General features: G+C 39.4%; 2 protein-coding genes and 1 long non-coding RNA gene across 9 annotated transcripts; 1 reads left to right on the forward strand and 2 right to left on the reverse strand.

The window, feature by feature from the left end:
- The first annotated feature begins 24,946 nt into the window (after window positions 1–24,946).
- On the forward strand, window positions 24,947–312,061 carry Fer (FER tyrosine kinase). Of its 6 annotated transcripts, none has more exons than XM_048331543.1 (20): window positions 24,961–25,021; window positions 44,199–44,344; window positions 55,117–55,383; window positions 62,523–62,696; window positions 66,187–66,286; window positions 77,537–77,720; window positions 81,255–81,392; window positions 81,888–82,007; window positions 89,665–89,787; window positions 96,263–96,452; window positions 129,175–129,267; window positions 133,182–133,385; window positions 140,777–140,899; window positions 179,162–179,218; window positions 183,682–183,797; window positions 186,152–186,246; window positions 221,895–222,018; window positions 298,205–298,359; window positions 301,898–302,020; window positions 302,513–309,667. In XM_048331543.1, the coding sequence occupies exons 3-20, from the start codon at window positions 55,177–55,179 to the stop codon at window positions 302,653–302,655; spliced, it is 2,469 nt and encodes an 822-aa protein (XP_048187500.1). In that variant the 5' UTR covers window positions 24,961–25,021; window positions 44,199–44,344; window positions 55,117–55,176; the 3' UTR covers window positions 302,656–309,667. The 6 variants fall into 6 exon arrangements, 4 of the variants coding, with proteins under 4 accessions (XP_048187502.1, XP_048187500.1, XP_048187501.1 ...); XM_048331544.1 differs by lacking the exon at window positions 24,961–25,021 and adding an exon at window positions 40,539–41,091; XR_007208682.1 differs by lacking the exon at window positions 24,961–25,021 and adding an exon at window positions 312,052–312,061 and having other exon boundaries at window positions 43,991–44,344; window positions 302,513–303,724.
- Window positions 312,062–376,008: 63,947 nt separating this feature from the next.
- Pja2 (praja ring finger ubiquitin ligase 2) lies at window positions 376,009–432,009 on the reverse strand. 2 transcript variants are annotated; one of them, XM_048331082.1, is made up of 11 exons: window positions 431,848–432,009; window positions 416,169–416,286; window positions 414,353–414,553; window positions 411,791–412,335; window positions 411,294–411,751; window positions 401,063–401,248; window positions 395,835–396,020; window positions 389,601–389,712; window positions 382,166–382,280; window positions 381,795–381,916; window positions 376,009–378,621 (listed from the first exon to the last, which is right to left on the reverse strand). In XM_048331082.1, exons 2-11 carry the CDS (start codon window positions 416,197–416,199, stop codon window positions 378,496–378,498), a joined length of 2,082 nt encoding a protein of 693 aa, XP_048187039.1. In that variant the 5' UTR covers window positions 416,200–416,286; window positions 431,848–432,009; the 3' UTR covers window positions 376,009–378,495. The 2 variants fall into 2 exon arrangements, with proteins under 2 accessions (XP_048187039.1, XP_048187038.1); XM_048331081.1 differs by having other exon boundaries at window positions 411,294–412,335.
- On the reverse strand, window positions 401,344–406,404 carry LOC125339815. The gene is made up of 3 exons (XR_007208630.1): window positions 406,394–406,404; window positions 404,812–404,818; window positions 401,344–401,474 (listed from the first exon to the last, which is right to left on the reverse strand). It is a non-coding gene; the product is annotated as an uncharacterized LOC125339815 (long non-coding RNA).
- Window positions 432,010–576,716: the final 144,707 nt, after the last annotated feature.

Consider the following 576,716-nt stretch of genomic DNA (forward strand, 5'->3'; position numbering starts at 1 on the left):
CAAGTGGTAGAGGAACAGTGCCCAGGCCCTGAGTTCAAACCCCAGGACTGGCCAAACAAACAAACAAACAAATAAATGAAAAATTAGAGACCAATGGAGAGGTACCCACCGCGAGAATGCATTAACTAGCATCTCCTTTGGCACTGCAATGCATTTTTTTTTCAAATGCTGGGCTCTGACAAATTAAGGGAGACTAATTCTTTATTATCAGTAATCTACAAAGAAAATAGCATCAGCATTTTTCTTGTTCCTTTAAAAATTACATAGCTAAACTGGATGTAGTGGCACACATTAGGAGGGGGTCCAGGCTAGCTTGGTCTACATGGGAAGAAAACACAAAAACCAAGCAAATGAAGATGTTCTTTATGCATACCCGTTTCCCACATGAAATTACCAGTTTGCTTTATTAGGTCAAAGTTGAACTGAGATTTCAGAGGTCTTCGAGAATATTTCATTGTGCTGCTTTATGACTAAACTGATGATTCAATTGAACTGGATTTTCCTGTTTATAAAGAACTTCCGTCCTCCCGATTCATGTGGATAATTTAAATGTGGAACCTCGTGCCACAGAAGGGAGCAGATTTGATGAACAGAGGGAATAACGATTATAGGAATCCAGACTGAACTGGATTCAACGCTAGCTCTGGCGGCCCTACACTCGGAAGCACTTAGCAACTTAACCCAGCTTTGAACTTCAATGTCTTCTGTAAGATAAAGACTATTAAGTTTATTTTAGACTATCTTATGAAGATTAGAGAGCGTGTACAAATACAGCATGTCTGAATTTTGTACACAAGATGTTATCCTGACTCTGTACTTCATTCATTTCTCAGATATCCTTAAACTCAGTCCAGGCGTCCTGTTCTGCCTTAATGCTAACCTCATTTACTTTGCATCAAAGTAGAGACACGAAAATTCCCTTTTTCCTATTATAAAAGGAAAATCTTCTGGGGTGAGATACAGTCACGGAATCCATACTTAAGGTAGATCTGTATTGGCACCCATCAAAAGAAGAAGGAGTTATTCATAGAGCATTAGAGAATTAAGCTGACTGATATTATAACCTTTTAAATAAAGGAAATAAAAACCTGAAGGATAAGTTAATGCTTCTTGATTAGGAAGCTTAATAAAGTATAATATCACTAACGGAATTATATCAGTGTATAGTGCTGATATGTGTGTGTGTGTGCGTGTGTGCGTGTGTGTGTGTGTGTGCGTGTGTGTGTGTATACCAGTCCTGGAGCTTGAACTCAAGGCCAGAGTACTGTCCCTGAGCTTTTTCACTCAAGACTAATGCCCTACCACTCGGGTCACATCTCTACTTCTGGCTTTTTGATGATTAACTGGCGATAGGATAAATCTCACAGATTTTCCTGCCTGAGCTGGCTTTGAACCCTGATCTTCAGATCTCAGCTTCCTGAGAAGCTAAGCAGAGGAATCTTTTTATTTTAGGGAAAATCAATGAAAACATATTAGTCTCTCTCGAACTGTAAACTGAAATTATAATCCTGTTATAGTAAAGGTTAAGTTATTATTTTGTCTTAAATTTACAAAATCCGTGGCATTTAGAAAAGTCTACTCATCCTTTTATTTTTTTGGAAATAAACCAAAACGCTGTTGGGCGCAGAGGGACATCTGAGGTTTGCAGCCCAACCAACCACTCAAGCAGACGGCTGCCGCATCTCCTCCACCGGCCTCTTAAGAAGCTGCAGCACAGAAAATCCAAAGCCAGGAGCTCTTGACACCAGGGGCATGAGCAGCTCCTTGAGAACAAAAATGTTGCTTTTGGTATATTTGTTGCTTATATAACCCAGAACCTAACGCAGTGTATCTGGAACAGTGAATACTCAGTCATGGCCTGCCTAGCAAGGCAGTTTTTATCATTGTGGACAGTGCCCTTCACACGTGGAACCTAAATTAGTTATTCTGAAGTATTTGTTCACTTGGTTTATTTCCCTAGCATTCTCCATGTGTGGTGTTGATTCACTAGACAGAAAGGGAAAGATATTAAACTTATCATTAACCTTTTCCTTGACATGTAACCAGTGAGGATTTATGAGATGCTATGGGCTTCAGTGTCTGAGATAAAGAGTGTGAATGTATAAATAAATATATTTATGTTTTACTGAATATGGGATAATACAGTAATTTGTTTCCATGGAGATATTATATATCTGATATATTTTTTTATTTTGAAGTGGCTAATGATCTTTTAAACAAATTATACATATATATGTATATAAATTCTAGTTTAATCCTGGACTAGAGGTCTGATTATGTGGGTTGGGAAAAGAGTATGTTAGTACTCAGGCTTGAACTCCTGGCCTGGACATTGTCCTCTATGTTTTTCACTCAAGGCTGGCACTCTAGTACTTGAATCGCAGCTCCACTTCTGGCTTTTTGGTGGTTAATTGGAAATAAAAAGGTCATAGACTTTCCTACTGTGGAGCCTTTGAACCTCTGTCTTTAGATCTTAGCCTCCTGAGTAGCTAGGATTTTAGGCATGAGCCACCAGCACTGGGCTCAAGATTTGATTTTTAACTTCGCCCCACAGATCAGGTCAAGAACAATATAAAGCATAAGTTCACTTTTCATCTTCATTTTGTTTTGATGACTTTGTTATTGGACTACAATCACAATTCAAAACTCTACTGTCACTAGAGTAACATTTAAGTGAATCAGATGAATAGTAAAGGAAAATATATTACAATTTATATTAAACCAGACATTAACACTATTTATCCTGCTACAAAACATTGCAAGTAAACTCACTATTAAAAGGGTTTTTTTTTTTTTTGGTAAGATAGAATCCATTTTTTGTTTTCTTCTCTGTTACTTAGGAAGAGATGTCTTTTCCTCTAAACTAAATGGGCTACATTCAAGAGAAAGAAATGCTTATGTAAGGAAAAAGGATACAAAGTATCTCATTTTTCAGTTATTTGGAAAACATCTAATTGATTTGCCAAATAAAATATGAGCAGTTTTTCAATATTATAAAAACAATTCACATTCTCTGCGTTGTCAAGAACATAAGACATCCAAACTCCCCTGAGCTCTTACTGTATGGTTCTCAGGCATGTGAGTCTTGTAGGAACTTCTCTAACCACTACTACATTGGATATTCTTGGGCATTTTACTGTATCATGCCTTCTCATAACAGAGACTAAAATGAACAGGCAAAGCTCTCATCTAAAGTCTAACTTTCTGTCAGATGTATTATGGTAAACTGCTCTTTTTAAGTATTTCTAAATCGGTTTCCAAAATTTGAACCAAAATAAGATAAACTTGTCCGGTCCCTTAGCAATCTTCAATGACTTTTTATTTATTTCAGTTCTTGAACTGGGCCTTCCTCATTTTTATCATTATTATTACTATTATTAGCCTGACATAAGTACAATTTGCATTCTCCTTGTTCCGTGTTGTTAGACATGATCTTTGCTAATAAGCTCTTGTCATGTTTTGGGCTCTTCCCATATTTACTTTGTTATTTGAATAATAGTTATTGTGTTCTATGATTTAATAATAATTATTTTATAGGTTAACTGGCATGTTTGTTGTTAAATATATGTCAAACTCCATAATTTAAAAATCATTTAGAACAAAATTTAAAACATGGATAAAACTTTCAGAATTTTAATGGAAAAAAAATTTTTTTATTTGTAGTATCAAACAGCCGGGTTCCCCTAGCTTATGACTGTAATCTTAGCTATTCAGAAATCTCAGATCTGGAGAATCACAGTTCAAACCCTATCCAAGCTGAAAAGTCCTGAAAAGACTTCTCTTCAATGAACTAGCAAAACTCCAGGTTGGAGGTTTGGCTCATGGAGTTGAGTTTCATCTATAGTAAGAAAGCAAACAAGCACAACACCCTGAATTTAAGCTCAGTATCACACACACACACACACACACACACACACACACACACACACACACAGTTTTAAGGTTATGAAAAGAGCAAACAAGGACTGGTGTGGGTGGTTCAAACCTGTAATACTAGCTACTCAGGGGGCTGAGATCTGAGGATGACAGTTCAAATCCAGCCCAGGCAGGAAAGTCCATGAGACTCTTATCCCCAATTAACCACCAGAAAAGCAGAAGTGGTGCTATAGTTCAAGTGGTAGAGCATTAGCCTTGAGCTGAAGAGCTCAGGGGCAATGCCCAGGCCCAGAGTTCAAACCCCACGCCCCATAAAATAAAACTTAAAACAACAACAAAAAAAAACTAGCAGGTACAGCTGGACGGTGCAGGCCTGTAATTCTAGCTACTCTCAAGAGGCTAAGATATGAGGATCACAGTTCAAAGCCCACCTAGGCAGAAAAGTCTGTGAGACTCTCGTCTCCAGAAAAATTGAAAGTGGAGCTGTGTCTCAAGTAGTAGAGCATTAGCCTGAGCACAAAACCTCAGAGACAGTGCCCAGGCCCTGAGTTCAAGTCCCACAACCAGAAAAAGAAGCAGCAAGTACAGCAAGTTATATCTACTTTAATTAGAAGAAACATTAAAAATGATGTATCTAACAAAATGTATTTTATATTTACTTAGGAGAAATAGGTAGGGACAAGCATATGTTTATTAATACATATTTATTTAAATGTTCCCACATGACTTAGAAAATAGTTCCATTTCTGTTTTGCTATACTATATAAGTTGACTCAAATGAGATACAGTACATAAACTTTCAATGATGATGGGGAAATAAGCTACTCTGTTCCCAAATACACACCAAATTACTGCAAAGAAAGGTTCCTAAACATGACATACTAGTGGAAGAAAAAGAGCATTTCTAACCTCCAGATAGACACACATGTCAACTTCCTTTTGTTATGGGGAAACACAAGATCTCACAGGTTAAGTGGTCTTTCACTTTCCTAGGTTCATTTTTCACTTCTTTTGTAATCATACTGAAATCCAGAAGATAGAACAGGATTTGCCTCAAATACATGAGTTTTAAGCACACTTAATTTTTTTAAACTTATTTATTGTCAAGGTGATGTACAGAGGGGTTACAGTTTCATACATAAGGCAGTGAGTACATTTATTATCCAACTTGTTACCTCCTCCCTCATTCCCACCCCCTCCCCCCCACTCCTCCTCACCCTTATGAGTTGTACAGTTGGTTTACACCGTATAGTTTTGTGTTACGGTTGCATTGGTTTGTCTTTTTATCCTTTGTCTCTCCCTTTTGGTATTCTCTTTTCCTACCCTAGTTCCAATACACATATATACAATATCCAGGGTACCAAAGTCAGTGACATCAGCAGTAAAACCATGGGAAAGAAAGACAAAAGAAAAAGGCATGTTTTCACATGGCATGTTGAAAATAGCAACAATGATAAACTACTTATTTCCATAACTTGGAGTTCATTTCACTTAGCATTATCTTATGTGTTCAAATGGACATAGCTATTGAGCTATTGTGATCATCTGCTAGGATTATCCTTGGCGAGTACTAATTACTCCCAATGAGGGAGACCATAGAGTCCATGTTTCTTTGGGTCTGGCTCACTTCACTTGTATGATTTTTTCCAAGTCCTTCGATTCATTTCCTTACAAATGGGGCAATGACATTCTTTCTGAGACAGGCATAGAATTCCATTGTGTATATGTACCACATTTTCTTGATCTACTGAGGGGCATCTAGGTTGGTTCCATATTTTAGTGATGACAAAGTGTTAAGCACACTTTTTTATATGACATTCCTTTTTGTACTTCTATTCTTTTTAAAAGTTATCTTTAACTGTACAAAGGAGTTTCTGTTCAACGTGTCAGTTTACCATGAACTCTGTTCTTTTGATAATATATGTATATATCTAAATTTTTTAAAACTACAACTTTGAAAATGAATCAGAAAATGCTGTTTCCAATTTGTATTCCACAGGCTTTAAATTTACATACTACTCTGAACAACTGGTTAAGCTATAAAACACTAGAGAAGAAACAACAAAAGGTATTATTAATGCGTATAGAATTTTAGCAAATGTTTTAAATTGCTATTAAATAGCTATTACTGTGGCTTTTTACAGAAATTTTTAAGAAAAAAATTTTTAGATCATATACATGTGAGTTAAGAAGGTGCCCAATATTTAGCACCCAAAAAGCAAAAGCAAAAAGGAAAAGCCCATATCAAAAGAAAGAAGTGCCATTTAGTTAAGTGAATGAGTTCTTCTCTTTAGGATGTTCCACGTGTGACTAGCTTTAAGTCAAAGGTAGGCCAGTTCTGGTTCTTTGTTATATAGGATAAGGAGAAAAAACGGCTCCTAGATATTTATTCCATGACCTGTTAACCATGACCCTGGGTATTGGTTTTCATTTCATATCTCCACTATTCTCCTCAGAGAATTTCCCTGTTTCCTGTGATAGCAATGATCTCGCTCTCTTTTGAGAGGTGCAATCCAAGGTTAAAGCTGATTATTCCTCTAACCTTCTTATAAGTGTTTTGTTAAATGGCACCTGTCTGTGTTTAAATATTAGGTAGGAGAGCCATTAGGAAGGAAAGGCAGGAAGATGGCAGACATAAATATCTTCTCCTCTGTTTGCTGGGACAAGGTGACCTGGGAGACAGTCACTGTATTAATGTTAATGAGGATAAACAATCTCTGCAGACTGAAATAGTAGAGCCCAAATCACAATGTTTAGTTTGACACATGCCAGGCTCTGTGGGCAGAATGCAGAGGTGAATGAGATGCTCTGTCCTCCAAAAGCTCATGTCAAACTTACTTTTTTTTTTTTCCTATGAAGGTAAGAAACCCTGTACACTTGAAGCATACTGATGAGATACTGTAGAGGATCTACTCGGGGAGGACTGATTGGGCATATCTCAGAAAGTCAGACTTTGTGTGGCATAGACTTTTGGAAAATTGGAACATTTTAAGCAATTCATCCCTGCCCTTTTACTACTACTACTACTACCACTAAACTTAGCAAATAACTAGTATGCAATTTCCATCTTTATTTCCTTGCTCTGTTATTCTTTAATCTCTTGAAGTCATTCAGATAACTCCTCTGACTACACCTTTATCATATAACCAAAACTACATTCCCAAAACATGCAACTCCTTGAGTATTCATTCAGTGATATAATGTATGCAGCAAGGAAATAAAAAATGGGGATCATGCAGCCCTGAGTTAATATCCTGATTCTTCTACTTACTAGCTAGCATTGTGACCTTGAGAAAACATCTTTAAAACCTTATCTTTCACTTGGGATAATAAAAATCTATATCAAAGAGCATCCTGAGGATTAAATTCTATAAAATATGTAACATATCCTGCAGAAAGCAAGACACAGTTTGTGATCAATCATTTTATCATTAGAATTGTTTATTCCAAATTGTTAATTCCAAATCTGTTTGTTCTGATATTTCTATAATCATCATGCTTAGAAAAGTCTTTTCTTTGTTCTTCCAAGACAACATGTTAAGTAACCTTGAGTGCCCATTATTTAGATTTCTGGATTTTATTGTATAAGAATAGTTATCAGTTTCTTCCCAAAGAAATCAAGGGAAGAACTCAGAAGTAGAGTGGCACCACTTTGAAGGAGGCTGTAGCGCTGGGTACAGGGTCACCATCAACACAAGGCCACGTAGCAGGAGCTGGAATGTCCCAATTGAACTCTCTTCATGCACTCTGATGAGCTGCTGGAGTTCCCTGTGGGCTGAACCCAGCTTGGGAGTAAAAGCCCTGAGTATAACACCCGCACGACAGCCTTGCAGACCGGAAAGAAGGCAGAGAGAGATAGTGGACAATAGACACGGCAAGTCAAATGGGAGGTGTATGACACAGGCACATGCAAACAAATCTAAAGAATACAGATGCCCTAGTTAGCTCAGGATTCTATAACAAAACACCACAGAGTAGCTTAAACAGCAGACAGTCTTTCTCATGTGTCTGAAGGCGGTGAAGTCTGAGATCAGGAAGCAAGGACATAAGAGTTCTGATTAGGTGCATCTTCCTGGTTTGTAGATGGCGATTTTCTTGTATCCTTACATTGACTAGAGATAAATAACCTGTATTGGGTCCCTTATTTTAAGGGCTGTAATACTGAAGACTCTGCCCATGATGTGGCCACTCTCATAGCTGACGGTGGGCATTGGGGTGGTAGCAGTCATTTTTCTGGGCCTTGAATTCAGGGAAGGTGCTCTACCACGTCAGCCACATCCCCGGCCGAAAGCGGTTCTGTTTTAAATCACAAATTTTGGAGCGACGTAACACAAATACACAGTCTCTAGCAACATAAATAACCTTTATGAAAAAATGTATAGCATTTTTGTGGGTAAGTATATTCAACTGACTTAGGATGCCAACTTCTGACAAACTATTAATTCAATATAATTTTTTAAAAATACCAGGAGTGGGGCTGGGAATGTGGCGTAGAGGTAGAGGGCTTGCCTTGCATGCATGAAGCCCTGGGTTCGAGACCTCAGTACCACATACACTGAAAAGTGACAAACAGGAAGTGATGCTGTGGCTCAAGTGGTAGAGGGTTAGCCTTGAACAAAACAAACAAACAAACAAACAAAAGAAGCCCAGGGACAGTGCCCAGGGCTTGAGTCCAAACCCCAGGACTGGCCAAAACAAAAAATACCGAGAGTATTTTTGAAACTCTATAAAATCGATTCTAAAATATATTTAAAAAGCCAAGTAAAACAAATGAACAGTACCTCCTGGAGAAGATATCATGGGCCACTTAGTAATCCTAAATTAGTATAGCTTATAGTAGTTAATACTATACAAGCAGAATAGAAAGTCCCAAAATAAACCCATGTAAGTCAAGAGACCTAAAGTATAGTAAAGATTGCTTTTTAGGTCAATAACTTAAAGATGGACTTTAATAAGTATTGCAAAGAAATAGGTTATCCACAATGGAACAACCTCTCTGCCTCACCAAATGTACAAAACTCAATGTCGAGTACACTAAAAACCGAAGTGTGAGGGAAAACGTAAGCATTTCCAAAAAATGAGAGTATTATTATTACCATAGAACAAAGAATGTTTTAAGAAATATGCAAAAATCCCATCATGATTCCTGTCCTTTAGATGTTGAATGTCTTCCGAAGGCCCAAGTGTTAAAGGGTTTGTCATTAGGATGGCACTACTGGGTTTTAGTAAACTTTTAGGACATGAGTCTTTAAAGGAGATCAGTATGTGTTTGGAGGGAGGATTTTGTCTTTTCTCTGCTTTGAAATATGATTAAACTTTAGGTAGCTGGTATTCTCTTTACTTCTCTTTAAAATATTTATGTTTGTTTATGTATTTCCTATTGAGATATTATTATGAAACAGCATGAAAACCATACCCTCTTCCTTTATTAAAATAGTATTATATGTGATACACCATCAATTCATATAAATACATTCAAACCCACTTCAGAAATGTAAAAAGAAGAGAGGATAATAAAGATTCTTAATTTATATAGAGACAGTATATATCACCTATAAAGGAAATAACAGTAAATTGAAACATATTAAAGTTAAAATGGACTCGGGGGGCATAGATCAATGGTAGAGTAAGTTCAATTCTTATCACACAAAAACATTACAACACACTGTATTTCAGAATACAGATAGTACATATTATTTTATCTGTATTTTCACTGTACCATATACTTACTTTTCATGTATTGTGCAACTCTTCTGTGATTCGTGCTTGCATATATATGTAATTCACATATTTCATTTTCCTTTCTAAAACGTTTTAAGTTAATTGCACAAAGGGTTTTTTTTTTAAAAAAAAACAACACTTTCTTAATACTTCTCTCTTCTCCTGGCATCCTTTTAAAACTACTTTTTGTGTATTTAGATATGCTATTTCCATATTGTGTGTGTGTGTGTGCGTGTGTATAACCCTGCATCACCTCCTCCTCTATCCTTCTACTGATTCCCTCTGCCACACAGTCCTTCTTTTACAATCATATCAATTTACTATTATTTTTATAAAAAACAATTTTTTTCTTTCTGATTGGTTTATCTCTCTTAAATGGTTATCTTCACTGTCATCCATTTTGATGCAAGAAACATGATTCCATTCTTCTTGATTGATGAATAATTCCATTGGCTAAAGGTATTTTCTTACCCAGTCAGTTGTTGAGCACCTGGCTGATTCCATCTTTCGGCTATTGTGGAATAGTTCAACATTGTAGTTGACCTACGTCCTCCTCAGACATGTGCCCTACAACGGTACAACAGGATCGTGTCACACAATAGGCTGATTAGTTCTTTCTAAATCAAGACATTTGTAAGCAGCCCAGGATAAATTTATGAAATCATGTACTTGACAAAACATCTTCTATTCAAACTACATTGTGAATTTTTCAATAAAGCTAAAAGTACAACATCCAACCAGGTTTTTTAGGGGAGTTCAATTATAATTGTTTCTTAAATGGATGATAAGAAATAATTTCAGCTTTTTCATTTCATTCATTAACATCTAAACAGCAATTCTAGCATGCTTACAGACACTTTAAAATTATTTTCTTAAGAATTATAAAATAAATTTTTTGTCACTTGTTTAAATTCCTAGGTTGCTGACAAAGGAAAGACTAAGTAAGCACTGGTTCTTCAACTTAGGCTCCCTCTGAATAATGACAAATTTTCAAATCAGCTTGATGCAAACTAATTACTCCATAGGAAATACAGCTTTAATCTTACAAATGCCTGCGTATTGTATATAATGTATATGCAGTTCAAAATAATTACAGTGATGATGGATGGGTGATTCCATTAAGAATCGGTTGTTTCAAATTAATCTGTTTAGTACTAAATGTAATGTGTATAAATATGCTTCTGGTGGTTTTCAAGCTCCATGGAGATTGCTCTCTTCTTGAGGTTTAGTAACACTTTCATTTGTTAGGGATACATAGGGGAACAAGTATTTATGGTAGAGAAGCCATAAACATTTCTGAACAGCTTATAATGAAAAGGATAGTTCCTTTCAGTAAAGATTATTGAGTCTCAAACAAAGTATCAATAATGTGACATTTTCTTTTCCAAAGGAGAAACCCTCCTCTAACAAGAGTAAAATATGTATCATAGCTTTAGTGAACTTTTTAAAGGCTCTTGTCTCCAAAAGTTTAGGTTTAAAAAAAATAGCTGACCCCCTGTACATCACCTTGACAATAAAACTATTTTTAAGGCATAAATTATACACATATATATGTATAGCCAGACATATAAACCCAGACTACATACACATGTATGAAAAAATGCTTATAAAGTAATTAGACTATTCTGTGAAATAATGAGACCACTTTGGAAAATTAATTGCTAACATTTGCATAATCATTTACTATTTATAAAGTAGTTTATAAATACACTTCCTGGCAGTGTGATCTATATCCATAATCTCAATTTGGATTTTCAGATATTCATCTCTAGCCAAGACTTGAACGCACAATACATGGTGCTGATTTTCCGTTCTCAATGTGTCCTCCATTACTCTTTCTGCATCCCTTTGATCGTCATCTGTGTTTTCCTAGATTCATTGCTGACCATATTGTCGAATGCATAAATATATAAAACCTTGCTATCTTATGGTTTTAAAATAAGCAAACATGCTTGCCTTGGTGCACAAATTTTAGTAGTTGCTATCCCAATTCCCAGAAATGACCGCTCCTCAGCTTCTCGGAGCATCCAGGGCTCTGGGGGCTTGTGTCGGGCTCTGGGGGCTCATGTCCCCCACTCTAAAGCTGGGCTCTTCCCGCGAGGTCACACTAGCTGCCCAGCTTGGAGCAACTCTGCTGATGACCACTGTTACCAAAACTTTGTGTGTGGCCAAGAGTGGCTTCTTCTCCAGAAATAATCTAGAACTTTCCATGCTTTGAAGTTTAGTCTAAATCAACTGGCAGGGCAGGTACAGGAGCAGGTTCCCTTCCCACCCAGCCACCACCTGTGCCAGTTTTCATTCTCAGCATACTGGAAAAGGAAATGTAAGTTATTTGCATTCCCAAACCTCCACTCACCGCCCCCCCGCCCCCCGCAAAGAGGTCTTCCTGAACCCCCTCAGGCCTGCTCCCCATCACTTATCTTTTCCCCAGTCACACCCTGTGTTTAAGTCCAGACATTCAGGGGGACTTAAGATTCCTGAACATGGACTCTCTCCTACATTTCTTTCTGATGTCTATACCAGAAACGCCATTCACTCCATCACAGGGCCATACCTTGTTCATCCTTTGGGATCTAAACTGATGGCCACTAGTTCAAGCAACCTTATAGTTGCCTGTTCCTATGCCCAAGTCAAGAGTTCTCTCCCTCTGACCTCTGGCACGCCTCTTGTCACACTGAGGTGAAACCAATTTTCTCTCCTGTGAACTCAGGAACACCTGAAAGGCAGAGGCAGTGCTGCTGAACTCTGTATTACCAAGAGCTAGGCAATAGTGATTTGCAGTACATTAAATCTTCAGTAAAGTTTGAATTTTTATTTGACATTTTCAGTAAGGCTCTGAAAGGCCCCGAGAAGCCAGTACTTATGCCGACAGCTCTAGTGAGAAGCAAGGGATCCCTGTCACTAGAGACAACGGTGAAGATTATGGTTACAACTGCGATTTGAATGTTAAGTTTGTAGAAGTAACATAACTAGGAAAAGGAAAGAGGAAAAAGGCAAGAAGTAGGAAGTATTCATTAGTTTTCTGTATGTTACAGGCAGAGTTACAAAGGGGTGTGTGTGTGTGTGTGTGTGTGTGTGTGTGTGTGTGTATGTATCACACATGAGAACCAGTCTTGAGACTTGAACTCAGTGCCTGGACGCTGAACTTCTTTCTCCCAAGACTGGGGTTGAACTTCTGGCTTTTTTGGTAGGTAATTGAGATAAGACCTTTCTTCCCAGGGTGGCTTCAAATGGTGATCCTCAGATCTCAGCCTGCTGAGGTAGCAAGGATCACAGGCCTGAGCCACTGGAAGCTGGCACCAAGTTATATTTTAAGCCAGCAAATCAAATAACAAGTGTGCAATCAAACTTCAAGGTAGAGAAGCAAGCATTGGAAGAACATAGAAATGCAATGCAGTTAGTTACACCCAGGCTTAGAGAGAAGATCCTGCGAAATGGAAAGAATGAGCTCTGGTTTTAATGTGCCACTCAGAGTTTCTATGTTAGCGAGTTACTCCATAGTGCAATGGAGTTAGCAGTGAACGCTTAAGACAGAATGCTTAGACAATGAGGGAGTCTCACAAATAGATTGCCATTACTCCAAGAGTGGGTTCATTCGCGCAGGCGTGGGTTGTTGTGACAGTAGGTTCGCTCACCGTGTGGCCTTCTGCCAGGTTGGGAAGGGTGGAACAAGGCCTTCATCAGATGCAGCCCCTTCCCCTGGGACTTGTTGACCTCCAGCATTCTTGAGTCATCTGTGTTTCCATTCATTGTAATTCCCCAGTCTATGGGAAGACAGGGAAATGCCAGTGGGGGGATGTAAACATACGCAGGTGAGTGTGTGTGTGTGTGTGTGTGTGTGTGTGTGTCTAAAAGAGATAGAAAATAATATATGTAATTATAGCATACTATAATATGTAATATTTATGCTTCAGTTGCTCAAAGTGAACTTTGGGCAACCAAAGCATAAGTCATACAGCGAACATAGCATAAGATGAAAACAATGGGGTCTCTAATTTGTTATTTTTGCCGTAATGTTGAAGAAGGTTCTCTCTAACGCAGTAATTCAGGTCCTATATTTATCCCCAACAGAAAAACACACGCATGTGTCGGCAGGCGTATATAAGAATTGTTCACTGGCTGAATCCCCACACAGTTAAAATGTTCATTAAGGGCGGTGACGTGTTTACGCAAGAGAAAACAATGCATGAAGGCAAACGACAGAGCCACAGTGTAGACAGTGATGGGACGGATCGCACTGCATAACTCTGTTTCTATAGACTGCAATGCGTACTTGTATGGTAGAAGACGGAAATGACTCCATTCTATCGGGAGAGGAGCGCACTTAGCAGAGAGGAAGGAGGCTGGGCTTGGGATGCGTCTTGAGCTTCTTCTCTTGCTCATTTCTTGTGGCAGCAGCAGTTCATCACACGGCTTCCAAACAATCACCAAGAACGCACCTGCTTTAAACAACCACAACAACACACTTACACGGCATCAGCTTCCGAGAACTTCTAAACCTTCAACCTAATTGTTGAGAGATGTTCAAGAGTTAGTTGTGGGCTGGGAATATGGCCTACTGGTAGAGTGCTCGCCTCGTATACATGAAGCCCTGGGTTCGATTCCCCAGCACCACATATATAGAAAAATGCCAGAAGCGGCTCAGGTGGCAGAGTGCTAGCCTTGAGCGGGAAGAAGCCAGGGACAGTGCTCAGGCCCTGAGTCCAAGGCCCAGGACTGGCCAAAAAAAAAAAAAAAAAAAAAGAGTTGTGCAAAAATTGTGTAAAAAAAAAAAGCCAGGCGTGGTGATGCACACCTGTGATTCAAACCCTCCTGGAAATGCGGAGCACGTGGAGCCTGAGGCCAGCCTGGAAGACCCTACCTCAATAATAATACTAACAACAACAACAACAGTCCTGGCTTTATAGATCTTGAGGACACTGAAATGCAGACGCGGCCCCGAGTACGGTTTTGCTTGTAAAGCGCATCGTGTTTATGCTCGGGGAACATCAGCGTCGCTCACTGGGTGCATTGATTCTTCCTCAGGCGCTTACTCCGCTGCGGGGCCGGGGGGCAGGGCCTGGCGGGAGGGGCGGGGCCTGGCGGGAGGGGGCGTGGCCTGGTGGGAGGGGGCGTGGCCTGGCGGGAGGGGCGGGGCCTGGCGGGCAGAGGGCGGGGCCTGGCGAAGGGGCCTGGCAGGCGGGGGCGGGCCCTGGCGGGCAGAGGGCGGGGCCTGGCAAAGGGGCCTGGCAGGTGGGGGCGGGGCCTGGCAGGCGGGGGCGGGGCCTGGCGGGCGGAGGCGGGGCCTCGCCTGCAGAAGGCGTGGCCTGGCCGCGGAGGGCGGGGCCTGGCGGGCGGAATTCCGTACAGAGCCCCCTTATCACGCACGCTAGGCCATTTTCTAATTTATAGACCATGATCCAGCAGGCCGCGGGGGTTCGTCACTGTGACCTCAGCGCTGGAGGCGCTGAGCCACAGGCCCGGAGCTCGGCGTCCAGCCGTGCTGCCCCGCTGACGACTGTGCCTCGGAATGAATGCATAAAGGCAGTGCCGAGACGGCCTCGAGGGTAGGGAAGGACTTGGGTCTTCCTTCAAGATCACGCTTCTCCCTGTGCATCGGAGTCTCAACCCGGAAAACAGCCCAGATCACGACGCGTGATCCGGTCATCCCTGGTGTGGAGCCTCCGCTGGACAGCCGCGGGACTGCGAGTGACCTGTGTGAGCAAATCCGCCTCAGTCCCGCCTTCCACGGGTGGGTCGGGAGGGCAGGGTCTTCCTCACAAGGTTACAAGTGCTCAGTGTACTCGGTTACTATTTCTATCAGGACGATCCAGCCTGAGACAGCGGCCTCTCGTCAGGGCCCACCTTGTTTTGGGTGGGAAATATTGCGCCATAGCCTTCTTTGTACCTGACCGCTAGCTTGCTCCAGGACTGGAGATGACAGGACAGGGAAGCAGAGACGCCACACGAACCCTGGTGACACAGACAAGTCACTCCTGTGTGTCCCACACCACCAGCGACGGACTCCTAGGACAAAGGAGTTCTTTCTCACTTTAGTTATTGGTTGCCATCCCTAAATCTCCAGCAAAAGCTAGGCCCCCTTTGTCAGGAAACGAGACTAGAAAAGATAAGGCTTCTTTTCTCTTGTCAGTCAAACTGTCATCAGGAGGTTTCATGGAATGGAGATATCCCTGATAGAAGAGGGGAGTTTTCCGTTCAACTTGTGAAGCCCACTGAGACTTTCAAGGCAGGAATTTGGAATAACAAGGAAATCAGTTTCAAAATAATCCATAAACAAGGGGGTAAAGGAAGAAGGTAGCAGCCAGGAGAGAATGCTTTAGCACAGGAAGACAAAGCAGGGTGCAAGAAGAAAGGGAGCCCGAGCCCAGCAGACCCCTCCGCAAAGCGGCTAGGGGGTGAGAACGGAGGGTTCAGAGAGCGCTCTTCACTGCAGTGTGTTCATGTCCTCTCACGGGGCCGGGGTGTCTCGTTCAAACTGGTCACCCGGGTCTATTATGACCTAGAATTATTTATGTTTTGGTTTGATCCTATTACTCAAGCCTAGAGTTAAAAGGTCAAGAGTTGGCCATATAACCAAAGGTTGTTGAGACATGCTGGTCTGGTTTTTGTGTCCTTTTTAAGATAGTTGTTCCTGGTCACAGATTTACTAAAACCAGGCATTTTCTCTTCCTGGAACTAATTACTCTTCCATGGGCAGTAGATCTCCTCCACCATCTAATAGAGAAGGGAGTGTGATGGAAAGAATGGTGATCTGTACATTTGTGAACAGTTGACTCAGTTTCTTGCTGTTCTGCACGTTTAGCCTTACTTCCTGCTTCTCCCTCTGCATCTGAGCACTGGTTTAATTTGGGGTATATTTTCTAATTCCCCTGTTACCATACCCTAGTTAGCTGGGCCGCGATCTAATTTAGGATGACTAGTTACAGAACATGAGCTTTGATCCCTAAACCTTTCTCTCAGGGAGGTGTTCATGTAAGTACCTGATTTTCCATATAGCTTTGAGGCACACAGACTCCTCGAAGTTCCAGTATCAGTATCATGATACCTTGCTGAAAACAGTATTTCTAGTATATATAATAGAAAGAGTGTGCCTTATAGGCAATTGTTTAGGAACAAAATAATTATAGAAGGGTTCTATATTTTGAAACAGAAACAGCACACAAATCCCCATATACCTGTCCCTTTCATAAGCCATAATCAGTCCTTCTGCAGCTGCTTCTAGGAGAATCTATGGTATTGATTTTTTGAGAAGTGTTCTTATTCGTCTTCAACTCTTCAAATTCCCGATTCCAGTAGAAATTGCCATGTTCTGGCATGATTTCAGTACATAGAAAATGCCACTGGTCTAGTGTAGTTGAAGGAGGAGCCGTACAGAATCCTCTTACATTTCTTAACTGGAATTCACAATATTTCTTCTATCCTCTGTGGTTACTATATGTTGGGGATTCAGCTTGGCTTTGAGGGGCCGTGTGGAAGGGAGCCACTCCCACCTTCCGGCTTCAACCGGAAGAGAAGCAAAGCAGTCCCCGCCTCTTGGCTCACCTCGCGTGTAATGGCGGGGACCCCAGAAACCTGGTCCTTGGGGAGCTGTGGTCTCCGCCCATAGAGGAAGTTCCATGACATCACCAGATGGACAGTCCATCAAGCCAATCGTTAATACCCAGTTAGCCCCTCTCCTTTTCGCGCCTCTGCAGGTATAACTGTTAAACCATAACGCCCCTGAGGCTTCTCCAGGGACCCATGCATCCGTGTCTTCCCTGGCGAAAATGGGGCTCCCTGCGACCACATGCTAACCGAGGCTACACGTGGCCATCGCTCCCGCGTGAGAGCCATAAAGGACCACACAGGAAGAGGCGGACAGGCCCAGGACCCCCACGCGGAGGGGAGGTAGAGCAAAGCCCGGCAACTATAGATTATAAAAGATGAATGCTCTATGTGCCACATAGAGAAACCTATCACATAGATGGTTATATGTGGTGAAACTGAGAATAAGAGGTGAAAGATGAGTCCTGGTGAACGCCGAGGCCCTGGGTTGCCTGTTTCTACATCACCAAGCATGTCCTTGGTTAGTCTAACTTCTTGCAACTATTGGACATCATTTCAATTCTTTGCGTTAATTTGACTAAGAATGTTTGAGTTGGGTTTTTGATACGTGCCAGGGGAAAATTCCTAACCCACACTTCTATCATATTAAAGTTACTCATGCTATGTTGTACTATAGTTATAATTACTCCTTTATTGTCATGCTGGGATAGGCCAAATTGTAACACGAACTCTAAGATTCTCATTGATACAGACACTTGGTATAATCCACTCAGCTTGAGTGGATTATGACTCAGAAGCATTCTCTTTGCCATGATAACAATAATTTTGAATGTCAAAATGTGATTAAGACACAGTTGACTTTGAGCTAATCAAAAGAGAGATTACACAGGGTGGACTGACCTAGTTATGCAAGTTATAAAGCTGATCCCAGCCAAGCACTGGTGGCTCATGCCTGCAATCCTAGGTACTCAGAAGGCGGAGATCTGATGATTAGGGTTCAAAGCCAGCCCAGGCAGGAAAGTCCATGAGACTCATCTTCATTTAACCACAGGAAACCAGAAGTGCCTCTGTGGCTCAAGTGGTAAAGCCCTGGCCTTGAGCTGAAGAGCTCAGGGGCAGCGCCGGGGCCCAGAGTTCAAGCCCCATGAACAAAACAAAAATAAAAAACCCTGAATCTATAGGTCATAGATAGATGAAATCAGAGATTCAAAGCAAGAAAATTGCCCCCCTCTTGTTTGAGGACGGTGAAGACCAATATGATTTCTACAATTGCAAAAGACTAGATTCTGCCAATAACTTGAGTGAATATAGAAGGGAATCCTGGGCCCACGATGAGCTCATCGCTCCACTAGCTCCCTAATTGCAGCCTTTGGAGATGTGACAGAGAATCCAGCTATGCCTCCGCTAAACTTTTGACCTTCAGAAACTATGAGATAATAAATGAGTGTTGTTGTCAGCCACTAAGTTTGTGGAGATATGTTTTGCAGCAATAGAAAAATAAATGCATTCAAGGAAGAAAATACAAAAAGGTGAAAGGAAATGAATACTCTCTCACGAACAATAAAAAGGGGCAGGACCTTTAGCTCCCACAATGATAAGTGTTATTGGCACACTTACATTCTCTTACAATTTATTTTTTAAAGCCCAATATGTGACTATATTTGGAGATAGGGCTTTTTGAAAAGAGGTCAGTACATCTAAATGAATTGGAGTGACAAGTCCAATCTGAATTATGTCTTTATAAAAGGAGAAATTTAGACACCCAGAGACAGCAGGTTTGCTCGTGTGTGTAAGAAGGACCATGTGAGGGCACAGAGAAGGTGCAACCAGAAAGGCCATGGCAGGAACCAAGCTTGCAGTACCTTGATGCCCAACTTTGAATCTCTAGAACTGAGAAATTAAGATTATAGCTGTTCAAAACACCCAGGTTGTTGGATTTTGTAATGGATTCTTAGCAATCCAATTCAGGTGGCAAGGCACTGATTTATACCATGACAGTTCGATGATACTTTAAATATAAAAAAGGCATAGTTTTAAAAGATATGGAACAAGTGAAAGCAAAATACAATGGATGGTGGATCTCAGTTGTCCACTTGGTTGAACCGGGACCTAGGAGATTAGTAACACACATTTCTGGGGTACTGGGCAGGCAGTTGCAGAGAGGATTAGGTGAATGAGGGATGGAAGCCTGCTTTGAACTTGCTGACCTTGCAAACAAGGCTGGGGACCCCGAAGGAACAAAAGAGGAAGAGGAAGGGAAGCCCAGGAGTGCTGACCTTCCCTTTCCCTGACCCCCATTCTCTCTCCCTCCCTCCCTCCCTCCCTCCCTCTCCTCCTTGGTCTCTTTCTCTCTGTCTCAACTGGTCACGGTGTTGATTTCCTACTGAATGTTGGTCTAGGTGAAGTTGACATTGAACAATGTCGCATATGCAGCTAGTGGTGACAAACGCCCCCCACGGAGGCACTGCTGAAGCCAAGACAGGAGAATGGTGGGCTCTGGGGTCTACAGAGACTGTCTCAAAACCAACACCACAAAACAAATCTTAGCATACACTGTATCAAGTTTTCAATGTTCCATGGTACAATGTCAGGTTTTTCTTTTCCCAGTGTTGTGCACCGAACTTAAAGTCACTAAGCTATATGCCAGGTCTTTTCAAAAATTTTGAGACAAAGTCCCTCTAACGTTCCCAAGCTAGCCTAACATTTGTGACCCTCTTGCCACACCCGAGGAGCTGGAATGTCAGGCCTGTGGCATCATGCCCAGTTTAACGTTAGTTTTAAAAACACATATAAAAGCATTTGAGTTGTATATGAAATCATTGGGATGATAGAATTCATACTGTATATATGATTATGTATTTCCTTCTTACCAGAATAACAGAAGCTACATATAAACAATTTAGCTTTTTTTTTTTTTTTTGTTTTTCCGTCTCTCAACGTATTTGCTAACCTAGTCATCCTTTCTAGCTTTGGATTAGTGGGACTAAGAAAAGTGCGAAAAGGAAAACAACTGGCTTTCTCTTTGGCCTCGTGCCATCTGCGCGGAGAGGCGGCTAATTCAGGAAGAAACGCAGGTTAGGAAAAGAGTGCGGCCGAGTTTCTGAGGTCCTCCTGATTCTTCCTCTGGAGCAGATTCCTGTTTCGACGCCAAGCGTGGCCTCAGCCCGTGTCAGCACCTCTCTCTCTGAGCTTGCGCCGGGGTGGGACCCGCGGCACTCCTGCGCGTGGGCACTGTGGAATGAATGCTGGGCCCACGAGGCCCCGGGAGCACGCGTGAGCAGATGTGGCCAGGGATGGGGGGACCCTCCGTCGGGGCTTCCCCTCCGCTAACAAGCAGCGTGCTGCTGGCTTGTCCTTTTGGAGCAGGATGAAACTCGAAGATAGAACTAGGCGACATGTCATCGTGGTAACAGGAGAGAGCACTGATCTAAGGTCAGGGAGCTTGCAGAGCACGCTCCCGGTGCGAACTGGTGGGCCTCGTCCGTGGCTGTGCACAGGTGGGCAGCTGTGGACATGAGCCATCTATTACCTGGAAAATCTCCCGGGGGAAACATCAGGGCTTTATCTTTTTTTCCGGGCTCCTGGAAAATACTTGTCAAGAAAGAAAATATTATCCATCATTTTCAGCTCAGCAAAGGGGGTGACACCGACAGCCAGCAAACCAAAGTGTTCGAGAAATGAGTGGAGAGCCAACGTTCGCTACACGAGTTACAAGTTCCGATGTTAAGAGGAAAAATGTCAACACAAATTTAGGTTACGCAGAAGTTAACTTTTTTATAAGCGTGTTTTCTTTCATATATACAAACGCAGGCTCAAAGTAGAGTTTGTTGAAGTAGTTAATGGACAAGATGTTAGATTCTTTTACCACAAAAGATAAAATTTAATAAAGTTGCTATTTCAAGAAAATATGCAATTTATATGACATAACGTTTTTGTCTTTTTTTGTAGTACTGAAGGTTTGAACTCGGTGTCTTATACTTCATAGGCAGGCACTCTATCAGGAAGTTATTTCCCATTATTTTTCAGGTAAACTCTTCCATGTTTGCTCCAAGGTCTCAGACCTTAATCCTTCACCTATGTCCTTTGCAGCTGGTATTAAAAGTCCAGGCTACCATGCCCAACTGACTGGACGAGAGGAAGTCATTAGGGCTGGGCTCAAACCATGATCCTCTTGACCTCTGTGTCCCAAATACTGGAGATGACAGTCATGAACTACTGACATGGCTTTTTTCTTTATCTTTCTATAAGTATAAGCTTAGACAGATATATATTTACAGATCCACAGGAGATAATCTAGTGATAAATTATACCTTACAAGCCTTGCCTTTTTTAGATACTACCCTCTAGGGCTCATCTATAATGTGAACAATTTGGAATCTGTAAGAAAATGCCAGCCATCCTAATTAGTATTATTTTGGTCAATGACGTTTCCTCCCATTCCATGAGAATAACAAACAATAGCATACTTAACCATTAGTAACTATCTGGAAAAATTGTAGTGGTTTCTAGTTCTAAAAGAAACTTGACTGAGGGTGTAGTTATCAAAATATATTATTCTACAGGGAATTCATAATAGCTGAGATATTCATTCATTCATTCGTTGTACAGATTGTTGAATATTAGTTTATTTGGCGTTTGAAATTCTCAGCAGTGAGATTTGAGTTGATTCTGTAAGAACAGAGACCATTCCTTCAAAAGTGGAAGGTTATGTCCTGTACGTATGCCTGTTTTCAGGATCAGTTCACAAATATTTTTGTGGGTTGCAATTTCATAGAGGAAATATCGAGTTCAAATTATCATTTTTTTTTCTTTTCTGGGTTTTGAGAATTTTTTTCCCCCAATTAAAAGCCTCAAAGATTTTGTGTTTCATTCAGAATATTTTCGCATTTTCTATTTTCCACTGAGGCCTATGATCAATTTTTGGTTACTTTTTGTATAAGTTGAGAGGTTATGTTGTACCAAGAAGTTCAAGGAGGGAGCACAGTGCCTGAGTTCTATATACCATGTTGTGCAGATGCATGGGTCTCATTCCAAACATAAAATTTTAAAAATTCTTCCCACTCTTCCAAATCAGAATCTCTGAGTGGGGGGATGAATCACGGAGTCTGTGTATTTTGGAACTATTCTCCGATGATACTTGTAATACCACATACAGACATTATCACTCTACCACTCTGCCAACACCCCAGCAGTGTCTCTGGAAGCAAAATAAACCACTAATCATAAGATCATAAGAGAAAGATCAGGTGGATTCCGAGGAGAGATGGCTTAGAAAAGGGACAGACAATGGGAGATTTGTGGACATTCTAAGTGGATGTGTCTTGAAGATGAATGTTGTGGTAGAATTTCTCAATGGAGAGCAGAAGGCCAGGGAAACAAGTGAACCAATATGAGTGCGAGCGAAGGCAGCCAGCCTCTGTGTGAGATGACACAGTGTTGGTGGATTTGACGTTTAGTGTGAGGGCGAAACAGAAGTTTCCTTCCTCTAACTTTCCGTCACGTTTCCTGCTGCCTGTCCCTTTATTCTCCTCACACAGATTTGTAAAGGAATCCATTGAGCCAGTTTGAAATTAGGACAGCAAATTCCAATGAAAACTTCATACAGACACGATCTGTAGTAACAGTGTTCATTCAAGCACACGATTTTCAAAAGCAAAGAAATGCCCACTGGGTGGAAACAGATGCGGCACGCAGCATGCCCGGAGTGAAAATGCCAGCGATGTCTGTCCTGCGGACTTCATCCCGGCCCCTATCTTGGGAGTGGCATGGGCAAGTGCTTAAGTACGAATCGTGGATTGGAAAGCCAGGGTTACAAATCCGAGTTGGCAGAGACAAGGAAAGGAGGCAGGGCAGGGAGAGGATGACTACAGACTACGGAACAAAGATGGCACACAACCAAGATTCCTGTCTCAGCCCATGAAGAACTTCCAAGTAGGAAAACAAGCCAGGAGGAGGGATGAGATGAGGGATGGGTGGTGCCAGCCCAAAGAAGCAAAGACCTTAAAAAATAGTTTACTAATTGCTTAGCCTTCATGGCCACACATTTGTGCTCATCTGTCTGTCCAGGTGACTAAGAATATTAACACAGAATAAAAAATCAGTGTTGGAGAAAATGTAATATATAACAATGTAACATAAGGGCTTCTGACCACAGCCAGTTGGTGCTGTGGCATTCCAAAAGACAGAGTAGTACCTGGGGTAGATTTATATGCTAATGAAAGGAGACTGTTTTATTAACTCCTGTCTTACCAACTTCAGCTGAGACCCATCTGCCCCGGGGCTCTGTGGAGATGGTTAGCATTTTATGATCTCATGGATCATGAAGACAGGAAATTATTTCCCCTCATTCTCCTACGTTCTCTCAATGTTTACAAGATGTAAGGAAAGCTGTACAGTGTAGTTGGAAGCAGGTAAATATTTATTAAATGTGTCGTAATGCAAAATAATAATTATAGTAGAAAAATTTAAATCCAGATATTCCATGACACCCGGCGTATGGTAGACGATTTAAGCTTTTTGAGGGAATGAAAACGAAATGGAAAAATTCTGTTTTCATATGCAATGTGCACACACAGAGCATCCAATAGTTGCACTTTCACCAGATCTTTACTTAAAACTGCTTTCTGCAAACGTATGGCTTACTAAGTGGCCCTCCACATCTCTCTGAATTTACGTTCTCTGGTGTCTAAGTAAGGGGACTGTAAGGTTCTGGGGGAACAGACCTGGGGGAAACATTCTCTAGAGTTATTTTTGGCATTCTCCCGAATGCGCAAATGTCCACGTATTTCATTCACACCGACATGACATAGGTCACACTTCATGTTTGTGCGAAACGAACTTACATCTTACGAAACTTAGAGGCTTAACTTATGTGCTGAACTGCAAAACACGGACCAGACCGTCACTGTGTCCTGTGATGCTATTGAAGTTGGTAGATTAGTGGAGATCCGTAGACCAAAACGATGTTGCTCAATGTGAAATCCTCCCACAGAACAAGTTAAAAACTCAATCACGTGAACAGCATGGTTTCGGTAGAAGCATTCTATGCAACTAGATAGAGTATCAGTTCATAGTTTCCCACGGGTAGGTGCTCCCTCCCCCCCCTCAGGTCCACACGGAGAGGTCCTCCCTACCCCCCCCATCGGGTTCACACGGGGAGGTGCTCCCTCCCCCCCAGGTCCACACGGGCACCTCCCTCGGGTCCACAGGGGAGGTGCTCCCTCCCCCCCTCGGGTCCACAGGGGAGGTGCTCCCCACCCCCACCCCCTCGGGTCCACACTGGGAGGTGCTCCCTCCCCCCTCGGGTCCACAGGGGAGGTGCTCCCTCCCCCCTCGGGTCCACGCGGGGAGGTGCTCCCCACCCCCATCCCCTCGGGTCCACACGGGAGGTGTTCCCCCCTCGGGTCCACACGGGGAGCAACCCCCCCGTGGGCCAGACCTTTCCCACGCGCGGCGTCTTCACTCAGACCTCGGGGTCCGGACCGCGGCCGAGCAGACGACGCTCGCCAGGAGAGCAGCGCCCAACCCGCGACGCGCCCGAACCCGAGGGCCAGCCCCGGGGGCGGCGGGCGCGGCTCCGGCCCGAGCTCCGCCCGCCTCGGGCCCCAGCTCCCCGCCCGAGCTCCGCCCGCCTCGGGCCGCGGGCCAGCCGGCCGCGCCCGCCCCCGGGAGGGGCGGCGGCAGGGGGTGGGGCCTGGCGGCGGCGCCCGCCCCCCGCGCCTCCCCATTGGCTGCCGCGCCAGGGTGCGGGGAGGCCGGAGCGCGGCGCGATTGGCCGGCGCGGCCGGTGACAGCGGCGCCCATTGGCCGCGGCGGCCCCCGTGACGCGGGGTGGTGTCCGGCTCCCGGGCGTGAGGGGCTCCCGCTTGTCAGGTCCTAGGTAGGTGCGATCCGCGCCGCCGGCGGTAGGCGCTGTTGTCCGGGGCGGCGCCGGGGGCCGGGGGAGGCGGAGGGCGGGCCGGCCCCGCGCGGGGGCCTCAGCCCCTGCCCGCGTCGGGGGAGCCCCGGGTCCCGCCCCGGCGGCGGGGCGCCGCGCGGAGGGCTCTTCCTCCGCCCTCCACCGGCCCCGGCCCCGCCGCGGGCCGCGAGGGCCCCGGCCCGGCCCCCTGCCGACGGCGCGACCTTCCTGGCCGGGGCCGGGAGCCGCAGGGACCCGCGGGCTGAGGGGGCGGGGGCCGCGCGCGCGCGCCGAGGCCGGGGCCAGGCCCCGCCCCGTGGCCGGGCCGGGCCGGGGGGGGGGGGGGCGCGGGCCGGGGGGCGGGGCGGGCGGGGCCGCCGCCCCCCCTCCCGCCCCTCAGGCCGCCGCCCCCCCTCCCGCCCCCGGCCCGCGCCCCCCCCTCGGAGCTCCCCCGGACCGCCGTCGGGGGCCGCCTTCCCCCAGCCTCGCCCCCTGTCGGGGTCCAGCCCGGGACGGGGCCTCCGGGAAGGTCGCGGCGGCTCGGTGGGCCGTGGTAGCTTGGGGAGGCGGGGCACGCGCTGCCTCAGTTTCCCTCAGGATCCGCGCGGTGCCGCCCTCCCTTTCGGTGGGGGCGGGTCGGGCCGGGACCCTCCTCTCCCCCCCCCGGTGGCCGTGGGCCGCGCCGCCGTCCTGGGAAGGTCGGGGTGGGGTGGGGGGGCCGGGCGGCTCGGGTGCACTCACCTCGTGGGTGCAAAGGACGACGCCGCGGCGCTGCTCGCTCGGGGGCGGCGTCCTCGGGCCCCGGCCGCCCCTTCGGCGGGCTGGCACCGACGTGAAGGTGTTGGGAGCGCTCCCCCCCCGGCCCCCCCAGGTCTTCTTCAGTCGTGAGGCTGGAAGTCCGGCCGGGCAGTGCTTCTGAGCTCTTCCGTTTACTCTACCACCGCCGCTACAGACACACGGCCAGCCCCTCCTGTGATTCGTTGGGGGGCAGGGTCCGGGTTGGCTTTGAATCCCCATCCCGAACACAGGGCAGCCTCCTGAGTAGCCCGGAGGAAAGGCTTGAGCCCCTAGCGCTTGGTCTCTCTCCAGAATGTTACATTCATTCATCTAGGTATGTACGTATGTATGCATGTGTGTACGCATGTTGGTAGGTATCCATCCATCCATCCATCCATCCATCCGTACTGCGCTCCTGAACTCCAGCTAGTGTGCTTGCTTGGCCAGCACACACTAATCACTGAAGTCAAGCCCCAGCCTTCCCTCCTCCCCCTCTGTATTTTTTGAGGGTGTTGGCTCTTGAACTCAGGGCTTTGGGCGCTGTCCCTGAGCTTTGGTGCTCAAGGCTAGCACTCTACCATTTGAGCCACAGCACCACTTTTGCCTTTCTCTTCCCCCCCCCCCAACCCCAGTAGTTTATTGGAGGTACAGGTCTTCATGGACTTTCCTGCCAGGGCAGGCTTTGAACTGGGATCCTCAGATCTAAGCCTTTGGAGTAGCTAGGATGACAGGCGTGAGCCAAGAGCGCCTGGCTGGCTCGAGATGTTATAAGATAAAGAAATTTCTCGGATGAAGTTAATATATGAACGTGTAATGGAAAAAAAGAAATCTTTGAGGATTGACCAAAACTATTTTAGTGATTAAAGACTAGAAAATACTTTTCAACCCACATGTAGAATGAGAACAGGATTTGGAAAAAAAAAAAAAAAGAAAAAAAACAAGCCCACAACCAACTATTGCAAAATACAATTTTTGTTCCATGTTGTCATATGAACTTACCTATGTGGACTTTAAGAAGGCATTTTTAAAAAGAGCCACAAGTTATCAGTGTGTAGAAACGTTAGGGGTACCTTTCCTCCTTCACTCTTAAGGGAACTGTGGTTTTAAAAGTACATACAAACCCTTGTTCTGTTTTCTTCCCTAAAAGAGCTTTGGTGCAGATCTGCTTCTCCTCTGCATTGATAGTTGGCAGCATTGAATATACACCATCTTGAGATTATTCACTGTGTAGTTAATGCAGCTTCTGCACTACATCAAAGGTGTACTTCATTTGAGAGAAATAATGAAGGGTTTTAGTAGACCAGTCACTGTCATTTCCTCATCAACTGTTACATAGTAACTTATGCTGAGAAAGTATATGTAATTCAAAATTTGTAAGATGCATATTTCTGTTTGCAAATGGGAATAGTGCTTGGAATGTAATTACACATAACTAACTACTCAAGACATCTTGTGAGGGATAGTTATCTTTGTAACTAAGGCAAGCTTGGTAGTTTGAAGAAAGGAAATCTCATGGATTTACACAAATAAATAGTTTTGGGCTGATACTAGGACTTGAACTCAAGGTCTGGGTACTGTCCCTAAGCTTTTTATGCTCAGTGCTAGCACTCTTCCACTTGAACCATACTTTCATTTCTGGCTTTTTGGTGGTTACTTGGACATAAAGAGTATTACAGACTTGACTGCTCAGGCTGGCTTTGAATTATGATCCTCGGATCTCAGCCTTATGAGTAGCCAACAAAAGTTTTGTTTTAAAGTTGGACTCTTGAGTTAAAAGGTCTAGTTTTGTATCATAATGAGCATCTTTTGGAAGGGAAAGTATAATATTAACTTACCCGCTATATGGCTGATAAAATATGAGGCCTCCCACATTTCTTTTTTGAAATTCAATATATCTAGAGAAGACGAAGTTGGCTTAGAGCTTTTGTATGAAAATACTCAGATTTCTGTCTTGGGAATATTGAGATAGATATCTTCAGCTTATACACTTAGTGTCATGCTTATTCCTTAAATCTTTTTAAATATCACACTATGGCTAATAATATTCATTCTATACCATCACTATCCTCCATTAGCTTGATATTGTGTTTTATTCCCTTAGAATTAAATAGAAGACTAGACATTTTAGTGGAGGTGTTCCTTGCCAGGATGGAAAGCACAGTGAAAAGAACCACTCATTTCCAGTTTCTTTTTAAATCTAGTTGTCTTTATCTGTTAAATGGGGAAGATGAAATTGCCTCCAAAGGCAGTTCTGTAGAAGAAAGGAGACAGTGCGGTTCAAGCGCCTGAATTTAGGAAGTGCTCACCTTCTATATTCAACTCTTATCCTCCTCATGTTAGAATTAATCTAACATCCTGTAAGTCCTTAACTTTCATATCGGAAATTAAACTGATAAACATTAAAGTTACTTAACTTGAATGCTGTTGTATTTATGTACAAAAATAATTAGGAATATTTCAGATCTATTTTATAGTTCTGAGATATTATATCTCATTAGGGATTGTGAAGCTTACTTTAGGTGGGCTTTGATCCCAAAATATGTCCAGTTTGTCTGGGTTTCTGATTTATTTTTCTTTTACCTTAGGTTATCATCTGTTAATGGATTATTGCCTTATATTCCTTTCTTTTAAACCATAGGTATTAGGCTAAAAGTGGAGCAAAAAAGCTAGTGCTCTCCATTGAACTACAGTTATCTGATTCCTTCAAAATGTAAACATCATTTTCAAATTTAATGCTGTTCTTTGTTGTGTGTTGTCTACCTCCTGGAAGCAATATATGTACACACACATATGTATATGTATATATATCGTCTTTTAGGCCACAGAATTTTGTATGTACATATATGTATATATATCTTTTTTTAGGCAGCAGAATTTTGTAGATCTTTATTTCAAAATGTGTACATTGCAAGTGTTCGATTCTAATTCATAAGATGACACACTGTTTAAATGCACAGACTATAGTATTAGATGTACTGAAGCAAGCATTACTGAGTTAGGAGTTCAACTAAATAGGCCTTTGTGTGTCTATCAACAATAAACAGGAACTTTGTGATCTAAGTCAGTGATTTTCATTTTTTTCCCCATTCAAGTACAAGAGATTTACATAGGTGACATTCTAATGGGTAGTTTTCTAGGTACCAGATGTGATTTTTATCTCTTCTGCTCTTATTCGAGGAAACCTAGTAGAATGAAAGTGTTGAAAATAACCACACTCCAATCCACTTTGATTTACTGAGGAAAGTAAATTATTAAAAATGTATAGAAGTTGGACTCAAACCTGTAATACTGTTTACTCAGGAGGCTGAGACCTGAGGATTGTAGTTGAAGCCAGTCCCATAGGAAAGTCCATGATTAGCCTATTTTAAATTAACCAGCAAAAAAGCCGAAAGTGGATCTGTATGTGGCTCAAGTGGCAGAGCTAGCCTTGAGTGAAAAAGCTCAGGGACAATGTCCTGTACCTGAGTTCAAGCCCAAGGATCAACACAACAAAGTATATAACTGCTATTGGTAAATATTAGAGATATGCCTTGTAGTTCTATGGCTGAGACCCAAGGTACTTCCATTTTTTTTCCCCTGAAGTAAAAGCCTCTCTGTGTCTTTTTTTTTTTTTTTTCTGTTTTGAGGCGAGGTCTTGCTATGTAATGCCGGCTGCTCTCAAACTCTGAATCCTCTTGCCTCCACCTTCCCAGAGGTAAGATGTGATGGAATTCCAGATGTGCACCAGTGTCGTTGCTGCCCCTGTTTTTCTGATCATTTTTATAATGTGATAGAAGACTGTTACACTTAGTTATTCTATGTAATTGATAGTGAAGAATCCCAATTTAAAAGTTATAATAGATTAATGAACATTTAAAAATATTTAAATGATACCACGGTGTTTATTACTAGTAAAACACAAATTGTTGTAGAAACATTGAAATTAGTTTTACAACGCAAATTATTGTACTTGCAGAAAGACTATACTATTTCCACATTGTAATGAGACTAACAGTTTTAGGTGAGAGAGAAGCTCTTACTACTAAAATTTTTGCATTCTGAGCACTTGGTACATAAAAATGCTCTCAACATTGGCTCAGTTAGAAAAGTATCTTTGAAATTATATTACTCTGAAGGAGATTGCTTTAAATCAGTCAACCTAGTAGAAACGAATTAGAAGTGTAAACTTATAAAAGCTATGTCCAAAAGACCTTTGACATATGCAAGTGGTATATCCTGACAGCAGTGAATCTAGGGTCTAACTACCTCCATAAAACACAGCCAAGCTTACGTGACCCCTTCAGACTTTTAATTGAATAAATAGGACTTGAGTCATGGAAGTTACTGAATAGTTAGCTTACTTCTAAAATGAAAGCTTGAGCGCTATGGTACATCATTATTATATAAGCATAGCGGCTTGCCCACTCTTAATGCTTGTGTCCCGAGGTTTGTAGGGTAAAAGAACATTGTTGGCACTTAGAATTGAAGAGCTATCCTCGGTTACCGTCCTGCTGCTTGGATAAGTTTTCTTGGATATGTTCTCTCCCTGGAGTTGAGCACATCTGTAGTTTGTGTTGTTTCTGAAATTCCATGTCCTGCATGGTAGGATTTCCCAAACTTTGGTCAGTTAGTGAACTCTCTTGTTAATTTCACATGATAGTGCAAAGGAGAGTGCATTTTGTTAGTAAATGGTCAGTAGCCAACCTAACAGTTACACTATGTCTTCCTTCATGATGATGTTTACACAGTGTTCTTTCTGTTGAATTACCTTTCCTGAAGAATCACTTGCTTTGTATGTCCAGTCATAACTACCATTTTAAGTTTCACTAAGGTTTGGCAAATTTTCCTTTGCAAAGGAAACATTTTCAAGCATCACTCTTTTTGTTTGTTTCCTTATAGAGACTGTGGTGTAAATTACTTTCATATCAATTCTCAGTTTATATTTTTTTGTTGGTTTTGTGGCTTGAACTCAGAGCCTAGTGCTGTCATTGAGCTTTTATTATTATTATTCTTAATTTATTGTCAAATTGATGTACAGAGGGGTTACAGTTCCATAGGTAAAGCAGTGAGTACATTTTTGATCCAACTTGTTACCTCCTCCCTCATTTTTCTTCCACCTTCCTCCCTCCTCAACTCCCTCTCCTCTGTCCCCATGAATTGTACAGTTGATTTACAACATATAGTTTTGTAAGCATTGCTGTTGCTTTGGTTCACCTTTTATCCTTTGTCTCTCCATTTTAATGTTCCCTTTCCCTTCCCCAGTTCCAATAAACATATATGCAATACCCAGGGTATCAAAATCCATTACAGTGTCCTTGAGCTTTTTTGCTTAAGGCTTGCTTTCGACCACTTGAGCTGTATCTCTACTTCCAGTTTTTGATGGTTAATTGGAGATAAGAATCTCATTACATTTTCTTCCTGGGCTGGATTCAAACTGTGATCCTCAGATCTCAACCTCCTGAGTAACTAGGTGTGAGCCACTAGTGCCTGGTTATAAAAATTGTTTAAATAAGATCACCTTGTAATGCCTCTGTATCGAATAAATTTGCAGCTAGAGTAATTAAGGGTAATTAAACATTGTAGTTGTCTCAGATAATTATTAATGACAACTTGATAGGCAACATAAATTATTTATAGATATAGTGAATGAAACGTAAGAATATTTGTCTAAACATATGATCTTTTTGTTTGTTTTGCCAGTCCTGGCTCTTGAACTCAGGGCCTGAGCACTGTCCCTGGCTTCTTTTTTCTCAAGGCTAACACTCTACCACTTGAGTCACAGTGCCATTTTGGGCTTTTTCTGTGTATGTGGTGCTCAGGAATTGAACCCAGGGCTTTGTGCATGCTAGGCCAGCCCTCTACCTCTCAGCCACCTTCCCAGCCTTAAACTATCCCAGATACTTAAACTATTTACAAAGGCGGAGGCTAATTTTGATTTCTTTTCCACGTATTTGTGATTTTTATTTTGGTTTGTGCCTAGTTCTTTTTTGTCCTTCAACGTTTTAACCTCTAATGTATAACACAGATTCTACTCACAAAAACTTTTCAGTGAGTTGCATAGATTTAGAAATATTACGGGAGGATACTAACAATTGTGCACTAGTAATTTTTTCCTCCATTTCTTTTGATTTTTGTGACAACCTTGTAAATGATGTGTGTCTCCTTTTTGTGATCTGAAACCAGTCTTAGGTATTATACCTTATTTCAAGGAGTCAGACTACAGTAGTGGAAGTTGAACTAAGACTTGCCATATACAAAACCTGAAATAAGCAGAAATATTTAAAGTCTAACTGTAGTAACCTCTAAGCAGTCTAAGCCTTACTAGCAGTTTTGTTTGTTTGTTAGTGACTTTTAATGGTCCCTTTTGAAATATTTGCCAATTTGCTTAGATCATTTTTTCTTATTAGAACTAAGATATTCGACCCAAGATAAATGTCCAGTGGCTATTTCTCACTTCGGCTTTGTTCTCTTTTGAGAGTATTCTATATTATAAAATTGTCAAGTGATAAAATACTGTTTTTGTTTTTTTTTTTGTAAAAAAAAATTCTAAATGATGCCAGTTGTTAAAAGTGAAGAGAAAGTACAGGTGCCTGAAGAAAGGGGGCGGGTCTTACCCAGAAAATACACAACGACAAAAAAGTTTTAGAATGGAATATTAAATTCAGTGTCTTTGGTGTGGAAGTGAATCAGTTTACTGCACCTTCTAGGGAAGCAACATTAGTTTGTGAAATTTTTTTACTGAGTGTTGCAGCTGTGCCAAAAATTAGTCTTTATTTAGACAGATTTCTTGAAAATGTCAAGATCTTGTATTCATAAATCTTGTCATCTTTCTGTTCTTTCCACCATCAGCAATAATATTTAGCAATTAATAATAAGGGTTTTTAATAACTGTTCTTTCCTAGAAGTGAGTGCAATTCTTTCAGATATCTTTAAATGTTAATATAAAAAGAATGATTGACTTTTGGTATTTATATATGTGTTCTTTCTGACCATTTCTCACTCATAACACTTGGAGCTAGGTGTTGGTAATTGCCTGTTTCTAAGGTTCTGGGTTCGTACTTGTATATTGGAGCTTGTTTTACTCTGTGAATGGAACTGACCTTCTCAAATCCAAGAAACACTTTCTATTATATACAGTAATGTCATGGTTTTCAAAAGAGGTTGAAGATGGTGAAGAAATTGGCAGGTCCTTTAGGATAGCCCACAATAGAAATCATGGGGAAATGTGCTTTTGTTAGACAAGAGAGAGGCAAGCTGTTCTAGGAATGGAACTGAAAGCAGGCAGACATATGACTTCCATTTTTGGTCATTCTATAAATGTTAATAGAATACTCACTGTGCAAGAATTTCACTTGTGGCTACAAAATATTACAGGCTTTTTTTTCTTTATCTAGGCTGATTTTATAACTTGGCCATGATGAAGAATGATGTAGTAAACATGAGTGTGCAGGTATCACTATTGTACACTGCAATCTGTATACACTGCTTCAGCGCTATGTCCAGGAGTGGTGTATCAGGATCAAATGGTAGTTCTACTTCTAGCTTTTGAGGAGCATCCATGCTGATTTCCACAGTAGCTACACTAATTTGCATTCCATTGTCAGTATATAAAGGTCCTCTTTAAAAAAAATTTTTTTTTAAGTACCGGAGTTTGAACTAAGGCCCTATACCACTTGAACTATATCCCTAGGTCTTCGTTGCTTTAGTTATTTTTCAGGTAGGATCATGTGCTTGTTGCTTGGGGCCAGTTTCACCACTGCCTTTGCCTCTCACGTAGCTGGAGCTACAGGTGGGCACCACCATTTCTGGCTCTGGCTTGCTTGTTGGGTTGGATTCTTGAAATCAGGCTGGCTTTGAAAAACAGTTCAGTTCTCTACCTCCTGAGTGGCCGGAATTACAGGTGTGTACCACCACACTGAATTTATTTGTTTTCTTGGTGATTGCCATTCTGACTGTGTGATTTGCAATCTCAGTGTAGTTTGGATTTGCTTTTCCTTGTGGCTAAAGATATTGAACATTTGTTGCGTGTAAATAGTCTTTTTTTTTTTTTTGGCCAGTCCTGGGCCTTGGACTCAGGGCCTGAGCACTGTCCCTGGCTTCCTTTTGCTCAAGGCTAGCACTCTGCCACTTGAGCCACAGCGACACTTCTGGCCGTTTTTTTCTGTATATGTGGTGCTGGGGAATCGAACCCAGGGCCTCATATATATGAGGCAAGCTCTCTTGCCACTAGGCCATATCCCCAGCCCCCGTAAATAGTCTTTTTTAGTTCATTTGTTCATTACTGATTGCAGTATTAGTTGGTATTTACTTTTTTGACTTCTTTGAAGATTTTGCATATTATTTTCTCTGGAATAAATGGCTAGTAAAAATGTTCTCTCTCACTGCCTGCCGCCTTTTCTGTCTAGTAACTGTTTCCTTTGAGCCTCAAAAGATTTTACATTTTGTGTAATCCTACTTTTTTTTTCCCCCTAATGTGTTTTTGGTAACTTCGTTGAGAATAGTTTTGTGAGTTTAGTTCTGGGTTTTATATTCAATTTCTTTGGGTCTATGTATCTGTTTTTGAGACAGAAGGAAAATAGCATAAGGACAGGAAAAACTCTTAATTGGAATTTTAAAAGAAAGAAAAAAACCTACGAAGATATTTTTCTGCCAATCATATGGCAGGACTTCCTTGTTTCTGAGTTGAAATAACATTCCTAGTTTGCCAAGGTGGCTGTCTCTTCCATTGCCACGTGCATAATCTCTTTTCTTTTTTTCTCCTGGTCACAGGCAAGATGGATAATGAGTCCCTCACTGGGCTCTACTTTACTTTACTTTTCTGGTGCTGAGTGGCTGGGCCCCAAGGAATAATATCAGGGACTAAGCAGTAACAAGCTCTTGTTTATTGGGAGTTTCTAGGGTAATTTAACTCTTTTATAAAGGTTGTAAGATTTTAGCTTTTGCATTTGATCTACTTGTCCCAAGTAGTCAAAGCCCAAATCTCAGTCCTTCAATTATAGCATCGGATTGATAAGTTTCTGAACAAATTACATTAGCCTGTCATAGTTTTATATTCATATACCAACAGAATAGTCCTGAGTCAGAGACTTACTGTTTGGTACAGTAAAAGCAAAAGCCAGAGAAGTATCTCAGCCTGGGTCCCTTGTCCAGTCTTGATCCCAGGTTCATGTGGTAAAAGGCAGATAGTTACCTACATGTGTAATGGTTTTGCATCACTGGAGAGGAGTGTTAAAATTAATAGCTTCCAAACTTATATAGGCTGCTGCTACACCTGCTATCCTCTCCTGCAGAGGGAAGGAATTGCTGAAGGCTTCTTTAGGATTATTCTTCTAGAATGTAAGTGGATATCTACAGGGAGGGAAAGGAGAGGCCTTTATTTCTCCAAAGCTCTTTAGAGGTCTTTATCTTTAGGAAGAGATCATCTTCTAAGTTGGTCTGTTATACATGTTTCTTTTGCTCAAAAGACACTTACTTTGAAGGAACATGAAAAATCCAGGGAAACTCTTTCTCAGCAACAATTCTAAATTCAGTAACTACAACGTATTCACACTTGAATTCAGACTCATAGGCAACATGTTCTGAATGTTCTCAACTTCTCTTTCCATCTTTAGGTACTTTCTCTATCAAGTAGGTACTTCTATTATTTTTTTTTTCCAGTTAAGTAACTTCAACTGGGATGAGACCTTTTTTTTTCCTGACAAGTTTTTTAGAAAAACGATTAGGCTATGGTTTGAGGTTGCTAGGGGTGTAGCTCATTGGTAAATACTTGCCTAGCATGTGTGAAGTAATGGGTTGTATGCGTGTGTGTGTGTGTGTGTGTGTGTGTGTGTGTGCATGTATGCATGTGCATGCACATGGGCATGTGTCTGTGGGGAGTAGGGTGGGATTCAGTCTTCTCTGTCTAGTTTAGCCACATATCTATGCGTAGGGGAAGCAAAATGCTGATTTTCCAGAGTGGGTAGCTATGTGTCTACTGTAGGAACTTGAGAGTGCATTTGATTAATTCGACCCAAACCATGTGGGTTGAGAATAAGAGAAAGATAGCTTAACAGAAGAATATTGAAATACTGCTACAAAAATGGGTGTTATGTGGCACACTTAAGATTAAAAAAAATGAATGTATATGCATGTGCAACTCATACCAGCCTTCAGAAAGTTAGAAAATTATTGTGTAGAATTTTCTATCTCCTCTCTTTTAGTAACCTAATATGTCATCATGAATAGGAAATTTTTTTGAAAATAGGATTTACGTGCATGTTAAATTATATTTAAATGTACTACTTAGCTTTAGATATTTGGCTCATCAAAGGAGGATTATGAAGTAAAGGGACGTTTGTTGGAACAGTAGATGGGAAAGAGATAAAAAGAGGCCACTGATTGCTTTGTGTTGATTTTATATCTTGCTACTTTGACATAGGTCTTTATTACCTCTGGCTTGTTCCTGATTTTAAAGGAAATGCTTTCAGTTTTTCACTATTTAGTATGATGTTGGCTGTAGGTTTGTCATATATAATCTGTATTATTTTAAGGTATAGTTGTATTTTTCACTTCTCTGTGGTTTTTTATTATAAGAGGATGTTGGGTTTTGTCAAAGGCTTTTTTGCACCTATGATTCTTGTCCTTAATTCTATTGATATTTATTGATTTGTATATGTTAAACCAGCTTTGTATACCTTGGAAAGAAACCCAACTGATTGTGGTTCATTTAAAAAATTTGTTGTTTAATTCAGTTAGCAAGAATCTGAAAGTTTTGTTTGTGTGTTATCATAGAGATTAGTCTATAGTTTCTCTCTTTTTTGCTGTCTGCTTACACTAGGGCTTGAACTGGGCCTGGGTGCTGTCGTTTAAGCTTTTCTGCTCATGGTAAGTGGCTTGCTATTTGAGCCACACCTTTTTTTAAAAAAAATTAATATTTTTGGCTTTATTTATTTATTTTTTGTTTGTTTTTTGGCCAGTCCTGGGGCTTGGACTCAGGGCCTGAGCACTGTCCCTGGCTTCTTTTTGCTCAACTCTGCCACTTGAGCCACAGTGCCACTTCTGGCCTTTTCTATAAATGTGGTGCTGGGGAATCGAACCCAGGGCTTCATGTATACGAGGCAAGCACTCTACCACTAGGCCGTATTCCCATCCCTTGTTGTTTGTTTTTTTAAGGCCTTTTGGTGGTTAATTGAAGAACCTCATGGACTTTCCTCCCTGGGCTGGCTTCTGACTGTAATCATCAGATCTCAGCCTCCCCAGGAGCTAGGATTACAGTCTCCTGCCACTCGATACTGGCCTCTACTTTTTTCCCTCCCAATGGTGTGTGTGTGTGTGTGTGTGTGTGTGTGTGTGTGTGTGTGTGTGTGTAAGTTTGGGATGACCACAATGCTGCCTTCATAAAATGAGTTTAATAATGATCCTTTCCTTCATGTTTCATGGAAAAGTTTGGGAGTATTGGTGTTAGTTCTTTAAAGGTCTTGTGAAATCCAGCTGTGAATTCCTTGAGTTCTGGAGTTTCTTTGTTGTGAAATTCTTTATCACCATTTCAATTGCATTGCTTGCTTGTCATAGATCTGTTTCAATGTTTTATATCCTCTTGGCTCAATTTTGATAGGTTGAGGTTATCTAGGAATGTGTCCATATCTAATAGATTTTCAGATTTATTTGAGCAAAAATATGAGAAGTATTCCTTCATAATGTTTGCATTTTGCTTGTATTTGTTGTTATATCCCTCTCCTTTCATTGCTAATTTTATTTATTTGCTAGATTTCTCTTCTACTTTTGGTCAGATTGACTAAGTTCCCCAACTTAGTTTATCTTTTTGAAGAGCCAACTTTTTGTTTTGTTGGTTCTTTGTATAGTATTTTAGTCTATACTGAATTGATTGACTTCTGCTCAAATCTTTATTATTATTATTATTTGCCAGTCCTGGGGTTTTGAACTCAGGGCCTGAGCACTGTCCCTGGCTTCCTTTTGCTCAAGGCTAACACTCTACCACTTGAGCCACAGCCCCACTTTCCTGCTTTTTCTGTTTATGTGGTACTGAGGGATGGAACCCAGGGCTTCATGCATGGTTGGCAAGCACTCTACCACTAAGCCACATTCCCAGCCCCAAAATCTTTAGTATTTTTTTCCATTTCCTTGTTTTGGGTTTGGATGCTTTAAATGTTTTTCTTTTAAATGCTTGAGCACATCATTAGGACATTAATTTGCAGTAATTCTATTTTGTTGCTATAGGCATTCATAGCTGTTGAGTGTCTTTACCATTTTCTTTGCTGTGTTCAACAAGTTAGGATAGTGGTTATTCCCCTTCTCCCCTCATTGGATTTTAGGAACTTTTGGATTTCATCTTTTATCTCATTGTTGACCCACTTCATTCAGCAATGTGTTGTTCAATTTCCATTAGTTTTAACGTTTCTGTGGTTTCTGCTCTGTTATAGTTTGATAGGATACTGGGGGTGATTTCTATTTTTTTTTTTTTGTATATTTGCTGAGACTTTATGACCTACAATCTGATCTGTTTTGGACAATGTTTCATGAACTGCTGAGAAAAATATGTATTATTCAGTTTTTGGATGAAATATTGTATAAGTGTCTATTATATCTACTTTTATCTCCTTTAAGTTTGAGGCTTATTTTTTGAGATTTTTGTATGGACGACCTACTAGTGTTAAGAATGGAATAATTGAAGTCTTTAAGTCTCATTGTGTTTTGGTCTACGTGTATTTTTAAATGCAAAGTATTTGTTTCACAAAGTTGGGTGGACTGGCTTTTGATACATAAGGGAATACCCTTTATTAATTTGAAGTGACCTTTAACTCTTCTGATTCATTTTGATTATCAGTTTCTCTTGTTAGATATGAGTATAGTTACTTCTGTTTGCTGCTGGGGCCCATGTGCTTTGAAGATTTTTTTTCCAAAGCTTTCACTCTAAGCCAGGGTTTGTTTTATCATAAATGTATTTATTCTGTATAGCAGATGTTTGGATCTTGCCTTTTGATCTAGTTCACCATTCTCTGGCTCTTGAGTGGAGAATTGTTAATTTTTTAAATTTATTTTTATTGTAAAGGTGATGTATAGAGCAAGTACAGTTACCTAAGCCAGGTAATGAGTACATTTCTCTTTGAACAGTGTCACCCTTCCCCTCCTTTTCTCCTAGTCTTTCCCTCCCATATCCCTTCCCCCATAAGTTGTATCATTTGTTTTCAACATAGTGTCTAGTGATTATCACTGCTGAGTTAGTTTACCCTTTATCTCACTATTTCTGTGCTTTCCTTTACCCTCCCCCAAACATTATCTTACATATAAGGCAAAAAAGTACAGAAATAAAAAACAGCAACAAAAGGTAAAACAAAACACAAAAAGTAAAATAAACCTGTTTCTGTTTTCTGGATAAACATCATTTTATATGATCACATGCATATAGCTATTGAGTGTGTCCATTAATTATAAATGTTGGAGTTAAAATGGTAGGTAGTAGTTCCTACCATTCCCCATCAAGTTTTAATTTTGTATTTCTTCTGCCTTTTCTACTATTATGCCCATTGAGCCTAGAAATTCTATCTTCGACATCATGTACTTTGCAAGAGAGATTGCTACTTTATTTTTCATCTTTTGAGGTTTAGCTTTAGTTTTAGGATTTGTTTTTTTAATTGAGATCCTTTATCATGTTTTGCATTGACTTTCTTATTTCTGTGCACTTGGAATTCACTTAGCTTTTTATCTTTATTCTCCTTGAATTTATTTTTTTGCTTAAATTTTCTTTATGTCACTGTTGTTCCTTATCGATATCTTTTTATTTTATTGAGCATTCATTTCAGCCTTTCTTTGAACTCAATATGTAGTGCTTCCTTTATTGTATTATATAATTATTAATTGAAACATTTAAAATATAATTATATAAATTAACACACTTATTTAAAGTTTGTATAGTATATAGCTATTCTAGAAGTGTTTTATATTTTTTGCCTTTTTTTTTTTTTGTATTTTTGTGTTGTCTTTTACTCATTTGAGGCCTCTTTGTGGATTTGGCTTTTATTTGACAAAAGTCTTTCCACTGGGTTATTCTCTGTATTCTCACTTATCGGATATTAGCTGTGTGAATGAGCTGTTTCTTGCTACTTTTCTGAAGGTGTATCTCAGCTCTCATGACTTCAGTCTCAAAACCCAGTGAAATATTTACACAAGCATGACCCTCTTGGTAACTCTATACAACCAGTTATATGGTAGGTGCTGATGGCTGTGTTTTTATACAGCACCAAAGGAGTGGGAAGGGTGAGAGAAGAGAGAGAGTCAGGAAGACGATGAGAAGGGGTGTGCTCAGCATAGTTTAGTTGTGAGGAGGAGGGGTGATGCCAGGAATGGGAGGGAAGAAGAAAATGTAAGAGTTGTAGAGGAGGGAAAGGGGTAGATGAGAACAGTGATAAAGAAAAACAAAGGAAGAGGGAAAAATGTTTAGCAAACAATCCAAAAAACAAACATAAATAAAGCAATAAAAAGTAAAGCAGAACAAGTTTCCAGACAGTCAGATCGCTATCTTTGGTGAGAATGTAGTTCATTGCCAGATAGCCTCAGACCCTGCTTTAGGATCCATCTGGCTTGCACTGTTGTAATGATCCCTCTAGTGGGAAAAGGAGCCGCGTATTCGAAGCTGAGACCCACGCACTCTCCGCCTTGCTCGCGTTGTGCGGTGCTTCTTGGCAGTCCTCTTGATGATAAAGGTGTGCAAGTCTCCAGCCCTGCTGTGTGAGGCCGGGGGAACTTCCTCTGCCCTTCCATTTCCTGTCTGCCCCAGGCCGTGGTGACTCACTCTGTTTGCTATGTCCATTTAGGAATAGAGTAGGGCTCTCTGCTACTGCTGAAATGCCTTTCTACTGCTCCTCAGACCCACTTAGGCAGTGTGGACAGGTGCCATCCGACTGAGGTGGGATAGGACAGGGTTTGGCAGTGTGTGCCACTTGGACCCACCAAATCTTCTCCATGAATCATTTGTCCACTGTGGCTGTTGCTCTGGACATTAATCTGGTTTTCTGTCCTGTCGCTACCATTCCACAGTGTTGAGCAAGTGTGATATCCTTAGGCAATGGCTACTGTAGTGTGTGGCGGTGAGCCAAAGGACCCAACTGCGGGTCAGCATTACCTTTTCCCCAAGCCAGATTGGCAGTTTGCTGTGCAGTGTACTGTTCTACCAATGTGTCCCGTGTGGGGATAGTTCCAGGAGATGAAAGAGAAGAAGAGAAAAAAGCAGACCACTTACAAAGCACTCGAGTCTTCCATCTCATCACCATGGCGGTCGCCTTTTAACGTTTGCACCCCAGGTACTTCTCTTGCTTCACTCTTCCCTATCCCTACCTGGAATAGCATTCAGAAAATGGGGATTGTATTTGCGTCTCAGATTATTTAGCGATGAAGGACTGTGACACTGGGGGAAGTTTATGGGAAAAGATTAAGGTGCAGTAGGAAAACATTACACATGTTCAGTTGTGAATGCAAATCTTTGCTGACAAGGATGATATTATCCTTGAAATAACATACAGGATATAATTTTATTCACAGATTTACAATAGCTTTAACAAAGGAAAGTTCCACTTAGATGCTACCAATGAAGATGTTCTTGTTTTTAAACGAAGTCTTTTGAATATTAAGGATGTGCTTTTTTCATTAAAAAATATAGAAGAGAAGACTGAGTTACAATTAAACAAAATGTATTGTTACTTTGATTAGTTGTCTTGAAAAAGACATCTGAATCTGCTCTATGTTGAACATGGAATCTCAGTGATCTTGTTATTTATTTTACAAGAGGCTAGAATATGGATTTCTCAATAACTCTGGAATAAGTTTATTAGTTGACGTCTGAAAAATTTAGAAAGTTAAAATTAAGTGGATGATCCAGTAATTTGGGGATATATTTTTGGAATGGAATTAAATACTAAAATAATGTTCCTTTGAAATCTCATGAGTGAAGCAATTTACTGTGGTATACCTTACAGGTTTTATTGATGATAGCGTATTTGAAAGCAGTACAAAAGAGAAGTAATGATTAAAATATTAATACTTAAATCTCATTTTTAGTTATACATTTTGTCATTTATTACAACTCTTGCCAATGTATACAAATCAGGAAAAGTCATAATGCATTATATAATTTCATTCATTCATACATATTTGATTTACTCCATGTATGAGGACGACACTAGCTATATATTAAGATACAAATCCCTGTCATCAGTCAAGATGCAGTGCCTCACTCCTGTAATCCTTTAACTTGGGAGACGATTAGGGAGATTGTAGGTTGAGGCCATCCTAGGCAAAGAGTCTGTGACATTCCCATCTCAGCCAAGAAAAAGCCAAGTATTGTGGCACTTGCCTGACATCCCAGCTATATTGGAAGTAAAAGAAAAAAAGAGGATTATGGTTCATGCTGGTCTGGATATAACAGTACGACCCTGTTCAGAAAAATAGTAGAAAGCAGAAAGAAGCAGAAAGGATTGAGTTGTGACTCAAGTGGTAAAACTTCTTCCTAGAAAGTACAAGACTCTGATACAAGCTCCAGTATGAAGGAGTTAAAAAAACCCGTATTACCATTTAGCTCACTGGTTAGTGGAAGAAGGATATAGTAGCATTTAAAATTATATGTAGATTAGATTTTCAAAGAATTTGCCACTGAAAACCCTGCTAAATCTAGAATGAAAAAAAAAAACTTGTCTGGAAGCAAAGAAGGCGTAAAATAGTGGAAAGATTTGGAGAATATGGCCGATACACTGTTTTTTGTCAGTTTCCTGAAAAGAAGAATAGGAGTAATCTTACTGGTAAACCGTGAAATTTATTTGAGCTTTGAAGAAGTGGGGGAAATGATAGGAAACAGAACAGGAAAACAAAATAGAAGAGTATGGAAGAAGGGAAGAGCTGATTATAACCCAGGAAATGGAGATTAGAAATAGGAGTGAGGCCCAAACCCAGAGTTCAAGCCCCATGATCCACCAAAATTAAATAAATACATAAATATATACATCATATGTACGTAAATGTATGCATGTATTATACATATGTCAGAGTAATCTTTATAGAAATTTGGTAATCTTGGTAATCTTTATAGAAATTTCTAGCAAGAAATCAGAAACAAATGTTTAATAAATGGGAATTAATTGAACAAAGTGCAAAAAAAAAAATAGGAGTGAGGGAAGCAAAAGAAACTAGTCTCCATGGGTTCTGCATCTATAGATTCAACCAGTCAGTGACTACTCAAAATGTTGTGAGGATCATGGTTCAAAGCCAGCTAAAGCAGGAAAAGTCCGTACATCTCTTATCTCCAGTTTACCATCATAAAGCCAGACTGGGGCCGTGGCTCAAGTGGTTGAGTACCATCCTAAAGTGGAAAAACTAAGCACCCAGGTCTTGAGTTAAAGCAATGGTGGCAACATGCACACATGCAAAACCTGCATTTCTACTTGCATAGGCGCAAACTTGAATTTTCATTCTTAGTCCCTAAACAATTCAGTGTAATAGTGGTTCTGTATCATTTATATTGTATTAAGAGGGACTTAGTGATTATTTAAAATGTACAAGATTATATACACTCTGTGCAATTTCATATAAGGTACTGAGGCATCTACAGGGTCCTAGGACCAACATCTCCTGGCCCTTAGTGACATCAGTGATAAAGAAGACAGCCACTAACCAAGAGACCTATTAGATGACTTGTTAGTTTCAAGAACTGAGCGAGAACAGCCAATTTAGGGACCATATTTTGGCATACTAATGCAGGGGAAATAAAGCATGTTTTCTATCTTTCTTTTTTCTGGGACAGCTTTTCAAAAACCTTTGGCCTTTGAAGAAAAATTTACTTAGTACTTAATTCTTAGACTGCCAAAGTAATTTAGCAAGTTAGTCCTTTGCTTTTCTGGTGTGCTGCACACTTGAAAGAGGAATAGGGTGGGGATAAGGTGAAATATGTTACACATTGGGACAGTGCTAGAAAGGGGAGACAGTAAGCAGTGACTAGACAAGTTAAGTCAGTATAGTATTTTTAATTAATTAATTAGTTATTTTTGTGCCGGACCTCAGGCTTCAACTTAGGGCTTGGACACTGTCTTGGAGCTTTTGTGTTCAAGGCCAGTAGTGCCTTGCCACTTTGAGCCACAGTGTAATTTCCTTCTTTTTGGTAGTAAATTGGAGATAAGAGTCTTCATGGACTTTCCTGCCTGGGCTTGCACTGAACTGTGATCCTCAGAGTTCAGCCTCCTGAGAGTAGCTAAGATGACAGGCATGAGTCTGTCATGAGGCTATATTATCATTCTTAATTTTGAGAATATGATAAAAGTGTCACAATTAATTTTGAGTAATAGCTTCTACCCTACAGTTCATATACATTTCCTCTTTGTTTCTTTAGTGAATAGTTCTGACTTCTTGAATTTCTTTCTTGCAGCTCAGTTCTTTTGGCTAGACTTACAGTCATTCCTGTGAGACATCTATGCACATTTCCTCAAGTGTCTTCCTCCTCCCTAATGTGTAATACTTCACCGTGGACCGGCTACTTTAGATAAGAAATGACCAGCAATGAATAGTAGTAAGGTAGGATTACTTTGCTGTTCTCAGTAAATTACCAAAATCTCTTTTTGTGTGTGTGTGTCTGAAATGGTATGACAGTAGTTTGTTTTGTATAGGCACAGCTAGCATTTTATATTTATGTTAATTAGTTTTGCCTGTCATTTATCTCAGTGAATTTTGTGTATCTTATATGTGATATGATTCTTACTTTGTCAACTAGCAGTTAATAGCATCCCAATGTATATTACTTCCTCATCCGTTGTGTTCCTTGTCTTGTAATTTCATCACCAAACTCAGTGTGTCATACTTCTCTTCTTGAACATTCATTCTTGCTTCTGCTTTCTGCATTTGTGTATTTCTAGAGAGACCCTGAAGTCATATGAAATTAAACTCATAACTAAATGTCATATACAATTTAGATATCAAAAGAAAAGTAAAACAAAATTTAAAGTAGAACATACTAAAGGTTATCACATGCTTATTTCCAGCATTAATATCATTTGTAACATTTTAATTATATCCCTTTTGGAAAAATAACTAACCCTATGGGAGGTTTTAAAAAGGTTTCTGTACTTGATACTGGCATCTAACAGTTGCTCACCTGGCCCCAAATCCTGAAGTCATTTGTAACATAGAAGTCCCATTAATTCTGATGCAAAAAAAAATGCATTTCTAAACTACCTTTTTCTCCTTTGCTCTGGCACCTTCTTTAGTCTCTCATTGTCTTACTTCATCTAATTAAAAATTAGCTTTCACTTTTGTTCTGGTCCATGGCAGCCAAGATCCCCCTCATTTATAGTAAACCTTAAGCTTCTCCAAGAATCTTTCAGAACGCTGTATGACTTTTAATTAATTATAAGCCTGATTTCCTGTGACCTGAGAATCTTTCTGGAAGTGAAAATAACTGATGTGTACTTTGACAATGTGTTGTTTCTGATTTATTCTCCTTAAAAAAAAAAGAGATAATTATTTTCAGTGGCTGTGAATTTTTTTCCATATTATTACCTAATATTTTGGTGAGTAATTTTATTATTGTAGTATCTTAGATATTTTGCATAGTAAGCTCATTTGCAATATCTAGCTTGTCTATAAATTCTTCACAGATTCACTTATCTCTTTGGTTTTGTGACTTTATTTGAGCATATTTATATTCAGCCTGAAATTGGATGGAGAGTAAAATTTTCTGTTACTTATTTTTCTAAATTAATTAATAGCCTTGTATTTCTTTTTTTAATGGAAAGTTTTAAAAATTAAATTAATTATTCTTTTTTGCCAGTCCTGGGGCTTGAACTCAGGTCCTTGGTGCTGTCTTTGAGCCTTTTTGTGCTTGAGACTGGCACTCTACCACTTGAGCCACAGTAGTACTTCTGGCTTTTCTAAGTAGTTTACTGGAGATAGAGGCGTACAGACTTTCCTGTCCAGGCTGGATTTGAACTGTGACCCTCAGAGCTCATCCTCCTGACTAGCTAGGATTACAGGTGTGAGCCACCAGCCCCCTTAGCTTCTTTAGTGAAGAATTTTTAGAATGTTTTATCCAAAGAGTAGAGTTAATAACGTTTGTGCTTTTTGTAAGAAGCATTGGACTGTTTTAAATCCCTTATGATGTTTCTTATTATCCCAAGCATTTTTCCACTTTACATTTGTTTATCTTTTGAGTTTAGAGTTTATAATAGAATAATGAGATTTACTATGGAAAGTATCTTGGAGCTTCTCTACTTCCTCTCGTTTAGCCGGGTTCTGGAGGTGTTCTGTGACCTGCTCAAGATCACAGAGCTGTGTAATGATTTTGGAGAGTAGTTTGCCTTTTCTCCACATACCTCAGTCACAGTGGGCTCCCCTCATTCTTTGTGCCTTCCCACACCTTCAGCATTTCATTTAGACAGTGTTCAGTGCTACCAAAAAACTGAAGATTTAGGATAATGAGCCCCCATAATGCCTTTAATAGAGATTCATTCTGTTAACAGTTTGCCACATTTTCTGTTTGTATGTTTATATAGTTTTGAAGCCATATTTCATATATATGGTGAGGAAAAACTTGTGAATATGTATAATTTTAGTTTTTTGCATTATAGTAATGCTGATTTCATTGTGTAAGAGAGTTAACATTTATTTAAGGATATGCTTGCTTTAGTCCATCGCGCTGCTTTAACAAAATACTTCATTCAGGCTAAGTAGTTGATAAACAATGAGGTTTATTTCTCATAATTCTAAAGACTGGGAAATCCGGGCTCAAGGTGCCAGGAGGTTTAGTGTCCCGCATGGATGGAAGCAGGGAAAGCGCCTTTCACCAGAGTATAAATCTTATCCAGGAGTGTGGAGCCCTCAATGTAATCCTAAGGGTTCTTTTTTTTTTTTTTTTCAAATTTTTATTATCAAACTGATGTACAGAGAGGTTACAGTTTCATATGTTAGGCATTGGATACATTTCTTGTACTGTTTGTTACCTTGTCCCTCATACCCCCTCCCCCTCCCCCCCACGGAGGTGTTCAGTTCACTTACAACAAACAGTTTTGCAAGTATTGCTTTTGTAGTTGTTTCTCTTTTTTTACCCTGTGTCTCTCAATTTTGGTATTCCCTTTCAACTTCCTACTTCCAATACCAGTATACACGGTTTCCAATATACTCAGATAAGAGTACAGAGATAGTGTAGGTACAACCACAGGAAGGTGATACAAGAACATCATCAATAATAGAAGCTACAGATACACATGGGATGTTGAAAGTAGTTACAACTGTGATATAACAATTGTTTCCATAACATGGAGTTCATTTCACTTAGCATCATCTTAGGTGTTCATAAGGGTATAGCTATTGGGCCTTGTGATGCTCTGCTATGACTTGCCTAAGCCTGTACTAATTATTCCCAATAAGGGAGACCAGAGTCCATGTTTCTTTGGGTCTGGCTCACTTCACTTAGTATAATTTTTTCCAAGTCCTTCCATTTCCTTACAAATGGGACAATGTCATTCTTTCTGATGAGGCATAAAATTCCATTGTGTATATGTACCACATTTTCCTGATCCATTCGTCTACTGAGGGGCATCTGGGTTGGTTCCAGATTCTCGCTATGACAAATTGTGCTGCAATGAACATTGTTGTGCTGGTGGCTTTAGTGTGTTCTTGTTTATGGTCTTTTTAAAACTAGCATTTTCCTCTTGGGCCTCTACAACCTTGTTTCTGGCATTTAAATTCTAGATGTGCCCAAAATCAAATTTTTCTGCCTTGATGCATTGGTTTGTTGTTGTTTCACTCCTTTGTTGTTAGCTCTTTTTGGTCAAGGCAATACTGTACCACTTTGAGCCACAGCTCCACTTCTTAGTTTTTGGTGGTTAATTGGAAATAAGAGTGTCACAGACTTCCCTACCTAGGTTGGCTTTGAACTGTGATCCTCAGATCTTAGCTTCCTGAGTAGCTAGGAGTATAGGCATGAGCCACCGTGTCTGGCTTTAACTTGCATTTTAAATTGAGCCAGAAGTAACACTTTCAAAGGAAGCATTGGGAGAATTCCAGGTTTTTCAGTTTAGAAGTTTTATGTTTATTTATTTTTATTAGTGTATATTAGTTATACAGAGGGATTTTATTATGTCATTTCCATGCAGAAGAAATATAAATACAATGGGTCCATTAGGTAGGCAAAGCTAAGTATTATATATTAATTGGTATTGTCTGAAGTTGTTTTTGGAGTTAAAGTTTGGTCTTCCTCCCTGTCTGTTTCAGTGCTTCCAAAAAAGACCTCACTTGGTATTCGCGTGAAGTCAGTTTTTTGGTTTATAACTGTGGTTGGTACTTGCTTGCTCAGTGGCTTTGTCTCTGTTTTGCTGTTGGCAGCTTAATATTTTCTTCAAATAGAGTAACTGCTATTTCTGCAGTATTGAAGCATATAAAAGGTAGGACATACTTTGATATAATTCATTTTATACTTGTACTGTTAATGCTTTTATATTCTTTGTCACTGTGTAAACATTCTGTAATGAGGCTTGAACCATAAAGTAATCTTGCTAGGTTATATTAGTCAAGGTTTCTAAATTCAGGTGCTGTCAAACTTCTCATTTCTGTGACTGTTGACGGAAGAATGAAGGGTTGCTCATTTTTATTGCATAACAATTTTATTTACTTTTAATCTTTGACATAATTTTATTCATACTGTCAGCAAAATTCTGTAAATGAATTTCCAAGTATGTAGTTTTTTAATTGTACTTATCAATTTTTATAAATTAGTCTTCATTGTTATGCTTGAATTTGTTATCAATGTTAAAATAAAGGAAGCAAGTAAGCACATATTTTCACAAAATCTATGTGTTGAAAAATTGCTTTAACTTGAAAGAGTATTCAATACAGATTAATCTTACTTATGATATGTAACACAGTTTTTCCATTTTTGTACTTGGAGAATGCAAACATTGCTAGTTTTAGAAGCAAAAGTTGACAAACAGGTTATATTATATTTTACTAGCACCGGTAAAATCTAAGAGGTGTTCTTTTTTACATGTCCACTTGTTTATACAATACTGCACATTATGTGTGTGTGTGTGTGTGCGCGCACACACCTGTCTTAGGTCTTTGAACTCAGTGCCTGGGTGCTGTCTCTGAGTGTCCTTGCTCAAGGCTAGTGCTCTACCACTTGAATCACAGCTTCACTTCTGACAAATAGCTAAAATGTATTATGAGGTGCGTTACCTTACACAGATACACAAAGTCCCTGGTTCTGAGAAAAGGAAGTGTGTAGCCAAGACCTCATGGAGAATATAGCATTGAAGTTTGAGGTTTGGTTACTTTAGTCTCTAGGCAGGTGTGAGTAGAAAAACATTTAGGCTTCGGGAACGTCTACAAAGGCACAGAAGTATGAAGGAGCTGGAGCCATCTCAGGAACTGTAAGTCTTACGTTGTGCAACTATAACAAAGGACATTTTCTCCAGCCAGGCAAAGCACATTGAACTTTTAGCCTCTGGTAAGATATGGGTTTAAATTTACACAGTTACAATTATTAATACAGTTAATATCTGGTATTGTTCAGTATGTTCAGGAATGAAGGAAGCAAAGTAGATTGCAGATTATAGGACACTTAGATATACATGTGTAGTACTAGGTAACCTCAATCAGTTTTTGTTTCATACATTTATTTTCAGACATTGTTATTGGTCTGCCATCTGTAAGACACTGTACTAAGGACTAGAGATCAGATCCCTGCCTTCCTGGACTTTATATGATAAATATGCATGTGATATAATCTCCCTGGTATAATTTTTGGCAATAGAATGATGGCATAATTTTTTTCATCTTCTTTGTGGTCAAGATGTGGCTGATATCTTTCATACCTCATATTAGTTCTGGAAGAATATGTGAAATCCCCTGAATCTCATTGTTTTCCCTCTGAGCTATAGTTTGAAGCTTAGGTATTTTGAAAAATTCAGATTTTCATTGAGATAACAATAAATAACCTAGATGTTATAAGAAATAATAATGAGAGATCTCTTTTATGCTTTGACTAGCTTCCCCGCCCCCCCCACCGTTCCTCCCTTTTCTTCCAGTTAGCATAGTAAATTGTGTTTTATCCTTTTCAACTAGCCTGGTGTGTGTGTGTGCGCACGCACGTGTGCACGCACACACATGCCAGTAGCAGGGCTTGAACTCAGGGCCTTACGTTCTTGCTTCCTCATGATTGGTATTCTTGCACTTGGGCCATGCATCAGCAGAGCTTTTTGCTGGTTAATTGGAGACAGAGTCTCAGGGCTTTTTCTGCCAATCTGGCTTCAAACTGCAATCCTCGGATTTCAGCCTCCATATTAACTAGGACACAGGTATGAGCCACTAGCACCTGGATCAGTGATCAATTCTTAATGTTGTTTCTAGATTAATATACAGAAAATGTCCCTTTTTATTAGGATGGAGTGATATTCCACTGAGTGAACATACTGTAAACAGGTCTGTCATGTGTGGTTGTGAATGTTGGGCATGGAAAAATTCACAGTCTATGATTTGAATGGCACTTCTGGAATTATTCAGCTACAAAATGAACATAACAGACTTCATTTATGTTTTTTAAATTATATTCTATTGATAGATACTTCAGATAATTATTTCAGTTAGCTTTTTGTTCTTGTTAAAAACATTGTAATAAATAGTCTTACCTATATGTCATTTAGCATATATGGGATAATGACTGTACAGTCCAAAATTAAGTATGGTCTTTATTATGGAGTTGTTTTAGAAGTTTTCATTTATTCCCTAAAGACAAGCACAGTATATTAAGTTGTTTTATATTCAGGGACCGGAATACTGGTGTATCGAAGTCATCCCTAGGGACAGGCTAGATTGTCCTCGATTGTGCCAGGTATTGTTTCCTAATTTTCCTCCTCAGCTGTTTACAATCCTTTTGAAGTTTCAGATGGGAGAGGAAAAATATTTGTTACCAAGATGCATTTAGAAGCAGATGTGATATTTATGCCAGGTTACAGAATAATAAAACGTACAACATTTTACCTTTTTTTCCCCTTCAAAAATGTTCCTTTTCCTCTTTTGGAAATATGGGATAAGATACAGTGTATTTCTGCCAAAACATAGTTTAACTGAATGCAAACAACAGAATAATGTTCACTATAAATTTTATGCCCCACAAAACATATGATATGTTAAAGTGAGTATAATAATTTTTTGTGGCATTGGTTATCGAAATTCCTGCACGGTAGGCAAGCTGTCTACCATTGAGCTAAACTGGTACCTAAGTGCTTTTTAAAAATGGCTGTGTGCAAAATGAAATTCTGGAACCATCTTACTTGACATTTAAGTGAATATAATTTGCTTCGTATTGACTTATGTAAGGTATATTTAGTGTCTTTGTTGCTACTTGACAACTTGAATAAAAATTCTTTAACAACTTAATTTTCTCCCGATTACCTGATAGTTCATAAAACTGAGGGATGTTATAATTTATTTTCTACTTGGAACCCCCTTTTTTCCCCACCATAGTTTGAGATGGGATCACTGAAGTTAGAGAGAAAAATCTCTTCCTATATATCTGAATTCTCTTTTAGAGCTTAAAGGATAGCTGTTCAATTGACAAGAAATTGACTCCTGCTCAGGCTTCTCTAGAACTTGGCATGGAATAGAAGGTGTGTTTCTGCATTTTTTCTAGCTGGATCTGTTTTTTTTCTTTTTTTTTTTTGCCAGTCCTGGGCCTTGAACTCAGGGCCTGAGCACTGTCCTTGGCTTCTTGCTCAAGGCTAGCACTCTGCCACTTGAGCCACAGCGCCCCCTCTGGCCATTTTCTGTATATGTGGTGCTGGGGAATTGAACCCAGGGTTTCATGTATAGGAGGCAAGCGCTCTTGCCACTAGGCCACCTTCCCAGCCCTCTAGCTGGATCTGAAAGATTCACTACTTGAAATTTTAGGAAACAGGAGGGAGAAATAAACTCTAACATTGTTTTCAGGATTTATAGTAAACAAAGAGGATATGTTGGGGAAGTTTATGACAACTGGCCTGTAATGATAATAAGTTATGCTGTAGTGCTTTTTTTTTTAAACATTGTGAGTTATAGTTCAAAGTCCCAAGTCTTATTTTCTGTTGCCAGTAATATAGTACCCTAGTACCACAGAGTTAGTTTATAAAGAAAAGAGGTTTATTTTGACTCAGTGTTCTCGAGATTGAAGGTCAAGGATCTACAGCTAGTGATGGAAATCCATTTGTCTCAAGACTATTCGTTGTGGTAAAAATAATTTTACATAAATGTGAAGGTTTAGTGGGATTCTTTATTCTGTTAATTTCTTTAACTGTCCATATGCCTATATTAGGCCTCAGTTGCAGTAGCTTTTTAATGAGCTTTGAGATAAAAAAGTATGAATCCCAAAATTTTTCTTTGAAGGCTTTTTCATGGCTGTGCTGGCTTCCTTGGCTTATCTTATATATTTTAGTATTGGCTTGTCACGTTGCAAAACTTATCTAAGATACTAGTATGGAATACACTGAATCTGTCCGTCAACTTGGTTAGTCTCACTCCCTTAGCAATATTAACTCTGATCATAAATCAATTTTTTTCTGTTTAATATTATTTTATTCTTAAAAATGCAACATTTCTTTGAAGTGTGGCTTTTTAAGGTATGACAAGATGTGATCAGGTGGCTGTGTTCTTGTCTCTTTATGTCTGTCAGTCAGCATTACCTTTTAAAGAACTTTACTCTGGAGTAACAGAAATCATAGGATTAAACATGATAAAGACAATGCACAAAAATTGCTTTAAATACTTGACAAATTCATTATTCCTTTAAGCATTTTTATAAAATATATACCAGCTAATCTTGATAAACGATAGTTTTATCATCATAGATACAGTCTTTTCTAACAAAAGCTTAGGACATAGCATTAACATTGAAACCAAGAGTAGTGTTGATTACTTTAAGAAATTTTTGTTGGATGAAAATTAGGAGGTTTTAGGCACTATAATTTGTTATGGAGTCAGTATTACCTTATTTAATGTATTGATTTGTTCAGAGCCTGATCTCTGTGAGGTCCCTTAGGATGAGAATGGTATATGGTATTAATATTTGTGTCACTGGGGGCTAGCCCTTTGTTAATGCATGCCCAGGTCCCGGAAGATAGGAAGGAAAGCCTGCAGACCCTACCCCAAAATTCAAGCATTACTTCTTCCAGTTTTATGACATGAGTCTAATTAGAACCCTCAACAAACTTCTTGGTAGATAGGGAGTTTAAATTTCAGTGTATTTCTTTTAAAATAAAGAAATGATACATTGGAATGGTGTCTGTTTTGAAGGCAGCTAGATTAGTCTGCACTAATAGGGACAAAACCTTACAAACCATGTTTCTTTTTTTTACTAAGAATTTTTTTTTGGTGTGTGTTCTGATCCTAGGCCTTGAACTCAGTTTCTGAGCACCAGCACCAAGCTTAATGTGCTGAGTTAGAGTGAGCATCTTTTCCTGTTTGCTTCAAGTGGTTGTATTAGTTAGTGTTTAGGCACTGCATTTTAGGCGGCATAGAATATAGGCCTTTTAGAAAAAGAGAAAACAGCATAGTAGGATTATTGCATACTTTTCTTTAGATGTAGATTTTATGTAAAATAATTGATTTGTATTAATCAGATTAAGTATCTTTTGGGAGTGGGGAAAAAAAAGGCATGATAGAAACCTAAATACCTACCAGGTGCATTGGGCTGGTATTTTTCTTTTTTTTTGGCCAGTCCTGGGCCTTGGACTCAGGGTCTGAGCACTGTCCCTGGCTTCTTTTTGTTCAAGGCTAGCACTCTGCCACTTGAGCCGCAGCGCCACTTCTGGCCATTTTCTGTATATGTGGTGCTGGGGAATCGAACCCAGGGCCTCCTGTATACGAGGCGAGCTCTCTTGCCACTAGGCCATATCCCCAGCCCCCGAGCTGGTATTTTGTACATGCTAAGGTACTTTATTTTATCACACTCAGTGTTTTCTTTTCACTTTATAGAGGGTAAAATGTAATGTGGAAAAATTTAAGTGATTTGCACTAATCACCCTTTTAGGAAGAGGCAGGGCCCTTAAGCTACTATAATGACCTTGTCATCATAAATAGATTAAAGGGCTAAAGAAATTATTTTAAAAGTAGCTCAGAATCAAGCCTAGTTGTGTTTTCAAAATGTAAAAGCATTTTGCTAGGTTTCAAAAGGAAAAGATACCATTTGAATATCAAGTCCCATTCTAGTTATTAAGTTGTTGATAGCCAGAAGTACAAATAAATGCCCTGGGAGCAAACATAACAAAGAGTTCCGTGTTGCTCTCTTTTATCAGGAGCTACGCGATGGGAGCCAAGGGTGAGCAGTTCTGTATAGCGGATTAGCCAGTAGTGCTGCTGGCAGCTTTTGGTGTGATTGGCCCATAAATTAATCTATATAGGCCATTTAACGTTTCCTTCAACATTGTGTTACAATTTTAAGAGAACAAGTCTGAATTAATTTAAAAGTTATTATGCTTATCCTAAATTTTGTTCCTCAATGTAGTATCATTTTTTTTAAATGTTGTAAATAGAATTGCTTCTTAATTTTACTTTTGGATTGATTGTGACAGCTATACAGAGATAAAATTGATTTTCTTTCACACTGCCGCGAGGACCTGCGGAACCAAGGCCGGTTTATTTGGATCACAGGGCTCTCTCTCCCTTCAGAGTGGCTTGCTTCTATGTTTTTTTTTTTTTTTTTTTTTTTTTTGTACCTGCAAATGAGGCAGAACGCTGTGATGGAGAGGGAGAGTGTGACAGATGCCGTCCACTTCTATCACAGAGAGACCGAAAGAAGGAAGAGTGAGGAGGGGCTGGGAATGAGGTGTAGCCTTCAGAGGCATACCCTGCCCCCACCCCCCCATGACCTCCTTCTTCCTCCTAAAGTTTCCACCACCACCCAAAATAGCTCCAGCTGGGAACCAAGTGTTCAGCACATGAACCTATGGGAGTATGTTATACTCAAACCATAACACTTTGTAATTTTATTAAATAACATATTAGTCATAATAATTCCTTATTTAACCCCTTATTTCTCTTTGTAAAATGATGTGATCTGCAAATAAAAATCACTTTATGTCTTCCTTTCTAATCAGAATGTCTTCTATTTTATTGATATCATCGTAATGTCTACTGCCTCCAGTATACTGTTGAACAGAAGTCAACAGGAGAGAAGATATCCTCACCTCTTTCCTGGTCTTTGAGAGAGAGAATTCATTATAATAGGTTTTGTTTTTAAACCCTAAAAGGAATGGACTATAATTTTGCTTTGAAGACTAATTTCCTTTTCATTTGATTTTTCCCCCTTTTGTGCTTATACACAGATATGTGCTGATTAGAAGTCGCCCTTGTGCAGTGTGAAGGAAAAGCTGCGCTTTACAAAAATGGGGTTTGGGAGCGACCTGAAGAATTCACATGAAGCTGTGTTAAAATTGCAAGACTGGGAATTACGCTTACTGGAAACAGTGAAGAAATTTATGTCTTTGAGAATAAAAAGTGATAAAGAATATGCATCTACTTTACAGAACCTCTGTAATCAAGTTGATAAGGAAAGTACTGTCCAAATGAATTATGTCAGCAATGTATCCAAGGTAAGGAGAATGATTTCATCCTTTGTTTTATAGATAGCATCATAATTGTCTTAAATTAGATTGTGAGATTCAGTGAGCATATTTGTTAGATTGTAGTGTTCTGAGTATTTTTTTAGCTATATGCATATCATAACATTCTTTCACTTCATAGTGTATTTAAATTTGCTTTTGCTTTCTTTTTTGACCCTTGTATTCTTTCAGTATTTTAAAAATTTATTATTGTCAAAGTGATGTACAGAGGGCGTTCAGTTTCGTACATATGGCGGTGTGTACATTTCTTATCCAACTTGTTACCTCCTCCCTCGTCTTTCATTTTATTTTATTTTATTTTTTTAGTTTTTTTGCTAGGGCACTGTCCCTCAGCTTCTTTTGCTCAAGGCTAGCATGAGCCACAGTGCCACTTCTGGCTTTTTCTGTTTAGGTGGTGCTGAGGAATCGAACCCAGGGCTTCATGCATGCTAGGCAAGCACTCTACCACTAAGCCACATTCCAAGTATTTCTAATTTATAAAATATCTCACTTTCCCCACAAATATTTTCATTGTTGACATTGATTTTTGTTCAATTTTTCTTCATGAACCTATTTTCTGTAATCTATTTTACGTGAATGCTTTTAAATTTATGCATGTAGTTTGTCTTGGTAGATGTTTCATGTGCATTTGATAAGAATGAGAATTTTGTACTGTGATTAGTACTTTATACATGGACAGAAGATTGAGATGGTTGATAGTGCCATTCAAGTGACTTGTCTTTTTTTTTTTTGTTTTGTTCTGATGCTGTGGCTTTAAGCTCAGGACCTTGCTGTCTTAGTTGTTTTTCTTGCTTTTACCTAGTGCTCTGTCACGTGAGCCACCCTTCCAGTTTGGGCTTTTTGCTGGCTAATTAGAGAAGAAACTCGCAGATGTGTATGTTTGGGCTGGCTTTGGACCTACCTCTGTCATCAGATATGAGCCTCCACAGTAGCTTGTATTACAGGTGTGAGCCACCAGTGCCCAGTGTTCAAGTGTTTTATATCTGTGTTGGTTAAGAATTTCCAGAGAAACAGAAACAATAGGATCTATATTTATAGTAGTTTATAACTGGTTTTATTATGGAGGTCAAGAAGGTCCCAAAGCTAGAGAAGTAAGGAAGCTGGAGATAAAGCACATTGTAAGCATAATTGGTTTTGCTTATGTTTTGAATATCTGTAACCACGTACATAAATGTGTAGAATCATTATATCTTTTTGACAAAATAATTTGTTTATTACTGGGGAAAATGTTTATAATTTTTCTTTTCCTTGCAAATTGGCTGCTTTATCATTATGAAATTACCTTCTTTGTCTTTGGCAATATTCTTTGGCTATAACATTTACTTTGACATTAATATAATCACTTTGGCTTTTTATGGTTAATATAAGTATGGTAGATCTTTTTTTTTTATCATATTTGGTTATATTAAAAGTTGGTTCTTGTCAGGTGCTGGTGGCTCATGCCTATAATCCTAGCTACTCAGGAGGCTGAGATTTGAGAATTGTGGTTCAAAGCTAGTCCAGGCAGGAAAGTCTGTGAGACTCTTATCTCCAGTAAACTACTCAGGAACAGCTGGAAGTGGTCCTGTGGCTCAAGTGGTAGAGTGCTAGCTAGCCTTGAGTAAAAGCTCATGGACAGTACCCAGGCCCTGAGTTCAAGCCCTGCTACCAACAAAAAACATAGAAATTAAAAAATTGGTTCTTATTAATGCCTTATAGCATATAGTCTTCCTTTCTTTCCCTCTCTCTCCCTTTCTTTCCCTTCCTTCCTCCCTTCCTTCCTCGCTTCCTCCCTCCCTCCCTCCCTCCTTCCCTTCCTTCCTTTTTTCCTGTCTTTCTTTTTGCCAGTTCTGAGACTTGAACTCAGATCCTGGGCACTATTCCTGAGCTTCTTTTTGCTCAAGGCTAGCACTTTGCTGCTTATTGGCAGCCTTTGCTCCTTTGTTATGAGCCATACTCATTCATAATGGTATTGAAACATTCTTAATTTCAAATTCTGCTGCTTTACATTAACTCACAAGCTAGAGTTCTTCTAAAACCTACTTTCACAGGTAAACTTCAGACCTTTGCAAGGTATTGTATCATGCTTCTTATAGTAGTATTTCATAACCATTGTACAGTATTTCTTATCCATTAAATATGTGTGAAATTGTACAAACGTTTTTAGGGTCTTGTATTTTTTTTAAATGCATCCCTTAATTGATTTTTTTACTATTATGTCCTTAATCCTATTTGTCTATAAGCTCTGTGTCCTTCATTGTATTACTGCACAAATCAATGATAGTATAAAATTTAATTTTATTGTCAAGGTAATGTACAGAAAGTCTACAGTTGCATACATAAAGTAATGAGTACATTTCTTGTCAAACTTGTTACCCCCTCCCTCATTTTTCTCCCACTTTCCAAAATCAGTAGTTATTAGGAACAAAATATTTTGTTACAACAGAATTTGTACATTGCAGTTATTAGGGGAGCTTTAAAGTGCTCGTGCCAGCACATTGTTAGTTGCTTACTAAATCACAATTGCTGGTTATAGAGCTCAAGAATTGGAATTTTTAAAAGACTCCTAGTTACTTCTTACTATAATCAGAGTTGTGACCGATTGCAATAAGGAAACTAGGAATCTACAGAAAGTGCAGTAAAGGGAACTCTTACGAGTGTGGAGCATCAGAAGTTTCCTTTGCATTTGCAACTGAGTCTTAGAAAACTTTCTTCTTAGGGAAATTTAATGACTTTTTCCCTGGACTTCTGTATCCCTTAAGGATTTAGAGACACCAACATTTTTCTTATGCAATAAATTTAGAATAAAAAATGTTTGCTTCAGAGAACCGTTTATTTTGAGTTGTTGTGTACTGCAGAAACTATGCATTCTTTATAGAACTTTAATGTTGCATTTGAAATAAATTCAAGCAAGACAAAGAAAACAAGTAGTTGGAGTACATAGACTGTAGCAAAAAGCTTTTTATGACAACTATTATTTAGGTATTTTTCAAGCTTGAGTCATCTTGTTGACTATTTTCTGTGTTTTACTGTAATTATAGCTGTACTAGTAGTTTGCTATTTTACTCTGTGTCCCAGAATAAATACTTTTTAGTATAATGAACTCAGAACACTCAAATTACTACCTGTTTATGGAATACTGATTTATCTTACCACACATCTGTTAGTGCAGAGGTAGAAGGTAAGTCAGAATATAGTGTGGTTTTCTGAAAAATGTACATTTTCCTTGATATGTACATTCTGTTTTTTATAAAATTGAGAAGTTACTTTCTTTATGTCATGTGTTCATTCTCATATAATTTATATCATTGACCTCCATTGTTCTCCTGATCAAAGAATAGAGATTTTAAAGATTTACAGTAATTATTTTATAATGCTAGGGTACTATTTAGCATATGTAACTAATATCTCTTGGAGGATAAGAAAATTTTCCAAAAAGGAGTCATCCTTTTTTTAAAAAATTGTACTCAAAGCTAGCACTCTACCACTTGAACCACAGCTCCACTTCTGATTTAAAAAATTTTTTTTTTAGTTAATTGGAGGTAAGAGTTTCATGAAATTTCCTGCCTGGGCTGGCTTTGAACTGTGATCCTCAGATCTCAGCTTCCTAAATAGCTAGGATTACAGGCGTAAGCCACTGTCGCTTGTCTATGTTTTCTAATTCTGGGTTAAAGGAGCAAGATTTAACAGAACCCTTCTAACCGCATTTATTTATTTACTTTTATTTTATGGTGCTAGAGAATAAGACCAGGATCCCATATGTGCCAGATAAGTGCTCTATAACTGAGCTATATCTCTAGTCCTGTGTAATGTGACTATTCAGCTCATACTTTTATTTTTCTTCATTCTCCCTTCCCTTTTCCCATCCCTTATTCTCTTTTCCTGCCCTTCCCTTTTCTATTTCTTCTTAATATTCTTTCAGTGAACACTTAGTATCTATGGTTTGGGATATTACCTTCATGTTGCTTCCCTTTTAGTTAAGAAATCACTTAAAATTAATAAAATTTTACATGCAGTAAATAAATGAAGAGCAGGGATCTGACCAACATAAAACTTAGAAGATTACAAAAGGAAAGGATAGATCTTGCCACTTGAAGGAAAGGAAGTGCTTCCTGGGGAAAAAAATTCCATGAAGAGATTAGACCTTGATTTGTTCAGGAAACGGAAAGAACAATGTTCCTAGGATTTATTTAAGCATGTGGAAAATGACAAAACATCAAGTTGGAAATATACAAGACAGATTATCAGAGGCGTAATGGCTTTTGGAAAGGATTTGGACTTGTTTTCTATCTTAAAGGAAATACAATGTAGAATTTTAAGCAAGACAATGATGCAAATTTCTTTGGCTATATTTAGAGGAATGATTTGAATGAAGCCTGAGAGAACAGCATTTGGGAAGTGTTGTAATTCTGTAAACAAGATATGATAATAACCTCTGAAAGGACTGGCAGTAGAGATGGAGAAAAGTGGGTAGATTCGTGGATTTCGAGATAGAATCTGAAGAATTGTTAATTTGGGCAAGTGGCCTGAGCTCCATAGGAGGGTGTGTGTGTGTGTGTGTGTGTGTGTGTGTGTGTGTGTGTGTGTGTGTTCTGGTCCTAGGGCTTGAACTCAACTTTGGGCACTTTCTGTGAGCTTTTGCTCAAAGCTAGCCTGGTACCACTTAAGCTGTTTGGTGGTTAGTTGGAGATCAGAGTCTCATGGACTGGAACAGCAATCCTCATATCTCAGCCCCCTGAGTAGCTAGATGTATCACCAAGACTGACTTTCACCTGGTAAGAGCAGGCACTTTTTTTTTTTTTTTTGCTGGTTCTGGGGCTTGAACTCAGGGCCTAGGCGATGTCCCTGAGCCTCTTGGTGCTCAAGGCTAGAACTCAGGTGCTTTAGCCACAGCACCACTTCCAGTTTTTGAGTGGTTTTCTGCCCCTGCTGGCTTTGAGCAGTGGGTTCTCAGGTCTCAGCCTCCGGAGTAGCTAGGATTACTGGTGTGAGCCCCCAGCACCCGGCTGGAGCAGGCACTTTTGAATGAAGAGAGGGGATTGTTTATTAGTAACCTTGAGGCTTGAGTGGAAGTGGATAGAAAAAGATTTTTGTGAAAACTGGAGAATAAGCGAAACACTCTGATGAGATGTGTCTAGAAGCTCCTAATCACAACGCAGGAGTTTCTGAGGGTTCAGGAGTCTAGACAGTGGATTAGAAAGTATTGAGGGCAATACAGTAGGTCAACAGTACAGTGACTCGAGTGAACTGTGCAATTAGGCCACTGAAATGTGTCCTGGGAGAGGAGGACAATCTGACCTAATTGTTTTGTTTTATGTTGGCTTCCAAGAAGGCTTTTCCCCTAGGCTGCAAGGATTCCTACAAGGAATCATAAATTCTATTGCTGAAGACCCCTTAGAAAATATTTGCTCTTCAAAAGTAGGGCAAGAACACACACTAGTTTTACTGTTTTGTTTTGTTCTTGGTAGTCTTAACATTTCACACACACAAAACATTTTGTCAATTTTATGTTTTCTGTGGTGAAATTATTAGATGAAAAAGGCAAAGACATGCAAGTTATTATGGGTGTTTAATGTATGTACTTAATCTACCTTTGTATAGTTATTTATTGTTTGAATCTTTGTTAAAATGAGATTGTAAGCACCTGTAGTTCATGCCTTAATCCTAGCTACCCAGGAACATGAGGTCTGATGGACTGTGGTTCAAATCCAGCCTGCGAAAAAAATTCTGGGAGACTTTATATCTAAAATAATCAGCAAAGAGCAAGGCTAAAGTGGTAGAGCACCAATGTAGAGCAGGCAAGTGAGGGGCCCTGAGTTCTAGTCCTCCGAAGGAAAAAGTAAAATAGGATTCTTAAAGGGAGAGAGATATATCAGTGTTTGTTTATGTTCTTGTTTTGAGACAGCATCTGTCTACATAGACTGGCCCCAAATGGTGAAAGCCTCTTGTTTTAGCCGGCTAAATGCTTCTACTAGCCTGTAGCTTCAATTTTTGAGTCTTGTGAAATTTTTATTTTGGATTCCCTTGCAATATAAAAAGGTTGAGAACAATTGCATTCATACATAGGTTCAAAATAACAGTAGAAAACGAGTCTTCTAAATATTTGAACTTTGACCTTTTTTTTTTTGGTATCTTAATTTGTATCTTCATTGTCTATATTAGGCTTCCAATAGCATAGAATTTTGAGACCTATAGTTAAAATGATTTCTTTGTTACTATTTTTCGGAAAGTCTAATAATCAATTATTTGTTTTTCTAGAAGCGCTCGCATGACCACTTTTCCCAAATTAACCACGATACATTTCTGCTCTTGAGGCAATGTATTGTGTCTTTTAGGTGGATTGTGTTATTCAAGACACATGGTATTTACTAAGGAGAGTTAGGCTATAGATAGAATATCAGCGTTTAAGAGACAGGCACAAAAAAAAGAGCAGAAACCCACAATTGAGAACAAACTTCTAGGAAAACATACTGAGGAAATTAGAAGATGAGAGACAAAGCCATGCAAGAAAAAAAGAAAGTGACGTTAGAAAATAGTGAGTCACCAGCAGCTTACTCCCAGAGAGAGGCAAAATAAAACGAAGCTGGAGACATTTGTTTTACCATTTGGAATTGATGACCTTTATGGTATTTATAATATGGTAAGTAGAACATTTTAGTGTGCTAGGAAACAAAGGAGAAGCACAAATGTGGATTCTCAGAGTCTTGTGATCATTTTTCTTATATTCTGCCTAGTCTCTGAGATTTGAATTTTTGAGTTGTAGATGTTTAATAAATGGTGTGACTGTGAATGCTGGGTAGATGGAATTCCCTGATACTGTTCTTTTTATATATATACTTACAAATTTCCATAATAATCACAGTTTTAAGTAAATATCCAGAGAAGACAAACTGAATGCAGAGAAACATTTTAAATGTGCTTAAATAGGTTAATTTGCCTGTTTTGAAGTTGAAGGTGTTAAATATAAGACACCCATAACTCACACTGTATGCATTCTTCACCTGCTGTTGTCTAGTAATGTAATAATTTATGTAAAACCCAATGTTTATTGAATGTGTTTGAACACATAAATCTCTGGGAGCTTTTGAACCAAATGCTAATTTTCTCTATATACTTTTTCTTTTAAAAAGTCTTGGCTCCTCATGATTCAGCAGACGGAACAGCTTAGCAGGATAATGAAGGCACACGCGGAGGACCTGAACTCGGGGCCCCTGCACAGGCTCACCGTGCTGATCAAGGACAAGCAGCAGGTGAAGAAGAGTTACTTAGGGGTTCACCAGCAGATAGAGGCCGAGATGACCAAGGTTCGTCTTTCCATGTTGATTTTTAAAATTTTTGCTTTATTAATGTCACTGGATATTATATTAAGATTGATTTAAAAAAGTTTACTTCGTTCCTCATGAGAAATCGGGTTGGTATCTCTAGTTATGGCGCATCTTATTTTTCTATATATAATACTGTATTGATTATAAGATATACTGGTTCTTTATTTCTTCAAAAAGGAAAAAAATGATACTAAATTAAACAATGACAATGCTTTTTATCACTTAGAATGTTTATTATTTTGAGACGAGCACTTTACCAGTAGGCCATATTCCCAGCCCCATGTTTGTTATTTTGAATATAATAACTTTTCACTCTAAAACTTAAATGTGTATCATGTTCAGGTAACATTTTATATAAAATGACCAGGAAAATAGAAAATACAGGCAAGATAACTTGTTTAATTGTGTTCCTTTTCTTTGTATCCAGTGTTTATTTTTTCTAGATATTTTCTTGAAACTGTTTTTGATATGAATACAAAAAGAGAAAATAGTAACAGAAATTTTTACCAGTCCTTTATCTACAGAGATCCTTTTTTGACCCCTGTATTCATACTCACCTTTTCTTCTACATTGGATCATTAAAAAATTCCTAGATATCATTTTACTGCATTTCTAAAATAAGGATTCATTTGAAAGACATAGCTACATTTTGAATAATCAGTCTCAAATGACAGTAATTCTTTAATGTTATTAAAATTTTATATTCAAATGATTGTTACTTAAATGATATCAAATGCCAGTTTATTTGATTCAGAATCCAGACATGGTAAATTAATTGCATTCAAATGATAATGTTCTCTATTTTATTTTATTTTTTGCTGGCCTTGGGGCTTGAACTCAGGGCCTGGACTCTGTCCCTGAGCCTCTGTGTGCTCAAGGCTAGTGGCTGTACCACTTGAGCCATAGCATCACTTCTGGCTTTTTCTGAGTAGTCTTTTGGAGATAAGAGTCTCCTGGACTTTCCTGCCTAGACCTGCTTCAAACTGCAATCCTCAGATCTCAGCCTCCTGAGTAGCTAGGATTATAGGCATGATCCACCAAATTTCCTTTATTTTAGATTTTGCTGTTTGCATTTTATGTGTGACTTCTCATATTTGCATATGCCTCATTTTTTTTTCTGTAAACTAGAAATTAGATCTAGAGGCTTGATGAGATTCCTCCATAAATAGAAATACAGACTTTTTATTGTTTCATATCAAAAGGTAAATGCTTGCTTATTTGTGCTTTTAAACTTCACTAATGGGAAAACAAACAAACAGAAGGATTTGTGGAAAAATAAACCAAAAACTTTCTCTGGTAGAGTTCATTGTTTTCAGCCTGGTGAGTCTGTTAAACAAGTTTCCCCGTAGTCTTTGTCCTAAAAGTTTTAGAAGCTGTTGGTTGATGTTAATTACTTAGATCCATCATCTTCTTGTGATTTGTACAATGCCAGTATTTAAATTCTATCATTTCCTAGTGCAAGTTAATTGAAGTTTGTCTGTATCAGCTGTTTGATTACTTTATTTATTTTATTTTATTTTTTTGGCTAGTCCTGGGCCTTGGATTCAGGGCCTGAGCACTGTCCCTGGCTTCTCTTTGCTCAAGTCTAGCACTCTGCCACTTGAGCCACCGCGCCACTTCTGGCCATTTTCTGTATATGTGGTGCTGGGGAATTGAACCCAGGGCTTCATGTATACGAGGCAAGCACTCTTGCCACTAGGCCATATTCCCAGCCCCTGATTACTTTAAAATATAGTTCATATAGGGAAAGCCAGTTATGAGCTTACCTTTGCTCATTAATCTGCCTGTTTACAGACAAATAAATTGGCTCTTTAGCAACTTCAGAAGTTATTCAGAGTGCTTTTTCTTGGAGGTGAACGATTTAAACTCACTTAAGTTTATCTTATACTTGTTGATTGTTTTGTTTATCAATACAAAAATATTCAACTTCTTTGTTGTCAAGAATATTGATGACGGGGATGGGAATATGGCCTAGTGGCAAGAGTGCTTGCCTCCTACACATGAGGCTCTCGCACCACATATATGGAAAACGGCCAGAAGGGGCGCTGTGGTTCAGGTGGCAGAGTGCTAGCTTTGAGCGGGAAGAAGCCAGGGATGGTGCTCAGGCCCTGAGTGCAAGGCCCAGGACTGGCCCCCCCAAAAAACAACAACAACAACAACAACAAGAATATTGATGAGGGGCTGGGAATATGGCCTAGTGGCTAGAGTGCTTGCCTCGCATACATGAGTCCTTTCAAAAGTATGTTCAAAGATCTGCATTCAGCCAGACTCATTGATTTACCCTTAAATTATATTTCAATTGCTTCTTGACCAAATTTGTGTAATCTTCTGTGACTAGTGTCATGACTGCCGCCGGCCAAGCGATAGTTCCTGTGAGTAGAAGGTACCTCTGGTCAGGGATGTTAAATGTTTTAGGGAAAAAAAAAGTTAAAACTTGGATAAGCCAGAGTTCATTTAAATAATTATTTTTAATGAAATTTAACTTTCAATTAAAGAAAGTACATCTTTATACATCTAATTAAATTATTGGTCTTTAAATTTTAGAAGATGTCAATTATTTTGGGGTTGGTCTAGGAATATGCAATAATTTTTTTTAATAATTGTAAAATAAATATTTTAATAATGGTATATTTCTCTATATTTTAAATTAACTTATGAAATTTTAAAATTTTAGATGATTGCCATGCTACTTTTGATTTGTTTTTCTTTTTTTAAAATTTTGTCTGTGCAAGTCCTGGGGTTTGAGCTCAGCACCTAGTCACTGTCTCTGAGCATTTCTGCTCAAAGCTAGCACTCTACCACTTGAGCCACAGCTCCACTTCTAGCATTTTGGTTGTTAGTTGACACAAAAGTCTCACAGACTTTCCTGCCAGGGCTGGTTTTGAACTGCCATCCTCAGAACTCAGCCTCCTGCATGGCTAATATTACAGGCATGAGCCACTGGTATCTTGCTGGTTTGTGTTTTTAATTACAAATTACATTTGTCTTTTTAATTACAAATTACAAAGCCAGGCTTCAGTGGCTCACGCCTGTAATCCTAGCTACTCAGGAGGCTGAGTCTGAGGATTGCACTTTGAAGCCAGCTTAGGCAGGAAAGTTCGTGAGACTTTTTATCTCCAATACACTAACTACTCAGAAAAAGCCAGAAGTGGTGGTGTTGCTCAAGTGGTAGAGCACTTGTCTTGAGCACAGAGAGGCTAGGGATGGCACCTAGGCCCTGAGTTCAAGACCAAGGCCTGACAAAAAACAAACAAACAAAAAATGCAAAAAAACCCAAAAGGAATTTATATGTTTACATATGCTATGGAATTAGTTTGAAATGCTCAGTGATTTTAAAATTTTTAAACTTATTGTCTATAATCATGTATTAAAGAGACTCTGATCTTAACTTCTAAAATATATATCAATTCCTGACCAATCGGGTACAAACATTAAGAAAAATCTTTTTTGCGTATTTTTTCTTTGACAGGTTACAAAGACAGAATTGGAGAAATTAAAATCTAGCTATAGGCAACTAATAAAAGAAATGAATTCTGCCAAAGAGAAATATAAAGAAGCTTTAGCCAAAGGTATGGCAAAATTCTGAAAAGTATTTACTGTATTGATTTTTATTCTTACAACTTAAAAGCTATTCTTTTAATGTAGACTTATCTCTTTCAAGCTTCATATACTTCATTATTATTACTTTGTTTTTTTTTAAAGAATGCTTTAGAAACCAGAAAACATTTAGTGAGCATTTGTTATATTTGATCAATTGAGATTCCAGTCATTTGCATTGGTGGCCTACTTGACACTTCTAACTTGAGAACTCTGTCACACACTCTTTGAAAATTTATTTGTTTAGCCACCAAGTAGAGTTTAGAAATAGTTTTGTACACTAAGCCCATTAAACACAGAAGACTACTTTCGCTGTCAAAATAGTTGATTTTGTGAAATTCAGTACTTCACACATAGGAAGCAATTTCAGGTTTAGTAAATTACATGATAACCATCCACATATAACTTCATATAGAGCTAATGATGACGCAATCCAAACGTATTCTATCATAGTTTATGCTACTTCCCATTGTTACTTTTAAGGATGGCTACAAGAGAAAGAAATATGTGGAGTGGAGGCACGTTTCACATGGTATAGCACCTGCCTGCCGAAACCATAACACACACGTGTGCATACAGATATCCTTGCATATGTACATATGTACTACACACACATTTGTGTATTTATATTTGTATATGTATATAAACATAGAGCCTTTCAAATTTTGATATTTATTTTTAATGTAGTTTGTATAGGTATGGAACTGGAACTCAGAGTGATTGTCCATTAGGTGGTTAAGTCTCTCATGAGCTTTCCTGCCTTGCCTCTGGTCACAACCCTACAATCTCAGCTGCCTGAGGGGCAAACAGCAAGCACCTGGCTTCTTTTCATGTCTTTAAAGTTGTTGCTCTAATGCCTGTCAAGGAGAAATCTATTGTAATACTTATGTTTTTCTGCCTATTTTATCTTATTGTGACAACATTTAATGAATTTATTTTTATAATTTGTTTTGAGCAATTTGAGCATGGTTTATCCTGCTTTAGTTTAATTTCTTTCTTTCTTTCTTTCTTTTTTAAAAAATAATTTACTTGTGCTTTTGGGAGTCTATAGTTTTCATCAATTTTGGAACGCTTTTTCTCTTTTGCCAGTCCTGGGCCTTGAACTCAGGGCCTGAGCACTGTCCCTGGCTTCTTTTTGCTCAAGGCTAGCACTCTACCACTTGAGCCACAGTGCCACTTCTGGCCGTTTTATATGTATGTGGTGCCGAGGAATCGAACCCAGGGCTTCATGTATACAAGGCAAGCACTCTTGCCACCAGGCCATATTCCCAGCCCTTGGAAAGCTTTTGACCACTGTTTCTTTACACATATTTTCTTCTCTAAGTTTTCTGTCCTGCAGAGACTCCAGTTGTACGTATGTTAATCCATGTCTACTTGTCTCACAGTCTATTGAGGTTCTATCTCAATTTTCCCCTTGGTTTTCTAGTTTTCATTTTTGTTAGCTTCAGTGGCTAGGCCTACAACATTACCAGTCTTTTATTCTGCAATGTCTAGTCTGCCTTTACTCTTATCCAGTGTTTGCTTTTTCTTTTCAAAATGTGTAAGTTTTATCTTTATGAGTGTGATTAGGATGTTTCCTTAAATTTTCCATTGATCTTCTTTACTTTTTAAACATATGTAACTGTTACATGTGTTTTAAATCTTTGCCAGCTAATTTTAACATACAGTTGTTCTTGAATTTTGAATTGACTTTTTTCTACTTCTCTGCATGCCTGATAGCTTGCTGTAGAATGCCAGACACTGTGATTTTTTTTTTTCCTGTGTATTCACATTCACTTTTTTTTTGGCTCTTGGGTGTGCTGGGGACTGAACCCATAGTAATTGAGCATGGTAGGTGAGCACTCTACTATTGAGCTACATTTGTCAGCTCTAACATTTTTAATGCTGTGTAATTCCTAGTCAAAGAAGAAATAAATTTTATTGATTCACAAAAAAGAATAATAAATGTTTGCTTTTGAAAGATTTCGGACTTCAAAATCATATTATTAATACTTTTCCAGTTAGTTTTTTCACTAAAATTTCTTAGTGGTTTTAAAAATTTATTCTATATGATATTTATACAAATATTTTCTATGTACGTATTTTGTTTGGTATATTGATCTGAGAATTCAATTAAGGTCATCTCTGCTTTTTCTTCTGTATAAGGTTAGTAGTTCAAATCTTCTCGTAAATCGTATCTGCACCATACTAAGAAAATTCTTGTTACAGTGCATTTAAAAAAAGAGATTCTATACATTTACATGCATTAAGTACACCTTAGTCACACTTTTTGTCATTGTGACAAATTCCATGTAAAAAGCAACTTAGGGAGGAAGGATTTATTTGGGCTCAGTGTTTCAGTGCATTGTCCTATTCTGTTTATTTTGGGCTCATGTTGAGGCATCATGGTGTCAGGAACTTGTTCCCTAGGCTACTCACCTTGTGATAGACATGAAACAGAGGGAATGGAACCAAGGATAAAATACAGTTCAGGGGGCTGGGAATGTGGCTTAGCGGTAGAGCGCTTGCCTAGCATGCATGAAGCCCTGGGTTTAATTCCTCAGTACCACATAAACAGAAAAACTGAAGTGGGGCTGTGGCTCAAATGCTAGAGCACCAGCCTGGAACCCAAAGAAGCTCAGGGACAGAGCCCAGGCTCTGATTTCAAGCCCCAGGACTGGCAAAAAGCAAAAATAAAAAAGCAAGTTCAAAATACAGTTCAGCAGGACAGGGTCCTGACAGCCCCACCTCTTTAGAGTTTCCAGAATTTCTCCATGTAGCTCTATCAGCTGGGGAGCAAGCCATCCAAACAGGAACCCGTGGGGGGATACGTTTTATATACAAACCATAGCGCCAATATCCATAAATATCAGTTCGTCTTTGTGTTGTATTTGCCTTTTGATCTCATGTGAAATGTGTAGAAAGTTTTAAAATATAAAACTTGAAGGGAGATATTTTTAAATCTATTTTTAAAATTGGGTATCATTTGAAAATGTTAAACATTTCAAGGTTTATTAATTTGTTTCTTTGGTGATTCTGGAGCAAGAGTGCAGGACCATGCACTTTTTAGGTAGGCACTGTACTTTAAGAAACATCTCCAGCCTCTTTTGCTTTAGGGTGTTTTTTAGATTGAGTTTTGCTTCTTCATAAAAAATAGGTTGTTTGATTGAGATGGAGAGTCTTGGTAACTTTTTGTCTGGGCCGTCTTCTGTGGTCCTGATTTCGACCTCCCAAGTAACTGGGACATAGGCATGAGCTACCTGGCCTGGTTCAAGGTCTACTTTTTATTCTTATTTCTTAAGAAAACACCATAAAAATCATCTCTGTTCACTGTTACAATTCTTTCTTTCCTTTTTGGGCGATCATGGGGCTTGAATTCAAGCCCTGGTCCTTGTTGCTGTGCTATTTTTTTTTTTTTCTTTTGCTCAAGGCCAGTGCTTTACCACTCTGAGCCACAACTCCACTTACAGGTTTTTAGTGGATAATTGGAGGTAAGAATCTCATGGCCTTTCCTATCCTGGCTTGCTTTGAGCCTCAGATCTCAGCCCCCGGACTAGCTAGGAAAACAGGCATGAACCACCAGTGCCCAGCAATTGTTTTCTATACATTGAAGATAGATCATATGAAACGAATGTGACTTTTATTACATAAACAGTAGTAATAGTGACTTGTAACAATGAACATTCCTCTAGAAATATTTTTTTCCTTCCACCTTTTTCCTCCATTTCTCCTTTTTTATTTAAAAAATAAAAAACATCCCAAAACAAAAAAACCTTCATGCCCCAGGGCCTCAAAACTCATAGCTCTTTACCACTGAGGTACACTTCTAGCCTTCAAAATTTCTGATAGACACACACATTTTAAGTACATGGTGTGGCGACTAAAGAAATAAAGTTAGTTGAAATCATGTCTGTTTAACTTACATTAACTTACATTTAACTTAACATTAACTTACATAACATACATTATTTGTATCCATATTCCTACATGCATGCACTTGTATATATTTCAGGTGGCACATTTTTTTCCAAAGTAAAAAAAGGAGTAAATGAAATGCCCTACTAATCTTATAAAATTTAAGCAATTCTATGTTGAGCCATAACAAGGGAAATTAAATTTGGCTTTACATTGATGCTTTATAGTTTACTTGAAGCTATACAGGAACATTGTAACAGGTGTTTCAAAAAATTGCTTACTAGTCAGTCACTCTGATGTAGGCTACCTAATTCATTCTGTGTGTCTAGAATTATAGTAGGCTTTAATATTTACCAAGCCTCAAAATACACATGATAGCACTTGTGAGACCTGCTCTTACATAAGTAAAAGTCTGCGTGCATATGGTTTGTCACACATCATCTTGAGAGTACAAAATTGTATTATAACTGCTTGTATCAGTCAGTTTAGAGATGGTTGAAAAGGACTTCTTACACTCTTTTATAACAGAGTGAGGAAACAAATTCTCTTCCTAATTATTCTTTTTCTGTGAGAAACAGCAAAGAGTTCAAAGGGATTGGTAAACTCATGATAAGTTGTAATCTCTTACCCTAGGCAGAATATGAGGTACCTGCTGCTGGAATTGTGGGGCACAGCTTCAAGCTTATTTAGAAGTAAATTTCTCTGTAATTGAGAAGTAGATTTTTCTTAAACTACTTCTTAATGCATTATGAATAGTTCTATGATATTTTATAGCTAATTAAAATTAATTTGATCCTTTGAGTTGTCTCTTTAGAGCACTTTAATTAAGAAAACCAGTTTAAAATATGAGCCCATTCTTGAGACAGATGGTTAGTTAAATTTATGTTTAAATAAATCCAGCTTTAAGGAAAATGAATAAAACTTAAAAAAAAAAGCTGTTTGTTAATTTCTTTAATATGAATTCACCAGGAATGACTGCTGTTCTTAAACACCAGTGTCATGTGCAGGGCAGTTAGTGACGATCTGGTGCAAAATATTCTGTAATTCAAGTGTCTCTCTCTGTTCAAAATGTGGGAAAAATACATTTGGAAAAATACATTTGGATATAGAAGTTGTGAAAGAGTGAAGTAGGTTTCAGACCATGGTTATTGTTACGATTTTGTCATCCCAACTCATGTGCTCAAGGCTGGTGACCAGTTGATAGGCTTTTGGGAATGACTAGGTCATGAGGGCTCTAACCTCATCAGTGGTTTAATCCACTGCTAGCCTCATCATTTGATGGGTTATTTGTTGGTGATAGGAGGAGATACCTCATTAAAGAGCTGGGCCTTTGGAGGATGTGATTTTGAGGACTATATCTTGTCCCCTTTTACTTTCTTTTTCTCTGCTTGCTTGCATCAATGTCTCCAGTATCTGCTCTACCAGACACTCCATGCTATGTTTTGCTTCACTCCAGACCCAGAAACAATGTAGCCAGCCAACCCTGGACTGAAATTTTTGATACCATGAACAAATTAAAGCTTGCCTCTTGTAAGTTAATTTTCTCAAGTATTTTGTCACAACAAAGAGCTAATAAAGTTCTCAGTCATCAATTTTGTTGAAGTGACCTGAAAGTGAGAGCTATTCCCTTTGGATGTGCTCATTAATACATGATATACGAACAGCTTTTTCCCCCATAGCATGAATGCTTTTCACTAAACAGAGATTAATATGATAGAAACTTTACAAGGTCATTAAGAGTAATGGCACTCTTAGTTCTTACTCTAATTTGCATTAGGTTAAAGCTATGAAGAGATTGGAGTGACAGTTAAAATACTCTCATTAGGGGCCGATCTATTTTGTGGAATGAAATATATGACATGATTCTTGAATATTTTTTATATACACTCCTGAAACTAATGTAAAAGCCTGATAATGTGATTTGTTCCTACCTTGCTTAATTTTGTTGACTAAGCACATCAAATTTCAACAAAACTAAGAGAAAGAAATTAGGAGAGGGTAGTAAGCTGTTTAGAAATGTTAGTTTTGGACTTGCTTACTAGAACGATGATATCATAATGTCATTATTAAAGATGACATTATGCATACCATGACTTAAACAGCAGATGATAAAATTATAATCTTTTAATGTCTTTCAATTTTTAAAAAAGTACCTAAACCTAATTTTATTTTTACACATAAGAATGTTTCAGTTCATGAATTTAAGAACAATAGCAGGATCCTCCTGGATTCTGCCTCCTAGCTATCTGGGATTACAGGTATGACCCATCATATTCTGGAGTAATGGTAGCACTGTTGCTTGTGGTAGGGCAATGGTAGGTAGTATCTATTGGAGCAAACTACTTACACTCAGATCTTAAGGATTTCCCATTAGATCTCATCTCTCAAAGGTGCCAATACCTCACCACAGGGCCAAGTCTCGGGATCAAGCCTTTGACGTGTGGAACTTTAGGGGATATTCAGGACCAAGTTAAGTACTTGTATCAGGGAGAAATACATTTCTTTATTATTTAAATATACAGCAAGATCATCTAGAGTGGAGGGAAGCCCAGCCATTTTCTATGTGTGGGTTCCAACTTTTTGTCTGAGGAAACTATTTCACTTGTAACCATGTCCCAGCATGGAGTTTGCTTAGGGCTGGCCTACCAGAGCACCACAGTGTAGATGACATACAACAAACTAAATCCTAGAGGCTAGTAATTTACAATAAAGTGATCAGCAATATTGGTTCTTTTCCAGCCTCTCTCTGTCTACCTAGATTTTCATCCAAATGTCTTAGCTGGACATGGGCCATATTGGATTAAGGCCATAACGTATGATTATTCTAAAGTGATAATTTGCTAATTCTATTATTATTTGTAATTTGTTTTAATTAAACTAACATTAAAATTTGTTATTATTGTTATTTTTAACATAGACAAATGCTCTGGTTCCGTTGTCCTTTTGATATGTTCCCATCATTCATTGAGTGCTTGTTTTCTTACTCAAGTTTACACTTTTCCTACTTCGCTTCTTTCTGAAACCTGAGTTCCTTTTGTTAGAAAATGGTATTTAGAAAACAATATCTGGGGCCTTCCATGTGCTCCATTACAACTGGAATGTCTTTTTCTAAGTCTTCTCTCACATACTTACTGCTACATCCACTGATTATCTCTATTTAAACTGAAGCTTTCTTACGGACATTTACAACTCCAATCCCAACACTGTAAAGTCCATCTAATCTTTTCTATGTAATATCTACAGCTTCTTTTTCTTACAGAAACGTATTAGCTGTTATTTACTGTATATTTTCTTACTGACTCAATGGTAGGACATATAGCATTTGCTATGAACTGAAATTTGTCAGTTTTCTTCCATGAGTTAGGAAGTTCAGATAATTTAATGTTTATATCTAGGAGATATAATGTTTATATCTAGGAGATATAAACTGCATAAAATAAGTAATACATTCATTGTATCCACATACAGCACTTGAATTTCACTTCCATATGAAACAAATATACTTGAACATTTAGCCTGACTAATTTAGATGTTGAGATGAACTCTTACTCCTTTTCTTCTTAATAATATAATAAGATAGTAATCATATATGTATGTTTTAGGAGTGTTTAGAAAGAAAGGAAAAAATAAAATGATAAAATGCCTAGCCATTCAAAGCAGTTCTGGTTGTAGAAAAAGCAGAAAAGAATCACTTTCTTTTCAGAAAGTAATTACTTCTTATTTATTGTCAGGAAGCTTTCTACCATGATATTCATTCAGTACATGGTAAGCGCTTCAGAAGTTTATAATGAAAAGTACTTGACTTTCTAGACTAGCTTAATGAGTAGTGTAGCCTGTCTTTTGTAAATGTCAAACTTACATAATTGAGTTTTGCTAGCTTCATAATATTGTTTATGGCACGATGTGTTGTATGCACAGTGTTATTACAAAACATTAAACAGATTTGTCAACAAATGGTGGCAAAAAATTATAATTCACTATGAATTTCATTTTGTGGAGGAGGAAAAATGGAATGTTTTCCTCCATGTTAATTGATACACAGAACACTCCAAGCTCTGCTTCAGTGCCTTTTGTCATCTAAGAAAAAGCACACAGTAACAGACATATAATTCTTTGTCAATAAGAATTTGTTCCCTCTATCTGCTTCACCTTCAATTTCATATGTAAATACTTAAAAGAAAGTAGTGATCTGAGATATTCTGAATCCAATAGCAGTATGGCCAAAATTGAGTCAGACTATTTTATTGCAGTAAGTTTTTAAGTGAAAAGAATTATAATTTTGCTCTAATACTGTTTTTGCAATAGTATTGGCATTTTGAGAATTAATTACTTACATAGTCTCTATATAAAACAAATCAAGGAATAAAGTATGATAAAATTCCTTTCTAAATCATGTCAGCTGAGCATGTTTTTTAACTCCTTGTTCAAACTTAGGAGGGAGGTAGATGACAGATATAGATATGTATGCATATACCATAATCATTCCTCACAATCAAATATACACGCTAGTATGAATCTTTCCTTTTTAGGATCTACTAAAACATAACCTGAAGTTTAGTTTTAAATGTTAACATGGTTTTGAATAATAATGATTATTATTAATTTAATGTAATACATTTTTCATTAGATAATTCCAAAGGCATTTTCCTCCTAAATCATGGTAAATGACTGCCAATATGCTGTTGATTTTGACTGTAACAGTCTTCTTCAGGTTGTTGCTCACCTACCTAATACAGAAAAGAAATCTAAGAATTTCTTGAGTTTTCTTCTGTTATTTTATATCATACAATCTTAGGGAGTTGGGTGTTGTGTATTAGGGAGTCATTCTATACCAGATAGGAAAACAGATGGAGCAGCTGCAGTTTAGAAATCTGTGCAAAGAGGAAGACAGATGGATTGGTTTAGATTTCTCCATTAAAATGTTTATGTGTGACCATGATTCCTGAAGTTAGAATAATACATTTAGAGAGCTTACTAAAAATAATAGAGTTGATATAAGAAACTAGTAGTTTTGAAAATGTAACCTGAAACATAAACATATCAAATTAATTAGTTATGCCTTTTGAACTGTCAATAAAAATCAGCCAAGTAGAGCGTGATACTCTTACTTGGTTTTCATTTGCTTTTTTTTCTTTCCTCCTTCTTATTGTGAGTATGTAGTCTAGAAGACATCTTTATAACTTGGAATTAATTGTACAAGATCTTTGGAACTGGGGCTGGGGATATGGCCTAGTGGCAAGAGTGCTTGCCTTGTATACATGAGGCCCTGGGCTTGATTCCCCTGCACCACATATACAGAAAACGGCCAGAAGTGGCGCTGTGGCTCAAGTGGCAGAGTGCTAGCCTTGAGCAAGAAGAAGCCAGGGACAGTGCTCAGGCCCTGAGTCCAAGGCCCAGGACTGGCCAAAAAAAAAAAAAAAAAAACCTTTGGAACTATCTCTTGTCTGAATTAATATGTTTAATTTCAAGAAACAGAAACAAACTGATTTGAAAATGGTGAATCAAAACAAAGGTCAAGGCTGGGTCATAGCTCAAGTCGTAGAGCAGTTACCTAGCAAATGAGCAAACTTGAAGTTGTTGGGTCACTCCACAGTACTAAGGAAACAAAAAAAAGGAAATGAAAAACAAGTAAAACCATGAGAAATGTTGGAATGGGCCTCAGGAGGGATCGTAATAGGATAAGGCTGTTGTGACAGCTTCCGTAGCAAGAAGTTGTGAACGTCACCAATATTCAGGAATGAATATTACATTGCTCCTATCAAAAGATGGGTTCCTGAATGGTCAGGTATGCATCTTTTTTTTTTTTTTTTTTTGGCTAGTCCTGGGCCTTGGACTCAATCCTAAGCACTGTCCCTGGCTTCTTCCCGCTCAAGGCTAGCACTCTGCCACTTGAGCCACAGCGCCACTTCTGGCCGTTTTCTGTATATGTGGTGCTGGGGAATCGAACCTAGGGCCTCATGTATCCGAGGCAGGCACTCTTGCCACTAGGCTATATCCCCAGCCCCAGGTATGCATCTTGCATTGTGATTATCAGCTTCATAGAGGACGCTCATGTTGTGTGTGGGTGGGGAGAGGCAGGTTTGGCCATTTTTCTTCAGGGCTGGCCATAGATGCGGCAATTGCATTACTCTGGGGTGCTTAATATGTATTTCTCTAAGAAGGATGCTAAGTAGCAATATTCACGGATAAAAATATATATTAAGCTGGAAATTATACTAAATGAACATGTAAATGATGCTAATTGAACATGTGGGGAGGATATGTTCTTCAGAATGTTAAAATTTTATTATTAATGTTACTAAAATGATTTATTAATTGCAAACTTAATAACATTATCCCAAGTGCATACAGAATGAGTTAAGAATTGCTGGAGATTTGTATTAATTGTGTTATAATGTTTATTAAATTCTAATGCATAGTCTTGTAAATTCCAAATTCAACAGAATGGAGTTTTATTTTAAATTTATTGTCAAAGTATGTACAGAGGGGTTACAATTACATAGTAAGGTAGTGAGTATATTTCTTATCAAACTTGTTACCCCCACCAAATGTCATAGAACGTAAGTGAGAAGAGTATGTCATACCAAAGTTCTATATTTTAATGTCTCTATGATTACTACATGAAATGAACCATTCTTTGGGTTACAGGAAAAAAGTCTTTAGAAATCCCACCTTTTTTGTGTATGTGTGTCATCCTGAGGCTTGAACTCATGAACTCAGGGCCTGGGCATGGTCCCTGAGCGATTAAACTCGAGACTAGTACTCTCCCACCTGAGCAACACCTCTCCTGTGGCTTTTTGGTTAGTTGCAGGTAAGAGTCTCGCCAACTTGGCAGGGCTGGTTTTGAACTGCGTTCTTCAGATCTCAGGCTCCTGAGTAGCTAGGATGATGTGTATGCCCCACTCACTGGCTCCAGCCACATGCCGGATTCTTAAAGGATCTGTCCACTCCATGAAGCCTCTGCTCATGACCCAGTCTTTATTGAAAACTCAAATGCAGACACATATTTTAACATTATCCACAGGCTTCCTTGGTTAGACAGTTTTGTGTGAACTGTTGTTCTGAGCTAGTATAAGTTACTGAGGATGTTAGACATTTATGCTGTCACCCAAAACGTACGGTGAAGCATTTCTGCTTTCTAGTAACTTCTGTGCTAAGTGCAGGCAAACAGTACTGTGCATAATCTGAACATATATTATGTTTTCAATGAATTTGTTATTTGTAAACTGTGGGAAATAATAAAAAATAGTGAGAGTTTAGACTGTACATAGTGAAGGTACAACTTCAGTTCTCTTCGATGACTATCTTCAATCCCCCCCCTTCCCCAGGGAAAGAAACAGAAAAGGCCAAGGAACGCTATGACAAGGCCACAATGAAACTTCACATGTTGCATAATCAGTATGTGTTGGCATTGAAAGGGGCCCAGCTGCATCAGAACCAGTATTATGATACCACGCTTCCACTGCTTCTGGACTCCTTGCAAAAGATGCAAGAAGAAATGATAAAAGCGCTGTAAGATAACTTCCTATTTCTGAGACAATCTCTTCGAAGGACTGTTTCCTCCTTTCCTTAAGTTTCTGCTTTCTGAGCTTTTTTATTGCCAGAGCGCAGGCACCTCAAACCTGTTTCACCTCCTTTCCCCCCCCTCATTTTCACTTCTGGTGCTCCTTCAGTTTGTGCTCATCTCCTCAACTTTCCCGTTAACCTGAGCAACAGCCTTTTGTGATGTGTCTGTTTTGTTCCAGTTAGCTCCATATTTAAATGAAATGTAATTAATTAGTTTGTAAGTATTAAGAAATGGAAGCCTACCCCCACTCCCTTCGGTGACACAAGCTAGAATACATATGTATAGAGAGAAAAGAAGATACTTTTCAGAAAAAGGCCACCGTTAGTTGACCTTTACTCCACAGAATCCTCAAAAGAAGAATGGCCTTTGGATAAAACTGAACTGACCAAGCTCGGCCAGGCCTCAGTGGAGGCCCAGAGCTCCCACGCTCTGCCCGCAGAAGTGTAAATATACAGCTATTTCCTATTTTACTGTTCTTCAGATTTGGTGCTTAGAAATAAGTCTGCACATTACGGAGAGATTACACATTTTTACTAAGAAATAAGAGGTAACCCCCCCTCCACCCAGCAGTGGTTAGATATTTAAATTTTGAGCCAAGAAACTTTAAGAATTTGTGAATGTTTATTTACCAGCTTCTTGTTCTTTGTTTTCCTTGTATGATACTAAAATCAACAAATTTTAATAGAGATTTCACTGTATACAAAAGCATACTCATGCTCTGGTATGCTTTTGGTATATGGAGATGTATAGGCTAAATTCTTGCCTTCAAGGAGATAACAATATGCTTGCTCTAACCAGGAAGTCACAAAGCACATACAATTGCCACAGACATTGACAATAAGACAACAGAAAAAGATGAGCCACTTACAGGTGGGCTTCATCTTCTTTATTAGCTGGTTTAACACTCGACAATGGTTAGATTTCATTTTCTTTCAGAGAAATGTGCATAGGGAATTCTTTAATATTACAGTTGTGCATTAAAGTAGGTTAGGGAAGACAGAAAGGAAATGAGATAAAGACAAAAGGTTAGAAAAGATGAAAGTTGGGTAAATTAAATGCCAATTCTTGTACTCTAATTTGTTGCTTATTATATAAATTGGCACCAGAAATCTTAGTTTGTTTTTATTTTTTTCTACAGGTCCTAAGACTTGCATTCAGGGCTTGGGCTCTGTCCCTGAGCCTCTTTGTGCTCAAGGCTAGTGCTCTGCTACTTGAGCCACAGTGCCACTTCTGACTTTTTCTTCGTAGTTTATTGGAGATAAATGTCTCATGGCCTTTCCTTCCTGGGCTGGCTTCAGAACCATGTTACTCAGATCTCAGCCTCTTGAGTAGCTAGGATTACAGGAGTAAGCCACCAGTGCCTGGCTTATTTATTTTTTGATTGTACTGGGATTTAAATTCAGGGTCTTGTGCCCATTTTGCTTTTGTTATTTTTCAGATAGGATGCCCTTCAGATGGAATTATAAGCATTTGCCACCATTCCTTGCTTTTTTTTGGGGGGGGGGGCGTTGGAATTAGGTCTTGCTAAATTTTTGACAAGGCTGCCTTCCAACCATGATTCTTCCTATCCGTGTCTCCTATAGAGCTGGGATGACAGGTGTATACCACCCTGTCTGGCCATGAACTTGCATTTTTTTTGTACTTTGAAATATAGCAGCTGGGCACTGTTGGCTCATGCGTATAACCTATTATATGAGAAAAAAATCTTTTTTTTTGTAAATTTTAATAATTTTATAGAATAGTCCACTTACATATAAATGTTTTAGATAAGAGTTCTAGATTCTGAATACTTCTTGAGCAATAATGACTTCTAGAACTTTTGAAATAAGATCAAATTTGACCTTGTTGCCTTTCAGACTGATTGACTTAGTTTTGCTTAATGTGAAAATATGAGATAACTATATATATTCATGTACATATATATATTTGCTGCAGAGGTAAAATTAAATTTTAGTTCATTTTCATATTCATAAAGAGAGAAGATAAAATTTTTTTAGTCAACTTGATTATATAACTTTTCAATGCTGATAAAATAGTGAAATGTCTATGGAAATCATTTAAGTTATGAATTTAGTTACTATATATTTCCTATTTTCATTTCACAAACCAAAACATTCAAAATTATTGACATGAATTTTTAGTAACATTTTTTCATTATCACTGTAACATTTATTTGGGTCAAAATAATTTTCTACAGCATTTTATCTTTACTTTGTAGCACATTACTTTAGATCTAGCATTTAAACATCTAACCATGATGTCACTACTGAAACGGAATCTCATATGATAAATGTCCCTTCATGTACTGTTAAGAGATTTCTGCTTTTTCCCCCATTTGTCTTAGGTGTAAATATTGGTTTATGTCAGAGCCATTTAATGATTTCCATATTATGACTGTTTTACTCCTATTGATACTGACTAAATCTATATTTAAATTACTCTACTTTCCCTTTTAAATTGTGTCCATTGATAATTTCTACAGTCACTTGAAGCTAGCATTACCTGAACAAGCTTAAAGCTATTTTAAAAATCCAAACACTATTTTTCTATTTAAAACAAAGTAATTGAAAGAGCATTTGATAATATTGGAGCCTTGTGAATAATAATTTTGATTCATCAGTAATAGAAGAAAAATAAATTATAATTTATATGTATTTGGGCATATTCAGGATAAGCTTGTTTGTCTGCACTTACTTTGAAGCCATTACTGAACAGTGGCTTTTTTTTTTTTTTTGGTGGCATAGCCTTTTTAAGTAGGATATTTGGTTTTTGTAACAAAAAAGACTTTTTTCTTTTGTATTTATTAGACAAGGCTGATAACTGATGACATTTTTGCTACAGACTGGAGTCAGGAGAAGAGATGAAGGGTCATGGAACGTATAGATTTAGGGTCGCAGAAAGTCATGGAAGGTATGTTGAAGTAAGTTCTGTATATAAAAAAGAACAAACCCCAGGAGCAGATGAGTAACTGAGAGGTAGGGTATATAATGAGCATAATTTCCCTCAGGTCTGTCAATTTCTTTACAAATGATATAATATTCTTTATATTGGATTATTAGTAAAATCCCATTGTTTATATATACTATCTTTTTTTTTTTTTGCCTTTTCTTTTTCTTTTGTTCTTTTTTTTCTTTTCTTTCTTTTTGGTGCCAGTACTGGTTCTTAAACTCAAGGACTGATGCTGTCACTTGCTCAAGGAGGACACTCTATCACTTGACCTAAGCCTTTGCTTCTGGCTTCTTAGTGTTTTATTATCGATTAAGTAGTCTCTGTAAGACTCTCTAGAGACTGAGATTTGCCTGCTTTGGATGGTCTTGAACCATAATCTTCAGATGTGAGCCTCCTAAATGGCTAGAATTAAAGGCATGAGGCACTGCTATGAGGCCGATGGTATATTTCCTATGTTTATTATATTCAAAATTCTTTTTTGGGACTTTGTATCACTTGATAAAAACTTGAAATGTTGTAATTTTTTTCAGAAAAGGTATATTTGATGAATACAGCCAGATAACCAGTCTTGTTACAGAGGAAATCGTGAATGTCCATAAAGAGATCCAAATGTCAGTTGAAGAGATAGATCCCAACACAGAATATAATAATTTCATAGAGGTTCATAGGTAAGATATTTTCATCTCTCTTTATGGAAATATTTTATCTTCATATGTTTGACAAAATTGAAAAAGATATTATTGGGGTACAGTATTTTTCAGATTAATTTGCTTTTAATTTTTAGAGACTTTCTCAATGTTGATAACTATATAATTACATAAAAAGTTTACAAGTTACTATAGCACTTATCCTGTGAAATCATATTTTCTTTTTCCCATTTATGATAATACTGTGAATTTATGTGTGCATTAAATTTTCTGAAATACCAATTACTTTTTCAAGCATTCATCTTATTTTATACTTAATGAAAGTGACAAGGAAAGGGTCAATATCTGTATTTTATAAATGAGAAAAATAAAGTTCATATTCATAACTAGTTCTGGAATGCCCAATTGTTACTTATGTTGACTTTTTATCCTAATTTTGAATAAGAAATTCTGCTTTTTTGTGGTATATTAATTAGTAAGGTATATTAATTAGAATTCTTTGGTGTATCTTGTTAGAACAACAGCTGCTAAAGAACAAGAGATAGAATTTGACACATCCTTATTAGAAGAAAATGAAAACCTTCAGGCAAATGAGATCATGTGGAATAATTTAACAGCAGAAGGTTTGCAAGTAATGTAAGTATCATTGAGAAATGTTAATTTTATTTATTGTTACTAATTTTATAATTTTGAAAATCAAACTTTTTTGGTACTACTTTAATATCTCCAATTATTAGTAATATCTTATATTAGAATAATGTCTTATTTTAATCCACCTTTAATACTTATTGGCAGAATCATTTTGATAATGAAGACACTGTGCAAAATTGTTGCGTCATTTGTGTCATAACATTTAGTACAAAATTTTACTTTTTTTTGTCAGTACTAGGGTTTTGAACTTAAGGTCTTGCATTTGCGAGGCAGGATCTCTGCCACTTGAGCCAAGCCCCAAGCCAGTTTTGTTTATTTACTTTTGGGACAAGTTCTTTTCCTTTTCTTTTTTTTTTTTTTTTTGGATGCCTGGCTTAGACTGATCTTTCTATTTTTGCTCGTCATATCATTAGGTTGACAGACAGATACCACCATGCCCCGTGGTATGGTAGAGATGGAGGTCTCAGGAACTTTTTGTCTGGGCCAGGCTTCAACACAAAGCTTGGATTCTATCAGAACAGAGCAGGATTCTACCAGAAGAACAGGCTTCTACTTCCAGAGTAGCTGGAATTACGAGTGTGAGCCACTCGTCTCAGCACAAGTTCTCTTTTAATTGAATTATTTCTTTCTTGAAACACTGATATCTTTCATGATAGACTTCTTTCTATTTTACTGCACTGTCCTAAAAAGTTACAGGAATTTTATACATCAGTGTGCTTTTTAGTACTATACAAGTATTAAATACTATTTTCTGAATTTCAAAGGCATAATTAAGGCACTATGCTATTAAATATTTAACTTCTCTCCTAATTTGTTTGAGGAAAATAGTAAAAAAAAATTTACCAGTAAACCCATAAAAACTTCTCTTTGTGCCAGAACTAAAGTTAAAAATAAGTACATATATATATAGAAAAGTCTCTTCAAAATTGGACATGTTATATTATTTTACTTGCTGAAACTTTATTTTAAATTACAGCCAAAAGTCCTCATCTAATATAATTAATTTCTTCCTATTCACTCATACTGAGGTGGTATGATAGTTGGCTAAAATAGGACTGTGGGATGATTTATTGGATTTGAGGAATAGGGGTTCAAATCTTTAAAGCTAGCCTGATTGCATAAAAGGAACTGATGTGTTTTCCTACTCCTGTTTAAGATGGAGTATTAGTAATTATGGAATACTGAAACTTGAGAGGCGCTCCCCTCATAGAGGGCCTGATTTGACTATAAATCTTGACCATTTACATTTTGGATGTCAGCCATCTCTAAACTAGTAGTTCTCACATGCGCCAATTTTGTCCCCAAAGGGACATTTGACAATGGTTGGGAACATTGGACAGGAATGATACTAAACATCCTGTCTTGTGTAAGCCTCCTACATCAAAGAATTGTCTGGCAACAATGTCAATAGTGCTGAGGTTAAGAAATCCTACTGCTCACAATAAAGATGACCTCATGGCACTGGATGGTTAGTAGAGAGTTTCTCAATTCCTATGCAGTGAGACATCCTTTTCTTGGCTTATTTCATGTGCTGCATTGTAAACAAGGCATAAGTTACTCCTGATTTTTTTGTTATTACTATCTTGTTCTCCAATAACTTACTTGCCCATTAATTTTTTAATGGGTATTTGAAGTTATCTAGATTAAAATCTTCAAGAGGTATATGCTGAAATTGCTAATTTAGTTTTATAAACTTCAAAGTAGAATGAATATACAGATTTTTCAGTTTAATATGCTAAAATTAAAAATACCAATTATAAGCTTAGGGGCCATCAGAGAATTGTGAGTATGGAATTTGTCTTTTAGGGTACAATAAGAATGAATTAGCCTCATAAATTAGCATTTCTTAACTATGATAAAGTGATAAGCAAAAATACAGTAAATTAAAGGAAATACATTTTTGGTAATGCAGAAAATTTAATTGTTTACATCTTACTGAGATAAAACTTGAGCTACATTTCATTCAACAGTGTCTATATTCATTATATGAGTTGAACATCAGTGTTTCTTTAAGAATTTTATTCTAGGGCTGGGGATATAGCCTAGTGGCAAGAGTGCCTGCCTCGGATACACGAGGCCCTAGGTTCGATTCCCCAGCACCACATATACAGAAAATGGCCAGAAGCTGCGCTGTGGCTCAAGTGGCAGAGTGCTAGCCTTGAGCGGGAAGAAGCCAGGGACAGTGCTCAGGCCCTGAGTCCAAGACCCAGGACTGGCCCCCCCCCCCCCCCCCCAGAAAAAAGAATTTTATTCTAGAAAGTGCTTTTTAATTTTTTAGTAGTCCTTTTTTCTTTTTATTATTTTATTTTTACTGTGATGTACATAGGGGTTACAGTTTCATACATAAAGTTGTGAGTACATTTCTGATCAAACTTGTTACCTCCTCCCTCATTTTTCTCCCACCTTCCTTCCTCCTCAATTCTCTCCTCCCCCGAGGTACAGTTGGTTTAAAGCATATAGTTTTGTAAGTATTGCTGTTGCATTGATTCTCCCTTTACGCTTTGCCTCACCATTTTGATGTTCCCCTTTACTTCCATAGTTCCAATAAACATATGTTTTAGTAGTTTTAAGATTAATCTTTAGGTGGAAATTGGTGGCTCACTCCTGTTATCCTACCTACTGAGGAAGCTGAGCTCTGAATATTGTGGTTCAAGGCCAGACAAGGAAGGAAAGTCTATGAGATTCCTATTAATGACTAGGAAACCAGACTTGGGGTTGTGGCTCAAAGTGGTAGAGCACTAGCCTTGAGTGAAAAAGTTCAGGGACAGTGCCCAGACCCTGAATTCAAGCCTCATCACTACCATCACCAACCACCAACCACCCAAAGAGAAATTTTAGATAATTCCATCGAAAAACCAGTGTGTGTGTGTGTGTGTGTGTGTGTGTGTGTGTGTGTGTGTGTGTGTGTGTGTGTAATTTTGGGAAGAGATAGTCTTTAGATATTAAAAAATACTTTTTGCAATTTAAAAAAATTTAGAAGAACCTAATTCACTTTCTAGATTGGCTATAAATACCTAAGTAATTCGTTAACATCTGTCATATAAAGCATAGAGAAATGAACCCTTTTATGAAGTATTAGTAGAAATGTAATTTCTGTGACTTCCTTTGCCAAAAATGATCATCCTTGCCAAATTATTTTTGTGAAAATAAATTTAACCCCATTTATGATGGAAATCTAGTGATACAAATTATGCACAGTAGCTAGCACCCTTAACTCCCTAATATCCCTAAGCATTTTTATCATACTCTCGTTATTTGTAAACTATATTTATACAGATGTATTAATGTAGAAAAGTTAAGCTTAGTGGTTTATGGGATTTTATAAAATGTATTTTTATAGTAAAGGTGATGTACAGAGGGGTTAACAGTTGCATAAGTTAGGCAATGAGTACATTTGTTTTTGAACAGTGTCACTTGTTCCCTTGAGTTCTTCCAGTTTATTCCCTCCCAACCCCTCCTTCCCCACAAGTTGTGTAGTTCATTTTCAACATAGTGTCAGGTGAGTTTCACTCCTGCATTGGTTCACCCTTTGTGTGTTTCCTCCTTTTCATTCCCCAAACTGATAAACTTATATACAAGACAAAAGGAACAGAAATCAAGAACAGTGACAAAGGGGAAAATAAAAATAACAAAAAACCCAAGAACAAAAGCAAAAAATAAAATAACAAAAACATCATTTTATATGATCATATGCACATACCTATTGAGCTTTTGTGATCCTTTCCTAAGAATATCCTCCTTTGGTCTCACTGTCTGAATGTTTAGAGTCCTGTGTAAATTCTCATGTCCAAGTGTACTTTTTGTCTTTTTCCATTCTAGTGTGTTTACTTGTATATTTATAGGTACATTCTAGTTATGTCAAATGAAGGAAACCATGCAATCTATGTTTCTTTAGTTCTAGCTTACTATGCTACTACACTGTTGGTGGGAGTATAAACTTGTTCAACCACTCTTGAAAGCCATATGGAACTTCCTCCAAATACTAAACATAAAGCTTCCCTATGACCCAGCAGTTCCACTCCTAGGGATTTATCCAGTTAATCACAAACCAAGCCACACTCAAGCTACCAGCACAACCATGTTTTGTTTTGTTTTAATTTTATTGACAAGGTGATGTACAGAGGGGTTACAGTTACATAATAAGGTAGTGAGTACATTTCTTGTTATACCTTCCCTTATTTTTCTTTCTCTTTCCTAGCTCAGATAAACATATATACAATATCCAGTATACCAAAATTATATACAGTGACCACAGGAGTACGCCATAGGAAATCCATCTTACCACTGATGGACTTTCTTGCAGGGACTAGCTTTGAACCTGACCCTCACATCTCAGCCTCCTGAGTAGCTAGGATTATAGGCATGAGCCACGGGTGCCCAACCCTTAAAAAAATTTAAAACCTGTTTAGCATTTACAGTGGAAAATGAATAGGTTTTAGTAATTGAAGAATGGTAATTCTTGTAGAGCACGAATCATCTATCTTCTGTCTACCTATCTATGTATCTATCTGTCTTTTTGTCTATCCACCTGCCTTTGTTAGACCACGAGCTAATAATTAATAATGCCTTATATGTTTTTAAATAGTTGAAGAAAGTGAGAGAATATCTTTGTAAAATTTGAACACAAAGATTTATTAGGCCCACAGCTATGTCTATTCATTTAAATGTTGACTGTGGGTGATTTCTGCTGCAACAATGGGCGTCAAAATTGTATTGTGACAGTGATCATATGACTGGCCATCACTTCCCATTGCTGTTTGCTACGGTACACAACATAGTGAAACAATGCAACCCAGAGCTGCTTGGAGTTCCACACCTACTGGGGTCCTGCTGCATTTTATTTCCTTTTCATTATCTAGTCATGTCAAAATAAGAGGAGAAAATGCATCTTAAATGCTTCTCTGATAGGCACAGTAGAGTTGGATTGTTTTGTTAGTAAGTTTGGCATCAAAGCATCAGGTTTGGTTTCTAATTGACTATGCTAGAATTTTGTGAGACATATTTGGGAAACATTTTTGAAATGAATGAGTTTAATACTTTGGAAGATGTGAAAGAATTAGAAGGCTTGATATTATGTTAGGAAGTTTGAAGTAAATAAAGAAGCTATATGGGAGAAACAGTTGTGCTTGGTGGATTGAGGGGTTTTAGTAGGTGACTATATTTAACAAAAACTCATAACTTTGCTAAATCTTGAGATATATAAGTATTTTGAGTCATGCTACAAAAAGCTGCCCATAAAACACATTGCTGAAAGTATAGTTTAAGGAAGTGGTATCAAGAAGTAGTTTATTGGGGGCTGGGGATATGGCCTTGTGGCTAGAGTGCCTGCCTCGTATTCATGAGGCCCTGGGTTCAATTCCCCAGCACCACATATACAGAAAATGGCCAGAAGTGGCGCTGTGGCTCAAGTGGCAGAGTCTCTGCTAGCCTTGAGCAAAAAGAAGCCAGGGACAGTGCTCAGGCCCTGAGTCCAAGCCCCAGGACTGGCCAAAAAAAAAAAGAAGTAGTTTATTTCAACTGATGTTGCAATAATAAAAATAGTATCAGAAAAGTTACTTCAGGCGACTGTAGGTTTATTCCATTGTTTTTTTTTAACTCAGTCACAATTAGGATGATAATGTTGAGGACTTTGTATATGAAGTAAGGTTAGGAAACCATGTCTAGGAAGTGTAAAGTTTAGATGATAAGCTGGCAGTTAGAGGGTAAAAAGTTTTGTATACTTTCTATTCTTATTATATACAGTCAGTGTTTTTTGGATTTTATGTCTTTAGTATAACTAAAATTTTAAACATTATCACTTTTTGATTAGCGGCCATTTGTATGTTTTTTTTAATCCCTTTTCCTGTTATATTATCTTATTCCTAATTGCTTTTCTGCACTAAAGGGGCTTTACTTATATTTTGCAGTGTAAATATTATGGTCAAACTCTGACTTTTGCTCTTGAAGTAACTTATTATCTCTTTAAATTCAAATAAATTTAAATTTTATGTAATTAGATTATTATATATGTTCTTTGTACATTTGGATTTCATGTCTTTCATTGAAAGGTTGGAGTTAAATGTTTTCATGTGATATATGCATTTTTATACTAGAATTATTTCTTCAGTTTACATTAAGTGTTAAATTATTTCATATAACTATAAGTTATTTGGTCTCTGATTGCCTGTTGTTTTGTGTATTAAATTATCTTGAAGTCTAATATAGAAAATACTTCTAATGTTAATAATATAGAGGCATATAAATAACTTTCCATCTATCAGATACTATGGAGCTTCGATTTCTTTTTTTTTAAATAAGCACATATTTATTTCATAATATTGTTTTGAAAGGGGAAGAATCATGAAAGGGGTAACATCATTCAAGAGGCATTGTATTCCCAAACTGATTAGTTGAATGGTAATTCCTTTCTACAACTACTTAAAGATAATAAAAATATAATTTTAAAAGAATTGTTATGAAGGTTACATGAGATAACATATGCAAATTATCCCAATAACCATTTACTCAATGCTTAGCAAATGCTAGTCAAGTTATAATATATATATGTCATATGTTAGTTCATGTTATCCTCCCCACAATGGTGAGGCAGATATTACTGTACCAAAATTCCAAATGAGGAAAAAAAACATCAGTGAGTTTAAGAATTTGCCCTGATTTTCAGATAACAATTTGCAAATTTAGAATGCCAGCATATGTTTTTGTAAAAACAGCAAATACCATCTTTTTTCTGCATCCTCCTTTTAGTATCAGATAGACCACAGTTTACTTGACTTCTCTCTTCTTCCTACTTTGTTTCAATTTCTCTCTCCTTTTTGTGCCTGTCCTGAGGCTTAAACTCAGGGCCTAGGTGCTGTCCCTGAGCTTTTTTGTTATAGCTAGCACCTTACCACTTGCTCTTCCCCATAGCTTTTTTTTTTTTAGTTAATTGGAGGATCTCATGAACTTTCCTGCCTGGGCTGACTTCGAACTGAGATCCTCAGTTCTCAGCCTCCTGAGTATCAAGGATTATAACATGGACCACTCTCTTGTAATTATAAGGCTGTACAGGACTGTCGGTGGGAGCTCACCAGTATCTACCTTTAAAGGAGTTTGTTGTTCTGGATGAAGCTGTGACAATAGGGCTATAATTGATTCCAACATACTCTCAGCATGGGTCAATCTATGTTTAGGAGGCTCATTGTATATTTTTTTCTCAGTGTCTGAGCCATCTGAGTCTTTCTTAATATATAGCCCAGTGGTGAAGTGCGTAGAGAATAAAATTATGACCATTATGCCCCTAACAGCTATTTTGCTTCTGTACCTTTGCTTGCTAACCCATGGGGAAGTGGAAAAATACCAGTAGTCTTTCTATAGCTACACTGTAATTATAAGGCTGTAGACCAACACTGCTCATGTGTACTTACTTTGAATATTGAAAATACTATTTTCTGTGCTGACCAGTTAGGTAGCCACTAGTCACATGTTTCTCCTTAAGCACTTGAAATATGACTAATGCAATCAGTTACCCTCATTTTAATTAAATTCTAAGTTTACTATTAGTTTGGACATTGCAACCTTAGATATATGAATGCTCTTTCCATTTGTGTAAAGCAGTTGACATATTTAACATGGTAATTGATAATGTTGAAACATTCCTTTCCAGGGTGAAAACGTTAGAAGAAGAACTTATGCAGACACAGCAGCTGCTTTTAAACAAGGAAGAAGCTTTCCTGGAGCTAGAGAAGAGGATTGAAGAGTCTTCTAAGACCTGTGAAAAAAAGTCTGAGTGAGTAAAAGAAAAACAATTTGAAGGAATAAAGTTTAATGGATGTGATTTTACAGAAATACTTAAGTTACATGATGTTCAGGTTCCTGAACATTCCATTTTTAGTTTCTTTAAAAAAAACATAGGGGCTGGGAATATGGCCTAGTGGTAGGTAGAGTGCTTGCCTCATATACATGAAGCCCTGGATTTAATTCCTCAGCACCACATATATATAGAAAAAGCCGAAAGTGGCGCTGTGGCTCAAGTGGTAGAGTGCTAACCTTGAGCAAAGAGAAGCCAGGGACAGTGCTGAGGCCCTGAGTTCAAGGCCAAGGACTGCAAAAACAAAAATAACACACTCACACACACACACACACACACACATACACACATATATTTATATACATGTGTATATTTTGTGTATATATGTGTATTTATTGTAATGGTAATGTTTAGAGATACAATTACATAACTCAGGTAATTAGTACATTTCTTTTTGAACAATGTTAACCTTTTCCTTGCGCTCTCCCTGTTTTTTTTTTTTTTTTTTTATTCTGTTTCCACACACAAGTTGTATAATTTATTTTCAGCATAGTGTCTGGTATCACTGTTGCATTTGTTTACAGTGTCCTATTCTTTGTGTCTCCCCTTGCCCTCCCCAAAACATAGAAGACAAAACAAGATGAAGGGTATAGAAAACAAAAACAGCAACAAAGAAAAAAATGTTTTACATTTTATATGATTCTATGCCCATAGCTGTTGAGCCTTTATGATCCTCCTAAGAATATCCTCATGTGATCTCACTGTGTCAGTGTCTAGAGACCTGTATAATTTATTATGTCCCAGTGTATTTTTTGCCTTTTCCCATCCAGTGTGTTTACTTGTAGGTTTATAGGCACATTCTAGGTACCACAAATCAAATGAGGGAACTCTATGCAGCCTATGTTTTCTGGTTCTGACTTGCTTCACTTAATATAATTTTTTCCAGGTCTTTCCATTTCCTCACAAATGGTTCAATATCATTCTTTTTGATGGAGGAGTACCCTATCCCATATACCCTATTTTCCTCATCCATTTGTCCATTGAGGGCCATTAAGGTACCTCCCCCCTTTTAAAACAAAGTATAAACAGTATCCATGGTATTTGGATGAGATACAGTGGTAGTGGGGGTACTGCCTCGGGAAGGGAATACAAGAGAAACAAAACTAAACAAATTAATCAAACAGACTGTCGGACTACATAAATTCTGGGGGGACACTCGGCTCTGCGCGCTACTCCCTCCGGCAGGAGGGCAGAGCGTATCCCAGTTGAGACTAAGCTGAGATGGAGTAGGGCCGTCGAAACCCCCTTCCCAAGCCCCCCTTACGTTTAAGAGCAGACACTGGACACAGAGATTTCGGGGGAGCCATCTGATGGACTATCGACTTCTCAAAGTTTTATTCAGGGGAGGGGCTTATATAACAGTAATGGCGGCAGGAAGAGGAGGGACTTAACTGGGTATTAATGATTGGCTAATGAACTGTCCATCACGGTGATGTCACGGAACTTCCCGCAGGGATGGAGACCACAGTCCCCCCAGGACCGGTACCCGGTGCCATTACAAGACATGTGCTCGCAGACAAGGTGGGGGCTGGTTCGGCTCCCTCTTCCAGGGGAGGGTCCAGACCCAGGGAGAAGGTAGGCGTGGCTAACAGCCAGCAGTCCCAGGTCTTAAAGGTATAGCCATCCCCGACAACAGACAATAAAAAACCAAAAAAAAAAAAAAAAATACAAAAGGTACGGTTTCACATGGCATGTTGATAATCATTACAACAGTGGTATAACTCCTGTTTCCATTGGGGAAGGGAGCGGGAATATCAAAATTGAGAGACAGAGGACAAAAAAAACATTCCAAAAGCAATACTTACAAAACCATTTCGTATAAATCAACTGCACAACTCTTGGGGGGAGGTGGGGGAAAATGAGGGAGGAGGTAACAAGTAACAAGAAATGTACCAACTGCCTTACATATGAATCTGTAACCCCTCTGTACCACACTTTGACAATAAAGAAAAAAATTTAATAATTAAAAGAGAACCACGAAGTTTGCTTGGCTTTATGGTGAGAACATTTAAGGAAATTTTAAGTAAACAACTGAGTAAGGTGAACTGTGTTATCAGGCTGACATTATGTTCCCTGACCCTCCTCACATCCGCGAGTTCATACACTTCCTTTTCCTCACCTCCCACTCCTAGTGAGCATCCCTCTGTTCTCTTTATGACCTTAACTGTCCCCACTCCCTCAGTTCCGCGAAGTGAATTCAGGTCCCCTGTGCTTGCGAGATAGGTGCTCTACCATATGTGCTGCACCCAAGTCCTTTTTGATTTTTTACTCTGTTTTTCAAACTAAAAGGACGCCATGCTAATTTTGTCTGGGCTGGATTCTACCTTTGCATCCTGAGTAGCTAGGACTATAGGTGTGCACCACATGCTTATGTGTTTGTTTGTTTTTTTTAATTATTGTAAAGGTGAAGTGCAGAGGGGTTACATTTACCTAAGTCAGGTAATGAGTATATTTCCTTTTTTTTTTTTGGCCAGTCCTGGGGCTTGGACTCAGGGCCTGAGCACTGTCCCTGGCTTCTTCTTGCTCAAGGCTAGCACTCTGCCACTTGAGCCACAGTGCCACTTCTGGCCATTTTCTGTATATGTGGTGCTGGGGAATCGAACCCAGGGCCTCATGTATATGAGGCAAGCACTCTTGCCACTAGGCCATATCCCCAGCCCAGTATATTTCCTTTTGAACAGTGTTACCACCTCCCTCATTTTCTTCCAGTTTTTCCCCTCCAAACTATGTACCTCCCAAAGTTGAATAGTTCATTTCCAACATAGTTTCACTGTTGAATTGGTTCACCCTTTGTCCCACCATTTCTGTGCTTTCCCTCTCCATTCCCCTCCCCAAACCAGATAAACTTACATACAAGACAAAAGGTACAGAATCAAAAGCAGAGACAGAAGAGAATAAACCAAAGAAAAAAGAATCAAAGAAAAAAACCACAAACAATATAATAAAAAAACCCTCTACTTCCATTTCTTTGAGTTCTTTTTGGTAAGCATAATTTTATATGATTTTATACACATAGCTATTGAGCCCTTGCAGTCCTCTGCTAAAAATATCCTCCTTAGTTCTCTCAGTGTGAATGTTTAGATTGCTGTTTAATTAGTTATATCCAGGTGTAATTATTTTTTTATATTCATTGGATTTATTTGTAGATTTATAGGCACATTCTAATAATTATAAATGAGAGAAACCATGCAGCGTATGTTTCTTTGGCTTACTTCACTTAGTATACTTTTTTCCAAGTCTTTCCATTCCCTTATGAAAGGGGCAATGCTATTTTTTTTTTCTGATGGAAACAGAATTCCACCGTGTATGTATATACCACATTTTCTTGATCCATTTGTCCACTGAGGGGCATTTGGGTTGATTCCATATCTTTGCTACGGTAAGCAAACAATGATGCAGTGAACATGATTGTGCTGTGGCTTTAGTGTGGCCTGGTTTGTGGACCCTGAACTAGGGGCCTGTATCTCGTGAGGAGCTGGGATACAGACATAAGCCAGTGTGCCTGGCTCCAAATGCAAGTTTTTAGGAGGAAAAAAAAATGGCAATTTTGCAGAAGTTGCCTTTCTCTGTTTCACTTATTTTGTTTAGCATAACACAATATTTATTGGTGTTGTGTCTCCTTTGTCCCTTTTGCCATTCCCCCTTTCCCTCCTTCCCTTTATCTCTCAGTCCCTCTTTGTTTTCCTTCCTTTCTCCCCTGCCTTCTCTCATATTGGGGACTGAATCCAGGGCTTTTTATTTGCTAGACAAATACTCTACCACTTGAGCCATATTTCCATTTCCAGCTCCTTTACCTCAAATTCATGATCTTCCTGCTTGTGACTCCCGAGTTGCTGGGATCCTAGACATGTGCCAGCCTGCCTGGCTTAATCCTATCTTTTTCACGAACCTAAACGTTTATTATTTCTGCTAGGGCTAATTTCCCCTTTCTACGACCACACAGTAGTAGTATAAAACAGTGAAAATTTATTCACTTACAGTTCTGCATGTAAACAGTCTGAGTTAATCTTAGGGAACCAAATTCCAAGTATTACTAGAGCTGCTTTCTTCTTGAGGCTTCCTCCCAATTTCCAGCTTCGAAGGCTTTTTCCTTCTGTTGCTCCTGACCACACATCACATCGCCCTTTCACGACAGTTTTGGTTGTCATAGCACCTTCTGTGACATGGTCCGTCCTGCTTTCCTTTTACCACAATGCTTAGGATTCCATTGGGCTCAACGAGGTAATCCAGGACTGTCTCCCCGTTTTAACATCTTTAGCTTCATCATATCTTCAAGCATTCTTTGCCACTAATGGTAACTTATCCAGTTGGTTCTGGGAATAAGGATATGCTCATCTTTTGATGGCCATTTTTCAGTTTGTCATAGGTTTAAGATAGAGGAAACTGGGTACTATTTATTTCCATGTGTCGAGGCTCTCTTTTGATTACATTTAGCTCTTCAGTTAACATTTGCTCTTTTGCAATTATTATGCCGTATTGATCACTGCATATCTCAGTTTCGCATAGCTTATTTTTAATTCCTTTAATTTTGTGTTTGCATTTCCCATTAGTATTTATTAAAGGCTACTAATGGTAATGCATTTAGAATATTATTTTCAAGGTGATTTGGGCATAATTTGGAAACTATTTACTTTCACCAATTTTCCAGATACTGTTTGCAAAAATGTGTTTTTATCATTTTATGTATTTTGAATTTTCTTTTACTATTGTTGTTATTGTGATTTTGGCTTTTATTTTATTTTTTGGCTCAATGGTTAGGAAAATGAAGAAAACCTCAGGAAGCTTAAAGTACACAATAAATGTGTTCTTTAGAACTTGTTACTTACATATTTTTGTTTACCAGAATGGTTGTCTTAAAAATCAACTTTGTCTGAAAAGTATTTCCTGAAAAATCAAACTCACTTTGGTATAAAAAAGCAAGTGCTTTATGAAAAAGAAATTAGTGGAGATTTAAATAAACTATAACATGATAATGATTATTGTAACAATTATCACATTTAAGTTTGCTATTTAGAATTATCAGTCCTATGGATATTTCTAGGTTTACCCACGTTCTTAAGTCCTATTTCTCCAAACTTCATTGTTCTCTCGGTCATGTTGAACTCATTATAATATTGTAGCCTTTCTTATAGTAGTCACGAGGGTGTAGTTGTCTCAGTTAACCTGGAACTCAGTTCTCAAGGCATGTGTCACCACTTTGATTATAAATAATTTCTCTTACCAGGGGTTATGTCTGCCTGTAAATACTTATACAAGTTAATTTCTGTACCTTTAAATATGTTTGAATTTTAGAAGATGACATTTTCTGACTAACTGTACAGTTTTGACATGTTCCCTACCTTATAATGATAGCTTCTTATGTGAGTAATAACTTTACGCAGTATCTGGCACAGTTCGAGATCTTAATACACTTTACATATGGGGTGTTTGCCAAGACCACTTTGGATTTTTTTTTTCTGTTACCTGTTATTGTACCATACACAAGGAGAGTAAATTCGTTTGAATTTTCTATTGAGGGATGAGGGGAATTTATTGCTCTTAGGTTGATAATATCAGACCTATTTTTCAACTAATTTAATGTTCACTCCCTCAGTTACACTCAGCCTTCAGTCTTTGTCTGACTCCAAGCACACATGCCTTAACATCTACACACAGCTTGATCCCTAGGCTGCCACCTTAATTTGGTTTATTATAGCTTAGGCACAAATCTAGCCCTAACCATTTTACCTTTGAGATTTGAAGTCAACTTAAGATTCTGATTCTATCATTTTCCTTCATTTTAGGCTTTCGACTTTTGGACCTAAGTTTCTGTACTCTATGAGGTAGACGGTTTATGTGCGAAATAAAATGAATGCCACAGATCATAATGTATTTGAAATGCTTCTACTTTGTTAATGCTAACTTTGAATACAAATTGTCATTTAAAATCCATTTCATTTTTAAAATTTTTTTAGGATTCTGAAAGATTCCTATAAAGGGCAAAATGAAAGAAACAAAGGCAAAGACTATATTTTCCATTAATACATTTTTAAAGAGGTTGAAGTAATTATATACATATATTTATTCCCTCCCTCCCTCCCTCCCTCCCTCCCTCCCTCCCTCCCTCACTCACTCACTCCCTCCTTCCCTCTATGCCTTCTTTTCTCCTTTCCTTCCTCTGTTTTCTGCTACCAGGGTTTGAACTCAAAGCCATGCATTCACTCAACTTTCCTGACCAGCTGTCATGCTACCACTTGAGACATGCCTCCATTCAATCTTTTTGCCAGTTATTTTGGGGATGGCATCTTTTCTTTCTGGGCTGGCTGTGAACCTCAGGTCTTCAGATCTCAGCCTCCTTATTATTGGTTCTTGTCAAGAAGTTAAAATAAATTATACTTAATTCATTCTCTTCTAGCATTGTCCTTCTGCTGAGCCAAAAACAGACACTTGAAGAACTGAAACAATCAGTCCAGCAGCTAAAATGCACTGAGGCAAAGTTTACAGCACAGAAAGAATTACTAGAGCAAAAAGTACAAGAAAATGATGGGAAAGAGCCCCCTCCTGTAATAAATTATGAAGAAGATGCACGATCAGTTACATCTATGGTAAGCTAATCTGCTGAGAAACTTGGAAGAATCATATCTAGGTAATAACTGAACATAAAAATTAAGTCTGGCTTGCTATAACAACTTATTACTCTTGTTCATATGCAGATTTATTAAACTTTTGTGTAAATGCAGAATAATAGACTTGTCAGTCACTTCAGGTCACCTGGAGAGTACTTCAGGAACCATCTGTAGATTCAGAGGAATAAAGTTCTTCTCTTGCTTTCAGAATTGTGAAAAGAAAGAATGCAATTATTTTTATTCCTGGGAGAGACAGCAGGAAGGTAGGGTGTTATTCTTAAGATGGAAGTAAGAAATAAGGAGAAAGTTATTATTAAGAGCAGTACAATTTTACCTCAGACTGGTGGTGTGTTTATTGCTTGTACCATATACAATATTGGTTTAGTTTAAAAAATGACTGTTTGCTCATAAAAACGACCCTTAATTCATTCAACTTCACCAATTTAGTAGGCTGAAAATCCTAATGTACATATTGTTTTTTCACCCCCACTCCCCAGGTACCTGTTTATACTCCACAGATAGAACAATTCTAGTTAACACATTTATAGTTAGCATTTTGGTAATTTGTAGTTTATGTGTTTGTAAATAATATGATTGTTAGATTCTTATATATCCATTGAAATAAGGACCATATTTGGTAGTATAACTTTAGAAAAGATATGAAGTATTTAAAATGTTGTGGTTAATATTTTTCTTGTTATTAATTGTGAACCACAATAATATGCATGTTTATTTGAATTAATTTGGTAGCTCCTTGCTCTGTAGTACCATTCTATCTATAGGGCTCCCAAATCAATATGAAGGGTCCTGTTGGATTCTTTTTCTTGCTTTGTGTTTTCTTATAGTTATTTGGTATATACAGTCTTTGGAGAAGCATTTAAGTTTTTTTTCTTTTTAACTTGGCTTTCGAATACCTTAAATATTTGATTCTGAGTATGCTTTATAATAGTATGTTATCTTTATGTGGTGTTGCAATTAGGTAATGGCTTGACTTAGTGGCACATTGGTTAACATTTGATAGTTTATTTTAAATAATCATGTGTGGACATGATTCATGTTGGTATTATCATGATGGAATAAAAGATTGGTTCAAGTTGTTAGGTGCTATGGATTATTATGAAGAAATACATAGTTTTCTCATTTGAAATTTAATAGTATGTTCTTATTTTATAAAGAATTTGAGATCATTTTTAATTCAGCCTTTAGTATTATTGAAGAAATGCCTTCTTACCAAACAAATGGAATAAACAATTTTTCAGAAAATGTGGGGGGCTGGGAATATAACCTAGTGGCAAAAGTGCTTGCCTCATATACATGAAGCCCTGGGTTCAATTCCTCGGCACCACTTATATAGAAAACAGCCAGAAGTGGCGCTGTGGTTCAAGTGGCAGAGTGCTAGCCTTGAGCAAAAAAGAAGCCAGGGACGGTGCTCAGGCCCTGAGTCCAAGCCCCAGGACTGGCAAAAAAAAAAAAAAATGTTTTAGAATGCTATATGTATTAATGTTTTATAAGTCAGACACGGAATCCCACTATCTCAATCACATCTCAATGATCTATAATACATTTTTTATTATATTATATATATATATATAGAGAGAGAGAGAGAGAGAGAGAGAGCGCGCATACACAGCACTCAGCACTTAATCCTTTTTCACCATCGTCAGTTAGGTTGTGGCACATGCCAGTATTTTCAAGTAATACTTTTTAGTTTACTTAAAAACAATTAAGATATTAAAGCTTAAATGATTTTTCCCTTAGATGATATTTTTTTAGAAACTATTTTTAATTGTTATAAAAAGGTGATATATTGAGTGGTTATCATTTCCAAAGTCAGTTAATGAGTACATTTCTCTTAGGAAAATGTCACTTCTTTCGCTGCTAAATGACAATTTAAGCATTATAATGAAAAAAACCTAGAATTAACACAAGCAGCTCTTATTGTTATTTCCTCTTTGTAAATGCTGAAACTTCAACAAAAGAAGTGTAGGTGAATATGAAAATTGGAAGAGTTCAAAGTATATTGTGGAAAATTAAAATGTGTGACCTAAATGTTTAGTAATAAGAGAGAAAATGAACTATTGCCTAAGATCTTTGTTAACAGCAGTGTTGCCCTAAATGTGGACTCTTTAGTAATGTGTGTGTGTGTGTGTGTGTGTGTGTGTGTGTGTGTGTGTGTGTGTGTGTGTATGTATGCTTTTTTTTTTTTGCTGGTCATGGGGCTTGAACTTGGGTGCTGTCCCTGAGCTTCTTTTGTTCAAGGCTACTGCTCTACCACTTGAACCACACCACCACTTTTGGCTTTTTTTTTTTTAAGTAGTTTATTGGAGATAAGAGTTTCATGGGCTTTCCTGCTCAGGCTGGCTTCAAACTGTCACGCTTGAATCTCAGCCTCCTGATTAGCTAATATTATAGGTGTGAGCCACCAAGTGCCTGGCTGTGGAAGACTATTTTAAAGAACTGTGCCCTTGGCTATTTATTTGTATCCTATAAACATCTAAGGTGTTTCACTTTCACATGTATCTTTAGCTGAGCATTGTGTATTTAGGCTCTACAATACCATGACTGAGTCCTTTCATTAGTTTATGAAATTCTGAAATAAGTGCTTAGGTAAATTATAATATAATCATCTCAGTCAGGATGATTATTTTTATAATATTTCCTTTTTCCTATAATTATTGTTGAAATACAGAGAAAATTGTTATTAGGTATTACATAATAAGTCTATGTTAAGTGCTTTATAATTATTCATTCAGTAGTATTTATGAATACCTACTATGTGCCAAGCACATTTCAGTGAGATACATCAGTGAATAAATGCATAAATTGTCTCTCTTAGGGGTTATTTATAGCGTGCTGAGTGGTATTTAATAAGTATCATTGTATTATGTTGGAAGCAAAAAAGGTTGAAGGAATAAAAATGTTAAGGAAATGGATTAAAGGTTTAGTGTGTTAGAAGTTGGGACATAATTTTAAATGTCAGTCAAGGTAAGCAACACTGAGAAGATGTCATGTGAACATGACACTTCAAGCAGGGAGCTAGCAAACCATTGGTTTTCTGGGCAGAGCTTTGCAGCCAGCGGGGTCATCCATTGCAGACTCTGTCAGAGCCAGGTCTGGACTGCTCAGGGTCCCGCACTGAGGCCTGAGTGGAAGTCAAAGCAAGTTGTACATTAGAGACACAATGAAGAATTATACTTTATAGATCATGGTTTTTCTTTGAGTAAAGCCAGGAGCTGTTGGTTTGAGGATTGTAACAGTGGAATGGCATGGTATAACTTAGGACTTAAGTGGATCACTACGGTAATTTTGTTGAGAACATTTTGAAAGGGATCACAGATAGAAAACTGAGACTTGGATTGATGATCCAGGTGATAGAAGATGATGGTCTGTTTTAGTTATACTCTTTAGTTCCTTCAAAAGTATAGTTATGTGGTCTGCTAACATACTTTTCTACAAGGGTAAATTATTCTTGGAATCCTGATCATCAATATATAAAATCTGATTATATGTATAGTACTGTAGGAGAATAATTTAATTTGAACTTTGGAAGTACTCTGTTAGAAGAAATGAGCACTAATACATGTCTTCAGTGCATTCAGAAGCCATTATTATTTTAAAAGGGAAAGAACAGTGTGATAACTTATGGAAGCCATTTCTAATTGTGCTAGTAATATTTATTCTGCTGAGCTGGCTGTAGTACTAGTCTAAGAGTTTTATCATACTGATGTGATCAATTAAATTATATTTCCCATTATATAGGTTCCACTAGTTGTTAGTCGTTAAAAAAAGTATTATAAGAATGCATGAAATTCAGAATTCAGTGTGTTGAGGTAAACAAAAATAAAAAGTGGTACTGACTACAGGAATTTTCTAGGACTTTACTATCAGATGTCCACGAGAGGAAGTATTTCATCAATGCAGTCACTGTATGTATTATCCTAACCCCTTTTCAGAAGCTTTCTGAAGAGACCAGGTGACATGCACTATGGGGTGCTGATTAGAAGGGAAATCCCTTCTCACGGACTTGTGATTATAATGCTGGATTCAATATGCTGATGATTCTGAAGGCATTTTTGAGTTACGTTTTAAGTTTTTATAAATGTAAGGAGTATTTTATATAATATTTCAGTTCAGAGGCAAGTTAGGAGAGCGAATGCTGTTGGCCTCCGTTGGAAATTTTCTAAACCCTGACGAAATAACAGCTGCTGAGTTTACTTTTTTCTCTAGTACTGAGATTTTAGCTCAGGTCCTTGCAATGGCTTGGCTTGCTTGCTCTGCTGGTGTTCTACCATTTCACCCAGGCCTCCAACCTAGATTTTTGCAGTTTTTTAAAAAAAATATGGAATATCTTTTCTACCTACACTGGCTTCACACTGCCATTCTCTGGATCTTAGCCTTCTAAATAGCTAGGACTACAGGAGTGACCCACTGATACCTGGCTTGATTTTAAAAAAATTTATCCATATGTACGTCTGTATAAGTGATTTTTTTAACTTCTTGTTTGTAATGGTTTTTTAAAAAATTTTTATTGTTATAAAAGGTATGTTACTGATTAATAAGTCAGGTAATGAGTACATTTCTTTTTGGACGTCATACTCTCTTTTACTCTCTCACAGTATAACTACTTTTCTTCAAGTTTGTTTCTTAGCCATCTAATATTGTAAGAATATAAGACAAGAATTGAGGAACTGGACATCTTTCCACTCCAGAATTCTATTTTCTTTTTCACTCTAGAATTCAATTTCCACTCTATGTTGTTTTATTTCATAATAACATGTACTTTAGATCAAGTATAATAATTTTTAATAAAAGAATCTCCTTTAGATGTCAAATACATCTAGAATTGGTGGTACGATATAATGAGTTATTACATTTAAACTGTTTAGCTATTCTGTTAGATAATTGCCTTTATTCTGATGTTTGTGAAATTGCACATTTTGTTTAAGTTTTCTGGACTAGCACATAACATGTATTTATCTCTTCTGATATTGAATTAATTTTGCATAGTTGAACAGCACTAGCAGTAAATGTCCTGTTTTGTAATGTTTGTAACATTTTCAGCCAACCAAAATAGCCAATTTGTTAAAAATTGCCATTATGACTCAGTTTTAATCCATTTTACAGTAGTGTCTGATGTTTCAGTTTTATGTTGAAATGGACTGAAACCATTCAAAGCCTAATATAGTCCGTGTCATTAGAGTTTTAGTTGTTTTCATCATGAGGTACATTTTCTTTTTTTTTCTTTGATGGACAGAAACTTATTTCTTGTAATTCTGGGTCCTGAGAAATCCAGGGTTAAGGGATCCACAAGGACTTTCTCAGTGTCAAATCATAGTGGAAGTTGGAAAGGAAAGAGAAGATGGCAAGGAAAAGAAGAGAGAGAGTGAGAAATGGAGAGGCAACACAAGAGTGAGAAAGGGGAGAAAACGAAGAGAGAGGGAGAGTGTGATGCAAAGGGAGAGATGGAGAAAGCTATGATAGGGAGAGAGAAATGGAGAAAGAAGAGAGGAACATTCTGAGCTCAGTCTTTTACCAAAAACCCTCTCCTAGCATTGAGAGGATCATAAAAGCTCAATAGTTATGTGCATATAATCGTATGAAATACTAGTTTTTGTTTTCTTCATCTGTTTGTTAGTTTATCTGTCTTTAGGAGGCTAAAGGGGGCACAGAAAGGGCGGGACAAAGGGTGAACAAATGCAGCCGTGATCCTCACTGGATACCATGTTGAAAATCACACCTTGTGGGTGAGGAAGGGAGGGAAAAAGTGGGAGAGAGTGAGGGAAGGGGTGAAGCTGTTCAAAAAGAAATGCACTCATTACCTGACTTAGGTAACTGTAACCCCTCTGTACATCACATCTACGTTTTCTTTCTTTCCATACCTAAAATACATGTTAATTTTAAGCCCAGGTCCTCAGTTCAAGCCGCAAGACTGTCCAACCCCCCAAAAAAACAACAACAACAATAACAACAAATCCAGTTAAACATATAGTGTGTCAGATCGTGGTAAATTCTATGGGAGGCAATACAGCAATAATGGGAATGTTAGGAGTGTTTTCACAGAGGGCTCAAGGTTGCTAGTGAGTCACAGCTCCACTTGATTCTTATGTTTCACTAGCCATTTAATCTACCAACAGATATTCATAACTATGTACTTTTTAGAATTCGTTCACAGCATACAATTTATAGAACTCATTTTAATTTAATGGTTGCTCATTACAATTTTCAAGTTGTGCTGTGGAATTAAACCACAAGGTTTCTATTTTGAAAGATGTACCACGCTTTAAGATGATGGAGTAATTAGTGCAAGTACTTCAAGCATATTTAGTAGCTGGAAATAAAATAAGCATGGACTAGCCATGCTATGAAAAAATGCTGGTCTATTGTGTCCCATTGGAATATGAAAGCTTAATTTAACCATCACGATTCCTGATAGGCTTCTTGGGTGATTTGAGGGGATGTTGCCTTATTTCTACTTCCTTTCTACTTCAGAGCCTTCCCACTTCCTGTTGAATATGTGCTGAGCACCCATATGGTGTGATTTTGGAATTAGGATACCAGGCAATGTTGTGGTATCTTTCTGATTTCCATGAGTCTGTTAGCTGATGTGTGGGAGGTGTGAAATTGCTGGGGTCCTGGACTTCAGCTTTGTCATTTTTAGGAAAGGTCTGAAGGTGGGAGTAGCATGTTGATAGCTTTAGGTAAGCAGGGTTTTGTTTTAAATTGTCTGTGGAGATGACTTACATGTCTGGGATTATGTAAGCCTCACATTGCATGGCTTTTGTAATGATTTAGTATTTGTTATGTCACATACTTGGCTTCATTCATTCCTTATTCATCAGCCGATTCATGGTAGCTAAATCACAATAAAATTTATGAGTATATTATATAAAATTAGTACAAGGAAAAATGTAGGTAACAGGATATCAGCATTGAAGAAAGGAGCCTTAAGATTCCCACCTAGCTACTTAGGAGGCTGAGATTAGGAGTATCACACAGTTCAAGGTCTGCCTAGACAAAAAATTCATGAGACTTAATTTCAGTTAAAGGAGTTGAGTGGTGGTACATGCCTGTTACCCCAGCTATTATAGAAAGTGTAAAATAGGATTGCAGTCTAGCGGTGATGCCAGGTATCAATAGGGAGGCCCTATCTAAAGTAACCAGTGCAAAAAGCATTGGAGGTAAAGCACCTGCCTAGAAAGTGTGAGGCCCTGAGTTCAAATCATCAGAATCATCAAAGAAAAAGAAAGAAAGAAAGAAAGAAAGAAAGAAAGAAAGAAAGAAAGAAGAAGAAAGAAAGGAGTTAAGAAAGAAAGAAAGAAATGAAAAGAAAGAAAAGGGTGAAAGGAAAAGACAACTCAGGTGGGCAGTCTGTCTGTCTATTTATCTCCCTCCCTCCCTCCCTCCCTCCCTCCCTCCCTCCCTCCCTCCCTCCCTCCCTCCCTCCCTGCCATGCTCTTACATATGCTAGGCAAGTGCTACTGTCACTGAGCTACGTCCCTGGCCTGCATGGTGATATTGTTAGTAACTGTACATAGTTACTACTCTAGAACTACTATTTAATCTCTAGGCTTCCTGGAAAGGGAGATACAGTCATGTAGCAGTCTTGATGAAAGAAAGCATATCACACCGTAGGGAAAGCAAAGCTTTTCTTGGTGTTTAGCTGGGAGAATTTTATCTTCCGGTAGCTGCAGTACTGACTTTTGTGGTGAGAGGGCCTTTGTCAGGGCCACTGGAGGTACCACACGAAGGATCGTCATGAGATCAACTCTCGTAGGCTCTAGTTCCTTCAGTGGAAGTGGGGGCCATAAGAATGTAGCTTTCTATAAATTAATTTAATTGAAAAGTACAGTCTACATTTAGAATAATGGATGAGCGGATCATGTTTGTAAAAACCTATTTTTTAAGTCAAGTATGGTTAGGACTTGGCTGTACTCCCACCCATCCGGGAGGACTGTGAGTTCAAGGCCAGACTAGACACCTTGGCAAGACCCTGTTCCAAAAACAAAAACATTAAGAAAATTACCATTTCTCTTAGCTGAACTTTGAATGTCAATGGATAATTGCATATTGTCCATACATCTTTGAGGATAGGTCTGAAAGATTAGATGCATGTATTACTCAGTTTTTTAGGTGATTAAAAAAAGATGAAGGCCTATATTTTCTTCAAAACGTGTTGGGAATAAAAGCAATAAAATAATTTTTATGTAATAGCAATTTTATGTTGTGGAAATATAATCCTGTTTAAAAAATTTTATATCGTGTTAGGATACAAATGTTACTGGTTATTGAAGGGAAAATTTACTTACCATCCTCACCTTATGTTTCCCTGTTGATATCTCATTATTTCTATGTGGCCTTATGTGCTATTAGTCTTGTTATGTGAATCTCAAAGATCAAAAAAGCACGATGAACATTTTGTTGCTGTGTGTAACATTTCATTTTGGAGGAAGGGTTTTTCTGAAGAGAATTAATTGGTATTTATTGCAACTAAGATTTGGTATTTAATCCAACTAAAATTTTAAATTTACCCTGTAGATATTTGTTTTGAGAATCAGTTAACGTGCACAAAGCTTTATGTATTAGGTGGTGTCAGTATTATTTAAGAAATGTTACTAAATCTAAAGAGCTGACCCTGAGTTATTGTTACGTGTATGCTATACAATACAGTATGGTAGATGTATAGCATAGTTTTATTACTCTCTTCTTGAAGTGTTCCCATTCCGATTGGAAAATCTGAGTCAGAGATTAAGAAATTGGATCACAATCATAGTGCTTCTTCAAAGTCAAAATTTTCTGACACAAGCCAATTTCACTGGCTAATACCTGTATTTCAGCTGCTTCAGAGGGGGAGATTTGGAGGACTATGGTTTCACATCAGTCTTGACTGAAAAAAAAAAAAAAGTAAATTGAGACCCTATCTCAGAAGAAAAAGCCAGGTGTGGTGGTGCACATCTGTCATCCCAGATGTGAGGGAATATAACTAGGAGAATCACGGTACAGTTGGCCCTGGACAAACACAGGAAACACGAATTCAAAAATAACCAAAGCAGGGGCTGGGAATATGGCCTAGTGGCAAGAGTACTTGCCTCCTACACATGAAGCTCTTGGTTCGATTCCCTAGCACCACATATATGGAAAATGGCCAGAAGGGGCACTGTGGCTCAGGTGGTAGAGTGCTAGCCTTGAGCGGGAAGAAGCCAGGGAAGGTGCCCAGGCCCTGAGCCCAAGGCCCAGGACTGGCCAAAAATAAAAATAAAAAAAATTAATAATAATAATAACCAAAGCAAAAGGGGCTGCATATGTGTCCCAGGTGGCACAATGCCCTCCTGGCAAATACAAGGCTCTAAGTTGTAATGCAGAAATAAAAAAATAGATAGATAGGTAGTTAGGTAGATAGATAGATAGGTAGGCAGATAGATAGATAGATAAAACACAATGAAAATGAAGAAAAAAATTCTGATAGTAAAGTTTCTATTTTATCCCAGCTTGTTGCTTGGCTGCTTGCTTGTTTACAGCACATCTGTAGTGAGAGGCCACTCAGTTCAAATCCTCTATGCTACTTACTATCATATAACCTTAAGGGAAACTTACAAAATCTCTCTGAGATTTGATTTTTGCCAGTCCTGGGGCTTGAACTCAGGGTCTGAGCACTGTCCCTGGCTTCTTTTTGCTCAAGGCTAGCACTCTGCCACTTGAGCCACAGCGCCACTTCTGGGTTTTTCTGTTTATGTGGTGCTGAGGAATCAAACCCAGGGTTTCACGAATGCTAGGCAAGCGCTCCACTGCTAAACCACATTCCCAGCTTGGATTCTTAATAATAAAAATTGTCACCTCCTAGGAACTGCATAAATGTGATGGTTGTTGATGGTGCTGATGTTTGAACTCATGGTCTCAGATTTGCTAGGCTCTCTACCACTTGAACAATGTTCCCAGCCCACACACCGCTTTTAGGTTTGCGTGTTCTCTCACCCTCTATTTATTTTTGTGTTTGGGTTCCATGTTTTTTTTTTTGTTTTTGTTTTTTTTTTTTTTGCTCTGGGCTAGCCTCAGAAGGCAATCCTACCTTCACCTTCCACATAGCTTGGGGTTACAGGTATTGCCTGCTTTGGTGTATTGATATAGGGACTCATTAATCTTTAGCTGAGGCTGGTGTTGAACTGTGATCCTACTGATTTCTGCCTCCCAAAAAGCTGTGATTACAGATGTGTGCAACCTTGTCTGAATTAGACAGTTCTTTTGAACATTAAGTGAGAAATGTTTGCAAAAATGTTTGGCACTGGGCTGGAGGCTCAATTGGTAGGGTGCTAGCCAGTGAATGGAAGCAACAAGTGCCTGAGTTCAATTCTGGTCTTGGACCCAACAAAATGTTTAGTATAGTGCCTGGCATGTAGTTAAGCTCAAATGGTAGCTACAGAGAAAGGGAATGTTATCATGGTATCTTCTCTGTTCTTTCACTATTCTGTCCACTTCTTTCCACTGTAAAATGTTTTCATTCTTGCTCCCTTTCTCTTCTTTTACTCTCTCTTTCTCCCTTGATTTCCCTTGGTTTGCTTGCTTGGCTAGTGGTATACTACTTGAGCCTCTCTTTAGCCTGGGATTATTTTGGATTACGTTGGAGATGGAGTCTCTTGGACTTCTCTGCCTTGGTTGGCTTCAAATTTAAGTCCTCTGGTTCTCAGCCTCCTGAGGAGATAGGATTTGCAGGCCTGAGCCACTGGCAATCAGCTTTACTTCTTTAATAGTATTAATACTGAAAGGTAAGAAATTACCAGCAGGTGGAGCTCAGTGTCAGAAAATGAAATTTCTAGAATAAGTCATTCTGTCACCTTACATTTTAAAAATGAAATTAGATAAATATGTAGAGAGTTGAAATTTATATTTCAAGTTTTCCCATTTTTCTCATTCTTTCTACAAGTTTTTATTCTGTAATATAATTCTTGAATGTTTATATAGAAACACTTAATGTCGAAATAATACTTTATTCTTCATTTTAAATTCCTTTGTTATGTCTGGTACCATATGTAAGGTACAATATTTAGCGTTAGTGAATAGGCACTTATAATGAGTACTTAATTTATAAAGATTGACTTAGAACTTGATCATTTAATTTAGTAATGTTATTGGGGATAATGATCTTACCTTTAACTTGTTAAAACCTTTAAATCTGCAGCTCAGTCTCCTTGTGCAGTTACCTATCCCCTTCAACGCCCAATCCTGGGAGTCACGTCATGCTGACTCTTTGCTCAAGTCTCACATTCATCCCATCAGTCACGTTTCTTGGTATTACCCCAAAAGATATCCTAAGTCTAGCCAGGACCCAGTGGCTCATGTCTGTCATCTTAGCTGCACCGGAGGCTGAGATCTGAGGATCCCAGTTTGAAGCCAGCTGGGGCAGGAAAGTCTACACCACATGCCCGCCTTCCACGACTGCCTTCCCCCCGTCGTGGATCACAGTCTAGCCATTCTCCTGTGTCTTTTGATCACACCAAGCCTCTTCCGATCTCCAGGCGTTGTTGCTCTCAGTACTCTTGCTCAGTTCTTCCTATGACTAACAGCTTTCTTTTTATTATTTCAGGTCAAATGATACATTTTTTTTTTACATATCTCTCTGACTGCTCTTTTTATAATCAGTCTGTATTGCTTTTCTACCTACTACTATCATTATTACTTCATTGTTCTTTTATAGTTTTTTACATAACATTGATTTTGAGTAGCTTTAGGATTGGTTTTACCATGACTTCTATGATTAAAATTTTGTTGGCTCACATTCATTGTATGTTAGGTTACTTCTAAACATTGCCATGCATTAAATATGAACATGTATACATTAGCTTATTTAATTATGGTATTTGTTTAGATTTCTGTGTTTAGGTATCTGTGTTTTTATTATTGGTTTTCTTTCTCCATAGTCCTTGCTTGCTCCACTAATTGGTTCCAAGAAGACAGGTGCATTCATTATACTTACTGTTTTTTATGCATTGAGCAGTGCTTCCGACATGGAGGATGATCAGTAAATAAATATTTTTGAATATTCAATAAGGTATTGCATTCACAGTAACAAATAATGTCATAAAATATCCATATAAAATATTTTCCTGGGAGGAGGGGAACATTTTTAGTGAAAGAAATAATAAATTCTTAATATATTTTTCTGTGAAGGTATAGTATATAGTGTATAGGATATATAGGTCTTAGAATAAAACTTTGGCAAGGAGCCCCACTTTTGGGTATCTATCCAAAAGACCACAAACAAAATCACAGTAATGCCACCAGCACAACAGTGTTCATCGCAGCACAATTTGTCATAGCGAGAATCTGGAACCAAACCAGATGCCCCTCAGTAGACGAATGGATCCGGAAAATGTGGTATATACACAATGGAATTTTATGCCTCTATCAGAAAGAATGACATTGTCCCATTTGTAAGGAAATGGAAGGACTTGGAAAAAGTTATACTAAGTGAAGTGAGCCAGACCCAAAGAAACATGGACTCTGTGGTCTCCCTTATTGGGAATAATTAGTACAGGTTTAGGCAAGTCATAGCAGAGCATCACAAGGCCCAATGGCTATACCCTTAGGAACACATAAGATGATGCTAAGTGAAATGAACTCCATGTTATGGAGACAATTGTTATATCACAGTTGTAACTACTTTCAACGTCCCATGTGTATCTGTAGCTTCTATTATTGATGATGTTCTTGTATCACCTTCCTGTGGTTGTACCTACACTATCTCTGTAATCTTATCTGAGTATATTGGAAACCATGTATACTGGTATTGGAAGTAGGAAATTGAAAGGGAATACCAAATTTGAGAGACACAGGGTAAAAAAAGACAAACAACTACAAAAGCAATACTTGCAAAACTGTTTGGTGTAAGTGAACTGAACACCTGGGGGGGCGGGGAAGGGAAAAGGAGAGGAGGGAGGGGGGTATGAGGGACAAGGTAACAAACAATACAAGAAATGTATCCAATGCCTAACATATGAAACTGTAACCTCAATGTTAAGTTAACATTTGAATAGGAAATCAGTTTTAGTATGGCCGAAAAGGAGGTTTAGTAAGTCAGAACAAAAGGCGTAGGGTAAAATAAATGTTTATTGAAGTGTGAAGTTCAAGATCAGTTGTGACCTCAAGAATAATTCATGAACACAGTCCCAGGTGGAGGTTTAGCTCAGTGGTATAGCACTGGCCTACAAATGTATGGCTTTTGGTTTGATTCCCAGAAATGACAAATAAATTCCATATGTGAATATACATACATTTATTTAGGTATATGCATTTTATACACATATGATTTATAATATATTGTATATATATTTATATGTGTATATATACATAGAGACATATATATGCACATCTACAAACATTGACATTGTAATATCTAGTACATGTGAATGTAGGAATTGAGTATGTAATTTTTTCCCCCAAAGATCAATTGCATTAGAGATCTATTCAAAGATCAATTAGAGTTTACTCTTTGATAGTGGATTTTAACTTAATTCCTGAATAGTTCCTCCTCTTCACTTAACTAAAAGCCAACATTCAATAATAAAGCAATATCAGTTACTTTATTTAAGAACTGACTGATATTCTTTGTTTGTTTTTTCCAAATTTTTATTATCAAACTGATGTGCAGAGAGGTTACAGTTTCATACGTTAGGCATTGGATACATTTCTTGTACTGTTTGTTACCTTGTCCCTCATACCCCCCTCCGTTCTCCCCCTTTCCCTTCCCCACCCCCTGGAGGTGTTCAGTTCACTTACACCAAACAGTTTTGCAAGTATTGCTTTTGTAGTTGTTTGTCTATTTTTACCCTGTGTCTCTCAAATTTGGTATTCCCTTTCAATTTTCTGCATCCAATACCAGTATACACGGTTTCCAATATACTCAGATAAGATTACAGAGATAGTGTAGGTACAACCACAGGAAGGTGATACAAGAACATCATCAATAATAGAAGCTACAGATACACATGGGATGTTGAAAGTAGTTACAACTGTGATATAACAATTGTCTCCATAACATGGAGTTCATTTCACTTAGCATTATCTTATGTGTTCATAAGGGTATAGCTATTGGGCCTTGTGATGCTCTGCTATGACTTGCCTAAACCTGTACTAATTATTCCCAATAAGGGAGACCATAGAGTCCATGTTTCTTTGAGTCTGGCTCACTTCACTTAGTATAACTTTTTCCAAGTCCTTCCATTTCCTTACAAATAGGGCAATGTCATTCTTTCTGATAGAAGCATAAAATTCCATTGTGTATATACCACATTTTCCTGATCCATTCGTCTACTGAGGGGCATCTGGGTTGGTTCCAGATTCTCGCTATGACAAATTGTGCTGCGATGAACATTGTTGTGCTGGTGGCATTACTATGATTTTGTTTGTGGTCTTTTGAATAGATACCCAAAAGTGGGGCTGCTGGGTCATAGGGGAGTTCTATATTTAGCCTTCTGAGGAATCTCCATACTGCTTGCCAGAGTGGCTGAACCAGTTTACATTCCCACCAACAATGAAGTAGGGTTCCCTTTTGGCCACATCCCCTCCAACAATTGTTATTGTTAGTTTTTTTTTTAAGTTTATATTATAAAACTGATGTACATAGAGGCGACAGTTTCATACGTTAGGCATTGGATATATTTCTTGTACTGTTTGTTACCTTGTCCCTCAAACCCCCCTTCCTCCCCCACTTTCCCTGCCCCCCCCCCCCCCCCCGGGAGGTGTTCAGTTTACTTACACCAAACAGTTTTGCAAGTATTGCTTTTGTAGTTGTTTCTCTTTTTTTACCCTGTGTCTCTCAAATTTGGTATTCCCTTTGAATTTCCTACTTCCAATACCCATAAACACTGTTTCCAATATACTCAGATAAGATTACAGCGATAGTGTAGGTACAACCACAGGAAGGTGATACAAGAACATCATCAATAATAGAAGCTACAGATAAACATAGGACGTTGAAAGTAGTTACAACTGTGATATAACAATTGTTTCCACAACATGGAGTTCATTTCTCTTAGCATCATCTTATGTGTTCATAAGGGTATAGATAGCTATTGGGCCTTGTGATGCTCTGTTATGAATTGCCTAAACCTGTACTAATTATTCCCAATAAGGGAGACCATAGAGTACATGTTTCTTTGGGTCTGGCTCACTTCACTTAGTATAATTTTTTCCAAGTCCTTCCATTTCCTTACAAATGGGGCAATGTCATTCTTTCTGATAGAGGCATAAAATTCCATTGTGTATATGTACCACATTTTCCTGATCCATTCGTCTACTGAGGGGCATCTGGGTTGGTTCCAGATTCTCGCTATGACAAATTGTGCTGCGATGAACATTGTTGTGCTGGTGGCATTACTGTGATTTTGTTTGTGGTCTTTTGGATAGATACCCAAAAGTGGGGCTGCTGGGTCATAGGGGAGCGCTATATTTAGCCTTCTGAGGAATCTCCATACTGCTTGCCAGAGTGGCTGAACCAGTTTACATTCCCACCAACAATGAAGTAGGGTTCCCTTTTGGCCACATCCCCTCCAACAATTGTTATTATTAGTTTTCTTGATATATGACATTCTTACTGGGGTGAGATGGAATCTCAATGTTGTTTTGATTTGCATTTCTTTTATAGCCAGTGATGTAGAGCATTTTTTCATGTGTCTCTTGGCCATTCTCATTTCCTCATCAGAGAAGTCTCTTTGTAAGTCTCTAGCCCACTTGATGAGGGGGCTATTGGTTCTTTGTGGTTTTGTTTTGGAAGAAGGTAATTTTTTTAGTTCTGCATATATTTTAGATATGAGGCCTTTGTCTGTTGAATGTCGGGTAAAGATCTTCTCCCAGTCTGTGGGCTTTCTGTTTATCTTGCGAGCTATGTCCTTTGCGGTGCAGAAGCTCTGCAGTTTGATGCAGTCCCATTTGTCCAACCTTTCTTTGATTTGTAGCATTTCTGGGTCTTTGTTAAGGAAGAACTGACTGATATTCTTCCAAGCCCATGGTGGGTGTTACTATGAAATTGGAGATCCCTTTCTGTACCCCTTCTAGTTTGTTTTTGACTCAGACAGAAAGAACTATGGACAAATTGTCTTCTTTGGATACATTGTAACTGTAACTAAGATTTGAGGTGGAGGAGAAAAGGAAATGTTCCCAATGTATGGGCCAGCAGGAACCTGATTCTGACTAGGAGTCTTATAGAAAATGTGCTGTACTGTTCCACCTTGAGCCTCCCTCAGGAGGTAAGGGAGGGAGATCAGGTAAGGGAGGCTACTATGCCTATGTTAGCCTTGGCCCAGACATTGCTTTAGAGTCCAGCAAATCGTTTGGTTTACACTACTCTTCAGATGAGAAGAATAATTTTTATTGACTTGGTATTCTCCTAGTAGGCAAGTTTTTGAATAGTATTAACACTGGCTTGCCAAGCCAAGCTATTTAAAACAAATACAAAGGAGGCCTTCTTTGTGTATTTATTTTTATTTCATTTGTTCCTTCACTTACCTTTCACATTTGAGAGGAACAAAACAACTTGCCTGACCATGGGAAGGCAAAAAGTGCAGTTTTGAAGAGAAACAGTGCTAAAATTTGTCAGGGGTTTAAGATTCTGGGCATCTAATTTTCAGTATCTTTACTACTTTGTGAGCTCAATTAAATTTCTTATTTTCAATTCTGTAACCATCAGAAAGTAGCTATTTTTTTCTTGAACATAGTTATTAAGTAATTAGTGCGAGTAACTGATAAAGCTTTTCATTACCGTACATAGCTGCCTTGTTCAATGGTAATTTTATAGTGAGTTCTTATGACTTAATTTAGTAACCTGGGCTGCACTAATCCTTAATGTTTTAATATATAACATGTAATTTCTCTGAATAAGAAGAATAGGGTTGGTCTTCAGGGTGAGTAAAGTGTTGTGTTTACATGTTATTTATTAGCTTAACCTCAACTGAGTGCATTCTTCAAGCGATTCCCCTGTATTTTAGGATGTTAGGAAAAACAAATTCTACTCTGTAAATAAGAATGGAAGTGCTGGGCTGGGGATATAGCCTAGTGGCAAGAGTGCCTGCCTCGGATACACGAGGCCCTAGGTTCTAGGTTCGATTCCCCAGCACCACATATACAGAAAACGGCCAGAAGCGGCGCTGTGGCTCAAGTGGCGGAGTGCTAGCCTTGAGCGGGAAGAAGCCAGGGACAGTGCTCAGGCCCTGAGTCCAAGGCCCAGGACTGGCAAAAAAAAAAGAAAAAAAAAAAAAGAATGGACGTGCTAAGAAAGAATGTGCAGTGATTGTATAACTGCATTTTCTTTTTTGGAAGAGAGTTGATGGAGAACATTAGAATTTCTATCTCAATACTATAAAGTTGAATACTTGGCTGTCTTGTTCTGAATGATAGTGTCTTGTTGGTCATTAGGAAATATTGTTCATAAACATAAGGAACATTACTGTGTGCATAGATTTTGGGTTAATTTACCTATTTTCAAATGTACTTAGTGGATAGAGAGTACATTGAGATCAACTTGTTCACTATACAATTTTAGATTTAATAATGCTTCAGAAGTCCAAAGGAATTAGTGGCTCACATAGCTAGCTAGTGAGTTTATCACTTACTTTTTTCCTGTCTAATATTAAGTCTGCCTAATAGTAACTCTAATATTTTGTTCTTCATTTTCTTAGGTTATTTTATAATCCTTCTTTGATATTTTCCTAATCATATTTTTTGCTTTTTGTATATTTGATTAGTTTTTCAAAAAATTTTATACTGTTCAGTTCTTTCTTTTTATAGTCTTGAGGACTGAACTTAGGCCTTGCTAGGCAGATGCTCTACCACTTGAGCTATGCCTTCAGCCCCATTTTGCATTGAATAGCTGTAAAAGAGACCATATGGGTCTCAAGCCTAAAATAGTTTCTGTCTGGCACTAGTTTGCCAGCCCATGTAATCCTGCTGGTAATTTGTCATTCTAATGTTTGTATTGTACTTATAACAAGGAAAATTCTTTTTGGCAGTTTCTTTTTCATTTAACTTTTTTTCACGTAACTTTTTCACATAAGTTTTAGATTAATTGAAAGTCTTAGATTACTACTCAAAGAACAGTAATAAAATATTTAGAAAATATTATTGAAAATTATATATAAAAATGCACTTGTATTTTGTGATGTACTTTTGTGTGCATTATTATACATTAATGAATCAACTTCATTAGTCAACTGCATTACCGACTTCATTAATACAATGTCTGAAAGTATGATAAATGTTTTTTTGTGTTTGAGCTAATTCAAGCAGGCTGTTCTGTAAAAAGATTTGCATTTTTAATAGGTATGCTTAATCTGTTATGAAGATAATGAAAATACTGTTTAAACATGCTAAGTAATAATACTTTGTTTGGGAAATATTATAACTGCACTGAGTTAAGAGTCCATTTAGCTACTCATGAACAGTCATCCCAAGCAGATTTCTCATTTGTGCTGCCTCAAGAGGACTATGTGTTCTTTTTCTATTTCTATGGAAATTATATTCTTGCCTTAATCTGCCAAGTGATGTTAATGAACTAGGACAGGCTTGTGGAAGGCAGACTTAAGTAGGAAATTGCAATGTATTGCATACAAAGTAGCCAAATGAGTTTTAGTCTATGTACTTATGCACAAATTTCTGTCCTGGTGTTTTTATTTTATTTTACTTTATTTCTTGGTGTTACGAGGGATTGGAGCCACATCCCCAGTCCTCTGTCCTGTTTGTGTGAGCAAAATTAATACAGGGAAAGACTTGGAATTAAGACTTGGATTAAAAGATCCTTTCCTTTGTTCGCTTAGCTATCCTGATTAGTAGTAAGGTCACATGGTTAACATTAAACTTATATGACTTCTATTTTGCCTCATTTTTTTCATAGCTCTTAAACATAATTTTTTTTCATTTCTTTATTGTCAAAGTGCTGTACAGCGGGGTTACAGTTTCATAGGTAAGGCAGTGTTTTTGACAGTGTTGATACTGATTTGAATTCTGGAAAGGTACTCTGCCATTGTTGCCACAAGCTATATAGCCACAAGCTCCAGTGGCTCAGGCCTGTAATCCTAGCTGTTTGGGAGGAGGAAACTGGGAGGATTGTGCTTTGAGGCCAGTCTGGACTAAATTCTTGCAAGGCTCTACTGCTGTAGGATAAGCTGGGTTGTAGTGGAGCGTGTCATCCTAGTTCTGGTGAGAAGTGCAAATAGACGGCTGTGGTCCAGCCTGGCCTCGGCAGGGAAGGGAGGGGTGACTCAAATGGGAGAATGCCCGGCTGATAAACTTGAAACCCTGAGTTGAAGTTCTAGCACCACCAAAAAGAGCACAGTTTTACTTAAATTTAGCCTTCAAGAAACACCCAACTAAGCATGTATGCGTACTTTGTTACTTGAATTACCTTGTTTAGAATTCAGTGGATTATAATTTTATTTACTATTTATTGTCAATGTACAGAGGGGTTGCAGTTTCATATGTAAGGCAGTGAGTACATTTCTTATCAAACTTGTTACCTTCTCCTTCGTTTTTCTCCCACTTTCCCACTTCCCCCCTCCACAGTTCCCGCTCTCCCCCCCAAGTTGTACAGTTGGTTTATAGCATATTGTCTTATAAGTACTGCTGTTCCACTGGTTCGCCTTTTACCCTTTGTCTCTCAGTTTTGGTGTTCTGCTTCCCTAGTTCCTATAAATGTACATACAGTACCCAGTGTACCGAAGTCAGTTACAGTGGGTGACATCAGGGGTAAAGCCATGGGGAAGAAAGACAAAGAATAAGGCATCATTTCACATGGTACGTTGAAAAAACAACAACAAAGACAAACCACTTATTTCCAAATCTTGTAGTTAATTTTGCTTAGCATCATCCTATGTGATCATATGCACATTGGTACTGTGCTCCTCTGCTAGATCTATGCTAGACAAGTACTAATTGTTTCCAATGAGTAAAACCATAGAGTCCATGTTTCTTTGGGTCTGGCTCACTTTACTTAGTATGATTTTTTCCCCAAGTCTTTCCATTTCCTCACGAATGGGGCTGTTTTGATCACATTCACCTGTTAATGCTTTTGAAAAAATTACAAAATAATGAGAAATAAATGTAATTTTGTGAATCAAAATCCAGTTCATGTATCTTGATTTTCTAAAGTTCTTTTCAGTATTACAGCATTTTTATAATTAAATGAAGGATTCTTGAAAAATAACTTTATAAATAAACTGTAGAACAAGTAGTTATATACATTCAGATTTAAAGACCCAATTAAACTACTTTGTTCCAGTACAGAGATTTCACATTACACCTTGGGAAACTTCTATCTCAGCAGACACTTAGAAAAAAATAATTTTAGTGAATTTGTTAAAGTCATTTTTATTTTTACGAAACTAAAAAAGTAAGAATCCTTTAAAAATCCTTTTTAAAGTTTACTTATTAATTAAGATAATCAGTTACTATAGTTCTGTTTGCTGTTGAGTTATATCTCATGAAAATACTGTGTATTTACCAAGTCAGTTATACAGATATACCACAATTTCAGTGAAACTAATAGGACTTGGATTAACTATCGTGGGTTAGTTATAAATACACAGGATATTTTTGTTAGAAATAATACAAACAAATGGTACCATTTCAGGGACTAGTATTATGGGCAGAAATATTTTGAATTTTTTCTTGTGTTGATAGTTAAAGTAATGCCTGCCTTTTTTTCAGCTTCAGAGATAAGTTTTTTAAAAGACTTTCTGTATTCTGTTGGTTATTATTTACAAATTGAAGTCATAGGTGGTATTGTGACTTTTAAATCAAACTGGAATCATTAAGTTAAGCTAATATACCCATTACCTCCAATAGTTCAAAGATTTTGTGATGTAAACATTAGAGTTTCACTTTCTTAGTGGTACAAAAATGATTAATGCTCAATTATTTGCCATATGCAACCATATTCAGTACAGCTGATCTAAAAACAAATCAACTTCATTTCCCTTGTATGAGACTTGTTCATTTTGAACCTCATCTTTACCCTATCCTGTGCTCCAACCTATGGAAACCACAATTTTCCTCTGCCTCTTAATTCAGCTGTTTCCTTTCCTACATGTAAGCAGTGTGCACATATTTGTCCTTCGGTGCTTAGTTTATTTCACTTTGCATAATGTATCCTAGTTCCACCCAAATTGTTGCAAGTTACAGAATTTCATCTTTTTTTGAAATCTGAATAAATATTTGTGAACATATACTGTTAAAAATCTATTCATCCCTTTATGGGCTTAGATTAATACCAAAACTTACCTATTGTGAATAGTGATACAATGAACAGGAGATTGCATGATTGAAATTGCTTATTGGCAACCATTATTTATGAATGGGCATTCCAAGAAAGCAAACTATCTTAGGTCCATGTAATAGTCATCTAAGCTAGATTAGTTAAAACAAAACAAAACGGGGCGGGGGAGAGGAGGTGTTTAATCTACTCTTATAACTAGATATACCTAGAAGTTCAAGCTATAGCATTAGGATTTCTTTTTTGTGAGCTATGCCATTTATATGTTGTACTGCATGTCAGACAGGAGGAAGGATTGTCCTATCGTGTGGGATGACAGACTGAAAGGTAACTGGCACAGCACTTAGAACCTGACTAAGTTCTTTTTGTAGTTTGGAATTATTTGTTGATACTAGAAATAGATATTGTAACCATCACATTCCTTTATTTAAATTCAATGATTTTCTATTCTTTTAAGTCTTAGGATTTTCTTTTAGGTCTTCCAGTTTCTGATTCCATTCTAATAAATAAAATCTTGACTGAGGACTTGAGGCTCAAAATGGTCCCAGTTTCTAGTTTCACTAACAAAAGGAGCTCGGAACAGGTAAGAGGATTATTAGTGTATTTACAGTATGTGAATACTAAATAGTAAGACCATTCAGGAGACTTTGTAGATAAAGTTGGAAATTTACAGCATTTCCAAAAATGAAATGTTCTCATTATGGTCTCCTTGTGTAACACACATAAAACAAACAAAATGAATACTCCTGCTTCCAGAAGTAATTAAAGAAGCAGATAAAACAAAAATTAGGAAGTAAAATTTTTTGAGATATTTGGCTTTCAACTTTTTTTTGCCAGTCCTTGGGCTTGGACTCAGGGCCTGAGCACTGTCCTTGGCTTCTTTTTGCTCAAGGCTAGCACTCTACCGCTTGAGCCACAGCGCCACTTCCGGCTTTTTCTGTTTACGTGGTACTGAGGAGTTGAACCCAGTGCTTCATGTACGGGAGGCAAACAGTCTCCCACTAGGCCACATTCCCAGCCTGGCTTTCAACCTTTTAAGTGATCTTTGAAATGTAGCCTTTAACTTTGCAACAATCAGCTGTCATTAAAATCAATTTATCTTTGCTAAATTAATGGCCTGTGTTTCTGTCCTATTGAAAAAAATGTAAAATGTGATTTTATATTATTTTAGTTTCTATGTATGGGTAAATAAATGAAATGATTGTCTGGTGCATTACTTGTCGTAATAAAATACACATGAATTCTGCTTCCAGTTCAAGTGTGGTAAGTCACAAGACTACCATTCCTACCTGACACAAAAATGTGACCAACTACAAAACAGTATTCCCAAGTTTACCACAGAGCTAACAAAAGAAAGAAAACTATATGAACCCAAGTCTAAAAAATGATAAGCCTTAATAGGGAAAATAGACCCCTGATTGCTTCCATTCTTGGTCTGAGCAGATGAATCTGGACATGTTTTTGGCAGACTTGTGGTATAGTGTGTGGGCTTGAGATGCAGATGAGAAGGCGCCCACCAGCCCTTATTCAAGCATTTCACTGAATGAAGCAGGAGATCAGAAAGGATACTTGAGGGAGCGGTTTCCAATGGGATGCTTCCTACACTGAAAGGATGAATGGTACGCACAGCCTCTGGGGCCAGTGCATGCAGGCAGAACTGAGCCTTCTGGGCCTTCACCTACGAAAGAAGAGAAATGGTTTTTCCCGGGACTGATGCTCTGTAGGGTATTCTAGGTCTTGTAGAACATGGGTGATGACCCAAAAAGCTAGGGAGTGGATATTAGAGCTGAAAAATGCCTTCTTTGTAAAGTGAATTAGGATAGTAATGGATACAAACGAAAACCACAACGATCCAATGTACTACTGCTCTAACTTCAGCAGCCTCACAGAGATAGAAATTGCCGTGTATTTTTCTTGAGATAAGTATTATTGAATTCAGACTCATTTGTTCTTTCATGTAAACCTTATGGTATGTGATGACACAATGAAAAGTAAGACATGTAACTTATGTTCATTGACATAGACCCAGAAATAGTCCAGATTATGGAACTATGAGATGATATATTTCAAATTCCTATTACAAAAATGATAGCTTTTGTATGGCTGTGCGAAGCATCTTAGAAAAGCAACTCAAAGGCCAAAAGATTCATGTTGACTCGTAGTTTCATAAGTGACAGTCCCTAATAGCAGGAAGTTTGTAACAGAGGAGAGTGTTTCAAGGTGGCAGCTAGGAGTAGAGAAAGACAGTACAGTCAGGGACACACCCCCAGTGATCTACTTCTACTTCTGACTTCTTACCATCTCCCATAGTGCTATGACATTATGAACTCATCAGGGAATTAATTAACTCATTAAGTCAGAGCCCTCACGACCTCTAGGAAGGTCATCCCAGCACGCCCATATGTTGGTTTATTAATTTCCAATGGGATTTTTAATCCAACCAAGTAGACCATTAAGAAAAAAAAATCAGTGAGATCTAACTAAAAGATGTCCGTCTAAAAGACCAACAGTGTATAATTAAAAAGATGATTGAGGCGCGCAGTTCCAGCTCCCTAGTCTGAGCCAGGACCCTGGCCGGTCAGTATACTTTTTACTTCCCCAATAAATCCATCTTTTTACTTGAAAAAAAAAAGATGATTGATTTCTACAAAAATGTGGTTGGAATAAAAAAGATATTGCCAGAAGTGGAAAATACAACCTCAGAGAAATTAATTATATGGGTTTATTAGTAAATCAGTTGAACAAAGAAAAGATCAGCAAGAATAAAAATGTGAAAAAATTTAGAATATTTATAAGTTTTAACTATCTTAGCAATGTGTGTGTGTAAGATTATGTTTGTTCATATTGATGAGAAAATAACTAGGAGAAGAAAGATACATAAGAAAATAACAATAGGAGTATATCTGATTACTGATCAGAAAAAAATAGAGGACAGAAGATAATGTGCTGAAAGGAAAAATAACCTCATCAACCTTGAGTTTGCTATCCAGTGAACATATAATTAAAAATGAATGCAATACATATTTCAGAGTCAAAAGTATATACACATTATCAAAAAACAAAGCAAAACAAGTGTAAGCGTTGGAAAGGATTGGGGAAATTCTATGCCTTCCTTATACATTGCTTGTGGCAATGTACCAGGGCACAGCCACTCTGGGAAACACTGGTGTTCATAAAGAAATGGAACATGGAATTGCAATTCCTCTCCTTGATATGGTTCTTCTTATTTTTCTGTTTTTTCCCTCAAGTATTTAAAACATCACCCTTAAGCAGTTGTAGAAAAGTTGCCATTTAACAAAGCTCTTTATGAATACATCCATCTTGATCAACATCACCCCTTCCAACATTTGCACCTATCCCTCCTCTCTCCCACCCCCTCTCACTTTCCTTAATTTTTTAGGATATATATTGATTCTTGACTGCTTTTTTCCCCCTTTCTCCTCTTCATTTGTCCATCCCATTTCCCTTGGCACCACTCCATCCCTGTTGAGTACCACTTCTTTGTGTTTTCTTTTGCTGAACTTTGATTTTGGCTTTCTAAGGAAGATCTCCCTTGAATCTCCCATATTTTTATTAATACATTTGTGTACACTTGCATACCATCCAACATATTTACTTATGAGTTTGTGAGAGAAATCTAGCTTCCACATATAAGGGAAAACATGCATCCTTTGTCTCTTTGGGTCTGACTTCTTTCATTTGACATAATTTTTCCAGTCTTTTCATTTCTTTACAAATGGTCCAATATCAAATCAAAATAATATTGAGATTCCACTTCATCTCCCTTAGAATGGTCATGGGCAAATGAACGATAACAGATGCTGGTGAGGATACACTGTTGGTGGGAATGCAAACTTGTTCAGTCACTCTGGAAACCAGTATGAAAGTTCCTCAGAAAATTAGACATCGACCTCCCTAGGATCGCAAAGTTCAACTCTTCCAAATCGTTTGGCATTTACCCAAAAGATTACAAACTAGGACAGCCATAGCCAATAGCACAACCGTGTTTGTTGCAGCACTATTCACCATAGTCAAGGTATGGATTCAGTGGAGATGCTCCCCAGTGGACACATGGATCAGGAAAACGTGATATACACACACAGTGGCATTTTATTCATCCTAGACATATTTCTAAAAGAGTTGAAAGCAGGTATATGTTTGTACCATCCCCCTGAAGAACAGCCAATATTAATAAAATCAAAATAATTCTTTTTCAAGTATTCTTATTAACCTTAATCAGTTGTACAAGGGGATTTCATTTCAATGTGTCCATTTATGAATACAAAGCATCTTGATCAGACCTGTCCCCTTCATTATGTTCCCTCCTCTCCCTCATTCTCAAACCAGTTAATCAAGCTTCATTGTTCCATTTTCACACATGTGCATGAACTATTTTAACCATATTTCCCCTACTTCACCTTCTCCCTTTGTTTGTCCTACTCCCACTAGCATTTATACCCTGGTCAGGAGAAGTTTCAACCTCCTCACATGTATGTGTACATATACTTTAAAATTCATGTTAATTTTTAAAGGGAGCTTCACCATGGAGTCTCACACATGCACATACTGTACTTAATCAGATTAATCGTGTGTTTGTGTGCATATATACATAAGCATGTGTTTATATATATTTTCATATCTCAGCTCTTGTGAGTAGTGCTGCAATGAACATAGATGTGTAGGTGTCTGTATTATATCTTAACATCTGGGCAAAATGCCCAAGAGTGGTATTGCTGGAGTGCAAGCTAGTTTGCTTTTAGTATTTTGAGGCACCTCCATACTGATTTTCATACTGACTCCACTAGTTAACATTCCCACTAGCAGAGCATCTAAGCTTCTTTTCCTCCCTGCAGGCTCACCTTTCTGATGAGGGCATTCTGACTGAAGTGGATGGAGGAATGTCAATGTTATTCTGATTTGCATTTCTTTCATGGCCTGTAAGGATGTTGAACATTCCTTCCTGAATTTATTGGAATTTGTGCTTCTTTTGAGACGTGCCTGTTCAGTTTACTTGCACATTAATTGATTCTTTGGGAATTTAGTATATTTTTTTAAATGCTGGCTTATTGACTCCTTGGGAATTTAGTTTTTGAACTGCTTGTATATTCTAAGTATGAATCCTTTGTTGGATATTTAGCAAGGAAAAGTCTTGCATTTTTGTAGCCTGTTTTTTTCAGCCTAATGACTACTACTTTTCTGTGTAGCTATTTAGTTTGATGCAATCCCATTTGCCAATCCTTGCTCATATATATTGACATATTGGAGTTCTGTTCAGAAAATTACTGCCTCTGCCAATGGGTTCTAGTGTTTTTCCTGTTCTTTTCTATAGTTTCTTTGTTTTAGATTTTTACATAAGATCTTGATCTACTTTGAATTGATAGTACTAGAAAAGAGATGGAGGTTTAGTTTCAAGTCTCCTGCTTGTGAATCTCTAGTTTGGCTACTACCATTTATTGAATAGGCTACTTTTTCTTTAGCAACATTTTGGGATTCTTTGTGAAAAAAATGAGATGTATATAGGTGTGTGGATTCATATTTGGGTCTTTTAATCGATTCCATTGGTCCTCGGGCTGTGCAAACACTTATGTTTTCATTTCTGTGGCTTTGTAGTAAAATTTTAGATCCTCTGTTATGTGACTTCCTGCATTGCCCTCCCCCAACACCCACAGATCATTGTCTTTGAAGCCTTCCATGCTTCATATGAATTTTAGGATATTTTTTCTCTCTCTATGAGCAATGACATTGTATGATTTTTATTGGAATTTCATTAAATTTATAGATTACCTTTTGCAAGATGGCCAATTTCATTTTATTTTGCCAATTTATAGAGCATAAGATATCTTTTCATCTTCAGTTCCTTTTTTTTAAAGTTTTATAATTTTCACTGAAAAGAGTTTTTACCTCCTTAGATTTGTTTAGTTACTTCTCTTGGGACTATTGTGAATAGAATTATTTTATTGTGGATTCTTTTGGTATAGGATGCTACCATCTTTAGCAGTAATAATTCCACTTCTTTCTTTCCTACTTGGATCTCTTTTTTTCTTCCTCTTGCCTTATTCGTATGGTTAAGAATTCTAGTACTATATTGAATAAGAAAATTGTTTATTTTTTATGACTCTACTATGGTAAGACAGAGAGAGAAGAGGCAAGAAGGAAAAATAGGAGGTGACAGGGTAGGAGAGTAAAGGAGATATGAAGGGTCTTGTGAGAAAGGCATGTGTACTATACACAAAGAAGCAATGAGGTTATTTTTACTCGATCAAAATAATTTAAATATCGTAATGAGCTAGTAAGTTAGTAGAAGAGTGGATGAAGCTGATAAAAGTGCTTGATTACTAGTCATCAAATGCTAATGAAATAATATGTCTACTTTTGTTATTATGTATTACTAGCTTCATTATTCAATGAAGAAAGTCAGTAATTTACTGCTTTATTATTATCAGTTGTTGAATGGGTCAAATCCTTGTTAAGCTGAACCTTAACAAGATAGTTCTAAGTTCCATAGTTGTTTATTGAGCAAGATCCATCAGAACTTGAGTTGTTGAGGCACAAGATCATCAGGAAGGTGGTTGCTATACTTCTTGTGCTTCTTGGTAACGAATGAAAATATTTGGAAAGAGGTGGATAGGCAGAGCATTGAAGATTTTCATGACATTGAATAGAGTGTATGACACTATAATGTTAAATCCATGTTGTTATACACTTGTACAAATTCACAGAATGAACAAGAACAAGAGTGAATCTTAATGTGAACTATAGCTCTAAGTGATAATGGTATGCTAATGTAAGTTCATCATTTGTAATAAATGTTGTGTCCTGGTGGAGGATAATAGGATTGGATATGTCTGTGAAGGTAGAGCATATATGCACATCTTTCTTTTTCCAAAATTGGCTGTGAACCTGAAATTGCTCAAAAATCTAATATCTCTCTCTCCCTTCAAAGATTTATCTGTAGCCACTTGGTTCATACATTTAGGAAAAGCACTTTGGAACATGGATTGTATTTGGATGTTTTATAGAAAGGTAATAGATGATAGCCTCTTGGTTGGGTCTTGTCTATTAACATTGTTTTATTTGAGAGAAAGTGTTAAGAAACAAAAAATGATTTTTGATGATTTATAAACTAGATATTACTGAAATCTATTCTGGCACACTATAAACTTCCTTAGTATTGTTATTCCAAAATAAAATCTTATAATCATCCAAATGTTCCTTTTATATATTTGTGTTCCAATTTCACTTTTCAGAATCCGAAGATATTTGACTAAGGAAGAGGGCTGTCTTTCTTTTTAATAAATATCCTGAAAATGCAAGCATCAAAGGTTAACGAGGCAGTGAGTACTTCTGAGGTGGTTTGCCTTCAGTCAAATCAGTGGCTAAAATGAACCATTTGAAAATGGGTTTAATACTTAGAGTCCGCATCATAGTGGAGAAAGAAGCCATGTATTTTTTCAGATCAACATCTGCAAAAGATCTGCTGTTGATGGAGTCATCACCAGCATAGAATGTTTTTCTCTGAGGTTACAGTTTTTCTGTAATTTAATTCTCACAGAATTCTTACGCATTTCATGCCTGCTTTGCCTAAGAAGTCCCTAAGATGTTTGATACTCAGCTTTGTGTTGAGCATAAATATCTCTTATTTTTCTTGTTTCTTACTGCTTCCAGGCTTGAGTAAGTTCCTACAAGGCTGTATAATCGCGTTCATTGTTCCTTCTAAGAATGTTATTAGATTGAGTTCATTTACAGACGTCAGTGGGAAATAATGTTTGGTTATTGTTTTAATGACCCTTTATTAACCAGAAAAAAAAGGTGTCTCCGTAGTACCTTTCAAGATAATTTCCACTGACTCATGTTTTGCATTTTGACGATAGTTTTAAGAGAAGTTATTGGATTGTCAGCCTGGTATGGAATCTTCTCTGTGTGTGGGAGAGGGGGCTCCCATAAATTGTCAGTGCGATGAAGTTAGAAGGGAGTTGGATAATAATAACAGCATTTGTGACAGCTCTACAATTGTGGGTCCCAGTGTCATCTTGTTTACTGATGTGGAAACCGAGAGTAGGTCCCTTCTGATACGAGGCATCTCATTCTTTCTACCTTCAGGTTTCCTTTCAGATTAATGCTATCAGAACTCTTGTACGTTTTTTCATGGAAGTTGTTTGTCATTTACTATGGCAATCCGTTTGCTGGGGCTTCTGGTTTTCTCAAAGCTGCTCCCATCAGGAAATCCTTAATTATTGCCCTTTGTATTTTCTGCTGCAGTTTGGAAATTCTCGTGAATAGTTATTTCAAAACCTGATAGGTATGATTTACTTTAAGTAATTGAAGTGTTGTTTCTTAATTATGTAAAATGTTAAAAATACATAATTTAATTATCACGAAACACTCAATTGTATGTGAATGTATTTGGCTGTATAGACATGGGCATTGCATTTATGGTAATTAAAATGAAAGGTTGTTTTTTGGATTTTTTCTTTTTGTGGTACTGGGTTTGAACTGAAGTTTTCGTGTTTGCTAGACAGATGCTGTGTTGCTTGAGAGCTATGCCTCCGTCCTAGTTTTCATTTTTAATTAATCACTTAATTCTTTGCAATAAGGCATAAAGCTGTCACTTAAATGCATACACATATATACACACTTAGCACCATGGTTAGATTTTATTTAATTATATAATATAAAGGTGATGGCAAACTATTCTGAGTAGATTCTTAAACTCATCCTACATTCATTTAAAATTGGTTAACATCTGTATTTGTAGCATTTTTTCTGGGCTTCTCATCAAAATATTTTTATAGTATCAGGTATCTTTTTCTTTTCTTTTTTTTTGGCCAGTCCTGGGCCTTGGACTCAGGGGCTGAGCACTGTCCCTGGCTTCTTTTTGCTCAAGGCTAGCACTCTGCCACTTGAGCCACAGCGCCACTTCTGGCCATTTTCTGTATATGTGGTGCTGGGGAATCGAACCCAGGGCTTCATGTATACGAGGCGAGCACTCTTGCCACTAGGCCATATCCCCAGCCCATCTTTTTCTTTTTTATAGCGTTGCCTTTCCCTGCCTTTTGCTTGCTCTGATTCCTTTCACTTTTGTCCATGTTAATTCCTATGTCACCTTTATCTCATCTTTACTTGAGGCAGGTAAAATGAGTTTATCATAATCAGCCCTGGCAAGGCTACAGACATGCCTAGGCATTATTGTCTATCATAAATGAAAAGGAAAAAAAAAATTTTAGAGTAGCCATTTAAATCTTTCAAATAAAATACAACTTATCAGTGAATTCAGTTTGAAGCATTACTTTAATTTAATTGTAATTTAAACCTGCTATTGAATGGTAGAGACAGGACATTGACAAGTGAGATTCATGTTTGTTTTTGTGTGTGTGTGTGTAAATGTAGACACGAAGTGAACTGACACTGGTTAAAATGTCTTGTAAATCCCATTTGCCTTTTAACCATTTCTGTATCAAACTTATGATTTATTATCAGGAGGTGGAGATCTGAGGAGTTTGGTTTGAAGCCCATTATTAGGACAGATACATTGTAGAGGCCCCGTAGCTATAATTAAGTAGCAAGATGCTGGGAGTGGCGGTGTGGCTCAAGTGGTAGAGTTCCAGCATGAGGTCTAGAGTTCAAGCCCCAGGAACTGGCATCCCCTGTTGTTCCCCCAAAAAACAAAGAAAAGAAAAGAAAGAAAATCTCAAACATTAGTTGTAGAAAGAGCACTGCAGCCTTGTACTTTAGTCCTTGGGATTCAGTCCGAGAACTGGGTTGGGCTGCAGAACACAGACATGCTCGCATCCCTTATCCCTAGAGTCATTTGCTCTGCAGCTTGTTTTCTGAATGTATTTATATCAAGTATGCACTCGTTTATTGTGTCAACTTTTAATCATTTGTGGTAACTTATTTGCCAGTCTCTGAGGAAGGTCTGTATTGATGTATAGAGATTACACACTCTTCAGTAATTTAGTATTGTGATAAGAGAAGAAATTGAAGCCATTATTTTGTTAGGAGATTATTACTGGCTTGTCTTAAATGGTTAAGTACATGTATGTTTATGGAATAATCAGAATTATTAGCATTCAGACATTCAGAAAGAAAAATAAAGTGTGGGTGGGCAAGAGGAGAGGTAAAAGTTTCATTGCAGAAGCTAGAGTGGTTAAAAATATCCATATTTATTGCCACAAAAGCACATCCTAGCTACTGGAGACAAAGGGACAGATGTGTTCTTTGTGGACTGCTTTAGTTTTCAGCAAAATTTAGGATCAGTATTGACGGAAGATTGTGGAATTATTGTATGTGATGATCTGATCTCTTGCTCTTCTGGGTGTTTATGAACATTTGTTGTTTGTTTGTTTTTGCCAATCCTGGGGCTTGGACTCAGGGCCTGAGCACTGTCCCTGGCTTCTTTTTGCTCAAGGCTAGCACTCTGCCACTTGAGCCACAGCGCCACTTCTGGCTTTTTCTATATATATGGTGCTGAGGAATCGAACCCAGGGCTCATGCATGCTAAGCAAGCGCTCTGCCACTAAGCCGCATTCCCGGCCTTCATGAAAATTTGAAATGTAGTAATTATTGGGAAATTGACAGTGTTTCTATTACAAACCCTCCCACACTCTTTCTCATCCTTCTTCTCATCATTCATTTCTCATTCATGTTCCTTTCCTTTTCTCTTGTTTGCTATTCTCTAATTTCATTCACTTAGATTATCTCATGGATCTGAAGAATTGAAATATAAATGAATTTTTTTCAGTCATGTGGTATTCAGGAATACACATCTTAAAGGAAATAATAATGTGGGTTTATTTTTCTTGCTTATAGTTCTGCCACTACCTCCTTTCTTACCCCATCTCTATCATTGATATTACTACGATCATCTTTACCATCATGTGAATCTTTGAAAACTCACTATTTAACTTAAATTCAGACTTGAAACTTATGTTCCTTATAATTCTCCTTTTAAAATTATTTGATCATTTCTTACAACTATACTGTTATGTGAAATAATCTATACATATGGGTTCCTTGTAGTTTGTACCTCTTTTATGTGTATAGGGGTGTGTGTGTGCATGTATTTGTTAGTTTGTGTTAATATTTGGTTTTCCTTGCATTTCATTTGCATTTATTGTTTATTTATTTATTGGTTCAACAATTTATTTATTGTTATTAAATAATTTATTGTTATTATTTATTGTTTCAAATCCTGTGTGAATTTCTTTCTTTTTTTTTTCTTTCTCTCAATCAAGACTTTATTGAGGTTCCAGGAAAATAGAGTGCTGTGCATTCTTATGCACATTTGGCTGTTGTGCTTAATGTCAATACATTTTTTTTGACTATGTTTGGAAGCTAATTTGTGGATGAATACTTAAATACAAAGTGTGTGTGTGTGTGTGCATATGCATGTGTGTATGTGTTTAAGAGATAGTTTACTGTTTCTGAGTGTTTGTTTCTTAATTCCTCCAGGAAAGAAAGGAGAGGCTATCCAGATTTGAGTCTATTCGCCATTCAATTGCTGGAATAATTAGGGCTCCAAAATCTGCACTTGGCTCTTCAGCAGTAAGTAGGATTAACTCTCTGTGGTAATTAGAAAATGGTTATTGTCTAGATTTTTTTCTAATGTATATGTTTACACTTACAAATGGAAAAAATTTAACTTTGTGTACTCATAGAAACTGTACATAAATGTAGTTAATCTTTGTTTAGCAATTACATAGTAAATATAGAATACATAAGTATATACATATATATAGTAGATGAGGTCTCTTGTACAGTAGAAAGTCTGTTCTCTGCAGTGGACATCCTAAAAACCACTGTTACATGCCTAAAGTTGTTAGTGACATAGGACTGTATACTTAATGTAGTTTTTCTTGTAAGAACTTAACCATCATCAAATTTAATTGATAAGTTAGGCATGGTAAGAAATTAGCAATGACAAATAGCAGTAAACCAGAACAATTTTAGCTATATACTATAATAAAGGGTTTGTGAGCATAAATTTTCTAAATGCTGTATAGTACAGTATTTAAAGAAAGATAAACCCAGGAAAAGTGGTGACTATGATTCTGTAGACTTTCTATACTACATGAGAATGATTATGGGAGTGTTCTACATGATTTGGGACATTATTAGAATATTTTAAGCAAATTTCTATTCTAGTGAAACAACATTTTTAGACAGGCATTACTCTATATGTGTTTTTTTAATGTGTCTATGTCATTATAATTTAAAGAACAGTTTGATTATACAATTAATGTCTGTACCAGTTGATCATCAAAATCTTGGTTTGGCATGTCACAATAGTACATAAATTACTTGTTGTCTTTACTCATAGCAGTTTGGCCAAGTAGTATAAGCTGTAAAGAAGTACCTGGAGCTTTCCCCCTATTTGTTAGGTCTTATGTATTTTGAGAAGGAGGTTTTCCTCTCAAATTCATAGGTGACTAATTCCTAGGTCTTAACCTGAGTGTTAAGACTTTATGTATTATGCATGGTAACTGAAGATGCATACCAACGTATAGACTATTATAATTAAATTTTTTCTTTGGACAGTGTTTTTCAGGATGTGGCATTTCAGTGAAATAAAATGGAAGAAAAAAATTAGTTTCTATATTGGCTTTTTTTAGATAAAAAAGAATCTTGCCAAATTAGTATGGTTGCTTTATAAAACATAGAATTCATTCTTTAAGGCATACCCTTAGTGGTTCTTAGTATATTTCCTCTGTTGTGTAACCATCCCTTCTATTTGATGCCATTACATCAAGTCCTCTGAACAGATACTCTTTATATAGTAGGAGTTAGTCTCAATTCTCCCCCTCCCTCTGACAACTGCTTCCTCGTTTTTACCTAATGGCTAAGCCTATTCTGAACATTTAACATATATTGAACCATTCAACTTATGGCCATTCAAGGCTTGTTTCTTTTACTTGCTGTAATTTTTCCAGGTTCATCCATGATTTTACCACATTTTGTTATTTTGTATGATCTTGATGAAGCATGTGGCGATTCTAAGTTTAACTTTTTGAGATACTGCTAACCTGTGTACTGTGGTGGCTGCACCATTTTTATTTTTGCTAGCAATGTAGAAATGTAATTTCTCCATGTTCTGCTAGTGCTTGTTATTTTCCATTGTTTTTCATTATAGGCAACCTAATGTGAAGTGGAATGCCACTGTCGTTTTATTTGCCTTCTCTTTGTGACTAAAATGCTTAGCCTTTTCTTCATGTGATTATTGATCATTTGTATATAACTTTAGGAGACAAGTATATTCACCACATTTGGACACTTTTAGATTATTTGGTTTTCTTTGTGACATGCTAGAGATTGACACAAAGCTTTGTTCATCTAGGCAAGCACTGTAGCACTGAGCACTCTAACCTTAAACTGTAATTTTTTAAGCTGTTGAGCTGCAAAGTTTTAAAAACTATATTCAGAAATTATTCTACATATTATATATGTAATTTAGAAATGCTAATTTCTTTCATAGATTATCTTTTCACTTTCTTAATGGTGTACTTGAACACACAACAAGTGTCTAAATTTGATGAGAGCATTTTTTTTGGAGTGTGCTTTTGTTATAACTTAAAAATAATATTGTCCAATTCAGGGTTATACAGATGTTTACCTTTATTGTTTTCTATGTTGTATGGCTTTCACTCATATTTACATTTTAAAACTTCATTTAACACTGATTAAACATTTTCCTCATATATTCATATATGTGTGTACAAATCTGTGCATGTACATGCATACCTACAGTAAATTCAAACTAACAGTTTTAAATTTCAAATTCACTTAATAGTACTACTGTTGATGGGGCAGGGATAAATGTATAGAATTAGGGTATAATCTATATGAGATAGCAATATAGGTATCTTACTAGTTACTTTATTAAAAACAAAATGAAACAAAAGCACAAAACTTAAAGATATCTGATTTTTCCCAAACATTTTCTCCATCCTCAAATCCATAAACAAATTTCCAGAGTGTTAGAAGAGCTTTGTAGTTTAATACCTTTCCAGCTCAATGATTTCTTCAGTCTCTGCATTCTCCAAGTTCTAAATAAATACATGTGCACATAGCTTGTGGTGCTTTCCAATTATATAAATAGACCTATTGAGAGAGAATGTGAAAAAGTTCTTTGTAAAGATAATTATATTCAATTAAGATCAGAGGTGTGTGTATGTGTATTCTGGTATTTGCTCTTGCTCTACTTTTTTTTTTTTATTGATGGCTGGGATTTTATCACATGATTCATGCCTCCGGCCTGGCTTTTTGCTGGTTAATTAGAGATGGAGTCTCATGGACTTTTCCTTTTGGGCTGCCTTCAAACTTCCATCCTAAGAAGCTAGTATTCAGGTGCCCAGCTACCCAAAGCACTTTTCACATTGGTAAGGCTTAGAAAACACTTCCACTGTTGTTAAAAAAATTGCATTTACTTTAATTAAAAGCATTGTGATGAGTTTTTAAAAAAGGATATTTGAATATTTGACTACCTTCTTTAACAATTAAAACTATTATCAGTATTTAAGAGTTAATTTGAGCATATCAGTGTATTCTAGGAATTTGTCCATTTCTTCCAGGTTCTCAAATTTATTAGCATATAGGCTCACAAAATATTCCCTTATTGTATTCTGAATCTTGGTTCCAGTTTTGTCTCTGATCTTGTTTATTTAGGTGTGCTGTCTTTGTTTTTTGGTCAGATTTGCAAATCTTGTTAACTTTTTCAAAGAACCAACTCTTTGTTTTGTTGATTCTTCCTATGTTTTTTGTGTTTTTTTTACTCTAAGTCATTTAATTCTGATTTAATTTTAATTATTTGCTTCCATCTATTGGCTGGGGGTTTGGCTTGTTGTTCTCTTTCAAGAAGATTAAGGTGCTCCTTAAGTTGTTGAATTGTATTTCTCCAGTTTGTAGATGTAGGCACTCACTGAATGAAGTAAGCCAGACCCAAAGAAACACAGACGCTATGGTTTCCCTCAGGCCCCTCAGGCAGGACCTCTCTTTCTTCATCATGTCTTTGCTTGATAAATTGTATTACACAGATTTATTTTTTATTTATATTTTTGTCGGTTATCGGGCTTGAACTCAGGGCCTAAGCTCTGTCCCTGAGCTCTTTTTATTCAAGGCTAACTTTAAGCCACAGCACCACGTCTGGTTTTCTAGTTGTTAGTTGGATATGAGAGTCTCACAGATTTTCTTGCCCTGGCTGGCTTTGAACCATGATCCTCAGATCCCAGCCTCCTGACACAGACTTCTTTTATGTTACCATAAATATGTAACTTTGTGTTACCCATAGCTAGTAGACTGAAAGGACAAGTATTGAAGGACATGTATTGGTACTAAATGTCAGCACTGGTGCTCCAGAAGATACTTTCTTAAAACTTAAGAAAAACATTTTAGATTCATCATTTAATTTCTAATCGATCAAGATATCATTTTCTAATCTATCATTTTAACTAATATTTGTTCAGCTTGCTGATGTGATTACTGCAAGTGAGAAGCCCCTGGCGGATCAAGACTGGTACCATGGTGCGATTCCTAGGATAGAAGCACAAGAGCTGTTAAAACAGCAAGGAGACTTCTTGGTGCGAGAGAGTCATGGGAAACCCGGTGAATATGTCCTTTCTGTATATTCTGATGGACAAAGGAGACACTTTATCATACAATATGTTGATGTACGTTTCCAGCTTAGTTTATATGCATGTTTCCATATAGTTCATTGTGCTGTGATTGTGATAAAATATGAATGTTTTATTATAAATACCGACAATACTTCGAAGTTAGTTTTTAATTTTTTTCTGACTTCCTTAAATACTTGATAGCTGCCTGACATGTACATTTTAATAAGAAAACATGTATTTTAAATATTGTACATTAAAATAATTTTGCAATAAAACTTGTAACTTAAATGAAAATTAACATCATTCAGATAAATTAGAAGTAATAAGTTTGTTAAACTGTATTATATTTTTGATACTATTTCTTAACTTTTCATAGTACTCTGACCTCAGTTTGATAATCATAATTGTCTGCTTTTATATGTCCAATCTACTACTTTGGAAACTACACTGTTTCTAATAGCATGTCTTTTAAAATTTCTTTGGCAAACTCTTTAGTTTTAAAGTTATGGAAGAGAATTTGTGAGTGTAATAACCTCCCCTGTTAGCTGTTTGTGTGAACATGTTGTCATTATGGCATGAAATTAATTAGCTACAATTGATATGGAGTTTGCCTTCTATTTTTAACAAAGATGGAAAGAATCCAATGTTTCTTGCTTAAAATGGCACTGCTGAGATTTAAATTAATGTTCTTAGAAACATAAAAGAAAGAATCATTTGCAAATTATCGTTTGCTTTTAATATTGCCATTTAAACATAAAACATCCTTATAGGTTAACATTTGAAGTTTTTATTGCTTTCTGTCATTAAAATTTTGCTCCTGTCTCTGTTAAGTATGATGGAGCTTGTATTTCAGTCAGTGTTACAGGTTTTCTATTTCCCAAGTTTATTCTTGTGAGTTTTTATTATTGTGCTCTGGGAAGAGGTGAAAACTGAAGTCCTAAGTGAGATAGGTTAGGGAAGTTTTCAATTAATTTTCATTTTGTGTAAGTGAATCTTCCATTTTTCTTTCTGCAGCTGTTGCTTGAAAGGGTTCAGTACATCAAGGCATTCATTAATATCTATTTCATAGGCACCTAATATAGTCTAATTAGGGAGTTTTAGTCCATTGTTAGATTATAGATTATATGTAGATTATAGATTATATGTAGATGGGATGGTAAATATCCCAGGGTGAAAGACAATGTAATACGGGATTTTAGAGAACAGGAAAATGATTAAATCATGGAACTCTGAAAAGGACATTGATCTTGGAGTTTGTAGAGTTGGATTCCAGTGCTGGCTCTGAACTTAACACGTTATGAGGTGTAGGAAGTGTTAGGATATTTAGCAATATATTTAGTATTTAAAATTTTATTTTGTAAGATGTTAAGTGCTAGGCAAGTATAAGCATTCCCTTATTGTTTTGATAACTGAAAAAATACCATGCATGTGCTTTGAAAAAATATCACTGTACTTGGAAAGATTACTAAAAATTTACTTTTGGTTCCTGTGGGATTTGTGAAAATTAATTGATGGATGAAATTTAATTATCAATGAGAGCATTGTTTTAGGCTTAAGATATTCCTTCCCTCTTTCCTTCCTGTCGGGCTTCCTACTTTTTTGTCTTCCTCTCTTCCTCTCTCCCTGCCTGCCTCTCCCCTTTCTTCCTTCTTTCTTCTTCCCTCCATCTCTTCCTTCCATCCTTTCCAGAGTCTTATTGAGCTACCACATGTGGCACAAATAATGTTTTTATAACAAAATAAGGAGATGCAACTGTGAAATGTATAGCTTTCTTTCTCAGGGAACTTAAAATCTGAATGGAAGAAAAAAATGAAAAATTTCCTCTAAGATCTGAAACAAGACAAGGCTACTCACCTGCATCATTTACTCAACAGAGTCCTGGGAGTCTCAGCCAGGGCAATTAGGCAAGAGAAAGAGTAACCTACTCGGAAGGAGAAGATGAAATTGCCCTTGTTTAAAGATGACATGACCTGTTGCGTAGAAAATCCTAAAGACTTACTAAAAAAAAAAAAACCAACAAGAACAAAACTGTTAGAACTAGTAAATGCAAGGAAATGTTAAGATAAAACAGTCAATGTACAAAGGTAATTCAGATTTTGATGTGCTGAGTTACCTGAAAAATAAATCAAGAGAACAATCCTATATATAATATTTAAAAAGTAAGAACGTAATGAACAACTGCAAGATTTCTACAATGAAAAAAACGCCAAGAAAAAAACTGAGTGAAGAAATTGAAGATACCAGCAAATGAAAAGCAATGAAATTGAAAAAGAAAGAAATTGAAGAAGGTACCAGTAAATGAAAAGCTTATGGATTAGAAAAGGCAATATTTAATTGTCCCAAAGTGAACTCCAGATTCAGCGCAAGCCCCATCAAAATACTAAGGTTGTTCTTCACAGAATTAAGAAAAAATACTCTTGAAATTAATATGGAGCCATAGAAGACCCATATAGTTAAAACAACATTGAACAAAAAGAACAAGGCTGGATGCATCGTACAACCTAACCTAAAATGTGCTACACAGTTGTAGTAATGAAAACAGCATGAATGTGGCAGGAGGCATGGTGCACGTGGTCAAATGCCTGTCTAGCCAACAAGAGGACCTGAGTCGAAGCCCTACTACTGCCGAAGCTCCCATACTCCCACCATAAAAAGAGAGAAAAGAACTGGGAATGTGGCTTAGTGGGAGAGTTCTTGCCTAGCATGCACAAAGCCCTGGGTTCGATTCCTCAGCACCACATAAACAGAAAAAGCCGAAGTGACACTGTGGCACAAGAGGTAGAGTGCTGGCCTTGAGCAAAAGGAAGCCAAGGACAGTGCTCAGGCCCTGAGCCAGTCCAAGAGCCAGGACTGGGGGGGGAGGGGGAGAGGGAGAGAGAGAGAGAAAGAGAGAGAGAAACTGAATAATCCATGGAACACAAGCGAATGAAACAAAGAACCCAGAAATAACTATGCATTTATATTGCTAACTTATTTTTGACAAAGGAGCTAAGAACACACAGTAAGTGGTGCTGGGAAAATTGGATATCCACATGCATAAGAATGAAAATGAGATTTTTGATTCTCACCACTTAGAAAAAGCAACCCAACATGGATTAATGACTTAAATATAAATATGAAACCCACAATATTACTAGAAGAAAACAGAAGAAGAAATGCTATAGGACATTGGCTTGGAATTTTAGATATAATCCCAGGTACACAGGCAGCAAAGAAGAAAAATTGATCAATAGGACTACATCAAGCTAAAAAGCTTTTATATAGCAAAGGAATCAGTCAACAAATCAAGACGGCAGCCTGTAGAAATGAGAATATATTTGTCAAGTATACATTTATCAGAGGTGGTTATCCAGAATATATAAGGAACTATTAAATCAGAAGCAAAAAAAAAATCAGAGCAAACCAACAAAATAAGCAGGTTAACCAAATATAAAATTGGCTAAACATCTGAATAGATTTTTTTGTAAAAGCAGGCATACAAATGTCCAACAGATGTATATGGAAAAATATTCAATATCATTGATCATGCTTATCAAAATCATAATGAGATTCCACTTTACTCCACTTTGAGGTGATGGATTAATTCACTGAATGTACCAGATATGTTTAATTTTGTTCTTGTTAGTCTTTAGGCCCTTTGAATCACCTATTAAAATCACTCCATGGGTTTTAAAGGAGTCAGTAGAAGTCTAGCACTTTATTGCATGACAGGTTAATCCCAAATTTGTGGTCTTATCTTTGTGCTTTTATAATTCTCTTATGCTATTTTACTCTAGTTCAAATACTGAAGGAAAAGCAAAACTATTTTAAGATGAATAAAACTGTTATGTCATTTTATATGTCCTTGACGTACATTTGAGACTTGGGAAATTTTTTTTCACAATAAAACAAATCCATCTCAAGACCTTATGAATATCATTTCTAAGGAAATAGTAATTTTTAAGTTTGTTGAAGGCCCAGTGACAAAATGGTGGTTATTGTAAGTCTAGGGAGGAGGTTTTACAGTCCTTTGTGAATCACACACATTTATCTACTTTTAAACTGCTTGCTAATAAAAGCTCCATTACAGGAAACTTGGGGGAAGTCTGAGACAGTACCTGAAGAACAAATAAAATTTAACTAGGATAAGCCACATCAAGTCTTACTATAATCTCTAAACTTTTTAGTAATCCTTTCTTATACTGGTTTAATTATTTACATTTATAAATATTTGGTTTTATTTGATGAGGGAAAATTGTTTGTTCACTTCAGCTTGTTTCAAAAGTGATTTTTCTTCTTTCATTTTTCTTAAGCCTTTTTATTATCCTGTGGATTTCATTTTTTTAGAAGCTCTATTCCGATGTATTATTTCAATTATATATTCATTGAATCCCGGTCTCATTTTTTTGTGTATTCTGTCTGACTTCTATGCATGATAATTTATCTGGAAATGTGTATAGCAACAAAATTAGATTCTTTTATGTTTTTCATCTGTACGCATGATTGATTCTTAAGTAGCACAGTGATAACTCAGAAACAAATTCTAGATGTTGTGATTTAGAAAGAAAGAAATACATGTTTTTTGTAAAAATCCAGAACTATGTATTATGGGATCTGTGATTGATATCAGTCTCCTTTTATGGTTCAGTGTAATTCAGATTTTTGTACATTATTGTATCCCTATGAATCTGTACAATTTTTAGCCTAAAATATTCATAACACTTTGTATTTACATTTCTTACTGCTGTTAGATGGCATTTAAAATGTAATACAAAAATGATTTGTGTAGAAATTTATGGAAATTTATCCTACTTTAAAATTTATTCTGCTTTAAAATTACTTCATTTTGAAGTCACATAAGTTATCATTAGTTGTTTCATATTTGAGAGATAGTCTGTAATTTCAGCTGTGGGAGGGTAAGCAGGTGGAACTCTTGAACCTAGTGAAACTGACAATGTTTACTACTTTATTCTATAGTTCTGTAGTTACGGAGGTAAGTATCTTGAATCTGACACATGACATGAGAACAGAAGTTGATTTGAAACTTCATTTTGTATGAAGTTAATCTTATTTCTTCTTCTTCTTTTTTTTTTTTTTTTTTTTTTTGGCCAGTCCTGGGGCTTGGACTCAGGGCCTGAGCACTGTCCCTGGCTTCTTCTTGCTCAAGGCTAGCACTCTGCCACTTGAGCCACAGCACCACTTCTGGCCATTTTCTGTATATGTGGTGCTGGGGAATCGAACCCAGAGCCTCATGTATATGAGGCAAGCACTCTTGCCACTAGGCCATATCCCCAGCCCCTTATTTCTTTTTATTAAGGGTTGTACTTGATGTCTTTGACTGCATCAGTGTATAAACTTTCCCGTACCCAATTCTCAGCTCTCTTTGTCTTTTTCACTTTGTTTTATATGCATTTCATTTCATTCATTTCATGTATATTCTTTTGATCCTGGCAATATATATCACATACTGTTGTAGACCACTAGGAAAGTCCGCTGAGTAAAAACGCATGAATAAATTTGTCATCTTATGAGCCTACATCCTAAAGAAGGTGTTAGACAATAAAAATATAAGTATATATGTTGATAATGATAAATTCTATGGAAGAAATTCAGTAAGGAGAGGAGAGAAATTTAGTTGGGATGTGAAAATGAATATGAAATTTTGGATAGAGTGGCCAGAGTAAATCTGACTGAAAAGGTGACGTTTAGTTGGCTTGTTTGCCCATAGCTGGTGCTCTACTACTTGAACCACACTTCTAGTTCCTGCTCTGTTTTTTTGTTTGGTTTTTGAGACAGGATCTCACGGTTATCAGGGCTGGCCTAGAGAGTGTTCATTCTATTTAGGTTTCCCACTATAGCTGAATAATAAACCTGCCACAACATTGAGCCTTTTCTGTTGAAATGGGATTTTCACAATCTTTCTGGCCCAGTCTGGCCAGTAGCCTCAATTCTTCCCATCTTAGACTCTCTGCAGGTGAAATCACAGTCACCTGCCCCTGAGTTCAGCTATAGAAATATCCATCTTAAAAGTGGTGTATATATAGGGGCTGGAAATATGGCCTAGTGGCAAGAGTGCTTGCCTCCCATACATGAAGCCCTGGGTTCGATTCCTCAGCACCACCTATATAGAAAAGGCCAGAAGTGGCTCAAGTGGCAGAATGAAGGCCTTGAGCAGAAAGAAGCCAGGGACAGTGCTCAGGCCCTGAGTCCAAGGCCCAGGACTGGCAAAAAAAAAAAAAGTGGTATATAAATCTCTGGTAAATTGAATATCATTTTATTCTAAGAATAAAAAGGTTTGAGTTTGTTAACTTGTAACAAACCAAATAATCTTCTAGTAATGCAGATCATACCCAAATTTAGACAGTTTTGCAACTTATTTTTCTTTCCATTTGAATTGATACATAATAATTGGGCAACCTAATTATACAATGTGATAGTACATGTATAAAATGTGCAGTGATGAAGTCATATGGTATGTTAATACATACAGTCATACAGTGATTAAATCATAGTAATTAGCATTTCCATCTTAAACATTTGTGTGTGTGTGCTTGTGTGAGATAGGTGCCTTGAATTCATGTTTCTAGTTCTCTATAAAATACATATAAATCAATTTGAACCATATTAATCTCACTATGCTGTGGAACACTAGGACTTATTTCTTTTATCTAATTGTATTTTGTAACCACTCTCTATCCAACCTTCTATCCCCCATCTCTCTGCCCTCAGCTGTTAGCAGTGACTGTCTTGCTCATGTCATCTATCCATTGGAAGGTTACTCTGAGTCATTTTCTTATAATAGTTCACATTCATGTTACTGTCTCCATATATTTCCTATGTAATGCAAGTAGACTCTGAGTATTCCATGGAGGTTTTCATTGCATTGCATTGCAGAGGTTCTTGCATTGAAAAGTGTGGCCAGTTGGATTTATTTTTTTGTTTGTTATATTTACTACCACTAGTTCAGCCACATAATAACATACTTGTAGGTCTATTTAAATATGAAGACAATAGGAAAGGGATCATGGCAGAAATGGAGGTAGTGCTACTTGCTGATTACAGTGTGTGAAATCAAAAAGTGCCAAGGTCTAAGAACTAACTGCATGTTGATATCTGGAGTTTTATCTCCGTTGTGTTTAATTTTTTTAATTAGAGGCAAGTGAATGGATGTTTTTGCTAATGAATACTGCATGAAAATTCCATTATAGAAACCCAACTAGTGCTGTAGTAATCAGTAGGAACCAACCTACCAAAAGTAGGAAAATAAGTTTGTCTTATAAAGTTTGTCTTATATAAAGGTATATGTTAGAGTTTTCATTTATCTATTTTTACTTTTTTAATCTTAAAATATATAATTTAAGCATATTAAGTATGTTCATATTTTTGTTCATGTTAGCTTTTTTGGAGTAGGTTTTTTATGTAGTTTTTCATTGTCTTCATATTTATTATTTTTTACTTTTCTCTAGAATCTGTACCGATTTGAGGGCACTGGGTTTTCAAACATCCCTCAGCTTATCGATTATCACTATACAACAAAGCAAGTTATCACTAAGAAATCAGGTGTTGTTCTCCTGAATCCTATTCCTAAGGTAGGTGCAAATGCCTTTTTTTCCTTCTTGGTTTTACAAGTATTCTTGGTGAGTTGACATTTTTCACCCTAAATAAAGTTCTTAGATTATGTTCTAGAAATTCAGGAGCAAAAACATTTGTCACCAATACAGATGAAGCATGGAATTTCTGTAATGTTGTTATATTCAGTAATCACTAGGGATACAAATAGCCTTATTTTATTTTTCTTTGTTTGCCAGTTTTTCTTAACAAACCTTATTGGTGTTTTTTTTCCCCCACTCTATGATGTCCATACTTTGCATGGTTCAAGTTGATGAATGATTGTTAAGATATAGAAGCCAAAGATGTCTAGCAACTATGAATACATGAGAATCTTAATTTTGGCGAGAAGTTTATACCGTACTCTAATACATTGAGACCCTTTAAAACTACATTAGTCTCAAAGGTAGCAAATATCAACTTTTCTTTGTTGAGCTAGGTAACTGAATGAGAGGTCATCTTAGGCCCTGTTTATCTCTAAGATCTATCATGTAGTTCAAGAGATGATTTGTATGGATCAAAATAAGTAGAGGAAAGTTTGTCGTGTCCTATGGAAACCTGTGGAACCTAGACCAAAATGCAACAATGAAACTGACCAAACTGTTAACACTTTCAGTGCTATAAAAGTTGGGCTGGGATTTACAAGATTTTTTTTTCCCTTTGGGCCTGTGTAAATGAAAAACACTGTAGAATTCAAAAAGCCATAAAGATTAATAGGTATTCATCAAGTTCATTTCTATGGATGTAGGAATGACTTTCAACTTGAAGTGCTTGTGCCAGAAATGTTGGCATATAACCCTGATTGGCATATAACCCTAGATATTAAAAAAAGAAACACCTTATGATTTCCTTTGTTAGCCTAGGAATAATGTCTATATTTGTACTTTGATTATATCACTGTTTCCACTGATGGCTGGATTCTACCCATGCACTCACAGAAGAGTTTTGCAAGTCACTTACCATCCTATGGTCTAGATCAGGAATTGGCCTTCTTAGACAAGGCTAGTATATTAAAATTAGATTAAGGTTAGTATTTTTCTATTCATTTTGTTCTGCTTTAATTGTAGGAAACTCCATGGTCTGAAATAGGTTCTCATACTTCTTACTCTAACAGAATAAAATTTAAAAACCCAAAGCACAAGAACAACAACAACAAAATGCCTGCCAATATTTCTTTCATCTTAAGAGTAAATTCTATGACTTGGCAGAATTATTTTTCGCTTTAGTCCAAGGGAATAAATCTCCACTCACTATAGTTTAAAATGTCTTTTTTTCTCTTTGGTTTGAGCCTCAGTTAATTACTAAATTGTCTATACTTTGCTTAGAGTTGTCTGACTGAGATAAGATAACCATCTTTTAACAGTGACAGTAGCTTTTATGTATTAAACATAAAATAATGGTTAAAGGAAGATCCTGATGATATTTACATGTATATGCATGAGAGCGCAAGGTTTTTAGTTAGGCATGCCAACGGCACATAAACAATGGGCTCAAGGATAAAAATTGGCTGCATTAACTACTCACTTGTTTTCTATGACATAATAAAGTAATAAAGTAATAAAGTTTTTGCCCAATGCTCAATAGACCAATATGCAAAAATAACACATCTGCACAACTATGTTAACTTCAAGTCCTTTCAGACCTGTAGCCATAGATTAGTTATGATTTCCACTAGAGGCCAACAAGACGATATAGACCTGTGTCTGACATCTTCACGCCACCATCGTGGCACAGATGGCTGTATGAAGGCCCCTCCTCCAATGAAATGCCATGACAGGGACATTGCATTCTTTTTCCTACAAAGTCCGTGACCTCAGGCTTTCCAAGGACTCTTGGAGGTGCTATATAAGCCATATTCCACTCAATACGTAAGCACAGAACCGAGAAGCAAACTGGAAACCGGCCTCCCCCCCCCCCCCCCACCCCTTTTGTTTTCTCATTTCAGTGCCCCAGAGGCTGGAGGTGCTAGAGCCAAGTTTCGGGGCTCTCCCATCCTAGGGAGAACTTACTTTCTTAACTATTGAGAAAAGACAGATTCTTCCCATACTTTAATCACAGCACAGAGATGGAAACAAGACAATGAAAGACCTTCCTTGAGGGCAGAGGGTGGAACAAGGAAGTCTATGAAGAGAGCAGTAAAACAAGGAGAGGAAACAGGAGAACTGGAGAAGACCCCTTGATGTTTAGGAGTGATTAGATATGGAGATCTCCATTGCAAGAGATCATGAACTATATATCCTATACACATATATACATATACACACACACACACGCACACACTGTGTATTTTCTGGAATTAGGACTTGAACTCAGCCTGAAACTGTGTAACTTTTTTGCTCTATATGACACTCTACCATTTCCATTTGAGCCATGGTTGGACATTGCATTTTTTTCTCATTAATTGTAAATAACTCTGAAAGCTGGCTCTGAATTACGATTCTCATATCCCAGGCTCCAGAGTAGCTAGGGCTCTTCACTCTTCAACCGTCAGTCTGCTGGATCCTTGCCTGTTTTTTTTTTTTTTTTTCTCCCCTAATTGGAGTATCAAAGGAATCTGTGTGTCTCAGGATGTTCTCCAGCAGAGTACATACCCTTTCTGGCTTATTACCCATGGAAATGACAAGACAAGGAACAGAAAAGTCATCTTTTAACATTTTCTTGTGGTGTCCTTAGGTTGACAGCATAGATGAGAAAAAGACAAGAAGTCCCTTTGTCATTCATTGCCACTTAGCTTTTGAATGAACTATAAATGTGTGAGCAGCCATTTTGTACCAAAGTCTAGGAGGGGCAGATCTGGAGGCTTCCTTACTGTTATCTGGTCATGCCTTACCCAGCACCAGCCAGCCTGGGTTCCTGAGACAATGGGATTTTCTAGAGATGAGATGGTAAACGCCTGCTCCCAGTCTTCTGGGGACCCTTGACTGACATTAGAAAAAAAAACCCTTCTGAACTATTATTACCTGGTTAAAGTAGCCTTTGGGATGACTCAGAAGGCGAAGTCTCTTAAGTAATAAATCATGCAGTATGAGAGTTGTCCCCTTAGGCCAAGAGCCCTGACCTAGTTGCATTATGAGTTGAGATCTCTACTTACCTTGGTCTTCCTAGTGGGGGCCTCTTTCTAAGCTGTTTATGTCTCTGCAGTAGGCAGTCATGATTCCTTCTTAGATTTTTATCTTTTTTTGTCTGTGAGTATGAAAGTAGAGTTTATTCAAGCAAGAAAAAAGCAAACAAAGCTCTTGTTAAGGACAGTGGTCCCACTAGAGGGCTGCGCCAATTGGCTATACCCTGTGAAAGTATGGCACAGTGCCATCGGAAAAGTCATGTGATGGATGCTGAACCTGCTGAAATGGAAGTAGTTCTCAGTTAGCTCTATCCTGTGTTTTCAACCCCAGGATCACAGAGAGCTACCTACAATGAGCAATTATGGAAGAGGAGGCACAGGACCATTTCCTGTGGATGGGATTTTTGAAACCCACTTGCAGTGTCCAAGTCAGCTAGCTTCCCATTGCTAGGTGTTTGCCAAATGCCCTCGGCCGTTGACTAACCTACTTCACCATTTAGATGTTTAATTTTACCATTTCATACCACTTGAATACCCGCCTTCTCAAAATTCATAGACCTAGCGTCCATCTTTGGCATCTCTCCACTACTTCTTCTTTAAATGACAAGAGTTTTATATATTTCTTTGTCCCTATTTGAAGTTTTAACTTCAATTGAGGTATATCCTACTATGGACCCAATTCATTACAGGAAGATGCTTTTTATTTTTTCTCATGCTACGTTAATAAAAATGCACACTTAGGTTTTCAGAGCTCTGGCACTACATTTCACAAGCCAACCAAATACTTGGTATCTATTTTCATAGACAGGGTCTGAGAGAGCAAATCCACAATAGAGAAAAATAATAATGCAGATCCAGACACAGGTAGGAACAGACAACTTCAAATAAAACTACAGCGCTCACTATGTAAAGTTTTCCATGAAATGAGCTTAGAGATTGTGTTAAATTCTCTTGACAGTTACATGGCCAATTATTATCTTTCATCCCAACTTAAAACCTTTTGGAATTATCTCATCATTTTATATCACTATCTATGAAAATAAATTTATGTTGGAAGCTCCAGAAGATTAAAAAGCTATATATGATGGTTTTATTAGGCAAAAATTTTAAAGTTTATCTACTCGACTGTTAACCTGATTTAAAGTGCCAGTATTTGAAATACGCAATCCATTGCCCCAGTTTGTTATTATTATATACTTGATTTAAAGAATCATCCTAGTCTTTTAAAAGATAATCACAATATAGAGGCTATAAAAATTAGATAATTTGCAATTACAAATGGAGAACAAATTGATATGGATTTTGTTATAGTGGTATTAATCTATCATATATCTTCCATTGAAAAGTTATTTGTGCTATTATTACTGAGCCTATTTCTTGATTTAATTTGTGGAAGAAGTTAATACCTTTGACCATATAATGTGTTATTAAATATCTAATTTTCTTCTTTCTACACTTCATTTTAAGCCTGCATAAAGAATGTTATTTTGCTTTCAATATAATTTCTATTTCCCATTTATTTTCAAACTATGAAAATATAATTTTATTATGTGATACATACAGTGTCTAAAGTAGGCTCTTCTTTTTATATCCTTGTAAATATTCACTGAGAGCTATAGGAAACTACATAATCAAAGTTGGAGAAATTACTTAATTTTCTCAGCTTAGTGATATTAGCGCCTGACCTATTCATTCCTCACCTACAGGCTGATTTTTCTTTCAGTGACTCTAAAATTTCTGCAAAGATGTGGGAAATGGAAGCCACCTTGTAAGCTGGTGTTATTAGTTACTCATTATAATAATCCTTAAATTAGCAAACATAATGGACATGTTCATTACCAGTTCTTTCTTTAGTTCAGTTTCTGCTCAAATTTCATTTCATCAGAGAAGCCTTCTTTGTAAAATAAAATAGTACGATTACCCTTGTGTTTCCTTTTGCTTTTCTTAATTTCTCTTTGATTTAACATAGTTATTGATTATACTTCATTATATAGTGTATGATGTATTTTAACTGGGTTTCTCCACAAGGTGAAATATAAGTTCTGTAAGGCCAGAATTATATATAAACTAGTGCAGCGATACTTGTAGTATGTAGAAGAGACTGGACCAGAGTAGGTTTTCCATATTTATGATAGGCATGGGTCTGTCACCTGAGCTGCATCTCCAAGTCCCTAATGACTTTATTACATGTGTTAACGACTTTGTTACATGTGTTAACGTGTATAGCCCCACAGAACCCTGCGAAATACTATGCCTGCTAACCACTGCTCTTTAACTGCATGCAGTATTACAAATGAGACAGTATAGCATAAAATGGGAGAGAACTTTCTCAAGATAACATAACTAATAAGAGGTAGAGCTGGAGTTAGAACCTGAGTAGTAACTTATTTTTGTTGGGTTAGATTGTAGAGTCTAGACTTTAGAGGACAGAGTAAACCTTAAAGAATGTGATCATAAGGAAAATGAAAGCTTTTTGATTCCATAACATGGTAAATTGAAAAGACTATTAAAACCGTCTAGTGGTAGAGTGCTTGCCTTTTATTCTTTATAATAGGAAAATCTTGAAACTATAATTATTGGTCAGAGCTGAACTTGGAGGTAAAATATAGAGCTTGATAAGATATAGGTAAGAAAGACATCTAGCTTACAATTAACATTTAAACTCTATGTTGAAAGTTGTTTGCTTTGCTAAGTTTACTACTACAAATTTCATTGTTTTCAAAGAAGATTTCTTTCTGGATGAAAATTAAGGTGAAAAGTTTATGATTTAATACCTTAGACATTAACTTGAACTTTAGATGAATATCTATGTACTTGCCAGCTTGACCTAAATAATTGTGGTTATCAGAAGACTAGAGTCAGAGTTTTGAGAGGATATTAAATCTCTGTATCTGGAAGGTACAAAGCACTGATAATCAATCAGCTCAGTATAACAAAAACAATTTATAAGAGAGAAAGACAGATTTTAAACTTGCTAGTTTTAATTTCAGAGGGCATAATAACAATAGTTTGCAGTATTGCTATTTGATTTACTTTATTAAGAGTTATGATATCTTTGTGTTTCATTTGTTTTGCTTGTTTTTTAGTCCTGGAGCTTGAACTTGGGGGCTGAGGACTGTACCTGAGCCTCTTTGTGCTCAAGACTAGCACTCTGCCACTTTAGATACAGCACCACTTCTGGCTTTTTTTGAGTTTATTGGAGATAAGAGTCTCACAGGGACTTTTCTGATTGGACTGGCTTCCAAATGTGATCCTCAGATCTCGACCTCTTTAATAGCTAGGATTACAGGTGTGCCCAAGTCCCAGGACCAGAAAAAAAAAGAAAGAATTTTTGTAAGTAATACTCCAGAGTATGTAGCTTTTTCACTTCTCCCATATATGTGCCTGGTTAGGCTACTGTTCTTATTATATTGAATGAAGTCTTTTCACTGTAGCATTTAATAAAATCTAGAAGATTTACCTTTTCTTAAATCTCTATTCGTGATTTATTTACTCATTCATTTATTCATTTATTTTTGTGCCAATCCTGGGGCTTGAACTCAAGGCCTGAACACCATTCCTGAGCTTCTGTGCTCAAGGCTAGTGCTCTGTCAGTCAAGAATTTGGGGCATAATTAATTAAACAGCACTCTAAATATTCACATAGTGAGAACATAAGAAAATATTCTTAGGTGAAGATTATAAGAACTCAATAGCTATGTGCATATGATCATATACAATTATGCTTATTGAAATGAACTCCAAAAATTTTGACAGAAGAGGTTTTTTATTGTACTGTTTGTGGTTCTCTTTTTTTTTTCCTTTGCTTTATTTCCTTTTCTCACTGTTTGATTTCTGTACTTTTTGTCTTATATATAAGTTGATCTGATTTGGGGAGGGGGCCAGAATGGAGAAATTGGACAAAGGGTGAACTAATTCAGCAGTGATACTCAGTAGACACTACATTGGAAATGAACTACACAACTTGGGGGGGGGGTGTCAGTAGCAGAACAATGGGTAGAAAATGAGGGAGGGGGTGACTGTTCAAAAGGGTATTCACTACCTGTCTTATGTAACGTTAATTGGAAGAGGATGATAAGGCAGATGAGATTAAAAGAATATGTCATTTGAATTTTTTATGCAGGTTGAAAGAAGGATTTGGTACTTATATGACAAATATTGTCTAATGTGTGTCATTTTATCTTTTAAAGAATTATTAAGCCATCTAATTCATAGCCTTTGGAAATCATGTTAACATGTGAAAGAAATGTATAAGATTTTTTGGCATGAATTTGGTTATGTAATTTAACTCTTAGTCTATATTCTGAATTTAATTCTTAGTCTTTTTCCTGTTGGAAGCTGGAACAGTTTCAGAGAGAATCAACAAAATTGAAAATCAGTTACTTGTATTGATAGGAGTGGTGTAAGGGAAACTCTTGTTTCAATTTACATTTTTAATTTTTTAAGACACTGAGATGTATTACCAGTTCAGAAGTTAAATTAAAAATGTTGTAAATGTGGCATCTACCTTTGAGCAATTACAACTTGAAAAATTAAGAGAGGATGGAATGTTCAGATTGTGTATTATTAAAAAATGTAACTTAGCAAACAGTATTGTATCTCATTCTTATAAAATGAAATATATATGGGAGAAGTGAAAAAGCTACATACTCTGGAGTATTACAAATATCTTTTTTTTTTTTCCTGGTCCTGGGATGTGGGCACTGTCCCTGAGAATCTTGCTCAGGGCTAACACTCTACCACTTGAGTGACAATGCGGCTTCCAACTTAGTTTACTGGAGATGAGAGTCTCATGGACAAGGCTTTGAACTGCCATCTTCAGATCTCAGTCTCTTGAGTAGGCAGAATTACAGAGGTGTGCCACCAGCGCCTGACTACTTAAGAATATCTTGAGTTGGAGAATTTCTGCCTGTTAAGAAGTAGCTTTAGGGCTGGGGATATGGCCTAGTGGCAAGAGTGCCTGCCTCATATACATGAGGCCCTGGGTTCGATTCCCCAGCACCACATATACAGAAAATGGCCAGAAGTGGCGCTGTGGCTCATGTGGCAGAGTGCTAGCCTTGAGCAAAAGGAAGCCAGGGACAGTGCTCAGGCCCTGAGTCCAAGCCCCAGGACTGGCCAAAAAAAAAAAGAAGTAGCTTTAATTTTACATTTATATTTTTCTAAACATTGTTCTTGTAATATCAGCATTTTTCTCAATCATATTGTATAATAATGTTTAGCAGAATGAAAAGTTTTTCTGTAAAAGTTTTTCCGCTATAGTATTGAGGAAATATTCTGTATTATACAGAGTCCTAGGACACACCAAAGTAGGAATGTATAGAACTGAAACATGTCATTAAAAAGTATTTTGTGGGGGCTGGGGATATGGCCTAGTGGCGAGAGAGTTTGCCTCGTATACATGAAGCCCTGGGTTTGATTCCCCAGCACCACATATACAGAAAACGGCCAGAAGTGGCTCTGTGGCTCAAGTGGCAGAGTGCTAGCCTTGAGCAAAAGGAAGCCAGGGACATTGCTCAGGCCCTGAGTCCAAGGCCCAGGACTGGCCAAAAACAAACAAACAAAAAAAAGTATTTTGTGTTTTTTCATACAACAGTCTACTATATATTTTAAATATGTATCTCTAATATTGATTTTGCGAATTTCAATCTGAAAAACACTTTTACAAAATTTTTTAAACAAAAACCAGTACTTTTAAAGTAGCAGTGTGTATTGCAGAAATTCAGAAGAGTAACAAATGGCTTGAGAATACTTCCTAGAGAAAGATGGACTTTTGAGGCAGGTCATGAAGATAGGCCGAAGAAAAAGCAAAAAAAAAAAAAAACCTTGGCATATTTCAGGACCAGTTTTTCTTTTTCCTTTCCACTTTGCCATTTTGGCTGTAATTGTTATTTTTAAAAATATTGTTATAAAGTTGATGTACAGAGGTGTTGCAGTCAAATTGGTCAAGTAAACAGTACATTTCTTTTTGGACAATGTCACTCCTTCCTTTGCTCTCCCCCAGTTCAAGACCAGTTTTTAAGGAAGGCGATATCACCAATGATTTGGGAATAAAATAGACTGAATAGCTTCAGTTGGAGTTAGACTCTTGAGAGCCTTGAATATCAGGATTAACATAGAAAAAAACCATTCAAGTGAATGTTGATAAACATGGTGTGAGCATGAAGTAAGCACACCTCAGATATAAAGCTGGCACTCTTAACTCACTAGATTATTGAAACTAGCCTTTTGATTGCTTGGTAAGGAATTTATTGGCACATTTAACATAAAAAAGAAAAAATCAATTTTCATTTTATTGTGTTTCACATAGAAATTGTATAGCTTTATTTCAGTAATGTGAAAACAAAAGCAGAGCAAATGAACAGTGACATGGAAATGTAAGTAACAGTAGATATTTAAGAATAGTAAAATAAAAGCACCTGTAAAACTACAAGGCCTGTAAAAGTTGTGATTTTTAATTTTTGTTTGTTTTTATTAGCCTTAAGTAAGTGTGCAAAGGAGTTTTTTCAATATGTCAGCTTGTGAATACAGTGCGTCTTGCTCAATGTCACCCCTTTAATCATTTGGGTTGTGTGCTTGAAATTTTGCTCTAATCTTCCTGTAAGCTCTTACAGAAAAAGAGCTAAGTAATTTTATGATTAGAAAGAAGAATGATTTAATTTGTTTCACACAAAATTTTACAGTGGATAAGTTTTAAAGAAAATTTCTCCCTTGGGATTTTAGATAAGCTTTCTGAAGAAGTTAGGAACACTTTCCTAGATGGTTGCTTTTAGCATCCTTGCCAAAGATGAATATAACTTAGTAGAGAATATTCTGCTTCAGCAATTTTTCTTCATTGTTTGGTTTTTGCTGAGCTAAGAAAAATTGTAGGACCACAGATTTGTGATCAAAATACTAATGAAATAGCATTAAGTACATTAAGGAGTTTAACCCAGTATCAAGATAACAGATTATTATACCTATAACATTTACATTATTTTATCTTGATACTTTGTCTGAAGAGTTTAATTTACCTAAGCTTATAAAGCATGCGCCTGGTCAGTGCTTAAAAACCTTAGTGTGGAATGAGTTATTGTTAAACTCTTATTTTTTCACTGCATAGTTTTCGACTCATGTGTTTTCAATGATTTATTTAACTTTATAAGGTAAGATATAAGTTCTTAAATCAGGTTGACAAGCTCCATCTCTTTACAGTCTCTTCCTACTTGTGTGTTGAAGACTTGTCTCAATGTCCTCTCTTTGCAAAGACTAAATATGCATGCTAAGAATTAACATGACATTGAAATAGCAGGATTTAAATTAGAACGGACAAGAAAATTAGGATACTGAAGGTGATTTCCCCCCCCCCCCACTGGAAAGCTTCATTTGTATGTATTATAAGTGTTGGAGAAAGTGAAAACTTAAATTTTTCCTGTTAGTTATATAATAAGTTACATAAAACTTGACCAGAAAGGAGAATAATCATTTGTATTTATGCCTTTGAGAATACAAGACCTTCATGATTAACTACATCCTCATTGTTTTCTGCTCTTACCATTAGAGGTGTTTCTTATTGATAGCCTCTAAGAAGTGAAATTTTCCCTAATACTTCTACCAATGTTGGTTTTGTTTTAAACAGTAAGTCCTTTTTAACTCTGGATTCATTTTAAGACCTCTAGAATCAGTAAAAGATTTCTAGATATTCAGCAGTCTTTATGCATTTCTTGTCTCTCTAATTTGCTGTAAGTGTATACTTTAGATAATATAAAATACATGTGTATTAGGTACTAGAGATTTAGTGATGACTTATCTTTTCATGAAGGAAATTATAGTCTGGTTGGAAAGACAGATGAGTAAAAAGGAATTATGATTCAGGTGATATGTTTCATTCAAGAGGAATTTTAAAGTAGTTTAGAATACATGAGACAGCATGGTACTTTGACAGTTAAGGAAGGCTTCCGAGAGGAGGTGAAAGTGGCCCAGTCTGTGAAGTCCAGCTGGAGGCGCATACTGTTTCAAGCAAAGGATTTGCATCTGATCTTGGGTTGAAAAATTCTATGGCACATTTGAGCAACTAAAGGGATTCTAGTTTAGCATTTGGAGTCAAGAATTGATTGGTACTGAAGAGAAGATAGGAAAGAAAGTGTGGTGAGTAGAGGAAAGCTTCCCCTCTCACAAACAAATGTGTATCCCTCCTAACCTTTTGAGAAGGGGTGACTAATGGGATTATCCTAGTGGACTCACCACCTCACACCTGTCCTTCTCAGGAAAAGAGGGAGGAAAGAAAGTCAGAAACATGACTTCAGAAATAGGAGTTGGCACCATGTGGTACAGATCCAAGGAAAGAAGGAGCTTCTAGAACCTGTTAAAAGCAATGAATGGAATCGCTGAAGTATTTTCTAGGGAGATCCATTTTGAATTTTTGAACTCTGGAATTGTGAGATAATTTGTATTGCTTTAAACCATCACATTTTTTGATGATTTGTTATAGCAACAGTAGAAAAATGATGTAGGAAGTGACATTGGAAAAGTAGATGCCAAGTAGTTACTGTTATTTCATGTTTAAAGTGTTTGGTTTTTATCTTGGGGGGTGATGAGAAGCTTTAAATGGTTTTCTTCTGGAATGACTTATGATCAAGTCTGTGTTTTGTCAACATTGTTATGACCCTAGTACAGAAGCCAGTTATTGAATTGTTGACAGATAAGAGATTCAAGTGACAATGATATGTAAAATGTCAATTTTAGATTTAGAGAATGACTGGGTAATATTGAGATGTTGAGGTAAATTGACCAGTTAAAATGGTGAATTACTAGCTTAGTTATGTGTCAAAGTCAACAAAAAGAACAAATTAGGCGGCAGAGCTATTAAGGATTCCTTTCAGGTTTATAGTTTGATAAGTGAGGTGATGATGTCATAGATCTGGTGGGAAAAGTGGTAAAGGGATATGTTGATTTCCCGTATATGTGACGATTCTGAATAGTTGTGTTCTGTAGATAGGTGCGTGTATGTAACTAGAATGTGGGAGCAATCTCAGGTCTATAGCAACTTTGGAGACATCGACATGTAGAGAAAATGCTTGAAGCCATAGAGTAGCCATAGAGTAACCGATATGTTATATATGATATATAGATATATGCATATCATAAATCACATCTAAAGTAAGTTGAAATTCAGCATGACCTACACAGTGAGACCCTGTGTCACTCCCCTGAAAGAGTAATGAGTTTTCATACCATTTACATTCTTATAATACTGTAATGAGCCTATATTTCCTATTGGTTAAGCTGAAACATGTTAACAATACAAGGGCCCTTTCAGTGTTTTAGTTATTATTATTATTATGAAATTTTCACATCTAAAGTTTGCAATTTACCAAAATTTCTTTCACTGGTCAGAATGGTTAGCTATTTCATACTTTTGTATCTCTGCAATGTTGCTCTTTTCCTGGAACATATTTTGAGTAGCAGATCCTGTTTACAGTGTTTCTGAACTACATTTGTTCAAATAAAGTCTTTCTTCAATAACATTCTGTACCATTCTGATTATATCACTTATTTTGTACTATTAAAATTATCTTATGTTTATATAGTTCAGGTTGTGACTCTAGGAAATCAGGGACTAATATTAATTAATCTTTATCTTTCTTGAGCCTGACTTAATGGTAATGCACAAAAGTTACTCAGTAAATATGAGTTGAAAGAATTAATATATAATTAAATATATAAATTGAGGCAGTTATCTATCTCTCTATATATCTATGTATAGGTATATATGAAAAAATTAAAATCTAGCCATTAACAAAATTTGTAATTAGTAAAATTGAGGTCTGATTCTATTTTGTGGCTAGAGTAGCACCCACATTTTAGTAGCCACCTTCAAGAAAGAGCCAGTAAAACGAGCAGAGATTCAAATTGAGCAGATCATAGAGATTACTGATTTGAAAGTTTTCAATAGCTACCAGTAGTTAAGGAAACAATTATTTTTTGATGGAAATTTTCATGCATGTCATCTCTACACTCTGTCTGTATTATTCCCAGCTCCCAAACGTCTTTCAAGTCCACATATATTCTTAGGTGTTTGGAGAAACCCATTGTGATTGATGGCAAGTTATGTTCCTTTTGTTTTCCCTTAAAATACAAGTTCATAGGTTACTAAAGTTGTAACTAAAGTTATAAAGTGTTATCCTTCCTTTTAAGATTTTTCTTGTATGACTTGCAGACAAGTCAGCCCAGTGTCTGATTCAGTTTCTCACCATCTGGATCCAAACTAGATTATATGTGATTTTCTTATGAAACCTTAGACAATATTCATAATCTCTTTGAGACCAAATTTCTTTTTCTATGCCTATGTCACAGTGCTGTTGTCATGGCAGGATAGTGAAAGCATTTTGCAAATATTCAAGTTCTTTAAAAACATCACTTATGGGCTGGGGATATAGCCTAGTGGCAAGAGTGCCTGCCTCGGATACACGAGGCCCTAGGTTCGATTCCCCAGCACCACATATACAGAAAACGGCCAGAAGCGGCGCTGTGGCTCAAGTGGCAGAGTGCTAGCCTTGAGCGGGAAGAAGCCAGGGACAGTGCTCAGGCCCTGAGTCCAAGGCCCACGACTGGCCAAAAAAAAAACAAAAACAAAAAAAAAAACATCACTTATCATATATCTATCTCATTTGGAAAGTATAATCTTTGTAGATTATGGAAAGTGAATTGATTATCCATTAAGCATGGTAAGGACTAAAATTAGATACTTAAGTAGTGGTAATATGTTTATAATGGCAAAAATTTCTGAAGTTCTTAATGCCTATTAAACTCCTTTTACAGAAATATAAATTTGACCCATATATATTTTTGAAAGAAATGCCTGACATAATTTTTTTTGGGTGGGGCGGAAGAGTCACTAGCCTGTACTATGCTAATTATATCACTTACTTTGTAGTATTAAAATTATTTTACATTTATATAGTTAAAACTCAATGTTGTGTTCCTTATAGATTACACTAATGAGTTATACTGAATTCATTTTGAAAATAGAAAATATACTGTATATTTTTGGGTGAGCACTTATTAAGTAAACAGTCAAAAGGATATGAAAGTGAAAAGTATGAAAACCTGGAAAGTATGTGTAACAATGACCATAAATGAATATAAAAAGTCAGTGTTTTGTAGGTTACAAGCTGAGCATCAGAGATATACTTCATATTTAAGAAATTCAAATCCCAAACCCCAAGAAACGTTGCACAGCTTTATTTTGAGTAAAGATAAAGACATAATTTAAGAAAAACTAATTCATGTGGAAATAAAGTTTATTTGAAAGTTTCTTATTAAATATATAATGAAATAATCTATTCTTCTTGGATATTATACAGTGGTTATTCTTTATTGTTGTTTATGAGAAATAATTCATGGAGGAACCAATTTTGCTCTATTAAGGTGGCATTGGAAAGTCCATTTCTCCTCTTTAGATAAACCTTTGATTCCTATATCCAATAGAAATAGTTCATGCCAAAACACCATTTCTGTCATGGCATTTGACTCAAAATAGATAAAACATGAAACTTAATCTTAAATTCTCTTGCCAAGTACTAATGTATTTGAGATTTGTTAGTTTTTCCAGATCATGAAAATCATTTAGCAATTACAGTGAAGAAACTAACTATTTTGGGGTTTAAAAGTGTGAATTTCTACAAAAAAGTTAATGATACCAATTTATTGGATGATTGATTGACACAGTTCTTGCTTCATTCTAGCAAAGAATTTGGCTACACTTGTAAAGATAGGCTTAACAAAATAGGCTAAAATAATGAGATGATGCAATTGAATGGACAAATGTAACCACATGTTTAATGAGGGCATATTGTTTAGCAAATATTTCTCTAGAGTGGGTGTAGACCAGGAAGAATTTCTAGCTAAACAACAAAAGTAGAGAAAAAAGAGGAAACTACTCAGAACAGATATGCATACCTTTGAAATCTAAGGTAAAGAAAGGTACTACAAGTATCATTCAGGAGATTACCTTTCTTTACTGAGCATTTGTACATATTACAAATCAGACCTTATTTCAGCTGCTTTACTCATTAATTCTCATAAAAATCCAAAGAAGTGTTATTACGGTGTTATGTTTCCAATTGTTTAGATGAGGACAGTGAAGGCACAGAGAAAGCAAGTAATTTGTCTAAATACTATGCACTACTGCCTCTCTAAGTGATACAAAAGCATTGTCTATGATTCCATTTTTATAGTATAATTTGGTTTATATAAATATTTCTCCTTAGAGTCATCAGTGATTTTAATTGAGGACCAACAAATTTGTGTTAATTTGTGAAATACACTTTTCTTCTTCCCTTATGTTTCATTCCTAGTATTTTAGAAGCTCAGGCCCTATGCCAGAAGGATCAGTAGCACCTGGGAAGTAGTTAGAAAGGGAAAATTTCAGGCCATACTTCAGTACTTCAGTTCGATAGCAATCAGGCACAGGTGCCTCATGCCTGTAATCCTCCTTAGGAGGCTGAGATCTGAAAATGAAGGTTTGAAACCAGCTTGGCATAGAAAGCCCATGAAACTGTTATCTCTAGTTAACTACCAAAAAGCTGAAGGAGGAAATGTGGCTCAAGTAGTGGAGTGCTAGCCTTAAACAAATAGAAAGCTCAGGGACAGCTCCATTCCCTAGGTTCCCTAGCCTGAGAACAGCACAAAAAGAAAAGAAAAAAAATCTGCATTGTCCTATTTCTGTAACTCAGAAGAACATGGTAGGAATTAAAAGGAAAATAGGTGTTCTTTCTACCTGTTTGGAAAAAAAAAAATTTAGGGGTGATTTCAGGGAGCAGACTGGTAATTGTTAAAACTTTGCACTTTAGTCAACTCAAAATATCCTAATGGTCAATAATTCATGAAGTAGCTCTATGTATTTTTTGACTTTTTGGAGAAGTTGATTTTCCAAAATTGATTTTTTTCAGTCTCTTCAAAATTTAAAAGAAGGGCTGGGAATATGGCCTAGTGGTAAAGTGCTTGTCTTGTATACATGAAGCCCTAGGTTCGATTCCTCAGCACCACATATATAGAAAAGGCCAGAAGTGGCGCTGTGGCTCAAGTGGCAGAGTGCTAGCCTTGAGCAAAAAGAAGCCAGGGACAGTGCTCAGGCCCTGAGTCCAAGCCCCAGGGCTGGCAAAAAACAAACAAAATTTAAAAGAAATATATCAAAAATAACATTTTACATGTCCATCATTTTTCAAACTCTGTTTGAGTTGTGTGTTCATAGTTATTCTAAAGTGATTCTAGAATGGAAGATGTGTTTATTCATTTAAAGATTTTAAAGTTTAAGCCTGTCCTATTTTAGATTCATCCAGAAAGCTAAACTATGAATATTTTTTCTCTCTAGAGAAGTGTCCTCGTTACTAGACATGATCAATACCCCATCACACGCTTTAACTTGCCTCCACAGCATTTCACAGGGCTTGTTAAAATGCATTTACGAGGATAACCTGCTGAAATCTCTTTTCCTCATTGAGGAAATGAGATATTCTTATATCATTTGTTCTCTCATCTTAAATGGGAGAATATAAGCACAGAACAGATGATGGTTATATTTTTATTTACTACTCTGACTACTGCTGCTTCTACCATAACAGCACACACAACACGTGGTGGCATGCATGGTGCCTATTTTGTGACATTATGCTCCCTTAACATTTGATAATCAGGGCTGGGGATATGGCCTAGTGGCAAGAGTGCTTGCCTCGTATACATGATGCCCTGGGTTCAATTCCCCAGCACCACATATATAGAAAATGGCCAGAAGTGGCACTGTGGCTCAAGTGGCAGAGTGCTAGCCTTGAGCAAAAAGAAGCCAGGGACAGTGCTCAGGCCCTGAGTCCAAGCCCCAGGACTGGCAAAAAAAAAACCCAAAAAACATTTGATAATCAATATTCAGTAAGCATTTCTTGAATGAGTGAATTGAATTGAATGTTTCTAATCTTGATGCGATATTTTTGTGATACAGAAGTATGTACAGGCCCAAGAACAATTTAGTATCACTATTTGGAAGAATAACTAGGAAAAGATCACAAAGCTTGATAGACCATGATATACTAATTAGTCTTCCCTTCTTCCTTAGTGCCACTATTTTCTTTACTGTCTGCTTCCTTCAAATGTCTTGATTCTTTTGGCCTAATTAAGTTGAAATCTAACTGTATTTTGAAATTGAATTGACTTGGGGCAGAAATCTGGACAGCTTAATCATAGGTAGATAGTTCTAACTATGAAATACATATAATGTAGTAAATTAACTTTTGTTGTCCTGTGTTCGTTAAGTTTTTGACAGGCCAGTTTTAGTAGCTTCTTCAACATCCAGCAGACAAAAAGTATATCTAAGGGGGCTGGGGATATAGCCTAGTGGCAAGAGTGCCTGCCTCGGATACACGAGGCCCTAGGTTCGATTCCCCAGCACCACATATACAGAAAACGGCCAGAAGCGGCGCTGTGGCTCAAGTGGCAGAGTGCTAGCCTTGAGCGGGAAGAAGCCAGGGACAGTGCTCAGGCCCTGAGTCCAAGGCCCAGGACTGGCCAAAAAAAAAAAAAAAAAAAAAAAAAAAAGTATATCTAAGCCATATGGAGTTTCCTACCCTGAGAGCAGAGGGAACCATGGAGTTACTCACCTGGAAACTGTCAGAAAAATTTGATTTTGGGCACATCTAGAATTTAAATGCCAGAAACAAGGTTGTGGAGGCCCAAGAGGAAAATGCTAGTTTAAAAAAGACCACAAACAAGAACAGACTAAAGCCACCAGCACAACAATGTTCATCGCAGCACAATTTGTCATAGCTAGAATCTGGAACCAACCCAGATGCCCCTCAGTAGACGAATGGATCAGGAAAATGTGGTACATATACACAATGGAATTTTATGCCTCTATCAGAAATAATGACACTGCCCCATTAGTAAGGAAATGGAAGGACTTGGAAAAAATTATACTAAGTGAAGTGAGCCAGACCCAAAGAAACATGGACTCTGTGGTCTCCCTCATAGGGAATAATTAGCACAGGTTTAGGCTAGTCACAGCAGAGGATCACAAGAGCCCAATAGCTATACCCTTATGAACACATAAGATGATACTAAGTGAAATGAACTCCATGTTATGGGAACGATTGTTATATCACTGTTGTAATTACTTTCAACATGCCATGTGAAACCGTAGCATCTATTATTGATGATGTTCTTGTATCCCCTTCCTGTGGTTGTACCTGCACCTGTATCTCTGTAATCTTATCTGAGTACATTGGAAACCGTGTATACTGGTATTAGAACTAGGGAACTGAAAGAGAATACCAAAATGGAGAGACACAGGGTAAAAAGACAAACGACTACAAAAGCAATACTTGCAAAACTGTTTGGTGTAAATCAACTGAACAACTCATGGGGGGAAAGGGAAAAGGAGAGGGGGAGAGGGGAATGAGGGAGGAGATAACATACAGTACAACAAATGTACCCAATGCCTAACGTATGAAACTGTAACCTCTCTGTACATCAGTTTGACAATAAAAATTTTAAAAAAAATCTGCTTTGAAGTCCTCTTAGATCAACTAACATGGGATACCCGGATCCTCTTTCAAAAATAAAGAGTAGGACTGTGATACAATTTAAAACACTCACTGAAGGCCAGCTCATGGGCTCTCTCTCTCTCTTTCTCTGTCACACACACACACAATTTTAGTTGCATTTCCATTACAAACTGTGGAGTAAGCATGAGCATACATAACTTTAATATGAATTATTTACTATTATATCACTAGACATTCAATGTATTTTCACCTCTTTTTATGGCAGGGGTTTGTACTCAGGCCTCACGCCTGTTAGGCTGGCTCTCTACCACTAAGCCATATCCTCAGCCCTTCACATATTTCTATTGAGTTGAAGGTAATGTGTGCTCTGTTCACCAAAGTTTGTTTATTTGTAAATATTCACATTGTCTCTGAAATCACTATAAGGACAAGGAGTATACGTCATAATTTATGTGTTCCTAGGACTTATTTTTTTCTACGTTCTCTATAAATTGTGGAAGAGTTGATTGGGTAATCTGGGCTATCAATGCAGTCAATTTAATTTTTTTCTGTCAGATATACGAAAGTAAACAATTTTTTTAACATTAGATTAGGCCACTAAAAGCCAAAAATATTTTTGAAATTAGCTTAGGCACGGAAATAAAATACTACTACGACTAAAAGTGAGCCAATATTAATGAAATTCCTTTAGTAGGAATATTACAAATTCAAAAATATTAGAAGGAAAACGTAAGATTTTCCTATTTTATTTAAGCCATGTATTTCTCATTTGTATTTTCTTGTAAAGATAGTCATTGCAATCCAAATTAAAAACATGTTTGATAATAAATTTTAAAATATTAGACTGAGTTTAGGACTATCATTTTCTAATTTAATTTTATTGTTAAGTTGATGTACAGAGGGGTTACAGTTCCATAATAAGGTAGTGAGTACATTTCTTATCAAATACGTTATATCTTACCTCATTTTTCTCTCACCTTCCCTCTTTTACCTGCCCTCCGCCTGAGCTGTACAGTTAATTTCCAACATATTGTCTTGTGAGTATCGCTGTTGCACTGGTTTGCCTTTTATCCTTTGTCTTACCATTTTGATGTTCCCCTTCCCTTCTCTAATTCAGATAAATGTATGTACAGTACCCAGGCTACCAAAATCAAATACAGTGACAACAGGGGCTAATCCATAAGAAAGAAAAACGAAAGAAAAATGTTTTACATAGTACATTAAAATAACAATAACAATGAAAAACCTCTTGTTTCCATACCTTGTAGTTCATTTGGCCTAGCATCATCTTATACGATCATATGTACATAGCTGTTGAGCTACTGTGATCCTCTGCTAGGACTATCCTAGACATATACTAATTATAAACAATGAGGGAAACCATTAGAAGTTTAGAAAAACCATTTGTATATGCTATGCCAACATAGAGAATTGTTATAAAATATACTATATGCTTAATGTAATTAAAACACAGAGAAAGGTAAGCATATTATAATAAACTGTCAGGTGAAGAGAGAATGAAGAAAATGATGTGATAACAGGCATTTTAACACTATGTGAGTATTTTAGAGGTTTTAATGACATTGAGAGGAATGACATTTTTGGTAGTTGAAAGAGATAAGATAGGTAATAGTCTCAAAAGACAGGCCTAGAAAATGTGTCTTCATAGGGCCAGAAATGAGAGAGACAATGAATAGAGTAATTCTGAGTCCTCTTCAGTAGTGACTTTAAAATGAAGGTTATATGAAATCAAGCACTACAGAGTTTCTTTACCAAAGGTCACTGCAGAAACTAAATGGATTAATATTTATGATTGTTTACACTGATACTGTTAAAATAGTGTAAGTGTTGGGAAAATGGAGAATGCAAAAGGAATAGTCTGGACTCGATCATCAACAGGCCAGGACTGTTTCTTGAGGAACAGCGAGGAGCACAGACCTTCCTGCGGGTTTTCAGGTTGTACAAGGGGATGAATTTGGGACCGTGCTTATATGGGCAAGGAGGCAGAGGTTAATGAAAACGCCACTAGGTCTGGGAAGTTGGTGGCTTCTCCTTGGGCCCACAATGGATGGTTTACAGCTGGGCTTAGTTGAATTGCCCTGCTTGCACGTCAAAGCAGGTCAGCTCATACCTGAGGTTTTGCCTGATACCTGTATGGGCCTCGGAAACCTGGGCGGGGGTCAATCCTTCATAGTCCATTTTTGAATACATAGAAAGAATGGGCCTAGAGAGGGGAGAGGCAAGCCCTTCATATAGGATCTTTGGATACATAAAAAGAGTGGGAGTTATGAGAACAAAGCAGATTCCCATCAGTAAGTACCCCACTATTTGGGGTTTTTATTATTTTCATGTGGAATTGTATTATATTTTTACGAAATTACTAAAATAGAAGGTATATGCTTTAGTAACAATAACCATACATAATTTGATATTATTTACTTGTAAAATCAAGGACAAAAATCATTTGTTTCTCCTAGCAATTTATTATTGATTCTAGGATATTTCTTCTTTATTAAAACAGCAATAATCTTTTACATGTTAGTACTCCACTCTTAATATTAAAATGTACACTTGACTTAGGTGACACAAAATGAGGCTTTTAGACAATTGCAATGAGTATGTGTTTTCACATTATGCCTCTGAATTTCATGTAAATACTTTACATAGTGACATGCATGCATCTACACAGATATTTATTGGTATTATGGATCGCATCCTGTATATTACAAATCTGCATATTACAGATGTAATTTTATGTTATCAAGATCAAAATATAGAGGTGCACATGACAATGTGGCATTGGAAACTAAGGGTACTACAGCATGTTTGCCCTACTCCATATCTGCATATATAAATATATACAAATATATATCTATGGAAAGTTCATCTTTTAGCTGGCTTAAATCTGTTTATCACTAAAGCAGTTGACTGAGTTATTATGTAGTTATTCTAGTTACTAGTAAGACAGAGGAAAAAGGTGTAAGAATAGTTTGTAATCCTAAATGGGTAAAGGCAGTAAGCTGTCATTGAGCTGGCCCCTCCAAAACAAACTTTTAAAAGTCAAAATTCTCAAAAGCTACTGTTTTGCTTACCTATTTGTAAGGCTTTAAAATTTAAGGCAAAAAAATACAGACTTAAAGATGCTTTTCAAACAGATGAGGCCACTGTGATGTCTTAATTTTTAAATGGTGGAACACATTTTTCTGGCTTGCCATTTGTGTGGAATTTGTAATCCAAAGCAAATGAAAATTTTACCTGTACTCCAATATCTTCTTTATTTATGTATATTTTTATTATGTGTTGCGTTTTTAAAGCACTTACTGTTTTGCTCAGAAAAGAAAATTTAAAGCCGTTCAAAATCTTCCAGGTTTGTTTGCCACAAAAATATATTAAATCATCTCAAAGCTTTTTCTCCGTTCTGAAAATAATTTTGGTTTCTTTTCCTCTTCATGTATTTCAAGTTCAATATGGGACTGTTGCTCTGATGTTAGACAATTGATTGAAAAGTATTACCTCCAATCCCAACTGTGTCTCTAGATTTAAATTTAGTGCAGTCACTAAGCTCAGTTGAGACAGTTTTGATCATCAATTGAAGGACATGACTTTTGAGCTTTCTATGTGACATTTAGATATTATTTTATACCCTGCCCTTTGTGGGCATGCTTAATGAGCACTGTGCAATAGTGATAATAAATAAAATGAACAGTTTGCATTGAGGCAATGATGTAAGCATAAACAGTCTTAAAAAGCCCAGCAGACATCTAAGAGACAATGTGTTTTAAAACAGAAAGTAACATAAAGGTTAAGATATTTAAAAACTTCAAAATAGCAAAAGAGTTGTAACTTAGATAAAAGAAATAGAGATAGAAGTAATGGTACTATTTCTGTATTAACATCTGAAAAATAAACAAAGCAGAAGAAAAACACCTTACATATTTTCTTTTATGATGAGAAAGAGAATTCATGCTAAATTGCTTAATGAATAAAAAGTTTTAAATAAATGAGCTCTGGTAGAATTAAGGGAACAAATAAAAAAAGGTAGTTTCCCAAATTCTGGATACATTAGGAATTATTATTATTCCTGGGGATAACAAAATAATTACAGGGTATGCTAAAATTTTGCTTGCTTTGGACTTCCCAGCAAAAGTCTCAAATTTGAGGTACAGCAACTTTCAAAAGCTAAGAAGGAATGAGAAATAAGTCAGATTTTTTTTCCTCAGCCCCTGAGTCTTATGCTGGAATCTTAAATGGGGGTCTGTCAACCAGAGTTTTCTCAAAATAAAGACTGAGAAATCAGCATTCTGGTCCCCCAACCAGGCTGAACAGAGTAATGAATAGGAGTAGAGGGAGAGGCAGGTTGGAAAACAGAAAACGTGTGTGTGTGTGTGTGTGTGTGTGTGTGTGTGTGTGTGTGTATGTGTATGTGTGTGTGTATATGGTATGTATGATGTGTGTGTGTTTGTATTTACCCATCCTTAGCAGACTTCATATCCATGTCATGTATAAGCATGCCATTATGTACACAGACACAAAATGCTGATATCACTTATTTCTGGGAGATTCATATATACACACACATATATGCTTTACTCATATGCATACAAACATATGCACATGTACAAGTTGTTTAAATTCTAATAATTTTAGAAACTAGACTAGTTTGAAAACAGTTCTGGTCTAGACAGAGTATATCCAAAAATCCTTGGAACAATTATGAAATAACTTTTTTTAGTTACACATATTCTTGCACATAATGAAAGCATACCAAGCTCACCAGTTTAAATATTCCTTTAGCTGAAGCGCCTTAATCACAGTTTCCCTGTCTTCTACATCCTTGCAGTTTCTAAACACTGGCAGAGTAGTGTATACCCAGGAAATCTCCAGATATTGTAAGACTGAGGAAATTGATTGCTCAATTTAACTAAATTCAGCATAATTCATTGACCTGAAAAACAGCTATAAAATATTTTAAAATGATTCCTCCTTTTAACTAGTTTTGGTTAAGACATATTTAGTCTAGGAATACCTTCTGGTTTTGTTTAAAGTACGAAAAAGCTTTATATGTTCTTTACAGTACCTTCAAGACATAGAAGAATGAAATAATGTTGTGGTGATGATTCTTGGGACTCTTGTTTTTCCTTTTTGTTTGAAGAATTTTTATCTATCAGCAACATTTTTCTTTTTGTATTTAACATATACTTATGATAAAAGTGGCTCTCTTAGACTTATATTTTGTTTTGTTATGAAAGCTTTGACTAAAATAGGGAATTGGAAACAATTCTTATTTACATCAGAAATGTAAAAATTGAGAAGTAATTTTTAATTTTAGTATTTAAAAAGCAAATTAAGTGGTGTGTTGATATTTGCTTGCTTATGATTTTGTGATAGTTTTCATTCTGAAATATGTCAGTTATTAACATTGCTTTAGTTTATGGATCCTATTTTGGGGGCAAAAGTATAAGAAATTAATAATTGTATTGTAATTTTATTTTACATTTCATAGGTGACTAATTTTTATACAGAGAGATTAAAATTAATCCTAATTTTTAGTGTACTGTTCTGATGAATGTGGAAAATGGATATAGTTGTAAAACTACAACCAGACTCAATTCATAGAACAGTTCCTTCATATGCCAAAATCTTCTGTGTCGCTTTCTAGTCTGCTCAGACACCCAGTTGTTTGAAACTAATCATGAACGTCAGGTAAGCCAGGCACCTGAAGGTGGCTCATACCTGGATCCTAGTTATGTGGGGGACTGAGTTTGGTGGGGGTGGGGGGGATTGCGGTTCTAGGGCAGCCAGGTAGAAAGATCAGGAAACGTCATCTTCATAGAAGGAAAGCTAGATGCAGCCAATTTCACTTAGGATGCTAGCAACGAAGGGGGTGGACTGTGGCCCCCAGCACGTTTGGGTGGGAACTAAGACCCTATTTCAAGATAACCTGCTGAAAACCAACCCCACAGGGCTGGAGGCATGGGTAAGCCTAGCAAGCACAAGAGTTTGGGTTCCAACTTCAGTATGGCAAGATGAAGGAAGGAAAGGAGGGAGGGAGTGAGGAAGGGAATAGGAAGGAAGGAAGGAAGGAAAGAAGGAAGGAAGGAAGGAAGGAAGGAAGGAAGGAAGAAAGAAGGAAGGAAGGAAGGAAGGAAGGAAAGAAGGAAGGAAGGAAGGGAGGAAGGAAGGGTGTCATGTAAAAGTAAGCATATAGTAGCTTCTTCTTTTCTTTTCAAATATCAGGGCCTGGGCTCAATTCAGTACTTTGTGCTCTCAGCCATGTCCTCATGGCTGGCCCTCCATCACTTGAGTCACACACTTCCACTCCAGTAGTATTCTTTTGAGTCGCCTTTTGAGTTTCATTTATTTAGCAAAGTGTAATTGAGATTTGTCCGTATTATTCACCTAACTTCATTTCCTCTTTTATGTCACATTGTGTTGTATGGATAAACCACAGTCTTCACAACTCATTCCCAAGTTGTATTTAAACGTCTCCGGACAGTGGGCTGTCACGTAGGAATAGGGACACGAACTGGGAAGGAACTTGGTAAGGCAAGAACTTACTTCTGCAGAAGCGCTGATAGGTTTCATCCCTCTGTTCTGACGTGTCAGAACTTGGATTCACAATCGTATCCAGTCAGTCCATCTGGGACACCTAGTCACTCTTCAGAAAAACAATTCTTTCTCAGCTCTTCTACTTGACCCACAGCTCCAGCCCATAGAAGAACAATTCTTTTTTATAGGGGTTAGCTAAAATAGCTTCTTGAAAGAAAGCAGCTCTCCTTAAATGCTCCTTAAAAATCAACCACTTTGACAGAAATGATTCTAACTCCTGCAGTTGAAAGTTATTTTTTGTTTTGAATGATTGCACGTAAAACCAATATAAACATTTACAGACCTGTAGTGTGAACATCGTTTTTGTTTGTTGAGTATATACTTAAGATTAAGACTACTGCTTTATATAGTATTTGCATGTTTACTTTGTAAGAAACTGTGAAACTGTTTTCAAATGTGCTGTACCACTTGCATTTCTACCAGCTTTGCATCTGAATTCTGGCCGCCACATTCTTCCTAATCGTAGCTTCTCACTATATGAGATTGGCTTGAAAAGTAGCTCACTGTCTATTTAAATTATATAATAGTAATTCTTCTCTTTTAGTGCAATTCCTGTTATTAAAGATGTTCTCTGTATTGCTAGAAATAGTTCCTGTGTTTAAGTGATTGCACTTCTATTTCCCACAGACATTTCCAGTTTTACCATTTTTCTCAAGCTTTTAAATTATCTTTTGTTTTTCCTTCAGTGTTAGAAGGTGACATTGCTTCACTCCTTTATTAAGAATACCATGAAACAAATTTGTCTTCCCTCTGCCAAACAATTCTTTTCACCTATCCCAACGTCCATCATTTTCTTCTATGATCAAAGCTCCCCAAGTTTCACTTGGGTCTTCCATTTTTCTCTGCTTAACTAATCTTTATGTCTGCTCACTTCACCTGGGTCTTGTTATATCTACTTTCTCAACTTAGAAAAACATTTTTATTCTTCTTCTTTATGCTCCTTTTTCTCAGCAACTTTAAACAGTGACCAAAGCTTTTCATTTGAGTGATGTTTATTGAATAGCTCTTGTCTAGTCTTATCAAGTAACTTGTAAGAGTGTCTGTAACTAACAGTATTTTTTCTTTTTCATTTTTGGTAAGAATATTTTTCTAATCAACTTCTTTCTGAAGGCCACTAAAAGGGTCTCTACCCCAACTACCCTACTAATGTTGAACTTTCAGGTATCTGAGATGCTTTCTCAGCCTTTTCTCAGTCTTCCCTATGAAATATCTACTTTTTGGAAATTCTAGTTACTTTTATTTTCTTCCAACATTTACAGTAATTTAACCTTCCAATAAGCTGAATTCACCTATTATATAAATGTATGAAGTCTTAATATAAAAAAAATGCCTGAAAAATCACATTCGGTAGGGAGTTACTTTACATATTGAAGGCTTTGTTTACAAAAATTACAATAATTTATATAAATTATTTTCCAAATTAGATCACTTTAGTTACTCTTTTATTAAAACTGTCTTCTTCCAGAATACAATTCTATGTTGGTTCTTGTTACCGTTACATAGTTCTTTATGACGCTAGGAAAAAAAAAAAACACTATTTCCCATGATTCTGTGGGTGGCTGTGTGGCCGACCTGATGGTTGTTTCTTGGCTTATTCATGTGCTTTTATTTAACCACTGATTGGTTAGGGGGTGGGCTCAGTTGAAGCAGTTAAATAGGCCAGTCTTCTGAGCTCAGCTTTCAACAACACAGGCTGTTAGAGCAGTTTTAAGATGGTGACAATCTGCAAGGTCTGTCTTTCACTCAGTGTCACTTCCGCCTCAGCCTCTAGTTCAAAGTCATCACTAAGGCTTGATTGGATTCTGGATCTGGGAAAGAAAACCTACACAGTGGAAGCAACAAGGTCCCATTTCAGTGACCTATCCATGAAGAGCTGGAAATGCTGAGGTTCCAAAAAGGCTGTCGTAAACACGCTATGGCTTGAGTCTCAGTTATCTCTTCCGGTTGTCTTTTCTGGCTTTGTTGTTGTTTTGTTTTCTTTTTGTCTGTGTCCTCATTTCCTGGTTGCTGGCTTTGGCCAGCAACTGAGAACAGGGATCAACTGCTAGATTTCCTCTGGTTTTTCTCCAATTAGAATAGAAGGGAATTACTTTTATTCAGATCTCACATCTTCACTTCTCTTTCCAAATTTTATGTTGTAATCCCTAATCCATGTTACCATCTGTGCAGTTTTACACAAGAGATTATGATCACCCTTACTTTACATATCCAGATGCTTCACAGTCTAGTCTCCTGACTATGAATCCTGCTATCCTTTTATCTACTTCAAATTGTTCTCTTTCCAACTGCTGTGTGTTTGACTGATTTATTAAAATGTTCTTGAGTTTTGAGCATTTTGTCACAAATGAGTTTATTTTGAAAAACAGGCAAAAACACAAAAAAAATGAAAACATTAAATGAGCTCCCTACTAATCTTTGTATTACATATTTTAATGTACAAATAAATTTACATATATAAATATTAAAAGCATGTTTAAAATTTTATTGGTATCACTATTGTTATAAGTCTATATTCAAGTTATATAAAATTCGCTTTTTTGATGCAGACTTGGGGAATTAAGACTTGCAGAGTAGGATGTAAAACAAAATTGAGTGAGATATTGCAAAGAAGTAAACACTAGTACAAAACATTTGTGGTCATTAAAGCAACATGCACATATATTGAAAGCAAAGCCTCTGTTCCGGTCAGAGAAAAAGTAAATTCAAAATGGGAGTTTATGAGATAGCTTTAGGCACTGTTTTTTTTCGATGCCTTAGCCTAAATCTGTTTGTCTTGACCAAATACTATTGTACCTCGACTGTTTTCAGGATGATCATCTCTTACTGTCGTGCCATTGCTCTTGCTTCCCTTAGCTTAGCTAGCCCCTCTTCAAGTTTTCACTCAGCTGTTTTGGTTATTTCACTCTCCCAAGGCATTTCTTCATTTTTGTTTTCCACCTTCATCATAGCGCAGCTTTGAAGATAATTACAACTGAATTAATTCTGGACAAGTTCAGCCTTTCCCTTTATTTCATATTAAATCAAAACCAATAAGCTTGTGGACTTACCTAGATTCCAAACCACTGTTCTTACCTCTAAAGCGATGAGGAGCTGACAGAATGGCCCTTGACTCTGCATAGCTGGTGCATCTTGTCTCCCCAACTTCAGTTGAGTCTTCTTCAGCCTCTTCTAACAGCTGATTCCAACGTTCATGCTTGAGTTGTCTTGCTGTGCTGTTTTCTTCACCTGGATACTGTCCTTTCACCCTTTGATCCTTCTCTTTTCTACCAGCAAAGCCGACTTCTCTCTCATGCAGCTTTCAGGGTCCCTCAGTCCCTGACCAAAGTCTCCACTCCCTTTTGCGTGTTCCCAGCGCGTAGGTCCCAGTGTGCCAGTTACTGTGTTTGCTTATTGTGAAGAAGCCTGTGATGGATTCTCGAATGTAGTGGCAATATATTAACACATGTCTGCCACATTATCAATTTGTTAAACAGGCTTAACAAATTCACTTGGTAAAGATAATGATTATATCAGAGATAATGTTCACTTAGCCCAATGCAACTTGGCTGCATTAATGATAAATGTAGGGGTTGTTTGTAGTGAGTTTTTTAGTTTGCTTTTCATATCAGCATTGGCAGCGGTTGTTTCCAGCTAATTAGCATATGTTATGCTAATTGAAGTTGTGTGTACATATTTTAAAGGGAATTGTGAAATCTCACTGCTAATTTTTTCTTACCCTCTACATTGTTTTCATTTGCTTCAAAGTCAAAGCTTTACAAATAGTTTAACTCTGACTTTTGTCCATAACCAAAGTTTTGAGACCTGTGTGGTACTACATAGAAAAATGATGTTGCAGGACCTTGGTTAGAGATGTATTTTGTCCTGGTAGGCAGAACATAACTGTTAATTATGGTTAAAGTTATGAATTATTTTCAATTTTTTCCAGAGTGGAAAAGGGAAAATTTTCATAAGCATAAATGCTGGAAAAGTCTGTGAGTATGGTAAATTAAGAAACAAAAAACACATCTTGTTTGACAGACTTAAAATGACAAAAGCAAGGGAGGATATTAAAACTAGGTTCTAAATTGCATACTTAAGTCAAGTTCGTATTTGCTATACATGAGTAGTAAAATTACCTGTTAGAATAGTGGACTGTTTAGTGTGTTTTCTAGCTTCAGTATTATCTTTCTTTTTTGCAGTTACCTTCTTACATGTTGCTTTTTAAAGAACATTTTACTTTAAACGTCTCTGTAGATGGTATTGTGAAAGTGTGATATTTGTGAGAAATAATGTGAGCTTTAATCCTTCTAGAGGAAAAAGTTGTTTTTACATTTGACAGTTGTATGGATGTTGGCTCTTTAAACACACATGAATGATTTCTTAGCTCTCTGTTCTAAAACACAGCAGTACAGTGTTTTTATGAAAGCAACATCTGCTAGTCCCTTTGCAGTCGTCAGGTGGTATCATCATTTCCATTTATACGTTTTTGCTACTCAGTGCTTTAAAAAAAAACTGTGCCAATGCAGTTCTTTTTTGTAGTAAAACTTGAAATATCAGTTCTTGGCATCCAGTAATTATATTTTAACATTTGACTTTTAGATAAACTAAAAATGACTGAAAAGTAGATAGCGAGGCAAATGCTGGTTTATTTTTTTTTTAAGTCTACTCGGTGTGCACATCATTGCTTCATTCATGCCACATAATTGCATGTCTGTTGTGAAGGCTGCCTAATAAGCTCTGGTGCCTTACAGTCCTAGAGCTCCCAATCTGTCCAGGGAGGCTCACATCTAAACAGATCATTAGAAGCCAAGGCGACAGATGACATAAGCGTGAACAGAACTTCGAAGCTCTAAGTCAGGATTAGTACGTCATGCCTGGGGAAACAGACGATAGTATAATACTGTAATCCAAATCAAAATAGGATGGTAGCAAGCACTATATGATAGCAGGAATGTAGTTTATTACTATAAATTAAGTTTTGTTTTTGCTTAAATTTTAGTTTTGAGTGAGTGTCATTTAGAAATTTGCTTTTTCCCTCGCTCTCAGAATTGTGTATCTTATCCACCTCCCTACTCCTCCCACACTCTGCCTGCACATGTCTTCACTGTGTCGGTCAGTCTATCCTGTCCAGCCTGTGATTTACCACCTATAGCTTTGAGTTCTTCTGCATGGGGGAACTGGGGGACTGAATAGCATCAGCGTAAGGACCAGCCTTAGAGAACAGAGAGGGCAACAAAGGCTCTCTCACCCATCCCCCTAAAGAATTATCTAACCTTTCAATGTCAGTGTTCTGTTGCTCAAAAACCTGACTTTTAAACGTGGTGCTGTGTCCTCCTTTTGTGGAGGGGAGTACAGCTACTCCTGGGTAATTGTTAGCCTCCAAAGTATGGATACACCATCCAAAAAGGTTCAATGGTGTTATGAAGTATGGAGGGGGAAGATCTTTGTTACCGCCTTGGAAGGCACATCATGGGTGGAGTAGGGAAGGGGTTCAGGGTATAAAATCTGCCTTGCAGGCTCAAGTGGTCCAAACTTTTTTAGTGGGAGGTGGCACAGTATCTAAGCCACTCTGTGGAGCCTTTATGAGTTTAATGGGCATCTAGAAATGGGCCTCTTATTGCTTCCAAGGATCTGAGATAATTATGATTGGGAATGCTGAAGTCTCAGAGCCCCTTACATGTAAATACTATCATAGGACCAACTTCCAACAGTCTTAAGGAGCAAGCAAACTGAGTTTTCTTGGTCACTTGTGTTCACGAGGATCAAGATCACATCATGGCCGCAGGAGGAGTGGAAGGAAAGGATGAAGGGCCATGAATTCATTCCCAGAGAAGAACAGATTCAGAATGCAGCAGCCCTCCTGGTATCTGGATTTTCTATATTGAATTTATTCATTTCAGGGTCTCCCACAACTCTGGGCATAGCAATGTTGAGAAGTGTTTGTCAGGCCAGCTAGTCAGACTTCTGAGGAGAGAGAAGTTCTTATTCACTCACATGTGTTTCTACCCACTGTAAAATTTATGTAGATCTGTCTGTATGTGGTGTAATAAGTCTGGAAAATATAGAGAAATTAAAATCCTTGCTAATCTTAATTTTGGGTGAAAAGGGTTGCTTATGGCTTGGAGTGTGTTATTTCAGATTGTTCCTATGAATATTTTACTTGGATTCATACTATGAATAATTTTGTGATACTTTTCACTTTCGTCTGAAGGTTATAAGGCAGTTTTAGGTATTGTAATAAAAGTAAATGAAGATAATGGGGCTCAGTGCTCCTCCAAAGTATTTTCTCATTTTACAAATACACACCCAAACCCTTTGATTGTTGACATTTTATTATTTGATTTAGGATAAAATATAACCTCTACCAGAGTCTAAATCCAAGAGTTCATTGTAAACATTTATATATTTAAACACCTGTCCCCCAGAGATTGCACAAAACCTGCTTGCTTATACCAAACATGAGAACTAAAAGGCACTGCTGAGACACCTGTTTTCTCTTTTGAGCAACTTTCATCTTATGCTTGGAAGTAACCAATAGCACATCATCACGATTGGTACCTTCACTGTGGTGAAAACTCCCTGCTGTTTTTTGTTTTCTTTTTTTTTTTTTTTTTTTTTTTTTTTTTTTGGTGCTGGACCTGGGCTTGAACTTGGGGCTTGGTTGCAGTCCCTAAGGATTTTTGCTAAAAGCTAGTGCTCTACCATTTAGCTGCAGCTCCACTTCTACTTTTTGTTGAATAATTAGAGTCTCATGGACTTTGGTCTCAGCCTTAAAACATTTATTTTTAATTTTCATTGAAAAGGTGATGAGCAGGGGGTGGGGGTGGGGGTTACAGTACATAAGTAAGGTAACGAATACGCTTGCTTTTAATGACTGTTACCCCATTCATTATCTCCCCTTTACCCTTCCCTAGTCTCCTCCCCTCCAAGTTGTAAGGTTCTTATGCCACAGAGTGTCAAATGAGTCTCAGCCTTTGAGTAGCTAGGATTATAAGCATGAGCCACTGGCATCCAGTGCTTTGCTTTTATTGTCTTTCCTAGAAAAACCCTATTTCCTAAGATGTCACACAATAGTGACACAATTATCTTGAGTCATTTGAGTTATTCCAACTAGAGCCTCCCAAAAGGTTTTTGCAAGATCTGTAGATATGAGCAACACTTCTTAGAGTTGACCTCATTTGAAAAGCGTAGTGGAATGTGAAGTTTTTTGATGATTTTCCACAGAGATCGTTTATATTAATTAGAAAGTTGTAATTACCAGGGTTAGCCATTTTGCTTTATCTTTGCCCGTTTAGAGCCAGACATTTGATAATTGATCATATAAACTGGAATGATTTGGAATTGATCAATCCAGTAATTCAGTATGACTCTAACAGGTTTTAATAGAATCTCCTGATTCTTATCTCCATAAACATTATACTGTAGCATATGCACTAACTTTTTTAGTATGTATAGCTATAATATTCCCAAAGATACTGTTTTCATTTTTCCCTTCTTTCTATTTTGTAAAATTTGCAGACATTTTCATTTTTTCTAAGAAAAGGGAATTTGCTTTACTTTAGTGACTGTGTAGCACCATGCCTGCCATTCAACAGACAATTAATGTCATTGTTTGAATGAATGAATGAATGAATGAATGAGTAGAATTATAGTTTACTTAAAAAGAAAGAAAAGATACTTGAGGACAGATCAGTGGGAATGGAAATTCTTTGCAGTTCTACTCCCAGTAGTTGAAGGGACATGAGTAATAGGAATGGTTCAATCCTCAACATGTTGGTAACTGCGTGCCGAGTCATCTTGTAGATGAGGAGAGTGAGACCCCCGGAGGCCAAACTGATGAAAGCTACCCAGCAAGTACAGCACAGCTGCATGTAAAGACCAAGTATTTGACAATTCCTGTCAACAGAAAGCTTGCCTACCAGAGACCCCGACAGAACCCGATTGTGCCTTTCTTCCCCAAAGGCTGTTCACCTACAGAAGGGGAGATCAGTGAGGAGGAAAGAATTGATGAGATTCCTTAAATCAGATTCCTAACAACCTAATTCAGCAAGCAGGTTTCTATCCTAGTAGCCATTGGGGAGGAAACAAAACCCACCTGACCACCAGGCCCTGTCTTCTCCGTGACTAGAGTATGCGAGTGGGCAGCGGGTTAGAACGGGGCATTGATGTAAATGCTGGCAGGAAAAAAAAATACCTTGTGCTCTCTAGGGATGTAGGAATTGTGTAGTCCTTTTTTCTTTCTCCTTGTTGAGTAGTAGACTGAGAGCAGGAGCTATACTTGCTGTTACTTTAATGAACTCTTGATTCTTCCACGCTGTTAAATTCAGTAGCTAAAGGGCTAAGTCTGTGACATAGCATTTATGGGTGAATAATGAGATGTTTCTCTTAGGACTTTATGTACTAAGATGAGCCAGTATATTTTACTACCTAACTATTTTTAGTCATTTGTTGGAATCCAGAAAGGATCTGTGTCAGCATTTTTTTCATGTAATCTGCTGCATTTCTTCCTTTATAGTGTGAAACTGTTGGCTTGTAAGGGTTTTAGTTAACAATGACATTCTAAATTTGAGCTGAATGAAAATGAGCTAAAAATTAGGCTACAAACAGAAAGTCAGCCTGTGGCCTGTTATGTGCTAAGTAGGAAAACTGGATAGTCATTATTTAAAAATAAAAACAACTAGTGAGCTACTGCTAACTAACACCTGTACTCATAGCAATTCAGGAGGCTGAGATCTGCCAGCCCAGGCAGGAAAGTCCATGTAATTCTTATGTCCAATTAACCACTGCAAATGCCTGAAATGGAGCCATGGCCCAAGTGGTAGAGTGCAACCCTTGAGCAAAAGAAGCTCAGGGATAGCACTCAGGCCGAGTTCAAACCCAGGACTGGCACCAAAAAATTCTATGAAGATAAATAAAAATAAATTATACACATATGAGAACTATTTTATGAAGCTTGCTATTGTAACAGATTTTTATGAAAGTGGTAATATGTCATCCTTGAGTGAGAACCATTTTCAAAGTATTTTGAGATTGTTTAGAATTAAGTCAATGAACATTTAAACAAGTATTAAATAAGTATTCATTTACTACCATCTTCTGGAATGAATTCTAGATCATTAGATTACATACTTGTCAATAAGGATTTTTTTCCTTCTTTAGCAATCCTTATAACTTTTATATGAAAGATGTTCAAATGTGGAATAATACTTGGATTCTGAAAGTATGCTTTGGCCAGGATTTTAAGTAGAACAAATGTGTTAAGTAGGCTAAGCAAGTAGTGAAGCAAGCTGACTAAAAACTTGTGTATAAAAGAAGTGGAGATAGCAATTATTTCTCAATATGCGGAGTAGAAAAATTACAGTCTCTGACAATCATTTTACATTATATGTTACGTTTTATTAATGCTTGCAATGATTATGCCAATGCATAATCCTTATGCCTTCAGAAGGAAAGCTTCAAAACTCCAAATTGTGAATATGTTCAGGATTTCTTAGGTTTTGGGTGCTAAATCTTTGCTGTTGAGATTATTTTGTCTACGTGTCATGTTGCTCAATTCTCTCACCCCCTCTTTCCTCTTCGTTTCCCCCTTCCTCTCTGTCCCTCCTCCTCCCTCCTCCTCCCTCCCCCTCCCTCCTCCTCCCTCCCCCTCCCTCCTCCTCCCTCCCCCTCCCTCCCCCTCCCTCCTCCTCCCTCCTCCTCCCTCCTCTCGCGTTTCCTCCCACTTCCTCCCACTTATCGCCTCACTTCAACCCGCACTCCCCATTTTAGATGATTGTTCCACACGTTTGACCAGCACTTGGGTAACCAAAGGTTTAAGTTGGACTTAGAGTACAATGGCTCTGCTCGGACAAGGGTTGTGTTATTGTATCAGCATTTTTTCCCATATTCAAGGCAGAAATATTATGCAAAACAATAATTTAAAATGAAAATGTTAGGGTAGGCACCAGGCCCATGTCTGTAATCCTAGTTATTCAGAAGCTTGAGATCTGAAGATAGGATTTGGAAGTCGCCTATTCCGGAAAATGGGTGAGACTCATCTCCAATTATTCACCAAAAAACTAGAAGTAGAGCTGTGGCTCAAGTGGCAGCGCACTTGCCTTGAACAACAACAACAAAAAATCTCAGGGACAGTGCTGCCCACACCCTGAGTTCAGCCCCAGGACCAGCACAGAAAAAAGCAGAAGGCAAAATGAAAATGTTGCATGAAAAACTTCACTTTCTTAACAGTATTGGAAGGATACATAGGACCAAAATAAGGTGGTTTTCAGTGTTAGCAGTATGTGCAGAAAGTTTGCTTTTGTCCTGGAAAATGTATGCGAATCAGATGGATGTGTAAATAAATCTAAACCACATGCTTCATTACTTGGATTAATTTGCTTGAACTGTTCATTTCAAATATGTTCTTCTACCATGTAAGGTTCTTTAAGAGGATAACTGCAGGGAGAAATGTCCAGCATCCCAAAGAGACTTGACAGTGATTGATTGGCATAATAAATCATGGCCATCTGCACCCTGTGGCCGTCCACCGAGAAGCATGGTTAGTCCTTGAGCCTGAGGAGTGCGGTTGGCCTGTTGCCAGCTGCAGAGGACATTCCATATATTTGCTATGCTGTTCACTACTTTCATGAGGCAAAATGAAGTCTAAGGTTTAGGCTTTTCACCTTTGGAAGTTGCAATTAAGTTTTATATCTAGTTATTTTATAGCTCATCTCTACTAATAACACCATCAATGTGCAAACTAATAGCATTTATTAGAACATGTTTTCATAATGGCTTAGTTTTGGTGATATGTTGTGTTAAATTCTTTTGCTTGTATTTTAGTAAAAAACTAACAGAGTTACTATTTTGAAAAGAGACTATTGCATATATCTAGTAAAATGAAAGTATTGAAACTAAAGGATGAGTTTTTAAAGTTATTGATTATATATAGGCTATACAAAATTGATTTGAAAGATATTTATTTGAAAGATATTTTATTTGATCACAACTTGAAAGTTTTACTGTAATTTTATTTTACATGAACTGAATGTGCAAAGCGTTAAGGCTGTAAGATTATATTCTAGGGCTAGGGATATGGCCTAGTGGCAAGAGTGCTTGCCTCGTATACATGAGGCCCTGGGTTCAATTCCCCAGCACCACAATATACAGAAAACGGCCAGAAGTGGCGCTGTGGCTCAAGTGGCAGAGTGCTAGCCTTGAGCAAGAAAAAGCCAGGGACAGTGCTCAGGCCCTGAGTCCAAGCCCCAGCACTGGCAAAAAAAAAAAAAAAAAAGATTATATTCTAGTAAACCTAGTAAAATAAGATTAGTCTAATTTACATAGCAAAATCATTTGAAACAAAGAAAATGAACAGTGGTAGTAGTAAAATATTTTAGGACTACAGTTTGAAACTTGAATTTGTTTCAGCCAATTGATTATTCTCTTTGAATGTGAAGGAGTTATATGCATTGCCTTAAATACATTAGCACAAGTTACAAAAATGGTTAGATAGGACATAAATATTGGAGTTAGCCATAGGTTAAAACACTGACCCTGTCTTCCAGCCTTAAAGCCCTTCCAGCAAGAGCCTATCACTAGTTCACTGGAAAGACTCATTAAACAGTGATTATTATGGCTGAGCTTATTTAACCTTAGGATTTATGCCAAAAACAGTAGGAATTGGGAACGCAGACATTCTTGTTTGATTTATGCAGGAATTTCCTGGGGATGCTGTTGAATCTGCAAACTACAGGGATATATGTGATGTCATTGCTAAGGAAACCACATTTGAATCTGAAATTCCAAATTTCTTATGTAACTGCTGTATCACATACATAATCGCTGATATCTGTGTATATATATACATATACACATACATATGTATATATAGAAACATTGTTATAATTCATATTGTAGGTCATAATTTTGATCTAAAATATTTTTGTAATGGTGAGAAACTACATTCTAACACACAAGCATCATGAATAAAATATTCTACTCCAGTCACTCTGCCTTCTCTTTATTCCTACCCCCCATTTTTTGAGTTGTATTCCTTCTTTTCAGCCCTTTGCTTTTTTTCCCAGTCATATTCCTTTCTCGTCCCATTTCTAATTCTTCTTGATACGTAAATTCCTCCTTAAAAATATTAAACCACATAAAACAACACCAGAAAGTTAATAGCTGTGATTTTATATGCTAAAATATTCCCTTAAATTGTAATCAATTCCTTACCAAAATCGAGAGACAAAGGGTACAAAAAGACAAACAACTACAAAAGCAATACTTACAAACTGTTTGGTGAAAATGAACTGAACAACTCATTGGGGCGGGGGCGGGGGAGAGAAAGGGAGACAGGGGAGGAGGAATGAGGGACAAGGTAACAAACAGTACAAAAAATGTATCCAATGCCTAACGTATGAAACTGTAACCTCTCTGTACATCAGTTTGATAATAAAAAATATATATAAAAAATTGTAATCAATTCTTGATTAGATTGCGGGATGCTGTTTTATAACAGTGGGATACTGCTTTGTAATGGTATATTTTCATCGCTGGTGTGATCCATCTAGTGACAATATAATTGATGTTTGTTACTTTATTATAGCACAGGAAATAACTTTGGAAAGATATGAGAAATCATGCAGTATGGTAGAAAACTAACTCACAGCCAGCTTATATGTAGAAACGTTAGCGCTTGGTAAAATGTAGAAAAATTGTTTTAAGATCACACAAAAATTGAAAATTATGCCTTGCAAATGAAACTCATTCGTGTACTTATGACAGAATTTTAAGGACAAGTAATAGCATAGCCAGTGCTTTATGGTTAGTGGAAAATATATGCTGTGTTCTAGTTAAAGCAATACTATCATTTTGAAAGCTGAGATTTCTGATAGAACTTGGGCATAATGTAGTAACATTTCTGAAATTGGTTTTATAGAATCTTGAAGTTATAACTTCTTAGTGTACTGTTGATTGAATGCAATGAAATATCCCTTTAGTGTGTCAGATGAATTTTCTTACTTGAAATTTATTCTTATCTGGGCTAAGCCATGTTTTTGTTTTGTTTTGTCTCTTCTGCCACAGGATAAGAAATGGATTCTCAATCATGAAGATGTCACTTTGGGAGAGCTACTGGGCAAGGTATGTACTGAGCTAAATCATGAAGTCTTTACATTTTCTGGGAATTCTTCATTTTTTGTTCCTTTGAAACTTTTTAAAAATTCACACACACAGCAAGGTTCTTCAGCACTAATCTAAAAGAAGACAATGCTTTATAAGTATTAAGATACTCACTGAAATAGATGCATGAACATCTTAGGCTTAAAAGTGATTCTTTTAAAAATAGTATACGTTTTCTTGAAGGTTATAATAATTTTAATACCATGTAATAAAACCAAAACTAATAAGGTGTGATTTGAAAACAACTTAACAGGTAATCGCAGTTTAAATAAACCCCAGTAGTCTTCCCCGTCGCTCCCACTGGTTATGTAATACTCCAGAAAAAGTGGACTATTACTCCTTAGGGTTTCACAATTGTTTATAAAGCCATTGGGCTTGTTATTTCATTGTAAAAATAATTTTGACAGGACAGGTTTCAACATGAATATCCCTTTTTAAATTGTAATTAGCTGTAGTAGTGGTCAGAGAGGGCAGAACAGTATTATTGCCTTTCCTTCTAACCTAGTTGAAAGTGTTTCCAGTTCAAACATAATGTCTACCAATAAAGTTAGACATTTGATACTTAAACTGTTTAAATGTATAATTTTATTTACAATTGAATTTCAGTGGATAAATATTAATTTCTTAATGACTTAGGGGCATTTGTTCATGAAACTTTTAATTTCATGGTATACGGTGATGTATTTACTCAGTTTCTCAGTGCTAAAGAGCCTCAAGCTGAAAGTAGTAGCCGGTATCTTTGTAATTTATTCTGTGCTACTGTCCTCTAAGTCTTAAGGAAATATTATTTCTCTTTCCTGTTATTAGGTAACCCAATAGCTGTGATTTATTGAAAACTTATTACAAAGCAGCATTCATAGTGGCACACACCTGTAATCCTGGATACTCAAGAGGCAGACAGGTGAATGTTGAGAGACCAGCCAGGAAAACATTAAGGAGATTCTGCCTCAGAACCAAGAGGACTGGAGGCAGGGCTGAAATGTTAGAGCACTTTTCTTGCATGCAAAAGCCTCTAGATTCAATCCCTAGCACAGAAGGAAGAAAAGAACCTCAGAACAGAAGGGAAAAAGTAACCCAAAGAAATAAATATTCATAAAAATACAATCAAATGTTTAATCATGAAGCTAAATCACTTACTAAAATAGAACGTGTTTAAAAGAACACATTGTTTCAATACTCAGGAAAAATATCTTTAATTAAAGAAAAATATTTCGTAATTATGTTTAATTTACTCTAAAATATAACTTATCAGAAACAATGTTCCCCTTAAAATGGATATTTCAAAGAATAAATACTTTCTCAATAAATTTAATCATTTTAAGAAAATACTGAAATGGAGCTTAAGTTCATGTAATATTTTTAATACTGGAGTATGATTTGTGATTTAATATTTTCCCTTTCTGAATAAATAATGCCACTATACTGTTTGAGATTGCATAGTAATTAAAGTGATAAAAAGATTGAGCATTCCTATAGAGTCAAATTTTTTGGAGTTATCTGTTAAATGATGTAAGAAAGGTAGAAGGTACACAGAAGATGGGATCATTCAAGCAGATTTTATCCAAAAGTTGAACTATAGATAATACCGAAGTTTGAGGTATGACTCTAGCAAATAGATTTATTACAATACCAGTAGAGGAGATACGTTCATGGAACTGAACTTTAAAAACGTGATAGGGCCTATGTCTATTGAAACTAGCAGAATTCACACAGGGGCAATACTGTATAGAGTGACATACAAACAAGTTGTCAATGAAGGAGGGAAAGTAGGTTAGTAGGTTCATATTCAATAGGTGGCAGCCACAGTGATAGTGAGAGATAGAACTGAGTGGCAAGCGTTCTAGGAGATTTTAGGAATGCAGGAGGGAGAATTGTCCAAAGCCAATGATAAGTAGTTTTGTTTGTTTGTTTGTTTGTTTTTAACTATCCCACCTCCAGGGTAGTGGTAGGATTAAAAGAGGAGCAAAACCACTCAAGTTTAGAGGACAAAGGAAAGCTTTTATCATCATTTGGGTGTTCTCCAGTAAGAGTCAGCATAGTATTGGATAAAATTGGCCCTAGAGGGAATCAGCGAACTTCAAGGTACAGTGTTGATGGAATGTGAATTCTGGAAGGTACAGTGGAAGTTTGAAAGGGAAAGGACATTTGAAGACAAGTGTACAGAATTGGGTGAGCACAGAGGAGGGGAGATGAAGAGTAACCCTAGGACCAAGATCTTGTGATGGCAAGCAGCTTGGCGAGGTTGTCCTCAAGGACTGAGGGCCTTTGGCCATGATAAAGCCATGCCTTTTGAGTGCTGGGAATGTTGCATGTCCTAGGCTTTATCCTAACCTCTTTGGACTGAAAATAGATGGTCTGGGAAAGCATAACCTTTAGTTAGTTTGGAGATTACCTCCTTGAATGCCATTGGTAAAATTGAAGACTCCTGGGTAATGGTTGTCAATTAAATGTTTAAAGTTTCCAGACACCCCACATAGGCCAAGACTTGTTCTATAAAGCAGAAAGCACTAGAAATAGATGAAGGAACAACAGGGTGAGGAGTGTTGAGAAGTGGTAGAGTAGTTCTTGGAAGAAAGTCCTCATGAAGGAGGGAGCATAACAAATAAAAGTAGAGATTAGGTCACCTCTCCTCTGATTGCAGGTGGATGTTTTCCATAGAGGAAAAAGATGTAGAAAACAATGACTCATGTTTTGTGATTACCAAATAAAAGCTAAGAAATAAGAGTAATGAGAGGCTGGATATTGAGCAAAAGTAGTAGTATAATCAAAGGTGTTTTTTTTTAAGCAAAGATCATTCTGGCAATGCTGTTGTAGATGGACTTGAATGTTGACCAAGTAAAGGTGAGAAAAGTTGTGACAGAGGAAATTGAAATTCTGAATTAGCGTAGTGTTTCTGAGATGCGATAGGAAAAGACTGAAGTATTGAGGGGGGAACTAAATGCTTACATGGAAAAAGGTAGGATCTTTTTATTTTCAATAGTATTGCTATATAGGCTAGGCTTGCCTTTAACTTAAAATCCTCCTGCCTCAGTTTCCTGAGTGGCTGATATTTTAGACATGTACTTGGCATATTTGGTCAAGAATCGTAGTTGCAATAACCGAGAAAGCAATATATTCAGAAAGAATCTTTTGATGAGTAAGTTAAGTTTTAGACAAAATGAATTGTGTTTAAGAATCACTGAGGTAAAAGGTTAAGCAGTAGTTCTATAGACCAATAATTATTCTCAGATACAGTTTCTGAAATAGTAAAGTAGTTGATAATTGTGAGAAAAGAGATTAAATTCAAATTTTTCTGGTTCTAGTTATAAGCATTTACTATGTTGAGAGTTCAAAGTATGTGTTTAAAATAACAATCTAAGAATTGAATATTACATGAAATAGTACACATGAATATAGGATTTCTGTTATTTATTTTTTATTATTTTAATGATAATCAAAATTATTAATAAAAACATTTCTGGTGCTAGAGGTAGAGTGGTAGAGTATCTGGCCTTACAAGCTCTAGGCCTTGAGTTCAAACCCCATTATCGCAAATAATAATGTAAAACATTTAAAATAGGTAGATTTTAGAAACTGAGTTATATTGTCTCAACATTCTAAAATTCGATATCCAACAGACTGACTTAAGTCGCTTCTTGCTCAACAGTAGCCTTGACATTTATTGTATTGTTTGCTTATTGTGATTATGGCTATATAAAATGCACATATATGCATAGAAATATCTAAAATTATATTCAAAAATAGTTGTGCTAGTGGATTAGCTTTAAGATCTTTATTGTACTGTTTTGTCTATATTAATTATAAAAGAAAGTAAATTTACTTCAGAATTTCTTAAATAGGCTGAAAATTCAAGATGTTACATCAAAATAGATGGTAGGCAAATAAATCAGTTATCCTTGGTGACACTAGCATTTGAGTTAGTGCCCCTTCTCCTTAATACTGTTCAGAGATGGCCAAGCTATGGTAGTGGCTATAAACTTAACCACCCCCTTTATGCCTCAGTTGCTCTGTCTGTCCTCACTTCTTGTCCACATACTCGTCTGACATGGATGCCAATTTTAGTTTCTCCCCAGAAACTTTGCTTTAACTTAAATTTTTTTAATCTAATAAAATGTATTTAGGAAATAAACTAAGTGGAAGGAATCACCTGCCTTGAGAACACCTATTTGGGTCTCTTTTATTATTTCAACCTTCTCACCATTTGCTTTTCAATTTTTCTTTATCCTCAGTCCTCCATATGTGTGAACATGCACATATTCAAAGTTGAAGAGTTTGTAAGAACAGAATCACCTGTCTTATTTCCAAAGTTCTGAATAAAGCTAGCTTATCCACTCAGAATGTTTTATTACCTGTTTTCCTTGTTTTTGACAGACTTACATACTGTGCTTATACAGACTGAACAATGAATGTGTTTGTATTTTCAGGGAAATTTTGGTGAAGTATATAGGGGTACGTTAAAGGATAAAACTTCTGTTGCTGTTAAAACATGTAAGGAAGATCTTCCTCAGGAACTGAAAATAAAATTTTTGCAAGAAGCCAAGTGAGTTTTCCAAAATAATACAAAATATGCACCTAATAATTCATTATAACATGTTTGTTATTCACTATGAGGCACTTGTTACATAAAAATGTAAGTTTGAAAACATTTTAAATTATGATTTGTTGAAATTGAAAGTAAACACTGTCAGGAGCTCATAAATAAACACTTTTACAATGTGAGAAAATTTCTGGGTTTGAGGTATACTAGTAGGAACTAAGTGTTAAAACATAAGTATTCTCTAAATCCTTATCTCTTTTTGCTTTTATTAAGCATGCATATACATTTATGCAATCTGTGGTTTTCTTTAAAGTCATACATATAACATATTTTTTTTCATTTAGGTATATGATTATACTCCTTGGATATTCTGACTTTTCTTTTTCTGCCTATTAGCTCTGAGAATCATACATTTCTTTAGCTATGAGTACAGAATATTGTTCAAACGTACATTCTTTTTCTTTTCTTATTCATCTTATAAGTTTTTTGGTTTTTTTTTTTTTTTGGCCAGCCCTGGGGCTTGGACTCAGGGCCTGAGCACTGTCCCTGGCTTCTTTTTGCTCAAGGCTAGCACTCTGCAGCTTGAACCACAGCGCCACTTCTGGCCATTTTCTGTATATGTGGTGTTGGGGAATCGAACCCAGGGCTTCATGTATATGAGGCAGGCACTCTTGCCACTAGGCCATATCCCCAGCCCAGTTGTTTTTAATTTTAGTAAAAATTTAATGATCTACCTTGATGTCCTATATTGAAAATACTTAAATCGGAAGATGATAAATTGCACACACAACGGAGATGAATAGAATGATTGGCGATGGGTAGATGGTTGAACAATGAGGAAATGCAAATCTATAAATTTTGTGATATAAAAAAATGCCATGGGAGCATAGAGGAAATGGCACAGGATAATAAATCCCATTGCATGGATCATTTTGGTGTCAACTTCTCTATTCATTTAGCAATGAATGCTGTAGGAATGGATCAAATTAAGTACATTTATTAAGCATCCATAGAATTGTTATACAATTTTTTAAATGTATACTATTGGAAATTAAAATCTGACAAATTAAAAGCTGTGAATTGATTAGAATCAATTCTTGGGTATTCTTACGATAAAAGGTTGTGCTAAAATTACAAAAGTATTTAAATTTCTTAATTTGTACCTTTTTCAAAATAGACTTCAGTTTCTATTAAAGTGAAATTATGGAGGTTTATGTTAAATATTAATTTTTTTCATGCAAACCTCTGACTGTCTTTAATAGACTGACCTATGTTCATGCTGGCTATTCTGTGCAGTTTTATTCAGCTTCATAACTAAAAATATGACAGTCATTGAAATTTCATCTTAGAATTTTCAAGCTTCAAGGAATTGTAGAATTATTTTTCCTTTTTTGTTTTTCTCCCACCTTCCCCAAATGAGTTGACATTCAACAAAGCAATATAATTTATCTTGGGCCAAAATTATTTTTATACTTTTCTATGGAAGAAAGACTACTGTAATTTTCACATAGAGTGAGTTTATATGGAATAAGAAAATTTAGAAATAATCAAGGCAAATGTGTATCTAATCTATTTTTAGCTCATACTTTTACTAGAGTCCTGTGTGTAGTGTGTCCTTACTGATATATCCTGTGATGAAATTTCACCTTCATCCAAATGATGTGTACATTCCTTCAACTGAAGCTTATACTGAAACTGTTTTAAAAATATTTAAACCTTTTGTCATGTTGCTCAAAATTTTTATATTTTTATCATTTGAAATTGGAAAATCATCTCAGGAAAGAATTTACTATGAAATCTAGTGAAGGTAGTATCTGTAGTATTTACCAGAGAGTGATGATTTTTGAAGTATATAAAACAAAATACTTTCAAGGAAGGTCTATCTTTCATTCTTATTTAGGATGGATTTTATTCAGAATGAGTAACAACTTTTAAATGAGTGGTTAATTGAATGAATAACTGACGCATATCCAGATAGGAGTCATGCCTGCAATCCTCGCTGCTCAAGAGGCGGAGCTCTGGAGGATTGCATTCAAAGCAGGGCAGAGAAGTTTAAAAGATTCCAGCTCCAATTAGTCAGCCAAAACTTAGGGCTGCAGCTCAAGTTGTGGGCAGTGAGCTGAGCAAGGGGACCCAATTCAAATGCAGAATTGCAAAACATACTTTATTCATTTATACTTGCATTATATTGTCAATATTCATCAATACTTGTTTATATACATCCTATTTATCATAGTTTTGGGTCATACTTACATTTAAGTAGGACTAAGGAGTATTCTACTTGCACAGACCTTTATCCGCTAATGCTTGATTTTCGTTATTCAAATAATAAACTATTTGTATGCTTTTCCCTCCAGAATTCTCAAGCAGTATGATCATCCCAATATTGTCAAACTTATAGGAGTTTGCACACAAAGACAGCCTGTCTACATCATTATGGAACTTGTCCCAGGTAATGTGACTTGAAGGTGTGTTTGATGACACTTTTAACATCAGGTTTTATTACATTGGTTGTGTTTAGTCTCTGATTTCTCCTTGTAATGTTCCCAATGATTTTGTATTTTTCTGATAACAAAGAACTTGTATATTTACACAATATTTTTATAGGTAATATTTTGCTGTTTTTTTAGAAAATGTCAGCCGACATTTTAGGCACGGATTAATTAGAGTCAGATATGGAATTGAATTTTATGTAATGTTTTCTTGTGAAAAGCTGTTGAGAAAGGGAGTAACCTAGTGTGGCATGTCAGTAAAATTGCTGTATTATATATTTAGTCACTATATATCAGTTTCCAAGTACATTTTCACATATCTTCTTTGTGATTATTATGATGATCTCATGGTATATTGGGTTACTTGTGACATATAAAATTCTATTTGTAGACACATGAAAGAATTGTTCATGTAGAAGTTTCTCTGGCTTTTATGACTTTTAGATAACTTTTAACAACAAAAAACAACCTTACACTGGTATAGTCTTTGTTTTTGTTCTCATGGTCTATTTTCCAGTTGTAGAAAATTCAGAGATACAATTTAGTTCAATCATATTCACAATTTCAATATTTAATAACTAAAAAAGATTTGCTTTAGCTTTTTGAATTTTATGTCTAACAGTTACTCATTTAACTCAAAGGAATGAAAAACATTCATAATTTTACATTTAATGTACTATATACTTAATATAGATTGTCCATTAAACACTGCTTATATGAATTTTTTAAGTATTTAGGACTATGAGTGCTGTATTATCCTATTACTTTTCTTACTACTTCAGTTTTTTCAGTGTTGCCATATAATTAGACTTGCCTTGAACACAAAGAGGCTCCGGGATAGCACCCAGGCCCTCAGTCAAAAAAAAAAAAACAAAGTAATTATAACCCTAAGCTGATTTCTAGTAACAGTTTCTTTGGGCTTTTTGCTTTGTTTTCCCAGGAAGATATTTGATGTAGTTGGAGGATATTCTTTGGAGAGGATCACTTCTTTAATGCAACTTGCGTTGGGTTTATTGTTTTATCGTCATCGATATATTTCTACCTTTCCTTTATAATGACTATAGAGTATTTGATTTTGTGAATTCACATAATTTATCCAACCAGTAGTTTCCTTGTCTTTTTTCTTTTGAGAAGATGTCTCAGTAACTTTGAACTCTTAGTAAAAGTCATTTGAAAGTAGGACAAAAACTTAGTGGTAGGATTGTTGGATCACATTGACATACATTTTGATTTATAGTAGGTGTTTTAGCTTTTCATTTCTGTGTAACAAATTTTCACAGTCGGGAGCTCTAATCCACTACCAGGCTTATTTAGTTGTTGGCAGAATCCATTTGCCTGCAGCTATTATTTTGAATTTACTGTTTCTATCTACTGGCTATCTGCTCTGGGGGGCTTTTACCTATATTCTTTTTCTCCTGGTCTGTGCATCTTTAATGCTACCGCTAGCCTGTCAAAAATCTTCAAGTGTTTTGAATGTCTCTGACTTAATATTTCTGTTACAAGTTAAAGAACAGTGGCTACTATTTCTAAAAGGGATCCCATGACTAGATTGGGTGCTGATAATCTCGCTATTTTAGATTGAGTGTACTTTAGAACAAAGCATTTTTATGAGGGAGGTATCTTTTTTTTTTTTTTTTTTGCCAGTCCTGTGGCTTGCACTCAGGGCCTGGGCACTGCCCTTGAGTTTCTTTTGCTCAAGGCTAGCACTCTACCACCTGAGCCACAGCACCACTTCTAGCCTTTTCTGTGTATGTGGTACTAAGGAAGTGCTCAGTGTCTAATATATAAACCATTTCTAAAATGTTTTACACAAAGATTTTATACACTCCTATACTTGTCAGATAATTGAGGTCTTTGCAAACCTAAATCCAAAATAATCAACCGGGTATTGTTTAGGGAGATTATAAACATATGAGAATTCAAGTTGAGTGAATACTATGAGTCTGACTTTATTTGAATCAGGTCTTGAATTATGAATACTTTGATTGCTTGTTGAATAAAATCAAGTCAGTTCTTAATGGCGGTGAGGAGAAATACTAAGCACAAAAACAGAAAAGCTTGTGTATACCATAAGATGACCCCTAGTTTTACAGATAACTCTTCATTAGGAATACATTAATATTTAAAAATAAGATATGGGTTGGTAGTAGTCAGTTTCATATAGTCTAGGCAGCTATCACCTTTTTCCAGGTTAAGTGGTTAAATTTTGATTCCCATATTTATCATGGTGGCTAACAGATTGTACACTTTAACATCTAGGTAGTATTGAATGTGCTGGATCTAAATAGAGATGGTGTATTTTAGCATGTCTTTAAAAAAAGAAAAGGCTCAACTTTGGTTTTTTAATAGTCTCTTCGTTTTGACCTAGCTGTTCCGAGTTTGGAACTTACTGGATGTTATTGAGTGTTGTAATTCTCTGGTACATTTTAATTATCAGAGTACATGGTCCTTGGCAATTCTCAAATCTTAATTTTCAAATGAGTTACGGCTTTGAAACTCTTAGAGTTATTATATTCTTCATGAGGTTTTTAAGTAGTATCAGAATTTATCTTACCTCAATAATAGCATCCTTTATAGAATCAAAAGGAAATCAAACTCATTAATTTTATATGAGTGATCCAAACATGGTTATTCTGACCAGTGTCTTTTAAGTTTGCAGAATTCCCTTTTGTTTTTTTTTAAATTTCTTTCCTTTTTCTTTTGTATACCGGTCATGGGGCTTAAATTTAGGGCCTGGGCTCTGTTCTTGAGTCTTTCTTTGCTCATAGCTAGAGCTCTATCACTTGAACCACAGCTCCACTTCCAGCTTTTTCTGAATAGTTTCTTAAAAATAGTCTCATAGAGTTTTTTCCCTGGGCTGGCTTCGAACTTTTATTCTCAGATCTCAGCCAACTGAGTAGCCAGGATTATGGGCATGAGCTACCAGTGCTGGGCTCAGAATTCCTTTCAATTACTTGTTTTCAGTTATGATTTCTATGGTTCGTTTTTTTCAATTTTTCAGAATTTTTAATGTAAACACTTTACTTTGGCATTATTATGAAATGTTATGTTTTACTTGATTTTAACTGAATCAATCTCAGTTAAGATGTCACAGCCATAGATTATTATGTCAGTCACTAGAAATGACAGTTCAAACAAAATGCCCAAACTTTGGGCATTTGGGTTCAATAAATTTATCATTTTTTCACTCATAAATCATGCCAACATAGATCTAAACAATGTGGCTCTCGCACTCACGAAAAAGGGCCTTCAAAATCTGCCACGGCACCTTGCTTTACCTAAGTTTAACCCAGTTGCCAGTTGTATAATAGTATTGCTTCACAGAGTTTTGAGATCAAGAAAATAACAACACTAATTCTCCATATTGTATACAAAAATTATCATTGGTAACTCTAACTGAAATGTTTAAATGTTACAAATAAATTACTAAAGAAAACTGCATTATCTCGAACTTACTGATTACTGTGTGCTTGGAGATGATAAAATATTCTTTCATAAAACAACTTTGATATGACCTAAATTGGTATAATTTATACATTTTTACACTGTACATTTAGTTTTGGGAAAACAAGTTCTTTTAAACTCAAACATTAATGAAAATCAAAATAAATGTTCGCAGTTGCCATTTATATCACAGATATTAGTTTTGATACGATGTGAAATCTTTTCAAATAACATTTACAAATATAGCATCTCTAAATTGGTGTATCTTTCTTAGCCTCATTTGCTGCTTAATATCCTAAAACAAATACAAATACAGTAGTTTAAATTGGGCATCTTTCCAGCCCCTAAAAGCACTAATATTCTTTGTGAGTTGTGAATTCACATAGTTTACATGTGACATAGAATTGATAAGCAATTGCTATTTCCACTGTGTGGTTGACCTCCATACTAACAGGCCTCTCCCTTCCACTGGGGCATAATCTCTCATCATGGCTGATCTGAATGCCAAATTCAAAAGAAGTTGAGACACCTGAAAATGTTGCTGTTACTGTATGATTTCTCTAATGAATGGTTTTTACAAAGCGCAACATGACTCCTCCTGGTATGCTATGCTTTTCGTGCTGTGAGTCTCCGATGGCAGGTGTACCTGTGGTAAGAACCTGTGGTTGTGGGTACAATCACAAAGCGTGGCATCAAGCCTGCTTCTAGAGCAATTTGATGGTATTTGAGGATCTGTAGTGATTGACAGTGTAGGAGTGATGAATACATCTAAATCATTACACATTCATGAGTATTTCTTTAAGGGTCCCAATGAGTTTTGCTAGAGCTCTGTAGGTTATCATTTTTATGTTTTGTTAGTGTACATACAGAGACCTCAAAATTGCCAGAGATAACAAGGTGTGCAATGTTTTCAAGTGGTAAGAAAATTTGCTTTATTTATGCAAATGTGGTCATGACTAGAATTTCTAAAACTGGTAAAAAGCCCCTGAAATCGTACAATGCTTATTTTTAACAAAAAATTTTTTCCCAATAATTTGTCTAGTATATATGAACTTGGCAGTATCTTATCAATAGGAGATTTTCATTTTATCAGAGTTATAAGGAAGTCAGTCATTTTATTAAAAACATTTGAGAGGCCATTCAATTTCCCCATTAGTAAAATATATATGCAAATCATTTGATTCAAAGTTTTTTAAAATGCTTACTGAATTTCTGAAGATGAAAGTGAATATGTATGCATTTAGGCATCTTCCACTTATAACTCATAAGTATTCAGATTCTACTTTATAGACTTCAAATAAAATCTTCCAGTGATACTTGTGGTACTAATCTCACTTTAAACTTGGTAGTCCTTTTACTTCAAAGTATTACAAAACCTATGCTTTCCAACCTCACACTGGAGGGGTATCCATGAGAGGACTTACAGCAATGGCCTCCACCTGTGTAGTTTGGGCAGGAAAAAAAAAGACAAGGGTAATGGCTCCCCAAAATAAATAAAAATGATGGTGTGTGTGTATAGATGGGAAGTGGGGGTTACAGAAACTGCAGGCAGTGAAGAAGGGACCCTGAGGTCAGTCGTGGGCACACTGCAGGTGGGAGGCCATTTTCCCTCTTGATCAAGTCTCCATGGGCACCTTTGCCCATCAGCAGAGCCAGCATCTTTGCAGTCATAGTGAACGTGACATTGAAAGAGGAATGTTCTAAGTTACATACCCTACCTGCAGCAGTGAATCCCAGGTCACAAAAAGTTCCTGGCTCCCAGTGTTAACTCATTATGAAAACATTAAGCCAGTCTTTGCCAATTAGATCATCAACCTTAGCAGGTGTGATGTTCCCAAGGTTTATCCAGTGATGTTGTTGGTCCAGATGAAATACAATCTTTTAAATTTTTTTTTTCAAAGTGATGTGCAGAGGGGCTACAGTTTCATATGTAAGGCAGTGAGTGTGTTCCTTATCAAACTTGTTACCTCCTCCCTTTCTCCCACCTTCCCAGTTCCCTCCCCTCCCCCCTGAGTTGTACAATTGGTTTACAGCATTTTGTCTTGTAATTATTGCTGTTTCATTGGTTCATCTTTTACCCTTTGTCTTATCATTTTGATATTCTACTTCCCTTCCTTAGTTCTGATAAACATATATACAATACCCAGTGTACAAAAATCAGATACAGTGACATTAGGGGTAAAACCATAGGGAAGAAAAACAAAAGGAAAAGGCATAATTTGGAGTTCATTTCACTTTGCATCATCTTATGTGACCATATGTACATAGCTCTTGAGCTATTGTGATCATCTGCTAGGACTATCCTAGAAATGTTACTAATTATTATCAATGAGGGAAACAATAGAGTCTATGTTTCTTTGGGTCTGGCTCACTTCATTTAGTATTATTTTTTACCAAGGCTTTCCATATCCTTATGAATAAGGCAATGCCATTCTTTCTGATAGAAGCATAGAATTAAGTTGTGAATATGTGCCACATATTCTTGATCCATTCATCTACTGAGAGGCATCTGGGTTGGTTCCATGTTTTAGCGATGGTAAATTGTGTTGCAATGAACATGGTTGTGCTAGTAGCTTTAGTGTGTTCTTGCTTGTGATCCTTTGTTTAAATGCCCAAAAGTGGGGTTGGGTTGCTGGGTCATAGGGGAGCTCTATGTTTAGCCTTTCGAGGAACCTCCACACTGCTTTCCAGAGTGGTTGAACAAGTTTACACTCCTGCCAACAGTGTAGTAGGGTTCCCTTTTGGCCACATCCCAGGCTAGCATCTGTTGTTATTACTTTTCATTATAATGGCCATTCTTAATGGTGGGTGGTGGAATCTCAATGTTGTTTTGATTTGCATTTCATTTATGGCCAGTGAGGTTGAGCACTTCTTCATATGCCTCTTGGCTATTCTCATTTCCTCTTTAGAGAAGTCTCTCTTTTAAGTTTGTATCCCATTTATTGTTTCTTTGAGGATTTATTTTTTGGAGAATTTAATTTTTTGAGTTCTACATATAATTTAGATAGGAGACCTTTGATGTATGGTCAGTGGAGATCTCCCAATCTGAGGGATTTCTTATTTTTTTTATTTATTTTTTATTTTTGCCAGTCCTGGGCTTTGGACTCAGGGCCTGAGCGCTGTCCCTGGCTTCTTTTTGCTCAAGGCTAGCACTCTGCCACTTGAGCCATGGCGCCACTTCTGGCCATTTTCTGTATATGTGGTGTTGGGGAATCGAACCCAGGGCTTCAAGTATACAAGGCAAGCGCTCTTGCCACTAAGACATATCCCCATTCCCGAATCTGAGGGATTTCTATTTATTTTGCAATCTATGTCCTTTGCCATGCAGAAGCTCTGCAATTTCATGCAACCCCAAGCCTTCTTTGATTTGTTGTGTTTCTGGGCCTTTATTAAGTAAGTTTTGACCTGTGGCAATGAGGCCTAGTGTTTCTCCTATTTCTTCCTGCAATGTTTTCAGGGTATCTGCTTTTACCTCAAGGTCTTTGATCCATTTGGAATTGATTCTGGTGCAGGGTGATATTTAAGGATCCAGCTTAAAATTTTTTTATTTTTTTTATTTTTTGGCCAGTCCTGGGCCTTGGACTCTGGGCCTGAGCACTGTCCCTGCCTTCTTCCCACTCAAGGCTAGCACTCTGCCACCTGAGCCACAGCGCCCCTTTTGGCCGTTTTCCATATATGTGGTGCTGGGGAATCGAATCAAGAGCTTCATGTGTAGGAGGCAAGCACTCTTGCCACTAGGCCATATTCCCAGCCCCTGGACCTATTCTTAGAGCTACAATAAGGGCAACAAAACTGACAGTCAGGGTAAGCAGAGAGCTTCTATTTTTTTGTTGTTGTTGTTGTAAATGTTGTCCTTTTCCAGTTGTAAAATGGCTTCTCTATTCCCAAATCTTTATTTCCTAAGAAATGAACTGTTTTAACTATGTGTACTAATACTTAGTATGCATCACTCTGGTGCTTTACCACCTCTTGCCTTTTTTAAGTAGTTTATTGGAGATGAAAGCCTGGTGGACTTCCTACCCTGGCTGGCTTTGAACCATGATCCTCAGATCTCAGCCTTTTGGGTACCAAGGATTACAGGCATATGCCACCAGCGTCCAGCTAATACTTTCTTAATAGAATAATTTGTTAAACATTACAATTAGAGATTTTGTTGGGATTTTCATTCATCTGTTAAACAAATAATTATTGAGTATCTGATATATTTGATAAATGCTTAGAAAACAGCAATAAACAAAATTAGTCAAAAACTTGCACAAAACAATCCTATCTCGTGGGAAAAGAAATATGTTAGTTAATTATATTAAAGGATATAGTAAGTTGAATGGTGTGTGTGTATGGGGGGGACAAATGCACAGAGGTGGGGAATAAAGCAATTGTTGGGGAAGAGAGAGGCCAAAATTTTAGAGAAAGTGATCAAAGAAGGCTTCTTTATGGAAGAAATATCTGAGTAAAGGCCTGATGTTAGTGAGGGAACGATGGTGTGGATATGAGGAGGATGCATTCAAGAAGACAAGGTTAGGGAAGAGTGTGGTTCAAAAGCAAAGCCTTGTAGTTCTCAGTAATGATTTAATAAAGTTGGAGGGATTTTTGTGGTGATTACTCTGAATTGGCCATTCAAAATTGCTTCCTGTCCTCAGCAGCTTTCAAGGGTAACTAATGTAACAGAGGCTTACATTTTTGACAAATTTCAAGGAAAATACAGAATATCTTTCAGGTCCTCCAAGCTTAAGAGTCACTGTTGTGTTTTGTTAAGTAGACAGCGATATGCATGTGTGTGTGTGTGTGTGTCTACATGCATGCGTGCACACACATGTGTGAATATATGTGTGCATTTATGTCTCCTGTTCCTTCACATATGTGAGTGTACTTTTAAGGATGAAACTAATATTCTACTTGCTAAATGCTCAATCCATGACCAACAAAATTAATTACCTCTGAATATTTATTATGCACCCATTCTTAAAACCAGTTTTGTGGTCAGATCTAATAATTCTCTTCTTATTTAGGTCTCCCTTTTCTCTGTTAGATAGATATTCAAATGCTTTATAATCTAAGTCATCCTTACAAATTCATCTTGAGGGATTGCATTTTGTATTAAGCACTGTATTGCCTGTTGTCAGTGAAAATTACATCAGAAACTGTCATAATGAAGTTTTATGCATGTGGAACATACCTGTTCTTCATTGGCTTTCATTTGCCCTTCTGTAAAATTGAGGTCAGTTGTCAATGGTACAATTTAAAGCTGTGCATTTCAATTCCAAGAAGAATGTGGTTCAGTATCTGACACAGCTGTGTCTGATATTGTGAGCCTAATAAATACACCTAGAAAATGTAAGTGTATTAGAAAGAATATATTTACCTAGATTCTTCTGTGTCAGCCTTGGGAAAATCACAATATCTTTTCCATCCAGGATGGAAGAAATACTTACACAGTGAATTAAAAGTTATCATATATATGATTTTCTATTAGCAACTTTAATAATATGCCACCATGAGAGACTACACATGGTAAATATTTTCAGACTAAAGCCTATTTAAGACCCTTTTCTTAAGGTGCTAATCTATGTTGTTAAGAAAAGCATTTTCTAGGTCATTGATAATAGTTCCAAGCAAAATAAACATTTATCCTGTAAAATATTTATTACAAGTAAGTAGTTGGATTTCTTTTTACAAGTTGGCTGTTATGTTATCCCTCAGATAACTACCATGATCTTATGACGTTTGTTGAAGAGGAAGAAAAAACTCAGATACTTGTCTTTGAAGTTTTTAACTTCCTTTAAAGTTTATTTTTCAAACAAATGTTTAATCCTAGGTATAGTCTTATGAAAATGTATCTCTTAATTATTTTTGAACTATATTCACATTTTCTAAGATATTTAAAGTTATGTATTTTTTTTTCAGAGCTGCTTCTTATTTTGGGGCTTTTTTTTTTTTACTTGAGTTGTAATTCCTAAGGGTCTAAGTTGTCTGATAAGGCTTCCTATAACTATGGCTGGATGTCTTCCAAGATGGACTATTTTACATTTTAGAGTCATTTCTAAAGTTATGTGGTCATTAACTTTGGGAGCTGTTTTGCATATGAGTGCTGATACAAATTAAAACTCAAGTTGACCTCAACTTCCATCACCCCATTGAATGTTGATAGTGGAAGGAATACCTTGCCTTTAGTATGCTATTACTTCTGGACTGATAGCTGAGGAAGAAACTGAATTTTCTTCGGTGCGTAAGTCAGAAAAATTTAAAGCTCTTGTGTGCAGTGTCCTTGTTCACCTCAGAAGATGAAGTGAGCTAGCCTATAGTGTTAATTCAGATTTAAGAAATGATCTGAATCTTGGTTTGTGTAAATTTACAATATGCCTGCAATATTAACTGAATCAGATAGCTCTTCCGGTTCCGTGTGTGTACATAGGCTCCCAGTCCCACATCCACTAGTTACTGAACTTGGTAAACTGGCATTGTAACATTACAACAATGCTTTATTACAACAATTTTTATAAACTTTTACAGTGCAATAGTTGTTGTTTTTCTGAAGCAAACCAAAGGTATATTTCTCAAGGTTTATGCTGCTTTCTTTAGCAGCATTTGATGGAGGATCTTTTTAACATTTGTAGTAGATTTAAAAAATTTGCAAATTTTTTTAAAAAATTGTAAACCATGTACCAATATTTTTGGTTGAAATTGTGTAGGGTAAGTTAAAGTTAAATTGCATTCTGTTAACCGATACGAGTGTATTTCTGTAAGCATAGTTACATTAAAATAAAGTTTAAAAAAAGATTGATAAATATTTTATTGGAATTACTCATTTTTATTTTAGTTTTATTGTCAAGGTGATGTACAAAGAGGTTACAGTTACATACGTAAGGCAGTGAATACATTTCTTGTCAAACTTATCTCCTCCCTCATTTTTCTCCCACTCTCCCTCCTCCCCAATTATCCCTCCACCCCAAGTTGTACAGTTGGTTTACAGTATGTTGTCTTGTGTAAGTATTGCTCTTATATTGGTTCACCATTTACCCTTGTCTCTCCATTTTGATGTTCCCCTTCCCTTCCCTGATTCAGACAAACGTATTTTTAAGTATCAGTGTATTTAAATCCTTAAGCAGAATTTCTAATTAGGCTCTGATTTTATCGAGTATTGTTATTCTTTTTCAAATATTTGAAACCAGTTTTTATACAAAACAAACCAGGAAATCTAGTATTTTTTTAAATTGGTAACTCATATCCTATATTGAAGTAACATGGATATTCAGAAACGTACATTTTAAAGGACTTGCGTTGTTTATATGCCTATTGTGAGGTTTAAATTACTTATCTGATAGTTATTGAACACCAGCTATGTTCCATTTAACCTGTATCTACGATCTTTCAAAGAATTGTAGTGTAGTATGTAAAACAAGTTTGATATCACAAATTTATTACATACATTTTGCTATGAAAAAGATTGTTGCTCATAGAGGTGGTAACAGGTAGCACTTGCTTTTAGGGGTCTTAGGATGCATCTCTAGGAGATGTCATTTATATGAACACCTGAAAGATAAAAATAGTCCAGTTTTGCAAATGATTGGGAAAAAGGACATAGAATAGCATGACCATAGATTTTGAGGTAGAGACAGACTTCTGTTTTTGGAACAGTACAAAAGACATGAAAATGAAGGCAGGTGAGCCCAGGGAGACTGGTGTAAGCTAAGTTTGCAAACTGGAGTGAAAGTACACTTTATGTATTAGGGGAAACAAGTGGATTTTATTGCTAAGGCAGTTCTGTTCAAGGAATTGAATTGCTTCCTTTCTTTGCTTTTTGTTTTGTTTTGCTTTGTTTTTTTTTCTTTGAAAGATACATAAAGGAAATAGTGAAAGGTACTGTTCTGTCCCCAAGCCTTTCTCTCTTGTTGCCTCATCTTGGAGTCAGCTGTTATTAGAGCGTCGTTTTGGTAGGATTTTATTGTAATTTAATTTTATTGTCCTTTCAGATATGCTTTATTTTTAATTTTGAGGGTAGTTTAACTTGTTTTACCTTTGGCATTTTGTGTAATATATAGCCGGTTTTGTATATGTGAACCTTCCTAATTCTTTGTTGGCCTTTATTTAACTTTTCTATAAAACTGAAAATATATAATATTATGTATATGTTATATAGAACATAAATTGTATTATGTTTTGATAGTCAATATAATACATATTATAAATTTATTGTGCCAGCAATGGAACTTGAACTAAGGGGCCCAAGCTTTTGCTTGGCTTTTCTCTCAAGGCATATGCTCTCCAACTTGAGTCACATTTCAACTTTTAGTTTTTTTGCTGATTAGTTGGAAATAAGAATCTCATAGATTTTTCTGTCCAGGCTAGCTTTGAACAACATCATCCTCAGATCCTCAGTCTCTCAAGTAGCTAGGATTATAGGCATGAGACTGCAGCATCCAACTTGTATTACTATTTTTTAAATTTAAGTAGTTGTACAAAGAACTTGCCATTTAACAAAACAGTTTATGAATACAATACTTCTTGGTGAATATCTCCCCATTCAGAATTCTCACCCATCCCTCCCAGCCCACCCTTGTATTATTTTTCTTTACCTGACAAAATACCTTGGGGGAGTTTTTCACAAACACACATACATATGTGTGAGATATACACATGTTACACACATGCATTTTCTTTGACAACTACATAGTATGTTTATACTCTGCTTAATGATTTGTATTTCTTCATCTGCTACTGTAAAGGTACTCTAGGGAAGATTTGTGTGTGTGTATTTGTTCTTCTGCATAACAGTTTGGACTAAATTGTACTCAGTTGAATATCTAGATGTCATACAGAAAACATTCTTAACATACTCTTTAGTTCTCTATAAATATTTGCTGCTGCTAAGTCAGTGATGAGGAACAACATTAAGTGTAAATTGAATGTAGAATTCAGTACCTGTTAGATACTTATAGTGTTTAGATAATGTAAATTCTAACATTTGGAAAACTATCAAGTGTTTCTAGGGCATTAGTAGTCACTGCTTTGACTTAGATTATGTAGCCAAATGTTATATAACTCTAAATGAATCTGATGATGTTTGTCTTTCTAGTAGATCATTACCCACAATTCAATTTTAATTAAAAGATGCTATTTTTGCTTGATATTTGCAAATATAAAATGTTCATATTCTCAAAAAAATCAACAAACTTGGGCTGGGGATATGGCCTAGTGGCAAGAGAGGTTGCCTCGTATACATGAGGCCCTGGGTTCGATTCCCCAGCACCACATATAGAGAAAACGGCCAGAAGTGGCATTGTGGCTCAAGTGGCAGAGTGCTAGCCTTGAGCAAAAGGAAGCCAGGGACAGTGCTCAGGCCCTGAGTTCAAGGCCCAGGACTGGCCAAAAAAAAAAAAATCTACAAACCACAGTAAATTACAAATAGCAAATCTTTTCTATCAGAAATCAACCAGAAGTACAGAAGAGAGTGCTTCTCATGTGAGTTAGAAAACTAGTTATGTGGGATAGAAAAGGGATTCAAAGGCATTTACTAGTCTAGGAAATCATAGTTCATACATTCTGAGATTCATACCTGAAAATAGACAAATCAAAGAGAACAAGTGGGTGGTAGGTAGGTGGTTTTGAGGGAAAAATTGCTTAAGTTCAGAATTTGTGAATAAGTTCAATAATTTCTGGAATGTGTTGGCTCATACAGGAAATCAAGAATATGTGAGATAAGGTGAAATGATAAAGTAATCAGGCTAATCTATCTCTATACCTCTGAGTATACTGAAGATGGATTTATGAACTGCTTAATTTTAACAGTTGAGGTGGGCAGTGATTAAGCTATGGAGAGTAATTTTGAGTCCAAGTTAAGATGGGTTCTGGCAACAGTACAGAGAAAATGACAAAGTTGTTGCCAAAAGGAAGAAAGAAGTTGATAGTAGTGATTTTTTGGAATGTCTTTGTATTTTACATTTCAGAAAGGTGGGCCACGGTAGGGTTTTTGTTTTTGTTTTCTCTATGTGAATACTGCTTAAATTTCAAAGGAAATAAAAGAAAATACTCAAATGTGATAAGCAAAAGTTTGGTGCATTTACTTCATTCTTATATATTTATAATTTTATAAGTAGAATGGAAGGTAAAAATTGCATTACTGGACAATTGCAAGAATATACTTCTATCGCTTTTTTAAGGTAGCTAATTCTTTCCACCCCCCCCCCCTTTGGCATTTTTTTTCTTTTTCTTTTTTTTTTCCAAATTTTTATTATCAAACTGATGTACAGAGAGGTTACAGTTTCATACGTTAGGCATTGGATACATTTCTTGTACTGTTTGTTACCTTGTCCCTCATACCCCCCTCCCTCCCCCCCTTTCCCTCCCCCCCCCCGGAGGTGTTCAGTTCACTTACACCAAACAGTTTTGCAAGTATTGCTTTTGTAGTTGTTTCTCTTTTTTTACCCTGTGTCTCTCAAATTTGGTATTCCCTTTGAATTTCCTACTTCCAATACCAGTAAACACGGTTTCCAATATACTCAGATAAGATTACAAAGATAGTGTAGGTACAACCACAGGAAGGTGATACAAGAACATCATCAATCATAGAAGCTACAGATACACATAGGACGTTGAAAGTAGTTACAACTGTGATATAACAATTGTTTCCAAAACATGGAGTTCATTTCACTTAGCATCATCTTATGTGTTCATAAGGGTATAGCTATTGGGCCTTGTGATGCTCTGCTATGACTTGCCTAAACCTGTGCTAATTATTCCCAATAAGGGAGATCATAGAGTCCATGTTTCTTTGGGTCTGGCTCACTTCACTTAGTATAACTTTTTCCAAGTCCTTCCATTTCCTTACAAATGGAACAATGTCATTCTTTCTGATAGAGGCATAAAATTCCATTGTGTATATGTACCACATTTTCCTGATCCATTCGTCTACTGAGGGGCATCTGGGTTGGTTCCAGATTCTCGCTATGACAAATTGACCATTGTTGTGCTGGTGGCATTACTGTGATTTTGTTTGTGGTCTTTTGGATAGATACCCAAAAGTGGGGCTGCTGGGTCATAGGGGAGTTCTATATTGAGCCTTCTGAGGAATCTCCATACTGCTTGCCAGAGTGGCTGAACCAGTTTACATTCCCACCAACAATGAAGTAGGGTTCCCTTTTGGCCACATCCCCTCCAACAATTGTTATTATTAGTTTTCTTGATATATGACATTCTTGCTGGGGTGAGATGGAATCTCAATGTTGTTTTGATTTGCATTTCTTTTATGGCCAGTGATGTAGAGCATTTTTTCATATGACTCTTGGCCATTCTCATTTCCTCATCAGAGAAGTTTCTTTGTAAGTCTTTAGCCCACTTGATGAGGGGGCTATTGGTTTTTTGCGGTTTTGTTTTGGAAGAAGGTAATTTTTTTAGTTGAAAAATGAAATTAAGTCAGAACTAAGAAAATGGAAAAACCTCCCATGCTCCTGGATTGGGAGGATTAATATAATCAAAATGGCAATATTGCCAAAGGCTATCTACAAATTCAATGCAATACTCATTAATATCCCAACACCATTCTTTAATGAAATAGAGGAAGCAATCCAGAAATTCTTATGGAACAATAAAAGACCTAGAATAGCAAAAACACTCCTAAGCAGAAAGAACAGTGCTGGAGGAATTACAATACCCAACTTCAAGCTGTATTATAAAGCTATAGTAATAAAAGCAGCTTGGTATTGGCACCGGAACAGGCCTGAAGACCAATGGAACAGAATTGAAGACTCAGAATTGAACCCAAAGAACTACACCTACTTAATCTTTGATAAAGGAGCTAAAACAATAGTCTGGAAGAAAGATAGCCTCTTTAACAAGTGGTGCTGGCAAAACTGGCTCAACACATGCAACACACTAAAACTAGATCCTTATATATCACCCTGCACCAAAATCAATTCCAAATGGATTAAAGACCTTGAAATCAAAACAGACACCCTGAAGACACTAAAGGAAGGAGTAGGAGAAACACTTGGGCTCCTTGGCGCAGGACGGAACTTCCTTAACAAAGACCCAGAAAGGCTACAAATCAAAGAAAGGTTGGACAAATGGGACTGCATCAAACTGCAGAGCTTCTGCACCGCAAAGGACATAGCTCGCAAGATAAACAGAAAGCCCACAGACTGGGAGAAGATCTTTACTGGACATTCAACAGACAAAGGCCTCATCTCTAAAATATATGCAGGTAGCTAATTCTTAAACTCATATTCTGTCAAGTTGAATTTGGTCCTACTGGCAGGCAGTGAATACACTGGGATTGAACCCAGGACTTAGCACATGCAAAGCAAACAATCTACCACTTGAGCTATGCCCCAGCCATTATTTTATTTTTAGCATCAAGTCTGGCCCCAAACTGTGATCCTGCTGCCTCCTCTAGGATAATAAGCATTTTTTGTGACTCTCCCTGCTGTATATACTTTCCTTTTTCTTTTTTCTTTTTTTGTATGGTACTGAGTATTGAACCCAGATGTTCATATTGCTAGGCAAGTACTATTCCACTGAGCTAAATCTCAGCCCTACTTTTCTTGTAAATACTAGATAATGCCTTTTTGGGAAGATTAGACACATTCTAGTTAGTATAGCCACAGACAGATGATGATTTAAAATAATAATAGCGTCTTAATAATAGTTTTCCCTTTCCAAACATGTACCCACCAAGTAGAAATAGCTTTTAAGTAAATCTGAGCAGAAAAATATAAGGGAAAACCTTGTTTTTCTTTGGTCATATAAATTTAAGGAAAAAGATAAGCCACTTTTTTTCAGACATATTAGGTCTTAAGTATATTTCAGCATATATGTTGTTTGTATACTATACTGAACTTTTGAAGTACTACTAATGATAGAGAAAAGTTAAGAAATTTGTGAGTTTTCTATGGTAAGCAAGATAATTGCTATATAATACTTTGGGTGCCAGATATTTTATTGCTGAGGAAAAATAAGCCCAGGGAGGTTAACTAAACAAGGTTACCATGTTTGTTGGGTTGCTGATAAACGGCCCTAAGATACTGTGATTTAGACTCAATATTTGGGAAATGATAGACTATAAAAAAGAATAATTAAGGGAAAATCACAGTGTTGATAGTCTTTTCTGTATGATTTAGAGAAAAGGACAAATTTAGCAATACATGAGGAACAAATAATTCAAGAAAATTTCAAGATTATGCTAATGTTTGGTATAAAAAATTTAGATATGAATATATAATTTAAGAAAGATAATGGTATTTTCTACTCCCAGGATGCTTGATTTTTTTTCTCTTCTACCCAAGTTTAATTTTCTTTTAAGAAAAAGCTCATTCTAGAAAAAGAAGCAAAAAGAAAAGGCTCATTCTATCTCACGCTTGAGAGTAAAAGCTATAAGATAACTTGGTATATGTTTCAGGTAAAACATTTTTTTTGGAGTAATAACGTCTTTGAGTTTGTTCTCAGGTCTTTGAGCCCTCAAATTGAGTGTGCTTTCCTTCGGTTGTTGTTACAAAAAGTGCACATAAATGAAATCATATGCATTCACTAAAACATCACAGAAAGTGCGGGAAACCCCGGATATGGTCTTCTGTGAGTTTGTCTAGTGGCATGGAGCTGTACTTTCTGCTTTCATACTCCAGCTACCAGATGCAAAAGAAAAGCAGTCCATAATCAAGTCCCCTAGATGGATGGATGGTGTCTTATTTACTAGACTGCTGTACCAATGTAGTATATGCTGTGTAGTTTGGGCAACCTGTAATCTTTGAAGTTAGAAGTCCATAGTCCAGGACCAGGGGTCACCAGGGTTGGATTCTCCACAAAGCTCTAGGAAGGATCTTGTTCTTACCTCTTTGCGTGGTTACCAGTAATACTTGATGTTCTCTAGCTTGTAACGATGTCACTTAAGTTTCTGACTCTGTAGGCCCATTACTTCCTTACTATTGTGTATATCTGAGTCTCTGAATCCAAAACTTTTTCTCTAGTTAAAAATACCACTTACTGGTTTTAAAGCCCACATTAACTCAGTATGGCCCTATCTTAGCTGATTATATCTGAAGGACACTATTTTCAGAAAAGAATAGCATTCTGGGATCCTCTGTAGACATGGATTTCTTTAGGCTATCAACCTAGAAGATGCCTTTTATTTGAATAAATTGACTGAGGACATGGATTATTTGTAATGCAAGGAAATTTTATTCTGCACTTGAACATATTTGAAAATCAGGAGTTATTATTTTTGCTAAGTCTTTGATACATCAAAGGGTCTCATAGTAAGCTTTGTACTGTCAACATTCAGGTTTCAGTAAGAATTCAATGCCTGAATCTGGCTAATAGAGCCCTGATGACCTTTTCCATCATCATGCCATATGTCACTCCTTCATACATAATGTATTTCAAATTTTTAAAGAATATGAGCTGTGTAGGAGTGAAATAGTGAAGAGAAACCCCTACAGGATGGGAGATAATGTTTGCAAACCATTCATCAAGCACTTAGTATCATAATATTTGTAAAAAAAAAAAAAAGCCCTCAAGCTAAAATGAAATCAGTCTGTTTTCAAAGGGCACATAATTGGAATGATGATTCTTCAAATGAAGATATACAAATGGCCAGTGAATTCAGTTTCATGAATCATCGGGCAAATGCAAATCTAAACCACGAGAGTTTTATTCACCCCAGTAAAATGACTGTGCTCAAAAAAAGAGAAAGTAATGCTCTAGAGAAAGAGGAACTTTTGTATTTTGTTTGTATGGAAAGTGGTATGGAGTTTCCTTAAAATGTGTTACCATATGTGACCTAGCTCTCCCGAGTATACATAAAAAAATAAATCTATATATCAAGGAGACAACTGCGCTGTTATGGCTATTAAAACACTGTTGTCAAGATACGGAATCAACTAAGGTGTCAATTAAATGGATAATGTGTGTGTGTGTGTGTGTGAGTGTGTGTGTGTAAGTGTAATGTGCCACCATAAGAAAGACTGAAATCTTCACATTTGCAGCAAAATTAATAGAACCTAGAGGATACTATGTAAAGTAAGCCAGGCACATGAAAAAAAATCACATATTTTGATTCAGATGTAGAATCAAAAGTTAATTTACGGGCTGGGGATATGGCCTAGTGGCAAGAGTGCTTGCCTCGTATACGTGAGGTCCTGGGTTCAATTCCCCAGCTCCACATATACAGAAAATGGCCAGAAGTGGCGCTGTGGCTCAAGTGGCAGAGTGCTAGCCTTGAGCAAAAAGAAGCCAGGGACAGTGCTCAGGCACTAAGTCCAAGCCCCAGGACTGGCCAAAAAAAAAAAGTTAATTTACTAGAAGTAAGGAATAGAATAGTGCCCACTAAAGACCAGTAAGGGATGTGGGGGATAGGAGATGGTTGGATAGCAAGTACCAAAGCACTGGTAGAAGAAATAAGTTCCGGTGTTCTGCTGCACAGTTGAACGAACATAGTGTATAATAATTTACTCTGTAGTTTATAAAGAGCTAGATGACAGCTCAAACCTTTTTTGTTGGTTGTTTTTTATTTTGGGGGTTTTTGTTTGTTTGTTTTTTGCTGGTGTACCTCCTCATAATTTTTTTTTCATTTCTTCATTGTCAAAGTGCTGTACAGAGGGGTTACCATTTCATATGTGAGGCAGTGCATTACATTTCTTATCCGACTTGTTAACCTCCCCCTCATTTTTCCTCCTGCCCTCTCTCCTCCCCATCTCACCCCCCTCCCCCGCATGAGTTGTGCAGTTGGTTTACACCATACAGTTTTGTAAGTATTGCTGTTGTATTGGTTTGTCTTTTCTATCATTTGTCTCTTGATTTTGATAGTCCCTTTCCCTTCCCTAGTTCCAATACACATATATACAATATCCAGGGTACCAGAGTCAGTTACAGTGACAGCAGGGGCTAAACCACGGGAAAGAAAGACAAAACAAGAAGGGAATAATTTCACATGGTATGTCGAAAATAACAATGATAAACCAGTTATTTCCATAACTTGTAGTTCATTTCACTTAGTATCATCTTATGTGTTCATATGGACATAGGTATTGAGCTATTGTGATCTTCTGCTAGAATTATCCTAGACGTGTACTAATTATTCCCAATGAGGGAGACCACAGAGTCTATGCTTCTTCGGGTCTGGCTCATTTCACTGGCTCACTTTTTTTTTCCAAGTCCTTCCATTTCCTTATGAATGGGGCAGTGTCATTCTTTCTGATAGAGGCATAGATTTCCATTGTGTATATATACTAAATTTTCTTGATCCAGTCATCTACTGAGGGGCAACTGGTTTGGTTCCATATTTTAGCAATGACAAATTGTGCTGTGATGAACATAGTTGTACCGGTGGCTTTGGTGTGGTCTTGCTTGTAATCTTTTGTGTAGATGCCCCAAAGTGGGGCTACTGGGTCGTAGGGGAGCTCTATGTTTAGCCTCTTGAGGAACCACCATACCACTTTCCAGAGTGGCTGAACAAGTTTACACTCCCACCAACAGTGTAGTAGGGATCCCTCCAGCATGTGTTATTATTAGTTCTCTTGATAATGGACCTCTTACTGGGGTGAGGTGGAATCCTAGAGTTGTTTTGATTTGAATTTCTTTTATGGACAGTGATATTGAGCACTTCTAGGATGGAAGAAAGACAGCCTCTTCAATAAATGGTGCTGGCAAAACTGGGTCAACACCTGTAACAAACTAAGACATACCACCTTGCACCAGAATCAATTCCAAATGGATCAAAGACCTTGAAGTAAAATCATATACTCTGAAAACATTTCAGGAAGGAATAGAGAAATACTTGGGCTCGTTGGCACAGGACAAAACTTTCTTAATAAAGGCCCAGAACCACCACAAATCAAAGAAAGGTTTGACAAATGGGACTGCATCAAACTGCAGAGCTTCTGCATGGCAAAGAACATCGCTTGCAAGATAAATAGAAAGTTCACCGATTGGGAGAAGATCTTCACTTGCCAAACAACAAACGCCTCATATCTGAAACATATGTAGAACTCAAAAAATTAAATTGCTCCAAAACAAATCCTCAATGAACCAACAGCCCCCTCAACAAATGGGCAAAAGACCTAGAAAGGAACTTCTCTGAAGAGGAAATGAGAATGGCCAAGAGACATATGAAGAAGTGCTCAACATCACTGGCCATAAAAGAAATGTGAATCAAATACTCTTTTAGAAAATTCTTTAGAAATTTTGTTAGAAATTATGTTTAAAAAAATGAAAATAGTATTCACCCTGCTTTAATCATTATACATTGTGTATCATACTATACCTTATATTAAAATATATCTGTCATTTAAAACAGGAAAAATATGGCCTCTGAGCCTGATCTTAGGTTATGAATCATTGGATTATAGTTAATGGTAGCCCATAGCCACAAATTGACACGTCTTTGTCTTGCTGTTTTACCTCTCACTATCTTGTAAACAAAGAACTTAATTAAGAATTCAAGGATTCCACAAGGTTTCAGCAATAGCCTTCAGGAGTGTGATGCTTTAACATAAAAGCAAGGCTATTAAACTTGAAAAGTAATTAAATGATAAACTCTTAGTAATAAAAGCCTTCTTTGAAACATGCATTTAGTACAGGACATAGAAATCATCATGAAGGAGAAATGTTTTCAAGGTAAAGTAACAGCAATTCTTAATATCTAGAGGTTGTGATATGTGCTAATACAGATTTGAGACCCTTGGAATCGTAAGGGTGCCACTACTGTCCTGTAAAATCTGTATTCCAAGATGAGAAAATATAGGTAATTCAGTGCCCAGTATGCCACACTTTGTCATGGCCACCAGTGAGGATTCAAGCCTAGCCAGAGTTCAGTGCCAATTTTCATGATCACAATACATTATTAAAACCAAGAATAGAGCCAACCTGTCAGAGAAGCACATTAATCTCCCAATTGCCTTACCAGATGTGGGTTGTAGATAAATAATGAGATTAATTGAAGTAATTAAAGATAAAATCCAATCAACTCTACCAGGCTCAGTGACCACTAGATCGGAAACACTCCATTTGCTTGAGACCTACAGCTATCCTCGGCGTTAAAGCCCGGAACACTGCTGTAAGCGGTGTTTCCGTGTGAGGTGTACGTCATGCACTTGCCTTTCACAGCTCCCTCGCCGAGGCACAGTGCAGGCCCATAAAACGTGTATCTCTATAACTATAAAAATCATCAGATAGCCACTAGGAATTGGTATAGGCAGAATTGTTATCAAGATTTTGGTTGGAATTGGGAAGCTGAGATATATGCTTTCACATGAATTAAATTTTAGATAGAATGCTGTAATTTAGGTGACAAATGTGTTCTTATATATAAATTATATTTTAAGGACATGCTAATATTAGTGTGTAACTTTGTGAAAAATATTGCTAATATTAATAGATAACTTTATGAAAAGCAAAGTATAAGCAAACAAGGTTAATGAACGGGTAGATTTTTGCATATTCTGTGCCAATTCTAAGACTTGAACTCAAGGCCTGGGCTTTGTCCCTGAGATAATTTTTACTCAAAACTAGCTCTTGACCTCTTGGGCCTAGCTCCACTTCTGGCTTTCTGGTGGTTGATTGGAGATGAGTCTCATGGATTTTTCCACCCAGCTGGCTTCAAATCCCAATCCTTATCTGTCGGCTGCCTGAGTAGCTAGAATTACAGGTGTGAGCCCCAGGTGCCTGTGAACTCATGGTTTGCTTTCAGTATTAAATAAATCTCATAGAAACTTTCAGTTATGTCTGAATCAGATCTTACTGATTTAACTATTTTAAAATGTTGGTTAAATATGAAACTTGTGTTAAATGATTAGCTTTCTTTCTCAAATTCTTTAAAATATGTCCCTCATCTCTTATCCACTCTCCCACTCTCATCTGTCTTTCCTTGGTCTTTCTTAGGAATTTCAAAGATTCTGATGAAGTACTAAGAAAAATTGAGTGCAAGAAAATATTCCACTAAAACCATCACTTTGCCACTCTGTGTTTTTCTTAAAATGCTATACATTATATTTTGCTATAAAACTCACCCATAAATCAATACTATATTTATACTGTTACATTACTGTTAACTATACTTTCTACATTGTTTTTTTTTTTTTTTTTTGGCCAGTCCTGGGCCTTGGACTCAGGGCCTGAGCACTGTCCCTGGCTTCTTCCCGCTCAAGGCTAGCACTCTGCCACGTGAGCCACAGCGCCGCTTCTGGCCGTTTTCTGTATATGTGGTGCTGGGGAATTGAACCTAGGGCCTCGTGTATCCGAGGCAGGCACTCTTGCCACTAGGCTATATCCCCAGCCCTTTCTACATTGTTCTTTGGCTAAAAATACCCTAGAGAAGGTTGTTCAACATTTTAACATGTATTTAGCTATCACCTAAAACCATACTTCAAGTAATCAGAGCTTGCTATAAGTGTATTTCTGATAAGAACGTGTAGAATCTTTTTTCAGTTTGAAATGTTGATTCTCTTCTACATAATTTTCTTGGACATTTATCTATAACAATACTCAAGAATATTAACACTATTTCTATAATTTTTATGTGTCTTGAGAAAAGAAACATGGAAAAACAAGTTAGGAGTTATTTCAGAGAGACACGAACTCTTAACATTATTGCTATTTTTATTAGACTGTATTTTTCCCAAGATTAATTCTTCCAATTGGAATTTTACAACACCCACCTACGTTTTTATAGTGCTGCTAGACAGAGTAGCATTAATTTTATAGCAATTTTCCCCAAGAATATCATCAGAAAAGAGGAAGACAGTGACCAAGGGAAACAGCAGAGAGCTGAGGTGAACATAAAAAATCTGTAAAATTTCATAATGGAAAAAGCTATCTTCTCTAACATGTACTAAAGCAGCAGACCTATTGTGTGACTTTGCTAATATTGCTAACATCTCTATTAGAGTAGGGGAGATTACTTTTGTGGTGTCATTGGGTAAGATTTGCCTCCCTAGTATCATAAAATCAGCTTTCTGTGAGAATTTCAGCGGTCATTCTGAATGACAGTCCACCAGTAAAAACGACCAGCCTGCAGGTACAGAGCTTAGTGTCCCACTCGAGGCAGCTGGCAGCTGTCAGTGTGCCATCGCAGAGCTTCACACTCGCAATCCTGTACTGTAGGGAGCCGCTGAGACAAGCCTGCTTTGTTCACATCTCCTAAACAGGTCCTCTTTTCATATAGTTGCCTAAAGGTCAGCTATAGTGTCTGCTTTTTACACACTTGCTTTAATATCAGCTAAGTTATTAAAAACAATGAAACTGCATAGTGCTAGGTCGAAACAATAGTGCTGAAATGAAAAATGTTGAGGCATTGTGGGGTAGAAATGTGTGTGAGCCACTGGGAAGTGTCACAAGGAGCTATTCCAAAAAAAACAAACCACATCATATTCGGAGCTCATGAGCAATGAACTTTGCTTAGGTTTTTATACCATCTTGACTTCTTACTATATAAATTGACTCCCAAATCAATGTCATCTGGCCACTTAGCCAAAAGAACTTTCAAAACAATGATGTGTACATAAGTTAAGCTAAGCAAATGCTCCATTCAAAATAATCTTTTAAGTGACATCTAACAGTTATTCATGGAAATCACTGGTGAATGTAGATAATGGAATTTAATTTTTTAAAAATGGATTCTCTGTTTGCTATTCATTTAAAACGATGGTGTCATTATATGAAGGCCCACTGCGGGGCCCTTTGAAACTCTCCTGCTATACCTGGGAGAAGGAGACTCGTGCTAGGACACATGACAGAGTCATACTCCTCATTTCCTCATCCTTTCCAGACCACCGAGAAACCCCATTGCATTACTTACCTTCCTTCCCCTTCTGTAAATTTAGTTCATTTTATTTATTTTCTGGTTTTTTTTTTTTATGGGTTCTCGCTATGTAGCCCATGATCCTACTTCCGCAGCCTCAGTGTGCTGATATTATAGGTAAGTTTCGCCATGCCTGCCTCATTAATGCACTTATTTGACTTACTTTCTCTAGCCAACAATCACTATACATTATCTCTTGGCTCAGTAATAACAAAATAAATAATGGAATATTAACACGGGGAATGATGTACAATACAATTTAATTTATTACTGTGTTTTTTAAACTTTTCCAAATTTTACAAATAAATGAGCCTTATTTACAAAAAATTCAAATACATTTGCTCCACCCTATATAGAGATCAAATATTTTTGTAATTACTGTTTAATAGAAGAAGAAATTATAAGACTACAGGATTATTAAGTGTAAGCCTGCAGATAAAAATAATTTCTGATATTAGTCAGAACCAGTATTACCAAATTGTAGTAAAAATCTAAGGTTGTGCTCAACAAGTGCTCAACAGGCCTTTAGCACTCTATAAACACCTAGAGAATAAGAATACAAAAAGAAAAATAGATAAGCAGTGGTGGCATCCCCATTACTCTCTGTCTCAGCAAGTAAGTGCTCGAGTACATGGCATGGAATAGATAAACCATCAAGATAGCAATATTACAGTAATGCTGTGGACAGTCAGGTCTTGTATTAATTACCAACAAGAACTTTTTCAAACTCGTTATAGATAAGAAACGCATTAGAACTTGTGTGTGACTAATGTTGCATTTACTTATGGGTTCCCATCTGAGGGTAATTTCTTTAAGTTTACCTTAAAATGGGTAGAGATTCTAGTTTATTCTTCCAAAGTGTTTAACACTGCTTGCTCACCTGCTTTAGAAGAGATGAGTGTTGTAGAAACTTTAAAATGCATTGACCAAGTTTATATATATATTTGCCAAGTCATTCCTGTGGAGACAGCCACGCTGAGGTAGAAAGTGCCCTAGGAGCCCCTTTCTAGGATCCAAATGCCCTCAGAGAGTTTACATCCAGAAAAATTTGCCAACAGATTTATATAGGAGGTCCATATTATTTTCTCGTATTTGCATATGTCATAGTGTTGATTTTAAGTAATAAGACAAAATACATTTCATTTAAAAACCACTATTTTCATCTCAGAACATGAGCACTGAAAAAAATAGACCAGAATTTACACAAATTTATTTTTTAAAGTGCCTACCATTCACTAATAATATTCAAGTGGCTAGGAATTAGGCTAGAATTGATCTGAATTTTATCTGAAGATATATAGGGACAAGAAAACATGAATGCAATCTTTTTTTTTTTCAACTTCAGAGACCAGGTAGGGGATTCTGGCAAAATGGTTTAATCTGATAACTGTAATTAGCAGTACAATTCCCTGTTATTTTTTTTTTGGCCAGTCCTGGGGCTTAGACTCAGGGCCTGAGCACTGTCCCTGGCTTCTTCTTGCTCAAGGCGAGCACTCTGCCACTTGAGCCACAGCGCCACTTCTGATCATTTTCTGTATATGTGGTGCTGGGGAATCGAACCCAGGGCCTCATGTATACAAGGCAAGCACTCTTGCCACTAGGCCATATCCCCAGCCCCTGTTATGTTTTCTTGGTGACTAAGTTTTTAGAAGACACTGTGGCTATAGACCTGTTTTTAGCACTGCTGTACTCCAAATGCTCCTGGAGCCATTTTGAACAATTGATGAATCAGTTAAAGAGAATCATTTCTGTTTGCCCACATATCCAAATTTTTTAGTGAATCATCTCTGACTTTAAAGTTTCAGGCTGGTTAGTTGAAGAAAACTTTTTACCTTTTTGATAAATGGAATTTTTTTTTTCCTTGTGAAAAGAAATGTTTCATAAACGGAGAGGAGAGCTTTCCCATAGGTGAGAAAAATACCTTCCTCTGTGGAGGAAGGTACTAGAAGGACATTGGCAAGTTGTTGACACTTGGCAACTCCAGGTTTGTGCTCTACAGGGTAGAAATATTTCTTTTACCTTAACCTGACTTTCTAATGGTGCAGAGTGAATTTGTAAGAATACATCAGTAATCCTTTTAATTTTATTTATTTTTCTTCTAGCATTAACCAAATATCTACTTCTATAGGCACAGTTAGAAGTAATATAATAACCACTGCTAGCATTGTAGTAGGAAGACACAGCATGCCAGAATCCTGAAGCAAAATGCTCTCCTGAGGGCATTGCAGCCAGATAAGAAGTGGTGCCCAGGGAAGATTTTAGTCACTGTAAAGAAGAAGCTGTCATATTACATTGTGCAGAGTGTTAGATTAGCCTTTCCCTGCCTATCCACTGCCCTGCAGTGTGGCTGTCACACGGGGTGAGCCGTGGGCACGCGCAAAGCAATCTCCTCATCCCGCCCCATCCCTACTCATTGCTCCTGTGTGCTGGGGACCATGTCAGGCAATTTAGGAGTCAATTAAAAAGAATCATTTCTTGTTGCCAGCATATCCACCTTTTTTTGTGTGGGTCCTGATATAATGTTCTGCGTTTAACATTACACGTATGGTTGAATAAAACTGCCATCTCTACTAATAAACAGAGTTTTTTTTTCCTTCATGTCAACTTTTGTTCATGCTATGACAATCAGAACCCAATAAAATGATTCATTTGGTAAGATGTCTTATCTAAATTCTTCCGATACTCTCTCCTTGGCATTTAGCCTATCATTCTAATGAAAAAAATTTTTTTTTGCTCTCTTGCAAATAATGATGTCCTTAGTATCTTGCTAGTTCTAGGTTTTCTTGGAACTTATAATAAAAAGCCTGGAATGGGGAAAGATTCTGATGGCTCCCACCTGTGAAGGTAGAGATCTGAGCATCTTGGTTCAAAGCCAGCCTAGGCAAAAAGGTCTTTGAGGCACTATCTCCAATTAACTACCAAAAGGCAGGAGTGGAGCCGTGGCGCAGGTGGTAGAATTCCAGTCCTGAGTGAAAGAGCCGAGGGGACAGGCTCCCTTGCCTGAGTTCCATTAGAAGTAATATAATAAACACGCTTGACATACGATATTAGTCTACATACACACAGACAAATACATGGCTTAGAATTAAATATTCTGTATGAGAGGATGTGAAAAGGTCACATGGATGAAAATTAATAGAAGTTTACATGGAGAGCTAATGAAGTATTTTCTGTTTGTAAAAATATGAGTAATGAAGGGCAAAATGAAGCATTGCTCATTTAGAATTAACTGAATTGGTAAAAATTAACTGAAAAATGGGAGTGAATAAACTGGATAAAAGAAATTTATTCCATGTTGTTTTATAAGGTTTAAAAAGAAAGTCAATGGCTATGATAGAGACAGGAAAAGAAGCAGAAAGGAGATTATAAATTGAATATATAAGATAAAGTATGTGTATCAGTTACTTTTTCATCAGTGTAACCAAAACCTTGCCAGCCACAAATGAGGAAAGCTTTCTTGTGCTCAGGATTTCCAAGTGTTCATTCAGCATGTGTGTGCTTGAGCCGTCCCTGGGGGCAGAGGGATGTTATGATGGTGGAAGTATTTAGAGGAGGAGATTATTGGCTCCTGATCGTTAGCAAGCTGAAAAAGTGTAGGCTCTGGGACAAGATGAAGCTCCCAAGAACATGTCCCCAGTGATCTCTCTCCTCCAACTTTACCATATCTACCATGTGTCCTACATGCTGGAATTGGCTCGGACCAAGAGTTCACCCCTTGAGGGAGGAATATTTTATATTCAAACCATAGTTGTAGTTGATTAACAAAATATGCTAGAACCAATTAACCAAATGATAGTGTAAATTATTAAAAGGATGATAATTGGACTGGCGACTTGTAGAGGAGTTCCAACTTTACTAACAAACCATATAAATGTGGAGATAAAGTTTTTTTGTTTTTTGTTTTTTGTTTTTATTTTGGCCAGTCCTGGGCCTTGGACTCAGGGCCTGAGCACTGTCCCTGGCTACTTTTTGCTCAAGGCTAGCACTCTGCCACTTGAGCCACAGCGCCACTTCTGGCCATTTTCTGTATATGTGGTGCTGGGGAATCGAACCCAGGGCTTCAAGTATACGAGGCAAGCGCTCTTGCCACTAGGCCATATCCCCAGCCCTGGAGATAAAGTTTTAATTCTGATGTAAACAAGAGACAGTTGAAGACTCTAAAATAAGATTTGATGCTAAATGCTCAAAGTAGAGCATATTAAAACTGGGAGCCCAGAGATAGTAACTAAATCCCTTCCACTACCCCACTTTTCACTCCATTTAGAATGGCTCTTAGAGAATACTATATATAATGAATAAAATACAGAGGAATTGAGCAACTTGTCCAAACTCCTACAATTACCAACAGAGTGGGAGTGAGAAAAGTTAATGATGTCAAAATTTATGTAGTAAAATTCTATTAAAGTTAATCTTAAGTCATAGAGAATATTGAGGTGTTTTAAATAACTGGAACTTGACATGAATGAGTCATAACTATTTTCAGAAAGTACTTGTTCCAGGACTGTTTGGGGATACCCAATTTTAAAACTGGACAAAGGACTTGCCAAATCATCTTTCAAAGAAGATAAATAACAAAAGCATATAATGTTCAACTAACCAGAGAAATTCAAATAAAATAATGATATTTCATAGATGTTAGTATAACTTCTATTTTTAAAAAAAGTGTTGGTGAGGATGCAGAGAAGTGAATCTCGTTTGTACTGTTGGGGGGATTGTAAAAATGAAAAAGTTACTGTGGAACTTTCCCCAACTTAAAACTATATGTGACCCAGCAGTCCCACTTCTAGTTATAAAAAGAATCTACAATAGGATTTTAGTTATTTATTTTCAAATAAATCCACAAATTAAGTAGGTTTAACATTATTCACAGTAGACATGAATTTGAAAACAAGCACAATGTCAGTGGGTAGACTAAATGGGTAAAGGAAATGTATATATGTACAGTGGAATCTTATTCAGCCACATAAAAGAAGAAAATTGTGTCATATACTATAACACATCTAGCCCTGAGGACATTATGCTAAATAAAATAAACCAGTCACAGGGAGACAGTGCATGCCTTGCTTAAAGAAATATCTGAAGCAATCAAACTCATAGAGATAGTACAGTGGGAGTCACCATAGTTAGAAGGTTGGAGGGGGGGGGAGATTCAATGAGCAAAGACTTTTAGGCATGAAAGAAATATTAAAGTTAAAGGAATCTGGTTGAACTGTGCACTTAAAAGAATAAACTTGCCTTTTGGTTTTTACCACAATATTAAAAAGTGAAAATGGAGATTTGGTGTTCATTCAGACTGCTCAAAGAGTCCTTCCTAATTCTTTGTTGCAATATGTCCTTTGCAAGTAATATAGCCAGTCCTGGGGCTTGGACTCAGGGCCTGAGCACTGTCCCTGGCTTCTTTTTTGCTCAAGGCTAGCACTCTACCTCTTGAGCCACAGCACTACCTCTGGCTTTTTCTATTTATTTGGTGCTAAGGGATCGAACCCAGGGCTTCATGTATGCTAGGCAAGCACTCTACCAATAAGCTATATTCCCAGCCCCCTGAAAGTATATTTTAATGTAATATACTTGCAAACTTTACAGTATATGAGTCAGTGTTATAATGGCTGAACATATTTCAATCATGTAAAATCTGGCTATGAACAAAAAATTGCATGAATGTGAAGATATGCCTAAGTGTTTCTAATTATTTTAAATATTAATACATAAAAATCCTTACAAAATGGTCATTAATGTAATCCATTATGGGTCTTATATCCATAAACAAATTTAATTTAAAATATATTTGCATTTATAATAGTTTTAACTTTATTATTTATTTTTTGTCAGTGTGGGGCTTGAACCGTGGGCCTGGGCACTGTCCCTGAGCTATTCAGCTCAAGGCTAGTGCTCTACCACTTGAGCTATAGTATCACTTCCAGTTTTCTGGTGGGTAATTGGAAATAAGAGTCTCACAAATTTTCCTGCCTGGGATGGCTTTGAACTGTGATCCTCGGGTCTCAGCCTCCTGAGTAGTTAGGACTACAGGTGTGAGCCACCAGTGCCCAGATGACCTTACTAATTTTAAACATACTTTTGTGTGCTTTTTCATTCTATATCTTGAACAATCCAAGGAAGACTATAATTTGTGCCTTCTTTTCTTTCTCTATAGGATTTCTATAGATTTAGATATATATCAAGTGAATATTCCACTGGTTATTTTTATTTCAAAAAGTGCCATGGTTGCACCAAAATATTTGAAGGATGTTCTGGAGGGTTGAAAGCCAGTATTTTATTTACCTCATTTCCTATTCTTTCTTGTATTTATGCTTTTATGTCAAGGACAGCCTTGAGGGAATATAGTAAGCTACAAAATACGAAAGTCCATTTTGCTATGAGTAGGGAGAGACATGAGGAAACCTCTGGTTCCTGGTAGCCAACAGTGGTTGGTGGGTAGGGAAGTGGCAGGAGGTTTGGCATCTCAGTGTTTGTGGGTATTATTTATAAATGTATGAACTGATTAGTCAGTCGACCTTTCTGAGATAGCAAGGTCTCTTTTGTAGCCAGCTCTGCAATAATATGAAAGCAACAGTGTATTAATATTTGCTTTTTGTACTAGTTTATTTTTAAATATATAATTGAACACAACTAAATTTAATGCACTTCTTTGGGAACAAATTAATATCCTGAATATAGGAGTCATGAATTATATACTTTACATAACACTGGAGACTAGGATGTGTCCCTTAATACAATAAACTTTGAAGTTGTTTGAAGATAAATTAATATCTCTCTATGATTCATTGACAAGAGTTCATGAGTAATATTGCTGTAACCATTCCTGTTCTCCAATTAAAAACTGTCAGATTAATATTCTTGTTTGCATAATAAACTGTCCAAGTGTAAGTATTATCAATTCCTCAGACACCCATTAATACTGCAAGATCAGGTAAGATCATATTTTCATAGCATGACTGGAAGTGTTTGGGAAAGAGCTGTTGAAAATAAGAGCCTTTTCGTTGCCTCTCTTTGTTGAGAACTATTCAATAATATTCAATATGTTTAGTATTTTAATACTCAAAATAACTTCTAATGTAGGTAGTAGTGTACCTATTAGATATCTTTCAGCTTCTAGTACAGAAGATGTATAAAAAATCCTGTAGATTTTCTTAGTTCACATAATTTAAAAATCTAGAAGGAAGTCATGCTTCATTTAGTATGTGATTCAGTGTGTCAGCAGTATAGCTAACATACATAGCCTGGCCTAGAACTCTTGAACTACCTCAGCTTCCCAAATTCTGGGATGAGCCATGCACCACCATGCTCAGATGCTTTTTAGATGCTTTCATCCTAAGACTACCACACGCTGCCTTGAGATTTCTGGTTATACTTCTTACCTGTTCTCCCAAGAGTTTCTTCCTTTCTTTAAGCATCTTATTACACTGCAACTTATAATGTACATTGAACTTGTGCCCGTTCCTGAACCAGATGCCTAGATAGGGAATGGACTTCCTTTATTGGATTAATGCAATAGAGGACCACTGTCATGATTAAGGGCAGTGCTCTGAAGAAACTGCGCAGAAAACGACCAGTTTCTGTTACAGATCTTCAATTATATGGGCAAAAAGAAAGACAACAAACTTAAACAGTAAATAGTAGTGAATGCAGTAACGAGTGGTGTATGCTACATGGCAGGTGCTTCTTGCTGTAGATATAATTTTAGTTTTCAAAACCATCTTGATGCATAAATTGTAGTAATCTGTTTTGCAAAGGTTAGAGACTAAAGAAATTAATGAAGGGCACATAGATTACTGTGACTTCCCTATTCATGTTCTTTCTACTATGACAATCTCTATGGTATCCCGAAAGTTGACTACTAAAGTTGATTACTAAGACATTTGAATATTATCTTTGAAATTCATCATTGCTGTAGAATTTTAGGAAGTCACTATCCTAGTTTAGTTTAATGAGTAACACCCATACAGAAACAACCCTTGTACAGACAGGATGACAGAGAAGTTACAGTACCATCTTTTACCAACATTGAGCTCCAGATCTTTTCTGCAGTGCTCAGGCAGGTACCCTATGCCACATGTGGAATGCACATGTATGCAGATCCAATGTGGTGCACGTATGAACACGTATATAGTACGAGGGGGTTTAACTTGACACTTGATTAAAATTACAGAGAGCAACGTTGAAAGCACAACTCTGCCCCTCCATGTATAGGGAACCATCTCTCTGTTGGGAATATTTGACTATTCATAATATCATTCACTGGGCATATGAAATTATCTTTACAAGTAGAAAGCTGACCAGTTCCTGTCTGTCCCATAATCTACCAAATGATTTGTAAGCCTTGTGCATTTGTACTAACCTCGCAGTGAATGGTAAAAACTGTCAGCCTTTAGTTCTTTACATACTGGTAATGATAAAGTAGTATACCTAAAAGATTATTTCTGGATCAGTAGCTAACAGGAGTTCTGCCACTTGGAAAGTTTTACTTGCTTCAAGAATCTTCATATTTGTACTTGCATAAGGCAAGAAACTAAACAGTGGTATAGGATTTCAAAACTAGAAGGGTATGCCTTTTCTAAAATAGGCCAAACATATATCTAGTTCAAAAAAGGAATGTATAATAACTGGTTCAGCTTGTATCTAAACTAATGATTTCAAGTTGATTTTAACAAATTTTTGTGGTAGGGAAAACTGAGGGTTGAACTCAGGGTTTCACACAAAAAGACACTAACTAGCACTCGAGCGATGCCTTAGAAGCTTAGTTTTCTTGTTTACATTTTAGTTCCTGTTACTTTGCTCCACTTATTTTTGAGATGAGGTCTAGCTTTTTTCCCTGGGCCAGCGTGGACCACAATGCTTAGCTTTATGCTGCCCACCATGGCTGGAAAAATGGGCATGAACCACCACACCCTTCGTTTTCTATTAAGATGATAGTCTCAAGCCTTGTGGGAGCTGGGTTGGAACTGCAACCTTCCTGTTAGTTTCCTCTCAAATACCGAGGTTGTAGGTGTGAGGCACCGAGGGGACTTGGCTACCTCTTGGCAGGCTGGTACTGCCGAGCCGTGCAGGTCTCTAACGGATCATCTTTCTGCAAATGATAGAATTTCATTCTTTTTGGTGGTCAAACTACTTCATTGTGTGTGTGTGTGTGTGTGTGTGTGTGTGTGTGTATATATATACATATTTGCATGTGTATACATATATCACATTTTCTTTATTCAATTGATGAACACAGACTGATTTGATAATTGGGCTGTCGTAGATAAACAGGATGTGCAGGTGTCTCAACTATATGTTGATAGGTTATTTTGGATATGAAGTAGGATTGGAATAGCAGAGTGTGTGGTAGCGAGCTTTATTTTTATATCATTTTATTTTTCTATTTTATTTGTTTATTTTTGGTGCCAGTACCAGGGCCTGAACTCAGGGCCTTTCTCTCTCACTTGGCTTGCTTGTTTATGGCTAGTGCTCTCACTTGAGTGTGTCCAGTCCCTATCTTTAGTTTTTAAATTAACCTTCATAAGCACAAAATACTATGTTTCAAAGACTTAGTCTTTTTTTTCTTTTATTGATTGGGTTTAAGTTATTACATATACTTCACAAGTACACATTTTAGCTTTCACAGTGATGGAAATCGTCAGTCTACTCTGCATAGCTTATGAAGTCTATGATCTTTAATAATAAAATCACCTTCTCCATTTCAGATGATAAGTACATTCCGTTCCTTTGGTTTAGTAACATCTGTTCCCTCCTTCACTTCATTCCATCCTTCCCATTCCCATGAGTGAGTTGCTCAGTTCCCTTTAAACTGTGTTCAATGTAGCGATGGTCCCCTCTGCTCTATTATTTTTGCTATTACTATTTTCACACACTTTCCACTCATTCTGTGTCCTCTTTGCTTTTTATTGTGTTTTGGTGTCTTGAGACCTGTTTACTTTGTTCTGTCTCTTTGTATTTTAATTCAAACACCCACATATCAGGGAGACCATACGCTAGCTGCTGCACCATTTGGGTGTCCTGATCCAACATCGAGGTCGTAAACCTCATTTGTCTCTCTGTTCTTGGCTTGTCAATGACTTAGTATTAAGTGTAAAATATATCAGCTATTATTATATTGGCAGACATTGACATATTTGTGATATGTTAGAGTCAAAAATATATATTATTAAAATTTCCCTTTAACTTTTTTTTTTCTTTTAAAAATTGAAGCATGAAGCTAAAGGCTTTATTTTCCAGTATGGCTAAAAAGTGAATGTAAGAGTGTATAAACTATTCATCCAGATTCCTCCCCTTCTCCCCAGTATTGGTTCCCTTTTTCCATTTTGCTTTTCTGTGACTCATAATTTTCCATCATCTGGTAGACTAATGCACAAGATAATATGTTGCATCGGGATGGATGCTGGGTAGCGGGTGAAGATAAAGGGACTAGGTTAAGGTCTAACTAGAACTTAGGTTATTAACTCAAAGATAATTAAAATTCCAGCTCAATCATTTTAGCATTAGTACTGTGAGATCATTAAGCAGGTCCTCCAGCCATGGGGCTTGTACAGTGATTCTTTAGTGCCTCCTGATTTTAACAGATTTTTTTTTCATGTTTTTCTGTTCATCACTTTCTTAGCACCTAAGTTGAACAAGCGAGTACAGAATTCAGCAGACACCTCCATCCTCATTTGTTTAGAGAACCCATTTCCTCCTTTTTGAGAATTGTTCGACTTTTATTGTGGCATTAATTCTAAGTGATGACTGGAAATTGCGGCTGCACTGTTGTGTGGTTTGCTCCCGAGGCCTGCTGGCTTTGGGCCGGTGGTTGGGTGCTTCCTCCAGAGTGACGTCTGTCTGTGCAGCGGAGGCCGTGGATAATGTTATGGATGTCTTGAACCATGATATCTTCAAAAGTCTATCCCAGCCACCACTCGAATCTTATTTGGTACCCAAGAACAGAGTGTGGTCGGTGTGTACATTATAGCCAAATCATGATTATTATGTGATAACACAGAGGTAGAGAGTGGTGTGGATAGTTTTCATTTTTAATCAGTCATTGAATCTAATAGTGATTACAGCCACTTGTTTGGTATTAGAAAATAAAGCTTAGAATTTTAGTAAAGCACACCCTGGAGACGGTAGCAAAGGAACCCTATTATGCCTGCATAACATACAGTGTGACGCACTTAGAGAACTCAACCTGCATCTAGAAGAGAGAGAGGTGTTACCCTGCTGACAAGAACAGTGTGTTCTTTTCAGGTTTTCTTTCCTTCCTCACCTTTAAACAAAGGAGTGGAGACCATGGCCAAACATGTGCTTTTTGTTCTGCCAGACGGCCTAAACATGCATTGAATGTGACTTTTTCATGGTGTTCTCTTACTGTTCATTTTTCTACTTGTCTAGGAGGTGATTTTCTCTCCTTTCTGAGAAAGAAGAAGGATGAAATTAAAGTCAAACAGTTAGTGAAGTTCTCCTTAGATGCTGCTGCTGGAATGTTGTATCTTGAGAGTAAAAACTGTATACACAGGTAAGGAGAACATTTTCTAAATATTTTCCATGTTTATTAATAAGTTGCTAGGAAATGATGCATTTACTATCATACTACAATAAATTTCTACCATAGCATGTAAATTTTCTTTTAGTATTTAGCTGGTTGTTTTTACAGTTCACATAAACACTTATTTGAAGAAGAGATGGCATTAGACAATAGTTTTGAAGTTTCATGTTCTGATTCTGTGAATTGTGGTTTTCCTTGCTTATAGAAAAAGGAGATTTTTTGTGCTTTTTGGGTTTGTTTGTTTTTTACTAATAAATGTAAGTCACTTCAAGATCTGTTGTAGACTTCATGTCACACCCTATACATGGCTAGGTGTATATAAGAAAATGAAGCAGAGAATGGATATAATACTGAGGAGGCTTCATTGTCAGATGGTTGTAGATTTTATCCAAGCTAGTTTCGTTACTAAGTATGGTTTTTTCCCTTAATGTTTCTTATTTTGTGGTCTGGTTGTGCTGAGGTTGTTGACTTGATATGGTAATGTGTAATAATGTCTACTGTGTAATTATGACAAAACATAGTTACTTTCAAACATCATTGTACATTTATTTGACCCCAATGGATACTTTTGACTTGTTTTCTTCAGAACATTTTGCTTGTCATTCCATCTTACTCTGGTGGACTAAGAGCATGAGTTATTTTTCTAGCATGGCACAGTGCATGCGTTTAAAAAATACATTTCAGTGGCAATACTATTAAATTAAATAAAACTAAGCCAAGCCATTGTAGCTCCATTTTACTTTCTATGAATATACATCAAATCACATTACAGGAGTTTTTCTTGAAAACTTATGGAGAATTTGAGTTTGGACAAGAATTATGTTATAATTAATTTCATTGGAAGGGAACGGTTTTTGTTAAAAGTATGTTAACATAAAGAGTTTTTCTTTTCATTAAGAAAGTTTTTTGTTTGCTGAGATTACAAAAGAATTGTTTTTTTGTTGTTTTTTTTTTGGCCAGTCCTGGGCCTTGGACTCAGGACCTGAGCACTGTCCCTGGCTTCTTCCCGCTCAAGGCTAGCACTCTGCCACTTGAGCCACAGCGCCGCTTCTGGCCGTTTTCTGTATATGTGGTGCTGGGGAATTGAACCTAGGGCCTCGTGTATCCGAGGCAGGCACTCTTGCCACTAGGCTATATCCCCAGCCCGAGATTACAAAAGAATTGAATATCAAACATTCTACCTCATTCTCTACTATACTTAATCATTTTGTCTCAATTTTTCTTTTTTAATGATTAGACCATCTCTGGCTTCAGTTAATAAATACATGTTATTGACCTTATTCATTGAAGTTTCTTGTGTGTTTTATTAAAGGAACCATTGTTTCAGTTTCCTGTTGTATGGAGTGATTATCTTCCTCAAAAGGGATTTTTCTTATTAATTAGAATAAAAAATTCCAGATTGTTGGTTACAGCCTCTTAAAATTTACCTGTCTGTCCCCATCACAGTATCTGCTATAAAGTGTCTCGAATTTACCTTTGACAGCTCTTTATGCATTCACAGATGCTTCAAAGTTAGCCTTTGTTTGACCACAATTCTGGCAGGTTATGCATCGTCCTGTATTATTTGCTACTGGAAAGGTTTCCTATTGAATATCTTGGACTGTGTCACTGAGAGCATGTTTGATGAGTAAGTTCCAGCATCAGTGCCAACTTCCCGTGATTGCTTGTGGCTCCCTGTGGCATATGTTGGGAAGATTTCAGATCAGCTACAGAGTCAGTAATTGATTAATCATGTCACACAGCACTAACGCACAGGCCCCAAATTTGTCCTCTTTGGCATAGAGTACCTTCTTTGTTTCATTATTCTTGAATACACTTCTAAGTTTTAAATATTTGATGTGATTTTTTTTTCTTCCTGGCAACAATATACTAATGATAGTAATATATTTTTCTATTATTTCCATTGAATTCTGTCTTCTTTACCTTGTTAGTCATGAATACTAGATAAATTTTATGATATCTGTGATAGTGTGGTCTTCTGTTCTTCTGAAAACTTAAATGCTCCTTTGGATAAATTCATTTTCTTCTTGTCATTTTAGTGCCTACCTGATACATGACATTGTACTGAAAAAAATTATTCTTGTGTTGTTTTTTGATATCAATGAATTTTGTCCATATCTTTGAAATCAGTAGACACTCTAATGGGGTTTGACTTAACTTATAGTTTAAAAAATACATTTAGGACATATTGTCAAAAATACAAAATTAAAACTGATAGTATTTGCTATGGTGAAAGGGTTTCTTTTTCTTCTTTGTAAGTATTTCTAGTGAGATATTTAAATTTTATTAAAATAATGTGAACACTGAGATAACTTTCTTTTAGTTTTTCTTGTATGGAGGAGTCAGCATACCCTATTTCTGACATCCCAAATATTGCTTATTAAAATAATTGCATATCTGTGTTGTTGCTTATGTCCAACAGATCTAAGGGGAAATTTATAAAATGCTTTAAATTTTATATTGATTCATGAATTTTATCCTGCTCACTGAGTAGAGGTCACTGGAACTCAGTGCATGAAGGAATTACTGATTGTCTTTCCCCAGACACGTCCTTTGAACTTTTGAAGGACACATTTTCTTTCTTTATTTTTATTACTATGAAAAAGGCAGAGCAATGTTTAATTAACTAAAAACAAGTGCAACAACAATAAAGCAGAAAGAAGTAATTACATGAGATGACCCGCTCTTAGAAAATAAATGTTCTTGTAATTTCCAGAAAAGTTGTGTTGATACTGCCTCTGGTTGTGACAATTTCTGCTTCTAACTGGGAAATTGCCCACATCTTGAGTTTGGTTCTGATTGTAATCAGCTGCATTTTCTTTGCAGTTATTCTGCAGGCCAGTGTGAGGTTTTTCCCACGTGCTTGTCTGAGCACGCTGATGAGCTGCACATGGGTGCATTCACCTACAGTGCTCTGTCACTACATCGCTAGGGTGTCTCTCCGTAAAGCGTACTAAATTTGATTGATTTTGAGGTTAAATGGACTGAGGTTCACATTAAACTAGACTTAAATGGTAAACATTTATGATTCTACTGGTGAGTCCTGTTGTAAGATTTAATTTTATCTGGGTTTCTAAAAAGTGCTTTTGTACTGCTGTTCTTTCTTTAATGTTTTCTTGGTATTTTAAAGGGATAAATGGGTAGAATGGCTTCCACCTATTACCTCAAATACTTGGGAGTTGCAGAGAAGGAGGATTGAGGTTCCAGGTTACACCCTTGTTAAAAAGTTGGCAAATCTCTTCTCTCAAAAAACAAGCTTTACATATTGTACACAAATGTAATCCCAACTACATGGGAGACGTGGGCAGTGGGAGGTAAGCTATGCGCAAAAATGAGACCCTATCTCAAACAACAGCTAAAACAAAGGACTGGGGATCTGACTGAAGTAGTAGAGCACCTGCCTAGTGAACACATAGTCCCAAGTTCAAACACTAGTACCAACAGAACAAAAAATATAAGATAACAAAAAAACAAAGCGAGAATCCATTTCCTATCATGATTTTTGCCATTCTGCATCACTGTTGATACCCAAAAAAGTTTTGTCTTAAAGAAAAGTGACATAGAATTTTCTCTTTTTAAAATTTTATATATAGTTTGCACTTAATGTTTGATTGTTCTACCTCAGTGGTGTTTTCCTTATGGAATAATAAATATGAATTTGTCAGACCACATTTATTTTTCAGTGAGAATTGTGCACATCCGTTGAAAACAATGGTATTTCCAGTATAAGAAATTGAACATTCCTAATCTGAAGTTCCAAGTGCTCCAAATCTGAAAAGTTTTGAGCACCAATATAATGCTTCCCACAAGTAGAAAATCCCACACTATGAAACTTTGTTTTATATACAGAATTATTTTTAAAACTATGTCTATTGTGTGTATGAATCACAAATGAATTTTCTCTTTTCATTTGGGTTCCATCTCCAAGGTGTCTCCTTGTGTGTATGCAAAATTTCATAATCCCCCAAACTGAAGTTGAAAAACTCCTCTCATTGTAAGCATTGCAGATAAGGGGTGCTCGCTGGGTTCTCATCACATCACATCTCATCACATTTGGGGCTGCCAACAGGCAGGTCATGGTCCCTCCTTCAGGTGGCTATAACAAAATACTGTAACAATTTTATGAAGAGATGATTTTGTGATCCTGTATGCAAAGTCCTTGTGAATGCTATCAAAAACGGTTCATGTTATCTGAGCTCTGATAGCTCACACCTGTAATTCTGGTTATTCAAGAGACTGAGATCTGAGAATGGAGGTTTGGAAGCCAACCCAGACAGGAAACTCCTTAAGACTATTATCTCCAGTTACTCAGCAGAAACCAGAAAGGAAGCTGAGGTTCAGGTGGCAGAGCACCAGCTCAAGTCCCAGTATCAACATACACATACACATGGGATTGCACATATACATAATCCACCCCCCCACACACACACACGTACATGCACACTCATTCTGACACATACACAATGACTCGTGACCTGTTAGCATGGGGATTGTGGTGGGACTAACCGAGAGAAGCTTTAGCAGAGGACACTGCCTGACTCACTGAGACTTGATGGGCTGCTCTGCTGTTGAATGGAAGGAGGAAGAATAATCTAGCTGAAGAAAAGTTGAAAGCAAAGATAACAATGAAAAGAAAATTGGCAGTGTTTCTTATGAGAAATCGCCTACTTGAGGAAGTCCACGTTGGGAAACGTGAGGGGCATAGGCTAAATCAAATTAAGTAAGTGTATTCCACCAGAAGAGTTTAGGCGGGCTAGCATATTTTCATACTTCAAGAAAGTTGAGAGATGCATGGTTTTTAACTGGACAAGTATATTGAACAAAATTCACAAAACCTTTCAAAATGTATTATCTCATGAAAATATGTAGGTATAAAACCAACTTTTTCAATTTCATCGGCAATGCTAATTTAAGAAATCTTAGCCCAGAGAAGAATAATACTGCATTTTCCATAAGTGTTCAGGAGGAAGATTACCTCCCCCTGTGATTTCTGGTCATGCTTACACGTGTTCATTATTAAGGTAACTGTCAGTTGTAGCTTCTGACATAGGCTTTTTTTAAAAAAAGACTTTCTTGTATTGTATGATTCAGAAACTGGAAGCAGTGAGACCAGAACAGTACCTCTTTTGTCTTGCTTTAAAGATCATTGTAAACCCCATGTTGTTAGCATGTGTGCTTTGACAGCAATTACCACCCAAGATCAGCTTGGAATGTTCTGATTGTAACAATGTGCCATTCAGAAGTTACAGGTTTCAGAGCATTTTGGAGTTAGGATTTGAGATTAGATCAGCTTAACTATAATCCTGATAGCTGACATTCATTAGGGTTTACTGAGTAGCAAACAATGGAATCAATAGGTGTAAAATCAAGAGAGTGCCAGCTTTATGAGGGCTGTTATTTTTACTTATGTGATTCACTACCAATTCCATCTGGATACAGTGCCCCTTCAAGGTGAATGAACAAATTTTCAAAGCCTAAAGAGTGAATATTATAAGCTAAACTTATGCATTAGAGAATTTATAGTTAAGAGTTTGAGTATCCATCCAGGATGAATTTGGGCACTCTTTGTCTGTCCTAGACCCACTCTGAAACTCATGTTAGATGCAGTGCCCATTGTGAAGGCAGCATCTCGCAAGTGGGAGACTGGGCAGAGGCCCTCTGGCACTTGGTGAATTGATATGGCTTATTTGGACTTGATGTGATAAACATAAGCAGAAGAGAATGCTGAAGCCCGTAAAATGTCATTTAAAGCAGCTACACCAAGGAAATGTTATTCTCAGTGAACAATTAATGAAACGTAGTAGAGCTTTGGTACTACAGTTCTGTTGAATTAGAGCCTCATTTTTTAAAATTTTATACACTATTGCTTAGATGCTTCCCTTCTACTTTATATGTTAATTAAAACAGAATCAGCTTAGAGAGGTGATCACTTCAGTGAGTTGACTTAGCATTTGTGACTTTCTCATTCTAACATTTGAGTATTATTTTGAATAGATTAAGCTGTGTTTTTATTTTTAACTTTTAAATCAATTTTACTGCAATGCAGAGAAGAATGCTAAATAATTTGAAATATGTCAAAAATATAACCTTTCTCTGGTTTCATTACTTTTCCAAATACAAGAACAATCTCTACAAATTATTTATTCTGCTACTTTATTCAGTGTGAGAACTTCTTACTACTGATTTGACTTACTTTAATTAAAGGATTCCCCCTGGAAGGTGTGTGTGTGTGTGTGTGTGTGTGTGTGTGTGTGTGTGTGTGTGTGTGTGTATGTGTATATTCATTTGAGTAAATGCATATATGTATAGATATATGAACAAAAGAGAAATCTTCATTCATGCTATAATGGGTTAACATGTAGGCTTGAGTCAGTGTACCATAGTATCGAGTTATTGGTAGAAAAGATGGAACAAACGTACAACATTATTTAGAACTCAGGCCTCTCTAGTGAGCCGACTGAAAGCCATCCAACATTAGCAGAAAGGAAGAGAAGGCGCAGTCAGAGGACTTTGTACACTTTGGTTTCGACTCGCCTTGTCTCATGGTAACAGAGTGACAGGAGATAAGCCTGCCTGTGGCTGCAGCCTGTTCATTACTTTTGACTTTCACTCCATCGTTTACAGTAAATACATTTTATATCTGGAGTGCCGCATCCTTTTCAATTAAAGAATTGCAAATAGCTAGAATTCATTTTTTTCTCTTGAGGTCTTTTCTGTTTAAGCAGTTAGGGATTTATCCTAAGAAAACAGGGTTACTTTACAGAAGCAAATAACAGTGCATTCAGCCAGCTTTGGTAGTTCTTGCAACCAGGACCTGGGAGCAGGGAGGGCCCAGGACAGCGTCCTGCTGTTCCTTTTACAGCCTTTTCGCTCGGACTTCCTTGTGTTACTTCTTTTGACTGTCTTGCTGTTTCATTTGTGCTTGCTTAGAAAACGGTATTCCTGTATCTACTTGTAAAGGGGTCCTGAGTGGCACTTAAGTCAGGGTAACCTGATAGGCTGAGTATCTCAAGCTAATTGTCTTTGAGTTCAGATTTCAAGTTCTTCCCCAAACTGATTAGTCTATCTTACGTTGAGTACCCTTGTTTTAATTACACAGGTAGGGAAGATTATGAACGGGCTCAAAAAACCCCAGTCTGCATGTGAGGGGTGTTCTTGGTGGATGGGAAATGTGCTAGTCAGGTTCTGTAAAGAAAAGGCTGTCATACACTGAGTACTCCTATTGCCAAGTGTATTCATTATTTCATTTTTATATTTTATCTCCACTTTAAATTTATTATCATTGGTTAGCTCCATTTTACAATAGAACAATGGCACCCTAAAAGAATTACTAGTCCATTGGCACATAGCTAGTAAGAGGAAGTCTATACAGAAGGCTTTTTTAAAACTAATATGCCATATAATACTGTGTTGGGCTACAGTTACTAGTCATGCATTCAGTCATGAAAGTAAACAATCTATAGTTTAGACGCAGTGTACTTAGTGTTTTAAGCTATGTTATTCAGCACGTTAGGGTATTGGGTGCATTTTCAATTTGATTTCTGAAATGCTTTCTTAAATTTACAGTAGATTTATTCAGCTGTGTTTTCCATTGCAAGTCACAGAGCATGGGTGTATGTATAATTGTATGTTGGACTTAGTGCACATGCGTGTATATATGTATCTACACATACATAAGTGAAATATAGCTTACTGTTTACTGATCATCTTCCCCAACTAGAATGTAAGCTGTATGAGGACATTGATTTTATTTTGTTTGTTATTGGATCCTCAGGACAGAGAAGACTACCAACATATAGTTACTACTCAGTAAAAGGGTATTGAATTAATGAACAAATGAAGTTATTTGTATTTCTTTTTCTCCTGATAAAATATAAGACTAACATTGACTGTAGCACTGATTTGTGTTAAGACAACCTAAGCATTAGAGAAATATCTAAAGAATTTTCCTTCAGAAATCCAAGGGGACCTCAACTCAGTGAAAAGACTCTGTACTGTTTTAAGATTATGTTAAAATTTCTGTTTAGCCAAGAATACAGAAATGCTACAGAAAAAGATAAGTACATAGGGAAATATGAGCTACCAAATTTCGTTTACCATTGTATACAGTTTCTAATCATGATACCAACAGGAGCCTAGTTTAAGAATCTCATTTTCTTGCTACGCTATTATCGAACCTAAGCACCACTTAGGGAGACTTATAAGTACTGCATTACTCGTGCATCCGTGTAGTTTTTTTTTTAACATAATGTTTAAAACATAGAGTTATTCTCTCAAACCCATGTCCACAAGGCCACATCTTCCCTGTGGGGGCAAAGCAGTTAAAGTGTAGGTGTCTCTGTGCAATCGATCCCTTCTGTACTGCACAGTTAAGTGCTTTGGTCGTACTAACCATTTGGCTAAATGTTACCAATACTGATGATGTTTAATGTACATTTGTAGTGATTTCCTACAGTGGTTATAGTGGTAAATGAAAAAAAAAAAAGCCGGCTCTCGTGGAACTTACAAAGTGGAGGAAACTAGATCATTAAAGCATCTAAAAATACTAAGAAAATATAAACTGTTGCATGCATGTATAAATTAAGATAAGGGTAATGAACTGGTAAGAACCATTTTATGTATCTAAACAAGATAAAGGAGCAAACCAGGTGATTGTGAGTAGAAGAACATCCTAGCGATGTGTAGCAGGTACAAAAAAAAAAAACAAAAAACCCCAAAACAAAACAAAAAAACCAACTCACAAAACCCTGCATGGTAGCTGTGTCCCTAGTGGCTTCCACCAAGGAAGTCGTCAATGTGCACTTCATGCTTTGCACATCAGTAGTGGATTCTGGGGATAAAATGCTGAGCAAAACATATAGGCTATCTGTCCTCTAGTGCTTAAAGTCTGGTGAGCAGGTATATATTAATGGATATCCATACAATTAAAAATAGAACATGGTCCCATAAAGAGGTCATGAAGGCATCCCTAAAGAAGTTACACTTGTAGTGAAAATTGAGAAAAGAGACAAAGGCATGGAAGTGGGGGCGGAACTGGCCTTTTAAGATGATGAAAGGAATTAAATTGTGACTGAGTTGAAGTCTCACTTAGGATATGCTCTGGGAGATTGTAGGGACTGCTTGGTTTTGACCCTGAGAGCCCTAGGGAGGGACTGCAAGCATTTAAGTGAGATACATCACATTGAAGTTTCTTGGAGATTACTCTGACCTGGAAGTACCAAGAGGAGACTAGAGAGAAGATGACTGAGAAGGGAGGATTTCAGGAAAGTGATCTAGAACACCTCTAGTCAGAACGCCATTCTCTCAGGAACCAGTGAGTAGATTTTTCTTGTTTGAGGCAAGAGAGCATTGAGTTTAATGTTTAATTTGAGACTTGCTGAATCTGAAGTTGCTATAAGAGTATTTTTGAGGCTATTAAATATGCAAGTATTTAGAACAAGAATTCAGGAAAATTGTCTGACTTAGAGAACAATGTATAAATGGTAGAAGAATATTATTAAATAGGTGAGTGAATCCATGGATCTATAAATTAATCAAAGATATTTGAGGACAAGAATAATCTGTGGTATAATAGTTTTATATGCAAATTAATCTGAAGCTAATATTTCCTCTAGTTTTTTTAAATGAGGGACCAGTTTCAGAATTTACTTTTGTTTAATTTAATAGCATTTAATAGCATTGACCCAAAAATAACTAAGATGTTTATTTCACTTCTTTACTACGTAAGGGGATCCTCTGATAGTTTAGTGCTTTCTTTAAAATATTAAATTATATCAGTGTTTTGATCACTTTGTAACCCAACAAATGCTGACTAGAAAGCAAAAAGGAAAAATGCTTTCATTGTGTCCAGAAATTTCTGTAATAATATTCAAATAAGCTAAAGTAAGGAAAAATAAACTAGTAAAAGATTCATAGAAAACTCCTATTTCTTTTGGAAATCTTTCTCAGTGAAGAAAACCAGGAGTACAGCTGCTTTTATTCTTTCTTAAGGCTTGTTATATTAACAGCGAAACTCCGAGCAACATTTGAAAGGTAGCAATGCGATTTGTGGATAGTCGGCACAACCTGATATTCTTTTTTTTTTTTTTTTTTTTTTTTGCCAGTCCAGGGCCTTGGACTCAGGGCCTGAGCACTGTCCCTGGCTTCTTTTTGCTCAAGGCTAGCACTCTGCCACTTGAGTCACAGCGCCACTTCTGGCCGTTTTCTGTATATGTGGTGCTGGGGAATTGAACCCAGGGCCTTATGTATATGGGGCAAGCACTCTTGCCACTAGGCCATATCCCCAGCCCCACAACCTGATATTCTTTTTTTTTTTTTTTTTTTTTTTTGCCAGTCGTGGGCCTTGGACTCAGGGCCTGAGCACTGTCCCTGGCTTCTTCCTGCTCAAGGCTAGCACTCTGCCACTTGAGCCACAGCGCCGCTTCTGGCCGTTTTCTGTATATGTGGTGCTGGGGAATCGAACCTAGGGCCTCGTGTATCCGAGGCAGGCACTCTTGCCGCTAGGCTAAATCCCCAGCCCCACAACCTGATATTCTTAAGGAGTAGAATTTGACCATGGATCACTCTTATCTCACTGTTATCTCAAGGCATGCATAGTGACTTACCTACAATAGTTATTTCCTTAATTTAAAGATAAAAATCTTGCCAAAAAGGTACAGTTCTTACATCCAAAGGAATTTTCTATTTATCTGTCTAAAGGGCGAGTGATAGCTGAAGTATTTAAGGCCTGCCCATAATCCCAACACTTCAGATGCAAATCAGAGGATCTCAAAGCCCAGGCCCACGTGGGCTACAGGTGAGATCCTGCCTCAAAAATTCAGTGGTTGAGAACATAGCTCATCAGTAGCGTTTTTACCGAGGATGAACAAACCCTCACTTTGAGCCCCAGCACTGAATAAAAATAAAAGAGAGAAAAGGAAAGAAAGAGGAGAGGAAAGAAGGGGAAGGGAGGAGTGGGAGAGGAAGGTAGAAAAGAAAAATAGGTGAGCAATCCCTACCTTAGAGTCAATTAATAGTTATAAGTTGAAATGAAAATTAGCCTTTGAAATTACTTCAGTGTATTTTAAAAGAAGAACTCTAGGACTGGGAATATGGCCTAGTGGCAAGAGTGCCTGCCTCGTATACAAGAGGCCCTGGGTTTGATTCCTCAGCACCACATATATAGAAAACGGCCAGAAGTGGCGCTGTGGCTCAGGTGGCAGAGTGCTAGCCTTGAGCGGGAAGAAGCCAGGGACAGTGCTCAGGCCCTGAGTCCAAGGCCCAGGACTGGCAAAAAAAAAAAAAAAAAGAAAGAAAAAAAGAAAAACCCTAGCAAACAAACAGGAATTTTAAAATATTGTCATTTTTACAAGTGTGCACATTTTAAATAATCTTTTCTTGTAGGATATAATTCAAACCGTTGTCTGGATTTCAATGTGTTCTTTTTTTGTTTGTCAATTGTGGGGCTTGAACTCAGGACCTGGGCACTGTCCCTCGTCCCCTTTGCTTAAGGCAGTGCACTATCACTTTGAGCCACAGCTCCACTCCGCCTTTTGAGTGGTTAATTGGAGATGAGTCTTATGGAGACGTTGCTGACCAGGCCGGCTTCAACCACAGCCCTCAGATCACAGCCTCCCGAGTAGCTGGGATTACAGACATGCGCCACCAGCACCCAGCTTCTGTATTCCTAAGGAATTGTTTAAAAGAACAGTTAGTACACCAGATCTGAAGCAGAGTGTATGCTTCTGATTTGCTGCTATGAAAAGGCAATCATCTTCTATTTAGAACTGTAGCCAGGGATGAACTATACTTCAAAAATGTAAACATTGCACTAACACCTGTAATTACTATTGTGGGGAAAAAATATATTCTGTAAATTGGTATAAAAATTATCCCAGGATTGTAGAATTGAAGATGCTGCCTTTTTCTTCATTAATTGGTAAAATGTTTAATTAATTTTTCTTGCAAGTTGTTTATTCTGTACTGAAAGTCCTGTCACTGCATATCATTGGTAGATGAGCTGAGTGGTTCCTAGGCTGTTTTAACCAAAGCAGAGATGAAATAACTTGTTTTTTTGTTTTTTTTTCTTTTTGCCAGTCCTGGGCCTTGGACTCAGGGCCTGAGCGTTGTCCCTGGCTTCTTTTTGCTCAAGGCTAACACTCTGCCACTTGAGCCACAGCACCCCTTCTGGCATTTTTCTGTATACGTGGTGTTGGGGAATCGAACCTAGGGCTTCATGTATGGGAGGCAAGCTCTCTTGCCACTAGGCCATATCCCCAGCCCCAGAGATGAAATAACTTAACATCTCATCTGGAACTTCTTCAACAAACCAGATTTGGGACTTCTTTAAAAAAATACACTTCTATAAAGACAGAAGAAGCCTTTGAGAATACCAAATGGCCATGTATAGTATCTTAGCATTAAGTTACATCCAAGTGTAGAAGAGGAGAATTGAACACTGAAGAAAAGTACAAGATGAACATAGAAGGCAGGTGCAGACATTAATGGGTTAAAGAGGTGCTGTTAAAAGGACTGGACAGGATAAAAGCAGCTGGCGATCTTAACTTGATGTCAAGCTTGTGGTCTCTGTGTTGGTGCAAAGTCCACCCCTGCCTACCCAGGGGAGCTGAGCGCGAAGGGTGTGACTGTGGCATCTCAGTAGGCCTCTCCTCACTGCTGCTCCGGGCAGACACTGGGGGAGGGCACTGTGCCCAGAGCTTTCGGGCCCTATAGATCTTATTTTTAGGCAGGACGAGGGCCTGAACTCAGGGCCTGTGCTTGCTTTTGGTCTTCGTTTTTGTGTGTGTGTGTGTTGGTACTAAAGCTTGAACTCATGGGCTGGACACTGTCCCTGATGTGCTTGTGCTCAAGGCTAGCACTCTACCACCTGAGTCACTTCCAGCTCTTCCAGAGTCGTTTATTGGAGGTGAGAGTCTCATGGACTTAACTGCCTAGCCTGGCTTTGAACTCCAGCCCTCAGATCTCAGCCTTCAGATATCACTCTCCTGAGTCAGTAACATTACTGGAGCCCGGCATGGTTTAAAAGTTTTGACTGTTTGTTGTTTTTTTTCTTCATGATTTTCTTTTTTCCCTTTTTAAGAAAAAATATCCTTTAGTCAGATGATCAGAAACAAAATAACCGTGTCGATGAATGGCTTTATTTCTGTTTGTAAGTATACCTTGGCAACATATTTGTCATCTAAAATGTTGAGAAATTAATCCATCTTCTAGTTCTGGACCACCTGATAAATTAAACCAGATCTGCATGCAGTCATTTGTTTAAAGTGTCATGCGTTCATCTTACTCTGAGAAGCAAATGGGTGTTTACATTCCGCTGCGCTGATGTCCATGATTGCAGCCTGTCAAACATCCCAGCGTAATTGATAGTCGTGCTTCCTGCCTCACACACCGGGCCTGGGATAGCACGCCCCAAGAAAAGACAAACACGTAGCTGGAGGGAAGACAAACAGCATTTTAAGACACAGTGTTATTTTCTACTTCTTATGTGAACAATTATCCAGCAGTTCAGAGAAAAGACTAAAGTGAAGTGACAAATACGAAGTTTGTATGTGATCATGCTGTTAAAAAATAAGGGCAGGGAACAAGAGGAATGGAATTTCTAGGCTTAAAAAATTTTTGTTACTTGGTCTTCATAAATGTCAGAGCTCTTGGGAGGGCCACTGATTGTGAAATAGTTTGTCCAAGTCTAACTTTCCTTTTCATCTTGGGTATGGATTTTCACCTTTAGTTCAAAGGACATTGTTACCATTACTGATTCCTCTTCAATGGTAGTATGACACAATTATGTAATGGCTGAAGTTTAATTCCAAGATTAGTAAATTCTAGCTAAAGAGTGACTTTGTTTCCATCACTTCTGCTTGTAACTTGTTTACTAACCATCTGACTCTGTCTGTTTACACTATGAGCTTACATTAGCAATGAGAAGGCAAGAAACATTTTAAAGAACCGTGCTCTGGGCAGTTTGCTTTACCCCCGTGTAATAAGCTAAACCAAAGTGCAGAGGGAATGACCATCAGCATTTTTCCATTTGGTGGCCTATGTTGAGGCCATGATTCACAAAGTATATTGTACACTGGTTTGTAAACTGGTGAGAAAGGAGAAATGTTTTGTTCAACCTCTGTGTAATTTCCCCCAACTCACTTTCTGAGTTGTCGTTTCTTCTCGTAGTCAGAAAAGCATCAACTGTTCCTAAAAACATTAAAAAACCCTTAGATGTAAGACTTTCTTTGTCATTTCATGGGAGACAGTTTGGGAAAAGATTTTTCTTTGCTGCTTTCCATGTTGGATAGCTTCCTGAATCTCAACATTGAGTCCATTATTTAAAGCCTAATAGAAAATCATTTAATAGAAAATGTAACATTAGTAATATGATTGTTTCTTTTAAGATGAAAAATGGCTGCTAATCAATAGAGAAAAATCTTGAAGCAACTAAGTTTTTTTTCTCTCAGTAAAGTTGCTGTTTGGAACACCCCAGGAATGAATTATTGTGTGTACTTCCTCTTAAATATTTTAGAGCATTATACGTATCTTAGCGGACTTGAGTGTATTATGAGCTATTTTCCGGGTAATTATATAACTGTAAAGTAATCATTGTGAAATTGTGGTTTAAACAATATACTAGTTATATAAATTATTTCACATAAGTTTGTTAAACTTTTCTTCAAGGTGATTGATATTTATGTAAAACTTGTTTGATTAAGTTTACCATTGCCCTATTGAAGTGAATTTTTAAATTACTCAACTTCAGACCATTTTCTTCCTTCTCCAGACTAATGCAGAAAATAATCCAGATAGTAGTAGCACTTAACAGAATTATTGGTGAAAAGTAAATGTAAAGTGCTCACTTAAAGCACAGTGGCCAAGGCATTTTGATCAGGCTTTAACCAACCACTTTACTATTCTTAGCTAGTCTTGTTAGCAACGTTGTTTCTGAAATGTTAAAGTAACAGAAGGCTTTTTTTCACTTTAGATATTCCTTGTAAAGAAAACTTGATACTCCTAAATGTGTGCATTATCTCATGAAAGACTTCCTTATTTGAGCAGCAGGATTTTGCTCCTTTGTTCCTAAATTGGGCATTCTTCTTAGTCTTTGGGATTCCCTGTTCTTCAAAGGATAAAACTGAGGACAGCTTGCCTCATCCAGTGATAGCCATTCGATTCTTTTAGTATTCAAGCCTCATAGCTCCAGGTCTTTTGGTTTTATTCCTTTTTTTTTTCTGATATAGCCTCATCATTAGTTCAGTTCCAGAAACAGTGCTTTCAGCTTTCAATCAGACTCTCTTACCTTCATAGAGTTCTCTATGGATCACTGCAGTTATGGGCTTGGAAATAATTGTGGTGGTTGTGTAGGATGGCTGTGTAGAGTCTCCTCTACCCCACTTTGTGTGTGCATGGAGCTGAAAGCCCGGACTTGCCATGCTTCCCCTCAGTGGTGCAGCTCCTAGTACTCTGGGAAGAGCTGGAGCCACAGAGAATAACCTTGGGTTTGTTCTGTTTGTGTCTCCTAACCCCTTGTATATGGAGCCACTACACAAGGTACGTGAGAGAGAAAAGGAGTTGGCATTCCAGGTTTGGGGGCTGTCCAATTAAAGCATATACCAGGATTTTTTTTGTAAATTAAATTAATTGGTTACTTCTGGTTTTCTACAATGGGAATTCATTCATTACAATGAGAATTCATTCATTAATTGCCTATCCCCTTTCTTATAGGTATGTACTTACAGTGAATCCAGACAAACCTTTACAGACCTAATCTCTACTTTCACTCATCTAGCAGATGCTAGGATAGGAATAGGCGAGAAACAAGCAGAGCCAGCAAACAGAAGTCAGCTCCACTTTGACTACTAAAGAGCTACAGCTCATGACAAGAGATCATTAGGCCAAAATCTTGTAACTAGTGGCTATGGAGACAGCAATCCCTTAAGTCCAGTTCATGTTAATATTGATATCTAGTGGGCCCAAGTTAGCCCTTGAGGAATACTGCCAAAGATCTGTAAGTCGGGTTTGGATGTAAGGAAAGGGATTATTTTTTTCTGTACTAAAAATAGTGACAACTTGGGATATAGTAAGGATGACAGCACCTTGTAAAAAACTGTCAAGTTATCGCTCATATTAATAAGTAAATCATAGAATGAGTTCCATCCAGTATGGATAAGTCATTGCAGAAGATAGTTGCTGTATTTGTTAGAATTCCTCTGTACTATAACTTACAGTTTTATTGGAAAGAAATATATGTGTCTTGTTCTAGCTTGATGAAATGCATATAATAAATTGATAAATTTAGACTTGTTAGTACAAGAGAATTAAGTCTGTAATATCCCGGCCTTCATTTCAAAAAGTTTCTTTTTGGATAAAAGCATTATTACAAAGATATGCAAATAATACTAGAAAATTTGATAATGTGACTCAGAACAATAGAAAAGTTTTATCTTAAATATTAAAATTCATCTTCTAGCAAGACCAAACCCAAGTGAAGTTACATCCAAAATATTCCTCTGGCTATCTCTAGATTACCTATTTCTAAATATAAATGATAAGTTTGACAAACCTGGCTTATTAGAAAATTCAATGAACAGTAATAAAGACATGTGTTTAAAAGGATTCAGTTTTCCGTCGATTGTATTATACTGCATAATTTCAAGTTATTGAAAAGGTACTATCTTTGTGAGTTTAAAAAAATATCAGGCATATCATGCAGATGCTGATGGCATAAGGCTGTAATTCTAGCTACCCAGGAGGCTGCGATCTGAGGATTCCAGTTCAAAGCCTGCTCAGGCAGGAGTCTATGAGGCTCATCTCCAGTAAACCACCCAAAAGCCAGAGTGGAGCTGTGGCTCAAGTGGTAGAGTGCTAGCAATGGAGCAAAAAGCTCAGGCATCATTCCCGTGCCCTGAGTTCAAGCTCCAGGAGCAGAACAACAACAACAACAAAAGCACATACTATCTTTTCTTCATTTGACTGTTTCGAAATCTGGAGCAAGACTGTCATAAACTATCAATGCAATGTTTTTCTTCTCCATTATCTTCCTTAGAGCCAAATTTCTGTTTCCAAACTACTTTCTATATATTTCTCGCCAAGTCAGTTAGGTTCTCTTTAATGTTGCCTACTAGCAGCATTCTTGTAAATACTTGAAACAAAATTTTGTGTACAAGATTCCATCAAATGTACTTTGTAGACAGTCATTCTTAAATATATTTCAATCCTGATATTTTTTTAATTTTTTTATTTTTTGCCAGTTTTGGGACTGTCCCTTAGCTTCTTGTGCTCTAAGGCTAGCACTCTACCCAGCTTTTTCTGTTGATGTGGCACTAGGCTTCCTGCACTCTACCATAAGCCACATCCCCAGCCCTGATATTTATTTTTAAAGACATGTATTTTTTGTCACAGATGTTATTTTTACTTCAGAGTACCAACTAGTCTTAGTAACGATATCAAAAGGCTTGACAGAGATATCAGGATTAATTTTTCTAAACTGCATGATAAATAATCATTCTGTTTTTAAGGGAGGGCACTCGTTTATGAGTATCTCTTTTCAATGTAGAAATGTTTCCTATGTTGACTATGAAGCTGAAGCATACAAAAATCGATGAGTATCGAAAACACATCATTGTGTTCCTGTAATCATGCAACACCAAGAGTAAAGAACCTTACATTATGTTGGTGTTTTATGACTTTGACATGCTTTAAAAATTAAATACAACAATAACATGTTCCAAATAACGAATAATTTTATTTTTAAAAAAGTAAATGTAATAACATTCAAATATAAAAGGATAATTTTCTTTAAGTTACTCATCAAAACTCAGTGGGTAAGTAGAAATTCACGAGAGGAGAGGTTTTACGATGTAGATTTTTTTTTTTGTGCTTTCTTTAAAGTTATTTTGAAATGACACACTCGTGTGATTATGCTCTTCTCACCCTGACAACTTTGAGATTTGTCCCAAGTACATCCAGTTGTTTTAAATTCAAGGTTAATGGGTGCAACCAAATAGTGACTGACTAATGGTGTTTCTGTTTGGAAAAGTTTAGCTGGGAAACTACTCAATGCTAATACCATAGAAAAGGTTCGAGCTTCTCTCTTGCAGGATTCCCAGTCTGTTCTAGACAGCGGCATAGCATGTGACTGCGTCATTGAGACAAGTCCAGTCTCGCTGTAGTGGTATATGCCAAGAAACAGGCTTCACGCAGGACAGTACTTAGGCGTACATGGATGATCTGAAATGGCTAGGGAACTTCCTAAGGGCAGAAACCATGTTGGTTTACCCAGAGCATAACATGGCAGTTAGTGCTCAGGACAGGCGTTGTTGAATGTTCCAGATGAAGACTGGAAAGGGCAAACCAAGCAGAATGGCAGTCATCTACACAAGAATTCAGGAAACAGTAATTTGTTGATACCCTTGGAGTACAGACTCGAAGACAGGAATGGTTGGAGAGTTAAAGCTGAAGGGATAATATTTATGTACTCTTATATGTACTGGTTATAGTGTGGCAGGGGTGTAGCTCAGATGTACAGTGCGTGGCTAGCATGCATAAGGCTACAGATTCAGTCTCCACAACGTCCACATTTCCCAAAAAACCAACAAAATTCTTGAAATATGTAGTATTGCAATAGTTACATTCTTAGTCCTTTCTGAAACTATGTTTTTTCTCTATGTATTTGTACAAAGAAGTTGCCATTTAGCAAAGCAGTTTATGAATACAGTATATCTTGATCAATGCCACCCCTGTCGACATTCTCATCTATCCCTCTCCTACTCAGCTCTTCCCTCTCGCTTCATTTTTAGGATATACATTCAGTTCTTATCTGCCTTTTCCCCCTCTTCTCCTGTTCATTCATCTACTCCTTTCCCTTTGACTCCACCCCACCTCTTTGCTGAACTTTGATTTTGGCCTTCTAAGGAATTACACTATTTGAGATCTCCCTTGAATCGAATGTATTTCAGTGACTACATTTGTATGCACTTGTATGCCACTTCACATATTATTTATGGAGTTTGTAAGCTAAATCTAGCTTCCACATATAAGAAAAAACATACATCTGTTGTCTCTCTAGACCCAGAAACTCTACTCCTGGCATTTACCCCAAAGATTACAAACCGAGATACAGTACAGGCACTACCTGTTGTGCAACACTGTTCACTATATCCAAGGTATGGAATCAGCCCAGGTGCCCCCAGTGGACCAATGGGTCAAGAAAATGTGGTAACATACACAATGGAAACTTACTCATCATTAGAATGATGTTGTACCATTTGTAAAGAAATACAATCCCTTCTTTTATACTGGTGAGGAAACTGAAATGCAAAGGAGCTAAGTGATTTGCCCAGTTCAAACAGCTAATTAAATGCTAGTTCTTAGTATTTAAACCCAGATAGCATGGTTCCAAGTTTACAGTCGTACTAGTGTTATGCTTTTTGTTTGTCGTGAAGACAAACATAACTGCCATTGTTAAATACTGGTGACTATAATTCAGACTAATAGCATGAAAAAGGATTTGGATATTCCAAACACCAAGAGAACTCTTGAAAAGATATGAGCAAGGGAAAGAAGATGAGGTTTATTTAGGGCAACAAACCATGGAATCTTCAAGTTAATCAAAACTCTATAGGAAAGGGCACAGTGGCTATCCTTTAAATTAGCTAGGGTTCCCAAGTCTGACTTAGTCCCATTTCTATGTCTATTAGTCTGCTCTTCATCCTCTGGCCTCATTCCTTTGGCTTCAGCTGTTCTGTGAATTTGGGTTGATACTCATCCTTCTGTTCCTACTGATGTCTATAATTACTGATGAGGTAATAATCAGCTCTCAGAAATGGGAGAGAGGGCTTGGTAAATCTCTCCTGTGTGGCTTCCTTCTTCTTGACCTGAGCTATCCATCCCTTCTCTAACTATAAATAATGATAGGAGCTTAAGTAGGAGATATCCTCAAATGTAAGAGATTTGAGTTAATAAAATACATGTATTTGAAAGCACTATTTTAACTGGCTCATTTATGTTTCTAAGTTTTGGAAATGTCTTGAAATAGTACCATATGCAAATCATGCTACAGAATAATTTATTAATATTTCAGCTATGAAGACTTATTTTTAGAAAGATAATCTTGAATACTGATACCAATTATGTTTTTCTAGTTATAGCTTATAATTTAGGTTGCAAGGTATAGCTTACAAGTTGGATGTAAAGCTTTTCATTTATGACAAATGAGATATCTTCACAGTAGTAACAGAGGAAATTATCACCATTTTATAATGAACAAAGTTTTGATGAGGATACATGATTGCAAAATATCAAGTTACCTCCACCATCGTATCTAGTCCTTTCTTTAAAAAAATAGTTTGTGTGTATTAGCTTACAGAATGAGAAGTTTCATTGCGATATTTCCATGCATGCATATAATATACTTTGACCAAATTCACTCTCTCTATTACTTTACCTCTTCTCCCATAGCTGCACTTTTTTGTTAACTTTCATGGAGATGTTTTAAAACAGGTTTTGTTAGGACCCCTTTCATGTGTGTACTTCCACTGTATTTCTTCCCTTTTCCCTTGTATCTTCTGTGGGTTCCCCTTACCCAAATAGTCCTCCTCTCCCCTTTTATATTCACATACTTTTTGAAAAGATAAGAGATTCCGCATATGAGAGAAAAGTGTGCTTCTTTAAGTCTTTGAGTCTGGCTTGTTTCTCTTAGCATGATAATCTCCAGTTCTATCCATTGGCCTGCAAGTGACCTAATTTAATTTCACTTTGGCTAAATAAGACTCTGTTGTATGTATATACCATGGTGCTTTGATCTGTTCGTCAAGTCCTATCAAGGACTTAAGATCATTCTGTGTCTTGACATTGTGAGTGGCGCTGCAGCAGACATGAAGTGCAGGTATTTCTACTGTACACTGACTTGCCATTCCTTTGAGTTATGTATTCCCCAAAATAGTATGGCAAGATCATACAGTAGATACAGTGTTAAGTTTTTGAGGAACCTCCTCACTGATTCTGTAGTGGCTACATTAACTTACATTGTCATACAAGGGTTCCTTTCCCTTTCTGACCCTTTCCAGTGTTGGTTGTTTTCTTTTTTTTTCTTTCTTTCATTCTGACCAGAACAACATGGAATCCCAGTGTCTTTTTGAGTTTCCTTTCTTTTATGCCTAAGAAATTTGAATACTTGGTATGTTTATTGGTCACTTACACTTTTGAAAACTTCACTAGAACATTTATGAATTGGATAGTTTGTTCTTTTGATGTTTATTTTTCTTTTGACATTTGAGCTCTTTATATATCCTGGACATTCCTTATCAGATACCTGGCTGACAATGTTTTTTTCTTTTCCTATTCCATGGGCTGTTTCTTTACTCAAATAATTGATTATTTTGATATGTAGAAGATTTTTAATGTGATATCCCATTTTTTCAGTTTTCTATAGTTACTAGAATCTCACTCAGAAAGTTGTTGCTTATATTAAAGTCTTTCATTTTGAATTGATTTTCTTATGGGGGGAAGGCGGAAATCTAGTTCAGGTCTTTTACATGTGACATACATTCTTACCAGCACATTTTCCTGAAGGCTGACTTTTTTCCAATATATTTTTGGAACTTTTGTCAAGAATGAGGTAGTTGGGCGGGTTTATTTCTGGGTCCTCTAGTTTACTCCATTGTTCTACATGGCTGTTTTTGTTTCGGTATCATGTTGTGTTAGTTAAGTAATCAAGTATAAACCTCTTCACATTTATACATTTCATGTCAAAATGTTAATACTGAATAGTTCTGGAAACACATGAGACTATATAATCCAAGCTGTAACTCAACTACCTCTGTGGTATTTGTATAAAATGTTTTGTTAAAGTCTGTGACAATTATTCAAAAACCTTTAATGGTTACGGATAATTTTTATATCAGTTGAAAGCAAAGAACTTCATCCTAAAGTATTTAGGTAGTGCAGACTATACAAATTATCTGTTTAATGCCCTAACTAAAAATATCTTCCAAAGTCTTTTCTTTCCTAGAGGTTAAGAAAAACATTTAAGTTGTCTCAATCCTAACAGTGCCTTTCATAAACTGGTTATATAGTAACTATCTCATTAGGCTGTCTATGAAAGGGGGAAATAGAGAAATTTCCAGCCTAGAGAGTACATCATGCAGATACATTTTTACGTAGCAAAAGGTCTCGTGTACTACTTCAAAACTTGATCTATGGTTACCAGTAGAAGAGAGGAGGATATACCAGAGGCTGGTCTCTTCCTACCTCGATGTGTACCAATGCATATGGCCATGTGCTTTGTAGACATTGACTGCCCCTTAGGGTTTGCTGGAGTGGTATAGTTCTGTCACGGTATGGCTCTGACCAGTTTTCATAGCAAATCTCTTTTTCTCTGTTTCCATATCTAAAGCCTCTCCTAAATTGCCAGTGTTGGTCCGGCTTTTAGGAAATTAGAGAAGGATCTGAAGTTGGGCAGGGCTGCCTTCTAACTGTAAAGAATCTCAAAGTAATCTAAAGAGTCTTCAAGCCAGGTACCAGAAAGAAAAAGAATTCATGTCTGATGGCAAGGGAAGCCAGAAATAGAAAGATGAGTGATGGGAGGCTGTGAGGGGCCGGTAAAAGGGGAAGACCTTCTGTGAAAGCCTGTGTGTCATCAGCTCTGATATGAGCAAAGAAGACACCAAAATCAGGTTTCACACCCACTCCAGTTGAGGCGGGAGGAGTAGCTCAAGGTTTCTGCTAGGCTGAAATTCCAATCTCTTCCATATGGATTCAACGGGTGGATTGACTTGGGAGACTATTTTCTTCTGTTTTCCCTCCCAGTATGTACTGGGTTAACACTCAGAGCTAGCTTCTGACTAATATACTGATCAGTCTTATCGACTCCCTGCATTTTCGCTAGCCCATTGAGCTTGAGAGATTCCTGCTTTAAGAGGTGTCGGAGAGAACATCAAATGGAAGAGCTGAAGCAAAACACACAGCTCTCTCATTAATAAAAGAAAAAACATACTTCATCCTCATTACCTGTGTGGTACTTACAAGTTGTAAGGATGTTTCATAATTCCTATTATTCATTTTTAAATGTATGTCTCTTGTAGTGAAATGATCAAAAGCAGTAAGAAAATAAAAAGGTTTGAAGAGAAATCCAGGGGAAGGGAACATGAGGATGTGTTAGTCAAAGATACACCTTTTAGTTTACCAGATGAAAAATGTCTAAAGTACAGCATGGAAGATGATGGAAACAGTTAATTTGATCATGAGGAGCATTATACAACGTATACATATAACAACTTACATTCTGTACCTTGAATATTGTCCTTGTTGGTTAGATATTTTCAAAATTAAAGAAAAATTCAGTGAGACCTTATTGTTAACAAAAAGCTTTATGCTCAGTTTTTCTTGCCTCTCAACCTTGTCTTCCTGAACACAATGCTGACCTCTCAAAAGTTCATTTGTCCTCCAATTCCCTGCTTTCCGTGCAGTGTTACAGATTGAGGGCTGTGAAGTGACCTAGTTTCTCTGAGTAGCTAGAAGACAATTCTGGTCTTCCTAGGAAGAGATACTAAGGATTGAACTATGGCAGGTGGAGTGTTGAGCACCAAGGAAATACGGGATCGGTGAGTCCAAGAGCTTCCTTGGAGGTAAATAAATACAAACTTTTTATAAGATAGGGTGAAGTAGTGGGATCAAAGAAGGGATTGAGGGCAGATTTCAGGAGCAGAGTTTTGCACCTATATAACCATTAAAGTCATGGGAAGGAAACGAGAATCCATAAAAGACAGAGACTATGAAAGATGGGACCTAGAAGCCTTGATGAAAGAGTGAGAGGAGAAACTGGTCTTACAGCACATTACCAATGGGGAACTTTTAGAGAAACAAGGCTTGACTGCTATTTCATTTTCAGATGTCAGAAATGGTTTTTTATTTCACTTTTCTGCTCCATTAAGACCTAAAGATTTTCTTTTTTTATTTTTATTTTTGGTAAGTCAGCATAAAAATTATAGTAACTAGAGGCCCTGTTATGAAAGCAAACCCCCAGTCTTCTGGAGATGATAAGTTGTTATGGGAACACACATTTTGCTGACATGTTTGAAGCTTAGTATTTTGATGAATTGACCCGGGACTAAGAATCAATCGAAAACTCAGTTTTACACTGGCTTCAGTACATATCACTTAGGAACATGGGCAGCCACTTTGCTGACAAGAGCTACACAGTGCTAGATGGGTTGCAATACCAAAATTGAATTAAAGAGAGAATACCTTTATTAATTACCACCTGACTGGTACATGTATAATTGAATCATATCACAAATAAAAACCAAAACATTTTTTCTCTGATTCCTTCCACAAACTTCAAATTGATTTACTTTTACAAATTGCTTTACCTTTTCTGCATAGTAAGCAAAACATTGCTTCCTTTCATACTGTGAAATATTGTAGCAAAGTGTGTTTTGTTACTATTATATTAAACATGTATTTATTCTGTGCACACAAAAACAAGTATATGACATTAAAAAGCACTAGTGGTTCTTAATTGTTTCAAGCAGAGTTTCAAAAGAGTAGGTTGAGTTTTAAAGGGATGGGTTGAAGCAGAGCAGAGTTTTTGCTGTCATGAACTAGAATCACAAATCCTTTCCTATTTTACTGGATAACTTTACAAATACAAATGGAGAATATAAAGCCAAGCACTTGAACACACACTAGTATCATCTTTAACCTGACAGATAACTATACTGTAACTCAAGTCAGTCTTTTTCATGTTTCATATGACCATATTTTATTCAAACTCCACAAGAAAGAGTTTGACTATCATTTGTAAGTGAGATTAGTAGTATTTTATTAAATGCCTAGTAAACAAAACTAGCAATATAAAAGACCTATGCACCTGGAAAATATGGCTATTTTCCGTTTTCAACAAAAAAACTATGGTTTTTGAGAGAACAGGAAAGAAAATAATAAATGTTAAAACATATGTCAGATTGATTTTTGTGTGTGATGTTGACCCCATATGAAACACATGGACTTCACATGCAGTTTTAATACTGTTGCTAATAATAAGAAAATGTTAAACCCTTTTATCACAAGGTGTTAAGTAATGTACTGAAGGTGCCTTTGTTAATCATCGGACAATAGAGTTGAGTATATTTAATTACAGTGAATTGGAAAGGAGAGATTATTAGATGGCAAACATAGAAATCCCTTATCATTTACACAGGGAGAAGATCTGAGAGTGTAGCAGGCCCCTCAGACTTCACTGTTGTCCTCCAGCAGTGTACGGACTGCTGGGGTTTATTGGGATGTCATCTAGGTAGAGTTCAGTTCTGGACCCATGCTTCTCTTCTTCATCTCAAGCACTCCATGCTGAGATTTGGGGAAGTTGTAGCAACTGGTAGTTACTATATGCAATTCCCAGACTTGTGTTCTAGAGTAGATTTAATGGAAGCCTAACCAAGGTAAACATCTCCCAGGGACAAAGAAAAGGGGGTGGGGAGCCCCTTACTTTGTATAACTAACATGAAGAATTTTATGAAGACTTTTCATGAGTGAATGAAGAAAAAACAACCTGAAAACAAGGCTTTTGTGTTTTCATATCTTAAAAACGTAAATTCAGCTTCCTTTCCCCCTTTTTCTTTAGCTATGTTAATGGTGTTTTAGCATTTTTTTAAGAAATTTAGGAAATGTTTATAAGAAAAACATACTCAAGTCCCAAGTTATAATCAAAATTAACCAAGCAATTTGTTTCTCTGTAAATTGAGCTTGAGTGATGATTCATGAACTAGAAAACCCATGCCTCATAGCCACCGACCAGCCATCCCAGAAGGTCAAAGTTTTAACTTCTGTGTCTGGAGTTAGGCTGGATTATGAAGATGGAGCAAACAGCATGAGACTTTTAGGAGCTCAAAATAGATAAATTATCTTTCACTGTTTCCCATCATACATCTGAGAAGGAACTTAGTTCGCAGTCATCTGGGGATGTGGAACGATTGAGATGTGTTGTTTCTATCGTCACAAGCCCCCAGTGGCTCTTAAGAGCGGCTCCGTAGCCTGCTGGTGGCTCACTTGCCATTCTTGCCATGTGCTGAACTCAAGGAGAGTCGTGGCTCCAGGCCAGCTTAGGCAGAAACGTCTGTGAGACTCCATCTCAACAGAAGAAACCAGATGGTAGTGACTTGTGCCTGTCTTTCCAAGAGGAGGAAAATGAAAAATAAGATGGGGGTCTAGGTCAATGTCTGAGGCCCTGAGTTCAAACCTCTGTCCTGAAAAAAAATTTTTTTTAATCTGCCTCCTAAGTGAAATCATTACTTCTCACACTTGAGTAAGTAAATCAAGTTATCGATCTGTCCAGTTCAGTATGGTAGGATGTAAATCTTCAGGAAGGGATGTATATATCTCTGGCAATGGTTTACCAATCATACTTCCAATTCTCTTTGCTGTGCTAGTGATGTATGGGTTCCCAGTTTTCTCTTGTTTTGATTTTAGGGTTGTTTTTTTTTATGATTTTAAAACCCCAAGCAGAAACTTTGCTCCCGTGGGTTATGCCTCTAAACTTAGATCCTAGGAAGCTGAGATCTACAGGAAAAGTCTGCAAAATGCATACTACATAAATAGCCATCCAAAAACCCACAAAAACCTGGACTGAAGGTATGACTGAAGTCATAGAGTTCCAGCTGAATTAGGAAGCTGAGGGAGCACGAGGCCCTGAATTCAAACTTCGGATACTGGCCAAAAAGAAGATGGGAGGGGAGGGGGCAGGGGGGAGAAGAGAAAAGTGTAAATAGGAGGAAAGGCAAAGCCTGTCCTTGAAATTACAGCTTCCAGAGGGACAATGTAAGGGGTTTTTTTTCCCCTCCCCTTGGTTTATTTGCACTAGCATACTTCATTCTTGGCCTCTTTTATGAAATCTTAACATTTTTTTCATAATAGAGTATTCGAATTGTAGATTGCATTCTAGGAACAGATACTGAGGGAGCCTTAAAACTTTTCTTTTTAATATTAAGGGACATGAGTCATTTTTTTTTACTTTTCATGTCACTGGAGATAGAATGTGATTACTTCATGACAAAGACAGCCACCTTGCATTATTCCTAGCCACTCTTATTTACGCAGGAACCCATCTATATTGAGTGATGCATTTCTGTTTCATTAAGAAGGAGTTCAGGGTCAAAGAAATTTCTAGCACCTCTGTTATCCCACTAAGTAACTTGGAAAATGAGAGTCAGCACTTGCACAAGTCTAAGGGCATGGGGAAGAGAATAAGATACTTTGCTACTATAACCAAAGCCATTTACCAGACATAAAGAAAAAAGATTATTGTATGAAATAAAGTGCTTAGCTATACACATATAAATTCAGTTGTCTTCTTGCCAAACTAAAAGACAGATTGTCTAATCACCTGGTGAGTATTGACTTAAAGGACAGGAAAAACCGAGCTTTAACAAGTGTCCAGGATGAATTATCTTCTCTTTAACATGACTTATATTTCATCTCAGACCTTTCTACAAGCCTAACCGCACCTCATACCTCAGAATTTAAAGTCTTCTGCAATGAAACATTAGTTTCTCAGAGTCTTAATCTGTCCACCCATTAAAATAGTGTCCACCACACCTATTTTTCCTAATACCTATGCATATCAGAAATTGAATTGCTCATTTGTTTAATTTTTGTCCCCTTGACCAACTTAAGATCCTCAAGGAAAGAAATTTATTTTTGTAGCTCACATACTTATCATATTAAATGTCAAAGTGACTACCCACCACATGGTTTAAGAGCATTTTCCTAGTCAGTTTCCTGTAATTAGAAAAAAAGCTTCTTGGACTCTAAATCCTGTCTTCTCTGTTCTCTCTCTCCTCCCCACCTCCGACCCCCACTCCATCCCATTAATAACCTTCTTTCCATTTTTTATTCATCTCTGCTATTATAAAAGTACACAAAATTAAAAATTGGTACTTTTATAAATTGAATATTAAAGTAGCTCCTTGGATCTCAGAGGCCATGTGGGACTTTTCAAGAAGTACCGCTATTCGTCAGGACACGTGTGGTTTAGACCTACGTGTGGGGGCGGTGGGGTTGGCCAATCACTAGGCCCTGTTTTCTTAGAGATCCAAGTCATTTTACGGAAAACAAGGAAGGTAGAACACATCCTCTCAGAGCCTTCCACTCTAATTCTATTGATATATATCCTTGGTGATGTGTCTTCCATGCTAATTCTAACTATTGATACATCCCAAATGGTCTTTCTCAGTCTCAACCAGATCCTTAAAAGTGAGATTATGTGGAATAAGAAATTTGTTCTATGATTTTGTTTAGTTTTCATGCTTCTCAGCTCACCAGAATAAGTCATTTTTATTCTTATTTGAATTCACTACATGTAATGTGTAATGGTCAAATCAAAGTTAACATTTCCATCCCTTAAACATTTTTAAATTTGTTGATTAATATTTAATAATTGTACATAAATATGTGCATGGTGGTATTTCAAATAAAATATGCACTTAAAAAGTCAGGGTAATTAACATGCTTATCATTGTTGAAACATCTGAGCTCACCTTTTCTAGTTCTTCATGAATTATTGTGAAATATGGTCACCCGCTAGAGTATAGAACATCGCAACTTATTACTTCTGTGTTTCGGGAAGGAGTTCCCTTTACATCCTCCCCTCCCTCTACCCTTCACAGTCTCTAGTAATCACTATAAATTGAGTAATGCTTGATTTTGTTGAGATCAATCTAAAAATATTTTCAAATAAAAGTCTTATTTGACTCTACCTAAACCCCTGAGGCCTGTACATTTTGCTGCAAATGATACAGTTATTTTTATGATTGAAAACTGTTCTACTGGAATAGTTTATATGCCATGTTTAGAAATTCACTTGTCGGGCTGGGAATATGGCCTAGTGGCAAGAGTGCTTGCCTCGTATACAGGAAGCCCTGGGTTCGATTCCTGTGGCTCAGGTGGCAGAATGCTAGCCTTGAACAGGAAGAAGCCAGGGACAGTGCTCAGGCCCTGAGTCCAAGCCCAGGACTGACAAAAAAAAAAAGAAATCCACTTGTCTCTAATTCCTCATCTATTATGAATAGTTTTACAATAACAGGATTACATCAAACTAAAAAGCTTCTATATAGCAAAGGAAATGAGAGACAGAGTGAAGAGACAACCTACAGATGAGGAAAAAAATTTTAAATCATTCATTTGACAAAAAATTAAAATTGAGAATTCCAAACATACCTTAAAGCCTCACTAACATAACTCCCCAGCAATCCATTGAAAATTAAGGCAATACATTTATTAACCATATTAATAAGTAAAACTCAAAAGAAGAAATTCAAAAGCTTATGAATAAATGCTCAATTTAATTAACTTTCAGGAAAATCGAAGTTAAAACCTTAATGAGATAAAATTCACCCCAGTCAGAAGGATTATCATCAGAAACAGTAACAAATGCTGAGTGGACTCTCTTTAAGGACGTGAACAATGTCCCGTCATTCTTCGGTAGCTAAATCCAAATGTTGTTTTGATGTACCTAGCATACAGCATTTCTTCCAAAGAATTTGTGGATTCTTAGTGCTGAAAAGGAGGCACAATTACATGTGAGGACAAATGCAGATGCCATTGGTATTGACTTTTGGACAAAACCAACATAACTAGAGAATTGGAGATGAATTGTGTATAAGTTTCTGGCTGATGCTGAAATTGTGAAAAGCCAAAGGCTTTTCTCCTTCCAATATTGTTTCATTTCTTTGGTTTTTTTTAATGTATAATAATACATGTTTGTTTTAATAATATATGCCAAAGGCTCCATCTCCCCCTTAGCTGTAAACGTTCTAGTAATTCCAGGGTTGTGTATGCCTGAAGTTGCTGACTCCACCCAGTAGGTTCCTGTGAACCACGTGACCTCACTAGCTCCAGCTTAGCCCAAGGAAGACAGCAGCTGCCCCCTGCCAAGGAAAGGCTCTCAAAATATCTCAAGTTATAAATAGAAAAATATTCCCTTTGCAGAGCTTTACAACAATGACAAGGAAACAGGATGTTTAAAGAAATGTCATCATATTAAGTTCAACCTCATTTCCAAATCCTTTGCTTCAGTACTTACACGTTTTGGACACAGATTTTTCTTTCTATCATGAGTTACAAAGAATTTTCCCCCAACCCCCCCTGCTCCTGCCTCCCCGCCTCTGCCGAAGACACTCAGTGGGGCTTCGGGTTGTTTGGCATCGGCTGGGGTGTTTCCGAGCAGGCAGACAGGAAGGCCTGCAGATTGCTAGCAAACCAGACATATTTTTAGGCTATTTTTATTCAGTAAGGTAAAACATTTTCTGAGATTACTCAGGAGGGTTGAGATTGGTGGAAGAGAGACTGCATACTATAGAATGTTATTATTGGAACTTCATTATTGTCACTGGATGTTGCATTTCTCAGGAAATGTATGCTAATGTGTTTTCCAGTTGCTTTTTTTAAGGCCTTGAGTAGAGGCTGTATATTGATACCATTTGGCTGCCTAGAAAATCAACCTTAAAATTTATAAACTGCATGTTACTTTGTTAAAAAAAATCTCCCAGAACTTTGTATAAATAATAGGAAGCTAGGGAAATGTAGATGATTTATACCTTGGTACTTAACTTAGTCTTTGAGTGTAGTGATATAATGAACTAAATAAATTTTTTCAATAAAATGAATTAAAATTTTAAGACATAGGTTTCTAGTTTAGTTATCTGCATTTAAAAAACAAAGAAGACAGAGTTATGGAATTTTTCAGCAGAAAAAAGTCTTTAGTTATCACCACTTTCTTGTTGATTTCTAAATGATTCTTGGCAATAAGGTTGAGACCTAACTTGATGCCTCTTACACCTCAGGAGCAGAATTAGGAACACTCAGATCTAATTAAAGAGGTGACATGTCCATTCAGGGTTTCTGACATAAGTAATATTTAATAGTAATCTCATATCACTATTAATCTTTACTTCTTCACAATTACTCATTTCTCTCTGTAGGCAGTAACAAATTCTTACATGTTAGGCTTTCTAAGTTGATTTGTGTGGTACATATCCAATAGGTTTGAAGTCTTCATGTGTGAAGTAGTTGTGATTTATAAGACATCATGTACATTATATAATGTTGTGTGCCTCACAGAAGCTACAGAATCCTTTCCCAACCTGACACTACCTACAAAAGCAGTTTAAAAATCCACACACAATCCAGTACTGACAGAAGACTACGTGGAAGTTTACAGGGTGGAGCCTTGTGGCCAGATGGCAGCGTCAGGGTGTGGCTTTGCCATGCTGTGTGCGTCACTACCTCAGGGACACGGGGTGGGCAGAAGTCTGAAGAGGAGTTCACAAAATGAAAGGGCAAAGCACATTAGGAAATCTACCCCAAGATTCAATTATGTGATAAAAGTGAAATGAAGAGACTATTTTTAACATGAATGAATTTAGACAAAAATACAGCCATGACAGTTGACAACTTTTATTCAGAGATAATGAAGGTTAGAGCAAAATATTGCCAAACTCATGACTCATTTGTGTCTCTTACCCATTGCTAACGTGGGTCAGCTACCCAAGATCAGTCTGGGCCTCTAAAAGGTCAAAATCGTATTCAGGGCAGGTCACTTTCCTTTCTTGTGGTATAGGAAAGAAGTAGGGAATGCGAAAAGTGCAAAATTGGGTTACAAAATTGTGACATCTCAATCTTATCAAAAGATCTCTGGGGCTGGGGATATAGCCTAGTGGCAAGAGTGCCTGCCTCGGATACACGAGGCCCTAGGTTCGATTCCCCAGCACCACATATACAGAAAATGGCCAGAAGCGGCGCTGTGGCTCAAGTGGCAGAGTGCTAGCCTTGAGCGGGAAGAAGCCAGGGACAGTGCTCAGGCCCTGAGTCCAAGGCCCAGGACTGGCCAAAAAAAAAAAAAAAAGATCTCTGGCCTGTGTGTGCAAGAGCATTAAAAATGATGAGTCTAAATTTGAAGTCTCCCCGAAATGTGAGGAGTCAACCAAATAGCTCTTCTATTCTTCTTCCTCACCATTATCCTTAAGAAAAAAAAAAAGAAATAGAAATAGTCCAATTGTATTAAGAATGGGAGAGGGTTAACAAAAAATAAAAATAAAAATCTGGAGCAGGAGAAAAATGCCAAGAGCATTTTCCGAAGCATCTGATAGCATAAGGTTTCTGAGCTTCCAGGACCTGGTCAGCTTATTTTCTTTAACTGATCCCATCCTTCTAACCCTCCTATACTAACCTCTCTCCCCTTCTCTCCCCTCTCTCCCTATAAATGGACCTCCCCCTCCCCTGTCCCGTCCTTCATTCCTCTCACCTCTCCCTCCCTTCAGGACCCCTTGAGCTCTAACTTCCCTTCGAAAGCCTCATGCCCACTAAATCTTCCTCACCCTCCTTTCCTCGCAGTATTTACTACACGAAATAGTGATTGCTTAGTTATGTCTCCCCTCATCCACGTTCATGACACTTCTTTAGAATATAAAATAACAAGACAACCTGGAAGTAGAAAACCAGAAAGCAAATTCATAGAACATCATAAAGCATGCTGGCTAATACTTGAGAGGAAATAAGACAGTAAATTATCTTTTCTGAGCTCCCAGAAGCCAATATATTTATACAACAATCGGATTTTTTTCTTCTTGCTCATCATTAGTATTCTCTTGGCATATACAGTTCCTGAGAAGCTACCTACAATGAGGTTTCATGAATCTTTGCTGTATTATTGGAGGAACTATCTGTCATTTCTTTTTAGTGTTTTAAATCGAGCCTATTGGCAGTTTCTTATCATCTCTGATTCATACTACTGGTATGTATGTATGTATTATGATTTAATTATGACAAAATCTTAATATAATGGCATTGTAAATACTTTCTATTATAAATGGAGTAAATGGGCTTTACAATGTAGAATTATAGACAAGTATTTTGAAGAACTTTGATTAGTTCTTCTCTTTTAATATAGAAAAACGATCTAGTTTTGTTGAACAGAAAATTGTTATTCAATAAATCATGCTTTCCTACTGTGATATACTTTTTTATGAGAGTTTCAAGTTTTTCTTCAAATATTATTTTCTGGCTTGCTTCACTTAATATAATTTTTTCCAAGTCTTTGTATTTCCTTATGAATGGGGCAATGTCATTCTTTCTAATGGAAGCATAGAATTCCATTGTATATATATGCTACACATTTTCTTGATCCATTCATCTACTGAAGGGATACCTGGGTTGGTTCCCTATCTTAACTATGGTAAAGAATGCCTAGTTTGGCATCATTTGTGGTCATTTGGGTAAATGCCCAGAAGTGGGATTGCTGGGTCATCGGGGAGCCCTATGTTTAGTCTTTTAAGCAACCTCCATGCTGCTTTCCAGGGTGGTTGAACAAGTTTACATTCCCACCAGCAGTGTAGTAGGGTTCCCTTTTGACCACACCTCTACCAGCATCTGTTGTTATTAGATTTCTTTTTTTTTTTTTTTGGCCAGTCCTGGGCCTTGGACTCAGGGCCTGAGCACTGTCCCTGGCTTCTTCCCGCTCAAGGCTAGCACTCTGCCACTTGAGCCACAGCGCCGCTTCTGGCCGTTTTCTGTATATGTGGTGCTGGGGAATCGAACCTAGGGCCTCGTGTATCCGAGGCAGGCACTCTTGCCACTAGGCTATATCCCCAGCCCGTTATTAGATTTCTTGATAATGACCATTCTAATTGGGGTGAGGTGGAATCTGTTTTGATTTGCATATCTTCTATGGGCAGAGATGTTGAACATTTCTTCATGTGTTTATTGAACTTTCTTATTTCTTCTTCAGAGAAGTTTCTCTTTAACTCCTTAGCCCACTTATTAATGGGGCTGTTGTTTCTTTGAGAATTTGTTGTGGGTTTTTTTTTCTTTATTGTCAAAGTGTGATACAGAGGGGTTACAGATTCATATTTGTTTTTAAGGGGTTTAATTTTTTAGTTCTAAGTATATTTTAGATATGAGGTCCATGTCTGTTGTATAACTAGTTTATATTAAGCAAAGCAAGCCAAACACAAAGAAACATGCTGCACGATTTGTCTCACTTGTAACAACTAGAATTTGTCTAGGATATTCCTAGCAGACCATATATGACCATAGAAAATGATGCTTATTGAAATGAACTACAAGAAGTGGAAACAAGAGTTAGTGTGTGTGTGTGTGTGTGTGTGTGTGCTGTTTGCTGTTTTTTCTTCCTTTTTCCCCCTTTGTTTATTCTGTATTGTCACTGCTTCTGTACCCTTTGTCTTGTATATAAGTTTCTCTAATTTGGGGACGAGAAGGGGGATCACGGAATCGGTGGGACAAATGGTGGGACTCACTGATGTTCACTAGACACTATGTTGGAAATGAACTTTACAACTTGGGGTGGAGGAGAGCCAGTGGGGGAGGTGAGTGGGAGAAAATGAGGAAGGAGGTAATACTGTATAATACTGTATAAAAAGAAATGTACTCATTGTCTTACTTATGTAAGTTCTTAATTTCTACATTTTCTCCATTTAGTGGAGAATACAAGAATTGGAATCATAGTTTAAATTTAATTATTAAATGGATCACTAAACCATTTCTATTTTACATATAAGGCCATGAAACAAAAAATGTACATAATAAAATTATTAGAATGCTAAATCTACAAATGGAAACAAAAACTACAGACATATTTAAAGAATAAGAAAATTATGTAAAATTGAAGGATGCGGCCAAGGAGATGTGATTTCTAATATACTTTTTGCTACTAGGATTTTTTTTTGTTTTTTTGTTGTTGTTTTTTTCAAATTTTTATTATCAAACTGATGTACAGAGAGGTTACAGTTTCATACGTTAGGCATTGGATACATTACTTGTACTGTTTGTTACCTCCTCCCTCGTACCCCCCTACCCTCCTCCCCCTTTCCCTTTCTCCCCATGAGGTGTTCAGTTCACTTATACCAAACAGTTTTGCAAGTATTGCTTTTGTAGTTGTTTTTCTTTTTTTACCCTGTGTCTCTCAATTTTGGTATTCCCTTTCAATTTCCTAGTTCTAATACCAGTATACATGGTTTCCAATATACTCAGATAAGATTACAGAGATAGTGTAGGTATAACCACGGGAAGGTGATTAGGATTTATTTTCCTTCATTGATGAACTAAGGAATTTTCTGTGGCGGAAGTGACTGTAGAACTTGATTCCAGAAGAGTTGTTCCCATGAAGAAACCAGATATACACTGTTGTCAACACGACGGACGACGACTATGGTCATGGGAAAGAAGTCACGAGGCTTATTATCCTATTATGACAGAAGCCCAGCTGCTCAAAATGGTTCATCTATCTTATGTTGTAGTAGACAGTGCAGTAGACATATTTACAGTCATTAGAGAAGGTTTCCTAAGTCTTGTTCCAAAGAACTTGCAAAGAGAGAAAGCAAATTGACGACAGTATTTTTAGCTGTTTAAAGATAATGCCTTCGGGGAATTGAGGCTGAACTGTGGTTCTTCCTTGGGGACATCAGTGCAAGAAGTGTTACTTTTTATATAGCATTTCTGAGATTTTTAGGTAGGCATCCACAGTTGAAGAGAGTCAAAATCTTATTCCAGGAGTTAAATATTCTTCTGCATGATTTTAGTCACAGGAAAATTTTACATATACAAGTGATTGTTTTTACATCTATACAAACTCAAGGAAAACAAAGCTTCTTCATAGAGGTTTTTGTTTTTTTTTGTCTCACCTGCCAAAAAGTGTAAAATGAAAATCAGTGCCTACAATACCTGATCATATGAAATATTTATCAAAATGAATTCCAGCAAATAGAAACAAGAGGGTTTTTTTTCCTTTGTTGCTGTTTTTGTTTTCTCTTCCTTTGTCTTGTTTCTTCATCTATCTGTCTTTGGGAGGGCAAGGAGGACAAAGGGTGAACAAATGCAGCAGTGGTACTCACCAGATACTATGTTGAAGATGAGAACTAGACAACTTGTAGGGGGCGGGGAGGGAAAAACTGGGAGACAAGAAGGAAAGACATGAAATTGTCCGTAAAGAAATGTACTCCTTATCTGACTTATATAATTGTAACCCTTCTGCACATCACCTTTACAATAACAATAAAAATGCATTAAAGAAAAAGAAAATCAGTGCTTGCATAGTTATATTAGTTCCTACTTCCATGAAGGCATTCTATTTATTTTTAATCTACCAGCGACATCAATATACCTATGTAGCTTGTGCCCTAGGGAAACGTGGGAAATAAACATAGCCTACAACCCATTTGCCTCCCCAGGAGAGACAACTTTTCAGTTTGACAAAGGCAACAAAGACTAGAGGTACAGCTAATACTAAAATCCCATTAGGATTAGTCAGAATATGTCATTAATAAATACAAATATCAGGTTTACAACTCACATATCCCTCCTGCAAAAGAATGAAATTTTGATTACTGCCAGAACTAAAAAAGTCAACATGAGCTTCTGGTTTATATGTATGTGTATATAATGTGTAAATAGAATTCTGATATATTGAATCCCAAGGGCGTGTCATTCACTATGAAATTATTAAGTATGCATGTATTGCACTGTGACCACATTTTGTTTTCCTGTTCAGAAAAACAAAGCCTGTTTAGGTCTGAGGAGAAGAATAAATAAGAACTGGAATATCATCTGCCTTATTATCACTGTATTAATAGTTTACATTTTAAAATAAGCCATGAATATGTGCAACTCTAGGAAAATGCAACTTGGGAAATTTTAAAATCACCTTTAGTTGTAAAAAGGAGTTGGCATTTGACAGTTTACTAATACAGTGCATCTTGGTCATTAGCCTCCCCTATCCCTCCCAACCCCTTCATGCAGTATACACTGGATTTTATGACTGCATTCTCCCAGATGTCATTGGGTGTGATGGCTTAATTCTAGCTTCTTAAGAGGCTGAGGAATGAGGTTATGAAGTTTGAGGCCAGTCTGTAAAACATAATTTTCTAATTTTAATTCTCAAAATACTTTTTTAAAGGTCTGAGGTTCTAACTCAATGGTAGGTGCTTGCCTACATGGGTGAGGCCAGAGGAGAGGACCAGTCCTCAGCACCAGAAAAAAAAGTGTCATCTTTTAAAATAGATTAGCAATGGGGTAAAAAAATGTAGATTAAAAATACAAAGTATTCCTCATAGAAGACATCAAGATACCATAGCTCTATTTAGAGTATATACCTAAATTAAAATGATCTTTTAGGAATTAGGAAACATTTCTAACTACTCAGAGTCAAAGTGGTGATGTATATAGAGCCTCTTTTGATATCATGAAACAAAAATTCCATTATGCTGTGTAACTGATTCTCATGTGAACTCTTGAACCAGAATTTTACAGTAAAATCATAAATTCCAACATTTATTTGAATTCTCATCAAAAGCCTCATTATGATCAATAACATTGTCTATTAAGTTATATTATCTGGATATATATGCACAAGAATGTAGTTTAAGTGACTTTTTTCCTTGTACTTGTCTTTGCTAATATTTAAGAAATCCCACATCTTTCTAAGGAAAAATTGTTGGATTTTCAGTAATAAAAGTATGCTACCATATAGACCTACCCTATGACCCAGCCATACCACTCCTAGGCATCTATCCTAAACAGCAAAATCCAAGATATCAAAAAGGCATTTGTACTACCATGTTTATCGCGGCACAATTCACAATAGCTAAAATATGGAAACAACCCAGATGCCCCTCCACAGACGAATGGATCCAAAAAATATGGTACTTATACACAATGGAATACTACATAGCGATTAGGAATGGTGAAATATTGTTATTTGCAGAGAAATGGTCGGAACTCGAACAAATAATGTTGAGTGAGACAAGCCTAGAACACAGAAAACAAAGGGGCATGATCTCCCTGATATATGACTGTTAACAAAGGGAGACGGAGAGACAGTAGAGACCAAGTCTGTGAATACTGTATATGTTCTTGATACATTGTATATTGCATATATGTCAACCTGACCTAGACAAGGGATAGAAAAACAGGTTGTAAGATATCATAAGAAATGTACACACTGCCCTACTATGTAACTGCACCCTCTTTGCACAACACCTTGTAAAAAAATTTATGTCCAATTAATAAAAATATATATATATAAAAAAAAAGTATGCTATCAAGTCGTAACTGGCTTAAAGATCAAGGGAATATGGAAAAAACACCAGATTCATTTTTAATTCCATCACTTTTTTATCTCTTCTTTATCATTTAACAGTGCTGTTTATATGTACAATAATATACCTTTATCAGTGTCACCCCTTTCAATATTCTCACCCATCCTTCCTTTACCCGCCCCTTTCCTCACTTTTCTTACCTTTGTAGCATAGTCATTGAATTCTTGACTGTATTCTCCCCCTTCCCCTCTTCATTTGTCTTTTCCTTTCCCTTTTACTCCACCCTACCCTTTTTAAGTAACAGTTTCTCGGTTACTTATTTTGCTGAACTTTGCCTTTGCCTTTCTAAGGAATTACAACACTATTTGGATTCTCCCTTAATTCTACCATATTTCAGTTAATACATTTGTATATGCTTGCATACTACCCAGTGTATTCACTTAAAAGTTGATAAGCTAAAACTAGCTTCCAAATATAAGGAAAAAACATGCATCCTTTGTTTCTCTGTCCTGATTAAACATAATTTTTTTAGGACTTTCCATTTCTTTACAAATGGTACAACATCATTCTTTCTAGTAGATAAATAAAATACCATTGTATATATGTACCACATTTTCTTGAGCTGTTCTAACTCTGTAGAATACATTAGTAATACTATTTATATCCACTCGGGTCTGTTCTAAAATCTACTCACCAAATCCTCCCTAGAAAGCAATAATATTCTCTCTCTTTTGCCATCAAGGAAAAGGAGGCCTGAAGATGTACAGGTTGCAGTAGTAAGTGGCAGACTCGAGCATAGGCCCTAAAGTCTTGCTTTTAACTGTCAGCAGTATACCTTCTCTGACTTTGGCAAAGTCACTTCTACTGTCATCGTTTCTATTCACTCATTCTAAATATAAAGGAATTGCCATGGAAATGTTAGAGTTTGTGTGGAAACAATAGAAAAAGTGTCAGGGAAGCAGTGAATGATCACAGTGCTCTCAGTGATCTGCCTCAATGACTTTCCACAAATAGTTTCTCCCCTGTTAAGGGTCTCTAGGTTTGCAGATATTAGAGCAAATATAACTTAGGTTGGGGAAAAAAAGTGAAATTCACGTATTTCTGTTAGAGTGTGTTCATTCCCACCCTTCCCACATCAGCTTAATTCTGAGAAGTCTCCTGACCGGGACAGGTCTAATGTGTTTCACATAGATGTCTTAGCAGGTGTCAAGGATATCTGTAGAAGTTTATTTATTTTTTTTTTTTTTTAGTGTTTTTTTTGGCCAGTCCTGGGGCTTGGACAGACTCAGGGCCTGAGCACTGTCCCTGGCTTCTTCTTGCTCAAGGCTAGCACTCTACCACTTGAGCCACAGTGCCCCTTCTGGCCGTTTTCTGTATATGTGGTGCTGGGGAATCCAACCCAGGGCTTCATGTATATGAGGCAAACACTTTTGCCACTAGGCCATATTCCCAGCCCCTCTGTAGAAATTTAAAAACTAAAGTAACTGGCTCAGAACCCTTAGTGATTTTGCTGTTTCTTGTTCTGCTGGTGAAGCACCCTTCCAGCTCTGGGAATACTCAGTGCTAGCGATTCTTACAGTGTAAAAGTGAAAAGACTCAATGAATTGATTTCTGAGTTCCAGTTTATTGGTGAAGCTAGAACAAATAACTTAGTAAAGTGGAAAAGAAATTATTTTAAATGAAGTAAAGGGGAAGTAAATTGCATGATTATGAGATTGAGTCATGCATTTCCACTTTGTTAAAGTGGAAGAACGAGTAAAGAATACAAGGAAATGGAATTTTTACTCAGTGGCACTTAATCTTCAAATCTAGATGAAGATGAAAAGAATAATCTAGATTGAGGCATGTTTTTTTGTCAGTCATGGAGCTTGAACTCCAACCTGGACACTGTCCCTGAGCTCTTCAGCTCAGCCATGTGAGCCACAGCACCACTTTGGGGTTTCTGGTGGTTAATTGGAAAAGTCTCACGACCTTTCCTGCCCCGACTGGCTTTGAACCTCGATCCTTAGATCTCAGCCTCCTGAGAAATGTTAGCTAGGATTACAGGCATGAGCCACTGGCATCCGGCAAGACATTTTTAATATATGTATACCTTAGAAATTCATGGTCAAAATGTTCAGGAAAAAAGAAAATGTGTTATTTTGACATTTCTGTTACTTTCCTTATTACTTTAACAATTTGCCACAAACAAAACAGCCTTTATTCTCTTAAAGTTCTGCAGGTCAGAGCTCCAAGATGAACTCACAGGGCTTAAAATCAAATTGCCACCGGAGCTATATTCCTTCTGGAGAAGGGGAAAATATGTTCCTTGCATTTACTAATTTCTAAAGGCCATCCACATTCCTTAATTTATGGCCCCTTCCTGTATCATCAGAGTGTTTTACTTCAACTTCTGTTTTCTTTATCATACTTTCTTTTATGGCCTATTTCTATTTTTTTCTTTTTTATTGTCAAAGTGAAGTACAGAGGGGTTACAGTTTCATATGTAAGGCAGTGAGTACGTTTCTTATCCAACTTGTTACCTCCTTCCTCCAGCCTCCCCCCTCCCCATTTCCTTCCCCCCATGAGTTGTACAATTGGTTTATACCATATGGTTTTGTAAGTATTGCTGTTGTATTGGTTTGTCTTTTTATCCTTTGTCTCTCTATGTTGGTATTCCTTTTCCCTTCCCTAGTTCCAATACACACACACACACACACACACACACACACACACACACACACACCCCACCCAGGGTACTAAAATCAGTTACAGTGATATTAGGGGTAAAACCATGGGAAGGGAATACAAGAAAAAAAAAAGGTATGGTTTCACATGGCATGTTGAAAAGAACAACAATGATATACCACTTGTTTCCATAACTTGGAATTCATTTCACCTAGCATCATCTTATGTGTTCATACAGACATAGCTATTGAGCTATTATGATCTTCTGCTAGGACCATCCTAGATGTGTACTAATTATTCCCTATGAGGGAAACCATAGAGTCTGTGTTTCTTTGGGTCTGGCTCACTTCACTTAGTATAATTTTTTCCAAGTCCTTCCATTTCCTTACAAATTGGGCAGTGTCATTCCTTCTGATAGAGGCATAGAATTCCATTGTATATGTGTACCACATTTTCTTCATCCACTCATTTACTGAGGGGCATCTAGGTTGATTCTATATTTTAGCAATGACAGATTGTGCTGCAATGACAGATTGTGCTGCGATAAACATAGTTATGCTGGTGGCTTTAGTGTGTGGTCTTGCTTGTAATCTTTTGGGTAGATGCCCCAAAGTGGGGCTGCTCCTGGATTGGGAGGATTAACATTGTGAAAATGGCAATATTGCCAAAGGCTATCTACAAATTCAAAGCAATTCCATCAATCTCCCAACATCATTCTTTAATGAAATAGAGGAAGCAATCCAGAAATTCATATGGAACAATAAAAGACCCCAAATAGCAAAAACAATCCTAAGTAGAAAGAACAGTGCTGGAGGAATTTCAATAGCAAACCTCAAGCTGTATTACAAAACTATAGTAATAAAAAAAAAAACAGCTTGGTATTGGCACAAGAACAGGCCTGAGGCCCTCATCAAATGGACTAAAGACCTAAAAAGAGACTTCTCTGATGAGGAAATGAGAATGGCCAAGAGACATATGAGGAAGTGTTCTACATCACTGACCATAAGAAAGGCAAATCAAAACAACATTGAGATTCCATCTCACCCCAGTAAGAATGTCCATTGATCAATAACAATAACAGATGCTGGAGGGGATGTGGCCAAAAGGGAACCCTACTACGCTTGTTCAGCCACTCTGGACAGCGGTATGGCGGTTCCTCAGATGACCTGTTTCTTTTTTGACCTGTTTCCCTCTCACATGGTACTTAGTGTTATTCTGGACTCTTTAGGTAATCCAGAATAATCTCCCTGTCCTCAAGTCACTTTTGCTATGTAAACTGACATTAATTCCAGGGATTAGGATAGACACTTTTTTTTTTTTTGTAGAAAGAAAGAAGTGGGTTAGCAGGCTGGGAATGTGGCCTAGTGGTAAAGTGCTCGCCTCGTATACATGAAGCCCTGGGTTCGATTCCCCAGCACCACATATATAGAAAATGGCCAGAGGTGGTGCTGTGGCTCAAGTGGTAGAGTGCTAACCTTGAGCAAAAAGAAGCCAGGGACAGTGCTCAGGCCCTGAGTCCAAGGCCTAGGACTGGCAAAAAAAAAAAAAAAAAAAGAAATGTGTTAGCTAAATTATTCAACCTACCACAGTGTCTTCAAAACCACAAAATGGAAAATGACATATTTGAAATGCGAACATTTCAAACCTGAAAGTTTGAAATAGTGGTAAAAGATACTTCATTAAATAAGAAAGGTTAAGTTTTTGTGCAGTAACAAAGATTACATCTTAATAGCTTCATGAATATAATTTTATTGGCACATATTAATTATACAAAGGGTTTCCATTGTGATCTGTGCATATAATGTACCTTGATCAAATTCACCCCCTACTACTCTTTCTTGTCCCTCCTCCCCACTGTGTTAATCTTTTTTGATGAGTTTCATTCTGTTTTCATACATGAGTGTGAAGTATGCAATGAAGTATTTAATCACATTTACTTGCTCCTTTTGCCTCCCTCTCCCAGTAATTCTAACTCAGAGTCAATCTGTACTTTACACTTGAGTCAGTCTTTTCTTTCTTAGGTCCATATTTGCATATGAGAGAGAATAGTGTTTTTGGTCTGGCTTATTTCACTTAACAAATCTCTAGTTTTGTCCATTTTCCTTCAAATGACATCATTTCATTCTTTATTATAGATGATACTCTATTGCATACATATACACCACATTTTCATATCTGTCTGTATATCTATAGTTACATAAACACCACAACATTCATCAGGTGATTTTGCAGGCTGATTTTATAGTGTTTATTGTGCTTCTGTAGTTGATTATGCTGCTATAAACATGAGTGTACAAGTATCTTGGATAATACCACTGATAATACTATTGGACATATCAAGGTATACATATATACATATATGTTCACATATATATGTATAGTACAGTATAGTAGGATCATATGGTAGATATGTTTTGAGAAACCTCCTCACCAATTTCTATAGTGGCTATATTAGTTTTCATTTCCATCAACAGTGGTTCCTTTTCCTCACATCCTCACTGGCATTTATTTTCACTTTTTTTTAATTTTTTCTCCTTTTTGGGAAAACTAGGTTTTGAACTTAGTCTTGTGTCTCTTTACCACTTGATGTACCCTCAGCCTTTGTTTTCTTGATTGCTGTTCTGACTGGGATAAGATGAAGTCTCGGTATACTTTTGTTTGTTGTTTTTCTTTTTGTTGTCATTGTTGTTTTGGCCAGTCCTGGGCCTTGGACTCAGGGCCTGAGCACTGTTTGTGTCTCTTCTTTTTGCTCAAGGCTAGCACTCTGCCACTTGACCCACAGTGCCACTTCTGGCTATTTTCTGTATATGTGGTGCTTGGGAATTGAACCTAGGGCCTCTTGTATACGAGGCAAGCACTCTTACCACTAGGCCATATCCCCAGCCCTCTCAGTATACTTTTGACTTGCATTTCCTTTGTGGCTAAGGGTGTTGAACATTTCTTCATACATTTATGGACCATTACTGCCATTTTATCACAGAGCTGGCTATTTTCTCCCATCCTGCAGTTGTCTCTTGGTTCTTGTAATTATTTCCTTTGCTGTACAAAAACTTTTATTTGATGAATTTCCAATTGTCAATGTTTGCTATTAATTCCTGAGCAATTGGAGTCCTATTCAAAAAGGAGTTACCAATACTTATATCTTCATGTGTTTCCCTTATATTTTCCTCTTGTAGTTTTATATTTTCTTATCTTATATTTAGATCTTTGGTCCATTCCTTTTCGTATGAGGTTAGGGATTTAGTTTTAGCTTTCTGCCTGTGAATAACCAGTATTCCCATCACCATTTGATGAAGAGACCTTTGGTTCTTTTGTCAAAAACTTGGATGACTGTGGTTATATGGACTTATTTCTAGATCTTCAGTCACATTGGTCTACATGTCTGTTTTTGTGCCAGTACCATGGTCTTTTGTTACTGTGGCCTCTGTAGTGTAATTTGAAGGCAGCTATTGTGATATCTCCAGCATTGCTTTCTTTTGCATAGGATTGCTTTGGTTCTTCAGGGTCTTTTGTATGTCCAGACAAATTTTAGGATTGACTTACCTATTTCTATGAAAAAAAAGCAAACACATTTCTATGAAAAATAACATTAGAATCTTAGGGGTATTGCATTGAATCTATATATTGCTTCCAGTAATATAGCCATTTTCACAATATTAAGTCTACTTATCCATGAACATGGGAGGTCTTTCTATGTAGTGCCATCTTTAATTTCTTCAAGTTCTTATTGTTTTCATTTGTAGAGGTCTTTCACCTCCAGCATTAGGTTTATTACTAGCTGTTTAATTTGTTTCAGGCTCTTATGAATGAGATTGTAAAACAGAAAATGGATTGTAAAACAAAAAATATGTTCTACAAGTCAGATCCTATAACTCTGAAGAGTATGTCTTTTCCAGTCAGTAACTCAGAGGTAGTAGCACGTCAGTATTGTCTTAGATTTCTGTCATCTTCATGTGTGCTCTGTCAGTGCCATGTATAGGATTGAGGTGGACAGTCATATAGGAGCTGTTTACTGCCTTCATGCAAAGTGACATATGTTATACATTCATATTCCCTTGTGATATGACTCAGCTCACTCTTTAGAGACTAAGAGCCTTGTATATGTTCAGAATAAAAGAGTCAGATATTAGTGGATCTCAACTGATACATTATTCAATATTTTTCAAGTGAGAAACTCTCCGTAAACTTAAGTAACATCAATGGTCAATGAAAAATGTAAAGAGAAATGGGCATTTGGGAGTAAGAGAACTGGGCTAATTAAGAAGCAAAGGGCTAGTGCTTGGAAAAGATGTGATCTTGTTGACAAATGACAGTCTAATTAAGATGAGAACAACATTACTTGGTCCTCAGAATTCAGGAACAATGGGGTGAATGTTACTGCTTGGAATGAGTTTCCTGGCTGAGGTGAAATGTAATGTACAGTGAGAGAAAACCTGTGAAAAAATATTGAAACTGCTGGTGGCAACCTAAATACTCTTACAGAATATGTGTTTGCAGGTACTGTCATTATTATGAGAGGGAAACAGATTATGAAATCTTTAAGGTGTGGGTTTGATGATACTTATACACAATTCTAAAATGGTCATTAAACTATATGGAGGTCACCAGAAGCTACTGTGAATTCAAGAGCACTGTTTCTCTCCACTTTTTTGACAGTGCCATTGTGGTGAGTGGAGACAAAGAGAAAGTTTTTTTTTTAAGTAAAAAAAGAAAAATAAACTAGAAATCACAACTTTACACCAGTCTACAAGCTAATCTGTTTTAAGGAACTTAGACATTTTTTGACAATCTGAATTTTTAAAGTAAGGATGTGAAATGATCAGATTTGCATTCTAGGCATTCCACTTGTTCCTCAGTATGGACATCAAGTAAGAGAAACTAATACTAGAGACAAGCCATGTGGAACTGACTCATATACCAGATTGCTAGCGGGCTGCACTGAGAAGTAGTTGGAGGAGATCTAGAACTGGAAGTCACAAGCAGCGCTGTGATAGAACCACCATGTGCATGAGATCATCAGAAGTTCTGCTACAGACTGAGATTTAAAAGTACCCTGAGAGTATAGTCAACGGTAATCTGGTATTCTAGAAGCTAAAGGAAGTATTTCAAACCAACAGTGGCTACTGAAACTAAATGTTAACAAAGATCCAGAAAAAATATGCATAACTTATAGCCACAAGGAGACAAGAACATTTAAATGACAGTAGTAAAATCAAATTACAGTGTGAGGAGAAAGGAGGTAAAGTATTGGAAAAAGAAAACTAGGGTGGCATCTGGAAGGTAATATGGGCTCAAGGGCATTTTTTTTATGTTTATATGGAAGTGGGAAAAGTTAACAGAGAAGATTGACTAGAACATACTGGTTAAGTAGCTGCCCAAACTCGGACCTTTGTCAGTTATTTTTCTCTAGTACAGTACCCCAGAAATACAGTATTTAAAAAAAAACAATGCCTAAGCTATGTACATTCATACTAGTTGCATTATGGTGAAGTTGTAGCCCCTTACCCTGTACATGAGCCAGTCGGGACTGTGGACCTACTGTTTTTTAATAAATTGAAAATACATAGCTAATTAGATTGAGTCAAGCCCTTGTCCTCTGAGAGATTCTGTTGTGTTTTAAAACCTGCTAGCAAGTCAGTGTTACACCGATTTTTTTTTTAGTGACTTTTCTATGAAAACACTTTGAAATGCAATTTACTGCTGTGATCAGCAACAGAGAAAGGCTCTAAAATTTCCACTGCTCTAAATTCTATTCCCCTTGATCTGCCGTGCCTGGACTGTAATTTTTGCAAACCATTTATCTTCTTGTTGGAATTTTCTGAGGAATGTACATTGCTAGTGGTTTTATTTGATCACTGACAATGAGTTCTGGTATTCTTTTTCTGATATTGAGCGTTTCAAACAGTTCCCTAATGACTCAGCTTCTGCACTCCAGTGCTGTTAACGTTGATAGATTTCCTATTGTAAGACTAGGCCTCCAAAACTAATTTGACTTATTTTCCTCAGTGACTCATTTTTATGGAATTTCATTATTTCTAAAATGCTGGGTTTGAGTTTGCCTACCCAGAATTTCTCTTGAGTAAGTTGAGTTTGTCAGGTTAACTGGTCTTTGATACTGGGGCTTGGGACCTTATACATTTATTCATGAAGCATGTATTGAGACCTGCCCTGTGGCATGTACCTAGGCATTGAGGTTCCATACTTTCAAATATGCATGAAGCCTATACTCAGAGCAGTCAGAGAAGTAGATCTGTGATTACCATTCCGAGAGATAATGCTGAATAAGACCATCACAACACAATCAGCACAGCTGATTGAACAATGCTTAAGGCAGGTTTTGAAGAATGAGTAGGATTTAGTTGGATGAGGGCGAGAAAGATCTAAGTTAAGAGAAAATAAGCCTTTAAGAACAGTCTGCATTTTATACAAAGAAGCAGAGGAGTATTTGAACCAAATAAACTAGAAAAAAATTATAGGGAGAATGCTTCTCTAAAGAGCACCAATCTCCTCCTAGAATTATTGTCTCTACTTTGTCCAACTCACCTTCTACTTTTGCTTCACTATTCCTTGTAAATCCTCTCTTGAAAAGTCGTTGGTTTCTCAACATTACCTTTTTCTTGGCAACCAGCATTTGTCTGGCTTCAGTCTTTAATAGGTGTCAGAACTGTTTCTTAAACCTAACTCAGATTTCTCTGTCACAGGTTGTACTCCTTCTATGTTCCTGTTCTTCTATCCTTAGCCATGTCTTAATAAGCAAAATTCTGCCTATTTTTAATTTATTTTATTTCAAGACTTTTTGCTTAGTAGACAAATACTCTACCACTGAGCCATGTACAAACTAATGGGTTTATGTTACATTTCCAAATGTGCATGAATTGTACAGTGATCTTACATGTACCCCATCATCATCCCTAGTCCCTCTACTTGTCCCTCCCCGTTTGATCATTTATTTGTATTTGTATATCTAACTTCAACATATGAGAAAATGAACATGAAGTGTTTCTCTAAGTGTTGATTTTTTTTTAGCTTACCATTATGATCTCCAGTTTATTTTCCTGCAAATGACAAGATTTTATTCTTTTTTATTGTCAAAGTGATATACAGGGGGTTACAGTTTCATATGTTAGGCAGTTAGTACATTTCATATCAAAGTTGTTCAACCTCCTCCCTCATTTTTCTCCCACTTTCCCCTCACCCCAATTTCTTCCCCCCACCATACTGAGTTGTACAGATGGTTTATAGCATATTGTCTTGTAACAACAGAATCTGTTGTTATTAGTTTTCTTGATAATGGCCATTCTTTATGGAGTGAGGTGAAATCTCAGTATTGTTTTGAATTTGCATTTCTTTTATGGCAAATGATGTTGAGCACTTCTTCATGTGCCTCTTGGCCATTCTCATTTCCTCTTTGGAGAAGTCTCTCTTTAAGTCATTAGCCCATTTATGAAAGGGGCAGTTGGTTCTTTGAGGATTTATTTGGGGGGAATTTAATTTTTTGAGTTCTAAGTATATTTTAGATATGAGGCCCTTGTTTGTTATATGGCCAGTGAAGATCTTCTCCCAATGTGCGGGCTTTCTCTTTATCTTACAAGCTATGTCCTTTGCCGTGCAGAAGCTCTGCTGTTTGATGCAATCCCATTTGTCCAACCTTTCTTTGATTTGTTATGTTTCTGGGCCTTTATTAAGAAAGTTTTGGGGCTGGGGATATGGCCTAGTGGCAAGAGTGCTTGCCTCGTATACATGAAGCCCTGGGTTCAATTCCCCAGCACCACATATACAGAAAAGGGCCAGAAGTGGCACTGTGGCTCAAGTGGCAGAGTGCTAGCCTTGAGCAAAAAGAAGCCAGGGACAGTGCTCAGGCCCTGAGTCCAAGCCCCAGGACTGGCAAAAAAAAAAAAAAAAAGAAAGTTTTGACTTATTTCTTTTAGCTCCTTTATCAAAGATTAAGTGGCCATAAGTCTGCGAGTACATTTCTGGGCCTTCAGTTCTATTCCATTGGTCCTCAGGCCTGTTCTTGTGCCAGTACCAAGCTGTTTTTATTGCTATAGGTTTTTTTGTGTTTTTTTTTTGTCAGTGGTAGGGCTTGAACTCTGGGCCTGGGAGCTATCCCTGTGCTCTACTGTAGCTTTGTAATAGAGTTTGAAGTTTGATATTGATATTTTTCCAGCACTGTCTTCCTGCTTAGGATTGTTTTTTGCTATCCAGGGTCTTTTATTGTTTCATATGAATTTTTAGATTGCTTCTTCTATTTCATTAAAGAACGGTGTTGGAGTGTTGATAGGTATTGCATTGTTGAATTTGTAGATACTCTTTGACAGTATTGCCATGTACACAATGTTAATCCTTCCAGTCCAGGAGCATAGGAGGTTTTTCCATTTCCTTAGTAAGTTTTCATCATAGAGGTCTTTCACTTCTTTGGTTATTCCTAAGTATTTTTTTGATGCTATTGTGAAAGGAGTTGCTTTCCTGATTTCACCCTTGCTGTTTGTATTGTTGGCATATAGAAAAGCCATTTATTTTTTGAGGATTTATTTTATATCCTGCTACTTTGACAACGTTTTTGATCAGCTCAAGTAACTTGGGAGTAGAGTCTATGGGGTCCTTTAGATACAGGCTCATGTCATCTGCAAAGAGAGACTTTTACTTCATCTTTCCCTAATTGGAACCCCTTTATATTTGCCTCTTGCCTCATTGCTCTGGCTAGGAATTCTAGTACTATGCTGAAGAGGAGTGGAGAGAGCAGGCATCCTGTCCTGCTCCTGATTTTAAAGAAAATGGCTTTAACTTTTCACCATTAAGTATAATACTAGCTGTAGGTTTGTCATACACAGCCTTAATTATATTCAGGAGTACTCCCTGGATTCCTACTTTTCCAAAGTTTTCATCATAAATGGGTATTGGATTTGTTCTATGCTTTTTTCTGCATCTATAAATATAATTATATGATTCTTGTCCTTGCTCCTGTTGGTGTGCTGAATTACATTAATTGACTTGTGTACATTAAACCAGCTTTGCCTCCCTGGAACGAATCCAGTTTGATAGTAGTGTATAATTTTTTTTATAACTTGTTGAAGTTGAATGGCCAGAATTTTGTTGAGAAGTTTTGCATCGATATTCTTCAAAGAAATGGGTCTATATTTCTCTCTCTTTGGGATAAGGGTTATACTGGCTTCATGGACTGTGTTTGGTATCGAACTTTCATTTTCAATTTTGTTGAAGAGTTTGAAGAGTATTAGTGTGAATTCTGCTTGAAGGCCTTATAGAATTCTGCTGTGAATCCATCTGGACCTGGACTTTTCTTGGATGAAAAATCTCGTATTGCCTTTTCTATTTCATTATTTGATATGGGTCTGTTTAGTAGGTTTACATTTTTTTGGTTAAGTCTGGGCAAATCAATATTTGCTAAGAGTTTGTCCATCTCCTCCAGATTCTCTAATTTGTTAGCATATAGGTTTGTGAAATATGCCCTTATAATATTCTGAATCTTGGTTGATTCTGTCATGATGTTTTCCAGTTTAGTCTCTGATTTTGTTTATTTGGGTGTGCTCTCTTAGTTTTTTGGTAATATTTGCTAAGGGTCTGTCAATTTTGTTAATTTTTTCAAAGAACCAACTCTCTGTTTTGCTGATTCTTTCTTTGGGTTTTTTGGACTCTAATTCTAATTTTCATTTAATTTTAATTATTTGCTTCCATCTAATGGCTTGTTGCTCTTCAGTTGCATCATTAAGTTTGTTGGATTGATATTTCTCCTATTTGTTGATATAGACACTCAGAGCTATAAATTTTCTTCTGAGTACTGCCTTTGTTGTTTCCCAAAGACCTGGTATTTTGTGTGTTCATTTGCTTAAATGCCATAAACATTTGAATTTCTGTTCTCGTTTCTTCAATGACCCACTGGCGGTTCAGTCTTTGTTTAGCCTATCACCCATCCTTGTTAGCATTTGATGTTTTTTTGATGATTGTCATTGTGACTGGGGAGAAATGGAATTTTAATGTTTTGTTATGGCTTAGAAAGTTGAAGATTTCCTTATGTGTTTATTGACCATTTGTATTTCCCTTCAAAACTGCCCTTTTGTTAAATGGATTATTTTCTGAACTCTGAAAATTCTGAACTTTTTGTAATAGTCACTCCTTTCTCAGATGACTAGCTGGGAAGCAATTTCTCCCATTCTGATCATTGTTCCCTTAGTGCAGAGCTTTGTAATTTGAGATGATCCAGTTGACATTCCCTACTCTCATTTGTTGAGCTATTAGTCATATTCAAGAAATAATTGCCTGGGCCAATAACTTGAGGTGATTTCTCTACTATTTCTACTAGTATTTTCAAAGCTTTAGATCTTATATTAAGGATGTTGCTCCATTTTGAGTTGTTTTATACAGGGTGAGATCAAGGGATTTAGTTTTCTTTATGATACTAAGAGCTTTTGAGCAAGCCCTCTACTATTTGAGCAGACCCTGCCTATTCTCAAAAGCTAAAGTATCTCAAGTAAATTCATATGCATATTAACACTAATGAAGTCAATTATGCTATTAAAATTAATGATATAATTATTATGAAAAAACAAAGTATTGCTAGGTAAAAGAAAAATGGTACAGTACAGAATGTTTGGTTTAAAAACTTTTTTTTTTAATGAGCTACACACACACACAAAAAAAAAAATCCTAAGCTCTATATGGTATTTATACTAATTATCTATAGCCAATATCTGTTAAGTCCTTAGCTGCCCAGTTGGCCAAGTCTGTGTTTTCAGGTTTTTCAAGCAGTAAATCACATATGATGCCTCTGTAACAAAATAATAGATGCTATTTTCAAATCGTTTCTCAAACCGTACTCATTTTTCAAGAAGCTCAACTTTGTCTTTCCCTCCACAGTTCTTTTGTTCTTTACCAATCATAGATTATCTTTTTCTCTCATTACTCTCATCTTTTATTTTTTTTCTCCTGTCACATCACATTCTACCTTCTATTTTAATTATATGCATCAACCACCACAAAAACCAGCTGATGGTATGAACAAAGATCACGTCATTGTTGAATAAAGAATGCCAATGGTAATTTAACATTGATAATTCTTCTCTTTAGTGAGTTTAATACCTCAGTAGGGAGACAAACATATCAAGAAAAGTTTAAAGATTAACTTCTAGGATAATAGAACAGAGAGTGTCAAGAAGTGAATGCATACACGTGAGGTACAGTCAGTGCTAAAGAGATTTCAACCCAGGGAGTCAGTAGAATCTTGTTTTCCAAAATGTGATTCAGAAGTTATGGCTGAGATAGGCAAGTGGCAAAAGAAAGCACATTTATTTGAAAACATAATGCCATGACATTTGAAGGTCAAATTATGAATGTAGGAGTCACAAAGTAGAATCTGTGAGCCCAGGTCCCCAAGCCTTCCACAACCAGCTCTGCACAGAAATCAGAGGTGGTTACAGTAACCTCCAAAGCAGATCACCTGCGCTGGTAACAGGCCATGGATTCCGTTCTTAACCACCTCTTCTATTTTCCTAGTGATGGCTATTAACGTGATCGTGAACAGGACTAATCCTTTTTCTGTTTAATATTTGAGATAAAATACTCACTACTTTCTATACTATGCATATTTTCCCCCTAAAGTTATACAGGTATACAGGTACCTTTTATGTGATGTAGTCAGGTTCCAGACTCCCTGATAACTGTCAAGTTACACTTGACAGGGAAGTAATAGTGATGAATCAGGTGACAACAATGAGAAGAGATTCACGAGCCTTCCGGTCTGCCAGGAAGCCCTGCTGTGTGCTAAATGCAGAAATGGTTCAGCCCATCTTCTCTCATCTTCTTTCTATTTTGAGATCCAGATAACTTTCAGATCCAGAAACATAGATTGATAGATAGATAAGATAGATTAAATAAAGATATATAGATGGAGATCTATAAAGAAAATCCTGTCCCACAACTTGTCCAGTCATAATTTACTGTATAAAATACTGGTCCATCATGTAAAATTTATTCCCTACTTCAGGAATTCATAGAGCTATTGAATTTTGGTTCTCTGTACTAAAGAAATTTACCAAACTTCCAGCTGAAGATACCTACCCTCTCCATGTGTTAATATTTTGTTTTCATTTTTTTTTGGCTTTTTACTTTGTCTAACTTAAAATGGTAAAACAGCTGGGCACTGGTGGCCCTTGCCTCTAATCCTAGCTACTCAGGATGTTGAGATCTAAGGATCATAGGTCAAAGCCAGCCTGGGCATGAAGTCTGTGAGAGACTTACCTCTAATTAATCACCAAAAACAACAACAACAGAAGTGGAGTAGTGGTTCAAGTAGTGAGAGGTCTAGCGTTGAGCAGAAGAGCTCAGGAATCGTGCCCATGCCCTAAGATCAAGCCCTAGAAGCAACAAAAACAAAAATTTAGGCCTAAAACAGATATGAAAGGTCAGCCCTGATAGTAGCCCAGTATCACATAGCCTTCTCTGAACCCCATTCTGGAATGCCGACTGCCCAAATCCCAGAGGAAGAGGGAGACATAAGTTGGTGACCAGAAAAACTGCGTAACTCTGAAAACATACTTAGATTTTTTTCAAATTTCAGATTTAACTTAAAAAGAGAGCCCACGAGCCTCAACTTTCTCTTGGAAGTCTGATAAATTCATGGGGACTGCGCGTGGACGGTGGAGCACAACCATGACTTCACATTATTGGCTTCTCACAGCATAATGGGCTTTGTAAAATTCAGTATGGATATACTCATGGCTTTGGGGTGTTTGTTCTTGACCTTTGCACTTGTTGTTTGCATAAAACAAAATGAATGTGTAAGATTAGAAATAGGAAAAATAGGACCAGTTGCAAGAAGTACGAGTCTGAATTATAATATATCCTACATCCAGCCCTATCCTTTCTAAAATGCTCATTATTTAATCACTTTCTGATGGTTTTCTATGAGCTTCTTTGATAGTTACACATTCAATTTTGAGACCATGAAAATCCAACAAAAATGTGGTAAAAAATTAGTATACTTTCCCAGAATGCTTTATTCTCAAGTCATTTTTGCCCTGTTGGTATCTTTAAATAAAAAGGAAATAATAGGAAATCATAAATAATGAGTTATACAACATGTAATAGTCCAAGTCAATATTTACTTCAGTAATAAGAGTTCTATTTAATGTGGGAATTTGATATAATTCTTTAAAGGAAAATAAAAGCCATCAAATAATTTTATTTGGGTGTTAATACAAACATCACTGTTTTCTCCTAAGATAAATAATACAAAAACTTTTGAATTTTTATTTATTTTTTTGTTTTCATTGTCAAGGTGCTATGCAGAGGAGTTACAGTTACATAAGTTACATAAATGCTATTACATAAATACATGAATATATTTCTTTTGGGACAGTGTCATTCCTTCCCTTGCTTTCTACCTGTTTTCCCCCTCCTGTTCCCACCCACAAGTTGTATGGTTCATTTTCAACATAGAGGCTAGTGAGTTCCACTGATGCAGTTTGTTTAATTTTTTTTTTTTTTTTTTTTTTGGCCAGTCCTAGGCCTTGGTCTCAGGGCCTGGGCACTGTCCCTGGCTTCTTCCCGCTCAAGGCTAGCACTCTGCCACCTGAGCCACAGCGCCCCATCTGGCCATTTTCCATATATGTGGTGCCGGGGAATTGAACTGAGAGCTTCATGTGTAGGAGGCAAGCACTCTTGCCACTAGGCCATATTCCCAGCCCAGTTTGTTTAATTTTTAAAAAGTGAAAATACAGTTGCCACACAGATCAGCTTTTGTCTGTCCAGGTTTAGCATTAGAAAAGGATGCTTAGCCTGGCGCTAGTGGCTCACACCTATAATCCTAGCTACTCAGGAGGCTGAGATCTGAGGATGAAGGTTCAAAGCCAGCCCATCAGGAAGGTCCATGAGACTCTTATCTCCAGTTAACCGCCAGATAACCAGAAGTGGCGCTGTGGCTTCAGTGGTAGAGCTCTAGCATTGAGCTGAGGAGCTCAGAGACAGCACCCAGGCCCAGAGTTCAAGCCCCATGACTGACAAAAAAAAGAAAAAAAGAAATAAAAGGATGCTTACAGCCCTGTAACCTTGCCTATGACTCCCTCCTCTTCCCTTCTATCACAGGTACAGGACATAAGGGATGCTTGCCTTAGAGAAATGACTGAATATCCCACAAGATAAGGATAAAACGCAGAAATGTGTCCTCAAATGCATTTTTCATATATAAAGATAGGTTTGTTTGGCTTAACTTAAAAATTATTTGACTCAGTGGTCCATAAATTATTGCAGACTCATAAAGAAATGGTGCCAATCACATTTTAAGGATGAGATGGATTTTAAGAATCTTAAAGATGCCTTTACATCTACTGAAACCATCTCCATTAGAGTATAACTTTAATATGCTAATTTTTAGGTTCCACCTTATGAGTTTTGTCTAATAGCTTAAGCCATGTAACCAGCACTAACTAAACTCGCATCACCGCATAGGGTTTCCTTGAACTGCTTGCAATCAGTTTCCTTCTGGTCTCCAGACCCCAGGAAGGTTCTTGGCCTTTTCTAAGCTTTCATTTAAATAGAGTCTTGCAGTGTGTAGTCTGATGTTTTAGCTTTCTTTACTTACCTCATCATGTTTTTTAGATCCACTTATCTTTCACACACAGTAATAATTTGTGCTTTTGAAATTTCAGAATAGAAATTAAATTATTGAAATTAATCTTTGTTTAGATCTATTAGTTTCTTTTCTTCTCATCTATTGATGGATGTGTGGGTTTTTTCTAGCTGGGGATGTGAGTAAAACTATTTTGAATATTCATGTGAGTCTTTGTGTGAAGATACGTTACTTTACTTGGGCAAATGCCTAGAAACTTCAGGGCTGAAATGGCTGAAAAGTCAGCTAAATGGCTGAAAATGTTTGGTGTTTTGTGTGTATGTGTGTGTGTGCACACGCGTGTGTGCACATGTGTATATGTGTCTGTGCCCCCACTCATGCCAGCCGGCCCCAGGACTTGAGCTGGGGCTTGAGCACTGCCCCTGAGCCTGAGACATTTTGCTCAAGGCTGGTGCTGTACCACGTGAGCCGAGCTTCACTTCTGGCTTTTCTGGTGGTTAATTGAAGAGTCTGGCGGACTTTCTTTTCCTGCTGTGTTGGAGCTGCAGTCCTTAGATCTTGGCCTCTTGAGTACCTAGGATTACAGACGTGAGCCACAAGCATCAGCAATATGGTTAACTTTATAGAAACTGCCCAACAGTCTTCAAAAGAGCTGCTTTGTTTTACATGCCTACTACCACCCGTTGAGAGCTATGATTGTCCTTATCCTTATCAGCTCTTGTGATTATCAGTCTTCAGCTGTGTGTTCATTCTGGTGGAAATGCAGTAGTGCCTCATTCTCCAATGAGATGCGCTCATTGCTGTTCATACCCCTCTTTTGTGAGGTGTGTATGTCTCTTCTCTTTACAGCTTTGGTCTTTTCACCATAGCATTGTTTTTTCAATTCAACTCCATTTTCAGATATTTTTCAAATATCGTCTGCTTTTTCTTTCTCTTCAAGAGAAGTTTCTAATTCTGATGAAGTCTTAACTTTTCCATTTCTTCCTTTTATGGACCATCCTTTTGCTATGTGTTTTTACAGTGCTGGGAATGGGATCCATGCGTTCCTGCATACTAGGCATACCCTAGCCACTGTGGGCAGCACATCTTTATAACCAAGATGACAAAGATTTCTTTTTTCCTGTGTTCTTACTTTCTTCACATACACCAAAAACATGATTTTCATTATCCTTAAGTAGTTTTAGAAAGGAACTGCCATTTAACAAAGCAGTTTATCAAACAATGCATCTTGATCAGTCTCACTCCTTTCAACATTCTCGTCGCCCCTCCTGACACACCCCTTCCCGTACTGTTCTTAATTTTGGAGTATATACATTGAATTCTTGATTACTTTCTCCCTGCCTCTACCACTTTTACTTTGGCTCCATTCATCCTCTCTTGCCAGTACCATTTTTCTGGTATTTATTTTGATTTAAAAGAATGTGTCATTTGTAAAAAAGAAAAAGGAAAGACTTGGGGAAAAAATTATATTAAGTGAAGTTAAACCCAGAAAGACAAGGTTACATGATTTCCCTCATATGTGGCTATAAACCTGTAAGTAAACATATTACGTGGTATACAAGTGGTTACACGTGTATTAACTGAAATATAGTCAGTCCAAGGGAGAACTCAAACGGTATAATTCCTTAGAAGGGCAAAGTCAAAGCCTATGTTCTTATTTCTAAACATTTTTTACCTTAGCACTTGCTACCAGATCAAGTCCTACATGGTGCCTGCCTCTTGTCCTTGCTGACTTGAGCCCCTTTGTGGTTCTTCCCATTTGATTCCATGTTTACTAACCTTAACCTACCTTGTTTCTGGTTTTAGGAATCTTTGGTTCAGATACCTTCTAGTATCTTTTCTGCAGACCCATCTCCTATCCCATCTCTTCCTGTAGCTCAAAATACATTCATATCTTTAATTACTTTCTTTTTCCTTTTCTTCTCACTTCCAATAGAATTTTAAGAATATTTTCTTCACTGTTATATGTGTACATTTCCTATGCTTTTCTCTAGAAAAGTGCCAAATGTTTTGTCTTTTTATATAGTGAATATATCAAAAATGCATAGATCGTGATCCAGACATTTAAATTCAGCTAGAATATAATCTACAAGTTCAGAAAATTCACTTACTTTAATTTATCATAATAAAAGCCTATATTGATAGCAGTGGAAGAGTGCCCTAGTCAGTCCTTTACAAAAGGATAAGATTAGAGAATTGTTTTCCTAGTTCATATCAAACATTGTTTTCATAATTGGGCAGTTGCCCTAGCATATATATAATCATGTAGCAAGACTCTATGCAAGCAAGAAGCATCCCCCGCACCCTTCCAAAGTCTGCTTTCTCTTTATTATGCCTTCTGAGACCTGTCATCTTTTTTGCAAGACTATATTTTATTTCCTTAGTGTTAACTGCTTAAGCACAAGAATGTGGTCTTTATTTTTAAAAGATCTGGTCTTTCCTCAGTTCTTGCTACATATTGTGTGCCCAATGAGCTTTACTCTGTAACATTGCCAGAGAAAAAAAAGGTCATTTCCTACATGCTAAAATCCTGAAAATTCCGATGTAAGAATGCTGCCATCTCACGTGCTCTCTTCAGAATTGTTTTATTTGTTTTAACGGTGACTTCGTTTAGGCTGCTAAAACAAAGTGCCATAGATTTAAGTGACTCATAAACAGTAGAAATTGATTTCTTACCGTTCTACAGTCAATCTGTCCAAGATTACGGTGCTAGGAAGTGGGCCTGTTTCTTGGTCACCTTCCCATTGGATCCTCACAAATGGAGCACAGAGAGAAAGCGAGCTCTCCAGTCTCCGTGAGGACTTCACCCTCACGAACCAGCTGTGAGGCTGGCTCCCCTCCTCACGTTGTCGCCTTGGAGGTTTAGGGCATCCACGTGTGCATGTAGGTGGTGATTCCTCCGTAGCAATCCTAATCACACTGTCAGCAGAATAAGTATTGAGCCGTTGCTGATTGTCTGTCAATCTAATGAACACTGGCCTTTTACGACACCCAGTGCTTTTCTCTTGGAGCTACTGGGGTATGAATTCAGAGCCTCACGTTTGCTTGCTCTGCTAAGTGCTCCACCACTTGAGTCCTGCCTCCAGCCCTGTTTTTTGTTGGTTATTTTGGAGACAAAGTCTCGTAGTCTTTTCAGCCAAGGCTGGCTTTGAACTGCTGTCCTTTAGATAACAGCCTTGTGAATAGCTAGGATTACACAGTGAGCCCTACCAGTGAGGGATAAAATGCAATATTTTTAGTAATTGATTTTTTCAAGCTTTTCTTCTCTACCTCATAATCCTTATAGAAAGGCTTTTATTTTTTATTTAAAAAAGACTTGTTTTCCTAAACTATTGCTAATACCTCATAAGTGAAATTCTTTTGTTGTTGGAATGAATGCTAAGAGAAAAAAATTGAATAGTGAGAGAAAAGTATCTGCTCTTTCACTATTATTAGTAGAATTAATTTTTTAGTACATACAATTCAATTTTATTTTAAAATTTGGACTTTCATCCTAAAATGCCACTACTTTCTGCTGTTGTTTTGGTTTTTGTTTTTGTCTGTAATCTGATACAAAAGAGCCAGAATATAAGGAAAACCCTTATATACTATTCTGGGTACCTAATTAAACAATTTCATGACAAGTTGATGAGATTTGCATGTATATCAAATATTAAATAGATTATGGAAACATTTAGGATGTAAAATCAGTTTTCTGTGTAATAGTTGTTTTGTCTGGTGTGTTAATAACCTGTCCCCTAAATACCTAAACAACATAAAACCCCAAAGTAACCTTAAAATTAATTGGTTTTAAGATTATAGCTGGAATGTGAGAGGAAAAAAAATAGATTATAGCTGGAAAGGGTAGCTTGCTCATTCTCTCTCAAAGACATATTTGCTCCCAGCAGTGTGCTCCCAGAGTGCGGCACTGAGCCTTGCTTCAAATGAGCTGAGCAGCGAAGCAGGTGGAGCTCCATCCTAGACATCACTGCCTGGTTAATAGTTGGACCACACACTTGGGTAGTGTGTGATTCCATAATTACTCTGTTTCCACAGCGGATCGAATTTGAAGGACTCTCTCTTCCATTAGTGATGGCTTTATTAAAATACTCCACGGTGGCCTCCACTTTCTTTTATTAGTGTGTTGAGTTGCTGCTTGCTCAAAGAGCAGGTCTTTCAGTCACTGGTCCTTGCTTCTGATGCTTTCCTTGCTGACGTTTTATTAAGTGACTGAACCATTGTGGCTTCCGAGATCAGGCGCGTTCAGGGTGCTATGGCCGTAGGCGCTCACTTCATGTGGCTTCTGAATCTGTAGTAGATATGTAATGAATTATGCTGTTTCTGTTCTTGCCTATAATCCATAATGTACTACATCCCTTGCTATTGTTTTCACTCTTTGCTTCATTTTCCACTTACTGTCATTAACATACATCTTTGTGGTCAACTCTGCTTTTTAGAAATGTAGATTTTTTTTCTCCCTCAATTTCCACTTCTGGTAGCAATATTGCCACAGCTACTATGTACTACCCTAGCACGTGCTTCTTGCTCCCTTTCCCTTCTGTGTCTTCTATGTGGTAGGGAAACCACTTTAGCAGAAGGGTCTGCTCTCGTTTCCTGTTAGCCTTTTGAATTCATTTAGTATATTATATCCACTTTTCAAACAGATGAGTCAAAAATCATTATATTATTATATTCAACAATATAGTTCACAATTTTATATATATGTGTGTGTGTGTGCGTCTCATGTTTTTGTTCCAACTGTTTCTTGCATTGCTTTTTACAAGTCTGTCCTTGAATAATTCTTTTAGCTGTGTAATTTTTGAAGCTGCATTCTTTTTAACTAGATCCCACCAGAAGAATGTAAGTTTGGGGAAGACATGCATTTATTTTGAATTTTCCACTTAAAATCAATCTGTGTGACTTTCTCTCCTTCCCCAAATTTAAATCATTAATGGAATTACAAGTAATCTATTTACTGCTTTCTCATACCAAGTACATCCCCAAATAGTTAAGTTAATAAGTTAAAGTTTTGCTTATTACTTACTCTGATTTATTTAATCTAAAGATTAAAATTCCCTTCAAGTTCTCTCAGAGCAGTTTATTTCCAAATCAACGTCAGCGTGCTAGGTATGTACATTTTATTCTATGCCCTTGTGAGGCGATGACAAGGCAGAACTTGGGGGCGGGGTGGAACTCTCCGAGATTGTCATATATAGGGTACATGACTATTCCAAGAAGCAGTATCTGGAAGAGTTGCCAGTTAAATATTCTGGTAGATACTAAAACCAAAAAGCCTGAAAGGGAACTTTCAGATGAATAGTCTGTAATAAACCCATTAAAAAAAAACCTTTACATGTAAGAAGCTTACATATCCTGTGTATGTATGGAAATGACATGAGGAAACGTGTAACCGGGTATGACATATGCCAGGTTTTTAAATTTTAAGGGAAAAAAAGTTGCAAAGTTACAGATGAGAAGCCACTCAGGAGGAAGTACTGCACCAAAGAAAAACGGCCTGAAGCAGCTTTCTGGCAGGGATGGATGAGAAAAAGCAAGTAATAGCTTCCAGCCCCTCATGAATGGTGATAATTTCTTAAACCTTTAATCTCCAACTTGCCCTGGCTCAGTTCTTCTTGTTGAGCTCTAATCCTCACTTATATTAACAAATCTGCTGTTTTAATTATTGTTACATTAAATACCACCCAAAACAGTGTCTTACTGCAACAACTGTTTATTTCTTACTATTTTATCAGTCCAGGTCAGCAGTTTGAGCGGGGCTCAGCTGAATGGTTTTTTGCGTTAGTTAATAACTTCAGCCGTTGCATGGAACTGGACTGTATGATATCGTCTCAAATGACGGGGGCCTTTAGGCTGGCTCCAGGCTGCCCCTGCACCACGGGTTTTTGGCTGAACTTCGTTGTATAGTATTTTCCAGTGTGTTCCAGAAAGATGGAAGCTACAAGGTCACTTGAGGCCTACATTCCAGAGGCTTGGAGTCTCATGTGTGCTGTATTCTGCTGCTCAGCGTTGGGAGGTTTAACTAGATCCAAGGTGGGGAATACAAATTTGAGAACCATCCTTTCATACCATGCCTGTCTCTGAGCATATACCTTTGGCTGTTACCTTCAAACTTGTCATGCCTAATATTGTAATTTATACGCTTACATAGCTGTATTTTCTTGTAGCGGTAAGGGGCCTTTATAAAAATAAACACCTTGAGGGAGGAGTTAGGTTATATGGATATGTTTTTGGAACTCTTAATGGCTAAATTCTGTGATTATAAGATTAATGGAAATGTGACTTTGCAAAAAGTACAAAATAAATGGACACATGCCTTTTCAGTTTACAATAGATATTTTGTGCCCATCTAGTGCAGTGTCCTTAGAACCTATGGAATAGAATGACTAGGATTCAAATAACTAAGTGATGTCATCTCTCTCGACCATCCTTGTTATCAAATATCAAACTTCTTAGTCTCCATTACATGTTGTTTGGTGGCTTGCTTTTCTTTTGGGGGGGGGGGCGGGGAGGGGTGGTAAGGTGGTGCCTGTCCTTGGACTTGCACGTAGGGTTTGGGCACTGTCTCTGAGTATTTGTGCTCAAAGCTAGTATTTTGCCTCTTGAACTATACTTCCAGGCTTTTGGTGTTTAACTGGATATTAGAGTCTCACTGACCTTCCTGCTTGGGCTGACTTCGAATTATGATTCTCACATCTGGAGCCCCTGGAACCCAGCTCATGGCTTTTCTAAATGTCACCTTCAGGACTATTTGTTCTGATACAAGGTTTAATAAGAAAGTCTACTTGCAAGTCCACTCCTTATTACGTGGCTAGCGTTATAGAAACTATGGCCTACTAGAATGCTTGGGCATCCTCACACCCTAGAGTTGTCAGGCGCTTATGCTGGCGTGAGCACCTCACTGGGGTGCTCCCGTACTCTCTGGTCTGCCTCCATTGCTGGACACTGCCACTGGACACTCTTGCTTCAGTGCTCTCACTTTTCTTTTTGGCTTTACAGATCACTCACTAAATTTGCCACCATTCTTGGGATGCTTTAAGGCACCACAACCTTTATATGAATTATGTGTCCCTCTTTTTTGTGACAATTTTTCCCAAGTGTCATCTCTAAGTTGGCAAAAGCAAATTTCATTGAGACCAAAAGAACCCATGCATATGCAAAGTTAATACCTGCTCAGACAAGTCATGTATCATGAATGCAAAATGTAAATTTTGTGTGGACTACATAGAAGAATCTAGAATGAATAACAACTAGTCAGAAAGATAGTTGGTGAATATTTTTTAAAAGCTTCTAGAGAAAAGTCAGTACCAAAAAATATAGCCTTACCAAACATAATACGGAATTAAAGTGGAATGAAGGTAAAGCAAGCTTTCCTGGCTATGGGAAGAAAATAGAGAGAGACAGAAAAGAAATTGAATTTCAGATCTTTGTTTTCAGATAAAGATGAATTCTTATATAAAAAAAATGAGTCCTGTATTCATATCTTCCAATCTCCTGTCTCAGTTTCATATACTGCAAGCCATCATAAAACTGAAGGAAAATTTATTATAAAGTCACCTGGGAAATCACTTTGTAAGCATAAAAAACATTAGAAATTGAAATGGAAATAATGAAAATTTCATTTGAAGAGAATGTAAATAGGAGGCAAAAAAGAGCTATTGAGAAATACCAAAGTCATTACTTTTATTGCATTCCAATAAATACTGAAGTGTTTCCTATTAACAGGCTGTTGGGGCCACACAGACTTGATTAGATGTTTCCCCTCTGAACATTAAGGGCCAAAACAGTCCGAGGCCACTTCTTATGGTGATACCACAGAAGTCTGTCTTCCCACCTGCTGTCTAGGAGTGTGGCCTAGCAGCTCGTTAGGACTCACCAAACCACATGCAAAAGTTCAGAGTTGGCCACGTGGCTCTGTTTAATTGAAAGAAGTGAGGGGTAAGTCATTTGGGGGACCTGGTCCATTATTAATTCTCTCAGCAAAGTAGAGTCAGTAGCATCAGTTGGACAAAGATAATTCTGCAGACTTAAGTACTCTGTAATCTTCAAATCACCTTATATCTAAATCTTGGTGCATTTCACATAATTATATTTGTTCATTAGTAGCTGAACTTTTTTTCAGAATATAAACATGTTAATGATCCTAAGGTTCTTATGTAGCACAGATTACCCAGTTTTGTGTCTTTTATATCTTACTTTAGTCCCTAGTGTCACAATGCATATCACTCTGAAAGTATGGATCACAACAAATGATTATGGAGTTATGCGCCTTTAAACAGAATAGAGACTAGAATTTAAAGAGAACACATGTTTTGTATTCCATAGCCCAAGCCCCGAATTGAGGACTTCTAGTTCACTAAACTTAATTAGAAAGAACACCAATGTAAGTGTGAAAAACAATGGCAGAAATCTTACCCTAGGAATTGAAGACAAAATAAACAGCATTTCCAAGAAACTAAGATTTCACATAACAAGTGGGCAACTAATAGAACATGAGTAAAACGGATCCCACTTAGGAGCTATGTGACCTTAATTTCTGAGCCTCAGTTTGAAGCTACGCCATGAGTGATTATTTGTACCAGGAACAACAGGTAAAGGTCCTGATATTGTGCTCCTGACATGTAAGTTCTCAATAAATGGCTACTGTAATTCTCACAGGATTCGGAAGTTTTCGTTGAAGCAGATCCTAGTTATTCAGCAGAGGAAAGTTAGAGCCTAGCTAATTGTTTCAGTTTTGCTCCTCAGGTAAGTGAGACTTTTCTATATGAAGTGACACTCCTGTAATTTAGCCTTCCCAACATGACTTGTACTCATTAGCTACAGACACTCATTCCTCTACTGGCAACAACAGAACCCATTGGCAGAACTACACTGTGGTGCAGGTAGACACATCTGGCCAGTTACTGGAAGGTGATGCTTTTAACTGTAATTCAGAAAGTGGAGTTGAACGTAATGTAAGCTAAGGGACCCAAAGCCCTGGTTCCTGAAAATTTACTGTGTTCCAAGTATGCATGAGGCATCATCTGAGATAGAACAATACTGAGCCTTTACCCACAGTGTTCTTTTTCTACACTAGATTACAAACTCATTTCAAATTATTGTTGAATTCTTAGTGTTTTTCACTATGTTCTGTTTGTGGAAAACCACTATAAAGTGCATGGCTGGTCACATCAGGATAGGTGTACTGAAAAAGAATCCTAAGATAATTTGACATCATACAGTATCCCTGTGGTCTGAAAAATCAAGAAGTAATTCTCTCATTTCCAAGGCCCAGGAAACAATGTGTAATAGATAAGCTTACACAACTTAAGGAAAATATGGATAAGAATTCTGGACCTTATATCCCCTAGTACAAAAGTAGTAAGAGTAGATATGTTTGTGTCATTACTTCTGGAAAGGAAGTCTACCAAATGCATTTATTGTGTAGATCAATATGTGGCAGTTGAGAATTGTTGGGAACATGTGGCCCACACGAAGCTCTCAGTAAATGACAGCCATCTGGGTGACTTTTCAGTTAGCGGAGGTTATTTGTTCTGTCTGTAGCTCAGAGTAACTTAGGGCCTAGGGTAACATTTTAAGTGGTATTGTGTGTCACCCAGACAAGACCTTACTTTCCCCTATTCATTCACTCCTCTTTTGAGAGTGTATTTTTATATCTCACTTTCAGAAGACGCTCTTGCCATGTGTACTGAAACTTCCTGTGACACCGAGCTCTGCCGGCAATGTATTTTATTGTAGCCTCAGATAGCTATTAGCCTTTTAACTCACATGGTTAAGGCAGTTTTGTTATTGAATTATCCTTTGAAATATTTCTGTAGACTAAACATTTACTTTCCATCCATGCTTTTCAGTCCCTCTTCCCAGTTCCTGTAGATTAAAACTATTCAGAGGCTTAACAACAGATCCATATTTAAAATTGTGTCCAGACCTAGTCTGTAGTCTGAATGTGTCACTTGACAGTGTCTCATAAGTGACAAAGCAGGAAACATTGGAAGTTTTATCTGATGCTATAAACAGTCCAGACTAACCACTGTGTTAAGAGCAAAGAATAGTCCTCTTGGGTAGTTAAGGTATATTAGGATTTGATTGTTTTGTCCAAATAGCTGCCTTGGCCATTGGACACAAGAGCCTCAGTGGGAGAAATCACCAGAAGCGTCTCTTTCAGAAGAGTGTGCAGCCTGGAGGGGAACTCAGTGTCTGTGAAGAGGGAAATTGGTACAGAACTGCACTCACCACGTGCACCTTGTATGAGTCACATCTGCATTGGCGCTGCCTCCCAACACTCCGTCCTGCCTCAATGGTTCACGTACTGCCCGCACTGACTTTTCTGTAGGATCTAGGCCTTGCTCCTGAACTACTCATTTTCCAGCTTTTTCCCCCCATTCTCAGAGATAGTCTGTCATCCCATTCCTTTAAAACTTTGTGTGCTGTCTGTTCAGTTATCTGTTCAAATTTTTGCCAAAATAAGTGGTAGGTTGGTGCCATTCTTCTCAGTGTACACCGTATTTGCATTTGGCAGAGGCTTTAAGTATTCAGACTCAAAAATACTGACGAGTCCAGTGTCCTGACAGGCAGCAGGAGAGAGCTTTCAGAAACACATGTGTGTTGGGTCCTACCATGTGTACCCATAAGCATGGGGACCAGTCTTGAGGGGAAAAAATACCATAATCATGCTGTTTCTCACACCTGTTCGTGCACTGCATTCACAGAAGCAGCTCTTTTGCTCCCATCCTCCCAGAAGTCTGTGCTATTGGAATAATTTTTTATGAGAACAGGCACACTTTTAGTGACAGGACTGACTTTCACAGTACCGCAGCTGATGCTTCCTTTGGGACCTCTTTTAGAAGTAAGTGCCACAGTCACAAGGGACACAGAACTCATGGAAGTGTGAAATATGGTAAAAAGAGGTTGCAAAGGGAGGAGAGGAGATGAGGAATGACAAGAAGAGCTCTGGGAGTGGAAATAAGGCACACTGAAAATGAGAAATGTAGGGAGAGCTTTCAATTTACATATATTTTATCCAAGGGAAAGGCAAGGTGTATTTTGAAATGGAAATAAGCAGCACCTATTCTTACAGAAGAATCTGCCTGGTCGTTTCTTAAATCAGATGCTTCCTTTCAACTAAGTAGAGGTTTGGGGTTCCATTTCTGTTTTAACTGGTCAGTACCAAAGTGCCCCCTTGACTGCCAGAGGCACTCCAGTCTGTGTCCTGGTAGTTCCAGGAGACCGTTTATGATTTTATTTCTACTGTGTGCAGAATTTTCAAAAAGATTGGGCACTCTTGCTCCTCCCATCACAACAGTCACGTGTTGCTGCGGAGAGCAGTGGCCACAGCTTGCTTCTCAGAGGGCTGGTCTCTTCTTCCTTTCCTAAAAGGAATCAGTCGTGGCTTTCCTGCTGTTCCAGCTATAGCCACTGGCCATGGATTAAGAGGTGTGTTTCATGAAATGCACAAAGGAAATCGCTAGATGGATCGAGATGGTTTTGGGGAGATGACTGACTATAAAGCTAGGCTGTGGGGTTCACCCCCTGCTTTCCTTTGCTTGACTCTGTGACCTTCGACAAGTCACTTAACTCACAACCTTTTCATCGTCTGTAAAAGGATCATAATTACAGTAAGATGTAAGTGACGTCCTATATGAAAGTTCTTCAAGTTAACACAACTAGATTGAATGGTGTTACATAAATAAAATTAAAATTATCAAACAGTGTATTCTAATTAGAAGGGGGAAGAAGTCAGTATTTCCCTAACATGGCTTCTGAGGCTAGAATTTGAGTTTTGCCATGATAAATGTGCAGCGTTAATCTGTGTGTGCTCAGTGTTTGAGCACTAACTGCTTAACACAGTATTTAATTCTGACAGCCACCTTATAGGTTCTATTATTATCTCCATTTTACAAATTAGGGAACTGACGATGACAATAAGCCCACCTTTCTTTTTCTTCATTTTAATTTTTTGATTATTGTCAAAGCGATGTACAGAGGGGTTACAGTTTGATAAATAAGGCAGTGAGCACATTTCTTATCAAACTTGTTACCTGCACCTTCATATTTCTCCCACCTTCCCTCCTCCCCGATTCCCTCCCCACCCCCCTAGTTGTACAGTTGGTTTACAGCATAGTTTTGCAAGTATTGATGTTGCATTGGTTCATCTTTTACCCTTTGTCTCTCCAGTTTGATGTTCCCCTTCACTTCCCTGGTTCCAATAAATGTATATACAATACTACAATACCCAGGGTACCAAAATCAGTTACAGTGACATCAGCAGTAAAACCATAGGGAAGAACAACAAAAGAAAAAGGCATAGTTTCACATAGCTGAAAATAACAACAATGAAAACCCACTTATTTCCATAACTTGGAGTTCATTTCACTTAGCATCATCTTATGTAACCATATGTGCATAGCTATCGAGCTACTGTGATAATCTGCTAGGACTATCCTAGACATAGCCCATCTTTAAAGTTCCAAAAGGCAATGTCATTCTTTCTGATAGAGGCATAAAATTCCATTGTGTATATGTACCACATTTTCCTGATCCACTCATCTACTGAGGGACATCTGGGTTGGTTCCACATTTTAGCAATGACAAATTGTGCCCCTATGAACATTGTTGTGCTGGTGGCTTTAGTGTGTTCTTGCTTGTAATCTTTTGGGGCTGCTGGGTCATAGGGGAGCTCTATGTTTAGCCTTCTGAGGAACCTCCATACTGCATCCCAGAGTGGTTGAACAAGTTTACATTCCCACCAACAATGATGTAGGGTTCCCTTTTGGCCGCATACCCTCCAGCATTTGTTATTATTAGTTTTCCTGATAATGGTCATTCTTACTGGGGTGAGGTGGAATCTCAGAGTTGTTTTGATTTGTATTTGTTTTTTGGCCCGTGATGTGGAACACTTCTTTATGTGTCTCTTGGCCATTCTCATTTCCTCTTCAGAGAAGTCTTCAGTTCTCTTCTATTAGTTCTCGGGCCTGTTCTTGCGCCAATACCAAGCCCCATTCTTAAGGAAATGAAAGTACTTGGAAAAAATTATACTAAGTCAAGTGAGCCAGATCCAAAGAAACATGGACTCTATGATTTCCCTCATAGGGAATAATTAGTACATGTTTAGGCAAGTCACAGCAAAAGATCACAATAGCCCAATAGCTATACCCTTATGAACACATAAGATGATGCTGAGCGAAATGAACTCCACATTATGGAAACAAGTGTCATATCATTGTAATTATTTTCAACATGCCATGTGAAACCATACCCGTTTTTTTCTTTTTTTTTTCTCTCGTATTCCCTTCCTGTGGTTGTACCCCCACTATCACTGTATCTCATCTTGGTACCCTGGATACTATATATATATGTGTGTGTGTGTGTGTGTATTAGAACTAGGGAAGGGAAAGGGAATACCAAACTCAAGAGACAAAGGATAAAAAGACAAATGATTCCAAAAGCAATACTTATAAAACCATTTGGTGTAAACCAACTGAACAACTCATGGAGGGGAGAGGAAAAGGGGGAGGTGAGGAGGGGGGAAATGGGGGAGGAGGTAACAAGTTGAACAAGAAATGTGCTCACTGCCTTACATATGATACTATAACCCCTCTGTTCTTCACTTTGACCATAAAGGAAAAAAAATGGAAAACAAAAAATTTACACCCAGTTGTACAGTGAATCCGAGAGTATGCAGTGGAGCCTGTACAGCATCACGAAATCCCTTGCTGGTGGGAAGAAATCCCTGTCTCTCTTCAATGAGAAATGCTCAATAAATTCTGTATATTGAAAAAAAATAAAGGTCCAAGAGCCATGCGTGATGTAACGCTTTAAAGTTTATGCTCCCCAAATGTACGTGCAGCCAATACCCAAAGGTAGATTCTTTGTTCAGTGGTATTGTAATTCTCTTCATATCAGAATATTGAAAAGCAGATGAAGTATGTTTCCTTCTTTTCACTCTCTGGCGATTGGTTTTATGCCATGATCTAGTCAGCTTGAGGGAACTCCGGGGCTTTAAAGCGTTTTCTCCTTCTAAGTGCTAATAACACAAAGCGTTACTTCTGGATTCGCATGACCCAGAACCACTTGTATGTGTTTTTATACCCAAAAAACAAACAAAACAAAAAAAAAACCTGACTTATAACTCAACTACGAGTAGTAAATGGTACTTGCAACAGACCAATATTTGAAGGAGAACACTCCTTGGGCGTCTTGGTTGCTCCTGGTCTACTGTAGAGTCTGCTGTGAGAATGAGCATTACTGAAGGACAGAATGTCCACTTCAGGACATTTCAGAGAGCACAGAAGTGAACACGTATCCAGTGCCTGCTGCCATTGCACTCCTGCTGCTGCGATTCACAAGGAACCGCTGGATCTTTCATGAATATCTTACATTATACATCTCTATACACTCTCAGCAGTTTGGCTCTGAATCATCAGATAAGATCACTCAGAAGACACGAGTGGGGCAGCTCCAGATCCTCGTGGTAGTTACGGACTTTGTAGTCGTATTCTCCTGCAATTGGTGAGATACACCTTTCCTGAACACTCATCTCGGAATTCCCCCCGGAGTATGTTTTCTAGCACATAGGCTCTCGTTAGCTTGTTATTTAGCAGTTGCAGAGACAGCATTCACTGGATATTTGGGGCAATAGAAGGCTTAATAAATACGGTAATGGCAAGGAAAGGAAGAAATTAGGAAAAAATATGTCATATGAAACTGACATCAGTTTTAATACTTACTAGACTATTACACAAACTGAATAAGCAATACTGCTTTTTGCCTGCCAATGTAAGGTTTTAATTAATAGATTATTCTATTCATTTGCACCTAATGCAATCCAAAGGAAGTGTCGTGGAAGGTATCTTTTAAATAATGTGTCTAATTCTACAAAGATATCTATCTGCCTCAGTATTAAGGTTGATTGTGGAAGAATTGACACTTCATTCTACATGCATAAAGTAGATGAATATCATCTTTCCATTCTTTTATTCTAGTCAAATCTTGTAGTTTTGTGTGTCAAGAACTGAGCTGTATTTATTACTTGGTTTTAGACATTTGTTTTACTGGTGCTACTGTAAATGTAATTTACTTTCCAGTTGTTTGTGGCTAGTGCACAAGAACATTTTTGTGTTACCCTGTTTATCTTGCATCCTTGCTAAATTCATTTATAGGTTCTAGCTATTGTGAAAATTCTAAGAGATTTTCTGTGGATATAGTTTTATACCTTTTCTGATATCTGACTAGCTTTCCTTTTATGTCTATTTTAAAGAATAAGACCCTTCAGGACAGAGATCCTTTTGAATAGAAATTGTGAAAGGAAGAATCTTTGCCTTCCTTAATCTCAGGCGATCCTACTTCTTCACCAATAAGTATAATAGTGAATCTGATTTTTGTACATTTCTTTTGTGAGGCTGTGAGACTAAGTTTCTTAACACTTCTATGTTGCTAAGAGTTCTTTTAAAATCATAAATGAATAGTGAATGTTCATTGCTTTTTCTGCATCAAAAGAAATAATTTGTCCTATATTCTGTTAATGTAGTAAAAATATTGATCAGTCTTGCATTAGGAAGGTGAATCCTACTTAGTCGTTTATTTTATTATGGTTAGTTCTGTCTTCATGTGAATTTTTTTGAAATGTTATGTTTTATGTTAGAGTTCTACTGTCTTTTTAGAAATAAATTAGGCAGTGATATTCCTGCACATTTTAAATTTGTTTTGCATAATTGGCATTTCTTTTATGAATGCTTAATGGTACTTACTAATGAATCTGGTGGGGTGTACTTTGGAGAAATTTTTTACATTGCATATATTCAGGTTGTTTTATGTCAGTTTGGGCAAGAAATGGATACATTTCATCTAAGCTATCAAATTGGTTGACATAAAGTGTATCACAGTGTCTCATCCTACAAAATGACTTTCAAATTGGTAATAACGTTCTCGTGATATATCCATCTTTCTTGTTTTAATTTAATCTTATAAAGAATGTTCTATCAACTAAAACAGTCCTCAACTATTCACACACCTAAAACCTTTGACAATTAATATTGTTCCATATGAAATGTAGAAAATATATAATCAAATAGGTCTATTACCCTTCCCAACTGTATCCTGGTAATTATCACATGTAACATTTACGTCTACTAAAACCTTATCTGGTAATGCCACATTTGCTTTCAATGTTCAGCTGAGCTTACAGGAAAAATAATATTTTTCCACTTACCCAGATATTTACTTTTCCTTTCCTTCTGTCTTGATGTTTCACATTTCTCTCTGTTGTTATTTTCCTTCAGTTCGAAATAATTGTAGCCACTTTCTGGTAAAATAGATTTGTGGTCATTGAATTCATTTTTCTTCACCTGACAGTTTATATGTTTTCTGCTTTTATTATTTTGGAATATTATCGCTGGCTAGTATTTGGGATTCACAAACATCTAAAAATCCAGTGGGGAGTGCATTAAGTCTGTAGGTAATTTTTTTTCCTTTTTAAAATTTTTTATTGTAACGGTGGTATACAGAGAGGTTACCATTCCAAGACTCAAGTAGTCAGTACATTTCCTTTTGACAGTGTCACCCCCTCCCTCATTCCTAGTGTTTCCCCTCCAGGCCTCCCTCCCCCCCAAAGTTGTATAGTTCATTTCTTTTTTTTTTTATTATTATCAATTTATTTTTTGTCAAAGTGATGTACAGAGGGGTTACAGTTTCATACATAAGGCAGTGAGTACATTTCTTACCAAACTTATTTACTGCCTCCCTCATTTTTCCCCCTCCTTCTCCCCTCCCCAGTTCCCTCCTCCCCAAGAGCTGTACAGTTGGATTACAGCATATAGTTTTGTAAATACTGCTGTTGCATTTGTTCACCTTTTACCCTTTGTCTCTCCATTTTGAGGTTCCCATTCCTTTCCCTAGTTCCAGTAGACATATATACAACACGCAGGGTCCCGAAATCAATAACAGTGACATCAGGGGTAAAACCGTGGGGAAGAAAGACAGAAGAAAATGGCATAATTTCACAGGGTATGTCGAAAATAACGACAATGATAAACTATTATTTCCATAACTTGGAGTTCATTTCACTTAGCAACATCTTATGTGTTTGTGTGTACATAGCTATTGAACTATTGTGATCTTCTGATAGGATTATCCTACAAGTGTACTAATTCTTACCAATGAGAGAAACCATAGAATCTATGTTTCTTTGGGTCTGGCTCACTTTACTTAGTATAATTTTTTCCAAGCTGTAGGTAATTTATACACAATTTTCATTTTAACAAATGGAAGATGTATGTTATTCTATTTTATGACCTCTAGCATATGACCACCATCGTTCTGATTTAAAGTCATTTTTCGGGGCTGGGGATATAGCCTAGTGGCAAGAGTGCCTGCCTCGGATACATGAGGCCCTAGGTTCGATTCCCCAGCACCACATATACAGAAAACGGCCAGAAGCGGCGCTGTGGCTCAAGTGGCAGAGTGCTAGCCTTGAGCGGGAAGAAGCCAGGGACAGTGCTCAGGCCCTGAGTCCAAGGCCCAGGACTGGCCAAAAAAAAAAAGTCATTTTTCTGCATCAGCTTTTAAGATTTTCTTAGATTTCAGCAACTTATGTTAGTTTTTGTCCTTATGTTGAGCTGTAGGTTTTTGAATGTACTTACATTTCTTCGAAGATTTTCTGCCCCATCCTTTTCCTTCAATTGCTAATATGAGCTTTTTTATTTCAGTATTGTTCACTATTAAATATTTGTATGTAATGTGTGATAGGACTAGGGCTTGAACTCAGGCCTTACACTCTCACTTGGCATTTTCCACTCCTGGCTGGCACTCTACCACTTGAGCCACAGCTTTCACTTCTAGACGTGTGATGGTTAATTGAAGGTGAGAATCTCTAGGATTTGTCTACCTAGGCTGGATTCAAGCTGAAACTCTCAGCCTCCTGAGTTGCTAGGATTAGAGTGTCAGCCACTGACACAAAACATTCTTTTATTATTATAGTATTATAGTTGAAAAACAGTAGCAGCAGCTTACTTAGCACTACATATTTTTGTTTCTACTTTCCAAACATTATCCACCCTTAACACTACTAAGTTGTATTATTAGCCTAGTAAAATGAAGCCAAATATGTCAAGCCCACACAAGCAAGCAGCAGAGCTAGGGTTTCTGACAGCCAGTTGTTCCATGGGTAGGACTTAAAGTTCCTTAGCCAAGTTGGCTAACTCCTTCCTACAAATATATAAAATACTATAAGTGAACCAATCTCTCTCTATTGTTCAGAATCTCTGCCAGTGATATCTCTGCAGTGTTTAAAATTAAGTCTCTGACTCACTGCTCAGTTTTTAAACATAGGCTTCTTTTAAGGTTCTGCTTAGTATGATGTGATCTAATGACTAAAACCTATGTTAGCAAATTATGAACTCTGTGAATGGCTGTAGTTGCTACCACCAGAGTTTCCTACTAAGTATTTCTCGGTCCAGTTATGTTCAATAACTTAATAATGCCCTTAACACCATCAATATCACCAGTCATTTTTATGTCAGCTGCTCAAGGTCTTCCCATTACAAAAGTTTTTGAGTCCTGAGTCATATTTAATATGTAATGATACATGCCAAAGATAAATCTACAACACTTTTGTGGACCTTGTTTTGGCTTTATTCAACATTCAATACAGCCTAGAACAGACAACCTGCCTTCAGCAGAGAACATTTCTAGGATTCTGCCCTTGAAAGGCACAGCTGGATCTCACCTCCTGTTATGTTCTCAAGGGTTTCCCTTGGCGTTTTGGTCATCTGCCCCTCCTGCATTGCTTTCATTTGTTCTACCACATGATTCCTACCTACATATCCACGTTTAATATCCTCCATGTTAGGAGGATCGTTTTCTTTGACCTGAACTTCCCCTCTCCCTCTCTACTTTTTGGTGCCCCTTTACAGAGAGTAGTCTCAAGAAATGTCTAAAAGTCATGATTCTGCTTTTTAGTCATTGCTTTTGAACTCACCACTTCCCTTAAGTTGCCATTCTCAAAGTCCCATGCTATCAAAGCCAGCGGCCAGTTCAAGGTCTTTATTCTTGTCTTCTCATTAGTAGTAGAGTTGATTACTATTCCTTCCTGAGAAGTTTTTCTCACCTCCTAGACTGCCATCCTCTCCCTTCGCTTCCCTCCTGCCTTGCTTGCTTCTCTCTGACCTTCACATCCACGCGCCTCCAGCCAGGTCCACCCCATACTACTGAACTAACCAAACATAGCAAACGTGTGAAGAAGAAATACCAGGTACAGATGCAGGCAGATAGACTCTGTCCAGTTGTCCCTCATTTCGTGCTGCTATTCCACTGTGACCATTTCCTCACATTCTCCACATTGAGTTAGCAAGAACACAGATCAAATGATGTGTCTCCTTGCTGTCAGAGAAACAGCCTAAAAACATCTGGGAAACTTTTTTTTGTTTTATTTTGTTTTGTTTTTTTGCCAGTCCTGGGCCTTGGACTCAGGGCCTGAGCACTGTCCCTGGCTTCCGCTCAAGGCTAGGACTCTGCCACTTGAGCCACAGCACCACTTCTGGCCGTTTTCCATAAATGTGGTACTGGGGAATTGAACCCAGGGCTTCATGTATACGAGGCAGGCTCTCTTGCCACTAGGCCATATTCCCAGCCCAGGGGAAACTTTTATGAAGTATTATCACCTCTCGGCAGGGGAGACCTTCACATGGCATTTTTAAACTGCATGGCAAAAATATTCAACACGTATGCTAATAAAAGTGTCCTTTTACTAGTGTAAAAGCCGGCCGCTGTCTGTCTGTGCCACCAGGCCCTATGAACGTGATCCACTAGGTCTTTGCTCACCAAGAGAAGCTCCCAAGCAGCCTACCTGAAGGAGAGTGCTCTTACCAATCTCTCTCCCCGTAACACTCAGCACCTATGACAGAGAACCCTCGCATGCATGTCCACATAGATTTGTTTGTTGAATGTCTCTCCATGGGAATTAGGGAAGTTAACTTTTTTTTTTATCACTACTGTCCTTCCTATCAGGTAGGGTTGTCAAGGGAGACCTCTCTGAAGAGAGAGCATTTGGGGAAAGAATGAATGAGGAAGAACCAGATTAGAAAATGTGGAGAAGGAACTCTCAGGGCAAAGGAATGCTGTGGTAGAAGCAACCTTGTTGAGTTTAGGGAAGTCATTTTGCATTTAGGAGACTGCAAGCAGCTTGGTATGGCTGGTACGGAGTGCATGATTGAGACTAGAACAAGGAGAGAGAGTCGAGGTCAGATCATTGTGTACACTTTGGTCTGTCTCCAGATGCAGTGGAAACATGGGCAATGGCAGCCTTGCTGGCACCTTTGCCATTTCCTAACCTTGGGAAGCTCTAAGCTAGTCTGCTAAGGACTAAACTAAACCTCTGTAAAATGGAAATTGTAGTTCCTCCGTCACACACTAGCCACACAGGGCTAAAAGCAGTTACGTTTTTGGAGAGTGCAGACAAAGAACATTCTATCCTAGAAAGCTCTTTCGGGCAATGCCGCCCCAGGAAAGGTAGTCAAAGGAGAAAGAATGTCAAGTTTGCTTCGCTTCTCCTCCCTGATTTTCTCTTTTAACCTTACAACCAGTGTTTTTCCATTTAAATGGAAATGTATGTGGTGCTCACAAAACTAGCATGTGTCCTGTTCCATATGCAAATGCTCTCCTGGGTGATTTTTACGTATTACAGAAAAGATGGGAGGATTGGTAAATCACAAGCATTCTTAACCTCATTATATATACACTGAAAATGTAAAAATGCAAAGTGTGGAAGTCGTAAATGTGAAAGCTGCTTTCAATTTGCTTTAATAGGTGTTTTCTGTGCCTTATTATAACCTAGGGACCTTGCTGCAAGAAACTGCCTGGTAGGTGAAAATAACGTTCTGAAAATCAGTGACTTCGGAATGTCTCGTCAAGAGGATGGAGGGGTGTACTCATCTTCTGGCTTAAAGCAGATTCCCATTAAATGGACGGCGCCAGAAGCTCTTAATTATGGTAAGACTAGATGCCTTTTCTTTTTGTTAAAAAGAATGACTGCATCAGCACAAAATATTCATAGTCAGTATTACAGAGGCAGAGCGGAATGCAAGTTGGAAATAATTTGAGACGCAACACAACTTTAATTCATTTAAATTACTGTTTAGATTTCTATGAATAAGATCTGTAAGTACAAATACTTAAATTTAAGACTAGCCATCTGACAGTCTCTTTGAATGTCATAAGTGGTCCAATAACCTCATCTTGGTAAATTCCTAAAATATTAAGTCAGTTCTTTAGTTTCTCCTCCCAAAGTCAGCCTGATTTCTGCAATACGTCATCAAAATTAGGGATTTGTAAATAATTTAATGTCTAAAAACAGACAAAGCTTCTAAAAATTGAAGTGAAATTCACATTAAAGGTAGCCATTTTAAAGTGATAGGTTTCATGATATTTAGTGCAGTACAAGTTCCAATGTCAGGCAAACCAATATCTCAAAAAGTTTCAGAAGTGTCATCACTCTCAAGTGTAACTGTGCCTAGTTAAGTGTTTGCTCCTCTCTATCCCCACAACTACTAGTCTATTCTCTCTCTGGATTTATAGCTTCTGAATATTTCTCATAAGTTGAATCATACAGTACATGACCTTTTATGTCTGATTTCTTTCAATAGTATAGCATTTATCAGAATTTCATTACTTTTTAAGACCAAGACTTCTATAGATACACTGATGTATCAACAGAAGTTGTACAAAACAGGCTATAATCTTTGTACATTCATCACTGATGGTGTTTGAGGAGTTTTTACCTTTTGACTACACTTGAGTGCAAGGGTACACTGTATTCAGTTACTCTAGGTATATCCTAGGAGTTTTAAGTTAATTGCATGGTTTATTTTTTAAGAATGTAATTGGGCTGGAAGCCAATCCTGACAGTGGAGAGCGTCATCCTCACCCCAAAGGTTCTTGTGGATTTTCTAGTGATTGCGAACCCAAAATCTCCTCAAAAAATCTCCTCAAAAAATCTCCTCAAAAAATCTCCTCAAAATCCAGAGGAAAGGCCAGCCCAGCTATTGCTGTAATGATTCTCCTGAGGGCTGTTATTGTTACTATAGGGTTAGATTGCTAAGAGGAAGGACAGTCACAGTCCAAAAAGACAGGATAGAATGTTTGTACTTACTCAGAGCTTATCTTCAGAAGGCAAAACATTCATAAGCACTAAGGGAGTTGTAAATGAATTTTAAGTCCCTAAAGATTGACCAGTAAAATCCAGCCTTCTTGAATTTGCCAGACTCTCTACATTATATAGCCTATAAAAGTACTCTTACAATAAAAAGTGATTGTACCTGGTAAAATTCTTCCTAATGGACTAAAGCATTTTAGGTTGGTGATGAGGGATATTTTCCATTAATCTTTACTGTGAAATTTCCAAGATGCAGAATGATATCAATAAGGTGGAAGAAACTTTAGAGGTAATGAGAGAAGGAATGGGCAGTATTATCCTTAGTGAATAGTATTTCCTTAGTATCCACTAAGGAAATTCTGAATCTGAAAGTCTCATGATAATCCTGAGAAATCTTGGTTCTTATAGATTTTAAGCTTTGAGAATTTAAATTCTTAAATACTTACCTGTTTCTCACGGACTTACATTAGATACTTCTCATTTCCAAACAGATTCTTCCCCCAGGGTTGTGAAATACTTTTCAGATCTCCGTGATTCAAGACACATGAAAAAGCCCATCTGTTCAAGAAACCTCTCAGAATTTAAGGCCTAGAGCTATAGACTTAAATAAGACAATATGGTTGTTTTTAAAATAAGCAGTAGTAATGGGACAACAATAAAAATGCAAGTCCCTCCCCCTTCCTTTTTGAAGCAAATATTTTTACCATGTTCTGAAAGATTTCTCAGCCACTGATTTCAATATCTTCCCCCAGCAGTTGTGTTAGCACACCCTTGGCCTAGCAGTTGTGTGTTAGCACACTCTTGGCATGGGTAGCTACCATCCTTAGATTGTTCACCACTGGTACTATATTTATAAACATCAAAGTGTTGTTTGGTGCCAATGTGTCCTTTAGTTAACATGGTATATAAGTATAATCTGAAATGTAAGGGAGGCAGGATTTTTAGTGGAAAGTCCTAGATTAGATGTGTCCTTAGCTGAGTAACATACACAAGCCACTTCCTATTCTAGACCAAATTTGTAAGATGAAATTGACTGTACCTTTAATCTGCAAGGGTATTATAAAAATCAGGTATGAAATAGAAAAGCAACAAAACGCTATACAATTCTGCCTTCATGTCAACCCGTTAAAGTTACCCAGCAAAAAGTAGGTTATAAGCTTTCACTTGTAGAGTGTGGATCTTGGCTTACGTGTATAACTTGCCTCCTTGATCTCAATGCAAATGGGTACTTTTGAAAATAACATATCTAACTCTATCTGTATTACTTATTTTATAACTCTTAGAAAAAGGACTCAGGCTGGAATCATGGCTCAAGTGGTAAAGCACCAGCCAAGAAAGTAGATGGTCCTTTTTGTCAGTCCCAAAAGGAAAAAGTTGCATGACTTTCATAAAAAGTATTCCATTTTGGGATGCCAAGCATCAAATGAGTTGATGTATAGACAAGAATTAACTAATCTTCCTAGCAAACAGCAAAGTAAATATCCATAATTACTACTAGCTGACAAGAAAGCTAGAGCGGGTAGTGCACCCCAAACTAGCACAGACACTCGCCCTTCCATTTTCCTTTCAAGGGGGGGAAGAGGTCATCCTATTTTAAAGTAACAGCTCTTTTAGATGAGGGCATGTATGTACGGCTACAAGAGGGATAGAAAGCAGACTCATTAAGAAATCTCAACACCATTGCAAATGGATAACATAGATATGTTGGGCGAGCCTTGGAAAACTAGCCTCTTAGAGCCTGGAATGGATTTTACTGTCTCCTTTTCTTGACCTCACCTCTATTGTAGGAGACATTTTTGCATAGGTTTTTATTTCTGTGCTCTCTGAAGGCTACCCCCCCCCAAAAAGAATTTTTTAAGAGCCTTAGCTCATGTAGCTCAATGAAACAGGTGCACCAAGATATTTTGACAACCCAAGACACCATGTAATTTAAAGAAGTTGTTTTTATCAGTCAGCTATGTTAATTTCCACTCCATTCAAAACACATAGAGAAATATATTTTCCGTAAACAAAACCATCAGTGGAGAAAATGAGACCTCTAAGCATGTAAGAATATCTGTAAACAGAAATGAGTAAAAAAAAAAAAAAAAAGGAAGTTATTTTGTTTGTAATTTTAGTAGAAAGAAAATGATGTATGTAAGCACAAGCAAGATCGCAGAACCCTTTTGTGATTTCCTGGGCCCTGGCGGGCTCAGATGTGTCTGGGTTTCACCGCGGGGCGGACGGGCCGGCTCGCTGCGCGCTGGGCCCCGTCGGGCCACGGCGGCCGGGGACTCGGCGGCCGGTTTGGGGAGCAGAGGGGCGGCGCTCGCGAGCCCCTTCGGTCGCCAGGAGTCCCCCGAGCCTCACCCGGCGCGGCTCCCGGTTCCCTTCCAGGGCGATACAGCTTCGAGAGCGACGTGTGGAGCTTCGGCATCCTGCTCTGGGAGACCTTCAGCCTGGGCGTCTGCCCGTACCCCGGCATGACGAACCAGCAGGCCCGCGAGCAGGTGGAGAGAGGTGCGCGGGGGGGCGGGTCCGCGCGTCCTCCATCCCTTCCCCGGCGGGCGCGGCCCCCTAACCCCGGGCCCATGAGTCCCCGCAGCCGCCCTGCAGGTGAGGTCTTGGGGAGCATGCGGCCTCACACGCACACCGACCCCCCCCCCCCCTGCCGAGGGGCCCGGGCTCGAACGTCCTCCGCTGCCAGGGGCAGTGCCGCCGCCCTCCCCCTCCCCCTGCCCGTCACCCCACACAGGAGGGCAGGACCGCCGTCTCATCCCGTCCGCCTTCACCATCGACGTCGTGTCCGTAAGATCCCGCCTTTCCTCGCCTGCAAAACCCGATGTTTAGAACAAATGAAGCAGGCCCTGGCATGCGATTCCACCTCACTTCAGACTCCCTGACGAATGAATACCTGGCTGACGGTCGCCGTTAGGTCAGCGCGCTCCCCTGTGTCTAAGGCCCCGGGTGACCCTTTCTTTGTATCCTAACGCTCTTCTTTTGGGTCTTCAGGGTACCGGATGTCAGCTCCTCAACACTGCCCGGAAGATATTTCTAAAATCATGATGAGGTGTTGGGATTATAAGCCTGAGAACCGCCCTCAGTTCAGTGACCTTCTGAAAGAGCTCACCGCCATCAAGAAGAAAATGACATAGCCACCGAACCGCGCCACTGCTGGCCTCAGGACTTGTCCTCCCGCAGAATGCTATCATTTGTCTTATTCTGCTTATAATCCTAAACAGTGAGTTTAGACTGCGTTACCAGCAGCCATCTTCTAAGGTTATTTTTTTTATTAACTAGGTTTTGTAAAAAAAAAAAAAATGTTCCACTTTTAAAATATGTCAAAAGCAAATTTATTATAGAACTAGTCCTACCAAGCAAGGGCTTTATGTGTTAACCACAGCAATCCTACCATTACAGGCCACTGTAAATAGAAAAGCACCGGCTCTAAATGTGAAGGATAAAGATCTATTTTCACACCTAGCACCACTGATGTTTCTCAAACTTTCTACTTCATGCAGTTTGTGGGCTGCTGCCGTATGCCCCAGACACTCCTCAGTTGGTGCTATGAACTGCATGGGTAATGCATGTTTGCAGGACATGTTCCAACCACAGTACGCTTTCTGCTTTTCCAAGGTAAGATTATATCAGTGCATATAATCTTATTTTGGGAATTACTTGGGCCTCCCAGGGTCTTTGATTTTTCTTGCCAGAAATAAGCATCATCATGCTTCTGCGATGTTATTGTTGAAGTGTTTTTTTCCTCTCAAGATCAGAAAATGCTAAATGAAATGCCCTCAAAGAACATGCTGTGGAAGTTGAGGAAACTGCTTCTATAGAATGTGACAAAGATCTAGAGCAGTGGGCAGCAAGCGTGACCAGGGTGGCAATCTGTGGGGAAAAGAGCAAGAACAGCGACCAAAGAGGGAACAGAAAACCACGCAACCCACCCTTCTCACCGGAGCTGGGCCTTAGCAGCACATGCACACGTTTGTGTCTTTTTTGCTGTGGCGGTCTGAATTCCCCAAGGAATGTTTTAGAACTTCACAAATCCACAGCATACTTCCAATTATATCTTCACTTAGAGAGGGCATCTCAGAATTCTCTTCTTTTATAACAGTTGACAAAGTTGTCAGAATTCATGATTTAGTTCACCAAGACCTTGGTGTTTACACATAGGTATAAATATCAGTGAGTAAAAAGACCTAGGCCAGATGCTTCTTTGTACATCCCCCCCACCCCCCACCCCCGCCATTTACCCTCTGCTGCTACCTGGAAATCTTTCTCAGTAACTGGCAGATAAGCAGGCAGTACTGAGGATGTTCCATGTGGATAAATGTAACAGTTGAAAATAGGATTCTATTGAGCTGAACTGTGGCTGTATCCAGGGAACCCACCCCGTGATGTGTATATAGTTGCCTCTCAGGATAATAAGTGTGCAGGACATGGTGCCCCTCAGGGGCAAATGTGACTTCCAGGTCTTTTTATGCATTCTCAGGCTTTTGTCTAGGTAAACATGCCCTTAGTCAAATGGTCTGTGTTCATTGGAAGAACCTAAGGGATGGGAAATGTTCCTCTCTCTCCAGCTCTTCGTTGCCTGTAAATGCCATGGTGTAGAACTCACTGTTAGATCAATACCCTTGCAGATTTTGTACATTTTAAATTATAATTTAGTTCATCCACATTTACACGAAAGCATAACAAACCTGCCCTCAAAAGCGAGATTGCACCATACAAAGTGACTTCTTTTTAATTAGCATGGCTCTCCCTTTGATCAAATATTGTAAATATGTGGGGCCTTTTTTGATGGCCCATTCCACAGAAAATCAGAGCACAGACTTATGAATTAAGGGCTATGATCCTCAAGCACTCACTAACCTACAAAGGGGAGAATAGGTTATTTATACCCCTTTTGGTATTTCTAAATGAATCTTGTAATATTTTTTGTCTACTAAAGACAGAAAGAAAAAATCAGCTCCCTTCCCTTAGTGGCAGCAGCAGTGCTAAGCTCTCAGCAACAGAGAGAACGATGGTTTAATTTCGTGAGCAGGCCCTGAAGCTTAATCCTTGCATTCTGGTATAAAGAATGAATATGGCATTGACATTTCACTCATCCAAGCTGCTAGAATTTGCAATTCACATCATAACTGTGCTTAAATTTAAAAAAAAAAAAAAGCTTTTCAAAACATCATGGCATCTGCAGCACTTAAATTCAATTTCATCCTTTCTCCCTAAACAGTGATACAGTTCAAGATTAATACCCATTGGGAGTCTTGCAGGACCATATCAGTGGTATAGAATATTAACTTTAATATAGTCACATGCATTATGAAAAGCTTATGCAAACTATTTTTTCAGTTAATTTTGTTATGCTTGAAGCATAATTTATTCATCCCTTCTGTCACTGATAATCATTGGAATTATGTACTTTAGGAGGGCTAATCCATACCCAAAAAGCACACATACAAAAACTCTTCTGAATTTGCAAGTTAATGTGGGGGAAAAGAGGCTTCAGAAGTGCACAAAATCCTGTGGTTTGTTTAGTAGGAAAACAAGTGTAACCAAAACTGCCACTGGTCTGCATATAATTGGGTCTGGCTGCAAATCTTTTCATTATTAATGTATTATCCAAGAGTCACACATGCACACACATATACACATATGTGTGTACACACTTTATATGTTACGTATACATAAATATCACTACTGTCTAGTTCTGCTGATAGCCCCTTAAGTTTATTAACCCAGCAATGGAGGAGAAGGGGAAAACATAGGCAGTCTGAATCACCAAGGGGCCTTTGAGAAATAGATAGGTAGGCTGTCATTTTTCAAAGAAATGCATTTTTTAATGTTACCTAACATTACCAATATGTGAAACCTAAAAATTTCTATTCCATGTAATCAAGGTACTTCCCAAAGTTATTTGCTTTCTAGAAATAAAATAATTATCAGGTTTTGTTTTAAAACCTGAGGCTTTATTTCAGCCCATCCTACCACAAGAGCCCCAATGAAAACTTTTTGTATAATCATGTCTCCTAACTATTGTATGTAGGAAGTCAGAGCCCCCATACAAAACCAAGTACAGCAAAGTTAATAAAAGCAACAAAGAGATGTATCAATATCTTAATTCATGGAATCAAAGAAACTGAGTTTCTTACCTTTCCATCTATGATTGTTTCCATTCTACTATTAAGAAAGTTTATTACCATTAAAGTATTACCTCTTATTGTTAACTGTTTTATGCATCTATATCAGAATTGGTTTATTAAATCTTTTGGTTTTAATTTTCCTGGTTTGGTTAGTTTCATATCAAGTCTGAATTAGTTTTTAAAACCTAGGATTACATCTAGAACTAAAATTCTGAAAAAAAAAAAAAAGGTACCCTGGTTTTTAAAGTCAGAATTTCATGCACTATGATTGTTTTCTTGGAGTTATTGGTATAGACTTTAAAGATGCATAAAAATCTCCTTTAAAAATGGTGACTAAACTATGCCTTACCCATTAGCTTAAGAAATTTAGTGACCCTTGAAATCCATACCCTTTCCTTATACTAATCTTCATCTGAAGATTAAATTCTGAGTTAAGTGTCAGCATTCACATAACAATTCCCTTAGTGTTCTGATGAAAACATCTGTGAATGGCAGTTCCGTTGTGCCCAACTTTTTGTCTCCTTAGACTACTACCGCAGTGCAGATGGGCTGCTGCGTCTAGTGCCCAGGGGCTGGCGCATGCGTAGAAAGGCGGGAGAGGACAGATGCAGCTGGTTATGGTTAGAGCAAGGTGAAGCGGTCCTGCAGACTGGGGACCGCTATGGTGGAGCAAACACATGGCCAGTGTCACTGACAGGCATGAGGAACAGTGTCGTGAGGCCAGATCTTTCTCTGCAGAAAATAATAATCACCAAAGCCAAGAGAAGTGAAAGCTTCTCTGCCAACATATGGGTCTTCGCATTAAGAGTGGTTTCATAGTCCCAGCTCAGAGGTGATCCTTGTCTCCCCAGTAGATCTGCTCTCTGCTCAAACTTTTCATTTCCCTTAACTGTTGTCAGCAGTAGTGATGATACTTGCTAAAGTTACTAAAACTCATTCAGACTTTCTCTTTCCGTGCCTCTGCCGGCATCAAGGGAGGCTCCTTTTGACACGCCACGCGCACACAGATGTCCTCTGCCCAGACTCACCTCCTCTTCCTTTCCTCATCGCTCTCCTCACTTTCCAAGCCAATCTTAACTAGCTCCATTGTTCCATTTTCACACCAGATTTCTGAGATGCCAAAAGAATATCCGAGATTATTCTTAGAGAAAGTCAAATCTTGAATTTCTAAACTATTTTCCCAAATATTATCAAATCCAGTTAGGTACGGGCTCCATGAAGTAACAGGGTCGAATGATAGTAAACACCTAGTAGCAGAGTCTTCTGTCCCTCTCAGCTTTGTTCCTTTAGGGAAGTTTTTCTTGAACGCTTCTCATGCCAGGTGTCGTGGGCATTTCAATTCCACAATCATGCTTCGCTTAAATAGAAAGGCCTTTGGCATATACGAACAATCTCATAATTAGCCCCTACCAAATAGTGTTTCCTCAGCAACTCTGACTTGCCAGGAAGTCCCAGGCTTCTACCAAGCCTGGACACACACTGGTGGTGTGAGTGACCATGCAGACACAGCTTGGGACGCAAAGACCTGCTTACCAGCCTTGCTGTAGAGAAGGGGCGGTTCAGTGCAGGCAGAAGCAACTTTCCTCAAGATGGTAAGAACACTAAGTATGTCCAAGGAAAACAACCTCCTCTCTTGGCCAAGTAACCTGACTTTTCTCCTATCCGTAAAGGAATATTGAAACACTAACTGCTTTAAGCTCTGTTCATCCTTATTTCTTCCATCCACTATCCTATGCCCTTACTCTTACTGTTTTCCTTCACATGCCTCTTATTCACAAATATCTGAAAGTTATTTCAGCTATGCAATATGCAACGACTTTCTATAGCTTCAGAAAACCAGACAGATAGAAGGTTTTAGTTCAGCACAAGCTAATCCACGTAGGTTTATAAACTCCAAAGCAATATTGTAAAAAAAATCTCTACAGTTTCCAAAGCCATTCTCTTCCTAAGAACACAAACGTCTCACCTTTGTCCTGGGAACATGTTTAATATTGAATAAGCGCATTGTAAATGCTTTCCAAAGCAGATTCTAAAATGACTAAATAAGAGGCCAGATTTCAAAACATAGCCATCAAAGAAAACAACACTTTACCCCTTTGTGATCAGTTAAAATACCCTTGCAAAAACTGTAACTGCTTAGGTAATTTACCTGATCACACGACATTGGACCATATTTTGAAAGCATAGGTCAGACATTGATTTTCTAAGATAGACAGGATAAATGTACTACATTGGAGCAACAAAAGGACCTGATTGTGAATCCGAACACTCATTATTACTTCCTTCATAAGCTCTTAAGTAATACTCTAACCTTAGGGGTCTTCTTTGGAGTTGTCTGAATAATCTTTATAAAGCAAACACATAAATGCCCTCTTCCTTTTGAGGCCTGGATTTCTAAGTGCTTCCTGTTCAAAACCTTAGGAGCTGAGAGAGAACATGAAATCGAGATAACCCCACGTAGAAGATTGCCCTGGAAATCTTATACAGCTCACCAATCCATACTATTTTATTTTCTCTTTCTGGATCAAAAACAAACCACATTCTTAGGTGTTTTCCTCTTACATATAATTTAACTTGATAGAAAAAAAAAAAGAAACTTCACCTGCCTGCTCTTAAGCAATGCAAGTGGTAGAAACAAATGCGAAGGGTAAGGCACTCAGACGCAGGTTTCCTTCTACCCAAGTGAAGTAGCTCTTCCCCACGGCTCCAGCGTGCGGCGGAGCCTTCGTCTCCTGCAGTCAGGTGTGTTGATTCCAACAAGTCCGTGTCGCACCTGCATCGAGGAGAATAGGATGGGCCCTAAATTTGTCTTTGGGGCTTCTGTGTCAACGAGATTGACTCCACACACCTTACCTGATTTCCATCCTTTACAACCATATGGCTGGTTCTAAATCCAACCCCAAATATAGATTCTGAGCATGCAAGCTAAACAAATTCATTTGTTTTGTGGCCAAAGACATGAACACATCTGTGACACATCTGTGACTGAACAGTTCACCAAACAAAATGTCCATTCTTCAGTTTCATCCTGGGGCTGAATCACTCTCCAGCGGGCAGGAGAGCAGGGTTCAAACAGCTTTAGTCTGGCGCCTATGGATTTTATGTGTATCTTTAAGTATTTTAAGTTTCAGAGCTTACTTGGGAAGCCGGTGGAGGTTCCTTCTGCTGATGTCACCTTACCGTTTGTTTGGGTTCCTCTTTGAATGAATGCCCTAAAAGACACAGGCCTATGACAGCATATGACTGCGGCAGGTTACCAAAAAAGCCAGATAGACACAAAGTAATAAAATTGTCCTGTTTGACAACTTAGGAGCAGCCCTAACTTCCTCAGAAACCCTAGCCAATTGACAGAAAAAAGCAAACTACACAGTTTGGTACGCAGGCCATCTGACTGTGGGAGCCTTACCGTCTTCCGAGCTGAGCCCCCAGTAAGGGAAGGTGCAGGTATGACTTCTGAGCTGCTTTGCCTCCCTGTGAATAAAAGGAGATTGGGGATTAGTGAGCAGAGCATGAGGCCTGTCCTCCCTCTGCCACCAGTGGAACCCATGTTCCACCTGCAGGCAACACTCCTGTGGCTTACAAAGTTTTCTTTGAAGTGCCAATGTACGGTCATTTTAACATCAGGTTAAAGCACCTTTAATCTTTTGTTCTTATTTTAAAATAATATATTTGTGAAGTGGATAAAAGAAACACTGGAAGTAGGGTGCTGGAAAGTTCAAGTGTAAAAAATAGGAACCAAGTCTTGGGAAGGCTTATCTGGCTTTGTAAATGAGTCTGGAAATGAATGAGAGCTAAATATATAAAATGGTTGTCCTTTTGTCATTTTTAACTCAGATCTGTATTTAACACTTATTTATTTGTTAGCTTTTATATTCGTTTTTAAAACATGATTTCATCATTTTTGTAAACTCAAGAGCAGTTCTGAGTAGCCTTTTCGTTACCAATGGACCACTTACCATTTGTTAGTCTACACAGCCTCTTTTGACTGTATTCTTTTAATAAATGTAAAATATTTGTAGCAAACTGTGCCTTGTCTTGTTTAATCTCCCCATCATGTTTGCATTGGTTTTTCCTTTACCATATAAATATTCTTTAAGTAGAAGAAAAGGAAAGCAAGGTTTCCATGGTAACAGGTCTCCCAGGGATGTAATAACAAAAATATTAGCTTTCAGTTTTTCTGTAATTAAGCTTATGAGTTCTGATGATAATGGTGTTGTTGCTTACAGTCCGATTGTTGCTTTCTCTGCTTAGAAATCAAAACTGATATGTAGCTGAAGTCTCAAGTCTGTGTTTCTTAGCTGTCAGGTTTTTTTTTTTTTAATATTTTTGTTCCTGGACTTTGGTTTGTTTTCCATGTCTGGATTTGTTTAGAATCAGTATGGGAATTTAAGGAAGAAAGGTGGCTGAGAAGGATATTTGGAAACAGCTGGCACTTGCTATGGGTACCGGGTTAGCTGGGCAACCTGGTGTATCTCAGCTCAGTGCAGAGTGCTTGATCAGCCTGTATCGGCAGATCACTCCTCTTCCTAAAATCACATGCTGTTATTTACCAGAGTGCATTTATTCATTCGTTTTCCCTGTACTAAACCAGTATCTACCCTCAACTTTGATCTTGAATCCAAGAATCAGCCGCTAAGTGATCATTAAAAGCAAGTGTGTATAGTGTTTGTGGGGCTCGGCTAAACGAGCAGAATGGACCCCTCCCGTCCTCTCTGACAACTTCCTGACCAGAGTACATCTCCGGGTGCTTGTTGGGCTCCTTGTCACCGTAATTCTCAGTTGTCTGCCTGGGGTTTCATCTTCTTCTCCAGCAGGTTTTCTAGCAGCCACAGGCCACCTTGCCTCTTTTTACTTCAGTTAATTAGGACCAAGTGTATCCAGCACTAAGGAAGTTTGGCTTCCTGACAAACCCCATTCCCCAGGATGAAAGAGCCTGCAGCCTTGAAACTCCCCGGGGCTCTTAGGGAAGCGGAGGCCCTGCGCCCCACTCTGCAGTAGCCTTTCAGCTGGTCATTTCTCCAGGCAGACGGCGGTGATGGTGCTTTCAGAAGAGCTAAGAAGAAGTAGCTCTTTAACTGAATACTGTCCTAAAATGAAGTCTGTCTTCGGAAAGTTCCCCTTTCTAAAAGCATTCTGTTTATTTTCTCCAGGGGAATTTCCACTTCCGTAAGTGGTACTTGATAGAAAGGTAATCCCAGCTGCCCCTTCTCGTACTACAGAAGCCAGGGAACATCATGGAAAAAATGGAACGTAATCCATCTTACCCAACTGGACCCTTTTCTCCCAGGACCGAGACTTAAAGGACAGAAGAACAGCAGAGTGCCTTCCACAGGACAGAGTTCATTCCTTCTGGAAGAGCGCTGCTGTAGATCCAGCTTCCAGCTCTCCAGAGCTCTGCGTTTCCAGACCTCAGCTGTAGCTTCCCATTGACTCTGTAGCCCTTCAAGTGGCGTTCTAGCTCATTCGGTCTTACTTTAGTCTCTCCTGGTTCATTTTTACTCCCTGCAGTCAGCAGTGGTCGCGTAGGCACGTTCGAGCCTTCAGATTCTGTGATCTCCTGGTTGTTCTAGAAGAACTCACCGGTGGCACTGTTTAGGGTAAGTTCCATTCCTTGGCTTATTACAATGGAAATGACCAAAAACCTAGGGTAATGGACGTGAGAGATGTAGTTTGTCTTCCACTGCAGAGCTTTCAATCCACAGCCACGTGTCCCCCCGGTGCTCTGGGCCTGGGCTGGCTGAGGGCATCGCGGCCGGAGGAAACTCGTTCACCCTCTGACACGCAGGAGGGAGAGAGTAGATCGGACCCCCCCCCCCCAGCCCTGTGACCCGTGACTTCACTTCCTCACACGTCCCTGGATCACCACAGGGTGGGGACCAAGCCCTGCACACAGGGCCCTCTAAGGACGACTTAGGATCCGAACCAAAGCAGGTGTCAAAATCCACGAACGATGACAGGAAGGAAGGCTCCCGAAGGCTCAGCTCTCCAAAGCGCAGATCACGCGTGCTCCGCCGTGGAATGTCCCCCGGCTCAGGGCTTGGGCGATTCAGGATTATAAATGTTTCTTTTCCAGCCTCCCTGTGGTGGTGGGTGACGGCACAGGACAGTCAAGTGATAAGGTCAGTGGACGAGGCATTGTGAGAAGCTAATTGATCTATCACCACAGTATAAATGCCAAGAAATATTAGGAAAATAAATGTCACAGGAAACAGCGGTGTTGACAACTTTAGAAGCTACTCTCTTCCAGCCCCCCTTCCCTCCCCCCCCCCGCCCCCAGGGTTTAGTCTTTTCCTTCCTGCAAGAAGAAAAGAAGAAAGGAAACCATAAAAGCCTCTGAATATTTCTTTCTGAACGTTAGTAAAAGCCGATACACCATTGAACCTCTTGGGGGTTCATCCCAAGCTAATTTTCCAGTCAGACCTTGGAGGCCCCGTCCCCTGCCTGCCATTCCCCTTTCACCCTTGTGCCACGTGGCGTGGGGCACAGGGGACCCTGCACATGCTCGCGATGCCTTGTGAAATTTGCTGGCTGGCCTTGGAATAGGGCAGGCCTGCTGCGCAGCCAGCCGCGGTCAGGCCACTGGCACCCCAGGGGTGCACACATCACACGGCTTCCAAAGAACCCCAGTTAGAGATGGAGCGCCTCACCTAGGAACCCCAGTTAGAGCTGGAGCGCCTCACCTAGGAACCCCAGTTAGAGACGGAGCGCCTCACCTAGGAACCCCAGTTAGAGATGGAGCGCCTTACCTAGGAACCCCAGTTAGAGACGGAGCGTCTTATCTAGGAACCCCAGTTAGAGACGGAGCGCCTCACCTAGGAACCCCAGTTAGAGCTGGAACGCCTTACCTAGGAACCCCAGTTAGAGCTGGAACGCCTCACCTAGGAACCCCAGTTAGAGCTGGAACGCCTCACCTAGGAACCCCAATTAGAGACGGAGCGCCTCACCTAGGAACCCCAGTTAGAGACGGAGCGCCTTATCTGACACCTTCTCTGTTGTAATTTACCTGGCCCTGCTCGCCTCAGCCAAGCACGGGACGTGCAGCCGTCCATCCAGCCCGTTTCACCCTAAAGGTGGTTTTATATTCAGCCTTTCTCCTTTGTAGCTTTTATTCAAACAGAAACTTAAAAAGGAGAAGCTAGCAGACTTCCACCACCATTCCACCTGCCTTTGCTTCACTGATACTTTCCCATTTTACCTTTTTTTCTTCCTTCATAGTCTGAAAGGAAGTTTCTTACCCATGGATAGAGCATTAAATGTATAGACTTCAGATGCTGTTTTGGCATACCAGAGATATATATTTAAGCATTAAATTTAAAAAAGCAATTGCAGTGGGTAGAAAGAAAGCTGAAATGTGTTAATTACTGCAATTATGCAATAAATTATACTACTTTTCCTGACATCTAAAATTAAAATAAAAGGTAGCACTTAGGTTAAAAAATGAAGATTGAAAATTCATGGTCTAAATACTCAGTGCGTTAGGAACAGAAGCAATTGTAGGGCTGACCATAAACACTGGTAGTTCCCACTGGGAACCATTTGTCCCCAGAGGACATCTGGCGATGTGTGAGGGCATTTTGGTTGTCACCGCTGGCAGTGCTGCTTGCTAGCATCTGGTGGGGAGAGTCTGGGTGTGGCTAAACACAGGACATAGCATAGGACAGAAATGTCATGAATCTTGCCCAAATGCCAGAAGTGGCAGTATCACTGATGAGAAACTGGGAGCGAGAGCCCATCTGAATCTCTGCTCAGGGACACAGGGAGACCTTCTTTCACTGGGCAAATTCCAAAGAAACAGTGGGAGACAAAAATGAGATTTTATTTCCTACAAGTTGGATGCATTAAGATTAACTTGTATTTTTGTAATGTCTTGTTCTTTTTTTTATGATATCTCAAAATTGGACAGTTCTGCACTGTGGCTCAAAGTGGCAGAGCACTAGTCTTGAGCCAAAGAGCTCAAAGTACAGCACCTAGGCCTCGAGTTCAAGCCCCACAACTGACAAAAACAAAACAAAATAAAGGAAAATAAATTGGACAGTTCTCTTTTTCTTCTCTGTGAAAGAGATTACGAGACAAAGCATCTAGAAGACCCAGAAGCCAAAAGTTTGCTGATAAGATTCAAAAATCTAATTATTTAAAACCATCCTTCATAAGTGTTAAGAATGACCATAATAAGAATGAAAAAAAAGATGAACTTATGCCAATAAATACAAAACAACTTAAACAGAATTGAAATATTCGGTAGTGTACCAAACCAAACTCATAGTGTAGACATTAAGAAAGTGCCCTAACGATAGAGTTATGTAAGAATAATTCAGGAGTGACATAATGAAGGAGTGACCACTCCATCTGAGTAAACTACAAATTGACCTATGGCAATTTCTTGAGAGATGCTGGAAAAAAATATACTCATGCTTGCTTGTGAATTTCCTCACCAGCTCTGGTACATTTATACCCATTTCAAGGTAAAAGTTTGAAAACCAAAGTGTCAGGGCTGAGGATGTAGCTCAACAGTAGAATATTTGCATAGCACCAGCAAAGCCTAGGTTCTCTCCCCAGAGCCAGGAATCAATCAGGCAATCTTTCAAAAGACCACTTGGTCTAGGGGCATGAGGTCCTCAGAGGCGAGCCTCCAGCTTTTTAAAGAAACTGGTAACCGGGGTGGGGATGTAGCTCAGTGATAGTGGTAGCATACATACGGTTCTGGGTTCAGTCCCCAGCACTACAAGATGAGAAATAACAAAAGAAAAAGGAGAGGAGAGGAAGAAAGAGAATGACTCAGGAAGGAAGGGAGGGAGGGAGGGAAGGAACTTATTCTTGAGAGCTCTTTCACAGAGAAGAATAAGAGTGTCTAATCAATTTAATGAGATGTCAATGAGAAGGAGCAGGGAAAGGATGAAAATACAAGTTAAAAGACCAGGGAAAGGATGAAAATTCAAGTTAATCTTAATTTTGAATATAAATGAACCCAAAGTAAAGGCAAAAACTAAATTCAGCAATGAATAAAATATAGAAAATATCAATTTTGAATTAGGTTTATTCTAAGGATGAAAGAATGTTTTAATTTTCATAAGATCTATTCATGTAAATTATCACATTAACAGTAAAAAGGAGGAAAAACATAAAACTCTGCCAGGCAGTCAAAAATGCAAACGTGCAGGAGGGAAATTTAACATTTTAAAATACTTATAAAGGAATCTACAAAACTGATAGCGGACATCAGTCTTCACAGCTAACCATTAGCACCATTCCCTTTCAACTCAGGGGCGCCTTCCTCCCTCCAGAGGGGCAGCGGAGCTAAGTGTAGGATCTAGTAGTTGAAGTCATTAAAAAAAAAAAAATCAGGCTGGGAACATGGCCTAGTGGCAAGAGTGCTTGCCTCCTATACATGAAGCCCTGGGTTCGATTCCCCAGCACCACATATATGGAAAACAGCCAGCAGGGGCACTGTGGCTCAGGTGGCAGAGTGCTAGCCTTGAGCAGGAAGAAGCTGGGACAGTGCTCAGGCCCTGAGTCCAAGGCCCAGGACTGGCAAAAAAAAAAAAAATCCAGACACAACTGTTCTCGTTTTGAATTCAAGTTTACTGATAAACAGAGTGAGTGGAGTTTGTCTAATTTTTAGATATAAAATTAACATGAAATCGATTTCATTTCTATGTATCAAAGATTAGTATTTTTTCAGTGTTTGAGAATGAAACTCATAACTTTTTATATGATCGGTAAATGCCCTACCACTGACCTACCTCTCCAATTCTGTAACACTTTAGAAATGTGACTGCTATAGCAACAAAAACTGCAAATAACATAGTATAAGCTAATATATGAGTAAGCTGTTTATGGAGAGAATTTTCAACACATTAAAGGAGACCACAAAGTAGAGAGGCATGTATTTTCATGGCTAGAAATACTCAGTATTGTATTGTTTAAAAAAAAAAAAACACTGAACTTACAAAATGACTGCTAGTAAAATATGATTTTTCTCCAGTGGTATATGTGTTATATATAAGTTAATGAGGTGATTCTAAAAGTTCTAGTTAATAGCAAATGACTAAAAACATCAAATACACCTACTCTAGAATCTAGCAATTCCATGCCTAGATATTCACCCAACAGAAAAAACAAACACCTGTCAACAAGAATCGACATGTTTATAATTTCCAAAACCTCACTCCAGATGAGGAGGCCTGAGCAAAGTGAAGCAAGGGGTAAGGTGTTCCCATCCAGCTGCATCCTTTTATGGGTCCAGCCACACAGTTCTTTTAATGAGCCACAACAGCAATTTGAAGTCATGGAAAAATAAGATATTGTGTGATTCCATTTTTGTGAAGTTGGGCAAACTACTCTGTTGTAAGAAAATCCGAATGGTGGCTGCCTGTAGGGTAGGAACAAACCTCCTGGGAGGTGTACGTATGGGCACTGAGGAGCTCGGAGGGTCCTGTATCTTCATTAGGGGCTCAAGCTTTGCAGGGGCCATTTGTTGGTCATAATGGATGCACACTTAGTAAGTGAATTCTTTCTTATTTGATCAGAAGAACAGTGTAAGTAAACACTGACCCCCATTACTGGTACCTATGTTCAACCACGTCCGTGTCTGGTGATGGCTGGAAAAATGAATAGGTGTGTGCTCAGTGTGCCAAAGTAGTATTTGTAGATTACAGCTGGTGGCGATATGAGTGTTTGGCTGCTTTCTTAACATTTCGCATCATTTTTGGTTGAAATTTGTAGTAGTTCACCATGTTAAAGTATAGTGCATAGCTATGTCAATACCATGTCCTAGTATCCCTTCATCATCTTTCTTTGAGAAATAGTCCCACTGAAAACCCGAGGCCGGCCTCGAACCCTCTGTTTCCTAAGTGCTAGAGATACAAGTCAGTACCACCATTTCTGCTTATTGCTAGCTTTTGTTTAAGAGTATATACCCAAGGTAGAAGCAAATAGAGGCTGGTCAGTGTATCCCTCTCATATTGCTTTTTGTGTCATATAAATATGTAACTTATTTAAAACATTTAATTTTTGAAGCAAAGATCATTTGCCCGAGAAAAGGAACAGAAGCTTAGATAATCTAAATGAATAGCTCCTGGTGTTAGATATGTGTAAATTATCCGAGAAGCCACATACTGAAGGATGGAATCTGGGAGTGTTTATCAGAGCATTAGCAGTCTGCAGTCAGCCAGCTGTTACAAAGGCCTGCAGCCCACACAGACCCTCAACACTGTCGGGAAACAGGCCAGAGAGGGAGGAAAGAACAAAAACCAAACCAGCAAACCAATCCAGCTCCAATGGAGAGCTGACTTGGGATGCCATGGTGACTGAGACGAGCCAGGAGACAGGACACAGGCAGGGCATGAACATGGAGATATATGGCATGGAGTCCTGGCGCCTGAGCTGGCCTGGTCAGGTCAAGGGGCGGGGTCACAGGAAGCTCCCAGTTCCAAGCACTTGACTGACAGGTCCAGCAACCTATAGGCCATGTGCCCACCCCTGTCTCTTGGGATTCGGGAACACCCATCACCTGGGGATGGGACTTCCCTTCCTCTAGGATTCCAGGCACACCCATCAAGACAAGATGCCGGATAGTGCAGCTCGCCACGGGGCCAATGAGGGCACTGGCCAGATCCGACCTCCATATTACATTCGTCTCTCCTCTTCTCCATATCTGAAATTCATTACTTGTCCTCAGGGCAAAAGGAAAAAGGCTCCTGGCTTGACACTGAAAGGTAACAACAAACTTTCAAAGTTCCTTTCTGGCCCCTCAAATTTGCTCCCCCTGGGCTTTGAGGTGCTCCCCTGGGCTTTGAGGTGCTCCCCCTGGGCTTTAAGGTGCTCCCCCGGGCTTTGAGGTGCTCCCCCTGGGCTTTGAGGTGCTCCCCTGGGCTTTGAGGTGTTCGCACTGGGCTTTGAGGTGCTCCCCTTGGCTTTGAGGTGTTCGCACTGGGCTTTGAGGTGCTCCCCCTGGGCTTTGAGGTGCTCCCCCTGGGCTTTGGGGCACTCCCCTGGGCTTTGAGGTGCTCCCCCTGGGCTTTGAGGTGCTCCCCCTGGGCTTTGGGGTGTTCCCCTGGGCTTTGAGGTGCTCCCCCTGGGCTTTGGGGTGCTCCCCTGGGCTTTGAGGTGCTCCCCCTGGGCTTTGGGGCGCTCCCCTGGGCTTTGAGGTGCTCCCCCTGGGCTTTGGGGCGCTCCCCTGGGCTTTGGGGCGCCTTCTCTCGGCCACACCTTCCCGGGGACCACCGGGGATGGATGTCTCGAGTGTTGCTGTGGCTCCCCGGGGCAGGCCTCAGGCAGCGGTGAGGGGTGGGGTGCATGCCCCACCTGTCCCGTCTATCAGGACAGAACCCCTGAGTCAGGTGCTGTGGCCGAGCTTGTAACAAGTGCTCCTAGGTTGCTTTCTGGGGAGACGCTTGCGCCCACAAACTCTCTGCCGGAGAAGGGAGTGAGGAGCCTCCCCAGGGCTGAGGGAGGCCTTCCTGTCTCCTCCCGCGCATCCTTGGAGCACAGTGCACACCAGCAGGCCCTGTGGGGGGGACCCTGGAGTGTGGGGAGACCCGGGCGTGTGGGGGAGACCCTGGCGTGTGGGGGGGGGAGACCCTGGACGGGGAGACCCTGGGCGTGTGGGGGGGGGAGACCCTGGGCGTGGGGGGGGACCCTGGGCGTGTGGGCGGGGGAGACCCTGGCGTCTGCGGGGCTGCTGTGCTGCGAGGCGTGAGCAGGCGGTTCTCCTCCGGTGGAGGCGGCTTGCACGAGGCCGGGGACGTCGGTCGGCGAGGACAGAAGCGCCGACCCTGCAGCCCGACTCCGAGCTGTGAACGGTGGCCGAGCCGCCCCGGCGACCCGCTGCCTGCGCGGGAAACGGCGAGGGAGCGCGTCGGTGAGCGCGGTGAGCGTCGCCGTGGCTGCCGGCCAGTGCTCACGCGCTCCGCTCACTGAGGAAGTCGGAGCCTCCGCGGGCAGCGGCGCGGAGCAGGCAGGCGTGGAAAGGGCGTCCGGGAGGCTCGGCTCCGAGGCCAGCGTCCCGGGAGGGGCCGGCGTGTAAAGTCCACCAGGGCGCCTTGCCGGCACATCCCCGGTCCTCCGGGTTCCCGGAGCTGAGCCTAGCCGCTGGGGAAGGCGGGGGCCGAGCAGGGGGCGAGCTGGGGAAGGGAAGGAGACGAAGACCGAAAGCCTGAGGGCGTCGGGGAGGACCGCAGCACGCATGGCGGGAGGCGCTGCGGCCCGCCCGCACCCAGCGCGCCCTCGCCGGAGGACAATCTGCCCACGTCTCGCTTTATGCAAACAAGCTCGCCTTTAAATAGGTCAGAGAGCGGCAGGAAGGGGCGGGTGTAGCGCTCCTAGCTAGGGACTGTGAGGGGAGGCCTGAGCTGTCCGTCAAGAGCCGAGGGACCAATCCTCAGAGGCGGCCGAATTCTACGTCCCCGCCCACAGGACCGCCTCCGGGTTCACCACCGGGCGCCATCTTGGCCACACGTGGTCCCAAGGCTGGGAGGCGGGGCCAGCTAGAAACGCCTTTCCGGTTCCGCGTAACAGCCACACGTGACCCCGGGCCCCGGAAGATAGGCGAAGCGGGCTGGGACTTCCTCTTTGTGACGCAAGGCATCCGGGCACGCCCCCCCTCCCTGGCCCGCCCCTTGCGGGGCTCCCTGTGCGGCTTCTCACCGGCCGGCAGCCGGCGGGCGCCATTTTACCCTAGGCCTCCGTTCCGCTGGGCCGAGGAGGAGGAGGGGCGGGTGGGACTGGGAGAGAAGGCCGCCGTTCTGGCGACCAGGCGAGCTCAGCTGGCTATTGCCGTGACCACCCAGGCTCACGAGACCGAGGACACCCTGAGAACTCCCCGGGCTGGGGCTCCCGGCGCCTCGGGGCGCCGGCCTTGGATCTCCCGCGCTCCGAGACTCCGGTAAGGACCCCAGCGCTTGTGGATGTGGCTCTGCCGTCTGCGACACGGCAAGTGTCCCTGCCCCACGGAGAGGCCGTTTGCGGGGCTCGGCGCCCGTACACGCTCCGACGTTCTTTGCCCCCTTCCTCCAACTCCCCTATTCCAGTCTTTTGCTGTCTATTTTGTTTTTTCTTAATTTAAATTTTGTTGTAAAGGTGATATTCAGAGGGGGTACAGCTACCCAAGTAAGGAAATGAGCACATTCCTCTTTGAACAATGTTTTCCCTCCCTCCCTTTCTCCCGCTTTCCCCCACGAGCACTCCCCCCCCCCCGTGTCATAAAGTTCATTCCCAACACAGTGTCTAGTGAGTATCACCGTTGCGTTGGTTCACCCTGTGTCCCACTGTTTCTGTGATTCCTCTCCCCCAAATCAGATAAATTTATATACAAGAATCAGGTTTTGAGATTATTTCCTTAAGCCCTTTTACCTAATTCCAGATGGTATCTGACAGAGGGGCATTAGGTCATCTCTGTCACTCACTTCTTTATCTCGGTTTCCTATTTTTGTGACACCGCAAAATAAAGGACATCTCTCAGCCTTCCACAGTAGTATGGGTTGACACATGTCCGTCCCTGAAGAATTCATATGTAAGGTCTCCCCAGCATATTAGAATTTGTGTGTATTTGGTGACAGTGTCTTTCAAGAGGCAAGTGAGTTAAGATGAAGTCGTTAAGGGGAGCTTTAATCTATGACCAAAGCTCCCGAGGAGGGCAGCTTAGCCCCTCTCCCTCCATCAGAGGAGGCATCGGTCTTCGGTTTCTCTAGGAAGGCCACGCTGTAGGGAGAACAGAGACTGGATCTAAGTGAGATGGGCAGGATGGAGGCCCAAGATCCCGAGGGAGGCTTAGTGACGCACTACCCCCACGTCCAACTGAGGCAGGATGGAAACCTCCCCTGATAGAGACTAAAAACCCATACAAACCATCCACAGAACGTTAGTTCTTTGAAAAGATAAGCAAAATTGCTAGGTCCCTACATAACAAGAACTGAGCCAAGAGGATAGAAATCACTTAAACAGATCTGTAACAAGTAATGAAATTGAAATGGCAATAAAATGCTCCCGACAAGGAAGGGTACAGATTCTGAGGGCTTCCCAGCTGAATTCTATACAAGCCTCGAAGAAGAACTAACATCAATACTTCCTTTTCAAACTCTTCCATCAAATAGAAAGGAAGGGTCACTACCGATGAAACCAGAATTACACTCATCTTAAAACCAGATAGAGAGTAAAAAATAAACAAGAATTACGGACTAATGTCTTTATGAAGATAGATACAAATCTCCTTAATAAAATGTTTGCTAGCCAAATTCAACAACTACTTTAACACACACACACACACACACACACACACGCAAGTACTACATTCAAGTGAGATTCATCCCAGAGATGCAAGGCTGCTTAAATATATGTAAATCAGTAAATGTAACACATTAGCAGAACCAAAACCAAGAAAATGATCTTCTCAATAAATGCAGAAAAGGCCTTTGACAAAATCCATCATCCTTTAATGATAAAATCGCTGCAGTTTAGAAATAGAAAGAAGATTCTACAACATAATAAAGACTGTGACAAACCTACAGCCAACAGCATACTAAACTGTGAAAAATTAAAACCATTCTCTCTGAAATCAGGACCAAGAATGTCTACTTTGTCCACTCCCTTTCAATATAGTATTGGAATTTCTATTCATAGAAGGCAGTGGAAAGATATAAAGGGGATCCAAATAGAGAAAGAAGAAAAAACGACTATCCCTATTTGTAGATAACATGATATATCTAAATCATCTGAGAGACTCTACCCCAAAGCTTCTAGAACTGATAAATACCTTTGGCTAAGTAACAGGATATAAAAATCAACCCACAAAAGCAGTAACTTTTCAGTACAGCAACAGTAAGACAGGAAAATTAGAAAAACAATAGTCTCAACTATAAAATAACATACCTAAGAATCAACCTAAGCAAGGAAGGGAAGAGCCACTACAATGAAAACTAAAACTTTGAAGAAAGAAATTGAAGAAGATAATATTAAGAAGTAGAAAGACCTCCAGTGTTCCTAGATTGTCGGAATACAGTGAAAATAGCAACGCTGCCAAAAGCAATCTATAAATTCAATACCCACTAAAATCCCAATATCATTCTTCACTGAGATAGAGAAAATAATCTAAAAATTTATATAGATTCACAAAAGGCGGAAATTACAAAAGCCATCCTGAGCAAATACCATCAACAGCAAAAGAGCAGTGCTGGAGTTACCATAATTACAATTTCAGGCTTCAAACTTTACTAAAGAGCTATGGTAACAAAAACAGATTGGTACTGACACAAAAAATAGGCCTGAAGTACAATGTAACAGATATAAAGCCCATAAATAAACATATAAGCCTGTAGCCACTTAATATTTGACAATGCAGCCAAAATAGATTTCAGGAAAAGCACAGCCTCTTCAACAAATTGTACTGGAACACCTGGTTATTCATGTGTAGATGCATATAAAACTGAATCTTGATACTAATATCAATTCAAAATGGATAAAAGACCCCAATATAATACCGGAAACACTGAAACTTCTACAAAAAGGAGGAGAAACACTAGAACTTGCTGCATAGGCATGAGCTTTTTAAGTGGACTTCCAGTGGCTCAGCAAATCAAAGAATTGACAAATGGAATTGCATCAGGCCAACAAGGTTCTGAACAGCAAAGGATATAGTTACTAAGTTAAAAAAAAAAAAACAGTCTACAGAAAATGAGATGTTTGCCAGCTATACTTCAAAACCTGGCCTAATACTTGGAATATATAAAGAGCTCAAGAAACTAAACGCTCAAAGAATCTAACCCAGGGCTGGGGATATATCCTAGTGGCAAGAGTGCCTGCCTCAGATACACGAGGCCCTAGGTTCGATTCCCCAGCACCACATATACAGAAAACGGCCGGAAGCGGCGCTGTGGCTCAAGTGGCAGAGTGCTAGCCTTGAGCGGGAAGAAGCCAGGGACAGTGCTCAGGCCCTGAGTCCAAGGCCCAGGACTGGCCAAAAAAAAAAAAAAAAAAAGAATCTAACCCAATCAATAGATAAAGGAGCTAAATAGAGACCTCTTAGAAGAAAATCTGCAAATGACCAATAGACACATGAAGAAATGCTCAACATCTCTGGCCATGAAGGAAATACGAATCAAAACAACAGTGAGATTCCATCTCACCCAAGAGTACACACAACAGATGTTTGCATGTATGTGGGGGAAAAGGACCTTAATACTGTTGGTGGGAATATTGGTGGGAACATGGACTAGTACAACCACTATGGAAAGCAGCGTGAAGATTCCTCACCACAGTAAATATAACACTACCCTGTGAGCCAGCAATTCCACTCCTGGGCATTTCTCCAAAAGAGTACAAATCAGAATACAGTAGAGCCACTTGCACAATCAAGTTTATTGCTGCAGTGGTCATCATATCCCAGTTATATAAACAACCCAGATGCCCACGCCCTCAAGGAATGGATGGATCAAGGAAATGTGGTGTATATATAAATGCAATGAATTTTACTCATCCATGCGGAAGAATGATACTATATAATGTACAAGGAAATAGATAAACCTAGAAAAAAAATATGTAAACTGAAGTCAGGCCCACAAACACAATGTATGTTCTCTCTCATATGTGGAAGTTAGATCTAATTTATGTCTATTAGATGTATATGTAAACACATCAGGCTCACATTCATTGGACACGAGCATATTGACTACAGTATGGTATGTGCAAGGGAGGATTCCAGTGGTCTAACTCGTTTGCACAACCTACAGTCTAAGAAAACAAATTCCAGGAGGCTGGGACTAGGTGAGGTCACGGGGAAGGGCAGATGAATGGAAAGAGAGAGGGGGGAAGAGTGCAGTCAGAAGAGTCTGGGTGTATGTGTGGAACTAGAACTAGGAGGCTTGGGGGGATTGGAGGGGTTGGGAGAGGGGAGAATGATGAAAGGGGGGACGCTGATGCAGAGGCACGTGTTGTGCTCATCAGCTGTTCTACTGAACCCCTTCCATACAGCTAAAGAGAGTGAGGTCATGATAAAAGAAGACCTTCCCGTTGTGTGGACCCCGCGAGGCATCCAGCCCCCGTCTCCCTCTGCACTGCCCAGGCTGTGGTGACCGGCCAGCCTGGGAGCACGCTCGGAGCCTGGCGGCCCCGGTGTGAGCTGCTGTTGGCCCTGGTGTGATCTGCTGGCGGCCCCGGTGTGATCTGCTGTTGGCCCTGGTGTGAGCTGCTGTGGCCCCGGTGTGATCTGCAGTCGGCCCCGGTGTGAGCTGCCATCGGCCCCGGTGTGATCTGCTGTGGCCCCGGTGTGATCTGCAGTCGGCCCTGGTGTGAGCTGCTGTGGCCCCGGTGTGATCTGCAGTCGGCCCCGGTGTGAGCTGCCATCGGCCCCGGTGTGATCTGCTGGCGGCCCCGGTGTGATCTGCTGTTGGCCCTGGTGTGAGCTGCTGTGGCCCCGGTGTGATCTGCAGTCGGCCCCGGTGTGAGCTGCCATCGGCCCCGGTGTGATCTGCTGTGGCCCCGGTGTGATCTGCAGTCGGCCCCGGTGTGAGCTGCCATCGGCCCCGGTGTGATCTGCTGTGGCCCCGGTGTGAGCTGCCGTCGGCCCCTCGCCCTCTGTGGGGAGGGAGTGCGGTGCCAGCCCTCCAAGCGTGGACGGCGGGACACTGGGCCTCCTTGTCTCACAGTGTTCTAGGGTCACCCTAACCTGGCTCACACACACTGTAGACAACAGGAAGGACCGGCAGCTCAGCACACTAAGCAGCCCCTCACACCCAACCTGCTAAGAACTTCTAACAACTTAGTGCAATGTGAAACCATTACTCATCCTTAGGGAGAACAGAGGACGCCATCTGTGGCTCTTGGATACTTAGACGCCCTCGCAGGCGCTGGTGGCGCAGCTGTTCGAACCTGGGGTCGCATTTGACCCAAGCCCCTTGATTTCCGATTCCATTGACGTTTTTTCAGCATTTACATTTTATGGCAACAACCCCTGAAAACTTAGCTTCAAAAACATCTGACTGATGTTCCTCTGGAAAATCATGCGCCCCGTGGGGAGCCGCGGATGTGCCCCGAGTGTTTAGTGGACGTTTTCCTGGCTTCCAATACCATTGGCTTCCACATCTGTAAAGCCGGGGAAATGACAGGCCTGCTTCTTCGGAGCCATAGGAAGATGAAATCGTCCGTTTGTAAAGACCTGGCGTAGAACCTGGCAGCAGGAAAGCATTTGTGTTCTTACTGCAGAATAAACGATGAACTAAGCAGCTTTAACCAACACCGTCCATGCGAATGGAAGCTCATGGCTGGGTTCTCTGCTCCCGGCCTTCCCAGCTCTGAGAGGCCCGGGTCTCGAAGACTCCGCAGCCTTAGGCGGGTAGCACAATCATCTCCTTGCACTCGAGGCCTATTTTATTGCTGGCTGTTGCAGAAGCCACTCAGTGTCCTGTCAGCTGGGAGCTGAGTCTCTCTCGTCTGCAGGCGTGGATCATCTCAGGAGTGGCCTTTGCCACCCGAGGCAGCCATGCCAGAACCGTGGCCTCCACCACTATCTCGGAGTAGTTACACCGAGGGAATGGCTTTTACCCGTGGTCTCCTCGGGTTTCAGTTGCTGCAGCCTTCGAAACAGTGCTGCTTCCTCTTGGGAAGTTTCACTCCCGGCCTCACGCAGCCCGGTGTTTCCAGCATGGGTGCTATGGAGCCCCCCATCTCCTGAAGCCCGGTGTTTCCAGCGTGGCTGCTGTGGAGCCCCCCATCTCCTGAAGCCCGGTGTTTCCAGCGTGGCTGCTGTGGAGCCCCCCATCTCCTGAAGCCCGGTGTTTCCAGCGTGGCTGCTGTGGAGCCCCCCATCTCCTGAAGCCCGGTGTTTCCAGCGTGGCTGCTGTGGAGCCCCCCATCTCCTGCTGACGTGGAGCCCCCATCGCCCGCTGCCCCCACACCTCTGCTCTGGAGGAAGCGGGGTGCGCTGGCCTCGCCCTGGGAAGAGGGGTGCATGGGTCTATGGGGGTGTCATTCTTCCTTCCGCTCCTCACTTATGAAGATTCCCACACCCCTGTCGCCACTTGTGGAAGGGGGGCCTTGGTTATTTTCCCAAGTAGGGGCTCTTGCTACGCCCAGGCGAAGCTGGACTTGTTCTTCCTTGGCTTCATTGGGTTTCCAGACCGTTCTTTGCCTTGGGTCTCTGCCCTCCCCTGGCTGTTCACAAGCAAAGGGAAGATGGCAGGCGCTCATCCCACCGCAGGTCACAGTGGGAATTTTCTCTAAGACCAAGAAGGAGGCGGACGAGGAGGAAGGAGTGGTGAACACACCTCTGGCTTGGAAATCTGGGCTGTAATTTGTGCCTCTGTTGAAAGTTTTGGAACATAGTCACTTTATGAATAACACTCTCAGCTTTTTTTGTACCAGCCATGCTAACCATGTTTGGAATCTTGTCCACCAGCATTGCTTGGTTTAAGTTTCAAGGAGCTTTCCATCCATTTCCTCGTGCGCTGGAAGTAATTGCAGCACTGGACACTTGCAAGGAGCTGCTTGTTTGGGGATCTACCAGGAGCCAGCGTGAACTGGCAGAATTCATAGGACTTACTCCAACTTTATTTCTACTTTATTTCTGCTATGAAGCAGGTGTCTTTTTCTTTTCTTTTTTTTTTTTTTTTTTTTTTTTTTTTGCGAGTCCTGGGGCTTGAACTCAGGGCTCAGACACTGTCCCTGGGCTTCTTTTGTTCTAGGCTAGCACTCTACCGTGTGAGCCACAGCGCCACTTCTGGCTTTTTCTGTGTATGTGGTGCTGAGGAATCGAACCCAGGGCTTCATGCATGCTAGACAAGCGCTCTTGCCACTAGGCTTGCACTAGGCCAGTGCTTGAAGCAGGTGTCTAAACTGCATCTCTTGTCAGATTCTAACACCGGCTCATGTTTAAACAGTGTCTCTAAATAAAGCTAGGCATGTCTGGGGATGAAGAACTTCTTGGAAAGCTCCTTTGGTTTCAAGTGACAATAATCTGTCCACAGTGAATACAGCCCCTTCTGAGAGGCCACTTCAGGTGCTCACTTCTCTTTTTAAGAATACCAACTAAATATTAACCTCATCCAGAGACTTCCACAACTGATTTTCCCAGAAATTATGCTTAGCCAAATACTCCAATTGGTGCACAAAATTAACCATGGCACCATGCATGAATTCCAGGCGTATTCGAAGGGTATGATAGTCAGGACTAAGTACTAAAAATGTGAAACGAGCACACTAGGATGACACTGTCTACTGTGTGACCCGTGCAGGGGTTGGTGTCGCTGGGAGAGATAACAGAGCAAGAGGAGGAGCAGGCTGTGGAGAAGGACCACCATGATGTGGACATGTCATCTCGGGACGCCCAGGCCAGGGTGCTCAGCAGACTTCTGGAGCACCAAGCCTATATTTGGAGCTAGAGACCGACATTTGGAACCTCTTTGCTTAGCAGTCGTGGGGCGTGTGGGTTTGGATGAGAGTCGCCAAAGAGGAGGAGATGTGGAAAGAAGGGCGGGAGGTCAAAGATGGAGCCCCGAGATGAGTTGCTGTTTACGGGATTGGAAAGAGGAATCCAGAAATACATTGCATTATTCAAAGACGAGGAACAGCACATTGAAAAATAAATTATGATAAAACATGCATTTACCACAATACCCAGGAAGTTTGCTCCTAGGTATTTCCGCAAAAGAAATGAAAACATATCCTCACAAACGTCCTGTGCCCAAAGGTCATGTACTGGTGTTCACAACAGAGTAACACTGGAAATGGCGGACGTCCATCCAAAGATGAATGGAACATTCGTTTATCACTAACATGTAACGAAGGCCTCATAAAGCACGGGGTAGAATCCATTGGCTTTCTCTTTGTACTGTGTGTCGGCCATAGTAACGCACAGGCTCGGCTTTGCTCTGCTATTCTCTAGCCCCTTCCTATTTGTCTTTCCAGAACCAACATCATCTGCTCCCACAAGACCGTCTGCTCCTCCTCCCGCTGCTCCCCCAGTGATGTGACCCCCTCCGCCCTCTACTCCCCCAGTGGTGACCCCTCCTCCCGCTGCTCCCCCAGTGGTGACCCCTCCTCCTGCTGCTCCCCCAGTGATGTGACCCCTCCTCCCTCTACTCCCCCAGTGATGTGACCCCTCCTCCCTCTACTCCTCCAGTGATGTGACCCCTCCTCCCGCTGCTCCCCCAGTGATGTGACCCCTCCTCCCGCTGCTCCCCCAGTGATGTGACCCCCACCTCCTCCCTCTACTCCCCCGGTGATGTGACCCCCTCCGCCCTCTACTCCCCCAGTGATGTGACCCCCACCTCCTCCCGCTGCTCCCCCAGTGATGTGACCCCCACCTCCTCCCGCCGCTCCCCTGGTGATGTGACCCCGTCCTCCCGCCGCTCCCCGGTGATGTGACCCCGTCCTCCCGCCGCTCCCCGGTGATGTGACCCCGTCCTCCTCCCTCTGGCCCTGCCGACAGCCACAGCGTGGATTCCGCATAGGACACAACAACACAGGTTAGCTGGGAAACTCTTCACGGCTACCACCATCTCTTGAAAACTGTCCATCTCGCCTAATTACCCGTTGATTCCAGGCTTGAATTCTCATGCAGCCCCCGGAATAAACCTGACCAGTGCCTTGCGGGGAGCGCCATCTCCACATGAACCAAGTGCCATTGCCTTTGCTGAGCACGTCAACTCTTTAATGTCGTTGGGCTTCTTACAATCCGACTCCTCTCTGGCCTCCCGGTCCTCTCCGGCCTCCCGGTCCTCCCCAGCCTCCCGGTCCTCCCCGGCCTCCCGGTCCTCCCCAGCCTCCCGGTCCTCCCCGATGAGACCAGGCAGCTGGCAGATCAGGTCTTCTCATATCCGGAAGTGTGGTGCTGAGAACCAGGAGTGGCTCTCTTCCCTGCCTACCTCCAGGGAACACTGGGGTGTCCCCATCGGACCCCACACAGTCCACCCCGCGAGGCAGCTGGGGATGAGGGAGCCCAGATCCTTTCAGCAGCCTTAGGAAGGTCCAGGGTCCCAGCCAATGCCCAACCTGTCGGCTGACTGCCACACTGCAGGACCACAGCTGGGCCTGGTGGCGCACGCCTGTAATCCCAGTGCTCAGGGGGCTGAGATCCGAGGATCGAGGGTTGAAGTCATCCTGGGAAGGAAAAGTCTGTGAGACTCTGCACTAAGCCACGCGTGGCACACACACACACACACACACACACACACACACACACGTGGATCTGTGGCTCCAGTGGCAGAGTGCTAGTTTTGAGAACAAAAGCTCAAGCACAACGCCTAGGCCCAGATTTCAAGCCCAGGACCGACCAAAAAGAAAAACAGTGCTCAAAGACCCAGCAGCTACAGAAGACAGTGAGGCCACGAGGCAGAGCGCGTTCTCGCCGTCCTCCATGGCCTCGGGCCCTCGCCTCAGGCAGTGTTCAAGATGGCAGCCGGCCCCGTGGACCCCCAGCAAGGGCATGAGCGCCTTCTGACCCTGATGCACCTGTGGTATACCCAGCCCAACCACCTCGGGGGTGGCAAGGGGAGGCAATGTGGAAATTCCTGCAGGTGCAGAGGTACATTTGCACCCCTCACCCCATCTCCTGAGGCCTTGCACCGACGGACACACTGACATCCCAAGCACTCAAATCCCAGTGCTCAGGGCAGTCCTCCGGGAACTGAGGAGTTAGGAAGAAAACCGCTCAGGTCACCCGGGCTGCTTGTTTGCTAATTCAAAGCTTTTGCCTTTCTCTCAGATGCCTGGAGGGGTCACAAACCCCACAGCGCTCAGCTCCGCCTCTTCGGTGCATTCACTGTGGGTTTGGTGTTTCTGCCTCCCTGTTACATACTAGCTTTGCTTCTGACCGTTCTACACCACCCTCTCTCTTCTAAGGCCACGGCTCGCTCGGCTGAGCAGAGTGGGTTCAAATCTCCTGTGGTGGGTGAAGGCCTCTGTGCTAGCACAGGGCTGGGATTTGGAATGTGCTGCGCTGCGTTCTAGGTGTGTTCTGTCCCTTCTCTTTGTGTCCCAGGAGACACATGCTGTCCAGGAGTCTTCTGGAATTGTTAAAGCTTCTTAAACGTTTCTCAGTACAAAGTGAGCTCGAAACATTCACGAGAGATGGGTTTCCTTGTTGCTCTTTTGGAAACTGTCCAGGTCATCTCTGCCTATAAACACATCAGGGCATTCGTGCGCTGCAAGCCAGTATCCCGGACGAGCAGACAGTATTTGGAGCATTTCTTTCTTTTTTTTTTTTTTTGCCAGTCCTGGGCCTTGGACTCAGGGCCTGAGCACTGTCCCTGGCTTCTCTTTGCTCAAGGCTAGCACTCTGCCACTTGAGCCACAGCGCCACTTCTGGCCGTTTTCTGTATATGTGGTGCTGGGGAATTGAACCCAGGGCCTCATGTATACAAGGCAAGCACTCTTGCCACTAGGCCATATCTCCAGCCCTGGAGCATTTCTTTTAAAAATTTTTATCGTCAAGGTGACATACAGAGGGGTTACAGTTACATCCATAAGAGAGAAGGCAGTGAGGACATTGCTTGTCAAACCTGTTACCTCCTCCCTCATTTTTCTCCCACCTTCCCTCCTTCCCAATCCCCCCCGCCCCCGCAAGTTGCACAGTTGGTTTACTACATAGTGTCTTTAAGTAGTGTCATTGCACTGGTTCACACCTTACCCTTTGTCTCACCATTTTGATGTTCCCCTTCCTTTCCCTGATTCAGACAAACGTGTGCAATATCCAGGGTACCAAAATCAAATACAGTGACAACAGGGGCTAAGCCACAGGGAAGATAAACAAAAGAAAAAAAATAATTTCACATCGTGTGTTATCAATAACGACAATGATAAACTGCTTGTTTCCATAACTTGGAGCTCATTTCGCTTAGCTTCGTCTTACGTGATTCTATGTGCATAGCTATGGCGCTACTGTGCTCCTCTGCTAGACAGTGACCATGGCTCAAGGAATGCACAATGAACACAAAGTTCTTGCTTGAAGCAGTGGTTTCAGGTGCTCTTTGTGCTTGGCACTGCACACGGAAGGAAGGAAGCATAGACAAAGGCTTTGAAACCCCACAGTACTGAGAGCACCACATCTTGGTCACTGATTCAGGGAAGACCACGAGTCAGTGTGTAGCTCTGGGCAGGGTGGAAGTGGGTCCTTCCAGCTGAGCCATGCGTCCCTCGGGGCGCGGGGACGCAACGCAGGCCTGCACAATGCCGCCTTCCTGTCCTAGCTCGGAATCTCAGGACACACCGCTGGCTCCAGCGTGGCCTTCAAAGCTCTCCTGCAGCCTGACCAGACCAGACGATTGTGAAGAGCGAGGGTGGCAAGCACTATGTTAAAGTGTGGCAAACAGCCCGGGCGTCCTGCCTTGACTCCCCCTCATCTCCTCTTGTTCTCCCCTTAATCCTTGCCTTTCCCTCGCACCGTTAGGTTGATGCCGTCCTTGTTAAACAAGGAGGATTCAAAAGCTCACCCTCAGGAGATTCATTTCTTCACGCCCCAGGCTGTGTTCCCCGGGAATGAATTCAGCATCTCTGGGCCGGTGTCACAGCTATGAAGCAGTTGTCAGGTGATTTTCAGGTATAATGGTGACCTCTCTGGGCACAAAATTAAAATGATCAGAATAATTTAAGTGTAAGAATTGCAAATCACATAATAAATAAAACTATCTTGTCCTAGAATTCCTAGGGTGTGTGTGTGTGTGTGTGTGTGTGTGTGTGTGTGTGTGTGCGCACGCTGTTTCTGGGGCTTGAGCTCAGGACCTGGGCACTGTCCCTCCCCGGGCTTTTTTGCTCAAGGCTGGTGCTCTACCGCACGAACCACAGCTCCACTTGCAGCGTTTTGCTGGTTAATTATAGATAAGCGTCTTGGACTTTCCCACCCAGGCTGGCTTTGAAATGCAATCTTCAGATCCCAGCCTCCTGAGCAGCTAAGACTGCAAGTGTGGCCACCAGCACCTGACTCTGGATTCTTTTTAATGGAGTTTTGTTCACTTTTAACTTGACGCAAAGGTCTAGATCCTCTCCACAGAACCTTCCTCTTTCCCCGCGAAGTTGTTCTTCCATTAACCCCGCAGATCCAGACACAACCACTCCCTGGTGACTCTCTAGGGACGCCGAGAGGGCTCCGGATGCGCAGTTGGTAATTCTATTCCGTTCAGCTTCCTTTGGTATCCAGAAAGCATTTGTGTTTGTAAAAGTTGAACTTAGCTCATTTAAGCACCACTTAAATGTGTTTTGTTTAGATTGCTCCATGTCCTTGCTTCTAAGTCTGGGTCAAGCTAGGCATCTAGAAGTGTCAAAACACTAAGAATCAAATGTGCCACCATCATATTAACAAGTCCTATTAATTCTGATATTCTTTTTTGCTTTAAGATTTATCACTTGTAGAAGAATGCGTTATGAAGCTGTTAGAACTAGCCACATTTCCTGTAAAGGCAGTGTGTCGGAGAAAAGTTATTTGCAAGTCTTTATTCACTGTGAGCATCCGAGATGGTCTGAAAGGGAAACTGAGCTCATGGAAAATAATGGCAAGATGCCTCCTCTCACACCCAAGCGCAATCGGTGCGGGGCACATGCGGTAGCCCGGTACAAACACCAGCATCCTTACTGCCAACATCAGGTAAGAACCAGTGTGGAGCAGCTGGCAGTGACTCTCGATGTGTCTCCCAGTGCACTGCACTCCGTCGTTGGCGGTGAGATGGCCCTGCGGCTTTGCCCCACCTGGGAAGGCCTGGGACTGTGTTTTTGCTTCAGGCTCCACTGATGCAAGAGGCACTTGGCAGGCGTCCTGTGAATTCGAACCCGGGAAGGCTTTGCTATCTGCCCTACCGGGACCAATGCTGGAGCCGCGTTTCCCTCTCTGGAGCTATGAGGAAAGAAGTCTGCATTGCTACTTAGTCATTTCTGCAAAGCACCATCCTCCCCTTTTGGCCTCAGGGCTAAACGCATTCTGACATCAGGCAGCTCCTCAGCACCCCAAAACAATTCTAGTTAAATAACACCCCGCAACCGTACTAGGATGTGGTTTCAGAAACTACCCATGCGGTGACATCAGCAAGAGGGACGCTCCTTTTCCTCTTCCATATAAATCTAACATGACATGAAGCGGGATTTGAATTAGACCCCAGCCAAGCAGGGCCCAGGACTCATTCGCTTGCTGCCAGCAGGGTGCGTGTACTTCCAACTCCAAGGTCATCCACGCAGCAGGGAGCAGGCTCGCCATCTTCCCTAGAGCCCTTCTCAGAAATGGTTTGCATAGTTCGGCTTACACCCACTAGCTAGAATTTTGTCTCATGACCCTGCCAACTTCATCAGAGTGAGGAATACGATGGTTCCCCTACGACCCGCTACACAGCGGCGGAAAAGCTAGGGCTTCCATTGTAGAACGAGGAATGGGCATTTTAAAAACTACAAGTTCCCTGGGCTGAGGATATGGCCTAGTGGCAAGAGTGCTTGCCTCATATACATGAGGCCCTGGGTTCGATTCCCCAGCACCACATATACAGAAAATGGCCAGAAGTGGCGCTGTGGCTCAAGTGGCAGAGTGCTGGCCTTGAGCAAAAAGAAAAAGAAGCCAGGGACAGTGCTCAGGCCCTGTGTTCAAGCCCCAGGACTGACCAAAAAAAAAAAAAAACTACAAGTTCCCTCTCTAAAGCCCCCATTCCATTCCCCTCGGTGTACATTTTTACTCTACCAATTAAGTTTTCTTTTTTCTTTTGGTATAGGGATTGAACCAAGGCCTCACATACATTAGGCAAGTGTTCTACCACTTGAGCCCAGCCCTTTTGTTTCTATTTAATTTTTAAAACAGCATCTAACTTTGCTCTGGCTGGCCTTACACTTGAGAACATCCTGCCTCTGTTTCCCAAGTAGCTGGAATTATAACCGTACTCAACTGCTAAATGAGTTTTAATCACTATCCTGCTCAAGTCTACTCACGAAACTGCCAAAAGGCCCCAAAATTGCAGATGAGTTTATATTAAAATGTCAAACTTCTTTCAGTAGCAAATGCTGCATTTTCTACTGAAGACGTATCGATCTTTGTTAGTCAGATAGCTTTGTAACATCTTGACTGACACAAAAGAGAAACCCGACGGAACCACACACAGACAGACGCAGGCTGCCCAATTTCTTCTCTTTCCATTCATCCAAGAAAAAGAAAGATAACCACAGATGTTGTTTGTTGATAAACCCCTGTAGCTCTCTGTTTCAGCTGGAAGGCAGTCATTTTCCAATCTCCTGTTTAAGAAGAGACAGAAGGCCCTCTTCCAAACAAGAACTGCGAGAGCCCTGTCTCTTCACATCTCAGAGTTATAAACAATACACTCCGTGCTTTTAATCCTAGAAGTGACATGGACGGAACATGGGGATAATGGTTAAAAGAAGAAAACATTTTTCCTGAGTTATCTGAAGTCCCATTACTATAACACAAGCACTGCTGTCATCCGGACAATGTTTTTCTAGCCTTTTTTCCCAACAGGAATAGTTTTCTGCAATGTACATACACTTTTATCTGACATTATTTTGTAACATTTTTCACATTTCTATGTTAGTTTGCAATCAGACCATTATTTTAATAACTACACAGTGGAATAGATCCATCATAATTAGTGGAATTTTCTGTTGTTCCCATGTGGGTTGCATCTAATTCTCTTCCTTCCCCTGAGATAATAAACAAAAGGGAAGTCATTTACAAAGACTCATTGTATGTTCAGAATCACAGAGGTTATATTTTTTAAATAGGTACTTTAAAACTATTTTGGTTTTATTATACAAGCAATATGTTCCCATGTGAAAAAAATCTAATCATTAGAGGAGGGCATAAGACATTCTCTCTTCTTTATTACACTTTCGTTTTTATTCCTCTGGTTGCCTTTCAACATAACTTTAAATGATATCTGTGTGACTTTAAGCGTTTACATCTGTGAGTTGGTGACTCCTTAATTTTACTGTCCTCTTGAAGGAGAAGTCTATGCACACCAAGGTTCAATGGATGCGTTTTAGTTCCTTCCTCTAGCGTTTTCACATGTCCTGGTTCACATTCCACCCTCAGAATCTTGTTTGCAAGGCCTTTCACTTCCTGAACTGCTTGAGTCCTTCTGGAATACCATCCCAAATAATAATTTCAAGTGAAGATATAAAAGGAGAGGCAGACTTTACATGTGTGTTCATGTTCGAAAACGCTAGCATAATATACACAAGATTACCTGAAATAGAGCTCAAACTAAATTCATTTTTCTCCTAGACTCTGAAGATGGTCATAAAGACACATCTAACAACTGGCACTGAAAACTGTGATATACATCAGTCTGGTTATTTAATATCCAAGGGACTCACTTTAAAGCAAGGTTTCTCAGCTCAGCACTGTTGGTATTTTAGATCCAATAATTATTTGTTGGGTGGGGAGGGAGGGTCCTCTTCTACACATTATGGAACATTTAATACCACCCCCACCCAATTGTGGCAACCCACAATGTCTGCAGACATTCTTCAAATATTTTCTAGGGGATAAAACTGTCCAGGGTTGAGAACCATTGCTTTGTAACAAAGGGAGAGCAGGAAACTACAGTAGGCAGAATTATGTTCTCCCAAAGATTTCCATATTTTAATTCCTGGAACTTGTGAAATTTTAATCTTTTGGCAAGTGGAATTTTATGACTAAGGATACTGAGATAGGAGGATTTAACCTGATAGGTTCAATAACAAGGGTTCTTTGACTACAGAGGGCTAAGTGACCAAAGCAGAGAGACAGAAATACTGAAGATGACATTATCAGCTTTGAAGCTAGAGGAAGGGGCCCCAAGCCAAGGAAGGCAGGCCACTCCCTTGAAAGGAACATGGCTCTGTGGACGCAGTTTACACCTTTAGGAGGAGAAGGGAGGGTAGAAAAGGAGAGGCAAGAGATGAAGATTTCTAGGATTATAAGGTCAAACAAACTGTGTTTTTTAAGCCAGTAAAATTTGTTGTTTTAGCTTATTGTGCATTAACTTGTTATGTCGGGAATGGGTAATCCACTCAGGAAGGAACACAGAGCCTGTGACCTAGCAATTCTCTGGTGGTGTCATACGCAGTAGCATCAATTGGTGTGAGGTCAAGAAGGGGGTACCTGCCGGCCCCCAGTGTGTGAGCCAAAAGAGTTTGCATCGTCACCTGTCCTTAAGAGGAAGATTAGAACCCAAAATGTAGAGAAACAAAAGGCTCCATTGCTGTTGTTCGTGGTAGCAAACTGGAGGAACTTTGTTCTCCATTTCTGTGGCTCTGGGCCCTGCCAAGTACCACGTCTGGTTCTTAAAGGGCACGTACTCTTTCTGGAAGGCAGGGACAGAGTCTCACTGAAATTTTGTCTACAACTGCCGCATAGGTTATTTGTACCTATAGCTGAGCTGGCAAAAAAAGGACTTGGATGGTAACAAGGATTTTTTTTATTTGTTGCTGTTTTATTTTCTTTTTTAATCCATTTATCTATCTTTGGAAGGGGAAGGAGGGGCACAGAAATGGAGGGACAAGGGGTGAACCAATGCAGCACTGGTTACCAGACACTATGTTAAAAATGAACTATACAACTTGTAGTTGGGGGTGGAGGGAAAATTGGGAGAGAGTGAGGGAAGGAGGGATGTTGTTTAAGAAGAAATGTAGTCACGGCCAGGGGCTGGTGGCTCACACCTGTCATCCTAGCTACTCAGGAGGCTGGGATCTGAGGATCATGGTTCAAAGCCTGCCCAGGCAGGAAAGTCTGTGAGCCTTTGATTCCCAATTAACCACCCAAACCCCCCTGGAAGTGGTGCTGTGGCTCTAGGTGGTCGAGGTCCAGCCTTGAGCTTAGGGACAGTGCCCAAACCCCGAGATCCTCCTCGTGACCAACAAAAATTAAATAAATAAATAAAATTAAATAAATGTACTCATTATCTGACTTATATAACCGTCACCCCTCTGTACATCACCGTTAGAATAAAACTCATAATAACTATAATGAAATGGCGGGGCTGGGGATATGGCCTAGTGGCAAGAGTGCTTGCCTCCTACACATGAAGCCCTGGGTTCGATTCCCCAGCACCACATATACAGAAAATGGCCAGAAGTGGCGCTGTGGCTCAGGTGGCAGAGTGCTAGCCTTGAGCAAAAAGAAGCCAGGGACAGTGCTCAGGCCCAGGAGTGGCAATAAATAAATAAATGGCCTTTGGTTTCTGAGCTATTAAATGGGGCGCGGGCTCCTGTCCCCCCCGAGGGGAAGGAGGAGTTCCCGGGGATCCTAGGGGTTTTCTTGGGCTCCCTTTTGAGCTCCTGCCTTCCGTTGTGAGGGTGGATAAGGAGAGCGGCCATGCTGTGGGGCGAGGCGTCGTGGGCCCCCCGTGAGCCCCCGAGGGCGGGAGGAGCCCATGGGGCAGCACGGCCGCCTCCCGCGTGCTCCCGCCATGGCGCCCCGCGCCCCCCAGGCCTCAGCCAGACGTCACCCGAACACGAGGCCCCAGGGCACCCGTGGAGCCGTCTGGGGCGGGCCGGGCGCGTGTCCCCCCCCCCCCCGTGGCCGGGCCCAGGGAGGGAGGGGGGGAAGGGAGGGGGGAGGGAGGGAGGGAAGGAGGGGTGGAGGGGTGGAGGGAAGGAGGGAAGGAGGGGTGGAGGGAAGGAGGGAAGGAGGGGTGGAGGGAAGGAGGGGTGGAGGGGTGGAGGGAAGGAGGGAAGGAGGGGTGGAGGGGAGGAGGGAAGGAGGGGTGGAGGGAAGGAGGGGTGGAGGGAAGGAGGGAAGGAGGGGAGGAGGGGAGGAGGGGAGGAGGGGTGGAGGGGTGGAGGGAAGGAGGGGTGGAGGGAAGGAGGGAAGGAGGGAAGGAGGGGTGGAGGGAAGGAGGGGAGGAGGGGAGGAGGGGTGGAGGGGTGGAGGGAAGGAGGGGTGGAGGGAAGGAGGGGTGGAGGGGTGGAGGGGTGGAGGGAAGGAGGGAAGGAGGGGTGGAGGGAAGGAGGGGTGGATGGGTGGAGGGAAGGAGGGGTGGAGGGAAGGGCTGCCCCAGTCCCCGAGCAGAGCAGGCCTCCTCAGCGCCCTGCTGCACTGCAGAGCCCAGAGAAAACCCAGCTGATGAACGAGGGAGAAAGCACACGCCCGCAGGAGCTTTGGAGGGGGGGGGGGGTGATTCCCTTCTCATAGTTGTGCAAATCCTCTAATATAAATGTCAATTTCAGCAGGAGAAAGTGTGTGTGGGGGGGGGTGTTCTAATTGAATCAGCACGTATCAATTATGCACGACTGCAGATTACCCCTCAGTTCTCCGCAGCCCCCACAGTCTTCAAGCAGAAGGCCAGAGCGAAGCACGACGTCCCATGGCGTCTGTGAAGACATCAAGTCCCGAGCCCCTGTCCGGTCAGGGATCGAACCGGGGTCAAACGCTTGCCGGACTGCGGTGGAGGGGGGGCGGGGGGGGGGGATGAGCAAGCACCACGTGTGTAACACGGGTGGGAGGCCTGGATCAGCGTTGTCCTGACCGTGCCTGGCTTGCTGGTCAAGACGGGGTGTGACTTTGTGCAAGCTGACTCGCAACCGTGATCCCCCCCCCCCCCCCCCGTCCTCCTCCCGCGGTGGGATCGCAGGCCTGAGCTGGGGAGGCAAGGCAACAAGACGCAGCCTCAGCCTGGTGCTAGGGAGAGTCCTGCACGTCTGGACAGGGCCGCGCTGGGGTGTGGGGGGCCGGGCCTGGTGCCCCCCGAGTCCGTCAGGGAGGGATGGGGTGGTGGGCTCTCTCGGGGAGTGTCTGCAGTTCACGGAGAGGCGGAGCTCAGCGCGAGGGGACCGGCGGGCGTCTGGCTGCCGGAGCGACCCGGGCCCGGCACCGAGCGCACGGGCCGCAGGGGACTCGAACTCGCGGCCCGCACCTCAGCCCCGGCCGGGGAGGGGCTGCCGGACCCGCCTACGGGACCCAGGGGCCCAGGAGCCGGCGGCGCGGGACCAAGTCCCCGCCACGTGTCATCCGACGGCCCCCATCTTCGGGGTGCTTTGAGTTACGCCCCCGAATTCCCGACGCTTGACTGTGTCTCACTAGACGGCGGGGCGCAGAGGGGAGGTCGTGAGCAGAGGGCACCCCGACCGCGCCAAGGTCGAGGCCCGGGGGATTCCAGCCTGCGGGGCCGCGGGGGCCGAGCCGGAGGGGAAGCCGGCGCGCGGGAGCCGCCATGGCCGGGGGCGGAGCCCGGGCGCGGGGGGCGGAGCCGGCGCGCGGGAGCCGCCATGGCCGGAGGGCGGAGCCCGGGCGCGGGGGGCGGAGCCCGGGCGCGGGGGGCGGAGCCGGCGTGCGGGAGCCGCCATGGCCGGGGGGCGGAGCCCGGGCGCGGGGGGCGGAGCCGGCGCGCGGGAGCCGCCATGGCCGGGGGGCGGAGCCCGGGCGCGGGGGGCGGAGCCGGCGCGCGGGAGCCGCCATGGCCGGGGGGCGGAGCCCGGGCGCGGGGGGCGGAGCCCGGGCGCGGGGGGCGGAGCCGGCGCGCGGGAGCCGCCATGGCCGGGGGGCGGAGCCCGGGCGCGGGGGACCCGGGGCGCGGGAGGGGTCAGGGGGTCAGGGCTCGACCTGCCAGGCCCCGAGTCAGCGAGGCTCCGACGGACCCGGGGCCACGCCAGCCGACCCCTGACCTCCTGACCCGGGGCCACGCCAGCCGACCCCTGACCTCCTGACCCGGGGCCACGCCAGCCGACCCCTGACCTCCTGACCCGGGGCCACGCCAGCCGACCCCAGCCCCGTCCTCCCCAGCCCCCCCTCCCCAGCCTCGTCCTCCCCAGCCCCCCCCTCCCCAGCCCCGTCCTCCCCAGCCCCGTCCTCCCCAGCCCCCCCCTCCCCAGCCCCGTCCTCCCCGGCCCCGTCCTCCCCGGCCCCGTCCTCCCCAGCCCCCCTCCCCAGCCCCCCTCCCCAGCCCCGTCCTCCCCGAGCCCCGGGCCAGGGCAAAGGCCTAGGAGGTGGAGGAGGCAGCTGTGCGGTCTGCTGGTGCCGCCTGCTGAGGGGGGGAGGGGGGGAGGGGGGCCCCCCCGTGCGTGCCGGGAGAGGAGGAGGGACGGGCCCCCCCCCCACCGCGCCCACGGGAAATCGCACGCGTTTCTCACTGGCTGATTCCTGACGAAGCATCCGACGGTGTCCTCGTGCCGTCGGGGCCGCCGCCGGGTTCTGTCCGTCCGTCTGTCTGCCCGTCGGGGCCGCAGCCGGGTTCTGTCCGTCTGTCTGTCTGCCCGTCGGGGCTGCAGCCGGGTTCTGTCCGTCTGTCCGTCCGTCAGCCTGCCCGTCGGGGCCGCAGCCGGGTTCTGTCCGTCCGTCTGTCTGCCCGTCGGGGCCGCAGCCGGGTTCTGTCCGTCTGTCCGTCCGTCTGTCTGTCCGCCGGGGCCGCAGCCGGGTTCTGTCCGTCCGTCTGTCTGTCCGTCGGGGCCGCAGCCGGGTTCTGTCTGTCCGTGGCTAGGCTTCCGGAGGGCGGGCGGCTGGCTCCGCGCGTGGCCGGGAGGGGGCGCAGGGCGCGGGCCCGAGGCGGCCTGTGGTCGGGGGTCCCCGCTCCTCGGGCCCTGCAGGAAGAGCCTGGCGGGCGGGGGTCGGAGCCTCCCCACTGCGCCCCCCGTTCCCCGTGCGCCCTCTCCGGGGTGGCGGGGCGGACGGGGCGCGGGGGGGGCAGCGGCGGCTCCCCCGATGGCCCTGCGCCCGGTGCCCTGCGCCCTGCGCCCTGCGCCTGGTGCCCTGTGCCCGCTCCCGGGCGCGGGGGGCGCAGCCGCGGCCCCCCTCACGGAGCCGGTGTGACCGGGGAGGGAGGTGCGCCCAGCAACCTCCGCGCCGCTACAACACGCAGCACGTCCAAAGTGTGGACACGCCCACAGTGCGGACACGCCCAGTGAGGACACGCCCACAGTGCGGACACGCCCACAGTGAAGACACGCCCACAGTGAGGACACGCCCACAGTGCGGACACGCCCAGTGAGGACACGCCCACAGTGCGGACACGCCCACAGTGAAGACACGCCCACAGTGAAGACACGCCCACAGTGCGGATACGCCCACAGTGAGGACACGCCCACAGTGAAGACACGCCCACAGTGGGGACACGCCCACAGTGCGGACACGCCCACAGTGCGGACACGCCCACAGTGGGGACACGCCCACAGTGCGGACACGCCCACAGTGTGGACACGCCCACAGTGCGGACACGCCCACAGTGGGGACACGCCCACAGTGCGGACACGCCCACAGTGGGGACACGCCCACAGTGGGGACACGCCCACAGTGAGGACACCCGCTGACCCGGGCTTCCTCCTGCCCACGCCCCGGGGCTCGGGGTCCCCTGGCTCCTCCCGGCCTCCGCCGTCTCTTCCGGTACAGTGAGGACAGTGTCGCGCGCGCGGTGTCCTGTGGCCCTGGATGACCGGGTGGTGTCCTTATTTTTAATCTAAAAGTCGATTCCAATAAAATGTCTGCTTTTGCTTTGTTGCACGGAACCAGAAGCCGCGGGCCTCGAGCGACCGCAGGCAAGCGCTTCGGGGTTCTGCACCCCACGGGAAGCGGCAGCCTTCCCCCCGCCGGGGCTCCCCACGCGCCCCCCCTCGGCGCCAGGCCTGCGCAGGGGCTGCAGAGCCCCGAGTGACCTCCCACCGCCCATCCGCCCACCGGCCCGCCGCCCCGCTGCCCCCGGTGCACGGGGCGCCGCCGCCCTGGGAGCCCCGGGAGCGGAGGGGGGGCCGGGCGGCCGGGCGTCCTCGGCGGACATCAGCTGTGCCCGAGACGCAGACTCCGCTCCTCCTCGGTGTCGCCCCCAGAACAGGACCCACCCCCAACTCAGAACCTGGTGTGCTCGCTTCCCCCGCTCGCCCCTCCTCCCGGAGTTATTTTCGCCTCTTGCTGAAAACCAGAAGCAGAGTTGCATTTTAGACCCGCCATCGGCTTATTGACAGCACGGAGGTTGATCAAGTCCCACTTTCCCTCTCTTGATCGATGCGCGTCCGGCTCGCCTTGCTAATGGACAGTTACCCGATTACCAGCTCTCTAATCCCAGCCTCCGCGCCGCCAAAGCTCGGCTTGCTTCCATGATTCAGATAACAGCTAAATTGGTACCCGGCCTCTCACAGAAGAGATTTAATCGTGCCTGGGTTTGGTTAAAATGCCTGGCTGAAACCAGCATTTGATTAAAATGTCTGGTTGGAACCCATGCCCAATGTCATTTCCTCTCTCGACAGTGCCCCCAGAAATTATCCCGAGTTTAGCCTGTAATAAGGCCCAGCCGGGGGAACCTGCAAGTGCGGTCCATTCACCAGTCCTCGGAGACTTCTGGGATGAATGTGTCCCTTAAACATCTCATTCCTGGCTGATGATGGAATACATCTGTCCCATGGACACCTCATTGCTGGATTTTACCCTGCTGAGATAAACTCTAAAAGTGAGATTCCGGGGTCAAGAGGCATTTCCTTAACACGCCTGATTTCATAGGTTGCATAAATATCACCAAAAATACAACTCGAGGAAAGCCTTTGTGAAATCACTTCATCAAAGACGAATTTCCTAGGACTCACGCCGTGGTACCGTCATAATCTCATTGCAACTTTCAAAACAATTCTTACATCCTCAAGCAGTTAGGTGGTTAATATTTGTTTAACAAACCTCCCATAGTGTGAAAAAAAATTAATTAAAATGGACCTGTAGACTACAAGTCACTCACACGGAGTAATCGCTTCCCCTGTCCTGGGAGATTAAATAAGAAAGCTAAAGGCTTTCTAATTGCCAAGGTGAAAAAAAAAAATGTGTTATCCATGTCATTACTTTTCACCTCAACCTTGCAGAAGGAAAGAACGGCCATCTAATTCATTTGCTCTAACAATCCTGAAATTGTAAGCAGAAATGTAAAGTGTGTCCCGTGTGTTCTAACGTACACGGGATATGTAATGTGAACACACACGGTGTGCAAATGCGTTTCATGCCGTATTGGAGGCTGGCGTGGGGAGATGTGACCCAGGTGTCGGCTGATTGTACAAGGACGGTTGATGCGAGTGTGCGAAGCGAGCCCAGCCGCTCCACTGCGTCCACACACGTGAGAGGCGAGAGCGAGCCCGTGGCTTGGTTACTTCTGTTTACACTCATCACACCATTCAGTCCACTGGTGTGAGTCGCACACTCAGGTGCAATGCCTTTCTCATCTGCATGGGAAGTCGAAATACCCCCTTAGTAATAGATTATTTACCCCCAAAGGTGGCCACTCTCCCTCGGGATAAGCAGAGGCCCACGCAGGAGCAGCAGTCCAGTGTCCTGGCTGCACTAGGAAGCGTGGGGTTTGCAGATGCTCCCTGACTCGGCCACGCGGACCCCGGGGCCCTGGGGCCCAGAGACACGAAGGGAAAGCCCTCGGTGGCCCGGGCCCTGCCGCACACAGCGAGCCCCTCGTGGGGTGCAGTGGGGTGGGCTGGGATGGCAGGTTCATCACCCCGAGCCACAGCTGTCCCACCGGGACACGGCCAGCGTCCGGGAGCAAGCTGGAGAGTCCACTGCGTGTGGAGAGAGCACGCACAGCCATCGCGGGGCCCACGCCCCTCCGCGGCCCAGGGGCGACAGGAGAACGTGGCAGGATGACCCCCACACAGGAAGACGCGCACATAAGCCAATGCCCCGTACCCCAACACTGCACAGGCCGGAACCCCACCCTGAAACCCCAGACCGGATTCATGTTCTTAGAATGATCATGGAAAATCCAGCAAAGATTTTTATATGGGGGGGAGGTTATTTTTTTGTGTGTGTTTTGGTTTGTGTTTTTGTCAGTCCTGGGCCTTGAACTCAGGGCCTGAGCACTGTCCCTGGCTTCTTCCCGCTCAAGGCTAGCACTCTGCCCCTTGAGCCACAGCACCACTTCTGGCTTTTTCTATATATGTGGTGCTGGGGAATCGAACCCAGGGCTTCATGTATACCAGGCGAGCACTTTACCACCAGGCCATATTCCCAGCCCAGGTTATATTTTTTTAGGTGGTAAATTTTAAGATGAAGGTATTGCTTACATGTATTACAGGTATCACATAACATTTTCTTATCACAGGATTCAGTTGGATGAGGTTTGGGCATTGGGCATCCTACGTAACACCACAAGATGAAGAATAGTTTCCTTCTCCCGGAAATTTGTCTTTTAGCACTTGGAAATTCATCTCCTTCTTTCATCCCTCCTAACACAAACACTGACCTAATTCTGAAAATATAGTTTTGCCTTAGCTGGATTTGCATTCAAATAGACTCAAAGATTTTCAGTGGTTTATACTTGACTCCTTCATTTTACATAACATATTGATACCTTAATGTTGTTCCATGTATTAATATTCTGTACATTTTATGGTTGAGTCGCACTTCAGAGTATGCAAATGCCACAAGTACTTGCCTATTTTTCATTTGCTAGTATTTAGATTGCACCTAGTTTTCGCTATTGTAAATAATGCTTTTTACAAATATTCTATCACATATCTGTGAACAGGTACATGTCTTCAATTCTCTTGAAAAGTTGCTTAGGGGTAAATTTGTTGGGTTATGAGGAAATTACATGTTTAACTTTATAAAGTACAGCTGCACTGCATTTACGGTTGCACATTTAGACCCACAGGGTTTGAAAGCTTTAGTTGTTCTGCATCCTTTCCAACATTTTATGTTGATTCATTTACTAAATTATATAAAACATAAACAATATGTGTATTAATGGAATATCATGTGATCTTTCAATACAAGCATGTATTTGTGTAGTGTGTGTATGTAGGTGTGTGTGTGTGTGTGTGTGTGTGTGTGTGTGTGTATTAGTCCTGGGGCTCAGAACTCAGGGCTTAGGTACGGTGAGGGTTTTTTACTCAGAGTTAGTGCTCTGCCACTTGAGTGCCAGCTTCAGTTCGGGATTCTTTGGTAGTTACTGGAGATAAAGAGTTTCGTGGCGTTTCCTGTCTGGGCTGGCTTTGAACAGCAACACTCAGAGGTTAGCCTCCTGGAGCTCGAACTCAAAACCTGAACGCTGTCCGTGAGCTTTTCGTGATGTTCAAGGTTAGCACTCCAGCATCTGAACCACAGATCCGCTTCTGGTTAATTGGTGATAAGTCTCTCAGGGACTCTTCTGGCCCTGGGATCTCAGCCTCCTGAGTAGCTAGGATGACAGGGGCCTGGTTCCCTTAGCCTTTAACTTCAGTTATTCTTCAGCTAGGGACTCGATGCTTTATGCCAAGGCCAGCCCGCCCTGCGACCCTCCTACGTACATCTCATGTGTAGCTAGCTACAATTACAGAAACCCATATCCATTTTGTTCTTTAACATCTTGCTAATCTGGCAGACCTCGATCCCACAATCCTCCTGTCTTTACATCCTAAAATACTTGGGATTATATTCATGAGGCACTTTACTCAGTATATACCCTAGCTTTCTGTTATCTGCTAAAAACCCCGTCCATCCAGAGTCATTTGTGTTTTATTTATTCACAAATCTAATGCACGAATATATTCTCTGTAAAAAAACAATCAGTATTGTGCCTCTCGTTCTGCTTTTTTTCTCTTGCTGAACAGTCACTGCTCACAGTGAGATGTTGGTGGTTGTGTCTGCTTCTTTCCCGGATTGGTCACGCTGCCTGCTTACCAGCTTCTGTCTTCCCTGTGACATGGCCCTTGGCCCTTGTGGAGGATTTGGATCACTAGAGTCCAAGAACCTTATCTATACTCAGGGGACAAAGTGACGCGTTCTAACCCATTCTGACTTAATTTTAGCTACCATTTTTTTTTCCTGAGTAAGAATAGAAGAATCCATTCTTCATGTCATAACTGAGTTAAAAATGTCAAGGTTTTTGACTTGAAACACTCTATGACGCTGAGGAGTGATGACACTTTCCAGCTCTTAGTAAGACGCCGAGGGCTTTCCTTCGTTGCCCCGAGTTCCCAGGGGGGCTCGTGGGGTGACTGGGCCTTCCTTAGAAGACAAAAAGGAACCACAACAACTTAATGCTGGCTTATGAATCTCTGTGCTATGATTTTTCTCTACTCCTGTTTCAATCCAATTTATTTCTCATTCCAATCTCTGTCTGCTTGATCTGTCCTTCTCTCTAACACAGTTCTCCCCACAAACAAACAATAAAAAAAAGCCAGCCTACACTAAAAGAGCCAAAAACACACAAAGAGGCACTATCAGCTTTCTAGCTCTAAAATGAAGGCATTTGAGTAAATTAAGGACCAAATGACGAGATGAGCTCAAAGTCACGTCACTGGCAAGTAATATTTGTGATAATTGTTTACTATGTTTCAGACACTGTGAAGGTGATTTATAAATTACCATTCCATCCTGATAGCGACTGATAATGGGGGCACTTGTGATTTTTTTGTTCATGTGTCCACTTGGCCAGCACCAAGTCTCCAATTTTTCAATCAAATGCTAATCCCGGGGAACTGATATTAAGATGATAGCACAACACTATGTTGGAAATGAACAACTTGGGGAGCCAGGGGGCAGGGAAGGAAGTGGTAGAAAAACAAGGGAGAAGTAGCAATGTTCGACAGGAAATGTACTCATTACCTTACTTATGTAACTGTAACCCCTCTGTGCATTACTTTCACAGCAAAAGTAAATTAAATTTTAAAAATTGGAATTAAAAGTAATAATAAAAAGAAGATGGCACAAAAGGGATCATCATTGCTCATGTATACCTCCAAAAACGCATCCGTTTGCAGTTATCCATACATAAAATACCTTCACAAGAACCAGGCAGTTCCAATGGGGAATTAAAGCAGCTGGTATTGCACCGAAATGAGAAAAGGTGTACTGAAGAGAGCAGCTGGGGTCAGGTTTTGATTTCCTGCCTTACCTCCCCGACTCCAGCAGTACAGCATGGAGAGATACCTTCTGTAGTGAAAAAGAAGTGAACACTGGACTTCACTGCAGATTCCAGCACCGGGCCTCCCCTGTAAAAGAGGACGGGCCTCATGGCTGTAAACTCTGGCTACAGCCTAGAGTCCAAGTCCCTAGGCTCACCCCAGACACCAGGTGGGATCTTATGGCTCTAACATTAGGTCTGGCCCAGTACTCTGCCAACACTACAGACTCCGGTTCTAGGCCAGTACCCCAGGCTGAACCTCCAGGTTTTTCATGGATCAGAGTTCTGAAGACACTCAGGTTCAGAGTCTGTCCCGTGTCCAGGCCAATCCCAGGAGTGCAGGCTCTGGATAGCTCTGACCCCCGAGCACCTCAGGCCCTGGGTTGGCCTTGGCAGCTCTGGCCTTTGGAAGTGTCCTTGTGCCATGCTAATGCACACAGACTCAGCTAGACCAACCCTAGCCCAACTCCAGTGGCCCCACAAACACTGAACTGTACCCCATTGGCCTAGGCTTCAGGCCCATCGCAGCATAAGGCTAGATCCTAAATATGTTTTCATTAAGTCATCAAACTAGCCCTTATCGATCTAGCCTCCTACAAGCTCCTGCGGATGTAGGTTATGGACACACGAAGAACCAGGTGAGCCACTACGGTCCCAGGCTTTAAGCAATTCCAGAGCCCTCACTGGTCTGCATGGCCCCAGCTACACATCTGCTCCAGCACGAGAGTCCTGCTAGCTTTCTTTTGGGGGATCGGCCTGACCCCCCATCTCCACTTTCCATAATGCTCAGATTATCGACACGTGCCACCACACCCAGCCCCTGGAATTGTTCTTTTGACCAAGCAGATGAAAGAATTTATGTACTCAGAAACAGTTGACTTGAAAACACACAAAGGAGAAGTAAAAAAGAAAAAGGAAAAAAGGAAGATATATATTTGAAAAGGTCAAATATTCAGGTTATGGAAGTTCCAACAGGAGACAGACAATAAATAGAATAGAAAGCTCATTTAAAAATCAGAGTAGTCAGACTAAAGACTTCAAGAGAGACTTCTCAGAAGAAGTAAGCATGGCCAATAGACGCATGAAGAAAGGCTCAGCGTCTCTGGTCATGAAAGAAATGCAAATCAAAACAACATTGAGATGCCACCTCGCCCCAGTTAGAATGGCCGTTATCAAGAAAATAAATAATAACGAATGGAGGGGATGTGGCCTGAAGGGAAACCTCCTACACTGCTGGTGGGAATGTAAACTTGTCCAATCACTCTGGAAAGCAGTGTGGAGGTTCCTTAAAAGTCTAAACATAGAGCTCCCCCAATGACCCAGCAATTCCACTCCTAGAATACAAGCGAGGTCACAGTAAAGCTACCAGCACAATCGTGTTCACTGCAACATTACTTTCCATAGCCAAAATGTGGTATCAACCCAGATGCCCCTCAGTGGACAAATGGATCAAGAAAATGTGGTATGTATACATACACAGTGAAATTCTACACTTGCATCCGAAAAAACAATGATACTGTACCATTCATAAGGATCTGGAAAGACTTTGAAAAAATCATATGAAGTAAACCAGACCTAGAGAAAGGTAGGGTGCATGGTTGCCCTCAGTTGTAGTAGCTAGAATGTGCCTATAATTCTACAGGTAGACACGCTGGATGGTAAAAAGAAAAAAAAACCCACTGGGACATGGAAAATTACACAGGTCTCTAGGCGTTCACGCATGGTGAGGCCAAAGGAGGCTATTGGTAGGAGAGAACACACACAGAAAAAAAGAGTAGTCAGGAGCCTGAAAGCCGAGGATCATGGTTTGAAGCCAGCCCCGGCAGGAAAGTCCATGAGACACCAATCTCCAATTGAAACAGCCAAAAAGCTGCAAGTGGAACTGTGGCTCAAGTGGTACAGCACTAGTCTTGAGCACAAAAGCTCAGGGACAGAGTCCTAGGCCTTCAGTTGAAGTCCCAAGAATGATACAAAAAAAAATAAATAAAAGAGCAGAAACTTTAAATTTGGAGAAAGTCATAAGTTACTAAGCACATAAGAGTCAGAACTCCAATTAGTTCATCCAAGTAAGATTGCAGCAAGACGTTATCAAACTACCAAAAGTAGACAAAGAAAAAGCTCCCCAGTGTAATGAGAGATAAGAATTATCACATGTGTGTATGGGTGTTCTCAAAAAGGGAGCAAACGTCTCAGCAGAACTGTTAGAGGATAAGAAATTGTGGGGTGATATATTCATTATGTACGGATGGAAACCCCTCGCAACCAAAAATATGGGACAATTAAAGCTGCCCTTCTGAAATGGAGAGATGAAGGTCTTCATAGGCAAACTAAGCTGATAAAGTATACGACTCCCAGACCTCTTTTACAAAACAATCTTAACAGTGAAGCTGAAGCTGAAAGAAAGAGATGCTAATTAATAACATGACAACATGGGCAAGCATAAAACCTACTGGCAAAATTAAGTACGTAGCCTAATTTAGAACACTTTAATACTGAAATAATGTTGCATAAATCACATGTCATTAGCATGAAGCTACAAAGATGTTAATTTTGAGTTCAAAACAAAATACATATTTGAATGGACTGAAAATGTAGAGTTGTATGCAGTCAAAGTCAAGCTGTTAGCTCAAAAGATCCTGTTGTACCTATAAGTTACACCTCATGGTAATTTCAGAGCAAAAATCTACAGTAGATGCACCAAGGATAAAAGGAATCAGAGCATACTCCTAGATAAAATCACCTAAACAACAAAGGAAGACAAATGAGAAAGCATGAACCCAGGATTTATACAACTCCAGTTAAAATTCAACAGTAAGCACTTACCTACCAATAGTTATCACATTTAAAAATGTGCATAGGTGAAGAAAAAGATATTCTAGGTCAATGAAAGCCAAGTGTACTAGAAATTATCTCAGAATAGATTCTAAGTAAAAAAATCAGTAAAACAAGACAAGAAGGTCCTGCAAGAGTGAAGAAAGGGGCTGTAGTGATTTCTAATATATGTGCACCAACATGAGAGCACCTAAATACCTAAAGCAAGTGTTGGTGGTTATGAAGAAAGAGTTAGGCTGCAATGTAACTTGCTGTTAGCGACAATATTGCAGTGGCTTCAATTCCCTACTTCAGCAAGGAACAGATCATCCAGACAGAAAATCAATACGGAAACATCAAACTTAAACTACACTTTAGGAGAAATGGACCTCACAGACATAAAGAACTTTCCACCCATCAGCCTCAGAATACACGTTCTCCTTAAGTGCACATGAAATATTTTCTAGGATAGATCATGCCTTAGGCCACAAACCAAGCTTTATTGTCCCAAAACGGACACACCGAGACTTACGGGATGCAGCAAAAGCATTTCTAAGAGGGACATTTTTAGCAATAAACACTTACATTAGAAAAGAAGATATCAAATAAAGAACCTAAAGAAACTGTCTCAAGAAAAGGAACTAAGTCCAATGATTAAAAAAAAAAAAGAAGAACGATCAAAACAAAAAGAGAAATAGAGACAAGATAAGCAATACAAATGAGCAACTATTTTTTATCGGTCAGGATAAAAACCCAAAACAAAACATTGTAGATTAAGGAAGAGAGATCAAATACAATCATCAATGGAAAAAGAAATATAAGTGGTATCACAGAAATAGAAAGGATGTGATACTGCTAGGGCCAATGACATCCGAACCAACTGGCTCGCCCACAAGGAATGAATAAATCCCTCCACTATGTAAAACCCTTGGAAGCTCAGTGTGGTGGTGCATAACCATAATCCTAGCATGGAGGACGCCTAGGGACAACTAGGAAGTTAAAGCCAGCCTGGGCTATGTAGAGAGAGAATTTAGCTCTAAAATAGAACAGAAACAAAACATATACCAATTTTTTTAAAACCTTCCTGAGACAGGACCATGAACAGATCATCTGAACAGACCAAAAACGAGAAAAGAATACTCACTCAGTAAGGTACCTTCTATGCACACAAAGCTTGGGACCTGATGGCTTCACTGTTAAATTCCTCCAAGTATTGAAAATTGAATACCAGTCCTTCTCAAACTCTATCCTAAAATCAAGAAGTGGAAATTTCCAACCTACTTTGGGTAACATGACTTTGCCTTTGAAGAGAGCATTTGGCAATTTCCAGCATCCTTTTCTGATTCAAAACAACTTAAGAAATTGATAGGGAAGCAATGGACATCAACATGTCACCTCTGAGAAGCCCAGAGCTAGGACACCTCACACTGAGAAGTGGAAGGCTTTGGTTCTCAGGTAAGGAAGACAAGGGAACCTTGGTCACTTGTATTAAACACAGCCAAGAACAGTGAGCCAGAATTGGTCCCAGCTCAAGCAATTAGAGAATTAAAAAACGAAAGTTGCACTAGTCCCACACAGCTTTGAGGGCTGGCTACGGTGGCACGGGTGTATGCCTAGGGTGTCTAGCTTTATGGATATCTGGAAGCGGAGATCAGAAGGCGCTTGCTTTGCAATCAGCCTGCACAACATGCTAGACTCCTACCTCAAGCAACAAGCCAAGTAGTGTAGTGTTGTCTTATAACCCTCGCTGTGTGGGCGGCACAATGCGAGGGTCAGAGTCAAGAAAAGCCCTAAGCAAAAACTCAGGTCTGCTCCAAAAACGTAACTAAAGCAAAGGGGTGGGCACCTTGAAGACAGGATTAGAGTGGTAGAGCACATGCCTTGCATGCATGCAGGCCTGAGTTTAAAAACCCGGCACCCTTGGGGGAAACAAAGAAAAAGAAAATGACATCAGTGAAGCCATCCTTAAACTTGCAGAAAATATCCAGTAAAGCTGCAGAGCACGAAATAAACAGCAGCTTTTCTATATAGTGATAATGAAGTATCTGAAGAATCAACCAAATCCATGTCCAGCTGGTACAAAATATTTGAGAATACATTTCGTCAACGTGATAAAGGACTTCTACACTGAAAACTATGCCACTGATTAAAAAAGAAATTGAAAAAGACATAAATAACTGGAAATATTTTGGTGTTCCTGGCTGAATATGGTTTGAGGGTGCCCTCTAAGCTTATGTCACGCAAGATGGGGGGCAAAGTTGAACGTGGTGGAAGTTAAAATGTGGGCCCCAGTAGGTGGTGGTTAGGGCACTGGGGTGCGGGCCTTAGAGGGGTAGGTGCCGTTCTGTAGGGAGGCTGGCTACCTATTGCACCGTGGAGTTGGGGCGATGTTGGAAGTGAGCTTGCCCCCACACACTTGGCTCTTTCTAGAAGTTTCCAGCCTGGTGCTGGGACTCGGATCCAAGGCCTCAGGCTTGTTTGGCTGCTGCTCTATTGCTTGGGCTATGCCTCCCATTCTGATTTTTTGCCGTGTGCTTTGAAAATAGAGTCTCTTGGACTTTTCTACTTGGTCTGGCTTTGAACTGCAATTCTATGCATCTCCACCTCCCAGTTCTGTATTTTGTATTTTATTTTATTTTCATTTCTTTGTTGTCAAAGTGGTGTACAGAGGGGTTAGTTTCTTACGTAAGGCAGGGAGTACATTTTTTATCCAACTTGTTACCTCCTCCCTCATTTTCCCCACCTCCTCCTCCCCTTTCCCCTTCCCCCGTGATTTGTACAGTTGGTTTACACCATATGGTTTTGTAAGTATTGCTGTTGCATTGGTTTGTCTTTTTATCCTTTTTCTCTCGATTTTGTTATTCCCTTTCCCTTCCCTAGTTCCAATACACACACACACACACACACACACACACACACACACACACATATTATCCAGGGTACTAAAATCAGTTACAGTGATATCAGGGGTTAAACCCTCATTGGGAACTATTAGTACATGTCTGGAATAGTCCTGGCAGAAGATCACAATAGCTCAACACGTATGTCCACATGAACACATAAGATCGATGCTAAGTGGAATGAACCTGAGTTATGGTTTATCATCGTTGTTATTTTTGACATACCATGTGAAATGATGCCCTTTTTCTTCTGTATTTCTTTCTCATGGTTTTACCCCTGATATCAGTGTAACTGATTTTAGTACCCTGGATGTTTTTTTAAATTTTTTGTTTATGTGGTACCGAGGAATCGAACCCAGTGCCTCATGCATGCTAGGTAAGCACTCTACCACGAAGCCACATTCCCACGCAAGAGAATTCACTGCACGCTTCACACATATCTCCTGAGCATACAATCCCAACATGAGTGGCTACAGAGGACATTTGAACAAACTCATCAAGGACTTTACCCAAGTACAAATCAGAGCGATTTTCACCTACAAAAGATTTCGCTTCCCTGAGTTAAATAATCAGGATAACCTCATCCAAGCAATTCACAGACTACATTAGGGAAAAAGGAAAGGCGGTTTTCATAAGAGCAGTCAGTATAGTTTCTGATGAAAAGAAACGGAAGTATTTATTTTATGATGTTGACATTGTAACAAAAAACCAAACCAGGTGCCAGTGACCCATGCCTGTATTACACAGGTGAGACAGGATACTCGTGTCTCTAATTGCCAGGTTCTGCTGGTGTTCATCTGTGTGTCCCATGCACTCTTGTCATCTTCATTGTAAGATGCATTTACAGAATGTTACACAGCTTACACAGCTGATTAATGTTCACTCCATTACCGAATCTATACTCGAGCTAAGAAAATTCTCTCTCCTTTCACTGTGACACATGACATATTCTTTTGGCTGGGGTCTCTGTTGGCCAGAGCTAAGCCCTCTTGAAATGACATCAGTTCTTAGCTTGAGTCAAACTAATTTATGCTTCTGTGAAGGTCTTGGTTTAAGAAAATGCTTGTTTTCTATTTTAAGCAATTAAAGGCAGAGAAAATGTAATAGATCTACAGAGAAAAGAGTTTTCCAGGATAATAAAACCAATTGAATAATACTAATGTGTAAATGACTTTCCGAAATGGCTAGAGTAGTTTATCATAGTATTAGTCACAGACCTCAGAGGAGATTAAGAACATGTTACCTACATGTTGGAGCACAGGGAGTCTTTTCCCCACCATATAACCAGGCAGATCACTTGTCATTTCTTTTAGATTTGTTTAATGGCTCCAGTGTTTCGGATCCTTTTTAATGGTGGTGCTTGGCTTTTTTAATGTGACACGGCAGTCAGAAACATTACTCTGGACTTGTATCCTGGGCTTCAGCAACAGGCCAAAATCATTTATCTTGTATTAAGATTCCACCTGCCTCAGGAACTCGTGCTATTCCTCCTTGTAGCATCAACCAGTCCCTTGCAAATAGCTCCCTTCCGTTAGCATTTAAGCATGCTCACGGCTCTTTTGCCTTAAAATTTAAGTTTTTTCCCCCCTCCCTGCAGCTGGATTCCTTACTGGCTGGCTCCAATTCTTTCTCTCTTAACGTAGTTCTCATACCAAATACAGCTCAACATGTATCTCCATGAAGATGCTCATGCTTGGATTACAAATGGCCTCCTTGCCCTTAGATCCAACGGATGCCTTCCAATCTAAATTCCTCTTCATTTCCACGTAGCACTTGGCGTTGCTGATCTTGTCATCCCCGAGATTCCAGTCGGATGGCCTAGAAGCTGGGATGGCTGAGCTCCAGCTGACTGATGGCCGGGGGGTGAGGAAGGCAAGGCGAGGAGGCCTTTAGTCTCGCCAGATATCCACCACCCTCCCCTCCGTTCTCCAGCTGACGCTTGAGGTTAGAGAAGTGTACCCCGGGAGACCTGCTACCGCCAGGAGGAAACGAGACTGGCTGGCTCTGCTTCTCCAACCCTTCCTCTTCAAAACCCTTCCAACTCAGGCAAGGACAACAGCCTTCCGGCAACACGCGAAAAGAAGGGCATGTATCCCTCCGAATTTCTGCTGTTTCCCCGGCATAATCCGCTAAATTAAAAAGCAAAAATATGTCTTCACCCATGGAACTAGGCACAGAACGGAAGCCACGAACTTGCTTTCTCCATAGCTTTCTGGTTTTATTTCCTGGACAGAGCTTCTGGCGTGTAGATCTATACAACCGTAAGCATTATGCTCTCATTTCCATCGCATTTTCCATTTTTTTTCCCCCAGATACTCAAAGTACCCATCTTGTGACTCACCTTCTCCTTCCTGATGCCTCTACCTTGTTACTGTCCAGGCTGCCAGGAACTCTGTCTTCTAGAAAGTTCTCACACAGTGGCACTTAAAGAACGTCTTGGTTAACTCCAAAGCCTATCACCCTCCGTTGTTTCCTATGTCCTTCCTTCATCGGCCTGTGCTCTGAAGTTGTTCCACTCTGTGGAACACTCTGTGTTGTGCACTCTGTGAAAGTGCAGCCTGTCCCGCGTGGCAGTCTGCGAGGTGAAGTGAGGAAGATGGTAGGTCTCTGTTTTAGGGACGCCATGGCCTCGAAGCGCTCTTCTTTTATAGCAAGGGAAACTATTTCCCTCTTGCCCTAAATGCTCCAGCCTCAAGGTGTTCGCCATGGCCGTGTCACTCGCCCTCCACCCGCCAGAGGTCCCTGCTGCTGTCATGGAGCCTCCCGCTGCCCCTCAGCCACCCAGGTCCCACCAGGGACTCCCACATCCCTCGACTCTGCGCAGGGGTCCCCCGAGTCCCCCAAGTGCCCTCAATTCTCTCTCTATCCTTTGGCCCACGGCAAATGATCCGATTTACGTGTCTTGCTGGCCCCCACGCAAGAGTGGGCGGGTGCACCTCCCCGCCATGCTACCCACCGCGCAGCAAGCACCAGCCAGGGCTCCACTCCCCCCTCTTCAGACGGCTGCAGGGGCCCAAGGGAGGTGGAACTAGAAAGGGGTCCACTGTAGGGCTCCCTAGGAGAAGCCAAGTTTTAATAGAGGAGATGAAGCCAAACTAGGAGGACGCGTGAGGCTTTAGCAGGACGTGAGAGCCTGGGTTTGGGCAGCGACAACCACACGGGAGACGTGGGAGTCTGGAGAGGGGACAGCCCTCGCAGGTTCATGGGCTGGGGTCCTTGCAAGTGTCGCCAAGTGCTTCACCCCTAAGGTCTCTGATCCAGTCAGTCCCTCTGATCTAGCGAATCCCCGGACGGACTCATAACTGGATGGCCTTTGGGGGAGGCAGTAAAAAGCAGAGATGAGCCAGAAGGGTCTAGATGAAGGCTTTAGGTCCCTGGGGCGCTGGCCCCTTCCTGTGTTCCCCTGGGTCTCTCTCCCTGTCCATAATGAGGCAAGTAACCCCCATGCCCGCTCCTGCCCTCACGAATCAACAGAGCCAAGGGCTGTGCTCTGCAACCTCTGGAATGACAGACGGAGGTCAGTCCCCCCATCTTACGCGGCCCCCCTTCTCTCACAGGAAGTCTAACTCAGGCAAAGATAGGGAGCCCCAGCTACCTACCATGAGGGACACTGGACATCTGGAGGTAACATGGTGCTTCCAGAAGCCCGGGCGGCCCTTCCGTGAGCATCGAGCTCTCATCATGTCCAGACCATTCTGGACTTAGAGCAAGTGATGACAGGACATAGAGATGGAAGAAAAGCGGGTCTCACCTGGGAGAAACAGGCCTATACATGACATTTATGTGCATTCCCTGAATAGGTTTCCTACCTCCAATCGTTCCTGATAGCTTGCCAATTTATTTTTTGGTTTTACATGCAGTCAAATGGATTACAAAAAGGCCCCACAACCTTTAAAAGGTAATAGCTACACCCAATGAAAAATAAGCAGAAGAAAGCTGTAAGCTGTATTTCCAAGTAGTCAGCGGGAATTATCACATCCACTTGAGAATCGTGGTGATAAAGGCATTATCTGATTCCTGAGTGGATGGTCCTTTTCAAGGCAATAAATATAGATGGTGACAACTTTGCAGCTGTGTGCATGTCATCAGAAGCCAACTTCCTCAGAGGTTACAAGGGCACAAGAAGAAAAATGGCTTTCGGAATAATCCCCTATCATTTTTCAATTTCCAAATAAAATTGGTTATGCGCCTCAGAAATTACTTCATGGAAAGAAAAACCATTTTTAAGAAACACTGAACGGTTACTAATCTTTTTCTTTATGTGGTAGACAGTTTCACTTTTAAAAATGAATATATACTTTACAAATTAAAGTATACCGAGAGCATTTCTTCAACCCAAGTTGGCAAGAAAAACATGTCTCAATGAGCATGCCCTTTGCTTCCCGGGGCTTCAACTCTGCCATCAGTCTGGTCCTTCACACGGACCTAGAGGGCACAGCGGACACCCTGGGTTCCCTAACCGCGGACCGCCTGACAGCCGCTCCCGTCTCTGCTGCCCGTGGACGTCTCTGACGGATTGCATGTGGCCACTCCGTGCCATCGGAGCGAGCACTGCACACTCCGGCCGCTCGGCAAGGCCCATCAGGTCACGCTGCCTGAGGGCCGGCTCCGCCGCTGCGCGTTAACCGCGAGAAGAGAGCGGGCCTGGCGCGTCAGTCTCCTTAGCGCTTTCTTCCATGACACGCAGCTCTGACCTTGGCAGGCATTTTGCTTTTTAAATTTTCTATGTACTTTGCCTGGAGTCAAAGGCACTTCATTCTTATGTGCACAAGCATATATATATGTGTGTGTGTGTGTGTGTGTGTGTGTGTGATATATATATATATATATATATATGCATACAGAACTCTTCACCCACACACCGTGATGAGATGCCACTTTTTTCTTCAAAGAAATTTAACTAAAGTCCCGAGAACCTTCTTAACACTTGGATTTGACTGCGATGAATCTCTGTGCTATTTCAGAATTCAGACCACACATTTCTTTCTTTGGAATGTACATTATGCTTTGTTAGAAAGCAAGCCTAATAAGCCTTTTGTCTTAATCCAGTTTGTGTCCGTCGGGCAAAATTTATAGACCTGTTTTGACAGCTCTGCTCCTGCGCAATGTGTAGGGAATCCTTTATCATGTTTGTTGGATTCAGGTTTACAACACAGGGGTGCATTTCATTAGCATTCGTGCATATATTAGTTTACGCTGAAGGCTTTGCTTATATGTAATCACAGTTTTATTTGGACTTTTTTTTGTATGAACGCTTTGTGGACATAATGAGTCTTGTTGCTCCGTATAACATTTCTCAAGCTCTGCTTTACCTTGTCTAACCTCTTAGGCGCTTCCGAGTTAACTTTCCGCAGTAGAGCTTGCACAGCCATTCCTGTGGCATAAATCGAATCAGAAACGTGTCCCAGGGAAGGTGGAACTCTCAGCGCTTCTGGGCCAGGAAGTCAGGGTATTTCAGGAAGCTGGAGAGGAGAGATTCAGGAGCACCAGCCAACCAGGGCGCCACAGGGCATTCAAATGACATACCAGTGACACGGGAAATAGGGCAGACACCTTTCACCGTTCTGGGAGGTGTCTAAAATGCCCAGAGCGGAGAGGAAAAGCACGGAGGAGGCTTCCCTCCTCTTCACCTCCAGCGGCAAAGCACAATGATTAGAGGCAGCTCGATCTGTGTTGCTCCAGGAAGCAGAGTTAGGACCCACATGGAGAAGTAGCAGGAGGTCCACGCAGCAATCAGCGCCAGCGCTCAAGGTTTGGCCCTTGGAGTGGGCACTGACATTTCCACGGCGAGCCACAGAGCACGGCGTGCTCTTTTCTGGAGCACGAAGGTGGCCCTGGATGAGTGGTTCTTGAATCTGGCTGCAGGTTTACAATCACTGTAAGAAAATTTCTATGATATGATTCCCAGGCCCCACAGACTTCATTAAAATCAGAGTTATATAAGTTGGGGAGAGTCTAAATAGGTCTTTTTTTTTTTATGAACACCCAGATGATTTAGCCATGCAACGTTGTGAACTACTTGCAACAGGATTCAAAGATGCCCTAAATTCAAAACAAACGTGTCCAGATCCCCACAATTGTTACGGCAGTGATAACAACAAACACCCTTGTCATCGACATCTATTTATCTTCTTGATTAACTTTCGCTTATCCTTTTAGCCAAAACATCTCCAAGGAGCGGTCTCCATGCATCCTGAAAACAGCACAAGGGAAAATGACTTTGTCTAGAAGCCAAGCCCAACACCTTGTCCCTGAAAGCTGTCCCATTTCAAGCATGTTACTGACAGCAGATAGAAACAATTCCCCAGGAAGCTCTGGGAACTAAGTTGGTTTCTTGATGTTCAAGAGAGCCAGCCTACAGTTAAGTGCTAAGTCCAGTGTTAACTGTAGCATTCCGGTCCCCCCCCCCCCCCCCAGCACCTGCAATGCACACTGCTTTCTCTCTCAGGTTGGACTTCAATTCTCACCTGGGGTGGGGGGGAAGCGGGGGGGTTGTACCTCTTTTTGGCAGCAAAGACTTCGTGGTGATGATGAACCACGGGGGGGGGGGGGGGGTGGGCTATGATTTTCATCTAAAACTTTGTTTTCACTGCTTTTCTTTCCACCAAGGACTAGGGAGGTGATTGGACTTTTATCATTTTTGATCTGTTAATTTTTTATTTAACTTCCCTTTTCAGACGAAGACGACTAAACTTGATCGACTTGTTGGAGGATGCACCCCCAAGGCAGGCACGGGTGGGTTCACACCTGTAACCTCAGCTGTGTAGGAAGCTGAGACCCGAGCATTGGTGGCTGGAGCCAGCCTTTCAGGGACGTGGCTTCCACGTTGGACGAGGAGGCGGATTGTGAGCAAGTCCCCCGAGTTTCTTGCTCTCTCTGCAGACCTGCGTGTGGGGTGCAGGCCGTGTGGGGTGCAGGCCGTGTGGGGTGCAGGCCGGGTGGGGTGCAGGCCGTGTGGGGTGCAGGCCGGGTGGGGTGCAGGCCGGGTGGGGTGCAGGCCGGGTGCTCCTCGGTGACCAGGGCTGGACTTGGCTGTCTGGGGGCTGAGCGTGCCCGGGAGAGAGGTCACCACCGGCTGAGTCGGGGCACGGAGCAGCACCCCGGGAAGCTGGGGTACGGGGGGGGGCGTGGGCGGTGTGGAGGGGGGACAGGGGGTTCACGGCGGAGCCCCTGGGTGGTGAAGGCAGGGAGCTGAGTCGGGGGTCTGCCGGTGGCTGTCGGGGGCTCCCGGGCTGGCCACCGTCTCCGCCCTCGGCTGACACTCGCTCCACGCGCGGGGCCGCTGCCCGAGCTGCGTGGCTTTGCCCGCGGGACCCGCGCTGCCCCCCCTCAGCATCCACCCCCTCCGCGCGACTGCTGGGCACCACTGTTACCCCGGAGGCGAGGGGCGGTGCCGGAGGTGCTGCCCACGGCCACCGGGGCCACGGCTCCGGAACCCCGGTGCACAGGGAATCCCCCCCACACACAGGTAACCCCCCCACACACAGGTAACCCCCCCACACACAGGTAACCCCCCCACACACAGGTAACCCCCCCCACAGGTAACCCCCCCACACAGGTAATCCCCCCCACACACAGGTAACCCCCCCACAGGTAACCCCCCACACAGGTAATCCCCCCCACACACAGGTAACCCCCCCACAGGTAACCCCCCACACACAGGTAACCCCCCCCACACACAGGTAATCCCCCCCACCACACAGGTAACCCCCCACACACAGGTAATCCCCCCACCACACAGGTACCCACCACCCCCCCGCCCGCGCCCTCGGGGCCGCCCGCCCGGGGTCCCCGCCGCCCTCGTGTGCCCCGTGTGCCCGCCGCCCTCGTGTTACCCCGTGTGCCCCGTGTGCCCGCCGCTGGCTCGCCCGGTGGCGCCTCGGCAGGAGAAGGGGCGCGGGGGGCGCAGGGTCCGGGGGGAGGCGGGCGGCTCCTCCAGCTGGACGCGTGGCCCGCTGGGCTCCCGGGAGCCACGGGGCCGGCGGGCGCCGGGACCTGGCAGGACGGGCCAGGGGCGGCCGTGAAGCCACCCCACGCCTTAATGCGGGGGAGCTCACCCGAGAACTGGGGGCCACTCAGGGCCGTCCACACCCAGCCTCGCTCCGCCCTTCCCCAGGAAGCCCTGACTGAAGGGAGGGAGGGGGGAGGGAGGGGGGGAGGGGGGAGGAGGAGGGGAGGAGGGAGGGAGGAGGGGAGGAGGGAGGGAGGGAGGGAGGGGGGAGGGAGGGAGGGAGGGGGGAGGGAGAGGAGGAGGGAGGGAGGGAGGGGAGGAGGGAGGGAGGGGAGGAGGGGAGGAGGGAGGGAGGGGAGGAGGGAGGGAGGGAGGAGGGGAGGAGGGAGGGAGGGAGGGGGAGGGAGGGGGGAGGGAGGGAGAGGAGGAGGGAGGGAGGGGGGAGGGGAGGAGGGAGGGGAGGAGGGGAGAGGGGAGGAGTGAGGAGGGGAGAGGGGAGGAGTGAGGAGGGAGGAGGGAGGGGGAGGAGTGAGGGAGGCCTAGCCTAGACAAGTAATGATTCCAATGGGTGGCCATTATCAAGAAAACTAACAACCACAGATGCTGGTGGGGATGTGGCCAAAAGGGCGACGGTTTTAATAGGGGTGGCTGGGGGTCGGTGGGGGGTAGCAGTCCTAAAGCCTTCACTTTCAACCGCAACATCTCTGTGGAACTCTAGACTCAACTAGGCATTTTTTTTCCTAATGTGTTCCAGAACTGCACACAAGCTTTAAATATATACACCATTGCAATCAAGGACTCCTAATGTGTCAGGCGTTTTACATACGCCCCCCCCGAAGCCTGACAGCACTACTGAGCGAGGTGGCGTGGCCTACATTTTAGAACACTTCCATATTTTAGAAAATAAAATCCGAAGAGGTGAACTGTCTCATCCAAGGTCATACGCCCAGCAGAAGAGGAGCTAGGATTCAAAGCCAACAGCTCCCAATATCAAATTTCAAGCGAGTGACCTTTAAATAGCAAGAGCAATGAGTGACTTCAGCAACAGGGGCCGCCTTGGATGGCAATAGATCACCTGGCAACGTCCTCGTGCAACTCTGAGCTAGATCTTTCCCGTTTTAAGGAGCTGACTGACTCATAAGATCGGTGATATTTTTACATGTGCTGCCTGAACTTAGGGATAGCATTTCCATCTGAGAATGTCTTAACTCTGTCATCTATTTTTAAAGTCCTCTAAGGACTTGCTGCACTGGGAATTCATTCGATGAGCTGTCTGGCCCTTTCCACCTCTGATGTGCTGTTATTCTTCACCGTTTTCTTTTCTTTCGGTACATGGTTCTACTGGGGCCAGAACTGCAATTTTTGCTTGGCTTTTTCTTTTAAGGCTGGCAGCGTACTACACCTCCACCTCCGGCTTTTTGCTGGTTAATTGGAAATAATTCTCCAGACTTTTCTTCCCAGGCTGGCTTTGAACCAAGACCCTCAGATCTCAACCTCCCTAGTAGCTAGGTCTACAGGGCAGAGCCGTCCATGAGTCTAGCTTTCTCCATTTTCTCACTGAGATTCTGCCACCACACTATTATTTTCTGTTCCTGCAGTGTCACTCTAGTCACTTGGTCACAGGTCTTTTGTGCTAGGACTTCCGTCTAGCAACCTCTCCTCTCGGAGTCCTTTTGATTCTTTTTTCACTCCGTCTCAACAGCAGCCTCCAGGGCGCCCTGTCATCGTGCACTGCCTGTACGCTCATCACGACAGGCATTTCTCGTTGCTGTGTTTACTCTGCCCGTGTGAGGGCTCAACACTGCTTCCCGTGTCCTGTACCATGCTCGGGAAGCCCGTGCCTTGAATGCTAACCGGCTCCTTAAATGTTTGCCAAAGGAATGAAATCTTAGAGAGGAACTCTGCTTTGGAATGAAAACAACACTGGGATACCACATGGCCACCTATCTCTGAAATATTACTTCTTCTTTTTTCCCCCTAGCAGTGCTGGGGTTTATATTTATGTTTCAGGGTGAGAGGTGAAGTTCAGTGTTCCCCGTGGACATACAACCGACAGAGCGGGATTACAACACGCACCTTTTGACTCTCAGTCTAGCCAGCTTTCAAATCCACTGTTGCTGGTTGTATGATTTATGGGTGTGATTAAGAGGTCCCAAGTAGAGTGTCTTAAATAAGATAAATGCTGGCTTTTGCCTTGTGTGAGGACAGAAGCACAGGTTGGCAATTTCTCACTAGCAGAGGGACGACGGGAGGGAAGCAGGCAGACGGGGAGCGGGGAGCTGATGGTTTATGGAGATGGGGTCTAGTCATCCTCTGCACCACTTAACCGGAGCTAATGAGCACAATCTGGCAAAGCTGGTTTAGGAAACAGGTGCAGATTAGAACTTGGCAAAGGTTATTGCCGAAAGGAAGAAAAGGAGACTAGATATGAAGGATAATGAGCATCTTCGGCTTTGTAGCCGGGACAGAAGACTGAGGTCAATACCATCTTCCTTTCAGTGAAGGAGAAACGAGGGCTGCAAGGACCTCACATGGACCTCTGTGAAATGGCTCTCATCGTTAATGAAAGGGAGAACTCATGTCATGGTGGCATTTTAGCTCCCAAGTTCAGCATTCTTTTCTCCGTCCATATCACTCATCTGCTTACATCTGGTTCTTCGTGTTCCATGTTTGGATGGATTTACCCCATTTCCACCAGTCTTGAACTCCTAAGAGACAACCATCCAGGGCAGGAAGCAAGTAGAGGTGACTGTTCAGAGAGCTGAGGCCCTGTGTAGCTCTGATGGCTAGCTTGCCCTTTCCTGTCTGTAACTGCCCCCAGGGCAATGTGTGTGGAGTTACATGGTAGGACCCCATCTCAGGATTAAGTGTGCACCCAGGGCTTGATAACTCATAGTAATGAGGATCTTTGACTGCTAAGCAACAATGACAGATCCTCAGGACAGCTAATGGCCACGTGTCCTCGATTTCTGGGATAATCCTTGTTTATATCTGCTGTTACAGAGGATTATTGGGAACATGTAACTAAAGTGTCTCAATTTGGGTAAGTTATGTGGTCATCCGACCAATTGATTGTTACCATTGGTACTCTGCTGTCCATTGGTACTCCACTGAGACAAAAAGCACCAAGATGTTAAAAAGCTAACTGAGCAGGAGAGATGCCAAAACCCCCATTAGCCCCTGAATCCAATTGTCACTGAAAAGTCCCCGAGAGAATGCTCATTATGCCTTACTTCAAATGAAGAGCCTGTTGGGCAAATGCTAACACCGTAGTTATCAAGGCTAAATTAAAATTTTATTCTTAGATTTCCAAACTGCATTAAAGTATCTTGGATGGTATTTTATGCTGCAGAATCATTAATGATTCAAGTGTCTAGAAAGAAAAGCATGCATAGTCACAAATAATTCAAACCACATAAAATGGTAGAAAATTCTATCATCTGTAAGAGGTATTCAATAAATAACCTACAGCTCATCTATTTCATGTTGGTGCCCTTTGGTTCCAGTGACATTCTCCTTTTTCAAAACAATATTGAGTTATGCCATTGTAGAGTTTCAGCAAAGTTCTTCCCGTTAATCAAAATTTACTCAGTTTGTAGCACAACAATTCAATTCCCCGAGGCTCACCACTGACATATCTGTATGAGTTTCGCCAAAATTATCATAGAGAGAAGCTTGTAAAATGACAATCCTGCAGGAATCTTGGGATTCAGACTCAAAGACACAGTCAAAGACCAACATTTCTTCAAGAAGTGCCTGCCTTCCTAAAAGATAGACTGAAATATGGGAGATATTTACTATTGGAAATGGGCAAGAGAAAAAGAAAGCTACCTAAAGAAATGTTCACTTAATATAGGAATTCGACAAAAAATAGGAAACCAAATTTCACAGTAAATCGAAAGAATAACTTTCCCACATTATTGCATACTTCCATAAAAACTATTTCATGCGGTGCTCATTTTTCACAACAAAACCACAAAGAGATCTTCCTCTCAGAAGTCAAGGAGACTCCTCAAAACTTGTTTTGAGGACAGAAGAGTTTATCATTTCAGATGACAAAATGCTGCATAGAAGACTTAATGATACACATACAGTTGTGAAGTGCTAGAGATATAAGGAAAATGAGGTTGTCTGCAGGACTTGTATCATGAAGTACATTAGTAATTAAGATAAAAACTATAGCAAATATTATAGGTAGACAGAAAAATGATATGAAGGCAAAGCAAGTACACGTTGTAAAAATAAAGTACCTTAGTCTTTTCTACGGTCTAAACTGTGACATCACAACAGCTGTGACATTAAATACCACATCCTAAATAACCAACTCTGAGGGCAGCATCAATATTGTTATAACACCCAAAACAGAACAGGTTAAACGTCTTGATGGGTGAGCTCTACTTCCAAGATTCTTTAGAATATCCTTTGATAAGATTAAAAAGAAGTCTAAGCTTCACTGATCAGAAATGATAAATAAGGTATGGAACTATAACTCTAAGGTGTATCTGCGCTTGCACTCAGGACATTGAAAACAAACGGGCAGTACTGGAGTTTGAACTGAGGACCTTCGAAGTGCTTTCAGTAGGCAGGCACCGCCCCCCCCCCAACCCCCCCCCCCCGCCCCCGATGCTCTCCGGTGTTTTTCAGATAGTTCTGTGTATTTTGACTGGGCCGGCTGTGGCCTGCAAGCCTCTTACCTGTGTCTCCTCCGCAGCTGGGATTACAGATGCACCTCCTCATACCCGGCTTGCGTGGCGGGTTCCACTCCCGATCGCCAGCCTGGCGTTACACGTATGACAAACCCAGATTCTAAATTATTGTCTCACTCACTAACATGATACGTCCCCATCACCCTGCCTGTTTACAGGGGTCTGGTAGCTCAAATGGATGGTCAGGAGCCTACTAGAACCTTCCATGACCCTACCACGAAACATAACCCTTCACCCCCTTAAAAGTCCCATCCCCTGGCGCCCACTGTGTGTTGGCAACACTTGAAGGTTATCCGTCCACCACCTGCGCAGAGGCTCGCGTTAGCCACCTGCTATAGAACACGAGACTGGAGAGCGCCGAGGGAGAACTAACCACCAGCACTGAGCTTCCAGCACCCCGAGGCGGTCCACGCCACCCCCTCCCGTCAGCCCTTCATACACGTCCATGCCCGGATTCCTGAACACAGAAGGTGGCTTTGGGGTTTGAACTCGGGGGCCTCGCTCTGGCTAGGCACTCTTGCCCCTCAGCCACCCTGCTCTTGCAGCCCGGGCCCTCGGGCTTCACCGAGGTGCTTCGTGCATGTACCAAGCTCAGAGGGCGGAAGGCTGAGATCTGGCAGCGTTGGAACCCATGGAGGTTGTCTGCACGCAGGGACAGGAGCAGACTCAGAACGCAAGCGGCCCCGGGCACCTGCCGGCGCGGGGGACGGGCGAGCGGGCGGAGGCAGGGGATGGGGAGCGCGTGCCCTCTGGAGGGCATGGCGCCTGGAGGGGTGTGGGCGTCCTCGGGGAGGACGTGCAGAATGAACCCCGCGTCCCCTCTGCTTCCTCGGGGCCCCCCAGCCCGGAGGCCCCGGGGTCAGCGCCCGGGCCTTGCGGGGTCTCCTCCGTGGGCTGTGGGCGGCCATCAGCACCGTCCCCGCAGCGAGCCTCCCCTTGGTGTGAGCGTGTCGCGCGTGGGTCGCGCCTGGGTCCCCACGTCCCCCCGCGGGGCCGCGCCTCCCTTGGCAGGACGCAGGTGCAGGCTGCCGCAAGCTCTTTGCAGCCTTGTCTGCTCTCTTATTTTTTTCCCTACTGAAGTAGCCACTTTCTAGAAGAGCGCCGAGCAGAATCAGGGCCCCCTGATTATACCAAACATCAGCAGGACATTATCACTCCAAGGTCACGAGAGACCAGCGGGCCTGGTGAGGGCCAGGGAGTCCAGAGAAGACAAGCCGCTCCACCTTCGAGCGAGGAAGCTTCAGGACTCGGGGGTCAGCCTGTGCGGCGTCACGGGCTCTGTAGGTTGGGGTGTCTCCCGAGCCTCGATTGGTTACAAGCCAGCCTGCGCGAAGGGAAGAAGGTAGTAACACGGCTCGGGAGCTCACCACTCCGGGCTGGTTACGGCTCCCAAGTGTGGGATGTGCCGGGTCTTGGGTGGGAGGAGAAGCAAGCAGGCTATCTCAAAAGCCGCCACTCAAGGAGAGAGTTTGAACGAGGCTAATGGCGGCAGGGGAAGGCTGGTTTTCAAGTAACTGCGCAGTCTAGAGATGGAAGGTCAGGCAACTTTATGGGTCCTCCAATGGTGTCTGAACATCAAGAGTCACGCTTCTCCTTCAAGGCCACACACGGGCCTTGGCGTGGGGTCCTGCCAGCATCTTTGTGCAATTGAACTTGGTTGGCAATTTCAAGGTTCCACTAAAAATGGGGGGGGGGGTGGAGGTGGGCAGAGGAAACCAGTGAGCACAGGCCCAAACATGGATGGAAAATAAAAGTAATGCATGCTATCTTCATAACACCAACTTCATGTTATCTTGACAACATTTTCATCTTGAGGAAAACCGACCCCTTGAATTCCTGTTTGAATCAGCATTTGCTTTTCAAGCACATCCAGAACACATAGAACACGTGTAATCACCCTTACAAAAGCACACGCCCACCAAAGAGTGGTTTGCCCAGGCTTCGAGGTCAATCTACCTCCGCACGATTCACTAACCAGAACAGATGACTCCGCGCGGGGCACTTCCCCTTTGATTGTGCAGTATTGCTCATCCAAAAAAGGCTGGGAATAAAAATGTATCGTTTTACATTAAGTTTTGAACTTAGAGAATTTACAGGAACATTGCTTCTATCACTCCAAAACACTGTGTGTGTGTGTGTGTGTGTGTGTGTGTGTGCGTGTGCATGCCTGGGACTTGAACTCTGGGCTTGAATGCTGTCCCTGAGCTTGTTTGCTCAAAGCTAGCGCTCTCCCATTGGGGCCCCAGCTCCATTTCTGACTTTTTGGGGGCTCGCTGGAGATGGGTCTCCCGGTCTTTCTTACCTGGGCTGGCTTCAAAGTGTGCTCCTCAGCTCCGTCTCGTGAGCAGTGGAGGGATTCGAGGCACGAGCCACCCGTGCCTGGCTCGAAACGCTTCAAAGCACGCATTTCAAACAGTGCACTGTTTAAATCGAGCTCTCGCCATTTAGGAGAGTGGGGTTAAATATTATCCATGAATTCTGGGAACCTGGATGATGGTTTGGTCAGGAATTTCTTTCTTTTTTTTTTTGGTAACTCGGTGTGTTTCCAGGCCGGGCAGACGGGAGGAGTCGGCGTTCCTGTGCTGGGCGTTGGTGGTGTGCCACAGGGCAGGGACTACATCTCCCGGGTCTCCTGGGTACAGCTCCTACCACCTCAGAGCTCATCACAGCCGAGGAGTCCTTCAGAGGAAGCAGCTGTGAGGACGGAGTTGTGCTATTGAGGGGAAATCTGATGTTTTAGAAGATACACTTGTTTTGTTGTTATGTTTCTAGAAAAGATGAGTGCATTCCATACCCCTTAGAATTCCCTCAAGAGGTGAAATACGATGGCCCCTGGGGGAAGCCCGGAGCTCTGTTTCTGCGAGTGGATCGTGAACATTCCCGGGAGGGCAGAATGCCTGCCCCAGCACCGTGGGGACCCCCGGGACACCAGCCGACCCAGGGCCCCGAGGCCCCGGGCATGGGAGACCCAGGGCTGAACTGGGCAGAGGAGGAAAACAAAAACCCCTCGCCCAGTCTCGGAGCCCAGGGATCCTGTGGTTTGTCTCATGGTGATCAAGGCGGCAGGACTCGTCCTGAAGGGACACCCGGGCCTGGCGACAGCAGGGCACACCTGCTATGTTGAGGGAAACAAATAAGAATCCTAGGGCAGGAAAAGTTTGTGTTTATAAGCTGGCTTACAAGCAAAACCTATTAGCAAATTACAAGTGAAATTTCTTACACAAAACCCATGAAAATACACATGTGTTCCCCAAGTCCTGAAAAAGAAAAGCGGACCTGGAGTAGGTTCATTTCGCTTCAAGAAATAAGAAAGACCACAGTGATCCGTGCGGAGTCTGCTCAGTGACGCTGCTGGACAAGCTTCGCCAGCTCTCGCCGAGCTGTAGCCGAGCCACGCACGAGTCTCCCAGGAACCTGCTTGGAAGGCAGATTCCTCGGCCTCCTTCTCAGAGGCGTTTCACATGTCCCCAAGTTCCAAGTGTGAGGGAGGCGACGGTGAGTGTCCTTCGAGGACAAGATCCCAGCCCTGGAGTGCGATAGCAGGGCGGTATCTGCAGCATCTGCTTTGGAAAGACTGAAAAAAATAACACCGTGGCTATGTTATCTGCTTCGAAGAAAGCAACGGAAAGTGTGATACTCATTCTAACGTGTCAACTATTTTTATTGTCACTCCTATTCTTTATTTGGAGTCCAGTGCCACATCACGGTCCCAGGGCACACGTGTGAAAATGCGTCCTACTCCACGTCTCTCTCTGCGGTATCTCCCATCCTGTCAGGAGCCGGTATTGTTATTGATTTGTTTCATTCGTTTTGTCACTGCTCACAGTTGGACATTTCACTTGCTTCCCTTGTTGTCACGTTGAATACACTCCGATTAACCTTCGGGATCAGCGCCTTCAGACCCCTGCCCTTCACCCTGCTTGTTGAGTTTTTAACCCGGAACTACTCGCTCTTGTGTTCTTCCTCTCAAGCGAGGGGCCGAGACCAGTCTAGAAAGCTGAAGGCTGACGCTATTAGGTGTTGGGGAAGCAGGAGAATTTCCATTCAGTTCCACTACTGAAGAAGCGTGTGCATGTGTGTGTGTGTAGCTTACCAGGGATCGCTCAGGTCTCAGGGACCGCGTTAAAAAAAACCCCAACCCCAAACAGAAATCTCTCAGGGTTCAGAGAAGAGAAAGGAAGCAGCTCTGAGCGGATGGAAAGAGAAATCATGGCAGCCGGGTGGGGATGAAGCTCGGTGGTAGAGTGGCGCCGAGGCCCAGAGCTCCAGCCCAGCACTGGGAAAGACAAGACAGTATCTGACAGTCACCGAGGGCTGACGGGGGAGTGGGCTTGGGGGGTCTGGGGGGGGGTCTGGCTCAACAGCACCTCGCTGCCCTGATCAGACTGGATGAACGCAGACACTGCAAAGCAGCAGCACACGGTGGAAACAGCGCCGCTGTGGCTGACCCGGGCGGGGCCCAGGGCGCGGCCGGCTTTGTGGGTGCACCCTCTCCTCGGGGGGCCCCTCACCTACGGGGTCCGTGAGGCCAGCACAAAGTGTGTTGTAGGGCTTTATCTGTATATTGATTTCCAAACTCCTTGAGGACAGACAGGGAACCGTAGGGAAGAAGTCCTTCCATGTCTGTGATCCAACCAGCGAATGGGAGATGTTTATTTTCGTGTTATCCAAGCACCATGATTTCCTCTCCCGTCCCCAAACCACTTGTTCCTAATTTTATTATCACATGTACGGCCCCTGGCCAGTTTCCTAATTCCTACAGTCAATTAAGACAGGGTCCAACCTTGTTATAGCTCATGATGCCCTGGTCATGTCTGCAGTGAGCTAATCCTGCTTCCCGGGTGCTGGGGACTCGGGTCCTCTTCACCTGCACCGCCCGGCGCGGCCCGTGGAGTGCTGGCTTCCATGCACTAGAGCGTGCGTAGTGAGCACACAGCCAAACCCGCCCGCCCCGCGGGGGGGGGGGGGGCTCCCTCTGCAGACGCAGCAGGTGCACACGCTGCAGGCCCCGCGGGAGGAGGGCCGAGAGCCCCGGGGGCCGGGAGGGCTTCGTAGTGAGCTCTGGAATGAGACGGCCCGGCTAGGCTGTAAGGAAGAGCCGACTCCTCATCCCGACAAGAGCAGCGCTGAGACGCGCACCACACTCGACCGCTCCGCTACTAAGCCCTTCCCGGCAGAGGCGGTGTCTCCACGACGGACTTCCCTCCGCGTGGAAGGAAACACGGTGACTAGGGAAGAAATGTTCTCACCCCACTCTGACTAGTCCCATGTCCTAAGTCACTCAATCTTCATAATAACCCTAAAAAGCGCACACTATCTGGCCCTGTACTCAAGGGAGACACTGGCACCTGAAGGTTGAATAAGCTCCCTAAGGCTCCGCAGCTCAAACGTGGCAGGCCTGGGGCTTGAAGGCAGCAGATCTGCCTGGGGAAGGGCAGGCCTCCAGGACGGGGAGGAAGTGAAAGGAACTGACAAGTGGCCCGTCACCTCTGGAATAACTGGCAAGGCTCAATTGACCGTGCTCTTAGGTCCTGGAGTGAAGAAATACTACTTCTTCTCAACTTGTACTTCCATTTGGGAAAAAAAAAAGTCTGCACGAGCGCTGGGTCCAGGAAGCTGATTTTGACGTTTGCAGAGGTCTCTGACATGAACAGGCCGTGCGGTGAGCCCTGTTCCTCAACTTACAAGGCGGAATACTCCCTTCATAGTTTTCCCCTTTTTAAAAAAATAAAGACTCAGTGGGTTTCTTGCTTCAGAGCGCCAAAGCAATCAGGGCTAGAAGTGATTAGTCAGTGCTGCCATCCCTAAAGAGTGCTAATTTCCATCCTGCACTTTCATAAAGGGCCAGCTGTAAACTAAGAGCAATTTTATTTTCTCACCCCAAGCCTACCAATATAAAATTGACCCACAATGAAAGCAGGAACTCATCACCAGAGGTCTGGAAGCGCTCCTTGGAGCCGTTACTTTCTCACTGTCTGCTGGCACATGAGCCCTGGTAGATCAGGTTGGAAGGGAAGGCCAACCGGAAGAGGTACTCAGAAGCTGCTTTTACTAGGCCTAGCTCCGGCAGGAGAAAAGCCTGGCATCCGCGCCTCTGTTCTGTATGTCTCTGCAGTCACTTCGGAGTCCAGGAAGGGCAGGGTTCTACCACTGATCAGCATACTCCACCTTTATGGGCAGTAGAGCTACCTGTAAGGAACAGTACACGATCCATGCACCAGATAATCTTGACCAGCGAGCAAACACCTCCCCTCCATGCTCACAACTCTTGTTCCATCACAGCTTGCCCTCTCTACTGAAGGCACGGGGAAAGGAAGGAGCTGCGACTCTTCCACTCCCCCGTCCCGGGTGACGAGGCTCCCGCTAGTCTACTCTGGAAGAGCCAAGAGTCTGTGCCCCTTGTTGCTTGTTTCTGCTTTATCACGCCGTGTTCCGTGATCACTTACAACTTCACTATCCTTCCTCCATACTCCAGCTGTCCATTTCCTGATGAGAACTCACTATTTCCTAACGTAAATCCGTGCGGGAGCCGGGATGGCCTGCCTTCTGCTTTTCACCCAGGCACCGGTGGACCTGCGAACGGAGAGCCACGGAGCGGGGTGTCGTGCGGTGTCCCATCCCGCAGGGACGGGGACAATTCCCCGAGGCTTTCTCACGTCGGCGTGTCTTCTGAGCAAGAGGCATCGATTGCTGTGGTTTGTACTGTTTCTTCAAGGATGGCTGCGTAGCAAGCAGTCTTAGAACACAGGGATTTGTTCCTCCTCCTTCGCAGGTCACAGCCCTGCCTTCTGCTCACTGCCATGAAGACAACGTGGTGCTGGGAAGCAGACTTAGCACGGCCTCATGGGACCGGGGCTTCCTGAGCGCGGATTTCCTCAGTGGCCACGCAAACTCAGCTCGTGTGCGGCGTCCACTGCACCGACCCCTCCACCATTCCCAAGGGCAGAGGGGGCAGAAAGGAGCGAGGAAATGACAGACCTCAGGCCGTCAGCTAGGACACAGCAAGTGCGTCATTTGTCTGACCCAGGAGCCTCATGGATTCTGCAAGAGTCTGGGAAACGTGTGAGCTCCTAAATGGTAAACCTGGCCCTTCGCAGATCCTGACAGCGAGGACGCGTGTTGTTGAACCACAGTGGCAGGCACTATCATGAACTTAGCTAATGTAATCTAGTCTTCTGGTCCTTCTGGGATTTTGACTACTAATGGGTTAAATGAACTTTACAGGGCTTGAGGATGGGGAAAAAGAAAGTGTACAGCAACCAGAGGCGATAACAAAGAGTCCAAAGGATTCCGCGGTGTTTCTGCCCTTCCCGCGTTTTGGCATGCCCGGCGGGCCTTCGCAGGGCCCATTCAGCCACGGTGAGTCCCACAGAGCAGGCCCGGCCGTCACCACTCCCGGGCTTACTCAAGCCTTTGCTACGCTTGCAAGGTTCACTGCTAGTCCTCCCGACAGCAGCACGGTCACCAAAACCTATACAGTATTTTGCACCCCAGGAGCATGCCAGCAGGAAAGCAATGTTGTAAAAGTCCCTACTTTAGGCTCCATTTTGTGGATTAAATACTAGTGGGTGACATTATGTAGAAATGACTGAGAATAAAGGGAGAAAGAAAAAAAAAAGAAGGTTTAGCTTCTGTCCATTCTGCTTGGTTCCAAAGCAGGGATATCACTTCTTTTAAAATGGCCTGGATCTGGGCTGGGGATATGGCCTAGTGGCAAGAGTGCCTGCCTCATATACATGAGGCCCAGGGTTTGATTCCCCAGCACCACATATACAGAAAATGGCCAGAAGTGGCGCCGTGGCTCAAGTGGCAGAGTGCTAGTCTTGAGCAAAAAGAAGCCAGGGACAGTGCTCAGGCCCTGAGTCCAAGCCCCAGGACTGGCCACAAAAAAAAAAAAAGGCCTGGATCTGAGAAACCGTGGCTTGCTGCTGCAGGGCACCGAGGAGACAGCTGGCGGCAGGGCCACCGTGGAGGGCTCAGCACCAATTCCTTCTCCTCGGTGTCGTCGGTTCCAGGGTGAGTGTTGACACAGACCCTGTAAGGTTCCGTGTGCCAGAGACCCCCTCAAGGCCAAGAGGAAATCCTCCCAGGTGAAGCTGGCTGTGTGGAGTGGGGACTGGGCTGTAACGATCGTCCCACCACTAAAACAGACACTCGGGAGGCCAGCTGCTTAGTCCAGCTTGTTCAGAGGCTTATCAGAAAGGGCACTTGGCAAACATTAGGTAGATACAGGTCAGGTTATGCATATATATATATATATATAATATATGTTGTATATACACACACACACATTTATACATACATTTATTTTTTTTGTTGGGTCTGGTGAAGGAGTTTTCCAGTAGGTTCAGGGAGGATGCAAGTTTGACATGTTCTAATGCATTATTTTCACAAGCTCGTTGCTTCATTTAAAACCTTTAACATGTTCTTTCATCTCATTCACATAACCAGGTGTTTGCTCCTGCATACCTTCAAAATCATCCACTGAAGATTGAAGACTTACTTTTCCAATAAAGGCTAAAGTTGTTTTTTCAAACTTTTTAAGCTCCTCTTCCCTGCCTTCATCTGCTCTAAGTGTGAATTCAAACTAAAACAGAACCTCTGAGATTCTAAAATGGCCCCAAGTCTAGAATCCTGCCATAGGAGGGTATGGAAACCTCTGATCTGCATCAAGAGCAGAGATTATTTGTTGAGGGCAAAGGCAGTCTCTGTTGACAATGAAGCCCTGTAAAGCGAACATAACCCTGCAGACTCTTTAGCAAAGGCTTGCTAAGTGCTGTCTACAACACTTGGGTTCTTTTAACAAGGGAGTGGAGAAACAGAACAAAGATATTAGCAAAGAAGCAAAATGGCATTTAAGGATTAAGTATCAAAAGAAAAGCCTCTGTCAAGCCAATCTATTTGTGATACAACAAATAGATTTTCTAGGTCTATCAGTTGGGTCTTGCTAGACATAGTCTCTGCACCAATCCCACATTATCTGGAAAACGTAGGAAGTCCTCATGCGATCTCACCAGTGACTGAGATAAACTTCATTTGAAAAGTGTCTCTAACACAGTAGCAAAACAGTCACACTTCTTTATCCACACACAAAAAAACCCCCAAACCTCTATGGATACCAAAGTCTGCCGATGTTCAACTCTGGCATAAAAGGGAATGGTATTTGTACACAATCTATACACATTCTCCCATACACTTTAAATCCTTTCTAGATTCCTTATTAATACTTTCACACTTAATAATATGTAAAAGCCTAATAGTTGTTTTTCTATAATAGTGCCAGGTAAAAAGCCTGAACATATATTTAGTAAAATTAAGAACATAACTATTTTTATTTAATAGAGTTTCCCCATCAACTCATAAGATGAGGAAGATGCTGTTAATAATTTTGGTCTGAACACCAAAGCTTGTTAAGTTGGGTTTGGGAAAGGGAGGAGGACGAGGGAGAGTCACAGAGTGAATAAATCTGGTCAAGGTACATATATTGTACGCCAAAATGAAACTCCCTGTCCATTACCGCTAATAATGCACTGCCTACAATGGCAACAATGAAACTCCCTGTAATTAACGCTAATAAAAAACAGAAAAAAATACAATTGAAATATATACCAGATACAAAAAGTAATGCTAAAAAACAATGTTGGAAACCAAGCATACCTTTCCTAGGACTTTTCACATCAACAAAAAATATATCCCAAACTTTGATCAACGAAAACCAGCAGTGCTGAATCTATGATTTAGTTATTATTATATTACTGATTCAAATATAATTAGGTCCTATTACTTCAAAGACAGTTTTTTTTGGGGGGGAAGTTATAGAAATTATTAAAATGAGCTTGACATCAATCACTCACCTCACTACCTGGCATATGAGCAGCTAGAGAAGAACAGAACAGAGTCTCACAGAGAATGAGGCATTTTCAGTGGCTCATATGTCCTTTCTTGGTTCAGTACATCTGCTAATTAAGCTTCTTTCAGACAGTGCATCTGACCGCTAAACCTGACAACATTTTTATGGTATCCTTTTTAGAAAAGGACATGTGGCGACTGGAAGTTGCTTCAGCAACCCTACTGGGAACTCTACCTACCCGAGTGACCAGTCTAGAAGTCATATTGTGAGCAGAGTCTGTATTCTACCCTCAACAAGTCAATATTTGCCAAGACCTCAACAAAACTGTACTTTATTACAACTGGAACTGACAAAGACTGAAAGACAAGTAGCCCAAAAACATAAGGACCTTTGCAAGTTGAATTCTTTGAGGATGAGTGTCACCTCCATTTAGGCTCTGCAAGTGTGTTTGCCTGGTAATGAGGGTGGCTTTAGTAACAAGGCGCATCAAGAACCTTCAGCCAGAGTAGAATCATTTACGTTGACAATAATGTCTCTGCGCCCTGCTCTAGTTAGATTACAGAAGAATGATGTTCTCTTCCAATCCAACCCACTATGGTCTGGAAAAGATAACATAAGATTACATAAAAGTGATGCCCAGGATACCAAGAAGCCACACCGAAGAGACAGAACTTCTCTGCCGAGTTCACGTGTGTGCTATTAATATAGAAAATTCATTTTTTTAAACAATGCAACTCATGATTTGGAGGGGTGTTAAGTAGCTCCACCCAACAGTGACTGGATAAAAATTATCATACAATTACAAAAGGATGGTGGCAGTTTAGCAGAGGTATACCACTGCTATTTTCTGTTCTTAAACTGTGTTTTCCTAACACAAGTTTGTTATACTAGGGGAAAATAGGAATTCTAAACTTGCTAAAGTTTCTAAATACCACCCCCCCCCCCAATTTGGTAACTTAAGCTGAACAAAAGCTAGCACCCAACTGACTGTTGTGAAATAAGTCTGACTACTTTATAAGCCACAAGCGATCTTTCTATATGAACTGATTTAATAACAATCCCATTGATTTAGAGAAAGTCACTGAGGTAAGGCAAGCCTCCTTCCCAAAACTTAGTTACTGAGGTCTTGAGTCAATATGGAAACCAGATCTGTATAAACCACAGGATCGATAGGAGAGGGCAACTATTCCTTCAGAGCTTCTCTAACAGCTCAAAGTCCACCGATTTCCAGAAGAGTCTCTGTGGGGCTGCCTTACAGTAGTTCAACTTAAAAAAAGTCCTATGTCATGATCCCATTCTTGACTTTCTTAACAGCTGTGTTCTTTGCTATTAACTCTCAATTCTTTAAGGGCTCTAATATAGAAGGGATAGGATTACACAATTAAATATTAGAAATAACCACTGAGTATATCCTGTTTATTGTTTATGATTTACACAGAAAATGATGGGCTGGGGATGTAGAACAATAAACCAATTATTACATTTAGACCTGGGCTTTTGAAAAACTTGCATTCCATTTTAACAGTTCATATATATTTAACAGCTTATATATAAATCCAGATCACAAATAATCTTAAGAGTTAGCTTTGTGATAAACAATTATGAAACACAAAAGAAAACTACAGGAATCTAACTTAAATATCAGCATTCATATTACAAGAAATAAGAAAATGTTCAAAAAATAAAATTATTAGATTAAGTCACAACATAGAGAAATAAGATAAACAATATTTTATTAATATTCATACCTATTTCTAATATACCTTCATATATTCATAACTTTTTCAAAAGGATCCAAGATAAGATCAAATAATATTTTGGGGCCTGAACTTATCAGCCTCAGCTTCTACTGGCTTATTTCCATAAATTCCTAAAATTTCTGTACTCTTTTAATAAAAATTAACCCAACTCTCATTCAACTTTTCTCCTGCATAGCAGCTGTCTAAAGGTAAGGAGCCAACAATAAAGGACAGTAACAGATGGAGGAAAAAGAACAACAGCTCTGACGTTTAGCTCAACACTGCTGGTTGAATTTGGAATTTAAAAAAACCTCTTAGCTGGCAGATAACAGCTAAATCTTAATAGACAAAGAAGAAATATTTTCTTTGGGACAGCTGCTATCTAGAGGATATACTGCCTAAATATAATATATAGCTTATTACAGAGAAATCTGTAGCAATTAAGGTTTAACCAGTAAGTGTTACAACCGATTAACACTAATTGAAAAAAAAAAGAAACAACAAAAATCACACTAGCCACAAATTTCCACATGAGAATTAATTGCAATCTGATTTGACTCCTTGACACTAACTGATCATCAATGAAATATGGCATGGAAAGATCAGAGTAGAAAACAAGCAGAGATTTGTTTATGTAACAGTGACTATATACATCAGAAGGAGAACATGCTAGCTAATGCAACATTAAGGCCTGAATGTAAGCATTTCCAAAGTCACAGAAGCCCCAAAGAACCCCTAAATTATAAATTCACCACATTTCACGCATGCATTGCTCATTTTTGTTTTACCCATAAAAGGATACAGTATTTTGCTGTAAATACCAGACACATTTACAATATATGCAAAAATTAGAATGCAAGTGTTATGTTCCTTATACTTGTAAGAGCCTCAGATGTACCAACAGTGAAAATTCATTTAATTTTAAGACTGGAGAAAAGAGGCAGAATATAAATATTCAGAGAAATTACACAAATAAATGTAATTCTGCATTTGGGAAGTCACATAAATATTCTCCAAACTAAATTTCAGTGAGCCACTTGAATGGATGTACGCTCCTCGTGTGCTTTACTATTTCACTTGCTCAACTGTGATATTCTAAAAGCCATTGTTCTCTAGTGTTCAGAGCAAATCACACCTCTAAGTTAATTACTATGCCTGTGTGTATGCAAACTTTACTACTGTACGTGATCACCTACAGGAGGAGCCATTTCATTTTCACTGGGAGTTATATATTTATAAATGTGACCCTATGCAAATTTTCAGACCTTCTGAAATATTTTAGAACCAAAATTACCTGAAACAAACTATCTAATACTCATTAAACAAATGTGCTAGGAAGAGTGTTCTGAACCTTCAAGTATAACTTCTACCGAGTAGAAACAGTTGGATAAGCACTGGAGAGACTTCTGTAAGGCCATCTAATTCATCTCATTGTACCAAGCACTGAGTATCAAATTCTTCTTATGCCTCACTGACCTTATTTTAAGCACATCCACTGTTTACTGAAAAATTTATTTGAATACCTAACCACTTCAGGGGGTTACATCTAAGGTTTAAATTTTTGTTCTATTTTGGCCAAATTTCAGCCCTTTGCTGGGCACTTTAAGAAGTCCGTATTTTGAACCAAGACAGTAGTATAGATAATTTCCTAAAAAACGTCTCAGTATTGTAAACTAAGAGGTTTCAATTTAGCAAAAGCAAAGTGATCAGTGCAAAAGCATGCTTTAGAATTCATCTTATTTCCAAATGAAACCAAATTCTACTATTGTGATCACGGCTCACATTTGATGCGAATAGGAGAGCTTACTTATAATCTCTTAGTGGCGTACTTTAGACAAAACCGGGAACAGGTGCCACACAGATGACGACTTCTTTTGGAGAGCGTTGACTGAAAGCCTGACTTTACACTTAACACCGACAGGGTCAACTAAGGAACCGGATGCACGGCTTCAACGTTCAGCTTCCAAGGGTGGAGTACGTTCTGCAAACCTCGCCTCAGTTTAGAAAGGCTAACGCCCGCTTTCTAAACTACGGCCTATCCTATCTAGAGCCTTTTAAATATATTTATATATAATTATTTGCACATCAGACTTAGGAGGGATTTGCAGATTTACTTTGATAGACTGATCTCATGGCAGCGTGTGGATTTAGGGGGCTCCTGCAGGCGTGCCGTTGGAAGGCGGGGCGTCGGCGTCGGGCTCCGAGGAGGCGGCCGCAGACGGGTCAATCACAGCCGGTGGGAAATGACGGCGGCACACAGGGCACGTTCCCGACTGGAGGGGAAAGAACACGTTAGCAGCCACCAGAAACTAAAGAGCAGATCCTAATAAAAAACCAGCGACGTTCAAACAAAAAACAACAACTCTGAAGCCACTGAATACAGAAAGGGAAGATGTGGACACCAGGCCTGCGTTCCAATCACATTATAATGGCTTTGAGGACTAACCATGCATGTCTAATAGTAATGTGACTTTTTAAAGGTCTGTGCTTCTTGGCAGTCCTGGGGTTTGAACTCAGAACCTCGTGGGGCCAGGCAAGCATTCCACTGAGCACGTGCAGCCACATCCCAGCGCACAGGGCGGGGGTTTAATTCAGATGCTGTGGTGACAGGCCAAGCAAGATCACCGGGGAGGCCCTCACGGAGGGCAGGTCCACTGGCCCGTGCCCCCAAGACAGCTGCCTACTTAGCTACTACCCACATAGCACAAAACTTATTTTCCCCATTCCCCAGAACCTTGGTAAAGCTTCACTTTAGTTGAACACAGATATTAAAGCAGATGGACCTCAGACCTTTCTTCAGGAGCCATGTAATCCGTTTCCATCCTAGAGCTGCACGTTTCTAAATGTCAAAACAAACCAGTCCCAGAGCTGGGAAGCAGGGCAGGAAGGGGAAACAACTATTCTAGGAAGTCCAGTTAAGGACCAACGGAATGTAGCCAGGGATAGGCCACTTGATAAGTTTACCTCCTTTCAGAGACATCTCCTAGACAGAAAGGAAACCCAAGAGGGCAGGCTGTGGAAGGTGATAAACAACATCTTAGAAATCTTCTTTCACTAAGTGTCTTTTACAGGACAGAGATTGAACAGATACAGCTAAATCGGGTTTAATCTAAGGGTGAACAATGTCCATGATATTTAAAAATTAAGAATCCAATTCGGGAAACATTTACTGTGCCCCTAACATACAGACTGAGTCCTAAGAGCAGCTGCAGAAAGAAAAGTGCAATTGGGCTAGCGATGTGCTAGCGGTGTAACCGCGGATGGGTAAGAACCACTGAAAAATGGGACTAGGAAACAAGTTATTTTGAGTATCACATGGTAATGAGTGCCTGAAACAAAGTAGGCACCCAAAGACCATTGCCTTCTTAAGTTTCTGAAACGATCATGCATTTCAAAGGGAGGTTACAGAAAGGACAAAAAAAAGGTAGAATGCTAGCCAGATCTATTTGAACCATCCACTCTAACAGATGGTATAGAGAAATCATGACCAACTCTGATGAGACAGGTTGAGGGCTGCTCACAGGGGCCCTGAACTGAAACTTTCCGTCTATTCCACAGGGAGTTGGAATTCAATTTTCGATGTCAGTATTTCCCTCCTCTGTGAAGAGACTAAGTAACGTGAGCTATATTTTAGATAATACCTCTGTTGGAGGTACGGCAGTGGAGTAGGTTAAGGCAACAAGGGTTAAAGGTCAATGAGGCAATGAGAGGACTGACCTTACAGACACAGGCCTACAAGACAGTGTGGTCGACACCTTCTGCCTCCTTAGACATGTTCACAAAACACGGATGTTTAATGCCGCCACCACCACCACCACCACCATCACAAAAGGTTGTGTTTTTATTTTAAATAACCCATTCTGACTCTAATTACAACTAATTCACAGCTATTTTTCTGATATAACATTTTAAACTATGTGTTAGGCACTGTTATTAGATTCAGCCTTTATATTTATCTATTTAACCTTTTATAAAACTCTAGAGAGGAACATGGATTTTCAAGATATTACCAGATAAACAGGTTAAGAAAAATAACCCAGAATACTATTTTCCAAACTATGTTATGGAGGAGGAAGTGATCAAAGAAAGCAATATTTAAAAGTATTTCAGAATAAAAGACCTGCTCTCCATCTAGAATGCCAAGAAGCCCCATGAGACAGCACGCACACAGAATCTCCACAGGGCAAGGAGGAAGAAATAGTAATGATATTGTAGCATGTCATATAGTCTGGAACTTACACCATAATTTTATGTTGTTGATTTTGTTGTCAATAGAGTAATAATTTAATAAATTTTAATAAGTTTTAATCTGATAAAATTTTTAAAAGTATGCACAGGGTATTCCCAAGTACAAATGATTATCTTATTTAGTTCTCCCAATATGTTGTGTATACATATATGATATGTACGTATACATATGTAAGTAGAAGCATACTGTATCATTTAACAAATGATAAAAACTTAACACATTAAGAAGCCAGCAATAATCAATTGTACACCTCTGATCTAATCTCAAATGAGCACTGTATTTCAGGCTTTTTTTTTTTTTTTTTGCCAGTGTTGGGCCTTGGACTCTGGCCTGAGCACTGTCCCTGGCTTCTTTTTTTTTTTTTTTGCTCAAGGCTAGCACTCTGCCACTTGAGCCAAAGCACCACTTCTGGCGGTTCTCTACATACATGGTGCTGAGGAACTGAACCCAGGGCTTCATGTATACAAGGCGAGCACTCTACGCCTGTCAAGCTTTGACCACTTACTTGGCAAGTATGTTTCCAGTGAAACAGGACAATTTGGAATAGATATTACTTTTGTGGAGAAGTTACCTGGGAAACAATTGTCTCAGCCTATCATTTTGTAAGTTATAAAATTATTCTACTAGTTGAAAATTTGTCAGATCTGGCTTCTAACATGTATTCACCAATACCAATGCACATTTGCAGAATAATTATGTCACAATATCGAGTAGAATCAAAGGCTTCTTTCCTTGAGATACTTTTTTTTTGGCCAGTCCTGGGCCTTGGACTCAGGGCCTGAGCACTGTCCCTGGCTTCTTTTTGCTCAAGGCTAGCACTCTGCCACTTGAGCCACAGCGCCCCTTCTGGCCATTTTCCATATATGTGGTGCTGGGGAATCGAACCAAGAGCTTCATGTGTAGGAGGCAAGCACTCTTGCCACTAGGCCATATTCCCAGACCCAGCTCGAGATACTTTTGAAAATACCAAATTTCATGGTTGAGTTTAAAAACAGTGCTTATTGTCTATGTTGCTAATTAATGGCAACCATGAAGTCATATAAATATGTAGTTAAGAAAACGGGCTGGGAATATGGCCTAGTGGCAAGAGTACTTGCCTCCTACACAAGAAAATGGGCTTAAAAGGCATATATGATTATTATTAACTTATGGAAGAGAGTGTGAAGTATTAACATTTAAAGTAAATCTAAAGCTCACCTTCTGTAGCCAAATTGAGACACACGGCTTGTGAAAGAAATGGTGGCAGGGCAGCTCGGTCGCGATGTCGTCTTTAATATACTCACTGCAGCAGATGGGGCAGCACTGCTCCTGGCCAATAGCTGAGGACACAACAATTGAGAGTCCGTTCAGTAAACACCGCTTCTGCAGAAAAGGGGACTGTAGAAAAGGGGACTCAGCCTATCGTTTTACAAATTACATGATATTCTACTAGGTCAACACTTGTCAGACTCTGGCTTCTACTGAAAACTAACAAAGGTTTCTAATAGCCAAGTAGTTCATTAACGTGAGGCACTGAAATATACTTAAATGTGTGATGTGTCAGTCATGTAAGCCAACTTGGCCCTTACCAGTGTGGTCTTCAAGAACCAGGGTCTCCGGAAGCCCATCAATGCTCTCCTTACTGGCTGGGGGATTGGCCACTTCCACATCCACAGCAAGAGACTCTAAGTGTGCCAGTGCAGTCTGAAAGGTAAGTTTCAGTCCTTAGAAAGTACTTGAACAATAGTGGGAATGCTGTTCTTAAAGTATTTTAAGAGTTATGTTCACTCTATTCTCTTATAATTCTTTTGTCCCTTTAACCTTCTTCCAAGAAGAATCACAGCCATTAAATCAAAACATTAACACACTACCCCCGCCCCCCACACACAGACACACAGCCCACCACTTCTCACAGACACAAATCTGTCTTGTCTAAGTAGTCATCAACTTGTAAATTACAGTTATATTTTCAGAGGAGCTGCTGTCTTCTTTGTAGGATAAATGAAATGTAGAACGGGGACACTTCCTTTGTGTTGGTTATTTACCACGTCTGTCTGGGTGTACAATGTATCTTTATCAATGTCACTCCTTCCCCCATTCTTCCCACCCTCTTAACAATCTCACCCCTATCCTTCCCAAGTTTCCCATGTCCATTTTTTCACACATGTATATTGTGCTTTATGGTTGTATTTGTCCACCATTCCTCTTCCCATTTGTCATTAACCCCCTCTGAGATGGGGTCATGCTTCCTGTCCTGAAACTAAACTCATTTTAGGCTTCTCCTTGCAACACAACAGGCATATACCACTATATCCAATTTCTTCCACGGAGACTGTCTCTCAGATGTTTCTGAATGGCTGGCCTGGAACCTCGATCCTTCCCATCTCAGTTTTTCATAAAGCTAGGATGACATGCACCCCGTTATGGGTTGAGAGAGGTCCTTGTGTATATGCCTGGCTGGCCTCAAACTGTAATTCTTCAGTTCTTAAATCTTCCAGATAGCTAGGACATTAGGAATGAGCCACTGGCACACAGCTAAAAGTGAACCGTTTTGAAAAGTGCACGTCACAAGAGATACAATGTGGTGAGGTTACTGGATGCTCAAGCGATAGAAACAATAATGCCTTATCTACCACTGGCAGAGTCAGCACGCCCATATTGCCAGCTCTCAAGCATTAGTAGGTTATCCGAGTGGCAAATTTCATTTAGATAAAAGTGTCTGTATAAAATAGTAGTTCAAAGAATGGTAGGAAGAACATTACTTAGAATGGCCTATGTAATAGGAGGAATTCTTTCTTTTTGGTACAAATTAGATGAAAACAACAGGTAAGACCTATATATTGTTACTTGGTCATTTGTACAATTATAGTGTGGTTGTGTGTGTGGGTTATTAGGGTTTTGAACTCAGGGCCTCACTATATCCCTGAGCTATGCCTCTAGCTCTTTTTACTTATAAAATTTATTTTTCAGACAGTATCATGTCTTTGCCTTATACCATAATTCTTTCACTTGTACCTCTTGCATAGCTGCGATTACAGATATAATTCCACCATGCTCATACTGTTTGTTGGTGTCTGGCTAACTCTTTGCTCAAACAGCAGTCTTCTGAAGGAGCTGGGATTACAGTGTTTACCACTGTCCCTGGCCATGTATAATTACACATTCTCGATGCATGTGCTGCTTCCTCCTTACTGGTGTTTTCTGTCCCTCCTTTAAGTTTTACCATCAGAGTCCTGTCTCTTCTAGACAGTCTATGTCAGTGGTTCCATATCATACTGGGAACTTTCCTTTCAACTGCTACTGCTCAAAAAAAATCAATATTATACAATTTAAAAACTACTTGTTAGTAGGATCTCCTATTTTTAGCTACATAAAGCCACAGAGCTATGAAAGCCCTTAGCATTTAGCTTAGTATTTCCTTTGCTGTTGAGATGGCTATTACAAAGCCCTCAAAACCTTGTCATTGGGAATACAAAACAGTATAGCCACTACAGAAAACAGTGAAACAAGTCTTCAAAGTACAAATGAAATTACAACGTAATTCAGCAATTCTACTTCTGGGCATATAGCATCATTGAAAGCAGCGACGAGAATGCATATTGTGATTCCTGGTCCCCGCAGCATTATTTGTAACAGCCATATGATGGAAGCAATGGAAGAACCCATCAGTGGATGCAAGGACATACTGTGGCATGCGCATGCAGAGCAGAAGAGTGCTGGGGGGTAGAAAAGTGAGGGTACAGTAGGACAGGAGGGGAGGGGGGGAGGGGAAGGGGGAAGAGCGAAGAGGAAAAAGAAAGCAAAGAAAGAAAAGGAGAGGAAGAGAGAGAGGGAGAGCAGTATATTCAGCCTTTAAAAAAAAAAAGAATGAAATTCTGACAAGAGATGCAGCATGGACGAAGTCTAAAGACAGTGTTAATAAGTGAAATAAGCCAGAAGGATAAGCATTATTTTATTCCAACAGCATGAGACCTAAAGTAGTAAATTCTACAAACGGTAAAATGGAGGTCGTGAGGGAAAAAGCAGAGGGGAACATAAGGAAGTAGTTTTTAACAATATGAATGTACTAATGACACTTAACTTTACACTTTATTCAAGGCAATAAATTTTGTATTTATTTCAGCACAACAAAAAACAAAAAAAAGTCTTCCTACACAGGAGAAACACAATTTTTTTTTTTGTCTGATAGCCATCACTGTGTTTCTTTAGATGGCAAACAGAATCTTTTTATATATGCCTAAGAGTCCAGCATATTTTTTCCTAAAGGATGGAAGAAAGACAGCCTCTTCAACAAATGGTGCTGGCAGAACTGGTTCAACACCTGTAACAAATTAAAACTAGACCCATATATATTACCCTGCACCAAAATCAATTCCAAATGGATCAAAGACCTCAAGGTAAAATGAGATACCTTGAAAACTACAAGCAGGAGTAGGAGAAATGCTTGGGCTCCTTGGCACAGGATTAAACTTCCTTAACAAAGGCCCAGAAACACAACAAATCAAAGAAAGGTGGGACAAATGGGACTGCATCAAACTGCAGAGCTTCTGCAGGGCAAAGGACACAGCTTGTAAGAGAAACAGAAAGCCCATACACAGACTGGGAGAAGAACTTCACCAGCCATACAACAAACAAAGGCCTCATATCTAAAATATACACAGAACTCAAAACACAACATTGAGATTCCACCTCACCCCAATAAGAATGTCCTATATCAAGAAAACTAATAATAACAGATGCTGGAGGGGATGTGGCCAAAAGGGAACCCTACTACAGTGTTGGTGGCAATGTAAACTGGTTCAGCCACTCTGGAAAGCGGCATGGAGATTCCTCAGAAGGCTAAACATAGAGCTCCCCTATGACCCAGCAGCCCCACTTTTGGCATCTACCCAAAAGATTACAAGCAAGACCACACTAAAGCCACCAACACAACAATGTTCATTGCAGCACAATTTGTCATTGCTAAAATATGGAACCAACCCAGATGCCCCTCAGTAGAGGAGTAGATCAGGAAAATGTGGTACATATACAAAATGCCTCTATCAGAAAAAAAATGATACTGCCCCATTCGTAAGGAAATGGAAGGACTTGGAAAAAAATCATACTAAGTGAAGTGAGCCAGACCCAAAAAAACATGGACTCTATGGTCTCCCTCATAGGGAATAATTAGCACAGGTTTAGGCTAGTCACAGCAGAGGATCACAAGAGCCCAACAGCTATGCCCTTATGAACACATAAGATGATGCTAAGTGACATGAACCCCATGTTATGGAAACAAGTGTTATATCATTGTAGTAATTATTTTCAACATGCCATGTGAATCCGTATACTTTTTTTCTCTCTCATATTCCCTTCCTGTGGTTGTATCTCACTGTCACTGTATCTCATCTGAGTACCGTGGATACCGTATATACGTGTATTAGAACTAGGGAAGGGAAAGGGCACACTAAAGTCGAGAGACAATAAAACGACCAACCATTCCAAAAGCAACACTTACGAAACCATTTGGTGTAAACAACTGTATAACTCATGGGGGAGAAAAGGGGAGAGGGGGAGGCGTGGGGGAAAAGAGGGAGGAGGTAACAAGTTGAACAAGAAATGTGCCTACCGCCTTACCTATGAAACTGTAACCCCTCTGTACTTCAGTTTGACAATAAAGGGGAAAAAAAACCAACCCTCAAAATAAATAAATGAACAAACACAATTAAAAAGAAAATTAGTCTTTCTAAAAGTGAAACATTTGTGTAGATTGCTAACTTAAAAGTGAGACTAATAATCTGTCTTATCAAACTACTAAAAAAAATTGTTGCATCATTGGGTCAGGAAAGTGATTTTGAATCTTGCAATGAAGAGATACAGTAAACTTAACAAACTTGAATCTTCCAGTCACTCTGAGCCTTGTTTAACTCCTGGAAGAAGGTTTCCTCTGTTTGAAAACTCTGTAATAATTTTGTTTGTAAACTCTGTAATAATTTTGTTTGTAGTGTCCATTTCTTAGCTCTTCCAGATCTAAAGTAGGGCACCAGCACCACAAACCTTCAAAAAAACGTAGGCTTGCATCATCTAAATACAGACTCAAGGACTAGAAGCTTTGCATGTTTATTTGCTTATTTTAGGTGCATACTGAATTATAGGTGATAACCATTTTCATTTTCTTTCTCTATTTTTTATATGTCAGCTGTTGGAAATGATATCTCTAATTTTGTATTAATATAAGAGAATATTCAGAGTGACTGGATTTGTGGAGTAATTAGAATAGTTAGTGAAAGATATAAGGATCTTAAGACTATATACCTGCTAATTGTGGGGGAAAAGAAAATATAAACTTGACTTGGAAGGTCTTGTTAGTAAAATACAGTTGTATTGTTGGATAGGAGTTCAAATGTGCATTGGAAAGTGTATATAGAAATGCAAATCAAAACTGCACTGAAAATGCCAGTTGAGGTGGCATGAACTTTTAATCTTGGCAATGAAAAGGATGGTAAGTTTCAGGCCAGCCTGGGCTACAGACTCTGTCTCAAAGAACAAGCAACAACAACAACAACAAAAACTACATTGACATTCCATCTCACCACAGACAGAATGGCTAACACCAAGAAAACAAACAACTAATGCTGACAAGGGTGAGGTGAAGAATGGGAGAGGAAGAAACCCCTTCCACTGTTGTTAGAATGTAAATTAGGGCCAAGTATGGAAATCTATAGAGAGATTCCTCAAAAAAGTAAAAATAGAACTATATATGGTGTAGCAGTAACGCTCCGGGACATAGACTCAAGGGGGGAAATATTACTACTTAAATTTATGCCAGTTTTAGATATCAACATAAATGTACAGAGCTCTGTGTTTTTTCAGATCTGGGAGTATGTAGAAAGCCTTAATATTGCTTTCTTCCCTTCATGCAAGTGTGAAACACAGATATGAAACTATGAGAGACACAGATTTGAAACTTGTGTATATTACCACAATCTTTACCAAGAGCCACTATCAAAACAGAAAGATAAGACTAGTATTGGAAAAATACCAGAAACGAAAACATTAACTTACAAAAAGGGATACAGGGTTGCTGAAATAGTAAAAGCATAATATATTTTTCTCTTACTTTGCTTCACTTGAAGAATATTAGTTAGGTCTAAAAAGAAAATGTTTTTTCAGTTTTATTTTTTAAATGGATGAATAAATGAACAATAGATGTGAAAAATAAAAATTCTGCACAGTGATAGGAAGAGAGAATGTAGTAATTCTATAGTGCAAAATACTTCAATCAAATTCAATGAAGTAGAGCATTAAAATATGAAGAAGCTGCTAAGCTGAGTAGAAAGAAGAGGCTTAAAAGCCATTCATGAGAGGCAGGACGCTACGTTAAAAAGTGACAATGACCATGGAACTGTCCCTGGGTTCTTCATTAGCAAAACCTCCAAGGGTGAAGACATGCTGTTCTTTCTCTTTTCTTGCCTTTGTTCATCTCCCAGTGCCTAGATGACCTGTGTGACCCAGCTTGCCAGCTCCTTTCGAAATTCCAATCAAACATAACATTTCCCATTAGTATAAATATTACGTTTTATTTTATTTTCAACATTTCTTTTAAAGTTATACTGTAGGAAATCATGATTGCCTAGTGTAAATGATGTTTTAAGCTCTGAGAATCAAGATTCTAGAACCTATAACTGGTAAGTTATTGTAGCTCAAAGTAGTAAGCAATGCTTAATCTTACTATGTGTCTAACGCAAGCTGTCATATTGTTGCAACAGTTCATACAAGTTAGAATCTGGCAAAGGAGGTGAGATAATCTGGCAAATGTCCTAAGTGTACACCTGCCTTTTTTTTTGTACTTCATAACATCTACTGTGATTTTGAGAAAAATACAATTCTAGAGCACAATTCAGTGCAATGACCTCCATGAAAAGATATATATATATATGTACATACACATACACATGTGTATGCGTGTATGCATATATATGTACGTACACACACACACACACACACACACACACACACACACACACACACACACACACTCTCACAAAGGGTGATGCCAAAACAGAGCTAACATCAGTGCATGTGAAGCATCTACTTCATCTACCTCAGGGGTGTGGAATTTTTTCTGTTAAGGATCATTTATTTAGAATAATACTCAAAGGTCATACAAAATCATCAATATAGACAGATGGGTTGCAAGAAGCAAAGGTTAAAAAGAACAGGACCATTCTGTCAAGTATCAAGTGATTTTAAGGACCTAATATGGGACAGATATTCCCTACCTTTGATCAAATTTATCAATCTAAACTGGATTTTATTATCTCAAAAAATGTCAAAATACAATGTTGTCATTATGGTACTCAAAGGTCTTTCATTAATTTTTGTTGTCTCACTTCTGGCTGATTCACCAAATTACACTTCGTACTTAGGAAACCACTTAAAGAACAGTAATTTAAAGAAAGACTCCTTGTAATGAAATCCATTAGTAAGTACAGTGGCTACTGACCTTGGGGCAAATACATTTAAGAATAAGAATTTATTTACTGTTTTAGTGAAATAATAATAAAAAGGCACAAGAGAGCAGCAACTGTACCACATTTATGAAAGTAAGTGTGCTGGGACAAGAAGGAACAAATTTCCTAAGGACATTTGATAGCAATATACTATTTGGAAGTCATAAAAACAAAAGGAAACAACTGGTACATATACTTGGAGATCTTCAATTCAACTTACGTTGAATTGTACGTGCCTGTGTACATATGTATAAAATACTCACATTCTCATACCTGTATAAATCAGTATAGGAAAAACTGTGCTTAATAAATGTAGGCAAAATGTCTCCATTTTGCAGTCAAAACTGAGAAATGCTGGAACCTGAGACCAACTGTAATTGATACACACATGGTAACTATTATTCTGTAGTAATTACTATTAAGTAGATGATAAAACTAATAAGATTTTCTTTAAAGTATCTCTAAGAGCCTTTAAACATTACCATGTTGTATCCCATCAACTTATCTATAGGCATGAGGGTTACTAAGATACCTCCATAGCCTGGGCTAAGCGTTCTTCCAGCGCCATGTAGGTGAGGAACTGAGGGTCCACATAGGAAATAGCTTCGGCAACTCCCAGTCCATCCGCAAAGCCATCAAAGAGGCTGAAAAAAGCAAAATTCATAACCATGAATTGGGCAATATTATTCGAAGAATGTAATTATGCTAGCATATTGATATAAATGGATAAACATTCTACAAACAGAAAACCTTAAAATATTTTAGCAAACCTTCTGGGCTAAGGAGTAGGAAAAAAAATCCAACAGCAAAGCTATGTACTAAACATAAGTTAAAATACAATTCTATCCCCCAACAGTCTGCCAAACTTACTACACAAAGTTTATAAGGACATTTTCCTATGTCTATCTGAGAAAAATGCTTAAAAGTCTTTCTCTTGTCTAATTCTTTCCTGTTTTTCCCTTCTACTTATTTTGGTTTCCAATCTTTGTATTGGTGAAAGTATAAGAAAGAAATATAGTACATTTCAATGTATCATTAGTCAAGGTCTCTTTTTCTTTTCTTACTTTTTCTTACTTAATTATTCTGGGTTTTAAGGCATTTTAATCATTTAAAATGTTCTCATTCATCTCTTTATGCAAACTCTGATAACAGTTGGGTGCCTCTTATTTTATAGCTAGAAAATTGTCACCTGTTAATTTTTATTATTTCTTTATGCCACTAAAGAAAATTATATGTCACTCTGATGTTAAACCTCTTATTTACCCCTAGATATACAAAGATTCCTCTCTCCTCTAGTCTTGGAATTGTAGCAAAAATGCTGGAAACCTAAAGCATGTCCCTAATCTCTAGTCTTGCTCTCTTGGATATTCCATCCAATCTCGTTTCTTTTAGTTATCCTCCCTGAATGTAACTGCTAACTCTTCATGTAATTCCAAACTTTTCCTGGAGCTGCTAATCGGTAGCTATTTGTCATGGGATACCTTGTGTAGTTACTTCCACTATCTCATAAACCCACCCCTAAAACACTTCATTTTATCTAAAGGACAAATTCTGTTGACTTCCATACTCTTATCAAAATTTGAATATCATAATCATGAACAAGTACACAACTTAGCTTAAAATAGTTCTAATGTGAACCAGTGTGCCATCATTAAAAGTATAAGTAAACTGATAGGAAGAATATTATTTCAGCTCAGTAGCATTTGCAAATCAATGAACCTCACATAGGACAAAGGAATAGTCTCATGCAGTCAAGGATTTTAGAATTATAACTCTGTTCCACCCTTGTGACAGGGGAACTCTCCTCCTCAACAGTGAGGTTTCATACAAAGAGGAAGTTGCCTGGAGATCCGTGACATGGGGATTTAACTGCGTCCTACTTAACACAAAAGATTAACTGCGACTCTTTCTTCATCTTTAAAGCGAGTTATATTCCAGGCACAGGCGTGACACCGGCACAGGCGGCACGCACCCTCACTACACTCGGAACACAGCTGCCTTCTGGGTGGCGCTGCCGCCCGCGGTGGGAGCGCTGAGCTCTGTTGGAGAGTGGAAGCCATGGGAGACGCTGTCCCCGTGGAGTCCTGCGCACGCCTTCCCCTTTCTGCTGTATTGCTACCTCTTGAAGCAGAACAAATTATGCTACTTTCTGCAAAAATCCCTTCAAATGACTGAAGTAAATGACCTCTCAATTATTATGTTCTTCTTCAGGCTAAACAAATTTATACAGTCAAAGCCTGATATTAAGTTGTAATTTGGCCATTACAAAATAACTCATTAATGCTAAAAACTTTAACACTAGTAGTTGTATTTAATGTAGATATTTAATTAGATATTAGATTGATAGAAGGGAAATGACAACTAAACAATCTGAAACATGGCTTCATAACCAAATGAACCAAACTCATACTACTAGTAAGAGAATACTTGGCCATCAAGTGCCTTCGGTTAAGAATGATGAAGACAGGGCTGGGAATATGGCCTAGTGGCAAGAGTGCTTGCCTCCTACCCATGAAGCTCTCGGTTCAATTCCCCACCACCACATATATGGAAAACGGCCAGAAGGGGCGCTGTGGTTCAGGTGGCAGAGTGCAGCCTTGAGAGGGAAGAAGCCAGGGACAGTGCTCAGGCCCTGAGTCCAAGGCCCAGGACTGGCAAAAAAAAAAAAAAAAAAAAAAAGAATGAAGACAAAACAGCATGTGTTCTGCTAAAAATCTCTAACTCAATCCACTTGAGGTATCATATAAATACAATTGCAACAGACATTCTGTAAAACAAATGACCTACATTTATAAAAAAAGAAATGTCAGGGTTATGCGAGACAATAATCAACTGAGGAAAGGTCCAGAATAAAGACACTAAAGAGACTTAAACTAAATGCAAAGAATAACAGCAGAAAAAGCTTTCTCTAAAGACAACTATGGACAGGAAGTATAGGTTAATTAGTAATTCATCATTGCTAATCATCTGCTTCAATAATTTTACTGTGCTATATAAAGAAATGTTCTTTTAACTAACATTCATAAGAGGATCAATAGAAAACTACCAAAAATGCCAAAAAAAGAAGGTTTTGAAATGTTAACATTTCAGCTAGGTGTGGTGATGTAATCCCTGCTATGAGGAAGGCAGAGGCAGGAGGATCATGAATGTAGGTAATAAAGGTACTAAGACCCTGCTTCAACACCATCAGCACCACCACCAACACAAGTGCAAGGTTAGGGTACATGTAGCGCGAGGGGTCAGGATGCTTGCCTATCAGGCCTGAAGCCGAGTTCAATCACTAACAAATACCCCATCAAAATGATAAAATAAAATGCTAATATTTAAGGCATCTTAGTGAACGATGTATGGGAATTTTCTACTATTTTTGTCACTTTCCTATAAGTCTGAATTTATATTGAGAATTCTATTATTAAGCCACTATTACATTCATGCAGGATTAACTTCTTCTTCTTCTTTTTTTTTTTTGGCCAGTCCTGGGCCTTGGACTCAGGGCCTAAGCACTGTCCCTGGCTTCTTTTTGCTCAAGGCTAGCACTCTGCCACTTGAGCCACAGCACCACTTCTGGCCATTTTCTGTATATGTGGTGCTGGGGAATCGAACCCAGGGCCTCATGTATATGAGGCAGGCACTCTTGCCACTAGGCCATATCCCCAGCCCAGGATTAACTTCTTAAAACTTTATTGGGAGGAGGAAGAAAGGTGGGAGAAAAATGAGGGAGCGGGGTAAGAAGTTGGACAAGAAATGTACTCAGTAACTAATGTATGTAACTGTAACCCCTCTGTACATCACCTTGCCAATAAAAATAAAATTAAAAAAGAAAACTTTACTTGGTTAGTAATTATGAATCTTCTTACAGGAAGTCAGAGAAGTTAAAAGGTTATCAAACAATAAATAAATGGTAAAATTTGTTTTCTCCATGTAATTTCCTATCACAATGAGGTATGACATACTTTAGATATTTTATAATACTTCTGAAATGCCAATCAAAACATGAACTGAGGATATTTTCTATTTTTACTTCAAACAAAAATAGGGAAGCAAAGGCTATTTTTTTTTTCAAATTGTGTCAAAATTTGCCTTTACTGACAAGAATTGCTACTGCTTGTCATGGGATTTCCATTTAGCTGTTCGGATGTGATTTCAATATAAAAAATAAAATGCATTTTCACCTTACCAACTCTTAGCCATAGCCCTATAGATTCTTACAGTATTATGTATACAAATGAGGAGGCAACATATTTAGATTCAAAAAAGTAACCTTCAATAATTTGATCTTAAAAAATCAATGTAAAATGCTTTCCATAATAAAAAATTAACTCTAAGAAATTTTGAGGCCATTAGTAAAGCCTTAATACCTCAAGAGGCATTGGAAAGACCCCCAGTGAATTAGTACAAATGTTCAAATTCAGTTAAAAGTATACTCCATAAAGATACTATTACATCAAACTTTTAATGTGGCAAAACCATTTTTAAAGTTATTTGGAAATATATATCAAGTCTTAAAAGCATTCTGTATCTGACAATATCTTCAAGTAATCCATACTAAAGTTTAGTTCAATGGATGAACACAATTAGTATATACCTACACAGAACAGAGCCATCTACATAATAGAGCTGTAAATTATTATTTTCACTATGTTAACAACATGCAACAGAAAAAATTCCTCATTGCAACAATGCCTCCAACTAAGTACAGATGATACTAAATGGGCAAATTATTCATTGCTGTAACACTTTGAGGAATTATTATGCATAAGGGAGACAGCAGAATTAAGGAGAGCAGTAGGAAGTAAGAAGACAATAAATAGGGAGAGATAAAAGATAGAGGGCCATTACAGTTAAAAAGGCTCAGACTAGGTGGAACTACTGGTTCTTTATATTTGTGAAGTCAGAAACAGGTTTTAGAGAATGGGGATGGTGAAAGTAGAAGGCTGTCCTGCGTGGCTTCTGTGGAGCATTTTTGTCTAGCCGGGTACAGTGGCCGGGAGGAGCTCATGCCCACAATCTCACAGGTACTTTGTTGGTAGAGAGCAGAATCACAATTTGAGGCCAGCCATGTGAAGGCCAGTTAGTGAAACTATCTCCAGGAGGAAGACGGGCAGGGAGCATGTACCTGTCACACAGCTACTCTGATGGCACAGGTAGGAAGATCATGACACACGCGTGACGACAGGCAACCCTAAGAAACCCTATCTGAAAAATAGCTAAAGCCAAGAGGATGGTGGTGTGGCACAAGTGAACCCGCACATGGCCAAATGCAAGGCCCTGAGTTCAAACCTCAAGACTGCCCACAAGTAAAAAATTAAGGACCCTCAGTTCTATTTGCAGAAAATGGTCAGTAAAAGCCAGTTAACGTGAGTCATTTCCTCCCCCTTGAGGAGTAAGAATAGGCACAACACTCTGAAGAAGTAAAAAGCAGCAAGCACACACAGAAAGAACAACTGAAGATGAGGGTCCAGAAGAAATGAACAAGTTTATCTTATAGTTCATTGTTTTTTTTTTCCTTTTGTAGTGGAAAAAAGAGACAAATTCCTATAAATATAGACATGCAGAAGAAACTAGGTACAACATATCAAGCCATTTTTTTCTATCCCAGAAAAAAAGGATCAATTAGAACAAACACCCTTTCTATATCTTAATAATAGCTACTTCTAATGGTATATTGCACCCTTGAAAGCCCCAACCTTTTTATCAGGATACATTGTTTACGTGTGCGAAAAGGTTACAGTGAGCCTCCCCCCCCCACACCTTTTTTTTTTGTCAGTCCTGGGGCTTGGACTCAGGGCCTGAGCGCTGTCCCTGGCTTCTTTTGCTCAAGGCTAGCACTCTGCCACCTGAGCCACAGTGCCACTTCTGGCTGTTTTATGTATATGTGGTACTGGGGAATCAAACCCAGGGCTTCATGTATACGAGGCGAGTACTTTGCCACTAGGCCATATTCCCAGCCCTGGGAGCCCCCCCTTATACAACTAATATAAGCCAATTTAAAAAAAGAAAAAAAAGGGGGCTGGGGATATAGCCTAGTGGCAAGAGTGCCTGCCTCGGATATACGAGGCCCTAGGTTCGATTCCCCAGCACCACATATACAGAAAACGGCCAGAAGCGGCGCTGTGGCTCAAGTGGCAGAGTGCTAGCCTTGAGCGGGAAGAAGCCAGGGACGGTGCTCGGGCCCTGAGTCCAAGGCCCAGGACTGGCCAAAAAAAAAAAAAAAAAAAAAAAAGAAAAGAAAAAAAAGGTAAGACCAGTGTTACAAACAAAAATGATAAAATACTGGGCACTGTATCACAAGAATTCAAAAATCTACTTCACTTACATTCTATTGTTAGTTGAAGCTTCCTAGTTTTTGTCAGTATAAAGTAAGTTTAACTGAAACCTCTACAAAAATAACAATTGTATCTTTTATATTTCACACTAGAGAAGTAAAATGAAAAAGAGGCAGGAAACTGAATTCTTATGTTGTAATCCTAAATTTAAAACTACTTCAGGTACCCATTAAGAATCTGTTGTTAAAGGATTATATAAACAAAATAAAAAAGTAAAAACCTCTGTAAAAGGCATATAAATAATCAGCATATAAAGTGATTTTCACTAGACCTCAGAGAGTCCAGGAAGAGGTCTCCAACTAGAGGATGTAGGCAAAAAGCCACCTAGTGAAAGCTGAAATGAGCTCTGAAGGAGAAGACAACTAGCTCCTACATTTCGAATCATGCATGGATTTGCTCACTGACTAATGACAGCATGCTAGCGACACCGGGGCTCCTACCTCCAGTCCACATCCAAGTCTTCACTCACGCTGGAGTCATCCTCAAGGTTGTTGTTGCCATCCAGCATGAAAGCTTCTGGCTGCGCAAATTCATTGGCAGGCTCATTCCCTTCATCGCTGCTGCTTTCATTGACTTCGTTGTACTGTAACCACGGGATTTCTCCCTCCTCCAAGGATGTATGCTCTCTAACATAAACATGACAAAGAAAAAAAATTAAAGCGCATCATAGCACTGTTTCTACAGAATTCTGTTCAGTGTAAATAAACAATCTGGGTTCTCATCTCGTGATGCTTTTGACACTAAAGCACATTTTTCATTAAATGTCAAAATATTTAAAATTAAAGCAAATTTGTGCAAGGAATACTTTCTAATTGCACAGGAATGTATTTATTTGATTTAAACGTTATCTATGCTCCTGCTTTTCCTTTTTTGTAAGGGGAAAAAAAGCAAGAGAAATCCATTGGAGACTATGTGCGTTTTGTTTCATACTTTGTTTTGGGTCAGGGTCTCAATATGTAGCCTGAACTGGCCTTGAATTCTCCAGTTTGGAGTGTTCAGATTACAGATGTACATCACCACCGCAACAGGAAAGAACGAGAGAAATGTCAAACGGGCTCTGAGGTGGGGTGTGGACTAGCAGGTGTAGGTTGTAAGGGAGAGGGTGAGTAAGGATTAATATGAAGTAGCATATTTGCATGTGTGAAAACTGAACAGCAAAATTGGTTGAAATTGTCTTAAAAGGGGGGAGTAGGATAGAGGAGAGTGGAGGTGAAGGTAATCAGAATAAAGTACACAGATGCATGAAAATAACACAAAGAAACATTCTTGAACAAATAATTAGTGTCGATTAAAAAAGAAAACAAAAACCTAACCAGAAGACATTCGTAGCATAGCTCCTCACTGCGCTGCCAGCCATATTTAGAAGGAGAAGCGGGAATGGCTCTCCGCATCCCCCGCGCTCTGCAGGGGGAGGGGCTGGGGAAGGAAGGAAAGGGGATGGGGCTGCGGATGTGCACGCAGGCTGCTTCATGTGGACGTCATCTTTAGAAAGTTACAAAGGAAACTGGCTGCAAGAGTCTTTACTGAGTCTACTTTTTATTAGGTAAGAATATTTTTTAAGGAAACCAAATTGGAAAATTATAATTTCTTAGAAAGAACTTAATGAGGAACTTTGGTATTTCCCCTTTTCCTACAAACTTAGGTAAAAAAATACATTTTGAACCCTTGTATAATTCTAACATGTTTCATCAAAACCTTTGTATTAAAGATACTTTATTAAATAGTTAGAATCATTGTTAGAAAATGAAATTGAAGCTAAAGAAATAACATGTTATCACAGATTCACCAAAATCAAGTGGGTCTAGGAGCTTGTTCTAGGAGCAAGTCTAAATAGGAAAAATATGAATAAAACAATAGTTTGGCAGATTCATGCAAAAGACTAAATCAGAAAATCTGCCTTCTTTAATGATCAACTTTCAAGTTCCAATGCCACTGTACAGAAGGTACTTTAAGAACCCACAGGCCTTCTGGAATAAAAAAGGTCAATATTAGATCAAAGCCTAAGTAAACTAAATTTGACCTTGCGGAGTAAAACCCATAAGACAAAGTAGTGATATACACCTATAACCCCAGGTATGCTGAAGGTAGAAATAGAGGTTTTCAGTTTGAGGTCAACCTGGGCAAAAGTTAAACATGGTAGCAGATGTCTGTAGTCCTAGCTGCCTAGAAGGCAGAGAGGGAGACCACGGTTGAGACTACCCCTGAAACTAGGAGACTTTAAAGTAGTTAGACACCTGGCCTTGCAGTGCCAACGCCCTGAGTTCAAACCCCAACACCTCCATAACAAAACAAAACAAAACATATATAGATATACACGTATGTATAGTTGCATTCAGATTCTGCATTTATGGGTTCAACCAATACGTACAGACTTTATCCCCTTATCCATATTCCCTAAAGAACTCACAGCATTTATATTGAATTAAGTATTATAAATAATTTAAAAACAATTCAAGGTAGATGGGAAAATGTGTGTGGGTCACTTGCAGACATCACATCTTTTTACAAAGGGATTTAACCATGCAGATTTTGGTACTGACAGAGAACAAGGAAGGATGGCGTGGTTTGGCTGACTAAAACCCCATGGAGGCTGGGAATATGGCCTAGTGGCAAGAGTGCTTGCCTCCTATACATGAAGCCCTGGGTTTGATTCCCCAGCACCACATATATAGAAAATGGCCAGAAGTGGCACTATGGCTCAAGGGGCAGAGTGCTAGCCTTGAGCAAAAAGAAGCCAGGGACAGTGCTCAGGCCCTGAGTCCAAGGCCCAGAACTGGCAACAAAAACAAAACAAAAAAAAAAAACAAAACCCCATGGAGTAAAGTTTACTAACATTAAGATAGCTTAACAAAATGAATAACAGAAGTGGGGTGTTGGTGGCTCATTCCTGTAATCCTAGCTACTCAGAGGCTGTGATCTGAGGATTATAGTTCAAAGTCAGCCCAGGCAGGAGAGTTCATGTGACTCTTATCTCAAAGTGGTAGAGGGCTAGCCTTGAGCAGAAAAGCTCAGGCATAGTGCCCAGTTGTTGAGGTCAAATGCCATGACAGACCAAAAAAAAAAGGATAACAGGAATCAGAAACAAGACTGTAAAGGGGAAGACTATGGGGCGGGGGCCGGAAGCTTGAGTGAAACAGGGCACAGTAGACAAACATAGCAAGGGCTCTCAATGTACATATGTGACCAAGGACTTGGAACATATGAAGCGAGTTGGAGAGGTGGGGTGGGGAGAGTAGGGACAAAACAAATGCGAGGGAGGAGACTGATGGAAGGAGTTACTCTGATCAAGAAACACTGAACACTTAGACGGACACATTAAATAGTAACCCTCTTTTAAAGTACAACCTTCTGAAGTTGAGAAAAGACAAAGAAACAATGTATAATGGAAAACAACAACCTTACTTCTCAGTAAATTTTGGTGGCAACACCAAGGTCTACATGTGATTCCTGCCTACCCACTCTCAGCCGCTCCTACACGCCCTGCACCACTTCTGTCCTTACCATTCCTTCACATACAAAGGTCTTCTCTTATGTAACCATCAAGTTAGAAACCAAAAACTGTGACACTACTGGGGCTGAGACTCAAGGCCTGGGAGCTCATCTGGAGTGCTGTCACTCAAGGCCAGTACTCTACTATTTGAGCCACAGCTCCACTCCCAGGTTTTTGGTGGTTAAATGGAGATGCGCGTCTCAGGCACAAGCCTGGGTTGTCTTCAAACTTTCATCTCAGCCTCCAGAGTAGCTTGGATTATAGGCAGGAGCCACTGATAGCCAGCCTATCAATTCTTATCTTTTAGTTAAAAGTCAATTCCCAGATGCCCCTCCTGGCCACTCTCCTTACTATAGTTCTCTAGCAGTTACCACTTGGCCACTTAGCACAGAAGTGTTTCATTCTCTTTGTGATAAAGATCACAGTCCGTAATTTATTATACTTGTGTCTTGATTATTACCTGTCTCTCCTACCTAGACTTTCTTATTTTTAATTCTAAGGTGTAAATTTATAGTTTAAACAGCACAAATTTTAATATTATTCCAGGTTGAAAGAATACTTTTTCCTAGGAAAACAATCAAAATACACGAGATAAAAAATTAGACAAAAGGGCTGGGGATATAGCCTAGTGGCAAGAGTGCCTGCCTCGGATACACGAGGCCCTAGGTTCGATTCCCCAGCACCACATATACAGAAAAAACGGCCAGAAGCGGCGCTGTGGTTCACGTGGCAGAGTGCTAGCCTTGAGCGGGAAGAAGCCAGGGACAGTGCTCAGGCCCTGAGTCCAAGGCCCAGGACTGGCCAAAAAAAAAAAAAAAAAAAAAAAATTAGACAAAAAATAGAACCAACTAAGCACACAAAAACCCCGAAAATTACCGTAAAAACACCAAGCTATATGGTTTTACAAACAAATACTAATAACATTTATACCCATAAGTAGGCTGTTTAAACAACAGTTGTAGAGGCTAAAGAAAAACTTTTTTTTTTTTTTGCCAGTCCTGGGCCTTGGACTCAGGGCCTGAGCACTGTCCCTGGCTTCTTCCCGCTCAAGGCTAGCACTCTGCCACTTGAGCCACAGCGCCGCTTCTGGCCGTTTTCTGTATATGTGGTGCTGGGGAATCGAACCTAGGGCCTCGTGTATCCGAGGCAGGCACTCTTGCCACTAGGCTATATCCCCAGCCCAGAAAAACATTTTTTTAAGCAAACCACTGACATTCTACCTTACATTAAGCTATTATGACACGATCGTGTTTTACTTATTTCAAGGGGCAAAAGTAGTTGAATATCTAAAGCTAGCAATACCAGAAAAACTCATAATTAATAAGCCAAAAGTGAAAAACTATAATGATTAAAAATGTTGCATAAAATTTTAATAGAAACACAAGAAACTGTCAGGAAAAGATGAATAATTTGGATAAAATTCAAGAAATATTCTTGAGAGTGTGATTTTTAAAAGTGTGTGCACAGGTGTACACATGTGAAGCCGGTAGGTAGCAATCTAACTGGGAAAATACCAGAACAAGAGTCAGTGAACAGTGGGCCATGGGTTATTTCCAATCTGCCACCATTTTTGCAAATAAAATCTTGTTGGGCTACAGCTAAACCAATTCATTTACATATTGCCGATGGCTACTTTTGAACTACAGCAGAACAGCGGAAAAGCTGCTAAAGAAACTGGCCACACAATGTCAACCAAGTGTATTCTCTAGCTCTTCACAGTCTAAGTTTGACCATCCCTAGCCTAGCCGTACTCCCGTTAAAGTTGGGAGAAACACCGCAATCACTCACGTTCTGGAGATGCCATCTCCAGAAGGCAGTTTAGAGGAGAAAATGAAACCGTCCACTTTGGTAAGCATCTCCTCTGCTCTGCCACATGGGCCATCTCCTCCCTAGGTGGTGATGACGGCTTACCTCTATCTACTTCTTCCTAACTCAGCAAAAATGGCTTTGAAAATGCCTGAGTTTTCTTTAAGTAAAGTGACAGCGAGTACCCTATCGCTGTAGGAGACAACGAATGGCTCGCATCTTTAATTATTCTTTTAAAATACCAAAAGCATCACTGAGGACCTGCTGGTACAATGCAGCTTGTAATTACCAGGACACCCAGTGTTTGAATGCGATGTACAGGCCATTCTTGCCCATGCACAAGAAAAGGCTCAATCTCACTGCTCAGCTTACCCTTCCTGAAGAGATAACTCCTGGTTTTCTTCTTCGGGACCACTGCTCTCACTCTGTACCTCAGGTTCATTCTCGTCTTTTCCTGGCAGTGTCTCCCAGCTCTCATCACTTGAGGACTGATCTTTGTCTGTTCCAGAAAACCGATGAGGCAAAGAGGCAGACCATTCCCCATCGCTGCATTCCGAACTGCGAATCAGAGCAGAAATAAAATAAACTTACTACGTGCCCAGTGATTATTTTTATCATTTAGAATGTAACTGAGCATCATGAGACTACTAATACTTAGCCCAGCTAAGACTAACTCCATTTTTAAAATACTTTGAAAATACAGAAATAGATTGGCAAAATGTGATTCTTCTAAATGATTGTGGTGCATGGAAAATTATGAAACAGATCACTGTTGTTTTTTTCACTGAAGTATATAATGCCTATATAGAGGCTTGTCATAGTTTAGACAGGTTTCTAAGTAAAATTTTATACGCAATTTGGTAATCCTATCTAGAATAAATAATAGATTTGTAATTCAATAGATTTATTGACCTGAAACTTTCCATTTCTATATTGACAGCCATTACTTATGTTCTATGCATAGATTTCTACTATTACCTTGCAGTAAAAGCTTGTTTTCTTCTTACTTCTTCACATTCATACACAAAAGAACCACACTTTTAAAAGATATTCAAATTAATGAAAAAAAATGTTAAATCTTTACTGAACACGAACTAAATTTTAGTTTGACAGGATGTTTAGATACGGCCACAAAAGTACAATAAAGAACATCAGAAAATTACAATTGATTACATTTAACTTTGACTAATTTGCTTCCATTTTATTTTTAAAGACTAGCCATCTTATATGATCAAAGGATAGTACTTAAGTACTTCAGTGATGAAAGTAAATTTTAACCAGGTAATGGTGACTCATACCTATAATCCTACCTACTCAGGAGGATTTCAGCTCAAGGACAGCCTGGTAATAAAAGTTCACTTATTCTCCATCTCTAAAACCACCACCAAAGAGCAGGAGTGGAAAGTGTTGTTGAAATGGTAGAGCACCAGTTTCGCAAGCCCAAAGCCCTGGATTAAACTCCAGTATTGCCAATTAAGTCTTGAATTTTTCTTCCAAGATTTTGGTCAAGAATCTTAAAGATTTCCCTTTGTTCACTTGACTTTTGGAAAATAAAAAATTAACAGTTTATTTTCTGTGGCAAGTTTAAGTTGTACATATCTAGCTGGTGGGTTCTCTTATAATAGAGATAAATTGAAAAGTCAAGATGTTATTAATCAACAGAAGCACTGATCTGGGCTCTGAGATATTTAGTGGAAGCGTAAAAACAAAATTTGCTTCCACTTTTCAGTAAACAAAGGGCTAGAGTATAAATATCCTAGAAAAAGAATGCAATACAGAGGCAAAGCAAACCAAAGTCTCTTTCAATCGAGTATAAGGAAGTCACTTGAATTCCATAAAATTTTCTTTGCTCCAAAGTATAATTATCAAAGACCAAGACATATTTTAGACTTATATAATAGCAATATAAAAGCTTTAGAAGTTTTAAAACAACTTATTAAACTAACTTTCCTAAAGATAAAGCTCCTCAAATTCAAAGCTATATTAACAAGTCTGATTTTTATCTCTTTAACAATTGAGTAATAGTGTTGGCAATTTTAAGATGCTTAGATAAAAGATCTGTTATGACTGGCTGACTGACTGACTGCCAGTCCTAGGGCTTGAACTCTGGGCCTGGCTTCTGTGCCTGGGCTTGTTTTGCTAACAGTTAGTGCTCGACCACTTGAGCCACAGTGCTACTTTCAGCTTTTTCTGAGTAGTTTATTGGAGATAAGAGTCTGACGGACTTTCCTGCCACAGCTGGCTTCAAACTGCGATCCTCAGATCTCAGCCTCCTGAGATCTAGGATTAAGGCTTGATTGAGCTACAGGTACCTGGCAAGATCTGTTTTTAATGCATTCAGCTCAAAGTATGATCCTGTCCAGAAAAAGTAACACGAAGTGCATGCACTTCTGAACTTTACTGAAATGGCTAATGAAATATCCCAATTACCAATGCAAAATAATGCCTGAACCAATGGTCAATAAATTTGTAAAAGCCTATATCAAAAACTAGCAAACTATATGCAGCCTTTGGGCCAAATCTCTCCATGATGCCTCTTTCTCAATTGTGAACTAAAACTGATTTTTACATGTTTACTTGATTCTGTCTCTTGGTCAGCAAATCCTGAAGTATTTACCATCAGATCCTTTAAAAATAAAGCTTGGTCTGGGAATGTGGCTTAGTGGCAGAGTGCTTGCCTAGCATGCACGAAGCCCTGGGTTTGATTCCTCAATACCATATAAGCAGAAAAAACTGAAAGTGGTGCTGTGGCTCAAGAAGTACAGTGCTAGCTAGCCTTGAGCAAAAAGAAGCCAGAGACAGTGCTCAGGCCCTGAGTCCAATCTCCAGGACTGGCAAAAAAAAAAAAAAAAGCTTCCAAAAGGGAAGTCCTTAAAAAAAAGAGAGAATAAAAAAAAGAAAAGTCCTGAAAGTTAAGTGTATTTCCACTGTGTAGGGAATAGGATCACTAAACTGACAAGACCACATTTGCCCAGCTCAAGAGGTATAAAAGCTACAGATAAAAACTGTCATTTAAGCCTTCAACTCCCAGTTCTTCCATGAGGAACAAAAAATAATCTCTCTTTGTCTCCCTATTTTAATCCTGTAATCCAAATAAACTCTTGAGATGCCTTCAAAAATAAAGGTTTGTAGATCCTGGACTCATATTACTATTGCTTATATAAATAACTCTTGCTTATCAAGCCAAATTTTTGAATGTACATTTCCTCACCCAATGTTTTCACTGAACATTTTTCAGTTTTCCTTGTGTCTCCAGAGTTACATTCTCATCAAATAAAATCTATCTGCATATGGATTTGTGATTTCCTATGCTAATGGCCCTGTCATGTCTTAATTTTGGAAGCCACTTATCTTTTTCCTTAATTCCCCACACTCAAGTCCTTTCTTTTTACTCTTTGCACAATGAATTCATATCTGAATACCTTTTTCTCCATTTCTTAAAAAAAAATTCCCCCAACCTAGACCTATATAATCAATTACTATTCCTAAATTTAACCACACTCCCTCATCTCATTTGCAGAATGCATTCTGAATATCTCCAGCATTTCCACTTATATTAAATGGTATGTTTACAGTAATACCAAAATATTTACTAGCTCTTTTCTTCCCCCCTAAAGCAGTTATATAAAAAACCTGCGCCCTATGACTTTTACTCTCATAGATTTTGCTGCAGTTACATATATTCCTTATCCTAAGGTACAAGTTAGGTTGTTTAGATTTGAATCTACTCTGTATCTTCATATCCTCAGATATTAGGCCAATGCTATAAGTAATATCTAGTTCACTGAGTTCATGTGAGGGATGAATGAATATACCTCTCATTTAGCAATACTTAGAAAAGATGCCATCAATAACTGTCAGCAAATCATTTATTTAATAACATTTTTTAGTCAAATACTTTGTTTCCTCCTAATCAAAATCCATTATATCTCATGTGCTGGCATTTTTTTACATTCCCATTCAAATAAGTAAGTAATGATTAACATTACGAACTCTTGTCTGTGCAACACTTGAGGTATTCCAATCTCTGGGAAATTATAGACTAAGTGTCAAATTTCTTTTACTAACAGTTTACTACAACAGCATTTCTAGTACACTCTTACATTCTACTCTTCCCCTACATGAATGCTCTACTCCAAATACTGAGCCCAAAGTCTGACCTTTTGCTACAATTCCCCTCATCATCAAGGAACTTTTCACTATACTTAACCACTCCCTCTTCCTGCCTTGGGGACTAGGTAGGAAGTCCTTTTTTCAAATATTCTCCTGGATAAAAATGAATTTGTTTTTCAATAATAACATGGATTAGACTGCTGGCATATTCAGTCCAACTCACTATATTTAAGTGCTAAGAGGTCAGGGAGTTGGAGTGGGAATCTGAACTGAGCTCAATAAACGGAAACAATCTATAGAATTTAATCACAGAAAGGCCTTGTCATCAATTAACTAAACTGTAACTGACTGAGGAACTAAGTTGTAGCCAATTAGGTTGTTTTCTATGCCTACCTCTGGCCTTCTATAAACTGATCACATTGTTGGCACATTTCTCAGATCCTGTTTTAGTTCTGGGAACTGCATAATTCAGGAATCAAATTTGATATTGCTAAAATAAATGCTTCTAAATTTGACTATTCTAAGGAATTTTCCCTCTTACCCAGGTATAAAAATCCATTACTTTAATAATTGACCAGCAATTTCCATGAACCCTGAGTAGTGAAATGTACATAAGATTTTGTCTGGTACTAATGAAGCTGAAATCATGCAACTTAAATAAAAGACTTTTATTAGAAAGTTTATTTGAAAAAAAAGTCATTAATGACAAGTATGGTCCAGGAATAAATGTACATTTGTGATGATTGAAATTATATAAGAACAATTTCTATTACTATCTCAGTGTGACCTTATCTATGAAAAATCAATATTTATCACTAATCTGTAACTTGAAAAGTCTAAACTGGCTCAGAGGGTTAGTAAGAGATTATCCAACAACGGTTGTTTCCTTTTGGTTGGTTTGTGGGGCTTGAAGTCAGGGCCTGGGTGCTAGCTAGCCTTGAACACTTTTGCTCTGGGCTAGCACTCACTTTGAGCCACTGTTCCACTTCTGATTAAGATGTTTTTTTTACAACCACTCTTCCTCATGAATTAAACGAAGACATTAATATTCATCTTTCAAGTCTAACAGTGATGCCTAGATAAATACTATGGACAACAAATATTCGGCACAAATTTCAGGACCACAGTTACTTCTTCTTTCATAATATAGTGTTTGTTTATACAGACATTCCAATGGATTTCCTACCAGCATGCCATTATTTTCCCCTTTGCCAAAGGAAAGCCACTCTACATCCTCTAGTTTATGGAATGACAGTGGCAACCTCTGGGGTCCCCCAATCAACTTGAGTCTTTCGATCCATAACAAATCACCCCACAGCCAGTCACCCAAAGAAGAGCTTCTGCCTTTTCACTACTTAGAGTAAAATTTCACTTTTCACTTTTGATGACTACGTATGATCCTACATAATATCTTTATTTTGCCTTTTGGTCCACAATGCTTGAACTACTATATGGAAACCCTCTAAGAAAAAGTCTGTAAATCTTTGGGTTCCAAAGAAGAAACATTAATATTTTGACTACAATGTATACTGGCATATAGATGTGTGTGTGTGTGTGTGTGTGTGTGTGTGTGTGCGCGCGCGCATATACGCTTAATAAAACAAAGCCATCATTTCCTTGAGGTATTAGAATGAAAAACTGCTGTGGTTGGTTGTACTTCCATCTTATTTCTACCTGGTATTTATACTGACAGGTTCTTTCTGTTTTTGTTTTGGCTTATAGGTTACAGGGTTTAAGTCTATATATGAAAAAAAGTTTCTTTGGCTCATAACTGAATGCATAAAGTTACATAATAAATTAAATCTCAGTAAGTTATCTTTGCCTGCTTTTGAATATAACTCGATGCTAACTAGAGACAATATAAGAAGCAAAGAAATACTTAAGAAAAAACTTTACTCTTAAACTGCTATAAATATGAATGCAAGATTAAAATGTTTAAGAAAATATTTAAGCATGTTTTTAAAAAATCTTTGTTTTGGCTGCTAAATAGATGGTTTATTTGATTTACCTGTCAGAAGAGCTCTTTTTTCATGACTCTTAGCTAAGAATAGATATGAAGGTAATTCAGCCTTACAACAAATCTGTATATCATCCTCTTTGTAATTCTGGTGAACTTTATGGGGACAGGGATCATTATTATTTATTTACAATGTCCCAGCACAAAAGTCTGGAACTTAAGAAAATGTCAATGAACACCTTCTTAATACATCAAATGAAATCAACTAAATTTATTAGTTCACTTTACTTTCCTAATAATATCAACAAAATCAGTTGTTGCAGTATTTTCCCTTAAAATAAAGTTTTTCCCTTAAAGTAAAGCTTTTGACTATTTAAGCAAAGTTAAGTCCCAGTGACAGGAACACAGAGAAATCTCAAGAGCTTTAAGAAATGGTCAGTAGATGGCATGCCTCTCTTCAGAAGGCTTAGTACCAAGATTAAAATGTGCTAGCATTCCTGAAAGGTTTTTTTAAACTCAACAGACTGTCCTCAGTTACAAAATTTCTCAGGGTATATTTCAAAAGAGCTAGTTACTAACCTGAGTTCTTTGGTCTATTCCCAAGTCTGGTAATTATATGCTGCCTATTAAAATTCTCCTTGCAGTTCTAATTTAATAAGGTGGTTCTCAGTTCCTGTCAAACAGCTCAGAGCAATGCTACAGCTGCAATGCTTAACCCAGAGCATAACATTTCAGATGCGATTAAATGATCACTCAGAATTGTTCAGGAAAGGTGATCATGCGTTCACTAAAATCCCTTTCCACTTTTATATAATACATGACTCATATTTTTAAGTGAACAAGTTACCTATATTTTAAAATGTCACAGTAAATTTCAGTTATAATCTTGGCTAAGTGAGCCCTTTGTCACTATTATAAACATGGCCAAAAAAATATCACCTGTAAGTTTTACAAAGCAAAATTTAAAAAAAAAATTCAACTTCAATTTGTTAATTTTTCCAATTAAGAAGTCAAATGAAGAACTTAATTTCTCATGTCCGTAACTTCTTTCTTTCTAAAGAAGTTTAGAAAAGCAGATTCATTTTTGCCCTATTTATTGGTTCTAATATCAGAGCTGCACAGAACAGTAAAACAATAAGTAGATGAACAAAGGGAAAAGTAATATTTAATAATTAAAGTAATATTTAATAAAATATCAAATTTTCACCTTTAGCTGGAACCCTGGCATGCAGAAGTACTGTACAGGGAGACTCAAGAGTTGAGGAAATGAAGCACAGAAATAGAAGTATTCCATCTACATGTGCATATTTATATATGTATATTTAATCTAACTTCAGATAACAGAACCAACAATTCAGAATCCAGATCTTATATCACACCCCTATGCAATATGATGCTTCCCTGTTCTATAAACATCAATTCAGTTTTTACCATATTATAGCTATTGCTCAAATCATTAAGCTCAGTTGGACTCCTTTTTTTCTGTATCATTTTTTATTGTCAAGGTGATGTATAGAGGCGTTCAGTTACATACATAATGTAGTCAATATATTTCATTTCAAATTTGTTATGTTCTCCCTTATTTTTCTCCCACCTTCCCTCACCAATATCCCCCCAAATTGTACAGTTACTTTACAGCATATTGTCTTCTAAGTATTGCTGATGCATTGGTTCACTTTTTACCCTTTGTCTCACCATTTTGATGTTCCCTTTCCCTTCCCTAATTCAGACAAACATATATACAATACCCAGGGTATCAGAATCAAATGCAGTGATGTCATGGGCTAAACCATAGGGAAGATAAATAAAATAAAAAAGAAATGATTTCACATAGTACATTAAAAAGAACAACAATGATAAAAAAAAAAAAAAAAAAAAAAAAAAAAAAAAGAAATAGAAGTATTCCTTAAACACTTCAAGCTATTGAAATATGGCCATATAATATATATTAAGGCTTCAGTATGGAAATACAAGTAGAGTCCACGATACAGTATCCTTTAGGCCTTATTCTATAAATCTTAGAACAAAAACAAAAAGCACTAAGTTGTTCCCAACATTTCAATGGTCTTCAAACGTTTTTCAAAATTAGCTCAATAATTTTGGAACATCTTAACTGATAGTTCTAAAATCAATATATTACTAACATGCTGAAAGAACAGTTTCTACTGACTGCTTTTAGTTTGTAAATTCTGGTTGTAAAAATCTATCATTGCTCATAGTACTGACATCACTTAAGGAAAAAAGAAAAAAACACTATGAAAACACTCTCTACCATTAAAAGTAGAAAATCGTTCTAGGCAAAGGTAACACTTCTACAATGGATAAAAGATATCAATTTAAAAACCAGGAGTTAAGAAAACTACTACCCTTTCCTTTAGGGCTAATAATCACATAAACATTTCATCAACTTCAATACAAGATGTCAGACCCAACTACAAAAAAACAAGCAAAACTAACAAGCTTTTTATTTTGATTTGTGTGTCCTCAAAGGTGAAAGTACAGTCAACTCCTTTCAAGAAGCAAAAATGTAACTGGGAAAAAGAATTACAGCAATCTTAAGAAAGATAAATTATTAACAATTGTTTGGTTTTTTTAGTAACCCAGACATAGAAGAGGCTCACAATACAATCTAAGTCTTCACTCTATGTTTTAGAATTTAGATATTTTCCTCTAAGTTTGAAAATAGTACTTAAAAACCCCAGTGTAACCCAAGCCAGTAAACTGTTAACAATCTTTGTGGTTCTGCAGCAAAATATATAAATATCCAAAGAACAAGCCTTGTTTTAGTTCAGGTACAACTCTACTATCAAGGAGGTTAATATCATGTCAGGTTTTGTATCCAATTTTTATTTTTAGAATTTTGTGGACTTGGGATGAAAAATTGTGAACTCAAACTGAAAAAAATCCGGCAAAAGAAATGTTTTGACCTAGCACAGAAAATTAGGCAAAAATTACCTTACCCTTGAAAAGCTCCAAGATAATAGCAGAAATTGTATTTGAATCATTTTTAACAATAAGTTAGACTACATTATGGGAGTTTAATTCATATTTTTAAAAAATTAAATGTTTATTCTTTCATGACATGAAATAAAATCCACAAATGCTTTTGTATTCAAAATAGGAAATGTCTTCCTTTGTATTTCTATTGTTTAAACACACACACACACACACACACACACACACTATTTAGCCAGATGTGTGTGGCTCATGACTATAATCCTAGCTACTCAGAAGGCTGAGATCTCAAGATTGCAGTTTGAAGCCAGCCCAGGCAGGAAAGTCCATGACTCTTAACTCCAAATAAGTACCAAAAGAGCCAGAGGTGGAGCTGTGGCTCAATTGGTAGAGCAGTAGTCTTGAGAGGAAAAAAAGGTCAGGGACACTACCCAGGCCTTGAATTCAAGACCCAGGACTAGCACCAAAAGAATAAAATAAAATAAAATAAATGTACTTATTAATAAAATCCTGCAACTGATGGGGTTGAAAAAAGAATGCTTATGTTAAAAAAAAAAGTTTTATGTTCTCTTGAAAGCAGTAGTCTTGTGGTGAAGAACCTATTAGCCTCTGGAGTTGACACACTCAAATGCCAGCTCCACTCTTTAGTCACTTTTAGGAGTTGGTTTAACTCTGTTGTCTCAGTTTCCTCATCTGTGAGTAGGGGAAATGACGGTCCTTACCATATGGCTGTTGGAGGATTTTTAAATGCTAACAAAAATTTAAAATAGGTATTTACAACTACTACTACTACTACTAACACAATATTACCAATCAAGTTTCTTTAATCTTCCTTTCTAACCCAGAGTGGGACTTTACGTAGGTTTTTTAAAGACTTAAGTCAAAGCCCATTAAAACAAGTACCAGGAAATGTGTACTTGCAAGACTGGAGAGGGGTCGACGGGAAAAGGGTAGAAGAACGAAGGGGGATTAGAGGGGAGAATTCCTTGTGCCTCCACAGAAGTGAGAACAAAAGGGAAGGGGGGTGAAGATGCTGAAGAGATGACATAAATCAAGATTCATAAACTGCTTTGCTAAATGGTGAAAAAATTCAAATACATAACCTAAGAATTAATAGAAGTGAAGGGAGGGGCGAGCTGGGAGCGGTGGTACAGTTGATAGGAGTGACATTGGTCAAGATGCCCTATAATCACAAACTGCTGGTGTACGGCAACTCCTCTGGACAATTACTTAAAGGTCATAAGATATTCAAAAATAAATAAATAATTTTACATGTAAAAACATAAACACACACTTCCCTGGAAATACCAAAAATATTTAGCATCTGTACCCTTTATAATACCTAGTAAGTATTACGTGAACCTTTCATTCCTGTCAGGCACAAAAACAGCCCCAAGAAAGTTTCTGTAAAAAACTGTGACTAGTAAGCCGTTTATGTGTATGGTGATGCTCACGAAGAATATTTGATAAATGATCTAATTTCTTAACCACATTACATAGATCACTGAGTGTCACAACACTAGAAACAAACAACTTCAGTCAATGCGCCATCTGACAAAGTACGGAATGGGGCCTTACCTGTCATCATCTTTGTCATAGAGTTGGTAATAATCTCCACAGCCATTCCAAAAGCTGGTATCCCGGGCCCCTTGCCTTCCCCCTGCGGCTCCACTTCCTCGTGTTACACGGCTGTGCTCCAGTTCCCGTGCTGTAACTCTTGAGTAAGGCGGATTCAAAAACATGCATTCATGTTCTGCATCAAACTCTTCACACTTTATTAAGGAATCATCCCCGCTGCATTCCTCAACTTCCAAAGCCTCCCTCCATCTCTGCACACTTCTTTGCTTAGCCTCATGCCTGTTAAGACCTATTTCCTGGTCCACCTGGCTTGAACTGATCACTTTCCTAACTTTTGGCCTTACTACCTGCTCAGGAGAACTTCTGCAGTTGCTGTCCCTATCACCTGCATTTTGTTCACTACAGATATGCCCTGGAACACAGGCTGCATCTGCAGGAGAATTTTCTGTCTGTTTTTCCTGATGGTCAATATTATCTTGTTTCTTTCTAACCAATTCATCTTCAGGAGAGGACTGTTTGCTCTGATGGATAAACTCAGCATCATCAGTAGAACTATTCATTGAAGGAGTGCAATCTAACTCTTCGAATTCCTCTCTTATCTCACAGTTAAAAGCAGGAACTGGCAGTGAAATACCAGTGTACACTTCTGCCTCGCCATTGTCCAGCCCCATTGCTGTGCTGCCTAATGCTTCCTGGTATCCACTACTTTCCACAACTTCCGCAGAAAGTTGAAGACAGTCAGTATCCTCTCCATGGTTGCCATCTGGACCATAAGAGTCAGTATAAACCAACGCAACTCCATTTTGGGCATTTGAGACATTACAAGCTGCTGGGATATTTGCTGTCTCAGAGTGATTATGAAGATTCATACTGCTTCCTAAGGTCTCCTTGCCTTCCTGACTATGATGTTCTGTAGCAAAGGATGAATTGTTCTCAACAATTTGGTTCAATGCTGTACCGCAAGTGGGAGTTCCTGTTTCACTATTTTCAAATACAGGTTCATCAGATAAGGCAGAAGGAACTTGATCCAATGAACTGGGACCTTCAGAGAAAAAAAGAAAACATTTTGTAGGGATTAATTCCAATAAAATTTGATGCAATAACTCAACACCAATTATTACCTACTTGAAATCCTAAGTACATTTATTTGGCACATGCTTCTATGCTCTTTACTTGAACTGGCAGAACAGAATGGTTACCACATGGATTCATTTGTCTCCCTTCATATTTCTTGCAGAGCCATTTTTCAGCTAAGTCCTCATTCTTAAAATCTTTCACAAGACATAAGGAGAAGGGAAAGATATGCCATAGAAGGAGAAGCTAAAGCCAAGTCACAGGTAATCGCCCTGCACCCCTTTAATCTCAAATTAAACTCCATTTATTAATAGACTTAAAAAATGAAAAACCTCAAATATATTTATGACTGATATAATAACATGTCACAGATCTAAGAGAAATGAGGCTCTGTTTTAGTGTTAATTCAGAATATTACATCTTAGAGTCTAGATATATACTTTATTTCTATCCTCAAATCATACTGTTATAGTACATCTAAAATGAGCTAACTTTGAATGTCTTATAGCTATTGACTGAACAAGTCAATATACTTTCTCTGTCATAGTTAAAATTTTGAGGCATGAACAAAATAAAAAACTATCCCCATAGATTATACACAAATATCTTTCATTGCTATTAACTTAATAATTAAAAAGACACCAAGATTTGCTCCAACAAGAATTTTTAAGTTAAAATAACTAAACTTTAATTGACATAAACTTTATTGGAATGACTAGCTAGAAATTCAAATTCATATATATTCATGTATACAAAACATTTTCTAGATATATGGAGTTTGCTTAGAACCAGGAGGAGAAACTAAATCTAGTCCAAAGGTATACTGATTGTACATGGATATTTGCAAAACACATATTTCATACCATTGAATAATTAAGGAATTTTGAATTACTTGGCATGTATATTTTATAAAATGATTAGAAAAATGAACTAGCGAAGCTGAATTACTTAGAACACTGAAAACAAAGTTATTTAAACATAATATGCCGGTAAAAACATACACAGCTCACATTAAGGTTTCCGCAGAGTAGAGGCTGAAAAAATGATTTCTAGCTAAGAGATGTAACATAACTATAGTTATATTCTAGTTAACTTTTTGTGTAAATATTTGTACTATTATTAAGTTCAACATAAATTTCAAAATAGCATTTATTGACATAAAATGAACTGTATTCACACTCAAGACACACAAAAAAACTCAAAGAAATATAGGATCATTTTGCTTAGCATCATCATTTTATGTGTTCATAGGGACATAGCTATTCAGCTATTGTGATCTTCTGCTAGGACTACCCTAGACGTGTACTAAATTCCCTATGTTGGAAACCATAGAGTCCATATTTCTTTGGGTCTGGCTCACTTCAATTAGTATGAAATTTTTCCAAGTCCTTCCATTTCCTTACGAATGGGGCAATGTCATTCTTTCTGATAGAGGCATAGAATTCCATTGTGTATATGTACCACATTTTCTTGATCCACTCATCTATATGGAAACATGATCATTGCTGTTGTTATGTTCAACATTCCGTGTGAAATTATGCCCTTTTCTTTTGTCTTTCTTTCCTGTGGTTTTACCCCTGGTAGCACTGTAACTAATTTTGGTACCTTGGATATTGTATTGGAACTGGGAAGGGAAAGGGAATACCAACATAGACAGACAAAGGATAAAAAGGCAAACCAATGCAACAGCAATACTTACAAAACCATATGGTGTAAACCAACTGTACAACTCATGGGGAGGGGGAAAGGAAATGGGGAGGGGTGGTGGGGGAAAGGAAATGGGGAGGGGGAGGGGGGCAACTGAGGGAGGGGGTAACAAGTTAGATGAGAAATGTATGCACTTCCTTACATATGAAAATGTAACCCCTCTGTACATCACTTTAACAATAAAGAAATGAAAATGAAAAAAAACAAACAAGTATTATAAGATCAATCCCGACATATCTATTAACCCTTATTTTATTATATAGCTGCACGTTACATACCTGAGGAATTTTCCTTTGGAACATCATCAAGCTCCAATACTTCATAGTCATCAAATGCCCGACCTAAGTTTCTTTCATGCCTGGTCATACATGGTTTAAAACTGACATATGCGTGTCTCCTTCCGTATCGCCTGCCTGTAATTGTCTGATAGCCTCCTGCTGGCTTGGGCCAAGCGCCCTTGCTGGAGTCTTGATCCATCACTAAAACGAACGAATGAATGAATGAATGAACAAGAATGACTTTTATTCTGACAGCTACTTGAGGGGAACAAACACATATATTATTATTCAACAAATAATACAGCTTTTATGTTCTAAATCATATCAACATCAAATGCATTTTACTAGTACCATAAAACATTTCATAGTAGACATTGCATAAAAAGATACCCGATTTTTGTAACTGAACAAATCCAAATAAATTCTTCACTAGCTAAACATGAAATAAGACATAGAGTAAGAGTAGGTGGTCTTCTCCCTCTCAAAATACCTTCTAAGTTTGATTTCTTTGAGGTGTTTTAGATTTTTTTTTACTGAAATAAACCAGAAAAAGGTTTTCATATGCCAAATTATTATAGTGTCAATGTTCCTTATGAACTAGACAATAATTGTCCAAATTACCAAGTACCTTCAATGTAAGTATTCAATACATATCTGAAGAGTTTATTATTAGCACATTCTTGTAGAAGGTTATAGGTAATCACTTCAAACTGTATCTGTACCACAAACACAAATATATTTCAATGCTTAAGGTCAGATAAAATTACCTAAAAGAGCCAGGCACTGCCGGCTCATGCCTATAATCCTAGCTACGTAGGAGGCTAAGATCTGAGGATTGCAGTTTGAAGCCAACCTCAGCAAGAAAAGTCCATGAGATTCTTATTTCAAATTAACCACCAGAAAACTGCAAGTGGCTCTGTGGTTCAAAGTGGTAGAGCACTAACCTTGAGCAAAAAATCTCAGGGATAGCACCCAGGTCCTAAGGAAGAGCCACAAGGGATAAAAAAAAAAAAAAAAAAAAATCTAATAGAAAAGGATTATGGGTCATGTCATACACATTCTATTCCATCTTTGAAAACTATGAATGAATGGCACATATTATCACAAAAGTGCCACCAACATTTAAACAATTTAAATATTCAGTTTTTTTTAAATCAACAAAAATTAGGTAGATCAACTTATTTATTAATTTTTGATATTTCACATGTATAATTGTGGAAGGGCTATTCACAAATTTCAGCATCAACTGCCAATTGTGTTAAATATTTAGTTTCGATGAATGAATGATGAATGGATGATGAATGTTAAAAAACAGTAGAATCTAAGTTTGTCCAGTCAACTACATTACATATACTATGCAGGAATCAAACTTTTTTCACAATATATGATATATAGTCAATAAGTATAACAGTTTCATATTTGTTTCCTTACATTAAACTAAGAAATACAATCAGTTTCAAGCAAAGGAAAAATAAATGTATTTTATAAGACTGTCAAGTGTGAAATTATCTTACTTCAGGTAGATACATTATGCTATTTTAATAACTGACAAAAATTAAGGTCAAATTAAATGTTCAGGTCACTCGTCCAATAACCTAAGAAAGTACCCTTAACTGATCCAAAGAAATAAGCTCCAAACTGGAATCAACAACAGAAGCCAAGGCTACAAAAAAAGTATCAAAAATTTATTTACTTTTATACTAAAAGCTAGAAACTAACCTTTACTCAAGACCACGTGTCAGATGATGACTTGCCATATACGGTACTCAGAGTACCTAGACAGAAAAGCAAGCAATCCTTCAGACACCTTTCTTACCTGATGGCTCTTTCTCAGTGTACTGAGACATGGATGGCAATTTCTCTGTGCCTACTTCAGTAGAACACTGGCTGGGGTTCGGGGTTAACTCATACAAGGGATGAGCTGCAAAAGATGCCTAAAAAGACACAACATAGTGAACAAGATTAGCAATAAACGCACAAAACACAAAGGGCAAAGTTGTCTAAAGTAAAGAGTGAGTCAGGAAAATTTTAATTCTAGATCCAATTACTAACCTATCAGGCATCACTTTCTCTCTTTAACTAGAATATTACACCAGCAGTGCTCAGAAGACTACACAGGCTATTTTTAAAGGAGATGTACATCTCTGAGTAAACTAATAAGCTTACAAAAGCCTCGTTTGATTTCTACCTCAATGTATTGGCTAACACAGTATGTATTAAAACAGCATTCATTAAAACAGCTTCATTAAAAATGAAGCATTGTGTCCTAGGTGGCTGGCTCTTGGCAGGAACTATCAGCGAATAAATAAGACAATTTGCTTTTTTTTTACAGAAGCTTGGCAATGTAAAATGGGGTGCGGGGAAGGTAGCCACCTTAAGTCAAACTCCAACTGATGCTTAAGCAAACTCACAGCTGTTCTCAGCATTAGAATCTTCTCTGGTGATGTGGTTCTAACATGTGACATACAAGATTAGACTAAAAAGGCATTGGAGCCTCCCCCTGGCTCTCCAGCTCTCTGACTCTGGGAGAAGCCAGGTGCCCTATCATGTGATCATTCACACTGCCCCATGCAAAGATCCCCTTGGTGATCAAGTGCCAAGAGCCACTGAGTTCTCCTGTCAGTTCAGTCAAGCTTTCTCTGCCTACATTTCTACTGTAACTTCATGAGAAACCCTGAGTAAAAACTACTCAAGCCAGGCTGCTTCTGAGTTTCAGGCCTACAGAAACTGTGAAATAATAAAACGGAACTGCTAAGTTTACTGCAGAATAACAAGTTATCTAGTTATTCTTGAGTTATATACACATATAAACAATGTAAAAACGTGTGGACACTGGATTTTCTTATGCTTCCACAAACTGATAGAACAATGGTTTCACTTTTTAATACCACAACACTAATCTTTTTTCCCCTTGAGAAGATCTATTTTAATAACCAACATGGACAATAAATATGTGGACAATATCCAAATATCATGGCTATTCCTTTGCGGCTACCATCAGAACTGCTGTTCATAATCCACGCTTCCTATCCCTAACACTCACTAAGCGGCCTCATCAGAACACTTACTTTCAGCAATGACTTAAGTTTTAGGTACTGTAAGACAGACATATCAACCAAACCTCCCAAAGGATTTTAACCTGTCAATTAGATCTGTAGCATTTAAACTACCCACTGAGAGCCAAACTTATCTACTTTACGTGTCTTTAAAAAGAAACAAATATAATGTCTTTGTCTTTCCTGCTCTTTCCATCCCATTAGAATATTTGTCTTAGGTTTCCCTTATTTTAGCTTTCAAAATTCTCTAAAAATGTTTCCTAAAGTTTTTCTTAAACTTGTCTACTTGCATTAAATTTTAATATAAAAAGAAATCAATTATGTACAAAGAATTTTTTTAGTAATTTATCTTTATTAGCACACAGGCTATGGTAAAGAAAAATATTGGTAGAAAGCTGTTTCATCAACTGCACTTTCTTACTATTACAAATTGTTTTCAATCTTTTGGTAAAGCTCTTATAATTACTTCTCACAAGTTATAAGTTCTTTTCAGTCTATCAGCAGAGTTCTAACATCTTGTACCCTCAAGTACACATGGTTACTTACACATACACACACTGACAAACTGTCCAACAGATCTTGTTTTCTAACAGCTAAACAATAAGTGAGTGCTAAGGTGATTTACATACTACTATAAACAACCTGTCACTAATACCAACTGCGATCCCTTTGTACAACCACTTAATAGTTCAAATCTCAATGAGAAATGAAAGTTTTAACAATGCTTTACCTTAATTTCATGCGATAGTTTAATCTTTGTGAAAATACATGAGCACAGAATTTAATGAAATTAAGAGGGTAAGAATAAATTAATGTGAACTTTGTATTCTAACATTTTAGAGAAAGCGCTGGAGATGAGGTATTATGTGCAATTTCAAACCAGATATTACCCCAGTCTTTTGACATTTCCAAAAGATGAACTGTTCTTGGTGAACTAAAATTATCAAACATTTTCTTCAAAAAACAACAATACAAAAATCCCAATCATAAAAAAGCAAGTGATGATATACTATCAATTCCTACAACTGGAAGCTACAGGTTACGTTTAAGACACATAGCTACCAAGTTCCACAAATCAACAAGGGTAAAAATGGTAGTAACACCCATTAAAAAGTTAGTAAGCAATGTAAAATGTACAAATAGGCTGGAAATCTGGGGCTCATGCCTGTAATCCTAGCTACACAGAAAGCTGAGGATCTGAGGACCACAGTTGGGAGCCAGCCCCAGTAGGAAAGTCTTAGGAGACTCTTATTTCACATTGACCACCACAAAAATCTCAAGTGGAGCTGTGGCTCAAGTAGAGCTGTACAAGCCATGACAAAAAAGCTCAGACAGTGCCCAAGCCCTGGAGTCCTGGGATGAGATAGTAGAAGGGAGTACAAATAGGTTTGGAGGTGTAGTTCTAGTGACAGGGTACCAGCCAAGAGCAAAATGTTTAAAGCCCAGTAACACACACACACACACACACACACACACACACACACACACACACACACACATATTAAAGGTTCCGAAATAAAATGGGTTTGCTACTCTTGGTATATACAAAGGTAATCTGATAAAAGGTATTGGAAGACAGCTAAGCATGTTTAAATATTACTCTCTTTTGCACACCATTGTAAGAGTAACTATAAACTCTAAATTGGTAGTGCAAAATTATATTAAATCCTAACTCAAACATACAGTATGTCATTAGAAACATTGAAAGTAAAAAATCTAACATTTAAGTAGTTGAAAACTGTCACTTCTAATCTGTTACAATAAAGCCTCTACCTTGCTAAATGTGTGTAAATCATTAAGTGGTCAAAAATTTTAAGATATTGGGGCTGGGAATATGGCCTAGTGGCAAGAGTGCTTGCCTTGTATACATGAGGCCCTGGGTTTGATTTCCCAGCACCACATATATAGAAAATGGTCAGAAGTGGTGCTGTGGCTCAAGTGGCAGAGTGCTAGCCTTGAGCAAAAAGAAGCCAGGGACAGTGCTCAGGCCCTCAGTCCAAGGACCAGGACTGGCCAAAAAAAAAAAAAAAAAATCATATTCTCCCATTGGACTTTGCGTCTTATCTGTTCTAATAAAATTGTTTGCATTACCATAACCTCCTTCATACTAGATCTTAACACCTGGGGCACTTAACATCTCATATACAATCTTAAATCATTAAAAATAGGAATTTAGTGTGAGTCTCCTACTGGAAAGACATGGCATAGTTCCCCATTTAAAGACATGGTATATTCCTTCATTTCTCTGTAGGGGGAGGGAAGGGGTACAGTCATGGGGCTTGAACTCAAGAGCTGTGAGCCACCAGAGCCTGGCCACTGCTTTTGAGAAATATTGGTAATTGTTTTTAATTCTCTAAAAGAATCTGTGTAAATCTGGTATTATATCTTAAATTAATAGATTTTTTTCCAGTGACACTATCTGGAGCCTGGGGTTTTCATTTTACAAATGTTCGTGATATATATGGCACAACTCATGTTTTCTATTTCGTTAAACATCAGTTCAGGTAAATTGAGTTTTTCAGGAATTAAAACCTATCATTTAAACTGTCAAACAGACTAATGTTATTGACTTTTCCTTGTTAGGATCTGAAGTGATTGCTTATTTCTGGTTTTAGTAAAATTTTGTTTACTTCATTTTTTTTCTTGACCTTTATTTTATAAAAATCTCAATAAAATTCTGACTATACAAAAATCTTTATTCCACTACCTTCTATTTCTTTATATTACTATCACTTCCTTCTTTGTCCATTTTGGAGGGAGCTAATTTGTTGTTCCTTCAAGAACCTGACAGTACTAACTTCAAGATCTTAAAAAAATAATAATAAAAGGGTAGGGCCTTAGATCTGCAAGTCACATGTTCTACCACTTGAGTATTCCTCTGCTCCTCCCCAACTAAGTTATCCAAAACACTGTATGACCTTTCTGCATAATTTTAACTGCACTCCATCAATTCTAACATTTAGTATTTTCATTTTTCAGAAAATGTCTTCTAATTTCCACAGGAACTTTTTTTTCATCCATGGGCTACTTAGTCCTTTAATTTACAACTTTTTGGAGCCTTTCTAATTGTTTTTCTAAGTTGTAGTTTAACTTCATAATGGTTATAAAATATAAGCTCTACAATTCCAATCCTTTGAAACCTCATAAACTGAGATGATTTTGTGGCTTAGAATTTTTAAATTGTTTTAGTGTTTTGGGATTTCCTTCTGTTGGTCCTGGTCCTGGGGCTTTAATGTAGGGCCTAGGTGCTGTCCCTGAGCTTTTTTGCTGAAGGCTACCATTCTACCACTTGAGCTACAGCTCCACTTCCAGATTATTTTGTCAGTACACTTTTTAAATGTAGTTTTCAGTTGTTAAACATGATGCCATATAAAAGTCATATAATTCAAATTGGTCTTGTCATTGAAGCATTCTATTCCCTTGTACGTTATTTTTCCTTATTTCAGCACTTTAGATGTATTCTTGAAAGCCCTAGTTAGGAATGCTGGCCTTTCCTTTCAGTGTGTTAACTTTGGCGGCTATGATCTTCCTTCCCGCCTTCTTTTCCTTCTTTTGTGGGGATGGGTCTCAATTCAGAACCTGCACCTTGCTAGCAGGTGTCTGTCACTTGAGCTGTCCCGGTAGCCCCTTTGGCTTCAGTCACTTTTTAAAAAGGACCCAGCATTTATGCCATGATGCCCGGACTGTGGTCCTAGTGCTTCCCACACAGCTGTGAATCGTCATGCCCACTGTTTATTTGTTGAGATGGAGGTCTCAGCAACTTTTTAGCAGAAACCGGGATGGTGGCAATTTAAAGCTAGTCTCGACAAAAAGACTGAGACCCCCTGCCCCGCTTCAACAAGCAAGCTAGGTGTATGGTGATGCATGCCTGTAATCTCAGCTACGAGGCAGGCATAGGTAGGAGTATCACCGTCTGAGGCCAGCTCTGGAATACAAACGTGAAAAATAACTACAGCAAAAACAGGGTGTGTGTGTGCGTGTGTGTGTGTGTGAAGTAGCAGAGTACCTTGCAAGCACAAGGTCTGGTCTTGAGTTCAAACTTTAATACTACTAAAAATATATCTACACACACAGAAGAAAAAAAAAAAACACACCTCAAAATAGTTCTACTACTGTGGAGAATACAGAAAAGGTATTCCCAAGAAGAAATTCCACATGATCAAAATCCCATTTCTTAAAGCCATCAAACTATCAAGGAATCTGAAACAAGAAAACTAGGCCTGTGTCTTCAAAGACAGACAGGTATTACTGGTTCACTTGAGAAAGAACAAGAGTAAAAAGTATTCGGAGCAAACAAATGGCTAAGAAATCTCATCTTGCCAGGTGCTGGTGGTTCACATCTATAATCCTATTACTCAGGAAGCTGTGATCCAGGATGGCAATCTGAAGCCAGCCCAAGCAAGAAACACTTCTCTCCAATTTGCTACCAAAAAAGAAGTGGAGCTGTGACTCAACTGGTAGAATGCTAGCCTTGAGCCTAAAAAAAAAAAAAAAAAAAGTTCACGGCTCTCAGACAATACCTAGGCCCTGAGTTGAAGCCCCAGGAATGAAGAAAGAAAAAAATATATATATATATTAGCTAAAACCTTTAAACAAACTTCTGAAGATAAAGTATGACCTAGAAACAAGAACAGAAACATGAGAGTTGCAGAAATGTAGAAAGTTGGTACTTATTCACACAGTCTTTTCCTTAACTTAGTTCTCTATTAAAAGCTGAGACTGAGAAAAAAGGCTCACAGGCAAAAGGCCGTATTTCAGTGGTATCAATAATTATCAATGAAGGAAAGGAGTGAAATCCTAACAAAAATCCATCTCCCCTGCAGAAGAAAAAAGCTAACACTATCTGAAAAGGGAAAGCAATCATTGCGCTACATTGTGTTCAGGGTATGGGAAAAAAAAGAAAGAGGCCTTTACTCTTGGAGCAGCATTAGTAAAAAGTTCATAGTCCAGACTCCTATCTGGACACCATTAGAGATCTTCTGGCAGTGTGAAAGGAGCTAGAAATCTACTATTTTTTATTATCTCTTATTAAAAACCTACAAAAGAGGTAGAGTTTAGCTTTTTCATGGGAAGGAATAGGGACAGAATGATTGCCCTATTCACAAGACAGACAGGTAGCTTGTGAAGCACAGAGCTTGAGTCAAGACAGTCATCTCTCTCCATTCCTGCCTAGTCAGTATCAAGAAACAATAGTCTGTTGTTTAGGGTGTAGGGAGGGATTGTAACTAATAGACTTTTTCTACAGAAGTATAGATATGGATGGATAAAGTTAAAGGCTGAGGGCAGAGTAGGAACTTCAAGAAGATCTGGTATTTCATGTGCCACTAAGCATAATAGTGCATTAAAAGTGACTACAGTGAGGGACTGGGAATGTGACTTAGTGGTAGAGTGCTTGCCTAGCATGCAGGAAGCCCTGGGTTTGATTCCTCAGTACCACATACACAGAAAAAGCTGGAAGTGGAGCTGTGGCTCAAGAGGTAGAGGGCTGGCCTTGAGCAAAAAGAAGCCAGGGACAGTGCTCAGGCCCTGAGTCCAGGCCCCAGGACTGCAATTAAAAAAAAAAAAAAAAAAGTGACCACACTGAAGCCAGCTGCTAGTGGCTCATACCTGTAATACAACCTTGGTTCAAAGCAAGCCCAGGTAGGAAAATATGAAAGAATCATTTCTCTAATTATCCAGCAAAAAGCCAGAAGTGGAACTCAAGTGGTAGAACAAAACCTCAGGGACAATACCCAAGCCCTGAGTTCAAGCCTAAAGACTGGCATTAAAAAAAAAAAAAAAAAGGTGATTACAGTGAAAACAGATCTAAACCAGCTCAACATGGATGGGAGTTCATCAGTTCCCCCCATATTAGGGTCCTAGCAGATAAAAAAGCACAGGCATAAGAACTGGAATAAGAACTGTTTGCCAGACCACTGACCACCCCACAGCACTATTCATAAAATAAAAACTACAAAACAACAACAAGAAAAGCTAAGAAAACAAATGTTGAGATTAAGCAATAAGCAAATCCAGGTATAGACCCAATCAGGAAAAAAAAAAGAAAAATTACTATTACCCTGCTAGAATATGCCTATTCTAGCAGAAAACATGAAGAATTTAATGGATGTGAAAATGAAAATGTAAAAAAGAATCAAACATTCTGTAGGCTCATGAAAAGACTAGTCAAGGGGGGCTGGGATTATGGCCTAGTGGTAGAACGCTCCCCTCATATACATGAAGCCCTGGGTTTGATTCCTCAGCACCACATATATAGAAAATGGCCAGGAGTGGCGCTGTGGCTCAAGGCTCGAAGTCAGGGACAGTGCCCAGGTCCTGAGTTCAAGGCCCAGCACTGGCCAAAAAAAAAAAAAGACTAGTCAAGGAAACTTAATGGCTTAGAGACAGATAACAAATTACTCAAACCTAAATACAAAAATACATGTAAAGATCAAGAGGAACACAAAATACAATAAGGACTTCAAACGTTGTGGACTGTTTTGAAAGGATTACCTTTGTACAGTGATAATTAGACAAAAGAGGATAAATACTAAAAATGCATTTCCTGAGACATATCATATTCTACCTATTATGAAAATCTATAAGAAAACAATGCAAAGTCAGAGGAAAAAAGGAAAAAAAGAACAAGAATAAGAATTCTAGTCAACTTTTCATCATAAATTTTGTAAGTAAACAGAAATTCAAGCTGGGTGCTGGTGGCTTACACTTACAATTGTAACTACTCAGGAGGCTGAGATCTGAGGATCAGGGTTCAAAGCCAACCATGGCAGGAAAGTCCATGAGACTCTGATCTCCAATAAATTACTCAGAAAAAGCTGCAATGGTGCCATGGCTCAAGTGGTACAGCTCTATCCTTCAACACAAAGTGGCTCAAGGACAGTGCCCAGACCCTCAGTAAGCTAAACCACCAGCAAAAGAGAGAGAGAGAAAAGAAATCCACTGGTGATATAATTTATCTAAGGGGAAAGACATTACGAACAAAGCTACACACAGCAAATGTATTTCAAAAGAACCACTCAAAGTATTTCAGGGGCAATCTGAGAAATTTTATCAGTAGATCTGAACTGCAGGAAACGTGAAAGGGTGCTCTCCAAGCAGAAGGAATAAGCACTTGCAAAGTGGACAATACAACAGAAGAAATAAATTTTAAGTAAGTACATTAAAATGTAAACAGCTACACTGACTAGTGACCGCAATATTGGATGGAGAGTGTAGTTCTAAAAATGCAGTCCTCCGTCTCTATGGGTCCCTATATTCACGGACCTACTCGACCTTGGATTGAAAATAATCTAGAAAAAAAATAAAAATGTAATTATTTATATGGAACTTACATTTTAATTAACTTAGAAATCATTTAAAGCATAAGGGAAGATGTGGCTAGGTTGCTAGGTTCTATGTGACTATTATGGCTTTTCATTTAAGATACTTGAACTACCAATGGATGTTCATGTTCACAAGCAGTCCTAAAGGAAATCCTCATGGATACCAACGGACAACTACTGCAAGGTATTATGAGTTTACACCATACATAAAAATAAAATGTGGAACAGTAATACCACAAAAAATAGTGAGAAGTTGAAAGTACAGTGTTACAAATTTGACTCTATATAAAAAAGTTGACTGATATTGCCTGAATATAGTCTGTGATTATAGATCTATGTATGAGTCAAAAAAATCACATTATTCTGAATAATATATACCAACTAAATGTATTTCTAATTTGTTTATATTTTTATTGTTTTTTATTGTTACTGTAAAGGTGATGTACAGAGGGTTACAGTTACATAAATCAGGTAGTAAGTGCACTTCTTTTTGGACAATGTCACCCTTTCTCTAACTCCCTCCGTTTTCCCAATTCCCAACCACTAGTTGTATAGTTTATTTTCAGTATAGCGTCCATTACTTGGATATATTGAAAAAATAATTTTTCTAAAAGTTAACCTACTTAGTCATAGATTGAAGGTAAAGGGACATGAGAAGATACTGTTAGCACTGATCAAAACCAAGTTGGAAAGGCTATATAATTTTAGATAAAGTGGACTTCAAAATAAGGAATACTATCAGAGGTAAAGGAAGACATTACATAACTAGTAGTCTACTCATCAAGACACAGTTATAGAAGTTCAAAATATGTAGAGTAAAAACTAACCCATCTAACTAAATACAGTTAAAACATTGACCTGAAATTCAACACTTATCCATGACTGAACTTCTAGTCGGCTAATGGATTTATTATCAAGAGGATACAACAATCCTAAATGGAATGTCCTTAAAAGATAAATGACCACTTCCTTTATCCCATTAAAGAAGCTGGAATGAAATCTATTGGACAGAGTGCTTTAAATATAGCAGATTATTTATTTCTCACAGTTATGAGGCTAGGAAGTGCCAGCAGACATGATGTGGTGAGAGGTTGCTTTCTTGCTTAAACTACATCTTTTTACCAGGTCTTTACAAGGAGAAAGAGAATTTTTTGGGAACTTTCTTTTTTTTTGAAGGGACATCAATATTAGCCATCCTCAGTAGGTTCGTATCTCTAAGCTTAGCTACTCAGAAGGCTGAGATCTGAGGATCGGGGTTCTGAGTTAGCCCCAGCAGACAAATCTGAGACTGTTACTCTTCAAATAACCAGCAAAAAGCTAGAGATTTCTCTCAACTGGTAGAGAGGGTCAAACAAAAACGCTGAGCAAGAATAGGAGGGCTGTGAGTTCAAGTGTTATGAGAACCCAAAAATCCAAGCTGTGAAACCCCAAAAGGATGGAGAGTTTCTAGGAAAGGTCAGTCAGTCAGATTTCTATCCTGGGTGTGGGCTAACTCTACCCTAAACGGTGTGGGAGCCTGCCTGTAGACTTAAAGTTTATGGAAATGGTAGTTCACCTACCACTTGTATACAAAATATTGTCATGTGTAAGTTGGTACCTCACTGCCTTGGAAAAGATCAATAAAAACCTTGGTTAATGGAACCTTGGGATCTGAAGGCTATAGGTCCTCTGGTACCCCCAAACCTCAGTTCCATGGTCTAGTCTCTGTTATTGTGTAGCCCCTGATCGCCTGGCTGCAAATACAAAGGACACTAATCCATTGATGGAAGGGAGAGTCTTCTAAATACCCCACCCATCCCAAATGCACTACCATTGGGGAATAGATTTCAAGTTCAAATTTTGAATAACTTTTAATAATGAAAGACTCAGTTTTCCTCTGAAAATTAGGACTTAAGACAAGGATATTGCCTTAACAACTTCTGCAACATATTGGATTGGAGGTCAAGGAAATAAAGGGCAAGGATGATATACAAGTTAGAAAAGAAAAAATAAAATAATTCACAAATAATGTAACTAGGAAAATTCTAAGGAGCATGCCCCCAAAGTCCGAAGAATAATTGAATTTAGCAAGACATTCAAAAGTCAAGATCGGTATAAAAAATATATATATCTACAGACTTGGGCTGGGAATGTGGCTTAATGGTAGAGTGCTTGCCTAGCATGCATGAGGCCCTGGATTCGAATCTTCAATACCACATAAACAAAAATTTTTTTTAAAAAACTCCATGTTATGGAAACGATTGTTATATGACAGTTGTAACTACTTTCAACGTCCCATCTGTATCTGTAGCCTCTATTATTGATGATGTTCTTGTATCACCTTCCAGTGATTGTACCTACACTATCTCTGTAATCTTATCTGAGTATATTGGAAACCATGTATACTGGTATTAGAAGTAGGAAATTGAAAGGGAATACCAAAATTGAGAGACACGGTAAAAAAAGACAAACAACTACAAAAGCAATACTTGCAAAACTGTTAGGTGAAAGTGAACTGAACACCTCAGGGGGGGAAAGGGTAAGGGGGAGGGGAAGGGGAGTATGAGGGACAAGGTGACAAACAGTACAAGAAATGTATCCAATGCCTAACGTATGAAACTGTAACCTCTCTGTATGTGAGTTTGATAATAAAAGTTAAAAAAAAAAAGAAAATTGAAAGAACAGAGAATGAAATAAACAAATACATTCCCATCAGTAGTTTAAATAAAAGTAAAGCAAAAAAAAAAAACCCAGACTAGCAGTGAACAGGTTAAAATAATTACAGCATCAAAATTACAAAAATATTGTTATGAATTGTATCTGTACTGAAACTGGAATATAATTACTAAGCAAATAAAAGTGATATAAATGAAAATAATCAGTGTTCATGAACCAGAAGACTTAATAATATTAAAGTGTTGGTTCTTCCTAAATTTATTTATGCACTCAAGACAATCCATATTAAAATACAAGGATTTTTGTAGAGAAAAACCAAGATATCTCTAAAAGCTAAAGAAAAATAAACTAAAATCACCTAAAATGATTTTTCAAAAGAAGATAGCTCAAAAGCATTCATTTTCTCGTTTCAACACTTACTATAAGGAAAAAAACAATGACAATGCAGAATTGGCAAAATGACAGGGTTAATGATGAAGGGATGGCCCAGAAATAGATTCACACATATGGTCAACTAATTTTCAACAAAGCTAATTCAATGGGTAAAGAAAATCATTCCCAATAAATGGAGCTAGAACAAAACATGACTGGATGCTGACCATACACACATATAAAACAAACTCAAAACGGTTAATATTTCTGATATGAAAACTGACCTACAAAATTGGTAGAAAATGGTTATCTGTGTAACTTTGCACTGGACAAAGAATTCATAGAATGTAAAAGCACCATCATAAAAGAATAAAATTGGTAAACTAAATCTGATTCTAATTATAAGCTCCTTTAAAAATGGAGGGAAGAAAAAGCTTCATTTTGCAACATACATGGTGTTTGAGAGTGTCTGTTTGCCAAAGCAGTTATATAGAGAATGTACAAAAGCCACATATGGTGTGACTCAAGCCTGTAATCCTGGCTACTCGGGAGGTGGAGATCAGGGAATAGAGAGGGTCAAGGCCACAAGTCTCCATACTGACCAATGGCTGGAACAACAGCCAACAACTCAGGGAAGTACAAATACACAACAGCAGGATCACAATCCAGGCTGGCCTGGGCAAAAAAGCTAGACACTATGACTCACACACACGCATGCACCCCCCCCCCCAAAAAAAAGGGCTGATAGAGTGGCTCTTTAGAGTAGATTACCTGCATAACAAGTCTAAGGCTAGAGTTCAAAGCTCAGAACTGTTGTTAGACAATAAATAAACACATGCAACATTAAGACAATTCAACTTTCTTTTAATGAAAGAAAAACCCAAAGAGAAACTTCATGAAGACATAAGCAAATTCTCAGCATCATTAGTCAACAGGTAGATGCTACTTGACATCAGGGAGATACAACTGTGGGGCCACTGAAAGAGCTAATTAAGAGTAAAACAACCAAGTGTTAACGAGGATGTGGAGCAACTACAACTGTCAGAGGAAGAAGCTAGTGGCCAGGTAAACTGGGACAACCACTGTAGAAACCAGTCTAGTCGTTTCTTAAATGGCTAATTTACCATGCAATTCCACAAATCCCATTTGTAACCACAAATAACTCAAAATAAATGAATGTTCACAGCAGCTTTATTAGTAACAACCTCAAATTAGAAAAAATCCAAATATTCCTAAGTAGGTGAAACAGTTAATAAATCAAGGCAACTCAACTATCACTACAGTTCAGTAAAAGAGGCTTGTCAGTTTAAGTACAAAAATCAAGACTGACTCTCAAAAACATCAGGCTAGGAAAATCCAGGTACAAAAAGAATATATATTACAGAATTTCATTTATATGAAACTCTAAACACAAAAAGGAGACCAATTCAGAGTGAGAAAAAGCCAGGTAAGTGGCTCAAAGTGAAAGTGTGATTCATGGTAAAAGGGCAGAGGGAACTGTTCAAAGACAGGAAAGCATTCTCCTAACTGTAAATAATTCACTCTCATGACAGTAGTGACACAGGTGTATACATTTGCCAAAACAAAACATTTTAAATATGCACATTTTATGTGTTACATCTAAGATGGCCTCCAAAAAAGTTTATTTTTAAAGGAAATTACTTAGCAAGAAATAGAGGTAATCCCCATATGCAACCACCTCAAAAGATGCAAAAAAAATTTTTTTTAAAAAGGGAGCTATAAAAACAAAATTCCCATTTATGGCTTCTAAAATGTTAACAAACACAGTCAATAAAATCACCTTGGAAAACTAAAACTAGAAGAAAATATTTTAATTTAATAGTGGGTGTCTGTCAAAAAGTTTCAGGAAACGTGTTTCTAGCTACTAGTTTTACCATCATTTTAGCTTCTAGTAATATTAGTCCATATTTTCATACATAGGGGGCAAAGCCACAAGTAAAATGTTATAAAAATTAAAACAAAAAAACAGTATTTTCATAAAATATATAAGCAGAAAACTTGAAAGCTTTTCTGTAGCTAGAAAAAAGTGAGTGTGTGGTTATGAGAATGAAATGGGGAGGAGAAATGTTATAGAAATTTCCACCCACTACAAAATTAAACCATAAATCAGCTAACATGGTTGGGGGAAGATGACTCATAAACATCAGTTTTCTACACATTAACCTAAAAATTTTAATATAGTCTCATTCAAAACAACTCAGGAATTTTTGGGTGGAATCAGAAGGTGTGTGTGTGTCTACAGCTAGAAGAAATATCAGATTAGACCAGAACATTTTCCAAAGGAATGAACAGGAGAGAGACATGGGTAGTCCTTTACCCGGGCAATTCCATTTCTGGAGCTCTACACTACTGAAGTCATCATGCCAACAGAAAGCTTACTACTGCATGGTGAGCAGCAAGGCTGACCTGGGGTGGACGCAGGACTTAACACTAGTTACCCGTAGACTGTTTAAAGCTTTAAAACCAAACATTTAAAGTTTACAATTAAACATCCATCCATGAAGCAGAATCCTGCCTTTAATACAGCATTGTTGTAAAAAAGAAAACTGCCATCAACTTCAGTGTCTGTGCCTAGCTAGGCAGTGATGGGTTGGTTACCAAGTGCCCTTCAAGCCCTCGTCTTCTAAAGGATGAGGGAGCGCTCCAGAAGAGGAACTAACTAACTTGGTACACTTTCTCCTGGAAAAAAACACCCACCAAGAAGGGGCAAGCGTGGCTTCCTGAAGACAGCTACTCTGTGCACTGTGGACAGGGAGGGTCGGGGGTGGGTGGGGTTCACTGCAGGCCGCCTGTCTGTCATTCAGGTTTTCTTAAAGTTAACCTCACACCAGAACAGAAGACAACTACCAAACGAGGGGGGGGAGGGGGGCCGCCCCTGGGCCTTCATGAGAGGAGGGGGGGCCCTGGGCCTTCAAGAGGAGGGGGGCCGCCCCTGTGCCTTCATGAGAGGAGGGGGGCCCTGGGCCTTCATGAGAGAAGTGGGGGCCCCTGGGCCTTCATGAGAGGAGGGTGGGGGCCTGGGCCTTCATGAGAGGAGGGGGGGGCCTGGGCCTTCATGAGAGGAGGAGGGCCGCCCCTGGGCCTTCAAGAGGAGGGGGAGCCCTGGGCCTTCATGGGGGGGGGGGGCTGGGCCTTCATGAAAGGAGGGGCCGCCCCTGGGCCTTCAAGAGGAGGGGGGCCCTAAGCCTTAATGAGGAGGGGGGGCACCCCTGCACCTTCATGAGAGGAGGGGGGGCCCTGGGCCTTCATGAGAGGAGGGGGGCCGCCCCTGGGCCTTCATGAGGGGGGCCGCTCCCGGGCCTTTATGGGGGGACGCCCCTCGGGCCCCGGGCCTTTAGGCCCCCCCCCCGGGCCCTCCCCGCCGCCCCGCTCGCCCTCCGTCCTCCCCAGCAAGGTGACTGCCATTTTGAAGGCAATGTGGCGGCGCGATCGCGGGCGGCGCGCACCGAGCCGGGCCCCGGCCTGGCCCCGCCAGCCTCGGGGGCGGGCTGCGGGCTGCGGGCTCCGAACGCCTGGCCTGGGGGGGGCGGGCGGGCGGGCGCGGGGGGTGGGGGAGGGCGTTCCAGACGATTCCGCCCCCCCACCCCGTCACGCTCCGCCGAGGGCTCCAAACTCACCATTTTGAGTGCGAGCAACACCGCGATGGGGGGGTGGGCGGAGGGTGGGGGAGCACGACACCGGCCTGCGGCTCCGGGGGGGGGCGGCGCGAGCCGCCCGCGCCGACCGGGGGTGGGGGGTGGGGAGGGAGGCGGCGGCGCAACGGCCGCCCTCGGGGGTGGGGTGCGGGGTGCGGGGTGCGGGGCGCGGGGGGGATGCGGGGCCCGGGCCCGTGGCGCAGGCGGCCGGCCCAGCCCGCCCGAGCCCCGGCGAGGCCGCCCCGCGGGGAGGACGGGCGCGGCGGGCCCGGAGGGAGGCCTCGCCGGCGCCGAGGGGTCCCCACCCCCCCTCCCGCCCGCCCGCCCGCCCTCCGGGCCCGCACCCCCGACCGCAGAACCAGACAGACCGGGGGGCGGCGGCGGGGGCGTGGGGGGGGGAACAGAAGGAAAATAACACACAAAACTCCCCTCACCGAGACGCGCGGCGGCTCCGGAGCGAGAGCGGCGCCCGACCCTCCACCCGCCACCACCGCCTTCTTCTCCGCCTCCGGCTCCTCCCCCGCCGAACGCGCAGCGGCTGGCGGCGGCGGCGGCGGCGGCAGCGGCGGCGGCGGCGGCGGCAGCGGCGGCGGCGGCGGCGGCGGAAGCCGAGGCGGAGGCGGCATGCCCCGCCCCCTGGGCCGCGGAAGCCCCCCGAGTCCCGCCTCCCAGGCGCTGCCGGCCAATGCGCTTCGCGGGCCGCTGCGGAGGCGGGGCCAAGGGACACGCGACCAATGGCATCGGTCCCCGGGAGTGGGCTCGCGCCCGTGGTCGGGGACGTGGCAGAAAGAAGACTGGGTGACTTTGGGTGGCCGCTTCCTCCCGGCTCCTACCCCCCCTCCTTCGCCCAGCCCCTCTCCGGACGGGGGGAGGGGGAACTTGGACCGACGGCGGGGAGGCGGAAAGCCCGCCCCCTCCCCCCCCCCGCGCGGCACTGCGACGCTGGGGGCAGGGGGGGCGGAGCCGCGCATCCGCGGGCCGAGGCCGCACATCCTTTTGTGGTTGGGGTCGGGAGGGAAGGGCGGGGTTCCGGAGCCGGGGGAGGGGTGTGGGGGGGCCGTGAGGGGGAGGGGTGTGAGTGGCAAGCTCGTGGAGGGGGCGGGGCGGGGGCCGACGCAGTGCGACTTCCTTCCTCGGGCGCGGCGACGTCAGCGGCCCCGCTGGGGGCGTGGCTTCCGGCCCCGCGGCGCCCCGACCGGAAGTCGGGCCCGGGGTAGCGGGGGAAGCCCCGGGCGGCGGTCGCGTTCGGTTCCCGGTGTCCCAGCCGCCGGCCCGAGTAGGAAAGGTTGTGCGATCGATCCAGTCAGCCAGCTCCGAGCTGGAAGCGGAGATGTGGCTTCAACGGTAAAGGGCCAGCCCGGAGCGGAGCGGCCAGGCACGGGCGCAGGGCCCTGAGTTCAAATCCCAGCCCCGGCAACCCCATCCCCCCCCCAACCCAATCAACTCCCTTCTATTACTTGGACAAAGTCTGTTAAACCGCATCGCGCTTCTTTTCCATCTTAGTATTGCTTTTATTGTTATGCCTGATAACCCATACTTGGGAACGCGTGGTTTATATTTTCATTTGAAAGTCACAGAAGTTTTGTGACTCCAGGATTTCGTTGAAGGGTAGTGGCCAACTGTTTTCGATGGGGAAATAAGACACCAAGCTTTTGCCCTAGATCTATTACGTTATCTGAAGAGAGAAAAAAAAATCTTGAATGTTTTAGTCTTGGAGAAACAGCTGTCTAGCTGTTTTTGTTTTTGTTTTTCCCCCCTTTTCCTTTTTAAAGGCACCCCAGAGTCTTACACTTGGTATCCACACCGCCCTATGTGTCCCTTTTGCTTTTTGAGTTAGGGTCTCATTATGTGCCTAGGCATAGGCCAGTGCCCAGATGCACCTACCTTGGGCTTCCCAGTAGTCACGAGGTGACAGGTAGGTGTTTGTGCCCTGCCTCGCTGCATTGAAAGGCAAGTCTTGCAGACCTTTCTTCCCCAGGCTGGCTTACAAACCTATATCCTCTCCTCGGCCTGCTAAGTAGCGAGGATTCAGTTGGCTCCTAAAACTTTCCTTTTAAAACGGTCGCACAGACCTCTGTCTTCCAATGTAGTCGCCAGCAGCCACGTAAGGCTGTTGAACGATTGACACAGTCCATGTCTGAATTAGGATGTATTGATGCAGACCAAAATTGAAAGGCCTCATACCAAAAATTCTACGTAAAATATGCCTTTTCCTTTTCAGAATGAAAGCAAAAGAGGGAGGGGGGGTTAGGGTTATGGGATGCGTGCTAGGGACAAGCGCTAGCAAGTACAAAGCCCTAAGTTCAAAACCAAGTACTGCCAAAGGATCAAGTTTAAATGTATATTTGGTACTCTTTTCCATTATTCTGACATAAATCTTTGCTTTCATTTCTATTTATTTTGTCTGCTATACAAAATTATCTATCATTTTGGAACCTCCAAATACCACTAGGGAAACTGAACTGTGCTTGTTTTCCATTAGTGATGGCCCATTCTCAGTATTCTTTTTTTTTTTTGGCCAGTCCTGGGGCTTGGACTCAGGGCCTGAGCACTGTCCCTGGCTTCTTTTTGCTCAAGGCTAGCACTCTGCCACCTGAACCACAGCACCATTTCTGGCCATTTTCTGTATATGTGGTGCTGGGGAATTGAACTCATGTATAAGAGGCAAGCACTCTTGTCACTAGGCCATATCCCCAGCCCCCATTCCCAGTATTCTTGAATTCCTGAGTCTCTCCACCAGTTATACTCAGAACACAATTGGAAATCTCTCACATGCTAATGTTCAGCTTCCCATTTTCATTGTCACTGACAGCTTGTGCTTTGAAATTTCTTCAATACTATTTTTCTGTCTATTGGGGAAGAAGAAGCAATGCCTTGCTGTTTGGGGCATGCACTTCAGCCGAAGGACTCTTCAAGGTCAGAAGACACGTTCTGGATTATGTGCACAGGTGTCTTCCACACTGCATAGACTAGAAAGGATGGTGGGATGGAGATGTTTATTCCACTTCGAAGGAATCAGAGAATTTTTTTCTGCCCTAGCCTAATCATACAGAAGTATGTCACTGTGATATTTACAACATGCACATAGTGTACTTTGATCAAATTCAATCCCTCTATATTACTTTTTTCTTAATCACCCTCCCTTCTTTGAGAAGGATGTCAAACTGAGAATGAATAATCATAATTCTCTCTGATGAGAACAGTAACACCGTTGTAATTAATCCAAACTGGCTGATTAAGGAAGAAAGGAAATCATTGAAACAGTATTTGGTAGTTCCCAGAAGAGTAGAGAAGCAGCGCTTGGAAAATGGCAGTGCAAATGGAGGCTGGATGTGTGGAATCATGGCCTGAGGCTTGTTGCTTGTCCAGGATGAGATGGACATTCCTCTGAGCATAGGAAGACACCGCCTGCACCGCCTGCGGAAGTACCCCTTACAACTTGGCCACTCAAAATTGACCATAGTTGCTGCAAAAACAAATCCTTCTTTGGGCATGCTGCTTTATTCCACTAGCTCCTGAGCCGAAGTGCCTGCAGCGGGCATTTGATCATCATCACTCAAGAGTGGGAAGGAAGGTAGCTGACATTTTGTGATATTATGATAGGAAGCCAATGCTTCGCCTTCAATTTTCTGTGGTAGGGAATTCCTCAAGCAGGAGAGAAGTTTGTGTTCCAACTAGTCAAAGGAAATGACAAAATATGCATCTCCACAAACTCAGCAAAGGTCAAAAGGATAACTTTACAACATGAATGTTTAAGACCTTTGATAGGGCTGGGAATATGCTAGTGGTAAGAGTGCTTGCCTCGTATACTTGAAGCCCTTGGTTCGATTCCCCAGCAGCACATATATAGAAAACGGCCAGAAGTGGCGCTGTGGCTCAAGTGGCAGAGCGCTAGCCTTGAGCAAAAAGAAGCCAGGGGCAGTGCTCAGGCCCTGAGTTCAAGGCCCAGGACTGGCCAAAAAAAAAAAAAAAAGACCTTTGATATATATGTTCTTGTGTAGTAATTGCAAAATGCAAAGATAAATAGGCTATGAGTTCATAATAACTTATCGGTTGATTAGTAAAAATATTACAATCTAAAATGACTAGGAAGAGTGGTTATTGGTTGGTATAGCTTCTCATGCAATGCAGAAATCCTTCTCCAGGGTAGCAGTTTTAAGAAATGTATTGAAATATGACTCCATTGCAATTACAAATTATTAAAAGTTGAATGCAAATGTTCCAAATACTCCTTTTGCATCATACTGCAGGAGTTTTAGGTCTAATGACTTTGTTTATTCAGAATAGAGCATAATAGTTGGAAGTTTGTCTGGAGTTGATATTTGTTTCTTAGTAACTAGGTTACCTAATTTTGTTTTCTATATCCAGAAATGAGGATTATGAGAACACCCACTCAAAAGAGGTATTGTACAACATAATAAGAGGATGAGTGGTTAGATCAGAATCAGCAAGTACTGAACGTTCAGAAGATAGTGACAGTGTTCACTGATGGATGAGTGATGGTGGCAGTTATGATTGCATTTCCAAAACTAAGAGTCAGCTGCCATAGAAATGCAGGGTGCTATTGGAAAAGGAATACTGAATTCATATTTCAGTTTCAGTCTGATTCTACCATTCTTGGTAGCCATTAAATCACCACATTAATTTTTTTCAAAGAAAAGAAATGTGTGGACTACATTATTTTATGAGATCCCTTTCAACTCACACTTTGAGAGTCTGTGTACACTTAAAAGAATCTGTTGTTCATCTGGAGATGAAACGAGATTTTCCAGTTCACTCAACTATACCTATGAAAGCTATAACTTGAGGACAGTAAAATGGAGAATAAATCAGTTTTTTTTCCCCACTGTACTCACCACTTCCAACTCTGTGACAAATGTGGATGGCTTTCCCTGCAGTGGCCAATCCTCCAACACCACCTGTCCTCAAGTTCACTTAGGCGTAGATGCTGTCTCTCTAGATTCAGTGTCAGGCAGCACAGTTTAAGAGCTCAGTACCACACAATTGCCCCTGACCTTAGATGCCAGTCACAACATGAGTCTCCAGCACATGTGCACTTCCGTCCTGCTTGGCTGAAAATCAGGATTCTTACAATGTTTTGCTTAAGGCTGATAATTTACGATGATGGATCACAGAACTCAGGGAAACAAGGTTCCCATTTTATTATAGGTGATATAATTTAAAAAAAAATACTGATGAAGAGCCAGATAAAGAACTACTACGTAGCTGAGGTTTGGAAAAGTCCTAAGGGCCAGAGCTCTTTCCTTAGGGAATTGCATAGAGCCACCAACCTGGAAACGTTTTCTGTGTGTGTATGTGTGTGTGCCAGGCCTGGAGCTTGAATTCAGGGCTTGGGCACTGACTCTGAGCATTTGTGCTCACGGCTAGTGATTTACCACTTCAGTGACAGTTCCATTTCTGGCTTTTGGTAGTTAAATGGAGATAAGAGTCCAAAGGACTTTCTTGCCTGGGCTGGCTTTGAATTGTGATCTTCAGATCTCAGCATCCTGAAGAGCTAAGATTATAGACATGAGCTACCGGTGCCATGCAGACATGGAAACTTTTGAGCCTCTTCAGGTGTGGGTAGGTGTGTGTACTAAAGACCTCATATACTAAACCAGAGCTCTTCTGTTTGAGCCATTCTTTCTGCCCTTTCTGTTTGCATTTTGCTTCTGAGATAGAGTCTCAATAACTTCTTATTGATCCTGAACTCTCAACTTTCTAGTCTCTGCCTCAAAAGCAGCTGGGATTATAGGCATGTACCACCCCACCCAGCTTTACCTAAGGCCTTTGATGGAAGCTTCGTCCCATTGGCAGTATCGGTTTGTAACTACAGTTCTAGCCCTTTTTCTCTTTGTGGGTAATGAATGGGTCGGGGCTGAAAACTCTGAACTTTTAATCATGGCATTCTGGGAAGAGCTCTTTTTCCCCGGTTACTCGGGTCTCACCAAGAGTATCTTGCTGGGACGTAAGCCAGGGATGGGTGGAGATTCTCTACAATCCTAGCCACTCTGAGAGCCTAAGATCTGGAGAATTGCTGTCCGAGGGCACCCCCCCCACCCCCAGGCATCCATCTCCAAACAACCAGCAAAAGCAGGGTGTGGAGACCCGCCTAGCAAGTTCAAGCGTTGATATCATAGCCCAGTACTGAGAAGACACTGTGTTCTCACCTGGACCGAAGAGGCCTCTCTGTCACCCAGGAAGAAAAACCTAAGGAGTTTCAGAGCTTTGAGTTAAGAACTGTACTCTGAGACCAAACTCATTCTTTAAAAGAGTTGCTCTTAGCACCCTATCACTGAGGATATTCCAAAAATCTTAGGACCTGTGTGAATAGAACTGAGGACAAAAGTCAGTCACATTTTTTTTTATAACATCACAACATAGGACAACTGATAAGCAGACACTGTACAGCTTTTGCTGTCTCCCTGGCCGCGCTTGTCAACGTCACCTTGGGATGTAGCATTCAGGCTATTAGTATATTAGTAGACTTCTTTCTTTAAATAACAGAAATTCTTGCCCATATTTAAAAAATTAAAGATCACAAAGTTATGGGTAAATGCACAAAATTCAACAATATAAAGCAACAAACCATATAGTTTGCATTACTTCCTTACGAAAGATAAAAATTGGTCATTTTAGACAAGCAATAGTTGATTATGTGACTTACAACATTTAAAATAGACCTTATATTCCTAGAAACATTTATTCTCCGTGTAGCCTATAATTTTATCCTATTCATCTACAAATTTCATAAGGGTAAACTATATTAAGACAAATGTACCACTTAATGCTGGTATCAGAATTTACACACACACACACACACACACACACACACACACACACACACAATTTTGAAAACTTGTGGCATTTGAACAAGCCTAATTCTACAAATAAGCAAATACTGGCTTTACTTTTGAAAATATTGATTTTGCTTTTGGGGGATTGATGTTATTTAGGATTTTGAATGACACCCAAAAATATGGTGGTGTATGTTTTTGCTAAATTATTTTCATCTAGCTTCCTGAGATATAACTAAACCTTTGAAAAGCAGATAGTGCCTAGAGTTTATATTGCCCGAAGTTTGGAAGTGTTGACTTCAACATAGGAATAAATAGCCAGGACTGTTTTTGTAGAATACCCCCTAATTTTGTTTTGGAGAGAGACTAAGTGTAGATGAGGACACTGAGAAAGAGAGATATTTTGGACTTCAGGGCCATGATTATGCAGATAATATTCAGCTTTATTCAGCCATACATCTCTCTTTCCTTTAGCCCAGATGGTGAAATGAGTCATCTATTCCACTGGCCAGCAAACAAGGGAGACAGAAGAGGAGCTGTTATAATCAGATAAAAATGGATGATGTTTCAGCAGCAAGGGGAAAATATTTCCAGGCAATGATGATGGTACATTGATAGAACTTGTTAATACTTTACATTCCTTTTCAGATTCACATTGCTTCCAGGATTTTGGCAAGTAGTTCTGACCAGGAATTCTTTTAATCTTCCTGGTGTGTATATAAGTGGCAAATCTTTCTGACCTTCAAATGACTGCTTTGAGTAATTTATGTTTTTGAAGCCTAAATATCACCCTTTGGATGTGTGACTTTTTCTTCACTTTCTTTGAAAATCACCTAGGAATTTTATATGGGGTATATTTTCATTAGAAATGTGATTAGTGTGAATGGATAATCCCTTCCTTGAAGAACTGCAGGAAATGCCTACGATGTTCCCAGAACAAGATGGTAGAAAATTACAGGTTGTGATGACAGAAATGAAAGGAGCAGGATGTGGAAAGTTTCTGTGGTTATTAGGTGAGGTCATGCTGTTACTATGTGTAGGGGATTAGAGATATGTAGTCACAGAAACCCTTTTATGTTTCCAGTGGTAGGATTTAAATCTAGGGCATCCCTCAACCTAGACAAGCACTCTACCACCAGTGCATACCCCCAGCACCAGCTGGGGGAAACCTTAAATCTTACTTCCCAGAAGATCTGAAGAAATCATTGATCTCTAGGAAATCAGACACGTCTGTTTCTAACCAGATGATCAGTTTCAAAAGTAAGAGAGAGTAACAAATAACTAGGTAACATTTGTTCTTAGCAAAGAGTGGCATAATCGTATATATTAGTATTTCTGAACCCAACTTCTTAGTCTATTGGTGTATAAAACCACTAACTTGACTTTCTTAAACAACAGTTTACCTTTTCTCTGGCACAGGATAAATATCTTCCTTCTGGTCATTTGGGGGTGCTCTACACACCAGAGCCTACTTTTCTGGTTTTATCCCAAGAGGATTGTTTATGTGTTTCATGCCAGCCACGCTAATTACACGGTTTCTTAGGATTCTAGCCTAGCGGACACTTCTTGCATCACTCACAATACCTTTCTCTAATGCATGGGAAATAGTTGGCTTTGCCCGCCTAACTTGAATTTCCTTTCTTTATGAAATAATATCTTGATTTTTCCATTAAGGAAGAACCACTTCCCAGTGCAAAAAACTCATGTGTTTCTCAATTAAGGTACTCATCCTACCATTGGTTAAAGAGAGAGAATGTGAAGAGAACACGCAATACTCAAGCTAGGTCATATAGATGCTGCCGCTCCCTGGAATTTTAATCTGGAGCAGCATAAGAATTTTGAAAAATTGGAACTATTTCTTCAAGATAGTAGCGTTTACTAAGAGAGATTGCCAACGCTCTCCTCTTTTCTAAATACTGAGAATTCACATTTTTTTTGACCACAAACTATCTTTTTTGTAATTCCACAAGCCAAGCTTTTTTCCTTTATTAACTTTTCAATCTGATTCGATTAGAGATCATTTCCATTGCTTGGAAACAGAGAATGTAGCAGGGCTCCATGGTAGGGAGAATAATAGCTCCTCAAAGATGTCCTTGTCTGACTCCCCCAAATCTGTAAATAGTTTATGCTACACGTGGAAGGAGAATTAAGTTGGTGGATCAAATTAAAGATAGCAGATTTTAAGATCAAGTGTCACAGGAATTAATAGGGGAGAAAGAAGCAAATGAAACAGAACCGTAAATATGATACCATGATAACAATAGTGGGTCATGATTGTCTGCAAAGATGGAAATGGACAGTAACCTGAGAAGTGAAGTGAATCTGGACAAAATAAGAAAGCAGATTTTCCTCTACAGTCTTAAGGAGGGAATGCGGTCATAGGGACCACTTGATTTTTAGCACAGTGACCTCTAGTTTGGATTTCTGACCAACAGAACTGCAAGACAGGGGTTATGGATCAGTCTAGACCACTCGCCCCAGTAAGCTATACACAGCCGCCCAGATTTATCCCAAACACCACAAAGAAATCCTGTAAGACGATGTGTATTTTTTTAAAGTGCCAAGTTTGTGGTTGTTAAAGCAGCAATAAGAAGCGAATAGAGCGCCACAAAACATGTTTGAGTAAATACTTATTCTTTAGGAAAGATCCCTCTTTTCTCCACAATGGTTCTTATTTTTAAAATATTTATGAAAAATAAGATGACTATGTACATCACCAGTTTTGTCAACTTTGTGATATTTTTCAGTATTTTAAACACATAACAGATATTATATCCTTTGAATATAGTCTTCTTGAACTCATTCTCTTCCCAAATTCTCTCTGTGTATCTTCTAACTATACTCTTTAGTATATTCTGTCATTCATATCTAAACTATATGTATTTTCTTTTCCATATTTTCAAGCTTACATAGTTCCTTATAAATCACTCAGTAACTTTATTTTTGCTCAAAGCTATGCTTTAAAATTTTTATCTCATGAAATATGTAAATCAAGTGTATTTCTTCTCATTTTATATCTTGTGATGTATATGGTAAGTCACAGTAACAAGACAGAGTAACTTCGACCCAGAGAATGATTCTCTTTCTTGCATTCCATTTTCTGAGGTGAATCGCACAGGGCGCCTTCCCCCAACATATGCTTGTCATCTGGAAGATGAAGATGTTTCTGTTTTAACTTTCCCGTTACCTAGCATTGTGCAGAGAAGGAATAAGACAGTTTCATTATTTTCTGATATGACTAAGATGTGACACATACACATCATTTCAGTTCCCAGCTCCCAAATCACACCCAGCTGCAAAGAAGCTGAAGAACTCTGTCAAGGCAGCAGAATGCTCACCTATGATGTGTAGAGGAAAGTCCATATTTCTGCTTCAGGAAAATAGACTTGGTAGTCAGAAAACCATCGATGACAGAGAAAAGCTAAACATTATCAAGCAACACCACTAGCCTTTTTAGCTCTGGTTATTTTATTTTATTTTGCTGGTCCTGGGGTTTGAACTCGGGGCTTAGGTGCTGTCCCTCAGCCTTTCTGTGCTCAAGGCGAGTGCTCTACCACTTGAGCCACAGCGCCACTTCCAGCTTTCCATCAAACTCAGCTTCCTTTGTTGAGATAGGATTTTACTTTCTTTAATGCCAGCATTGACCTCGAGATGTGATCCTCCCAACTCCTGCCTCCCAAGTAGCTGGGAGTATAAGTGCGAGCCACTAGGCTCTTTGGAAATTTGTGAAAACTTAACAATTGTAAAAGAGTTGAAATGCTGCACGATATATTCTCTGAGCTTAACAGAATGAAGCTGGGAATCCGTAAAAGAAAAATGTCAGGGAAATATTTTCAAACATTTGGAATTTAAAACATGCTTCCAAAGAATCCATTGAGCAAAAATAATCTTCAAGAGTAATAAAGATACTAAACTAAATAAAAACAAAAACATAATTTATCAACCTAGACAATGAAGGTAAAGCAGTACAGAGTGAAAAAGTTGCATCAATACATTCTTACATAAGAAAATGATTTTTAGTTAAGATATTCAAGCTTCCATCTGAAGAAAGAAAAGGAAAAAATAATGCAAGTCAAGAGTGAGGAAATAACACATTTAAGACCAGAAATTAATGAAACTGAAAGTACCAAGATAATAAAAAAATAAGTTCTTAAAATGCTGTTGTGTGAAGATTAATAAAAATGAATGAACTTCTAGCAAGACTGACCAAGAAAAAGGGAACACCAGTTACCAATATCAATCATTCAACCAATTCCAATGGAAAAATGACTTGAAAACCATGTGACGCAATACAGTCATATGCCACACAATGACATTCTGATCACTGTAGGCTACCTTTGTGAGAGAGGTCCTGTAAAAGCATAATGAAGCTGGAAACCTCCCATTCTTCTGATTGCTCTATTGTAGTGAAGTCACAGCACAGTGGCTTACCTACTCTTGTGTGTGTGGCTGTATAAAGCTGGATTAAAGACTACACACGTGCATACAAGAAATAGCATATACAATCACCTACAGCATGTAACACTTGATGAGAAGTGACGAGGCATGGCTTTTGCATTTCATATGCTTCCAGCTCTTATTACTATTTTGGAGTGAAAAGTGTATGGTAGAAGAGTACGTGTTGTACCTTGACAGCGGTGTCACTTAGCTCTCGTGTTCATCATGTCTCCGATTGTACCATCTCCTGTTTGGTTTCACATCATGTGGTTTTGTTTATCATTGACCTAGAAACAACAAGTTACATGAGGTCTGTGCAGCTACATTCAGATGCTCACATGTCAGTAACTGAGGCATCAACGAGCATAACAGGAATAGTGGCAGAACTACTAAAAAGTTGAACTAGTAGCTAAAATGTTTTCATTGGCAAAAATCTAGCAGAGAAGACTAGTAATTGTTAGTTAGTTAACTAGTAATTCTAGAACACAGAAGAGAAGGGAACACTTTCCAACTTATTCCAAGAAGTCAGAGATACTTAAGTCCAAAAACTAAAGACAATCATAAGAAAAAGAAAACTTTATTATAAATTCAGACATAAAGAGACTCCATAATATACAAGTAAATAGTATCTAACCAAATATAAAAAGATTATATATCATGTCTATAAATAAGATTAATCCTTGGCCTGCAGGGTAGGCTTAATATTTAAAATTTAAAATTATTAAATTTTAAAAAAAATTTAAAAAAATTTAAAATTAGTAAATGTAATGCAAATTAATAGAATACTGCACAAAAATCACATTATATCAATATATGCAGAAAATACAAATCCTTAAAAAAAAGAAACAAATAAAACCTATCTAGATAAAACTGGAGACTATCATTTCCTTTTTTCTTTTTTTTGGTGGTCATGCAGGGTTGAACACAGGGCCTGGCTAGCACTCTACCACTTTGAGCCACAGCTCCACTTCTAGTTTTCTGGTAGTTGATAGGAAATTAGAGTTTTGTAGACTTTCTAGTTTGGGCTGGCTTTGAACTGCAGTCCTCAGATCTCAACCTCCTGATTGGCTAGGATTGTAGGCGTGAGCCACCAGCACCTGGTTTCTTCTTTTTCTCTTAAGCCTGCGAAATTACATAAGGAGAGAAGTCTAAGATTAAAATATTTATGTAATCTACATGACAACTCTAGATTAACGAATAATTTTTCTGTCTTATAAAGTTGAAGTATTTCTAGACTTCATGTGAAAGTTATATTACTAACTGTAGGTAGATTGTGAAAATTTAAGAATATATGTTGTAATCTATAAACTACTAATAAGATAATTCAAAGAAATATATCTTTAATCCCAACTAGAAAATTAAAATGGAATGTAAATTATTTTAAAATGTTAAAAATCAGTAAAAGATAAATAAAATATTAAAAATGAAGATATAATTAGAAAATTTACGAGTACTAGACCTAATCCCTATATGTAAATATTTACAATAAAATTTTAAAAGGGTGGTTATTATACTATATAAAACAATAGAATCCATTCGTAAACTATCTACAAAAGAAGTAGAAGTGATATTTAGAGGCAAAGATATTCATAACTTGAATGAAAAAAGGATCAACATGCCATATAAAGAATAAACACAAGAAAAATGGAGAAACTACATTGATCATTGATGTCACAGTACATAGGGCCAAGATCACAGCACAGTATTAGAGAATAGATAAGGCATTTTGTGAACTGAAAAATAACAGTTCATGAGGAAGACGCACAGTACATAGAAAGCATTAACATAACTCAAATACATGAGGAGAAAGTTGCTTATTCATTCAAGATGTAACATACAAGATGAGCCTAGAACAATTATAATGCTACAATGTGCTAATTATAATGCTAACTAGTGCTTCAAGTCTCCTCTTCCTCCTCCCCCTCCCCCCTTCCCTCTCCCCTCTCCCCCTCCTTCTGCTCTCCTTTTTTTCCCCTTCCTCCCCCCCCCCACACTGTCCTTCACTCTTCCTTCTCTCTCCAGGATGGGAGAAAATCTACAAAATCTGATGCGAATATATAAAGAGCTAAATATAAACATCAAAAGAACAAGTATTCCAATCTATGACAGGGCAAGTGAACTCAACATACAGTTATCAAAAGAAGTACAAGTAGCCACCAGAGCCATGGGGGACATGTAACTCAAGACTGCATTGGGATTCCATCTCACTCAGGTCAAAATGGCTGTCATCAAGAAATCAAACAGTACATGCTGGCAAAGAGACTGGGAAAGGAAATTTTATACACTAGTGTGAGAATGTACATTTGTATTGCTCCTGTGGAAATCGTTGTTAGAGATTCCTTTAAAAATGAAGCGTTGAACTTGCTACAGTCTTGAATCCACACCCAAAGGAATCATCACACGACAGAGACACCTGTCCATCCTGTTTATTGCGGCGTAGTCACCATTGCTAAGTGATGCAGTCAGCCTAGGTGGCCGTCTACAGATGTACCGCTATAGAAAATAGGTTAGCCGGGTGCTGGTGGCTCACAACTGTAATCCTAGCTACTCAGAAGGCTGAGACCTAAGGATGGCGGTTCCAAGCCATCCTTCCAAGCAGAAAAGTCCCCTTGAGACCCTTTATGTCCAATTAGGCACTCCAAAACACAGAAGTGGAGTTGTGGCTTGAGTGCTAGCCTTAAGCACATAAGACAGTGCTCCGGGACAGTGCCCAGGCCCTGAGTCCAAGCCCCACAACAGACCAGGAAAAAAGTTATATATAGGGGCTGGGGATATAGCCTAGTGGCAAGTGTGCCTGCCTCGGATACATGAGGCCCTAGGTTCGATTCCCCAGCACCACATATACAGAAAAAACGGCCAGAAGCGGCGCTGTGGCTCAAGTGGCAGAGTGCTAGCCTTGAGCGGGAAGAAGCCAGGGACAGTGCTCAGGCCCTGAGTCCAAGGCCCAGGACTGGCAAAAAAAAAAAAAAAAAAAAAAAAAGTTATATATACACACAGCGGAGAAAGAAATTAAATTATATCACTTACAGGAAAACAGAACTGAAGATCATATTTGATAAAATAAGCCAGACTCAGAAAGACAAATGACACATTATTTCCTCTTATATTCAGATCTAGATTAAAAGAACATGATTCACCTTGTTGTACCCTTTGTCTCACCATTTTGATGTTCCCCTTCCCTTCCCTAATCAAGACACTATATTGTAAACTACCTGTATAATTTGGCAGTGGTTGGGGGGGGGGAAGGTGGGAGAAAAATGAGGGAGGAGGCAACAAGTTTGATAAGAAATGTACTCACTAATGTAACTATAACCCCTCCGTACATCACCTTAACAATAAAACATAAAAATTTAAAAATAAAAAAAATTATAAACAGAATATGAGCTGGGTGTCAGTGGTTCACACATGTAAACCTGGCTATTGAGGGGATTGAGACCCGACAGCCCAGGACAAAAAGGTCTACAGAATTCCATCTCCAAAATAATCAGCAAAGTCTGGATGGAAGCATGGCGACCAGGTGCATGAACACTGTCGAGGGGGGTCGGAGACAGCGCCGTCCGAGCAACTGAACAGCCAGCAGAAGCTATGTAGATACACAAGCAAGTGCTTGGCTCTGTTGTGATTGTGATCCTTGAGTAGAAAAAAAAAGCACATTAGGTTAAAAACCAAAGACATTTCAATAAACTACAAACATTAGAAATGTCCCACCCTAACAGCATAAGGGGTTAAATAATAGGTTAATAATGGGACATGGTTTATTTGAGAACTCTGGGCGATTCCTAAATTTTCTGTAAACCTGAAATTGTCCTAAAGCATGATGCCTACTTTAGAAATTAAGGACAGTATAAACATAGAGTATGAAATGTATACTAGTAAAGAGCATTGAAAAATGAGAGACGGAAAGCTAGGGAACTCACAGAAAAATAGTCCTTAATGTATGAAAAGGTAATAGTTTTCACTTCTGTGTAGAGAATTAAAACATCTTAGAGTTCATTTCACTTAACCTCATCTTACATGGTCTTATGTATGTACATAGCTATTGAGCTATTCCAAGAAATGGAAGCAAGATGTTTCTCTTTGTTGTTGTTGTTTCTAATGTACTGCATGAAGTTATTTCTTTCTTCTTTCATTTCCCCCCCATGGTTTATCCCCTGTTGTCACTGTTTTTTTTTTTTTTTTTTTTTGGTACCCTGTATTTTGTATATATGTCTATCTGATTTGGGGAAAGAAAGGGGAACAACAAAATGGTGAGACAAAGGACAAAGGGCAAACCAATGCAACAGCGATACTCACAAGACACTATGTGGGAAATGAACTTTACAACTTGGGGGAGGGGGGCGCTAAGGAGAGAGAGAAAATGGGAAAAACAAGGGAGGGGGTAACAGTGTTTGACAAGAAATGTACTTACAAATGTACTTACTACCTTATTTGTGTAACTATAAACTCTCTGTACATCGCCTTGACAATAAAATTAAATTAAAAAACAAAAAAAAACAACCCATTTGTCTTTCCAGAACATCTTCAGCACTCTCTTTTGCTGAAAAAGGAGTCTTTCACTCTACTACAGTGAGAGACTTGATCATCAACACTCGACTTAGCATCTGTTAGTAACTTGTTATCTGGTGCATGGCAAATCACATACCTGAGAAAATAGAAAATGGAAATTTGGATGGCTTGGGGGTGAAAATCAGTCCCTTCATTTTTCTGGGAGATTTAAAAAAGGATAATAGAAACCACAAGTGTCATAGTGAAGGCAAGGCAGCCATGGTAACAGATCGGTAGAATGACAGAGAGACAGAGACAGAGAGACAGAGAGAGACACAGAGAGACAGAGACATAGAGACACAGACAGAGACAGGGAGACTGAGAGACAGAGATCAGAGAGAGAGAGAGAGAGAGAGAGAGAGAGACATACAGTATTGGGCCCAGGATATCGGCTGTGGAGCTAACTAGGCAGGATCCCAGTCCTGTACTCTTTTCCTCCTTGTATTGCCAGTGCCTGTCGTATCAGTTACCATAGTAACACATTTGATGTATAGGTAACTCACCAAGGAAACACATTAAATGACTGTCAGGATGGAGATACTGAGGAGGCTGAGATCTGAAGATTGAGGTTTGAAACCATTCTAGGCAGGAAACCTGTGAAGTCCTTAACTCCAACTAAGCACACACACACACACACACACACACACACACACACACACACACACACACACACATTTTGAAACCATAAAATTAAGACTACACAGGGAAGACTTTGAGCCCTATGCACCTCTTTGCCGGCTCTTCGAAGGCACTAATTTGAGTATTTCAAATGACTGAATTCTCTACACGGTCTATGACTTCAGCTATCCTCCATTCTCTCATTGATATAATAATTTTAGCTTTTCAATAAACAACCTATTCATTGCTAATATTGTATCAATGATAGCTTAATCTCTGATCCCAACTGAATAGACCAGAATTTGCAAGTGGGTTTTGGAAGACGCACTAATAGTTGTCAATTTCTAGGAGTCTTGTGACATTGATTAAAACCTCACCAGCCCAGGAGGCTGCAGAAAACATCAAAATGCGAACCTACCACATATAAGTAAATGGGCTTTTAAATTATACCCCCAAAGGCCTAAAATGTATATCTTGTATGGGAGAATTTGCCCATCAAAATTGTGAACTGTTGCTCATTTTACAGCTGAAATCTAACAAAACAATTTAGATGCTTCATTTAAAATTTTCGAAGCCCACCTATATATTTAGTTCTCAATACCTATTGCATCTAGCTTCTGATAAGAATAAAACCTTTAATGCAACAGCAATATTTACAAAACTATATGGTGTAAACCAACTGCACAACTCACGGGGGGTGGGGGGGAGAGGGAAGTGGGGAGGGGGGAGGCGGGGGAAAATGAGGGAGAAGGTAACAAGTTGGATAAGAAATGTATGCACTGCCTTACATATGAAACCCCTTTGTACATCACTTTGACAATCAAGCAATAATTAACTTCTAAGAAAAAGAATAACACCTTTAATTCACTGCCATGTGGGGAAGAAATGTGTAAGAAACAGACCAATGATAGCCTTACATTTTTTTCTTTATATTATAGGATGCTTATCAGTGTTGACATGTCTAGAATAATTAACTGTAAATGATGCATTCACAGTGGAATCAAAATAGAAATTTATTCTAAATCTACATTTCTTGTGTGATCCCTCTGAATCATTCATAATATTTCTGTGGCTTAATTGATTTTAATATCTGGTGCATATTTATTTAAACAGTGATCAGCATCAGATGAGGATAAATTGGTTTCTGGAATGACTGGCGAATGTTTTAAAACCCTTTTGCAAAGACCCATATTTGCGTGAACGATTCAGGCAATGCCAGAAGAATGACAGCATCACCAAGAACTGCTCAGGTGCTAATGGCTACACATTTAAAAAATGTTTTTTTCTTGAACTTTTCACATAGGAAATACTGGTCAGTCTTAATGATTTTCTAATTAGGAAAAGTTTAACATAAAAGGTCATCAACTACTTACTGGTTTACCTTTTGACTGTTTTCCAAGCGAGCTTCCTTTCTCATGTGGCCTTCATAGCCATTTCTGAAAGCTCACCATACGCTTGCTCTATGACACAGTTTGTCTGCCAGGAGTGTGGCAAGGAAGACGTCCTCCCGCTTCGTGATCACTTACTATAGGTGAAAGTATTTTGACTCTGGAGGTAGAAGAATATTCTGGAGTCTTTGGGTGTGGTAAAGGAGCACCTGGCTGTGCTTGAGGCCAGCAACGCGTCAATGATCACTCAAGGAGCCATAGGCCTCTAGGCCCCCCTCCAACCCTTAAAGAAATTCTTGGCAACAGCTTTGTAGTCCAGCATGTAGTCTTTTAGGAAATTATTTTTTTTCTGCAGTCCTCAGTGTCAGAGAGGATGTGGTTAAGAGCTTCTGCCTGACGCGGTATAAAACCCACAGGCCTGGAAATGTCAGGAGCCCTGCTGCATGTAGTTTGTTTGAAAATGAGGTTAACCTAGAGGGAAACGCAGTGCAGAGATCAAGGGCTGGAGTTAGACGGATAGTTCCCGAGTACTGGATCTAGCCTTGCCTGAAGCTAGTATGAATAAGTGTGCAAGGAAATGCATATTTCACAATTTATTTTTGGTTGAGTTACCTGTCATTGCAAGTGAAGATGCTCTGTGTAACATGTGGTCTTCGTGTGTTTATGTTAGACATATTCTTTTTTAAAAAACAAGGTAATTGTTAAGCGGTTCCCACTTTATTGATCTCTGACACTGGTGGTTCACTTCTCTAGTCCTGGCTACTCGGGAGGCTGAGATCTGAGGATCATGGTTCAAAGCCAGTCTGGCAGGAAAGCCCCTGAGACTTTTAACTGCAATGAGCCACCGAAATCATTTAAAAGGCCAGATAATGGAACTGTGGCTCAAGACATAGAGGGCTGGCCTTGAGCAAAAATAAAAAGCTCAGGGACAGTGGCCAGGCCGTTAGTTCAAGCTTCAGGACAGGCACTCATCCCAAACAGATACACACACAATTGATCGACCTCCCAGGATTTTGAAGTTAACATTTTAAGGTCACACCTCTATGTTTGATGTGCCATATACAGATAATGCAGAATATGTATATGTATATGTATACATATACATATATGTATACATATATGTATATACATATATATGTATATACATATACATACATATATATACATATATATGTATACGTATACATATGTGTATATATATGAAGAGATACAAAAAGATTTACGAAAGAATCATCTTTATAAGTATATCAAATTATTATAGATATTCAATGACCCGCACACACACTATAATGACACCTACTTGTATTTTCATAATTAGATACTTTACGCCGGGCACTGGTGGCTCACACCTGTAACCCTAGCTACTCAGGAGGCTGAGATCTGAGGATCCCAGTTCAAATCAGCCCGGGCAGGAAAGTTCATGAGACTCTTATTTCCAATTAACCACCAGAAAACTGGAAGTGGTGCTGTGGCTCAAGTGGCAGAGTGTTAGCCTTGAGCTTAAGAGCTCAGGGACAGTGCCCAGGCCGAGAGTTCAAGCCCCATGACTGACAAAAAGCAACTCGTAATTAGATACTTTATGTAGAATAACCAGTTACTATTCTTTGTTAGTGTAATAGCAAAAGAGATGGAGGTATGTGACTTTCCTTGCTTACATTTTTCTTTATTTTAAACTTATAATTAAAATATAAAAGCTGAAATGAGGTGTTGTAATCTTACGTCTGCAGGCTACGATCTGGAGGCTGGAGACTTGAAGCCAGCCTGGGCAGAAAAGCCTGTGAGGCTTCATTTCCAATAGAACCAGTGAAATGCCAGTGATGTAGTGCAAACTGCAAGCAAGAGGCCCTGAGTTCAAACTTTATACAACAGGATTTCTTATTACAAAGTCAAAACAGAATTCAACAGTCATTTTTTCTTATTGAATCCATACCGATTCAATCCATACAGATCCAGTAGTTCTATGTCTAATTGTAAGGAAATAACCATAGTGTCTGCAGAGATTTAACACAGGCAAATATTAATCATATACAAGTAAGAATTTTGTAAGAAATGAAAAGCAAATTGAGATAGTAGTAGATCATAATTATATACTGATTAGGAGTTTCCTGTGCTAGCTTTTTATATTAACTGAAATCATAAAAAAGCCATAAGATTAATATTATTATTTTTCTTATCTCATAGCTAGAACATAAGGCAGAGAGAGGTAGGCATGTTGTATAGATCCCTGACTCAGTTACAAAGCCTACTATCACCTTGCTTTAGAAGCCCTGCCAAGTTATTTCTGCTGAAGTCTCTTCATTAGAAGTGAATCAGGAAAACTTGGCAGCATTCCGGTGGAGAGGAATTGGATGTCACTTCTCAATGGATGCTGTGTAAAAAGCCCTGGGAGTATTTTATGACTACCATAGTCACACAGTGACAGAGGTGCAATTTAAACCCAGACAATCTAAGCCTTACCTATTATGCTAAAAGGGATCTGTTAATCAGAATATGATTCATATATATGTACACACATACATATGTTAGAATTTTGGATACTAAATATGATACAGAGTAATGATTGTGCAAAACCCTTTAAAATTGAAATCTGAAATGTATATTATCTAATATAGATAATGTATTACATATATTATAAAGTATAGTAAAAAAAAAATCTTCTATTGATGAACCTGGGCTTGGAGGGGAGGGGAGGGGAGGGAATTCTGCCCACTGAGACACACGCAAACCCTGGAAACCCCTCTGGCATTTTAGGGGGAGCTTGAGGTCTCCGCTGACTGGTGGTGACTCCTGAAACAGGAAATTGAGGATGTGTGGTAAGGCTTTGTGTACGGTTCTCTCTTGGTGAGAGAAACAGGTTACCAAGCAGCGTGTTGTGGTGGTCCCAATTATATTTAGGAAAAGCATCCTCATGGACACGTGGAAAAAAGATAGGGAAAGCTGAGCTATGGACAGCTTGTGTTGGCAGGTTTACAGGGCTATTCTGACATCGCTAATCGTTGTGGTTGACCCAAATTTGCTAAGATGACCTTTGTATGAAGGAAATGAAGATTTTGTTTCTAAAGGAAACCTTCCTGGGAGATGGCATTTCCTATACTGAAGCATCCTCTAACTTTCTATTACTTGCAGACATATGGTGGATAGTCCATCAATTTATTTTTGAAAGTCTGAATAAATGGAGAGACACAGTCACGTCAGGAAGGATGTGCTTCGTCTGTGCTTGTCAGCAGGCAGCTACTCAGGCACTTCAGTCCTGAAGCGAAATGTTGGCCCTGAGGGAGGTTTTACTGTTGTTCTGTCCCCAAATTTTGCATCATTGCTTTTAACCTAACCGTTCAAGAATGCAGCATTTAAATAGACACGGTGCCTTTAGATGGAAACAGATGATCTATTGGATATAAAGACTTCCTCTCCTCTCCTCTTAACCTCATCAGTGCCCATGCATACATGTAGATGTTCAAGCATAGTTCATGGAATCTGTTCTGGTTCAGTGGTGGACGAAATTAGCCTATATGTAGATAGCATCTTTCTATATTTGCATGAAAAAGGGAAGTTATTGCTGGACTTTTATGAGCACCAATACAGATTTTCCTTCAATAAAAAAAGTTAAGTTTTCATTTTAAGTCTCTGAAACAGAATGAGAGATACAACTGTATTTTGTTCTTTTTAATGAATCATATGGGATCCATACACTCAATGAAAGCAATACTTAGGAAAACCTCAGTGTGTTGTATTCGGAAGGGATCTTAGAGGTGAGAAAACTTGGATAGCTGATGAACAGACCCAGTCTTGGGACTCAACTCTTCTTAACATACCAATCATACCACACTCCATCACTTCTTATTATGAACAGATCTTCTTGAAAATTTCCGAATGGGTTTGGGACCTCTGACATTTCTAGGTAATGATTTTTCTTCTCATGGGGACATGGGATCATCAGGTCATAACCATTTTTCTTCAGCCAAGGATGCCAGGGTCACCCTACCCTTTTCCAAAATAGCTACCTGTCTCTAGCTATAAATCTCCTGCAATGAAGCTGTAATTGTATTTCTCATTGAGGTCACAGTTTTGACTTGGGACAAGAATGAAGCAGATGAGGCCAGGAACTGATAGCTCAAGCCTTTAATCCTATCTACTATGGATGTTGAGATTGGGAGGGTCAGGGTTTGAAGCCAAACTAAGCACAAAAGTAACCAGCCAAAAGCTGGGCTGGAGGTATGCTCAGGTTAAAGAGCAAATACAAGAGTCTGAATTCAAAATATATAGATGGCAAAACAAACAAACAACACTCCCTCCCAAACCCAAACACCCGAAGGGTGAGATGTGCCTTCTTTGTGTAGTGGTTCCTCCATGGTGTCTTGGGTTTAAAATTATGAGGAAAATGATCATCTACTTGTTGCTTACCAACTAAGAGACCTCAGTGGCTCAGTGCTAGGGATCAGGGTGGATGGATGATGGACAGAGAACTGGAGACTCTAGCTAGAGTATCAACATTTAAGTGGAGTGTAATCCCACACAAGAGTTAAGTCCATGTCTAGCAGTTCCCTGGGACAACTGCACGCTAGCATCCTATGCTTTCAAAGCAGTTTTATTGTGTACAATTCTTTCGCAAGTTAGCACGAATGATGACAATGAGGTCCAGAGAAAGGAGGTAACAGAGCAAGGACCACATGTGTGCTTCTTCATGGGGAACTAACTGCTCAGTGCTTAGTCTGTGGCAGATGAAGACACTGAAGCGACCAGATTCAAAGAGTGTACATTTTAATCATCAGAAACTTTCAGTTAAATGCAAAAATCTTGTGACCCAATCAAAGCACCGTCATCACGAGGAGGAAAGAGTAGGAGGCTCTTTGAGTTAAAATATTTTAAGAGTGGCTTCATTTTAGTCTGGGGTTTGTTTGGACATTGATTTTTTTTTTAAATTTAAAAATCTTTTTTGGAATTATTCTATTCTCTCACCTGAGAGAATGGAAAATCAAAGGAAATGAAAGCTACTGACATTTGCTATGTCTTCACTAGATCCAAGCAGCAGTAAAAATTGGGATGAAGGTCTTCTTCCATCGGTGGAGCAAGTGTATGTTCAAGGTAGGCTGGGAAGAGTTCTATAGCATCTGGAGACAGGTTCAGGGACTATGTCCAAATCTGTGGAGAGAAGCTTCCCACAGACATAGGTGGCCTAAGCCAAAAGTTATGCTGGCAATTACCAGCAGGTTAAGGAACTAGTTTATGAGTACAAAATGTGATAGCTTTCATTCTTCATTGTATTTTGTGTTGCTTATACATAGACTCAGTCCTCTTAAGTTTTATTTTAGTCACTTTCTACAATTTTCATGGCTGATTTAACAACACATTACTCTTGTGTTAGAATTTTTTTTGGTATTAATTCATTCTTCCATACTTTTGAGTTAGACATTGTACTGCTGACTAGTTGGATGCCTTGCCTTTCTTTATCTGTTTGTATCTTTCTATGTGCTATTCCCTCCATCCAGGAATCCCCTTACTTTCTTTTCTTCTATGCCAATGTCTTTATTTATGCCTGTTGAGAACTGAGAAGATTACTTAGAAAAAAAAAAACCACACCAAAGTCTGTGCAAACAGAAGAACTGGATTGAAGTGACACACAGAGGAAGACTGCCTACAACAGAGAAGTAAGAGGTGTGACGGAGAGGGAGGACAAACTCCAGGAGGAACCAAGGGAATTTCCACTTGTAGAGCGGAGTGATCTACCTTTACCGCTGCAGAAAAAAAAGCCTTTAATTGCATCTGTTTCTATGCACATAGATCAACACAAGATTGATTGAAAAGAACTTAAGATGAGTGGTTGCTACAGGAGAGAATACCCTGGCAGACGGGAAACATGTAGAAGAGGTAGAGCTTATGTTATGCATATCTAAAATTTCTGAATTATGAATGTAAATATTATGCATATTCAGTAAACTAGGTTAAAAATGAACTGAACTCTTATTAAAATTCAAATGAAATAAGCAAGATATATAAACTTGCCAATTTTATATGAAATAAAAAATAGATTAAGCTTGTCAAATGATCTAAGCCAACATTTGTATAAAGTCTATGCAACAAATACATTCTTGATTAAATCATTAATGCATTTAAGTGTACTTAAAAAGATATTTCCAATGTGTTTAATTTGTATTTCAGTAATTATGTGTAGTTCTCAGTCAAGGAATCAAAATATTGTCAAATCTTCTAAAAGTTTTCTTGATTCTACAAACTCCCTTTCTCTTTCTTTCATTATTTTAGTAATTAGGTAAAGTACACTATATATGTATACATATACATATATATGATCCTTATTTTTCATTGTAGTGTTCAAAACATATGAATATTAAAATAACAGTTTTCCATTTAAAAGAGTAATAAAAATTATAAAATTATGGCAGCTTCTAAAGAATATTTGTTGAAGCTTTAGTTTCTGAAGGAGCCTATGAAAATCCCTTGATTGATTTTTTTTTCTTACTCAGCACTGTTTACATAAGTACGGTAGGGTCTTTGTTTTGCCATTCATTCCCTCATTCATTCATTCATTCATGCTGGTCCTAGAGCTTTAACTCAGGGCCTGGGCACTGTCCCTGATCTTTGAGCCACAACTTCCCTTCTGGCGTCCTGGCGATGAATTTGTGGTAAGAGTCTCACGGACTTTCCGATCCAGGCTAGCTTTGAATGGTAGTCCTCCGATTTCAACCTCCAGAGTCGCTGGTATCTGGCCACTGGTATCTGGCCAGAAGTACAGTTTGAAATGTGTCAGTTATATGTGATAGATTTGTGTTTTAAAACTTTAGTCATGTTTCTGTCCCCTTTGTTGTAGTTTCTGTCTCTGTCTCTGAGGTCCTTGGCAGGAAAAATTTTGTTCCTAGCAATGTTTCTGACACTCACCGTATTGAGTCCTCTTTTCTGGGCTTCTGTGTCACTAAATCATGAGATTTTTCTTTTTTGTTTTTGACTTTTTACCGAATTTACCCGAACAGCTTCACATAAATTCTAAACTTATTTTAAAATAAAAATAAATGAGCTCTTTGAAATATGATAAACTATAGAAAGTTTTTGCAATGTATTATTTTCTTTCATATTAAATTTATTAAAACTTAAATAAAACATTTTTCTAAGAATGTGTACTGTTTTAGACTGGATAGCCAGTGGTTACAGTTTATATTTCCACCTAGGAGATATCCTAAATGTATTATAATTCAGTTTCAAAGGTCAAAGATTGGGAGAGAAACAGCCTCTCTGTGGAAGACAGCTTATGAAGTCTACTAGGCTATAAGAGGCCTTAAGGAAACAAAACAGGCCAAAAGCCCAGCATTTGGTTCAGTCTCTATTTAAATATCAATACAATTATAGTCCGTTAATCTATATATTGGTACAGAAAAGAAAAAATAAACCTATTTTCACAATTCTAGTTTTCTGTTTAGGATAAAGCTCCAATCAAATAGTTTGGGTTTTGTTCCCCCCACTATTGTATGGTGAAGATTTGCTTCTGGATCGTTCGGACAGGCTAGGCTATCCCAAAGGAGCCCACGAAGCCCGGAATGTTCATGACTTAACAAAGCCAGTTTCATACAAATTCCAATGTGAGTCGGAGGCTGAGATCTGAGGACCACAATCAGAAGCCAGCCTGGGCAGGACAGTCCACGAGACTCTTATCTTCATTTAACCCCCTTCTCCCCCCTCCCCCCCCCAAAAAAAGCCAGAAGTGGTGATGTGGCTCAAATGGTAGAGAGCTAGCTTTGAGCACGGAAGCTCAAAGACCCCTCTGAGTTCAAGCCCCAGAACGGGCGTCACGTGCTCACAAACACTGCTTGGGCTAGATTTAAGTGTAGATCATCCACTGTACAGTATTCCTTCTAGTGCCAGTTATTCTTCAAACAGCAAAAATTCTATGGTTAAAACGAAATTAGAGTCATTACTCATCCCAGATTCCTTCTGCTCATGGTGGCATTTACTAACATAATGCTGGTCGCCTCATCGTAGGATTTATGAACATCCCTGCCTTATCATTGTCTTTAGGATTTAGTGCCAAGGTTTATTTTCTCCTGACTGGATATTGCAAATGAGGAAGGTGTAGGAGTAGGAATCTATCAGTTGCACACTTGCGAGGGTGAAAGGCTCCCGTCATGACTTCCGTTTAGCTTTTGGAAAACACTAACACCAAAATTGGTTTGCATGTCTCTGCTAATAAATATGGGCTTACAACTTTTACTGGATTAGCATTTGATGGATGTGAGAGCTTACATTAACAAAGATGAAATTATATCTAATAAAAATGCTCTATAAATGTCACAAAGATAAATGAGGTTTTTTCCCTAACTTAAAAATATGACTCTTCTGGAAGCATTTTAAACCTAAAATAAAAACCAAAACGTTCTCCAAACTCTAGAGTTTCAGGCTATTTTGAATTCTATTGAAATGATTTTTTTTTCAAACAAAACTTTCCTTTTGAACTTTGAAAGGAAAGGTTTGAAAGAAAAGGAAGGCTGAAATATTTGGTGTTGGTTTGCTTTATTAATGTGAAGACACCTAGAGTACAAAAGGGAATCGAGGGCTGTGTATCTAACGCACAGAGCCTTTCCCTTGGCATTCGGGGTATTCAGATGGAGCTGTGGAGCTGTCATTTGTGGTTGGCAGGCTGACCTCCTGGATACAACTTTAGGGTTCTATATGGTAGCTCGCCTGGCAGCTCTGAGCATTGGTACAATAGTTATGAACTCCAGCTTTGCTCCTGGACTTGTTAGAGTCTCACGTAAGTCACAGGTAAAATGTAAAGAAGTAACTCAACTAGTAGAACTGATGTAAACTCTTAGCCAAAATAATAATGAAACCAGAAAGCAAATGATACTTTAAAAAAAATCATCAAAATAGACTTGCATCACATTTTTATTAACAACATAGATGGCAGATGTGAACTAAGAATGGATGAGAAAAATAATGATAAAGTATATGTGGTCATTTGAGCCGCCATCAGTTCAGAAAGACTGAGCTGAGAAATAGAAAGCGCAAAACAGAGAGCTAAGGGACAGGTCTTAAGGAAAGTGGAAAAAAATCTCGGCTTTAGAAATTATTCTTCATCTGAAATATGTGACACTAGATACAGATTTTTGCAGGGCCGTGAAAAGAAATTCAGCGCTTGCTGTTCCCGACCGTCGGGAAGCCGAGGAAAAGTCCAGTTATAGAACCCTGTGTGATGAATACCAGCGTGGGGCCCAAGAGGGTGAAATCTGCCAGTGGCCAATACAGATCGCATCTGGGGTTGGGAGGGCGGTAGGATGAGCGAGATGTGGCAGCGATCTGGAAAGGTTTCTGATCTTCCTGCTTAAAAAAGGAATCATAGACTTTTTGGCTTTTCGCGTGATGGTATGGTCCGTTTGAAATGCAGGAACTTGTAAGGATATGAAATGTTGACTAAAATGTGTGTGTGTGTGTGTGAACATATATGCCCAAATTGCAAGTATAATAAAAGGAAGCATCATTTAGCCACACTTCTGCAGTATTTCTTAGAAATTTCGTTTTAAAAATTCTGAGTTATCTGGGTGCTGGTGGCTTGCTCCTGTCATCCTAGCTACCCAGGAGGCTGAGATCTGAGGATCGCAGCCTGAAGCCAGTCCAGGCAGACAATTTCATGAGATTGTTATCTCCAGTTAATCCTGCCTCCCCCACCCCCCCCCCCCCCAATCCAGATGTGAGCTGTGGCTCAAGTGGTAAAGTGCAAAAACGCTTGAGCAAAAACGCTCAGGAAGAAAGCCCAGGTTGTGAATCAGGCCCCAGGACTGACAGAAGGAAAGAAGGAAAGGAAGGAAGGAAGGAAGGAAGAAAGAAAGAATAATAAGAAAGAAACAAAAGAAGGAAGGAAGGAAGGAAGGAAGGAAGGAAAGAAAGAGAACTTCTGAGTTCAGAAATTCCATCTCAATTAGTATAAAAGGGTTTCTGGCTGGAGTATTGTCTTGAAAGCCAGAAGCAGGAAATGGGAAAGAACCATGTGAGAAGACAAGTCGTCTCATGGCACTGTGCTATGGAAATGCTCAGGGGACATCCACATACAGCAGGCACTGTTATCAGGCATCAGGCAGTGACACAAAACAGAGACGTGCACATGCGTGGCTCTCTTTGGTAAGCATCAGTGTGAGACGTAGGAAGGAAGCAAGGAAAATAATGGAAGCGAATACAGTGCAATTTGGTTGATGTAGTGGACCTAATCATTCACGGCCAAGTAGTTATCCCTCCCGGGTAGTGGAGATAAATGGCTAACAGACTGTACCTATAGCAGAAACATCAGTTTCTAAAATAAATATTCTATATGGATGATGATAAGCATAAACAACTCACAAATGTTTCAGAAGGTGTCTGGTTAAATAATGAATAGTATTATGTACAGTGAAATACTGTGTGGTTTGCAGCCATAACAATGTGACTCTCTCTGTCTTTCTCTCTGTCCACACCCCCTCTCTTATTATCGGACGAATCCTTAAAATGTACTAAGGAAAGACAAGAAAAGTAAAGAAGAGTATTAAAATAATATTAGCCCTTTGTAAATTGTGGGGGGAGCATGTGCGCTTTTATACGCCGAAGATATGTTTTTTTTTTTGTTTTTTTTTTGGCCAGTCCTGGGCCTTGGACTCAGGGCCTGAGCACTGTCCCTGGCTTCTTCCCGCTCAAGGCTAGCACTCTGCCACTTGAGCCACAGCGCCGCTTCTGGCCGTTTTCTGTATATGTGGTGCTGGGGAATCGAACCTAGGGCCTCGTGTATCCGAGGCAGGCACTCTTGCCACTAGGCTATATCCCCAGCCCCGAAGATATGTTTAATGAAAACAGGAGAGGAAGGAGGGAGGAGGTAACAAGTTGGACCAGAAATGCACTCATTAACTAACATAGGTCACTGTAACCCCTCTGTACATCACCTTGACAATAAAAATAAAATACAATAAAGGAAATGGAAGAAAGCAGTAACACTGATTTGCCTATGAAAAGGGCAGTTGGGTGACAGGCAGAAATGGAGGGCGGAATTTACCTGCTTTTCTTGGGATCAGCTGTTTTGTTCACAACTGCTGCTCTGCCCCTGGAGCCAGTCCGACACTTTTGCTGGTTAATTAGGGCTGTGGCAGGATTTTCTGCCTGGGCTGACTTCAATCTGAGATCCTGTAGGTCACAGGCTCCTGTACTGCTCCGGTTTTAGGTGTGAGCCATTGAGGCCTGGTTGAGTCCCTTTGTATTTTTAAAATATAGAACCTTAGAATGATGTGGTATATCTATAGAAAAGAAAAGAACCCCCCCGCCCCCTGGTAAAGTGATGCGGTGGTTCTTACGAGGGAAGAAGGCACGCTGTCCATTGCCACCTTCAGTGGTTGTCACACAGGTGTGGTCACAGCAGAGACAGCTGCTCAAGTTTGCCAACAGCACTGTCAGATCAGATTTCCAAATCCTGGCTTGAAGAAGGGCCATGAAATCAGGTTAGTGGATCCATTTAGCATAAAAACAAAACGCCATGAAACAGAATAGAAAACGTCGGGGAATTTAAGTAACAAAGGTATGCACTCTTGCATGAACTTTTGATTTGTGTGTGCGTGCGTGCGTGCGTGTGTGTGCGTGTGTGTGTCCTGATATAACATTTTTTTTTTGCTATCATTAATGATGTTCTGTTATCTCGTCTTTCATGGTTCTTCTGGAGCGTGCAGACATAGCAGAAGGCTCACTGGGGCCTTGGGGTTTCCACCTTCGACGCTTGGCAGCTCCACGACCTCCATGACCACCTCATCTCCATCCACAAGTGGCAGGCTGTGTGTCACCACGCACAAAAGGACATTTATTATCCTCAAGGGTGCTCCTTATCCCACGGAACCCTGTGGAAGCCAGGTGGGTGATGGGAGTCCACAGGAGGCGGGTGAGGCTAGTGACTCAGCCTGGACTGCTCCACGCATCCCTGGCTCCAGTGACTTCAGCCACCTCCTCTTCAGCTGGGCCTTGGATCATGGGGCCACATCACGAGCCATCTCTCTCCTGTCCTGTCCTGTCCTGTCCTCTCTCTCCCTCTCTCCACCCACCCCCATCTCCCCCTCTTGTGGCCCAGCTGTCAAGTTCCTTCCCAGAGCTCCATCTACTATGGATTCCTCCCTAATTCCCTTAGCAGAAAATGATCGCTCATGCAATCATCGTGCTTTCTTGATTGCCACTGAATAAAACTCAGCTGAAACAGGACTTCAACAAAGAGAAGAACTAGAGCTTAGCTAGTTTGGAAGTTCCCAAATAGATCAGGTCCACAGGATCGAAGTTCTCATTAGAACGTGATTGGTGTTTCCGCAACCCCTCCTCTTCCGTAGTCTGTGTTGATGTGGCTTCTTCCTGGTGGCAGAATGTCTGCTGGGGGCACAATGCTTATAGCCTGCAAATTTTAATTCCAATAGGAATAGAAACTTTGTTTTTCTCGATTCTATCAAAAGTACAAAGAATGGAGCTCACTGGCCAAAGCTGGCTCATCTCGACCCTGGAACGAGCATGGCATCCGTGGGGTCAGAATTCATCACAAGCTCTCCAGCAGAAAGCAGTCAGGCCTAGTCAGCAGGCGTGGAATGGAGTGGGTCTCACGTGAGTGGATTAAAAGTTATGTTAACTGGGCTGGGAAGGTGGCTGAGCAGTAGAGTGCTTGCCCAGCATGCATGAGGCCCTGGGTTCGATTCCTCAGCACCACATATACAGAAAAGGTCAGAAGTGGCACTGTGGCTCAAGTGGCAGAGTGCTAGTCTTGAGCAAAAAGAAGCCAGGGACAGTGCTCAGGCCCTGAGTTGAAGCAGAAGGACTGGCAAAAAAAAAAAAAAAAAAAAAAAAAAAAGTGCTGTTAACCAAGAGGATGGGGAGAAACAGAGACAAATGCCCCTGTCAACTTGTAAATCTGTACAAATGTCAGTTTCTTAGATGCTTACATATGAGTTCTTGTGTTAATACCTTACCTAAGTGAAAATGAAAGTAATTTTGACAAAACAATGCATAAGAATACACAAATTTTGACTTACTTTATTCAGTAGTTTCTATATTTTCAAGATTTGCCAAAATGTAGTTGCCTTAAGAATTCTATTTAGCTTTCTCACTAACCAATTCTGTGGAGAACTGAGGGATTAATCAGTTTATAAACTATATAATAATTAAAATATTAAATGAATACTTTTTGTCCCTTAGATTTTTGCCAAAGTACCCCTCCAGGAGCACGGCTCCAGCTCCAGCGGGTGGGTGTTCTTTCTCAGGAAAAGAACATGTTTGTAAAGACAAACATCTTAGCACATCTGGTGTGATTTTCTACTTACCCGGTTTAAGCCAAAAAAAAAAAGTGGTGTCATCTGTTTTTCTTTTATATACTCTGAAACATGAGTCTCTGAGAGCTATTTCCCAACATACATCAATGTAACATCTGCCAGTTTCTAACTGATAGCCAGAAACAGCCGCGCTGCAGATCCCGTAATGGCGCCAAGGTATTTCTCATTAGAACCATCTTCACTTGGTGGCTGTCAGTGATATTTTTCCTCTAGGGGCACACTAGTTCCTTAGCTTGAAGGAAATGCACGGATGGACGCACAGATCAGGATGAATAAACAGAGCCATGTATTTACAGCTACACAGAAGAACAAAAGAGAGAGGTTGCGAAGAAGAAAATATTAAATAAGAAACTCGGTGTCATTGGACACAGGTAACATGGCTTTTCTTGGCAAAGCATGCTTTGCGATACTGTATCTTAATTTCTCCTGGAAACTCAATATCCAGAATATTTCAAAGCAGGATTAAAAAGGTGCTGACCATGTCTAAGGGTACCTGACCGTGTCTAAAGCTTCTTTTGTATTTTTTTTCTCTTTAATCCTTTGATAGAATTTGAAGTGTGAGTTTATAACAGAATGATATTTTAACATGCATTTTTGAAAGAGGAAGAAGCCCCTAAGTGGTTGTCCAAGGAAAGAATAGTATATTTTCCTGGTCTAAGATAATATGCTGCTTAAGAAATAGGAATTCAGTAATTTTCAGATCTAGTAACTTGGAGCCTCTAAGTCATCGGTGTTATTTGTTACCCTTAATATATTTTCCTCATTCCAAGGCCACCATTTCATTTGTTTTACAGAACAAAAAATGTAGAGCTATTGTTTTGGGTTGTCACATAAAGGCTTGTATATTATTATTACTATATCCTCAATATCCAACCTAGTTCTTGATATTCAATAATACAGATTTAATCAATCCTGTCCAAAGATTCTGAGATCTACAAAATTCTAGACTTCAAACTATACAACAGCCAAAGTAACAAAAACAGCTTGGTACTGGCACAAAAACAGACCTAAAGAACGAGGAAACAGAATAGACGACCCAGAAATGAACTAACTACCTACAGCCATCTGATTTATTTTTTGAAAGGGAGCTAAAAATATGTGTTTGGAAAAAAGACAGCCTCTTCAACAAATGGTGTTGTGAAAATGATATCCATATGCAGAAGAGCAAAAGAGGATTTGTTTCTTACCTTTTACTAATATCAGTTCAAAGAAGATAAAAGACCTCAATCTAAGACCTGAAGACTCGACACTACTACAGGAAAGATAAACTGTATAACTTATTGGCATAGGCAGAAACTTCTTGAATAGAATCCCATGAGCTTAGCAAATAAGTGAGAAACAATTGACAAATAGCATTGTCTCAGGCTAAAAGTTTCTGTATAGTGAAGATATAATCACTAAGCTAAAAAGGTAGTCTATAGAAAGAGAGGAGGAGATCTTTGCTAGCTATACATCTGATAAGGGTCTAATAAGTAGAATATACAAAAAATTAAAAAAAATCTGAATCCCAAATAATTGGTAACCCAATTAACAAATGACTAATGAAGTTAAACAGAAACTTCTCAAAAGAATACAAATGACCAATACATGGAGAAATGCAAAACAACTCTGGCCATAAAGGAAATGAAAACAAAACAATACTGAGTTTTTGTCATACTTTAGTCAATTGATCAACTAATGAATGGATGAGGAAATGTGATATCTATATCTATATGTATCTATTTATACACACATACACATACATACACACATACATACATCCTCAGGAAGAATAAGAATAATACTATTTGCAGGGGAATGGATAGAATAAGCAAAAGTTGTACTGAGTGGTGAAAGCTAGTCTCAGAATGATAAAGGAAGCATACTTTTTCTCATGTGGTGGAAGTTAGATCTAAAATATAACATATGTGAAAACACGTACCCTTCCGTATGCATATGTGCGCATTCAGACTAAAGTATGGTATATACAGGAGTGAGTTTCTATGATGTAACCCTTTGAACATTAACAGACAGTTTAAATAGATACTAGAATGTTGAAACACGTCTTGTCTGAGGAAAGTAAGGGCTCAGAGCACAGAGATAAATGAATTGAGAGAGGAATGGGAAGGAATTACAGTGTTAATACCCAATGTATCTGCATGAAAATAAACTATGAAACTGCTGGAGACGGGAGAGGGTTGAAAACAGGGGGAAGGGATGACGGAAGAAGCATGGTATACCTAAATGGACATGTTATTGTAAAACTCCATTGTAAAAGCATTTCAAGATAATAAAAATAAAGATTCTGAGATCCAGCAGGACTCAAACGGATTATCTTGAAGGGTCCTCCATAGATTATAAACATCATCAAGTTGACTTTGATAAAGGAAGAGAAAGTGGATTCTAAGACTTGAACTTCCACAGGAGAACTATGATGACAGCCTCTCTAAATAAATTTGGGAAATTGTATATTATACACGGACTGCCATTTGTGATGATAGCCAGTCAACTTTGGTGGTGGCAGTGGCTCTGACTGGAGGTTGTAGAAAGAGAAGAACATTTGGAGATACATTGTTTGAAGTTGAAATTCTGCATCCACTCCTTATAACATTACTTCTATTTCATTATTTGGAAAACGGCCATCACAATACAATTATACAGGGCTGTTGTAATAAATGCAGTACAATAACAATGTGTGCCAAAACCTTACTAAGTACCTGGAAACTTGTGGCCACTCAGTAGGCAGTAGTTACTATGAACCTTATTATAACTGTCTAGATTTACAGAGTACTATCTGATTTACAAAGTAGGAAAAGTAGGCGCTGTTACATATAAACCAACTATTTTGAAGCTTTGTAAGTTAGAGATAAACTCTACCTCATGCTGTGTTAAATAACCATCGCAGAATGGTAAAAGCCTTCCCTTTTCCTGCCACCTCTTCAACAGCCGACATAGAAAGAGCTAGCGGCATGGCCTGGTTATTAGGGCTGGCCCTGCACACGATACCCTAAGCCAGTAAACCAGTCAAGGTAGCATTAGCATTAGCATAGCTGAGAGAGGAGACATGTTTAATATTTCAAATCAGGTTATCTCTGTTGCAATTACATTTTCTCCATCAGTGGCATATTATCCCTTTAGGTACACACATATATTTGCATAGGAACTTAGCAATCACAGAGACTGGTCAGAAAAGTCTCAGGCTAATTCTTAGAATGATGTAACAACAGATTTCTCAAGGAGTCCCATACCCCTTTATCATCTCTCCATATTTCCTTTCGTGAGATGTGTCAGGTATTATACATACAAAAACACCTGCAGTTTATGAGACAGCAGATGAAAGGTAATCCATTTTTTTAAAAAAGTATCTTTTGAATTGTTACGAAAAAGGTAGAAGACATTCTATGAAATGTTCAGTCCTGTAAACGTTTATTGATTTTTGGCTCACTGGAAGGATATGACAAGTTATATCATTAAAACTTTTAACGTGGAAATGTTGCAGTGAAATCTCCCTCTGACAACTAATGTAAGATATTAAAAAAGATGAGAAAAGGGCTGGGAATGTGGCCTAGTGGCAAGAGAGCTTGCCTTGTATACATGAAGCCCTGGGTTCAATTCTCCAGCACCACATATCTAGAAAACGGCCAGAAGTGGCGCTGTGGCTCAAGTGGCAGAGTGCTAGCCTTGAGCGGGAAGAAGCCAGGGACAGTGCTCAGGCCCTGAGTCCAAGGCCCAGGACTGGCCAAAAAAAAAAAAAAAAAAAAAAAAAGATGAGAAAAGACTTTTGATAGGTGGAACAAAAGCTAAATAATTCCAGTTTCAACTTGAAAGTCTACTTATTGAAGCACTATATAAAAACTACTTGTCATCATTCTTTCTTAAGAGAGTAGATGGATACAAAATGCCAACCTTCCAGATTGAGTGCCTTCACACAAGTTATTTACTAAAGACTACGTGGCAGAATGATGGTTATGTCAGGGTGAATATTGTGGGTTCTATACAATGAACAATCCTCCACTTACCTCTTTCTAAATAGAGAGATAACTATTCCACCAATAGTTTATTTGCAAAGTTATTACTTAAAGCAACAATATTCTTCCACTGATATTTGAGAAAGGGAAGCATATAGTTGTCAATAGGTTACGGTGTATAATAAAGTAGACCATTTTTATGATATTTGCATATAGGAACAATCCCAGCAAACATCCTTTAACAGCTATGTCACTTGGTAGAAATGAAACAATCAAATGAAATGTATAAAAATACGTGTTTCTGCAATGTAAGAATTCTCTCTCTCCTTTTGGTGGTGCTAGCCACTGAGCAGGAACAAAAAAGCAGGTACTAAGCAGGAACAAAAGATTTGAAGATATTTTTTGAGTTACTGTATTAGTTCACTTTCTGTCTCTAAAATGAAATGCCCAAGACAAGCTAATCCTATGAAGCAGAGAAGTTTATTTAGCTGACAGTTTGGGAGGCTCCAAGGCCTCAGGGCATTGTACTGGCTCGGTGAACGGATCCCTCCGCTGTGCCGTGCCATGGCAGACATCAGCAGTGCGAAGAAGAGATCATTCTCTTGAAACAGAAACCAGAGAGAGAGGTCCCACATTCCCATCCCAAGGTGTGCTCTCAGTGACCTAAAGGCCTCCCTCCAGGCTCTACCCCATGAAAGCCCACTGTACTTAAAGACCAAGCCTCTGCTACATAGCCCTTCAAGAGACCAAAGCTGCCCCAAACAGCATGTACTGTGTCCTGTCTTCATTCAGATCCTCTGGCCCTCACCCTCACAATGTTTCTGTTATGTCCCTTAGGTTCTGCTCCATCCAGATCTTCCTGTGCAGAACAGAAAAAGAAAGCTACATTGACAGTGTCGATGGCTCAGAAGGAGATGTGTGGTCTTCGCAGAGATACAGTGGTCTGACTCAGAAGAGCCGCAGGGCAGCACTGGGCCAGTTGAGGAGACGCATTCATGGGAGCGACCTAACATTTGCCAGTCCAGCAGCCTGACCTCTGGGTCTGGGTGCTGTCCCTGAGCTCCTTTTGCTAGCACTCTGCCACTTGGGCCACAGCCCCACTTGCAGCTTCTGTGAGTAATTGGAGATAGAAGTTTTATGGACTTTCTTGCCCGGGCTGGCTTCGAACAGTAATCCTCAGAGCTCAGCCTCCTGAGTAGCTAGGCTTACAGGCGGCTGCCTTGCTTTTCTCTTCTTCTAGGTATCCATAAAAAGATCCACCAGAGTTTCCCTTCTGTGTGGAGTGGTATTAAATAACTGTACAAAAATTTATAAAGAAAAAGAAAAGAGATTCAATGGAGGATACTGATGTATTCCAGATTCCCAAAGAGCCACACCGACACTCAGACAATCAGGCTAGGAGTTTAATGGCCATTTGGAGACTGCACCCCAACTCAGCAGAGTTCAGGAATGCAGCTCTGAAGTCAAATTCAGCGGGGTTTTTAAAGGCACAAGCCACACACACACACACACACAGGTAGGAGTGCATATAATAGTAAGCAGACATGCAGAAGCAGAATCGGCAGTTAGTGATTGCAAATAGTAATTCTAATTCCAGGATTATCTGGTAAACAAGTCATTGAAGCCAGCAGAACAAGGCACACCTTCAGACAACTCTCTTTATTCCTGTTACTTGGAGGGGCTCGGCCTCAGCCCTTGCCCTGGGTCATCATTCCCTCCTTTGGTGGCATGTACCTGCTTGATGGCTCCAGTGACCGGCCTGGTTTCCTCCTCACCCCTTATGGAAAAGAGTTACAGCCACAGATGTACGCTGGTTTCCTTTACAAAAAGAAAAGGGTAAAATTACCCTCTTTTTGAAATTACAGAAATGAGTAGAAAATTAAGTGGATTGAAGGTTTTTAAGCGGATTGAATTTATTACATTATTTTATGGTCAGTGTGTTTCAGCTGAATTTGATTTTCTCTTACATGATATAACTACGTAGACTCCCCTTCTAGAATCAATGCAGTTGGAAGATGCCTGCCCATTTTAAAAGGCACAGATGATTATTTTTACTGTTTATGATTACTGTGGACATGCCATATATCATTGTTGAATTTCTGTGGTACAAGTTAGCTGAAAATAGTTGCAGTTTGTTTTTGTATCCCTTATTTGGGACCATGAACTTCAGTTGTGACCTTAGTCTCTGGTGGGAAATGGTCTAGGTCACCACGGATGCCTATAGAGTGTGATTTCCAGGAATGTATTATGTACACAAGCAAGTACTGCCTGTACTGTTCCAGGAAGTGGAAATGGTACAAAGCAGCATTTCAGAGAACACTGAAATACACCCTGACAACAATCACTGTACAAGACAAAGTAGGGTTTTAATGGAGCCTGGAGGAAGAGTACTAGAAGGAATATAATATATTGGTTCCGGAATTATCTTTGTTTACAGTTCTATAGGTGGCTAATTGTTTTTCTCAATCATGTGACCAAAAGAATCAGAGGGAACAGGAAGAGCAAGAACAACGGGCTCCCAGCGAATTCTTAATAAATGACATGTTACATAAAGACAGGTAAATAATTTTAAACTTAATAGAGCTTTGTTTAAACAAATACTTTTTGAGAAGTTCTTTCAATTTGGTATTGTATAATTTCTTTGACTGATCATCTTTTATTCAGCTCTTCCAGTAAAACATGACTAGAACAGCTTATTGATGTTTACTCTTTATGCATCCACTATACATTTTCCAAATTTTCCTTTTAGATGTATTCAGAACAATTTTTACATCTGAAAATTTCAACATTTACCTTTATCTAATATTCTTTATTTGTAATGTTGAGAGAGAACTTAAACTTTTTCCCACTTTTTTAGACAGTAAGAAAAGGATTATACATAAATAATTTCAAAAGCAACTCTTCCATCAGAAAGAATGGCACTGCCCCATTTGTAAGGAAATGGAAAGACCTGGAAAAAAATTATACTGAGTGAAGTGAGCCAGACCCGAAGAAACATGGACTCTATGGTTTCCCTTATTGGGAATAATTAGTACACGTCTAGGATAATCCTAGCAGAAGATCACAATAGCTCAATAGCTATATTCATATGAACACATAAGATGATGCTTAGTGAAATGAACTCCAAGTTATGGAAACAAGTAGTTTATCATTGTTGCTGTCATTTTTAATATACCATGTGAAATTATGATCTTTTTCTTTTGTTTTTCTTCCCCATGGATTAACCCCTGATGTCACTGTAACTGATTTTGGTACCCTGGATATTGTATGTACGTGTAATGGAATGAGGGAAGGGAAAGGGAATATCAAAATCAAGAGACAAAGGATGAAACGACAAATCAATACAACAGCAATACTTACAAAACCATATGGTGTAAACCAACTTCATAACTCATGTGGGGGAAGGTAATGGGGAGGGGAAGATGAGGGAAAATTAGGGAGGAGGTTACAAGTTGGATATGAAATGTACGCACTGCCTTATGTATGAAACTCTAACCCCTCTGTGCATCACTTTGACAATAAAGAAAAAAAAAGAATGGAAGAAAATCATTGCCAGCAACACAGTTGAGAAGAATTAATAACCAGAATATACAAGGCGCTCATAAAACAACAACTCCCAAGCAATCAACAGCCCAGCTAATGAATGGGCAAATGACCTGAATACACACATCTCAAAAAAGTACAAATAATAATTTATACAATAAATGCATAAAGAAATTCTCAAGATCCCTATAGTCATAAAGGAAATAAAAATCAAAGCAAATGTCATAACTGATATTTCATCTTACTCCCAGCATAATGGCCATCACCAAGAACAGAAGTAACAAATGTTAATGGGGGTGGGGGATAGATGTTCTATATTGTTGGTGGTAGGGTAAACTAGTACAAGCACTAGGGAATTCAGTATGGATGTTGCTGAAAAGATTAAAAACCAAACCACCATACAATTCAGCAATATCTGTCTTAGTGATATATCTGAAAGAATGTGACAGGATACAATAGAGGCATTTGTACACTTAAGTTTCTTAGAAGTTATTGCATGGCTATGACCAACAGCCAAGTTACAGAAGCAGCGTAGATGTCCTACAACTGATCAATGGATCAAATAAATGTGGCACATATTCACCACAAAATATTATTGCTCAGCCATAATGAAAAATTAAAATTGTTATATTTAGGGAAATGAATGGAAAAAAATCATGATATTAAGCAAAGTATGTCAGGTTCAAAAGAATATGTGTTGAATGTTTTCTCTCATTAGTGGAAACTGGACCTAAAAGTAAATATATACATAAAAACAGACACATACAGTAATACATATGTATGAATATATATGCATGTGCTTGTGTGTATGTATATGTATGTAACATATTGATAATTGTTGGACTGATGGAATTGGAGTAGATAAAAGAATGTTAGAGGGCAGACAATACTAAAATACATTGTATCTTTGAATGAAAGGGAAAAATGAAACTCACTGAAAACTCCTGGGTAATATTGAAGAGGTACGGGGACTTGAGAGTATGCAAGTACTCAATTGTGTGTGTGTGTGTGTGTGTGTGTGTGTACTTTAAAAAACTGAATAACAGGCATGTAAAACAGATTCTATCTAGGTATGGGTATAAGCAGGAAGGGAAAGGGCAAAAATAAGGATAGTCAAAATACTTTATGTACATGTGTAAAACTGGAACAATGACACTTGTTAATATTGGTCTGGGAAGGAGATAGAGAGAATGAGCAAGAGTAATGAAGAAGGGGCCAAGTCTGATCAAGACACATTGTATGAACATGTGGATAGACATGTCCAAATGAAACTCCCTTATACAACTGAAACTAATTTAAACTGTGTGTGTATGTAGGTGTGTAGATGCACTAAATATCACATGTTGTCACAATTTGTCACCTCACTTTTATATGATTTCAACAACAGAAAATTATTAGAAAAATTTTTTTGGAAATTTGAGGGCATAATAGAGAAATGGGGAGATAGGTAATAAAATATTATAATATCTTATGTTACAAGAAATGAACATAATTTTATAATTCCACTATTATTATACATGAAATCCCTAAGGCAGAATGGTAATTACACACCCTGACTGGAATATAATCAAATAGTTTTTCCAAATAATAACTATAAGTAGATAGAAGGAAAACAATCCTTTCCTTTTTCGGTACATTTAGAAACCTTCTCAATCTTTTATAATCATCCACATTCAAACTAGTTTCATAAAATTGTTTGTTCATTTGCTTTATTTTTTACCTGCTGAGGATTATACCCAGGATGTCACAGGCCAGCCAAGCACTGTCCCACCGAGCTACCTGCCCAGCCCTTCATTTGGTTAAATTAGGTTGCCATTCAAGTACTTCGTGTACGAAGAAGACTAATGAAGATACGTCACGGTAATCACAAACCAGGTGTGAAAAACCAACTTAATGATTTGCTTCTCATTGATCATCTGTTTCTCTCCTACTAAAATAGTAGATCTTAAAAATCCCTTCCAAATTCACAAATACTGTTTATATATATATATATACATATATATCATAACAAACACATTACATACATATGACAAACAAAGAAGAATTTTTATCCCTGTTCAGGTAGCCATAAGAAAATACCCAAAACTGGAATACTTAAGTAGCAGACAATTATTTTCTCACAAGTCTGGAGCCAGGAGTCCCACACCAAGGTTATAGACAATTCAGTCCTGTTTAATTTCTGGCTGTTAGGTGGAAACTCCCATAGGAAATACATGGTGAGACCTTGTTCGTTTGAGAGAAAAAGAGAGAGCGGGAGAAGAGAGGAAGGTAGAGAGAGAGAGAGAGAGAGAGAGAGAGAGAGAGAGAGAGAGAGAGAGAGAGAGAGAGAGAGAGAGAGAGAGGAGAGCATTCTTTGGTATACCTTCTTAAATATGAAGCCCACCATGATGATTCGCCCGGCCCTAGGCACCTGCCCAAAGCCCCATATAAACGCGTCACACCAGAAGCTCACACTTCAGCAGGGGGAGTGGGTGAGAGGTCACAACCTTCATGCCATCATGTTCAGAACAGAACTCCTACGAAATCATTCCATGCTGTATTTTGCATGATATTAAACACAAATTTTGTAAATAAAAGTATATTGAGGTACAACTCACTTTCTGCTTTTAATTTCATATTTTCTAAGACCATCACTCTGTTTAATTGTATAATCATCATAAATGTCTTAATGTATTCTGAAACATTTGTCTTAGTGACAGCAAGGAATTTGACTAGGACTATATGGTATTATTAACTTCTCAATTTACCTATCGATAAACATTTTCATTTTTTCTAATTTTTAAATACTTAAAGTAACATGATGAAGAACATTCTTATAACAACTTTTTGTTCCATTTTTCTAATTAATAAATTTCTGCAGTAAAGATTATGCACATATAAAGGTATAATAGCATTGACAAGTTTCTGTTGAGAACATTTATTCCAAATATATTTTCAAGTACTAATACAGCCTGTTCTGGATGCCTTCATTCACAACTCAAACTGACAGAGGATTTTTTTATTTTAAATATTTTGTTAAAGATTTTGTTATTTCCTATACAAAGAAATAACTCTTAAGTGATACAATATGAAAATAGGTGTCATGCTAAAGGGTGTTTTATTATAAAGTGGTTCTCATTGGGAGAAGTATGTTGTTGTTTGGGTCATGTGAATTGACTTTGATGTGAATTGCCTATTGATAATTTTGTTAAAGCATTGTTGAAACATGACATTTCATAATTGAGTAATCTTAAAAAAATTCTTTTGTATATACATATATAATTTGGCTCCAGTATTAGAGGTTTTACAGAATTTTTCCATAAGCCCAACTTCACTCTTTTCTTGAAATCCACAACAGTAAAGACTGTAGGCATAATGAATTTTGATGTGCCAAGTTGATTGCTGTTTCTTGGCATGTCAAAACAGGATATTGATTGCTATCATTATTTTTTTTAATACTTTATTTTCTTTAAGTAGTTGTACAGGGGTTGGGAATATGGCCTAGTGGCAAGAGTGCTTTCCTCACATACATGAAGCCCTGGGTTTGATTCCTCAGCACCACATAAACCAGAAGTGGTGCTGTGGCTCAAGTGGCAGAGTGCTAGCTTTGAGCAAAAAGAAGCCAGGAACAGTGCTCAAAAATAGCTGTACAAAGGAGTTCACCAGCAAAGTTCAACATTTAACAAAGCAGCTTGTGAATTCAACGTGTCTTGATCTGTGTCACTCCCTTCAAGACTCCACCCCTTCCACTAAGCCCTTCCCTTGTTTCCCTTAATTTTGTTTTATATGCATTGAATTCTTTACTTCGCTGTCCCCTCCTTCCCCCTTCATCCCTCTACCTCTCTACCCTCAGCCCCACCCCAATTTGAACATCTGTCCAATGGAGCACAAACAAGGCTGCACTAAAAACCACCAGTGCCACGATCTTTGCTGCACTATTTTCCATAGCCAAGATTTGGAATCAGCCCAGATGCCTCTCAACAGATGAATGGATCAAGAAGATGTGATATGGGGCTGGGAATGTGGCTCAGTGGTGGAGTGCTTGCCTAGCATGCATGAAGCCCTGGGCTCAATTCCTCAGTACCACACAAACAGAAAAAGGCTAGAAATGGAGCTGTGGCTCAGGTGGTAGAGTGCTATCCTTGAGCAAAATGAAGCTAGGGACACTGCCCAGGCCTTGAGTTCAAGCCCCAGGACTGGCAAAAGAAAAAGAATTTTGCTCATCCATTAGAAAGAACTATAAATTGTACTATTTGTAAGAAAATTGGAAGACTTGCAAAAAAAATATGTTCAGTAAAGTAAGCCAGACACAGAGAAACAAAGGTTGTGTGGTTCCCCAAGTTTGTGGTAGCTAGAATGTGCCTATAAATCTATAAGTAAATACACTGTGTGGTATGCAAGCATCTACAAATGAATTGACTGAAGTATAATCGACTCTATGAAGAGCTCAAACAATATATATATATATATTTTACTTTTTATTGTCAAGGTGAAATACAGAAGGGTTACAGTTACATACACTAGGTAGTGAGTACAATTCGTGTCCAACTTGTTGCCCCCTCCCTCATTTTTCTCGCATCTTCCTCCTCTTCAATCCCCTATCCCCCCTTGTACAATTAGTTTACAACGTATTGTCTTGTTTATATATGTCTGTCTGAATTAGGGAAGGGAAGGAGACCATTAAAACGGCGAGACAAGGGGTAAAGGCAAACCAATGCAAGAGTGTAATTCTTTAGGAAGACTTAGTCAAACTATCATAATTTTTTTTAAAGGCAGATAGCTAGCCAATAAAAATCTGAAAATGCATCTCTTTTTTTCAGCAGGAACTATAATTTTTTCTTTATTGTCAAAGTGAAGTACAGAGGGGTTACAGTTTCATATGTAAGGCAGCGAGTACATTTCTTGTTCAACTTGTTATCTCCTCCATCATTTTCCCCCTGCCTCCCCCTCCCCTTTTCCCTCTCCTCTACCCCATGAGTTGTTCAGTTGGTTTACACCAAATAGTTTTGTAAGTATTGCTTTTGGAATCATTTTTTTATCCTTTGTCTCTCCATTCTGATATTCCCTTTCCTAGTTCTAATACACATATATACAGTATCCAGGGTACTCAGATGAGATACAGTAATAGCGGGGGTACAACCACAGGAAGGGAATACGAGAGAAACAACAACAAAAAGGTACAGTTTCACATGGCATGTTGAAAATTATTACAACAATGATATAACACTTGTTCCCATAACATGGAGTTCATTTCACTTAGCATCATCTTAAGTGTACATAAGGGCATAGCTATTGGGAAATTGTGATCTTCTGCTATGACTAGCCTAAACCTGTGCTAATTATTCCCTATGAGGGAAACCACAGAGTCCATGTTTCTTTGGGTCTGGCTCACTTCATTTAGTATAATTTTTTCCAACTCCTTCCATTTCCTTACAAATGGGGCAGTGTCATTCTTTCTGATAAAGGCATTGACAAATGGGACTGGATCGTTTATTTATTTATTTTATTTTATTTTGTTTAATCACTCTCGGTTGTACATTTAATGAACTGTCAATTTTTGGAAATGATTGCAAATTACATATAAAAGGAGACAATTCAGAAAAAAAAGAAATCAAGGAGATTGTGATTAAACATTTAATATGCAGACTGCTAGGTTGTAAGGTCAGCAGGCCAGGGTGCAGGGAGAACCTGCTCTGGCTGGTGCCTGCACCATGAAAATGCATCTCTTAATTCACTTAAAACTTTAAGCTGCCACTAGGTGGGGTGATTTAGTGTTGGCCAGACTAGGTACAATATAAAGTAATGACTTTAAAATAAAAGATCTGGAACTTTAAAAATTATCACTTCTATATACAAGTCAGTTTTCTGTAGACAACTTTTCTTGAATTGGAATAAATAGAAAATTTATTAACTTAATAAAAATATGTGCTTAAAATACTGTAAGCTGGCCTTGAAAATTTTCAAGATAAGCAAAGAAAAACATTAACACTTGCATATACATTCACAATAAAGAATTGGAAAACAAAATAAATGGGTTGATTCCCTGTAGCTTAGAATTATTCTAACAAAAATACTTTAGAAAGCCTTAATACAGACTATGTCAAGCATTACTAGGAAGTATTAAAAAGTTCTGGAAAAAGATACAATGTTCATGGATAGAACAAATAACATAAAAATGTCAATCTCTATAAATGTACAAATGAGATAAAAGTTCCATTCAGATGCCAATGCAATTGTTCGTGTAAATTGTTCATCTTGAAGAATAAAAATAAAAATATGTGATTAACTTGCTCTTTTTGACTAAGAAAACAGAATATAGTTCCAAGAAAAAAAAATCTAGGTGGCATCCCAAAGATCAGAAAAATGAGAAATAGTTGATTACTCATTCTTAGCAGATTGAATCTAGCTAAAATTATTTTTATCTTTTTTATTAGCCTACATTATTTGTATAAGGGGATTCTGTTGTGGTAATTTCACAGATTTATGCCATGTATGTTGAACAAGTTCATCCCCTCCAATATATTTCCTTAGTCCTTGAGTTCTTGCCCATCTCTCTGATGCCTGTCAAATAGTATTTGGTGGGTTTCACTATGCTGTGTGTGTGTGTGAGTGTGTACACATCGACACGTGTGTGCACGTGTATACTTGTGTGTCACATGCTTCAATCCTCTTCACTCTATTCCCCTGGCACCCTTCTCCTCACATAAATCAAAAATAAATTGAAAACATTCGGGAACCTAGGCATTTTTTAACTATGTAAAGCTATGCAAAGGAAATAGAGATGTCTGCTGTTTTTAATTTCAAAATAGGAAAGAATTTCTTGAGCAACACACCAAAACCCCAAAACAAAAAGTCATATATTTCCCCATATTAAAATTTCAAACTTTTCTGTATCAGAAAATAAATACTACAATAAAAGTGGAAAAAAGATAAATCTTAAATTGCCAAGAAATGAAAGCATGTCTTCTGCAGGAAAACCAATAGAGCTGGAGATCATCGTGTTAAAGCAAACAAGCCAGTCCTACAAAGATACCTATGGCATGTTTTCTCTCATTTAATATATGTCAATTAAAAAAAGAGTGAAAAGCAAACATAAAAATCCCTAAAGGATGGGAAGGGAAAACTGGGAGAAAGTGAAGGAAGGGATGACATTGTCCAAAAAAAGAATTGTACTCATTACCTGCCTTTTGAAATTTAAACCTTATGTAAAATGCCTTAGTAGTAACAACATTGTATTTAAATAAGTAAGTATATGTAAAAATGCAATTGCAAGATTTGACCAAGATTCTTAGGGAAAAGGCCATAGTCAAAACTTTCCTTCTGCACTTATGAGAAGCATTCATCCTGCCTGTCTCCTTGGTTTCACAAATAATCTGAGGATTGCTCATTAACACTTGTTTGATCTTTGCAATGCCTTCCATTCAGTTAAGGAGTTCTTAGCTGCTTTTCTCTGTAATATGTAAACATCCTGAAATTGTGTTTCATATTGCATGCAATGTTGACTAAAAAAAACTTAAAAGATCACCCATTGAATATCCTTGATGTAAGCATTAACACCAGTGGCTATTTTTATTTGTTCTGCTCAGAAGCGCCTATCCAGAATGAAGGAATTAAAGGGCAAGGGAAATAAACAGAGACACATTTCCACCAAGTACCTTCTGCAAAGGACTGTCATTAGAAGACACTGTACTCAGGGACAACAGATAAGCATTTAATGCAAGTGATTAAAATTAGAATTTAAACTTTGTAGACATACTAATAATTACTATGTTAAAGGCCAGATTGGCTATATTAAAAAATAACCTGATGGAATAGTATGCCACCATAAACACTTACATTTTTGAAAATTATTTTGTTTAGCTAATATTTGTTGGGCATTTAGTGTGTGGCTGCATGAAGACTGTATCCTATGCCTCATTAATTACTCCTGACAGCATGAAGTAGATATTGTCAAACTTCTGTAGCGATAATGTGATTCCTTGGGAGGTTAATTAATTGCCCAAGGAAATATATCTACTAAGTGACAGAAGTGGGACTGACCCCAGGTTTATGAGCACCAGAAAACCTTTCACTGAATTATGAAGGTTATGTATTACATTGCTCACAGTTTTTCATTAAGTATTAGAGGAGTTAAAATCATACAAACATATGCACACTGACACAAAGATGCGAAGTCTTCCCGGTGTGTTCTCACAAGTTCCCTGTTTTTATAATAATAATAATAATAATAAAAAGAGCTACAAATAGCCCAGGAACAGAAGTTGACAGATCCAGGATATCAGTCCCTGAGAAGTGCTTTGTCAGTAAAGGCTGAGGAAACTGGGCTCCGTGCTACCCAGATTGCCTGCCGGCCAACTGCTGGGGCCTGCCTGACCCAAGCCAGGGCAACTTCCCAATGAGTCCACAAGGTCACTGTGCAAACAGCTCTAAAGGATCACACTGTTGCTGACTGTCAAGGACAGGAGGAAGGTAAACATTTACTTGTTCCAGGGGGGAAACACATTATCCTGGGATTGCACAGATAAACTCTTCCGTGAGTTCCCAAATGGGCAGATCTTATTTTATTTATTACATCTTTGTGAGGGCTTGATCTTGGGCTTAAACTTAGGGCCTGGTGCTCTCCCTTAGTTATTTTTGCTCAAGGCCAACATTCTACCATTTACACCACAGCTCTTCTACTAGCTTTTTGGTGGTTAATTGGTGATGAGAGTCTCATAAACTGTCCTCTCTGTGCTGGTTTCAAATCATGATCCTCAAGACCTCTGCCTCCTGAGTTGCAAGAATTACAGAAGAAGTGAGGCACTGCTCAAGTTCTTCTTTCATCAAATGATTTGAGAATCTCTTCACCTGTGAAATCATACACTATGCCTCACCATCTAAGAGGCTGTCTTCAGGTACTTCCTCTTTATGTTGGCGGGAACAAGCCTACATACATTCCCATCATACATTACCATCATCGGAGCAGTGGCTAGTGCTTCCCTCTTTCCAAGGACTCCACAGTGGAAAGAGAGAAGTACAGATGAAATATAAAGACAGCTCAGAGATGGAAGGAAAGGTGGATTATGAGAGGCTTCCTGAAGGAGATGTCACTGAAGTTAAGCCATGAAAAAAGGATCTGTATATTTGGGAGGACAGGGAGGAGTAGAAACCTATTCTAATCAAGTAGAGAAGCAAAGACATGAAAAGCATTTCTCTGAAGCACATGACAGTTGTAACTATTTTTAACTTCTTAAAAACCAGAATCATATGCTAGATTCTGTACAGTCAGTCACACCTGTGAATTCTTTACATTCCAAAACATATTCACCTTTACTTGTAGGAATAATCACAAAAATCCTGAAAAGTGCTTCTGCTTTGAAAAAAGAAGATTATAGCATCACATAGAGCAGCTTAGAAGGAGCAGAAAAAGAGAGAAAGCAGCTCAGAGTTCTCAGTAGGTTAAAATATTTAGGCATGGTCAGAACAGAATAATAATCACAGAGGGTCTGGGTAGCCAGATTTCAAGATGACAGTCACTATTCCTTGTCTGGAGGTATTCCTACCCTTGAGAAGTCTCTCTCTCTCTCTCTCTCTCTCTCTCTCTCTCTCTTTCTCTTAAATTTAATTTTATTGTCAAGGGAATGTACAGAGGGGTTACAGTTGCATACATAAGGTAGCTATTGAGTACATTTCTTGTCAAACTTATTACCTCCTCCTTCATTTTTCTCCAACCTTCCCTCTTTCCCAATCCCCCTTACCCTTGAATTGTACAGTTAATTTCCAACATATTGTCTTGTGACTATCACTGTTGCATTGGTTATCCTTTTATGTTTTGTCTCACCATTTTGATGTTCTCCTTTCCTTCCCTAATTCAATAAACATATACACAATACCCACAGTACCAAAATCAAATACAGTGACAACAGAGGATAAATCATAGGGAAGAAAAAAGAAATAATTTCTCATAGTATACTAAGAATAACAACAACAATGAAAGACCTCTTGTTTCTATATCATGGAGTTCATTTTGCTTAGAATCATCTTATATGATCATATGAACATAGCATTTGAACTATTACAATCTTCTGCTAGGACTATCCTAGACATATACTCATTATTACCAATGAGGGAAACCAGAGAATCTATGTTTCTTTGGGTCTGGGTCATTTCATTTAGTATAATTTTCCCCCCAAGTCTTTCCATTTCTTTACAAATGGGGCAATGTCATTCTTTCTGATGGAAGCATAGAATTCCATTGTGTATATATGCCACATTTTCTTGATCCATTCATCTACTGAGGGGCATCTGGGTTGGTTCCATATTTTAGCTATGGTAAATAATGCTGCAGTGAACATGGTTGTGCTGGTAGCTTTAGTATGGCCTTGCTTGTGATCCTTTGTGTAAAAGTCCAGAAGTGGGACTGCTGGGTCGTAGGGTTGCTCTATGTTTAGTCTTTTGAGGAACCTCCACAATGCTTTCCAGAGTGGTTGAACAAATTTACATTCCCACCAACAATGTAGTAGGGTTCCCCTTTGGCCACATCCCTGCCAGCATCTGTTGTTACTAGTTTTCTTGATCATGGACATTCTTACTGGGGCAAGGTAGAATCTCAGTGTTGTTTTGATTTGCTTATCTTTTATGGCCAGAGATGTTGAGCACTTCTTCATGTGCCTTGAGCAGTCTCTTTCCACATTGTGGCAGGGTTGGTGCTTGTGACGGACAGAATCTGGTAGATACAACTGTTGATATGTTACTTCTGAAATAAGGTAATGGAAGAGATTGTAGTTCATCTTAGTGTCTATCACTTTCTTGGATCACTTTGAAGCAGATTAGCTACAAGGAAAGAATGCTGAAACCAACTGTCTCCTCTGGTCAAACCATAAAAGACATCCATGAGTTCTATCTCCCTCTGAGTAGCTTCCATAGCCACTTTTCCTTGAGGGGCAGGCAGAGATCAGTTTGTTGTTAGAGTTTTACCTAGGGGTCAAAAAACTTCAGGCACATTCTAACCAAACTGAAGCCTCCTTAGATTGACATTGCAGCTGAAATTTTCTTAACTGTTTGCTCTCTAGCTAACTAAGCTGCTATTTTCTTCAATGGTATACATTCTCTCTATTATGTTCCTTGCTTTGCCTTGTTACTTCTGTTGGTGTGTCTTTATTTCATTTTTTGCTGGAGATACCAAGAATCTGGGATCCTTACCTATGAGACCACCACTGTTAACAATTTATTGTAGGGAAAGCTAAATCACACCTCATGAGCTGTCTCATGAGCCATGCCCACATAATGGGGAACTCGACATTCTTACCAACAGCTACACAAATATCCTTGGAAACACACCCTGCAGTTCTGGCTAGTGGCTTCATTTTGCAGATCCCTCATGAGAAACCGTTAGAACTACAAAGCTAAGCCACTCTGGTGTTTCTGGCTCTCAGAAGTAGAGTGACAACAAATGCTTGCTGACTAGTGTGCTAGTATGGGACTAATTTGTATCCAGTAATACGTAACTAATACTAGACAAAGAGTCAACACTGAAGGTCTCCCCAGAAGGCATATTCATGGAAGTCATCTAAGCCAGTGAAGAATAAGCAAGGCCATCAACAGCGTCACAATCTAGATAGTCTAAGCTCATGTGCCCGAACTTCCTTTCCCAAACTTAACAAAAGCTTTTCATTGGATATTCCACAGAAATTTAAGGTGAGTCCATTTTCTGTTGTTTCAGATTCTTGCCTATAAAATTAAAAGACATATGAGATCATATTGATATCCTTGAATTGCTATGGTACCCAAGGCAGGAGGTGGGCGAATGGCTCAACTTTGTGGGAGAGTGCTCTGAAGTGAATTTGGGTCACTTACCTGAACAGGACAGTGGTTTCACTGGCAGCCCTGGAGTTCCCCTAGAATGGAGCTCAACTGTATAACTAAAAGCTAATATTCTAAATGCATAGGTCACCAACCCTGGGTCAGCCATTTATTTACTTAGTTATTTAAGTCTTTAGCTATTTAATCATTTAATTTCTATAACAATTCTATTGCATAGATGTTATTGTGATTTCATATTGGTGATGAGAAAACTGAGGCAAAGACAGGGCACGGATTGCATTGCCAGTGCTTTAAGCTATGCTATCCATGCCTATCAGAGGACTTTCATCTCTAGACTTGATACTTCTAGGTGGCCAGCCATATGAAGATTCACAAAGAACTCCTTATCCTTTGTGGGTGATTTCAATATTCAAAATAAAGCACTCTCAAATTCAGTTTTAGCAAGTACACAGCTCAAGGCATCGTCTAAAAGAAAATGTGATAACTTCATTTAAAATGCAAAGGCTGGACAGAGTGCCATTGGCTCCCTCCTGTAATCCTAGCTACTTAGGAGGCTGAGACCCAGAGGATTAGGATTTGAAGCCATCATTGGCAGAGAAGTCCCTGAGACTCCATCTCCAAAACAACCAACACAAAGAATGGGCTGGAGATACGGTTCAAGCAGTAACATGCCAAAATAAGCAAGAGAAGCACACACAAACACAACGCTCTGAAGTTAGAACCCAGTACTGGCAAAATAAAAATAAAAGCAAACCAAGCAAACAAACATACAGAGTCACACATCAGCGGCTCACATCTGTCATCTTAGCTGCTCAAGAGGCTGCGAACTGGAGGATCCCAGTTTGAAGTTAAGCCAAGTAGAAAACTCGTGAGACTCCAATAGCCAACAAAATGCTGGACTAGGGCATGGCTCAAGTGGTAGAATGCATTCAAGAGCAAGAAAGGTATACAAGAGGCCCTGAGTTCAAATCCTAGTCTTGACTCTCTCTCTCTCTCTCATTCTCTCTCTCTCTCTCTCTCACACACACAGTAGGAAAAAATAACTTTCATATTAATGTCTAAGGTTCTTGAACCGCATCTAAAATTGTGCACATAGCTGTAACTCTTCACATTTGCCTCCATTGCTTCTGGTTTTATGATGAAATGCTTTAATTTGCTCCACATGCAACGTCCTTGCACTATTTTCTGTAATTTATACCACATGCTGTCCACTTTCTTACACTATTTTATTTGGTAAAGCCCTTTGGATAGCAGTTTATATGAAAGATGTTATTTGAAATAAAGTTGTATTGCAAGCTACATTATAATTTCCTTCTTGCTTTGGCCCTACTCCATCTTATGAAGTACTGAAATTTAAATGGAAGGAGTGTTTGAAATGATGCTCATGATTACTTATTTAGTCTGCTGTCAGAGCAATCCACTATTGAGCTCTCCGTTTTCAATATCTTCTAAGACCTGTCTTGACCTCCATCTTACTTTTTCTCAGAGAAAATATGCACTCTGTACATAGTTATAAGTGAAGCTTAAGTGAGTAAGATTTTTCTGAGTAACAGCACAAGATAGATTTCAATAAGGTCACATAATCATTATTAGTCATTGAAAAGTTTGTCAGTTCTCAATTATTCAATGACTTACAGTCTTCATCCTTTTTTTTTTTTTGGCCAGTCCTGGGCCTTGGACTCAGGGCCTGAGCACTGTCCCTGGCTTCTTCCCGCTCAAGGCTAGCACTCTGCCACTTGAGCCACAGCGCCGCTTCTGGCTGTTTTCTGTATATGTGGTGCTGGGTTCGAACCTAGGGCCTCGTGTATCCGAGGCAGGCACTCTTGCCACTAGGCTATATCCCCAGCCCAGTCTTCATCCTTTTATAAAAATTATTTTTCCATTGTGCTTTTTCTTCACGGTTTATTCATTACAGTATTCCTTAGTATTTTGGAAACTGGACAGAGGAGGAAAAGATCAAACTGGTCATTGGAATGATTTTTTGGTAGATAAAAATACAACAAAAGAAAATACGAACTTAGACAATGAGGAAGCTGGTATCTAAAATTTGCATGCTCTGTGGATTTATAATTTCCAATGGATTTTAGGGGACATGTTAAACATATTTCATGTGCTTGACAAAATTTCTTTGTCCTACTTTGGAAAGAGAACTACAGTGATAATATTACAGATAATGATAATGTTACAAACACCACATACCTAAAAGCATTTTTAGTAAAGAAGAAATGGGCTAGGAAGGTAGCTGTCTTGGGTTGTTTTTCTAGGTTATCATTCTTCCTTCTGCACTCACCAAGTTTTATTTATTTTTATTTTTTTTTCTCACCAAGTTTTAAACCAGTCATGTGGTTTAAAGGCTAAGGTGACCTCTTAGACTTCCAAGGCATGCTGTTTGTAGTGCTTATTGGCATTGGGTGTTTATATATTGTGCTTCAAACTAGAGTAGACACTCTGAGGGTAGAGATGTTTTGGGTTCATCTCTTGTTTTTTCTACTATACGTTTTCTTTTAGAGAGGAAGTGTCAGAAATGCTTTAATTATTACTCAGTGAAAAGTTTTATATTCGTCCCCAATCCACGTATTACATAATTTATCAGCACAATCCTAGTGACATGTAAATAATAACAGCCTAGTTAGTCTTGGACACAGGCAAGATGGCACTGGAAGAGATCCTAGAAACGTCCAACCCAATCCAGATTTCCTCAGATGTTGAGTTAGTGATCTTTAGTAAAGACCTGGATCTAAATGTTATTATTCACATGATCTCAAGCAGAGCATTTACTGACTCTGAATTTAAATATATTCTATTAAAGAAAAACATAGGACTGGATGTGGCGCAGATGGTAGGGAACTTGCCAGAATGCAGAAGGTTCTGAGTTCAATCTACCGCAGTACTGCCAATAAAGGAATGAATGAATAAACACAAGCAAAGAAAAGTCTTCAATTTAAACAACAGAAAAAGAAAAGCATAAAGATTTAGATAGTTTCAGTGAATATTTTGCATGGGGGATGTGAAACTACTCTGTACAATTTTAACTCCCCTATTAATGTCAGCCCAGGAAATCAATGCACATAGATGTTAAGGGCTGACTCCAGGCTCTAATTTTCAGTCAGCGGCAATCGGATTTCTTCACTAGGTACATTGTAATTAAATAGAAAGTGAACTTGGAATCCAAATGCACATTTCAAGCAGATCATAGGTTTGCTTAGAACATATACAGGATATCCTTCCCGCTTTGGTTAGTGCTAATTTGAAATAATAACAATTGAAGCTGAGAGCGTTTAGGAGTGGAATTACCTTCAAGGTCATGTCACTCTAGCTCAGCCCACTCTTGGTGCTGTGTACACCGGGTGAATTACTGAGCTCTGCGCACCTTCCACAGAGAACTGTGGCTAGCAAAGGAGAAAAGGCAAGGGGAAGCATTTTGTAAACAGCAAGAAGCTCTGTAAACATCATTATTATTGTCTCCTGCTGCCTCTACATGACTTTACATTAAACTCCTCAAATCAGAAAGAAAAAATATTCTCATGCAAATTTCACATCAAGTTGCTAGAATAGCTAGGATAAAACTTTTGGGAAATAACATTGATTGATGTTTCTTTCTAAATGTGTTAAGCCCATGAAATCTTCCTTTCATGTACTTGCTCCAATTTTTATTTCCAAAACTCTTTAACATACTCTCTTGTTTTCCTTCTGTTTGTATGTATTTTTTTTGGCCGTATTCTCTTTCCTACTATTAATCTTTCTAGCTTGCCTCCTGTTTCTTGTTTTTCCCTCTCTAGCTTTTATTTATTTTTTACATTTAATTTTATTGCCAAGGTGATGTACAGAGGGGTTACAGTTACACATGTAAGGTAGCGAGTACATTTTTTATCCAACACTGGTTACCTCCCCCCTCTTTTCCCCCCATCTCCCCTCCTCCCCATCTCCCACCCCCCCACCCCAGTGGTACAGTTCATTTCCAACATAGTGTCTTGTAAGTATCGCTGTTGCATTGGTTCACCCTTTATCCTTTTTCTCACCATTCTGATGTTCCCCTTCCCTTCCCTAATTCAGATAAATGCATATATAGTACCCAGGGTACTAAAATCAAACCCAGTAACAATAGGGGCTAGCCATAGGGAAGGAAAACAAAAGAAAAAAAAGAAATAATTTCACATAGTACATTAAAAACAACAACAACAATGAAAAAATTGTTTCCTGTTTCTAATCTCCCTTATTCTCTTTCGTTCCCTCCCTCCCTCTGAATTGTGTGACTCACTCGCTCTACATACACCAACCTACGGACTCACAAATAAACCGTCTAGATTAAGACAAACTCTCTTAGGAATTTATTAGTTGCCCCTTAGAGAAAACAGCTAAGATTTAAACACTCAGATTTCCCTTTAAGAGAATGACTATAAAAAGAACATTGTCCCAAATCACAGCTGACTCTTCCCCAATTAATAGTGCTCCTTCTGCAGAAGGAAAGACACTGTACAGAAAGAATCTCAAATCAGCACCTAATAAAAGAAATTCAGCTCCATTAAAACACTAGAATACCAGATGGTGAAGTTTAAGTATTATTCAACTACTGTTTATCCTATCCCGTGCTCATTTTAAATTCAACATTTTTGAGAATTATTCATAGAGCCACAGTTGTATTTCATGCAGATAACAAGCTCCGTTTGGAGTGAATTACCAGAATGCACCCATAATTTCCATACTTCCTTGGATACTGTTAATTTGGATTGTAACTATTAGTTAAAAGTTGAGAGGCTTTTGAGAGCAAATCGAAACCCAGCTATCATGGACAATAATTTGATTGACAATCGGTGGGGAGGGCAAACCATTAAATTTTACAGGGTAGAAGAACTCACCAAAAATGAGATGTTCCATCTGCCAAAGCTAAAAACACAACTGCTGGATGAGTGTTTCTTCCTCTGTAGCAGCCTGCCCGCTGAGCCGGCAATTATTCTTGCTTTTATCTAAGAGCTGTGGTGTAACTTTTAAGTGAATGCAAAAAAAAACAAAAAACAACCACCACAAACCAATTTCATCTCTCAACATCTCTCGATGTGAAACATTGAAAGATCAACAAAGCAGTCTCGAACCCAGCACAGCTCCCTATGCAAAGTCACAAGGCCCTTGGGGTTGATCTCCAGGATGTACGTTACAGCCAATGTCGATTACTGAGCTCCTTCTGACCCCGTCTTTCACTATACATTTGTATTTTATTCACATCATGTTAGGAAGAATGACAAGCTTTTCTGCTCCAAGTCATTATATTAGAAGCCCTTTTAAAAGAACAGCATTCATTCCATTGCTAAAAGCTAATGCTTTGACAGCTTGAAGACTTTTCACTCTATGTTGAAAATGAATCTTTGAATGAAAAAAAAAGTTAAATTCAGTATGACACATCTTCAATGCTTAGAAAAGCTTTTATGTAAGGAAAACAGGCTTTAGTAATCCCTTTCTGATTTTATTCTGGAATTTTCTTGGATTTTGAAGTAACACGTGTTAAAGAGACTTTGAGTTATCTTTGTGGCTGAGCACTTACTGTGTCTGCATTCATTTGCTTTATTTAGTTCCTACATGGAGCTCCCATTTACAGATGGAGACTAGAGTTCCAGCGTGACATAATCTACCTTCAGGGCTCATGCAAGTTGTACTAGATCATATTTCCCCCTTGAGCCTCACCGGTGTGAAATCACAGGAAGAAATTAATATTTACATGTTAAAGATGATATTCAAGAAAGGAAATCAAAAATCATATTTTCTTCAGCTGAGAGCCCACACCTGTCATTTTAACTACTCAGGAAGCTAAGATTTAAGAATCGTGGTTAGACAACAGTTGGGTTCAAAGCCAGTCTGAGCAGGAAAATTTGTGCAACCGATTTCCAATCAACCTCCTAAAACAAACAAACAAATAAGTGGAACTGGAGCTCACATGGTAGAGTACTAGCCTTGAGAAAAATAAAAGGGAGTGAACCTAGCCCCAAGCCTCCGAGTTAATGCCCTAGAGTACCAGCGCACACTTTTTTCCTCCCCAAACACCAGATAAAGAGTTTATCTTGGGTTCATCTCTGTGCTCAACTCCACCTCTTTACAATGGTAAGCTCATGCGCAGTACTCTATGGGGAGCATGTTTTATGTAACACATTAAATGAATTTGTAAACACTGAAACACTCCCAAGAAAATGCAAATTCTTCCAGCTTCTTTTGAGGTCGCCTTAAATGAACACAGATCTACTCAAGTTTAAAGCTCTTCATTTATAAGAGGAGTAATTACAGTCCCTAATCATGTTGGATGATAATTCTCCATGATTTCCCTTTCTACCTGTTTTGAGAGTAGAGGCTCTGACTGCTTTCATTTAGTATAACTTTGGAAGATGACCTCGTGTCTCCCTCTGGAAGAAATAGCAGTATGCTTACTATCTACTTTGCAAGATTTGAGTTCCTAAAGTCCAGAGGGCTTTCTTTTCCATAATGCAATGCACATTTGTGCAGATGTTGCCTGTGTTGCCTATGGGGACTGAGGTTTGGAAAAGTGGTACTAAAAATGCTGATGATTGGGTTACTGTTATTTCTGGGTATAATAAAGTCCTTTGTCTCTGACACAAAAGCCTCATGTTTTCCACCATCAACTGGAGAGGATACCTTGTGAGTCTGTTAAGTAGTGTAAAACCTTAGACCTTCACCAATTCTTGATACTTCATACATCGATGGCAATTACATGTGATACATGATTTAAAGAACTTAAAAACTGAATGTAAAGAGTAAGATATACGAGGGCTGTTGCTACAGTTACTGTCCCAGATAAACCAATACATAACAGATTTACTGATAAGGGTAGCATCTTGACATTTGACATGAGTTAACTTCAAATGCTTTTTCTCAAGTGATAAGTTATCTAACAGTAGCATTCCTGTGAATCTATGCTCTAGTACGGTTGGTGAGAATTTTCGGAAGGACAAATCATCTCTGTAATGACTACGTTTATGAGTATTTTGCCCTTATATTTTATATTTTTCCTTTATATTTTTCTATTTATAGCTAAGGAAAGTAGTATATATATATGTATATATAAGTATATATATATATTCAGGGTAATTTTAATATAGATTTTGCAGCATTGTAATTCAGTGCTGAGATAAAAATTGATAAACCAATCAAACAAGTGGCATTCAATAGCCTGCCAAAATTTAATGACTCAAAAAGCCCCAAAGCCTATAGTTCTTTATGTACTTGATCTGTGGAACATTGGAAATATGATTTTTAAACCATCTGTGAGCCATATAACTTGCTGATGCAAAAATGAGCTTAAGAAATACAAATGATAATGTAGCTCTGAGCACTGTGGAATCCGTCTGGAACTCATTCTGCTTCTCATCTTATCTGTTTATTTTAGCTTGTCTTTCATTTTTTTGAACAGGAGGGTTTTCTTGGTACCAATGGCAAACTGTTCATGCCCTTCAGATGATGCTTAAGTTTTTATACTCTACCTTTATTAATTTTACATTAGGATTATTAATATTATCCCTAGCTTCCAGATCTTGATGGTAAAATTACACCCTGCCCCCCGCCCCATCAATGGTACAGGTAACCCTGTGTGTGGTATTTTTCTTGGTTATGCATAATTCCAGCTGAAGTATGAGGAACAGTCTACAATAAAGGTGGTCAATACTTTTCAAAATGCTGGAAGTAGTGACAGAGAGGGAAACTAAGAAAGTGTCCACGGTTGGATCACAGGAGAGTTGACTGGCCTCTCTGTATAGCTGGAATCCTGAAGGAATGCTGGTGTACTCTGACCAGTATGTAACTTAATAGTCTGTACAAAGAGAAATTTCTTAGCTTAGAGGTAAATTGTTTGTTTTTGAGAGATGTTAATGTTACTGGTAGAGGAACAAAAGAAATCTGGGATCTCTATGTGATTAAAAAAAGATCTACAAGGATCCAAAATCTCTGTGTGATTCTATAAAAATGAATGTCATCTCAGAGATATCATCATCTGAGCATATCTTAAGGAAAAATTTTAAATTAATCCTTGTAATAAAACTTTGGCTTATGAGTTTGTAAGCTAAATCTAGCTTCTACATATAAGGATCCTTTGTCTTTTGGGGCCTGACTTACTTCACTTAGCATACTTTATTCCAAGTCTTTCCATTAATTTACAAATGGTATAGTCTCATTCTTTCTAATGGATGAGTAAAAATCCATTGTGTATATATACCACATTTTCTTGATCCATTCGTTCATTGAGGGGCATCTGGACTGATTCCATACTTTGGCAATGATGAACAATGTTGTAATAAACATGATTGTGCTGGTGGCTTTACTGTATCCTGGTTTGTAATCTTTTGGATAAATGCCCAGGAGTGGAATACATTGGGTGGTATGCAAGTGTATGCAATGTATAATTGAAAGATGGCAGATTCAAGGGAGATCTCAAATAGTGTAACTCCTTAGAAAACCAAAATCTCAGTTCAACAAAATAAAGCACCAGGAAGCTGGTACGCAAAAGGAGTGAGGTAGGGTCAACGGGGAGACAGTACAAAAAGGAAGAGAAGAGCAGGAAAAACCAGACAGGAACCTCAGGTATGTCCTACAAAATTAATAAGAGTGAAGAAAGGGGTGCTGAGAGGGGGGGTGGGTGGGAATGTGGAAAGGGGTGAAAGGGATCAAGGTCTATGGTATTCATAAACTGCTTTGTTAAACGGAAACTCTTTTGGACTTAAAGACAATCATTCTTTTTTAGAGAAAAAGGAACTTTAGCTTTACTTTTCTGTGCTGGAAAACAAGGTGAGCAGAAGAAAAGCAATGCCACAGGCCACTCACCACGAACTCGAGTAATTGTGCAGCACCGTCGAGTTCTAGGACAAGGCTGCTTGTGGAAGACACACAGCACCTTGTGCCCACTGGGCTTTGCACTCTTTTAGTGTGTGCTTAAAGGAAAGGCACATTTGGTTGTAAAATATGCTCTAGCGCAGAGTCTTAAACATCCTTGGTGCTCAGCAAACACCTGTTTGGGTTGTTAAGGGTGACCCGGTCCTTCCTGCTGTGCTCACATCTCACAGGTTTCATTCGGAAATGGACTTAGAGACGATTACGTTGCACATACAACATCATGTCTGAGCCTATATTCATCTATCTGTACTCAGGAAAACAAATCATGTTTTTCTTTTCTTGTTTTCTCCTTGGCAGTATTGGGAATTGAACTCAGAGTTTCAAACTCGCTAGGCAACTGGACTATCGCTTAAGCCATTTCCACAGTCCTTTCACTTTCAGTTTCTTTTTTCCTTCAGGTAAGACCTCAAGGATTTGAACATGATGGTCTCAGACAAAGATCCTTCTCTCTTTGCCTCTCAGGTAACTGCGATAACAGGGTCAGGCCTGATTTCCTGTTATTTATTTATTTGTTTTTTTACTTCTACCTCACAATCTTTCAGCATTAAGTTCTTCTAAGAATGTACACTGAAAGGATTTCTTTTACTAGTGACAAGGAAAATACTTCATTAAAAAAATCACACTCAGCTGAGTGTACTTGGAAGTGAATTAAGAAATCAAAGGGACGAATGAGCTTTTGTGTTCGTGGTGAAGCTGTCCAGATACCAGAAAAAACATGCAAGTGATAACGGTGTTCACATTAAGCAATCTGGCTTTCATTTTCTTCCTCAGGTAAACTTTTTCATGGAACTCCAGTACAGTTGTTTTTTTTTTTTTTACCATCTTCATCTCAGAATTTTTTTTCAGGTATGTTCTATGTGTGACACATCAGTGCTATTGCTTTTTAGTCATATTATTGTCATTTTCTTGGTAGCACAATGTTTTGAACTCAGAAATGGGCAAAGATATGTGACACCTAATTTCAAGGTGTTCTGGAGCTGAGACCATCGGCTATCCTATCAGAAAGACTCCTTTCCTGAGACTAAACTCATGAGCTATCTCTTGCCACAGAACCCTTTTTCATGGAACTTCATTCCATGGTTATGTCCTATTCATGGTTATGTCCTATTGAGAATTATTCATAGAGCCACAGTTGTATTTCATGCAGATAACAAGCTCCGTTTGGAGTGAATTACCAGAATGCACCCATAATTTCCATACTTCCTTGGATACTGTTAATTTGGATTGTAACTATTAGTTAAAAGTTGAGAGGCTTTTGAGAGCAAATCGAAACCCAGCTATCATGGACAATAATTTGATTGACAATCGGTGGGGAGGGCAAACCATTAAATTTTACAGGGTAGAAGAACTCACCAAAAATGAGATGTTCCATCTGCCAAAGCTAAAAACACAACTGCTGGATGAGTGTTTCTTCCTCTGTAGCAGCCTGCCCGCTGAGCCGGCAATTATTCTTGCTTTTATCTAAGAGCTGTGGTGTAACTTTTAAGTGAATGCAAAAAAAAACAAAAAACAACCACCACAAACCAATTTCATCTCTCAACATCTCTCGATGTGAAACATTGAAAGATCAACAAAGCAGTCTCGAACCCAGCACAGCTCCCTATGCAAAGTCACAAGGCCCTTGGGGTTGATCTCCAGGATGTACGTTACAGCCAATGTCGATTACTGAGCTCCTTCTGACCCCGTCTTTCACTATACATTTGTATTTTATTCACATCATGTTAGGAAGAATGACAAGCTTTTCTGCTCCAAGTCATTATATTAGAAGCCCTTTTAAAAGAACAGCATTCATTCCATTGCTAAAAGCTAATGCTTTGACAGCTTGAAGACTTTTCACTCTATGTTGAAAATGAATCTTTGAATGAAAAAAAAAGTTAAATTCAGTATGACACATCTTCAATGCTTAGAAAAGCTTTTATGTAAGGAAAACAGGCTTTAGTAATCCCTTTCTGATTTTATTCTGGAATTTTCTTGGATTTTGAAGTAACACGTGTTAAAGAGACTTTGAGTTATCTTTGTGGCTGAGCACTTACTGTGTCTGCATTCATTTGCTTTATTTAGTTCCTACATGGAGCTCCCATTTACAGATGGAGACTAGAGTTCCAGCGTGACATAATCTACCTTCAGGGCTCATGCAAGTTGTACTAGATCATATTTCCCCCTTGAGCCTCACCGGTGTGAAATCACAGGAAGAAATTAATATTTACATGTTAAAGATGATATTCAAGAAAGGAAATCAAAAATCATATTTTCTTCAGCTGAGAGCCCACACCTGTCATTTTAACTACTCAGGAAGCTAAGATTTAAGAATCGTGGTTAGACAACAGTTGGGTTCAAAGCCAGTCTGAGCAGGAAAATTTGTGCAACCGATTTCCAATCAACCTCCTAAAACAAACAAACAAATAAGTGGAACTGGAGCTCACATGGTAGAGTACTAGCCTTGAGAAAAATAAAAGGGAGTGAACCTAGCCCCAAGCCTCCGAGTTAATGCCCTAGAGTACCAGCGCACACTTTTTTCCTCCCCAAACACCAGATAAAGAGTTTATCTTGGGTTCATCTCTGTGCTCAACTCCACCTCTTTACAATGGTAAGCTCATGCGCAGTACTCTATGGGGAGCATGTTTTATGTAACACATTAAATGAATTTGTAAACACTGAAACACTCCCAAGAAAATGCAAATTCTTCCAGCTTCTTTTGAGGTCGCCTTAAATGAACACAGATCTACTCAAGTTTAAAGCTCTTCATTTATAAGAGGAGTAATTACAGTCCCTAATCATGTTGGATGATAATTCTCCATGATTTCCCTTTCTACCTGTTTTGAGAGTAGAGGCTCTGACTGCTTTCATTTAGTATAACTTTGGAAGATGACCTCGTGTCTCCCTCTGGAAGAAATAGCAGTATGCTTACTATCTACTTTGCAAGATTTGAGTTCCTAAAGTCCAGAGGGCTTTCTTTTCCATAATGCAATGCACATTTGTGCAGATGTTGCCTGTGTTGCCTATGGGGACTGAGGTTTGGAAAAGTGGTACTAAAAATGCTGATGATTGGGTTACTGTTATTTCTGGGTATAATAAAGTCCTTTGTCTCTGACACAAAAGCCTCATGTTTTCCACCATCAACTGGAGAGGATACCTTGTGAGTCTGTTAAGTAGTGTAAAACCTTAGACCTTCACCAATTCTTGATACTTCATACATCGATGGCAATTACATGTGATACATGATTTAAAGAACTTAAAAACTGAATGTAAAGAGTAAGATATACGAGGGCTGTTGCTACAGTTACTGTCCCAGATAAACCAATACATAACAGATTTACTGATAAGGGTAGCATCTTGACATTTGACATGAGTTAACTTCAAATGCTTTTTCTCAAGTGATAAGTTATCTAACAGTAGCATTCCTGTGAATCTATGCTCTAGTACGGTTGGTGAGAATTTTCGGAAGGACAAATCATCTCTGTAATGACTACGTTTATGAGTATTTTGCCCTTATATTTTATATTTTTCCTTTATATTTTTCTATTTATAGCTAAGGAAAGTAGTATATATATATGTATATATAAGTATATATATATATTCAGGGTAATTTTAATATAGATTTTGCAGCATTGTAATTCAGTGCTGAGATAAAAATTGATAAACCAATCAAACAAGTGGCATTCAATAGCCTGCCAAAATTTAATGACTCAAAAAGCCCCAAAGCCTATAGTTCTTTATGTACTTGATCTGTGGAACATTGGAAATATGATTTTTAAACCATCTGTGAGCCATATAACTTGCTGATGCAAAAATGAGCTTAAGAAATACAAATGATAATGTAGCTCTGAGCACTGTGGAATCCGTCTGGAACTCATTCTGCTTCTCATCTTATCTGTTTATTTTAGCTTGTCTTTCATTTTTTTGAACAGGAGGGTTTTCTTGGTACCAATGGCAAACTGTTCATGCCCTTCAGATGATGCTTAAGTTTTTATACTCTACCTTTATTAATTTTACATTAGGATTATTAATATTATCCCTAGCTTCCAGATCTTGATGGTAAAATTACACCCTGCCCCCCGCCCCATCAATGGTACAGGTAACCCTGTGTGTGGTATTTTTCTTGGTTATGCATAATTCCAGCTGAAGTATGAGGAACAGTCTACAATAAAGGTGGTCAATACTTTTCAAAATGCTGGAAGTAGTGACAGAGAGGGAAACTAAGAAAGTGTCCACGGTTGGATCACAGGAGAGTTGACTGGCCTCTCTGTATAGCTGGAATCCTGAAGGAATGCTGGTGTACTCTGACCAGTATGTAACTTAATAGTCTGTACAAAGAGAAATTTCTTAGCTTAGAGGTAAATTGTTTGTTTTTGAGAGATGTTAATGTTACTGGTAGAGGAACAAAAGAAATCTGGGATCTCTATGTGATTAAAAAAAGATCTACAAGGATCCAAAATCTCTGTGTGATTCTATAAAAATGAATGTCATCTCAGAGATATCATCATCTGAGCATATCTTAAGGAAAAATTTTAAATTAATCCTTGTAATAAAACTTTGGCTTATGAGTTTGTAAGCTAAATCTAGCTTCTACATATAAGGATCCTTTGTCTTTTGGGGCCTGACTTACTTCACTTAGCATACTTTATTCCAAGTCTTTCCATTAATTTACAAATGGTATAGTCTCATTCTTTCTAATGGATGAGTAAAAATCCATTGTGTATATATACCACATTTTCTTGATCCATTCGTTCATTGAGGGGCATCTGGACTGATTCCATACTTTGGCAATGATGAACAATGTTGTAATAAACATGATTGTGCTGGTGGCTTTACTGTATCCTGGTTTGTAATCTTTTGGATAAATGCCCAGGAGTGGAATACATTGGGTGGTATGCAAGTGTATGCAATGTATAATTGAAAGATGGCAGATTCAAGGGAGATCTCAAATAGTGTAACTCCTTAGAAAACCAAAATCTCAGTTCAACAAAATAAAGCACCAGGAAGCTGGTACGCAAAAGGAGTGAGGTAGGGTCAACGGGGAGACAGTACAAAAAGGAAGAGAAGAGCAGGAAAAACCAGACAGGAACCTCAGGTATGTCCTACAAAATTAATAAGAGTGAAGAAAGGGGTGCTGAGAGGGGGGGTGGGTGGGAATGTGGAAAGGGGTGAAAGGGATCAAGGTCTATGGTATTCATAAACTGCTTTGTTAAACGGAAACTCTTTTGGACTTAAAGACAATCATTCTTTTTTAGAGAAAAAGGAACTTTAGCTTTACTTTTCTGTGCTGGAAAACAAGGTGAGCAGAAGAAAAGCAATGCCACAGGCCACTCACCACGAACTCGAGTAATTGTGCAGCACCGTCGAGTTCTAGGACAAGGCTGCTTGTGGAAGACACACAGCACCTTGTGCCCACTGGGCTTTGCACTCTTTTAGTGTGTGCTTAAAGGAAAGGCACATTTGGTTGTAAAATATGCTCTAGCGCAGAGTCTTAAACATCCTTGGTGCTCAGCAAACACCTGTTTGGGTTGTTAAGGGTGACCCGGTCCTTCCTGCTGTGCTCACATCTCACAGGTTTCATTCGGAAATGGACTTAGAGACGATTACGTTGCACATACAACATCATGTCTGAGCCTATATTCATCTATCTGTACTCAGGAAAACAAATCATGTTTTTCTTTTCTTGTTTTCTCCTTGGCAGTATTGGGAATTGAACTCAGAGTTTCAAACTCGCTAGGCAACTGGACTATCGCTTAAGCCATTTCCACAGTCCTTTCACTTTCAGTTTCTTTTTTCCTTCAGGTAAGACCTCAAGGATTTGAACATGATGGTCTCAGACAAAGATCCTTCTCTCTTTGCCTCTCAGGTAACTGCGATAACAGGGTCAGGCCTGATTTCCTGTTATTTATTTATTTGTTTTTTTACTTCTACCTCACAATCTTTCAGCATTAAGTTCTTCTAAGAATGTACACTGAAAGGATTTCTTTTACTAGTGACAAGGAAAATACTTCATTAAAAAAATCACACTCAGCTGAGTGTACTTGGAAGTGAATTAAGAAATCAAAGGGACGAATGAGCTTTTGTGTTCGTGGTGAAGCTGTCCAGATACCAGAAAAAACATGCAAGTGATAACGGTGTTCACATTAAGCAATCTGGCTTTCATTTTCTTCCTCAGGTAAACTTTTTCATGGAACTCCAGTACAGTTGTTTTTTTTTTTTTTACCATCTTCATCTCAGAATTTTTTTTCAGGTATGTTCTATGTGTGACACATCAGTGCTATTGCTTTTTAGTCATATTATTGTCATTTTCTTGGTAGCACAATGTTTTGAACTCAGAAATGGGCAAAGATATGTGACACCTAATTTCAAGGTGTTCTGGAGCTGAGACCATCGGCTATACTATCAGAAAGACTCCTTTCCTGAGACTAAACTCATGAGCTATCTCTTGCCACAGAACCCTTTTTCATGGAACTTCATTCCATGGTTATGTCCTATTCACATACAAACAAATACTTTTAAGAGGTAATACGCGATGAATTGTATCATTAAATAACTCCAAAGTGGTTAGGCGGCAAGTTTGAAGAGGAAAAGCTCAGGAAAGAGACAGCATATAAACGCATATAGAAGAGAGAGGCTGGAGAATTAGTCAGAATTAAGGTAATCATTGTTGGCTTTTTAAAATTTATTAACTGCTTAACTTCGAATGCATCGCTTCTCGTTAGCTGAGATTCCGTGTCCTTTGTCCCTCTTCCTATAAGCTATTTTTGAAAGAACACTGTGTGTTGTTTCTTTGTCTCTGTCCCTAGCAGGTCACCTCCTGGGAACAGTGACAGGTTCCCCCGAGCTGAGCTACCCGTGTGAGGCTAGGATGGGGTGAACAGGGACCCAGGGATTCCTAACTTGACGTTCTAACTGATGCTAAGCATCGGTTGTCCCCTCTGCAGTTGCAACTCAGAGACCACAGCTGTCTAAACCAAGTCCAGGAGGCTCCTCCACGCGCGCATCTCGCAGCCCGAGCTACGGATGCGACCTGGCTGTTGTTCTGCGCGGACACAAGTTTTCTGGTGGTTAATTGGAGATAAGAGTCTCGCTGACTTTCCTGCCTTGGTTGGCTTAGAACCAAGATTCTCCTGGGTCGTTAGAGTTACAGGCGTGAGCCATCTGTACCTGGCTTGCTCTAAGCTACTTTTAAAGAGCACTTGTACACTGTTTTTCCCTCCCTCTTCCGCACCCTTCCTCTGCCCCCCCCTTTAAAGGAACACTTTATTTTTAAAGAACACTTGTGTATTTGTTTCTTTCTCTCTGTCCCTTCCCCATCCCGTCCTTTCTCTCTGCCTTCTCTCTTTCTAGTAAGAGGACAATTAAAGCACTGCTTATTTTTCTCTTTTACATTTCATTGTGGATTCCTTTAGTCCTCTATGCATAAGTATTTACCATAGTTCTATTTTGTCATGTTCTGTAAAGCAATGCTAACTGAGATGTGCTTCTGTCAGCACCAGCAAGTTGATGTGTTTGGAATTTCTTTGAAGGGACATCACCTCTAACCTGAAACAATAACCACCTAGTTGAAGACAGTATCCAAAGACACAGGCAAACCCCACGCATCTTCAGCTCATCATTTATGACAGCTATTCTGTGGGCTTATGAGTAAGGATATATGGATTCTTCAAGGTTTGTACATATTGATTTTCTTGCTTTATAGTCATATTACTATTGGATTTTGGTGGCACTGGGGTTTGAACTCAGAGCCTTGCCTGTGCTAAGCAGGTATCTACCTCTTGAGCCGCACATCCAGCATTAGTCAGAGTACTTTTACTCACACATCACCTTGTGTGATACTGATTGTATTCACAATGTACTAAGATGACATTGCTTTTTCTTGGTATGTTGGGAATGCAAAATTTGAATTCCAAGAAAAGGGTCTGAGCTCAAATACCTGAGAAGCTAGAGTGTCTCCCGCACCTCCCAGAAGAAATCAAGACTATTAGAAAGTGTTTGGTCTAACATTTATTTGTTATTATTATTTTGTGTCAGCGCTGAGGACTGAACGCGATGCTTCAAGTTCCCAGTTGGTTTTTCCACTCATCGCTGGTGCCCTGTATTTGAGCCATACCTCTACTTCTGGCTTTTTCCAAATTAATTGAAGAAAAAAAGTTCATGAGTTTCTGTCCTGAGGTTGGCTTTGAACCACAGTTCTCAAATCTTAGCTTCCCGAGTAGCATGAGCTGCAATTGCTTGGCTGATTTTGGCTTTTTATAGATTCCAGAGTCATAGTTAACAATCATGTATTTTGTATTTCAAAATTGCTGAAAGGAAGTTTTAACATTCTAACCACAAAAAAAGAGAGGTGATGATATATTAATTAGCTTGATTTAATTATTTTACAGCTTCTATGTGTTGAAATACCATAATGTACTCTACAGACATTTGCCACTTTTAAAAAGTATGAAATTCAGGCTGCTGTTATGTCAAATGGGGAGAGATTTCTGTGGCTATGTATCAAGAGTTTAAAAAATACACATTTTTTCCAGAAATGTTATTTCTAGGGTTTAGATCCACTGAAATAAACACATGGGTGCATAAATTTATGTATAATGTTACTCACCACCGTACCTTTTTATGAAAGTCCACTGTGGAAAAAAATTAAATATACTCAACCATAAATTTTCATACATTTGTTGGACGTTATACAGTCATTAAAATGGTAGCGAGAATAATAAATATTTAACAAAAAGGGAAACATTAACTATTTCCTAGTTGAAGAAAATGTGCAACACACTCCCTAATCTAGACAAAAGCACATGAGCATGTACAGATGAATAAAATCACTGAAGTATAGAGTCAAGCTTTTATTATTTCCTCATGGTGGAATCAATAATTCTGTATATCCAAAGCTTTCAATCATGAATGGATTTTGTGACACATCCTTCTGGTTTGTATCCCCAAGCGATTGCCATTTTACATTCATGCTATTCTATTTTTTTTTTTTTTTTTTTGGCCAGTCCTGGGCCTTGGACTCCGGGCCTGAGCACTGTCCCTGGCTTCTTCCCGCTCAAGGCTAGCACTCTGCCTCTTGAGCCACAGCACCACTTCTGGCCATTTTCTATATATGTGGTGCTGGGGAATCGAACCCAGGGCTTCATGTATATGAGGCAGGCACTCTTGCCACTAGGCTATATCCCCAGCCCCATGCTATTCTATTTTTATGTCCAGATTCTCCATATGAGGAAGAACATGTGATATTTGTCTTTCTCAGTGTGGCTTGTTTTGCTTAACACGATGAATTCCATTTATTTTCATGAAAAGGACGTACATTCCTCTTCATGCCTGACTCATACTTCACTGTGTATCTGTACCCTATTTTAACACCCTTTCATCACTTGATGGACAGTCAGGCTCATTTTGTCGTTTGGCTACCGTGAAGAGTTCTCTTATAAGTGTGGGCCTATAGGTGCCTCTACTATATGTGACTTACATTCCTTAAGATATTTGCTCAGGTATTTCGTATGGTAGTATTTTTAGTTTATTGAGAAATCGCCATACTGATTTCCATAGTGGTTTCCCTGACTTACGTTACCACCTGTAGTTTATGGGAATTTCTTTCCCCACTGCCCTCTCGCTATCATTTGTTGTCATTTGTTTCCCTCATGACTTCTAAGTGGAGTGAGATGAGACTTCAGTGTCGTTTTGATATGTGCTTCCTCTATGGCCAAGAATGTCGAGTGTTTCTCTCTTCAGAACTCTCCATTCATTTGCCCATTTATTAATTGGATTGGTCTTTTTATATCTACTTCTGGAGGTCTTTATATATTTCAGATATTAATCCTTTACCTGATAAATAACTGGTAAAGATTTTCTTTCATTCTGTGTCTGTCTTTTGGTTGTGGTGACTATTTGCTGTGCTGTGCAGATTCTTCTTTTTGTGAATTGTCTGGTGCTGTTAATGGCTTCTGACTATGGAAGATGAGACCACATACAGCTCCTTTCTAGCCTCCTTCACATATTCCATCTTTTCATTCCTTTTCCCAGCTTACCTATGTTGTAGTTAATATTATGCATTAATATATTGTGGATATATAAATTCATTTTATAGTGGAGGCATGTAGTAAAGTATGATCATTATTCCTTTCCTGTAGGAAAATAATTTTATACCTGATGTTAAAATTGTTTTCATTGGCTTCATTTCTTATGTGCTTATTGGTCGACTTCTCAGTCTTCAATAACTGTCTGCATCTTCTCCAAATCATTCTGAAGATACTCCTACTGAGTGTTTAGCTTGAAATGCACTTTTAATTTGTAAAAAGCTTATTTTTATCTGAATGTTTTATTATTGTAGATCCTGTTCTTCTTTTGAAAAACGTGATTTCCCCTATTTCTCTATAGTGTATTGTTTTTATTTGTAGGTATTGTTTTTCTTTGCATTGTTTCTGATAACGCCAAGGTGATTTAAATGTACTAGTCGGGTTTCTCCTTTAAAATTTATATACTGGCTTCTAATGTCTAATAATCTTGGGTTGTCTTCCTGTATTCTATACTATGATCATTAGGTGGAGTTGTATATGTATGTATATTATTGTCTTCTCACATTTGGCATACATTGTTCATATTTGATAGTACTTTATTGTTTTTATGCCACTTGGGGTGCATAAACAAGCCTTTCAGAACTTAAACTTCATGTGACAAGCAGGTTGGCTATTAAGAAATTTCTGATGTGTGTGTCTTCAGAACTTTCCTCTTGGTTATTATTTCCTAGAGACCTTCAGTCTCTCACTTTGATGGTAGAGGCTGCCAGTTTATGGGAAACAGAGTAGAAAAATTGGCTAAATTTTCTGACCCTTTCAGTTTTCAATATAATATCCATAGTTCCAATTTTATCTTTTTGCTCATATGCCAGAGAACCTTTGTCTAATACACGAATACCCCTGATCTTCAGTTGATAGAACATCAGAATATGTCCAAGCTTGGCTACCTACAGTCCTGATACATTTTTGGGGAATAGCCAGCTTTGGAATTTTTGAATGCAATAAATAGATTAATAAGTGTAATAAAAATATTGACACCGAGGAAGCACATTAATTATAAAGGCTTTTATCCTAACCAATGTATGAATAACCTAGAGGGAAATAGTGAGGGGTATGGATGGAAGCCCTCATTTGTCACTACTCCCCTTTGAACATCTCATCCCCTTCCATGAAGGAAGCATCCTTTGCCAAGTCTCCGTTGAACAGACTGGCTTCATGAAGCCATAGCCCACCTGTGTTACTGCCTGCCGACGTTATGTTGGATGTCTAGAAACACCTTTTTTAGAGAAGCTCTTGGATATCAGATAAGCTTAAAAATAAACATTTGCTTTTGATGTTAAAAATGAAATTCATCCTGTGACATTTTTCTATCGTGGAAGAGTCCCTAAAGCCTCCTCTTGAACAGACCATAACCTTTCTTAGGGTCCTATTTGAAAAGTGAGACATCAAAGCGTTCAAGGGAAAACATTTCTTTTCAACCATAATAATGGAACTTCTTTCATGTTTTGAAAGATCTTGGTCTTTATTTAGGCTTGAGTATTACTTTATTTCGGATGTTTAAACAGGTTTTATTAATAAAATGTAGGCCACCTTCTATTTGATCCATTGGCTGTGATAACTCATCCATCACTCAGGCTTTCTAATATTTTTTCCCAGTAAATTAACTTGGGAGCTTTGAAAAATGTGAAATAATCAAATCACTGTTATTTGAAATAGATACAGTGTGTCACGATGCTGTTTCATTTATAATGGGAGCTCATTACCATACTCATTACTGTGAATTATAGGAGTTTCCTGGCTGGCCTTCATTAACCATCTGGCTTTAAACATTGATTTGTGGTTAAGTATGTTATTTTTAGGGAAGAGCACCTGAACATCTACTGAAAACATTTGTTTCATCTTGTTCTACATATTTTTAAAGGCCATGAATATAACTGTTCTAAAAATCTTGTGGATTTTGCTATATTTTCATCTCTGACCTCCTTACTTCATATATTATTTATCCAAAAGTAATTGGCTATGTCAGCAAGTCTTGATCCTGTTAGTCCATATTCTTCAAGAAATTTTCAAGAAATGTGATAGGGAAGTAAAATAGGGAGGGGGTAAATCTATTTCTGTAGATTTCCATTCCAAAATGATGGGAAATTTTTAAATACTTTCAGAACTTGGATGGCCAACTTAAACATAATGGGAAAATATCAAAAGCATTCTCTCATGAATTTAGTCAACAAATAGTGACCATCTTTTAGGGAAGAGAAGCTAGAGTTATAACAGTGAATAAGGGACTTACCTTCCCTATATAATTGAGCAATAGACACAGAAAAAGAAGTATAATTTAGATAGATAGGATTCCCAGAGTCTCTACCACAAGTGCCAGGAAACAGTGGTGGGAGATGAGATGGGAAGTTATGACAAGGACCAGAGGCTATGGAGTCAATGAAAGAGTTCTGATTTAGTTTTCATTTTGATATATACATTTCAAATGTTATTATATTATTATTATTATTATTATTATCATATGTAGAAGCAACTCTAGGAAGGCAAGAATTGAAAGATGAAGGCCACCTAGAAGACAACTACAATAATGAACTGCTTAATTTTACTGGTAAGTGATCTAATAGCATCTAGATATCAGGATAATGACAGAAGAGATGGGAAGAAATAGGATTGTAAGGTTTTGATTTATAACCAGTGAGACTTATGGATATACTGCTATCAGGAAAAGAGAGCAGTCAAGGATGACTTCCAGGATGTTAGTTTGAAGAGATGAGTGGACAGAGATGATGTCATTTGGTGACATGAGGGAATTTGGGTGGAAGAGAAATACATTAATACAATTAGAAATACATTTTTATCTGATAAATCTGCAGTATATATTAGCCTTAAGATGCAAAGAATAAGAAACGGATGTGCAAAATCTTTGGGCCACATGCTTGCACGGTGGGCATGGTGCCCCTTAAGCCACACTTCCAGCCATTTTTGCATGGGTGATTTTCGAGGTAGGAACTTGCTTTTATGCACACCATGGGCTTCAGTCTTCCTACTCATAGCTTTCTGTGTCACTGGGGATGACAGACACCACTGTCCCGAGACACTGTACTTCCCCAGTAGCTAGTGTAACAGGCATTCCACCATACCCAGCATTTATTTGAGATGGAGTCTTATAAGCTCTTATGCTACGGCTGGCCCTAACTCATGCTTCTCTGATCTCTTTCTCAGAAGTAACAGGGCTTGGATATGCATTTTGAGTGCATAAATGGATTTAGATAAAGAACATTCAAGGAAATAATGTAAAAAGAGGGTCTAAAACAAGTGCAGTATTGGGGCTGCCTCATATACATGAAGCTCTGGGTTTGATTCCTCAGCACCACATATATAGAAAAAGCCAGAAGTGGCGCTGTGGCTCAAGTGGTAGAGTGCTAGCCTTGAGCAAAAAGAAGCCAGCGAGAGTCCTCAGGCCCTGAGTTCAAGCCCCAGGACTGGCAAACAAACAAGCAAACAAGTACAGTACCATGTTTGGTGGTATTTCAGGAAGGAAAACCGAATCCATAGAAAGTATAAGCCTATGCAACTGGTTGTATAGATGTTAGAAGGCTGAAAGAGCAAAGCAAGGAGGTTGAAGAAACCTCAAGTTCTATGGCATCAGGAAGCAACTATCAGCTTTAAGCCTAGGGAATGTGCAGGAAGGAAGCCGACTTGGGAGGAGTAAAGTGCTCAGTTGAGAAGGCAATATTGCACCGTGCGTACAGAAACTGCAAGGGTCACAGATTGGCTGCTACCAGGCAGACTGCTGGGAATGGGACTTGGGTGGAAGTTTCAGCCAACTGTAGGCTGCTACTGGAAAATCCCCTGTCAGAAAATAGCAAAGAGGAAGTAACCCCTTCTGCTTGGCATTCAACATTCCACTGGCAAGGAGTCCACCGTCAGGGGAGATGCACTGAACGTGGTTCCAGTTCTGTATAGCAGAGCAGCGAGGAGCTCAACGTGAGGCTGGTGCTAAGAAACGGCTTCTGAATATCCCTTGATTTGCACTGTGAAAGCACAACTCCATTGCCATGGGAGGGATGCAATTCTGTGTGAATAGAAAATGAATGCTACTAAGGAGATTTCACGTCAGTGCTTCTCAAGGCAAGGTCAGATATTCACTCCTCTAATATTTACTGGGCACCTATTTTGTATTTTATATTACTTTAAATGTTGGCAGCATAGAAAGAAATAGGACAAAATTCTTGTCCTCATGGATTGTAAATCCTAGGAACTTGGAGTCTGTGCTTGGCTGAAGAGTTAGCAACAAACATGTGAAACCATGTTAATAACAATGTCCTTTGGAAGAGCACTAAGCCCTATGGGAAAAAATAAACAAAAGTAAGTCACTGTAAGTGATGGGATCAAGCACTTTAGCTAGTATGGACTCTACTTTGTAGGTATATTAGTTTTTCAGAAAAAAAAATAGGCTGATTCTTCTTAATAAGTTGTGAGTGAAGCTTTTACTCTGAGAAGGTAGAATTTTTTTTTTCCTGAATCCTGAAAGATGAACAGAAGCCAGGAATGTGAAAATCTAGAAAACATCTCAGGCAGAAAGGACAGCGAGAACCAAGATCCTGAGGCTGAAAGGGCTTGGCGCATCTATGACAGAGAAAGGCTAATTTGGCTGGAGGATGTTGAACAAGGGATACCATATGAAGATACATTAAGAAGGCAGCCACCTACAAGCCAAGAAAGACTTTCCCAGAACCTGCTGGCGCTGGGACCCTGAACATGGAGTTTGCCGTCTCCAGAGTTTGAGAAATAAATGCTGGGTTTTCAAGAGTTACTGCCGTCTGAGCTAAGGGGCTACCTATGTTCCACTATACAGGTGGAGAGCTTCTCTAAGCATTTTACTATGGTTAGGTGTTTAAATTGTCTGCAGTGTGATGCTTTTACTAAAGAGCTAGATCTTTGGTACTAACATCCAGGGCTATAACAAATGTCATTTTAGGCATGTTTTTACTCGTCAGAATGACTGTGTATAAACAGCATCCTGGAGATATGTGTGCAGTGTCTGGTTGGTGTGGTTGCTTTATAGTGATGTGTTTCTAAACAGACTTCCAGAGGATTTGCCAAGGTCATCCTTCACCCACAAAGCGATTGATTTCTGTTCATATTCCCATATCCAAAGAACCGTATGTAACCTCTGGGTTTAGTCACTCTGCTCTATGGCAATGGTATCTCACTGGGCTTTTGTCTTTCATTGTTAGTGAGAGTTAGTGCTTCATCTGTTTAAAAGCCATTTCCTTTATGTATGTATACATGTATATATGTATGTATGGATGCAGAATCTCATTTCATGTTCTTTGTCCATTTTCATTAGATGGCTATTTTTTTTCTGCAATGAGTTCATTTGGAGGATCCACATATCTGTTCTGTTATTGTGTCCATGAACAGGAAGGGTGATGAAGTTCCCCAAAGTCTTCCAACCTACAGTGAGCCCTGGGCTTCACTCCAGGCTGGAGTCTGTAGGGAAAAGGGAGCTCCTTCCCTGTACTCTGGGATGGGAAGTTGAAACAAGATTTCCAAGAGGGAGACTCCAAAGTTCAATTGCTCTATTCTCCCAACTGTCTCCGTGTCCATTCAAACACACTTACGAACTTGGAAGAGATGGTAGAATTTGCATTTGACATGGTTTAAATAAGCAAAGACCTATTGCTCTCACTTGGAACAACTGAACAAAGAAAATTAAACAATGATAAAATGGATAATTCAGGACACACATTCTATCAATCACCCCGTCACACCAGTAGAGACTCTCCCATGGTGGAGACTGTTGTTTTCAAGTTACACAAGTAGTGCAGTCTTGGGTTTACCTAGATCCGTTCCCATTTTCCCAGAACACAGACTGTATTGTCTGTAGATGAGAGTGGAAAGAACCTTTATAGAAGACGAAAACTCATCCCCAGGCATTTGAAAGGCTTCCTTCACAAATACTTTAAATAACTGAAAGACCTCTGCCACGAGCTAGTGATACTCTGAAGCTTAGCGGCATTGCTAATGCTAATTATAAGTCACTCTTGAAAACTCTCCATTTTGCTTCTTGCCTGTGTCTTACCTAATTAATGTTTCTCTTTCAGCTAGCAGAATAATAAATTTTGACTGGTTGATAAGTAAGCAACTGTTCCTTTTACATCTTGAAGTTCTGATTCTTTTCTACTAAGGGAAGTCCAGAGTAAACAAATGTGCAGAGCTAAAAGTAAGGATCCTATGTTTTGAAATACTAACATTTAATATCAGAACTTCTCTGAGCCATTGCTCATTATCTATTATCTATCTCTCTATCATCTATCTATCTATCTATCTATCTATCTATCTATCTATCTATCTATCTATCTTTTCTCCTCCTCCTTCCTCCTCCTCCTTCTCCCCCTCCTTCTCCTCCTCCTCCTCCTTCTCCTCCTCCTCTTCCTTCTCTCCCTCCTTCTCCTCCTCTTCCTCTTCCTCATCCTTCATCCCCATCATCAATTGCTATTGCTTATTGTACTGGAGAGTAAAGTCAAGTCCTCATATTTGCTGGCCTGGTGGACTTGCCTTTTAACTTTGTTTTATAGCTAGGGTCTCTTGCTACTTTGCCCAGAACTGGTGTATTACTCCTTCCACCTCCCAAGTAGTTGGTGGAATTACAGGTGTGAACCATCACATCGGTCCATTGCTCATTTATTTTTTCTGTTCATCTGATGGATGTGTATGACATGTGCTTTGATTGCCAGGGTTAGTCACTGGAAGTCACAAAAATAAATAAGACACAGTCTCTGAAGTATTTCATTTACAGGAGAGATCAGGGAGCTGACAAGCTTGCAGGGCCTTACCTGGCTGTGTCAGCTTGGTAGGACAGACGTTATTTTCAAGTTTAGTCCATAAACTGAGGCGCACAGAATGGTTAAATAAATTATCCGGTGCTTCAGAAATGGAGAGTATGTCCAGGACACAAATCTAGTGTTATAATTCCAAACTGATGTCATCTTTTTCCCTACCCTTCACCTGGTGCTAATGTCCATTCTTGCCCAGCTTCTGGAGGCTGCATTGCTGACATGATGGTTTAGCTAGTCTTTGACATGCGTGGCAGAACAAATGAAATACATCCATAGACAAATCCACTAAAAATCACAATATTATATTTCCTTTTTCTGTCAGCAGCAGAAAGACAAGCACAGTCGACTTCTAAGTTTTCTTTATGCTGTGCTAAAGCGAGAGAAAGCTACAGAATCCAATTAAGTCCATGCATTGAGAAAGCAGACTCATCTCTCCAAGCAAACTGACACTCGTCTGTCCGATGACGCTATCTCCACCACATACTTTCAGTTCCTACAACAACCAAATTATTGTGGCATTCCCTGAAGAACCCCATTTTAATAAACAGCTCACCAAGTTGTGCTAAGCCTGAGGAAGAGATAAAACTAGATGTGTGTCACTGGTAAAAAAAAAAAAAAAAACAATGCAAGCTAACTTGACTACTTAGTGATTTACTCGAAAGGAAAATTTAAACATGGATGGTAGAGAAAAGCATGCACCTATAATTGTAAATAAAGAGCCAAGTTTGTATATGACTCCACTCTGTCTCCTGTAGATGCTAGCCTCTAGAGTGATATAGGTCCGGAATTGGATAAGAATACAGCTTTTACATCCTGGATGTGAATGGGTTCATTGTTCTAACTTAAAAGAAGTTCCTCCCACCACCTCTTCTCCTCTACCCACTTTTCTTCTTTCCCTACCTGTTTTGAAGGTAAGTCCTAGGGTCACAACACAGAAGAAGTCTGACAACAATTATTTAATTAACTTAACATTTCATAATTAACTGGCAGAGACAAATTTATTCCAGGTTTGAGGCTCTAGCTTAACCATTATCCTGATCTGATTATTAAATATTACATATATGTGATTGAAAGGTCACACTGTACTACATAAATATACACAATTACTCATAAGGTTAAAAATAGTAGTACATGTGAGAAAGTAAAGACTTTGTTTCAAAGTTAAAATAGTACAGAAAAGCTGAGTTAATACCTGGAAGAAAACTGGGGTCTAATTCCTAATATCATTTGAAATACAGGGCCTCTTGCTTGCCATGAAAGTTTGTTGTGAAAGCTTCCTCTACCACTCACCCATGTCCCAGTAAGTTCCGATTCTAGTTCGCTTTCTTTCCTTTTCCTCTTTCCCTTTAAACTAGTACAATGTATTTTGCTAAGAGGTGTTACTAAGAGTTCAGTTTTAGGATAATAACACTTAACCTCTTTTTTTTTTTTTTTTTTTCGCCAGTCCTGGGCCTTGGACTCAGGGCCTGAGCACTGTCCCTGGCTTCTTTCCGCTCAAGGCTAGCACTCTGTGCCACTTGAGCCACAGCGCTGCTTCTGGCCGTTTTCTGTATATGTGGTGCTGGGGAATCGAACCTAGGGCCTCGTGTATCCAAGGCAGGCACTCTTGCCACTAGGCTATATCCCCAGCCCAACACTTAACCTCTTGTCTCAGTGATTTCGTATCTTAGAAAAATGATAGATTGTCTGAAAATATAAATTGTCTGAAAAGTTATAGAATATTGGGATAATGGCTATCTGCTCCCATAAATCCTCAGCTGTGAAATCCACAAAATTCAGCATTTGCCCTTTTCTTCATGTTTTGTGAGCAACTCGTTTTTAGGGAAAAACATAGCCTAGAACAATTTAAAAGTTTCTTTTGAGTTCTGTATTTCAATTGTTATTATAAAATGATGTACGGAGATGTTACAGTTATAAGGCAGGTAAAGAGAATTTTTCTTTTTGGACACTGTCATCGCTTTCCTTGATCTCTCCCAGTTCCTCCCACCCCATCCATCCCCACCCACAAGCTGGACAGTTCATTTTCAACAGTCTCCAGTGGGTACCATTGCTGCATTTTTTCACCCTTTGTCCCTCAATTTCTGTGCCTCCCCTTACTCTCCCAAAGACAAATAAATGAAGAAACAACAGAACAAAAAGAAAACAAAACAAAACAGCAAAAAAGAAAAAAAGTAGTTTCCATTTCTTGGAGATTTTATTTCTTAATGAAAGTATAATCTATTCTGAAATCCTGAGACCAGAAACCATGAACTCCTTGTGGCATTTTCGGATGCTGTAATAAAATGTAATCTTTTATTTTAAAGATCATAGCCACTTCAAGTCATCTAATAAATATGGCACACAACACCCCCTCCCCAACCTCTTTAATCTCATTTGTTTCTCGTGAGAACACGCTTTAGGTTTCAGTCAAATTCTAGCAGTACACGGTTTTATATAGTTAAGTTAATATTTAGAACTGCAAAGGGAAGAATAGTTACGAAGAATAAAGATCTCTATAGACCGATCCTTGGATGTCCCCCAGATAGGAAAGGTTTCCCACTGCCTTTTCCTTTTCTGTGTTCATTAAATCTTTCTTTCATTGAACAATTATCAACAATAGAATTCCCGGGGAACTACAGGCTTGTCCACACAGCCTTTATATGGTGCCTGCTAGCAGATAGAACTGTGGTGATAGGGGCTCCATGTTTCCTTTCTTCTAGAAAAGCATTTTTATCGGGACCTGGTGGCTCATGCCTCTAATCTTAGCTACCCAAGTGGCTGCAGTCCAAGGATCCTAGTTTGAAGCCAGCTGGGAAGGAAAGCCTGTGAAACTCTATCCTCCATTCATCACCAGAAAGCTGGAGGTAGAGCTGTGGCTCAAGCCCAGAGCACTAGCCTTGAGCAAAAAGAAAAAAAAAAAGCAGCACACACACACACACACACACACAATCATTTTTAAGAGTTCTATTAAAATTGAAAATTCACAGGTCTCCAAATTACACAGTAAACTTGGGGTAAGTAGTTCACACTTCTCAGTCAGTGCTCTTGAGTCTGCCTTCCTCCTCAGACAAGCCCGATCTCCAGGGCAGTCAGGCCTACGGGCTGCGAGTCCTCTACTCAGTCCTGCACGTGCTGGCAAGGCGGGCACTTGCCATCTCCTGGGCCAGTGCTCTTAATTCTGGGGTGTCTTTCCAGCTCACGATCTGTGTAATCTAGTGACAAAACATAGATGTGCAACTGCTTAGTTTATTACTTACTCGGAGTCCACTAAGCCAGCTGAAGAAAGCAAGGCATAACTAGATGCTCTCCCAGCTTTGAGCAGGAAGTGAGATGGGCTTTTCCTACAAAACCATAGATAAACGTTTTTGTCTTGACCCCCTCCCCAAATCCCTCCCAGGATATTCTTAAGGCAAAACGAATCCAACGACAAGGACCTGTTTTCTTTGAGATGTCACAGGGCGACAGCAAGGATTCTCATCTGAGCAACCTAGTGTGCAGTGCAACTATGCGCTATTAACCAAGAATTCTATTTTAGCTACATTTGCTCCTGAGATTTGTCAATCTCACCGTTAAAGGAATGAAAACCAGGCCATTGTTTTACTAGCTTTCTCTCCTTGTTTTGGCTTTGCTTCTCCTTGAGTTCAGACTCCTCTGTAGAGTTCTTCTGTCTTCTATTAGATCAACCCCTCCTACTTCCCTAGTTCATCCTTATTAACTCCTGTAGGATGAATAACTCCTCTGAGTGCTTGGTAATTTCCATACTGCAAATCAACACCATGAGGTTAGGGTAATGTAGTTAAATTACTAATAAGAGTAGGTCAAAGATTAGCATTCAGAGCTGGCTTCCTACAAAGCTCATGTGCTTTCTCCATATTCTCTGGCCCGCTAATGACTGTTTCATTTATGATTGAGTTAAAAAATAAATTGTAAGAGGATGGACTGTGTACATTATTTAACATTAATCATCCCTTATGGCCAGTTATCCTGTTACTGAACTTTTCCAGAAACACATAGAGATGTGTTGTCAGAACACACACTGTATATTGATTATAATGCTTACACATTGTAAGAGTTTGTACTGTTTTCACCTAAAGTTGATTTGTCTTCTTTCCATATTTTAAACAAGAAATATTTCATGCAGCCTTGCAATTTTTAGGAAACATATACTACTTTTACATAAAGGTTTTGTTGAGGAGTGTTCTCTAGGGAAGAAACAAACATCAAGAGATAAATAATTTACAAAGTTACCTCATGTTTCCTTGAAATACCTTTTATCCTTGGTTCAGTTTGTATGATATGATTGGCATTGATAAGTATGAATACATTTATCAATAATGTTCCTCTGCCAAGTTCCAAAGGGCCAATAACTATAGTTAGCCCTGGAACTGGAAAATATTTCCAAGGCCATCTATATTTAGCAATTTCGCTTACAGTTTATTTGCATGAAATTCTTACTCAGATGCAATTTTATTCGATTTGAAGAATTTCAGGATAATCTGGTTTCAAAAATGGTCACTTCATTTTGAAGTAGAATATATCCCTGCACTTGTTTCTGTGAAACTGGTCTTTGCTCAAGTGTTACTTCTCAACTTTCTGATGACCATATTGTGTAACAGTTGTTGTCAACAGATTCTACTAAAGCCTTCTATTTTATGCTTTAATCCACGTTAATCTTCTAACAAGCCAGACTATAAAAAGACTTAGTGATATTCATTCATTTATTCTAATGTGAGACACTGAACTAGAGATACTGAGGATAAAATAGCAGGCAAGACAGAGTCCTTGCACTCCTGGTGTCTCCCTGGGAAGACAGATGGTAAGCTAGTAAGAAAATACCTCACTTACTACTTCCTGTCTTGGGGAGCAGAAAATAAACTGAAAAACAAAAATCCATGAGAATAAAGGGCAAGAGTCCAGGATTCAAAATTGTCTAGATCTGATTGCTTCTTACTTCAAAAATAGAGCATTTATCACGAATTCCTAAATCTTGGCCACAACACATTTGCTGAATCACTAAAATAACATTTTGCCTTCCACAACAGAATGGCAAACTCCACTCTGTTAAGATTATAAAGCAGGCAAAGTTGGTATAATCATTTATTTGCTTATTCATTCCAGAAAACATGTATTGGTTCTGTTAGATCATTTTGGAAGGCCAGAGTCCCAAAGAATAGAAACTACAACGAGACATACCTGTGTTTCTGAACAGGATGTGATAGGTCAATACTCTTATTCAGACAAATGGAAAACATTACAAAAGTCATTTTCAAAAGCATCTCAGAGCTGTGAAAGCAATGAAGATAAAAATGAACTAAGATTCTTGAGAGAACAATTCCGAGGAGATCTGTGATTGCCAGCTATCTTTCTCTCAGGGCATCTTTGTGTTTAGGAATTCATGAGTTTCTTGTTTCCTCTCAGATAGAGGGACTTTGCAGCAAGAAGAGAGCCCAGCAAAATGCTTAGGTGTTTGGAGCTTTGGAAATGCTAACACCTGTGCAGTTCTCCCTGTCATAGTGAAATCTCCCCTAGTACAATGCCACACAATAGCGATTCACCATAGAGAAGAGCCTCCCTCAAACACATGTCTAGTCTCTTTCTGAAAAGATTCATTCAGCCTTGAAATTACATGGGACAGTAGGCCAATGGGGTAAGACGAAAACTCCTGAAGGTCAGAAATGTATTCCCTTCAGTCCCGAACATGGAATAACTACTGTGCTTGCAATAGAAAGCCAAGGAGAATCATGCCCCAGGAAAATCACTAAACCAGAAGTCAATCACATCTTAGGAACACTTCATCTTAGTTGAATTCCTGATTGTACTGAAGGGCTTGGATTTCGTGATGTGTCTAATAGAGCTATATTAGTTTCCATGGTTTGTTTTCACAAAACACGATAGACTGATTTATTTCTCACCATTCCAGATGCTAGGAAATCTAAGATACAATTTTTTGCCAATTTTGATTTTGGTGATGGTCCTTCTCCCGTTTTCCTACAAGGGGCTTTTCCTTAGTGTGTGCTCCTGGGGTGAATGCAGTGGGAGATGGAGATAGACCTAGCGGTGAGCGATAGGGATGGATGTAGGTGTTTGCGTGAGAGGGAGGGTGGAGCTATTCTTTCTCTTTTTCCTCTTACAAGGTCACAAATCCTTCTAAATTACAATTCTACTTTTCCTGTTTCATTTGACTATAAAAAATTACTTGCTTAGAGACCTCATGTCCAAATATAATCACATTGAGGGCTAAAACGTCAACATAAGAAATATGGAGGAGATAATTCAATCTATGAAGGAAGAAGAAACTTTCTCTCTTAGGGGAATATAATATATGGAAATCCCCACACATCCTATCTGAAAAGAAGTGTAACTAGACATGCTAAAAGGCAAGATCATAAGACCCATGATCAAGGAAAAACCAAATCAAAGCAGATAGACAGATGATCCACATAATTAATCATTAATAGACATAATTTTAAAACTACATATAGTAGCTCCTGGGTAGAAGGTGGTAATATCTACCTAACTATATATGTTTTATATGTAGTTAAAACCAACAAGCAATGATATGCAAATCTGCACGAAGCCATGCCACTCAACATGAAATGACTATGAATAAAAAGAAAACCATCATATTTCAGGGCATGATCTCTGGCTCAGCCCCTATCCTGTACCAGACTCGGTACTGACTAAACTCTGAGGAACAAGCTTAGCAAGACAAACTCCAGGAGAGCCAAAACAGGGAAGCTGGCAAAGGGTCCTACATTTCACCCCCCACTACTATACAAAAGACTAAGTTCACCATGTGTGAAAATACAACAGTGTGTAGGCAAAGCACAACATGGAAATGGTCTCCAAGGTAAGTATGATTAAAAGGATACGGCATTATTCAAAATGCATTGTTCAAAACCTATTATTAAAGGAAAAAAGAGTGGTTGAACAAGTTTCCACTCCCATCAACAGTGCAGTAGGGTCCACTTTTGGCCACATCCCTGCCAGCATCTGTTGTTATTAGTGTCCTTGATAATGGCCATTCTTACTGGTGTGGGGTGGAATCTCAATGTTGTTTTGATTTACATTTCTTTTATGGCCAGAGATGCTGAGCACATCTTCATTTGCCTCTTGGCCATTCTTATTTCCTCTTCAGAGAAGTCTCTCTTTAAGTCTTTAGTCCACTTACTAATGGGGCAGTTGTCTTTGTTTTGGGGGAACTTAGTTTTTTGATTTCTACATATTTTTAAGATATGAGGCCCATATCTGTTGTATGGTGAAGACCTTTACCTAGAGCTCCCCTATGACCCAGAAATCCCACTTTTGGGCATTTACCCAAAGGATCACAAACAAGAGTGTTCATTGCAGCATTATTTACCATAGCTAAACTATGGCACCAACCCACCTGCCCGTCAGTAGATGAATGGATCAAGAAAATGTTGTATGTATACACAGTGGAATTCTATGCTGCAATTGAGAAAGAATGACATTGCCCCATTGGTAAGGAAATGGAAAAATCAGAAAAAAATCATACCAAGTGAAATCATCCAGACTCAAAGAAACATAGACTGTATGATTTCCCTCCTTGATAATAATTAGTATATGTCTATCATAGTCCTAGAAGATGATCACAAGAACTCAATAGCTATGTCCATATGATCATATAACATGACACTAAGAGAAATGAACTCCAAGATATGGAAACAAGTGGTTTATCAATGTTGCTGTTATTTTTAATGTATTATGTGCAATTTTTTTTCTTTTATCTTCCCTATGATTTAGCCCCTGTTGTCACTGAATTTGATTTTGGTACCCCAGGTATTGTATATTTGTTTGTCTGAATTAGGGAAGGGAAGAGGAACATCAAAATGATGAGACAAAGGGTAAAAGGCAAACCAGTGCAATAGCAATATTTACAAGACAATATATTGTAAACTAATTGTACTGCTTGGGGATGAGAGAAGGAGGGAGAAAAATGAGGGAGGAAGTAACAAGTTTGACAAGAAATATACTCACTGCTTTACATATGTAACTGAAACCCCTCTGTATATTACCTTGATAAACACACACACACACACAAAAGTCAAGAGACAAAGGCTAAAAAGACAAACCAATGCAACAGCAATACTTACAAAACTATATGATGTAAACCAACTGTACAACTCATGGAGGGGAAAAGGAGATGGGAAGGGAGGGAAGTGAGGGAAAATGAGGGAGGAGGTAACAAGTTGGATAAAAAAAAAATGCCTTATGTATGAAACTGTAACCCCTCTGTACCTCACTTTGAGTCTTCTCACTTGTATTTTTAAAAAAACAAGTTTTAAAATTGAAAAAGAAAGAAGAAAAGAAGAGACAAAGAGAAAAGGGGAAATATCCTTTGGAATTGGGTGGTGAAAGAAGTAAGAACAAAAGGTACAAATTTTACAGTCCTGTGATCAGAGGAGCAACATAGAAAGACTTCATTGGATTTGCACCACTGGGACAAAGGAACAGATGATGACTAAACACATGGTCTTTGCTCTATTGCTGAAGTCCCTAAACTAGAAATCTTACAAATCATAATACCATAAAATGGAAAGAAATGCTAACAAACTCATACAGAGCCATTACACACACACAAACCGGGAAGAAAATGTTTACATATATCAGTTGAATAACAACTCAGACATTCTATAAGAAAAAACCTTGAAATAGATAAGTGTGTACACCCATACTCCAAAATAATTATATATAATCATTGAAGCATTTGGAACTATGAAAAAGACCTTGAGTTGGAATTTTTAAAAATGAAGAATACAGATGGGTAATGAATGGATACAACTTTTTTAAAACACAAAGTTGCTTGGTTTCAGAAAGGTAATGGAAAGAAGAGGCACAATTATCTCAGAAAGCAAAAAATAAATTCCATGGCACTTGAGGGAAACAGAATTCATGTGAAAGTTCAGAAGGAATGAATTAAAGGCAGAAAATAATGACAGAGTGAAGTAAAAAGATAATACAATGGTCAGGGAATCTATTAAAAATGAAAGAAAGGCAAAGTAAGTGCCCAAAGAAGTAAATGTCAATAACCCTCTTAGAATATAACTAGCAGCTAGAAGAACCCAATGTCACATTAAGAAATGCACGATGACAGGAGGGATTTATTATTGCAATACAAGGTCCATTAATACTGAAAGGGCCATGATAAAATTCAAAACTCATTAAAATGAAAATGTTAAACAGGAATTTTTAACATGATAAAAGTAATATGCACATACATGCATCCACATACCAATCTATGTATTATTTTAGGAGACACAATAGATGCATTTCCATTAGATAGTAGGAACATTGTGCTTCTATTTAATACTTCAGCAGAGACATTAACAGTACAATAGTACCATAGAAACCAGGTAAAAGTAAAGCACCATTCATACATGCAAATGATTAAATAATATTTGTGGAAAATCTTAGAACACTGTAGGAAATCAAATTGGGAGACATAGCTGCTTATGAAATTTACAAGTCAGTAGCTTTCATAGACATTCAGTGAGTAATGGCTACTTTAGCCAAGTACTATACATTTGGCAACTTATAAGCAGTATAAAGTTTATTTCTCATAGATGAGAAGACCCAAAACTTTAAGACTACCAGATTCAGTGATTTGGGTCTGAGTTCTGGCTCATAAATGATACCTTGTTGTATCCCCACAGGGTAGAAAGGGCAAACAAGTTCCTATGGCATATGACATAAAGACACTAATGAAATTTCCACTCTATGACTTAGCTATCTCCCCAAAGACCTCATCATCTTAATATCATCATTTTAATGTCTGTATTTCAACATACACATTTTGAGGTAACACAGATATTTAGACCAAAGTATATCTTACAGATGAAATTTTAACACTAATAAACTATATGTGCCCAAGACCATTACAATAAATCTAATAACATTTAGGGTTTTTGGAAACACCTTAAATGGCCATGTATAAGAGAATAATTAAGTAAACTGTTGATTGTGTAAATACACACACTAGTGAACTATGCAGTTGTAAAAGGGAGCTAGAAATAGCTTTATGAACTGATAGAGAACAATTAAATGAAAAAAGAAAGTGCAAGAGTATAGATAGATAGATAGATAGATAGAGCCACACTTCATTTTAGAAGAAAAGGAGTAGTAAAGAAAATATGTGCTCTTACTAATATGTTAAAAAAAAGTGAGAGATATACCTGGTTCCATTGGCTCACACCTGTAATCCTAGCCACTCAAGAGGCTGAGATCAGAGGATTGCAGTTCAAAGCCAGCTGGGCAGAAAAGCCCCTACAAGACTCTTATCTCCAATTAATCACTCAAATACGGATAGTGGACCTGTGGCTCAAAGTGGTAGAGTGCTAGCCTTGAACAAAATAGGTGAGGGGTAACAGGCCCTGAGTTTAAACCTCATGACCTACCAAAAACAAAACAAAACAAAACAAAACAAAACAAGAGGGTATGGGAGTTTGGTGTGGAAAAAGTAGAAAGATAGAGAAATGAAGCTGGAGTAGTAAGGATGAGAAGAAAGTGGCATTTGTTAAAGAACACACATCCCTTGTATCATGGGAATCATGGGAAGATTTGTTCCCAGACCTCCATGGATAGAAACATTTGTAGATGCTTAAAGAATATGACCTGATTGCAAGAACCCACAAAGCTGTAGCAAACATTCTAAGGACAGTAGACAAGTAGAGCAGGATAGCTAACCCATAAATGTACCACACGTCTGCAGCCTACTCATTATTGACAAAGGTGCTCAGACACACACAGTACAAAACAGGCTTTTCAATGAATGGTGCTGAGAAAATCGGATATCCACATGCAGAAAATGAAAGCACACAGCTACTTCTTGTCAGTTTTGAAAATTAACTCAAAGTGGGATATTGACTTCAAAGTAACACTCGAAGCTATGAAATTGCAAGGAAAAAATAATAGAAAAATTCTTAGCATACTGGTATTAGCAAGGAGTTTTTGGATCAGACCCCATAAGCACAAGAACAAGTAAAATTACAAAGATGATATTATATTAAACTAAAATGTTATTTTCTAGTAAACAGAGTAGAAATACCTTATATAATGGGAAAAAGTAATAGATACACACATATATAAGCACATATGTATCTGTATATGTGCATATTTCTGTCACTTCCTTGTCATATACATGACAAGAACTAATAACAAATGTATATACTATATATATATATATATATATATATATATATATATATATATATATATATACTATGTTCCATACATACTCCACACATATACAATAATATCTAAGGAACTTCAAATACTTGGTGTAAAATATTTTTAAAATAGACCATAAATCTAAGTTAATCTCTCTCAAAGTAAGGCATACAACCATGAAAATATCCTTATTTATCATTGGTTGCAAATAGTTATGCAAATCAAAACTACAATGAGATATTACCTCACCCAATAAGAAAGGCTATAATAGAAAAGACTAAACATAACAGGTGCTGCTGAGTCTGGAGAAATGCAACAATTACACACTGTTTATGGGAATGTAACTTAGTATACACTTTACAGAAAACAGAACAGAATTTCTTTAAAAATGTAAAATAGACTGACTGTAAGATCCAGTGATTCCACTTCAAGTGTATACACAAAAGAAATAAAATAACTGTGCAAAATGCATCAGCACTTTATATGTATTGCATCATATTCAGAATATCTGTGGTGAGGAAGCAACCAAAGTTTCATCTACTGCTGACTGGATAGGAAAAAAAATTGGGTCCATATACACAAAGGAATACTATTCAGCTAATACAAATAATAAAATCTCACCATATGTCACAACATACATAAAACTGGAGATTATTATAACAAAGGAAGTAAGGTAATTTCACAGAAGGTAGTAGTAGAATAAAAAGATGACCTAAATGATGAAGAGGGAAGGACTATTAGGGAAAGGGATTGGGACAGGCACGAAGTCAAGACAGGGTAGTAAGTGGAAAGGATAAAATTAAACCGTGATAACACACACACACACACGCACGCACACGCACGCACACACACATTATATAGTAAAACAATCGACGCATGCAAGTAATAAAATTTATTGTTTATAATTTTAAAAACTTTAAGCATGCAGAAGCTGAGGGTAGAATGGTGGTGGCAGAGATTAGGGAAGGGAGGCTGATGAGCTGAGTTAGAGGGGTGTGAAGGGTCGTGATCGGATACTGTACAGTAGGGTAACTACAGATTACCATCCTGTACTGGATGTTTCCAAAAGTTAGCAGCGTGTTAAGAGGCAGTAACGCTGTAGGTTAAGAACAATGCGGAAGCTGATGCGTGAGTTGTGCTGTCACCTTACTGAGCTTTTATCCTGCTAACGATCTTGCTACCACAATCCTCACATCACTCAGAATAAATTAGCATTACCAGTGCAATTGTCTCTCTCAGAGGAACTGTGTGTATCTCTAGAAAAAAAAGTGACATTTTGTAAATATCTCAAATGCTTCTTAATCCGTGATCTAGTGCAGGGCATGGCCAGAGCCTGATCGGTTCCTTTAGCAGGAGGAGGGGAAAATCCACCGTGTTGGCTATTGCTCCTCATTTCGAGAAACAGAAACATATTTGTCTAAGTTTGTCAGCTCCCACGACAGCTCCCATCACCAGGGTAAGCTAGTCTCCTATTTTTGACTGATATTCCTGGATAAATTTCAATTTCCTCCTCCTCACTGGAATGGTTCTTAGTGCTCCATTACTATTGCATCCCTCCCATTCTGGAGCTCTGTATCCAGTGCCATTCTTTTCTATAACCCACACTGACTTCTAGATAAAAATCAGTACCAAGTAGAGGATTCCTTCTGTTGGTTGAAGATGTCCTTGCTTTCAGCCTGTCTCCAGTTCTAATTATACCTGCCAGGACAGAAGCTTTCCAAGACACCTCTCATTCCACCCCCAGCACTGGTCCAAAGGAATTCAAAACACAGCATCTTTCTCTTTGTTCATATTCCTTTGTGTAGGATTTATAAAGTACGAAAAATAAAGAAGGTGAATCATTTATGGGAGTTAATATAGGAGAGTAAGTTGAAAGTCATCTATGTAATCCTTAGAATATATATTTCAAGCCCCAAATTAGCAAAGGGTAAATTAAATGCATAACTGTGCACTTCACTCTTGCTCCCTTTAAGATTTTAAATTTTATTTTCAATATGTCATGTATGGCAATTGGCTATACTTGAGTATGTGACATAATTACAATCTAATACATTGTAATATGATATACTATGTAGACTATCATCAATCATATGTTACATACTTCTTACAATAACCTTGTGATTTCCTATAAGGATTATAGGAAATGGGAATTATCTCATCTACAGTAATACATTTCCCTGTCTGAAAAATTGGCTTCTAATTTTATTTGATGTTTGTGTGTGAATTACACCTATAGGTTTTATTCTTTGAGATTCCCTAAAGGAATCCAATAATGTTAGGTGACCTACTACAATAGCAGTTCTGCTTCTAGTAGCAGAAAATGAGTTTAAAATCCCAGAGAGATTTGCCAGCAAAATTAGCAGCAGAGGGTGTAAAAGCAGTAACTAATTCTGCTGGAAAATGAGCAGAAGGAAGGCACTAATCTTATTAGCAGCCGTGCCATCCGTCAAAACAGCGAGAATATAGCAATGATGTGAAGGCTATTTTCTCTCTAAGAGGATCTGTTTCTCTTCTTATTTTAAGACCAATGGCAGGACAGAGGATATGGATAGTAAAGAAAGTCCAGCAGTGTTGAAAAGGCAGAGTTGTATGGTCATTCTGTTGCATACTTTCCTAAGAACTGGGCCTGGCTCAAGAGTAAGAGTACAGTACTGAATGTCTACATGTCACACGGTGAGTGAAACTTATGCTCAAAGCTTTGCAGGAAGAGTGAGCAGTTTAAGGAGTTCCAATAAAAAGGAAATGCACCAAGCTCAGGTTTTCCGTAGAGAAGACAGCCTGCCTTGGGCTGGTCCAGTGCACAGAGTACAGAGGCCAGGAGGATGGACTACAGACCATGGGTTGTGTTCTTACTGACTTCTACCCAAAGCAATGTCATTTCTTCCCAGCTATCTAGTTCTAGCATGGGGAGAGTCCTGAATGCTTCTTTAATGTTTAATTGATTTTAAGATTCTGAGTTAATAAAAACCCAAAGTTTTGTAAGAAACCCACATTTCCTAAAGCACAAGCTCTCAAAATCTACAAAGAGAAGGCATGGTGTGCACCTGTAATCCCAGAACTCAGAAGGCTGAAGTGGATTGTGATTCTGAGACCAGCAGGCTACACAGTGAAACTATGTGTCAAAAAACAAAAGGTAACAGCAGGAATAACAATAAAACAAAACATTGCATCGGTTTGTCTTTTTATCCTTTCTCTCTCGATTTTGGTATTCCCTTTCCCTTCCCTAGTTCCAATACACATATATACAACATCCAGGGCACTAACATCAGTTACAGTGATATCAGGGATGAAACCATGGGAAGGAAATATGAAAGAAGGTATGGTTTCACATGGCATGTTGAAAATAACTATAACAATGATATACCACTTATTTCATAACTTGAAATTCATTTTGCTTACACATGAACACATCTTATGTGTTCATACAGGCATAGCTATTGAACTATTGTGATCTTTGGCTAGGACTATCCTAGCCATGTACTAATTATTCCCTGTGAGGGAAACCATAGAGTCTGTGTTTCTTTGGGTCTGTCTCACTTCACTTAGTATGATTTTTTTCCAAGTCCTTCCATTTCCTTATGAATGGGGCAATGCCATTCTTTCTGATAGAGGCATAGAATCCCATTGTGTATATGTACCACATTTTCTTGATCCACTCGTCTACTGAGGGGCATCTGGGTTGGTTCCATAGTTTAGCAATGACAAATTGTGCTGCGATGAACACTGTTGTGCTGGTGGCTTTAGTGTGGTCTTGCTTGTAATCTTTTTAATTTTTTTTTTTTTTTTTTTTGGCCAGTCCTGGGCCTTGGACTCAGGGCCTGAGCACTGTCCCTGGCTTCTTCCCGCTCAAGGCTAGCACTCTGCCACTTGAGCCACAGCGCCGCTTCTGGCCGTTTTCTGTATATGTGGTGCTGGGGAATCGAACCTAAGGCCTCGTGTATCCGAGGCAGGCACTCTTGCCACTAGGCTATATCCCCAGCCCAATCTTTTTAATTTTTAAAAATTTAATTGTATGGTCAAGGTGATGTGCAGAGATGTTATAGTTACATATGTAAGGTTGTGAGTACATTTTTGTCAAACTTGTTACCCTCTCCCACTTTCCCTCCTTCCCTATCCCCCCTCAAGTTATACAGTTAATTTCCAACATATTGTCTTGTGAGTAATGCTGTTGTACTTGGTTTGCCCTTTGTCCTTTGTCTCACCATTTTTACGTTCCCATTCCCTTTCCCTAATTCCTATAAATGTATATACAATACTCAGGGTACCCAAATCAAATACAGTGACAACAGGAGCTAAAACATAGGGAAGATAAACAAAAGAATAAAGAAATAATTTCACATGGTACATTAAAAATAACAATGAAAACCTCTTATTTCCATATCTTGGAGTTCATTTTGCTTAGCTTCATCTTATATGATCATATGTACATAGCTATTGAGCTACTGTGAACCTCTGCTAGGACTACCCTAGACAGATATTAATTATTACCAATGAGAAAAACCATGGAATCTATGTTTTCTTGGGTCTGGCTCACTTCATTTAATATGATTTTTTCCAAGTCTTTCCAGTTCCTTACAAATAGGGCAATGTCATTCTTTCTGATGGAAACATAGAATATGGTTCTGTGAAACTTTCTTAATAAAGACCCAGAAGCACAGCAAATCAAAGAAAGTTTGGACAAATGTGATTACATTAAACTGTAGAGCTTCTGCATGGCAAAAGACATAGCTTGCAAGATAAATACAAAGCCCACAGATTGGGAGAAGATCTTCACTAGCTATACAACAAACAAGGGCCTCATAACTCATAACTCAAAAAAATGACCCTCCCCCAAGACAAACCCTCAAAGAAAAAACCACCTCATTAATAAGTGGGCTAAAGACTTAAAAAGAGATTTCCCTGAAGAGGAAATGAGAATGGCCAGTAGACACAAACATCTCTCTGGCCATAAAAGAAATGCAAATCAAACCAACACTGAGATTCCACCTCACCCCAGTTAGAATGGCATTATCAAGAAATCTAATGATGCTGGCGGATATGTGGGAATGAATGCTACTTCCACTGCTGGTGGGAGTGCAAACGTGTTCATCAATAGTTGAAAAGTGAATACACTTTTTAAAATAAAAATGATCATTGATTTTTTTTCTGGGGCACAATTAAAGGATTCTAAGTGTCAACACAGTAATTCAGTGTGAATAAAAATAGTATTCCATCTAGCATTGCAATGGGCACTAGAAAACTCAAAAATGTGACTTCTCTTCTCTCATACAGAGTCTCCTAGATTATCTTGTCTATGCAGAAAAATATCACTGACAAAACCCAAGACTCTCAGAAATGCTACCCTGCAGGGGAGATAGTCTCAGATTCTTAAGCTGAGAAGGGAAGGCTGAGCTCTCATTTTTCCCTGTTCTTGGGTTGTATCTGCCTTATCCTTCTTATTTTATTAGATTAACAATAAATAAGAAAGGTCTTGAATTTCCCCACCTGTCCCTGCAAAAGTTCTGATGCAGATACCAAAATGCTGTTGGCTATTCAGCAAATTCGAACACAATGAATGTTAACTTAAGATACGAAGAGCTTATCACCCGGGCACTTACTGGCCACGTGATTTTATAAATTTCATCTCTTAATAACCAAGCTACTTCCATCTATCTTATCTTTGAGCAAAGCCCTTTTTTCTACACAGCCAATTCCATTTTGTGTGGCCACAGTGCCTCTAAAATCATGGCATTTTTCATGGACAGTGACAGTCCTGGACTTGTCTACTACTTTGCTTTTCTGAGCTCCCCTCTAGATAAGACAGTATTGATTTTTGAAGGTCACAAAGGCTAATGCTTGGAAAGGAATACCAAGAAATATGCAGTTAGAGCAGAGCTAGGAGCAAGTGACTAGAATATAGGAACAACTTCCTCCCACCCCCGGCAAGGGCAGTGTGTCATTTGTAGGGGAAAGAAGAGAAGATAGTATATTTACCTATGAATGCTCATGTTATTATGGAGAAGGAGAGAGAGAGAGAGACAGACAGAGAGAGACACACAGAGAGACAAAGACAGAGAGAGACAGAGAAACAGACAGAGGGACAGAGAGACAGCGGAAGATGGTTTTCTGTCATTTCACATACCTTAATCACTGAATGAAGGAGAGTCCTTTGAGTTCAAGCAAATACCCACCTTGAGTTTTGACTCCTTCCTAGAAGATGTAGTGCAGCCTTGTTGTTCCAGTCCTCGCGGCTGGAGTCTTGCTGCTTACTCCCTTCCAAATCCTCCGTGCCATTTACTAAGCTTTTTGATCTTGGGCAAGCTGTTTAATTTCTATTTGTTTCATTATCTACAAGGTGGAGATTGAAGCTACAATGATAAGAGGCATATAGTTTATGCTATTTGTATTCTCTTGATGTACTAACGTTAGGTCATCTTGATGGTCACAGCTTTTTATACTCACTAAGGTCATGATCTTTTATTGCTATGACACTTGGTCATTTTTGTTTCCCAAGTAACATGAGTTTCACATTTGTATTTCCATTCAAGTTTAAACTCAAAACTTTGGGATCAAAAAGGAGGACTTCGGGCTGCAGCAGAGCCTAGAATCCCTCTGATGAGAGACACGGTCCCTTCCCACTACTTGCTGTGTGGCCGTGAGGGTGTCCCTGGCTTCTCTTGTCTGTAAAGTGAGCACAATGAGGCCTCCGGAGCTGAGCAGCGGTTTTGGAGGAGTCAGTTCTAAACACTTAGAGGCAGTCCTTGTAGGATGGGTTAAAAAAGCCCATCTCATCAGTGAGTCCCTACACTCTCACAGCCTGGGATTCACCATGGCATCCTCTAGTCCCAACCTGCGGTGGATGGTGACAGACAGGCTTGTGGAATAGCTGCTTCATTGCCTCCAGGCTAATTACTCACCACCATTGGTCCCAGTGGATACTTCCTTGTTGGGAAAAATGAGGTCAGGAAGTTTCTGTAACATTACTAGCCTTAGTTATTAAGTTATCTCAAGTGAAAGCTACAGTCTACATATGTATGCCTGCTTTCTTTTTAATTTTAATCTAAAAGGCTTTATAAATATCATCATTAGCACTACATGCAAACCTGACTTTTGCAGGGATTATTTCAAAGTGAGAAAATAACTGAAATGCTTTTGCATAGGGCTAAGACACATACTATGAAGCTTTGGAAGGGGACTATATAGAGTCATTTATAAGAGTTCTCACACAGTGCAATGTGGAACTGTTCAAGAGCAGTGACACTGGAAAAAAAAATCAATTGTTCTCATGTGTTACTGTTCTCTGGGTTTTGGTAATAAATTTAGAATGACTTCTGGCAAATGTTGGCCATAGGTTATATTTGTAAGGCTAGAATAAAGTTTCCTTACTTCTTATCTCATGAATTACCAGTACATTTAGTCTTCTTAGCATCTATAATATTTCAATTCTGAATATCTTGCCAGAAGTACCTTAAATAGTTAAAACAAAAAGAATTGATTTATTAAGGAAATAGTTGCTATAGTCTCTCTAGCAAAATCCCTTTCCTCTCTTATTATTGAGTTCAGTCTCTAGTAAGTAAAACGATAAGCCAGACATTTCTCAATATTGAAATTAAAAATTATGGTGGTACCAAATAGACCCTTCAGGTGGGCATTACTTTTTTCATCACTAAGGGGTGTGTGTGTGTGTGAGAGAGAGAGAGAGAAAGAGAGACAGAGAGAGAGAGAGAGAGAGAGAGATAGGGACAGAGACAGGGAGAGGGAGAGAGAGAGATGTGGGGCTTGAACTCAGGACCTGAATGTTGTCCTTGAGCTTTTGTGCTCCAGGCTAGTGCTCTACCACTTGAGAAACAGCTCCTAGCCTTTTGGTGATTAACTGGAGATAAGAGTCTCATCTCATGGGCTTTCCTGTCTGGGCTAACATGGAACCACTAGTGCTTTCTAACGATTTTTACATTTCCTTAGAGAGTTTTACAAATATTAATGTTTATACAATAAATATATACATAAATTATATGTATGCATCATACATACTGAGTATATATACACATATATAGTATATATGTATTTATACACACACATATATAATCAAGATCTCTGTTTTTTATTTAGTAATAGGAGAAAGAAACACTATTTTTTTTTATCTTCTCTTTTATTTATTTAAAAAAATTATTATCAAACTGATGTACAGAGAGGTTACAGTTTCATACGTTCGGCATTGGATACATTTCTTGTACTGTTTGTTACCTCGTCCCTAATTCCACTCTCCTCCCCCTTTCCCTTCCCCCCCTCATGAATTGTTCAGTTCACTTACACCAAACAGTTTTGCAAGTATTTCTTTTGTAGTTGTTTGTCTTTTTTACCCTGTGTCTCTCGATTTTGGTATTCCCTTTCAATTTCCTAGTTCTAATACCAGTATACCCAGTTTCCAATATACTCAGATAAGATACAGAGATAGTGCAGGTACAACCACAGGATGGTGATAAAAGAAGATCATCAATTATAGAAGCTACAGTTACACATGGCATGTTGAAAGTAGTTGCAACTGTGATATAATAATAGTTTCCATAACATGGAGTTCATTTCACTTAGCATCATCTTATGTGTTCATGAGGGTTTAGCTATTGGGCTTTTGTGATCCTCTGCTGTGACTTGCCTAAACCTGTGCTAATTATTCCCTATAAGGGAGACCATAGAGTCCATGTTTCTTTGGGTCTGGCTCACTTCACTTAGTATAATTTTTTTCAAGTCCTTCCATTTCCTTACTAATGGGGCAATGTCATTCTTTCTGATAGAGGCATAAAACTCCACTGTGTATATGTACCACATTTTCCTGATCCATTCGTCTACTGAGGGGCATCTGGGTTGGTTCCAGATTCTAGCTATGACAAATTGTGCTGTGATGAACATTGTTGTGCTGGTGGCTTTAGTGTGGTCTTGCTTGTAATCTTTTGAGTAGATACCCAAAAGTGGGGTTGCTGGGTCATAGGGGAGTTCTATGTTTAGCCCTCTGAGGAATCTCCATACTGCTTTCCAGAGTGGCTGAACCAGTTTACATTGCCACCAACACTGTAGTAGGGTTCCCTTTTGGCCACATCCCCTCCAGCATCTGTTATTGTTAGTTTTCTTGATATAGGACATTCTTACTGGGGTGAGATGGAATCTCAATGTTGTTTTGATTTGCATTTCTTTTATGGCCAGTGATGTAGAGCACTTTTTCATATGACTCTTGGCCATTCTCATTTCCTCATCAGAGAAGTCTCTTTTTAAGTCTTTAGCCCACTTGCTGAGGGGGCTGTTGGTTCTTTGCAGTTTTGTTTTGGAGGAATGTAGTTTTTTTAGTTCTGCATATATTTTAGATATGAGGCCAAAGAAACACTTTTGAAATCCTTGAAACAGCTCAAATTCGACTTGGATTTGTCAATTTCAGGGAAGGACTTCGTTGACTGTGAAGTTAGTTGTGCCTATTTACAAGGCCACCACAGGGTAAGGCACAGAAAACCTCTCTCGTTGAGCCCCCTGTCATAGGTGCAGATACACCAGGTGCCCATTTGTTCAGTGGACAAATATTCAGTGTGAATGCTAAGATTCTTATGTCTGTTAAAGTTGGAAGGAAGGTGAGGCTCAGGATGAACAACGTTATAGAGGCCAAGTTTTCTTTTCTTTTTAGGACAGTGCAGGAGGCTTGAACTCAGTGCTTTGTATTCTCACTTGCCTTTTTCCACTCAAGACTGTCATTTCCTCACTTGAGCCAAACCCCTTTTCAGGCAATTGCTTGGAGTCTACAAATAATGTTAAAACAAACCAAACTATGCGGTCCAAAAATGCAAAGCCCCAGCTCAGCAAATCCCCACTTCATGTCTTCTGCTTTCACAGGGTCCAAGCGGTGAAGGTTGCTGGAGATGGGGGCACGTTCTGTTCGGTGTCCTGGGCTGCCCACCATGTGAGCTTGCCCAAGAGGAACTCAACTGCCTTTACAAAACCACAAAACCCTAGCAGCCTGCAAGCAGCCCAGTGAACGTGGCTGTTCTCTGGCCCCAGTCGGAGCCGCAGCCTCTGGCTTTGCTCCAAGCTGCTCAGGGCTTTGGAATTGCTCTGCCCTCGGCCACAGCAGTGTGGACTCAGGAAGAATCTATCTTACTCCACCGCTGAGGCTTCCAGAAGCTGTGCCATCAGACAAAAACCAGTTCACCCGGCCAGGCTCGAAGCTTTCCACTTGGAAGGGGATCAATCATAGGTTTTAACTTTACCTAATTACTAGGAGGGTTAAATGAGCTAGGGTAGATTAAATAATCAGCAGGTAATTATACTTGATCCACACTAGTTAGCATCCCTCCCTTGTTCTAATTAGCAAACCTCTATACTTGTGCACCTGAACAATGTGTAGGCTTTGCTCCTAAAAACTCATTTAGCGCACTGTCAGCCAAGTCTCCTCGGCTTGTCCATGGAGAGCCCCAAGTCCCTGGCACATTGCTGTAGGGAGAAAAGGGAAGTTTCCATGAACAACACAGTGTCTATGAAGTAAGAGGTTCCCGTAAAATCCATGCATCATCTCCTCAATCCGCAACCGGAATGTGGAGGCTTCAAATGAAGAGATTAAGGCAGGGAGTGATGGGAAGTTTCAGCTCAGACTAAGCCCTGATGTAGCAGTTAGAACGTGTCAGGCGTCACTCTAGCTCATGAATGAGACACCGGGACTCAACTGTCCTGTGGCTTTCAATTTTGAGAATAGGACGCATATTTTCTCAGTTCTGTCATCTCCTTTAAGCACGATTAATATGACACACATGCAAATAGACTCTTGGTTTCTTTACATAAGAGCAGCCTATGTTGTCTTCAAAGATCTGGCCTTCTCTAAATGTCATTACATAGTGGTTGTGAAATTTCAAATAATTGTAGGCAGGTACACTCGTGTCACTTGTCATTTATGTCCAGTGTAAACTTTAAAAATAGGATAAATCACGATAGCCTTTCTGAACAAAGCAGGAAGGTTCCCAGAATCAATTGTGTAGATTGTTTTTGAATTACCGTAAACTCGGTGTTTAGAGGTTTTTTTTTAGGGAACTAGAAATATAACAATGAAAAATAAGTTAAGATAATATCAGGTACAGCATGGAGTTAACACTGGGTCTTTTACAGCTGCTGATATAACACTTTAGTTTCTCCATAAATATTTGGTGACAAAGTCTCTTTTCTTCTTGTGAGAGGTAAATATGCCACTCATCCAAAATGACTACACAGGGGGTGGAATTATCCACAAAATTTAGCTCAGTATGAATCTGAAGTAATGACTTCCATACACAATTATGCTATTGGGTTCAGGTTTCCTGTGAATTGTGCCTATTTGTATTTATGGTTTGTTTTGTATGTATTAAATGATGACAGAGAAAAAGATTTATATTGTACAATCCATGTTTCTATGCTAACAAAGGAAAACAGTAAATTCTACCATGTTAAATTTTGTGGAAAACAAAAATGTCAGGGAAAGTATTATAAAAGCTCCCAATGTTTCTGAATATCAATATCCCATAAGTTTAAAAAACCTAAAAGACAGATATTTAAAATCTGTTTTTTTTTGTTGTTGTTGTTAAACGTCTAGAGAGAAAATGATTGACCTTCCCAAGGTCACTGCATGAATTAACAGCAAAGCCGGCAGCTCTCTCTTTGGTTAATTCATCTCAAAGATTTTGGTCCTGCACATGACGCAAATGTATGTCCAGCCTACCTGCTTCTCATCTTGTGAAGACATTCTGTTTGGAAAGTTCAGAATGTCCACGACTCACGAGCCCTTACGCGTGGCATTTCGTACAGTCAGATTGCCCATTCCTCAGCTTCCCAGAGCCTTCGCCCTCCATCAACAGCCCCCCGCCCCCCCCCCCGGAGCCTTCCTCTCCTAGCTCCCTTCTTCCTCTTTATGCACTGTGTCCACACCCACCTGGCCTGTCAATCACTTAACTTTTCTTCTCCCTGGGCCTGGTCTCACTGGTGATGCGCACATGACAAGCTCCGTTGTGACTCCATGCCACCTTCTTGGAAGGTTTTTGCTTTCCATTTTGAAAGCAGATGCATGTGCCTTTCTCTCTGGTATTTATTTCAATTACATTCCAACTGCCATCAAAGATGTAATAGTGACTGTGGAAACTTATCTCTCTCTGCTGACACGTTGAGGACACATTCCTCCATCCCAGATCATCCGGGGAACCGCACTATTAAGTCCTGGGCAGAATTCTAGATTTTACCTGACAGACTTGTTTGCTAGCAGTAACCTTCTAGAGGGCGTATGGTAAGTGGAGAAAGAAACACCTAAAGCGACTGAAGGAGAAAGTAATTCGATTTTGATGCTATTTAGGTGAAGAACGCTGTTACATTAAGCTGGTGCAGGTGGCTAAATATCAGACACTCATTTTGAACTGGTAAAACACATTCTTTCAGAAATACAGAAGAGAGAGAGAGAAAATACTCCTGGCTTCAGATCCATCCCCCAGGGAAATGAAGTCATTTCCCACATCTATATGACCTATGGTTTATTATGTTTCAGCTCTCCATACAAGCTAATTTCTCTATGGGGAAATTCATTTCTGGAACCCTGAGTTATGGATATACTTCTCAAGGAGTCAATGTGGAAAATGTATGGGAAGGACTTCTGCTTTGGGTTCTATTAAAGCCAAAGCTTTGTACCAGACCAGCTCTCCCACTGAGCAAGATTAAGAAGCTGGATTGAGGAAAAGTGGTGCGAAAGCCACCCGCCGCCTCTGCTCTGTGCTTGAGGGACTACCATGCTGAACAGAAGGCAAGCATGGAAAGACCTGACATTTGGCTCAACATCTCTCCTGAGTCATTTGCTGATTTCAAAGCAGGGGCTGAAACGAAGGGAAGCTAAGCAGAGCTTTTTGGCAGGCTTGAAGGACTGATGAAACAAAAGCTGGATTGGAAGAACCATGGGAGAGGACAGCTGGTCAGAAACGCCAGGCTCCCAATGCACCACCCCCAGAATAACTGACACCTTCAGGGAGAGAAACAAGAAAGAACCCAGCTCTCTGAAAGCCTAGAACCAAGATCTGAGTCATCTTAGTCCCCAGTTAGATGAAAGTGATCGGTGTGTATCCTAATCATTGATAGAAGCGGAAAGCTGTTCTCTCTAGGAGAAAGGGGCCCCCACCCAGAGCAGCAGGTCACTTCTCCGTGTTTTCCAGAACAATGTCTGGCAATTCAGGATCAAGATGCATTGTAACCATAAACTGCTTCGTTAAATGGCAAACGAAGTCAATATAAAACCTAAAATGAAGATAAGTAAGGAAAGGGGTGGGCCGGGATTGGGAAGGAAGTGAGAATGTTAAAAGGTCAACATCGATCGAGATGCACTGTATTCACAAACTGTGTAAGTAAATGGCAACTCCTTTGTACCACTGCTTAATCATAAAAAAAATATACATTAAAAATAAAAGCCTGGCACCAGCGGCTCATGCCAGTAACCCTAGCTCTGAGGATAGAGGTTCAATGCCAGCCAGGCAGAAATATCAAGTAACTACCAAAAAGCAGGAAAGAGAACTATGACGCAGATTGGTAGGGTGCTAGCCTTGTGCAAAAAGGCTCAGAGATAGCTCCCAAGCCTTCAGTTCAAACCCATCATACACACACACACACACACACACACACACACACACACAGTGGAGAGAAAAAATGTGTTTCTGTGAACTTTGTAAACTTAATTAAGCAAAAATATTAAAAAATGTTATGCCCACAGCACAATCCATCAAGGAATGAATTGAGCTATTGGACTTCCTTAAAAATAAGACCTCCTTGTCTTTGAGACATTGTAAAGTGAACAAGATTGCCACAGAAATAAGAGAAAATATTGTCCAATCACATTTCTGATAAAGGGCTTGCATCTAGAGTACATACATATGCATGTGTGTGCATGGTTGTGTGTGCATGTATGTGTACATGTGTGTACTTTTGAAGCTCAATAAGAAGACAATCCAATTTTTAAATAAGAAAACAATTGAAAAATACACTCATCAGTGACAACATCTGGATTACAACTAATGCATTAAAAAATTCAATACCATTAATTAATGATTACTAATAATGATTATAATTAATGTGATGTAATTAACAATGATAACAATTAATGATTAAAAATTATTTACTAAGGAAATTCACAATAATTCATCAGTTATAATGATCACAAAAGAAAAAAAAATGAAACAAAACCCGACACTTACCAGCATTCCCAAGCCTGCAGCAAAGATGAGAAGCTGCTATTGTTCTCGTGCATGGCTGGCGAGAATGGAGACTGCAGAGCTGCTTTGAGAACAAGAAGTTTTGATGTGTGTGTGTTTTTAAGTAAAGTTGTACATGCACTTAAAATACAATTTAAAAATGCTATTTGCCTTTTACTGTTAAACTTAAATGGAAGGTTTTAGTAATAAAAGAAGATGAAACACAGCAACATGCATGTTCAGGAGTCTGAAATGTATTCTGCTAAATTGAAGAGACCAGTGTCCACGGCAGATCCGTGTCTGCGATTCCACCTGTATGGCAGTCTCAAAAAGGCAAAAGCACAGGCTAAGAAAATGGATGAGTGAGGATGAAGGTAGGCATTGATCAGAAAGGGACATGGGTAAATTTGGAGGGATGCTGAAACTGTATTGTTTGGTTAAAGTTACAGAACTGAGTTTCTGCACCTAGAAACATTTTTTTTTTTTTTTGGCCAGTCCTGGGTCTTGGACTCAGGGCCTGAGCACTGTCCCTGGCTTCTTCCCGCTCAAGGCTAGCACTCTGCCACTTGAGCCACAGCGCCACTTCTGGCCGTTTTCTGTATATGTGGTGCTGGGGAATCAAACCCAGGGCCTCGTGTATCCGAGGCAGGCACTCTTGCCACTAGGCCATATCCCCAGCCCCTAGAAACATTTTTCAATGGGGATGCAACTACAATTCCAGGACTTTGTACATAAAAAAAATATAAGAAGACCTCAAATGTAGAGAGAAGATAGACTAGCCAGGTACCTTGGGTCACAAGAAAGACTCTCAATTAACTATAGTCATTTATGTCTAATAATATAACAATAATGTAATAATTATCAAAACTATACAAAAAGATATATTTAAAACATCATAGATCAATAAAAATTGATAGACTATCAATATATTATTTATATAACAAAATAGACAAGAGAATAAATAAACAAGTTGGAGACCCATAAGCTTTGCCCAACTACTTATTATTTTTTAAACAAAGGTGCCATATCAATTTCATAGAAGAAGGGGCTAAGGAAGCTAGCCACCCATTGGCCAAATAACAACAATAATGATGTTGATCAAAATAATAAGAAAAAAAACATAAAAGAAAAATTTCAAGCTCTAATGATAGCCAAAGAGTTCTAACTCTAAGTTCAAATCTTAGTTCCTTTGAAAAAGAAGAAAAAAGAAAAAGAAAGAAAGCTTAAAAATCTATTTAACACCAGAGAAAATAGACTTTGAGAACTATTGGGCTGGGAAGGTGGCTTAGCAGTAGAGTGCTGGCCTAGCATGCATGAAGCCCCGGGTTTGATTCCTCAGCACCACATAAACTGAAAAAGCTGCGAGTGGCGCTGTGGCTCAAGAGATAAAGTGCTACCCTTGAGCAAAAGGAAGCCAGGGACAGTGCTCAGGCCCTGAGTTCAAGCCCCAGGACTGACAAAAGGGAAAGACAGACAGACAGAGAGAGAGAGAGAGAGAGAGAGAGAGAGAGAGAGAGAGAGAGAGAGAGAGAGAGAGCGAGAGAGCGTTCTTTCTAGACACAAATGAGACATTTGATCATGACAACAGATCAATATCTCAGGGAGACAGATGAATTGTAAATGCATAAACATGTAATACCGGAGTCCCAGATTATATAGAGAACATATTCAAATCGAATCTCACATCTCACAGAGTCATAGAGCACATCTCATGTATTTTAAAGACCTAAAGTAATAGCTGTGCTCTTACGACAGATATTCAGCAAAATATCTGTTTAAAAATCGAAAATCACCAACTCCCAGAAATTTAAAAGTAAATTTAAATATAATCCATTATTCAAGGAGTACATCAAGATAAAAATTAGAAAACATTATGGACTAATGCTTAATAAAATACAACATGTAAAATCTTGTTGAATGCATAGCTTATTATCATGGCTATAACTCATGCATGTTCCATGAAAGAAAGATTAAAAGCAAATCATGATCTAAGTATCTCAAAATAACAAAAAAACCAATTAGGGTCACCTCCCATTATAAGGAAGTAAATAATACTTAAGAACAAATGAAGATTATGAAATAGTAACAAATTCTCAATTATGGAAATAAGTTAATGCAAAGTTGATCATTTGAAAGTATTAATAAAGAGATTAAAAATATAAACTCTTGATAAGACTGATGACAGAAGGAGGGAGAGAGAGAGGGAAAAAGAGATTTATAATTATATTTGTAAAACAGGGTTATTATAGGCATGTAATCATGATACCTTGTGCTGTGTTGATTAGCTATGATATTCTGTATCTTAGATATATTAAATGCATTTACAGCATAGAATAGGTTTATTGGCACTCTGTACCAGAATCAATTCCAAATGGATCAAAGACCTTGAGGTAAAATCAGATACCCTGAAAACACTATAAGAATGAATAGGAGAAACACTTGGCCTCCTTGGCACAGGAAGAACTCTTTTAATAAAGGCTCAGAAAGACAACAAATAAAAAAAAAGGTTGGACAAATGGGATTGCATCAAACTGCGAAGCTTCTGCATGGCAAAGGAGATAGCTCGCAAGATAAACAGAAAGCCCACAGACTGGGAGAAGATCTTTACCGGCCATAAAACAGACAAAGGCCTCATATATAAAATATAGGCAGAACTAAAAAAATTAAATTCTTCCAAAACAAATCCTCAGAGAAACAACTGCCCCCTCAACAAATGGGCTAAAGTCCTAAAAAAAGAGATTTCTCTGAAAAGGAAATGAAAATGGCCAAGAAACACATGAAGATGTGCTCTACATCACTGGCCATAAAAAAAAATGCAAATCAAAACAACATTGAGATTCCATCTCACCCCCAGTAAGAATGTTCTTTATCAAGAAAACTAACGTAACAAATGCTGGAGGGGATGTGGCCAAAATGGAGCCCTACTAAATTGTTGGTGGGAGTGTAAACTTGTTCAACTGCTCTGGCAAGCAGTATGGAGATTGATTCCTCAGAAGGCTAAACATAGAGCTCCCCTATGACCCAGCAGCCCCACTTTTGGGCATCTACACAAAATATTACCAGCAAGACCACACTAAAGCCACCAGCACAACTATGTTCATCGCAGCACAATTTGTCATTTCTAAAATATGGAACCAACCAAAATGCCCCTCAGTAGATGTGTGGATCAAGAAAATGTGGGTACATATTCACAATGGAATTCTACGCCTCTATCAGAAAGAATGACATTGCCCCATTTATAAGGAAATGTATGGAAGGACTTGGAAAATAATCATACTAAGTGAAGTGAGCCAGACCTAAAGACACATGGACTCTATGGTTTCCCTCATTGGGAATAATTAGTACATGTCTAGGATAATCCTGGCAGAAGATCTCAATAACTCAATAGCTATGTCCATATGAACACAGAAGATGATGCTAAGCAAAATGAACTCCAAGTTTTGGAAATAAGTGGTTTATTATTGTTGTTATTATTTTCAACATACCATGTGAAATTATGCCTTTTTCTTTTGTCTTTCTTCCCCATAAATTTACCCCTGATATCACTGTAACTGATTTTGGTACCCTGGATATTGTATATATATATCCTGGAACTAGGGAAGGGAAAGGGAATACCAAAATGGAGAGACAAATGATAAAAGACAAACCAATGCAACAGCAATACTTACAAAATTATATGATGTAAACCACTTGTATAACTCACAGGGGGAGGGTAGAGGGGAGGGGGAAAGGCAGGGGGAAAATGAGGGAGGAGGTAACAAGTTGGATAAGAAATGTACTCATTGCCTTACGCGTGAAACTGTGACCCATCTGTACATCACTTTGGCAATAAATAAATAAATAAATAAAAATTTAAAAAAGAATAGGTTTACTGGGACATAACCCTGATGTAACTCAAGGAAGGTCAATAACAGAATAGCTCTCTGTTTCACGGTATTATTTAGGTCTATTTAGAGAAACAGAATCTGGGGTACTGTTCACACGCACACACACACACTCGCACACTGCACATATATCCATGGCACCTACGTGTACATGTATGTATATGTATATATGTGTATATCAGGTAAACATATACTAGTAAGTTCCAGGTCGTGAAGGTCAGTCAATGATTTAGCTAGGGAGGTCCTTCTAGTGCAAAAGCCAGCATATGTGAGAAGGAGAAAGAGCAAGGCTTTAGTGCAAGTATGAAGATTGGTAACGAGTAAAGTCCTAAGGGTTGTCAGCAGGAGATTTCTCTCCTCCTCTGGGAATGGCTAGACTTCCTATTCTATTCAGGCTCCTAGCTGATTGGATGAGACCCCTTCACATGAGAATGGGCCATCTACTTTACTCGGTCTACCAATTTTTGTGTTGATATTATCCAAAAAGAGTTCCCAGAAACATCCAGAATAATTCCAACTATCTGGGCAGACCGTGTCCCAGTCAATTTGAAGCATAAACTACCTGATAGCATTAATTTAATTAACCAAATTTCTAATTAAAACCTCTTCTCTGAGAGAGTTCTAGGCCCAGGTAATTCCATTAATAAGTTTTATGAGTAGTTCCAGAGGATGGAGATAGTAGCTCATTCTGAGGTCACTATCATCTCTACAATAAAATCCTGTAGGAAATATAAGGAAAAAGAAAAATTAGTCAATTTCATTCATGAATGTCAATGCAAAAAAAAAACCCACCTTAAACAAAATGCCTACAGGCCAAATTCAGTGATATATAAAAGGATCTGTAGCATATGACTAAGAATATAAGTTTGGTTTAGTTACACAGAATGATCTCACCATATTAATTGAACAATTGAGAAAAAAAAACCCATGTATTTCAACAAATGATGGGCAAACATTCACTGAAATTTAGTACTCATTTATGATTTAAAAAATACTCTTAGCAAAATAAAAATAGTAGTGAATATTTTAATATGACAGTATGCTCCAAAAATAAAATGCCTACAACTACTATATGCTAAATAGCGGAAGGGTAAGAGCTTTCCTCTGATAGTCGAAATGTGATGAGAACATCTGCTAAAAAGATTTTGATTCAACATTTTTATGGAAATCCTTGACTAAATGAGTCAAGAAAAATGAGTAAAAGATGTCAGGATGCAGGGAGAAATTGTCATTACTCATGGACAACAAACACAGTGGTATGAAATGCAAATTCAAAAGAACCTGTGGGGAACTGTAGCAATGAGTAAGTGAGCAGAGAAGCTTCTTGGTACCAGAACTTTATGCAAAAACCTTTGTAGAAAGCAATTTGAAACCGTAGCTTCTATTGTTGATGATCCTCTTGTGTCCCCTTCCTGTGGTTGTACCTGCACTATCTCTGTATCTTATCTGAGTACATTGGAAGCCGTGTATACAGGTATTAGAACTAGGAAACTGAAAGGGAATACTAAAATTGAGAGACACAGGTTAAAAAAGACAAACGACTACAAAAGCAATACTTGCAAAACTGTTTGGTGTAAGTGAACTGAACACCTACCTCATGGGGGAAAGGGAAAGGGGGAGGAGGGAGGGGGAATGAGGGAGGAGGTAACAAACAGTACAAGAAATGTATCCAATGCCTAACGTGTGAAACTGTAACCTCTCTGTACATCAGTTTGTAAATTAAAAAAATGAAAAAAGAAAGCAATTTGAAAATAATTTTTCATTAATGCCACATAAAATAGCATAAAATTCAAATTCCCTAAAAATGAATCCAGTGAAAATATACAAGATTCCCATTAGAATGCATGCACGTGCACACACACAAACATGCATACAACAAACATGTATGCACACTAAAATATTCAGAGAAAATAGACACACATATCTAGGTGAAAATATAGATTGGCCAAGACAATTTTGAAGAAGGCCAGAGCTGGATGGCTTTAACCCAGCAGAGGTCAGGAGATTAGACTGCATGGTACTGGCCCTAGCATAGACAGATAGCGAAGCAGAACAAAACAAGGTTGAAGAGCAACACAAATACTTGGGCTTCTGCTATATTATAATGCTGTTGGGTCACAGCTCTAAGGGAAACACTATTTTGCATACATGGTTGTGGGTTAGTAGATAGTCCTTTGAAAAACTGAGCTCTTGCCCCTGATATCTTACCCACAGTAAAATACTTAGCCAAGGAATGAAGGACTGGAAACTTTTGTGTCTTTCTGATACACTGCTTGGAACACTATTTCCAACGTACAGGAAAACTAAACAGTTGTATAGCATATAACTGTGACATTAATTCCCTGGCACATGCTTAATAGACATGCATATAAATACACGTCTATACATTACATATATTTACATACACACACACACACACACACACACATAGTGAAAAGTGAGCACATAGCACCATTCCCAGTAGCCCAAACCTAGAAATAACCCAAATGTTCATCAACAGAAGAATGGATGCATAGCTTGTGAATGTTTTTATGTAACGTAAATGAAGCAGCAATGAAAAAGAACAAATGACTTCTATGTGTAAAAGCACAAATCCATTACACAAACAAACGGATAAGGTGAATAGACAAATACATAAGAATAAATGCAGTTTGATTCCATTTCCATGAAGTTTATAAACAGGTAAGACTAGCCTGTGCTATGCAAAGCCTGAATTGTGATTGTCATTGGTGTGAGAAGCTGTTGAGGAAGAACACAAACATTGTGTTAACTGTGTAGTCAATGTACTCCTTCGTGATTCATGTGACAGGCACAAAGATGCGTTTAGTACAGGAATTAACCAAACTGTACATCTATGATTTTTAAACATATATGATCTCCACCTATATACATTTATTTGAACAGAAGTAGTTGGATATGGTGGCGTACATCTATCATTCCAGCTGGTCAGTAGGCTAAGGACTATGAAGCAACGTCATAAAATCCCTATCTAAAAAATAGTACTGGGAATTGGTATATACAGTTTTTATTATATGGAGACATAATCCCTTTATACCTGTCTTACTCTGGACTGGATTTTTACCATGAAGGGATATTGAATTTTGTTAAATGTGTCTTCTTCGTCTATGAGACAACCATATGGTTTCCACCTTTCATTCTGTTTATGTGCTATTTTATCTCTATTAATTTGCACATATCCTAGCAACACGATCTTTGTTTCCCTGGGACAAATCTAACTTAATTATAGTGAATAATATTTCCCCTCTCCAAACTCCAGTACTCAGGTTAGAACGCAGGGCCTCATGTTTACTAGGCTGGTGCTCTACCGCTTGAGGCATACTTCCAATCCATCCTTTTGCTGGTATTGTAAGAATAGAGTTTCAAGGACGTTTATGCCTGGGCTAGCATTGAACCAAGATCCGTTGCAGCTCAGCCTCTTAAATAGCTACAGCTACAGGTGTGGGGCACTGGTATATGACAAGAATTATCTTTTTGATTTTTTGTTGAATTCAAGGACTCAAAAACAAAAGTAGACAAAATGGGATTATACCAAACTAAAAAGCTTCTGGGGCTGGGGATATGGCCTAGTGGCAAGAGCGCTTGCCTCGTACACATGAAGCCCTTGGTTCGATTCCCCAGCACCAAATATACAGAAAGAAGCCAGAGACAGTGCTCAGGCCCTGAGTCCAAGGCCCAGGACTGGCAAAAAAAACCAACCAAACAAACAAACAAAAAAAAAACCCAAACTAAAAAGCTTCTAACTGCAGAAAAATAGCCAACACATTTCAGAGACAATCTACAAAACATTACAACTCTCCATCTGACAAAATATCAATAGCCAAACTGTATAAAGAACTCAAAATCATAAACAACAAAAATTTAAGCAATTTAAAAATGAACAATAACAAAGACATGGAAAAATTTAATTTCTTTAGGCAAACAGAGAACTGGAAATCAAACCGCAATGAGAGAGCATCTCATCTTAGTTAGATGACTATTACAAAATAGCCAATGCTGACAAGGGTGAAGGGAAGAATACACTCTGACACATCGTCGGTGGAAATGCAAATTAGTATAGCTATTTGGAAGAATAGTATGGAAGATCCTAAACCAAACCTGAAAATAGATCTTTTATGTGATCCAGCTACTCCACTTCGTGGCCAAGAGCCTAAAACATACACAATCAGCACAAATATATACAATGTGTATATGTCCTCAGCACCCCAACGAGGCAATTGCACACTCATGTTCACTATGGGGGTGTTCACAATAGCTAAGATATGAAATCAGCCTAGGTGCCAATCAATAACTAAACAGATAAAGACAATGTGGTGTACACACACAGGTAGAATATTATTCATGCATAAGAAATGGATAAAAATGGAGGAAATTGTGCTACTTGACGAACTAGAGACAGAAACACGAATAGCATACTTTCCCCTTGTGGAAGCTAGAGAAAGTTGACCAATGAGTAGAACACTGATGAACTGTGGTTTGGGAAGGTGTGTGTGTGTGTGTGTGTGTGTGTGTGTGTGTGTGTGTGTGCGCGCGCGCTGCTAGGTGCATATATTAAAATATCATCCTAAAATCCACTAATATGTATAATATGTATAATTGCCACATTCTAGTCAAAATTAAAACAAAATGATTTAAGAAAAATAATGATTAGACTTTGTTACGCATACTTCTCAACTAAATGAACAGCAGAACAATAGGTCGCTTCTATTTTAAAGTGGAAAATGTTTTATTATCCAGAGATAAGTAGTACCATTTAGAATTAATTCATGTAAATAGACAATTTCACAGTAGTTATTAATTTCTCTCTTGGGAAAGACAGATTGGAAGTTAATGTCACATTGCAGGAAAATACTTTTTAGCATCTATAATGATAACATCTCCTTTGTTCTCTGCCATGTACTCAGGGAAGGGCTATTTGTGAACACAATGTTCTGAGGAAAAAAAAAATGAAAGAAAGGAAACACTTCTGTCTTCTGTTCCATCACATTGACGGAGAGAAGCCAGCAGATAACAATTTGCAATTTGCTGTGTTCCGTGTAGATGACAGTGTTTGCTCTGTGACAAAACAAAAAGGTGCATTGTTGGAATTCTAGACGTAGGCTTTAAAGGCCTTGACAATTCACTGGAGCACTCTGCAGTTGGAAGTAGGTAACCAGGAAGGGACTAAGGTGTGACAGTGGTAAAAGGAGATCTCAAAAAAGTAGAGATGACAAGATGAACTAGGAGGGAATGCTTTCCTTCAAACATTGTTTTAAAAAGTACAAGAACACATTCTGTGGAAAAATTTAAAAGTATAGTGTGGGGTAAAAGAAAAGAAAAACCATCCTACTCTTTTTTAAAAACACCATTACCTCCCTAATTTTCATCTGCTTACTCCTCCCTACTCCTTCCTCCAGCCCCAGTTGTATAGTTCACTTGCAACATAGTGTCAAGTGAGTATCATTATTGCACTAGTTCATCCTTGGTCCTGCTGTTTCTGTGATTCCCTTTCCCTTCCATGGGTCAGATAATCTTATATACAAGACAGGGTACAGAAAACTAAAACAGGCAGAAAAAGCAGAAATAACTGCAGACAGGACATAATAAGAACCTCTTGATTCCAACCCTTGGAGTTCATTTTGATACAATTCATTTTATATGGTCTTGTTCACTTAGCGATTGGGCTATTGTGTTAAGAATATCATAAACATACTCTACTTATACAAATGAGGGAAGCTGTGCCACCTATATATTTCTTTGTGCCTGGCTTGCTTTGCTTAATATAATTTTTTCCAGGTCTTTCCATTTCTTTATGAATACTTTTGTACATGCTTTTATCTGTGTACTTAAGATAAACATCTTAATAGGATGCTACTGGCTCACGCCTATCATCCTAGCTATAATGGGGGCTGAGATCTGAGGACTGTGGTTTGAAACCAATTTGGGAAGGAAAGTCTGTGGGACTCTTATTTCCAATTAATCACCAAAAGCAAAGTGGACCTTTGGCAGAAGTGGTAGAGCACCAGCCTTGACTGAAAAAGCTCAGAGACAGTACCCAGGCCCTCCTTGAGTTCAAGCCCAGTACTGGAAAAAGAAAAAAACATAGACATCTTAAGTGCCATAGTACAAACAGTAAATAAATAGTCATAATCATGAAAAAGTAAGATTACGAGAGCATGCAAAAGGGAATGAGGATAAACACAAGCTGTGGATGGGGGGCACACTTCCTGTAATCCCACTATCTGGGAGGCGGGGCAAGAAAATTGCAAGTTCAACGCCATCCTAGACTACACAAGGAGTCTCTCTCCTTCTCTTTTAAAGCTAGGGGTTACTTTAGTGGTTAGAGCGAAGCCTTGTTTTTTGACCTTCACCACCAGGAAAAAACAAACCAGTCCTGATGTAGCATTCCTGTTAGAAGCAAAACTTGAGTGTGTGACCGGTGTGTGCTTTTCTGTTTTTGCAGGTCCTGGTTTTCACACAGAGTGATGCTGATGAAATAGAATAAATCTAGAAGAGGTCCCTCCCATCCCTCCCGTAGAATGTCTCTGTGCATGTGCCAGGCCTGGGGCTTGAACCCAGAGCCAGGGCCCCCTCCCTGTTGCTTAGTGGTTTCACTAAAGGCTGGCTATTGAGCCACAGATCCATGTCTGGGTTTTTGGTGGTTAATTGGAGATAAGAGTCTCATGCAATTGCCTGCCTGGGACAGCTTTGAACAGTGATCCTCAGATCTCACCCTCCTGAGTGGTTAGGATTACAGGCGTGAGCCACCAGGGTATTAAACATTTTAGAAAATAACCCCAAGGCCAAAAGGTTGCGATCTTCAGTCATATGTCCAAGTCTAAAATGGGAGAATAGAATTCTTTTGTGGGCCATCCTACTCTTTAGAGCTTAAGTCCTACCAATGTAGCATTTCCTTCCCTTTCAATTTCTGGCCACATTTCTTACACCACGCATTGAATCCTACTATAGACACAGCTAATACAACATGGTATACTATGCCAGATTCTCTGCAAGTACCATCATTCTGGAGCACTTGCCTGTGTTGTTATTTGCTGTGCTACTTTCCTATGCTTTTCTGTTCTCCATAGAAATGCTAGTTGTGTGGATATTTGAAAATACAGAAATTTGGGGCTGGGAATATGGCCTAGTGGCAAGAGTGCTTGCCTCATATACATGAGGCCCTGAGTTCGATTCCCCAGCACCACATAGATAGAAAATGGCCAGAAGTGGCGCTGTGGCTCAAGTGGCAGAGTGCTAGCCTTGAGCAAAGAGAAGCCAGGGACAGTGCTCAGGCCCTGAGTCCAAGGCTCAGGACTGGCAAAAAAAAAAAAAAAAAAAAAAAAAAAAAAAAAAAAAGAAAGAAAGAAAGAAAGAAAAAGAAAATACAGAAATTTGAAGCTCAAAGGCCAGATGTCCTTACTGGCCTCTCCCTAGACCAGGGCAGCCATATGAAGCTTCACGGCCATGTCAGTGCTCAGCCAGGTTGAGGCCCCTCCTTTGCAGGTAGATTCCTAACTCCCTCTGGGCCTGCACTATGTGTTCTGTTCAACTTGCTCTCACTATTAGGGGCATTTATGTTGTTGCCCCCCCTTTTTGGGGGTTTCAGAACAATGTCATCCTGTCTCCATCTGTGGCTGCATCTCAGGTTATCTCCTAAGATTAAATCATTAGGAGAGAAATGGCTTGTTCCATTCAAATGAAGGCCTTTGACTGCTGAATTAGCTCACAGACATGTTTTTGCAAAGTATTCCAGCACCAGAATAACATGAATCTCTCCATTTTCGTACACCACCAACAAATAATACTAAATATTCACTTGTAAAACATTTTGCCAATTTTATTATTTTGATAGGTGCAGTTCTTTGATTACCAGTTAAGCCGAACCATCTTTCATCAGTGAATTGCCGCTTTCTATCAGCAAAATTGCTTTTATATGGAATAAGAATTGAACAAAAGTCTAAACTTTTAAAGTAGAAATGAAAATGACTTGATATTCAGTGCTTCAAATCAAACACCAAAGTAAAAATTGAAGAATTTTTAAACTGTGAAATCTAGTGTTCTCATAAATATTTTTGTTTTCAACTACATAGAAAAAAAATTAAATCACTTAAGGAAAATGGGAGAAAAGTCAGAAACTGACTTCTTAATTTTTAATATTTAATCAAGATATGAAAATGTTCTTTATGAAATACCCATCAAGTGTATCTGTGGCTCATGATTTCTATCAAGTTCTATCTAAATGTTTTTGAGCATTGTATCAGCTGGAGTTAAACAGGCAGAACACACATATTAGCATAATTGGAGAGAGTTAGCTTTAAAAGGACTAATGAAAAGCAGAAGCAATTCATGGGAAGAGGTGAGAGGGTCTGTTCTCTCCACTCTTATTTAGTATAGTACTGGGATTCCTAGCCAGAGCAATAAGATAAGAGGAAGAAACAAAAGGGATTTAAATCAGGAAGGGAAAAGTTAAATTATTCCTGTTTTCAGATTTTTCAGATGATAGTATCTTATGCCTAAAAAAAATCCTAAAAACTCATCCACAATCTCTAAGATCTCAAATAGTTTCAGCAAAGTAGCAGGATACAAAAATCCATAAACACAGCCCAGTAGCTTTTCTCTACAGCAACAATGAACAGAACAACCATCAAAAAGAAATCAGGAAAACAAGCCTACTCACAATATCCGCCAAAAAATACCAAGGAATAAATTTAACTAAGAAAGTAAAGGAACTCTACAACACTAATAATAAATATGGAAGAAAATTTTAAAGAGATACCCAAAGATGGAAAGATCTCTTGTACTTATGGATCAGCAGAATCAATACTGTAAAAAGGACCAAAAGCAATCTATATGTTCAAGATGACATTCTTTTCAGAGGTAGGAAACTTGATTTTAAGTTTATATGGAAGCATAAAATACCTTGAGTAGAAAAAAAAAATCTTGAGGAAAAGGAATAATGCTGGAGACGTCACAATCGTTTTTGCCCAAACTATATTACAGATCCATAGTAACCCAAATATTATGTGTTGGCATAGAAACAGACACATAGCCCAATGGCATAGAACAGAAGAGCATAGTTACAATGATCTAACCATTTATGAAGAAGCTACAAACATACCTTGGGAAAAAAGACAGTCTCTTCAACAAATGATGCTGGGAAAAGTGGATATCCACATGTAGAAGACTAAACAAGCTCTCCCTGTACTGTCAACTCAAAACGGATCACATACCTTAATGTAAGACTGACACTTTGGAATTACTCAGGGGAAACACTGGAAGATGTGGACATAGACAATTTGTCCCTAAATCAAATTTCAACAGATACGCAAATAAAAACAAAGAAACCAGATTGTACCATACTAAAAACTACACAGCAAAGGACAGACTCATGAAACTGCAGAGATGGCCTACAGAACAGGAGAAAATCTTGGCCAGCTATTTATTGAACAAATGATTAATAATGCAAATATACAGGAAATTTAAAAACTATGCTTCCAAGAAAATCAACCAACAAATTAACAAATGGTCAACTTAAGTGCGTAGGCAATTCTCTGAAGTACAAATAGTCAATAAACAATGAAGAAATACTTAACACTCCTGGCCACAAAAGAAATGCAAGTCAAACTTGATCGATGGATCTATCTGTCTATCTATGTATCTATCTATCTATGTATCTATGTATCTATCTATCTATGTATCTATCTATCTATCTATCTATCTATCTATCTATCGTCTATCTATACAATGGTTAAAGGACTTTATTTACACATATAGAAACAGAACAATGAAATCCATTAAGATTGTTTTAAAAAGTAGCAGGAGGGTGAACGCAGGAGAGCAGAAGAATGAGCTTCATCGAGATACATCGTATACAGCACGTACGCAAAGGTGGTCATGAAAACCCACGAGTATGGGTTAAAATGTTGTATAAATCTGATGTTTCTTATTTGCATTAAGACTGCGCAGGCTTCTGTGCAGCCACATCTGGTTGGCCTCGATGGATGGCCTGCAGAGTTTCTGGGTCCATCACAGCACGGAGCCACAGTGTGTGTGTGCGTGCGTGTGTGCATTGCAGGGAGTCCACACTGAGAAAGAGGCAGCAAGAGTCCAGGGAAGAGTAAGCTCATTCTTTTATGATTTATCATCCCTTTAAGACAAACTTACCCAGGGATCAGGATTAAACCCTCCATCAGGGGTAGTCCTGATCCAGTCACTGCCCAATAGATCCCATCTCTTACACGTCCACCACCGCAGAGGGAGAGCCACATCTAGGCTATCACATTTGCTTTTGTTCTCATGAGAGACTTGACACTCCCTGAGCTCACCGTGGAGGGCCTGCATAATCTCCTTCTCCTTCCTCCTCCAGCCTGTTTGCTTCTACCTCGGCTGCTTCTTGTTTCCTAACTACTCAGCACTCTTTCCAGCTGCTCTCATCCATGGAACCTGTCCTTGCTCTATTCGACCCCTGGAGCCGTCTTCCCCATTCCCCACCTCCACCTCCTCCCGCCATCTTGTCTTCACATCTCAACTTCAAGAGCCCTTCTTCGAGAACAACACTCTGCATGCTCTGGTCCTACTGGCAGCCTTCCGTCATCAGCTCCTAGAGCACCACATAATCCTCTTAAGAGTTTTTAAATTTAATTTTATTGTCAAGGTGATGTACAGAGGGGTTCCTGTTACTTATGTAAGGCAGTGAGTACGTTTCTTGTCAAACATTGTCACTCCCTCTGTCATTTTTCTCCCACTTTCCCTTCCCCTCCATCCTTCCCCCCATCCCCGGCTGCCAAGGAGAAAGGGCAAACCAACGCAACAGCCATACTCACAAGACAGTAAGTTGGAAATGAACTTACATTTTTTTTCTTTCCTCTTTATTGCCAAGGGTTACAATGACATGCATTAGGTTGTGAATAGTGAGGACATTTCTTGTTCAACTTGTCCCTCCCTCATCTTTCCTCCCATCATCCCTCCTCCCCAATCCCTCCCCCAAGTTGTACAGTTGGTTTACAATATATTGTCTCCTAAGTATTGCTGTTGCATTGGTTTGCCTTTTAACCTTTGTCTCACCACTTTAATGTTCCCCGTCCTTTCCGAAATTGAGACGGACATATATAAAATACCCAGGGTATCAGAATCAAATACAGTGACAACCGGGGCTAAATCAGAGGGAGGATGAGCAGAAGAAGAAAGAAATAATTTCGTATAGTATGTTGAAAATAACAACATCAAGGTTAAACCACTTGTCTCCATATTTTGGAGATCATTTCCCTTAGTATCATCTTATGTGATCATATGTGCATGTCCTTCCAAAACCGCTGAGGAGGTATGGTTTGCCTATTTGCTGTGTATCCAACTGGAATTGCAATTGGTATGTAGTAATTTAATGTTAGTGTTTTTTTTTGGCCAGTCCTGGGCCTTGGACTCAGGGCCTGAGCACTGTCCCTGGCTTCTTCCCGCTCAAGGCTAGCACTCTGCCTCTTGAGCCACAGCGACGCTTCTGGCCGTTTTCTGTATATGTGGTGCTGGGGAATCGAACCTAGGGCCTCGTGTATCCGAGGCAGGCACTCTTGCCACTAGGCTATATCCCCAGCCCCAATGTTAGTGTTTTAATAGAGTTTGTATGTTGAAAATTCTAATCCTTCACATTTCAGTATACGAAAATGACATTTAAAACTTAAGTCTGTTGGTGAATTACTCCTATTTTTATTTCCAGTACTCAAGACCTTTCAGCTTTGCTTACTGGACTGTCTTTCTACTACCACAGCCATACTTCCAGATAGATTTTTTCCCACTGGCTAATTGGAGGTGGAGTCTTGCAGACTTGAGCGTCTGGGCTGGCTTCCAAGAGTGGTCCTCTGGCTCTCAGCTTCCTGAGTGGCTTGGATTACAGGCATGAGCCATTGGTGCCCGGGTTCATTCTCGGCTTCATTGTCGGTTTCAGGGAAAGGGCAGAGATGCCCAGCCTCAGCTTCTACACAGAATCAGAGTCTGCTGGCAGGAGCCCTCGGTGGCTTAGAAACCCGCAGCCCTTCCCCACCCCCCTGCCCCATTTCACTTGTGCTTGCAGATCTCTGTACCACACGACTGGTGCTGCTAGCGTTTTACCGCTCAGGCTCTCTGCATCAATGCACAGTCCATGATACACAGGCCGCAGTGTGGTGCAGCTTCCTGACTGGTGCATTGATCTGCCCAAACCACCGCCGTGGTGCATCCTGGGAGGGGGACAAGGGTGCAGTTGGTGTTCTCCAACACACACTGGCATGGTGTTTGTTCCTCACCAGCAATCCAAAGCACAGTAAATGTAAAATAAAATAAAAAAAATTTTTTTTAAAAGGAAAGTCTTTCTCTGTGCCCAGTGGGGTTTTTTCGGGACAAAGACTGTAGCTTCAGAGATAGGCCGTAAATATTTGATTTCCCTCTGCTCATTTCTTCCTCTCCAGCTCCATCCGTTTTGCTCAATTCCATTTTGCCCCCTGTCACTCTGACTGATCTCTTACTTCACTTTTATGATAGACTTTAAATTCAGTCTTTAAATTCATCCCAGAGGGTATCATCTTTCCTGCCTGCAGGAAACAACAACAAATAGCCCAGGTAGTTCCTGGATAGCTTAGAGGAAAATACAATTAAATTTTAAAGTAGCTGCTCTGCTGGCATGAATTTTCTCAGTTGCTGGGAGTTTGATCCTCTCGTCCAGTATTTCCTGAAATGCTACTCAGCAGGATGTTGGCAAGAGTATGGATTTTTTAAAAAAGAATGTCATACTATGAAAATTAGGGTTTGATACAGATTTTGTACGTTTTTCCAAGGGGTTGGCTTTTTGGTAAGTTTCGCCAAGATCTTAGGTTAATGTGTATTGTAAATGTACTGTATTATTATAAAATTTGCTTACTGACTTGGGAGGCAGAGATCAGGATAATCGTGGTTAGAGGCCATGCGAACAAACACGCAAGGCATGGTGGGTCCCGTTTGTAATACTAGCTGTGCAGGAGGTGTACATAGGATGAACATAGTTCAAGACTGGCCTTGGGCAAAAGTGTGTGACTCCATCCAAAAAACAGTAACTAAAACAAAAAGGTGCTAGGGGGATAGCGCAAGTGGGAGTACACCAACCTAGCAAGCCCCGAGTCTAAACTCGAGCATTGCGAACAAAGAATCAAAATAAACAAAATAGCTCGTGGTGAAGCGCCTGCTTATAAAACCCTAACGTAGCTTTTCAGCAGCTTGGAGCTGGTGGCTCACGCCTGTCATCCTAGCTACTCAGGAGGCTGAGATCTGAGGATCGTGGTTCAAAGCCAGCCCGGGGCAGGAAAGTCCGTGAGAACAGAGGATCTCCAATTCACCACCAGAAAAGCTGAAAGTGGAGCTGTGGTTCAAGGGCTGGAGTGCTAGCCTTGAGCAAAACAAACAAAAAACCAAAAACAACACTACTCGAGGACAGCAGCCAGATCTTGAGTTCAAGCCCCCAGGAACAGCATCTTAAAGAAACCTTTTCGGAACTCTGATTTGGAAAGTGTTTTTATTAATTCGTCCACATGCGCATATTCTTGATAAGCAAAGGACTTACGTGGAAAGGCTCTAGGTGACAAGTAGGAGTCCTGGTGTTTAGACATCCATGTTTTCCCACGATTGGAGGCTGAGCCCGGGGCCTCGCGCAAGCTCGGCAAGCACTCTGCTGCTTCAGTCACATTCCTAGCCTTTACACTCATATTTGGGTTTTGAGAGAAAGTTTTGTTCACTGCTCCCCGGCTGACCTTGAACTCCCCCTCCTCCTTCATCCATCTTCAGTTTAGCTGGGTTCACAGGGGGCTTCTCCATGACTGGCTGCAGTTATATAGATGGGGCAATTATTCAAAGCTTTCTTAGGTCTGCGTTTTCTTCTCTGCTAAAAGTTGGTCCAAAAGAGGATGCATCAATATTCTTAATATGCAGCAATGCCTTCATTTTCCAAGTCTGTAACTCCAAACCAGATGGCATCCGACAACAGAGATTTCTTGTGTCAGATAGTTTTGGGAGCCAGAATTTCACCATCCAAGCCCATCCCCTCTTGGATGAGTCAAGGAACTCTCTCCTTGCTCTTCTATCTGCTGGTGGCAGCTGGAGCTTCCTCTTGTTTGTTGACTTGTCACCACATTCCTTCTATTACAAGGCCACATTTTCCCTGGGCCTCTCCATATTGGATTTGAACTCAGGGCCTTGGTCTTGCTAGGCTGGTGATCTGCCATTTAAGCCACACCTCTAACCCTTTTTTGCTTCCAGTGTTTTCCAGGTAGGGTCTTGCTCTCCCCCCCCCCCCCGCTCCCTCACAGAACTGGCCTGGCCTTGGTTTGCAATCCTCCTACCTACCTACAACCTTTTGTCCAACTAGAATTGCAAGTATGTACCACCATACCTACTAAATGTTCTCACTAGCATTCTTCCTTGGCTGCCCTAGAACTGTGATCTCCTTGATCTCTGCATCCTGAGCAGCTGGGAGTACAGCCATTCGCCATGAAGCCCAGCTCTTCAAATTTCTCTCTAATAGGTACACTAATGATATTGGACTTTGACTGCATTTTAGCTTGATTGCCTGATCTTTACCCTGTTTCCAATGGCAAACTGGGAGTTACGAATGCCATATAGCCTTTGTTGTGAGCTATCTATCCTGCCTCCCAAGCCCCATTCTCTTTGCTTCAGCCAACCCCCTCCGCTCCTCTACTCTGTCTCTACATTGGTCTAACACTATGGTGTGTGATCTATGGTGTCTATACAGGAGATGCACCTATATCAACCAGAAGCTTGAAAGAAACTGAGAATTTTGTAGTCCATCTAAGAATTCCCTGGAATCAGAATCTGCATTTTAATGGGTCTCCAGGGGATTCACGTGTACGATACATTTCAGAAGCAATCACGTGTACGATACATTTCAGAAGCAATGGATTGAAGAATCAGTTCCTATGAAAGAAGCAGGTTCCTAAAATGGTAGGGAATGGCTTCTTCCCTTAAGCCTCATACGACCTTGAATCAAACATACGAAAGACATCTCTCGAGAGCACGGCCCTGGCTCTCCAGGTGTTCTCTGCCCATCTCTGGCCTGGTTACGACATACTCTGTTCTTGCTCTCTGTCTCTCTACTTGGCCTCAGCCTTGGTTTCGGTCCTTCCTGAAGTGTGTTCCTTTTCTGGCTGCTCACCTGACACTTATCTTGTTCTTCTGCTGCCTAAGCCCCAGAATGCCATAAAAAATGTCAGTGCCACTGTGCCCAAAGTCCAGGGGTTACAAACTATTCTGAGACACTTGGCGAGTTGCAGTTCCACAGCCTCTGACGACACCAGAAGTTTGATCTCATTAGTCTTACAATGTGTGCGATCTCTTTTTCCATTTCTAATAGATTCCACCAAACTAAAACAAAAGCTGCCCACCAGCTGGGAAAGTGTGTGATGTAAAACAAAATCAAAATATTATGATATTGAAGTTATAAAAGTATGTATGTAATTATGCTGGTTCGTTTTTGCATTGGATACTCTCCGAGGTAGCAAATGAAACTTCTTTTTTATCTATAACAAAGTGAAATCCCATGTTTACAGGATACCAGTCAAAAGAGAAATGCCAATGGAACGAAGAAAATGACCCATAAACGTGATCAACGAGAAAGTTCTACTTGTAAAGCCTAACTCACTATGAAATGTGCTACATGCATTGTATTTCATCTTTACATATGTGTTATTTTTAATGAAGCTTTGAGATAAATTGTCAACTTAATATTTCTAATTATATATAGTGTATAATATATTTTTTCATAGCTCAAATTGTAATGCTCTACTTTTAGAATCATATATATGTTTATTTTATCTAACATATATATTAGATTGCATGGAGAGGTAGATGGTAGATAATCAATAAATAAACAGAATATACTTTAAGCCATAAATTCTACATGTAAGTCAAATTTATGGGCCAACAATAAACTGTAATGAAATTAACACTAAATATCAAGTAAATACATTTCTACTTCTTTTATGCTCCCTGCCCTAATACACCTCCTTTTTAGTAAGGCAAAGCAACACCCGCTTAGGCTTAGACTTAATCTGTATATTGGATTTCATAGCTTTACTAAACTCAACAGTGAGGAGTTTCCTACAACATACTAACACAATCCTACAACCTGATATTTTGGAATGTTTATACATTGTGAATGGCTAAGTCAGGCTTGTATAGCCTGATACGTTGTTTTGCATATTCATATTTTTATGATGAGAATATGTGCACAGTCTACCCTCTTAGCAACTTTTGAGTATACAAAAATATTGCATAATTATAGTTACGTTGTATATGAGATCTTTTTTCTTGTCCATTTGACATATATATGTGTATATGTGTGTATACATGTGTGTATATATGTATGCACATATAAATAAATGTATATATGTATATATATATGTATACATGTGTGTATATGTATATATGCATATACACATATGTATGTATATAGGTCCTCCTGTGTTTGACTTATTTCACTTGACATAAATAAGCTCCAGTTCTATCCAATATCTAGAAATGATAGGATTTCAATCTTTTTGGATGCCTAAATAGTATTGTTTGTTATATACAACTTTTTCTTTTTCTTTTCTCAGTCATGGGGCTTGAACTCAGGGCCTGGGTACCATCCCTGAGCTCTTTCACTCAAAGCTAGTACTCTACCACCTTGAGCCGCAGTTCCACTTCCAGTTTTCAGGTAGTTATTTGGAGCTAAGAGTCTCACAGACTTTCCCCCCTGGGCTGGCTTTGAACACTGATCCTCAGATCTCAGCCTCCTGAGTAGCTAGGATTACAGATGTGATCGGCATCCAGTTATAACATTCATTTTATCTGCTCCTGGGCACAGTTTGATTCCAAACCATTGCTATTGTAATAGGCACTGCAATGAACTACCTAGATATCTTGTATCCAAGGTGGCTTTTCTTCTTTAAGAAAATTATTTGGATCATTTTAATTCCTCCTTATTCCAACATAGGCATTTACTGTCTATTTTGAAAAAAAAAGGCACATTTTTATCGTTACTACTATGTGAGCCTTTGTGTCTAAGAGCTGCAGATCTTCCCTAAAGCTAAGAATATTTATTGTTAATATTTTTATACAAAGCCAAAAAAGTGTTTACCTCCACCCATATGCAATCACATGTCACAAATGGTTTAGCTTTATTTTATCTTATTATTATTTTCTCTGTGTGTGTTCACACTGGGGTTTGAAGTCGAGGCCTTGATGCTGTCCTTTCAACTATTTCACTGGTGCTGGTGCTTTACCACTTGAACCACAGTTCCACTTCTGGACTTTTGGTGATTAATTGGACTTAGGAGACAGAAGGGCTCTCCTTCAGTGCTCAGGTCTCAGCCTCCTGAGCAGGTAGGATTACTGGTGTGCCCAGTGGGGCTCATCCAACTGTTCAACTTTATTTTCAAAACTCATACTTTGCTCCTTTTCCATCACCAGTGTCTTAGTGCAATGTGGGAAATGCAGTCGTTTGTCAGAAGTATCCTTATTCATGGCTTCTAGGTAGAGTAGGATGTTGAGGCCAAATGGGAAACGTAAATACTACCTTTCTATGCAGGCCATGTCATGCTCTCCCATTAGAGATGTTTTGGGGTAAGCATTCCAGGAAGAAAATATTTCCTAGTTGCGTCTCACCCAGGAGAGCATATGCACCTGCTAAGGCAGAGCGGGCTTGGTAGGCCCGTGACATTTTACACTGAGATCGGCAAAGATTGGTTCCAATGAGATAGCACTGTGGCCCTGAGTCTCTCCTTCTGCAGCTAAAGCGAGGAGATGGCTCCCGGCCCTTCATTAACCTCTGGGGACCTCGTCTTCTTTCTATACGGTTAAGAGGCCATCTGCTTTCAATCAGAAAGTGCTTATGAGATGGAATATGGAACTAGTGAAACAATCTAAAAATTCTTTCCTTAAACAGTGCATAGTTAAACAATGTGAAACACCTGTTTATTTCCAGAAAACACCCTACATATCAAGACGTACTCCTGATCCAAAGAATCGAGCACACACACACACACACACACACACACACACACACACACACACACATATCTGAGAAGAAAGAGCAGGAGAAAGATTCCATAATGCACCGTTGAGTGAGAGAGGTTTGGGTATTAGCTGTGAGAAGCTGGGCAAATCGCTACAATATTCCAATCCACTTTTACTGAAAGATAAACAACACAGAGAGCTATAAACTGAAGAGAGGTTTTGATTTTTTGCTCAAGGCTAGCATTCTACCACTTGAGCCACAGCTCCACTTCTGGCTTTTTAATGATTAATTGAAGGTAAGAGTTTTATAGACTGTCCTGCCTGGTGGGGCTTTGAACTATGATCCTCAGATTTCAGTTTTCTGAGCAGCTAGGATTACAGATGTGAGATACTGGTGCCTAGCCCCAAGTGTATTTTTTTTTAAATCAATTTTAAAGAAGCTTAAAATGACAAAACCATGCTATCAAGCTATCAACTTAAAGAACATAATACTTTAAGCATTGCTGGAACAGTTATAAAAGTATGAGGTGAAAACAAGAAATTATTACAAATACATTACACATAAAAGATTATATAGAAATCCATAACTAATTTATTTTCCCAACTCCAATATAAGACTTGCCGACAGTATGGGCAATCACTCCTCTCTTAACTACAAAGCCTTTTCAGATGACAGGTTCTCTGCTCAGAGTCATATTATTATTGGCAGGGCTTATCATCAACTCAATCTACAGACTGTGTGTGATCAGCTTCACAATAATACTGGTCGTTCTCAGGAGGCATCACTGTCTGGTCCGAATATTGCTTCAAAAGGAGTCAACGTGTATGGGCTCATTGCACGGGCAGAGGTGAACCCCTCCCTGTAGGCAAAGAAGAGAGTTGTGTTGCCTGGTTGCCCGTGCGGTCGCTCAGGCTACACCTGAACAGCAACCCCAGGACTCAGCTAGGTGACGGGGAAGAGGGGCAGAGTCGCTCTGAGCTTCCCAAGTGAGGAATGCTCAGCAGTGGCCCGCCACAGATCTCATCCTCTTTCTTCTCCTTGGTTTTCTTCGTGCACAACATTCGTCATAATGGTTTCTGAGTCAATTCAGTAAATGAAGGACTGGGGATGCGTAGAGACAGAGCCCCGGGAGATGCCCTACGAGCTAACTCTTCATCATCGCAATTGCCGTCTAGCTCTCTCTTCCTTGCTCTGCAACCCTGTGCCCTCGGCTGCCCCCTTTCCACAGCCCCAGTGTTAGACTTGCTTGCCGTCAGGATGACGAATTTAATTAATACTTGAAATCTCTCAAGGATAATCTCCTGTTGTTTGCTCTCTCCTCTCTGTCTCTCAGGCTCTCAGACATTGTCCTCTGTCATAAGGAAGATGCTGCGAGTTTACTCTCCCTTCAAGTAAAAACAAAAACAAAAACAAAAGAAACCCCAAAATTGCTGTTTGGCAGACCCCATGGCCCTGTCGCCCTCGTGCTGGGCAGGTTCCCCTGTGAACACAGCGCTCATTCGACTCCTGAGGCTCGGCATTCCACACGGGAGGAGCCTTTCCCGCTCACAAAATATTAGAAGGAGCCCGATGCTTTGAAATCGCTGCTAAACGGTCTCTTTTTCTTCAAGAACGTTTCGATATGACAGGCTTTTTTTTTCTTTCAACCTTGAGAAAAAGATGCATCTTTCAAAAGAAAAATCTTTAAATAAACAGTTGAATTTTATTTAAGTAGCATTTATGCCATCCTCGTCTACTGTAAGAGTTACTGATAATTATACATACTATCACTGCTAACCTTATGTATTCTAGAAATTAAGAGAAACAGAGCCCTCGTGCTTAGTGGGGCATCTGGTATCATAGACTAGGCCGTAAAAGTCTGAATGACTAAAAAAAGGTTTTTAAGCAAGACTAAACTCATGTAGTACCTGCAAGTTAATGTGTTTTCTCTTTTTCATTGTCAAAGTGAAGTACAGAGGGGTTACAGTTTCATATGTAAGGCAGTGAGTCCATTTCTTATCCAACCTGTGACCTCCTCCCTCAGTTTCCCCCTCCTCATAGCCCTCTCCCTCCCCCCATGAGTTTTACAGTTGATTTATACCATAAAGTTTTTGTAAGTATTGCTGTTGCATTGGTTTGTCTTTTTACCCGTTGTCTCTCTATTTTGGTATTTCCTTTCCCTTCCCTAGTTTCAATACACACACACACACACACACACACACACACACACACACACACACACACACACACACATATGGTGTCCAGGGCACCAAAATCAGTTACAGTGACATCAGGGGTAAAACCACGGGAAGGGAATATTAAAAAAAATGAAGGGCATGGATTCACATGGCATGTTGAAAATAACTACAACTGTGATAGAAGACTTGTTTCCATAACTTGGAGTTCATTTTGCTTAGCATCATCTTATGTGTTCATACGGGCAGAGCTCCTCAGCTATTGTGATCTTCCGCTAGGACTGTCCTAGACATGCACTAATTATTCCAACGGAGTAGTGGCAGGAAGCTGTCCGGAGCGCAAATCTGTTTTTCCTTGCCTTGTTTTTTCTTTTCTGGCCCAAATCTCGATAGTATTATAGCTTGCTTGAGATGACTTTCTATGTGTGGGAGTTTCTCTAGAGTAGTAAAACTGGGTTCTTGCAGAGAGCTTAGATAGGAATCTGCTGCTCCTCCACCATTTCCCTCTACTCTGCAAGTTAATTTGTAGTTTAGAATTTATGGGAAAAGGTAAAGTGAATCTATATCAAAGGACACATCTGAGAAAGAAAACTAAAGATTGATCTTTACAAAGTAATTATGACTTAAACACCAAAGCATCCAGTGGCCTTGTCTGCAAGTGTGAGTACTGTTTTCTGCAGATAAGGCACCAGGGACAAATAGAAGCATTTGTTTTTGTTTAATTTTAATTTTATTGTAAGGTGATGAACAGAGGGGTTACAATTACATAAGTGAGGTAATGAGTACGTTTCTTTTTGAGGAGTGTCTCCTCTTCCTTCCTTCTTCCCGCTTTCCCTCGCTCTAGGTCCCCCTCCGGTGGTACAGTTCATTTCCAACATAGCGTCTGGTGAGTGTCACTGCTGGTTTGTCTCAGCATTTCCATGAGTCCACTTCCCTTCCCCAAATCAGATAAAATTACAAACAAGACAGGGTACAGAAATAAAAAATAGTGACAATAAGCCAAAGGGGAAAAAAGAAAGAAAAAAGAAGTAACAGCCAACATTACAATTAAAAACAACCCTCCTGTTTCCATTTCTTGGAGTTCATTTTGATAAGAATCATTTTATATGGTTATATGTACATAGCTGTTGAGCCATTGAGATCCTCTTAAGAATATCCTCCTTTGTTCTCACTATGCAATACATAGCATGCTTTTAAACATGTCCAAGTGTAATTATTTGTTTTTACTATCCATTGGATTAACATGTAGATGTACAGACACATTCTACTTCCTACAAGTGTTTCTTTGGGTCTGGTTTACTTAACTTAATATAATTTTTTCCAAGTCTTTCCATTTCCTTACAAATGGGTTCATGTCATTCTTTCTGATGGAAACATGGAATTCAATTGTGGATATGTACCACATTTTCTTGATCCAATCATTCACTGGGGGGCATCAGGATTAATTACATATCTTATAAATAGTGCTGCAATAAACGTAGTTGTGCTGGTAGCTTTAGTGTGGCCTTCTTTGTGGTCATTTCAATAAATGACCAGGAGTGGGATTGCTGGATCATAGGAAGCTCTATGTTTATTCTTCTGAGAAACCTCCATAATGCTTTCCAGAATGGTTGAACCAGTTTGCATTTCCACCAACAGTGTAGTAGTGTTCTCTTTTGGCCACATTTCCACCAGCCTCTGTATTATTTATTTTCTTGATAAGTTACATTTCTAACTGGGCGGAGGTGGAATCTCAATGTCGTTTTGACTTGCATTTCTTTTATGACCAGAGATGCTGAACATTTCTTCATGTGCCTATTAGACATTCTTATTTCTTTTTCAGAGAAGTTTCTCTTTAACTCTTTATCCCACTTATTAACGGGGTTGTTGGTTCTTTGAGGATTTGTTTTGGGGGGGTTAGTTTTTTTAACTTTAAGTATATTTTAGATATCAGCCCTTGTCTGATGTATAGCTAGTAAAGATCAATTAATTAATTTAAAAAGAACAAATGATCCAAACCACGAATGGGCTAATAAAAACTCAAGTGCAACAAACAAGTACAAAGAACCAATGGATACATGAAATAATACATACTATCTTTATCCATCAGGAAAATGAAAATCCAAATCTGTAGGTTTTCTATTTATCTTGCTAGCTATGTCCTTTGCCATGCAGAAGCTCTGCAATTTAATACAATCTCATTTATTCAGCCTTTCTTTGATTTGTTATGTTTCTGTAGCTTTACTTAGGAAGTTTTGAACTGTTCCAGGGAACTCTAGTGTTTCCCCTTCCTGTAATATTTTCAGGGTATCCAACCTTACATTGAGGTCCTTGATCTGTTTGGAAGTGATTCTCGTGCAACAAGGATCTATCTAACTTCAGTTTCCTGCACGTGTATAGCCAATGCTGCCAGCATGATTTGTTGAAGAGGCTGAAGTTTGGTATCGATATTTCTCCAGCACTCTTTTTCCTGCTAGGGATTGTTTGGCTATTCTGGGTCTTCTATTATTCCATATGAATTTTTGGATTGTGTCTTCTATATAATTGAAGATTGTTGTTGGAATTTTAATGAATATTGCATTGAATTTGTAGAGAACTTTGGACAGTATCACAATTTTCATTGTGTTAATCCTCTCAATCCAGGAGCATAGGAGGTTTTTCTGCTTCGATCTGTTTTAATTTCCTTTTCCAGGTTTTTAAAAGTTTTCATCATAGAGGTCCTTCACCTCTTTGGTTCAGTTAATTCCTAGGTATTTTTCTTTGAGGCTCATACAAAAGAAGTTGTTTTCCTGATTTCCGCCTCACTCTTATTGTTGGCATACAGAAAAGCTACTGATTTTTATGAGTTAATTTTATACCCTGTTACTTTGCCAAAGCCTCAGATCAGCTCACACAATTTGCGACAGGATCTATATGGTTCTTTAGAAACAGGATTTTGTTCTCAAGCATTTATTTATTTATTTTTTGTCATAGAATTCTTCAGTTCAAATTCTAAGAATGAAAACTCAGCTTTGGTAATTTTTCTTCTACTTTTTTTTTTAGCTTTACAAAATAGAGATACTTTTCTCAAGTGAGTAAACTTAAATGATATGCAAAGAAAAGTAAAATGCTACACTCTTGAGGCAGGGCATCCCACTGAGGATTTGCCAGGGTCATGATTACACCTTGAGAAGAAAAAAATTTTAAATTACCGTGTACAGGTGAATGACAGTCACCTCAGGAACAGTGAATCACGGAGACACGGGAGCTAAAGGGAGTTTCCTGTAGTCACTTACCAAATTCAATGATCACCTATCCAACCCTGAAAATTTGAAGCATGGTAATCTGGGATTCATGTACAAGATTACAAGTATAAGGAGCTTGTGACTGAAAGCATTTTTGCAGCAATGCTTTTAGTAGGAACAGCATTACTTTAAAAAATAAGATATATCACAATTCATTTTCAAGATATTCTTTCCTACTGTCATGAAGTAGACAAATCATATTAGTCAAAATTTTCCAGATCAAAGTATGGAAAATTCCAATTTGAGTAGCATTAATTTAAGACTTAATGAATGCAATCCTAATTGTGTCCCAAGCAGATAGGAAAGAAAAAGACAAGGTTTGCAATGCAGCCTGTGAATAGTGATAACAGCTAACAATTACCTAGCAATGACACCTGATTTAAAAAAAAAATTAGGCTGGGTGCTGGTGGCTCACACCTATAATCCTAGCTACTCAGGAGGCTGAGATCTGAGGGTCACAGTGTGACGCCAGCCCAGGCAGGAAAGCCCATGGGACTCTTATTTCCTATTAACCACCAGAAAAGTGGAAGTGGCACCAAGTGACAGAGCGCTAGCCTTGAGCAAAAAGAACTTGAGGACAGTGCCCAGGCCCCAAGTTCAAGCCTCATGATGGACAAAAAGATGTTAGATCCCCACTCTAAAGTTGCATTATTACCTATGAAGTGCCATGTTTTTCCTGTCTTACAGCTAGGGAAATTGAGGCATGAGGCATAGATAAGTTCTTGCTCGATGTCATACATGCACTCAGGGATAAAGATGAGATGCGTTCTGACAGCATACACTCCAAACCCAACTTACATTGTTCAAATTGTCTTTCGTTTTCCAGGAAGCAAAGACCAGTGCTTGTTAATTCTTAAAAAGCTCAATTGCATAGATGTTGGAGAACAACACGACACGTTCCGTCAGACCCTTGGCTCTGTTGACAGCAGGTAGATATTTTCTCTAGCCATTTCTATTTTTAGGGAGGTCTACTTGACATTAATTAGGTTCAGTTTTTCAACTTGTCTTTGCTAGGTTTTTCCAGCCAGGGGTCAGGCCATAGCTATTATGTAGAGCAGTAATGAAGGTTTAGGAGGCTTGGAAGAACCAGGGTGCAGGGAATATTTCCAGTTTTGTCTGAAGTTGGTTAGTCCCACAGTGCAGCTAACCTACTGGGTTTCCTAATTGGGCCAATTCCCCACTGAGATCAGAAAACTGTGTTGTTTGATGTCATGCCTTCTGCTGACTCAACTCAAAATAAAATATGCAGTCGCATACATAATAAGGAGCCCAAAGCTGGGGATGCTTCAGAGTTACAATCAGTATCTCATCTTTATTATTAGGGGTTTGGGTTCTTTATATCTCCCCACATTTAGAATGGCCGTTGTCTGTTCACAATGGAGGAGTTATAGCCCGAGTTAGTAATACCCAGAGAAAGGGAAGTTGCCTTACTCAGAAGATGTCTTCTTCTGTCAGGACGTTTTCAGGCAATCACCCTAGGTCAATCACCGGCATGGGAAGTGCAGCTGCTATGATGGACTCTAACGACAGCTCTGGAACAAAGGACGGATGTCTCCCTCCATTTATGTGGAAGATGAATGGACACTCGGACACTTGAGCTACAATAACAGGAAGGGGAAATGTATCTGGGGCAGGTTATAGACAGGATGAGTAAAGAAAGAGAAACTGTTCACCTTAACAAACTTCACGGAGAAAGATTCTTAATACTACCCATGTTTCCGGTCATGGAAATACTCATTAGTGTTCCCTACATTCAGAGTCTTTACATATTTCCAGTTCTAATTTAGCTGCAAATTCTTTAACTTTGCAGGAAAAATCTTATGCAATATGGCATCCAAAAAGAAGAAACAGAGACATGATGAACTAAATAATACTTTGGCAGCTGAAGAGTGAGACCATAAATGGAAGTCATTCAAGAGATGGATCAAATAATTTACTAATGGTTCATCTGTGCTCCCTTCCAATGGGAATTTAAATTCTTATTCCAGATAGGGACAGACATGGGGAAAGTAAAGAGTATTTGTGTTTCCTATGATGAGACCTGACCCACCATTTAACAGGTACAACCTCCCTTTATTTCTGTTTCTCCATCAATAAAACAGAAATATAAACATCTACCTCCTAGGTTCATCCAGAGGCTCCAGTTAGATGTTGTTTGCAAAAGCACCTTCTCGGTCAGGAATACTGTAAGCTACAAGTAGTGCGAAATCATACTGGAGCTCCCTCCCTTCTAGTTTCCTTCGCAAGTTAGCTAATCATGCAGATAATTACTTGGTCACAAGGTAGCCGTAGGTCTCTTAAGTGTTGCCACCGAGTTTCATTCAGGGAGGAAGACTCTGGCTGCCTTGGATTCCCTCTTGGAATTCTTCTCAGGATTGATTTTTCACTTATATCTCATCAGTCAGAACAGGGTGATAGGACCACCCCACTCCCCAATGCCACAAGTATTTGGCTTTCAGCCTCTGTCATGGGAGAGAACAAGGGAGAGGAGCCTGGATTGACAAGGGCGCCTGCCGGGAATATTTTGTATAGTGATGCCTCTGGTCAAACGTTGATTCCTTGTGTGTTTCTTTGTGTGTGTTTACGGTTTCCTGAACACAATCACTTAGTCAGCATATGCTGTATGGTAACCAGTAGAATATTCAGGAAGAGGAAGTGTTTTGAAAGAAGGCTCATATCAGCTTACTTAGACAGCTGCCTAGTCTCTTCTTTTTTGTTGTGGAACACATCACTAGGTTATAACCACTACCTTTCCTCACAGAAAGACAGCACCAAAGCAGGCTTTCAAATGAGAACATGACAAAAGAATGGGTCGATTTGGGCACTATTCCAGACTCTTATCATCGAGTTTCACAAATAGAAGAAAACAAATGTATGCTTTTCCATTCCCTTCTTAGTAGTTGTCAGAGGCATAGAGTGTCAGAAAGGACTTAAAATGCCACAAACATTCAAAAGTTGAAATAGTATGTGGTGGCACCCTGACCTTTTCAAAATGCTGTTTTTTAAATTGTCCAGCCGTGACTCTTCTGTATGAGAGGAAGAGGTGGATTGGCATCTACAGTACAAAGTACTCAAAGGAACAAAACAGCACATCATCATTAAAACAATTCAGAGGCAATCATGCCTTCCTCAGAGTGTCAGGGAAACAAAAGAAGGTAACTTTATTAATCATGACGAGGCCAGCAGGATGGATTTAGCATGGTGTGTTCCCCAGATACCCAGGCCTGCCTGCAAATACCAGTTTATAACCAAACTATGCTTGTCTATCCAGAAGAATAATATCTATTAGCCTGACCAGGTTTACACTTATTACGTTCCTTTGGAAGAAAATGCTTGCTTCCACGTCAATGTAGTTCCATGACATTTTGTAGGAGGAGACCTTTTAGGATATTGGGGCCCCTTCTCTGAGTGGTACCCTTGTTACTACTGCGAGTTCTGTCTACCGATTTCATCTGTCCACTGAGAGTGTGATTCCTGGAGGAACACTGAGCACGTGCCTGGAGCCCAGGAGTAGTCCACTAGATGTCTGCTGAGCCCACGCCACCTTGGGCTAAGGACCAAGCCACTTTTGCAACCGAGAGCCCGTCTCTGCCCTATGTCTGAAGGGCCTGTAAAAAACAGCAGGCATCTTGGATGTGTGCCCTTCCGCTCTACAGTTTCCAAGTCAAATCCTAAAGGTGCTGTGTGTGGCTTGCCCAACCCACAGCAAACTGGTACAGTAGAGGCAACTCAACATCGCTCCACTTTCTAGTTTTTATTAGCTCCTGTAAATTGTGCAAAGTAATGTGTTTCATTATGTTATTTCTATACAGGCATATAATATATTTGGATTCTATTTACCTCCTGTGACCTCCCGATTCCCCTTTCTGCCCTCATTCCTCTGCCATACCCCTAATAACACTCCTTTTATCTTCATGTCCTGATTTCCATAGTAGCAGCTCTGCTGTACCTTCCCACCAATGGTGTGTATGTGTTGGTTTCTGTGGTAACCTTGCTAACATTCATTGTTTTTGTTTTCTATATGATAGCCAATTTGACTGCTGGAGCATGGTGGAATTCCAACAGTTTTGATTTTGATTTTCCTGATGGATAAAGATAGTATGTATTATTTCATGTATCCATTGGTTCTTTGTACTTGTGCTTTACTTGTAAAGTATCTATAACTTATTAGCCCACTCATGGTTTGGATCACTTGTTCTTTTAAAATTAATTAATTAATTAATTTATTGCCAAAATGATGTACAGAGAGGTTACAGTTTCAGTGAGTACATTTCTTGTCAAACTTGTTACCTCCTCCCCCATTTTTCTACCACTTTCTCCCCTCCCCTATTTCCTAAACCCCCAGATTGTACAGTTGGTTTACAGCATATTGTCTTCTAAGAATTGCTGTTGGTTTGGTTCACCTTTTTACCCTTTGTCCCTCATTTTGATTTTCCTCTTCCCTTCCCTAGTTCTGATATATATATAATAATATATATATATATAATAATATATATTATATATATTACATGTAATATAATATATTATATTATATATAAATAATATAATATATAATATAATATATATTAATAATATATATAATATATAATATTATATATTATATTATATTATAATAATTATTAATATATATTATATATATATATATATTATATATTATAGGGTATAATAATGTGTAACATACATATAAATATATTATGGGTATCAAAGGCAAAAGAAAAAGGCATAGTTTCACAGTTGGAAATAACAACAATGATAAACCACTTATTTCCATAACTTGGAGTTCATTTCTCTTAACATCATCTTATTTGTCCATATGTACATAGATATTGGGCTATTGTGATCTTCTTCTAGGAGTATCCTAGACATGTACTTATTATTTCCAGTGAAGGAAACCATAGAGTCTATGTTTCTTTGGGTCTGGCTCACTTCACTTAGTATGATTTCGATCCAAGTCCTTCCATTTTCCTTATGAATGGGGCAATGCCATTCTTTCTGGTAGAAGCATTGCGTGTACCCTATTTTCTTGGTCCATTCATCTACTGAGGGGCATCTGGATTGGTTCCATATTTTAGTGATGGTCAATTGTGCTGCAAGGAACAGAGCTTTAGTGTGGTCTTGCTTGTAATCATTTGGGTAAATGCCCAAAAGTGGGGTTGCTGGGTAATAGGGGAGCTCTATGTTTAGTCTTTTGAAGAGCCTCCATGCTGCTTTCCAGAGAGGCTGAACACATTTCTTCCATAATCTCAAATTTGTTAGCATATAGGTTTGCAAAGTAGTCCCTTATAATACTCTGAATCTTGGTTGTTTCTGTTGTGATATTTCCAGTCTCATCTCTGATTTTGCTTATTTGTGTGTGTTTTCTCTGTTTTCCAGTAAGATTTGCTAAGGGTCTGTCAATTTTGTTATTTTTTTTCAAAAAAAAAACCAAAACCCAACTCTTTGTTTTGTTGATTCTTTCTATGGCTTTTTGGACTCGAATTCATTTAATTTTGATTTAATTTTAATTGTTTGCTTCCATCTGTTGGTTTGGGGTTTGGCTTGTTGCTCTTTTTCAAGGAGCTTCAGGTGCATAATTAAACGGTTGCATTGAGAATTTTCCAATTTGTTGATGTGGGCGCTCAGAGCTCTAACTTTTTTCTGAGTACTGCCTTTGCTGTGTCCCAAAGGAGCTAGTATTTTGTGTGCTCATTTTGGGTAAATACCTTAAACATTTGAATTTCCATTCTGATTTCTTCAATGACCCACCGGCAGTTCAGCAATGCTTTGTTCAGTCTCCATGAGTGCAGAATTTCCTATGGTGGCTTTAGTGTTGAGTTCTAATTTTGTTCCATTGTGATCTGAGAGAATGCAGGGAATGATTTCAGAATTTCTGAATTTGTACAGATTTGCTTTGTGCCCTAAAATGTGATCTCTTTTGGAGAATTGTTTCATGTGTTGCCAAAAAGAACATATATTCTGGTGTTGCTGGGTGGAATATTGTGTAGATGTCAGTTAAGTCTAGTTGATCTATGCAGTTGTTCAGTTTTGAGGCTTCTTTGTTGAGTGTTTGGCATATAGATCTATCCAGAGGCAAAAGTGGTGTGTTAAAGTCTCCAATAATCAGTGTGTTTGGACCTATGTGTGTTTTTAGAGTCAGTGATGTTTTCTAGATGAAGTTGGTTGCTCCAGCACTTGGTGTATAGATATTTAAGATGATTATATTCTCCTGTAGGAGCATTCCCTTTATTATGATGTAGTAACCTTCTTTGTCTCTTCTTTCTGATTTTAATTGGAAAGTCAATTTTATCTGATACTAGGTTTGCAACTCCAGCCTGTTTATGGGGGCCATTTGCTTAATAGATTTTATTTTTGCCTTTGATTTTCAGAATACATTTGCTTTTGTGGGCAAGATGTGTCTCTTGAAGACAGCAGAAAGATGGATCTTGCTTTTTGCTCCAACTTGTCAGTCTATGTCATTTAATTGGAGAGTTAAGCCCATTAATATTGAAAGTTAGGATGGGCACGTGTTTGTTAGTCCCTTTCACTATATCTATCTTTTTAAGGGCTGTGCCTTTTCGACTCTTGCTCCAATAATGTGGTTTTCTATTTAGGGCCCATTTTTCTGTCCGTTATTACTGATTTTCAATGTGTAGAACATCTTTGAGAATTTTCTGTAATGCTTGTTTGGTGGAAATATATTGCTTCAGTTTTCCTCGCTGTGGAAGGTTTTGATTTGACAATTGGCTATAAAGGATAGCTTAGCTGGGTACAGTATTCTTGGTTGGTATTTATTTTTCTTTAGGATGTGGCACACCTCATTACAGGCTCTCCTTTCTTTCCTGGTTGGATTTCCTGTACGGATTACAATGTGTTGATGGGTTGTCCTATTCTAGTCTGGTCTACTTGGCGTTCTAAAAGCTTCTTGTATCTGGACGGACTTACCCTTCTGGATATTTGGGAAGTTCTCTGCTAGTATTCTGTTAAACAAATTTTCCTATTCCATTAACTTCCTACTCTAGGTTCTCCTCAATATCTATTAGCCTTAAATTGGTCTTCCTGATCATATCGTGGAGCTCCTGGAGTGATCTGCCTTGCTTTTTTTTTTTTTATGGATTTTGAGTTATTTTTTGTGCTTTCTGCATAAAGTCTAGACTATGGTTAATTCTGGAGATTTGATCTTGGACATCATCTAATCTAGACTTTCTAGGTTTGTTTTTTTTAAATATCTCTTCCTTCTAATTCTTTATGGCTTCTATCTCTCTGCTAGAGTTTTCTTTTAGGTCCTGTATGGACTTCTTTACTTCATTAATTTGATTCTGAGTGCTCTCTCTCAAATCTTTTAGCTGAGTGGCTATCCTTTCATTAGACTCGTTTTCCTTCGGTTGGAGTTCATTAATCTTTGGTTAGCTTCATCATCTTCATGTATTAATCTTTGGTTAGCCTCCTCACACTCAAGACAAGCTGTCTGGAGAGTTTCAACCTTTTCAATCATCATTTTTACCAGCAGCGTTTGCAGAGCCTTTTGCGGACTGTCGTCTAGGTCTTTGACTGTTCTGTTTCCCGCTTATTTTGAGTGGAAGTTGAAATTCCCTGACTTCCTGTATTTCTTGTGTTTCTTCTGCCTATTTGTACAAGAAAGCAAATACAAAAGCACACCAGAACACAATTTTAAGATATGAACCAAACCTGCCCAAAGCCCTGTGGTTGCACAGATCTTAGAGGTTCCCAATCATAGATAGGTAATTTCACTCTCTCCTTGTTTGGATATGAAAACAGATCAAATGCTTCCACAGACCACAGTTCTAAGGCAAAAACCAACCCCAGCACCTGTAATTGCACTGATATTAGAGGTTCAAAGTATAAGGTAGTTATTCCCCTTTCTATCCCTTTTTCCTGTGATTCAGGAGTTGGATTATATATAGGGTAACCAGTGAACAACTCTGTCCTTTCAATCAAATCAATCTGTACTGAAAGGCTTATTCAATGAACCTCTTTGACACAATCAGTTGAATATAGATACAGTCCAGCTAGATAACCAATAATTAGGATTTGATGGACTGCAAAGGTCCAAGATGGAGTGAAGGACTCGAAATGCAGAGAAATAAGGAAAATTAGAAAGAGAAAGCAAGAGTAGCTAAATAAGGGGAGTGAAAGGAACAGAAGGATGGTAATGGAGATCTAAGTTCAAAAAAGGAAACGGAGGAAAAAATATAAAAAGAACGGAAAAAGGTTTAAGAAATATAAAACTTTACAAAGAAAATTTCTTTTAAAAAAGAATAAGGGATCAATACCAAATAGGAGGGTACAGAGCTTGCAAGAGAGAGGCTTTGGGGATGGGAGTGTGGACGTTTTGAGCTCACAATGAAGCAGTGACGGTCACCACACAGAGGGGCTGCGGGGTGGCAGGCTCGGGGCTCCTGGAGACCCACTCGGCAGCACGGATCTCCCCGCCCACCGTGGCTCCCGTGGCTCGCTGTGACTGCCAGGGCTGAGCGATTTCAGGAAAAAAAAACAATTAAAACTTATAGCATCACATGCATATCTTTACCTTTTCTTTTCCTCCTATCATTCCCAAAGAGTGGATCACTCCAGAAACTGATGAGCCCAGGGAGAACCCACCCACGCCCAAACGGACATTGGCACATCCAAGCTGAATGGATGGCTCAGTAGAGCAGGTACTGACACTTGGAATTCTTTAGCAAGAGGGAAAAGGCCTGCTATTTTTCTGTGTAACTACAATAAAGAAAAGAATATGAAGAATTCATGCCATCTATGATGAAGGAAGATTTAAAAAAAACACACAAATAATGTTGACAAAGTGGGGCCTCTGGAGTGGGAAGATCAAGTCCCACATCTGACAGGTTGTAGCTGTGTGATCTCGCGTCACCTCTCTGACTCTGGCTAGCCACACGTGTAGAGTTGGAATAGTCGTGGCATGTATACATCATGCGAGATTGCTCAGGGAATCGGGTGCAGTATATAGGTTTATCTTTGTTGATGAATTGGCATTAGCATGAATATCTGCTATGACTACGTGACAATGACCTGCGATTGGGCAGTGGGGGGGGGGGGACAGGAATGGGAGACCTGAATGAAAAGCCCAGGATCTTCTTAAGAGCCCCCCATTTTCTCATCTAATGAATGCATGCTGTGGGTGGATCATCTTCTATCTGACTTTCTAGGGAATCTAGATTCTAGCAACCAGCACAAAATGATCTTTCATAGCGCTTTATAGGAGATTGGATGAGACACGGTCACCTTTGGGAGCATCCTTCCTCAGGTCTGTCTGCTTTGGAGCCTGTAGAGATCCACGCTCGCTGTCACCTTTCCTACCCTAATTCCTGCTTCTGTTCTGGAGAACTCAGATATACATGTCTGCCTTGCAGAGCCTACAGCCGCTCGGTTCCAAGTGTCCCTGTGTTCTTCTTTCTGAATCATTCGTTTCCTTGTGCACATCTGATGCCTTTTCATGATCTAAGGCTTTCCAGAACCTCAGAATCTTCTAGAATTTCTAATGAAAACACCCTGTGTTTCCATCACAATCTGTTATTTTTTAGAATTCGATTAACATTTACTTTATAAGTGCTATCCTATTAGAACCTTGGACCCGTTTAGTTTTCTCTTTCCTCGCTGGCCTTGGGCTGACCTTCTTCCCGTTCCAGCCTTGAGTTCTTAGGCTCTAGTTTCAGTTACTCTCCTGCTCAATCCTAAAATCTTTGTGTTACTATCACCTGACAAAAATCTCAATCCCAGATGAAGTCAAGGCTTACCTTCTTTGCTGTATACTGTCAAACACAGGTAGGTAAAGGAATCACACAACTGGCAAACTGCGGCCAGTATAAATCCAGAATGCCTATCAATCAGCTTAGACTAGATTGTGCTGTAGCAACCAACCAGGGACAGAAAGATGAAACAGACAAAAAAATAAATAAATCAACGGAATAACAAATCTAAGTATCAAGGACTTGACCTAACACAAGCTTGTGTCCAGAATGGAGACTCTCTTCATTTTAGACACTCAAGGAATCAGAGTGATGGAGGCTTCATCTTACTCACTATCCATAAAGACACTGAAGTAAGAGGGGGAAAAGCCTTCTGTTCATTTTTCATTGGACAAAGCAATTCAAGTAACCCACCTGACTTCAAGGAGCTGGGGAATTGCAATCTTACCACGTGCCAGAAGTGAAAAGAACCAAGCACTCGTATTGACGGCACCACTCCCAGGGCCAGAACCATAAATCTCAGTTGCTCCTGGAATTCTTAAGGCTCGGCCATGTAGCCCTCCACTCAACTCCTCTCTTTTCCTCTCCTTTCCTCTCCCCTCCCCTAGTTCATTTTCTCCCTCCCTTTCATGTCCTCCTCCTTCCCTCTTCCTTCCTCCCTCTCCAGCCCCCTTCCTTCCTCTGTTTCCTCTCTTCACAATAACTATTTCAAGCTTCCTCTACTCAGCTCTGTCTCCTTCTCATACTCTTACAACGACATGGGTTGGAGAGATGAGATTGGTGCCAGGACATGGTGTATGGAAACATCTCATCTAGTGTTTCCAGTTTCCTCCTGGGACACTGAGGTAATAGCATCAGTTGTTCTTACTTCAAGGGAAGCATGAAAACTTACTGAGAACTTATTCGAAAATGATCAAAATATTTTCCTCAGAAAAGTTGAACACGATTTTATAAATATCATCATACATATGGGTAAGTATAGATAATCATACAGTTATTATTGTGCAATATGTCACACATACAGATACAAAGGTAAAATATTAATGTGAAAATGGCATAAAATTTAAGTTCCAGGTAGGCTGATGGGTGGGTGGTTCTATTCACTGATATGTCTACAATAACACATGGTGAGCACTCAAAATACTTATTTGTTAAATTATTGCAGCGTAGGAGAGCAAATTTATAAGATACTATGCATTACTATTAACTTATTTGATCTAAGCTCTTATGTTAGAACACTATGACTTAACTATGTGTACAGTTGAATGTGTTCTTATTGGTCCAGTATAAAATGAAGAAAGTATATGGAGGAATGTTGAGTTCTGGTTATTTCAAAGATACATATCTAAAGTCCTATAAAAAGACATTTAGCACATTTAGAACTAACCTTTTCTTGCCCAACTTACATTTGAGATACTCTTCAGTACTCTGATTTTTCTTCAGATCATATAAATCTTTTGCCTTTTAGTAAATGCTGTTCAAACTGGTGAGTTTCATACATGCATAATAAAGTGTTGCCATTAATATGAACTTAGAATTTAACATATGGTAACATTTTTTTCAAAAAATGTTTTCATTATATACTAGTCAGGGCATATAAATCATTTCATGGATGCCATGATAATTTAACAAGAAATAGTCCCGATTGATTTTTTTTTTTTAACAACAAAAATCGGGCACACCTCAATATTGACACAGGAAAGTATTCTTATTCATTTAGTTTTATAAATAGTTCTGGTATTCATTTCAAAGCAGTGTGCATGGACTTGGTAAAGGCATTGCACCATCATTTTGATGTTAAAACTCAACCATTCTTGAGATATTCATTCTTTGAAAACATGTAAGGAAGGAGTCTTTCCAATCGGCAAGAATGCTTAAGCCTGTGTCTTTGACTGTTTTCTGTGACCCCGTCTTCCTGTGTTGCCGTTGTGCTGGGCGTGCACATTTAAGCCCCTGTGTCGGGTGACCGGGAGGGAGGCCGGACACGCAGGCTGCTGCTGCTCCTGGAGGAGCAAAGCCCGTGCCTCCCAGGAGCCCTGCAGATGGCAGAGGAGCCAGCCTTAGACGCCGCTGGGACCCCAGGAGGGCAGGCTGCTGGGCTTTGGCACTTTTGCTGGGCAGTCGGTGAGATCCTCCCTTGCACCTCCCGAGGGCAGCAGCAGTCTCTCTGGGCCTGACACTCCTCCTCAGCATCATCTGCCTGGCAGTCTTCGCGGTGAGCCTTACAGAAGGCCTCCCAAGCACAATCCAGCAAGGCAGACCGTGCACACTCCCAAGCACAATCCAGCAAGGCAGACCGTGCACACTCCAAGCACAATCCAGCAAGGCAGACCGTGCACACTCCACGCGTTGCTCTTCAGCCGGGGGAACGTGCTTGAGTCTCTGTTGTGTGAGGGATTTGCTGGTCTCTGACAGTTAGAAAAAGGCCATCTTTTAAGGATTTCTAGCTGCAGAGTTAGAACATAGGCAACTTTAAATTCTTTTTAGAACTTGAGTAAGAGTACCGAATTCTTCATTGGGTCCCTGCCTGGAGCTCATCGACAGGGCCACCCGCGGGCCCAGAGGCCCCTTCCAGACTGCAGATAGCTTTAGGTTTGGACTGGAACCACGTTTTAGCCAGCTAGAGACTGAACTTAAAATCAGAACATTTCACACCAAAATCTGAACTTTCCGTTAGGGTAGAAAAAAAGTACAGCCTTCCTGCTTGAACAGGGTTTTAGTTTACCAGTCCCTCATCTCTAACAACTAAGGCTGGAGACTCCCTGGCTGTTTACTAAGGAGTTTAAAAAATAACGAAATATTTTTGTACACACATGCATATCTATGTATATGTATATATATGTATATATCAGACCTATCATCTATATCTATCTATCATCTATCTATCAATCATGTATGTATCCTCTCTCTCTCTCTCTCTTTCTCTCTCTCTTCTATCAATCTATACCAGAAATGGGAAGTAAAACGTCCAAGGAAGCAAACATTTTAGGAAAAATAGATGAGAATATATTTCTTTAAAAAAGTAAAAATAGGGCTGGGAGTATACTTTAGTGATATAGAACTTAATCTCGAGTGCCCAAGTGGCTGGATTCAATTCCCACCACTGAAAGAAATAAAAAAGAGTCCCGTGTATGCTACATACAACTATTAGGGCTTTGTGTCTAGTTTACATTACCTGTGTCACCTCTTTAAGCATTTGGGTTTTTTTTTTTTTGGTTTTTTTTGGCCAGTCCTGGGTCTTGAACTCAGGGCCTGAGCACTGTCTGTCCTTGGCTTCTTTTTGCTCAAGGCTAGCACTCTGCCACTTGAGCCACAGCGCCACTCCTGGCCATTTTCTATATATGTGGTGCTGGGGAATCGAACCCAGGGCTTCATGTATGTGAGGCAAGCACTCTTGCCACTAGGCCATATTCCCAGCCCTCTTTAAGCATTTGGATTTGAGACTGCTCCTTCAGAGGAATGTAAAGGTAAAGGGCCAGAGGAAAGATGGAAACTATAACCAAATGAAGAAATAATGATCACTGGGATATCTGGGAAGCCTCAGATCTTGTGATAACACTGCGGTTAGAGAAGATCCATCTTAAATGGGTTCTGAGGGTGGGATGGAGCTTGAAGCTCTAATACATAAAACACAATCTTATGCGTAAGCAGCATGGACCCTAGTTCAAGTGCACCTTTCCTGTCCACTGTTCTATTCTGCTTTGCGTTGGGTGTTCTGAGAAGGGAGTCTTGCTATACTGTTCAAACTAATCTCAAAGTTCCGGGCACCAGTAGCTGCCACCAGAATCACACACCCTCCTCCCAGATGCCCCATCTACGGAGCTACACTGCACCTGCCTAGAGACATCTTTGCTGGACCACCCACGAGTAACTCCAAAATGCCACCCCATTGTGGTTTGAGGTGGGACACAGGCAGGATCCTCTCAAATCACTTCCCTGTCAGCTGACCATAGGGGCCTTGGGGGCCCGGGGAAAGGCATTAAAACAGCACGAGTAGGTGCCATGAAACCAACTGCTCGTGTAGCTATCAGCCGGTGAGGCGACGTGGGCCTGGTCTCGTTGACATCGTTTCCCACGAGCACAGGCTCAATGGGTAGCATCAGATCATTCCCAGGTGGGAATGGGAAGCTCCCTCCGTGTGGATACTCCACCAACCACGCTCACTACGTCAGTCTGCTTGGATTCACTTACGCTCCACGAGATGTTCCCCCAAGGAAGAACAGTTTATCTGTGGAAGACAGCATGATTTGGATTTCGAGCGACAGGCATCCGTATGTAATCTCTTAATTGGATTTCCCCCCCCCACCCCCAAGGGGGTTAGTACAGTGCTGCATTTGCAGCAATGGTCCCTCCCAAATCCCTGGGTCCGCAATGGCCGCCCCCGTCACCCCGGGATGCACCCCGGGTTTGCTGTGGATGGCGTGGGGGGCCACAACCTAACTGTTTTCCTTTCCCAAACTCCCTCTTCTGCAAGCCCATGGGGGACATTTCTGCACCTGTGAGAGAGATCTCCGTCTCTGGATGTGTAAGGTTTGGGTAATGATCCTCTCCAACCCCTTCCCAGGATTATAAGAAGATTATTTATTACTTTTGTAGAAGGAGGGGCGCTTTGGGCATGTCTGTATGGCCTCCTATGACATCAACCCTTTTCTTCACGGCAAATGAAGGTTGGGCTAGGTGACAAAAAATACTTCTGAAAATGAGGAAAGTAACCAGGAGGCGAGATGCATTTATCGACTGGGTGCCGCAGGAGGGATTCAAACCCGAACTCCATTTATCATCTCATAGCTCTGAGACCCCACTGTAACTGGTGAATGCCAAAATCTGAGAAGCCTCTAATAATTAGAGCCAGTAACCAGAAATGTGTGTGCATTCTCCCCTCCCTATAGTATATTCATCTTGGCAAGTGGGTATATTCCCATCTACAAAGCTGTTTTGAGTACATTCTTATTGCATCTTCACTTAATCCCCCCACCCACCCACCCACCAAGAGGCCCCAGCCTCCATCTGTTTGAAAGAGACCCCATTAATTGGGGGTATTTTAGATAAGTTGTAAGAACTTGTGACTCTCAAAGCGTGGCTATTAAAATCACATATCTGTGCAGTAGACTTTAAAAATAAATTCCAAGTGAGCTGAGACTTTTACAATTTCGGTCCCAAGAACACTATGATTTAAAAAGTCACTGCCAAAGAACTCTGTGGATAGAGCCATTTGGATCAGGACTCTGGCCTGTTATCCAGTACAATAATCTTGGCCCCTTTGTCTCTGGTGGCTAAGTGCTGTCAATTTGCCTCTGCAACTCCTGGTAGCACATCCAGATAGTGTGAAATTACACTGCCATCCCTATTCTGCAAAAGAACACCATTGGGATTTTCAAGAACACTGGTAGTCTCTTCACTAATGGGTTTCTTAATGCCTTCATGATAGAACTGACTTCTGGGCTTTCCATGGGGCAGGAAAAAGGAGTGGGTAAGTTGTAGATGATGGACTGGTACCGCTAATTTTGTCCAGTTCCTTCAATGTCTTCTTATATACCAATTAATGAAGGCGACTTCTAGTGACCAGTTTACCAAACTCTCTCTAGTTATTTCCAGCCAGTCACATTATATATTGAGTATTAGGATGCAGCTCCATGTAAAGCACATACCTAGCAACCATGAGGTCTTGCATTTGATCCCCAGACTGGAAAAGAAAAAACAAAACAATACAAACAATAGCAATGAAATAGTGAATCTATGGTAAATGTAACCACATTAACACATTTGACCATATCCAAAATTTATGTTTCTTCTTCTTTTTTTTTTTTTTTTTTTTTTGCCAGTTCTGGGGCTTTTGGACTCAGGACCTGAGCACTGTCCCTGGCTTCTTTTTGCTCAAAGTTAGCACTCTGCCACTTGAGCCACAGCACCACTTCTGGCCATTTTCTGTATATATGGTGCTGGGGAATTGAACCCAGGGCTTCATGTATGGGAGGCAAGCATTCTTGCCACTAGGCTACATCCCCAGCTCTATGTTTCTTCTTGTTGTGTCAGCACTCATGAAATTGCATTCCTACAGATGTTTTCCAGGTTTTTTAATAATGTATATATATTTTTATCTTTAGTGTATCCATTCTATCTTCCTAAATCAGACCCTGTACTTGGCCTCTCGGGTCAATTGGTCTCTATTTTTATTTAGGAGTCTGGGAGAAATAAGAAACAGTTGTGGTCGATCATGATTGTATCCTGTGAAAGGTAATTGACTCAGGGTCTTTAAGTGAGAACAAGCTAATCTAAAATAGAGGAGAAAGGAAACTCAGTGGGAGTTAGAAGCTTGTGATTTGCAGAGTTATTGGAACCCACCCAATGTCCTCGTTCCAATTCTTGCTCTTTCCCAATCAATGCCCTAACTTTTACATAAGAGACCTGGCAAGTCTGTGAATTCCATTTGGGTTATAATTATCCAACTACAGGACGAAAAAAAAAATTATACATTAGCCATATGGCTAGAAGAGGTATTTTTAGGGCAGTCATTGAAGTTGACTCTCTCTTTGTAACTTAAGCTGAGAATTTAACATTCTAACCTTTCATTTAGAGGCAGAGGGTCCATTCTGTAGTCCTTATAGTCTTCATTTTCTCCTTAAATCCTACCTCAATAGTTGGTAGCCTCTCAAAGACTTTTCAACAATATACCCTTCAATCTAGAAGGCTATATAGATAACTATCTAAAGCCTTATCTTGCTAGCTTTATCTTTAATAGACATTATCTTGCTATTGCTTTCCAGATTACAAATATTCCATTTTTCTTTGGAAATGAGGTCACAGTTGCTGTTCAGTCTAAC

This window comes from Perognathus longimembris, chromosome 22 (genome assembly GCF_023159225.1).
Source record: "Perognathus longimembris pacificus isolate PPM17 chromosome 22, ASM2315922v1, whole genome shotgun sequence".
NCBI classification, from domain to species: domain Eukaryota; kingdom Metazoa; phylum Chordata; class Mammalia; order Rodentia; family Heteromyidae; genus Perognathus; species Perognathus longimembris.

Excerpts from the sequence above, each read along its gene's own strand:
- Fer (XM_048331545.1), top strand. The coding sequence starts at position 55,177 with ATGGGGTTTGGGAGCGACCTGAAGAATTCACATGAAGCTGTGTTAAAA. Across the intron at positions 96,453-129,174 it reads CACGATCAGTTACATCTATG|GAAAGAAAGGAGAGGCTATC; the intron begins GTAAGCTAATCT and ends TAATTCCTCCAG. Across the intron at positions 186,247-221,894 it reads CATTATGGAACTTGTCCCAG|GAGGTGATTTTCTCTCCTTT; the intron begins GTAATGTGACTT and ends CTACTTGTCTAG.
- Pja2 (XM_048331081.1), bottom strand. The coding sequence starts at position 416,199 with ATGTCTCAGTACACTGAGAAAGAGCCATCAG. Across the intron at positions 414,554-416,168 it reads CACTGAGAAAGAGCCATCAG|TGATGGATCAAGACTCCAGC; the intron begins GTAAGAAAGGTG and ends CGTTCGTTTTAG. Across the intron at positions 401,249-411,293 it reads TATGACAAAGATGATGACAG|TTCGGAATGCAGCGATGGGG; the intron begins GTAAGGCCCCAT and ends TCTGATTCGCAG.